This window comes from Squalius cephalus, assembly GCF_949319135.1.
Source record: "Squalius cephalus genome assembly, chromosome: 9".
Taxonomy (NCBI): domain Eukaryota; kingdom Metazoa; phylum Chordata; class Actinopteri; order Cypriniformes; family Leuciscidae; genus Squalius; species Squalius cephalus.
Genome location: NC_137130.1, coordinates 13,199,559 through 13,776,274, shown reverse-complemented (window position 1 = coordinate 13,776,274; position 576,716 = coordinate 13,199,559). Strand labels below are relative to the sequence as shown.

The 576,716-nt window shown below is 37.8% G+C and overlaps 18 protein-coding genes and 1 long non-coding RNA gene across 77 annotated transcripts; 9 read left to right on the top strand and 10 right to left on the bottom strand.

The window, feature by feature from the left end:
- Positions 1 to 9,159: 9,159 nt before the first annotated feature.
- Positions 9,160 to 14,467, bottom strand: casq2 (calsequestrin 2). The gene is made up of 11 exons (XM_079881319.1): positions 13,854 to 14,467; positions 12,798 to 12,882; positions 12,216 to 12,316; positions 12,002 to 12,113; positions 11,492 to 11,565; positions 11,224 to 11,354; positions 11,075 to 11,120; positions 10,303 to 10,357; positions 10,074 to 10,174; positions 9,865 to 9,939; positions 9,160 to 9,710 (listed from the first exon to the last, which is right to left on the bottom strand). The coding sequence occupies exons 1-11, from the start codon at positions 14,088 to 14,090 to the stop codon at positions 9,480 to 9,482; spliced, it is 1,248 nt and encodes a 415-aa protein (XP_079737445.1). The 5' UTR covers positions 14,091 to 14,467; the 3' UTR covers positions 9,160 to 9,479.
- A 13,831-nt stretch (positions 14,468 to 28,298) lies between these two features.
- slc5a3b (solute carrier family 5 member 3b) lies at positions 28,299 to 36,392 on the bottom strand. The gene is made up of 2 exons (XM_079881316.1): positions 36,116 to 36,392; positions 28,299 to 32,983 (listed from the first exon to the last, which is right to left on the bottom strand). Exon 2 carries the CDS (start codon positions 32,701 to 32,703, stop codon positions 30,583 to 30,585), a length of 2,121 nt encoding a protein of 706 aa, XP_079737442.1. The 5' UTR covers positions 32,704 to 32,983; positions 36,116 to 36,392; the 3' UTR covers positions 28,299 to 30,582.
- Positions 36,393 to 37,483: 1,091 nt separating this feature from the next.
- Positions 37,484 to 40,080, top strand: atp5po (ATP synthase peripheral stalk subunit OSCP). Its single transcript, XM_079880532.1, has 7 exons — positions 37,484 to 37,567; positions 38,128 to 38,178; positions 38,587 to 38,697; positions 38,789 to 38,918; positions 39,121 to 39,233; positions 39,435 to 39,521; positions 39,843 to 40,080. Exons 1-7 carry the CDS (start codon positions 37,541 to 37,543, stop codon positions 39,951 to 39,953), a joined length of 630 nt encoding a protein of 209 aa, XP_079736658.1. The 5' UTR covers positions 37,484 to 37,540; the 3' UTR covers positions 39,954 to 40,080.
- Positions 40,081 to 41,983: 1,903 nt separating this feature from the next.
- dop1b (DOP1 leucine zipper like protein B) lies at positions 41,984 to 68,882 on the top strand. Of its 2 annotated transcripts, none has more exons than XM_079880376.1 (39): positions 41,984 to 42,193; positions 46,813 to 46,987; positions 48,668 to 48,849; positions 48,939 to 49,109; positions 49,486 to 49,675; positions 50,433 to 50,531; positions 50,627 to 50,750; positions 51,003 to 51,112; positions 51,201 to 51,312; positions 51,386 to 51,503; positions 52,526 to 52,645; positions 52,730 to 52,838; positions 52,921 to 53,130; positions 53,974 to 54,296; positions 54,841 to 55,244; positions 55,349 to 55,419; positions 57,067 to 57,264; positions 57,778 to 57,930; positions 58,019 to 58,119; positions 58,255 to 58,445; positions 59,332 to 61,000; positions 61,140 to 61,239; positions 61,649 to 61,819; positions 61,933 to 62,058; positions 62,155 to 62,289; positions 62,644 to 62,699; positions 62,945 to 63,049; positions 63,421 to 63,487; positions 63,569 to 63,722; positions 63,842 to 63,924; positions 64,004 to 64,113; positions 64,901 to 65,050; positions 65,224 to 65,285; positions 65,382 to 65,510; positions 65,608 to 65,744; positions 65,848 to 65,903; positions 65,985 to 66,122; positions 67,248 to 67,380; positions 67,500 to 68,882. In XM_079880376.1, exons 2-39 carry the CDS (start codon positions 46,847 to 46,849, stop codon positions 67,743 to 67,745), a joined length of 6,954 nt encoding a protein of 2,317 aa, XP_079736502.1. In that variant the 5' UTR covers positions 41,984 to 42,193; positions 46,813 to 46,846; the 3' UTR covers positions 67,746 to 68,882. The 2 variants fall into 2 exon arrangements, with proteins under 2 accessions (XP_079736502.1, XP_079736503.1); XM_079880377.1 differs by having other exon boundaries at positions 42,118 to 42,193; positions 46,817 to 46,987.
- Positions 68,883 to 97,246: 28,364 nt separating this feature from the next.
- On the top strand, positions 97,247 to 140,839 carry usp9 (ubiquitin specific peptidase 9). Of its 8 annotated transcripts, none has more exons than XM_079881357.1 (48): positions 97,247 to 97,462; positions 104,290 to 104,543; positions 110,113 to 110,258; positions 110,454 to 110,533; positions 110,729 to 110,841; positions 112,152 to 112,370; positions 112,663 to 112,778; positions 112,872 to 113,123; positions 113,209 to 113,347; positions 113,551 to 113,703; positions 114,062 to 114,166; positions 114,353 to 114,559; positions 114,717 to 114,853; positions 115,052 to 115,090; positions 115,717 to 115,850; positions 115,994 to 116,081; positions 116,602 to 116,944; positions 118,015 to 118,110; positions 118,207 to 118,418; positions 118,520 to 118,760; positions 119,237 to 119,386; positions 123,285 to 123,405; positions 123,494 to 123,624; positions 124,618 to 124,896; positions 126,819 to 126,944; positions 127,212 to 127,349; positions 127,446 to 127,612; positions 128,084 to 128,192; positions 128,307 to 128,453; positions 128,545 to 128,691; positions 128,808 to 129,015; positions 129,129 to 129,349; positions 130,094 to 130,284; positions 130,377 to 130,550; positions 130,649 to 130,790; positions 130,882 to 131,085; positions 131,200 to 131,755; positions 132,236 to 132,359; positions 132,480 to 132,705; positions 132,870 to 132,999; positions 133,092 to 133,277; positions 133,679 to 133,899; positions 134,185 to 134,273; positions 134,717 to 134,873; positions 134,970 to 135,182; positions 135,831 to 135,938; positions 137,976 to 138,071; positions 139,217 to 140,839. In XM_079881357.1, exons 2-48 carry the CDS (start codon positions 104,448 to 104,450, stop codon positions 139,349 to 139,351), a joined length of 7,812 nt encoding a protein of 2,603 aa, XP_079737483.1. In that variant the 5' UTR covers positions 97,247 to 97,462; positions 104,290 to 104,447; the 3' UTR covers positions 139,352 to 140,839. The 8 variants fall into 8 exon arrangements, with proteins under 8 accessions (XP_079737483.1, XP_079737482.1, XP_079737485.1 ...); XM_079881356.1 differs by having other exon boundaries at positions 139,214 to 140,839; XM_079881359.1 differs by lacking the exon at positions 115,052 to 115,090.
- A 1,572-nt stretch (positions 140,840 to 142,411) lies between these two features.
- rpl8 (ribosomal protein L8) lies at positions 142,412 to 144,907 on the bottom strand (the record flags this gene model as incomplete). Of its 2 annotated transcripts, XM_079881376.1 has the most annotated exons (6): positions 142,412 to 142,596; positions 142,701 to 142,816; positions 143,423 to 143,641; positions 143,734 to 143,875; positions 143,970 to 144,113; positions 144,782 to 144,907. In XM_079881376.1, the coding sequence occupies 5 exons, from the start codon at positions 144,105 to 144,107 to the stop codon at positions 142,438 to 142,440; spliced, it is 774 nt and encodes a 257-aa protein (XP_079737502.1). In that variant the 3' UTR covers positions 142,412 to 142,437. The 2 variants fall into 2 exon arrangements, with proteins under 2 accessions (XP_079737502.1, XP_079737501.1); XM_079881375.1 differs by lacking the exon at positions 144,782 to 144,907 and having other exon boundaries at positions 143,970 to 144,137.
- Positions 144,908 to 146,645: 1,738 nt separating this feature from the next.
- ddx3xa (DEAD-box helicase 3 X-linked a) lies at positions 146,646 to 165,759 on the top strand (the record flags this gene model as incomplete). 10 transcript variants are annotated; one of them, XM_079881365.1, is made up of 21 exons in its annotated part: positions 146,646 to 147,011; positions 148,730 to 148,781; positions 148,956 to 149,003; positions 151,545 to 151,604; positions 151,967 to 152,059; positions 152,149 to 152,220; positions 155,024 to 155,200; positions 155,659 to 155,794; positions 156,503 to 156,616; positions 156,714 to 156,813; positions 156,917 to 157,052; positions 158,754 to 158,851; positions 158,973 to 159,071; positions 159,167 to 159,327; positions 159,438 to 159,582; positions 159,679 to 159,823; positions 161,902 to 162,083; positions 162,164 to 162,281; positions 162,365 to 162,518; positions 162,602 to 162,726; positions 163,115 to 165,759. In XM_079881365.1, exons 1-21 carry the CDS (start codon positions 146,967 to 146,969, stop codon positions 163,204 to 163,206), a joined length of 2,352 nt encoding a protein of 783 aa, XP_079737491.1. In that variant the 5' UTR covers positions 146,646 to 146,966. The 10 variants fall into 10 exon arrangements, with proteins under 10 accessions (XP_079737491.1, XP_079737494.1, XP_079737493.1 ...); XM_079881368.1 differs by lacking the exons at positions 151,967 to 152,059; positions 152,149 to 152,220 and having other exon boundaries at positions 151,548 to 151,604; XM_079881367.1 differs by lacking the exons at positions 151,967 to 152,059; positions 152,149 to 152,220 and having other exon boundaries at positions 151,548 to 151,604; positions 158,970 to 159,071.
- A 3,184-nt stretch (positions 165,760 to 168,943) lies between these two features.
- nyx (nyctalopin) lies at positions 168,944 to 172,491 on the top strand. The gene is made up of 3 exons (XM_079880804.1): positions 168,944 to 169,155; positions 169,330 to 169,367; positions 170,171 to 172,491. Exons 2-3 carry the CDS (start codon positions 169,346 to 169,348, stop codon positions 171,535 to 171,537), a joined length of 1,389 nt encoding a protein of 462 aa, XP_079736930.1. The 5' UTR covers positions 168,944 to 169,155; positions 169,330 to 169,345; the 3' UTR covers positions 171,538 to 172,491.
- Positions 172,492 to 173,975: 1,484 nt separating this feature from the next.
- caska (calcium/calmodulin-dependent serine protein kinase a) lies at positions 173,976 to 347,347 on the bottom strand. Of its 33 annotated transcripts, none has more exons than XM_079880765.1 (29): positions 347,269 to 347,347; positions 249,574 to 249,686; positions 226,262 to 226,367; positions 222,960 to 223,037; positions 222,663 to 222,735; positions 206,537 to 206,639; positions 205,866 to 206,044; positions 205,506 to 205,628; positions 205,120 to 205,203; positions 204,774 to 204,873; positions 203,218 to 203,235; positions 202,982 to 203,103; positions 200,855 to 200,932; positions 197,393 to 197,440; positions 196,765 to 196,845; positions 192,726 to 192,914; positions 192,323 to 192,401; positions 191,815 to 191,900; positions 190,641 to 190,709; positions 189,858 to 189,926; positions 188,375 to 188,410; positions 187,041 to 187,079; positions 186,377 to 186,573; positions 186,018 to 186,133; positions 177,587 to 177,667; positions 177,416 to 177,496; positions 177,127 to 177,329; positions 176,305 to 176,388; positions 173,976 to 175,331 (listed from the first exon to the last, which is right to left on the bottom strand). In XM_079880765.1, exons 1-29 carry the CDS (start codon positions 347,274 to 347,276, stop codon positions 175,155 to 175,157), a joined length of 2,820 nt encoding a protein of 939 aa, XP_079736891.1. In that variant the 5' UTR covers positions 347,277 to 347,347; the 3' UTR covers positions 173,976 to 175,154. The 33 variants fall into 33 exon arrangements, with proteins under 33 accessions (XP_079736891.1, XP_079736890.1, XP_079736912.1 ...); XM_079880764.1 differs by lacking the exon at positions 347,269 to 347,347 and adding an exon at positions 336,217 to 336,912; XM_079880786.1 differs by lacking the exon at positions 347,269 to 347,347 and adding an exon at positions 336,217 to 336,912 and having other exon boundaries at positions 177,587 to 177,652.
- On the top strand, positions 206,725 to 209,996 carry gpr34b (G protein-coupled receptor 34b). Its single transcript, XM_079880809.1, has one exon. The coding sequence runs from the start codon at positions 207,521 to 207,523 to the stop codon at positions 208,598 to 208,600; it is 1,080 nt and encodes a 359-aa protein (XP_079736935.1). The 5' UTR covers positions 206,725 to 207,520; the 3' UTR covers positions 208,601 to 209,996.
- Positions 212,715 to 216,134, top strand: LOC307164237 (cysteinyl leukotriene receptor 2). Its single transcript, XM_079880808.1, has 2 exons — positions 212,715 to 212,855; positions 213,945 to 216,134. The coding sequence occupies exons 1-2, from the start codon at positions 212,791 to 212,793 to the stop codon at positions 214,969 to 214,971; spliced, it is 1,092 nt and encodes a 363-aa protein (XP_079736934.1). The 5' UTR covers positions 212,715 to 212,790; the 3' UTR covers positions 214,972 to 216,134.
- On the top strand, positions 216,055 to 220,325 carry gpr82 (G protein-coupled receptor 82). The gene is made up of 3 exons (XM_079880807.1): positions 216,055 to 216,134; positions 218,937 to 220,056; positions 220,145 to 220,325. Exons 2-3 carry the CDS (start codon positions 218,971 to 218,973, stop codon positions 220,187 to 220,189), a joined length of 1,131 nt encoding a protein of 376 aa, XP_079736933.1. The 5' UTR covers positions 216,055 to 216,134; positions 218,937 to 218,970; the 3' UTR covers positions 220,190 to 220,325.
- Positions 347,348 to 386,918: 39,571 nt separating the features above from the next.
- mao (monoamine oxidase) lies at positions 386,919 to 424,227 on the bottom strand. The gene is made up of 15 exons (XM_079880803.1): positions 424,130 to 424,227; positions 407,756 to 407,850; positions 406,263 to 406,400; positions 399,964 to 400,068; positions 398,082 to 398,173; positions 397,851 to 397,992; positions 395,998 to 396,147; positions 391,537 to 391,696; positions 390,085 to 390,181; positions 389,923 to 389,976; positions 389,778 to 389,835; positions 389,599 to 389,696; positions 389,397 to 389,508; positions 389,020 to 389,082; positions 386,919 to 388,911 (listed from the first exon to the last, which is right to left on the bottom strand). The coding sequence occupies exons 1-15, from the start codon at positions 424,224 to 424,226 to the stop codon at positions 388,756 to 388,758; spliced, it is 1,617 nt and encodes a 538-aa protein (XP_079736929.1). The 5' UTR covers position 424,227; the 3' UTR covers positions 386,919 to 388,755.
- Positions 424,228 to 433,037: 8,810 nt separating this feature from the next.
- Positions 433,038 to 446,037, bottom strand: ndp (norrin cystine knot growth factor NDP). Its single transcript, XM_079880813.1, has 3 exons — positions 445,890 to 446,037; positions 439,173 to 439,527; positions 433,038 to 434,515 (listed from the first exon to the last, which is right to left on the bottom strand). Exons 2-3 carry the CDS (start codon positions 439,362 to 439,364, stop codon positions 434,291 to 434,293), a joined length of 417 nt encoding a protein of 138 aa, XP_079736939.1. The 5' UTR covers positions 439,365 to 439,527; positions 445,890 to 446,037; the 3' UTR covers positions 433,038 to 434,290.
- A 1,256-nt stretch (positions 446,038 to 447,293) lies between these two features.
- efhc2 (EF-hand domain (C-terminal) containing 2) lies at positions 447,294 to 462,753 on the bottom strand. 2 transcript variants are annotated; one of them, XM_079880802.1, is made up of 16 exons: positions 462,623 to 462,753; positions 462,065 to 462,253; positions 461,825 to 461,975; positions 461,509 to 461,732; positions 461,189 to 461,440; positions 459,776 to 459,883; positions 459,491 to 459,629; positions 458,218 to 458,383; positions 457,243 to 457,385; positions 456,957 to 457,153; positions 456,671 to 456,804; positions 455,888 to 456,082; positions 454,192 to 454,284; positions 454,003 to 454,105; positions 452,163 to 452,309; positions 447,294 to 447,322 (listed from the first exon to the last, which is right to left on the bottom strand). In XM_079880802.1, exons 1-15 carry the CDS (start codon positions 462,662 to 462,664, stop codon positions 452,199 to 452,201), a joined length of 2,247 nt encoding a protein of 748 aa, XP_079736928.1. In that variant the 5' UTR covers positions 462,665 to 462,753; the 3' UTR covers positions 447,294 to 447,322; positions 452,163 to 452,198. The 2 variants fall into 2 exon arrangements, with proteins under 2 accessions (XP_079736928.1, XP_079736927.1); XM_079880801.1 differs by lacking the exon at positions 447,294 to 447,322 and having other exon boundaries at positions 452,116 to 452,309.
- A 518-nt stretch (positions 462,754 to 463,271) lies between these two features.
- On the bottom strand, positions 463,272 to 465,314 carry fundc1 (FUN14 domain containing 1). 2 transcript variants are annotated; one of them, XM_079880810.1, is made up of 5 exons: positions 465,222 to 465,314; positions 464,458 to 464,620; positions 464,275 to 464,350; positions 464,045 to 464,173; positions 463,272 to 463,890 (listed from the first exon to the last, which is right to left on the bottom strand). In XM_079880810.1, exons 1-5 carry the CDS (start codon positions 465,238 to 465,240, stop codon positions 463,813 to 463,815), a joined length of 465 nt encoding a protein of 154 aa, XP_079736936.1. In that variant the 5' UTR covers positions 465,241 to 465,314; the 3' UTR covers positions 463,272 to 463,812. The 2 variants fall into 2 exon arrangements, with proteins under 2 accessions (XP_079736936.1, XP_079736937.1); XM_079880811.1 differs by having other exon boundaries at positions 463,283 to 463,890; positions 464,458 to 464,614; positions 465,222 to 465,311.
- Positions 465,315 to 465,993: 679 nt separating this feature from the next.
- kdm6a (lysine (K)-specific demethylase 6A) lies at positions 465,994 to 521,236 on the top strand. Of its 7 annotated transcripts, none has more exons than XM_079880757.1 (31): positions 465,994 to 466,459; positions 466,597 to 466,660; positions 472,084 to 472,192; positions 472,288 to 472,337; positions 477,894 to 477,952; positions 479,498 to 479,542; positions 487,450 to 487,570; positions 496,665 to 496,719; positions 497,183 to 497,217; positions 498,833 to 498,926; positions 500,497 to 500,623; positions 500,864 to 500,962; positions 501,116 to 501,335; positions 501,627 to 501,761; positions 503,033 to 503,170; positions 503,261 to 503,338; positions 503,449 to 503,553; positions 503,731 to 504,117; positions 504,771 to 505,531; positions 508,374 to 508,503; positions 508,783 to 508,888; positions 510,513 to 510,718; positions 511,212 to 511,273; positions 511,362 to 511,436; positions 512,551 to 512,699; positions 512,821 to 512,935; positions 513,050 to 513,237; positions 514,277 to 514,418; positions 514,544 to 514,670; positions 520,246 to 520,416; positions 520,544 to 521,236. In XM_079880757.1, the coding sequence occupies exons 1-31, from the start codon at positions 466,302 to 466,304 to the stop codon at positions 520,574 to 520,576; spliced, it is 4,344 nt and encodes a 1,447-aa protein (XP_079736883.1). In that variant the 5' UTR covers positions 465,994 to 466,301; the 3' UTR covers positions 520,577 to 521,236. The 7 variants fall into 7 exon arrangements, with proteins under 7 accessions (XP_079736883.1, XP_079736882.1, XP_079736886.1 ...); XM_079880756.1 differs by having other exon boundaries at positions 503,030 to 503,170; XM_079880760.1 differs by lacking the exon at positions 501,627 to 501,761 and having other exon boundaries at positions 503,030 to 503,170.
- Positions 521,237 to 521,495: 259 nt separating this feature from the next.
- On the bottom strand, positions 521,496 to 526,884 carry dipk2b (divergent protein kinase domain 2B). The gene is made up of 5 exons (XM_079880806.1): positions 526,588 to 526,884; positions 525,111 to 525,375; positions 523,932 to 524,105; positions 523,269 to 523,557; positions 521,496 to 522,357 (listed from the first exon to the last, which is right to left on the bottom strand). Exons 1-5 carry the CDS (start codon positions 526,842 to 526,844, stop codon positions 522,011 to 522,013), a joined length of 1,332 nt encoding a protein of 443 aa, XP_079736932.1. The 5' UTR covers positions 526,845 to 526,884; the 3' UTR covers positions 521,496 to 522,010.
- Positions 526,885 to 535,062: 8,178 nt separating this feature from the next.
- Positions 535,063 to 576,022, bottom strand: LOC307164527. Its single transcript, XR_013822297.1, has 4 exons — positions 575,785 to 576,022; positions 570,060 to 570,135; positions 567,913 to 567,974; positions 535,063 to 535,446 (listed from the first exon to the last, which is right to left on the bottom strand). It is a non-coding gene; the product is annotated as an uncharacterized lncRNA (long non-coding RNA).
- Positions 576,023 to 576,716: the final 694 nt, after the last annotated feature.

Sequence of the window (576,716 nt, the reverse complement as noted above, 5' to 3'; positions counted from 1 at the left end):
ATTAAAGAACCAGGAGGGTCTTGAAAAAGAAATTCACGAGTTCACACTTACATACAATTAGAGGGGGTAAAGTTTAATGCATATTTGGCGTGCTGTCCGGGGGGAGGGCTCCGAGCTCGGAGTTCGGTCCGAACCCAGAGTACATACCCCCCCTGAAGACTGCTGAATATATATACACCTCTTATGGTTGATTGCTGAGTGCTCTCCACTCGTGTTAATTATCTGAATGTGCTCCTCTCGAACTTTGTTATTAAAACGTCATTAGGAAAAGGAAATTAAATGATCAAAACCTACACGGACCATATTGCCCAAAGTGCTTCACAATCACTAACTACAAACAATAAAACAACATATCTCATAGACAGACACATAATAGCGATTAAAACCTCTTCATGGATATTCCCAAATAGTATTCAAAAGATGTGATTTTAACATGACTTTAATGATTTGGCAGACTTAACAGAGAGAGGGAGATCATTCCAGAGTTTAGGGCCCACATGAGAGAAACCCATGTCACCCTTACTGGGGTTATAATTATACACCCCTCTGATCTCAGAGGTCTATAGGAGTGAAGACTGACAACAGGGCTAGGTTGTGTAGAGCCTTGAAGACAAGTATGAGAATCGTGTAAATAATTATATACCAGACAGGCATCCATTTCAGTGAAATTAGTAACAGATTCGTGTTTCTTGGCAGACTTAAGCATTCTAGCTGCTGCATTCTGTTTTTTTCTGTAAGCCTGCAAGTGCTCTGGCATAATATTCCATAGTAACGGGAATTACAGTAGTCCGTTCGTGTAAAACCACGGCAGATAAAAATGGTTAAGTCTTGGCTTAATGACATAAACAAATTAAACTGGTTGGTAAAATGTAATTTATTTGACTATCCATTTTTAAATCGATGTTCAAAACAACCAGTTGGAGGCAGTAGGTTCACAGATGGTTTTTTAAACAGGGGTTTCTTACACGTAGAGTTAGAAGTTTTGGTGCAGGGAACGTATACAGTTTTTATCACACAAACAATAGAAGCCACAAGTTGGATGTCCAACATCACCGTCAAAAGGATGTAACTAAGTGTTTGTCTGCAGTATGTTCAATAAAGTAATCAAAGAGTTGAAGTCGACTACAAGACTTGACAGTGCGTAAAGCGTGCGTTGCATATCTAAGCCAATGGCATACCAGTAACAAACTATAACACTGGAAATATTCTTCACAACATTAACATCGTTTAGAAACTTATTTGTTTGATCAAAATTTATATTGACTTAAACTGTTTGATTTAGAGATAACATCAAGTTAATATCAGTGAATAATGAGTCAATATTTGTGTAAGCCTACACACTCTTTATAGGTTATTAGTGTAATGTTTTAAACAGAATCCTTTCGATTTAGATTAAATATGCCACTCTCAGTTAAGCTCACAGACTATATGAAATTATCTGTTAGATTAATTTTCAGGTAGACTATCTGCAGCCCCTAAGCTATCATCAGTTGGAAAAAGGCGCTTCAACCCCTGTGATGTGTGGCAGCAGCAGGGTGAGATCGATCTCGTGAGGATGATCAAGCAGACGCAAAGTGGAATACCATAACATTCTCAAGTTTATTAAGGAAGAAGTGTCATTAATGCACACGATAAAGCACAATCACCCACGATGTCCAGTCCATCCGATCATATTACGCATATTAGTGGTACAGCTGAATGACATATTTCTTTGTAGGCCAAAACGCGGAAGCGAGTTAGCATTTTAGCACTTTCTGTTCAATCACCCCGAAGAGTAGACAATGGTCAAATGCCTGAAATAAGGTCAGTGGTGAACACAAGCTCAAGACACTTTCACGTTTTATTCCACGACATACAACATAAAACATCAACTTTACCCCACTCGTGATTTTTTTAAGCTGTTATGTGAAAAAGGCAGTTGCTAACAAGTGGCTGAATGGGACTACAGAGGCTGTCAAGGAGATTAAAGGTCATCATGCTGAACAGGTAAGCTCAGTCCACTTTTACAGCCTAGTTTTGCTTAAAATTGTGCTCTTATAAACTTAACTCCAACGTTCTGGGAAAGTTTGTTGTCAGTTGTCAGAAGCTTAGTTACGGTGACGTTGAATTTGTGGGACCGTGCACCGTGGTGTAGTTAGTTTATACTGGTGGGCCGAAGAGTATCAGACGGCCCACAGGTTGGTGAAGGTGACGTGATGTCCGGCCCAGGTGGAGTCGACGGTCCAAGGGAGCTCAGCAAGGCCGAATGCCCGATGGTCACTGCTGATGTTGAGGGATGGAGGAGCGCAGGTGTCAGGGTGTGTCAGGGTGACAGGTCGAGGTGGAACGATGCGATCTGAGGCTGGAAGCGGAGCCACGGGATCCCCATGCCCTGGAGGAGGTGGCTCACAGTAGGCCTACGGTGTAACCACGTCACTGAGAGGAGGCAACGGAGGTAAACTGGGACTGATGGGAGACAACTCGAGCAGGGCAGTAGACGTGGCAATACAACTATCCATAGGAACATTCAGAAGATGAGGTGGGAGAGTAAGGCTCGGTTGGACCAGTGACTCCAATACAGAATAATCTTCTAACCAAACCCTCGACTTCCACACATACTCTCTCGGCGATGGATGGGATAGCCAGCTCGCACATCTGGTCAGAAGGGCTCCACTCAGGCTCCGGTGTGATTTCAGGCTCAGTCGCTCCTCCTAGTGCAGGCTCCATCATCACAGCTGAGTCATTCTCTCCATCTGCGGTGGGCACGTGCTGCCTCTCCTCGCAGTCAATGGGTTTCTGGCTGGTTATAGGGTCCACATGTTGTATGGATCGGAGGTAGAGCCTCCGACAAGCAACTTGCTTCAACAAGCAACTGTTCACACCAAGAAGGCTATTGTGACAGAGCTCTCTTTCACCAGCTTGGACAGCACTTGTATGGCAAGCCGTTTTAGCTTAAATTGTACCCAGCGTTACTCGTTGTAATTGCATTTTTACTAGTAAGAATTCAATTAGAGAGCTCTACAATTAAATTCTTACTAGCAATTACAATTAGAGAGCTCTCTAATTCAATTATTACTAGTAAGAATTACAATTACAAAGCTCTCTAATTCAATTCTTACTAGTAACAATTCCAATTAGAGAGCTCTACAAATGAATTTTTACTAGTCATATGTCTCCATTGACTTCCATTCATTTTTAATTACGGAGCTCTACAATTGAATTGTTACTAGTAAGAATGCAATTGCAGAGCTCTTTAATTCAATTACAGAGCTCTGTAATTATATATGTCTTTAATTCGTTTTTTTACTAGTAGAAATTCAATTAGAGATCTCTGTAATTGCATTCTTACTAGTAAGAATTTAATTAGAGAGCTCTCTAATTGTAATTGTTGAAAAGTTAGTAAATACATTGTTAAAATAGTCCAGACAGTGGCTCAACCTTAAGTTTATCAAGCGAATACTTTTTGTGCGCAAAAAAAAACCTAAAATAACGACTAACGACTAACGTGTGGGCCTCTGACGTGAGTTATCATCAACTGAGAAGATGACGTAGATGGGTCTCGATGTAGTGTTTAAAATGGTTCTAAGGGACTGTTTGTTTTTTATTTAAGCGGCTACCGGAGGAGTTTTGAAATCTATAGTCAAAATAGACTTGACCCTCCCTTCGCTAGCAATACATTTTTCTATGACCCTCCAAAATGATTGTGAAAAAGGCATGACCCTCCCCGATAATTTATTGATTACTTCTGTACTGGTTTGCGATTGGCAAAGATGTTCAGATAAATGTTTTTTTACAAGCATGACAAACGACTTAACCTCATCTTACACATCACACTCCACTGTTATGGTGGCCATTTCAGTAGATTTAATCACTAACATTGTTGTGGAAACACAATAAGCATGACAACTAAAATATGGTAGTATCGTGCTACAGCGCACATTCTATCAGCTGCAGTTCTGGCGCCTAGTCCCAATACTGTAAAACTCGGCGTACATTCACATCACATGTTAATGCAGTGTTAGAGTTACACTCACAGGACACTGCACTTATTCGCAATCACAAAAGTTCATTATTTGCTCATGCTTTAAAGCTTTGCTGGGTAAACATTTCATTGGCGTTCTGTTCTGACATGATGCACGCGGACGCACAAACAGCGCCAAACTGGATTTTTGTTGGGTCAGACCCCTCTGCTAGCGATGGGGGGCCGAGACTGAGAAAGCTACATGGAGCTACATGGAAAAATATGCACCAAACAAGCCACTTTGAAATTTTGCTGTTTTCGTGAATACAAAAGTTGGGTGACCCTCCCCCTAGACTAAAAAAAGTTGGATGACCCTCCCCTCAACAAAGAATAAAAAGACATGACCCTCCCCTATTTTCCTCCGGTGGTCCATTCCATAAATACTGAACGGTCTCTAAAGTGTGCATTTCCTGGATGTCCGAATCATGAGAAATCATAGACAGTAAAAGAAATGGACACAGCGACCCCATTGGATTCAACAGAGAAAAGTGAAGTCAATTAGAAGCTCTCACTTCCTGATGGCTGACCGTACTGCGCAGACTCAAACTGAGCTTGACGACGTACATGTGACGTGAGCAACCTGTCTGTCTTCTAGTAGCTGTGCCAAGAGAAATATGAATCATTCCCTTCCGAAACTTGCAGAGACGGAGAGTGTGAGTAGGAGCTGTCCATGAGCTAGGAGCAGGAGCAACTTTTGCTAAGTATTCTGATTAATTATTTTGTCATTTTGCCTCCACGTCCCCCCGATTGCCTGCGAGCTTCTCCTCCTGTCCATACGGTAATTTCTCTACTGTGCGACAGAGAGTTTATGACGCAATCGTTAGCCTATTTTTACAAAAACTGCTTCTATGGGGCCATAACGTAAGATACAAGGTAATGGCCCAGACAGCATGCATAACATTGATTCAATGTTGAGTTTTGATCCAAACCATCATTTTGGTTGACATCAAAATTTCAGTGTTTACAGTGTGTTGGATCAGCATTGAAATTTTGATGAAAGGGAACAGCACACATGGGTGAAGACAGTGACATTGAACTAACAGTGAGTCTTAGTTTACGAGCTCAAGATCTTGCAGGCATGTATCTGTGCAAAACACTACTGGGTGTTTCCCAATCAGTGGGGCGTTTCAGTTCATGATGGGCACTTTCAATGGTGTTACCTCATTTGCTCTAATACACTGGGGGTTTGGTTTAGGGGTGGGCCCTCATGATTTTAACAAGTCTTTTGAAAACACAAGGTGTGTCCTATACGGAAGTCTTGTGTGTTTGACATGCATGAACTCTCTGAGTTTCAAACAATTGTGCATATAATGTATTTCTGTTTTTAGCATGCTTTTTACTTGCATTTTATTTATTGTTACTAAATCTACTAACATACATTCATTTTCAAAGTAAGTAAAGTGTTGAAATAAATTGCACAAATAGCATGGGAACATTGATACAATTTTGAGTTTTGATCCAAACCATAATTTTGGTTGAGATTGACATTTCAGTGTTTAAAGTGTGTTGGATTAGCATTGAAATTGTGATGAAAGCCAACAGCACACATGGGTGGAGACAGTGACATTGAACTAACAGTGATTTGTAGTTGATGAGCACAAGATCATTCAGGCATGTATCTCTGCAGAACACTAGTGGGTGTTTCTCTATCAGTGGAGTGTTTTCAAAACTCAATGGGCATTTTCAACCACTTTACCTGATTTGCTCTAATCCACTGGGGGCCTGGTTTAGGGGTGGGCCTTCATGATTTTAGCAAGTCTGTTGAAAAATGGTTGAAAAACATTTATTGTAGTTTTAAACTGGCCACTGATTGGTAAACGCCCATTTTGGTTTTGTATGCGCACTTCTCAGTAGTCTAATGCTTCCTCATTAGAGAGAAAACATAGATGCATCCTATACAGAAGTCTTGTTTCTTGAAGCACCTGACATACTTGCATGACTTCTCTTGCACAGTTTCAAACAATGGTGCATCTACATTCTTAAAAAATGCACATTGTTTTAGTAAAGTTTATCACGAGTTTCCTGAATAAAGTTCTAACGTCATTTAACACATTTCTTGAAGTGGAGGAGACATGAACATGTGCTTGCATGCAGAGCACATTGCTCCTATAGTAGGAATGAAGGCCGACGAAGATGGACAATTAAAAAAAAAAGAAGCACCCTCCTGATAATGCTGACATTGATTATACACTGAGTTGTTGTCGACAGCATAATCACTTGACCTGGGACTTGATGATATCCTGTGCCTTATCACTGCTTAATCAGGTAATCATTCATATTCCTGAATCTGTATTAAATTTGAGAAATGTAACTGATTTCCATTCAGTTTAGCTTGTTTCCACTGAAAAAACAAAAAAGCCCGAAATGAAAATTCTGTCATCATTTATTCACCCTCAAGTTGTTCCAAACCTGTATGAATTTCTCTCTTCTGCTGCACACAAAAGAAGATAGAGTGAAGAATGTTGGCATCCAGACAGTTGATGGTAGCCATTGACTTCCATGGTATTTATTCTCTATATGGAAATCAATGGCCACCGTCAACTTTCTGGTTACCAACATTCTTTAAAATATCTTCTTTTGTGTTCAACAGAAGAAAGAAACTCATACAGGTTTGGAATAACTTGAGGGTGAGTAAATGATGACAGAATTTTCATTTCGGGCTGAACCATCCCTGTAAAGAAATTTTCATTGAAAAAACCTAAGCTCTTTTATTCTACAAGATAAACTTGTTACTTGAATGCTATGTAGTTTCACAGAAAATGAACTGAGATATAGTTAATGGCTATAGTATAGCTCATAGGTGTTTGTTCCTCTTCATGAAGAGTTTAGCTCCAACACCTGCCTGGAAGTTTTCATTGATCCTAATGACCTTGATTTGCTGCCTCAGGTGTGTTTAATTAGGGCTGGAGATAAAATCAGACACCCCTGCCATAGTACTTTCTTTTACTTTAATCGTAGTTTTTAAAAGTGAATCATATTGTGTTTAGTAGGCCTATATTAACATTCTTGAATGTGGCAACTGAATTGACTTGTTCTTGAATAACATCATGCTTTATTTTTCAGATTTCAGAGAACCCAAAGGAAAAGAGGCAGTAGTCTGATGTAAGACAGATTTTGAAAAACCTGAACTGTTGGACCACTTGTAGTTATGAAATCAGACTTCTGAAGCCAATTTTATTTTTAAAGGTTGAAATGCTTCTGTCCTATTTCTCCCCCTTTCTTTTTTAAAGAATGATCTTTTAATATATTTTTGTCATTGATTGAATAAAATAAATTGACTCAACTGCTGGAAAGGTGTCATTTATATTTTAAAAGTTTTTTGCCAAATTTTTAAATGGTCAGGAATTTGTTGACGCATCATTGAAGTGTAGTTGAAATATTAATGTTGTTTCAACATTAACTTGTACATCAGATGGCAACATTGTTTGACATTCCTTTTCATTTGTATTTTCAGTGTTTCAACCAAATGTATTTAGAATCAACATCACATTGTAACATTGATCAAACCATATTACCAAAGATTATTTTAGTTAATTTCAGTGTTGATTCAACAGCAGTGATGTAGATTCAACATCTTGTAATGTTGATTCAATATTACCAAAGATTATTTTAGTTAATTTCAGTGTTGATTCAACAGCAGTGATGTAGATTCAACATCATAGTGTAACGTTGATTCAACAATATTACCAAAGATTATTTTAGTTAATTTCAGTGTTAATTCAACAGCAGTGATGTAGATTCAACATCTTAGTGTAATGTTGATTCAATATTACCAAAGATTATTTTTGTTAATTTCAGTATTGATTCAGCATCGGTGATGTAGAATCAATCATAGTGTAATGTTGATTCAGTAGCATTACTATTGATTTTTTGTTCAACAGTTTCAACATTAACTGAGGGTGCAAAAGTGATGTTGATAAAATATCACTTTGTAATGTTGAATCAATACTATTACCGTTGATTTTTGGCTGAAATCTCAACATTGCTTTACCGTTAACTGAGGGTGCAAGAGTGATGCAAAAACATCACTTTGTAATGTTGAAGCAATATTAACACCATTGATTTGTGATTGAAATCTGAACATTATTTCAATATTAACCGAGGGTGCAAAAGTGACATTGAAACAACATCATTTTGTAATGTTGAAGCAATATTAACACCATTGATTTGTGATTGAAATCTGAACATTATTTCAATATTAACCGAGGGTGCAAGAGTGATGCTAAAGCAACATCACTTTCTAACGTCATTTCAATGTAATCAGCGTTGACATATCAACACTGACTCAACATTGTTTCAATGGTTACATGCTATCTGGGGGAGCCTTTTATACATTTTCGTGTTTCTTTAGAAATAAATAAAGGACAAATGGAGTCTTTAAATGCCTCAGATGTAAAGTTATTCGCTGTCAAAGTGACGCCAAAATGAATGGGAGTCAATGGAATGCTAACAGCAGGTGGGGGTCTGCTAATAAATGGTGGCGCCCAGGGAAGCTTCAGTTTTTTATGAAACATTGCCCCCCTGGAGAAAACGTATGCCTCATCAATGCAGCAAAATGAATGGCCATCAAATGATCGTGAGCGTCATCTTCTCAGTTCTCGCGCATGCGTCGTGGCGCTCTTGTGAACTCAGTTCAGAGGCCCTCACGAAAGAAAATGAAAAGTTGAATAAAGTCATTATTTTTGTTTGTTTTTTGCGCACAAAAAGTATTCTCTTCACTTGATAAACTTAAGGTTGAGCCACTGTAGTCTTTTAAAAATATCTCAATTTGTGTTCCGAAGATGAACGAAAGTCTTACGGGGTTGGAACAACATGAGGTGAGTAATTACTGACAGAATTTTTGGGTGAACTAACCCTTTAAGTTTCTACAGTATAGAGTGAACAACAGTGTGCGTATACTGTTTATTCTTCATATAAGTGATATAAGTTTAAATCCACCCTATATGTCATCATGTAAGAGCTTATTGAAACCTGAAATTAGAACCAAATTCTTTAACAGGCTCGGTTTACTGGATATTTCTTTCTTTCTTTAACTGTTAATTGATCATTGATAAAGTCACAATCATAATTTAGTACAGAATATATTTTGTAGTAGATTTGTGACAAATCATTTAAATGTGAAAGCCCATAAGGCCTTACATATTTAAATAGGAACACACTTTCCTAACGATTTGTAAAGTTTTATTATTGTGAATGAGTAATTACAGTAGAAAATGTTCAGAAGAGTAAAATAATTCCAGAGGTAAAATTACACTGCAAAATTTCATTTGAATCCCTTTATCAATTTATAGTTTAGAGCTGATTAAAATAAATTATTTTCACCTATAAAATAAGAGACATGTGCACTTGTATCATATCAGTTTAACATTAAGGACACTATGCAATTTATCCACTGATGTACAAAATGTACAGAATGATTTTACTGTAAAAGACAAAATTGTTATCTCAGCAGATTTGTTTGAGGTTCACAGTTTATGAATTATTCATCATCGTCGTCATCATCATCGTCGTCATCATCGCCATTGTCATCATCATTGTCATCGTCATCATCATCATCATCATCATCATCGTCGTCGTCGTCGTCATCCTCCTCATCATCATCATCCTCTGTGTTGACTGTTCCAGAGAGGACATCTTCTATCCAGTTTTCCAGTTCTTCAGGTGACGGCAGCTCATCATCATCAGGTATCTCCAACCATACACTGTCCGCCTGTCATAGAGGCCATGAGTCAATGGACTTACAACAGCAATAAACATTTGTTATAATAATAATAATACATTTATTATTATGTACCATGACAGTGGGACAAATCCAAACATGAGAAAGATGGTCTTCATAATGAACTTTTTAGTATTGCACTTACATCTGTAACATTTACTATGCCAATCTGTGGTCTAAAGAGGTCAACCTTGAAGGTCTTCTCCCAGTACGGAATGAGCTAAGAAAGGAATTATGCATATGAAGAGGGGTTTAAAAAAAAGAAAGCATTTTTCTTTCAGTTTCTGACATCCATTTTACATTACAGTTCTGACTCAATATAGTCATGCATCTATCCAGACTTATTTTAGTCACCAATGGGAAGTTGTCGGGGTCGATCCACACAATACTCAGGTCTGGATTGTGTGTGTTGTCTCTGGCAACCTCCTTCAAAATCTCCAAGAATTCAAAACCATCTAAAAAACAAATTTATGATAAAGTCCTTATCTCATTAATTCCTTTAGTCAATGATGCTTGCCCCAAACAAAAATCATTTGGCTTTATGACTTATGAATTAAGAGAGGTGTCCTGAAACTGCACATACCAGGGTCCTCCTCTTCTGCAAAGGCTACAATGTGAATTCCATTCAAATCATCCTCCTGCATATAAGAGAATTTATTTCAGTGTCATTGCTTTATGATATCTACATGTATTCCTCCACTCCGCATCGGGGTCTGATTACCCTGTCAGGGCATCATTTTTGTGATAAAGCTGACTTTTCACTATCCCACTTATTGCATGACCATTCACTAAATAAATACATATAGGTAACGTGGACATAAAATATTGATTTGAGTTTAAATTATTTTAGAACTGAATATCTTAAAATGTCTGCCAAAAAGGAAAAAAACATTCCATTACAATAAACCAGGCCAACAATATTACAGTAAAATTGAGAGTGAAGTCATCTGGGGTAAAAATAAATAAATTTACAATCGATATCTGAGATGGTGCAAGATGGTATTTGTATGAAAAGAGAGAGAGTGCAAATCCACAGTGTCATATGAGAGAAATGAGACACGGAAAAAAAATTGTTTCAACTTAAAGTAAGTGTTCGTGTTGCCTTAAAATTAAAAGTTTAGTCAACTTGAAATGTGAAGTTGTACTAAGTGACAACTTAGATATTTGAGTTGGCTGAACTAAAATTTTTAAGGAAGCACAAACACTTATTTTTCTAAAAAAAAAAAATTAAAAAAAAGTACTGTGAGTTTTATTGGTTATGTTTAGGTATGGGGTAGGGTTAAGGCATCTAGAATATGGTCATGTAGAATAAGGCATTAATATGTGCAAAGTTTTATTTAAAATATATTGCTCACCCAAGTCTCAAACATGTCCTCTGCCCTGAGCTTTCTTAGAGTTGGTCTGTGGAGGTCAATAAAGGATAGCATCGGTATGTAATATGAGATCGGTATAAAATATCTGTATCCATCCTTCAGAAAATCATTAGATTAGCTTTCCTGATTACCTCCTGTGTTCAGATATGAAGGCCACCAGCTCTTCCTCTGAGTGGGGTTTGTCCGGAATGGTGACTGGTTCCTCCATGAAGGGCTCATAGAAGTCCACCTCATTCATCTTCAGAGTCAGCTCTTTTGCCACCTACAATGCAAAAATAAAAGCAACTCATCTACCATCAATTGTTTTCAGAGAATTACTGCTTCCCCAAAAGAAAAATAATCACACAATGATAAAGATCTTCTGAACATAAACAGAGCATAAAATAACATGATACTCACAGATTTCTCAAAGGTGGCAAAAAATTTGATAAAAGGCTGAAACTGTTCAGCTGCTTCTTGGAAAGCAAGATAATCTGAGGAAACCAGAGAAAAAAGAAAGAGGAAAAATGTGGAGGTGAGGCAATGAGGTGAGATGAGGCGATAATGTATTTATTTGATAAAAGACAACAGGGAATCAAAAACTGTAAATTACCATTTTTATTGTAAGTGGAACCTTTCTTTTTGACAGTGTGAACAGAGTGGTGATTTGAAGTAAATTACCTCTAAATGTCAATAGCTTGAAAAAGTAGAAGCCTACAATGCTCAAGGGAGCTCATAAGGTTTCAATGTGCATTTAAAAAAAATCTGGAATGTACAGACATTGTGTTAACCTTTATTGCATGGTATTAATTCATTGCATAGGTGTGTGTTTGAAACATGCAGAGATCAGATAACTACAGCTGAAGGGTATATTTGTCTCTGAACATTCAGATACCTCCTGCCTCTCATAGTCTGCACATACATACTCACGTTCAGAGTCACGACTCTTGAAGAAGCCAATGAGTTTGATATCTTCTTCCATACGGTCAAAAGCTCGCAACTCCAGAGCATTGTCAATTATCTCAACCGGATCTTCCAACAGCTGAAGCATGAGGGAGAGAAGGGGAGAAAGAGAGTTAAAGCAACATATAAAAGTCTAAAACAAATGAGATGTCTGAATTTATGATAAATACAGATTCTTTACATCCAGAATGAATTCCACAAGAGTGTCTGCAGAGAGCAGTCCATCAAATTCAATCACACGGTCCTCCTTAAAGACATAGACGCTGCCCTCCTCATGCAAACCTTACAGTGAAACACATACTATAGTCACTCATCATGGCAGTGTAAAGTGTAAAGTACATTGTACAGCCTTTATAGCCTACTGTATCATTATCCATTTAAGCAAATCTCCTGCAGGGATTGATGTTGCGTTAAACTATAAACTGTGATATTTAATGAGGATAATGATAATAATAATGTCTGTATCTCAATAAAAGATTTATATGAAACAAGAGAGTGCAAGTTCACAGTGTCATATGGGTCACAGTGATTTTGCCAAGTAAAACATGTTCCTGACTTGGATCAACATAGTTTGTTGGTCCTGGAATCCCTACCCATAACTTATCCCTTAACTCAGAGGGAAATGATAGGTGAATAACTCTGAAGTAGAAGCACCTAACCCTGGTTGTAAGCCGAAACTTGACATAAACAGTAAACCCTCAAATCTAATTGTTGATTGGAATATTGTTTCAGGATCAACAAAGATGTTATTGTTTTGCCTCACCTAGTTTCTTGGCAACCTTAGCATCTTTTTGGGAGTCAACCATTCCAAAGCCAATATTCTTTTCCTCCAAGACTTGAGCAGCTAACTGTGGAAAAACAAATGATTTGTACTATAACAGTATGTTTTTATTTGTCTTATTTATTAGTTCAGACTCCAAGGAAAATCCAAAGTAAAGTATCTATGCTATTCGGTCAAAGTTAGACCGAACAAGAGGTTTTGTAGAGTGCATACAGTTTGCCCTCCAATGTGAAACACAGACTCTCACCCAATATGATAATATGGGGAATAAATACTGGAGGAATTGTTGGAAGGCATGAGTTAAGCAGCTGTTTATACTCAAGCAAGCATTGTAATTTAGAGGATTATATGAACATGCTTCAGATTTTTGTTAAAAAAAACCTTGTGTAATATTGCTGTGAATATCAGAAGTACAAAGAGTATCATGCACTGACATAATAGTCTAGATAGTGAACCTGTGAGCCATACATTTAGAGTAAAGGAGAGCACACTTATGTAATCATTTTAGAAGTGATCTGGTTCCATAAATACCCTGGTGTTCTGCTTTCATTATGATGCAAGTAATTTGAATGGCTGAATTTTAAAAGCCAGTTTCCCAAGCCCACATTCAGAAGGCTATCAGGAGTACTGAAAATAAAGTGCTTGATTAACACGCTGACTAAAGATGTCCACTTTTTTAAATCCAGATAAATACATAAGTGAAAAAAGAGAGCCATGCGAAGATAGACATGTCAATCGGCTGCAGTCTGTGGGCCTCTAAACTGATATTACTACATACAGCATGCAAAACATGTATTTGAATTTATGATGACCACCCATATTCATTTTATACAGAAATAAAAAATACCAGAAACTCCCCCGCAAAAAATGAATAAATATAATGTACTTATTTTTAATGACCACTGCACAGTTGTTGAAAGCCGTACTGTGTCTGTAGTCAATCCCATGTTGCTTTGCTCCAATAAACACTCTCTGATTTCCATTCAGTCTTACATCTACCTTATATCATGCAGTCACACTTGACTTTTCCTCTCTTACCTCTAGCACTAGTTCAGTCATTTGTAACTGTTTCTGCAGCTCTTTTGCAGTTGGCGGAGGAGCGTGGTAGAACAGGCAGAGCATGTCGTATTTCTTCAGGGATTTGCGGTAGTTCTTGTCATCTATGTCCAAGACACGGTCTTTGCCATCATAACGTGGGAATTCGAGGCCTTTCTCAGCACCAGCCAGGGTAGAGACACCCAGAGAGGCAAACAGCAGGATCCAGGTGGTCTGCATGGTCTATAGTGACTAAAACTTTTCCAAAAAAGAAACTATATGGCTCTTCATGCAGCTTCACTAGCTTTCAGAAAGCTTTGGTCTAGAAGTGTGAGAAATATAAGTCAAGAGTTATTAACAGAAATAATAAGAGTGCCAACCGTCCAGGCCTTCTTCCACTGTCCTTTCTGAGGGTCTGTATACCCTTCTTCTGAAAATTCAGCTTTCTTCAGCAAACCCTTGACTCTCTGCCTTCTCTCCTGACCTGAGACAAAGAGTGGCTGATGGATTGTGCTGGTAATAGGATTGGAGAGAGCAGCCAGGATACCTTACATAGCAGTGTTCCTCTAACCCTTTTTTAGGAGACCAGTTGTCTCAGAGCTAAAAATACCACAGCTGGACAGCATAGGGACAAGAGCACTGTGGAAGAGTGATTAGGCCGCAGCTAATGACATTTGATGCTGAGAGAGGGAAAGAGTGGCACGAAGACTTCACTGCAACATAACACAGATGTAAACAAGAGCAAATACACTCTTTTCAGTATGTTCATGTGTGAGAGATGGAAAACAGCTTGCAGTTAGTGACAAAGTCATTGTACATTCGAGTGTACTGTACTGTAATCGGACACTTGTCCACTGTTAAAAAAACGAACAAAAAAACGAACACACGCACACATGCGCACGCGCGTGTGTGAGCTTTTTTTTATTTTTGGTTAGGTATGTCCCTCTACATTTGTGTGCAAGTTAAGCTGACATTGTGTGCTGTTGTGGAGATGTGACAGTGATTTGTGCTGTGAGCTCTAAAAAAAAAACATTTGCACAGGGATAGACGGCCAAAAGTCTTAATTGGAATCAATAATGGAGGCAGGAACCCTGGAGCATACAATCAGTTATTAGAATTATATAAGGCATTATACTAAATATATTTGTCATATTTTTCCCATTACGTTTCAGTTTAATTCTCCATGAATGAATAAATAAATAAAGCAAGGAAGGAAGGAAGGAAGGAACGAACACTGACTTACTAAAAATGCATTAAGTGACAAATTATGTTCACAAGTTTTATGTTCTTTAATCCCCAGTCCTCACACTTGTTACATTTGAATCACATTTTATAACTTGAACTTTTTTAAGTCTGTGTGACTTTAAAAATAATCTGTTGTCATAGAAATGACACCAAATTAGGACCAGCTGTCTCAAAGATTCCTGTCTAATTGCTTTGGACATTCCTAAAAAGTATCTTTCTAATATTAACATAGTCTTAAAACTAGTCTTAAAGCACAACATCAACAGATAAATCTTAAAGGGAGAGTTCATTTTGAAATTAAATTTTGGTATGTTTTAGCTTACCTCAAGGGCATCCAAGATGTAGGTGTCTTTGTTTCCGCAGTAGTATCAATTTTGATATTTTTAGGTCAAACCGTTCTTGTCTGTCAGTCGTATAATGCAGGTCTGTGGTCACTGTCTCAAAGAGCATGCACAGAGAAGTCCAAATTAAACAATTCACCATCGTAAGTACACATTGATGGCCTAAGACACGAAACGAGCGGTTTGTGTGAGAAAACGAACAGTATTTATATCGTTTTTACCTCTTGTACACTTTCCGGCGCTTGCGCAGACTAAGCCAGAACGCGCGCACACGTCACACACCAGGAAGCGTGCGCACCCTCAGATCACTTGGATGTGGTTGTGTAGAGATAAAAACGATATAAATACTGTTCGTTTTCTCACACAAACCGCTCGTTTCGTGTCTTAGGCCATCAATGTGTACTTACGATGGTGAATTGTTTAATTTGGACTTCTCTGTGCATGCTCTTTGAGGTGGTGACCATAGACCTGCATTATATGACTGACAGACAAGAATGGTTTGACCTAAAAATATCAAAATTGAAACTACTGCGGAAACAAAGACACCTACATCTTGGATGCCCTTGAGGTAAGCTAAAACATACCAAAATTTTATTTCAAATTGAACTATCCCTTTAAATCAAACTCAAATTGCTAACATGCTTTACAAATCTCTCACGATAGGAGATGCAACTAATCTCAATCCTCTACTGGAATTTATTTATTTCAGAGCTGTTTTATGTCCATATAGACGGGTCAGGGTTCATTGAAGTATACAGATAACAAAATGCTGGAAGTATGCCTTAGTCTGGGACCAGACCAGTATTCATCTTTGTACTTGTGGTACTCTATGTAATGCTCCCTTCTTTTGGACAATGTGCTTATTAGCATTGACAACAAATCATCACAAACAGTTAGCTGATGATGTTGCAGATATTTCCCTCAGTAAGCTAGCTGTTGGTTTAAGCCATGCTGGAACTGGGTGACATTAAGCTGCTAGTTCTTGAAGAGTTTATTTATGACGCTTGTGAGTGACTCGTGCAGGTTAAGGGAGGCTCAGATTTCGCCAATCAGTCATCACAATGAAGCAGAAAGAAATCACTGGAGAGAGAACTTGGTTGTTCCAGGTTCTCTCTTCAATATTTGTTTCAATTGAAGTTGCTAATTGAAACCATTAGGTGGCATGTGTTTCACATGTTTCATTGAATACAATTGAATTTTCATGAGGTTTGGGGTGAGATGAGAAGGAAAGAAAATCCTTTTAATCAAAATTACACCCCAGGTCTAAATTTTCATGTTTACTACATTCATGAATACTTATTTCCTGTCACACCTGAATGATTACTTTCGATTTATCACACAAGATTTGAAGTCTGTATGATGAAAAATATAGTCACCCAGAAATTGCAGTAGGCCTATAACCTAGTTTTCTCAACAACAACAAAAGAAAACTTCACAAAGAAAACCACAATGTAAACATTTAGCTGGACATTTTAAATGAAACACAGCTTTGGACATAGCATGTGACACTGTAAATGAACCTTGAGTGTTTTCTGTGTTGTTAGCACTGACATTTAAAAATGGTGATTCTAGCACCACTGTAAAAACCCTCTCTCTCTCTCTCTCTCTCTCTCTCTCTCTCTCTCTCTCTCTCTCTCTCTCTCTCTCTCTCTCTCTCTCTCTCTCTCTCTCTCTCTCTCTATATATATATATATATATAGAATAAAGCCTGTTTCTTGCAGATACACACTGCCTTATTTTCTTTCAAAACAAAGATAAGGTATGATGTTGTTCCTTTGAGACTTACTCAAGGACAAGAAAGTATGAGAAATGGAAAGAGAGAAGGGGGGGGTGAAAGGTGATGGAAATGTTTGACTTTCCACTGGCACATAAAATGTTTAAAAATGAAGAATACAAATAAGCATATCGTCACCTTTCTCTCATTTAAAACAGACAACTTTTCAAAACTTTTTCTCTTTGGTTTATTTGATTTACACACAAGGGGTCTGAAGTGAACCAAATAAAGTTGCATAATGCATCATAGTAAGAACACTGAGACGTTAGAAGGTATGGCATGATTAGAATAAAAAAAACATTATAATATGTAACACAATAAAGTGACCTGAGGTTTGTGGAGTGGAGCAAGTGCAGATAATGATATATAAAGTTATTAATCTAACTTCACTTCTATGAATTCAGAGTGTGTTATCAGATATTTTCAGAGTAACAATTATGGGGGGAAAAAAGGTTTCTCTGCAAGATGTAAGCATAGGATTTATATTTTTGAGCTGTCGGGATGGATTTCGCGGGAAATTGCATAGGCTACTCTCTGTCATTTGTCCGTGCGTGCTACGTACATATATTTGTACATAATAAAAGGTGTGGCTATGTGCTGTGGAAGATGTCATAGTAGCTTGAGGTTGAAAGCATTAGTCACAATAAATTAGCAACATTCACCTGGCTCTGATGAATCACGAGCGAAAATAGAAAGTGACAAGTCTAAACAAAAGAGGTGCATAGCCTATGTCATAAGAATTGTTTCTTTCTTTCTGATATCCGTCTTTCTTTCTTTCTTTCTTTCTTTCTTTCTTTCTTTCTTTCTTTCTTTCTTTATTCATTGTGAAGTGGGGGTGGGTGCAGGGCCAGTTCTAGACATTTGGAGGCCCTAGGCAACTGCCTACTCCGCCTATAGGTAGCGCCGGCCCTGGGTACAGTCAATCACCTGTAACCATGGGTCCACCGGTGCGCCTCAAACCATCAGATCCACCCAGAAGAGAACCACAAGTGCACAACTTGCATAATTCCAAACCAATGTTCTTCTGCAAGTAACTCGCAGTTCAATGCTTGCAAATTATGCTTCAGCTGCTAGAGGGCCAATAGTTACGAAGTGTTGTTTAAAAAAATATATTAAAAAAATCAGTATTGTAACAGAAAAGCAGCTTTGAGTTACATTATTCAGTTCCTGAAAGTTAGAATTTGTATGTGTGTTTGCCTGAGAACCTTATAAAATGATGCACTGATATAAATAGAGTTCCTGCTTGTGTTATCTCAGGCATTCTCCTCGGTTTTATACATTCAGTACTGGTCAATTCTGATCAATATTGTCTCACGCACTAAAACGCTCATTTCCAATACTGTCATTTGTACTTTACAATAATTTATTTATAAGCTATGTTGTTATATATATATATATATATATATATATATAGCTTCTTGTTAGATGATAATGCTTTCATTTTTCCGAACTTGGACCCTTTGCAAAGTTTTAATTAAATCTAAAGTGAGTTAGATTTTACTTGGATTTTATTATAAACCGACATAAACTTCTAAGAAGGTTAATGAAAGAAATGAAAAAGTACAAAGACTGCATGTATTTTTCCATGAAGTCTGTCCCCTCTGGCGTCATCATGCCTCACCCAGTTTCTGTCGCTGGGTGTCAAACTCTTTACCCTCCACCCTTCTGACTTTTGCCATTCTACAAAGGTCTTTGTACCAAAAGTTTACATATTAGTGCCTAAATGGTATAAAAACATATTAGGCAATGCTAAACTTAATATTTACTTGCTTAGCTAATTAACTTATAGCTAATATTTGTGTTAATTATATCACGTTTCACTAAGTAATAAAGAGAACCAGTGTAGGTGCATGCAGCTGTATTATTAATTACAATATAAGGAGGACGGATCTTAAAAAGTGTGGCTAATGATTAGAATCAAAAGGGCCATTTAATATGTAACACAATAAAGTGACCTGAGGGGTGTGGGGTAATGTAACGTTCCAAGGTACTGGAGCAGAAAAAACAGGAGCATGAGATGAAGGAGAATTTAAGCAAATAACTCGTCATGGGCTTAACTTCAGCAGCTATGCAGGCAGCAAGATCAAATATAAAAATGTATGATCCATCTTTACTAATCTTGATCAGTAGTTCTGCATCTTGTGCTAAACCAGTTTGGTCCTGACTGAGCATCACTGTGGCTCCTCTGAGGTCTGTTACCACAGGCCTGAACACACTCCTAAAGCCTCTTGATTAACCCAGCATCAATAAATATTTCCCTTTTCCATTCAGATGCCTTTTTGTGGAATGATTTCATTAGTGGAAGAATCTCCTGCACAGCGGAACCACCTAACTGGCCATCTATATAGAATTTTGGGAATGTGTGGCATCCGTGTTTGTTTTGCTGTGGGTTGTGGTGGAGAAGAACAGATTCATCATATGAGATGCTGAACAATGCTGTTTTTCGTGTGTCTCTGCCCTGGGGTGTGATTGCTTGTGACAGGTTTACATTACTACATTACCTAAGCCTTGACAGGGATGTTGTTTTCGAGGAATTCAAATGTTAGGCTATACGATTCAGTTAACTATGTTATACCACCACAAGAATGAAGAATACCTCTCAAGTCAATGTCGAGGTTAATTGTAATTTTTATACATTGCAGAGCAATATATATAAAAAAATTGTTTCTTCAAGAAAACATTTAACAAACACATCATAAAACAGTTACAAACAAAAAATATGACAGTATTTACACAGTGGATATACACAATATACAATATACAACATATGGTATTCATCACCATAACATCATCATAACTGGTTGGGAGAAACACATTATATTACTGTATAATCGCTGTACTAATTCAATTCAATATATGAATGGACAGCCTCTAATCTTCTGTGTTTTAAAAAATGCTTTTTATCACAATACTTTTTAAATAACCTTTAAGTTTTTTAAATATAATTTTGTTTTAATATTTAATATTTTGTTTAAAATAATATTACTTTTTAATTATTAAAAGTTGTGTTTTTAGCCTTTTTTCTTTTAACTAAGTTGCCAAACGTTATAAAAGGTTTAAAGGTGCCTGAGCTTAACACGCAGTAGGAAATGATAACCTTGAGTTTTAAATAAATGAAACGGAATTGTGGATGATACAAATATAAAATGCTTGAAAATGTTCTCAAGTACTGAAAAAAAAGTGAGGCATGTGCCATTATGTAAGAGTCATTTCATAATCAAATTCATGAGTCATTTGCATTTTATGGTGAATCATGCTGCAGTCTAGTGGTTATCTGATTTTTGATTTGCAAATAAAAATAATACCACATTAATATTATGTAGCCCACTTATAAAGTGGCTAAATTGCCTAATAACTAAAATATTTAAAACTCGAAGTTGGAGGTAATTGCAGAATTTTCTTAGATGATTTGTAATAGAACAAAAGACAATGATTTGTAAAAGAACATGTTATGTTAGTTTTTGAATTGCACAGTTACTAACAATCAGCATGTGTTGCACCTTATTTGCATGCAAGGTGCATTCTCATCAACTGGAGTGACGTATTCTGCAATGAGTGTACTTCCCACAGTTATGACCTTTAGTCCTGAATATAATGGTCAAGTGGTCAGTTTAAATGCGCATGCCTAATAGATGTAGAAATAGATTTGTTGTTCTTCACTGTTGCTCTCCGGCTGCAACAATGAACAAAGAGCAGCCCACGGTATTGTTTTGCCAGTACTTTTCCACTGCCAGTAGTAGCAGCACCAACCTCAGGAGGAAATACAGAGCGAGAATAAAGGGCACAGTAACATTAACTAAACAGAGGAGCAAATAAATAGGTGTTTTCACAGAACTGCTCTGTATCTGATGAGATGCTGTTGAGCACTGAATAGGTAAAATAATGCCTATTGAATTGATGCTTTCAGACTTCCCTTTGCATGTTACACTGCCTAGTTCTCCATTTGCTCTCATCAAGCATAAAGTCTCAATAAGTCAGCCATAATACTAAGTTTCTGAGGACTCTTTTTAAAATATTGCTCATTGATAAATAGTAAGTCCAAACCTTAACCTCATCAATGCTGAACTCAAGGTTATCCCTTTGATTAGACATGAATGCTCTCTTACAGGTCAAATGGAAAGCCACAGAATCTACCAAATTATGGCCAAGTATTTTGGACATAGTCAAAACAGAATCTCTCACTCATGGATTCTTGGAACATTGTCCTTGTTTTTTTTTCAGTATAGTGACACACCCTAATAACGGCCTGCAGGGCTTTACCAAACATAGGTGCGAGGTGGAATTTAGGGCAAAACAATTATTCACCTACGCATTTTCAACCTCAAGTCACTCAGTCACCTCCATTCCTAACATAACTCTAAATGGAAAACTACTGTGCAGATACAAACTGTCATGCAGGAGAGAGAGAGAGAGAGAGAGAGAGAGAGAGACAGAGAGAGAGAGAGAGAGAGAGAGAGAGAGAGAGAGAGAGAGAGAGAGAGAGAGAGAGAGAGAGAGAGAGAGAGAGAGAGAGAATGGAAACAAGGACAAGCAAAGATGCAGTGAGTGTTTAAGGGAAAGTGTAGCATTTCTGCGGCACTGCAAAACACTTTATCGTTTACAATGCACTTGTTAATTAAAAGCAATGCCTAATCTAAAATCTTTTATACTCTTTCAAATGCATGTATTACATGCAATTGAAGCAGACTAGTGTCTATATTCAGCAGTTCTGCAAATGTCAAATAGCCTACTGCGTGACTTTACATCTAACGTGTATAAACATTTGTCACAAGCTATGTTTCCAACCAAAGTTGCGAATTTAACTTATGCACAAAACTGGAATATTGCATAAAACATTTGCGAATAAAGCAAACATTTACATCCAATGGGTCAGGGAACAACGAATCAAAACGCCTCTGATTGGACATTGCATTCCTAAACTCAACAGAAACGAGTGTGATTGGTTAATGCTCAACATTGCAAACTATGCATAAGAGAAAATGACTTTAAATATTAGGCGTATCACGAACAAATCTACTGTAAATGTAATTCCACAGTCCTTCATATTTAGGTAACGCTTCATATTACGGGTTGGCTACTTTCTTTGAACCCCAGGTCAGAAGTCCCCCAATTGCATACTCTCTTGAGCAGGTATTTATTTTGAATAAGTAATTATTTCACAAACGCTAAAAAAGTATGTTCTATATGAATGTGTAGTAGGCTATGAATGTAATCTGGATGTGCAATATTTGTATTGTTGTCATTATCATGTTATCTACTAACGCCAGTTGCGTCGCTTCACTGCCACTCACAAATCCTCTCCCGTGGCCTCATGGGATAGTCGTATGCACACTTCAGAATCTCGCTGAAGAAGTAGGTCATCCGGGTACTTTTTTCCTTCTCTTTTATGAGTAGCCTACTGTGATTTACAATATTTACAATACATATTTACATTTGTATACATATTTACAAGTGTGAGAGCCCATAATTACAATGGTGATATGGAACTATTAAATTGGTCAAGTTGTGAAATCAGCAAAGCTGCAGTATATTCACAATGAAATGTTTTAGTTCTACTCTGCAAGCTTTCCATAACAATTAAAATGTTTACATTTTAATGACATTTATTTAGCAACTAAAATAATACTGTATGTAATAATGCAGTAATTTGCACATTTACTGTAAATATCAAAGATAAAAGTAGGCTAAATCATAAGTAGTTTCATTTTGAATTTAAAAAAGTCGTGACATATATGACGTGATTAGCAAAAACACTTTTATTTAAACACACACATAACACTTTACACAAGGTCTTGGGATCCCAGACAAATGAAAGTTTGGTCTGCTCATGCAATCCCAGTGATTCCAGCCTTTGCCACTGACACATTTAATCTAAAAAATATTTAAAAAATGACTTTTACAACAAACCCGTATTATTACATTATTAGACAGTATTAAAAGTGTCTGCTTTGTCTGGTGTACAGGGATAGCTATTTACTGGCACAAGTCATCTTTGGAAAAGAATAGCCAGCTGCATTAATGCACGGGCTTACCTGAATCCCAGGGGCCTCCCAAGTTCAGGGGCCTCCCAAGTTCAGGTTCATGATGAGCTGAAAAGGTCATATTGTTTTGTAACTTGTCAGGTTTTCTGTCAATCACTCTCGCACGTTACATGTCTGCTGATTGAGTGACCCACGTGGTCCCATAAGCCCCGTTCACACAGCCAGCGATTTTGTCGCTGTATGTCGCTGTGAAGTCGCTTGTGGGCGTTGGTAGTGCTGTCGCTCTAATGTTATTGGTAGACTGCTCGTCTGGCCACATCTATACAAAACACCATCACAAGTGATACAACTATATTATTTTAATTTGACTAGGAATTAGGCTCAAAAGAAACAGTATGCTGTTGGGAGAGTGTTTTTATATTACCACACAGCAGTGTTCAGTGGATTAAATCATTTACTAGATTAACGATCGATCAATCTACAAATTAAACTCACTCATACTGTCATAAATTACTAAAACGTCATCCGAATTTGTCAAATAATCAATTTTCTTGCCCCTAATAGTCAACATAATGCAAGAGAAACTGGAAAAAGAACTGCAGCAGTGCTAAACTTGCATCATAAAACTACAACACTCGAACTATAAATGTATGAATTAAACTCACTGAGACTGTCGACAGTTTCTTTTCCATGCATCATTTTATTATATCCATGTCTGTGGTTAGTTAGTCAAATCATGTAAAACAGTGAAATCGCCCTCGAACTCTTCTGTCTTGCCTGCACTGCACTCGAGACGGTGACGGGAGCTGAGCTCCACTGAAAGGCTTCTTTCCTATTGGTTGTCGCTCGCGAAAATCGCTTCTCATTTGCATAAAGTTGAAATTTCTCAACTGTGATGTAGATTACCTAGATATTACACTTTTTTAAAATGAGACTATAAATCGAGGGGATGGGGCCTACAAAACCTCTCAGCCCCGGGGCCTGTTAAGGCGGCTCTGAGAATAGCTATAGACATTATACTGATTATCACATGCATAGTTCATCATGACCTGTTAAGATAATCATTCAAATATATTTAAAGTACATTAACGTTTTCATGCATGCCTGCAAGTTTGGATTTATATGAATTCAAGTCTACCCAGATAGAAGTGCTTCTGCAAACTAGGAAAGTTTACTGCTGCCTTCACCATAGGAGTTTATAATTAATATTATAATGCTACCATACATTTCGGCAAACTTATAAAACAATAATCTTTAAAGAATTCAAGGTAAAATGGAAACATAACAAAAATAGGCTAACAGTTACTTAAAGCTATAGCCCGTTTAGCGTATACGACACCTCTGCCAAATCATTGACTGTAATCATATCAAACATAGCTAACACACGACATGAAATAACACAATATACATATAAACTATTGTGCAGTAATAACAGAATATAAGCTTAAAGGGGGGGTGAAATGCTCATTTTCACTCAATCTCCTGTTAATCTTGAGTACCTTTAGAGTAGTATTGCATCCTTCATATCTCCAAAAAGTCTTTAGTTTTATTATATTTATAAAAGAAAGATAGGCTGTACCGAGTCTTTCCGGAAAAAAACGAGCGTCTGGAGGCGGGCCGTGTGGGCGAAGCCAGAGCCATAGAGAGAATCCGTCGATCTGGGCTTTGTTTATAAAACATCCATCGTCGAAATGCAGGGAACAAACAGTCTACACAACTCGTTTTTGCCCCGGAAAAACAATCTGCATCCACTGTTCCTAACGCTGGGTTCTTTGGGAAGCTGAACATGGTAAGCTTTCCCTCACAACCAAAAAAACACTTTGGAGACACTATGCAGCGCTGCCGATGATTTCCTGTTGAAGCGCCTTGATGTGCGCGGTCTCGCTCTCCTCTGGTCGACGTGTGCGCGGGCGAGCTTTTCCGGGAGAAATGCTCATATAAGGAGTTCCACTCTGGTCTACGTCATTAGATCCACGGTCGAAAAAAAACCAGCCGAAACTTGTACCAACCCGGAAGTATGATTTTCGGCACAGAAATTCTCCGTTATTCGTCCAAAATATTTTTTTAAAACTTTGGCCATGTTAAGCATGAGAATCCATCTCTTTAACACTGTAAACAACTCTGAATACATGAAACACCATTGTACCCCCCCTTTAACTTCATTTAAATGGTGCTTAAACACAAAACAGGAAACTTGTGAATATTCATGTAAGCTCCGCCCAGTGTCACCGAAAATCTGTCCTAAATTGTGTACTCTCTTGAGCAGGTACTTATTTTTAATAAGTAATTATTTCACAACCGCTAAAAAAGTATGTTCTATATGAATGTGTAGTATGAATGTAATCTGGATGTTCAACATTTGCATCTACCAGCGTCAGTTGCGTCGCTTCACTGCCACTCACAAAGCCTCTCCAGTGGCCTCATGGGATAGTAAAGTGTCCATCGTATGCATGCACACTTCAGAATCTCGCTGAAGAAGTAGGTCATCTGGGTACTTTTTTCCTTCTCTTTTATGAGTATTGTGATTTCTGAAATACCTCTTTTGTCACATAGGCCTACTGTTTTTCACCTTACTTAGCCCCCACCCCCACCACCGATAATTTCAGAACAATCGCGCAAAGTCACATGACTTTTTTGATGTGTATTGAGGAATTTATTCAAGTTCAGGGGCCTCCCATGTTCAGATTCATGAGCTGAAAAGGTCATATTGTTTTGTAACTTGTCAGGTTTTCTGTCAATCACACTCGCACGTTACATGTCTGCTGATTGAGTGACCCACGTGGCCCCATAAGCCCCGTTCACACAGCCAGCGATTTTGTCGCTGTATGTCGCTGTGAAGTCGCTTGTGGGCGTTGGTAGTGCTGTCGCTCTAATGTTATTGTAGACTGCTCGTCTGGCCACATCTATACAAAACACCATCACAAGTGATACAACTATATTATTTTAATTTGACTAGGAATTAGGCTCAAAAGAAACAGTATGCTGTTGGGAGAGTGTTTTTATATTACCACACAGCAGTGTTCAGTGGATTAAATCATTTACTAGATTAATGATCGATCAATCTACAAATTAAAATCACTCATACTGTCATAAATTACTAAAACGTCATCCGAATTTGACAAATAATCAATTTTCTTGCCCCTAATAGTCAACATAATGCAAGAGAAACTGGAAAAAGAACTGCAGCAGTGCTAAACTTGCATCATAAAACTACAACACTCGAACTATAAATGTATGAATTAAACTCACTGAGACTGTCGACAGTTTCTTTTCCATGCATAATTTTATTATATCCATGTCTGTGGTTAGGTAGTCAAATCATGTAAAACAGTGAAATCGCCCTCGAACTCTTCTGTCTTGCCTGCACTGCACTCGAGACGGTGACGGGAGCTGAGCTCCACTGAAAGGCTTCTTTCCTATTGGTTGTCGCTCGCGAAAATCGCTTCTCATTTACATAAAGTTGAAATTTCTCAACTGTGATGTAGATTACCTAGATATTACACTTTTTTTAAAATGAGACTCTATAAATCGAGGGGATGGGGCCTACAAAACCTCTCAGCCCCGGGGCCTAACATTAGGTTAAGGCGGCTCTGAGAATAGCTATAGACATTATACTGATTATCACATGCATAGTTCATCATGGCCTGTTAAGATAATCATTCAAATATATTTAAAGTACATTAACGTTTTCATGCATGCCTGCAAATTTGGATTTATATGAATTCAAGTCTACCCAGATTAGAAGTGCTTCTGCAAACTAGGAAAGTTTACTGTTGCCTTCACCACAGGAGTTTATAATTAATATTGTAATGCTACCATACATTTCGGCAAACTTATAAAACAATAAGCTTTAAAGAATTCAAGGTAAAATGGAAACATAATAAAAATAGGCTAACAGTTACTTAAACGCTATAGCTTGTTTAGCGTATCCGACACCTGGCAAATCATTGACTGTAATCATATCAAACATAGCTAACACACGACATGAAATAACACAATATACATATAAACTATTGTGCAGTAATAACAGAATATAAGCTTAACTTCGTTTAAATGGTGCTTAAACACAAAACAGGAAACTTGTGAATATTCATGTAAGCTCCGCCCAGTGTCACCGAAAATCTCAGTCCTAAATTGTGTACTCTCTTGAGCTGGTACTTATTTTTAATAAGTAATTATTTCACAAACGCTAAAAAAGTATGTTCTATGAATGTGTAGTATGAATGTAATCTGGATGTTCAACATTTGCATCTACCAGCGTCAGTTGCGTCGCTTCACTGCCACTCACAAATCCTCTCCCGTGGCCTCATGGGATAGTAAAGTGTCCATCCTATGCACACTTCAGAATCTCGCTGAAGAAGTAGGTCATCCGGGTACTTTTTTCCTTCTCTTTTATGAGTATTGTGATTTCTGAAATACCTCTTTTGTCACATAGGCCTACTGTTTTTCACCTTACTTAGCCCCCCCCACCGATAATTTCAGAACAATCGTGCAACGTCACATGACTTTTTTGATGTGTATTGAGGAATTTATTCAGTAAATGTGTTTCCATCGTAGTTTATGTGCATGGCTTCTTATCGGATAAAAAAAAATATGACTGAATTGAGCGAGTTTATGAATTTATGCTTATGGCGTTTTCATCCAGTGTTTTTTTCATGCGATATGCCAAAATGTGCATAAAAATAGGTGTATGGAAACATATAGCTAGTGTGATGCACCATGTGCATAAGCCTTAAATACCAGAGAATACAAAAGTGCAATGGATGATTCTCATTGCATATGTTTAATGTGAGTATTGTCTTCATATTGTAGATGGATATTTATGCAGAATATTAATTTAAGGATAAACAACAGGACTAAATAACTTTATGCATTATGTTGATGGCAAATTAATGAATGTCATAAAACATAGGATAATCATCTCTACAAGACGTTATGGAGCCACTGATAAACAACTATAAAACTGTAATTTTGAAACGCAGTGCTGTTTGGAATATGAAAGTCAATTGTTTGGAATATGACAGATGAATTAAAGAATAAAAACATGCAAGTAAATGATACAATATATTACAAGATTTAAAGTCAAATAACCAAGCTCACGCAGTTTGTCGTTCTCAAATGAATGATCTTTTTATTCATCCACAACTTTTGATAATAAAAGTAGCAAATGTACAAATCATTTGTGTATGTCTGAATAGATCAGAGATTAAAGCAATAAACTCCATATGCATCTTTTAAGCTTATGAAACGTTTCACAATGAATCGATGAAGCCCGTTTTATGCAACATAAGGAACGTTAAGAGATGTACACACTCTAAACTAAAGCACAAAAGATATATCTGGAATCTATACACCATTCAATACAAATGTAAAACAAGATCCATTAAAATCAAATAAATCACAAAACCCTTTTGTTGTCATAAAAAGCCATGTTAAAAAAGTAACTTAGAGGATGACGTTAAATGAAGTAATAGTCTATTAAAATTCACATTATCAAACACAAACAACATTAAAAAAAAGAAACAAAAGAAGATAGAACCTCATCATCATTTTACTATTAAATATATGGATAAATATTCAAAAGCTTTGGGTGTTGGTTTGAAAATCTGTGGTGTATCCAAAACCAACAATCACTTCCACCCCCCTAAGCAAATATAGTAGTTAGTTGGTATGGTATTGCCAGAGATCATATCAGTTTCGGATCAATAAATTAGGCCTCAGGTAATCACAACAGCTCCCAAATTTTAGTTAATTTGTTACAGCTTAAGCAATAATATAACTATACCGCTTCACTCTGAGATTGAGGTCAACCACAAAATTGACATAGTGATTCAGTTAGTGTAAATGCTATGAACCAGAATAAGATGAACTGATACCTGCAAAGAAATGGTAATCACTTCTGTAAGATTGACAAGGACCTTAAGAGTCCAAAACCAAATCAGTAATTTGGGGAAAAGAAGCATAAAAGAACAAGGTCTCTATTGAACATTCTTTTTATTTATGTACCTCTTTTCCAATACAAAGATAGTAGCTGTATAAAAATGAATTTAAAAATATACATTTTAATTTAAAATTTGTGTATGATAGGGATTTTTGAAGGCCGATAAAAAAGTAGGAGACACAAAATAAATGCACCTCTTCCTAATATCTCTTTTGGCATAACTCCTCTGAATGAAGTCAAAATAATTTTGTTGCACCTTTGGGATAAATTTTCATTAAAATTATGGACTTGAATGTCAAAGTATAAATACAACATTGTGAGCTTGCACTTGGAAAAAAAAAAAAAAAGTTTACAAAATCCCTCACGCCCATTTCATTTTCACTAAGGCCATCCACCAGTTCCCATTTGTCTGAACAAATAGAGCATTCAACAGCAGATCAACAACAAGTAATGCATGTTACTGCAGCCATACTCAAATTCTTCTTCTAGAAGAACAAGATATTATTTTTGCGCAGCAATCAAAATTGGACATCCCAGTCGAAATAACCTGTTTTGGGATATCATAATATCAGATTACAACATAAATGACAGTGTTCTCTGAGTCTTTCCTGTGGTGGTTCTGAGGGTCATTCAGTAACATCCACATAACCAGACTGTGCATTTTATAGCTGATTTGTTTTGGAGCGATAACATCTTGGGAGTCTTTTGCACATTAACTATGTCATATTCCCAAAATGAAGATAAAGCAGGGTTTTTACAAGCTTATGCTCTGCACAAAAGGCATTTTGGTGTTTTTTAAAGTAGCTCTAAATACAAAGAAATTGAAGTACTCAGAAAAATTCACCAAATTACATACAGAGTTACATTTACAATTTACATCAATGGACCTAAATAGTCTTACTTGAATTTGGGAATGTACAGCAAGGTACCAGGTTTAATCAGACGGCACAACACCTTAGTGATATGGCATCTTTTTATGCAAAAGATTTTTAAATAAAATCTTTGAATCTTGTGATAAATTTCCCACTTTTTTTCACTTAAAATGAATAATTTTCACAATTTCAATTTCACATAAAACTTTGGAAATACGATTCCGGTTACACAAGTGACAAAATTAAGGCAAAATTCACCAAGGAGAAAAACAGTAAATCCTACAGTTGCTTAACTTGACCAACCATAAACTATACAAAAGCTACTGTTTCAATAATGCATTTGGTCATCAACACACCACAAGGAAGAGTTTAAATATTTTCAAGGTGTGACACAGCCAAGGAGAAATAATAAATAACTTCTATCAGAATTATTCAAAATGTTTACAGTCCCTAAAAGGAAGTTGTAAAAAAAAAGAAACGACACTGTAAATATTACAGACCCTAAATGGCTTATAAAAAACAAATAGATCATATAAATGTGCTGTCTTTCACACAGGTCTTAAGATAAGATCAGCACATTACAAGGAGAAGTACACAAACATGAAAACACCCAGTGAACAAACCAATACAAGGCCTAAGTTAAGTAACAGCTTGATCTTAGGGGGTTCATAAAGCATTTCACGAAGAGCTCCTTCATCTTCTTCAATGACTTTGGGTTTGACAACAGACATTTTCTCCTTTTGACAAATCCAGTCAAATACTTGAGGGCAGCTCTCTTCATCACGCTTGCCTTCATCCTTCCGTTTCACAAGCTTTGCATGACCATTGCCGTACAGCTCCATTGGCGTGGATGCCTCTGTGCTGGGAGTCTCGGGATCTTGGTCACAAGGCGAGGGCATAAGGAGTTTCATGTCAGCCACATCAAGACATCTCTCCTTCTGGACATCCTCAGGCACATCCTTCTTGAGAACACCATTGCCATTAGTGAGTTTGTACATCTCTTCTCGTTCAGTCACAGGAAGCCGTTTAAGTTCTCTCAAGCCCCAGATTGTGGTACGCTTGATCTTCTCCAATTCAGGCGGTGATGTGCACAGACTGACACCCACAGCCACCAGCCCGGAAATCCAAAACAGCGCGGCAGCAATGTACATGTAGTGGACATCAGTAATGAAAGCTGGACGCTCATCAGGCTGGTCACATCTTGGCTCACGATATACAAAGCCAAGGAGGAGGCGGGTGGTGCCTAGCACAAACCCAGTCATACCGCCCCAAAAAGCACCGGTCTCATTGCAACGTTTCCAGAAGACTCCGAGTAAAAAGAGGGCAGCAATGGGAGGTGTGAGGTATCCTGCAATTTCCTGGATGTACAAGTACATCTGGCCACCTTGCATCTCAATAATGACAGGCACCCAAGCAATGCTGATAGTCACCATGAAGATCACAAACAACCTGCCGACCACCACCAGCTCACGGGAGGATGCACGTAGACGCAGCATTTTATAAATGTCCAATGTGAAGATGGTGCTAGCGCTGTTAAAAATTGAGTCCAGGTCGCTCATGAGGGCAGCGATCATCACTGCCATCATCAACCCTCGGAGACCCACCGGCATCACGTTCATGACCAACCGAGGGTAGGCGATGTTGGAACAGCCAGCTTGACTGCCACAAACAGCCATGCAGTGCTCTGGTCCGATGCACGCCAGCTCATCTGGGAACAATATTCGTGAGATCATTCCTGGAATAACGATGATAAACATGGGAAGGACCTTAAGAATTCCTGCCATAAGTGTGGAGCCTTTAGCATGGACAATATTCTTGGCAGCTAATACTCTCTGGACGATGACTTGATCTGCACACCAGTACCAAATGGATGAGGGTGTCTGACCCAACAGGAATCCCGGCCAAGGGATGTCCTCATCAAGCGGTCCTCGTAGGAGCTTAAGAGAATCTGGCTTGGGATGGATTCGGCAGGAGTTTGTGTACTGGAAGCTGAAGTTGCTGTTAGCCAGGATGGCTGTGACGTTGGGGACTGCTTCCATGTATTTTTCCCGCACCCCTTCCAAACCGCCTACCTTGACCAGACTGATGATGGTAAGGGTCAATGCACCGCCAATCATGAGCACAGCCTGTAGAGTGTCCGTGTAGATCACAGCAACCAGTCCACCAGTCACTGTCAGGAAGGCAGTCATAGTGATAAGCAAGATGATTGACAGGTATAGATTCCAGCCAAGAGACTCCTGAATGAAAAGAGCTCCTGCGTACAAGTCCACTGAGAGTTTAGTAAAGACATACAGCAGAAGTGAGAGGGCAGCAAAGTAAATCTTTAGCCGCTTGCCTCCGTAGCGCTTGGAGAGGTACTCTGGCATGGTGTAAACTCCACAGTGGATGTAAACTGGGATGAACACCCAGCCGAGCAGCTGCAGAAGAAGGAGGGCATTGAACTCCCAGGCGCCCACTGCAAAACCACTTGCTGCTCCAGAACCAGCGAGACCAATGAAATGCTCGCTGCCGATGTTGCTGACAAAGAGTGAGGCACCTATCACCACCCAATTCATATTTCGACCTGCCAGGAAGTAGCCACTGACAGTGCTATGGTTGGACTTCCACATGGCGAGCAGACCAATTACAAGCAAAAGTACAAAATAAAGTGCAACAACTGCAATATCCGCCGCCTCCATCATGGGTCCTGTTTGTATCATGTTTAAGTTACTATCACAGTTCAAAATGCAATTGTCCGAAAAAAAATAGGTCTATTTGAGTAAAGATGCAAGCAAATGCACATAAAATCTCTTATTCATTTGGTTTGCTGTCTTTCTAGAAGGAAACGGAAGCATCCGCCATCTGTCAGATGAATTTCTATTTGGTTTGTGTTTGGTTTAGATTTGATTGGTAATCCAACGGTGCTCTCATGAAGCACAAGAGTTATTTTGGGGAGGATGTCTCTGGCTTCTGGTCTAGAAATGGCAAGAGTTTACATTCCTGCAAGACAGCAAACACAGAAAGAAAGAGAGAGACATGGCATGCATTAGATCAAGTGTGTAGATCATTAATTCATTATTACTATGCACTGATTTTAATTACCACAAAAGGGGAAAATAACATTTGGATAAAGATTTTTTGATAACATTGTTACAGTTGTTATTTTGTTGAACAAATATACATAGACAATATACATACATTTATGCCCAGTTTTACGGACAAGGCATAAGCCTAGTCTCAGACTAAAATTTATGTTTGAACTGTCTTAGTGCCATTGTTTTGCCTCAAGATGCACTAAGGCAGTAATTTTTTTCTAAGGCACGTTTTTAAAAGCTAATTTAAATGTCCTAATTTAACTAAGGCCTACTTTTTGCTCAATCTAAGCCCTATCTGTGAAACCAGGCCATTATTAATTTATCGGTATTGGACAATATTGATATTTAATTGCACATGCTCATTTCACTATTTTTACATTTACAGTAGATTAACTTTGTCTCACTTAATATTTAAAAAAAAACGAATAACACTGTTAAATGCAATCTTCAGTGAATTTCACAATTAATATTTTTCATACAGTACATTATAATGTGGAGTTGCATTTAAAATTATCGCAATCAGATCATAGTGTTTTTCTTATTTATTTAAACAAAATGGTATCAAATTTTGGTATTAGCTAATTTATCAGTTGTCAGCTATAACATGGAAATAATTATCAGCATATCACAGTCAGGATTTTAAAATCAGTGTATCCCTAAAAGAAATTAGTAACAGCAATAAAAAAAAAGGGTGATCAACAATGATAACAAAATTATAAAACAAGCAAACCATCATCATAATTAATGATCTATTTCTCCTTTCAAGCTTCATGAAAACAATTATTTTCCCCAAATTTATTTAGACCTCACTTTCAAAATTTCAACAATTTTTTAGATTGGAATTGTTGCATCTCTGTCTCCCAGTCATCATCGCCCGACTGTACGCAAATGTGCCGCATCACTTCCCAATTCACTTCTCTGCCACCTGAAAACTATACCAGCTTGGACTTCAGGCACTAATTCCTTGTAAACCATAGGGCACATTATTGCATAACACTACACTACACCAGTTGGTTCTAGCAGCCAGCTTAACATCCCATCTAACAGCAAGCTTATGGTCAGACTGCAACAGCTCAGACAACTATCCAAACAGTTTGGTTGTATTAATGTTGAGGTTTAAAGCGGAAATTAGAAAGAAAGATTTAAAAGTAATCAGTGGTAATGCACACTACCTAATGCTTATCCCAATAAGCAAAAAATTAAGGAACGTCAATAAGAGTGACTATTGCCGCCTGTTGGTATTTCAAAGAAATGTGTCCTGCAACTCATTCAGTATGCATGTCACATATCAGAACAATGCAAACACTTACCCATATGCAACCCTTACCAAACAAAATTGCTCTGATTGTTGCCCCTCTCACTAGCGGTCTTCATTTTTCCCAATCTTGGTTAAAGCCACACAATAAAAAAAAAAATTAAATAAAAAAAAAGGCCGCCACTACTCCTTACTTTACTTTTCATAGCCCAGGCTTTTTATAAACCAGGCAAGTTATGCCCTACCCTCTCTAAAATTATCCACATTAAGAAATTATTACAACAGTACCTTTCATCATGGCCTTATCTTTGTACTAAAGCACCACCATGACACCATGACTCTGTCACTGTATGACACGTCGACTTGTGATGATGTATCAGGTTGCAGATGCAAATCAGTGCTATAAATTAAGCGTAACTGACAACATATCACAAATGACAAAATACTGAGTCAATACTGTAAACAGATGCCCTCTGTGCGGGACAGTTAACCTTAATTATTTCATCATTTACTGATCATAATTCCAAAATTCATTTAACTCTCATTCTTAGGTGGAGACAGGTCTGGCGCCAGGACAAACGTTTTCGGGGGGCATTTATATTTCTCAGGGGGGCAAGACACTGAAATGAAATCGTGGGGTCCAGTCCATGTTGGCACAGCCTCAGGTATGCCCCCCCCTCTGCCACCAGGCCTGGGTAGAGCACAAAACAAATGGTAGGCAGAATGACAAGTCTCGGCAATGAAAGTGAATGGTGACCTTGACTGCCAGTCTGTAACATTGTGCCAAACATCTCTTTTGAGTTCCACATCAGATAAAGAGTCTAAACATTTTTTGAATGAGACATCATTTTCATTTTTGGATGAACGATCCCATTAAATCTAACAACAACCAACCGGACTGGGATAATCTCTTTATGGATTCTCTGGTTGGCCAAGAAAAAAAGAAAAGACATGGCATGGAGAGGAGGGGTGCGCAAGGAGGAAAATTTCCACTACTAGACAATTCACCTCACACCACCTTCAGATGTGCTCTAGTAACCAATGGCAACGACTTACTGATAAAGATATATATAAAAAATATATAATAATAATACATGACAGTAAACACAAAAGAGACCTACACCATTTAATCAAGGATGGGTGACTAAATTTTAAAACAAAGACCTACAACTGCTTATTGACATGTCCTGTTTGGAAAAAATTTAGATTTTTCACATTTAAGTGGAAAGACGATGCGTGGAATTTTACGATGTTGCTTCAACACCAACTACAACTCAAACACACTGCGACTCCTGCGAAATTTCTGGAAAGCAGCGTTCGCCGGACTGGACGTAAAACGACACTACGGCAGAACGATATTTTTTATAGTAAACATTTTATAGTAACGTTAAATAAAAACATTTTTTTACTAACCCTCCAAACCTGTATGACGTTCTTCCGAAAAGCCCCAGTCACATTCATTTTCATAGAATCTAAATAATAAAATTGAATGGGGACCGAGCTGTCATGCCTCCTTAACTTACTCAATTTTAAATGAACTATCGCTTTAATTCAAGACTTATGCTGCGTCATATCGTTTGAAAAACAGTACCTTGGAAGATTTTATATTTATCGTGCAGATATTGACTACTAAATGACCGAATTCTTCGAATATGAAGCATTTAACGTTATACGCCGCTACAAATACAGTCACTGTGCAAGACCTATTCTGTTCGGATCATTGATTCAGTTCACTTCTCAATTCCTGTCTAATACAATGGTTTCACTTGAGATACAACTTACCATTTTAGGATAGGCTATAGTCTTGAAATAAAGAATTGATTAGCGCGTGTTCCTGGAATGAACGAACTGCTCCAAGCGAGGTGATCCTCTTCATCAGTGTCTGACAGCTTCAACGCAGAAGGGTGCAGGATATGTTCGCTCGCACAAAAGGGCTTTAAAAGTTCAGTAATGGTAGATTTCAGTCCTTTGGAATGAATTGTGCTGCAAACGCACCTTTTATAAACGTCCATCCACTCCTTTTTCTTCCGCTGTACACACCCTTTCACATTTTGTGTGTATGAGTCGTTAACGTGACGTGGCCAAGGCGGTCACTTGTATATTAAGTCACGCCTACTTTAAATCACAAGAGCTATTGTTTCATGACTTTTCACCTCTTGTAGTCCCTTACCTAATACTGGAAACTGCCAGAAACCCCCCTTCTTTAGCCACGATCAAACAGGGTAAAGGGACTAAACGAGACACAGTCTTTGGAAGGGCTCATTTTAAGCCTCTTGGGTTTTGCAGTCAAAAGAACAATCTGGAAATGCACCATACGATTCCTGAGCAGGGTTTACAATGCTTATTAAGAATGTTCTTTACAAAGTTTTTTTTTTTTTTTTACCTTAGTTTTTTTATTGTATGTTTTCATTTCATCCAACACAGCAATCGATTTTACTCCCTTTTATTAGCTAAAGTAAATTAATTAGCGAATTAGTAGGCTAAATAGAATTCTAGTCTAACAGATCCACATGGTCCCTACCACAGGTGCACCTGAAGTGTCCACCTACAATTTGAAGCTGAATAAAACATAAATAAACACAACTACCCATTGATTATGTTCCATCTTTATCAATATCCTGTGAGGGATCTGGGTAGCCTAATTTAGTGACATGATGTCATGTGCAGCTGATATGCTCATGAGGAGCTGCACCGGCAAATCTTCACACAAAATAAACAGATGAAAAAGTGCAGTGAAATTAAATTGCAAACATAATGTTATGCTATTCGAAATCAGCTGAGATTATGTTGTCATTAATGAACAAGGGCAGTCCAAGCTTTCTTTAATGCCATTAGCCTATATCAGGTTTGGTAAACCTACATTTTTTTATTTTTTTTTATTTTTATTTTTATTGACCACCAAATTAGTAGCCTTTATCTTAGCCTACATTTCAAATAGCTCAAGGCTTTAACTGAATACGTTTTACACATGTTGTAGATTTATATAAGGTAGGCCTATTTTGTCCCAAAGAAAAAAAATAGTTGTATAAATATTTAAAGCTGTTTCCAAAGCGGTTTATTTGTTAACTATCCCGTGATCTTTCCGAGTAATTTTCCACTGATAAGACTAACTACATTTCCCACAATGCATAAGCGCAGCTCTTGCCTTTTTCTTCCCGGACTTGCACGCATGCGCAGTGCTTTTGACCTACACAGTCGCAGGAGAAAATGGCAGCGCTTGGACTGGGGCTGCAGGTATGACATTCTAAAAACCTTGTCAGTTGTATGGAAAACCACGAGCTGTTTGGCTTCGTGTAGTTAAATCTATGTGATCTTTTGAAACTGTAAATATTTGACAGGCTTAAGCCAAGATGATTTGTCTGATAACTGAACGAGGCCTTGACAGGCAGTGTCTAATCCGCAACATGTAACGTTACAGTGATTCAAACCCTGTGCTCTTTTGAGGTCTTAATAATCCGTTATCAAGTTAATAATGTTCATTAGCGTCTCGCATCTTGAGTTGTAATAATTGAATAAATTAATTTAAGAGTTGTGCAAACCAGGACCTGACGAGTTTCTGCTCCTCACATGCTGAAGCATAACGTTACAAAGCTGAAAATGTGACTGGAAATACGTTTTAAAACCTATAACGTTTGAAGTTAAGTTATCATATGATGTAGTTTAGTAGGTTTTGAGACGCAGTAAACGACAATACTGAAATGAAGAGCATATGTTTATAGTTATAACCAGGTCGTGTCATTGAAAGTCTGTTATATTTGTCAAATCTACATGCAAGTTATTCTGTTTCTCTACAGGTGCGTCAGTTCAGCACCTCTGTGATCCGACCAGTAGCAAAACTTATCAAGGTAAAAAAAAGAAAAACTTATTTATTTCATACCAGGGCAAAGGGACAAATACATCATTTTTTCCACACCTATAAAAGTTACCATGGTAATCACAGTTTCACCTAAAATAGCTAAACCATGTATTAGCTATCAGTGTCATAAAATAAAATAAAAGAACTAATATTCTAAAAGTGTCTTACACAGTGTACGTTTTGTGTAGTATTTTTCAGTACTGATATTGGTAGTAATTATGGTGTTTTGGTGAAATAGTGGTGTAGTAATAGTATTACATTTGTTATTTAGCTGTTGATTTAACTCCATGGTTTAATACTAATGCATTTACTGTGTATACCATAATATAGTGCCATAGTAGTTACAGGCTTTTTTTGATAATTTGATAACAATTCTTACTGTTGTGTGTTTCTTCAGCCTCCTATCCAGGTCTATGGGGTCGAGGGACGCTATGCTACTGCCCTGTTCTCTGCTGCCAGCAAGCAGAAGAACCTTGATAAGGTTGAACAGGAACTTGGACGTGTGGCTGTGAGTTTCCCTTTAAATTTCTCTCTTTGTTTCTGCTTGCTTTACACAGTGCTTCAATAAGTTCTGGATTTGTCATTTTCCCTCTTCCTAGAGCCTGATTAAGGATCCTAAGCTGTCAGGTATTGTGATGAACCCCCATATCAAGCGCAGTATCAAACAGAAGACTTTCGTTGATTTCTTGATCAAGGCAAAACTCTCCCCCATCACCATTAACTTCATCAGTGAGTTTTCTGATCAGCCATTTCATTGATTCACTGAAAAGTACTGTTATTGTAATCACATTGTAGAAGTCTGGAAGGGAGTGTCCTATATAGTAAAAAAAAAAAAGACGTGCACATTAAAATTAATATTTGTTTGCATTTATAGAATCGAGAACAAAGTGTATTATATATTGGCATATTTTTCAATTATTTTGATTTACAGATGTCCTGGCAGAAAATGGCCGCTTGACCTTGACCCCTGATGTCATCACAGCCTTTGGCAAAATGATGAGTGCCCACAGAGGAGAGGTCACATGCTCAGTCACCACTGCTCAGGTAAGCCGTGCATAAATGTATGGTTTTTTGCTTGCCTTGTACATATTACTTTTGTTTTATTTTAACCTTAATATTACTTCTAAATTAAAATATTTTGTTTTAAATGTTTTTCTGCTCTGCATAAAAAGTGTGATTTAATTTTGAATAAAATCTTTATTTTAGTGTCTTTATTGTGTGTTTTTATGCTGAATGTCTGAACAGCCTCTGGATGAAGCTAATCTTGCAGATCTGAAGGTGGCACTGAATGGTTTCCTCGCGAAGGGAGAAACTATTAAACTTGAGACCAAGGTAGGAGGGCTTGTTCCAGAGGGTGGGCTTCATTTAATTTTGAACTGCTAAATTTAAAATTAAGATGACTAGGTTTTTAAGGAGGGTATTCGGGTCAGCATAATGTTGTTGTTTTTTGTTCTAAAGTTTAAAAGAAGAGAGTGTGAAACTTTGCCAAACATTGAATGTCTTGTTTTGTCTTGTCATCTGCTCGTATGTTTTTTTCGTCTGCTCATCCTTGTGAAAAAGAACGCGTGCAATAAATTGCTTCTATCAAAGTGATTTCTTATATTTATTATAATACAGAGGTTTAATGTGTGTTTCTCTTCCTCCTTCCCTCAGTCTGATCCCTCTATTCTTGGGGGCATGATCGTGAGCATTGGTGATAAGTATGTGGACATGTCTACCAAGACAAAGATCCAGAAGCTCACCAAGCTGATCAGGGAGACCTAAGTCCTGTGGACTGTCCAGACCTACTCTAATAAGATTCAGGAGTTGAAGAAAGAGTGACCTCTCTGCTATTGTGTAGTTGAATGATCTTGTCCAGTTGTGTTCCAAATAAATATTATGTAACATTTAAGCTGTGTGTGTGTGTTGTTGTTTTTTTTTTTTTTTTTTTTTTTGTTTTTTTTCTTTCTTCCTTCTCCTGAGGGTTTTAGTATGATATTAAATATAAAATTATATTTACAGTGTGTATTTAGTGAAAATGCAACTTGGAATTGCTAATCTTTTAAGAATACTAAGGTATCTAAGGTAAAATACTTTTTGTTGGAAGGTAAAATACTAAAGACTGAGTTTTCCTCAAATAAATGCTGTCTTTGGACATTTTTAATCAGTCCTGTCAAATTTTTTTATCAGTTTACATAAAAATATTTAGCAGTAGAACCATTTTCATTCAGCATATCACAATGATTTCTGAAGGATTGTGACACTACAAATTGGAGTAATTACTTTAATAAAATAAACAAAATGAGATTAATTATTCTGCCTCCGTTAATTATTCTGATCCGTTAAACAGAGCCAGTTAAAACTTGCGCAGTTTCAGCCTGATGTGTACTATGTTTTATAAAGCAGATTTTAAAATGATCATTGGCTTAAAGCCTATTCACTCAGAGAAATTTTAAGCTGGGTTTTCAAATATTTAATTCTTTCACTTATTACAAAGTTTATTGGTGTCTTTTTAAATGGATCTTTATCTAAAATATATCTTGTATCTTTAATATTCACTATTCTTTGAATTGTATGTTCATGATGGTAAAAGTCCTGACTTAAATTGCTTTCACTGTTATACCCAGCATTATCTGATGGTCAAAATGTTGTGTTCATAATAAACATAAGAGGGCACTAGCAACCCACAATTTGTACATTGAATTTTGTCAGTACACAAATGGTACTCATTAAGGGTAAAGATTGTTTTTGTTCTCAATCTCCTTTGTCATGTGCTTCACTACAGCCACACGTGACAGAATACCGTTCCAAACATTTATGAAAACACAAAAAGATATTTTAAAGAATGTTGGCAATCAAAAAGTTGACAGTAGCCATTGAAAAATACTATGAAAGTCAATGGCTCCCATCAACTGTCTGGTTTCCAACATTCTTTAAAATATCTTCTTTTGTGTTTCTCAACAGTCATACAGGTTTGGAACAATGTGAGGGTGAGTAAATGATGACAACATTTTCATTTTTGGGTGAACTATCCCTTTGACTAAATTTTTGTTATTTTATTTAAATCCAGTGGTTTGCACGTCTCATTAACCTGATATAAAATCAATGGAAGTCTATGCAATGTACTAATATAGTGAATAGATAAGACTATAGTTTGTAATGCCACCTTTACTGGGATTATGAGGAACAATGGATGCTGGGATGCTCCAAAAAAAAAAAAAGTAAAAGTAAGTAATAGGGAGTCATATTACACTATGATGATACATTTAACTAAACTATACTGAAAAAAAAAAACAAAAAAAAAACGGGCCTTATAATAGCAGGCTGATTCAAACAAGGTAGGCTACAAGTTACAAAAGGTCATCTACAAAAGGTATCTGTCTGACAGTCTCTCTCTATTCATCCATCCATCCATCCATCCATGTTTTCAGATGATGGTCATTGCTGCTCTACATCTCACATTAAAAGCTATTTATGGTGTAACGATGCCTAGGTAAACTAAGTGCTGTTATCACTGAATGCACTGATGGTCAGCCGCTGTAAAATGTGACAACTTGGTGCGAGAAATGTAAACAGACGACATCCTGGAAGACACTAAAGAATAGGGGTAACGCTGACAAATAAAATAGCTGTCTAAAAATACCGTGTTTTTGAGCAACACTAAAACGGATACCAAGATCAATAATAAATCTAATAACTAATGTGTATTGATATGAACACAAAATAAACCAAGAGTGCAATAAAAGCTTAAAATAATGTATTACAAACACCCCTCTTGTCATCGCCACATGGTCTGTCCCGGTCTGTCCCCCTCCGCCCATCAGGAAGTGTACGCAAATGAACTGTTTGTTTGGTGGAAATCAGCTGAGCGATCCAATTCTAGGTTAGCTGATTGAAGCTTTGAATATTAGTGTACCGTACCTGTCCTCTCTTATGCTCGCTTTTTACTGTTTCCAAACTGTCGATTTATCGTTATTTGGCACGAGACCCTGTGATCTGTCGTCCATCCTGTTTTGCTGCAGTGGGTGAGTCATTCAGTTCTTACAATAGCATGACATGTCTTAATGGATGTAATAAAATATTAATGGGGAGTTTATTGTAAACCATCACTATTAGTACCTCTGTAATCATGACTTCAGTTCAAACAGAAGATAGCTGCCATATGTATAATGCTGGTTGTCCTAACAGTAGGTGAGACAAATATAGTTAAAAAATATTATTTATTTATTTATTCATTCATTCATTCATTTTATTATTTAGTATTTTTATTAAAATGCATTGAACCATCCAGCATAATGGCACGTGTCTCACTATGTAAAATGTGGATTGTGGATGGAAAGTAATTAACGGTCAAACCATGAGGTTATACTCTTTAGGATGAAAATGCACAGAATGGATATGATGTTCTGTGTGCCAGAAAGTCAATGGATGTAACAACAAGGACAGATTTGAGTTACGTAACATGGTCTCTGTTTGTTGTGTTGCTGTGCCTCACTGCTGCTTGAATGAATCTGTTGCTCAAACATTGTGAAAAGGGTATATCAGAGATCCAGCTTCCATAACTGCTGAAATGAAGATCTATGTATTTATCACATACACACATATATCCATTTGCAGTACATTTCTCCGGCACCCAGTGCACTGTTGTCTCTGGTATGCTGCTAAGAGAAGCACTATTAATGGACAGATCAATAGACCAATATTATTATGTGCAACCTTGTAGACTAAATACATGGCCTAGGGAGAGCTGACTTTGTATATGCTTTGTAGAGTGGCTGACAAATCAATCCTTTAGAAAATGGAGATTGTCCACAATATGTGGTGCAGAAATTGCAGTTACGAAAACTTACAGTATAATCTGGAAATGAAAATTATTGATGACATTTACACTACAATTAAAATGTCTGGGGGCAGAATATTTTCTTTATTTATTTTTTATAATTTCCTTTTAAAAGGAAATTAATACTTTTATCCAGCAAGGAGGCATTAAACTGATCAAATTACAATAAAGACATTTATAATGTTACATGAGATTTCTATTTCAAAAATATTGTTCTTTTGAACTTTCTATTAATAACACACTATTTATCAAATAATCCTGAAAAAATATATTATGGTTTCCACAAAAATGTTGAGCAGCACAACTGTTTGCAACATTGACAATAATAAGAAATGATACTTGAGCACCAAATCATATTAGAATGATTTCTGCAGTAATTATTCTCAATATTCAGCTTTGCCATTGCAGGAAAAAATTACATTTTAAAATATATTAAAATAGAAAGCAGTTATGTTAAATTATAATAATATTTTACAATACTACCATTTTACTGTATTTTTGAACCAAACGAATGCAGCCTTGGTCAGCATAAGACACTTCAAAAACATTTTTTAAATTCATACCTACCCCAAACGTTTAAACAGTAGTGTACATGCACAGGTTGGCTATATCCTGATTTTATTTCAGAATTTAGAACCACAACACGTTAACCTGATAGCTGTAAGCCAATGTTTAAGCCAATGTTCCATTTTCTAAAAAATCTTAATAAGATAACTGTCATGTCATATGTTTTAATCAGTTATATGTAAACACCTTATGTACACTATGTCAACAGACCACCCTATAACCACTAAACATTCAAATCTGCTCATTTTCAATCAAAGGTAATAGTTTATCCTAGTTTATTTATCACTAAAATAAACTACTATAAGGATCTCTTTACCTCCATTTTTAAATTATCATGCTCTTGTCTTTTATTCTTTAGGACATTAGTCAGAATTCATTCATTGGGTTCAATGAGTTACTGACTAAAATGGTAATATTGAGCATCTCCAGTATTTACAGGAGAAAACACAGCAAAATGATGTACATTATCTTCATTTACTTATTCAAAATATGCTGATTACATGTATACAGGAATATTCCAATAGTTGCGAAAAATAAACCTCTTCATTTTCAGGCAAGCAGTGTAAAAGATGTAGAAACTAACCACTGTCATCATTTTAAAGGCTTTATGTTGCTTCCTTGGTACTTTTTTTTAATGAGCTGCTGTTGTAATGACTGTAAGCTGCTGATGACATTAAGAACATAAGCTAGGATAATTGTGTGAGTGTTTGTGTTTGCTATGCTGGCTTTATGCCTCCCCCTGCCAGACACTGAATCTATTTAATGTGTGTAGGCTACACTATAATTTTTTTTTTAATTTTTACAGAAAAATGTTAATTGGTTAACTGTAAGTTACCTTAACCACATACGGTGAAAAACTGTAAATGTTAACATCATACTATATGTAATTGTCTTGTATCATACTGTAAAAGTTATGTTTTTTGCCAGAAAAACTTTGAATTACCATATAGGCTAATTTATGGAAAACCAGTAAAAGAATATTCCCAGAATTCCCTGCATTACACATAACACATGATTACATTTTTTATACATAATTTTGTTTCCTCTTATTTTTGTTATCAGTAATGCACATTAGTGTTTTTGTGTTCATTTTTTTGTCGCTTAGTTAATGTTTATAGCATTATATTAGTGTCGTGTGTTACCCTGATGGTTTTTTGTCTTTGTATGACCCTGTGCACAGTCTATGAAAGAGTTTGACCCCTGTGCACCGTCTATGAATGAGTTTGACCATGTTTTATAAACAGGTCACTTACGTTGATCTCTGATTCATAATCGGGCTTTCTATTGTGCCACCTGTATTATTGTGGTGGTATCGGGACATTTTAAGGTAAAAAGGCAGATTTTGGTTGTTAAAGTAAAAGTAGGTATATTACAATTATTTATATCACTTAACTAAATATATAATTATAAGTTGTAAAATATACAGCCATTCTATAAAACTGGCAGCAACAGCATTTTTTTTACCATAAATTTAATATTTTTTACACCGCAGGAATGAAAATTAGTAGCCTACTTAATATTCAGAAACATATCAACTAGTTGGACTGGAGTTATTGTGTATATTTCTGGGTGGTGGTAAAACTAAGAACGGAAAGTTGAACAGGTTGAGTGCTTGGAGTAGTTGTTTAAGTAGACATAGATCATCTGATTAAAGCAAAGAATGCCATAGAAGTGCTGCACAGGGTGTAAAATCTCGGTGCTCTTTGGTTGTTTGGGATAATTAAGCTCTAAGAACATAGGAGCTCCAAGGCACTCGAATTATGTTGAAAAAAGTTAAAACGCCTTTATTTTATTCATGGCTTAAACATTAAAATTGGTGACAAGTACACCCAGGTGTCAGGGGTGTACTTGTCACCAATTTTAATGTTTAAGCCATGAATAAAATAAAGGCTTTTTAACTTTTTTCAACATAATTCGAGTGCCTTGGAGCTCCTATGTTCTTATAGAATAGATCATCTGATTGTTTGGATGGGTTTGTGTTCAACAGGCACGTGTTTTGGGGCTTGCTTCTGTTTCTTAAATCCTCTGTAAATCTCTAGATGCCCATTTGATGCTCATAGCGTCAGATTAAACAGATGTAAGTCTCACTGTGTGTGTGTGTGTGTGTGTGCTTGTGCGTGTTATCAGGGCTTTTATCACTGGAGAGCTAACAGATGTCACCATATCTAAGCAGAGACCAGTATATTCTACTTGTCTGTTTTTTTTTGGTGCGTAGCCTATATATTTGTACTGTCTGTTTATGAGCTGGCCCACACAGAATATACAGACATTTTTGCCTTTTTTGACCATATTTTGTCTGTATGTCAATTGACATAATTGGATATGTTGTTGTTATGAGTTGTTGCTCTGCAATTGATCTGTCCATTTCCACCAGTTTGACCCATTCAGGCCGATTTGCAGGTTTGCGAATATGATTGCATTAACAGTGTAAATAAGCCAATCGTAGTGCTATGGAGGCACTGATTTCTCTCAAGTGACTTTTCGCCTGTATTTTGTTGTTCCCCTCTGCATTCCTGGCAAGTATTAGAACAATGAGCTCAAGGGAGGAAAAAGAGATGCTGTGTCCATCTGTAATCCATTGATGTGTCTGTTGGACACTTGGACGGTATTAAAAGGATTATTTATATGATACTTATTTCATCTGGGTTTATTTAAGTACTGTCACATTTTTTTAATCCTTTTTTTAGGAAACTTTTAAGAAATTGAGTACTGGAAATGAAAATATGTCATTTACACTATCATATAAAAGTTTGGGGTCAGTAAGTTTAAAAAAAGTTTTATTCAACAAGGATGCATTAAACTGAACAAAGGTGACAGTACAGACTTGTACATTGAAAACAAAAAATCTTTTTTCATATAAATACTGTTCTTCCTTTGTTCTTGCTCTTTTTTTCCTTTTTTGTTGAAGGAATGTAAACTCCGATGGCCTGCTACATTATAGGTGGTGGCTGAGGTTGCTTAATCCCAGTCTTTGTGATTATTCTGGTTGATTGTTCATGATTTGAGGTCATTGTATGCAGCAAACAGTTTAATACTTGGGGTTAGAGGTTTGTTCAAATCCCTAACCCTAAGCATGATCTACATGCCTTAACATGCACCTCTATTTACCAGCTATTTGCCTTTTGTACATTTCTCGATAAGAAATCGATTGTCATTAGTAGGATTTCACCTCACTTCATGATGCATTTTCTTTATTTGTGCAATTGTAATGCAGGATTTCTCTGTTTTGTCTCATAGATAGATACTGAGCATGCTGGGACATGACTGAGGCATGATGGATCCTGAGGAAGCCGAGCTTCAGAATGACTACCGTTACCGTAGTTACGGAGCTGTCATTGAGAAGGCGCTGCGGAACTTTGAATCATCTAGTGAATGGGCTGATCTCATCTCCTCACTTGGAAAACTCAACAAGGTACTTAAAGCCTGGAGAAAACAAATCCATACACTTAGAGATTCGGGTTATCATTGGCTTTGAATAACTCTTTAAAACTTATTTTACTGATTTATGTTTTTAAAAGAGAGAATTTTGAAGATATCCTTCTTTCTTTGGCAAATTTGTCTCATCAACTTGCCTAGGTTGACACTAAAACACTGGGGGGAAAAACACCACAGAAACAGTTTTTACATGTTTCAGGGAGATATACTTAATTGTGTCTGCACATTAAATCGGGAGAGAAGTATTTTAAAATAAAAAACCAAAATACACAGTTTGGCACACTTTACCTCCCTCTGCAAGTAGACGATGAAGTTTGCTTGCTTCAGTTTAAGATCGGTTTTTAGTTACAGTTTTTGAGGGAAGTGAGAGACTTCCCTTTATGATCTTCAGTCCTGTTGAATGAAGGCATTGGTTAAAACATTACTGCTTGACCTCAAACATTATGTTCAACGTGCAGCTGATTTGAATAAGCTGAACAGGACTTGTGTACACTGTCCTTAAGATTAGACAAATAGTCTTTGTCTCAACCTTCCTCTGCACTTTTTTAAAAAAACATTTCCATGTTAATGTGCAGATGTAAAAAAACCTGTTGTCTTATTTAAATGTCTTTCTTTCTCTCTATATCACTTTATATGGCATGTGATTTTCTTGTTTGCTCAATGGGACTTTCCGGATATTATGTGAGTTACAAGACAACCTGTGTGAATATAAAAGGATTTCGTGTATTTGTTTCAGATATTTGACATTTAACATGACGCTATTATCTACAATCTCCTTTTTTACACACTTGAAGCATTTTCACTTCGTATAGAGAGTGGCATTTTTGATGGCACGTCTTGTAAAATATGTTTCAAGTGCTGTGCAATAACAAACTAAACCCTCTGTCTCGGTTCCTCCTCTGAGCTATTGTTGATAGTTTGTTTGAAACCTGTTCAGCAAATGTGGTTGCTGAGTGAGATACGTGTTGAAGAGTGGAAAGCTAGTGACTTATAATACAAGTCTCTTGCAATGTGCATAAATACTAGTCATCATTTGTTTTTCTGATATAATCCACCTACAATTAACCTTATATTATTGGGTGGGGGTTGTAATAGTATGTTCATGTGTGTACCATAATCCTTGATGTTTATATATACACTACTGTTCAAAAATGTGGGGCCGGTAAGAAGATTTTTTTAAAAGAAGATAATTAAGATAATTTTGAAAGAAGTATCTCACACTCACCAAGGATGCATTTACTTGATAAAATAAATAAAAACAGTAATATTGTGAAATATTATTAAAATGTTAACTATTACAATAACTATTTATGATTTTCTATTTTAATATTTTAAAATAAAATTTATCCCTGTGATGCAAAGCTGAATTTTCAGCATTGTTACTCCAGTCTTCAGTGTCACATGATCCTTTTAATATGATGATTTGCTGCTCAAGAAACATTTATTATTATTATCAATGTGGTTCTTTATATGTAGACCTCTCTCTCTCTCTCTCTCTCTCTCTCTCTCTCTCTCTCTCTCTCTCTCTCTATATATATATAATATATATACATTTATATAGATACCTATAGAAAATCATTTAAAAACGTTTTACTTTTTTTACATTTTTGTTAAACCGTCCATCCTGCTCTCCTCTCCCGCTCATTGTGTTTCTCAGGCTCTCCAGAGTAATCTGAAGTACTCTCTGTTACCACGGCGGTTGATCATCGGGAAGCGTCTGGCTCAGTGTTTGCATCCTGCTCTGCCCAGTGGCGTCCATCTCAAAGCACTTGAGACCTATGAGGTCATTTTCAAAATCATCGGCACAAAATGGCTAGCAAAGGATCTCTTCATATACAGGTTGGTGTCATTGACAAATACTGAGTGAATCTCACATATAAATGTCCAGGTCATTGATCAAATCACTTGTGCGTGTGTGTACACTTCAGCTCAGGGCTCTTCCCATTGCTGGGTCACGCAGCGATGTCAGTGAAGCCGGTTCTGTTGACGCTGTACGAGCGGTACTTCCTGCCCCTTCAGAAGGCACTGTTACCCAGCCTGCAAGCTTTTATCATGGGCCTGCTGCCTGGACTGGAGGAGGGCGCTGAGGTCTATGACAGGTACAACTTAACACCAATCATCAATAAATGATTCACAAGTTGACACTTCAGAGATGTGACCCTAAACTTTACACAACATACTCACTATGGTACCAGGAACTCCTTTGCCACTCTCACTACAACTGTGCCTCAATTAATACGTAACCAATTTAACCTTAAGTGATATTACCTTGATTATATTGGAGAAAAAGTATGTGTCCTTGTTCATTTAAACATGGGTCTTCCATAGACTTACATTAGACAAGAGCTAAAGCTTATCAGAGAATATGGCCGAATTTTTTCTAGGCCAAAAATCACTTTTGGCCACTACTGTATTTCCTGATAAGGCTTTGATTTCAATGTTACAAAACCCACTTCATCTTTCTTCCTGTCTAAGGACGGATGCGTTGCTTGTGAAGTTGTCGGTGTTGGTGGGTCAGTCTGTGTTTTATGGAGCGCTGTGGGGTTCAGTGCTTATATGTCCTCTGGTACGGCTTCCAGCCTCACTCTTCATCGTCGCACACTTTGACCACTCAGTCACTGCTCGAGAACAGAAGTATATGCTTGGAACAGACCACAGACTAGTGGTAAGTATGTGTTTGGAGATAATTCTATAACATAAAAATAGTATTTTGTACATCTAAACTAAAAATATTATTTGTTTAAAAATACATAGAAAAATTGACCTCTGTCAGGGTAGACAGAGTACACATTAATTTGACATAAATGAAAACAAGACTGTGATGGAAAACGTATAGTCTGTTCAACAGAAAGTTGAAAATTGAAAACGTTGAAAATACATTGTATATTTTAAATTTTTATTTATTCCTGTGATGCAAAGCTATATTTTCAACATCATTACTCCAGTCTTCAATGTCACATGATCTTTCAGAAATCATTCTAATAGGCTGATTTGGTGCTCAAGAAAACATTTATTATTATTATCAATTTTGAAAACCGTTGTGCTGCTTAATTACTTGGGGAAACCATTACACATTTTTTAGGGTTCTTTGATGAATTAGAGTTAAAAAGATCAGCTTTTATTTGAAATAGAAGTGGTAATGTCATTACTGTTACTTTTGATCAATTAAAGCAGCCTTGCTTATTATTTTCTTTAAAAAAAAGTTGACTGACCCCAGACTTTTGAACAGATCTTTTGTAGGGGTTGTGAAAGTTAGACATGACCTAGAACCAGTGTGACATATTGAACAGGCTGTACCTTTGTTCCTCACAGCCAGACATTTGTGTCAAATTACACAGGGTGTCTGTCTACTCTGACTAAGCTCTGTTGTTTTGAAGGAATTGTGTAATTGATATGAACACCTCACCATCTCTCCTCTCCAGGTGAAGGCTGTTTGTCTCGCTTTACAAGACACTAATGTTTTGGTCCAGAGAAACATGCTGGAAATCCTTCTCTACTTCTTCCCCTTCACATCATTCCAGGTTAACCCCTTTTTCTTTCTTCATGTCTTCACTCCCAACTACATTTGACATGTCCCAGACCATGTGTAAGACATTGTTTTTAAAACAATCTATAGGATCCTGAGGAATGTGCCATCCCACTAAATCCAGATGAGATGATCTGTGTGGTGTCTGCTGCATCACTCACCCTGCTCAGGAGAGATATGTCTCTAAATCGACGGCTCTATGCATGGATGCTCGGTACAAAACACAAATTGTCAGACAATTACAGAATAGCACAGAAATACTCCAGTACTGTTTCATAAAATAAATGGCATTTATCTATTAGAGAATAGTAATTTGTATTAAGGAAAGATATTTTGATGGATCTTTTATGGCAATTTGTCCCCTTTTCATTGTATGTAAACTAAAAAAAAAATCTCATGAGAAAAGTGACACGTACAGGTTTGAAACAACATGGTTGAGTATATTTCTAAATGTGTGTATTGTCAGGCTTAGACATCAAAGGAGGAATGGTGGCCGCAGATTCCAGTCGCTTTAACACTGTGGAGGAATACACTGCATTCTACTTCAGTACACACTCCAGAGAATTACTGGTGCAGGTATAGAAGAGAACACACTCACTCAAACTGTTCAAAATTCTGTGCATGCATAGTTAAAATCAACTCATATTTGATATTTTCTTCATAGGCTCTGGTAAATATTCTGAAGCAGAAAGATATAGAGGCCAACCCAGACAATCTAATAGAGTATCTCAGACCGTTTCGCATCATCATTAGCCTGTTGGACAAATCTGAGATAGGTAAGTTGTAAAATGCTTTACTTTGGCCCTATTTGACATTATTACTCATGTCTCTGCAATCTCTCATTTACAGGGCCATTGGTGTTGTCTGATGTGCTGCTGGAGGTGGTCAGAGCTTTTTACAGCTACTGTAAAGTGATGCTGGGAGAGGATAATCTCAACACCAGCCTTAGTGGCAGCCAACTCAACAGGTCAGAGAGAAGAATTCAGTGCTCATATTTTCACAGTGGACAAGTTTTCCTGTAGCTTAGCTGGTAGAGAATTATAACTGCAATACCGACATCATGATTTTGATAACACAAATAATGTCAGGGTCCCGATATAACAGTCAGCAAGGGTTTTTAAGAGTAAAACCTGGTTTTTTTTTTTTAAGGGTTTTTAAGAGGTTTTTAAGAGTAAAACCTGGCTAAATGAGTGAGGGATAACTGTAATGACTGTACATTATCCCACTGATTACATGCATTTTTGCCAAATAAATGGGCATGAAATCGATTTCAGCTTAAATTATTTATGTAAGGGCTGTGAGAAACATAATACTATCACAATATTCAAAACTGGTTGTCAGGCTCAACAGTCGAATATCCAGTATAGAGGTCCATTATGGACATTTTTTGACTGCAGAATTCAGCCATTGACCATTCAGAAGCGAAACCTTTTGATATATTTTAAAATATATATTGTTATATTTCATATTATATTACATTTGAATTCACTATCAGTGGATATACACTACCGTTCAAAAGTTTGGGGTCAGTATTTTTCTTAAGTGAATTCTTGTTGCAAGGATGCATTAAATTGATAAAAAAAAATTTATTTTAGTTTTTTATTTACTATTCATCAAAGAATCACGGTTTCCAAAAAAATAATAATATGCAGTACAACCGTTTTCAACATTGATAGTAATGAGAAATGTTTTTGAGCACCAAATCAGCACATTAGAATGATTTATGAAGGATCATGTGACAGTAAAGGCTGGTGAAAATTCATCTTTGCCATAACAGGAATAAATTACTTATTACTTATTTTAAATTGTAATAATATTTCACAATATTTTTGAAAAATGCAGTCTTGGTGAGCATAAGAGACTTCTTTCGAAAACATTAAAATATCTCACTGACCCCAAACTATTGAATGGTAGAATAAATGTACAAGATGAGTTAATAATACGCAAATGAACGCTGTTTCTAATTGTTGATTATCTATTCGTGTGCAGTAAAATCAAGGAGAATAAAACCGCCTCAGAGATTATAAAGACCGTCAATATGCTTGTGAGTGCCATGAGCAGCAATTATCTCTGGCACTACATGACAAGGCATTTCCAAATCTCTCTCAGGTAAATGCGCACAAACTCATAATAAACTGCATTACGTGAACATAAATAGAATTATGTCAACCTAGTGTTATGGTTGTTTCTCAGCTCACTGAGTGATCCAGATGGGAAGGGTCCATTTAAAGACAGGAGCAGCCCTCCTTCAGTGACTGAACTTTCAACACTCATTATCTTCCTGTTGGATGTTATTCCTTTGGTATGATCTGGTGATTCATCTTTGGACAACTTTTTTCAAACTATTGGTCATTTGGTCTGATTTGGTCTGGCTTTCTTTTTAGGAACTCTATGCAGAGATGCAAACGCAATACCTGCCACAGATGCTAGGCAGCATGCTGCAGTCGCTGCATAGTCACATGACATCCCTCAGCCTACAGGAGCTCACACAGGCAATGAGAGCATGTTTTAAAGTGCTCAGTAAGATCCAGATGCCGGTGGCTTATATGGACATGGAGGCTGAATCGCAGACACAAGATGTGGAGCAAACACAGGTATGATGGGTCAGTTTTACTGTAACTACCATAAAGTCTGGCGTTGGTAAAACATTTTTTAAAATGTTTTTAAAAAAAAGTCTCTTATGCTCACCAAGGCTGCATTTATTACCGTAAAAACAGAAATATTGTGAAATATTATTGCAAATTTAAATAACTGTTTTCTATTTGAATATATTAAAATTTTCAGCATTCATTACTCTAGTCTTCAGTGTCACTGATCCCTCAGAAGTCATTCTAATATGCTGATTTGGTGCTCAAGAAACATTTCTTATTATTAGCAATGTCGAAATTAAAAATGTCGATTTTTTTTTTTTGGGAAACTGTGATAAAAAAAATTCAGGATTCTTTCATTAATAGAAGGTATAAAATAACAGCAATTATTTAACGATGTAAAAGTCTTTATAGTCACTTTTGTTCAGTTTCTTTCTTTCTTTCTTTCTTTCTTTCTTTCTTTCTTTCTTTCTTTCTTTCTTTCTTTCTTTCTTTCTTTCTTTCTTTCTTTCTTTCTTTCTTTCTTTAAAAACCCCAGAAAAAAACAGAAAGATATAGAGATCATTGAGTGGTTATGGCACGAAATTGTGGGAGAATATTATAAAGGAAGAAATATTATATAATATTTCTATAAATAATTACATAAGCAATATGGTCTGAAATCTTACTGACCCCAAACATTTGAGCAGTAGTGTAAATGTTTGGGCCACTGCATTTAGTATATAATGAGAGTTTTAATAATCAAACAAATTAAAACTTATATTCTAATGCCATTCATATTATGGGTTGGAAATGGGTGTGTATTAAACGGGCTCTGTTTTTTTTTTTTTTTTTTTTTACACAATATAGATTGTGATGACTGGCAACAACAAAGTCAAAGAAAGTGACCAGGTGAATAGTAACCATGACAGCAGCACTAGTGAGGCCTGTCTGAATGGACAGGAGACCCAGGAGGCAGAGCCAGGTGAAGCTCCGTACCCTCCTTTGCGCTCTGAAGACAGTGGATTAGGCCTGAGCGCATCTCCATCTGAACAGCACCTTCTACCAGGCTGTAATGTATCAGAAGCTGCTTCTGAGGTGAACTCTGAAGCAGAGGACGTGTGGAAAAGAGGAGGAACTATAGAAAACATGTCCAAATGTGTGCAGGATATACTGGCATCTGTTATCACAAGGTAATTTACAAATTCGGTGCATACTGTGTGTGCCCAATAAGCATATTTTCAGTATGCATGATAGAATACCAAAATTACCTGCTATATTTGACAAAATGTGCATATACAATCAGAACACCTAGCAAGGAAAAATATATTCCAGAATGCAATGCACTTGTCTTGACTTTTCATTTGCTGTGTGAATGCTCCAAAAGCTCCATATCCACTTTAATATGATTAACTTGCTTCCTAATCTAGCTGTCTAATAAACCTGGCTTTGTGTATTACAAATATTGTTGGCTCTTTGACAAAGTGCTTTTGTTACACTCATTTTTAATTAATTACGTGACTACTTCAGGTTTAAAAATCACACTTTTCTCATATAGCTCATGTAACCAGGTATTTCAAGCCCGTGGGAATCTTGGTTGTTCAAAGAAAAGTTCAGTTGTTTTAGCTTATTTTAAATCATTTGAGGTCATCTTGAGGCCCTCTTGGAAGTTTGTTGAATTCGGTCTCTTCTTTCTCTCTCTGTCTCACTCGCACTCACTTCCTGTATCTCTTTCAGGCATTTGTTAGATGTTGTGGATCCAGAGAAGAAGAAGAAACAGGACGAAGCCAATCAGCTAGATCCTAATGCTTCTCCTAGGGGCAGTAAACGGTCTCCATTGAAAAGGAAAGGCAGCCGAGACTTGGGTCTTATTAAAGACAGACTTGCTGAGTTCTTCAACCCCAGTAAACTGAGGATCCATGCCCTTCATGGGTCTTCTAGGGGTGGGGGTAAAGACCACAGACCAGTAGAGTTGGAGTGGATGGGAAGTTTCCAGTCAAAGGGCAAAGGGGAGATATCAGAGTTGAGCCGCCAGGCCTTCACTGTGGTCTGCCAGCTTCTCCTGGAATGCACAACTTTTCCTGTGTATTTTACTGAGGAAGAGAACCAAGACCTTCACACATCTATGTTCAACAAGACAGGTGAATAAAGGAATTGTATTCCAATACTACATTAAACTATGCTGATATAACATGTCACAGCACATGGACGTGTTCTTTTATAAACTGATTGTTTCTCTCCTCAGATATAGATGGAAGCCTTCCTGAGTGGCTGAGGTCCTTGATGACTCTGTGTTGCCTGACAAAAGACTACCAGGTACACAAGGCGGAGATCGAAAGGGATAGTTGACCCAAAAATGAAAATTGTCATCATTTTCTCAACCTCATGTCATTTCAAACCTGTAGGGATTTCTTTCTTCTGTGGAACACAAAAGTATATCTAAAAAATATATATATAGAATGTAATGGACTCGAAAGTTGTTTGGTTCTCAAAGTTCTTCAAAATATCTTCTTTTGTGTTCTGCAGAGCAAAAGAAATGTATACAGGTTTGAATGGATGGAACACATGACATTCTCCCATTCATTATTCATACACAAAGACATTGAGGTTGTAATGTCAGTTAGTTGTTAATGCATGTTCTTTGTATTGTGACGTTGTTGTCTGTTATTTCCACCCTTAATTTCTTTAAACATTTAAATATAAGCTACATGTCCACGCACTCCATCTTCCAATGCTCTGAGAAACAGGTAGCCTGTTTCTCAGAGCATTGAGCCCCAGACTCACACTATTGGTTGAGTCAAAATTTGACCTGTCAAACAAACAGAGCAATGTTTTGATAGCGATGCACTGTTTACAATTTTCACTCTTCAGGGGCCTGTACCATGATGGTAGTTGAACAAACACTGGGTTGCAGGATTAGTTTCGAGTTGACAAAACCAAACCAATCCAACCAGGCTTTGTTGGTACCATGATGCTGATCATCAACTTTCTCTGTCAACTCAGGCTTTGATCCTGAGTTTAGGAGTTTAGGTGTGACATCAGTAGCAAACAGCCAATCACATGCTGAGAAAGAGTGAAACTGCGATTCATTTCTCACGAGAGAAGCAGCGCAATTCACTTATTAAATAAAAGTATTAAAATATTAAGAATTTAAACAAATTTACACAGCAAGAGGAAAATAGCTGTCTATAAAAGAGGACAACTAAAAGAAAAAATCATACTAAATTTCAGATCAGTGCAAGTAAAAGTTGTGAAGTTAGTTTATACAGTTGATAAAGGTATAGAGAGAATTGAACATTTAAGCTCACGTGTAGTTATTTTATAGCTTCATCTATTGATTTTAAAGCGTATTTATATTACCTTTATATATTTATTCATTTAAACTCTGCGTAATAATAATTGATGAACTAAAATTGTACATGTGTGATCTATTAAGGGTATAATAATTACATAAAAAATATCTAAATCATTCAAAATTATTATTCTAAATAAGCATTACTAAAAACCAGACGATTTTGTATTTAAAAATCATTTGCTATGTAGTGACCTTTAATTTGGAGTAGAAACAGATGGAGTGACTTTATCCTTTGCTCACAGCTGATTGGTCTAAGTCCGGTTTGCAACCTCTTACCTGAAACATAACCTGCCCCGGACCAGGTTAGCCGTGGAGCATAAGTTACTATGACGATGAACACTGCTAAAAGCCTAACCACTTTCATAGTGCCTAAAACCCAGGGTTGGGGCAAACTAAACTGAAACATACCTGGCTAGCCACCTAAACCGGCTTCATGGTATAGGCCCCAGGAGAGTCAGCCTACGAATGGCTTATTTAGAGTTGCCTCTGCACAATGAATTAGGATAGGACATTTTAACATGGAAACATTTTTACTACATCTTTAATTGTTGCATTGTGAAAGCTGAATCACTTGATAATAATTTTTTATATTTTTTATCTGTCTTTAGGTGCAACATGTTGCTATCTCCTCTTTGTTGGAGCTAATCAATCACTCTCAGTCTTTAGCCCTCGTCATTAAGGATAAAAACCAGCGTTATAAGAACTCTGATGCTAACCCACTGAGCGGACAGCTGCAAATGGTCACCCTGCCACCCATCTACCCCGCTGTTCTCAAAACTCTGGAGGATTCCACAGACTTTTACCTGGTAAGGCACATTATGATTAACAGGTTGCATTTCTTATAGCTTGTTCTGTCGTCAATGAGAAATGTATAAAATAGAAAAGGGTAATTGTAGAGACATTACAAGGGTCAGGAGATGGACCACTATTTTTATTCTTTTTTATGTATGGAAGTCCTGCAATTCAGTTTAAAGAGCCAATTTCCCTTTTGATTGTTGCATTACCTATTTTTTTTAAATCCTCAATTATAGAAGGTGCATGCATGTTAGATGGACTAGAAAATGTTTGTTTTTTTTTGTATGATTTGAGCCAAAGAAGCAACATTCATGATACCCTAACTTTACTGATTTGAACCGTTATTAAACTTTTCATAACATATTATGAGATTTCAGTCTTTCTCCATTCAAGTAGATAGGAATTGTACTGCCTATTGTCTACATAAAAAATAGCTACCTGTGGGTTCTACCAAGATGGCCGCTGAGTGATCTGACTTCCTTAAAGTGACTTTGGTTATTGTCTTCACTTCAATTCTCTTGTAGCGTGTATCTCAGGTGTTATGGGCTCAGTTAGACACAGAGCGTAGAGAGCATCACGTATCTTGCGTGGAGCTCTTCTATCGGCTTCACTGCTTGGCTCCGTCTGCATCCATCTGCGAGGGAATCATCTGCTTAGGTTTACTCAGTGAGGACAAGGTACTGGGGAAACCTCATTTAATAAATTTTACACATATATAAAGCTGAAACATTTTTTAAATTGTGTGTGTATGTGTGTTCATTTTAGGTTGTGTGTCTGGAGGCGCTTCACAGGTTCTCAGTTTTGTGGCACCTGACACGAGAGATCCAGACAAATCGCAGCACTTCTCTCAACCGCTCCTTTGACAGGTTTATACACCATATTCCTTATGTAATTATTTATAGATTAAAATTATATTATATAATATTTCTTCCTTTATAATATTCTCCCACAATTTCGTGCCATAACCACTCAATGATCTCTATATCTTTCTGTTCTCTCAGGTCTTTGTTTGTGGTTTTAGATAGATTGAACAATCAGGATGGTAGTGTAAGGGCCGCAGCACAGAACTGGTTGGTGCGGGCTCTTTCCCTCAGTGATGTGGTCCGTATCTTGGAGCCAGTGCTACTCTTACTGTTGGACCCGAAAACACAGAGATCACCCATACAAAGCGTCAAACAGAATCTCTCTTTTGGTATGGAATCAAGACGCACAAAAACACACAAACCAGATCAATACACACAGAGGTACCTGAGCTTGAGTTTGGGAGTTAAATTTTCAGGTCTTGCATTGTAGTATAAAAACTGAAATGATACAAAGTTAAGTAATACAATTTCACATCAAATAGTTAGTAATAAAAATTCTACTTAAATTGTGTTGGCAATTATAATACAGAGTAAACTGGATTGTACCTTTAAAATAATCAATATAGTAATTTGCACAAATAGTGTTGAAGACAAATAGCAAGAGTTCCTTCTGGTTATTGATATGTATACTGCCATTCCAAAGTTTGGGGTCAGTAAGATTTTTTTTTAAAGAAATTATTACTTTTACTCAGCAAGGATGCATTATATTGGTTACAAGTGACAATAAAAAAGTGACTCTTTTTTGTAGGACATCCTGGGATTTTTTTATGACCACAGATAGTCATGACCTTACATTTATAATGTAACATTATAATGGTTTACATTTATAATGTTACATTTATAACATTTATAATGTTGCAAAAGATTCATATTTCAAATAAATGCTTTTATTTTGAACTTTCTATTAATCAGAGCATCCTGAATTTTTTTTCCATAAAAATATTAAGCACAACTGTTTTTGAATATTTAAAAGAAATATTTTATGAGCAGCAAATCAGCATATTATAATGATTTCTGAGGGATCATGTGACACTGAAGTAATGGCTGCTGAAAATGGCTACTAAATTACATTTTACACACACACATATATATATATATATATATATAAATATATAAAGTTGTTTGTAATTGAATACAATATTTTAGGGCAATGGAAATTATGAATTTAAGATATATATATTCTTGGTGTCTGATTCTACTGTATATGTGATTTAGGTAATGTAAAGTCACTGAGCTGGAGAGACAAATCCATCACAAAAAGTGCTGAAGACAACATGACGCCTGGTTGCCAAACAGAAGAAAGCTTTGTTAGTCGCATCACCATAGTAGACCGTGAAGCACTGTGGGCGGAGTTGGAACGAGATCCAGATCTAACACCCACAGACTCCCCAAAAATGTCCCGGAGTGAGAGTGAAGAGACTGAGGGAGAGGACGAAGAAGTAGAGGAAGAAGAGGAAAGTGAACACACTGAATCTGCAGACACAAGTGGTGCTCAGAACTCCACCGAAAACTCCACCTCAAGCTCCGCCCCTTACTTACAGCGACATGACGACGGTAGCATAGAGGAGGAGGGTGTGGCCATCGGCCTACAGAGAGTGGATTCAGAACGAACACAGGTTTCAGATTCGCTCTCAAGTGATGAAGACGATGGGCAGTTGGAGGCCATGGCCAAATCCCGGATGCTGAAGCGACAGCGGGAGAAACGTGAGGCGGTGGATTCACTGTTCCGCCATGTTCTACTCTATAAGCAGCAGTACGAGAGCAGGAGAATTCTCTATGCCTTCACTATTTTAGAGACCATCCTCCGGACAAGTGCAGGGCCATTTGTGGAGGCTTTATCCAGTACTTCTCTGGACTGCAGCTCCATTGCCCATCTCAACCTCATCCAGAACCTTCTGCAGAGGCACCGTCAGGCTCAGGATGGTGGCAGCTTCTATGGGCAATTGCAGATCTCAACTCCACCAAGTGGAGCTACTCCTGACCCATCCCAGCCAGCGTCTTCTCCTCTCCATTCACCACCTTCTCCTTCTTCTCCACCAACACTCCTTCTAGAGCTACTCACCTGCCTTTGCATGCGCTATCTCCGCTCTCACTATCCCTCATATGCCAGCGTTCCCAATTGCCAACTCCAGGCCAATCGGGAGGTGCAGGTGAAAAGCGTGGAGGTACTGACTGAGTTGATGATCCAGTTGGTGAGGGTGGCCCAGCAAGCTCAAATTGGAGAGGCAAAGGGAACTGCTAGTCTGGAGGCTGTCCGCAACCTTCTTTGGGGCTACAAGGTGCAGCAGTATGTCCTTCTAACACTTTCCGCCTCCATGTATGTCTGCCAGAGAGCTGATCGGCCCGACCAGCACACGTTGCCTGAAGAAGACCAAGGAGAAGACAGAGGAGAGATCTCAGAAGAGAGCCTGATCAACTTTGGCCGGGATGGGACCTGGGCTGAGCACCCACTCCAGATTGCCCTACTGAAGCTTCTGAAGGTTCTTATTGTATTGGAGCACCACGTGTGTCCACCACACTCCAAGTCACAAGATCACGATCAAAGCCATTCCAACCCACAGCGACGTGCAGAACAACCCTCCTCAGCCTTGGCTCGAGAGTGGCAAACAGCTGTGATGTTTCAGCAGTCCATAAAAGCAGTGCGTTACATTGTCAGTCAGCCTATCACCGCTCAGGGCATGTTTGTGTCGGCAGCAGCCCGAGCTTTGCACCCACAGTATGGCTGCGCCATGCACCCAGACTGGGTGACTCTGCTATGTGAAGTTCTGCCTTATTTAGGACGATCACTGGCCATCATTGTATCACCCATAATTGCCCAGATCTGCAGGAACCTGGATGAACTGGTTAAACAGCACGAGCACGATGGAATCAAGGCTTCACATAAGTAAATAATGTGTGTGGTTGTTTGCGTTTGTGTGAGCATGGGTGCACATAAAGTGTCTGATAAGGTGTCAATGCTTACATGTTGTTGTTTTGTTTCAACCATAGCTTGAATTGGGCTTATATTTTGTGGCTTTCTTTAGTGGTACCTTAAAGAGGGAGAACATAGCGCCTGACTATCCTTTGACACTACTGGAAGGTCTGACCACTATCACACACTACTGTCTTCTAGACCACAAGAAAGTAAGACATACAAGCAGCACCCATTAAAGAAAATAGTGGCAGATCCTGGCATAGGTGACAGACATTTGCCTAGTGAGACAAATCCTCCTATGTAACTCTCATAGCTCTCAAGGTCTGTTCACACTGACTACATTTCTGAATCTAAAGTTGCAAAGTTGCTGTACTGTTGGTTGCTAGTAGGAGTATAGCATTGTGGGTTATTTTGCAAAAACTATTTGCACCATAAAATTCAACCAAATACACCAGTTTTCCTGATATACATCCACATACAGTTGTAGTTACAATCAAGTCTGATTTTGCCATGGACATTAAAAATGTCAGGATCACCACTGAGCATGTAAGAATGCTTCAAACGTGACACTAATGTGACTTGTGTTAATTTAAAAAAAAAAATTTTCTGTACCTGTAGACAGCTGCTGTTTGTGATGTTCCAGACCTACGAAATGCTAGCAATGCCATTCTGGAGGAGTTTCCACACATGATTAGCAGCATGGCCTTACTCTGGGGTGTGGTCAAAGGCTGTGACTCCTCCCGTAGCAGCAGAGCCTCACCCACATCTGTGTACTTTAAAGGCACAAAGGTATATCTCATACTTGAATAAACAAAAATGTTTTATATCATTTTCTTTACTTAAACATCATGCCGTCTTATTGACTGCTTAATGGTGCGTATGTATGTTTTTGTTCTCTGTAGATCTTGAAGCAAAAGGTTCTGGAGTTCTTAATGCCATTGACTCAGCAGTTTGGGGTGCAGGTCATGGCCTCTGTGGCTGCTGTATGGTGTAGCAGGAAGAGCCGGAAAAGACGTTCCAGAAATAAGGTTAACAATAACTATCAGAATGCAAAAATGACATTATGTCATACAATAGACTACTGTAATGATGTTTTTAAATTTTGTTTTTATATTGATGCATAGATTTTACCAGATGCTAGCGATTCTCAAATGACCTTGGTGGACCTTGTGAAGGCACTAAACACACTCCGTCCGGACACCATACTGCAGCTCATCAGAGAGGTGGTGAAGAAACCTCATCAGATCAAAGGAGACCAGGTATTGCACTCACACACACACATTCACTTAGCTATCTAAATGGGGACATTTCATAGACTTTTATTGTTTTTATATACAGGTAGTTATAAATACTATAGCCTAACCTTAAACAAAAACTTTCTCCATTTTTACAAACTTAATTTTGTATCATTTATACAAATAAGGACTTCCCCCAAAGGGAGATTTTTGTCATATTTAGCTCACTTCTAGTTATATATTTATCCCCAAAATATGGTTAAATGGGTACACACACACACACACACACACACACACACACACACACACACACACACAGAGATATTTAACTATCGAATTACATCATGTATTAATGATCAATCTCTTTCTCACGATCAGAAGACTACTTTAGTTGATATTCCAATGCTACAGTTCAGCTACGTCTACATTCAAAGGTAAAAGTTTCCATTGACATCATTCTAGATTTTAATTGTACCTTATCTTATTTCCTATCATATAATGTCTTTTACTGTAAAATGACCATAGTCCATTGAGCTGTTGCAATCCAGTTTAAGCAAATGGCTAAAGATGTTGTTTACTGTACACTGGAAGATTCAGCCTTGACTGTATTGTTCTACAAGGCAGATGTTTTTAGTGGAGTGTAGATGGTAATGTCCTTGGTCTTTTTTTTTTTTTGCAGTCTCACCGCTCAAGCTCTTCAGGAGAACATCAATCCTCTTCTCTGTCTGCTCAGAGAATCTGCCCAGCTTAACCTCGCTCCTCCTGGACACTTCTTGCTCCTCGGGTGAATAAACTAACGTGGTCACTATTACGTTTGCTCATAGAGATTTGAACAAACCCTAACCCTTAATATTAACCTTTGGTGCGCAAATTTAACAGTACGAAACCACCTAGCAACCACGTTGCAACATACTAATAACAAAATCAGAACACCTTAGCAACCACATTACAATGTCCTGGAAACCACAATGTCATGACACCTGCATCGCCTAGTTGTTTAATGCAACATTCATTTTAAAAAAGGCAGTCGCAAAACTCTTAAAGATAAATAAGAGCTCTTGTTAATTACATGAAACAATTATTGTTCTTGTTATATACTATTGGAAGGTAAAGTGTCTTTTGAAAGACTGATATCTGTTTATTTTACTGTTGCAGCATCCTTAATGACTGTGTAAATAGACTTCCCAATATCGACAACAAGAGGGATACTAAAGAACTGCAGGTAGGACAGATACAGCGAGAGATTTTGTTGATATTGTAGAAATGTCAAAATATGTTTACATAGTAATTGTACCCTCAACAGGAAGTGAGCCAGCGCATACTAGAAGCGGTGGGAGCTGTGGCAGGCTCATCTCTTGAGCAGACTAGCTGGCTGAGCCGTAACCTGGAAGTGAAAGCTCAGCCTCAAGTCTGTCCTCAGGGAGATGAAGATGATCATGATGGCAATGAGTTAGAGGGTAAACCTATGCAGAAATTCATATACTTACAGTATAATGCCCATTGCTGTATTGCCAACATATGAAATTAATAATGCCTAGCAGTTTTAAAATGGATTCTTTTCATGTCTTTCTCTCAGAGTGTGCCGGCCAGGGTAGCACTATGGTGTCATCTTCAGTGCCATCTGTATTCAGTGTACAAGCTCTGGTTCTGCTGGCTGAGGTAAGAGACATGCGGTGAAATTGGGTGAAGAAATGCAACAGATTATCAGTGTTCTCATCTGTGCTCATTGTGTTGGTAGGTTCTGGCTCCTCTTTTGGACATGGTCTATCGCAGTGATGAGAAGGAGAAAGCTGTGCCTCTCATTTCCCGTCTTATGTATTATGTTTTTCCCTATCTAAAAAATCACAGGTGAGTATGCCAAAGAAGCACTTCAGTTGAAATTATACAGTAGTTGTTAATACTGCTTAGTATTTTATTCAGAAGCTTTGGTCTATTTATTGTCACATGACATTGGTGTCAGATCATTTTCATTTAAAACTAGGGGTGTGACGAGATCTCGCGATATTAAAACGTGCCAATATTTCTCGTTGATGTGAAAAGCTGTCTTGCGATATCAGCATGACGGAGTTGAGTTTTGTGGCAAAACATTTGACAGTGCTTGCATTATAATGTTCTGTCTTTTACTGCATATGATAATTCATACTCAGAAAGTTGAACTTAAGTGACATTCATCATTACAAGATGATTAATTACAACATTTTTAAATGCAACTGCATTGTTTTGAATTTTGTGAATTTCAGTTTAATAAAAGATTTTTCCAGTCATATATTTTATTATTGAAGAATTATTAAAAATAGTGTTAAAATATCAAATTTCGGTACCTGAGAACGCACTTTTTATGGATATTCATACATCACAGACAGCGACCAAGGCAGCTCTGGCATAATGTCAATAACACTTTTATAAATTACTTAGTTTCTTTAGTCATTGATGTTAACATGCCTAAAGCACAGGAAAAAGGTACCGTTGGGTACCGGCATAGAATTTCAGGTACCGGTATCGGTACCGGTTAAAATGTAAATGGTACCCAACCCTACTCAAGAGCTAAATGTATCATCACACCCCTATTTAAAACTATTACTCACTTTTAATGTTTCCATAGCTGTTTCTCAATTTATATCTCTCTATCTCTCAGTGCCTATAACATGCCTAGTTTCTGTGCGGGTGCTCAGTTGTTGAGCAATCTGAGTGGATATGCCTACACTAAACGAGCGTGGAAGAAAGAGGTGCTGGAACTCTTCATGGAACCAATGTTTTTCACTATGGAGTCCTCGTGTTCCTGCCAGTAAGATGGATACTTAGACAACACTGTAAATTTTATTCTGGTTTAATGTAGTGGTTTTTATCAAGTCATGCACAAAATCAAAATAGTCAAATAGTTTGCGTGGCCTATATACATAGATTGCTGGGCCTACTAGTTTGTTTTTTAAGCCACTAAACTCTCATATTGTGCTTTAGTTGGAGATCCATCGTAGACCATCTTCTGACTCATGAGAAAACAATGTTCAAAGACTTGATGAGTGAGTATATGTACATATTTCTGCTTTAGACAGTCATTTGTTGTATGATCAGTGTGTTGATTTGTATTGTGTGGGTTCATGTTGTACCATATGCAGGCATGCAGAGCAGTTCTTTAAAGCTCTTCAACAGCGCTGAGCAGAAGCCCATGCTACTGAAACGACAGGCTTTTGCTATGTTTAGCGGAGAGAATGACCAGTACCACTTCTATTTGCCTCTCATACAAGGTATCACTGAGTCTGTGTGGAAAACAAATATAGGTTACTTGTAATGTAGCATAGGAACAATTTCAAGCTAACACTTTCTTCATCAAATATATTCTAGAGCGTCTAACAGAGAACCTGCGTGTGGGACAGACTCCATCAGTGTCAGCTCAGATGTTCCTCATGTTCCGTGTTCTCCTGTTGAGGATCTCACCACAACATCTCACCTCTCTCTGGCCAATCATGGTCACTGAGCTGGTAAGAAATATGCCAGTGGACCTCTCTTCACAAATGCTTCATCAGTTGTATTAAATGTTTTTTTAGTTGGGTGCAGTTTGAAAATGTATGTTGAATATTTCAGATACGCATTTTTAACCGCCTTGAGAAGACACTTCTGGATGACAAAGAAGTTTCAAAGTGAGTCTTCCTTTATGACAAATTGCTGTCTGTATATATTTTTCCTTCAATTTTCATGGAAAAAAAATCTTTCTGTTTCAGGAGTAAATTGCGAGGTAGCCATGACAAGAATGGTCTACTATGCTTCCCTCAGGCAGAGCTGGACATGTACCTGTCAGCCTGCAAGTTCCTGGACACCGCTGTGTCCTTCCCTCCAGAGCAGATGCCTCTGTTTCAAATGTGAGACTCATGTGAACTGTGTGTATGCATGTTTACTCCTGCCATACCTGTGATAAATGACGAGAAACAGTTTAATTGAGCATTATTATAGATGTTTTTATGAATTATTATCAAATTTTTGTATACTTAAACTTCTAAAGAACAGAAGTAGTGGTTGGACATTCTCCAATGGTCAAATGACCAAACATAGTTCTATTGAAATTGAATTTAATAAGAAATGTTTCTATATTAGAATGATTTCTGAAGGATCATGTGACACTGAAGACTGAAGTAATGGCTGCTCAAAAATTTAAGCTTTGCAATTACAGGAATAAATTACATTTTAAAATATATAGAAGTAGAAAATGGCTTTTTAACCATGTTTTGTGTTTTTCATGTTTTTGATCAAATAAATGCAACCTTGATTAAACATAAGACACCTCTTTCAAAAACAATAAAGTCTTACCGGTCTTACGGTAGTGTACGTGGGGCTAAAAGGGTTAATTCACCCAAATATTACAAAATTACATTATCATTTATTTGCCCTCAAGTCTTTTAAAGCCGTTGTTCTCCATACAATGAAAATGGGCATGGTATTTACTGCCAACAAAGCCAAGTCAAACAAGTCCAAAAATCACCATAAAGTTGTCCTGATGTGCTATATTTAAATCTTCTTTCAGTAAATATATTATAGACTTGAAATATAGCACTACTTTTATCAATTTTATTCCACTTCTATCCTTTTGTGGAGCTTGGCAATAGAAATGATCACCCATTTTCATAGTATGGAAAATAAAATGGCTCAGACATTCTGCAAAATATTTTTTTTGTGTTCCATGGAAGGAAAAAACAAAATTTCTTAAATATTCATTTTCTTTACGCAACTAACCTCACAAAGACCTTTTATTTAAGGTACAGGCACCTTCTATAAATATAACACGGTGAACTTCTTATTAGGTCTTTTGACCTAAGTGGACTGTCATGGCTGACCTAACATTGGCAGCTGTCAGTAATAGATCATTAGGTTCTGTATTATTTCTAGGTGACCTGTCATGCCTGCCCCAACATAAATGACTTCTGATATGCTCCACACCCTAAAATTGAATGTACATGACCTCTTAATGGCTTGTCAATATGTATTTATAGGTATCGCTGGGCTTTCATTCCTGAAGTAGATGTTGACCGTTATGATGGACCAGGAAACACTCTGCTGGAAGGCGAACAAGAATGTAAACCCCATATTGTTAGGATACTGGATGGAATAAACCGACGCTATGGGGTAAGATTTCCTTACACAAGACATCCTTTAATATATTTGTGACTCAGCACCACCTAACCAGTAAAGATGGTGCTTTTTCAAAAGTAGTCAGTCTTTAAATATTTTGGCTGTGTGTTCAGGAGCTGAATGGAACAGCGGGAGAGTCGAGCACAGATCGATTGGTGTTTCCTTTGCTCACACTGCGTTCCCTCTGCTCCATCGTGGATCTCGTGCCGTTCTTCAGCACCCTCTGCTGCTCTTTTAATGGCTCCTCCACACACCTCCCACATTATGCTGTGGACTACCCACCGCCCAGCAGTGATCAGGTCATGAAACGCCTAGAGAACATCATTGAAGGAGAGTTCCTTGATGGAATGGACAGTTAGATGATAGACCACATTCTCAAATTCTGCATTTGCTTCTGTAATTTATGTAATTGGTTTCTCTTCAAACACAAAAGTGCAGTGAAATTTCATTGTAGCATAACAGTTTACCTTTAAATGCATAAAGGTCCCTGCTAATTTTCTTATGATCTTAATCAATGCACGTTAAGCTGTTGAAGGTCTCTAAAATTGTATGACCATTCTGAGTCGGATACGCTGTGAATGTATATCATCTTTGTATTTTAATTTGGCTTAATGTGGGCTTTCCAAGCATTCTGTTCATTTGAACATTCCATTACTTTTTACTAAATGGGCCAAAATAATGATTATTTGGCCATGTTTCAAGGGCCATAATGATCACAACAAACAGATAATTTATTGTCTGGTCCATGGCATTTTTCAGTTGTGTGTAGGGTTGTCCGTCATTTCTTGACTTGAAATCCCTTTGCAGTATTTTTGCTTCCTGACAAATTACCTTTTTCCCTGTATAGCTTCCATATATCTGTTTAAAATTATTGTCTTTTGTTTATCTACAAGTATCTATTTAAAATTGCTTTCTTTGTCTTATATTCTGCTATATTTCCCCACTTGCTTTAAGTTAAGGATAATATGTATTTATTCTTATGTGGATATTGAATGTCTTCTTTTACTCTGTGTAGAATGAATATTACAACAACGGAATTGTAAAGCACATTTTTATTTCTGTACCCAAGGGAATGTTTTTGATCCATGTTTGTGTTCTCGATCATCTCAAGGACCTCAAGGATGTTTTATGCTGTTGCTTTAATTTTAGAGTGCACCTGATTTGGCAGTTATAGTTCGTCTCTAATGTTACTGCTAGTATACTATCTTGCCCTTTGATTGAAGTGCCTAAAAATAAACGCTCTAATTATGAAACATCTTTGCTTGTTCTGTAGTTGCTATATGCAATTGTACCACAGAAACAGGCAAATGAGAAGCTTATATTTCCCATTAATGGCAGTGTAAAGAGCTATTATTTCAGTGATATCAGAATTTAGTGATTTGTTCTCTTGAATGTAGACTTTTTTGGAGGAAAAATAATGTTAATGCTTAATAAAGTGAATTACTTTATGTGTATGTTCTGCACATCTGAATAAAATGACTCAGAATCACAAAGTTATGTTGCCTGGTGTTTGTGTTTTTATCACTTAGATTAGATTTCTTAGATTTCCTTAAGATGGTTTTATGAATAGTTCCTTTTGTCCTTTACCCTCTGATGGTCTTTGGTAATATTAGACCAAAAAACAAAATGTGGACATGATTCAAAAAGGGGAAATGGTCTTAGAAAATAGTCATACTTTTGATGCACCATACTGCATGAATTACCACCATGAATGGGTATATAAGAAAATACAGAGCAATTTTCTGGGGTACAATCCACAAAAAAAAAACCATCTGCCTATTTGATTAGTCTTTGATAATGTTTAAATACATATACAAATAAAAAAAACCTAATACAACGATAGGGTGAAGATTCTGGATTGGAATCCACTGCTGCTTCAATGTATATGTAATAATGAGTGATTATAATCAAGGTATTAATCAGTATGTTTCCTTCTAAATATCAAACGAGTTGAATGACTTCTCTGGAGATTTTACTTTGTTATAGAAGTTACCAGTGTGATTACTGAAATGTTCTTGTATTATTTAATGTCTGTATTTGATATCTGAATGCAGTAACAGTGCTTGCTTATTTAGCCCGGCTTCCAGAAATGAAATAGGGACTTGTTTTGTGTTTGAGAAAGGTCTTCAACGTGTTAAAACATATAGGGGTCATTGAAGTCAATAGTTTAAGGAACTATTTCTTTGTTAAAGCCTTACTTTCCAGTTAGACTAAAGTGTAGCTCTCCTTGAGAGAAAGAATGCATTATCTTGATGTTTTGAGAGGACTCTCCTGTTTATAGTTAGAGCCTGGCCAAATCCAACCTTGCAAAAGCTGTGTGTCGGTGTGTGTGTTAGTCTTCTTGGTTACAGGTTAAGTAACCACTGGCATTATTGGAGATTGACTGAGTTGTTGTTCTGGACATGCTGACTCCCAGCAACCCAAATCTGCGACCTGGAAGGTCACGACGTGCCTAACTTCAGGGTTTGAGTGTCAGCTGTCTAATCGATGGAGATAAGCTTCCGTCTATCTGTATATGTGTGGAAAATTACTATGTTTATCTATTTCTTAGCCAATCAGAAACTGCAACCTGAAGCAAGGACGTAGCTTAGACTGCTGTGATCTTTGTAAATGTAAGCGGGGCGGCCTACGAACTCCCGTGCGAGTCTTGAAGCTGACTTCTGCTGATGAAACAGCAAACTATCTTCAGTAAAACTTTTCTTCAATTTATTATAATTCTGACTCTGGGTCTTCTTTCAAACATCTGGTCCTTGGGTCCTAAACTGTTACCCCCTAACAAGGGATTATGTCTTGAGTATTTGTTTTATTTTATATATAAATTGTGCACAATTTAGAGGTGAATATTGTCTAGTGGCACAAAACCTCCTCAAAATACAAAATATTAAAGAATAAATTATATTGGACCAAAATATTGTACATTCATTTCATTGACTGCCGTGTGACACAAGTGTGACCCCTTAGTGAGCAATACCAGAGAGTTAATGATGTACTAAAAGAGGGTATATAAATGGGGTACTACATAGAGTGTGTGCTAGCCCATAAAATTAAATTGATTCGACAATAAATGTAATAAATTGACTTAATTTAGCTTTTAGCCTTTTACAGTGTTGCCTTATGACAAAATATTTACCATTTTGTTTCTGTTCTTATTTACATCTTGGTCATGAGTCCATTCCATTTCAAATCATGCTTTTTTTTGGATGTTATAAATGTGGTGTGTATGCCTTATGATATATGCTGTACATACAGTGCTATGCATAAGTTTAGACACCCATGCTAAAGTTGACTAAAAAGAGGAATAAAAAATCATCTTTTGTAAATTGAACTTAATGCCTTAATTAAAAAAATTAGGAAAAATCCAACCTTTAAGGACACCAATTTTCTTTGTGAATGAATAATGTATCGTAAATAAATAAATGTTCTTCCTTAAAATACAGGGTGCATAAGTTTGGACACCCCTATGTTAAATTCCCATAGAGGCAGGCAGATTTTTATTTTTAAAGGCCAGTTACTTTATGGATCCAGGATACTATGCATCCTGATAAAGTTCCCTTGGCCTTTGGAATTAAAATAGCCCCACATCATCACATAGCCTTCACCATACCTAGGGATTGGCATGGAGTACTTTCCATAACATCATCTCTCAATGCAAATCAAACCAGCTATTAGGCTAACTGAAATAAAACCATGCCAATCTCTAGGTATGGTGAAGGCTATGTGATGATGTGAGGCTATTTTAATTCCAGAGGCCAAGGGAACTTTATCACCCCTTTAACATAGGGGTGTCCAAACTTATGCACCCTGTATTTTAAGGAAGAACATTTATTTATTTACGATACATTATTCATTCACAAAGAAAATTGGTGTCCTTAAAGGTTGGATTTTTCCTATTTTTTTTTAATTAAGGCATTAAGTTCAATTTCCAAAAGATGATTTTTTATTCCTCTCTTTAGTCAACTTTAGCATGGGTGTCTAAACTTATGCATAGCACTGTATATCATTAAACATTTTAAAAAGACAGTAAATACATTTATAATGTTATTTAACATTTCTATAAATATTTTCAAATGATTCATTAATTTCTATTTCTCATTTCATATATCTATTTAAATCTTTCTATTTTCTAAAAAACAACAACAACAACAAAAAAAACATAAAAACACTACACATACCACATGTCAGTATGCAGCACAAACATTATCAGCTAATAATAATTATAATAATCAAAAATATTTCTTGAGCAGCAAATCAGCATATTAGAATGACATCTGACCTTGAATCTTGTGACACTGAACACTGGAGTATGGAGCTTTGCCATCACAGGAAAAAATATATTCAAATAGAAAACAGATATTTTTAATTGTAATAATATTACATAATATGACTGCATTTTTGTATCAAATAAATACAGCCTTGGTGAGTAGAAGTCTTCTTTCAAAAAACATTGTTAAAAAATCTTACTGACCCCAAACTTTTGAAAAGTAGTGTATATTATAGATTTTTATTTATATTTTGGTGTATTTGATTATTACTATTATTATTCGTCAATGAATACCATATAACAGATTTGATTTGAATGAACAGTTAGAATATCATTATCATTAGCTTCCCAACTCCCAAGGGTGAGCAAAAAATGTGAATGGAAATTATATTTATGAGTGTTGAACAAACGGTTTTGAAATTTGCCATTGAAACATAGATTATCACAAACTGCAGCCAATCAGCAAACAAGAAGCGTTGGTGAACATATGACATATTAACTGTAGGCTATTAGTGGACTAACCTAACATGAGGGTTTAGGGGGTGATTTCGGATTCAGCCTTTGTCGCGAACGGCTTAACACGTCGCGCCAAAAACACATGCACTCACCTAAAGGATTATTAGGAACATCTGTTCAATTTCTCATTAATGCAATTATCTAATCAACCAATCACATGGCAGTTGCTTCAACGCATTTAGGGGTGTGGTCCTGGTCAAGACAATCTCCTGAACTCCAAACTGAATGTCAGAATGGGAAAGAAAGGTGATTTGAGCAATTTTGAGAGTGGCATGGTTGTTGGTGCCAGACGGGCCGGTCTGAGTATTTCACAATCTGCTCAGTTACTGGGATTTTCACGCACAACCATTTCTAGGGTTTACAAAGAATGGTGTGAAAAGGGGAAAACATCCAGTATGCGGCAGTCCTGTGGGCGAAAATGCCTTGTTGATGCTAGAGGTCAGAGGAGAATGGGCCGACTGATTCAAGCTGATAGAAGAGCAACTTTGACTGAAATAACCACTCGTTACAACCGAGGTATGCAGCAAAGCATTTGTGAAGCCATAACACGCACAACCTTGAGGCGGATGGGCTACAACAGCAGAAGACCCCACCGGGTACCACTCATCTCCACTACAAATAGGAAAAAGAGGCTACAATTTGCACAAGCTCACCAAAATTGGACAGTTGAAGACTGGAAAAATGTTGCCTGGTCTGATGAGTCTCGTTTTCTGTTGAGACATTCAGATGGTAGAGTCAGAATTTGGCGTAAACAGAATGAGAACATGGATCCATCATGCCTTGTTACCACTGTGCAGGCTGGTGGTGGTGGTGTAATGGTGTGGGGGATGTTTTCTTGGCACACTTTAGGCCCCTTAGTGCCAATTGGGCATCGTTTAAATGCCACGGCCTACCTGAGCATTGTTTCTGACCATGTCCATCCCTTTATGACCACCATGTACCCATCCTCTGATGGCTACTTCCAGTAGGATAATGCACCATGTCACAAAGCTTGAATCATTTCAAATTGGTTTCTTGAACATGACAATGAGTTCACTGTACTAAAATGGCCCCCACAGTCACCAGATCTCAACCCAATAGAGCATCTTTGGGATGTGGTGGAACGGGAGCTTCGTGCCCTGGATGTGCATCCCACAAATCTCCATCAACAGCAAGATGCTATCCTATCAATATGGGCCAACATTTCTAAAGAATGCTTTCAGCACCTTGAATCAATGCCACGTAGAATTAAGGCAGTTCTGAAGGCGAAAGGGGGTCAAACACAGTATTAGTATGGTGTTCCTAATAATCCTTTAGGTGAGTGTATGTATGTATATATATATATATATATATATATATATAGCCTATGTTATGTCTGGATTTGAGGTCCCAGGTCCCCATAAAAGTCAAATAACCATTTCTTTTGTAATCTGTTTGATAATGTAGATATTTGAAGACACTTTGAATGTTTTAAATATTTTCAAAGCACACGTAGCCTAGTTTGCTTGATCCAAAAGATGTTTCCCTGCATGATTTGGGCCCAGTTGTTTATTCTGTCAAATCTAAATTTGAAAATCTCATGTGATGTAAAAATAATAATAATAATAATAATAATAATAAATAGCCTAGCTATAATTGTTCTCCCCAAAAGTTTTGCATTCCTCCAAGAAACTTAACATTCATTCTCAAAATGAGAGAGAGAGAATGCAAAGTTTCTTGGGGGAACCAGACATTTGCTAGAGAACGGAAAAACAAACAAATATAGCTGTATATAAGGGATTCAGTTGTTAGAGGCTATATTTTGACTGGTTCATCTCTGATGATTGTGCAAATGTAGTTTATAAACAGTGATTAAAAAACATTTAAAATTAAATATAATATTTTGTTAGATATTGATAACTGTTTGGGGGATTATGTATGGTGCCAAAGTCTCTCTTTTTACTTTCCTGAAAGGCTTAATGTCTAATTCTACTATACTTTTAACAGCTAAAATTATCAAGAGCAAAATAAAAATATAAATGTGTATATAGCCTATTAGGCTACATGATAGAAATGTTGTATTTTTTACCAGTTATAGGCTAAAGCTTTTTATTTGTTTTTTTACATTTTGTTCCTGAAATCCACCCTTCTGCTGAGATCAGGATAATCCTGATTTTTTTTATTTTTTTTTTAGATCAGGTATCCCACTCTTAGCCTAAAACGTTCTGAAAACCAAAAACTAACGATTTAGTCCAGATCAAAGGCAATGTTAGAATTTCTGATCTAATCCAATTTCAGAATCTTTATTTTCTTTTGAACAACCCATTTTCAAGATTTGATCCCAATCCGATAGCCGAAATCCAATCAGATAAATTGTGAACAGCTGAGGCCTGGACTGAGCGCCCATGGTCTAAATCATGATATCACAGCGACATCAAGTGTCCCAATCAAACATTACAATACTATTATTTGTTCCAAAATTTATAGTGGTCTATTCCCAGCCAACAATTATGTTCTTCAGTGTTTTACTAACATTCCCATTAGCTTTAAAACGTTTTTTCTTGGTTTATGTGAACGTCAGAGTAACATTACATTCTACCACATTGAAAATGTTATGAAAACGTTATTTCGGAATGTTTTCTAAATGTTCAAAACGTCCAGTTTTTTAAATGTTTTAAGAACGTTTTTTTCTTGCTTATGCATAAATCCTCCAGACATTCCCCTGGAAACATTGCTTATCTATACTGTTTGCTGCTATTTTGACTTCTTTGAAATGAAATAAGATTAGTCTTTTGAGGTTTGTTTGGTATTTTGTATGCTTCTTTAAGCAATAAAAAAAAAAAAACATTGGGAATTTGTTGGGCTGCTGCCCCGCTTAGTATCATGAATACATGCCTGGCTAATCCATGCGCTAAATTTTAACAGATCCTGCTCAAGTCACTTTGCGACTTAAAATAGTCGTGTTATCTTGTTTAGCTTGTTTGCCTGTGTATTTAAACCTCTGTGCTTCAGTTGTTGGTGGTCGGTCGTTGTAGCTGTTTCATGTTCCTGTCCTGAGTTCCGTTGTTTGCCCTGGATTACCTGTTTGTTTTATTAAAGTCGTGCTTGCATGTGGGGATTCTCTCTCCGCTTCATCCTTGCCTATACGTTACAGGTAGTGATGGTGAAATGAAGCTTTGTGAAGCACTGGGGCTTTCCCCCTCGACTGTATAAAATGGTTCATTACTCGAAGCTTTTCAACATGTTGCACACTAACGCCATCTTGTGGTCAAAAGGTGGAAAAGCTGCCTTTCTGTCCCAGAAGACCGTTTTTTTTTCATTTATCACTTGTGCTCTGTAAACCACAAAGCAATACAATTAATTCTCATAATTCATGTGCTAGTGTTGATGTAGTTCTTATACAATGTATGAACAAACAACTGTATGAATTAATTGATGAAAAAAAATCAAATAAATGGGACTAATTCACTTGTACAGAAACAGTTCTTATGAATCTGCTTTGATCTACAAATGCAGCCTTATTCACATAAACTTTAGCCTCAGTCCTAATCCTACGAGTTCATAGGCAAGGCTCATGTAGGCATATATAATCAAAATAAAAGAACATTATTGTGGAATGGTGAAATGCTTGTGAACTGGGGAGCTGACATTTTATTTTGTGGGTAATTTAATAAAAAAAAATGTATTATTAAGGAACAGGACTTGTTCAACAGTGTGAGGGCTAAGTCTCTTTCTTTTTTTATTTACTACTACCGAACATAGACTGTAAAAAAATCGGGCATGACACTCCAAACCTGCTCAAGGGGTTCGCGCTATTTTTGAATCTGAATACGAAGCAGTCACGTGACTGTGTGTGGAAACGAAACCAGAGACGAAGCTTCGGACGTCACAGATCACGTGGTTATGGCAAAACGAATCAAGCTCCGATACACTGCTTCAGTGTGTGATGTTTTTTTCTTTTTTTTTGATATACCGGTAAGCTTCGAAGCCTCGGTGCCGAACGTCACATCACTAGTTACAGGTGCTCTCAGTACAATCCAGATTAAATCTGTGTCTGATGAACTCATTACAAGGGTAAATATCATTAATACTTTTAAACTGAACCTCTTTTACCTTTGGAAAAAGTGGGAAAGTGAGAAATCTTGTTCTAATTTGACCCACTTTGTCTTTAGGGAAATCAAATACAAGAGGTCTCTTTCTAACTTTATAAGGGAAAGTCACTATATTTACAAATGTTCTTCAACTTTAATCTTACAGCCCTCATCTGTAAAATTTAGACCAGAAGATTAAACTCTTCAATTTTGGAACCACAGGTGAGTAACACAATGCACCTTTAACCAGCTGAACCAAACCACCAGGAACAGCTTTTAACAAAGCCACATAAAATTTCCGAGTACAAATAATATTATATTTTATAATATTACATAACTAAGGAAATTTCCTTCCCCATCCATAATGTGTACAATGGACCAGACACCTTTATCCATCCAGTCCTGTAAGAACACAGACTTCCTATTAATAAGGATGCACTTATTATTCCACAAAGCACAACTATGTGGGGAAAATTGTGTTTGTATATCAGTTTCCAATACAATAATACCTGACTATGAAAGATGACAATTTAGGATACACTTTAGTTTTGATGGCTCAAAGTCACACTTCAAAAGATAATCAATGCCCCCAAAAGAATCAAAGGTTTTTGAAGAAAAACTAGACCAAACAGAATGTTTATTCCTAAGGAAAGGTTGGAGCCACTTCAATTTATAAGTGCCATTCATAACATCAAAATCAGTAATATTCAAACCTCCCTCACTGATTGGCTTCACTACATCTGATTTTCTTATGAAATGGTGTTTGTTTTTCCAAAGAAATTTAAACTGAATTTAATTAATATCCTTTATCCACCTGTCAGAGATGGAATATGCAGGATAAATCACCCTAGAAAGTACTTCGGTTTTCTGTAATAAAATTCTGGCAAAAATGGAAATGTCCCTTTGTAACCACACATTTAACATATTTTGACTTTTTGTTACATTGTCAGCCAAATACATTTTTTCTCTAGTTTTATCGCCTTCAGTAATAACAATACCTAAATATTTTACCTCATTTTTTAATGGAATATTAAACAATTGAGATTCAGCCCTATTATGCACTGCCATCAACTCGCACTTTTTTTTTATTTAATTTCAAACCAGAAGCTTTGGAAAAATGTGACACTAAATTAATGGCAGCTGCTCGGCATCCCTAAGAAACAGAGTATTAGTGTCTGCTAGTTGACTTATTAATAGCTGACTCCCCAAAACATTCAAGGGCTTAATATATTTACTATTTTTCACATAAATTGCCAAAAGTTCAGCTATTAAAATAAACAAATACGGACTTGTCGGATCTCCTTGTCCTTGTACCCGTTGATGTTACAACGCTTAGAATTCACACATGGAAGTGATACTGAACTATTAATATCTTTAAACAACATCTTTATCAATTTAACAAATTTATAACCAAATCCAAAAAACTTCAGTGCATGTTTTTAAAGGATAAAGATTATTGTAGTCAAATAAGAAATTTGATTATTGAGATTAAAGATGACCTTACCTTAACTTCTAATGGGAATAAATGGGAGTGTTTTAAATTCAAAACAAGGGAAGTTTCAAATTCGGGTTGGTAAACAAAAAAACAAAGAACAGAAGCAAATGGAGTTACGTTTAATTCAAGAAATTAATACCTGTTGTAATACACAGGAAATGACTCAAGAAGATGTTGATAAATTACTCTCTCTTCAAGCTAAATGAGATAATTTGTATTTAGGATCGAATGCCTTATAGAAAAAAAAACAAACAAACATCATCCTTAATCAAATGTGCACTCAGATTATCAATAATTATTTTGTCTTTGCCTGACTTTGGGATACAAATGATTTGGTTGGAACGAATGGTTTCATAGTTGGAAGTAAAGAGTTGGATTCAAAACATTCCTTTAAAGCTTTAAACAACAAATCTTTTATATCTTCCCAGACCATCCTGACCAGGAGATTTACCTAAAGGCATTTTTTTTTTTAATAGCAGAATCGATTTCCTCCAATCTCAGGTCTACATCACAGCTTTCTTTAAATTCAATATCAATCTGTGGAATAAAATCTTTTCTAGAAATTCTTGGCCATTTTTGTCAGAATATGAAGAAGAATAAATATGACTATAATATGAGTATACTTCCTCGGATATTAATTTGGGGTCTGTGATTACCTTCTCATTAATAATCAAACTATGTACAGCATTGCTTTTCTGACTCCTCTTTTCTAACTGACAAAAATATGCTGTATTCTTCTCTCCTTCCTCCAATCATTTTGCACGAGACCTTACAAAAGCTCCTTGGGCTTTCATTAAATACAAATTATCTCATTTAGCTTGAAGAGAGAGTAATTTATCAACATCTTCTTGAGTCATTTCCTGTGTATTACAACAGGTATTCATTTCTTGAATTAAACGTAACTTCATTTGCTTCGGTTCTTTGTTTTTTTGTTTACCAACCCGAATTTGAAACTTCCCTTGTTTTGAATTTAAAACACTCCCATTTATTCCCATTAGAAGTTAAGGTAAGGTCATCTTTAATCTCAATAATCAAATTTCTTATTTGACTACAATAATCTTTATCCTTTAAAAATTCCGCATTAAACTTCCAGTAGTCTTTTCTAAAGGTAGCCTATGTTGTATTGTTGGCGTCAAAATTAATGAAATACGGCAATGATCTGTCTGTTATGATGTGGAGGACGCAGTAAGATCCAATTGCAGCTTTATTAGAATAATCAACAGGCAGGGTAAATCAGGGGCAGACAGAACAATGGAGATAATCTCAGAGCAGAAACAGAAAACAGGCAAGGGTCGAGGCAGGCGGCAGGAATCACAGTCCAATGAACAATCCGGGTCAAGACAGGCAGCAGAAGAATCAGAAGTCGGTATAAACAATCCAAGGTCAGTAACAGTTCAGCAAACACAGGGAAAACGCTCAGAAATTGTACGCCAGGGCAATGCAATACTTCGCAGAGAAGTGGAGTGTGGCAGTGGCTTTTATGTGTGTGTGAATGAGGTGCAGGTGTGCGTGTAATCAGTGCAGTGCAGGTGTATGAAATAATCAGTCCAGGAAGATGCAGGATGGGAATTGTAGTCTGTGAGTGAATATGATATTCCAGTGTGGAGTGCCCTCTGGTGGCTCTCAAGGGCACTCTGGCTGGTGACCGTTACATAGCCCCTCCCCAAAGAGCGGCTTCCAGACGCTCAAACTGTCCAGGTGGGAGGTGGCCCGGAGGCGGATCCGGGGGCGGGATGGAGGGCCAGGTCCGTGGAGCAGGCTGTGCAGGCGACCAGGGCGGAGCAGGCGACCAGGGCGGAGCAGGCTGTGCAGGCGACCAGGGCAGAGCAGGCGACCAGGGCGGAGCAGGCTGTGCAGGCGGCCAGGGCGGAGCAGGCTGTGCAGGCGGCCAGGGCGGAGCAGGCTGTGCAGGCGGCCAGGGCGGCGACCATGGCACAGAAACAGACACAGGGACAGGAACAGACACCGGCTCAGGGACAGGAACAGACACCGGCTCAGGGACAGGAACAGACATCGGCTCAGGGACGGCCATCTTGTCCGAAGACACTTGCTCGGCGGAGACCATCTTGTCCTGAGACACTGGCTCGGCGGCGACCATCTTGTCCGAAGACACAGGCGTGGTTTCGGCCATCTTGTCCGAAGACACAGGCGTGGAGTCGGCCATCTTGTCCGAAGACACAGGCGTGGAGTCGGCCATCTTGTCCGAAGACACAGGCGTGGAGTCGGCCATCTTGTCCGAAGACACAGGCGTGGAGTCGGCCATCTTGTCCGAAGACACAGGCGTGGAGTCGGCCATCTTGTCCGAAGACACAGGCGCAGAAAGAGGAAGAGGAACAGATTCAGGCTCAGTATCAGGATCAGATTCAGGCTCAGGAACAGATTCAGTCTCGGCGGGACGAGACTCTTGACGGGCGGACGTGACGTGAAGCTCAGTCTCTGGATCGGCAGAAGTGACGTGAAGCTCAGTCTCTGGATCGGCAGAAGTGACGTGAAGCTCAGTCTCTGGATCGGCAGAAGTGACGTGAAGCTCAGTCTCTGGATCGGCAGAAGTGACGTGAAGCTCAGTCTCTGGATCGGCAGAAGTGACGTGAAGCTCAGTCTCTGGATCGGCTGACGTGACGTGAAGCTCAGTCTCTGGATCAGGATCAGCGCGCTCTGAGCTTGACGGGACCAGCGGCGGCGAGGGCTTTGAGCTGGGTAGAACCAGCGGCGAAGAGGGCTCTGGGCTGGACGGGACCAGCGGCGAAGAGGGCTCTGAGCTGGACGGAACCAGCGGCGAAGAGGGCTCTGAGCTGGACGGAACCAGCGGCGAAGAAGGCTCTATGCTGGGCAGGACCAGCGGCGAAGAGGGCTCTGAGCTGGACGGAACCAGCGATGAAGAGGGCTCTGTGCTGGATGGGACCAGCAGTGAAGGCTCTGTGCTGGACGGGACCAGCGGTGAAGGTTTTGAGCTGGGCAGGACCAGCGGTGAAGGCTTTGTGCTGGGCAGGACCAGCGGTGAACACAGCTCTGGACTGGCGTGAAGTGCAGGCTCGACTGGACTGGCGTGAAGTGCAGGCTCGACTGGACTGGCGTGAAGTGCAGGCTCGACTGGACTGGCGTGAAGTGCAGGCTCGACTGGACTGGCGTGAAGTGCAGGCTCGACTGGACTGGCGTGAAGTGCAGGCTCGACTGGACTGGCGTGAAGTGCAGGCTCGACTGGACTGGCGTGAAGTGCAGGCTCGACTGGACTGGCGTGAAGTGCAGGCTCGACTGGACTGGCGTGAAGTGCAGGCTCGACTGGACTGGCGTGAAGTGCAGGCTCGACTGGACTGGCGTGAAGTGCAGGCTCGACTGGACTGGCGTGAAGTGCAGGCTCGACTGGACTGGCGTGAAGTGCAGGCTCGACTGGACTGGCGTGAAGTGCAGGCTCGACTGGACTGGCGTGAAGTGCAGGCTCGACTGGACTGGCGTGAAGTGCAGGCTCGACTGGACTGGCGTGAAGTGCAGGCTCGACTGGACTGGCGTGAAGTGCAGGCTCGACTGGACTGGCGTGAAGTGCAGGCTCGACTGGACTGGCGTGAAGTGCAGGCTCGACTGGACTGGCGTGAAGTGCAGGCTCGACTGGACTGGCGTGAAGTGCAGGCTCGACTGGACTGGCGTGAAGTGCAGGCTCGACTGGACTGGCGTGAAGTGCAGGCTCGACTGGACTGGCGTGAAGTGCAGGCTCGACTGGACTGGCGTGAAGTGCAGGCTCGACTGGACTGGCGTGAAGTGCAGGCTCGACTGGACTGGCGTGAAGTGCAGGCTCGACTGGACTGGCGTGAAGTGCAGGCTCGACTGGACTGGCGTGAAGTGCAGGCTCGACTGGACTGGCGTGAAGTGCAGGCTCGACTGGACTGGCGTGAAGTGCAGGTTCGACTGGACTGGCGTGAAGTGCAGGCTCGACTGGACTGGCGTGAAGTGCAGGCTCGACTGGACTGGCGTGAAGTGCAGGCTCGACTGGACTGGCGTGAAGTGCAGGCTCGACTGGACTGGCGTGAAGTGCAGGCTCGACTGGACTGGCGTGAAGTGCAGGCTCGACTGGACTGGCGTGAAGTGCAGGCTCGACTGGACTGGCGTGAAGTGCAGGCTCGACTGGACTGGCGTGAAGTGCAGGCTCGACTGGACTGGCGTGAAGTGCAGGCTCGACTGGACTGGCGTGAAGTGCAGGCTCGACTGGACTGGCGTGAAGTGCAGGCTCGACTGGACTGGTGTGAAGTGCAGGCTCGGCAGGAAGATACTCAGGCAGGAAGGTCTCGGTAAAACATGATTTATGCAGGATAGTCTCAGCGGGACGAGACTCCTGCACGATGGCCCTTATGGCAACACGTACTGACCTCAGCGGGGAATCGGCCACACTGGATACCAGTCCTGGACAATAATAGACCGATCCGGTGACTAGCTTGATGGCTGGCGTGACGGGAACGGTCTCTGGAAAATCTGCTGAGAAGTGACGGGGCTCTGGAAGATCTGCTGAGAAGTAACAAGGCTCTGGAAGATCTGCTGAGAAGTGACCAGGCTCTGGAAGATCTGCTGAGAAGTGGCCAGGCTCTGGAAGATCTGCTGAGAAGTGGCCAGGCTCTGGAAGATCTGCTGAGAAGTGGCCAGGCTCTGGAAGATCTGCTGAGAAGTGGCCAGGCTCTGGAAGATCTGCTGAGAAGTGGCCAGGCTCTGGAAGATCTGCTGAGAAGTGGCCAGGCTCTGGAAGATCTGCTGAGAAGTGGCCAGGCTCTGGAAGATCTGCTGAGAAGTGGCCAGGCTCTGGAAGATCTGCTGAGAAGTGACAGGGCTCTGGAAGATCTGCTGAGAAGTGACCAGGCTCTGGAAGATCTGCTGAGAAGTGACAGGGCTCTGGAAGATCTGCTGAGAAGTGACAGGGCTCTGGAAATTCTGCTAAGACGTAACGAGAGTACGGGGAGGTATAGCAGAATTCTGGTTCAACGGATGTGGTAAGTTCATGGGACCCCTCATCCACAGGGCCCGCAGAAAAGGATGATCTGCTTAACCTCAGAGCGAATTCAATATATTGACATAGAGTCCATTGAGGGGTGTTGTCAGGCATTAGATAATTTAACATGTCCTCAAGCCCATATCTGAAACTATCCTTTAAGACTGCCTCGTCCAAGTCTACCCCATGGCAGAGCTCACAAAATTGTTCAACATATTCCTCTATAGATCGGTTACCTTGACTGAGGCGGAAGAGACTGATTAGTGGGTCCATGGTGGGTCTCGGTCTTTTCTCAGCTGCTGGATCTGAAGCGGCGAAGTATTCTGTTATGATGTGGAGGACGCAGTAAGATCCAATTGCAGCTTTATTAGAATAATCAACAGGCAGGGTAAATCAGGGGCAGACAGAACAATGGAGATAATCTCAGAGCAGAAACAGAAAACAGGCAAGGGTCGAGGCAGGCGGCAGGAATCACAGTCCAATGAACAATCCAGGTCAAGACAGGCAGCAGAAGAATCAGAAGTCGGTATAAACAATCCAAGGTCAGTAACAGTTCAGCAAACACAGGGAAAACGCTCAGAAATTGTACACCAGGGCAATGCAATACTTCGCAGAGAAGTGGAGTGTGGCAGTGGCTTTTATGTGTGTGTGAATGAGGTGCAGGTGTGCGTGTAATCAGTGCAGTGCAGGTGTATGAAATAATCAGTCCAGGAAGATGCAGGATGGGAATTGTAGTCTGTGAGTGAATATGATATTCCAGTGTGGAGTGCCCTCTGGTGGCTCTCAAGGGCACTCTGGCTGGTGACCGTTACACTGTCAATGGTGCGGAAGAAATGGAAACGTTAGTGGCAAACTCAGAATGTTAATAGTGAAAAGTACCTTCACAATTAACCACAGCAGCAAGCCAATGACCATGAGCATCAGACTGAAAAGTCACAATCTTCCCAGGGCAATTGTTAAGGCATATGGCGACACCTGCTAATCGATTGGAGCCATGACTAAACAAAATTGTCTCTCCCCGCTGCATCTTCCAAAAAGAAGCCTCTTCATCAGTAGAGTGAGTCTCTTGTAGAAAAACAAAAATGTGACTTCTGCCCCTTGCAAAACAAAAATATACCTTTGCGTTTTACTTTGTCCTTTAGCCCCCTTGCAATTAACGAACAAAAAGATAGACGAGTCAAAAAACAACACATTTCCTATTTTCCAAGACTTCATCATCACATCAGGCAAAAATTTGCTTCCCTTCAATGAAAGCAAAGGGACCACGAAAGTATGTCACTCTCCCTTCAGCTCGCGCTTGTTTAATGCGTGGCCAAAGAACTCCCCTACCCAGCAAACACAGAATGTTGGCACAACGTACCCAAACCCAACCTTCTAACAACATGGCCAAAATGTTGCTATAACTACGTTGTGTGGTGAAGGTTGTTACAGCGTAGTCACATTGTTGACATTGAACCACCGTTCAGGGCCATTGCTTAAGGTTGTGCCCGGGATGTCTGGACAACCACTGGACGTGACATTATGTACTCGTCACTGCCCTGAAAGCGCGAAAATCAGCCTTTTAAATTTCAACCGACCGTTGCGTTGGGCTCATTGTGTGGTCTCATTCTTCATCGAGCAAGGATACGTGAGTATTGCGTTTAGTAAAAAACGTAATTATTCAAACACAACCTACAACTTCCTTGTCTAATGTGACATTTTTACTTTTAAAAGTGTACACTTGCAGGTGTTGATTATAATTCATTTATGGTTAGGCCCATAAATAATATGGATAAACAATATTTAAAATGTATATAATTATCTAACATCTGACAAATTAAAAATTAACCCCAAAACATAACATGCTAAATGGGGGATATCTATATCTAGCATTAAAAAAAAATTGTCAGACCGTCGTCTCACAGTTGCTGTATGTCGCGCAACAGCGTTGCTACAGCCCTGTCGCGTCTTACAATTCTATGTTGTTACAATGTTGCGAGCACATAGACAGCGACGTTGCCATAGCAGAAATGCAACGTGCCACAGACGTTGCCACAATGTAAATGTGTTTGCTGGGTAGCCTCTCTGTCTTCTTTGTTAAAGTCCTCAGCTAAATGAATGCCTGCCTCCTTGCACACTGTTGATCCCTTTGACAGTGTCCAGATTTGGCCTCTGTAGATTCGCTTTGAAAACTGAATGATGATCTGGCGCATGCGATTTCCTTCTCTTCTGCCAATACGATGAACCGTGTCAACTGCCTCTTCCATTTCCCAGGGCACACCAGGAGCAATCTTGGCCAGCAAGGTAATTACCTCCGTCGCGATGTTCTCGTTCTGTTTCTCTGACGAGCCTTTGAGTAAATTCCAACGCCTTTTGTAGCGATCCAACTCTCCTACCCTTGACCTCAGCTCTTTATTTTTTAAGATCAGAAAGTTACAGCTCCAATACTGCTTCCTTCTGCTTGTGAGCTTTCATCTCTTCCTTAACCTCAGAAATGGCGTTACAATTCTCTTCCATTTTTTTGGACAGCTCCTCCAACTTTTTCTCCTGCTTGTTAAATCTTCTGCTGAGGGAGTAAATTGCCTTGAGTATATCCGCATTAGAGATATCTTCCACCTGATCCACACTTTGTTGGGAGTAACATTCTCAGCACCGCATTCCTCCAGGACACGCTTGTTAGTTTCAGCACACACCTCCATCGAATCATCGTAATCATGATCATTTCTGTTACTGATCACGATCTGAGCACGATTCTCGTCAGAGTTTCGTGCACTACTTGTCATCTTTAGATGATGAAAAAAATAAACCTCTATCAAACAGTTTGGGAAAAGTCTAAAAATAAGAAAAAAACTTTGAGACTTTGCTAGTGGTTAAACTATGCTGCTATCTAGTATGCCATCTTGGCCAGAACCCCAAATTCCCCATGTAAATCTGTCGTGAAAAATGGAACTGCAGCGCGCTCTCATACCCCTTTTCCACTAAGGCAGTGCTGGTGCTGGTTCGGAGCCAGAGCCTAGTTTCAAATCAGTTCTTTGTTTTTCGACACCCAAAGCACCAGCTCTGAACCAGGAAAAGTGGTCCTTAAGTAGCACCAAAACATTGCTGGTCTAGAAGTAAGAACCGCTTGCGTCAGGGGCTGGGGGCGGGGTTACCGTGACCAACAAGACGAACAGAAAACGAACAGAAACTTGTGACCGCCATTTTTTAAATAGCAGCTAATCAAGCTAATAGCAGCTCGATTGTAATCTCCGTCTATGCAAGTTACGGCGAGCTGCACGAACGCGTTGGATTCGCCATGTTTGGATGCCGATGTAGGTTCGCAAAGCACGAACATCAATAGTAACGCAACGACCGCCATTGTTGATGGAAGGCTTGTTCGAGATGCATCAGAGCGGCGCAGACCGGGAGTGTTTGGAGAGCATACGACATTTGGATCGCTTTCGCAGTGCTTTGATGTCATGCTCCGATCGGTCTGCGAGAAGTTGAACCATCTCAAACAAGCCTGGTGTGTTTATGTTTGGTGCTGCCGTGCTAGCGTTGCTGGGCAACATGATATGTATACAGTGACGTAAGAAAGGCAAACCGGTTTTTAGAAAGCTCTTCAGTCGAACCAACTCCGAACTGGCAATAGCTCTGGCTCTGAACTAGCACCCGGTTCTTGCTGGTGAAAAAGGGGTTTCATAGAGAGCCATTGGGGCAGATTTCTGGCTGCCTCGCTTTTCACGTGACCATAAACCTCACTTCAGACCAAGAGACGCTATCAGTCCGCTTTAGCTGTGTCTGCAATCTGCATCAGTAACTAGTTGGCATGTTGTTTGTTTTATGTTTGTTCTGAGAATAGATATGACTTTGTTTTCCTCACTGGAATTCCTAACTTTCCAACATTCTAAAACAACATTCGGACACAATAAATACATTAAGGTAATTCTATGATGGCATTCTATGTGTTTGTTGTGTGTACTAAAGTATGTCAATCATCATTAGAGCGCCACCCCCAGGCTGAAAAACGCAAGGACATTAGAATTCTGTCAAAAGTGTGTCTGATGTGATCAGTGATTAGAATATAAAGCTTACAAAATGTTTATCATAAACTAGCACTAAGACCCAGAATCTGCCCTACCTAAATTTATGGCCAGGAGCCCCTACTGGTTTTATGATAACATTATAAAAACATTCAGCAAATAAAATAACATTATGAGGATTATCAGAGAATATTATTCTAAGAACGTTTTCTGTCAACATTACGAGAATGTATAGGCCTATTTTAAAGAACGTTAGTGAAAGTTATGGGAACGTTCTCTGTTAGCTGGGTTGCAGTGCTTCTCACACCTGTCCTGGCTGGGAGGACCCCACCAGTGCTCATTCTGTATGTCTCCCTCATTGAACACACAAATCTTGCAATCTCTACTATTAAGCTAATGAGTTTAGGTGTGTTAGGTGAGGAAGACATCCAAAATGTGCAGTGGTGGGGGGTCCTGATTGAAGAGCACTGGTCTATAGACCTAGGGTAGCACCATATTTAATTTTTGACAGGAATGAAAACGAGGCTGTGAAGGATAGAATTACAGTGTGTTTAATGCATTGAACTGTTAGTGTTGTTGTACCGATTGTTTAGTTAGCTGATGAAACGTCTTTCCGAAAACAACCTTCAGTAGACAAAAACTCCATGAAACAGTTAACTTGTGAGTTGTGAAAATCACATAATCCAGGACATTTATACAGTGCATGTTAATCCAACAGGATAGTATTTGCTTCATAACTGGCAGCCCCTTAATGCGGCCTCCGAAGCACACAAAAGCTGTTCTGATTGCTGGAAATGTCAAGTGCTCTCAACAGTTACTCTGATGGCCCAAACCGGGCAGAGGAGGTATAAGGACTGCTCATCATCGGAAGCATTTTAGGGCATGCTTCGACTTAAGAAGGACCTTGCAGTCGTTTGGCCCAATATCAAGGTAGGATACGCTCACCAAGAGCACCTGCAGTTCACCTACTCGCTTGACTGATGCTAAAGGGCAGTCTTAAGTGAAAGGGGCTACAGCTCTTCTAGCTGTAGCAGCTTGAATGGAGGGCCTCTAAGGGCCCTGAGGATTGTGGACAAGTCCCAGTTCGGAATCGTATGGGGATGAGGTGGATTCAGCGTTCTGCCCCCCTTTAGGAACCTCACTATCAAGTCATTCCTACCCATTGACTGGCGAACTATGGGAGCGTGATGTGCCGTGATAGCCACCACATATACCTTAACCATGGATGGGGTATGCCCCGCTTTCAGCAGCTCTTGTAGGAAGGACAAGATTGACACAATGTCACAAGATAAGGGATCTTAGTTCCAGACTGTGCACTAATCAGAAACGACAGACCACTTAAAGCTGCCGTCTGCAACATTTTTTTAATCATATTCAGTGAAATCGACACTATAATCCGACAGAACAACATAAATAAGATGGTTTTAGAAAAAAACCCGAGGTTCTAACTCCACCTGGAGCGTGTTATTTGTTTTGCAAAAATCCACCGGTCCCGGATCATTGGGTCCAAACAGCTCAATTTTGGCTAAGTCCACTCAATTTTCCAGGGTTGCCGACGGCAGCTTTAAGGGCATAGAGACGCCCAGTAGAAGGCACTCTGGCCTCTGAAACCCTCTGGGGAAGGCACAAAGGCTCCCGTCGAATCACGGATGGTTCTGCCAGAGGGTGGCCACTAGAAGGACCAAGTATCTGTTCTCACTGATTTATCAGATGACCTGAAGGAGCAGAGCTACTGTGGGGAGACATACAGCCATGAGCTGGGCCACTCATGGGCTAGTGCATCTTTCTCCCTTGAGAAGTGAGAGTTCTCTTCTAAGGCAAAGAGGTCAACTTCCACTCACCCAAAGACACTCCAGATCATCTGAACCATCTAGGGGGGAGTGTCCATTCCCCTGGAGTAGTGTTAATTTCGTTAACAAAAATAATGACAAAAAATATTCGTTGACAACCTTTTTTTCTCTGACTAAGACGAGACGATGATGAGGGATTTTTTTTCAGTTCAGAGAGCGGCATTTCAGGAGTAGTTTTGTGGGGGCACCGACACAGCATATTACTGTCACGGTTGGGTGGCTGTAATAAAGTGCACAACAAAGGAGATATTCAAGGAGAATTTTATATAATACTCTACATACCAAACAGGAGAAAATCTAGGAGAATGTACAACCACATAACACATGTGGTAAACACACGTAAACAATGCAGGACCAGATCAGATCTGTACGTCCTACAAATTTGAAGGGACAGTCAATTGATCTGCTGCTTTCAACACAGTCAAGTCCAAATGAGAAGTACAGCCTCACAAATGTGTTTACTGCTCCTCTCCTTATGTTAACTGAGCAAACTTATCCCATTAAGAAGCTTCAGCGATGCTATTACCGCCTCAGAGGAATTCATCTTCCATCCTTGCCGCGATAAGATGCCGCCCCTTCTCCTAATTGGGTCTGACTACCCAAACCTGATCACAGCTAAGGAGCCCATCAGACTAGGACCAGCTGGTGGACAGGCAGCTGTACGTTCACAGCTCGGTTGGGTTCTCCAGGGACCAGATGGACTTCTCCCACATCAGGTACCGTCATCACAATGCTTATTCATTTCCCTTACTCCAGTTCGAGATCCTGTTTACCAACATGTTGAGCAACTATGGCAACTAGACGTCCTCCCATACCGCAGTGAAAAGCTGGTAACACGATCAAAATAGGATCAAGCGGCTGTGAATATGCTGGAGACCAGAACACAACGTGTAGAAGTTAGTGGCATCTGGCGTTACACTACTCCACTCTTTCGTGCACGGGATGGCCCACCTTTGAGAGGAACCAAGGAGTCAGTCTTGTCTCGCCTCAGGAACACTGAGAAGCATCTCAGCAAAGACACAGAGAAAGCTCAGGTGTATGAAGCTGAAATACAGAAACTCGTCGATTCAGGATATGTTGTTAAGGTACCACTAGAGAATCTGCAGCCCAATGAAGAGTCATGGTTCATACCACACCACCTTGTACACCACAATGGCAAAGACCGGCTGGTTTTTAACTCTCCTTCATGCATCTGGCTATCTCCCTTAATCAGCAGCTGCTTCCTGGTCCCAGCCTTGGTTCTCCTTCGGTTTCAGCAGTATCCGGTTGCCATTAGTGGTGATATACACTCCTATCCAAAGACAAACCCTTGCTGAGGTTTATTTGGAGGAACATGCATAGGGAGGATCCGCCTGACGTCTACGAGTGGCAAGTCTTGCCTTTTGGGATGACTTGCAGTCCCTGCTGCGCTACCTTTGCTCTACAGACATATGTTCGCAGCCAGCAGCCTGGAAATGAAGAAATACTGCAGTCTATTGAGCGACGCTTTTATGTAGACAATTGTCTACAAAGTCTTCCTACTGCAATGGAAGCTAAGCAACTGATCAACAAGATGAGACCTCTTCTAGCCTCGGGCTTCAAAATAAGACAGTGGGCTTCTAATGTACCTTCAGTCGTTCAGCATTTACCAACAAAGGCTCGTTCAGAGAGCATTGAACTGTGGTTGCAACAGTATAATTTAGATCCTTTGGAACCAGCTCTGGGTTTGGTGTGGCGCTGTCTAGAGGATCTACTGGGCTACCGGCATTGTGCCATGGTAGAGCACCCTCCAACGATGAGACACATTTACAAGGTCTTGGCATCGCAATATGACCCCCTAGCGTTTATCATTCCCTTTACCACATGGGCCAAGATTCTTGTCCAGAAGCTTTGGGCCAAACCAAGGAATTGGGATGATCCGAACCTTCCCACAGACTTGCTAGAGAAGTGGAAAATATGGGTAGAGGAGTTGCCTGACCTCGGCAAGATCAAGCTTAACAGATGCTACATTTGATGTGGAGACATCAAAATTTAGCTTGCATGTATTTGGTGATGCATCAGAGGTGGCCTATGGATCAGTTGCTTACCTCCTTGTTGAACAGAATGGAGAGATTCATACTTCCTTTGTCATGGGCCGCTCTAGGGTAGCCCCCAAACAACAGCTGTCAATCCCACGTCTCGAACTCTGCGCAGCTCTGACCAGTGCCCAGCTCGCCAATTTCCTCAGCCAGGAACTGACTATCCCCATAGAGGAAGTGATATTATGGACTGACTCTACTACTGTCCTGACTTGGAAACAGTCCGAGTCTTGTAGGTATAAAGCTTTCAATGGGACAAGAGTGGCAGAAATCCAAGAGTTGACAGAGCTTCACTCACGGAGGTATGTGGATTCCCCCAATAATCTGGCGGATGATATTACTAGAGGGAAGACACTTACGGAGCTGGCGAACCCAAGCAGGTGGAGTCAGGGTCCAAAATTCCTTTGTGAACCACCAGATCACTGATCAGTCACACCCTTGATAGAGGCCCAAGATGACATATTAGAGACGAAGAAAGTTGTCTTTTGTGGTCTAGTTGTAAATGATCAAGGTTCTGGCATTCCTGATGCATCCCAGTATACTTCCTGGAAGGACTTGATTGATGCTACTTACCGGTTTCTTCACTGGGCGGCCACCCAAGACCTGAGCATGCAACACCCTGATTACTGGAGTGCGGAAACACTCATATTGAGTCCATGTCAGGAGGAGACCTTCTCAGAGGAACTTCAGGCCTTGAAGGCAGCGAAACCTGTGCCTGCATCCAGCCGTCTGAACACACTTGCACCTGAGTTAGATTGCACACTAGGACTGATCCGTGTGGGAGGAAGACTGCGGAAACTGGATGGCTTTAGTCAAACAGAGATCCACCCAGTGGTTTTACACCCACACCATAAGGTGACTAAACTTCTCATAAAGCACTTTGATGAACGCCTTCTCCACCCAGGACCTGACAGGGTTTTCACTGAACTCCGTCGCCACTGCTGGATCCTGAGAGGCAGACAAGCAGTAAGGCAACATCAGAGAGAGTGTGTGGAGTGCCAAAAGTGGAGAGCCAAGCCAACTGTGCCAATCATGGCTGACTTACCTTTAGCTCGCCTGCGACTGTACCAATCGCCTTTTTTCTCAACTGGAGTTGACTGCTTTATTTCCGAGGAGCTGAGACCGAGCTAAGGGAAGTCAAAGTAATGGAACCTAAACTGCAAGAGTTGTTGGCTAGTCATCAGATCAACTTTAAAATGAATCCTCCCGCCGCACCACACTTCGGAGGCGCATGGGAAAGGGAGATTAGATCAGTAAAGTCTGCCCTGCGTGTAGTTATCGGGAGCCAGTCGGTTCCAGAGGAAGTACTACGTACAGTACTGATTGAAGAAGAGGGCATCCTCAACAGCAAGCCACTGGGATACGTCTCATCCAAAGTTGCAGACATAGACCCGGTTACCCCTAACATGCTGCTTATGGGGCGAGATGCCTCACTTCCCCAGGTGATCTACACTACCGAACCTCTATCCAAGCGCCGCTGGCGACATTCTCAGACCATTGTGGATCACTTGTGGTCATACTACATTCGACATTACCTCCCAAGCCTCTAGACTTGCCAGAAGTGGCAGCAATAAACCCAGGATTTAACTGAGGACATGGTGGTAATGATTATGGATCCGCAGCTTCCCAGAGCTCAATGGCCAATTGGTAGGGTTGTCAAGTTGATTACCAGTGATGATGGACACATTCTGTCAGCTCAAATCAAGGTCAATGACTGCTTATACCTACGACCTGTGGCCAAACTTGTCAGACTTCCAGCACTTCCGGGTGGAGGTGACACCGACTCCAAGGACTAGGGAGTTTATCTTTACACATATTAGCTATGCTAATCTGGGGACAGCTGTTCTAAATGCCCTCTATATAAGAGTGTACAAGAAAGACTTTTATTATGAAACATTTTATTGTTTACGCTGCTGGGTAACGTTAGTTTCCGCTATCCCGCTATTGTGTTTACTTTCACTTTAACCAGCCGTTTGCGCCGCCATTTCCTCAGGTGTTAATGTGCGTGATTGAATGTAAGTTTATTTATTTATACACAGTTATAAGTGTTGTATATTTGTTACATTGTTGTATTCAAATATTCAGCTAGTGCAACCAAACTTTACATTGTGCACAACATCATAATATGAGAGTTATATACAGTGATTCACGTGTATATGGTCGCAGCTGTCAATTCTATGTGATGTTGGTTTATATGTAAATAACGTGTCAGTAGTGAGTTGCTGTTTATGTTTGTGTAACTCAAAGTTATTAGACATACACTGATGTATCTTTTTATTCTATTTATTTCAGAAAGACCACATTCAATACCTTGTACATATAATAGAAAACTCAGTACAGCTGGATGATGCCAATGCGTGTGAACATTCAAATCTATAAAGAGTTTAATAGTTCCCTGTCTCCTGTCACGCTTCTTACCAGAGCCCCGTAGTGGATGAGCATTCACCTACCTATATTTAAACCCTACACTCCTCAACATTAACCATTAACTATTAAGGCTGAATGGGCAGGCGAACTTGTGAACTAATGGTTCTATCATAAAGCATGCATATAACTGTATACAGTACAAAAGACACTATATAAGACAGTAATAATCATACACACAATGTCCTAGAGATATGCATGTACCTTCATAGAAGGTTTTCTATGAATGAATGGGGAAGAGTCCTTTTTATGGGCATTATGTGTGTTTCAATAGGGAAATGGAGTGAGAGTTAACTCGTTCACATTCCTTTCGGTCGTAAATGGCTTTCATGCATGGGTGTTAGTTGCTCTTCGGGGGTTGTCAGAGCATTTTGTTATTCGTAATGAGAGTGAGAGAGTGGCTGTAGCACATTGCGCTTTATGTAAGGCAGACCGCCGCTCTGAGATGGGGGCTGCTCACACTGCATGAGTGAGAGAGTGACTCTCAGAGCGCTTCACGCTCTGTAAATAGCAGGTCTCCACTCTGAAGCAACTGGGACTTCTCTGTGCACTGTACACGACTGACCGCTGCTGAGGCAAGGGGCTGCTTATATCGTGTGAATGAGTGAGTAGTTGGAGCCCCTCTGTGCTCTGTACATGGCTGAACGCTGCTGAGGCAAGGGGCTGCTTATACCGTGTGAATGAGAGTGATTGGAGCTTCTTTGTGCTCTACACGGCTGACTGCTGCTCTGAGGCAGGGGCTACTTGTATCATGCAAATGAGGATCTGTTTTAAACCCCTGTAAACCTCCTCTCCTAAGCAGCACTATCAGCGTCAAGGCTACTTTCCCGCCAACATCAGGTGAAGACTGCGCTATGTAGCTCTCTGTCCAAGTCCTTGTAGGCCCTCGCTGAGAGTAGACGAACTTGTGTAGCACTGCATCTGCATGGGCACAGCCCAGGTAGAGAGGCAGCGATTATTCATACCGAAGGCTAGAATTGGAAGGTTTTGGCTGGGAATTGCGGGAATTGACTAGCACAGGCGCATCACCTAAACTTCCGGGCTCAAGCTGCTGTGGCTTCCGCCTCCGCGGCTTGGCATCAGAGAGGGAGAAGAGGTGAGCGGATAGCTTATCCGTAGCATAATATAAAAAATGTCATACTCCCCAGAACACTGCAGAGGAACAGCAGTACAGGCACTGTCCTCTGAAGAAGTACCTCAACGGCGAACAATAGATGGCTTCTCGAAGACAGCATAACCGAGTGAAGGAGAAAGATCTGAGGCAAGCAATGGTACTCGGCATTGAGCTACATAGCGGTTGGACCCTCCCCTCACTCTAGCGCACGAGAGCCATTGGCTATTGCAGTTGCAATAGCATGATTCAATCAGGCTTCAGCATTTTCAGAGAAAAGGAGTTTCCCCAAAGCCTCAGCTAACCTCGAAAGGGAACTACAGCCTTTTCCATTCATTGCACTACACAAGGACGAACATCAACACTTTGCCCAGCATGGGGTCTTCTCTGCAACGTACAAAAGGCTTTTTTAGTGACCAGTCAATTGTATGCCTGTCACAGATGGATTGTAGGGGTCAAGCGCTATTCAAGCAGAGATTGTACAGCTGAGTGACTCATGTTATTCAGGTGGTCTGTTCATGAAGCATTTCATTCATCCAGGTCATTGTAGTTGGGTAGAATTTAGTTGAAACAACTGCACTTTTTTCTTCTAAAGCAAACAGTTGTTGTAAAAGATGTTTATCAATGCTTTGGTCTACAAAATTGATAATCTGTGTTCGGAATAGCATACTAACATAGTCTACTCTTTCATTTTTACATTATATATACAGCATGTATACAGTAGCCTATAGAATTGTTTGCATACAGTACATGAATGACTTACATGACCTACATTTGTTAAAATGTGCAGTACACAATCACAGCACACTGTACAAAATACTGTATCCCACAATGCAATGCACTTCACTTGACTTAATTTTTGATGAGTGAGCCATAAGCAGCAGCCACTAATTTTAGCGTATATCTTATTTTACTCACTTTATCGGACTGACAGAAATGTTCTCACAAAATTGAAAACAGCACTCCCTGTTTTCACAGAATTGTAAATGCAACGCATATGTTTGTTCATTAACATTTATTCATTTTTAGCATTTAGTCATTTATTTGTAATTAACACTTTAAGTGGGCTATTTAAAAAGCGTGAATTTATATGTTAGATTATGTTTTTAAAACATCCGCGCAGAGTAATATTGTGTGTGCGTCGAAAGAATTTGTCCGCAGCTGCTAAAAAACAAACAAAAAAACAGAGCTATGAGCGCAAGTCCACTGCCAGCGTTGTGTAGCACTAGGCAGTTTTTTGTGTTCATTTCTATTTCCTGTCGCTGTGCAGCCTCTTTTATTGTATATGACACTGTAAACAGCCCAATAACCCTTTTCTTTAAACTAAAGGATTAATTTATGTCCTGTTGACCGGTCTATTGCATTACGAATAAAAGCAGAATCAATAAAGTCAAAAAATGTGATGTGAAGTCCGGTTTGAGTGTGTGCGCTGTTTGAACGAGTGTTCTCACACTGATAGGCTACGCTTGTGTGATTCGCGGAGTTTTGACAAGTTTTATAGTCTTGATATTGTTTCTTATTCAAAAGTAGTGACGACGCCCCCCCCCCCCACCCCACATAAAAAACTCAGCACCCCCAACCTAAAACCTCTTCCCGTGTCTCTGATATAATATACAAAAATATAACGAATAAAGAAGGCGTCACTACTAATTACCATAGTTCATGTTTTTCACAGCCAATAATTCATACTGTAACATTCGTTTATTCGTTGTGTCAAGTTGCAGTTTGTTTGAAATAACAAACCTGTTCACCGGAAGGAAAACTCGAAGTGCTATTAGAACACCCTGTCATAGCTTTTTGGTACATAACGGCTACCGTAGATGAAACACGCATTTGAAAAAGCGAGGCGCTGAAGAGCACTATTTTCTTGAATGCTAAATATCTTTTCACCACTAGATGGGAGAAATTCTTACACAATGTCCCTTTAAAATAAATATATTTTTGGCATGTGTCAAGACAGCCTCAAAATGTTGTGTAATCATGTTGTGTAAACCTCAAAATGTCAAAGTGTAATCATATGTCACACTCATAGGTTTGTTGTTTCTGATGCATTGGCTTTCATGCAGTGCATCACCCAGTCCTAGTCTTTCAAGCATGCAGGAAAACGTCATATGCAACCGCTTTTTCTCCTAGACGATGCTCATGTTGCCTGCTTGGAACACTATTTTCCTTTAGCTAAGAGTGAGTGTGAAAAAAAAGCTAGGCCTATGTGCTTGTGTTGTTGTCCCTAAATCTTTTTTTTTTTTTTTTAAACACAGAAAAAGATGTGTTTTACATAGTTACATTAACAACATTGCCAGAGAAAAACATTATTTTACATTTTATAGATAAATTGCTATTCCATGATGATGTTTCAGTGGGGTTTTTTTTCCTAAAAAGCTGACATTTAAATTCAGCTTTAAATTCATATTATATTATTAATAACCGTACATTATATGTTTATTCCATTTCATTCCAAAATGCAGTTAACAATCTTTAAAATATAGTATCACATTAATGACACCAATTCTTACCAAAATGATACTGTCCAAATTCTTACAGAACAATCTTGAATAGACAATGGTTAAACAAGTTTTTTTTTTAATCTCCAGTTCACAGAATTCAGAAATGTATAATATATAAAATTTTACGCTACGATACGTTGAAATATAAATTATTAAATGATTGAATTGTTTTAATAAATAATTTTAAATGTAATTAGTTATATGAGTTATTTATATGCTTTGTCCAAGATAGGCCTACACCACAAAAGAAAAACTTTTAAAAAGAAAAATTAAGAGTAATCTCAATAACTTTATCACTATACAAACGTTTGAAACATCAACATTTCCTATATAAATGTGTTCAGGTGCATCAAAAAACGAAGTAATTTCGTTACAAGAAGAATGATGTTTGAAGAATGATTTTTAATATCACAAATCTGATGTCAGGAAGGCGAGCTGTCCTCGAAACCACGCATGCCCAGCTGAGTCACACGTCCAGGCAGTTAGTGCACGGATATACTTCTCATTTACTTCCATCCATAGCACGGTGACGGGTCTCTAAGCAGCCTGACACAGGAGAGAGAGAGAGAGAGAGAGAGAGAGAGAGAGCGAGCGAGCGAGCGAGCGAGCGAGCGACTGGAGGCAGTTTAAGGGAGGGGGGCAGCAGCAGCAGTAGTCGATGCTGGTGACGCAGGAAAAACACCCAACAGCAGACAATAAACCAATGGTCTGATCTCAACACAAGCGTGTTATTTATAATCGGGACAGTCAGGCACATGCACGCGGCTGAGTAATTATTAAACAGCACTTAAATGATCCGATCTGGGATCGTATGGAGGAAAGATCCCGTTTGATTCTCGGTAAGTGGGTTTGTGTGTGAAGCTAAAGGAAACTAGCCGCTAATGGCAGATGATTTGCAAGTCAGTGCTCACTTAGCTTAGCGCGAACAGCTCAATGAACGAATTAAATACGTCTGAATATTTGTCAACGCTTATATATTTACAGTCCCCGCGCACTTTAGCAGTTCAGTCGCTTTGAAGATCTATTCGAGCTATATAGCATTTACATTTAACGGCGGCTCTGTTCGAGGAGGTTGATTTGTGGCTAAACAAGTGGTTTTGACGTGGGCAGGTCGGTTGTTTTTGATTCTAGTTGATCCTTTTTAGATTTTTTGCAGGTTATGAAGTATAATATGGGCTTGTTGGATAATTAAAATGGGTGTTTTGATGTTTTAATGGCTTTAAATCCACTGTCACGAGCTGATTGTGTTTTGCTGGAGTCCAGCTGTTAGCCGTTAGCACGTTAGCTTGTTTCTGCTGCTGTATTTACATTCACTTTCGCTCTTACTTTTGAGTTATAAATTAAGATTGTATGTACCAAAACAGTATAATCTAAAGCCTCAGAGCTTTAATAACATTTTATGCATGGCTGGTTACACAGATAACCCTGTTGTAACTCTGATTGTGTTTGGAAGAGGAAACGGGCCTAAACTGCCACAGTTTCAAACTAGGCCCAATACATAATGGCTGTGTCTCGAAACCAAGTGTGCTGCCCACCCAGACAATATATATTTGGTCATCGTAGGCGCGTTTTCAGATTTTAAATTGACCGAGGCTGAAAACCTTGTAATCTCCCTTCCTTGACAGCATTTTGGGCGTCATAGGCTGTCTAGGTAGCAGCTCAATGTGTTTTGTGAAACAGCCAATATCACCTCTTTTATGTATAATTCAGTATTCTGGAATATGGAGAGCTACAATATGTCTCAATATGTCTAATAGCTACAATATTTATATTGACGTTATGGGAAACGCCCATCTTTGTCCATTAGCGACAGTAAGGTTAATTTCCTCCCATTATCTAATCAGGTTAGTCTGTACGTTTTTATTCTGCTTGCCAGTTCTTGGGCATCTGGTGGGTTTATTATGACAAATGTGAATTGTGTGTGTGTTATAATATTAGGGAATTGTTATATCTGTGTAGTGTGATGTCACATTGTTTCAGGGAAATGTTTCTGTATTCATTATGCATACTAGCCTGTCCATAATTACTGCCAAACCAGCAGGTTAGTTTAAAACAATCTTACTCAGTCTGATTCTGTGTGTTATTGACTTCTGATTTGTGGGAAGTTTTTCTCTTGTATTAGGGAATACTTTTCTTTGAAAAGTCAAGTCGAGCTTTGCTGTCATTTTGAAAGACCTTATTGAAGAACTCTTATTTTCCAACATTGGTCAAATGTGTTTATAAATTTTTACACTAACCTTTGTGAATTTCTGTATAGTTTAATTTGATATCCCATCTTTAAGTTAAATGGATATTTAAAATATTTTTAATACTTTTAAAACCAGTAATGCTGTGATGGAGACTTTTTTTATAGAGATTTCTTTTCTTTCTTCTTCTTTTTTTTTTTTTTTTTTACAAAATACTAAGATTGCTCTCATCGATCAAGAGCAAAGACGCAACAGTTTTATTTGATGCATAACTTTACAGAAATCAGTGCCCAAATGCCATGTCAGCATTTCTTTCTCATGTATGACATTTGTGTTGGTTTGGCTTGGTCTTCATTTTTTGTAGCTAACGAAAAGTTTTGCTCATTACAAATCAAACATCCATTGAATCGTTGAGTAGCCTATAGCTGCAGCTATTCCACCATTTGACAATTCGGTGAGTGCAATGAAAAAAGACTGCTGTTTAGGGTTTTATTACATTGCACAGACATGCTTTATTTGAAATATTTGCTAAAATCAAAAATATTCTTTTGAATTCTGTAGCACATCCAAGGTTGTTGTTATTAACTTACCATGACACTTAAAATTTCTTTACAGGGGTCATGAGCTGCATTATTTTATTGGTTTATAATATTTCCTGGGGTGCACTTATAATGTATGGTCAAAAATTAGAATTTTAGAAATTTAGCCCTCGGATTTGAACGCTCTGTTTTAACTGGCTTGTCTGCTGTGAGACTTCAGTGTAAACGCCCACTGCTGTGATTGGCTAACATCTTTGCATTTGTAAATAGCTAAGTATTACACGTGTAATTTTATCAAACTTTTAGAATGTTTTTACTATTCCAATTCTTAAGCCTACTAATTGTGAAAAGTGTTGATTAAAGCATTATATTTAGAACTATAGCATCATATTTAGATATTTAGTTTGTGGCATGAAAGGTTGCAGTGGATGAACATTGTAGCCGATCACAGACATGTTTAGTGCATGAATGCAGCGATCTCATCATTTTAACTCGATTCCTGCACACTAACGAATGCTTTCATCATAACTAGCAGTGCAAACACAATGTAAATGAGATTCGTTGATTCTAACGGTAGTTTAGTCCAGAACACTTGCGCTGTTTAATTGACATTCCCAGCGATTGTAAAGGAAGCGTTTCTAGACATAATTTTAACCCCAGTTTAAATAACAGATTATTTTCACTTTACTAAGAGAAACAATGTGAAGTTGACCGTTTAGTCACTGGTTTGATATACTGACAAAGAACGATTTTGTGACACAAACATCTCACTGTAGGCCTACATGAATCATTACATATCAGAAATCACTGGTCACTGCACTGTTGATTTTGTTTAGACATGTACACAGAATTGATCAGTAACAGCAATAGTGACACAGTAAAAAACTTTTTTACTCGCATAAGTGTGTTGCACCATTCCTGATGGATCCAATATAGAAGGCGCAGCATAGTTTTTTAATTTCAGGCTCTCTGCAAATCCAATGCAGCTACTCTGTTTTTCTACAACCTGGCACTGCACAACATTTTGCACTCTTCAAAGGCATGTTTATTGCTTAGCTGCTCGATCCAGTGTTAGCATCACGTCTCTTATTTACCTACTACTACTACTACTTGTTGTGCTCGAATCAGTAGGCGGAGCTACTGAACTTTAGGATTTTGATGTCACTAACCTGGGAAGAAGCTTGTTGTAGTCCCTTAAAGGGCCCCTATTATGGATTTATGTATGTGAAAATTACCATGTAGTGTGTAACATAGCTCTAAATGAATGAAAACATCCTGCAAAGTTTTAAATCTGAAAGTGCACCGTATATAAAGTTATTGTCTTTCAAAAGTAAGAGTCGACTCTGAGTCAATGAAATGAATCGTTTTTCATACGAGTCATAACCCGTTTCGTTGTGACGTCAAGACGAAACATTACCGTATTGCCCGCCCACTTATTACGCACTTAAAACTTCAACCTCGTGTCGAGAAGACGCTGTGCTCTACAATGTGAAGGTAAAGCCTGTTTTTTTTTTCACTGCCCAAGGACGAGCATGTGAAGAATCGGTGGTTAAAATGAATCTTTACCATGATATCACTGCAGTATAATCCTAAACTTTTGCTGTGTTCCCTTTATTTCACTGACGACTGCTTCTCAAATCTCGGAGTTCAATGCAGGATTTGCAAACCGCTTGCTCTTGAAAGATGGTGATTCAAAATACTTAGTTTTGAGTTTTAGATTGTGTAGGTCTCCTGCTAACTGGCTACCTCACGTTATCTCTGTCTTACTGAAATACTTCTGCTGATCAGTTGTGGGCCACTATTACCTAAAACTCTGTCTATTAATGCAGATTGTCTGTCGTTCGCACTACTTTGAGGAAAGATGGGATGTACCACTGTACGCGGTAGACCAATCACAACAGATTGAGCTGTCTGACCAATCAGAGCAGAGTAGCTCACGGAAAGGAGGGATTTAGAGAGATTGATTCAACTGACGATTCATTTGAGAATCATTGAAAATGTGGTGATGTGCAAATGTAGCCTATATTATGAGTAAATTAAACATTTTTTTTTACCTTTGATGCATGTAAACCTGTTGTAGGAGACTCCAAAACAACATTAGGAAACTTTAAAATAGCATAATAGGGGCACTTTAAATTAGGGCTGCACGATTAATCGCAATTTCCATGTAATCGCACTTAAATCGAGATAGTTATCATGATTTTGAAATTGCAAAGGCTGCGAATGCCTGCGATTATATTTTATGGGCAGCTTGTCATTGACGTACGGCTCTGTAAACGCTGCTCCATCTGAAAGGACTGTGAGTTTTAATCACTTATAACGTGCATTTGAAAAAGGAACGCGCGTCAGACAGCTTTCCAAACATTAGAAGCATTTTATAACCTCTTGTCTAACAAAAGACAACATTTAATAACATGCTTTTACTCCAAACTAACGACAGTTGAGCATCCTTCTGTGAGATGATGTGGCTTCTTACACAGAATAATGTAGTTGTGTGTTTATTGGTCATGTTTAATAAGCATTTCAATCTCCTGTTTATTCAGCTACAATAATAGGGATTTCCTGGAATGATGGGCTATCTACTTCTGTGGCTACTTCATTTGTCATGTCTGCACAAGAGCGCCCTCTGGTGTTCAGATGGAGCAGCATTTACTACAGATCAGCCGTGCTGCACTGACAAGCTGCGCATAAAATAATCACAGCCTTTGCCACATCGCGTGCGATTAATTGTGCAGCCCTACTTTAAATCGATTTCTGTAAAAGAAAATATCTCCCTTTGCATTGAACTTTGAGCGTTGTAACTTTGCAGATGTTTTTTATGCTCAAACAGCAACATTTCACTAACTGAAGTTAAAAAAGTGAAGTTATAATCAAGGACCCCTTTAAACCTTTTAACGGTGTTATATTTTCGATTATACATTATTGTGAAAATCATCCAGTTTGCTAGAAAGGTTGAGAAAGCCTTCAATGTATTTCTGTTATGTTATTTGAGCTGACCTAACTTTAAAATAGACAGGTTTCATATTGAACCAATGTCTTTTTTGTCACTTGCATGTGGTTGTTAGTGAATTTGTTATCTCATCAGTGCTGATGTGTGCTCTGCTGCTGCCTTTTCTTTATTTGGCCTTATACCTGGGCTGTTTCCTAAAAGCATTGTAAGCCTAAGTAGATCGTAGAACCATTGCCACCAATGGTACGATCAACTTGGCTCACGATGCTTTTGAGAAACTCAGCCCAGACCTGTTTTTTATGCTATGATTTCATACACTTTGATCCAGCCATCACGATCAGCTTTGCATTTAACATTGTTTCTCACAAGCAGTTCTGTGCTACCATGTATGTACACTAAATATGAAATGTCAGATATTCATTTTCATGAGCAAACAAATTTGAACTCTTGGAATAAATGTAGGGTTGGGTATCGTTTGAATTTTAACCAGAAAGGGTAAAAAAAACAACAACTCTGATATCATTCACATTTATTTGATATCTTGTTGAATACCACAAACAAAAATCAACAGGCTAAAGAACACTTACACAAGGAACTTTAGCCTAACACCATAGCAAAAACAACTAGCCTAACTAATATAAATTTCAAGCAGCATTAATTACAAGTATATACTCAGTAGTTAAAAAAGAACAAATAAAGAATTAGCAAGTGCACAAATAAATACAACTGAACAAAGATATGATTGAAATAAACAGAATAAGATTTTCAGGTATTCAGGTACAGAAACTGTAATCAAATGTAAAATAACACTGCACTTCACACTGTACATTACAAATATAGTTACAAAAGTTAGTCAAGAACAGCGACTGAATTTTCTCTTTGAGTAACATTATTATATACAGATGGCAGCAGGAATATTAGGCTTCTGCCACTTTAAGAGCTGCATGGATCCAATGTACTATTACACATGTGTTTTATTTGTCAACTATTTACGTTCACTTAAGACATAACCAACTGTGTTTACGAGGATATTTTGACATTTTTGTGTCTATTTGTCCATTTAAAATACACACATTCGTGCAAAAATACACGGAAGAGAACTTGGTTCAGTATCACGCACCATTCAGTATGAGAGGCGGCTTTCTGTGCACACGCTTTGGATGTGTGCGCAGCATAGAAAACAGCGGGCAAGTCTTCTTGCGCTTAAATGGTTTAAAGTCATATTAAAATGCACACAGAGGAATCGATAAGAGAAATAAAAAAATTTCTAACAAGTATCCAATTCCTGACCTCATGTAAAGTATTTTTCATATAGATTTGTAACTATACAATATCTATAAAAATGTGTCTAAACAGGTTGCCATTATAAAGAGCATGGTAAATTTAGTCTAAGCGTTTGCTTGAATAAAAACAAAACAAAAAAAACACCCTGTTTACTTTATTAGTGCACATACCTGGTCTTGTACAAGATATATCTGTTCCAAAGAAAAAAATGTCTTTGTGATTTAGAATCATAATTTAAAAATCTGCTCCTCCTTTTCCCTTTTGGCTTATGTCAAATAGGCCTTACTGTGACGTAATATGAGTAATGTAGACATTGTTATAGTTCTCTCACCTTTGGTCTATCTCCGTTCTGAAATGCAACACCTACTTTTCACAATCCAATTCCTGACAGATAAAATTAAGTCCCTCCCTATTTTTTTCTGGCCACTCAGAAATGTGTCAGAAAAGGAAGTTAATTCACATTGATTTTATCATAAGAGCGCATGAGATCTAAGCCTGGACATAGAATGAAAATGAATACAATCTTAATTTAAAAATAAATTCTTGTTATGCTCAGCTTTAAAATATTGCATGAGCTCTTTGTAAGCACAATGAATTCTGTATCCAGTAATCATGAATTTCAGGCAGGTCATGTGAATTCATTTGTCAAAAGATGTGAGAACTCCTTTTAAAGATTGATTGATGTTAGTGTCTTTATTATTTTTCAGGTTATGCAATGGTCTCTGCAACATATCCAGTCCCCCAGGTGGTGCTTTCACTTTCAGAAGTGTGCCGGTTCTCCATCGCTCCTGAGGAGAAACTGATTTCTTCTGGTGTGCCAGCGACATAAGCAGACAAGATTGCAAAGATCTGCCCCGTGTCGAGTATGACGGCCACGACCCGTGGCTCCCCTGTGGGAGGGAATGACGGTCAGGGCCAGGCTCCGGATGGCCAGTCCCAGCCACCCCTGCCCCAGAACCAGGTCAGTGCTCCATTTGGAATTCCCCCTTTACATTCCGATCGCTGTTGGAACACATCTGCCTTTTGCTGTTACTCAAGTAAAACTGTCACTGAAAATAATTTATATTTCATCGATAAGGTTTGCAGTCCCTGGGTTGTGCTGCGTTACATTCTTCAAACCACATTTGATCCGGTTTGACAGTTGACTTAGTTCCAAAGGGAAAAAAAAAACATTTGCTGACACTCATGGATGCAAATGTGTTTCTGTAATTGTGCTCTGCCCTGAAAGGAACAGATGTCAACAGAGGGAAAAGTTATTAGGTAATGGTAGGACGATCCAAAAAAACCCCCAAAAAACGCCTCTCCTGTATCAGATCACAATGTTTCTTCTTTAATGTATGTGCCTTCTGCATTTAAGAGATAAACATGAGCTTATCTCTGAATTGTTTGTAATAATTGATTAAATTTTTTTTTTTTTACATTTCCAGTATTTAATAAATATTAATCTTGTACACAACTTAGAAAATGCCAAAAATTCTTTGTTTCTAGGAATGTCTGTGATATAACAGTACTTTATTGGGTGGTCACTGGTCAGACTTTTTTGATCACATAGTGTGAACATATTTTCCATGTTTTTCTTTTAGCATTGTTGGTACAATAATCCACAGCGTTCTGCTGCATCATTATTTGAATTACTTAATTGCTCATCAGCCTGTTATTATAATTGATTTTAGGTTTACTTGCCCCTAAATGTCACGGTACAGGATCACAGTTTGCGTATAGTTTTGCATGAATCTCAGGTTGTTCCGTTCTAAGTGTGGGAGTATAGAAAAACCTGTAAAGTTGACTATATTTTATGCAGATAGTCAAAAGTGTTTCTTAGTGAGACCTTAAAAAGATCATTGTTCTCCTAAAAATTGAGATTTTTAATATTCTCTTTTATTTTCATCATCAAATATGGTAAACAGAAACTTAACCTTGCATGCTTGATGCAAGAACAAACTTTTATTGGTTCTTGTACGTCAGCAAGTATGTTTCAGCTTCATTTTACCATATTTGATTTGCTTAATGAATGTGCATTGATCAATGTTTATATGTAAAATTTACAACAAAAGCTTAAATTAAATCTGTTTATCATATGAAGTAGGGGTGGGCAGTATGACCAAAATTCTGTTTCACGGTATGACTAATTTTATTTCACGGTGACGATATATTTCACGATATAGTTATTTATACATGTAGTTAATCTCGAAAAATCGACAAAAAGGGCTTTGTATAATAAATAAACCCAATGCTTTTGAAATGAAAAGTACTTCACTTTGTTTGAATTTTCTTTATCTTTTATTTGGTAAATTATTTCTGTGCTAAATTATTTTTAAATATAGTAAACAAAACACTCTCATCAACTTTTAGATGAACTGCCCCCAACTGATATTAAATACAACTCATAGGTGCAATTCAACTTTAAATAAAGTGTTGCTGAATAATTTTTCAGTCTCATGATAATGTTTTACTTCAATCAGTTTATAATAACTGAATATTTTATATTGAATTATTCTATTCATAATAAATTAGTTACTTCCTTTTAATTTGGTAGGATATTAGTAGATACTAGTTATGTTTAAATGTTTTCCCGGTACATTTTTGCCATGTCTGCTTTTAAAGGGCTTGTTTTGCTCTGTTTGTGATATCTGGCAACCCGTCACCTAAACCTTTAATCAAGAGAGGTTCAGAAGTGTCAAGTTCATAAGTGACTAGGAGAACAGCAGTATGAAAATCGAACAGCAGCTACTGTTAGTGTTGACTAAGATTTGTAAATTATACACATAGACAGTATGACACCTTGTAACTGCGCCATTATTTTACATAGCTCGGTGAACACCGACACACCGCGCTCCCTCAGTGCATGTGCACGCTCGCGTCTTTTGCATCAGTAAAATGCGATCGGTTAATTTGAGTGACAAGTTGTAATCACGCATTGAATCAAAGGAAGATTTTATCAGCTGTTTCAGTGGCCAATTGTTTGGAGTTAGAAATATATAACTCGCGCTGCATATTTAGTAATTTTGCCTCAGATACAGGATTATACATTTGCTCGCGTGTAGTAAATACTACACATTGCTTCGCTCGCGTGTCATACTGAATGCGAGTTCCGTGTTTAAAAAGTAACTATATATAAGAGACAGAAGATGCAGATAACTATACATTAAGGTTATTTCTATTCGTTACGATATTGATATATGAACTGTTGTTGTCAAGTAAGCTTCATGCTTTCTCCTTTGCGATCGTGCACTCCTCTAAACTGCCTACGGGTGCCGCACTGCTCTAGTTGACTGCTGCGCCTTTCCCCCCGAAAATATCACGTTAACAACAACCGTTTAGAAAACGTAATTCCTTTGTGGATCCTCTTGATCTGCTTTCTCCATGTTTCTTTGACAAATCTCTATGTCAGTCTCTCGCATGCTGCATGTGAGTTAACCACGCCCACTTATTTACATGTCGCGGTATACACTGAATGAAAAAATCTGTTACGGTTGACATTTTCTACCGCGGTAACGATATATACCGTCATACCGCCCAGCCCTAATATGAAGTGATTGTCACAGAAGACTTGGATTAAACTGCTCGTTTCATATTAATGTCTATATGAACTTTTTGAAGCTTAAATTTGTTTTGTGTGGACCTTTAATGGATGAAACAAAATTATAAGAGAATGTCTTAATTTAGTTTCAGAATATGGAAAAAATTGGATTTCTTCTGAGATGTATATAGCCTATGTCTTACTGAGCTTTTGGAAGTAAGGGCATCACTGTCTTTATTGTGTTTCCGATTGAATAACGCTTTAACAATGGTTTAATGCATTTGTGGTCAAAATCTGAAACCCCAGCATTATGACCAAAGAAAAGGCGAGAGGCTCCCTTTGATTTTGTTTCAGAGGGCAATTGTTACATTCTCCAGGGATAGACTGCAGCAGTGTTATCTATTACACCTGTGCTCAACGAATGCATGTTAAAAGGGAGGAATCAATGAGGATGAGACGCCTGGCAGAGAAAAGCACACCAGTTGGTTAGAAATGTGTAGTGCCTAGACATGAGAAGCAAACTGGCTATGTAGGTCAGCCAAGCAGAAGGAGCCTTTTCCAGCACACCCCCACATTTCCCAAGTTCCGCAGGCTCCATTCAGCTCTACATGCAGAGCTCCAGCCCACATGCATCCATTGACAAGGCACAGGAAACTGACTTAAAGCTGCATCTTAAAGCTGCTTTATCTTCCTTACGGTCGCTTTCATTCTTTTAATCCCTCACATGGAAACATACTTTATGCTTGCTTATAAGACACCTGAATGATTAAGGTGCAGACCCGGCGCCAGATACAAATTCACAGACGGACATTACATTTTTTCAGGGGGGCACAAATGAGATCAACCTCATTGCATAATAACATTAATCGATTATGATCGATTATGAACATTTATGATACAATGATAATGATCGACAGTGCATAATAATGTACTGACGGTAACAAGGTTGCAATGTTGAGGCTTGCGCAGCCTCTCGAGGAGAAATCGAAACAAATTAATGCAACGCACACAAAGAAACTCAGTTAACATATTGCGGTAAAAATTCAGTTTTTATATTTATAACATATGATACAGTTAATCACTCGACCACGAGTGCTGAATACCATCACGATTGAAAATATGACTGATTTTATATGACCGTTCAATAACAAGTAATTCATATTAAGTCACTTACATTTTAGACTAAATATTGACTCTTTTTGTTCCATTTTAGCTGCGAAAATCAGCTAAACCATTTTGTCTCACCATAACACTCAACCGTGTTTTCATTACTGAATGATTCAGCATTTTGAACGAATCGGTTGAGCCAGAGATTCAATGAGCCATTCAGAACCCATTCATAAACAACTGCCTCATTCTTAATGAATCAGCAGTTTGAATGAATGACTCAATGACTCTCTAAATAAGACCGCTTATCACCTGCTTTCCCGCTCATTATCGACAAACCAATCAAATCTGTTTAAAATTATTCTTTAAAAAATCTGAATAAACACATTTTTATTTTTATTCAGGAGTTATGTATATACAAAACGATAACTTTTGATAACAGTAGCCTATTGATTAAGAAAATTTTTTTGTTCAAACGAGCAGGACGTGGAGTTGGTGAAGGGAGACATGCTCGTCCAGGGTGTGTGCACTAGTGACTCACAGGGCGGGTCAGGCCCCCCAATGCCCGGCCATGGCGCCGGGACGAGTGTGGCTTTCGTTTTTTTACTTTCACTTAAACCACATAAAGTGTTAAAAGGAAATCTTCTAGATTTTTTTAAAATCTCAAAATACCAAAAAATTCAAAGTAAATAATTTTACACTTATGTTTAATTTATTTACCATTTACCATCATTTATTTGCCATGAATAGTCTTTATGCTAACTAGAGCTGCACGATTAATCGTTAAAAGATTGCAATCACAATTAAAAATCCCACACAATCTTATTGCTAAATGACAACGATTCGGATGTCTATTAAACCTTGGACAAAGTCACACCGGAACATTCAAATCTACGTTTGCGCTGTCACTTACTGAGAAAGCAGTTATCATAGCAATAATACAGGTCTTTTCACCCACACATTATCATTATTTCTGGTACAATAAAAGTTTTTAGTTTGATATAAACACTACTATCTATGTTAGCGATCAATCTTTTTTTTTTATGTAACTTGACATTTCAAATACAGATTGTAATATTGTATCCATTGTAACACCATCAGCTTGCAACAAGTGACTTAAATTGGCTTGTTATTGAATCATTCATTCAAGAGATTTATTCAAAAACACTGCTTCATCCAGTAATGAAACAAGGGAAGTCTTTGACTTATACTTCACCTCTAGTAAAGTATGTAAGTTTTAGTCTATTCAGAATCATGAAAAAAAAAAAATGTGATTTTCAATTTAGCTGGAATCATGCAGATCTGATGCTAGACATTCCAAAGTCGAGTTGGTAAAAGTTTTAAAAATGTTTTCTCTTATGCTGCATTTATTTGATCAAAAATACAGTGAAAATTGAAATTTTGTGAAATGTAATAACTTTTCATTTATGGCAAAGCTGATTTTTAGTAAGCATGACTTCAGTCTTCAGTGTCACATGATTCAGAAATCATTCTAATATGCTGATTTGGTGCTCTATAAATGGTTGGTTTACTGTCACTTTTAATCAATTTAATGCATCCTTGCAAGATGAATAAATTAGTATTAATTTAAAATCTTGCTAATCCTAAACTTTTGAACTGAACTGCAGTGTATATTTGGGGCAAAGCCTATAATTTCATTGCATACAATTAATGGTTCAATCAAATCCAGGTTGATAAAACCACCCTACATGGTTATACTGGTAAATGCAAAGCATTACAGAAAACAAGTGTTACGAGCAGCCTCGCACACCAGCCTGTGTGGCAAACTTTGTCACAATGAGGCCACTTAATAGTGCTCTCCAAGTTTGTAGTAATGACCCAGAATGTTATCTTTGTATCCTAGTCGTGCACTTCCTCAACCTCTGAACTGTTTGCATTGCAGACATCCTCTCCCAACTCATCAAACGAGAACTCCCCAGTGAGCCCTCCAGATGAGCAGGGTCAGGGGGACTGTCCCACTCCCCTGGAGGAGGAGGAGCCAGCTTTCCCTCACACTGAACTGGCCAAGCTGGATGACATGATCAACAGGTTTGGGCTCTTATTCTACATTTGGTCAAATTCTGTGTATAATTGAATCAGGAGCACTGGAGATGAACGATAAGGATGTTGATATGAAGTGTATTTATTTAGGCTATTATCCATTGATAGAGAGATTGCACATCTGTGTCTTATCAGTTATGTATTAAGTCGACTAATTATGCTGTTGTTGTTTTTTATGTACAGACCTCGCTGGGTCGTTCCAGTTTTGCCAAAGGGTGAATTAGAAGTTCTTCTTGAAGCTGCTATAGATCTTTGTAAAAAAGGTAATGCTTTATTTTTAGCTCTTGTTTGTCATTTGATATTCTTTCTTTATTCATTAGTTTTTTTGCTACTCAGTAGCAGAAGCTGTATTACCTTTATCTGCATAATCTTAAGCTTTCACTTTTGCTCTCAAAGGAATTATTCAGCCTCATTAAATGTCCGCCTCTGATAGGTTTTTCTTTCATTTCTATCTCCAGGACTTGATGTCAAGTGTGAAGCATGCCAGAGATTTTTCAGAGATGGCTTGACAATATCCTTTACGAAAATACTGACAGATGAGGCTGTTAGTGGATGGAAATTTGAGATCCATGTAAGTCCTGCAACCTGCTTGTTGGTGGCATTTTAATCATGCCTCCCATTTCAGAAACACATTTCGTCTTTTTGTTTCCACATTAAAGGGTTTTACTAACCATTTTGCTGTCAGGTCTGTCCTCTCAAGAATTGATTACTTATTTGGGTGGCTGTGAAGAAACGTAATGTTATTTTGGTTGCCTTCATCTTATTTGGCTGTTTGATTGAAATGCCAAAGCTTTGATCAAAGAGCTCCTTTCAGTAAAACAGAGGCAGTATTAGGACATAGCTCTGAGTCATCGCTCTCGTATAAGGCTTGTTTTCGCTCCTTAAAGGGATAGTTCACTTTGAAATTAAATTTTGGTATGTTTTAGCTTACCTCAAGGGCATCCAAGATGTAGGTGTCTTTTTTTCCGCAGTAGTTTCAATTTTGATATTTTTAGGTCAAACCGTTCTTGTCTGTCAGTCATTTCATGCAGGTCTATGGTCACTGTCTCAAAGAGCATGCACAGAGTCGAAATTAAAACAATTCCCCATCGTAAGTACACATTGATGGCCTAAGACACAAAACGAGCGGTTTGTGTGAGAAAATGAACAGTATTTATATCGTTTTTACCTCTTGTAACACAGCCACGTCCAAGTGATCTGGTGCAGACTGGTGCATAGATATATACACTAGATGTCGCCTTGGCTACGCAGTTCTTAACGAATGCCGTAGCCAAGGTGACATCTAGTGTATATATCTATGCACAAGTCTGCGCACACGTCACACAGCAGGATGCGCGCGCGCCCTCAGATCACTTGGACGTGGCTGTGTTACAAGAGGTAAAAACGATATAAATACTGTTCGTTTTCTCACACAAACCGCTCGTTTCGTGTCTTAGGCCATCAATGTGTACTTACGATGGGGAATTGTTTAATTTAGACGATGGGGAATTGTTTTAATTTGGACTCTGTGCATGCTCTTTGAGACAGTGACCACAGACCTGCATAATATGACTGAGAGACAAGAACGGTTTGACCTAAAAATATCAAAATTGAAACTACTGCGGAAAAAAAGACACCTACATCTTGGATGCCCTTGAGGTAAGCTAAAACATACCAAAATTTAATTTCAAAGTGAACTATCCCTTTAATGGCTGCTCTAGGATCAGCCTCAATGGCACTGCAAATATAGATCATGTTTTTGCATTTAAAGACTTCCCACTCACTGTAAATCAAAGTGCTTCAACTACATTTGCATTTTAGTGTATTTTAAAGCCAGAACATACTCAACACTTCTAGGGGTACGTTTCTGGCCTGACATGTTCTGTCTCATTCTTTCGACAGCGGTGCATCATTAATAACGCCCACCGACTGGTGGAGCTGTGTGTGACCAAGCTATCTCAGGACTGGTTCCCTCTTCTAGAACTCTTGGCAATGGCCACCAACCCCCACTGTAAGTTCCACATCTACAATGGTACCCGGCCCTCTGAGACGGTGCCTGCTGGGGTTCAGCTAGCTGAGGATGAGCTGTTTGCCCGTCCACCTGACCCTCGCTCTCCCAAGGTGAGAGGGTGTTTGTGCCACTGCAGAAATTTAAGATTAATCTTTTGGACCTTTATGAAACCTTCAATTTATGAATTATTGAATTAGTTTTTTGAAATGGTTAAACTTAAAAAGAAATGGAGACTATTCACACAGCACCTAAAAAATACCCTTTTTTTCATCAAATTTTAATTTGATGGACATTTTAAGCATCAGCTACCTGTTTATGAATCTGTCTTTAGCTTTAATTTGAAATGTTTTATCCTGTATTGGTCTATTCAGTGACAACTTCCTGTTTATTTGTTTCCTGCAGGGCTGGTTGGTGGATTTAATAAACAAATTCGGCACCTTAAACGGGTTTCAAATTCTGCATGATCGATTCATGAGCGGCCAAGCTCTGAATGTTCAGATTATTGCTGCACTCATTAAGTAAGAACTATCAAACATATTAGACCAGTTTGCTTGAAAGCTGGATTTTATTTTAGTAAGGTTTGATTAATTTTTTATTTATTTTTTTTTCAGGCCTTTTGGACAGTGCTATGAGTTTCTCACTTTGCACACAGTGAAGAAGTACTTCCTTTCCATCATAGAAATGGTTCCCCAGTTTCTTGAAAACCTCACGGATGAGGAATTGAAAAAGGAAGCAAAGAACGAAGCCAAAAACGATGCTCTGTCTATGATAATCAAATCTTTGAAGAACCTGGCTTCTCGAGTACCAGGACAAGAGGAAACCGTGAAGAATTTAGAGATATTTAGGTTAAAAATGATTCTTAGGTGAGCTGAACATTGGCTTAAACCAGTTTCAGTTTAGTCAGTACGTTAAATGGTTGTTCTTAATCATTAACCTTTTGTGTTACAGGTTATTGCAGATTTCTTCTTTTAATGGCAAAATGAATGCACTAAATGAAGTAAACAAGGTGATTTCAAGTGTTTCCTACTACACGCATCGTCATGGCAATCCTGAAGAAGAGGAATGGCTGACAGCAGAGCGCATGGCAGTAAGTCATGCTGCAGTACTTAACGATTGAACCGGAGAATGTTATGAGCCTTGTCAGGCAAATTATTTGGTCATTATCATTGAATATACTGAGCAAACGAAACTTGTCATTAAGATATATAAAGGTCTTTAAGGCAGTCGAAATACATTTTTGGTTCAAATCTGTATCTTAACGTTAGATGAACATGTATTTATTTCTCGCAGGAATGGATTCAGCAGAACAACATTTTGTCTATTGTGCTGCGAGACAGCCTTCATCAGCCACAGTATGTGGAGAAACTGGAGAAGATCCTTCGATTCGTCATCAAAGAAAAGGCCCTAACGCTTCAGGACCTGGACAACATCTGGGCCGCTCAGGTGAGAGTAAATCTCAAGTTCCTGTGTGATTAATGTATATTTTATGATAAGATGGCATTCTTACATTCTTCTTAAATTTGCTTTTAAATATATAAAAAAATCCCTTTAACTCATTGTTTCCAATAATGCATTAAGTACCTTTAAGAACATTGATGACATCCATACATAGCCATACAATGTCTACAATATTACCAATCAAAACAAAACATTAATCTGTAAATATAATGAAATTATATATTTGTTAACGCGTTACATTTGGCAGTTTTTCTAAAATGTATGCTTTATTAGTAAAGCTTTTTTAGGCAAACTGTCATTCAAAGAGGTTTTGTGATTGTAATAATGGTATTTATATCCTCAGGCTGGGAAACATGAGGCTATTGTCAAGAATGTTCATGATCTCCTTGCAAAGCTGGCGTGGGATTTTTCACCTGAACAGCTGGACCATCTCTTCGACTGCTTCAAGGTTATTTATAATGAACTGGCGATTGCAGTTTTATACATAATTATTTATTTTTTTATTAATGTAGAGACCATACGTTGGTCATACGTAGACTTTTCATTAGGACTCAGCATGTCTATGTGTGCCTTGCTAGCATTCCCACAGATTACAGAATCTCTGTCTTCAAAGGAATAATTTTATGGTTTATAGGAGAGCTGGACTAATGCAAGTAAAAAGCAGAGAGAGAAGTTACTGGAATTGATTCGTCGGCTGGCAGAGGATGACAAGGATGGTGTGATGGCTCACAAAGTGCTCAATCTGCTGTGGAATTTGGCCCATAGTGATGATGTCCCTGTGGATATCATGGACCAGGCCCTTAGTGCTCATATCAAGATTTTGGACTATAGCTGCTCCCAGGTACCATGATCAACCTTGGTTAAATATGGAAAATGTACTTAATTTACTTGTAAATGTATGTAAATGTACTTATTATGTACCAAAACAATATTCAATTTGATATGATGTAAACGGTTGAGAATGTTAAATTAAAAACAGTGCTTTTCATCTGCTGTAGGACAGGGACACACAGAAGATGCAGTGGATAGACAGATTCATAGAAGAATTAAGAACTAATGACAAATGGGTGATTCCTGCACTGAAGCAAATACGGGAGATCTGTAGCCTCTTTGGAGAAGCCCCCCAGAATTTAAGGTAATACAATTGGTCTCAACCAAATTTAACCATCAATAGCATTGATGCTTGTTTTAGTGCAAAAAAATAAGTGGACAAATATATTTTTGGTGTTATTTACTCATATTCAAGGAGTATTTTCATGAAATTCAACCACACATTTTAGGAAGAGCATGTAAATGTAGCAAATGTATCGTACACATCCCTGTTGTTTTTCAGAAAGAAAATACCTATTAACTTACTAAAGAGCTTAGAGGGGTAAGTGGACAGTTAATTTTGGGAAATATTATCATTATTATTATTATTATTATTATTATTATTATAACTAATTTTAAAGCTTAAGTTTGCTTTTGAATTTCAGTAAATGAGTAATTTGCTTGGTGTCTCCTGCACCATCTAATCTAATCACCAATCAGTGTCCATGGACAAGATTCATGTGTATAAAGCTTCTTACAGTAAGAGTGCTGTTGTGGGTTACATTTCATAAACTTACAAATGCATACTCTTGGTATATGGACAAGGTTTGGATCTAGTGCACTCTTCCTTTGGGATGCTTTAAACATGTGAGTCCGTTGGAGAAAAATAAAATTGCAGAGGAAGGCTGAACTCACATTTTCCAATACTTTCCAACACCTTATGCAATGAGTTTTATATGACGACAAATTCTCTTTCTGCCTTTGCTTTGATGTCTCGGGATATTGCTTCTCTTATGTAAATTTAAGCTTTCAATTAGGGACAAGGAAATAGTCTGTTTCTATATACCTAAAAAGCCCATTGTCATACGATTTAGATGAATAAATTGCAATATAATGGACATATTAAAAATAATTAATGTGAAGGAAATTTAATTCAGTTATGTTTAATGCGTTTTTCTTTCTTTACAGTCAAACGCAGCGGAGCCCACATGTCTTCTATCGACATGACTTAATCAACCAACTGCAGCACAACCATGCACTGGTCACTCTTGTAGCAGAGAACCTGTCTGCATACATGGAGAATATGAGGCAGTTCTCGAAAGGTTTGTCAGTCTTGACAATATGTTGTTGGTTTGTTTTGCACATACCTATTCATAATTTATTCATTAAAACATTTGTTTTTGTTCAGGTTTATGCCTACGATGTTAAACATTTGTTGATGCTAACTTTTATATGTTTTATCAAGAGCACACAGACTTTGATCCTCAGACGGTTAGGCCAGGAAGTCGGTATAGTCATGTTCAGGAGGTCCAGGAACGGCTTAATTTCTTGAGGTATTTATACTTTACAAGCAGCCTTTCTATATGCTGTATAGATTGCAGAACCCATATTCTATTCCATCCCTTTCTCTTTTCACATTATTATTGGAATCGGAGCGTTACTCGTTTTCTCATGAACCTGAGTATCACAGTGTCTACTAGAATAAACTGTTTATCACTGTAGCTAGGTAATAAAGGTGCTAGAAATGGAATGTGTTTTTCACTTCACGTTTTTACTTGTTTTTTCATCCCTTTGATTTAATTACCAAAACTAAACGCACACAGAAATGTTCTTTGTGTACTAGGCTATTGTATTATTAAAATCAAATTATTTGTCATAAATGTCAAGATTTTTGTACACCAAGGAACAGACAGTTTCTTGGTGTGCACCTGAGGTCAGGAAAACTGATTTCACACCAATCAAAATTTGTCATCAAATGAATTTGGTCAGCACCACAAGGTCTATTATGAAAACGGACAGTTCTTAGACTCTCTATAGACTCTTAACAAATCACTAAATACCCTCTTCCTTCAGGTTCTTACTCAAAGATGGGCAGCTCTGGCTCTGCGCACCTCAGGCTAAGCAGATCTGGAAGTGCCTGGCAGAGAATGCGGTGTTCTTGTGTGATCGGGAGGCCTGCTTCAAATGGTACTCCAAACTCATGGGGGACGAGCCCGACCTTGACCCCGACATCAACAAGGACTTCTTTGAGAACAATGTGCTGCAGCTCGACCCTTCACTGCTGACAGAGAACGGAATGAAATGCTTTGAACGATTCTTCAAGGCAGTCAACTGCAGGGAGGGCAAACTAGTGGCAAAACGCCGGGCGTACATGATGGATGACTTGGAGCTGATAGGGCTGGATTACCTGTGGAGGGTAAGCTGTTGGATCTTCATGGGTATGTTCAGAGCTGCTTGTTCTGGGATATTACCTGCCTAAAATGTCTTCATCTTTAGTCTCTTGGTTATTTTGGTAATTTTGAAATATGTCACTGTATTGTAAATGGCAAGAAGCAAAGTTGGAAAAAAGCCCTTAAATGAAACATTTGGGTTTGTAAATAGTTATCAGAATTGTATATTTTATTGTAATGTCAACAGGGGAACAATGCTAATTTTGCTAGTATTTTAAAGCTAAATGAAATTTAGCCAAATATTAAGGCCGTTTCTCAATATGCGTTCTTGTCTGTACTTGTGTTCTTGTGGACTTGTGAAACGTCATCAGTTGCTGCCCAAGTACTGTCCCAATACACAAGTTTGCATTTTGGCAAGAACGGTTAAAAATCCCGGAAGTGTTCTTGACACGCCCGTTTTACCGAGGATGCATAGGTTGGTAACTTGTGTGAACTTGACGGCAGAAATATCCCAGCATTTTTTTCGGCATTCGAGGAAAGAGAGGCAGGTCAATAAAGCAAGTCGTTTTTCTACAATTTCGTATGCTATTTCATCACTAAATTTACTTCTGAGAACATTTGATGCGAGAAATCAACTGTGTAGATTTCAAATATTGGCATTTTTACGAAAATTTATGGCGAATCAAAAATGTGCTCAAACGTTTCCGGAAGTGAGAATCTCCATAAGCGTAGCTTTATTGTTATGAATATACATTGCATTGTAGTGTACAGTTGTAGAGTAATACCTTGAGCTGAGGGTAGGCTTGGGCGATAAAGCCCCTGGCTGTTATCGTCAATAATTCTCGTTATGTTTGGGTACTGCAGACGGCGTCTGTGCGGGGGTATTATTGCGCAATACCAGCAAGAACACATCATCTCAAACTGTCAGCAGCGTTCTGTGTGCTTGTCACCTTGTGAGTTCATTCTTCCAAGAACAGCTAGCAAGAGCGTTCTCCCCAAGAACACAAGTCCGTTCTTTGCATTCTTGGTTTTGAGAAACACCCTAAATGTCTGTCTGAGCTCAAACCATCTCTCGTCTTCCTTTTTTTATTGACAGGTTGTGATTCAAGGAAGTGATGATATTGCTAGCAGAGCAATTGACTTGCTTAAAGAGATTTATACAAACCTTGGACCAAAATTACAAGCCAATCAGGTAATAGTTTTTAATGGAGATGCATATCACTTGGTGTAATAAATGTTGCGTTTCTCTTGAGCTTGTTTTTAAAATGTGTCACATGACTGTTTGCAGGTAGAGATCCATGAGGATTTTATTCAGTCTTGTTTTGACCGGCTCAAAGCGTCCTATGACACCCTGTGTGTGCTGGACGGAGATAAAGACAGCATTAACTGTGCCAGACAAGAGGCCATCCGCATGGTGAGAGTACTGACTGTGCTCAGGGAGTATATAACTGAATGTGACAGTGACTACCATGAGGAGAGGACCATCCTGCCCATGTCTAGGTAGACCCATTCAACCCTGTCATAAATTGAGTTTAAATTGTTATTTTTGCTTTGCTGTGATGAACAGATTCTAACAAACTCTTTCAAACTCTTCCTTTAAGGGCTTTCAGAGGAAAGCATATTACACTAGTTGTGCGTTTCCCAAATCAAGGCCGACAGGTCGATGATCTGGATATTTGGTCGCATACCAATGACACAATTGGTTCTGTGCGACGCTGCATTCTGAACCGAATAAAGGCCAACAGCACGCACACCAAGATTGAACTTTTCATCGGGGGAGAGATCATAGACCCAGCAGATGACAGGAAGCTAATTGGGCAGCTAAACCTCAAAGACAAAACTGTAGGCATTTGCTTGGCTGTTTTTCTCAATTTACACTAAGAAATTTCACCCACATAACTGTTGCCTTAAAGGGATAGTTCACCCAAAAATGAAAATTCTGTCATCATTTACTCTCCCTCAAGTTGTTCCAAACCTGTATGATTTCCTTTCTTCTGCTAAACACAAAAGAAGATATTTTAAAGAAGGTTGGTAATTAAACAGCTGCTGGTCCCCATTGACATCCATAGTATTTTTTTTTCCTACTATGGAAGTCAATGGGGTCCATCAGTCATTTGGTTACCGACTTTCTTCAAAATATCTTCTTTTGTGTTCAGCAGAAGAAAGAAAGTCATACAGGTTTGGAACAACTTGAGGGAGAGTAAATGATGACAGAATTTTCATTTTTGGGTGAACTATCCCTTTAAATTTAACAGCATGTGTGAACATGATCTGTTGTTATATTTTACAAGAGTACTTTTTCATTCCCTCTCTTCCAGCTCATTACAGCCAAGCTCACCCAGGTCAGCGCCAATATGCCTTCCAGTCCAGACAGCTCCTCAGACTCCTCCACTGGCTCCCCTGGGAACCATGGAAATCACTACAGTGATGGGCCAAACCCTGAAGTGGAGAGCTGTCTTCCTGGCGTGGTGAGCATCATGCCATTCAGGCACATAATTGAGCCAAATTGTCTATTGTGTTAGGGTAATGTTTACACATTGAAAGGGGAGCGCAGTGACTTAAATTACTAGGTTACTGACATGGTGAAAAATGGAATGCGTTTCCTCCTAACACATTTTATCATCCAAAGTATCAAGCTGTCTTTGACAGTCATAGGTTATGAAAAAAAAGATAGATAGATAGATAGATAGATAGATAGATAGATAGATAGAGACACAAATGCCAGATTCCAAAATTCAGCTCTAAGGTCCATATATATTAGGGGTGGAACGGTACACAGAAGTCACGGTTCGGTTCATACCTCGGTTCAGACATCACGGTTTGGTACGAGTTCGGTACAATGGAGGGAAAAGCAAAACAAAAATGCAGAAGGCTTGTGCATGTCTCAGGCTGTACCACCAAAGGAAAATAAATTACTTAAGCCTTATATTTTTTAAATAAGTTTTATTAATAAAGTAAAGGCATAGAACCAGTTTATTTGTAGTGCACTGACAATATATATATATATATATATATATATATATATATATATATATATATATATATATATTAGGGCTGTCAAACGATTAATCGCATCCAAAATAAAAGTTTGTGTTTACATAATATATGTGTGTGTATGGAATATAATTATTTTCTATATATAAATACACACACATGCATATATATTTAAGAAAAATGTGTTATTTATATATTAAATATTTATATATAATATAATATTAATTATATATAATATAAATATATATACACAGTATATACATGCAAATATTTCTTAAATATATACATGCATGTGTGTGTATTTATATATAGAAAATAATCGCGATTAATCGTTTGACAGCCCATATATATATATATATATATATATCAGGGCTCGAAATTAACTTTTTTACTTGGTAGCACTGGTGCTCCCAACTTCAAAAAGTTAGGAGCACCAGCAAAAATTTAGGAGCACCCACCAAAAATTAAGGAGCACCACAACTACAAATTATATATTAACAGATTTTATTTCATCCTGTGGCCAAGATTTGAAATTTGGTCTTCTGGCTCTATATCATCTCAACCCGATGATATTGGCACATGATTTGTCATTTGACATAAATTTAGTGAAGGCAAGCTCTTCTTTGGCGATGGTGTATGCGGTGTTATATTCATAGACAGTATGGTTATATTTGACGTATCCTGCCGATTAAAAGCCTTAATAATCGAACCTGATGAACCTGATTTGTTTGCCACACACCTGTCCCTGCATTTTTTGCTTGGCACTTGGCACTCTATTGCTATTAATATGCTGTATTAATCTTTGTTAATCTTAGTTAATAAAAATACAGCTGTTCATTGTTCATTAAAGTTACTTCACAGTGCATTAACTATGTTAACAAATAAAATAAAAAATTTCAATAATGTAGGCTATTAGTAGCCCAAATGTTGAAGTTAACAATGGTTAACAAATTAACAAAGTGCAGTTTATTAATAGTAGGCCTACATGTTAACTGTGTTAACTAGAATTTAATAAGTGGAACATTATTGTAAAGTGTTACCGATTTGTTATACACCGATTCAGACGTCTCGTGAGTGTGTTGGACAGATCAGTTGTTTTAACCATTCATTAAAGTGAATCGGTTCAAATGAGTCATTAGTTCGCGAATCGGACGTGTCATTAGTGGACGTGTGGCATACGGCAAGCGTTGTGTGATTATCCCGGTAGTTTATTTTTTAGCACACTCCACGGTAATTTAGGAGAAAAAAAAAAATCTCCGAATGCTCCACGTGAAACTTCGGTCTTCCGCCCTTTTTCTATCGTGTCAAATGATTTTGATTATATGCGCGAGGGAGAGAGAGCAAGACAGCGCTCGTGTTGTTTGAAGACGTGAGAGTGCGCGCGCGCGTCCGGGGCTTTCTCTCATCAAGCGCAGCAGTCACTCACGCACCGATCAAAAGGCTTTGGCGGCCGCCAAAAAAAATCAATGCAGGAAAAACCCCGGGATTGGTTATATAACGTTGGATAGAATGACGGTCCGGCCATCGCGTATCAGCGCACATAAGGTACACACGGTGAAGTAATTTGCAAACGTTTTTTAGAGAAATGAAAACAGGTCGCACCACAACCATTATTTGCACTCGCACAAATGCTCCCAAATATATTTTTAGGTCGCACAGATTAAATTTCAGGAGCATATGCGACCAAAATGGTCGCAATTTCGAGCCTTGATATATATATATATATATATATATATATATATATATATATATATATATATATATATATATATATATATATATATATATATATATATATATATATATATATATATATATATATAGGGCTGTCAATCGATTAAAAATTTGAATCGATTAATTGCATGATTGTCATGAGTTAACTCGTGATTAATCACACTTTTTTTATTTGTTCTAAATGTACCTTAAATTAATACTTTTCAAGTTTGTAATACTCTAATCAACGTGGGCATGGATAAATATGGATGCTTTATGCAAATGTATGTTTATTATTGAAACCATAGTCAACATAGAGCATGAAGAGGAGACATGTTTCAAAGGTCATAGATGTTTTTCAAAGAACTTGTTCATGTCTATTAGACACATGTAGAAAGAACAAAGAAATACCAGGTTCCCATTACTTCTCTTTCTTTGCACTGAGCAATTAACACAAACATGTTTAGATTTTTGCATGACAGGGCAGCTCTTCTGAAAATGCTAAATGTACATTTATTATTTATTATTAGGCTACATTATAGTTTGTCTCTCTCTGTGCCCATTTTGATGAAGCTAAATTCTCAATAAAACTGTTTTCATTGTTATATTTTACTGTTTCTGTTGTCAAACAACGGAATGAATTTGAAATGGTGACTGAAACGCGACCCATTAAGACATAACCAGCTCTCCCTTCCAAGATGTTAATCTGCACAATAATCCTGATAATCGAGCCGTCGTCTGATGAAATCAAATACACATAAGATAAACACAATATCTGTTTTGCGATTTCGGCTATTCTTGCATGTAAAATTAGAGAAGCAACATCATATCTGTGTTTAGCTGAATTAAACTGCTGCTCCTCTCTCCAGCGCGAGACGCAGAGAGAGAGAGAGAGAGAGCGAGAGAGAGAGAGGCGCGCGCACGTGCTGGGAGAGCAGTACCGGCGGTACCGGTAGATTCTCAGAAACTAAATAAGGTTTGGGCGCTTTGTTGAAGGAAAAAAATCGCTAAATGGGTCTGCAATGTCGCTAAGTTGGCAACACTGTGTATCTCCATTTCTCCAACTAGGTTTTGGGCCACGGGTCAAACAGAAAATACGCGCTGCATTAATCGAGCGTTAAAAAAAATAGTGCCGTTAATATGATTTTGCGTTAACGCGTTAACACGCTAACTTTGACAGCCCTAATATATATATATATATATATATATATATATATATATATATATATATATATATAATTTTTTTTTTTTTTTTTTTTGTCTGGATCTGGATAAGCTATATAGATAGATAGCTTCGGACCTTAGAGGCACATATGCCAGAATCCAAAATTCAGCTCAGTTTCTTATTTTTGTGTTTTACTTTTAATGTTTTAAATCTACTTGGCAACTCAGCACCAGTATTGCAGATCCCTTCTCCCCTGGTCATCATTTATTCTATTATGTATTATATTAAAGTGTATATTGTAAAATATAAACACCCATTTGCTATGCCCTTGAGAAAGGCACTTGACAACATTGCTCCAGGTGATTGTCCATGTAATACGTGTATTGGAAGTGTTGCAGAAATGGTATTACATTTATCACTGCCTTTATTACAACTACCTTTAATGTTTTGTGTTGGCCAGTTTTAAGTGTAACCTCTGATTCTTCTTTTCTCAGATAATGTCGCTGCACCTGCGCTACATCTCTTTCCTCTGGCAAGTTGCGGACCTAGGCTGTAATCTCAACATGCCTCTCCTACGGGATGGAGCTCGTGTTCTAATGAAGCTCATGCCTCCAGGTGCTCTATGTGCTTCATTAGATGCCTGTTTGAGATGACTAGCTGTACCAATCTGCTGTCTCTATTCATTACGCTTTCTGCTTTCCAGATAACACCACAGTGGAAAGCCTGCGAGCCATTTGTCTGGATCACGCTAAACTTGGCGAAAACAGCCTTAGCCCCACATTGGACTCTCGTTTCTTTGGGCCGTCACCATCTCAAGTGCTTTACTTGATTGAGGTTTGTTCAATATGACAATAGCTACTTTTCCACCATTGGGCCGAACAGTTCTAAAAACTGCAGGGACCGGTTCCAGATATATTTTCACTTGAGCTTGGTTCGGCAAGGCACGATTACAAACAGTTCTCGGCCCGGAATTCTCCAGTAGAATGTGTGTAGTTATGCTGCCACTCAGGATTGGTCACTTGTCTGTTGCCTGGCTACCTCTGTAGCAGATGAAGCGTGGTATTTTAAACGCAAGTAAATAAAAAAATGAAAAGAAATATCATCCTTTATAATGCAGTTGCTATGTACATGTCATATGTCTGTAGACTGTTGTGTTGCTAAGGCAATGACTGCCACAGTGGAATATGAAACCATATCCATACCGGCTAGGCCAGGTCGGCACGGAATGGAACGGTTAAGCACCGAGAACGGTTTGGCACGATGGTAGAAAAGCGGCTAATATTTTATGAAACTAGCCATGTATAGACACATACCTGGTTATGTGTACCACTCAAAAGCAAGGTTATTTTAATATAATGTATATGCAATTATAGTATTTAATCATATTTTGTATATAATATATTAGTACACTTAATGTGTATAACTGTGTTTGCCTGACATTTTGTTTTATTTGTATTATGTGCATACAACACGCATACGTATGTGTGTGTATGTATGTGTGTGTGTTGTATGCATATAATACAAATAAAACAAAATGTCAGGCAAACACAGTTATACACATTAAGTGTACTAAAAAAGTAACATAAATAATAATACAATTAGTAAAGATTTTTCTCATTCATTTCACTTCATTTTTTTATTTCATTTTTAGTAATTTTAGATGTTTTTTCTGTTACTTGCCAAGGCAAGTAATAATATTTATATTTTATTTTTATTTTAATGAACAATAACAATATTTAATAGTTTTAGTATTAGTTGCAATAACAGCTTTTTTTGTGTGTGTGTGGCATGAGTCTTTGATTTGCACAATGTCTCTGTGTACCTCAGGTGGTGTACGCCTTACTCATGCCTGCCAGTGGGACGTTGGGTGAGGATGCTAGTGACTTCCAGTACAACTTCTTGAAGAGTGGTGGGCTGCCACTTGTTTTGAGCATGCTCACCAGAAATAACTTCCTGCCAAATGCTGACATGGAGACCCGGCGGGGAGCTTATCTCAACGCACTAAAAATAGCCAAACTGCTGCTCACAGCTGTAGGCTTTGGCCATGTGAAGTCTGTGGCGGAGGCCTGCCAGCCTGTGGTGGAAGGGACTATCCCTGTATCTCCTGTAAGTTGCCCTTGCTTGAGCTTTTAACTGTTCCTTTTAAGGAAGTTGTTGCAGAAGTATAAGCACAATACCTTCAGTGACTATTATTTTACAGAAATGAGAACATGTACACATTCAGTTTTTAAAAAAATACTTTATAATTTTGTTTTAATCTTGTAATTTTTTACAAGGAATACAATTAAAAGACATTGCAATATCATATTTGGCCTTAGAAACTGCAGAAAACATGAGAGAGGGAGAGAGTGAACCTGCTGTCACTTTTTACACTTTTGTCCAGTACTGCATCTCATAAAATTGAACTTGGCACAGCCATAGTTTGTAGTTGGGGCTAAGTATGGGGGGGATGGTGTTTTATTGCAAAAACAGAATTCTGTTGCAAACACTGCAAGTAAGTAAATTGTTTCCTACTGAGTGGTGTTGATTCAGTGGATTTTATAGGTTAAGTACTGAGCGTTTCATTTCTGTTTAAGACTAACCTTTCAGCCTCCCTGACATTCATCAATCATATTAGAAACAGTCTGGCTTGGACTATCTATCTCCACAAATGTCAAGGGTGTACAGTGTCCTGTGAGGAAAAGTTTTCCTCACAAGACACTTACATAAGGGATTATTAACCATGAGAAAGAAGAAAGTCTGGAGTGCTTGAATCATTCAATTTTCTCTTTATTTGACTGTTTCTATACATATAATCGAACAATATGTGTGCAACTAATAGAGGTGAAAAATTACCACTGACTCAATGAGACAGTATCACCAATCTTAAATGTGAATCTCAATGTTTCTTTTTATACTAATTCTTTAGTTAAAGTGTTACCCACTTTTTATTGTTTTTTATTCTAGTAGTACATGTAAAAAAAAAACAATGTTTACTCGTTCTCTGGCTTACCTGGACCAAGACATTTAAGTTAATTTGTCAGCAAAAGTTCTCCAGATGTCGTGTTCTGGCAGCTAGGGCTTTCATGAAAACTACAGATTATACTTCCGCATTTTTGTGTCCCCACCCATGGACAGTCGGATTGACAGACGGTTATTAACAGTTATTGTAAGGGTAGGTTTATTACTGAAATGTGTATCTTACAATGTCTACTCTTTAAACAAAATTATGGTAAAAATTTAACACTATGGCAACAGCTTTCTTTCTTGTATGCGACAGCATTTTGCTTCAGGGGGTTGGGCAGAACTGAGAGAGTGACAGTTTCTTTCATTTTACCCTTCTATTTGGCCTAAAACACTGTTTGTGGTCATCCAGTTTGAAATGTTGACCACAAACACAGAGATTTTTCAGATTTCCCGTCGCGGAGTTCTCCATATTTACTATTCTTTTATTTGAAGCCCATTTTGCCAGCCATGAAGGATCCCTTTAAAAATCATGATTTGAGATATTAAGTCCTTGTTTTAGGATGTGGAAATGTCTGATGTTGGGGAGAGTTTGCTGCATGTAAACAGTATTTCACAGATTATAACTTTGCTCGGAGAGGGTTGTTAAACCGTTATATCACTCCAGTCTCATGCTACAACTTAAGCACTTAATGTTGAAGTTTTGTGGTTATACCTCTGAAACAGTATGATGCTGGCATTAGGGTATCTCACTATAAAATACGCATTACAATACATTTCATGTATATACACTACCATTCAACGTTTGTTAAAAAAACAAAAAACATCACAGAACTAATAAAAAAAAAATGTTTTTTAAATAAATTAAAATAGACAAGTTATTTTAAATTATAATAATACTTTACAGTATTTTTTTTTTTTTTTTTACTGTATTTCTGATCAAATAAATGCAGCCTTGGTGAGTAAAGCGATTTATTTAGAATAAAAAAAAAGACAAACTTCCCAAACTTTTGAACAGTATTTATTTTCTGTTTGTTTTCTTTCTGGAATCTGCAGGATAACACTTTTTCTTTAATCATTCATAGATCAACCAGACTACACATGACCAGGCTCTAGTGCTACAGAACGCCCTACAGAATATCCCTAACCCCTCAGCCGAATGCATGCTGCGGAACGTGGCAATCCGCCTCGCCCAGCAGATCTCGGATGAGGTATGTTATAAAACTCCACACAACCTTAGACTGCAGAAACTGGTTTGTTTGCATTCAATTCAAATGAATGTCCTCAACTGTCTTGACAAAAATGTCTGTAATGTATTTTATGATCAAAAGGAAAGCAGATGTACTATTAATGTTGGTTGCATAGTGTTTCGTCAAAACCTCTCCTTTTCTTTGAATGTGACAAAAGATATGTACAAGGGAAATGCCTCATGTTTCAAGCTCAGTTTTCAAAGTTTGTCCTTCTGTTCCTATACCTAGAACTTCTTCCAGGCCTCCAAGTATATCCCAGATATCTGTGTCATTCGAGCAGTTCAGAAGATAGTCTGGGCTTCTGGCTGCGGCTCTGTTCAGCACGTCTTCAGTTCTAATGAGGAGATCAGCAAGATCTATGAGAAGGTTCTAGTTCTTATCTGTATTGAAACACCCCTATGTGTGATTGATTGATAAGAATCAGACTCAATATTTACGCCTGTTATGTGTGATCTCCCGCAGACCAATGCTGGCAATGAGCCGGATGCAGAAGATGAGCAGGTGTGCTGTGAAGCTCTTGAAGTCATGACCCTGTGTTTCGCTCTCATGCCCACTGCACTAGATGCACTTAGCAAAGAAAAGGCCTGGCAGACCTTCATTATAGATCTGCTGCTGCACTGCCAGAGCAAGTGAGTTATCGTAGACATCTTTTAAACTTTCATTGGGTAGTGTGCTTGGGCCATTTCAGTCATGCTGTTCCTTTTGAAATGTATAACTTTTTAAAAAAAATAAAAAAAATATGCTTTTTTTAGTATTTATTTAATTTTATAACATATTATACTAGACTTTCAGAAATGTTTTGAATTGTAAAATCCTTAAATGTTTAATTATTTTTATTATTTAATTTTGTAATTTATTATTAATTAATGCAACCTATTTACATAATGTCAAGAAATTTAACTGAAAATTTAAAATTAACTATGAAACTAAGCTCAGTGAGGAATTCAGAGTATGAACCTGAAATTAAGATTTTGTTTTCTGATTTGGACAATCAGTTGGAAACTGATTTCTGTAATTTTATCAAATATGATGTGTGGTTTAGAGACAAACCAACAATTTCATAAAATTCATAGCTAATACATTCTGATGTTTGCTCCTAGGTCTGTTCGACAAATGTCCCAAGAACAGTTCTTCCTCATGGCGACCCGATGTTGTATGGGCCATAGGCCTCTTCTGTTCTTCATCACCCTTCTCTTCACAGTTTTAGGTGTAAGTGTCTTTCATATTTCTCTGGGACAAAGCTGGAAGATTAAAATGTTTCCTTTTTTTGCTAATTCAGAACATCTCATGATTTATAGTTCTCTGTATCCATTTGTGTTCCAGAGCACTGCAAAAGAGCGGGCAAAGCACGCTGCTGATTACTTCACTCTTCTAAGGCACTTACTCAACTATGCATATAACAGCAACATTAATCTTCCTAATGCAGAAGTTCTCTTAAACAATGAGATTGATTGGTTAAAGCGAATCCGGGTATGTTCATTTACTTAAACTTCTTTTTGGAATTAACACAAAGCAAACTTTAGTGTGTGCAATTTTGAGTATTGTCTCCATTTATTTTTAGGATGAAGTGAAGAGGACTGGGGATCCTGGGGTTGAGGAGACCATTTTGGAAGGTCATATTGGTGTCACAAAAGAGCTATTGGCTTTCCAGACCCCAGAGAAGAAGTTCTACATTGGCTGTGAAAAAGGAGGTGCTAGTCTCATCAAGGTAATCTCCTTGGCCATTTTTAATTGACAAAAAATAAAATAAACAAAATGCCTATTTGTGGCTGCATTGTGTCAAAACTAATTGATTTTCCTTTTCTTTGTACAAACTCTTTATAGGAGTTAATGGATGACTTCCTGTTCCCAGCATCTAATGTGTACCTGCAATACATGAAGAGTGGAGAATTCCCCACTGAACAGGCCATACCTGTGTGTAGCACCCCAGCCACCATCACTGCTGGCTTTGAACTGCTGGTTGCACTTGCCGTTGGATGTGTGCGAAATCTCAAGCAGATTGTGGACACACTAACTGATATGTACTATTTAGGTGTGTGTGCAAATATTAGAAAGAAGTGCAGCAGATTCTGATTCCTAGAAACAGTGCAGTCAACTCCATCATATATGCAGTTATTAACTTGTTTTTTTTTAATGTATCTTCAGGTTGTGAACCACTCACAGAATGGGAATATTTGCCACCAGTTGGCCCACGGCCCACCAAGGGGTTTGTGGGTCTGAAAAATGCAGGTGCGACTTGCTACATGAACTCAGTTATCCAGCAGCTTTACATGATTCCCCCCATCAGGAATGGCATCCTGGCCATCGAAGGCACAGGCAGCGATGTGGATGATGATATGTCTGGAGACGAGAAGCAAGATAATGAGGTACTGCCTAACATGGTTCATTCAGTTCATGAGAATTTTAGCCTTTATGTGAATGCTTCGAACAAACATAGACTCCTATTATGCAAAACAAATATCTCTAGATATGGTCCTAGTATGGTTCAATTAAAAAGCACAGTGCGAATGCGAAGTGTTTAAGGTTCATTTGATTTTCAAATTTTAGAGATTCTATATTTTTGGCCATTACATATTTGAAGTCACTTTCAATGGATAGTGCGAATGCGAGAGTGTGAAAGTGAACTCACTTCACTTTTGGTCCATATAAAGTGTTGAAGATTAAAAAGTGCTTCAGTGTTATTTTAGTATTATTTAGTATTAGATTCATATTGCCTTGGGAACAGCTCAGATGGAGGGGTGTGGCTTCTCATTTCCCACCTTAATTAAGCTCAGGTGTGAGCTTTAATAATCCAGAGAGTGCTTACATCTCTTGCACTTGTTGTTTTAGAAGCATAATTAGTGGACTGCTCTAAGAGAGATTGTGTCTTCAGTTTCTATTGTATGTTCATGTCATTAAAATTACATTGTACTTGTTTAATTGTTGAACTGCCCAGTGATGATGATCATCCTTTCTCAGTACCAAGTGACTGACAAATATAGCCATCTCCAGGGTGTATGCCCTGTTGCCATTCCCTGGAGCTGAGGGCATTTTTACAAAAGATCTCTGTTTTAATCATATCGAAATGGAAGTTACTTCAATTTACTGAAAATCTTGCTTTAATTTTGCAGAGTAATGTGGATCCCCGGGATGAGGTGTTTGGCTATCAGCACCAGTTTGAAGACAAACCTTCTCTTGGTAAGTCAGAGGACAGGAAGGAATACAACATTGGGGTTCTCCGGCAGTTGCAGGTCATTTTTGGACACTTGGCTGCCTCCAGATTGCAATACTACGTGCCTAGGGGTTTCTGGAAGCAGTTTCGGTAAGTTCTCCCTCTGTTTTCGTTTCTTTTAAGACTACAGGACAATATGCAACACTTTAAACTGGTCTCTTCATCTCTTCCTCTCTCTGCAGGTTGTGGGGTGAACCAGTCAATCTGAGGGAACAGCATGATGCTCTGGAGTTTTTCAACTCGCTGGTGGACAGTTTAGACGAGGCTTTGAAAGCACTGGGTCATCCTGCCATGCTGAGCAAAATACTGGGTGGCTCTTTTGCTGACCAGAAAATATGTCAGGGCTGTCCTCACAGGTACATCAGAAATCTAATACTGTGATTTGTTAGGACTTTGTTTTTTCCCTTACTAGATACTTTGTGTCTCATTGAAACACTCCATACTGTCTTTTCAGATATGAATGTGAGGAATCGTTTACGACGTTGAATGTAGATATCAGAAACCATCAAAATCTCCTCGATTCTATGGAGCAGTATGTAAAAGGAGACTTGCTTGAGGGTGCAAATGCCTACCACTGTGAAAAGTGCAACAAGAAGGTGCGTGTTCCATTTTAAATTATCTTTGTCTCTTATTGTTGATTTAAGAGAACGCCATATTAAGCTCAAGGTGGTGATGTCTTTGTGGCAGGTGGACACAGTGAAGCGTTTGCTCATTAAGAAGCTTCCTCCAGTGCTGGCCATCCAGCTGAAACGCTTTGATTATGACTGGGAACGAGAGTGTGCCATTAAGTTCAATGACTACTTTGAGTTCCCACGGGAGTTAGATATGGAGCCCTATACAGTAGCTGGAGTAGCTAAGCTGGAGGGGTCCGATGTGCACCCAGAAAACCAGGTATTACACCAACATGCTCTTTCTTTGGTCTTTAAGATGTGTTTAATTTAAATAAATGTGATTTGGGAATATGTTTTACATAACTGGAGTTTAAGTTGTTCTTTATGGCACCAGGTGATCCAGCAGAATGAGCCGTCAGAGCCGGAACCCCCCTGTAGCTCTCGTTATCGTTTAGTGGGAGTGCTGGTCCACTCAGGCCAGGCTAGTGGAGGTCATTATTACTCCTACATCATTCAGAGGAATGGCAGTGGTGGTGAGGGAGAAAGGAACCGTTGGTACAAGTTTGACGATGGTGATGTCACCGAATGCAAGATGGACGACGACGAGGAGATGAAGAACCAGTGCTTTGGTGGGGAGTACATGGGTGAGGTCTTTGACCACATGATGAAACGCATGTCCTACAGGCGGCAGAAGCGCTGGTGGAACGCCTACATCCTCTTTTATGAGCGAATGGACACATTAGACAAGGACAGTGAGCTGGTTAAATACATCACTGAGCTCACAGTGACCAGCAAACCTCACCAGGTGAAGATGCCCTCTGCTATCGAACGCAGTGTGCGCAAACAGAATGTGCAGTTTATGCACAACCGTATGCAGTACAGCTTGGAGTACTTCCAGTTCATCAGGAAACTGCTGACCTGTAACAGTGTGTACTTGAACTCACCGCCAGGTAAATCCAGCCATCGACCTTGCTTTGTTCTCTTCTGTTGTAGATGGGATTAGGGCTGTCACTTGAGCAATTTAATTATTTCAAAAGAAAAACAAAATCTAATTGACCCCAAACTTTTGAACAATGGTATATGTGCTGGACAAAAGTCCTCTGAAATGCATTAGGGGCCATTCACACAATGCATTTTTGCTTTGAAAAAAACGCAGGACACGGGCAGTGGAATGGGAAAAAACATCTCAAGACGCGTTTTTTATAGAGTCGCTTCAATAAGATGCAAGCGTCTAAGTATAGTTATTACTGTGCAAATGCACTTATACCACCTCTTAGCAACATTAAACTGTCTGTGTAAATACACCCAAATACCACTTTCAGATGCATGTTTGTTCCTCCACTTCTCTGCAGTGTAAATTTGGCATTAGATTCAGTATTTTGCAGAGGTTTTTGTTCTCTTATCCATCAGTGTTTGAATTTGTCTTTTAGGTCAAGACCACCTTTTGCCTGAAGCAGAAGAAATGGCTATGATTAGTATACAGCTTGCTGCTAGATTTCTCTTCAGTACTGGATTCCACACCAAGAAAGTAGTCCGTGGCCCTGCTAGCGATTGGTAAGCGTGTGTGTGTGTGTGTATGTTTGTTTGTGTGTGTGTGTGTGTCAGGCACATATTTGCATGTGTTCTTCAACAGTTACTTGATCCTTGTTTATCAATGTTTTTTTTTTTTTTCAGGTATGATGCTCTTTGCATCTTGCTGCGACATAGTAAGAATGTGCGTTACTGGTTTGCACACAACGTCCTCTTTGCATATCCAAACCGCTTCTCTGAGTACCTGCTTGAGTGCCCCAGTGCAGAGGTTCGAGGGGCTTTTTCCAAACTCATCGTATTCATTGCACATTTCTCATTGCAAGATGGACCCTGCCCTTCACCGATTGCCTCACCTGGACCTTCAAGTCAGGTACGTCTTTTCAGTCTAGTTAGTATTCATTTCAGTCTCTATACAGGCTTTTGTGCATTCATGGAAAATCTAAAAATACCTGTGGATGCCTGACTTTTGCAGCTTGATGTGGCATCTCAGTCCATAGGTTTTTGTACATTACGGTTTTTGTCCTTTTGTCTCAGGGCTGTGATAATTTGAGCCTAAGTGAGCACTTGTTCCGTGCCGTACTTAATCTGCTGAGAAGGGAAGTGTCTGAGCATGGCCGTCATCTGCAGCAGTACTTCAACCTTTTCGTCATGTATGCCAACCTTGGTAAGGAGCAATTGCCAGCCTTAAGGTCTTCATCCATGCAGACTTGCATGCTACAGTGCTGTCCTGTCTCACTCCTCATTTCGTTCACTCAGGCTTGGCAGAGAAGACGCAGCTGTTGAAGCTTGGGGTACCAGCCAACTTCATGCTTGTGGCCCTGGACGAGGGTCCTGGCCCTCCAATTAAGTACCAGTATGCTGAGCTGGGAAAGCTCTATACTGTTGTCTCACAGCTGGTTCGCTGCTGTGATGTGACATCACGTATGCAGTCATCAATCAACGGTAATGAGTTTTATACCCTGCTTCCAAATGTTTGTAATCTGATAACAAAATGGTCTGTAGGCTTTCACATGTAGTTTCGGTCCCCATTGCCCAATGAAGATCCTCATCCTTGCTCAGGACTTCCTGACTGACACAAAGCCATCTCCAGGCATGAGTGCCAGGTTGGCATTGCTTGGAGCTGAGGGCATTTACAGTCAAGCAGATCTGCACCAATATATATTTTTTTTACTGCCATGCCAGTATCAAATACATGGTTTTGCCATTGTTCCATAGTGTTTAGAGTAGTTTGATCTGTTGATACTGATTTAAGTATTTGTATTCGCAAAGAAAGTTTTTCTCCACTTCTGCCCAGACCACCAGCCAGGTTATGAGCTGACATTTCCTAATCTTGACATTTTTAGGTAACCCTCCCCTGCCAAACCCATATGGAGACCCCAACATCACTGCTCCCATCATGCCTCTGCAGCAGCTGGTGGTGGACATTCTGTTTGTGCGCACCAGTTATGTAAAGAAGATTATCGAAGACTGCAGTAACTCAGAGGACACTATCAAACTGCTAAGATTCTGCTGTTGGGAGAACCCTCAGTTTTCTTCCACTGTGCTTAGTGAACTACTGTGGCAGGTGAGTGAGATCAGCAACTTCTGAAAGACAAGCACGGTATAGCTGGTGGTGATTACTTGCGAGTTAGTTAATCAATTTAATATTCATGTTTTGATAAGTATTGAAAGCATGCCTTAGTTATTTTAGCTGTTTTTTTATGGTTTTTCTTCTGTTAGTCATTTGAGTCAAGTAGATTCAAAACGTCTGTTTGGATGATCATTCTGAATTTTTTTATTTTTTTTTTTTTATTTTTTTTTTTAAACCTTTCTGGAGATATTAATTAATGTCAATCTTTTTTTTGCGTAGGTGGCATATTCATACACGTATGAGTTAAGGCCTTACCTGGACTTGCTTCTCCAGATCTTATTTATTGAGGACTCATGGCAGACTCACAGGTCAGTCTGCATTTCTACTGTTATTTCATCTTTAGCAAATTCCTTTTATATAAACCAATGTACAGCAAAAACTGGTTTCCTATGCATTATGAAAAAAGTATGGAATTTTATTTATTTCCAGGTCTAGATGATATAGAAAAATTTGTTTCCAGTATATTGTCCCCTTTCTTTTTTGACAAAATATAAAGTCATACAAGCAGGTTTTTTTTTTTTTTTTTTGTGAGATGGTCAGAATATAACATGCACGTTAACAGTTGGAATTAAAACCATTTATCAGATGTTAAATATGGTCCAAAATATCTACAGAGAATTCAAAAAAAGAAATTTTGAAATGGAAAACGTGTAGGAACTCTTGAACACATCTTTTTTACATCCATGGGTGAATGAAATTCATGATCGCATAATGATGTCTTTCACTGCTCCTTTTCTTTATGGTTTGTTAGGATCCACAATGTGCTGAAGGGAATCCCTGATGACCGTGATGGGCTTTTTGACACCATTCAGCGCTCCAAAAACCACTACCAAAAGAGAGCTTATCAGTGTATCAAATGCATGGTGGCTCTTTTCAGCAACTGCTCAGTGGCCTATCAGATTCTCCAGGTGAGAACAACTGCATAAAAATAAAAGACTGTGCACTTGGATGGGTTTGTTTTATGGTTTTGAATATGCAAAAACTGGTTGTTTTGCCTGTTCCAGAGCAATGGCGATCTAAAGAGGAAGTGGACATGGGCAGTGGAGTGGCTCGGTGATGAGCTGGAACGAAGACCGTACACTGGCAATACCCAGTACACGTATAACAACTGGTCCCCTCCTGTTCAGAGCAATGAGACTTCCAATGGATACTTCCTGGAGCGCTCCCACAGTGCCCGTATGACTTTAGCCAAGGCCTGCGAGTTGTGCCCAGAGGAGGTATGTGTTGGCTCATGCCACCCCTCATTGTCTGAAGAATTAGTGCCAGTATATTTAGTTTAAAAATTGTAATCATGCATGTGTGCTTTGCCTATTAGTCAGACTTTTTAATAATTACTTTTGTTTTAATTTTTGCATGATTGCCTTTTACAGAACCCCTTTCAGTAAATACTTTTTACTGAAAAAAAAACCTTTCAGAAATCAGCACATAAATCACACTATGACTGTATAATGATGGGCTGGCACACATATCAAACATTTTAACTTTTGGAAAATAATTGTGAAAAGGATTTTGAAAAGAGTGCTAATCTAGAAATGTTTTGAGTGCTAAATAGCCATGTTTAACTATAGGTAGGGCTTTGAGTTTTCGACATTTTTATTTCCAGGTTTATTTGTTTGTTTTTCTAATGCAAAGCAATTATAAATGCTGTTGATATTTGCATAAATTTAAGTTTCATTATATTTATGCTTGATTTCATGTCATAGATATTTTTTTAAAGAATTTCTATTAATTTGCGGAACTAAAGCGCTTGCTTAATCAAATCCAGTTTAATGATGAATAGCAAATTACCACAAATGTTAAATGTATACAGCCATATATGCATAATTTGTTTTAAGTGTACAATATTAACTGCCATTTCAAAATAGTGTCACTTAACGAAGCACGAGGTGGTATCTGAAGAGGACGCTGGCCGGAACCCGTCCTCGACACAGCAACTTTTGCCAGGGGAAGTGACAGGCCAACAACAGCACACCGTAAGACTCGTATGGCCCGGCCATAGTCTTTTTGATGTTCACAGGGCGTGATGTAGACAGAACCATCTTCCACCTACCTCAAAAACAACTCTGAATCAACTGTTATTTCGTCCTCATCTCAGTGTGTCCAAACTGTTTCTTTCTACCCAACTACAAGTCTTAATGTGGTATCTAAGTGTTCGAAAACTCTAAGCCTTGGCTATAGTGTACAGATGAGTTGGAGGTAATCTTTGTGTCTGGTGGTGTTTTTCTGTTTTGTTTGAGTCTTCTTTTAATTTCTTTTGGGGATGTGATATCGTTCTGGTAATCTGATCTGAAAACGTTCCGGCACTATTAAGAAGCTTTTGTATGACTGCAAATTTGGTTAGTTTTATATCCAATTCTGATGATTAACTCCCATGGGGGTAGAGCTCTATGTTCAAGAAAAGCTTTTGTCTAATCAATTCATCCATGTGCAAATTCCTGTGTCATCGGAAGCTTCCTTTTAGTTTGGAAAACAATTTCAGTAAAATCGAAGTATAGGAGTGCTTGGTATGTGTTGTCCATTTATGGTGTTCTCTCATCTGTCATTCAATTTAAGTATGTCTTGAGTAGTACAGTGTTCCAAGTTTATTTGCCTTCTAAATCTAAATCTAAATCAGGGATGGGCAACGTCAGTCCTGGAGGGCCACTGTCCTGCAGAGTTTTGCTCCAACCCTGATGAAAACTCACCTGCCTGTAGCTTTCTTGTAACCCTTCAGACATTGATTAGTAGGGCTGGGACGATACACCCATCTCCCGATTCAATACCATCACAATACTTGGGTGCCAATAAGATTTAAAGAATTACGATTCTACAAGTATTGCGATTTGATATTTGCATTTTTTTTTTACCACTAGACCATCGGGAAAAGTTAAATCATACACTTATACAGACTGTACATGATGTATAAGATGAGTCATATTTACAAAAACAAATCATCACATCTTTCTGACTTTTATTTCAGAAGCATCATACAATACTACATTCTCTTGAATAAATGATTCAATAAATACATTTTTTAACAGTAACTTGTCGCCACTTAGTGGCGAAACAATATAATCGATAAATGCCTCATTTTAAGCACCAAGTTTCTATCAAAAGCTATGCTATCGTAGATATATTTGAACTTTAAACTTATCCAAGTACTTCTATGATAATTTTAACAATTGCATCACAGAAATGATGATACTATAAGGTTGAAAAGACTGTTTGTGAAGCTGTTTCATGACAACTCTCTCCAGGTCAGTGGCAGCGCCAACACAGCTTTGAATGTTGCGATATGATTTTGTCAAAAGTTTAATAGACAGACGAATTAAAAGATCGCGTGGGTGTTTGAATCAAGATCATAGTCTTTTAAAGATGAATCGTGCAGCTCTATTGTCTTATCTCTCTCTCAGCATATGAGTAGTGCGAGGGCTTTTCAGTGTTTCAGTCTCACGTCTCTTCCACGCGTCCACTTGGGATATTACGTCACTCAACACTCGTAGATAACGACACATTTCATCCTCTGTTGGAACGAAAGTGGCTAACTTATGTCAACCTCATCTACAACCAAGGACAAGAATAAAGCAATTGAATTTGAAATAATATAGTTTCTGGAATTATTTTTTTAGAATTTAGATTTTAGAATCATAAAAAAAAAAAATTGCAATGGCTAGGTGAATCGATTTTTTTTTTTTTTTTTTTTCCTTTTTTTTTTTTTTTCTCCCAGCCCTATTGATTAGCTGGTTCAGGTATGTTTGATTAGGATTAGAGCTAAACTCACTGCAGGACAGTGGCCCTTCTGGACCAAAGTTGCCCATCCCTGATCTAAATCAAACCTATAAACCCTGGGCCTTCATATTATATTGGCTTTGCATGTTTAACATGTAATGGACTCTCTATAGAGGACTTTATTCACTCACATCCCTGGTTAGTTAGTATTAAAGAAACCAAACCAAAGAATCATTTTGTATTTAATAAAAAAGGCATAATTGAAATCTAGTGCATAATTTCATTTATGATGGTTGTTTTAGGAGCCTGATGAGCAGGAGGCCCTTGAAGAGCAGGACCCTTCTCCCCCAGAGGACACTGCTCTGTACCCTCACTCTCCAGGCACAAAGTTTCAACAGGTACTGAGCTTTAGTCAAACAAATCTCTTACTAGTCATATTTTAAACTGTGTATATGCAATGTATGTGAATTGAAAGGACAATTTCAAAGACTTTAATAAGCTTTCTTCACTGCAAACTTTAGTGTTTTTTTTGTTTTGTTTTTTGATATGCCTAAAAAAGGCACTCAACACCCCTCTTGATTTGAAAGATTGTTTTTAGATTTATCAGATGGCTAAAGATTTTAACTGAAGTCATTTTCATTAAGACTTTTCATTTATTTGATCAAATACAGTACAAATAGTAATTGTGAAATATTATTACAACTTTTTTTTTATTTAACTCTTTCCCCGCCAGCAAGTTACCAGTCAGCACCAGCATTTGATCATTTTCACAAAATTTCATGGCCCTTAGAATATGTTGCTAAATGAATATCTGAACATACAATACATCAAAACAAAGAACAGAACCTCTGCTTTAAAATTTTGTTTTTTCCTATCTTCATGCGTTCATCAACACTTGAATTTGGGTAAGTTTCATTAAAAAGTAACATTTTGAACAAAAAGCTGAGAAAATGTTGGCATTTTTGCAGAAGACTGTCCAGATCAGATTTTGAACAAAAATCAAAACAGAATGATTAGATAGTCTGCCAACATCCCAAAAGCTTGCACAGTCCTATACCTCTTTGTGGGTTTGACATTTAGGCATTTTTAATTTGTTTTTGATCGCGTTAGCTTACATATGCACAAGCAATCACTTCTATCACTTGTTTCTACTTTTTGATTTTGGTTCTGGAGATTCTGTTCTCTTTCAGAAGATGCGTAATAGCACCCCCTTCTGTATAACAGTGGAAACAGATTGCTTAAATTCCGTCAATGGCGGGGAAAATGTATATTTAAATATAATTTATTCCTGTGATGGCAACGCTGAATTTTCAGCAGCATTCCTCCAGTGTCACATGATCCTTAAGAAATCATTCTAATATGCTGTTTTGGTGCTTCTGAAACATTTAATGTTGAAAAAAAGTTCAAAAGAACAGGGTTTATATAAGAAATATTTTGTAAGTGTTAATATACAATGCATTTACAAATCTAAGTAAAACATGAGTATAAATGTGATCTCTGATTGTTATGCACTCATTTGATTGTTCTGGCATCTCTTCAGCAGAATAACCTCCCGCATGCGCAGCCGTACACTGGCCCCGCAGCACAGCACGTCAACAACCCTCAGCGTCCAGGCCCACGAGCACAAGAGAACTGGGAGCCCCCTGAGGAGGTGCCGCCCACCCAGACTAAAGACTAACAATATGTTGTCACACTGTCCTCCATCTGAATTCTCCAGCGAGATACTCGAATCCAGAGCAAGGCCAGGCCCCACCATGCTGCTCCACTCCAGAGCCTGTGTAACCAGAACATTCAGCTTCCCTCAATTTCTAACCCTGGAGTGGAGTCTCTTCACTGTCTGCTCTGCAGTATTAACTGTCAAAAGTGTAACTTGCAGTGGACTGTGCATATTGTTTGTAATAATAAAACGGGCCTGACGCACTTGTCTCATGACAGAGGTGTACATACTATGTTAATGTTTTGACTGTTCAAAAGCAACAGCGTGTGTGATGCTGTTGGGAGACTGCAGATTTATGAAAATGGAAAAACAACACAAAAAAAAAAAAAAAAATGCAAATACAATGGTGAAAGACAAAAAAAAAAAATCCCTGTTTTATCCCATGCTCAGTAGTAAGGTTTGGGCCGTTTGGGTCATTCTGCTTTTGATCATACATTATATTCATGTCAAAGCTTAACCGGCTACGGCACCTCGTGAGCAAGAGTTGGCCATAGTTTGTGAACGATGGGACGGTTGGGTGATGATCTTGACGTTTAGTTGATGTGAATGGGGTGATGATGCAATTTTAATCTGGAAACTCCTATTGCCTTTCTTTCTTTCTTTTTTTTTCTGGTAATAATTCAATAATTTGAAAGCTCCAGCTGACACGCTGTAACATCTTAGCATGGCTTCACATCAAACTAGCATAGCTGAAGGGCAATTCTGTGATTTCTTTTTCCACAGTGATTTGGAAGAGCCCTTTTGTTGGTCCCCTCCTCCATATGCTCTTCTAGATTTGATGTTTTCGAAGCAATGTAAGAAATAAGTGGCTTTACAATTGCACACGTTTCCTCGGATAAATATTTGGCTGTCGCTTTTTTTTTGGGTGGGATAAACACTTAGGTTTTGATGATAGGAATTTTAGAAAGAGAAAATATATGCAACAGTTAATGCCAGGATGCCTGGAACATTAGTGGACAGAACTCGTTTTGCTTATTTGTCTTGAACATTGTGTCAGACAAATGACCTGGCAATTTAGACGATCGCCTAAATTCGTGATCCCTGTTCACATTCGTGTTCTCGAATAGAGGCTCTGTCTGGGGATTCTTCATTTAAGGAGAGTGAACGTAAAAGCAGGGTTGTACCATAAAATAACTGCTGGTTAGTCATGTTGCAACTTCAGTTAGTAAAGTCTCTTGGATTAAAGGAGTAAACATCAGTAGATACTGTATGTATTTAATTGGTAACTTGAATGCTTTTTTTTTTCTTGGATTTTGTTGGAAAAATACCAAATACTCCTGCAAATGAAAATATTCTGCCCATCATATATTTAAATATTTTGCTGTTTTATTTTATAGAATTTATTTTGTTGTATTTCACTAAAAGAAAAATAGAATTTGATTTAAGAGGAACATTTTTGTCCTTGTGTTATTTTTAAAGATTATTGACTGTACAGAGTTCATCGCCCTGTTTTTTGCCGACTTTTGTTTTGGCCATGATGTGACGTTGAATTCTGAAGCCACAGTCACAATGTTGACTTTCACTTTGTGAGGTTTTTGTGCACAGAAATATTAGAAAAAAGCATTGCGCCCTTCAAGAATAAAGAAAAGAAATCGGGAAAGTGTCTCTGTTATTGTCAAGATTCAGACCTGCATGATGTTTTATGTATTTATTGTATTAAATTCACAAATTTGTCACTGTTGAGTACACAGCTCTAAAGCCACAAATTTAAAAATGTGTGTTGGTGAGTCAGGTATTACTTTCTTAAAATGCCTTTATAATTCATAGAATAATTAAGACAACTTAAAGAAGTTCACTTTTAAAATGAAAATTCTGTCATCATTTACTCACCCTCATGTTGTTTCAAACCTGTATGAATTTCTTTCTTCTGCTGAACAGAAAGGAAGATATTTAGAAGATTATCAGTAACCAGACAGTTTTTGAGTCCCAATGACTTCCATAGTAGGAACAAAAATACTATGGAAGTCATTGGGACCCAAAAACTGTCTGGTTACTGATAATCTTCTAAATATCTTCCTTTCTGTTCAGCAGAAGAAAGAAATTCATACAGGTTTGAAACAACATGAGGGTGAGTAAATGATGACAGAATTTTCATTTTAAAAGTGAACTTCTCCTTTAATTCAGTTTGCCTAGAATGAACAGGAATATTTTTTACCAAATTTGTCAATCATATGCAAATAAACATTATTGGTCTTTTAGGTGCAAGGATTTAGCTTAAGATTTAAAAATGGGTTGGACTGCAGTTCCAAACTATCCTCATCTTTGTAAGCTTTTTTTTTTTGTTTATGTTCAGCCTCTGACCAGAAAAGGCACCCAGAACAACTGTTAAAAATGCATTAAACCAACAAATTTTCTTTAAAATGCAACAATTCTGGGAATATTATGGTAAAGGCTGTCATGAAAACTCTCTTAAATCGCACCTCCAATTTTTGGTAGGTTGCTGCCACCAGCCCCTTAACCAGCTTTAATTACCCACAAGGCCAATCTTAATTAAAAAAAGTTATTGTCATTACTTGCTACATGCTCTGTATTGAAGATGCTTAGTTTGTTTTGCACTTGATCTACAGCACCTAGGTGTGCTTTGGTCATTTCCCATGCTCTCATTTAACTTTAGTTTTTTTTAAATATAATTGTTAAAACTAAAATGCTTCTGATTGGAGTATGACAAAATAACTACATAAATATATACACATTTCGCATAGGGAATAAATATTTAAATCTTTTTCAGGTCTGTATACAATTTTAAAATTCCATGACCCTTAAGAAAAAACCCTAGAGCTAATCAAAAAACTACACTTCTCTTAATCTATTGCATTATAACTACACAAGTTGAATAAAACTCAAATGTAGAAGGTCTGCTATTAACCTGTAAAATATCTGAGAACTATAAATTGAGATCTTGCAGGCACCATGTAGCATTCTAACATCTATTATTTTTTACTTGACAACACTAGTCGTGCTTGTGCAGAGATAGTAAGTGATAACTGACAAAGACATCAACAGGAAAATGGAATTTGTTGAGACACATTTTATTATGAAGATACACGTTAGTTCTCTTTGTCCTGGACGGTCTTTGTTCCACGCAGTCTGCCAGTACGACGGGCAGCGATGAGACCGACCTTGCGTCCAGCGGGCGCGTCCCTCCTGATTGTTGAGGGCTTGCCAATATGCTGATGGTTACCACCACCGAAGGGATGCTCAACAGGCTGGAAAAAGAAACGGCATACAGCAGATTTAAAACCAACATAGAGGGAAAAAAAATCAGACTGTGCAATCCATAATCGCAGAAAAATAAATTTAATTTGCTTACGTTCATAGCCACACCACGGACACGAGGCCAGCAGTTCCTCTTGGCCTTGTACTTGTGGTATGCACGTCCTGCCTTCAGGATTGGTTTGTCAATACGACCACCGCCAGCAACAACACCTTTAACATATGACATTAAATGTGTCATATTGAATTCAGTTCACATTGAATTCAGTCTCAAAGTCTATAAAGCCAAAATGAATACATAAAAATCCTTACATGTTTGCTATGAGTAATTTACAAGCATTTTTTTCAGCGCTGTAAAGTACCCCTGAGGCTTAAAGTTAATTTCTCAATATAACAATCACAGTTCTCTGATGTTGGTTAAAGGTCACATAAAATTATGTTTATCTGAATGTCAGTTGTACTTTGATTCTTATTAAAATATTTTTCAAAATTACATTTGTCATTATAAGTATTAGTTCTTCAACTCACAAACCCCAGTTTGGGAAACCCTGTGCTATAGAATATAATATGCTCTTAAATTATAGCTCCCTGGAGTCACAAAACATTTCACTGGTTTGTACATTTAGTTAAAAGATTTTGCAAATGCTTTTATCTTTCGTAAAAGAATTTAAAAAAAATACAAGCCTAAGGATTTTAGAAAATGAAGATCAAACAGAAATCTAAATTAAAACCATACAAAGCAAGGAAAACAATACTACTCCAAAAGATAATCATATCAACCATAACTTTATATTTTCTGAAACCATAACATTTGCTTACCAACAACAGCTCTGTTTGCAGAAGAGATGGCCTTTTTGGATCCAGATGGAAGCTTGACTCTGGATTTCTTGGTCTCGGGATTGTGGGAGATGACTGTAGCGTAGTTTCCGGATGCGCGAGCGAGCTTGCCCCGGTCTCCGGGCTTCTCTTCCAGACAGCAGACAATGGTACCCTCAGGCATGGTGCCAACGGGCAGCACATTGCCAATGTTCAGCTGGGCTATAACAGTTCGAGCACAGAGACTTTGATCAACAGGTGCACATAAGACTGGGATGTTTGCTTGCCTTAATCTCAGTTTAAAGGTTCATTACCTTTCTTGCCACAGTAGATGAACTGCCCCGTGTGGATGCCTTCAGCTGCAATGAACAGCTCGGTCCTCTTCTTGAAGCGGTATGGGTCACGGAAAACCACCTTAGCCAGGGGAGCTCCACGGCCGGGGTCGTGGATAATGTCCTAAAGGAAAAAGCAATTTTTCTTTTTTGCAATTCCCTCTTTAAATGACATGAGTGACCTTTTAACAATTTCAACGTTTAATCCACAATTGTACCTTCACAATCCCCTTGATGTAGCCATGGCGTTCAGCAAAGTCAATATGACGGAGTTTAGCAGCACCTTTTCTGTGCTTGACATGGGCTTTGAAGACGGAGCCCGCACCTTTTCTCTGTCCCCTGATCACACGTCCCATTGTGGCCTGTATAAACAAGCAAATACACATTTAATAAGACATTTCAATGCAATATTTACATTGAGGGTATCATTCTGCATAGCATTTGATTGTCACCATTGCAATGAAACAGATTGGGAATAACATGATTAAAAATAAATGTATATATTCTGCAAATATGCATTGGACAAAATGGATCAATGTTTTTTTGTTTTGCGGTTATATTTGGTTTCATTAATTTAATTTAAAGAACGTTCTCATTCTCAGTGTACCTAATTCGTCCATAACGATCTCCACGTCTATTCTATCCCTCTAACAGTGACAGCCAGCCGCTATAATGAACTCATGTGACTTGCGAGGAGATAACAGTGAACCGTATCCCACACCTACGGTTAAAACAATACTAAATACCTCGTTTAAGCGGTTTAATAAATTAATTAGGATCGTATAACAGGCAAAAACTCCTCCGAGTCGTTTCAGAATTGCCGGTCCTCTAGGCCACAACATGACCAGAGACATCATAAATTCAATGATAAATAACACATTAAATTTCGACATTCTGAGACACAAAAGTGTAAAGATATGTCCTTAACTAATATGTTGACAATATACAGCTTATTGTATACGTGGATGGTGAACTTTAAACGGTGATAACAATCAGATTGAGCAGAGAGACAGAATATTATTTCTCGTACCTAAACTCCGTTGACGGAAAGAGGAAGCAAAAGGGAGTGATGGGGGTTTTCTTCCGGTGAAATGGGGCGAGCGGGAGGGGTCAAGTACCCGGATGTGTGTTCAGTACGCGGTCTGCCCTCCAGAGGCTGGACATGGAAGGAAAGAAAGAAAGAAATCAGAATGAAAACAGTGAGTGATTTACAGCAGTGGCTCTTCTCAACCCTCAACTTGTTGATTTGACCATGGAACCCACATTTTCCCATGGTCATTAGACCGCGACCTGTTTTTTGTTTTTGTTTTTTAGAAATATACACAGACATTTGCTTTTAAAAATCTGCACCGTCCCACTTTATGCACATAAATTGTACGAAAATTACCAATACTGATAAATAAACAGTATAAGGTAGCCGTCCCAAGCTTTTAATACTATGTGAGTACATTTAAAAATACACAAAATAACACAAAGTGAAAATTAAGTGGTAATTTGTTACCATGGTAAATACACAATACTTACATGAACTTGCAAATCCTTTCAAGCTAACAGATGAAGTACAAATTACGTAATTTATTGCCATTTTTTGTTAATTTCATGACTTACTAATTGTCAACGTAACTACGCCATTGCATGCTCGTAATTTATTTTTAATGCATCAAGTGAAGTGATACAGCACGCGCCTCTGCATTTACACGTGCGAAGAGTGTGCTACGAGGTGAGCACAGTATGGTATAATGTCTGACAGGACAAGAGACTTTTTATTTTGTAACAATTTACGAAAATAACGTTCAAATAATGTCACTGACATTACATTATAGCCTGACAACATAAGCAGATACTGAATCAGGTCAACGCGTTTTGCGTCTGACAGAAGAGTCAACAGCTTTCACTCATGTCTTTTAAAGTAAAAGTCCCAACATTAATGTTGTTTCTTTGACTGCACACTACACGGACCACTCAACACGGTCTTGCGAGAAGTTGCGACTCACTTTTGATTTAAACTCTTTTACAGTATCTTACTCTGGCAAAAAAAGCGACGCAGTTGCCTCTAAAATGTTGTGCTTATAGTTTTTATAGGCTTAATACCATAAGGAGGCAGCATCGGATCAATATCTGGCCTATGCTGTTGTATATTTTGTCTTTCATTAATTATGTAGTCTTTTATCTACAGAATTTAATAGATAGCATTTTATGTATCACAGAAGTGGCAGAAGTTGAATCAATAACCATAAAAGGATTGATATATTCTGCATTGGAAAAAAATGGCTAAAATGGTTGTCTATTGTTTAAAACTATGCTATTGTATATTTAGTTAAATCTCGTTTCATTGAACACAGACTCAATTAACTTAATAATTTAAAATAAAGCATTTTATGTATCCTAAATACACACAAATAATGTTCCTCACATCTTTGCATAATTTGAAATATATATATATATATATATATATATATATATATATATATATATATATATATATGTATATATATATATATATATATATATATATATATATATATATATTGCTTGAAATTAACCTGTTCAAGAGATATATTTAGCGTGATCTATATATAGAATGCATTTGAAAAGTAGCAGAAATGAATAATAAATGCATGATGATGAAAAGGTTATAAAACTGGGATATAAAAGTGTCAGCCAGAAGTAGTAGAAAAGCCCATAAAGGATTTATATATTCTGTATATATGAATGAGAATATTAATTATTCATTTACATTTTTATATAGAAGTACAAAGTGAAATATTGTCAAAGCTCGAGCATTAATAAATAATAATACGTTTTTTGTTTTTTCCAACACGGCGTGCCAAGAGACGTCTAACATCTCGCGATATTTCGGCCGCTGTGACGTCTTTCCTGCATTCGCTGATCCAATGGCATTTAGCCTAAAGCCAACAGCCACAGCACACACTGGGCTGCCATCAGCACAGCGGGCAGATTACAGGGTAATCCTGAAAGAAACTTCAAATTGCGTTTTTTTTTTCAATACAAGCCCTTAGGGAGGATAACTTACACGTAAACGTTTCCTTCTTTTTCCCCACGGTGGTCTTGGCACAGAAAGCCCTCGGAGAAGGACAGGACTACAAAAGAACAAGTGACGTCGTTATAAAAGGAGACTTGGCTGAAATCCTTTAGACAACAAAGAAACGGCTTCTCAGAAATAAAGGAGGAATCCTCACTTATTCTCTTTAGTTATGAGTCATGTGGTCGTCGACGGTTCACACGGTCTAGATCAGCAGGTAGGCTATGAATATGTGTTTAAATATGTGTGAGCTTTGTAATCGCTTTGATCGGTTGGCTTTGACAAGCAGGCTATGTCTCAAAACCTAGTGAGCTGCCTTCCTAGACAGCACTCCTAGCATTGCGTTGCCTCAGAAATGCTGTCAAAGAAGGCACCTCAGTGCTAGATGTTGAGACAGTCGCAGTTCCTCGTGTTATAATTGTTTTCTTCAATTAAAGATATAGCTGCTACAGTTTAAGATATGTTTAGACTGAGTCATTTCTCATGTCCACATTTAGAGTTTAAAGTGTTGTTTAAAACACAGCCGACGCCTTTTCCTGTTTATCTGTTTAGTTTAGGTTTCGGCAGCCGGCATACTAGAATCAACATCAGTATTAAACTTTTTTTAAATTGTCATCGTTACAGTTTCTATCAGGTTATGTAAAAGCGTTAAAATAGTTCGTCTTCTTACAAGTAACTTAGTTTTTTGTTAAACTAACTCATGGAGAGGCAAATCTATCGGAAATTTCAGTCTGCGGCCTGTTGTAACGTTACCATGCAACCTTTAAATTGTATACGATCGAATAATTTTTACATGGAACAGGCTGATGATGATTGTGCATGTTTTATCTGTTTATCAATTTCTTTATCTTCCACTATGACCAATTCAAAGAGACTCATTCCTGGTATAATGATCATAGGCTTTAGGCTTGACTAGGGCCGTGACGGCTTGCCAAACATTTGTGGCAGGCGCTTTTGAAATTTGATTAACCAATCTAATCCCAGCGGCTACGTTTGTGGTCGAAAATTAGTTTAAAGTGTCTAAAAGAATTTAGTTGGTTTTCTCTTATTTCAGTGGACCACTATAAATGACCGCGCAGACTGTTTTGATTTCATGTGACATTTTTATATGGCTGATGTAAACAGTCACGTGACCAGGGCCGTTTAAATACGCTTTACCCCTCTGAAAGATGATGTTTGTCAAAGCTCTTAAAGGGATAGTTCACCCAAAAAAGAAAATTGTCATCATTTATTCACCCTCATGTTGTCCCAAACCTGTATGAGTTTCTCTCTTCTGCTGAACACAAAATAAGACATTGTGAAGCATGTTGGCAACCAGACAGTTGATGGACCTCACTGACTTCCATAGTTGGAGAAAAAATACCATATCAGTCAATGGGGTCCATCAACTGTATGTTTACCAACATTCTTCATAATATCATCTTTTGTGTTCATCAGAAGTAAACTCACACAGGTTTGGGACAATATAAGGGTGAGAAAATGATGACAGAATTTTCATTTTTGGGTGAACTAACTATTCCTTTAAAAGTTTCATGTAAAACTTTTATATAATAGACAAAAAAAAAATTGGTACATGTAAATTGTTTTTTTTGTTAAGATTGCTCAGTCTCAATTCATGCACAGTTGCAAGGCATGTCAGTGGTCACAACTGTCATCATTTACTCTACCCAGATGTTATTCTAAACTTATTTGGCTTTCTTGTGGACAAAAAAGGAGATGCTAAGTGGATGTTGTTTTACTTTCATTGCATGGAAAAAAGATGCACTGAAAGTGAAAGGTGATTGAGGCCTAACATGTCCTTTTGTTCCATGGAGGGAAAAAGTCATACAGGTTGTCAACCTAGACAATTCCACGTTCTCTCATTTGAATTGAAACTCTTATGCTCAGTACTGTTTACATGGGTTGACATGGCCCTCTGCTTTTTCTGTCTTTTAGCTTGCTGTCTTAGACTTGAACTCCGCTGATGGACAGGGTGTTGGCACTGGTCGTAAGTGTGTTTTATCCCATTCAGTGCTTTTACAACATTTAGATTGAATGCTTGTGAAAAGCACAAACAGCCTTCTCATAGTTGTTCTCCTCTATTTTTTGTATTTGTACAATTTATTTCCCTAGTGTTCCTGAACTTTCATTGATAAATAAGTGAATGTCTTTTGTCTTTCAGGGCGTTACATTCCTCCTCATTTGAGAAACAAAGACGTATCACAAAATGGTATGTTCTGCTTGTTTACTTTACATACAGTGGGTTGTTTTATTAAATGTTTGCAGATACATGTCTGTTTGGCAAATATTTGTGAGTATAAATTTATAAAGAGGTTTGGCCTTTTGAGTTGCTTTTTATTAATATTTTGTGGGTGCTTTAGTTTTTCTTAAATGTCTGATTCACAACTCCTGTCATGTGAAAATAATTTTTGACAAACAAAAACACTAGAGATGCACCAATTGCAATTTTCTTGGCCGATTCTGATAAAAAAATATTAAAAAGAAATTATAAGTGTGACCTACCAATACCAATTTTTGCAGATTCAGATTTTTTTCAAAGAACTATAATTGACCGCATGTATGAACAAAAATCTACTTTACTTCCATGCAAAATTTTATTTTCATAAAAAAAAAAAGTAAAAAGACAGTAATAGAATAAGAACAAATAAACAAATTTCAATCAACAGCACAGATAAATGCAATAGAATAGAGAGAGTTTTTCAGGTGGGTAAACAGTATATTCAGGTTTGGAATAATTGAGAAATTAAAGTAATCAAGTGTAAAATAACACTGGATAGTCTTCATTGTAAAAATTAAATGCAGATAAATGCTTACAATTAGTTACAAAAGTGATTCAGTCAAGATCAGAGAGTGATTTTTCTTTGTCCTATGTTCAACAAAATGGACCGGCTCGGATTCGGAAAGACGTGAGGCAAACCGGCCGGACCGGTCTGTGCTGATCATGTGGAAAATCAGCCGATTCCGGTCCCTTGCCGGTCGATTGGTGCTTCAGCTGGTTAGTTAGGGATGCTCAGGGGTGCGTTTCCCGAAAGCATCGTTGGCCAACTATGGTCGCAAGTTCATCGCAATGTCCATTGAACTCTATTGGTAACGACGGAACTTGCGACCATAGTTGGCCAACGATGCTTTCGGGAAACGCACCCCAGATCGATCGGCCGCAGTGTTTTCCAACGTCATATGAAAGTTCAACCAATGGAATCTGGATCTCTGGATGGACGATATCAGAGCTCGTCTACGGAGAGCCTGCCCACTCCCTTTTAGTCCTATTGTACTGAATTTTGGTTGTAGTTCCACCAGAGTTCCACTGGGGGCGATCGCCCATGAGTGCAAAATGAATGGGAGTCTATGGGGCTAGACGGCTAAATTTGTCTCATTCACCCGATTGCCGTTGAGTAATCTCAGATTCGACTGTAGGTTTTGCAAGTTCAACATGGGTTATAGGTCGAAAGTTGAATGAACGAGTACTTATGTCCTTTCGATTTCTTACAGGTTGAGTTGTTGTTGCCCATAACACACTAGCATTCTGCTAATGAACTCTGATTACGACCAGAGATACCGCTTGATGGCATCGTGGCATCCGAAGCGGGACCAGAAACAAACAAAACAAAAACTCTTCTAGCACGTGTATTTACCTGTGTCAGCTGTGTTGTCGATGCCTCGAGAGAAAAGAAAGTGCAGAGCGCGAAAGCACCAAAGTGACTGAAGGATTGCCGTAAAGCAGTATCTCTGGTCGTACATGTATATGACGTCATTGACACTTTAAAAGACTTTTTAAAGCAAATAAGTGACTCTAAAAAATCGAACACCCAGCAATGTGTAATTTCTTTGCATCTCCTTTCGAATACAATATTCAAATTACTAGACAAATTAAAAGTGGATTTTGATGGGTATAGCGCCATTGACCTCCATTCATTCTGCACTCTTCCTGTGAGCGCCCTCATATGGAATCAGAGTGGAACTGCAACCATTTCAGAAGCCGGAAGTTTACTGAGAGTGGAACTTCTCTCCTTATTAGACATTCTCTGACGATATGTTGAGACCAATCGTACATTGTTTTACAGCTGGAGCGCACTTGTATCGGATTGATCGCTCAGATCGACAGGTCTTGATTTATCATGCGCCACAGAATAGGAGCACACAGTGTTGGAAGATCATCATTATGTCAAGCATGAATAATAATAAAATAACTCCATAAATTGCATAACTTTTTCTGGTGTTTTCTATGATCAATCTATTTTCTTCAAAATTTGGAAGGTTTTCTATCAAATGAGACCATGTACTTTATGATGCCTTTTTTTTTTTTTTTTTTTTTTGTAGAGTAACTAAAAGTAAGCCATTACTTCAAAATCATGTAAAATCATTAAAAATTCCTTAAGGGTATAAGGGGTTTAAAGTGACAGCCAACAGAGAGCTTACATATTACTTATATAAAGCTTAAATAATCTATATCGGCCAATCATGATGACAAGAATCGGGAGTCGGTATCGGCTGCAAAAATCCTGATCGGAGCATCCCTATTGTTAGTATCACTGTAATATTTTTTGGGACTCTATTCAAAAAGTTTTTTGAGCCTTTCTTTTACATAAATCATTTTAGAGTATAATTTTCTCATTCCAATTGACACGAGCCACTCTCCATTTCATCACTTTAAAGAATGATTTGTAGATCCTCTTATATCTTAAAATCAATGTTTTATAATCGGTTGTTGAGTTTCTTTCTACACTTTGACTTCATTTTTGTTTTTTCACAGCAGGAAATGCTTATTCCTCTGGTAGACAGAGCGGTTATTCAGTGGCACCAGTACAGAGCTGTAAGTCTTGGTCAGGTTCTGCTGAAGGTGCTTTGCTTCCAAGATGCATGAAAAATTAATTTTATGACTTCAGAGCCAGTACTTTGAGGGCAGCCATTTAAAACCAGTTCTCAGAGTGTTGAGTGAACCTCACACTTTTTGAAACTGAAGGAGATGTTTTTGAGTCTGCAAAGCTTTGATCGCTTTGTCTCACTGCTCCCTGTGATTATCCAGCCGCAGCATTTGCTTGCATTCCTCTTTCTTCTGTTCAAATTGACTCTGAACAAATAGGAAAGAGGCTTGTATGCGATAGTGCGCACACACTCCTTTGAATGCTTGTAATTATTTTGGCATCTTCTGACAATGTGAAACTGTTCCTGAAGTTTCTCCCAAACAGTATACTCAGAGTTGGCATCCTGAGGGAAACCAAAGCTACAGGCATAACTATCCAACTGGATGGAATGACTTTAGGACCGGTAACTGTTCAAAACAACCTGATTTGCTCTTGCTTTCCTCCCTTTGTGAAGGAATTGTTGTCTTTTAAGTGCCCTGTGCCTCTGCTTAGGTTCCCAGAGATATCCGTCCCAGGAGCTCTTGTTTTATCTCGCCTACACTAGTGGCTGGCCAGACAGATGTGGTATATTTCTGTGCATGTGACATGTGCATCGTCCCTCTGTTCTGCCCTCTGTGTCATCTGCACTTAACTAGACTCTGAGACTGAAATCTTTTCTCGAGATGTGTTCTGATGCTACATGTCAATAACATGCTTAATCGTGTGGCCATTCTATTTAAATACTAAAGCCCGTTCACACCGCCAGCGACACGCAGAGACAAAGCGACACGATCCCATTCATTTCAATGGTGTGCTGGCGACTTCCGGCGACACGAGCGACAGTGACCATTGGCGACAGAATGTGGGCGCGTCAAGCGACACGAGACGCAACAAAAGTAAAAAAAAAAAAAAGCAACTTTATGCAAATGAGAAGTTTTCGCGAGCGACAACCAATAGGAAAAGACTTTCAGTGGAGCTCACGTCACCGTCTCAAGTGCAGTGCAGGCAAGACAGAAGAGTTCGAGGGCGATTTCACTGTTTTATATGATTTGACTAACTAACCACATACATGGATATAATTAAAAAAATGCAAGAAAAAGAAACTGTCGACAGTCTCAGTGAGTTTAATTCATACATTTATAGTTCGAGTGTTGTAGTTTTATGATGCAAGTTTAGCACTGCTGCAGTTCATTTTACAGTTTCTCTTGCATTATGTTGACTATTAGGGGCAAGAAAATTGATTATTTGTCATTCCAATGACGTTTTTGTAATTTATGACAGTATGAGTGAGTTTAATTTGTTGAATGATCGTTAATCTAGTAAATGATTTAATCCACTGAACACTGCTGTGGTAATATAAAAACACTCTCCCAACAGCATACTGTTACTTTTAATTCTTTTGAGCCTATTTCCTAGTCAAATTAAACTGAAAAGTTGTATATCACTTGTGATGGTATTTTGTATAGATATGGGCAGACGTGCTGAGCGACAGCACTACGAACGGCCACAAGCAATTCGCAGTCAGAGACTAGCGACATACAGCGACAAAGTCGCAGGCGGTGTGAACGGGGCTAAAGTGATGCTAATGTTAACATCTCTTAACTAAACTAAATTTGTTCACTCCAATTAGCTCAAGATCAACTGATATGAGCTTTGACATGTTTCACTGCTGCCACGTCAATTGTTAGGTTTCATACTTGCCAAGAAACACCCTGTTCTATTCTGATTCCCCCCCCCCCCCATTTATATTTATTGCAAGACTATATAGGCAAAAAAAAAAAAATTGCTTAAGGGGTTTGTTTGTTGTTTACTTTGCCTTCTATTGCATTTACTGCCTGACACACAGGCTATTTTTGTTGATTCCTCAGATGTGTGACGTTATTCCTTGGCTTCCTGATTAGCAAGTAGTTCAGCAGTGATTCGGTCTTTGAAAGCTTTGTAAAGTAAATTTTGAATGATGTTTGGTTGTGTAGTATAACCACATCTGAGGCAGTTAGAAGTGCAAATGATTTGTTTTTGGACTGTTTTTGTAGACTGGAGTAACGAAGAGTGTGTATGCATGTGCGCAGTCCTGGCTAATTTCTGTGTGTGTTTCACTTGCAGCCACCGATGGAAATGAGGACGCAGCCAGTGTTCTCAGCTGGGCTGATTGCTGTGGTAAATTAGAGCATTTGACGGTGACATCATGGCTTGGCCTGCTTTTGCCGGTTTCTGGACAGAAAATGGTCACCCATTTATGTGGTGATTCATTCGTATAGACTCTAGTGCTTGTAATATTTTTCTTTTTGTGTTTACAACCTTTTTTGATAAAGTACATTGCATTATAAAAGGTCACATGATGTGTTTTTTAGAGTGTGTGTGTGCTCTTTGTTCCTTAAACTGGATTTTTCTCAGAAAGGAATAGCTGGGTGTGTCACTAGGTTGTCCTAACAGGTTTATTTTTTATTCATATGGTTTTGTAAACACCAGGAGTGCCAGTTCTGCCCAAATATGCATATTGTGCTCTGTGTTCTTGAGCTGCTTTTTTTTTTCTTTTTGAGAAGTGCCATGATCCTGTTTGTCTGGTTCGCTCAACTGACATGAAGTGTTCTATTTGCTGCAGTAAGCGCAAATTGCTTACTGGCTTTTTCACATCTGCCACTCACTCAACCATCACTGAGAACCAGTCTTGGCGTTGAGCTAAGCTATAAATTAGAGCCATTTCCTCAAAATCCTGATGTTCTCTACCAAGCGTGCCGCACAAGTGCTGAAAAGTGAAGCCAAAGCGTCTCGATCGCCCCCCTTTGGCTGGTCCCAGTATAGCTCATAAAGCCCGCCTCCCCATGAAGTCTAATGAACGTGATGGAAACTAAACAATCAAATTACACTTCACATACATTTTTTTTTCAAAGATGTTTTCTGTCATTTTAGGTAGTTTTTATCATGCTGATTTTAGCTTAAGTGTTCGTTTTTAAAACATTTTTTATAAATTTGATCTTAGTTCGTTATTTGATGCTATAAATATGTGAATGTGACGTCATGATTGACAGCTTTAAACGAAGTAGTCACCAAGGCACCAACAGACTTTTTTGGGGATTTTCGGGAGGAGATTGGAGCTTCAACTTTAATTTCACACTGTAAACTTTGTACTAACAGTTTCTGCGGGAGTGAGGGAGGGACCTTGATATTGCGGCTTTACTTCTGGTTCACTACTGCGCAAACTCGAGTCCCGCGATCACTACTGCACAGAAGCAGGTCCCAAATTTGCGCAAGATGTCAGCGCCATATTAGGACTTTGGCGGCTTCACTTTTCACCAATGGATGAGAGTGAAGGGGGGTCGTCCATCTTTTTTTACAGTCTGTTCTCTGTTCTCTACTAAAAAAAGTTCTCTGTCACTTTTTTTGATAGATTCTCCAGGATGGGATGGCGGTCATAGCAATGGTTTCGTCAATGGGTACCATGATGGTCGTATAAATGGTACTGCAAACTTTGCCCGTGGACTTCCTCGCAATGACAGAGGAGGACGTGGTAGCTTCCGTGGAAACAGGAACGGTGGTTCCTTCAACCAGCCAATGCATAATGCAGGTGAGAGTTTTACAAGTCTTATAAATGATAAAAGAGAGATTGAGGGTACGTTTACATGACAACAATGTTTTTAAAACTGAAAAGTTGATTCCTTTTTCATGTACAGATGTCAAAACTATCCCCATTCACATGGATCTGTGAAAATGACTAAAATGCTGTGTTATGCATGCCAGAGTTGATGTCACTTTGTAAAGAAACACTATGTGCCTATAGACTGAGCATGTAATACACACACGCATGAGGCCACCGTTTTCAAAAACTAACGTTTTTGTAGTTCACACTGAGGCGATAAGTGTCGTTTTCAAAAACTTGCACTTTCAAACCAGTTTTCAAAGGTTTGTGTTTTCAGGCCACTAAAACGCTGTTGTCATACAAATTAACGTTTTCTGTTTTAGTTGAAAACCGTGGCCCCTTGCGAGTTGTACACATTTTAATCATCTAACATGATGAAATTGTAGGTTATGGCACTTATGAGAACAAAGATGGAGGGTGGAACGCAGTGGTGAACAGAGATGCCTACACTAGCTTTGGTGGGCGTTCTGACAGAGGAAAGTCTGCGTTCTTCAATGATAGAGGAGCTGGCTCAAGAGGAAGGTGAGTAAAGATGCAGTACTGTAACAAGGTTGTTTTAGATGCCATTCCTGACACGAGTTTCAGTATCTCAGCTAAAACTAATACTAGCCTAACTAATATAAGTAAAAAGTTCTCAAATTCCCAACTGTTGGGATATAAAGACATAATGTTAATGCTTTACTTAAGACATAAAGGACTGCGTTTGAGTATCCTTTCCAAGATGGACATTTTGCCATGTTTTTGTTTGCATTTGAACATTTATGCTCAAAGTGCCAAAAAAGAACTAAATGTAGCTCTGTGCACACGCTTCGGGTGTGGGTGTGCACTGACACCATTTGCTTGACAGCGTGCTAGTGCCAAATTGCACATGCAAATGCTAAACTTTGATGATGGCACAGCACTGCTATGTAACATGAGTGTAACTGCGATAGAGGTGATGATCCAAAATAATCCACCGGTTTATTGTGTGTTTTATCGCCCATCGTTTCTACAAAGGTCACCATAAATTGCTGCACCCATGCTACAGATGTGAATGATGCCTCAAGTTGTGTGGTTTGAGTTATGAGATATGCACTTCTATTAATTGGCTGTTACTTTTTTAAGCAATTGGATGATAAAATAAGCTTTTTAATGCAAAGTGCTCAGAAGAAATCTTGTAATAAATGCACTAAATTTTACATGATTTATGCTGTGCTGCAGTGTTTTTAATTACAAAACAATTCTTGGCAGGTATGAGCGTGGAGGTTTTGGAGGAGGAACTGGAGGGAACAGTCGTTGGGTTGAAGAGTCCAGAGATGAAGAGGACTGGTCAAAGCCAATGCCCCCCAACGATCGTCTGGAAAAGTAAGTGGCCCACTGCTAAGTCTTGTTTCCTGAGAGAGTCCATCTGTCATTGTGATTTAAGCCATTGTTTTCTCTTCTGTCTCCCCTTGAACAACAGTGAGCTGTTCTCTGCGAGCAACACAGGGATTAACTTTGAGAAGTATGATGACATTCCTGTGGAGGCCACTGGATCAAACTCTCCTGGGCACATTGAGAGTGTAAGCCTAAAAATTATAGTGCCTTGTAGAATCAAGTGCCCAACTAAAACAACTAAAACTGGCAGATGATGTGTTTTTAGATCATTTCTGTTTATCTTTTCAGTTCCATGATGTGGACATGGGCGAGATCATAATGGGAAATATTAACTTAAGCCGCTACACACGCCCTACTCCTGTTCAAAAGTATGCAATTCCCATCATCAAGGCCAAGAGGGACCTGATGGCCTGTGCACAAACAGGTGGGTCATTAGACAGTGGGCCACCGTGTCAGTCTGCTGTGGGAAAATAGTTTAAAATTGCATCCCAGTTGAACTGTAACTGCAAACTATATTTGCAATTATGTGATGAAAAAATAAAACTAAGCAAACAGGACATTACTTTTTTATTATTTTTGTTTTGCACCGTTGGGCAATGCAAATAGCTTTAGCTGGACTTGCCAGAAACAGCAAAGACTGCTGATACTGCATTGTGTCATTTACATAATGTAAACATTGACCCATTGTTTAAGTGAACACTTTTCTGGTTGACATGAGTATAATGAGAAATTGTGTGAGCCTAAGTTCATGCCGCTGTATACAGTTGCATTCATGGATTTGTCATTGAACTTTTGAAAAATATTTAATTATTCATTCAGAGTCCAAAAAGTGCCAAATGCAGTTACTCACCACAGCATTAAATATTTGTATTGCTTTGATTTGAGTCACTCATGTCAACTTGCGCATCTTCTAAAACTTTTACCTAACAACATTTACGTTCTAGGATTGGTCCCTTTTACGTGAGGGTTAAGGCAAGCTCAAACTACACGACTTTTGGCTTGATTTTGCCATTGCAGACAGATTTCTAAGGTCTGTGACAACCCCCGGATCGCGGCCAAATCGGTGCTTGTTAAAGGGTTAGTTCACCCAAAAATGAAAATTCTGTCAGTATTTACTTCAGTTTACTCAGGACAGAGACTCACTATTGGCCAGCATCACACATATGACCAGCATCGGCCAATGGTGAGCCTATTTTCTTACGTAGAACCCAGAAGCGCTGCACTGTTTACACTGCGTCAACAGCGTAGGAGAAAGACAAGGAAGGGAAGAGATTGTTGAATAACGTCGTTATTTTTTTTTTTTTTTTTGTGCACAAAAAGTATTCTTGTTGCTTGATAAACTTAGTTGAGCCACTGTAGTCACTTGGACTCTTGTAACGATGTCTTTAGTAACTTTCTGGGCCGGCAGATGAAATTACATAGCAGGCTATGAAGGAGTGAGAAAGCTCTGTTTTCATCAAAAATATCTTCATTTGTGTTACGAAGATGAACGAAAGTCTTACGGGGTTGGAACAACATGAGTGTGAGTAATTACTGACAGAATTTTCATTTTTGGGTGAACTAACCCTTTAAGTATGAGCAGATCAACGACGTGTTCTGAGCCTTTCTCGAGCAGTCACAGACGCTGCAATATTTCAAACCTGTTTGATATTATCGTCACATGATCTTGTAGTGTATGCAATGGTGGAACTAATCCAGCCAATCACAGTGCAGATGGTATAGATGAGAAAATCTCATTATCACTTGCATGAATTTCTCGTGAATACATGTCAGAACTTTTTTTCCCACTGTTTCTTGACCAAATGTCTTGTAGTTTGTGCATCTTGTCAGCATTGTGTTTAGTATGCACGCTGCTATGACAAGACTACGACAGATGACAAGAAACCTTGTGTAGTGTGTGTGAGCACCACAGCAATTCAGGTTGTCTTACAGTTCTGTAGTGTGAGCTTGCCCTTAGATGAGCACTTCCTTTCTGAGCAGGCTGGGCTTGGTCAGAATAAACTGCAGTGTTGACCAGGTTGTGCAAAGTGTGGCTTTAGCTGCCCTGTCAGGATGAAACCACAGTCTGCAGCTGTTTTAAAGTGTGCTTTGTGTGTGTGTGTGCGCGCGTGCTCCTTTCACTCAGGCTCTGGGAAGACTGCAGCCTTTCTGCTTCCTGTTCTTAGTCAGATCTACAGTGATGGACCTGGAGAGGCACTGCAGGCCACCAAAGCCAGTGCCCAGGTTATTATACAGATCCATTTAACATCTCCTTACTGGCCTAAAGTTGTGCAAAGAGTCTTGTGAGGGGAAAGAAGTTCTGCTTCTGTGACTAATACATTTTGATTTGGTCCTCCTTAAGCAGGAGAATGGAAAGTACGTCCGTCGTAAGCAGTTTCCCATCTCTCTAGTCCTGGCTCCAACCAGAGAACTTGCTCTTCAGATTTATGATGAGGCCAGAAAGGTATATCTTGCTGCTAGAGAACCAATTACTGGTTCACAAATGTTGGTTCAATTTAAAGCTTGTCTCTCAACAATTTTTGTTCTCATCTTCTGCAGTTCGCTTACCGCTCCCGAGTGCGTCCGTGTGTAGTATACGGAGGCGCAGATATAGGCCAGCAGATCCGTGATTTGGAAAGAGGCTGTCACCTGCTAGTGGCGACACCTGGTCGTCTGGTAGACATGATGGAGCGAGGCAAGATTGGCATGGACTACTGCAAGTAAGTGTAGCACAGAAAGGATCTAGGCTTATAGTGGAATGATTGTAGGTTGTTTTTAACCTCCAATACATCTTGGTTCTGAAAAATAACTAGATATATGTTTTGTGTAGATATCTGGTGTTGGATGAGGCAGACAGAATGCTCGATATGGGTTTCGAACCCCAGATCAGACGTATCGTGGAGCAGGACACCATGCCTCCAAAAGGTGCTCGTCAGACCATGATGTTCAGTGCCACCTTCCCGAAAGAGATCCAGGTATGCATGCATTTAATTTGACACTTGCCTGCAAGACTCAGTAGGAACCTCGATATTAATAAGGAACTCTTTGTATCTGTACCTTTTTATGTATAGATTCTGGCCCGTGACTTTCTGGAGGAGTACATTTTCCTGGCTGTGGGCCGCGTGGGCTCCACCTCAGAGAACATCACCCAGAAGGTGGTTTGGGTGGAAGAGAATGACAAGCGCTCCTTCCTCCTTGACCTGCTCAATGCCACAGGTGAGTAGGGCTGTGCAAAAATATCGATACAGCTAACTATCGCGATATTTTTTTTTCACGATAGTGTATCGATATTTCAACCTCTAGTATCGATATTTAAAAAAAAAAAATAATAATAATTTTTCATCAAATCCCTCTGTGTGCGTCAAACGACCTCCTCCGCCGCTGTAGTTGTCGCTGACTCACGACAGTTGTCAACTGTCACTCAACTGTCCAGTTGTATGAGGCGCCGGACTGGACAAAAGCGAAGCGAACTGCGCGAGCGAGCAACAGAGCTCGAGAGAGACCGAGTGTATCCGCGCGCGAGAGAAACCGAGTGTGTCTGCGTGCGAGAGAAACCGAGGGTGTCTGCGTGCGAGAGAGACCGAGTCCGAGCATTAGTATTGGACTGGTACATTCATAGTAATATAATTACTATATAAGAGGCATGGAAGTTCGATTAATGGACAACAATAATCAGTGCAAACGTCTTGTTTTGAACTATTGTTTAATAAATATAAATAATTCGAGCACATAAACTTCCATATGGAGGATTAAATAAGATTGAATGTATGTAGTAATAATATATAAATATTATATAAGAGGCATGGACGTTCGATTAATGGACAACAATATAAATAAAAACAACAATTAAATTATTATAAACAATAGTTCAAAACAAGACGTTTGTAGTACTGATTATTGCTGTCCATTAATCGAACTTCCATGCCTCTTATAGTATATAATATTATGTACCAATTAGGCTACTAATGCTGGGGCACACTCGGTCTCTCTCGCGCGCAGACACACTCCGTCTCTCGCGCACTGTCGCTCGCGCACGCAGACACACTCGACACAATGCAAATACCTTTGCGAATAAATTGGAATTTAAGTTTTTGTCTGCTGAGTTATCAATATAATGTGATACACATACCAGAATACCCCAGGTGGTACATAAAAAGTTGTATATTCATCTATTTCTTTCTTTTTTGTTACATTTTTTGATTTAAAAAAAAAAAAATTGCAATATATCGCAATATGTATTGTATTGTATCGTATCGTGATATATCGTATCGTGACCCATGTATCGTGATATGTATCGTATCGTGAGGCCCTTGCCAATACCCAGCCCTACAGGTGAGATGCCTTTCCTTGTTCACGGTTTTACAATGTCATCGGGTCTTTGTTGTAAGAATAACCGACTTGGTCAAGCTCTGTTTGAGAACAGATGGCATATGTTGGTGTACATATTTTATTGTATTGTTGCAGAACATTTTTAGAAATATTACTGTTAGTTGAGTGGAATAGGAGAGTCAGGTAAGAATCCCCCCCCCCCACGTCTCTATTTGAAGTGACTTAAGTGCTGCAGAAGAGATGAAGATTTTCTGTTGTGCTAGTAAACCTTTAGATTCAGTGACTGGCTCTTGGTCAAGCGCCCATGTAGATCCATAGCAACACAGTACTGAGACACCAGTGCTTTTAGATAAGTCTGGTTGGTCATTGTTACCATGCCAACATTATCGAAGCAAGGACTGGAGCCAGAAGGCTTGGTTAGTATGCAATACAATACATACAATACAATGTGTATTTATAAAGCACAATTTAAAAACAACTGAAGTTGACCAGAGTGCTGTACAAAAAAAAACACAAGCTGTAACATCATAAAACAAGTCAAGATATATTAAACGCCAAATAAAATAAATGAGTCTTAAGAGTAGACTTAAAAGTAGATAAAGTTGGGGCATTTCTGATATGAACTGGGAGACTATTCCATAGTTTAGGGCCAATGACAGAAAAGGCACGATCACCTCTATTTTTTTAGTCTTGTCCTGGGAACTTACAATAGTCCTGAATTAGCAGATCTAAGTGACCAGATCTGATAAATCTTAAAGGGAGGGAAAGAAGTCTCACAGCGAGACATTTTTAATGCTCTACAATCTCTTTCTTACGTGCTAATGGGAGTCATGCCAAAACTTGACTACAGTAGAGATACAAACTGGCTGAAATTGCATTGAATTCAGAAAATTAGGGTCACAAACGCACACATACACTACTGCCTTCTGCAGATGCTTTTATTCAAAGCTTTTATTACCCTGCAGGCAAGGATTCTCTCACACTGGTGTTTGTAGAAACTAAGAAGGGTGCAGATGCTCTTGAGGACTTCCTGTACCACGAGGGTTATGCCTGCACCAGTATCCATGGTGATCGCTCTCAGCGTGATCGTGAGGAAGCGCTCCAGCAGTTCCGTTCTGGGCGTTGCCCAATCATGGTTGCCACTGCTGTGAGTAGAGTCTGTGAGTTCACCAGAAGCCTGTGGTTTTCCTTGCGCTTGTTTGAGTGAGTGTATTCTTGTCTTGATAGGTGGCTGCCCGTGGCCTGGACATCTCCAATGTAAAACACGTCATCAATTTTGACTTGCCCAGTGACATTGAGGAATACGTCCACCGCATTGGTCGTACAGGCCGTGTGGGAAACCTTGGTGAGTTTTGCTGTTTATAGAAATAACTTGCATGCATCTTATTTTTGCCAGAACGTCTGTTTGAATTATTGATATATCTTCAGGGCTGGCCACATCATTCTACAATGATAAGAACAGCAACATCACTAAGGATCTGCTGGACATCCTGGTGGAGGCCAAACAGGAGGTGCCTTCCTGGCTTGAGAACCTAGCCTACGAGCACCAGCACAAGAGCACCAACCGCGGACGACCCAAGAGGTACGGAAACATCCAGCCTTCCAAATCTCCCAAATGGATTTGTATATTTTCCAGGCTTATGACATGTTGCTCTTCTTCTCCAGGTTCTCTGGTGGCTTTGGGGCCAGGGATTACCGCCAGATGCCTGGGGGCGGCAACACTTTCGGGAACCGTGGTGCTCGCAACGCTGGTGTCCATGGAGGGAACAGAGGTTTTGGAGGCAATAAGGGTTAGTTTAATTTTTAGTTTAAGCCTAAATTTAATCCTGTTTGTCAAGTCAACACTTAAAGGTTTATTTAGTTAACATTGATTCAAGCATCAGGAATGGCCTAACAATTAAATCTTTTACAACATTTATGAATTTTGTAAACATTATTTACTTCTATATTGATTAAATTATTTTAAAAGTGAATTATTTTGTCACTGTTCATTAACTCGTCTTTGCGTAATACATTAACCTTTTATTATTTATAAATAGATTAAAAATAAACTCTAACAAACTAACAATGGACAGTATTTCTACAGTGTTTATTAATGTAAAGTGTTCATTTTAATGTGGGATATTTGTTATATAATTGAATTATTGAAAGCAGTCCTGAAATCATTGTCTGTTTTAGGTGGCTTTGGGAGCTTCGGCGGTGACAGCTACGGGGGCAACTATGGAAACTATGGTGGAAGCTTTGCCCAGGTGGACTGGTGGGGCAACTAAAAATATGTTTGCCAAACTAGAGCCGAACGGATACCACATGTTATCATAGCCAGACTCTACCCCTTGTGTAGCTTTATGAACTCGGTACATTACACGCTGTGATTCTCTGCCCACATTCTAAAGGGAGTTGATCTGTGGCAAAACCGGTGCAGAATATTAAGGATGCCCACTTGTGTATTTGATCTATTACAGCACCTAGGTTTTTGACTTTTTTTTCTTTCTTTTCTTTTTCTTTATCTTTTCAGAAAAAAAAGAGGATCATTTGTATGTGAATGTACTGTGCCTTTTTGAATATAGACAGGAATTTAGTTTTGTTAATTTCGAGTGAACTTGGCCGAGAGCTTCATTTTTGTTTAGTTTTTTGCTGTAAAGACGTTTGAAAGCTTGTACTTAATCAAACCTTGGCAATTACTGGGATAATGTGACTCGATGAGTCGCTGTTTCCATTTGAACTTCAAATTATCACTGATATCATGAAGCCAATAATACAAGCCACAAAGTTAAGCACCGTTTGCAGACGTTTGAACCGCTCTGTGAAGCGACTGTGTCACAAGGGACAAATCGGTCTGACTTACTTTTGTTTTGCTCACTCTATCCTGGAGAGACGCCTATTTAGGGATATGGTTGTCTTGAAAAGGCCATTCCAGTTGTGATATTCATGACGAAATATTGGAAACACTCAGTGTTTGAAAACTCAAAATGCAGGAACTTCTTAATCCACTTGTTTTAATTGACTTGACAGTGTTATGGCAGCTAGTAAGAACCATATGCTAGCCACTCTAAGTGGGCAGCATTTTTTGTTAAGTACTACTTTTTTTTTCTTTTCTTTTTTTTCTCGAAACATTTTAGAGAAGCAGATGTGATTTTATTGAAAAACTCTAAGGTTTTTTGGTAAAATGTTTCTTTACAAATGTCAGCAAAACAAAAAATGCCTGCCATCCTGAAAGAGAAGTTCAAATGGCTACAAACTGACCACAGAACCAAAGCGGCCGTGCCTTTGGAACATGACCGCTTTGGTCATCTACGCATGCTAGTGTTTTGTTTTTTGGTCAAGGAGAGAAGACTAATGAATTGTTGCAGGCTTTCTTTTAATACAAACGTCCTCTTTTCAAGCTGTGCAGCAGGCATGGCTCCCTTTTTCGTAGGTAGAGGAAGCGTGAGGGTTCATTTTGAGGCATTGACGGATCCTAACCGGGAGTTTGTTTGCGTTGGGCCTGACGCAAGTGCAGATAGGCAGGCCACCATTTTAGCTTGTGTCTGGTCCCACGGTTCTTTGTGGGAACTGGACACCAGGTATGTGAATGCTGTCAGCTCCTGAAATTCATCTGGTTAGTTGTGAACTAAACCACTGGCTGAGGAGCCAGTTAGCAGCTTCTTTTCTTGAAAAGGAAGGAAGCGGTCGAGCGGAGGAGAAAAAGGCATTTATCGCAAGTGCAATAGATATTCTTCTCAAGTGAGTTGTGCCTTGACTTTCTTTTTTTATTTTTTAACTGATGAATTCATCAGATGCACTGACAGTATTGAGAACTTCAAGTTGAATGGTGCTACTTTAGTTAGGTCTAGGCCCGTGTACGTTGTGCCCATCAAGTTTTACAAAGTTCTTTTATTGCACATTTCGAGTTTTATATACGTGTCTTGAGTGCATGTCCTCAAGCTTCCAAATATTGTGTCAGGAGAGTGGAGATACACAGCTTGTTTACAAAAGGGGAAGGGTTCTCACTATTTACCAGGATTTATTTGGGACCAGGGCGATCAGCAGTGGGGAATTTAGCTATTTGCACACAGATTTCTAGATTCTACTTTTGCTGCTAGTTTTGTGTAATTTATTAAGCATTTTTTGAGAAATATTTATTTTTATAAGCCTCAAAGTGATTCTTTGAAAGTTTCAAGAAACTTGACCAAAAGACAATAACTAAACACTGGCACTTGAATGTTGAATGTCACCTGTATGCGTGAAAAATTTCTATATTTCGGGGTAGCGTGAGCTTTTTAATGTTTCAGACATAATGTACTCGGTCAGATTCCACAGCTGTTAAAGGCCTAACGGCAACATGTCGCTATGGAATTACCAATTGGCTTTCAAAATTGGAAACAGTGAAAAAACATGCCAAGGTTTGGAATCAAAAGTCGTAAAAAAAAAAAAAGAAAAAGAAAAAAAAAAGTATCAGTGCGAAAAGTGTCCAGATTCTCCAAATGTGTGCTTTTTTTTCTGTCCAACAGATTGGCATTTGTTCTGTTGAAGTTATGTTTCTGTCAATGTCTGGCACATGGCAACCTTGAACACGTGGTTGATCTCTATTGTATTTACATATATGGTGACTCTGGTATTAGTCCACTCAGGAGAAGCTGCAAGTGTCCACACTAGCAATAAGTCTTAATGTGTATTGGCCCTTCATTCAAATAGGAGGATAGTTCACTCCCTGAGAGGACACCAGAGCTCCTTAGATTTAGTATTTGCTTTGTCGTAGCTTCTAGGCTCTGCACTGCATGAGACGACTCGGCTGTGCGTTTATTGTATGATTTTACCAAAATAAAAGTTTCTGATGCAAATTCCTTACAAATCAAGCATGGTTTCTTAAGTGTTTGATGTAGCAGAAATTGGGTCGAACATTGTTATGGCTGTTCTTATTTTGAACTCATTGGAGTTAGCTCATGCTAGTTTGTTTACAAATAGAAAATTCCTCCTTTACTTAGTGTCCCTTGTCTTATTTCCTCTACTCTCATTGGTTATGCTTATGTGGCTGGTACCTGATGTTTCAAGTGTTGAAGCAATCTGACCCTCGGTCCGAAATGATCAGTTTTTAAGAGGCGGCTCCTTTAAGGATTGTCCGTAAACGGCTGCTGTTATATGATTGGCTGACGTCATTGCACAGGGAACAGTATCAACACCCACTTGCTGTTGCACGCGGGTAAGTGCGATCCATGTCATTACACTGTGCCTCGTTTACAAAAAAAAATGCTCGGAACAAACATGATCCAGGATGCCATTGAAATAAACCATCTACTTGTTTCCTGGGATCCTTCTGAAGTCTGTACAGGGATGACCTGTTTAAAAGGATAGTTCACCCAAAAATTTGAAAAGTGTCATTACTCACCCTTATGTCGTTCCAAACCTGTCAGACTATAAGCCTAAATTAAATCCGTTCATCATATAAAGCGATCATGTCTTTTCAGTGGACTAAACATGTATGCAGCAGGGGAATGTGGGTCCTGATAATGCCAAATGTCTGATTTTACCAGTAAGAAAGGGCCTACATTATTTTAAATGTATGTAGTCAGTGACAGAGTGCAAGCATGATTCTGAGCCTGAAAATACAGCATGATCTTTGACACATGAATATTTTTCTTTTGGTGTCACTATTGCCCTGTGCACTGGGGACCAAGTAAAAACCTATTCAAGTCCACCTCGTAATACCAAATTTAGCATTTTAATCAATGTTAATTATACATTTTAACGGTAATTATTACAAATATTTATAAAATTATAAAAATAAATAATTTGGACATTTTAGAGGACTAATATTACTACACAGTCTTAAAATTACCAGGTCTAAATATATGCATGTTCATGAATTGCCATTGTATAAAACAATGTAAGATTTCTCACAAATTATTACATTTTGCCCCAAAAGGGTAAGTGGTAGTTGTATAGTAGTGCGATGCTTCAGGGAAAATAGCCAGTGTCTCTACTAATGATGTCATAAACTTAGCATTTATGAAATCAAATGTTGTTTCAGTGTTAAATATTCCAAATATTACTCTTGGTGTGTTTATGACTATCTTTATGAAAATGAGAAATATGTAGCACACTGTTATTTGATTTAATTAGTTTGAGCTGTATACATTTCAAATAGATTTTTGTTGTTGTTGTTAAATCATTATTGTATTCACCAGTAATTCAATTTGCTCCTTAACATGGGGTTTCTGAACACTGATATATATACACAGTGGGGAGAACAAGTATTTGATGCACTGCCGATTTTGCAGGTTTTCCCACTTGCAAAGCATGTAGAAGTCTGTAACTTTTATCATAGCTACTCTTCAACTGTGAGTGACGGAATCTAAAACAAAAATCCAGAAAATCACATTGTATGATTTTTAAGCAATTAATTTGCATCTTATTGCATGACATAATTATTTGATACATCAGAAAAGCAGAACTTAATAGTTGGTACAGAAACCTTTGTTTGCAATTACAGAGATCATACGTTTCCTGTAGTTCTTGACCAGGTTTGCACACACTGTAGGAGGGATTTTGGCCCACTCCTCCATACAGACCTTCTCCAGATCCTTCAGGTTTCGGGGATGTCGCTGGGCAATACGGACTTTCAGCTCCCTCCAAAGATTTTCTATTGGGTTCAGGTCTGGAGACTGGCTAGGCCACTCCAGGACCTTGAGATGCTTCTTACGGAGCCACTCCTTAGTTGCCCTGGCTGTGTGTTTCGGGTCGTTGTCGTGCTGGAAGACCCAGCCACGACCCATCTTCAATTCTCTTACTGAGGGAAGGAGGTTGTTGGCCAAGATCTCGCGATACATGGCCCCATCCATCCTCCCCTCAATACGGTGCAGTCATCCTGTCCCCTTTGCGGAAAAGCATCCCAAAGAATGATGTTTCCACCTCCATGCTTCACAGTAGGGATGGTGTTCTTGGGGTTGTACTCATCCTTCTTCTTCCTCCAAACACGGCGAGTGGAGTTCAGACCAAAAAGCTCTATTTTTGTCTCATCAGTCCACATGACCTTCTCCCATTCCTCCTCTGGATCATCCAGATGGTCATTGGCTGTATATATATATATGTGTATATGGATAAAATGTCTGATTTTAAGAAAGGGCCTACATTATTTTAAATGTATAGTCAGTGACAGAGTGCAAGCATGATTCTGAGCCTGAAAATACAGCATGATCTTTGATCTTCTTTACAGTCACTTTTTATCAATTTAACACATCCTTGCTGAATAAAAGTATTGATTTATTTCAAAAAAAGAAAGAAAAAAAAATTACTGACCCCAAATTACTGACCAGTAGTGTATATTGTTGTTACAAAAGATTTCTATTTTTAAAAAAATTTGCTGCTTTTTCTTTTTTTTTCTTTTTTTTCTTTTTATTCATCAAAGTATCCTAAAAAAGTATCACAGGTTAGGAAAAAATATTAAGTGGCAGAACTGTTTCCAACTTTGATAATGAATCATCATATTAGAATGATTTCTAAAGGATCATGTGATAGACTGGAGTAATGATCCTGAAAATTCAGCTTTGCATCACAGAAATAAATGATCATTTAAAGTATAATAAATTGAAAACCAATTATTTTAAATTGTAATAATATATCACAATATTGCTTTTTTTTCTGTATTTTTGATCAAATAAATGCAGGCTTGATGAGCAGAAGAAACTTCTTTCAAAAACATTAAAAATAGTAATGTTTCCAAACTTTTGACCTCTACTATATATATATATATATATTAGTCATACATTGTAATTGTGTGTTATATTACTTCTGTCACTTCACCACACTGTTCCCTAATCTGAAAAGGGCCTCTAATGAAAGGTATTAACATCCAACTCTTGGCAAATGTTTCCTGAAAAGTTTACATTAGTTTGTTAGAGTACCTTACAGCCACTGGTTTATATAAGATTGCAGACTGTAATCTGCATGTACCATTGAGGCCCAGGGTCATTTCTGCTTGCTTTGATTTCAGAGTACTGCTTTAAATGCTTATAATCCTAGGATTTTTCTGCCATTAAGTGATGGCTTTCTAAAAGGGAGTTCTGATGTTAGTGCATGTGTGCACACATACAAACACAAATGCTGAGCGATAGAGCCTTTAATCCATTCATATTTTCACTTGGAGCGAAGCTGTACAGACATGTAGTCATGTCGGGGAAACTTGTGGATGCGCTTTTATCAGCTGTCAGAGCAGAAGAACCTTTACTGAACATGCTTGGCAGGTAGGTAGTTTGGGGCTAATGTTGACATTTTGTAATCATTGAACATTTTGGGACTTTCGATATTACCAAGAGAAGATGGACACATTTTATTTGATACCAAGATGTTTGAAATGTCTTAGTGGAGATATTGAAGTTAATTTGCACATTATTTCATGTTATCTTAAAAATCCACAGCTGAGAGAAACCAGAGATGTGTTCCATCGTTATTGCTGGTAAGTCCCTGATTTCTGCTGTGTTATGTTCCTTGGTGTCATCGGTTTGGTGTATTTCTTCAGCTATTCAGTTCAAGTCTCAATGCTTCTGAGAACATTTATATTAAAGCATTTCCTGAGGTTACAATGCCCTGCTGAAATACAGTATCTCTACTTACATTAATTTAAGGGAACAAACAAGAGCTAGTGTATTTGTGTAATCTCTAATCTGTCCTTTCTTAATCACCATAATTTCAATGTGCAGAGCAGATGCAGGACAGAGGGAGGCCACACATTAAATTATTCTTCCAGTCTCTGATTGTGCTCTCTGTAATCTTCCCATAACTGCTGGGAAAACCAGACTCATTTGCAAAGTGATTGCTTATGCTGCATGACTAGCGTTTTGTTTCGGTATAATTATCATAATAAAGTCCTGGAAGTTCCCTGAAAGTTCATTAAAGCTTTTTTTGTGTCAAGTAAATACCAGCATTTCTATGCAGTTTAGACCATGTAGTTAAAGTACAAACCCGTAGTGTGGTATCAATGTGGCTGTTTATAGTTCAGTGTGATGTAAGTTAAGGGTTCATTCTAAAAATATGAATTAAAATAAAAAAGATTTCAAAAAGCTAAGAAACTCCATATAAAGGCTTCATTCTGTAACCTAACTATTTATTCAATACATTTTTTTTTTGCCATTTCTGTATTTGTTTATATTTATAATTTAGTTTATATATATATATATATATATATATATATATATATATATATATATGTACTGTGGTAAAATGGCACCCTCTAACACATCTCCTTTCCCTTCTCTCCAGTGTATTTCCTCCTCCTCCCCCCTCAGACCCTGTCCCTGTGGGCCTGCACTCGCTCCTGCCCTCCCAGTTGCACGTGTACTCAGGAGAAGAGCTGCAGCGTCCTGTGTGACCACGTCAACATGATGGACCTGCCCAAAGAGTTCCCATGCGAGGCGTCCTCCATCAACCTGGACAAGAACAGCCTAAAGTTTCTGTCCGAGCGAGCCTTTGGCACCCTACCTTCACTTAAGACACTCTCTCTCAACCACAACAACATCTCCTTCATAACACCCGGAGCATTTAAAGGGCTGCCCAACCTGGTGGAGCTCAAGATGGCCCACAACGAGTATATCCGATACCTGCACACCCGCACCTTCACGGCACTCAAACGCTTGGTGCGCTTGGACATTTCCGACTGTAACCTGTTCAACATGCCAGACCGGATCTTCCTGGAGCAAATCGCCCTGAAAGAACTGCTGTGTTTCCAAAACAACTTTCGACGCATCACTGGTGCCATCCGAGGGATGGAAAACCTCACGCATGTTTACTTGGAGCGCAACAAGATCGAAGCGGTGGCCTACAACTCTTTGTTGGGCCTAAGCAACCTCAAGTACCTCAACTTACAGGAGAATCGCATAAACGTGATACATGACGAGGCCTTCAAAGATCTAGTGCGTCTGGAGAACTTCTACCTGAACGATAATCTGTTGGTCGACTTGCCCCAGCAGGCTTTCAAGGGCCTGAGCAAATTGAAAATGTTGAATCTGGGTGGGAACCTGATGACCAACGTCTCCAGAACATGGTTCAGTGACCTGGTGGAGCTGGAGGTGCTGTACCTGGATCGAAACCGCCTGTCCTATATCGAGGATGGCAGCTTTGAGAACCTGACGAGCCTCATCACGCTGCACCTCAACAGCAACAATCTGTCATCTCTGCCCTTCTCCGTCTTCCAGCCCATCTATTTCATCGGCCACCTGTATCTCTTTCGAAACCCCTGGGAGTGTACCTGCGACCTGGAGTGGTTGAAGGAGTGGATGGAGAGCTATAAGTTGGTGAGGGACATCCCATGTGCATCCCCGTCCTCAGTAGCCGGCTTGGACCTGAGCGAAGTTGTCTACGCTCACCTGAACGGCACATGTCTGGACCCTCCAGAGCTCAACCTGACCACATCTCTTCCGGACTACCCTACCATGGAGAACAAGTTTAACAGCCTCATCTCCAAACTGCTACAGCAGGAACTGATGGATGAGATGGTCAACGCCACGGACGGTCTGAGGAACGGCACCCAACAGGACCCCGCCGAGAGTCAGGTTTCTTCCGGACATGGATTGTTCTGTGCTGCTCAGACTGTGTTTTTTCTTGTGTTTCTTTTTCCAAGCCCAGATTGACTGCATTAACGCCGCTTGAGAGTCTGGTGAATACTGAAAGGGACTGAAGCGCATTCAAGAGTGGAAGTACTTTCACAGTAGTTGGATGGGAAATGTTTGAATTTAAGGCTGTGATAAAACGTTTGATCCATCTTGCCATGAGCAGTGCGTTGGAAATGAAATTCTGGCTGATGTAATGGAGTTGGAGATGATCGTCTCTTTAAATGAATGGAAACGGGTCTTGAAAGGAAAGGACTGTTTTAAGCCAATGAGACTGTAAGAGACTTCTTGTCCGTATGAAAGGCTTTCTTAAAGTATAACAGGGCCATTTTGCGAGACCTGCAATTAGTGGCACAAACGTTTTTACTTTATTTTTTATTGGAATTTGATTTAAAATGCATCTTTATAATGCATTTATAGTATGAATACGTTTGTACATGTTCTGTTGCGTAACTTTGAAACATTTGTTGTGTAGGAGATTTATCTGATAAAGCTTCTCACTATCATTTCACCAGATGGCATAACAAACTGTCCTCTTTTGTTTGGTTCATTAAACTGGGTAAGTTTCCAGTTCTGGAAAATGCATTAGTCTTCCTATTCCATAAATCTTAAGTGCACTCTGTAACATAAGCTGCTTCATATTGTGACCAAATGAATTGGCTTTATCATGCCGTTTTACTGTTATGAACATATATTTTCTCTATACAGAGAGCAATGCGCATAGGAGGATGATGGCACGCTCTGAGCCATGAGTTTCTGAGCTATGGATGAGATTTGTATAAGAACCCTTTTAATTTAACTGATTTTTGTTCATTTGTGATTAATACTTTGAATAAACAAAGATCACTGCATAAATAGTCACTAAAATGACTGAAAGTATAATTTTATCTGTTTGTGATGAGACTAGTTGTCCATTTAAATTAGTCTTTTTTTTTTTTTTTTTTCTGCTAAAACTGACCAAATACACAAATTCAAGATTTGGCTCTGGTTTCATATTCCAGTTTTCGATAAGTCTCTCCTCCAGTTCAGTTAAAAATAGTTATCAACATTTGTGTAAGGTTTTGTAAGACAGCTGAAATGAGACGAGCACTCATATCCCTCTCTTTATGGCACATCAGTGCATCATTCAGGGTTCAGCAGGTGAAAAGTATAGCTTTAACATTCATTCATTCATTCATTCATGGGTGTATATTTCATCAGTTGGCATGATTATGGCAGAAACTGATGTGAAGAAACTCCCTCCATGAGGAAAGTAGTTTGTGAGCGAGCAGGAGAAAGTTCATGATATTATACCCCAACCCAGCTGGAGGAAGGTGATGCCAAGCGCCCTTCAGTTGTGCATCCTGGGATTAGAACGTGAATAAATCCTGCTTCTTTATGACAGTTTGTATGTAGGTTGTATTCACCTGTGTGACAGTACCAAAATACACTACCGTTCAAAAGTTTGGAGTCAGTGAGATTTTCTCTTAAAGAAATGAATGCTTTTATTCAGCAAGGATGCATTAAATTGATCAAAAGTGACAGTAACAACATTTGTCACAAAAGATGTTTATTTCAAATAAATGCTGTTCCCACAAAATATTAAGCAGCACAACCATTTTCAACATTGATAATATAAATGATTTCTAAATGATTATGTGATACTGAAGACTGGAGTAATGGCTGCTGAAAATTTAGCTTTGCTATCACAGGAATTAAAGGGATAGTTCACCCAAAAATGAAAATTCAGTCATAATTTACTCATCCTCAAGTTGTTCCAAACCTGTATGAATGTATGATATTTTGAAGAATATGGGTAGCCAGACAGTTGATGGGCACCATTGACTTCCATAGTATTTTTTATTTTTTATATACTATGGAAGTCAATGGTGGCCCACAATGGTTTAGTTACAAACATTCTTCAAAATATCTTCTTTTGTGTTCAGCAGAAGAAAGACATTCATACAGGTTTGGAACAACTTGAGGATGAGTAAATTATGACAGAATTTTCATTTTCAAGTGAACTATCCCTTTAATAAAACTGCATTTTTGATCAAATAAACCAGCCTCTGTGAGCAGAGACTTCTTTGAAAACATAAAAAATCTTAACCCCAAACATTGAAAGGGTAGTGTATATTAAGACTTAAAAATTCATGCCTACACTTTACACATGTAGCAACACACTAGCTCTCGGTTTCAATTAAACAGAAATATGTCAGACATACAGTAACATTGGTCAAGCAAACACACTCTGCGTTGCTCTCGGACTCGGACACATAACTGGGCATTGATCCCGAACTGCAGTCACACAGAGTCAACGGGCAGGGCGTGACCTACCACAGCTGCTGGGAAAAATCCGGAAAAACAAAATGGTACAAGAGGAACAAAAAGTTTCCATTGACCCCGTCTCTGCCAACTCACACAGAGAGGCCGAGCAAAAAGCTGGATGAGACAACAGAGCAGAGGACACAGACGAGATCTTCACCACATTAAAGGAAATATATTTAAAAAACAAAACAAAAAACGCTCATGCCGAAGAGCTGCTCCGTCATCGGCAGAGCCATTTATACAGGGCAGTTTGAGTAAACAGTTTGTCATGTACAGAACCATTCAGATGAACAAACAGCGTCGTCTTTTTGCTTTGCATGGGCGCACCTCTTCCTCAAACAACTGCACAGAATAAAAATGGGATTTCTGAGTCAACATTAATGTTCTCAAACGACACATTTCTGAAATGCCAGAACAGTTTTGTGCACTCATTTTTATCCCGAACCCCTTTTTACAACAAATAAAAATTTTAGACCATTTACAAACACATTTTACTACATGATTGGTAAAAATAAACTTTACAAAGTTGCCAAAATGCAAGGGATGTGCATAGGTCTTTTTTTTTTCCCTCCTCGTCACCAGCTCCACCTGTTTGAATGTGTTCGTCCAGACGAATGGAATGTTTTAGGCCGTGGGTGACGGTCTGAACACAGCTAACACTGACAGCATGGACGCTCGTGAATGTTCACATGCATGAGATCTCATTCAAATCTCTAAAACATTTATGCACGTCTTTAGAGAGACAGTATCCACATGTAGAGGAGGGTGAACTGGGAAAAACAAACCAAAAAAAAAGAAAGAAAAAAAGGCAAAGGTTTGGTTTTAAATGAAAGCTGAATCGGTGGGTTGTGCGCTAAAGCAGCTAGGGTCTGCCGCATGGATAATGTGGGGATTATGTATTAATGGACGGGCTGGACAGATGAAAGCTATGAGGATTCTGCTGTAATAATGTTGCACTTTTTCTCTGGAACTAACAGAGAAATGGGCAGAAAAACTACAAAAATATTCCTTTTAGGAAAATGCATCATGTAAGATACTGTCTCTTTAAATTAAACGTCTACAAAATGTCGCCTCCTAGCTATATAGACATGACACTATTTAGTAATTTATTTTATTGATCTTTTTTCATTAATACAACACTACGTCTAGGTAGTCTGTGAGGGGCCAAGACTAGGCTCACTGCAGGTACACTGATGTTTTTAAACATCAGAGGTGAGCTTTTGTTTGCATCATCGGAAAGTTCTGAAGTTTTTTTCTTTTTCTTGCAGAGATTCACTGCAAAGTGTGAGGTTATGAAGGGCATAAGGTTATAGGTTGATGGGTTTGCTGATTTAGTAGACCCAAGACACTGGAACCCACTGGGCTGTGGTGCAAACCAGGTCTATGGCTTCCTCCAGGAGCCGGATAGTCTCGTCAATCTCATTATTGATGATGGTTTGGTCAAAATAGTGTGCATATGTCTTCTGGAGGATCTCAGACTCCTTCTGCAGCCTCTGTAATGACTCGTCCTGCAGCATGAAAGAAAAAGAGTGAGTAAAAGAGCAGACGAGAGGTTAAAAAAAAAAAGTGCCTTTTGAAAGATCAGTGGAGGACAATGGATGAATTCGGACCATGAGCCCATTTAAGAAAATTTCATTGATGATCCCAAAGGTATTTGCAGGACAGACAATGGGAGAGTTGGGAAGGATTGTACTAGTGTATATACAATACTGTTCAGAAGTTTGGGGTCAGTAATTTATTTGATCAGAATAAAGTAAAAACAGTAATATTGTTAAATATTATTACTATTTAAAATAACTGTTTTGTATTTATAATATCCTGGATAACTGGAAGATGGATGGATGGATGGATGTTTTGTATTTTAATATATTTCAAAATGTAATTTATTCCTGTGATGGTAAAGCTGAATTTTCATTACTCCCGTCTTTAGTGTCAACATGATCCTTCAGAAATTATTCATATATGCTGATTTTGTGCCCATGTAACATTTATTATTATTATTATTAGCAATTTTGTGCTGCTCAATATTTTTGTGGAAACATAATATTTTAAAAAATGTATCCTTGCTGAATAAAACTAGAATTAAAAAAAAACCTTACTGACTCCAAACTTTTGAACAATAGTGCGCAGATCTAAAGCAGAGTACTTAAATGTGGATAAGGATTTTCTTAAAAATTGTCATCTGTCAAATTGACCTTTGTTCTAAAGGTCATGAATAGAGTGGAACTTTTTTGGCTAGAGCTTAGTGATCTAGCTGACTTCCTGTCATACTCACAGGCAGCTTCCTGCACCATCTGGGAAGCTGAGCATGATGTAAGGAAAGGTAGAAGAAATTAAAAAACATGCAAAAAAGTGCATGCAAAACAAAAAAACAGACTAAATAAAGATTTAGCTGAATGAAAGAAGGAAGAGAAGTTAGGTGGAGTTATTCTGCCAGTGAGGGACGCATGCCATGGCATCTGTTTTGGATCCTGATCTCACCTCATTCATGCCAGGAGTGATTGTTGGTGCAGCAATGAAAACCACATAGGGAGCAAATTCAGCTGTCCGTAAAACCTTCAGTGCCTGAGAATAATCAAACACATTACAATATGTACTACAGTTTTATGCTCTAATCATTTGTGTCAATGTATTCCAAATAAGATATTAAACTCATTAAATTAAAGATGAAATCAAACCAGTTAGTTTTCTATTATCACAATATCATAGTTTTACACCGTTTCAATACTTTGGTTTGAGCAGATGTTGTTAGTTTTGCCATGTAACTTTTAACAAAATAATTTAATAAGGAATACTGTTGCAATTGGGAAACAATTCATAAGTGTCTTAATATCCATTTCCATTTGCATTTTGTAAAGTCCCTATAACTAACAACAGACAGTTCTCTAAAGGAAGCGACATCATTTCTGGTATGTAAAAAACAACAAACATTAATTCTATTTGACTTCATAGTTTTATGGTATTAGTTGGTTTGTCTCAACCTAAAACATTCCAGACTGTTTGATAATATTCTGGAAATTACTATGAAAATATCAAAACATCAAATCAATTTTAAAAATGACTCATGTAAGATAAGTCAATTCCTCACAAAGCAATGGCTAACTAATCTTAGGTCTTTATTTATTATAATACAAACTAATATGATGGAAATAGAGTTCAAGTGCTTCAGCTTAACCAGAGCATATTTCCGAAAGTCTTTAAAGCTATTTGATTTAAAGGAGCCGCATCACAGTAATGACGTACAGGGTTAATGTCAGACCATCTTCTGTCATTAATACATGCTGAGGGCAGTGAAATGTTCACCTGTGGCTCTACGTCCAGTATGGCTATGAGTCCCTGCTCATGGATCTTGCGTATCGTCTCCAACCGAGTGCCGTACATTGCATCCTCATGGCTCCCGTACTCCAGGTAATCGTTGTTGGAGATGTCCTGCATCATTTGGTCGTGGGTTACAAAGAAATAATTCTTGCCGTTCTCTTCTTCTTTCTTTGGAGGTCTGGTCGTGTCTTTTGGGGCAGAGATGAGTTTGCGGTTATCAGTTCAACAGTATCGGTGTGCAATCATGTGGACTGAGATTTGGGAAGTTTCTTACGTGGAATGGGGTAAGCAAATCTGTCTGGGTGTTTGGTGATGAGCGTGTTCTTGATGTGTCTTCGGCCAACACCGTGGGCACCTGCCAGTTGAACAAACCACAAACGTAAGAGACAAATACTTCCTACCAACTAACAAAAGTAAGATGTGGAATTAAAGCCTACATACACACCTAGTAAAACTAATGTTTTCCTCTTGAACGCTGGCAACTTCACGACTTCCTCATAAGTGACCAGATCTAGTTGATCAAACACTAAAAACAAACAGAAGACTGTTATTTAATAAGGGCGAAGGATTGATCTTAAATTTCCAAAATTGTATGTCATTGTCATTAGACTCCAACAAACCAGCTGTTCTAAAGTTAAAAAAAACAACAACAAATGTTGAATCTTACATAAGAAAAGGAGGATGTTTTGGGGGGTAATGCTATTGGTGTTTGTTCTCGATGAGGACTCTGCATGTGTTTTGGCAGCTAATGTAATGTTACAGGCCTGATGGGGGATTTGATACTGTGCCTGACTGACATTCAATCTCCACTGCAGCAGATTGGCATCATCAAAAACGAGACTGAGAGAAAACATCCCAGTCACTCGCACTTAGCATTTCTACATATTCAAACATGTCAAACCTGGAGACATTTTACGTGTTCATTTTCCTATATTTCGTACTTTATTTAGATAACCTGTGCAGTCATCTAACGCTCAAAGTTAAAGTTAATCTTTAAAAATGCTAATTTAATAAAAACAGATAAATGCAAATCTCTAAATGAATATCCATTATTCACTGTTGCATTAAAACTTAAACTTAAATTTTAAACTTGATTTTACTTTGTGTTTTCCTTTACATTTACACTGCCGTTCAAAAGTTTGGGGTCAGCAAGGCTAATGTTTTTGAAAGAAGTCTCTTATGCGGTTATACTATTGCATTCATGCAACTTAAACCTTAGAGCATGGCACTAGCAACGGCAAGGTCATGGGTTCGATTCCCAGGGAATGCATGAACTGATGAACCTGAATAAAATGCAAGTGTCTGCCAAATGCATAAATGTAATGTAAACGTATGTTCAGTGTGTAAATGCACCAAGGCTGCATTTATTTGATAAAAAGTACAGTACAACTAATTAAAATAATTGTTTGAATTTATTCCTAATTTATTTATTTACTCAAGTCTTCAGTCACATGACTCTTCATATATTCTAATATGCTGTTTTGGAGTTCAAGAAACATTTCTGATTATCATCAATGTTGAAAACAGTTGTGCTGCCTAATCTTTTAGTGGAAACCAAGGTACATTTTTTTCTGGGATTCTTAGATGTATAGAAAGTTCAAATGACCAGCAAATGAACTTCAGCAGCACTGTGTCTTTACTGAAACTTTCAATCAAATGAATGTGTCCTTGCTGAATAAAAGTATTACTTCTATTAAAAACACCTTACTGACCCCAAACTTCACAATTTTAATATCGGTGCATTCTTATATGCATGTGCAAATGAGATTTATGAGTTACAACAGAGTGAATGATTATCAGCTTGATTTCAGTCATCACACAAAAGCCATGACTTTAGTACAATTGTTGCATGGACTACTTCTATGGTGCTTTTTGGTCACTGTATGCTTGTTGAATGGAAAAAATCTGAGAAACCCCCCCCACTATTTATCTTCTTTTGTGTTCCAAGGTAGAAAAAAAGCCATACAGGTCTGGAACGATATGAGGGAGAGTAAATGATGAGAGAATTGTTTTATTTTTGTGTCAACTATTCAAACATTAACAAAAATGCTACATACACCTGTTAATTCTCACAGTTAGATGCGGTAACGAAAAAAAGAGTAAAAAAGCTGAAGGGCTAGAGCGATGATTCCTCTGAAATATGACTGCACTGAAGGACAAAGTATCATAGCTATTGTGAACTCAGCTATACCACTAAGCCTTTTTTACCAGTGTTATGGTTGCATAATGAGTAAAACTGGCTGCAGTGTGCATGCGGGGGGTGTTGAGGAGAAATCATGCATGTGTGCAGGAGACAGTGAGTTGACTTGGCCGTGGGAAACGTGAGCCATCTGTGTCATTTCCAAGTGAAATGTGATTCCAGCACTCATCTCCCTCTCTGAATAGATGCCTTAAATGATTCATGCTCCTTTTTCACATGACCTTGAGTATACAGCTCTATATGTGTAGGATGCTTAATGGATTTGCACACAGAGAAGCCTCATGTCATGTGGTGGATCAGTGAATATAGATGCACAGGGTTGAGAGAATACAGAATTAACAGGAAACTAAAAACACAACACTGAACAAAACAAAACCACAAATGAGTACCACAAACATTCAAACACACAATTAAAAATATCTTTGTTTTGTTGATTGAGAAAAAATGGAATTTGCTAACGGGCATAGATGGATTCGGGGTTAATGAGATCACCACAGCAAAGGCGTTGAGTGAGAGAGAGACAGAAAGAGAAAGACAGAATTAAGCACAGAGGCTGTATGCCACAGCAACACAGTTACTTACATGCACAGAGGCCATTGGTAGATAGACAGCATGTAAAATGGACAGGGGAGGGGGGTCATTGAGTTATGGCTCAGTTAACATCAGTAAACAAATACAACAACAAGCACGCTTAAAGCTGTAATGTCCGAAGCACAGAGACATGATGACCATCCGTGAGCTCGGGCTGCTCTGGATAGGACGCTTTCAGAGTGTTTGACACATCACGGCTCTGAACAATGAAACATGCCTCTGACATTCACAGCAATGCACTTGCATACCAAGGCTGGAATCTGAAAGCTGCAATTAAAGTGTGGTATTAAGAGGTTTTTGTGATCATCTGGTAAGTATTATAATTCACAGTCACCATATGAGTAACGTTCTATTGCAGTAACGCTATACATCATGACATATATGGACATACAAATATCACATGATCATGCTGTAATGGCTGTTCTTGGATAATCCAGTGAATAAAACAATTATTTTCTATTTTTTTATGAACTCGATAGACACAAACCAACAGATCAGATTATTCATCATAAATTATACTGATAATTACTCAAATATATACAACAATGAGCCAAAACATTATGACAACCTGCCTAACTCGTCATCATGTTCCTCAAACCATTCCTGAACAATGTGTGCAATGTGGCAGGGTGCATTATCCCGCTGAAAGAGGCCACTTTCACCAGGGAACACCATTGTCATGAAGGGGTGTATCTGGTCTGCAACAATGTTTAGGTAGGTGGCACGTGTCCACATAACTGTCTGGACCCAGGGTTTTCCAACAGAACATTTCCCAGAGCATCACACATGCTTGTCGTTTTCCCATAGTGCATCCTTGTGACCTCACTGCCCCAGGCAAACGGCGCACAAATACACGGCCATCCACGTGATGTAAAAGAAAAAGGGACTTGTCGGACCCGGCAACCTTCTTCCACTGCTCCAAGGTCCAGTTCCCACGCTAGCGTGACCTTGTGTACTGTAGGTGCTTTCAATGGTGGACAGGGGTCAACAAAGACAATCTGATTGATCTGTAACTACGCCCCATACACAGCAGAGTGCAATGCACTGTGTGATGTGACATATTCCTCTCATAACCATTATTAAGATTTTGTGGACCTTCTGTTGGCCTGGACCATAGCCTGTGTTGCCCTCGTGCATCGATGTGCATTGGACGCCCAACACCCTGTTGCCGGTTTGTGATTTGTCCCTCCATGGACCACTGTTGGTGCATTCTCACAACTACTGACTGGAAACAAACCACATGCCTTGCTGTTTCAGAGATACTCTGACCCAGTCTCCTTGCCATAACAATTTGGCCCTTGTCAAAGTCGATTCCTGCCCATTTCTCCAGCATTCAACACGTTGATTACGAGAACTGATTGTTTGCTTACCATCTAACCTACCCAGACTTTAATATGTGGCCTTGTTATCAACAATATTCGCTTTACCTGTGACTGGTCATAATGTTTTGGCTCATCAGTGTATACTGTGGTATAAACAGTAAAGCAAAATCTCTACTGGCTGACAGATTTCTACCATTGCTGTGTATCATCACCCTTGCTATATGGTTGCTAAGTGGTTTCTTTAATGTTCAATGCTAGGTGGTTTCTTCAATGTTTCTGTATATACACTAACATTCAAAAGTTTTGGGTCTGTACAATTTTTTTTAATGTTTTTTGAAGATGTCTCTTATGCTCACAAAGGTAGCATTTATTTGATCAAAAAGTAAACAAGTAATATGTTAAAATATTATTATAATTCAAAATAACTATGAATATATATATATATATATATATATAAATATATATATATATATATATATACACACATACATTTGGAAATATTTAATATTTTAAAATTTAATTTATTCTTGTGATTCTTGTGAAAGCTGAATTTTCATCAGTCATTACTCCAGTCTTCAGTGTCACATGATCCTTCAGAAATCATTCCAATATGCTGATTTGGTGCTCTAGAAACATTACTTATTATTATCAATTCTAAAAACTGTTGTGCTATTTAACGTTTTTGCAGAAACCGTGATCCATTTTTTCAGGATTCTATGATAAATAGAAAATTCAAAAGAACAGCATTTATTTGAAATGGAAATCTTTTGTGACCATATAAATGTCTTTGAAAAAAAATAAAAAAATAAAATAAAATCTTTACTGACCCCAAACTTTTGAACACACTTAATAAAAAGTAACAGCAGGTCTCTCTGCATGATGTTTACGTGCCATTCATGTATGTAACATGAAAAACAAGCAGCTTGAACAAACCCATCTTGGGTAAAATACAAACAAATGTAATCAGTAAGTTTTTTTTTTTTTTTTTACCATACAAGGAAAAGTGGATTTAGATCATGTGTGTCAATGCTGAAATAACTAGGATGGAACTTCCTGCACTTGAGATGCACAGATGCACTTCCTGGCTTGTCAATATGTACATGTCTCTAAATAGAGGTCTATTTTCTTTATAAGGCTGTTGCTGCAATGTTGATTTGTTTTTGTCTCGAGTCTCCCAAATATGAAATTCTCCTTGTGAAAGGACAAGTCCTTAACAACTGCTTCCTACTGGAAAATCCCCAACCATATGCTTCCCATTTCCCCTTCCTAACCTGATCTGAACCTGCGCATTAAAGCTTGAAAAGCCCAAAGCACAACTCTAACAAAGCCGCCATAATCAAAACAGTTTTAGACAATTAAACAATCATAGAGGAATTCGTGACAAGACCTGAAAAAAAATCTGTAATACTCCGAAGAGTCCCATTTCCTGCCTCTCTGGCTGAGTGAGCTCAACTCAGACTCACTAAAGTAGGGCACTGGGCTCAGAAGGGATTATGTCTGATCTGCGCTCCCTGCCGTTGCTGGCTGAGGGGTGTGTGCTGAACACAGCGTTTTTGATCACCTAAGTGATTGGGTGCTCAGAGAACATTGTGATTCCAGCAGCCCAGATATGATCAGATCTACCATCAGGCCTCCTAAGACCAGAAACACTTTATGCAAGTATGCAAATGCAGATTCAAATGCTTTGCCATCACATTTCTGACATATTGTTGGCAATTTTGACAACTTTAACCAACTTTCTCAGCATGACTTTATTCAAACAAACCTGGGGGGAAAAAAATCATCGGAAAATACTTCAATAATTTATTTTGGCATTAGAACGGTGACAATCATTAATTTTTTGCACAATTTTTTTTGTGCAAAACTAAGAATTCTGAGCATGCACCACTGTTCAAAAGTTTTTTTAATTTTTTAAATTTTTTACATTTTTGAAAGAAATCTCTAATCAGCAATACTGTGAAATATTACAAAAATAAATAAATAACTGTTTTCTGTATTATACAAATAAAAAAATATATTTTATTCCTGTGGTGACAAAGCAGCCATTATTTTGTCTTCAGCGTCACAAGATTCTTAAGGAATCACTCTAATATGCTGATTTGGTGCTCAAGAAAAATGTTGTATTATCAATGATTAAAACTATTGAGCTTCTTAATATGTTTGTGGAAAACTTAATACATTTTCTCAGGATTCTTTGATAAATAGAAAGTTCAAAAGAACAGAATGTGTAAAAAAAAAAAAAAAAAAATTCTATTATAAATGTTTTACAGTTACTTTTGACTGATTTACTGTGTCCTTGCTGAATAAAAGCATTCATTTCTTTAAACCTTTTGAATGGTAGTGTACTTTCTGTATATATATTTTTTTTCAGAAACACTGCATAATGCAACAATGTGAAATCAATGTTATGTACAGTAGCTACAGGGGGTTGCATTCACATACTTGCGTATAACATGTTTCAGGCTTTCTGATGTTAGGAGTGAAGTCTATGTCTACAGTCTAAACTAACAAATCCACATTTTTAGGAAGCTCACCTTTAAACTATTCTACACCATCAGGGATATCTTGACAAAATGATGGCATCATTTAACATCCTCTGTGTTCAAAGGTGGTAACCTGACCCTATTTTAGCTAGTATTACAGACTGAATTAGGACCTAAATGACTTGCTTATATAAGATGTTAAAAGCAGTGGGGTTCACTGTGCCTCTAACGAGATCATATAATTGCCACCTTTCATAACGACAGGATCATTTTATATAGAGGTTGTAAAATGTGTGCCTAGTTACAGTACATCTGAGAGCAGGTGTTCCACTACATCTGCAGTTTTAGTGGAGGTCTGTGTGTTGGTTTAGACCTGAAGCCATGATGAAGACGTGAACTTCTGCTGACCACATATAGTCATATACGAGTCACACACAGCAAAGACACACTCTCTCTCTTTCTCTCCTCTGGTCCTTTATCAGCAACCATAAACTCTTACGGAAAACATGGGCGTCTCACGGATTGTTTTTTGATAGAATACACGCATAAACACATTTGTTGTATAGTGTACATGCAGGTGTGCTCATCTGCAATAACTAGCTAGGTTTCCACTGTGGCTGGCTTTAATGAGCCCCTTTGGTACTTGAAGCAAAATGAAAGACTCTCTAGAGCACTCTTAAGGGACTGTGTGGTCAGGGACAGCAAGCAGAATCAGACACACAGCTACTTGGCTATGTATTGGCACAAGTCACCCTGCTATTTGTGGAAATGCTGCAGTCAGGACCTCGGGTTATTTGAGCTAGAGAGCACAGGGCCCCGTTACCTGCCCATACCTACCACCAGACACACAGGAACGGACGCTCACTACAGCTTCTGAACTACAGTCTGAATCATTCAATAGAGGCGTTTCTAGCAACAACTGCTGACAACCATCCCATGAGGGTAAAAGTCAGCTTTCGCAGAAAAGCAGGAACTAATATAAACACTAGACTAATTATAGACATTATATGCATTCTTTCTCATGGTGTTCCACCTGGACTGAGTTAGCGATGGACATCAACCACAGTGTTCTATTGTGCTTCTGATCATAAACTGTTTCTGAGCATCTGACAACAGAAAAGATGCGTAAAAAAATTCAATGCAACTACATGATTATGAATTAAGATTATGAATTACCAGGTCAATTAAAACAGGTGCCATATGTGTCTACCATGAGTTAAGGTGTCCTGGTTTTGATATGTTTGTCAGTAAGGGACAATCTAAAAATGTCAGCCCTGTTATGATTTTGTATAGTAAACAACTGATAATTGAAAAGTGGATATTTGTAGAAATAAAAGCATTAAAATTCTCTTTTTAAGAGTGCAATTTTCTTTAAAAAATAAATAAATTGTACTGACCCCAAACTTTAGAATATACTTTTGTATATATACAATATAAAATATTTATTTAATATAAAATTATATATAATATACTGTACATTTAATATAATAAAACATTATTCATTTAGCTTGAGATGGCACAATGGAATTACCATCATAACATTATACTGACATAATGCTCAAAATAAAAATGTACCTACAGTATCAAACTACAGTATAAGAGGCTGCCATTTTATGAAATGACCCAATGGTTGTTTTACACACGTTTCCACAAACATTTGCAAAACAGGCTTTAAAGATAAAATTCTTAAAAATGAAGGTTTATCATTAAACATTAATTGTGTACAGTATATATCCCAGGCAGCTGTCCATGTGACGTCAGACTCCCATGTCTCAACAATGACACCCTATTTCCAAGTAGGAAGCATAACTTTCAAAATACACTTCGTACTCTGCAAACTATTTGTAAACAGTAAACTTACTCATCTTAGAAGCCTATTTGATATTAAGGGCTGTTCACACCACGGACGATAACTATAATGATAATGTTTTAAATATCGAAAATAGGAAAGTCCATGTCACAGCTATACGGATAATGACACAGTGGAACGATATTTGTTGGAATCAGTATCAGAATGATTTTGTCCAGTTGATGAACAACAAAAACATTGACAGTCAATCAGGATTCACTCGACTTGATTGAGCTTTAGGATTTAAAGGTGTTAGACAACATGTTATTATGTACTAGTGTGGAGATCTATATAGTTATAGTTATCATTCTTGGTGTTAACAGGGGCAGATAACTAACTAGATTACTAAAGAGTTACTAGAGTTGATTGACCAGCATCATCTGTTGCCTATATGGAGATAAAAGAAGCAGAAAGCCCAGTGGAAACTGTACCTGCGTTGTGCTTTGCTAGGTATTTGTCTTTGTACTGCTTTTTCTTCTTGCCAAACCAAGTACAGCTCGCCTGCTGCTCTTGCTTGGTTTTCTCCATGGCTATACAAGCCACCCGCCTAGAACAAAACAAACAAAAGAAAAAAACAATTAGACGGACGTGATGAGTGTGCAGCATATCTTTTAGCCTTGATGATAGTGCATCGAGTGCTTTTAAATCATATTGAGAGTGGCTTGCATTGTTCTGAATCTTCATTCCCTCCTCACTCAGCAGAAGCCAATCGTAATCTTCTGACTTCCATCATTCAAATAAAATAAATGATTCAAATGCTCATTCTGCTCTAGGAAAGAACCAAACTTGCCACTCCTGGAGTTCAGGTGAGGGAATCAGTCCCGCCGTGCCATTCTTGGTGTTTTCCAGTTTGCCTTGCCACCAGTTATGGTCATCTTTGTTGATAATCTGGATTATGTCACCCACTCTGAAGCGAATCCCAGCCTCTTTACAGGGGATGAGATCATCCTTCGCCGGGTCATACTCGAACTGTGCCCGTACATAGATCTGAGAAGAGACATGTTCAGCTGAAGTCAGAAAAGCCCTAGAGCGGCACAAGGAAAGGAGACTGACTGATGGAGGAGGTCAGGGTACATATGGCGGTCAAGGTACAACTGGGCATCAGGGTTCAAGTGGAGATCAGGTTTTGGTTGCGATGAGAGGCATGCTTGGCTGAAGCTCTGTATGAGGGCGAGTTATGTTATGGAGCCCTCGCTGGACATTTAGTGCAGTTGGATACCAAAATGCGGTCTGAGAGTAGAGTGGTGTGTGACTCCCGCATTTAAAAAAATGACATTGGATTGACTAAAAGGGGCCTTTAAGTATAAATTGTGCAAAAATTGAGCTTAACATTATATTTTCTAAGAATCACAGTGATGATGTAATTGTTTTTGAGTCCTTGGTACATTTGGACTTAAATGGTTACACAACAGTTTTTCAGAGCAGTGGATTGGGCTCATTCTTTAAAATCTTACCTGGATGGAAAATTTATCCTTGATTGGAGGTCTGGAGATCTAGGGCATGAGAGTATTACAAACATCATGCAATATCATGGCACTGTGGCTGCATTAGTATGGCACTGTGAGCAGGGGTTGGGGAGATGAAGAATGCAGCTACGAAAGCTAACATTCAGAAAAGTTATGGGTCGACATAAAGGAACAAAGCAGGGTGGAGATTTCATTCACATCACTGTGTTATCATCACTTGTAATATAGTGAGTAATTTGAAGTACTCGGTGACGCACTTCAACCAACACAGATGGACTTGTGCTGGCAGATGGCGCCCTCTGCTGATCGCCTATCTTCCTTTCTACTTCTCATCCTATTAGGACACAATTACTCAAGGTAAAAAAAAAAAATTTTTTACTCAAGGTGAAGACTAGAGATAAGGAGAACGAACTGGGATGAGCTCTTTCATCCCTCATCGTCAGCTTTGTTGATTTACAGGGTAATCTAGTTGAGATGTGAAAGGATACACACACCACTCTGTAGCCCAGAGCCAGTAGAAAAGCATAAAACTGCATGGGGTTCGATCAGGACAGACACAACAATTTGAAAAACTTTATTGATTCACTTCTTTAATAAAGTTAAAAGTCCAACAGAGACAGAATGATAGTTGGGCCGGTGTTTTATGGTTTATGTGGAGTTACTCATTAAAAAAAAAAAAAAAGTGAAACATTAGCAAGTTTTATTGTTGACATGCTGTTGACAAAATTGAATTTGTTTATTGTTGACAAAAAGTTGGATAAATTGGGTCTTTTTAAGAAAACTGTTATTTTCATATATTGATCTCTTAGCTGTTACAGTCTTTAGTGTAATCAACTGTCTGTGAGGTTATCCGTCACAACACATGAATAATTCACTTATTTATTTTAAAGAAGAGTACAGATAAAATGCTACTAATTTATTACATTTATTTCAAATCTTAATGGTTGTTTTAGACATTTTCCCAACTGGTGTGTTGCTAACGCATAGAATAACCCATTTGTAAGACTAAAAATTTATGTTAAAATTATAAATTTATTTAAACTTTTTTAGTAGTCACTAAAACAACATAATTAATAAGACCTCTGCATTTGCAATCTTGTTATTGTGTAAATGCAATGCAATAATACTACAACCAGTCTGTCTGCAGAGCAACTCAATTATACAGTGAGATGTAGTGAATGGTGTTAGTGCAAGAACCGATTAAGAAAGTAGGGTGTTAATAGCAGTGAATCACTAACTTCTTGTTCATTCAATCTCAAGCACAAAAGCAAAATGGAAAGTCAATAGAGGAGGCTAAGAAGACTGAGGGATGCTCTATTCACCTGGCGTCCTTTTGGCTGGATGGTTGATGGCAAGTCCTGTAAAGCAAAGCCCAGCAGTGAAAGAGAGACTGACCATTTACAGAGGAAAGGCAGACTTTGACTCATGAAAGACGTTAACAATAAAAAGACAAAACATGACAAAAAATCTGGTTGAGAGGAGACAATGCTAACTCCACAGGGGAGGATGACAAAAGTTTCTTCATTTTGTGTGTATGCGTATGTTAAAAGAGAAGGCGGCTGTTGAAGGTAAATCTTGCAACAGCAACGCACAAGAAAGCAAGGAGCAAGCAAGCAGCTTTAGCACCACACTCCATTCAAGCATGTTCATGAGGTGGAGACTAACTCTCCACTATTAAGAACACCAAGAGGGTCCCACTGGGTCCATATCAGGGATGAGCGATATTAGAAAACTTTTATATCACGTTATTCTTACAAATTCTGAAAAAAAAAGACATTTACTGAATTTATTCAAATATTACTGGTTTTAAGACTTAAAACAATGTCCAAAGTAAAGGAAGGTTTATCACACATTTAACAAATTATTATTACGCTTTTAAAATTTCAATTAAATAATTTCTTAGTTATATATTTATTTATTATTACAGTATGCATTATATATATATATATATATATATATATATATATATTTTTTTTTTAAATACTTATTAGATTTGTATGACTAAATATTGATTCAAAATATTTCTTCTGCTTACAATAATTTTTAGGAATATATCCCAAAGAATACATGACATATAGGAAACCTTTTTCCACTTTCCTAAACTTTATCCAAACTTGATCCATTCTTTTCAATGTCATTACCAGGCCAGCAGTAAAATATAAGAAAATTTCTTTTTTCTATAGATTTATTGTGTCAACGTCTGTATCGCCCACCCCTAGTTCATATACCGGGCTAATGCAGATCTGACTGGATTTTGTTAGAAGTATGCATGCAATAAAAATTGATGCTAGGAATCCTTCGCATGCCTCCATAGAGTTTTGCCTAATCATTGTGCTCACTGTCAGCAATTATAGATCACTCATGGGAATATTTAATTACAAACAACTACAGTAGATCCCACATTCACTGTACATAACACTCCCCTTCAGTGGATGTACAGTGTTTACAGAAACAGTATTAACACTGACAGTCAGAGTGATTTACAGCAGCACAGAGCACACCAATTTGTGAACTGAGATAACGGAATCTAGCAAACTATGTTCAATGGATGTTACTTGCGGTCTTGTTCAGTCGTTGTGTTTGTGTTTATTGAGATTGTCAAAACAATAATTCTAGTGAGACATAAAAACAAACTGGGAAAACAAAAAATACCATAAAACTGGACATTAAACAGATTTAATAACATCTAGAGCAAATTAAGAGGGTATGATTGCAAGAATTGGGTGAAATAATCACAAACAACATTAGGAGATTGTTGGGGGGAGGGAAGGGGAGTCGTTATTTGAGGTTGCCTGGGATCCTTACCAAGATAGAACTGTTAAGGCTGGAATGGCCATTAGCAGGGGACTGTCTGGAGGTGGAGGGGGATTCTTTCTGTAATAAGATATAAAGGTCAGCGAAACAGCAGAGCAAACGGACACTAGGCCAACACTGCGGTAAGAAATTGGGGACATCATGTAAGGGAAACCAAAAGATTTGCTTGAGATGAAAGTTATTAAATGGACATTTTTAAAGCATAGTAATGTTACTGTTGCAAAGGGAAATATGTTGTGAACATCAGGCCATATTGCAGCTTCCCACCAGAGGGGGAGCCAACACAACTTGGTGTAAAACATCTTCCCCAAGAGATTTAAAGTGAAATCTGACCTCTTTAATGCCAACATGTGTTTAGAAATGAGAAATCGTGTGATATGGAAGGGGAGTTTTATGAGAAATAGTTATCTGTATGCAATACGGTACAGATTAACTTTATAAATTGTGAATAATGCTGCAACAATGTCAGACTGTGAAACATTCTCACATTATACATCTAAACTCCTCTCAAAATTGGTAATATGTAAGGGAGGGTTCCGGTATCTTGGTTGTGAAATTGGTGTGCGGTAGTGTCTGAACCGGGCCCTTTGGTCCGGCAGGATGGAGGCTTTTGGGGAGAAAAGCGTTAACACGCAGCCATCAGGCAGGCAGTTAGTCACACAAGAGTCCACGGCAATCAAACCCCACCACACAAGGCCACGACAGCACTGCGGAGAGAGGAGACTGGCAGAGACACAGAGCAGAAGAGAGTGCAAAGGCCACAGAGGCCGTTACCTCACAGGACGACTGCTGTGTGCGGTAGCTGGGCACAATCTTAAAGGTGATGCTGCCTCTCATTTCTCGCTGTCAACAGAGAAACAAAAAGCTAATTATTAAAAAAGGTACATTTTACTGGATTATGTCTGGACAATGGTGGTAAAGTTTAATGCCTGTTTAAGAGACTCAAATGAAAATGTGTCATCTACTCATCTTCATGTTGTTCCAAATCCATATGATTTTCTTACTTCAAAGGAACACAAATAGAAAAAAGTAGACAATACAAACAGTAGCTTTGTGTTAAGCAGCATTCAGATCGACAGGATTCCTAGACTGCTCTCTACTCACTGAGCATGTAATATCTGTTGAAGTTCACCTCACTTGACAAAACATGTTCATTTGGAACACCCTGCGATGTCATCAAACAGACAACGCTTAAGTAACACATTAGAGGAGTTTAAAGTCACCATGAAATCAAAATGTATAATTCTTATTTTTATGGAATATAGCGGTGTTTATTACTATATGTAAATTTATCCATGCACATCATTGTTTTTAAATAACGTGCCCTCTTAATCTTTAATGAAAAAACTAAATGTTTTCCTCAATCAAAAAGCCATTTAACTCATATGAAAGGCTCAAAAGGGAAGAAAAGATGCTCGCAACTTCCGTTTCATGCCGATTTTAAGGTATGATGGCATAAAAAAGAAATAAAAATAAACATAAATAAATATAAATTACCATACATTTGTGTAATAGACGTGACATCCATGTGTATTTAAGTAAATACCTTTATCATTTAACTAATAAATATAATTTTTTTATATTTTATATTTGAAAGTGCTAAACTGAGTGATACATGTCTGTTACAATGTTTAATATGAAAAGGAATGAAATTTGGTTATATTAGAAGTGTATATTATCTTATTTAACCTGTGAAGTCCACTTTGCAGGGCACTTACAGTCAAATGGACCACCTTTAGAAAAAGAACAAAATCTACTCTAAGTCATCAGTGGTTGAGGCCTGGCAGTCTGGACATTTTGCTAGATAACTCCATTTGTGTTCCATGAAAAAAAACCTCATCATAGTTCAAACAACATGAGTGTGAGTAAATGGTAACAATTTAAATGGTTGGGGTAAACTATTCCTTTAAAGAAAACCATAGCTTAAAAAAAGGTTGTTCCCACTCACAAGCATCTTCTGAAGCTGCTCCACCGTTTGATTTGCTACGCTTATGCCGTTGATCTCTCTGATCTCGTCTCCAATGTGTAAAGTTCCTGATTTGTGACAAAGTGAGACATTACACGTGTTAATAAATGGCGGCAGTATTACAGTCTTCATAATTTCATATCTATCTTGACTACTTTCACTTCGTGAGATTGTCCTGCTTGATGATGGCGTGTGTTTGTTTGGCAAGTGGGTAAGGCCTGTACGTCAGTGTTACACTGCTGCCAAGTTCTAAGAGATTGTGCAATCTGCCCTTCATGAGGTAACGGCACACACTCTCAAGCTTGCCATGTAGAAATGTGTATTGAGGGGTCTGTTTTGAAGCAGCATGGGTTGGATATCATTCCTATTAATTTATCAAGTGTTTATGGAAATATAAAAACATTGGAGTGGCTGCAGTGTATGTAGCAGTGTGGGGTGAATTTTTAAAGGCTACCAGGTTTTAAGGGGGGATCTGTTCTGGTGCATGTACCTTGTCTGTGGATCATTCCTCCATGCATTATTCTTGCCACAATGCAATGGTTCAGGTCGTTCATTTTCAACGTGATGCCCTGAAACAGAGCCCACAAACTCATTTGAAGCCACATTGATGAGAATGTCAAACTTTCAGGAAGTGGATATAAACTGTAATGACTGTGAAAACTTAATCAACAACACGATCAGCTCAGGGTGGCAAAATGCGTGCAGAATCTCATAACACAGGATATTTAATGTGCAGAGCTAGCGTTTGCACACTTAGAAAGTGGAGGGATCAAAACCTCTAAAGTTTGAAGAGTAGCTATGATAGCTACTGTAACTATAAGAGAAACTGTTCTCAAGTTCATGCTAGGCATATATGCTAGACATATAAGTTTATACATGTTAGACATTCATACCATTGGTTCGTCGGTGTTCTTCTGGAACTGAACAAGGCGCACCCGTGTGACATTCTCTATGTCCATGTCTCCGTTCGTGCTTTCGGGTGAGTCTCCGTTGAGGTATGGTGATGTAGGTGGTGGAGTGACCCTCAGTGCCTCGTCACTGTACACCTCATGTGCCACAACATCATGTGTCTGAAGTAAGGCCTTGAAAGAAAGTAATAGAGAGAGAGATATGACACACACACAAACAACAAAATCTCATAGACTGGAGGTATATTCAGCGTGAGAGTCACGCAATTGGCACTGTTCTCATGCTCTAACACCACTATTCCATTTTCTCACGCAGTTAAAAAACATCATGGAGCAAAGAGGGCACAGACAATGCACTAAATCACAAAAAGTCTGGGCTGTAAAACTTAAGTTTTATTACGAAATTCAAACAATAAATACCGTTTTGGCGCTTTCAATCTGGCGTGACAGATTGCTGTAGCGATGTACAGATCAAGTGAAGCGGGAGTGCACATGAACCGATCATCTCTTAGGGATACTTTTTACTACTATTTGTTACAGCACAAAATAAGAATAAATGAACATCAGAAGGTATGTTGAAAGAACCAGTACAACTTACTGAAATGTGTCATGTCTTGCCACATAATGTTACATTTACCTCAGAAAAGTCATTCAGTGGCCATAAACTGTACAGTTAGAAAAATGAACTCTAGAGAGGAGCATTTTGCAAAGAAAAACGACTATAATACATATGAATTTTCTTTGCTCTAATACCATTAAAAAAAAGTTAGTATTATAACATTATTATTATAAAAGTATTATTATAAAAACACCTTACATTTGCAATATACAAATCAGTTGTAAATTAAGATTTAATAACAATATCAGCTGAAAGGGTTCTCTGTATAGTTTACAACATTCGACAAAAGTCCCCATTATTGATACAAATATATATATAATATATATATGTTTTGCATAATATTTTTTCAAAACTTCAGCAAAGTTTGTACAATTTATGTTTGTTCAATCAACATATATTAAAATAAATATTTAAAAACTATATACTCTGAAAGCTTTGAAGATGATCCCATAAAAATGTAATATGGCGTTACAGAACACTGTAAATTTATTTTCATGATTTATCACAACTTATCTTTTGTCAAATCAACTTAGATTATTAATGTTGTTTAAATAACATAATATTTTGAGTTTCTATTTATTAAACCAATATCCTTCAATGTATTAACTCAAATTTTTCATTAAAATGAACTTATTTTAAGGTAACCAGGTAACTTACTAAAAAGTTAAACCAACATAATTTTTACAGTGCACAGTAACAATAAATATTTTACTATATGATATGATTAATATAATATTGTTATGATCTTTATGAGGCAAGTTTTGTGCCATCTAGTGGTTTAGAGGAGAATAAAATCAATGTGCCTTTTACAGAGGTGCGCCTTTAGCCCTTTTGTAACCCATGTATATAAAAAATTAATTGATATTGAGTCGTGATTGAAATTGAATCACATGAATCGAATCTCACTCCAAGCTGAGCTCAAAAATTGACAAACCTTCTTAGTAAGGGCTTGCTAGTAAGCAACCAGCTAATAAACACTAACAAGCAGATAGTAATGCACTAAAATCCACTCAGATCACATTAGCAATCACAGAGCAATGTCTTGGTAATCAATCAAGGAGGCGAGTTGTGCAAGCACCACTCATGTTTTCTTGAGAAATTAACACTACTGTTGTTTGGACTCTGAAAGATTTTCTTTCAAAGAAGTCTCTTATTCTCAACCAGGCTGTATTTATTTGATCAAAAAGACAAAACAGTAATCTTTTGAAATATTATTACAATTTAAAATAAAATTTAATATATTCCTGTGATGGCAAAGCTGATTTTTCAGCAGTCATTACTCCAGTCTTCAGTGTCACATGATCCTTCAGAAATCATTCTAATATGCTGATTTGCTGCTCAAAAAACATTTCTACTTATCATTGTTGAAATCAGGTCTGCTGCTTAATATTCTTGTGGAAACCATAATAATAGATTAGATTAGAAAAGAATATATTTTTTGCATCAATGTAAAACACAGTCACATTTGATCAATTTATTGTATTAATTTAGTTAAAAAAAGAGGATCTTACAGACCCTGCACGTTTGAAAAGTAGTGTACAAATCTAGTTGACTATTTATGACTGTTTGCCTTCCTAAAAGTGTGCAGAGCATAACCAAATTAATTAATAATAATAAGCACCACAAACTTTGTCTCTTTTCTTGCCAGCTCATCTGACACTACCATCTTGTGTGGAATTATGAGACTGTGAGAAAAGTATCGAGGGCAAGGTCATGCTGGAATTCTACAGCTAGTACCTGATGGTGCCTCCCTCCTCTCTTGCATTTTATCTCTTTTCTGCCCCCCCGCACACACACACACACACACGCGCACTCTGGATCCTGCTGACGGAGTTGGTGATCACCTAAGTCTTGCTTTTTTCATGCATGAGCTCTTTTTGACTTTTGAAAGCAACCGTTCCCTCTTTATTTCTCTCAGTTCTGTACTAAATCCCCAGTTCAAGTGGAAGTAAAAACATTGTAAAAAGCCCCCAAATAAGTCCCTTGCAGCCTGGATTATGCCAGATTAATTTAATCAATCTCGCTCAGTGTTCCATGACACATCACTTATCTCACACACTTTGAAGAATCAGATTTTCCTACACTTTTTTACTTTTAATCTCACCAACAATTCTCACTCTCACTATCCCCCCCTGATTGAAAGGTAAACCTGTAGAATTACGTGATATTAAAGTTTCAAAAAGGGTCTTTTTGAACTGGGGAGGACGTTTTCACTTCTAAGAGTTAAAACATGTTTTCTATGTAAAAAGCGGAGGAATCTTTAATCAGCGAAACCCTCACAAACATTCGGTTTGAAGGGCAAAGGGCAAACTCTCTGCTTCATCTGTCATGAGGTTGTTTGTCCAGCTGAGAATAATGCTCTGAACACAACTGACGAATATCTCATTGATTATAGAAGATTACAGAAAAGGATTGCAAAGACTGAGATGGTGAAATAAGTCTGCTGACAACATCCTGAATAAACATATTTACCTCATAAAGACTAAGTACAAGTGCTCTAATTAATCTTTCAAAGATATATTGCTGACTGAAATTTAAGTAAACTTGAAGACTCCACTTTTGCTGTTTAACTGTACTTCATGATGTTAGCAGTGCTTTCTAACACTAAGATTATAATAAGGATAGCCTTGAGATCCTTAAAGTCAATATGAAATGACGTTCACAAACCTTTATTACTTTCGTAATGCAACATACACTGCAATTAAAAAGTTTTGGGTCAATAAGATTTGTTTATGCTTTTGAAAGAAGCCTCCTAAGCTTTCTCACAGTAATACTGTGAAATGTTGCAATTTAAATATTTATATTTTTTCTATTTGAATATATTTAAAAATTTTCGTTTATATTTTAAAAATTCCTGTGATGGCAAGGCTGAATTTTCAGCAGTCATTACTCCAGCCTTCAGTGTCACATGATCCTTCAGAAATCAATCTATAATGCTGATTTGGTGATCAAAAAACTCTTAAATATTAACATTGTTGAAAACAGTTGTGCCGCTTAATATTTTTGTGGAAACTGTGCAACATATTTTTTCAGGATTCTTTGATGAATAGAAAGCAAAAAAAAAAAAAACTGCATATATTTATTTACTGTCATTTTTTGTCAATTGAATGTGTCCTTGCTGAATAAAAGTATTAGTTTAGTGTGATAATTACTAAATAGATATGTGGCTATTGGCTACCATTATCCAACAATCCGCACAGCCTAAATGACATCAGGAAGAGGAAGGTTACGTGTTGATTAAATATTACAAAGAATAACATGGACCGATAATTCATTTATAACAAGACCAGAACGTGCATTAAGGAAAGTAAATAGGGTTATACAATTTTGATTTCATATTGAATTTTTGAGGTGTTTCTGTAAAGAGATTATCAAAAGAATTCGAGCTGTGTTGCTGTGACTCACCATGAAATGGGGCTGGGATAGGATCCGTCTCAGTTCTTTAGCGTCTGCATTCTCCGGGTAGCATGAAATCTCCTCCAGTACCTACAGACAGACAGAGTCATCAGGTTTTACCTCAGGCTGTCATCTCCACGCTAAGTATATCTCTTGAGGTGAGTAAAGATGCTATATCTGACATAGGCTTTTTAATCTCGTACACTGCAACACAACTTTGAGCTGGACTGCTGAGACCCCACACACCATATATCAGAACAGACACACACACACAAAAATTTCTGGCATGACCCTTAAACCCCATGTGACCAATAAGCACTGCTGTCTGGACTCATTTGGCCCTTCTATTGGCGGGGTGGGACGGGTCAGGTGGGAAGGGGGTGATTTGGCACAGTACTGCAGATATGTCACAACTCCCCGCTGAATGCTTCTGAGCGCCGGAACCTGAACGTCTTTTGAAACCACACTAATCATCTCTAATGAGCTCTAATCAATGTGTAAACCCATCTGCCAGTCAACATCACTAAATGTAAAGCTCAGACATTTACAAGAATCCGTGTAGCTAGAAATTTCCACATGTTCTACAAAAGTGGTAAAAAGAAGTGGACATAAGATTGGGAAAATGTCTGCAGCTTACATATTCCAGATGTTTCAAAGCCGTGCTCGACCCGTCTTCAGCGGAGGTCTTAGCATGAGAGACACACACAGGAGAGTTTTATAACATTTGATACATATAGTCTGTGTAAGAAGCAGCAGAGTCGAAGGCTGAATTTTGGAGGTAGGCATTTCGCCGTCTCCGCAAGATTCAGTCGCTCAGGAAAACAGTGAGAGGTGAAGGGTTAGTTTCCGCCCCGCTGGCTCTAAGCAATACAAAGAGGATAATCCTTAAGCATTTCACCACTGCCAGTGATCACAAGCAAGAGGCCAAGGAGGGTTATTCGAGAGCACAGCTCTTTAATCACCAGCCAGCCTGAGTTCCTTTTTGATGTGCAATACTAAAGGAAGTAGTTGAGCTTTATAGGTTGTGTGACTTGTGACTGAGAAGAAGGGACTGGTTTTAGACGAGTCAAGACTAAGAGAACCACTGAGGGAGGCCATCAAACTATAGATTAAGACCAGAAGCAACCATCAAGACTGGTTTGAAACTTACTATTTTTATCTTAGAGAATGCAGATGGTTTTAACTATCCAAACTAAGATTACTTTAATCTCATTATGGGAACCTGAAAATGAAAATCTGTTTAACACATCTGTTTGATCAAGCTTATCAGATAGCATCAAGTTAGGATTCGTTGACATATTCAGAAAGCTCCAGTTGACGCAAATAATATATGATAAGACATTATCAGTTTTGGTTCAAGGCACTAACTTCAAGGCAACAGCATTCGCAACCCATTTTACTTCAAGAAAAAATTTAACTGAATGGGGGACTACTCCCCTCCTAAAACAGCAGTTTAAAGTCGAGATGTAATGGAAGCTGCAACAGATCTTTTCTTCTCTATTGTAAAGAACATCTAAATAAATGTGAGCTTGCAGTCGGTTGTGGAGTGGCATGTTTAAGCTAACTAAATGACTGGAGAAGTCATTGAACATTTAGTAAAAAGAAATAAAAAAAATAAGAAAAATGTTCACATATGTACATAGATGAATAATTGACAATAAGATCAATAGGGCTGCCCCCTAATAGTCGACTACACGTTAGTCTTAATTGACCAAATTTGGAAATCCAAATGTTCGCCTTTCATTCATCAACCTCAAATATGGCTTATCATTTGAAACATGTAAGTAGCAGCCTAATGTTAGCCACCTTACATGGCCGCTCGTTCAAATGTTATCCTAGATAAATGTGCGCATATCCAAGTATTCATGCGGAGATCACTTGCATTAACTTAAAATAGACTAATACATCATTTAAAACTGTGTGTACTTGTATTTGTGTGCACTCACAATTACAACAAAACTCGAGCTTTATTAAAATAAAAAGAATAAACAGGATGCACTTTCTGCCATCTCTGTCTCTGTGTACGTCTTTCTGGAGCATGCCACAAAAATGATCCGATACCAATACTCACACAAGCATATATACATGCCTCACAGACATATACTATATGTATATAGCAAGCTTGAAATGGCTACTTTTAAATTAACCAATTCAAATTTAAAAAAAACATTTATTCTCTGACTACGTAATCCGTATGAAACGTCAAATTCATCTTTGTAGCTGACACTGACTCAAAAAACACTAGTTTACCTATAAATTATTCAGTAAGTCTCCTTGCTGTTTTTTTTTTCTGACAAATTCAGAATCATTACTTTTCCTAGTGATAAGCGTGCTAATTTATATTTTAAAGTAATATTTAAGTAATTAATTTAATATCATAAACGTGTGACTAGTCAACTATTCGCTTAAATGAACAACTACTAGTCGACTAGAAAAATCTTTATTCGGGGGCAGCCCTAAAAATCAATAATATGCATTAACCAAATAGATAGAGTGAATTTAGATGAGGATGTAAAAAAATCCATCATCGTTTCCTATTATTCCCATAATATTTATTACATTGAATTAAATTAATTAAAGTGCTACATTTTAGACTGCATTACCTTGACTTTATCTTTCCTGCCCACCTGTCCTCATTAACATCAGCTGTTTATAAGAAATACTATATCAATGTCTTTTATGTCTTTAGAGCCAGCAAGGGATTTTTTTCTTTTGAATGCTCGTAAAGTTACTGGATATTGTGGTTAATGGATAGTTAAACTTCATTTAGTGTGTTAAGAACAAAATAGAACCACTACTTGTGTTAATTGTGAGGATTCTAACAGTTTCTGTGCAAATGAAGAGAGCAAACGCTTCAGCCAACAGTGAGGAAACCACACAGACAGTCACACATCAAACATACAGCCCGATAAGATCACCAAGCTAAATGCATGTTCACTTTCTCAAATTTACTTTCAGGTAAATTGAGAAGCGTCATGTCAGTCTCTGTGATCTCAATGATAATCTTCTGCACTTACATATCAATGGCTATAAAACAGCTGCTTTGTCCAAATCCACAGTCATTATTCTATATATTTTTTCTAGTCTACTCCGTAGGTAAAAGCAAACACACACATTCACTTGTTAATGTGGATTTTTTTGACTGCAGCTGGTTTGAATGCATTCTAATTCACCAGAAAGAAAAGAGTCATGTGTTCACACAAGCAATAGACCACTAAGGATCTGTAAATGTCACATAAATCATACACTGAGATTAAAAATTCTAAGAGGCATTGACTACAAAACAGGCCTCTGGTTGAGGCCTTTTGTTAAACTATATAAAATTACATGAATGCCTGTCACATGGTGCTTTCTAAATAACAGATATGAACAGAGACGGTATAAAATTACTAAAACGGATTTGCTATTTGAAAAGCTAAAATTGTGAGACCATCATCTGTAAAATACATTTTATTTTAACAAAATGTATACGAAGCAAGCCATAATGTTTTTTACAATGTTATCAGCTTTCAGTTATAATATGAAAATTCAGCTCACTTCAAGTGTTACAAATTATTTTTGAAGAAATTCGTAATGAAAAAAGCCACAAAGCAGAAGTGAAAAAACCATGATAGAAATATGCAGTGAGGAAATTCAGTTTCTAGGAAAGCCAAGGTGTGAGGTCATGCAGTGAGCCATTTCTGAATATCCATATGAGCTGTATTAAAATGGAAATATAAACTAGACAGAATAGTTGTTAAAAAAAGGAGGACAAACATACACCAAAATATTCTGATAAACAGAGTATTAAATATTTAAAATGTCATTCTGAATTAACACATTCAAATCATCTAAATATTAATCTAAGTCCTGAGTCACATTAACATACTTTCCTGTCGAAGAAATTGAAAAGAGGCATTAAACTGCATCTTTTCTGAAATGGACAGGTTGTGCATAAAAGTAGAAAAAAAAATTGTCCTGGTAGCCTGGTTTTTGATCGACAAACAAGTCAAAAACTACAATGAAAGTAATTAAACTTGTGCTAGGAACCTCTCTGTACCTCATAATGTTTTATTTGCAACTACAACAGCATCTTTCCGTTACTGTAGTCTGCACTCACCTCTTTGGCTCTCGATACTGCGTCACTTGCAGGATTCCGGATTTGCGGTGAAGACTTGGTGTTTATCTTGTCGTATAGCTGAAAAAGTGAAAATGGACAGAACAATATTCAGAAGATTCCTTGGCTCCTTTTTGAGTAGAGGAAAAACAATAAGAGGTTAACCCTCACAAACAATAACATTTCGCTGACATTGCTGCTTTTGTTAGGGGCCTGCAAGTTGTCATCACAACTAAGCAGCTCTATTGCACGTAACAGGCTACAGTTTTTCAAGCAATATGTTAATAAAAAAGACGAATAATTAAATACTTTTTAAAAATGTATTCCAGTGATGAACAGCTGTAATTGCATTAACAGTTGTTTTCCATGTCTCCAGAGGTCATGCCTACAGGTACATTATTCTGCGCATCTGAGTCAGCTGCAGTATGCTGTGAGTTATTTGCATTTAAATATTTTTGTAAAACACATCTGTTAATATGTGATTCTTCAGTGGCTTAGCCCGAGCGTCAAACCTCGCAGGACAAGCCATTTCACGGCCAGGATCACACCTCTATTACATTTTTGAGTGCACAGGATATCCATTCTTTATCTATATTTCACAATCTCACACATACAGTTTTAGCTGAGTTTAAGGGTAGCATTGAGCAAACGTTGCAAAACCTCCAGCAACAATAAATATGAAAATATCCCAGGTTACTCACCACAGCCAAAGAAAAAACAACCAAAACCGAAGTTAAACTCCAGGCAAAGTTGGTCCTGATAGGATCTTAACCCCTCTGTCCTCTGTTTCAAGAAGGTAGAGTTACACTCAGAGCTTGAATGGAGAGGATGGCAAAGTCTGGAGTAACTATTCTGATACACAGATACTGCTGGAGCCACAACAGTAAAAAAGCACGGAGGTTGACAATAGGTGCTATTGTTTCCCTCCCTATTCAGGGTAGGAGTTGAGTTCTCAATGGGACGACATGCATTCACACCCTCCTGGTGATAATCTTACCCACAGAGCCCTCCTCTCTGCTTTCCTCTGGCCTGTGGCTATGGAGACAGACCCTATCATCCACACTGGGTTGTACCAAGCTGTATGCCTCTCTATAGAGGCCTTGGTATACAGACACACACACACACACACAAATATAGAGACTGGGAAGAGAGTCCACAGCTGCACTTATTCACACACAAAAATGTGTATAATGCCATAATACTAAAAGACACAAGTGCACGTGTGTGTGTGTGTGTGCCGAGGCAATGCAGCGGGTGTGCTTGCAATGAATGAACAAAGAACAATGCATGAACAAAGTCCATTGAGTTCTAAAATAAACAAAAATTCTGAAATTGGTCTACTGACATTTATTGTCTGATCAGCTGTGGTAGCCAGAAAAGAAACTACAAGTTAGTTCTGGTCAATGATTTCAAGTAAATTGATATCTGTGGCATGGATGGCTTTTTGTTTGGGTAGTGGAAGGGTAATGATCAAGATTGTAGGCTGTTAGCAGCCCATTGTGGAAGTCACCAAGAACAAATCCTGAACTACTACTTGTGTGCAATTACCCACAAATCACTCCTCCGGGGTTGTGCCAGCAATGAATATACTGTAAGATGATTTGTTAAATGTCAAGAAACCAAATCCAACCTGTTTACACAGGTTATAGCATAGCCAAACTTACTATGGCTAATAGTTCAAATCAGTTGTGTTAAATGCTACAAGTGAATTTAGGCATCACAACATTACATTATACAGTATGAAAAATGGATAATCATTTTAAGATTCACACTTAACAGTGTTAAAAAATGATTTACTGTGTTCATTGAATTGAACATTAGATGAAGGCAAAGGTAAAATAAATGTTTTAAAAATAATAATCTAGCTAACAATCTAGCACCCTGCGATGCCCAGAAATTGCACAAAGCCAGTTTATCAGACTGGAACTGCAATCTCAGTGAACTCTAGCCATTTTTATGTGCAATATGCATCAGAAGGTCTGTGAATGATCCGAGGCCAAGACTAGGTTGTTGCTGACTCATCAAAAGCAAGAAAGAAAGAAGAAAATCCTAATGTGACATTTACTTTAAAGTTTTAAAATTGTATGGGATGTGTATATGTATATTTGCCTGTATAGTACAGTCTCTTACATCAAGCAATGTGTGGAGGTGATGGTCCTGGAAGACACTGTGTAGAAAGTCCAGGTCTTTCTCACTGCAGTCTGTCAGTGCATGGATCTCCTCCAAACTGTCCAGCACTTGTGACACAGCCCCTTTACATGCACACAAACACAAGCGAGCAAACACCATGACCTTCAGATACAAAGGAAAAGTAACTTGATTTGAAAGAATCAAGACTTCGTAAAGGGACAGACAGTGACACCTACTTTCTGCAGCTAGTAGTCCTGCAGGGTGGCCAGCATAGAAACAAGCAACAAATATTACTTCAACAATACAGAGATGAATTGTCATGTGATTAGAGATAGGATTCACCCACACTCTTAAGTGCGCACATAAAACAATCAGTTTGTGAATAACTACTTACAAATGCACATTCAAATGAAATTCCCAGTATATCTTAGGGGATATGTTCAGAACACAAAATTAAGATATTTTTAATAATATAAGAATAAGAATAAGATCTCTCCATTGACAGCTACGCAACTACCACTTTGACACTTCAAAAAGTTCATAAAGTGATCATAAAACAAATCCAAATGAATTGAGTGGTTTAGTCCAAATTTTCTAAAGAGACAGAATCGCTTTATATGATGAACAGATTGAATTCAAGCTTTTATTCACATATAAACATTGATCAGCGAACATAAACAGAAGCTCAACTGAACCTGCTTTACGCACAAGAATGAACCACATCGGTTCTTGTGGAAGCTCAAATGCGTTGTTTAACACACGAGAATGAACCTCATTGGTTCTCGCACATCAAGCAAACATGCTTGAGCTTCCATTGATCATAACGGATGTGTGTTGATGAATGTTTATATGTGAATAAAAGCCTAAATTCAATCTGTTGAGCGTAGAAACTTATCGTGTCTTCGGAAAATTTGGACTACTCAATTCATGCGGATTAGTTTTACGATCTCTTTATAAACTTTTTGAAGTGTCAAAGTGGTAGTTGCATAGCTGTCTATGTATGGACAGAAATCGCTCAGACTTTATTAAAAATATCTTAATTTGTGTTCTGAATATGAACAAAAGTATTTGATTTGGAATGACATGAGGTTGAGTAATTAATGACAGAATTTTTGGGTGAACTAACCCTTTAAATTCTGTGTTAAGTGAAAAAAGCATGTAACCACAATTGGCACGATAAATAAACAGGAAACACGAATTAGGCTGTGAACCAAATTATTTGTGGTCAGGTCTGTAAGATATTTAAACACTGTTTCTGTGAAAAAAAAAAAAAAAAAATTGAAAGAAAAAAATTTTGAAAATTTGAGTGGTGCTTGCCTATGCAAAACTCACTGGCTTAATGATAGGGTATTGTGGGTGGTTGTTAGGGTGTTGCTAAGCAGTTTCTAGAGCTATTTGTTTAATGGCTCAAGTCAAAAGAGGCCACCCTAAATCTTCATGACATTTTTATCCCTCAACTCCCTCAACGTAACTCTATGAGATTTTTGTATGTATAGGATTCACCTCTTCTCAACCGGCAATGTGATTTGAGGAATATTTCATGCCTGTAGCGGGATAGCTTACTGAGACTTAGAGATTGGTTCAAATCCCTAAATTGTGCGCAATAATGACCATGATGCTTTTCTTAGCAAGTTACCAATAAGCTTAATTTCTTTCTCTCTGTCTGCAGATAACATCAAAGTAACCAAAACACTGTGATAAGAGACTACAAGACCGTTAATTCAGCACAAAAAACATCAGTTCAGGAAGTGAGTGGGAGCTCATGTTGCATCTCTGCTGGTTGCTGTAGTACCTGATGAAGTAGGGTCCTCAGAGAAGTCAGGCAGTTCTTCAGGTGGGTCACCATAGAAAGAGTTGAACTTGTGACTTGAGACTGCGGCGAGCACTGCACCCTGTGAAGCCGTACAGATATTCATTAACTCTGCATATTTGGCAACAACTGAATTTAGCTGACATTCCCATCTAAACATGTATTTCCATCCTTTTTACTTTCACAGTGCAATGCATATAGTACAATGTGGCTGCCCTACTTATTATTTATTTGTGGTCCTTATATTACACTGAAGAACATGCACATGAATCAGGCACAAGAGCAGTTGCTAAAACAATACGCAGACTCTAAAGTGTCAATAACTCACTTTTAGCTTCCTCCTGGCATTGAACTTCCTCAGCTGCTCGACTGTTTCAAGAAGGTGGATTTTGTAGGCATAGCGGTCTCTCTCCTAACAGGAAACACACACACTTCAAATGGTGCTTATTCATCTCATTAAAGAAGGGCAACTTAAGTCCATAAATTATTGCAGAAACATGCAAATCTACATGAACACAAATACAAAAAAACAAAACATATAATAAAGCATATTAAGAAAACAATGCTGAAAAATAATATATAATTAGTGTATATAATGCATACAGTTTGTATGGTTTTAATAGTATTATTAATTTAAAAAAACAATAGCAACAACAACAACAATAATAAAACTCTAAGATCAGTAAGCAGATATTTCTTGAGTTATGTTGATACCTTGAGCCAGGGGTGGTTGAGAGCTTCATATACTGTGATCCTCTCGGCAGGGTCCAGCATCAGCATACGACGCACCAGGTCTTTGGCACTCTCTGAGATGTGGCCCCACTGCCGTGGGTTCATCTGCAAAGCACACGCATACATAAATGGACAAACCCAGTTCCTCTGATACAACTTTTCCACTAATGGACTAAAGTGATTTGTGTGTAAAAAGTAACTGACTTCAGGTTTCTTACCTCATAATCTAAGCCCTTAAACAAATCAGTATATGTTGCCGCTGTAATTAGCCTGACATCAGCCCCTTTTGAAGGCCTTAAAGATATTTCCAGCATGTCTTGACGGACTATGCTATTAAACTACTACCTTGTATTTTCCTTTAATGATTGCTTCAAACAGGCGTTCTTTGGTGCCATAGAAGGGCAGGCAGCCACTCAGCAGGATGAAGAGAATGACACCACAGCCCCAAACATCCACAGGTTTCCCATAGGGTTCTCTTTTCACCACCTCAGGGGCCATGAAGTGCGGAGTGCCCACCCGGCCTGCGGCACAGACAACATGTCACGTGTGAGCATCCATTCAAATACATGCAAAAGAGCTGTCGCTGATACAAGATTTAAACAATCAAGCAGCACAATCATGCATACACTGTCACTCACAAACAGCAGTAGTGACAAAGAGCTCATGGATCAGGATAAAATCATTGCCTGAATGATTCGAAATTTAAGACCCAATGTATGAAGTGACACTGAATAAGAGTTATTATGTCCTAAATGGCTTTGTATGATAAAATAAGGAACTAATATATTAAAATTCTGATGAGTTTCAGTTCTTCAAGCCAATATAATGAAAATAGGAAGTTATTTCTTTGTGTAGTTTGTGCTTCAATTATATGCTTTTACATTTGAATAATGTTGACCAGAAGCTTCTCAATGCATGAGTCACTGACGCTTCTAGTTTGCAGTGCAGGTAGAGTACACAGGAAATGTCCATGTACTGTATGTTACAAGTTTAAACAGGGTTTTTCCAAGTACCTCCAGCCACTAATCCGGACTCTCCCAACTGTATAGCCACACCGAAGCCACCCAGTTTCACTGGAGCAGAGTTCTCCTTCGATGCCAGCAACACACAATGAGGCTGCAGTGAAAAAGAAAGAAAAGACAAAAAAGATAGTTACTCTGTTGTACAAACCACACTGGAATTGGCATTGAAAGTCAAGGGAAGTGAAGACACATTGTGATTAATTAAATATGTAAAGCGATTCTGAGTGATTTCTGAAAACTAAGTTATCAATAAACAGTGAAGAAAGAAAGAAACTGTTTATTTAAACAAAATATTTAACAAAAGTATTGTTTCAATTATAGTTTCAATTGTTTGCTTTTTTTGTGGATTTATTCCATCAATCTACACATAATGATGACTGCCACATGTTAGATGGGTGGGTAATGGAGGGGGTTTGATAAAACACCTATATTTGTAAAATGGAATGTCCGGTTTTGTCAATTTGAATGAAATAAAATGAAAATAAAAAGTATGAATCATAATTTGTATTTTGTATTTTCATCAAATCTCAACAAGTGGAATATCACCCATTAGTAAAACAAAGTAAAAAAATAAGATAATATAATCACAATTAAATATTTTAAATTGATTAAATATCATTTCAACATTGATCAGGAGGCCTAATATATCTGATCTGGAGGTCACGAGAACAGAGGTGGAGTTGAAATGTGGTTTTGAGACAAGCTCTTCCCCCTTTAAAGTGTTAATACTGATTGGTGCACAGCTGTGCTTTGTGGCAAGTTAACCGAGGAAGTTTGCAAATACAGTTCTGAAGAGAGATTAGACAGACTTTCAACATGAAACTCAGCAAGTTTTCTGATGGACAGAATTAACAAGGCAAGTTACTCTCCAATTACCTAGTACACATCAGACATTTAGTTCAATGCAAACTATTATAATTAGTATTATAATGACATCTGTTTATCTTTCTAAGATTTGATTATGTACATGCAAAGATGAGCAACAATCTTCAAAACTTCCCCAAAGCATCACCGACCAGCATGTCAAAAATTCCCCAGCAACACTGCCAGATGGACAACACCAGCTTGCAGGTTCCGCTGGCTATTTTGTACGCACTCTTCTTCCTGTTCGGGTTGGCTGGAAACCTGCTAGCTCTTTGGGTGTTTCTGCGAGTACATCCAAAGAAAAACTCTGTTCGCATTTTTCTCATTAACTTGGCTCTGGCTGACTTACTTCTTGTGATATGCCTGCCTTTCCGAGTGATGTACCATTTCAACCATGACCGGTGGGTGCTGCCGTCATTACTGTGCAGGATAGTGGGTAACATCTTTTACATGAACATGTACATTAGTATAGTCTTACTGGGCTTCATAAGTGTAGACCGTTACTTGAAGTTCCAGAGGGCATCCTGTAGGCAGGTGTTTCTGCAGAGCCGGTGGAGTGTACTTCTCTGCTGTGTCATCTGGATTGTGTCACTTGCTGCAGTTATGCCACTTATTGTCCAGACTCCAGATAATGATGAACCCCAACAGTGCTTCCAATATAAAAAACTGCAAAAATCCAAATGGAAAGCCTATTTGAACTTTGCCGTCGTGGGTATATTTTGGGTGGTCTATGGTGCGTTGGTAATCTCCTATGGAAGGATCGGAATGAAGCTCCTTACAGCCTCCAGAAAGAACCCAGATTTCCCAAACGCAGTCAAGTATAACAAAACAGCATGGAAATCCTTCTTCGTGCTCTTCCTCTTCACAATATGTTTTGTGCCCTACCACTCAGTGAGGATTTTCTATATTATGTCACAGATGGAAACTGGCACATCTTGCGACAGGATAAATGTGTTGGATAAAACCAATGAAGTAGTTCTACTACTATCTGCACTTAATAGCTGTCTGGATCCAGTCATGTACTTTTTGTTGTGTAGTTCTATTCGCAAAATGATGCTGAAAATCATCTGTAATTGCTTCTGTCAGCAAATCACCAGAGGACTGATGAGTTCTAGTGACACTCCTCAAGAACAGCCAAAAATCAATGTAGTTGTGCCTATGACAGATGCCCAGGAGCATGAGGTGCAATGAGAGTTCATTAAACATATGAACCATGTCTAAAGGCACAGCAAAGTTAAAGGTAACAGTTCTATGTTGTGAACAGTGTGAGTTTCCTTAAACACTACTTTTATAAAAAAAAAATAAAAAAATGTATTTTACAAAAAAAGATCAAACAAAAAATAGTTACACTTTACAACAAGGTTCAATACTTTAACATACTTTATTGCATCATGAACTAACAATGAACATTGTTAAAGCATGTATGAAACATTTTAAAGCATATATTAATCTAGGTTAGTTAAATAAATAAATACAATTTTATTACTAAATTGAAAATTATTTTTTAAGTGAACTATTGTTTATTGTTAATTAATTTTTGTTCATTATACATGAATTTATTTTAATTTATGTAGCTTGAAGTGTTACAAATGTATTAGTACTAGGGCTGTCGATTTAACGTGTTAATTGAATTAGATATAAAATAATTAGGCTACGTGAATGAAATGATTAGCGCATTTAACTCACCCGCCCCACCCCAGACCTACGTAGGTCATCTTACATTTCAAACAGTTGATTGGTGACGAACAAAGCAGATCAACAACTCACTATAATATGTAGCCTACAGGAAGTCGTTAGAATGGCCTTAAAATTCAAGATTTCAGGGCAAAAATGCCCCGTGTGAGTTTTTGTCTCATATTTAAATCATATGATAAGCCAATAGGTAACCGTTAAGCAGCATCAATGACGAGAGCAATATCACACAAGTGCTGTTTTTGTCCAGACTAGCACTAGTGCAAATGTGATATTGATTTTATTCAACAGTTCAAAAAAATAAGTTAATATTGTGTGATATTTTAGACACAATATTGTTTGTTTTTGCTCAGTTTTGGCAATGAAAATATAACCTATAAAGCCAGAGCAGAACTGTTGTGCATCTCCGAACAATGTGTTTTGAGCGAATCAATCGGGTGAAGCAGATTCAATAGCCCCTTGATAAAGAAAGCCATTTTACGTCATTCCTGAATGAATCAGCCGTTTAGACGAATTGAATGAATGAATCAATGACACAATGACTTACTTATTTAGACATTTACCACCACCTACTGGCAGTTTTACTTTCTAATTTAGAGTTTCACTTCATGAAAAAAAATATAATTTCATATTTTGGGGACAGTTTGCCCAAAAAAAATTAATTCTGTTTATTTACATTTACCCAATCTTTCATCATTTCAAAACTGTATGATTTTCTTTCTTTTGCGGAACATAAATTAAGATATTCTGAAGAATGTTGGTAATCAAACTGCTTTGGTCTGTAATATATCTTAATACCAATTCAGATGCAGCTTCTGAAAAAATCATGGCCATTTTAGTCTAAAGGTTTATGTGTACTAATTTCTAAGTTGAATCAAATAAAACATATGTTTCTAAAGCTACCTTTTGTAATGTTTATTTGATGCTTTTTCTGATTTAACACAAAAATGACTTCAAATGATCTTTTGGGGGTTATTTCTCAGCCAAATTTGAAATGCAATTAATTAGATTAATTAAACGGCACATCATGTAATTAATTAGATTAAAAAAAAATTATCGCTTGCAGCCCTAATTAGTATAAAAATTATCATTAAGCTAAGATTAATGAATGATGTACAAGCATTATTTATGTAAGGGATAATGTACCCCCCGCTTCGCGTCGGGGTCCTGATCACCCTGTCTGGGTTTATTCTGAGATAACAACCAGCTGGATGTACATTATCCCGCTTATTACACGGCTACTTGCCACATAAGTAAATAATTAGACACAAATTATTGATCTGACTCGAAATATTTTATAAGGTCTTTAAACGCAAAGCTTCCGCGGAGAGAGCAGTTGCAGCGCGGCAAGGTCAAACTAGACGGACAATTAAGGGATACGTTACAGTCATACCACTTATTACACAGCACTTTGCCACATATATAATTATGGGGATAAGAGAAATTGATATAAGATAAAACTGTTTTAAAATTGTACCTGTTTGTTTTATCTTATCCAACAGTGTACAAAACAATAGTCGCAAAATGGCAGCAGCTGCGTTTGTATAAAATTAGAGCGAGTCCACGATACTGGAAGACATAATTAAATAACTGCATAAAATATTGATTTGACTGAATTTTAATATTTTATTAGCTCACCAAACGCAAAATTTCCATGAAGAAATGTTTATCCTAGCAAGTGTATAGCGCTGCTGACTTCCGTAACCCGGATGAGCCTGTGTTATCTGTTTTCAGCGGTTGTTATTGAGGAATAACATACCGCTGGATGGCGCGATTGACCAATCAGAATCAAGTATTCCACACAGCCGTGTAATAATTTTAGTTAATGATATCTAATGCATCAATTAAGGTTTACAAACTGAACCTTATTGTAAAGTGTTAGGTAATATTAATCCATTTAATCCATTATTGTAATTGTTTGCACTGCTTCAATATTAGTATAACAAATAAAATATATAGCATATAATTAAATTATTTAGATTATTTAATTTAATGGTGTTGTGTTATGTTTTATAATTTCAAGGCTTTTAAGATGTGTCTAAGCAGTGGGCTCTAGAATTTTTTTAATGAAGGATCAAAAGGATAAACAATAAAGATGTATTTCTTTTACAGCCATTTTTGATCATATCTATCAGGGGTGCCATTAATTCTGACCACCACTGTATGTATGTGTGTATATATATATATATATATATATATATATATATATATATATATATATATATATATATATATATATATATATAATTAAACTGATACAATGTCATATGCTATATATTAGACCATATCATGAGAAATGCACCAGGGGTTTAACATGCAGAAAGAGTAGCACAGATCTTTGGATGCCCCCTAGTGTTAAAACACTGAGTAAAGCACAATAAGGAAGGGAGGGAAGGACTTCACAAAAAGGTGTCTTATATGTCACTACAAAGGAGTTATGCCCTGTGAACAGAAAAATAATTAAATTCTTGCACAAAAAGATTGATAGTTTGTCACATGGTCTTATTACATTTATTTATTAACCCTAAAACTGGCAATGTGATCTGGGTGTAACATAGTTTTTGTCGTCTTTTTTGGGGCGTAAGAATGATTTTTTCATCAAATCCTTTTATCATTTATCACAGCCTGGTCTGTCTTGAGTATGCTGGTCACATGATTTGTTTAAAAAAAATTGTGATTAATTAGTCAGCCTGACCTAAATCCAACATGGCTGCCAGTGGTGCAGGACATTCAGATTTTGAGATAAGTAAATATATATTAAACTTACTTTTCTTTTGAAAAAATAATACTAACACTGCTAACATTAATTATGAACATTGTCTTAAGGTGCTGATAAAGAAAATTTATAAAAATGTTGTTCATGTTGTTATTTAGCACGTTTTGAAATATATGTTACACCTGAGTCACATTGCCACTTTTGGGTATAAAAAAGGGATTAACTTTGTATTCATTTTTGTAACAATCTTTGTATTCTGAGGTTGTTTTTTTATTTTATTTTTTTACAAATTATAAAATGTACAGGTTAAACTGATACAGCCTGTCTGTCTTGAGTATGCTGGTCACATGGTTTGCTTCAAGTTATCTGTGATCAATTAGTCAGCCTGACCTAAATCCAACATTTTTTACCATTTTACCAAAACATTTTTTTACCATTTTTATGGTAACGCAAGGTCCGATTTCAAAACGGTTTTCACAGGCTGAATCTTGAGTTTTTAAGCTTATATAATATATATAATGATATATAATATGTCAACAGATTTGGTCCTTTTTTTATACCCTAAACAGGCAATGTGATCTGGGAGTCACAACTCATAAAATCCAAAATACATAACGTTTTTCAAAAATTATTTTGGATATGATTTACTTAAGTCCAGATGATATAAAAAATGACATGAAATTATTTGTTGCTTAGCATTTTCTATTCTTGCCTGTTTAAAGGTTAATATTAATTATATGGCTAAAATGATGCTATTATATCACAGATGAATAGGAAAAAAACTTGACTTAAGGTGCAAACTGTGCCACAAATGATCTGCTTCCAGGATGTGGTCAGAAGAGAAGCTAGAGTTCCTATATGTGAAGCACATTAGAAGAGCACACCCACAAACAGCTTACACTTGCACAAGATTCTACGAGTAAAACATTACGAACTTGAGTATCAGACAACGAAATGCGAAGAGATAAGCATCATGTCTGTGCAAAGTGGCATAGCAATCTATCCCTCAGGAGTCAATGATTCAGACAACAATCAAAGGTACTGTACAATACTGATATGCATCATAACTCAATGGAGAGGTTAAAACTCCAGTCTGAACAATAATAATCTATTTTTATTTCTTCAGCGTATGTCTGTTTTGGGTTTGTAGGTTAGTTGGTCAAATTTGAAATGCCTGAATTTTCTTGCATTGATAATGGAGTATCAAGGGGCTTTTAGACCTTTTCTTAGAACTAAGCTTTTTTTTCAATCCTTTTAACCAACTGGCCACAAGATTATTTTAGTGTAAGACTCTAGTATTAGGGAGCCAATGGAAAAACATTTAGGATTTGAAAGCGCATAAGTTAATTGAGTGCATAGTCTCTCACTTTAGTTTTTAACAAATCGCTGCTGGGTTTTGTGATGAAGAGACTATGAATGTATACATGGAAAAATACGTATATATACACTAGACATTCTTAGTTTGTGTGTGAGTGTGTATATATTTATATTTGGTACTATATTATCGGTAACTGATGAAAATAACCGTCATTTTGTCCCTTCCTATCAAATATTGCACTGCAAATATCAATAACAGCTTTAAGTTGTCAGTGGTATAAGTGGGATAATCCACAGCTAGCAGTGCATTCAACGATTTGAATGCACTTTGCATCAGGTGGTTCTTTACTAAAATCATTTAATGCACAGCTAGCCACAGAATATCCCATATACACTCTCAGAAAAAAAGGTACAAAAGTTCTCACTGTGGCGTTACCTTTACAAAAGGTACACTTTTGTACCTAAAGAGTGCATATAAGTCCCTCAAAGGTACATATTGGTACCAAACATGTACATATTGGTACCAAACGTGTACATATTAGTACCTAAATGGTACATATTAGAACCCTTTTGAAGGGTACTGTCCCAGTGACAGCTTTTGTACCTTTTTTTCTGAGAGTGTATATATTTATACTAATGATCAAAAGTTTGGAATCAATATGATTTTTAATGTATATATACACACACACACACACACACAGTCTGACATGTTGAATAAAAGGATAACTGAGCCGAGTTGCTCATTTCCATCCAGAGATAAGAAGCTGTGAGTTCCCCGTTTTCATTTTCTTCCTCTCTTTATTTCTTTAGCACATGCAGGATACATCCTGAAGAAAGCAATGAAACCATCTTGCCTTGGCTCTATCTCTTTTTGGCTGTCCTGGGCCTTCCAACTAATGGAATAGTCTTGGTGGATCTTTGGAGATCAGAGAGGACACCCACTGCCATCTTCACTTTGAATATAATTGTGTCAGACCTGCTGATTTGCTGCAGTTTTTTCTTCAGGATAGCCTACTACAAAGAGAACATCAATTGGCTATCTGGAACTCCAGCCTGCAATGCAGTAGAGCTGATAAATTTTTCTTGCTTCTACATTAACCTCTATTGCAACATGAGCTTCCTTTTGTGGACCAGCATCAATCGCTATGCCACGGTGGTAAAACCAGGCTACACTTTCTTTCGGATCTTTAAACGTACTTGGTCTAGTTGGATCCTCTGCTTTTCTACCTGGTCGGTTATCACCATAGTCGTCGGCACTAGCATGGGACTTAAACTGAGTCTACAAATAAACGGGACCTGCTTTGACCAAGTTGTCAACAGTTACATTCTCTATCGAGATCAATTCAAAACTATCCACTGCGTCGGTGTTTCAGCATTCTTCTTCATTTTGTGCTTGATGTTGGTCAGCTATAGCCTGCTGGTCTTCCATCTGCAGAAGGTGAGGGGAGCTAGATTTGGACCCGGAGGAACTCTAAAGGTTCGCAGAAAGATCCTGGCCTCAGTCATAATGTTTGTCCTATGCTTCCTACCCTACCATGTGCAAAGGATCATCTTATTAACATCAGATAATGAAAACTGTCAGGCAAAGTACAGGATAAAAACAAGCACCATCTTCATTGCAGCTCTTAGCTGTTGTCTGCATCCCATCCTCCAGCTGGTGCTTCGTTTGCGCTGCTGTCGGGCAAATCGCAACACCAGGGTCAAACCCAAACCTGAAGCCTCCAAGAGCATGGACACACCTCAGATATATACTATACATGTGACCGAAAACATTGAAGAACCACAGAAAAATAGAACTGAATTAAGCCATGAACCAAAGAAAAATGAAACTGAATGAAGCCACCAACCAACACAGTTGTGAAGAATTTGGTTTGCAACTTTGTATTTCCTGTTTGACGCATTCGGCAAACTGTGAAACATGCTAACCTCAGGGAGCTGTGTTATGACAACCATTACTAATGGACAGAAGCAAAACTTGCAGCCAATTTACATGGTACAGTGGTACCTCCTCATGCTTTTTTCACAGTATACATACTAAAACAGTCCTTGTTGGCTATGGTGGAGCAACCTTCTTGGTATCAATGGCAACTAAACTATTAATTCAGTAAGGCTGAAATTGTGTTAATATTCTGTGTGTTATAAAGTCAGAACTGCGAGATATAAACACAATTGCGAGAAATAAAGTCCAATTCTGAGGAAAAAAGACTAATATATCTTAAACTTATTAATTTTAACTAACTTATCAGAATTGATATCTTGCAATTCTGACTTTATAACACACAATTGTGACTTTATATCACGTAGTTCTGACTTAATAACTTGCAATTGCGAGATGTCTGAAAAAAGTCAGAATTGTGAGATAAAAAGGCACAATTACCTTTTTAATAGCTTGCATATGCTTTTGTATTTAATAATTTTTAGTACTAAATATTGTAGGCACACAATATACATTTTGCATGGTCAAAATGCATCCATAAAATAAATAAATATAAGTATCAAAGTGATTTTAGCACTTGTTTTGAATAGTTCTTCAACTGCAATGTGTCTAATCAACCCCAAGGGGTCGTGAGGGGACCATTAAAAATCCTTGACAGTTTGGCAGTTTCGGTAGAGCTTCCTCTTAGGCTAAAAATGCTACCACAGCAGCTACAGTATATGACTGTTAAAAACCTACATATCAACTAGAGTTGAGAAAAAGTTCAGATGATACCAAAATGTCTTGTATTCCTGCATGTTATGCAATTCTATAAGAATTGGAGTTTATGAGCTACTTCGTAAAGCAATTATTAAATAACAAAAAAGCACCTTTTATAGACTCAAGCAGAATTTCTACTATCAAAGGCAAGTGTCTCTTTGAGAGGAACCTTGCAAAAGAGAACTGAGTATACATCATTTGTGCTCAGACCTCACTTCCTTTAGACAGTGAGTCTAGGGAGGTGGTCCAAACAAAGCAGTTCACAGACGTCTATTACACACATCAGTGACTGCATATATAGAGGGGTAAGTGTGTTATATTGCTTACAGTATGTATTCTATTCTTACCTGTAAAATGTTTTACTAATTATTTGTATAAATTATTTTTCCCTTAATAATTAAAAATGTTTCATAGCTAATTGACATGAATTATTTGAGCCTCAGTTAGGGCTATATATAAATGCCTCATTCATTCATGGACTAAATTATCATGATACAATTTTTCATATCAGTCGATATCGATAATTAGCGCAATAAATGTCAAATCTTTATTTCTTTCAAGTTTAAAGGCAGATTTTTGCTCCTATGTAAAAGTTGAGGAAACCAGATCGTTAATTTATGTTTTAAACCACCCTTTATTGTCAGAACATGACAAACACTTCACGTTTTTGAATTCTTCAAAATGTTCTAGTCATTTTTCCTTAAAATAAATATCTAAATAGAAAAAAAATATTTCTTAGTGTCTGCATGATCAAACAGGTGATGTTGTTTCAATTAATGAATGTGTTGCCTGACTTTGATGACATGTATCTTCAGCACAATTTGCAGTGCAGGCTGCAATATTAATAATATTTTATCTCTTAGAAATGCACATTTGACAGTATTAGTAGCTTAAGTTAGGATGCAGAAATTTGTTTATTAACAAAAACAGTAACACCTGTAAAAATTGTAACAACCTAATTTTTATATGGGAAAATGTAAATATTCTGACTGAGTTTTATTAAAATGAACCATTGGTCTTCTATAGTAGCATTCATTTAGATCATGATAACCAGTTAAAACCACACATATAGCACATCACTACTATAGTAAAATCTAACTATATGGTTTCTATGGTATTTGTATGAAAAGCAGTAGCCTAAATAAATACATTTATTATAAATGCACGCTATAACAATCACAAAAATACTGTAATTACATTTCATTACGCCTTTAATACATCTACATTAAAAATTTAATATCAATATTAACACATTTCTGCCACAATACCATGGTGCAGTTAGTGTTACTATTGTAAATCCATGGTAAATAATGGTGATTTGATGATTGAAAAGCCTTCTGACTGTATCAGCACAGTTTTATCTGGCTTTAAACTAGTTTAAAGGGGTGATGAACTGAGAAATCAAATTTTCCTTGAGCTTTTGACATATAAGAGATCATCATACTATAATAATATCCTGTAAGTTTCAGAACTGAAAACTACCTTGTTAGTCCAATAAAAGCTTTTATAGACATCAGGCTCAGCAAACGACTCGTTTTTCAAAGTGGGGAACTATGACGTCAAAGAGGATAAAACACCGCCTCCACAAAAGAAGATCAACGCCTACTTCAACACGGCCTGTTTAGCCCCGCCCACCGATTCGCCCAAACATGCTAAATAACATAGGACGACATGATGATTGCTAAACCGGATCGAGCTACTTCCAAGCAATAAACATGCTGTTTACTAAATATTGTGCGTGCCTGTTTGTGGAAGAAGACAGTCTGCATAAGCTTCCTTCGGATTCCAGCATGGTTAAACTTTATTAAATCAGTCAATCACAATTTCTAGACGGATCTGCCAGCAACATGTAAGTAACCATATGTATTTTAATGCCTGATCTGCGATCAGTGATTTCTGATGTGTAATTATTCAAGTTCAGATATCTTTCTCTTAAAATCGTTCAATACTGTTTATGCATCAGTGACTAAACGATCAACTTCACATAATTTCTCGTAGTATTATGAAAATAATCTTTTTTAAACTGTTATTAAATTATATACAGAAAGCGATCAAAGAACGATCCCTTTCCATTCGCCCAAGCTGTCAATCAAACAGCACAGCGCGAGCCGCGAGAGCTTATCTGGACACTTACCAAACTCGTGATGAAATAATGACACTTAGACTACACAACGAAGCTCTTACTGTGTATTCACATCGTGTTTGCATTGTGATTTGGTGTAAGCATTTGTGAGAGTGCAAAAATTGCGTTGCAATGATAAGATCTTTATTCACGCGATCAACAGACTGTCTGTCATCTGCTCAGTCAGTGCTCATCATGCTGCAACCTTTCATGCGATGTAATAGATTTAAATATAATGCTTTAAACGATACTTTTCACGATTTGTTAATCTCGATAGCTGTAATAGTAAAAACGTAGTAAAAGTTTTCGAGAGAGTTCATGTAATACTAGCTATTTCATATGCAAGCATGTCAGCCAATCACAGCAGTGGGCGTTTGCACTGCAGTCTCACAGCAGACACGCCCCTTAAAACGGAGCGTTCAAATCTGAGGCTGAAATCAGGCTTGGAAAAATGGCTTTTATTTATAAATTATGACAATTTTTGATGTAAAAATCATACTAACATTATAAGGGCACCCCAGGCAACATTATAAAATAATAAAACAATCCAGTTCATGACCCCTTTAAATTATCATTTTATTGAGGAAAATTATATTGCAATAATTATCGTTATCATTTTATCACCTAGCCCTAGCCTTAGTTTTACCAAAACTGTAAAGCAAAAGCAATGAGATTTTAATTATAATAACTTAACAGATGAAATATTGAGACAAACATTTAATTTAGTTATTTTTTCCCACACTTTGAGAACCACTGTGTTAGGGTGACAAAAAATGCTGACATATTGTGAAAGTGGTTTATCAGCTTCTGCAATTGGGTAGAATATTTACAGGAATGCAAGTGACATTTAATGATGCTTATATAAATACAGAAGACAGGAAGCACAGGTTTATCATTAGTGTCATCATTTTTACTCACTAGTATAAATAGTTAAACTATTGAATTTTTCGCAGTGATATAACTATTTAATTATTTTCTTCCTCAGCTGTTGGGAATCTCTTTCTTTTTGCGAGAGCTCAATGGCAAACAGTTCACATGCTGAACACAACATTTCTAACCTGTGCCAAACATCCGCTACAAGTGTAGTTCTGCCCATTATCTACACCATCATGTCTCTCACTGGCCTGCCTGGGAATGCTATTTCTCTTTGGGTGTTCATGCACAAGATTGCCATCAAAACGTCCACCCATATCTACCTGATAAATCTAGGGATCTCAAACTTGTTGCTCTGTCTCACCATGCCATTCCAGGCTGCATACTACTCGCTTGGGACCAAATGGGACAAACACAATACTATGTGCCAAATGGCAATAAATGGTCTTACTCCAGTGATCCATATCAACATCTGCATTGGTGTGATGATACTGAGCTGGGTGGCGCTCAGTCGCTTTGCCTCACTAATTCAACATTCGCATGCAGACCGCCCAAGTCGGTGGCTCAAAGTTCTACCCAGAGCCTTCTTTTGTCGAAAACGGCAAGCAAAACTGGCCAATGCACTGTGCCTAATCACCTGGGCTATTGTGGCCATAGCAGTCACATCCTTTGTGGTGCTGTACTCGATCAGGGCTGGAGGCGTGAAGGACGGTGACGGAGGTGAAGTGTGTTACAGTGTAGCGGTGGAGGTTGGAGGGGAAGGATCTCACGTCTTCGCGCTAGTGGCTGTTTCATTGTTCTTCGTCTTCTTCCTGTTGGTCTTAAGCGCATACATGGCAGTGATCAGGCACATCTGGAGGTCCAAGAAAAGCGCGATCATCTCTGACAGGCAGCGAGTCTATGCAAGAGTGTTTCGGAATATCGTTGTCATTAAGGTCGTGCTGGTGGTCTGTCTCCTGCCGTATCACATCTATAAGGCCATCTTCGTTAATATTGTCAATGAGCAGTCTTGGACTACATCACCCACAACAGATGCTTGCCATCCATTGTCCATGTACGTGGAGGTAAAAAGCATCCTCCTCTGTTTAGCGACTATGCGATGTAGCACAGACCCCATCATGTACTTCCTGCTGGACAAGACATTTCGTAACCATGCGCTTAGCCTGATGAGATTAAGCGCTAACGCAAATGACAGTCAGTCATCAAAGTCTAATGGGGGACAGTTGTCTCAGGTAACAACTGGGTGTCTTTAGACATTACTTGAGAGGATACTGTACGCTGACACAAAGGAGTCTCATTGTGAGTGATGTTCCCAAACAGCTGAACGATGTTTGGCCCCACACACCAATAAGAAAGCGAAAGTGAATGGGCATCTCTTCAACTGGATTACTTCCGCATGTCCATTGTTCTTCAGTATTGACCTGAAGCTGTGAAAACTCTTGTATGGAATTACACAGTGCTGAGAAATGCTTTATAACAGAGGATATGTGGGCAGGCACACTGTGTAACCCAATGCAAACAAGTAATATTTCAAGATAAAGTTCCTATAAAATCATTTTGAAAAGCAACTACAAATCAGACAAGAATTCATCTGATGCTTCCGTTCCCACACCACTTTGAATTGCTTGAGTACCTTGTGTAGCTATAAAGAGATAGTTCAGCCTAAAAAAAAAAAAAATGCTGTCATCATTTACTTACCTTAAAGTCATTCTAAACCTGAATGACTTTTTTCCTTCTGTGGTAGACAAAAGAAGATATTTTTTAAAAATGTCTTTTTTTTTGTCCATGTCCTGGTGACATATGCCAAATTTCTCCAATTATTTAGTCTGCTTAAACCCCCCATCCCTTTGTCAAAAACTTGCATTCAGATCTCTCCTCCACTCAATCAACAACCAATGCATTGAACAAAGTCCCCACCCTACTTTTTTTTTTCACTGTTTCACTTATATTTACATCACAACACAGGAGAAAAGATCTGTTGCTACTTCTGTTTCATCACATCTTAAAGAAAGTAAGTCAAACAAGTTTGGAAAGACATCGGGGTGAGTAAATGACAGCAGAATTTTGTTATGAGTGTGTGTGCGTGCACTATCCCTTTAATGTGATTTCTTGCACATTTACAGCATGCCACATTAACTTTTAATGACTGTACTCACATTTCAGGTTGTTTTTCAAACATGTTGTTATAGATCTTGTCCATGCATTGACAACTTTGTTTTTTTATTTGTTACATTACATATACCTACTTTCTTGTTTCCATTTGCATGCTGGTTATTGTGGTAAATGTTATAAGCTTCCCACTAGTTGTGCAAACAGATAATGTGTGCTTGCAAACAGTGCCTTTACATTTTTGCAGCACACTCATATGACTGTCATAGGTAATGATGCATGATGGACTAGGTATCCATTTATATGTCTGATAGAAGCAGCATTAAAAAACATTACTTTATAGACAGTAAATATTAAAGTCTCTCAGGAGCTTCAAAGTCTGCATCATTACTCCTATAAAAGAGCAAGATTATAGTTGCCTATTTTGCTTTTGTGCTGTCAATCTTATCTCAGCAAGATAGCTGGCTCCATTAACCATTTTTCAGAATATAGTCCATCAAATTAAAGGGCAAATCTTAGGCAAACTGTATCTAAAAAATCAGGAAGTTAAAAGGAAACCATTTGCTTGGTGTAGCACCATATCAATGGTACATATGCTAAACATACAGAGCAATTCATAAAGAGCAATGTTAATGTATAATCAAGATTATTAAGAAAACCCCTAAAAACTTTGCAGTGTTCACAAGTCAGCAAATTCTCAGCAGAGACTGGTTTCTTGGCACTATAAACTGCAGTTAAGTTCCTGTCTTATTCCAACTAAGCTGAATGTGACCAAGTGCTTTGCCAAGAATAGAAATATCCTGTTTCCAGATGAGGTGTGAAGATTCTGGCTTCTGTAATGTTACATCATTGTAAAATAAAAAGTAAAAACCAACCAAGGATTTTACGTAAATGATGACACACTGACCTCAGTCATCAAGATCATATCTGTTCTAGTAAGATCTCATTGCCCTGCAGCTAGATATGGTAGGTTTGTATTTCTCTGAGGCATCACATTCTGAAGGTCTGATTTTATCAAATCACATAAAGCCAATACGTATACTATACTCTGTCAACAGTTTATTAAAGTTTGTCTTTGCATTTATTCTTAACACAGTTTAATTAAACCAGTGATTAAGTCTGATCAATACCCGATATTATTATTTATGTTGGAAAACATATTTTGAGCAGTAAAATAAATGTATTTCAGGGTATTTTATTTTCATGTTTAACCTTCTAATGTTATGTCACAATTCTTAGGTTTTAGGTTTCTATATTTAATAGCCTTATACATGTCTGCCAAGTTCAAATATTGAGAATAAAGTTGTTAAAAAACATGCATATTTCTTCAATATCAACCAAATTACTGACTTTTATATCAGCTTTCAGTAACAGAAGCACATCTGAAGCTTTTTTCCTAAAAATCTATGAGCATAGTTGATCTTCATATTTCCATTTAATAGGCTGTGAGTTGTGACTGCACTGCATTTGGATCTTAAGCAACTGATTGTCATCACCCTCTATTAGTTTCACGTTTAATTCCATCCTATTGACAGCTGCAGGCTGCTTATGAGAAAAGAGAACATCCCTTTAGAAGCAGTTTACGGCAATGTGTAATTTTAGGATTTTAAATGGCACATCTTTAAATTCACAGGGGGGAGACTACAAAAGTGTGAAAATCGCAAAGACGTCAGTGTGTAAAAAAGGGGTTTACTAGTAATCTGAAGCACTAAGACACCACTGAGCTTACCTTCACATCTCGGTGAATGATGTTGTTGTCATGGCAATACCGTAACGCCTCTAGGATCTGTCTCATGTAGTGACTAAAGGAATAGAGAAGAGAGTAGGGTGGGAAAGAGAGAAACCCATTTTAATCTGAATGGAAAGAAAGTGGGAACTAGGTTTGAAACTATATGATGGTGAGTAAATAATGATAGAATTTTCTTTTTGTGGGGAACTAGGTTTTTTAACACAGAGATCACAGTCTACAATTTTAAGGCGAGCACAGGAACAGGAAATGGATGAAACTGTCCTTAGAGCTGTTTACCTGGCTACTGCCTCACTGTAAACAAAACCAGCGTCTGCTCTCTTCACAATCTCAAAGCAGAGATCGGCTCCATCCATACTGAAAGACAGAACAAGACAAGAAACTATATATCAGCAATATAAAGTCAAACACTGGCACTATCAGTTCTAAGGTCCATTTATGATTTAACTTTAAAGGAAATAAATACAAATCTTTAAGATACTGGTTGTTACATCCTATGTTATTATTTGTTTGGAGTTGTTTTTTTTTTCTTCCCTTTGTCTCTTTACTTTCACTCTTAGCAGGACGATGCGGCTACCTGATTGGTTCATCCATCTGTCAATCATCGAAATGCTTGGTGATGATACAACGTGGCTTCACCAATGAGGGCGTGCCATGTGCCTATAAAGAGCGCACCTGTGTGGGAAGCGGGAGATGATTTGCACGCTAGAGCACACTTACTTTCACTTGATCGTTTTGTGATGCATGTTTGCCCTGTACCATTTTAGTGTTTTGAGAAACGTGTTCTTTGAGAACTTGGTAATAGAGGCTCATTTGGGCTGTCTTTTCTCTGTGAGTATTTCGCCGTTTTTCTGTTCTGGTTGTTTGACCTGTTATTAAACGGGGAAGAGAAAAGAACAGCTGAGATATCACATGATATACATGTGCTACACTGAGTTATCAATTGTGTATAGAACACTAGTTTAGCGACACGTGCCACTCTTTGTATTTTTCGTTTTTGTTAGCAAGAGTAGTTTATTTAGGGCGTCTTTGAAGCTGAAGATGTTTTGTTTTTGTCTTTGATGAATGTTAATTTAGTCATATACTATACATTGTTTTGTTTATCTAGTAAGATTGGTTTTGGTTTTACTTCCTTCTATGATTTGGCACGGTCTAGTTCTTTTCTCCTTACCTCGTTCTTTTGTGATCCTTTTCTTTGGTTTGTATAAATTGTATGTAAACAATTATTTTGAGGTGTCCTTTTCATCTCGTTTCTCATTGTAATAAATTATCACTTTATTTAAACTAGATTGGTTTGTGTGTGAGATGTTTTCCAGTACACGTTCAGTATTTTAAAGCAACACCAAGGAACTTTTCCTCTGCGGTTGCCTTACAGGTTGGAAGCGGAATTGTTCATTACCGCTGTCGTAAATCATTTAGCCCACCGCAGCCTACCGTCGCACGCACGCTCGATGTTTATCCAGCACTGGCTTTGGAATGAACGATGTCCACAGACAAGGTAGAGTATGATGCATGATTTTATGAAAGTATTGTATTGCGAATACAATGAATGTATTGCGACATCAGAAACGAAGAAAAACAAAATAATGACTATTGTACCGCTTGACGTAAAGCAAGTCAAATTTGTAGTTTTCTTATGTCTCATTAGAACTACAGAAACGCGACCCGATCTGGCAAACTTGCATAGTGAGGTTATAGCAGATAAAGGACAGCAAAGCAGAGGCATAAGTGCCTTTCACTCTGTTACGACTTGAACCACTGAAACGATTTTGGAAACATTTTAAGCTAAAAAATATTCCTTGGTGTTGCTTTAATGTTGCACGCCTTATTCTCTCTAGACTAAAAGGGTTAGTAACACTGGTGAAAAGCCAATTGTGTTTGTGACCCTGCCTACACTGAAATGTCATTTGCCCCTAATCCCACCATAGACTATACATTAAACACGAAGTTTGATTTCAAAAACTTTCGCAACTTTCGGTGTGGGAAGACACATTTATTGCAAAACATGTCTTAAGTGTGATTTTTGCATCTTAACCTCTTAAGTGTCACCGGCCCACCGGTGGGCCCAAAATCATTACATATTTAAAACAGTAATATCCTATAATAAACATAAACTAATCTTGACAAACTATATATCATTTGAAAGCTTACAAACTCTAGTTTTCATATTTGGTGAATGATTTCCAAAATAAATTAGAGAGGAGCTGTAATTTATCAATTTGCAACAAGAATATTTTCATATTTATAAGGCGTGTTCAGACCTTTATTTTGAAATAGCAATGAACATGAAAAATCATGAAAGAATGGATGAAACCTCAGTTTGTTTTCATGCCAAGAGTTCAAAAGATATCATCCATTCAATTATTTTAGAAAAAAATATATTAATATGTTTTTAATAACACATATGGAAATGAAGGCGCCCTTATATGGGCAGTAATGGAGTCTGGTTGTCACCTAGTGAAAATGTTTGGTACTGCGCCCAAACAAAATCTCACTGAAAGCTCATTTTTTGAGATATCAACCTAAAATTTGAAACACAACTTATTCAGATTTTTGGCTTTGATTTTCTAGCAGTTTTAGAGTCGGCCAGGTTTTAAAAATATATATTTTATATAAAATATGAATAATTAAATTTTTTAAATTGTACATTTTCATAAACACAAACTTATATAACTTTTTTTTTGTTTCACTTTCTTAATTTATTTCACTTCAACAAAAATCTGCCAAATGTCTTCTTTAAAACAAGACCAATTTTACGTCTATACTCCAAAGCATTCTTTAATTACAACCATTTAAAGTCGAAATGTGCATTTTCATGTATATTTAAAAAAAGGGGGGTGACACTTAAAGGGTTAAGGCAAAACCCAGAGCGCCATGCTGGTAGTAGGACAAACTGAACTGTAAGAGTCAATTGTGGCCAATTTCAGATATGAACACTTTTCTGATTGAAATATTTTCCCAATGCTTTAACAATGAGACCGTGATGGTGTTGTTTCCAGGGGGCAGCAGAGCTCTGGAAGCTCCTGCTTTTGTGTCGGCTCGGGTCTCTAAGGCCTTTAAAGAAAATCCCTTGAGAGGCAGCTGCGCTTCTCCAGATAAGAACTCACACTTCATGAAAGTTCTTTGAGAAAAGCTTGGCACTTCAGATAAGCATATGAGCATTTAGCATTTGAGGAATTAAAAAGCTCACCCTAGTCCACAAAACTGCTGAGAGAGCAACAGACACAGGCTCCTCTGGACAGAGAACAGGATGTTCATGTCTTGTTTTGAGATGCTTTTTAGAGTTCACTGACCAAACCTCACCGCAATATGCTTCTAGATAACCTTCAAAACACTGCTACTTTCACACACTAATCCAGACGGATGTGTTGGACTCACATGTGTTACAATAAACAAAACAAAAAACGGAACTGCATTTGGATTTCTTGTGTGCATGAGTGTGTTAAGCTTGTCGATGTAATATTTCCCAATGCTATGAATTCAACATTTAACATTTTTTGATTGAATTTGGGGGTTTGTGTGAAAAAATAATTAATGGAATAATAAAACAAGTGCACATTTGCTCAGAATGAAGGACTTACAACTCAAACACCATGTAGAGCATGCCATCAGAGCTGTAGGTCTCCAGAAGCTCCACTATGTGAGGATGTTTCAGCATGTGACAGATGCTCGCTTCCCTCTTCAGATCTACAGGAAGACAAAGAGGCGATATTCAGTTCCAAATCAAGTCATTTTCAGGAAATGTAATTTTGTACAAACCAATCTATTATTTTTAGCAACATTAAAATACACTTTTATCCAAAGGTTTGGTAACTATGCTAAATGTAAGCATAATGAATGACCTTGTTTCCATGTTTATTATCTGTAATATCCCAATTTAATACAAAAAGTCAAGCTCAGCACCATGTTCTGATCTCATCCACATCTTTCACTTATAAAACTAGTATACACAATTAGCAAAAAAATGTGCGAGTGCACAATTAGACATCTGTGGTGAAAGAACTGCATAGTCAACCCCACACACACCGCTGCTTTTTCTCATATGTAATTAAAACTGTTGGCATTCAACAATAACAGCAAAAAGAAAACTGTAAGAACTGTTGTTTTACAAAACACTTGTGCTGTGTGAATCCTTTCAAGCCTGGCTGAGAAAAGCAATGCATGATAAAAGTATTTTGCATGTGTGAACCTTTGCATGGATCTCCCATGCCAAAATAACTTTAAAGGTGCTTTTATACTGTAGTGCTCCTATCTTTGTTCAACAGTTACAGTTCCACTTCTTAATTTCCACTTTCTGGTGCCATTAATGGAACATGCTGTATAGCGTGATTCACATAAACATACATATGTATCATACACTTTGACTAAGGAACTACCATGGATAAAACTTTTCAAAAATCATACAATAGAGGGGTCAATGACACAATGCTCAGTTTTTGTCCAGATCTATTAATGTGTTTAAAAATATAGTGCAATTCATACATACAAGGACTTGAATACATCTCTCCTATGACAAATGTTTTTATTTTCTGTATTCAAATTAATTTAGAAATTTTTAAGTCAAAAATGTTTGGGTGTTACAACTGTTCCGATATCATTAATGGATTAAAAAATAAAAATAAAAATACCATTAAACTTTTTATAATTAAATATTTTTTTTAATTCTTTGTTAAAATGTAATATAAATATAAAATTTTTATATATATATATTTTTTTTAAATAATGTCTGCCATCTCAAAGTAATGCTGTGCAACCAATGCACAGAACTTTATACAGGAAATTACATCATAGAGAGGACCCCTAAAGACATTCATGTCAAGGTTAATAAATCTCTTCAAATATCAGATTGTTTGAACTTTCGATGACAAATCAAGGGTCAGGATGTAAAATGTCACATGGAATATTCTTTACACATTCTCTACACATATTCTTTAATAATAATTTAAAAGCTAAAGCATCAATGTTCTCCGGCTCAACCAACACAACACAAAACTGTAATTTGTTTGATAGAGACAGAGCAGATATAGCACAGGAAATGAGCATCTCAGCTATGGAACGCGTGCTACTGCTAACCACAAAGCCATGAGTCGGAATAACAATATGCATCACAATATGTGCATGAAAGCTCCTCGAATAATCTTTCCTGAATAAATAGAGGAAAGTCCTCCCGCCTTTCCTGATCTGTTTCATCAGCTGTGACCCAGTTGGCAAACTGCAGCCTTCAGGAGTGGGGAAATACCTCTTACTGTATATCATTGCAGATTACAGTGTAGCTACAGTACACAGACCGGAGAACACAACATGGGTCATGAACTTTATGATGTGTGAGGTTGGCGTGTTGCTGGTATGCAAATCTAGACCACTCTCATTATAATCACCCAAGTAACCAAGTAAAAAATGTGTCTTGAGCAGCAAATCAGCATATTAGAATGTTTTCTGAAGGATCATGTGACTGAAGAATGGAGTAATGGCTGCTGAAATTCAGCTTTGCGTTACAGAAATAAATGACATTTTACAATATATTAAAATAGAAAAGAGCTATTTTACATTGTAATAATATTTCACAATATTACTGTTTTGCTGTAATAAATGAGAGACTTCATTAGAAAACATTTAAAAAAATCTTCACATTTTTGAAAGGTACTGTACATGTTTAAATGCAGCTTTAATATCAAAATACTTTTTAAGGCCACAGTTTTCATGTTCGTTATAGTTTGTGAGTGGCTCGTCTCCAGACTGCAGTGTTTATTAAACTAGTGCTGTGGCAGTCCTGTCTTCTGGCATGGCTTCTGGCCTCTTAATGACCACTCCATCACTATGACACCACTTCCACAATAAGCCTCATGTCTGGAGGTGAGAGAGGAAAGATTTACCACTTTTAGGTTCAGCACTTGCGCATTAAAACAAGCATTGTTTGCAAGATGAACATGAAGCGCTGATGTTTAATGTGACATAATATAACATAAGTATGATGGTTGAGTGAACATTAAACTATTGAACATTGACTCTTTTAACTTTTATCTGATTTCAGCATAGATGTACAATAAAGATATTTTCCCATCGTTAAAATCACTATGATACAATCTCTAGTGGCTTCTTATACTACATTCTTATCTTATACAACACTGTCAAAAAAATCATTAATTCAATTGGTTCTAAAGTTTCCATTGTACTGAAGTTATTTTGTGTTTATTCAGTTGCAAATATCTAAATGTCGCAGGTCGTCGTGCAGCACCTCTTCCATCTGCTCCAGCTGTTTGAGAAGCCTGTGTTTCAATGGTGGGGTGCTTATGGAATTATGGGAAAATCTGGGACACTCATGAGGAGTCGATGTGCAGCTTTAATATGATGGAACGGCAATCTGAGGTGCAACTCAATTATTTGAAGAAGGAAAATCTTTCAAATCAGACGGTGAGATTTACTCACGGAGAAGAGGCAGCTTGGTTTGGATGTTTGGCACAACATTTCCACAGTTTACGACACTCTCTACTCTCTATCTCTATTCAGCTTCCTCTAAGGTAGTCTACCCTGGGACATTCCCACGTGTATTGGTGTCTACAAGTGGCCAAATTTCTCAACACACTCGGCGGCACATGCATATGACACTCAGTGACGTACAGAAGATTTTACGGCTTCTCTGGTGAGGGCTAACTGAGATGCAGTACTAAAACATGTTGGCTGAGCTGACAGCAGACGTCCAGCACCTGAACAATCCCTCTCATGACAGATAAACACAAACACACTCAACACTGCTGACCTTCTGCTGTCCCCCTGGACTCAGGCGCGCTTTATCTTGCACTATGCACTGTGTGTGAGAATGTGCGTTTTGAAGTGATGGGAAGTGCAAACCTGCGGTCTAGTGGTTAGAACAAGTGCCTTAACACGTTGAACCGTGGTGCTAATGTGGATGACAAGAATTCAGATCTGGCTTGCAACTTTCTCCTGTTCCCTGTTCTTCTCCTTATAATTTTGACTCCATTCTCTACTACTTAGTATAAATTAGTCGCCAATCAATGTTTTTTTTTTATTTTTTTATACTGAAATCAAGCTGATATATCTTTAAACTAAACAATTTAATCTAAATATGGTATAAAACATACAAAACATTACTGCAATAAAATTAACATTTTATTTAATATGTTCTAAAACCGTTTGAAATAACTGATTTCAAAATAAATCAATTTGGAAATTTTGGGGAAAATATTTATAATTTAGCAAAATCTCCTTGATTCTGTTCTGTAACCCTATTATTAGACTACAGTATTTTTTACACAAATAAAAAAAAAATTGTTAGAAGAAATTAGAAAAACACTAATAAACACTCGGAAGCACTAATAAGCACTTGGAATCTACAATCTATTTTCTAAAATAAAGACCAGGTTATACTTATTATATACAGTACTAAGTGAATGAAATAAATATGAATAAATAAATAATTTTTGGAGCTCAACAGCATCGGTTTCCATTCGTCACTGTCACTGTAAAGAATAGAGCGGCATAAATATTCTGCCTAACACCTCCTTATGGAAAAAAGAAAGTCATACCGGTCTGGAACAAAAGAAGGATGAATAAATGATTACAACATCATCTTTTTGAGTACTCCTTAATTATTAAGCATTACCATTTTTCAGTCATGTTACATGCACAAAGCCACTTGAAGTGGGATGATGCAAAATCATGACACGGTTATGCGGAAATAGCTTCAATGCTTTCTGTGATATCCAGTTAGTGTAAAGTACCACATTTGTGCTAACAACACAATTAAAACATCTGTGGTAAAATAAATGTTTCACCCTCTTTTATTAGGCACAGATCCATTCAAGTCTGTTGCAAAGTATTTTTTAACAGATTGTGTGTCAGAGCTATTCTGGGGGTATTCCTTACACCAGGGAATGATATATTGCACATTAACCGTTTGAATGTTGTGGAGAAATGTGCTTCTCTTTTAACTGCATTAACATTTAATGTCCTCCTGCTGCAATATAGCACATATGAGACACAGAGGCACAGAGGAGAATATGGAAACAATCAGTCACCCTGACGCGGTAAATAAAGAGGACTGAGACGAACGCAAGCAATCGGCCCATTTATAGAGCAAAGAATGGGAAAACAATGAACATATTTCACTCTATGAAGATAAGCAGGCAAATCAACCTGTGCACACAAAATTACATTAGTCTGTGAAACACATATGGTACCTGCTGAAGAATGAGCACCATCACTCACACAGCACCATAACTAAAGGAGTGAAATATTCTCACAATCACTCGGGCAATTTACAACCACAGGAAAGACCTTCAATTCAATGGCAACCATGAAGCCGCTCTATCCTTCTCTCTTGCTCTATAAAGAATGAAATGTATGGCAATCTCTTTGAAAGCAGATGAGAGTTCTGAAGGTTGCAGAGAGTGCAGATATTTTGCCCTGACCTACACCTCAGGATGAGGACTTCCATATAAATTGAAAAGGAAAAAAAAGAGTGACATACTGAGACAAATGTTTAAAGTTCCAGTGCCTTTCACTAATGGCGACTAAAACTTGAGAGATATGTGAAATATGTATGAAATATACAGCTGGCAATACAAAATTAAGCAACTTTACGACTAATGTAATCATTTTAATGTGCTTTCATTTGGTCATTATGTTTAAGACTTGTTAGACTAGTTTTGTGATCTTAACTTGCAAGAATGAGACTGGTAAGAAAGTTTGTTTTATTAAAATTTCAGTAGCAAGATAAGCATTAGAATTAGCTAATTTGATTAATTTCTGTAAATTGATTCAAACCAATGATTCACTGATTAGTTTGGATGATAGCTCATGAATCATTCATTTCTGTCTTTTAGTATGTGGATAAATATTGCTGATTGAATTGATTCAATGAAACAGACAGTTCCCAGAATTGAATCAAAGAGCTTAATGTATTATATTGGTGCCTAATGCCTATATTTGTAAATGAAATATCATATGCAGGCATGCATGTATATATTTCGTCATTGTGAGAGTATCATATACAATTGTAAAGGCTACAAGTCCCAGCATGCTGTCTTCATGCAGCCATAAAAATGACATTAAAAAGCCCTAAGGTGCACAATGCTGCTGAACCTGAAGAATCAAAAGAGGAAAAAAACACAGCAATGATAATTACACCCAATGTGAAGAATGAAATGTCATTGTTTGCTCAGGCTGACATACACCACCCTCCCACTGGTCACTGTAGTTTACTGTTGTAATGACAGAGCTTTCCTTTCTATGAGGACTCGAAGGCCATGTACACACTGCAGCTAAACTCAGATGTCCATTCACCTTTTAGTGCTTAATCCTGTTCTGTACACACACAGTTCAGTCATTTACAGGAGTGACAACAGCATTCTACAGCCAAAAGTTTAGACAAAAATTCTATGCAGTGTGTATGGAACCGAACTGAACAACTTGTTGATGCCGTTTTTTAACGCGCATCAGAGAGGTTTCTCTCTTCTGTATGTGACATCCCAGGGAAAGCGGTAAAAGCCTTGACTCGTTTGTGTTGCCAGATCTTGCTAGAAAACAGCAAACAAGAACAAGCCCACAATAAACTGAAATAACTTCAAATGTATGCTGAAAATAAGACCAAAATATCACACCCCACATTTGCTCACTTTAAAGCTCCATAAACCCGAGTGCTTTATGAGCCAAACTGAAAAACAAGGCAAAAAAATTATGCTTATAAGTGGACATGGCTAATTTATTATAAGCATAAGCAAAACACAATTCCTCCGTCGACTGTGCTTGAAGTTAAAATTGTTGAACATAACGAGCATTTTGTTGCTGTAATATTTCTTTGGTCAGAATAGTGGACACCAAACACACGAGACACCAGAACTTTGCTATGGTTACCACCACGTCAATCATCGTGAGCGATGTCATGTTCCGTAAACACGCATTGGCCAAAGATACTGAATCTTATCAAAGACACTCTCACAGAAACTGTAAATAATCTTAATGAGTTAAACACAACACACAGATGAGCTGATAGCGGTAGAGCCAGCTAGTGTGATGTGAACTACAGGACCACAACTGACATTAAACATAGATTAGACAATATGTATCTTAAATTATATTTTTTATGATATTTGAGAAATATCTAAATTTATATATTTGCCATGTTGAAAGATTCAAACTGCTTAAAGGACAAAGTAAATTGTCAAAGTAAATCAAGTTAAAAATAATCAAGGTACCGTATTTTAAGGTACAGAAACTGTTTTTATCATTTGAGAAATATTTCTAAATTGAGAACATTGTTGTCCAAAGCTGACATGGACATGATTATTCATGCCTTTATTTCTTCTCGTTTAGATTATTGTAATTCTCTTTTTACTTGTTTTAACAAATCTTCTCTGAGTCGTCTCCAAATGGTGCAAAACGCTGCAGCCAGGCTTTTAACAGGAACCAACAGAAGGACATACATTACACTGGTCTTATCCCCACTCCATTGGCTTCAAGTCAAACATAGAATTGATTATAAAATGTTAGTTTTGACTTTTAGAGCACTACATGGACATGCCCCCCAGTATATCACATACCTGTTGACCCCCTACTCCTCCTCCTGCACCCTGTCCTTTCAGGCAGTTCGCCCCAAACTCTGGAACGCCCTGCCCCTGTCGTTGCGTGTGGTCAAATCTGTTGATTCTTTTAAAAAAGCAGCTGAAGACACTTTTATTTAGACAAGTTTCTAGTTGATTGGGTTTTATGTTTTGTTTTTAGCTCTGATAGTTTTATCTGTGTTTTATTGTTCTTTTATTTAAATTGTTGCACTTTGTAAAGCACTTTGTGATTTCAATCTGTGATAATAAAATACATAATAAATGCAATAAACAGAATAATTTACCTATATATATTTTACTCAAATGTTTTAATAAATGAAAAATGACATGCAGAGACTCCAGGGCGCATTTTTCACATTTCGCAAACAAATCGTTGAATCAGAGTTTTGAATTGATTCACTGAATCCGACAGTTTAAACTGATTTACAGAAACAAATCAAGGCTCAAAAAACTAGTCTAATGACAGTCTATGGGGAACTTAATGACCTATTAAAAGCACATTAAAATCATTACAATATTCACAATGTTGCTTCATTTTATCATTTTTTTAATTTATTTTTTATGCCAGCAAAATCATTGCAAATAAACCACTTAGTTTAACTAGCATCACTTCATAACCCTACCCATAAATCTCAATCCTTAATTTACAAGTTGAAAATCCCTTCAAGCATAGGCAACTCATTTGAATGCAAATACCTGGACCAATCAGCATGCAGACACCTCAGGACACATTTTATTTTTCAGGCTACGAACTTTCTGCTTAAACAGGAAGAATCTACTACAGAAATGTGTGTACATGAAAATTGCAATTTGTCCAAAAGTAATAAGCAGTGATTATTTCCAAAAAAAAAAAAGTATAAGCAGTGTATGTCTAGTTTACTTGCTGTTAAGTGCACCAGCTGATCTGATGCCATAAACCTCTCACATTTTTGCAAATCCACTTATGAGTTCTTCCAAAGAAGTGTTCATTGCATTATTCCAGGATGCTTTTTCCTGGGGGACTAATAAAGACTTCTGCAACTTGACTCATAGAAGTTATGTAAAGTCAGCCAATTGGAATGAAACTGCAGCCATGTCATGCAATTTCTTTGTGTGAACAAACCGTAGGAAGTCTGTGAGTGTGCCGACTGAGGCTGAGACTAATTCCAATATAAAAGTTATGCTGGGCCACGAATGAAGCATATGTGGCCTCTCTCCATCACACCAGCGCTGTCACTAACCCGAGTAAACAGTGATCCATCAAACAGAGTATCAGAGAGCCACCTGACGCTGAGTCACTAACTAGCCGATTGACCACCGAAGCATTTATAAAATGACATCCATCCCAGCCCCCCAAAAACCAAAGCACAGGACCCATTCAAAGCTTTAGAATCATTCACCACACTGCTGTCAAATATCTCAAACAAACACTCAAAACAGTTAGTCAAAGACAGGAGAACAGATCAGTGATGGCAAAGGATATAAACAGCTCTAGAGGGAAATGGAGAAAGATGTTAAAGTGATTCTTGTCGATGAAGGCAGAAGTAAAGCCTTTCTGCTTTACAACCGGGCTATTTCTGTGCCCTCTTAAACAGAAGAGGAACATATGTCTGTCTGAAAGAGGAGTCTGAAGGTCCAAATTAATGTCTTTCTGAATAACAGCCTGTTATCAACTGTATGGCAATCATTTGAAGCTTATTTCTAAATTATAGCCTACACACTCAAACCCACACTGTGTGGAGAGCGCTGACACATTTTGACACATACCAACGCATTCAGTCAATGTTTCTTCAACTATAGGAGCATGTTTGGCCCTGTGGACGTTTAGAAGAAAAAAAGCACTTAAAATGCACTTCTCACTGTTCACTGGTTTATTTCTGAAATGTAAATATTTCTGAAATATCATTTCCACCACAGTGTCATTTCCACCATATTTTTGTTATTGTTTAAAGGTCCCGTTCTATGTGATCCCATGTTTCAAACTTTAGTTAGTGTGTAATGTTGTTGTTAGAGTATAAATAATATCTGTAAAATTATAAAGCTCAAAGTTCAATGCCAAGCGAGATATTTTATTTAACAGAAGTTGACTACAAAAAACAGCTGGATTGGACTACACCCCTCTACTTCCTTCTTTAGTGATGTCACTAGAACCGTAACCTCCGCCCACAGGAACACAGGCGTATTGATGGCGAAATGTCAACAGACGTGGTTGATGTTTATCTATAATCGGATACCGCAAAAGTTTAATTCGAAGTTGTTAGTTTGCTCTGTCCATTTCACCACGGACTGTTTTTCTAACCTGGGATAATATCAAGCAGGCTTCTCTCAGCGTTTCATACTGACGAAGGGGACAATTTCAACTATATTCCAGCAAGCGGTAAGTAGTGATTTAATATGGAAGTAGCGATCAACTTCACATCGTTTCTCTTAGTAGGATGAAAATAATCTTACTTAAACTGTGATTAATATACAGAAAGCGATCAAAGAACAATCCCTTTCCAATCGCCCAAACCTGCTGTCGGTGACACAGCGCGAGTTTATCTGGACTCTTGCCAAAACTCGTTATGAAATCAATGACGCTGTTACACTGCACAACGAAGCTCTTACTGTATTTATATGCCTCATGTTTGCATTGGTGAAATCATTAGTGAGAGTGCAGAAACTGCGTTGCAATGATAAGATCTTTCACGCGATCAACAGACTGTCATCTGCTCAATGCTCATAACTGCAACCTTTTATGTGATGGTAATAGATCTAAATACTTAAACTTCTCATGATTCGTTAATCCCGATAGCTGTAATAGTAAAAACGTATAATAGCTGTAATAGTAAAAGTTTTCCAGATAGTTCCACATGTAATGCCAGATATTTCATATGCAAGCATGTCAGCCAATCACAGCAGAGGGTGTTTACACTGAAGTCTCACAGCAGACACGCCCCTTCAAACAGAGTGTTCAAACCAGGGAATGAAATCAGGCTAGGAAATTAAATCAGGCTAGGAAATATGCCTTTTATTTCTAAATTATAACAATTTTTGATCTAAAAAACATACTAACATTATAAGGGCACCCCTGGAAACATTATAAAATAATAAAAATAATCCATGGAATGGGACCTTTAATAGTTTGCAAATATGCATATATATATATACAGCTTGGTTGAAAATGTCACTATTTAAATGCTCTTCACTGTCACTATTGTCTCCTAAGTAAAAAAAGTACACTTACATTTGATGGTATAAATTTGATATAGCCTAATAAAATTGATATAAATTAACACAATATATACTGAAATTGTCTAAATTGGTTATTGCTTCACTATTCATTTAGATTATTAAAGCATTACATGTAATGTAATAATATTTGTGTGATTTTTATATTTTATCTGGATCTGAAATAAAAGGTAAAACAAATTTATTTTTATTTTTAAATGTGCATCTGCTAAAGGTTAGCTTTTTGCTAGGAAAACACATATACAGTAGATGTCTTCAGTGCTAACAGACATATAGTAATGTGACCTACGTACATATAATTATTTTTTTTTGTTTAAAGGTTCAAATCTATAAGTTTTAGTCAAAATCAACCCCTGGGATATATAAGTGACCGTAGATGAAGGAAAAAACCCATACAGAGAGACACAACATTAAGCACTAACAACATCTTACTCACAAGCTCAACCTGTGAACACCAACATGGATTTCACGTCATGTAGAGACAAATCAGAGGCTGTTAACATAGTCACTCTTTTATTTTTAAATAAAGAGAGAGAAAGTTGCAGTCAGCATGTGATTCAAAGGTGCTGATGGTGGACTCACTGAGTTTCACATCCACATGGCTCCCATTGCACACAACACAGCTGCTGACACACATATCCAGCAAACACACACCTCCCATGATCCGCCAATGTTTTGTTTTGTTATTTTTTTGTTATTTTATAAAAACAGCATAAAAATATATAGAATAATATAATGTAGAAATAGTACAGTTTTATTCTATTTGAATCTAGAGAATAAATACTACAAAGGACAATTTGCACTGCTGAGAGGACTATTGTCCATCCCCTGGCCACCCTCCAAGAACTGTATACAGTACATCCAAAGTGAGATAAAGGGCTCAGTAAACCACTCACATCCAAGCCACCTTCTCTTTGAACTTTTGCCGTCTTGCCGGCAATACAGAGCACTAAACGCCAGAAAAGATTCTTCCCACAGACAATCTACCTCCTTAACAGTTCTCCCGACTGTGTAATGATAACTATGTGCAATGCCACTTACATTTATTTAAAAATACCCTTCCTCTTCTCATTCCCTGTTAATGTTATTGTATTTGTATACAGCACTAGCCTGGCAAGCCAGACCTACATCAAGATGTTAGGTCTGGCAACTCACCATTGGCACAGCTCAATCTGAGGGGTGGGATAAACGGCTGTCTTTCAAATTCACTCTGCCCGCAATAGGATATCGCTTCAACCAACCAGAGCGTTTTCCACCAGCGGAGCTAGTTGATAGATTCAACTTTTGTCATATCTGGTCGGCAAAACTACAAACACATCTTCCTTTTTTAAGACTTAAGTGCCATTCTTTGTTCTTTTCTCAAAGAACAGCTTAACTCCAAGTCCTCCAGAGTCGCGGCCAAAGCCGATTCCAAAGACCGCTGTTCGCCAGCAGCAGCCGCCATTCTTTGTTTTCAAGTAGCAGGGAACCGTCGCAACTCTGTCGTCATTATGTTAAGACCGCCCCGCCTACTCTATACACGATGTGATTGGCCTGACTAGAGTTTGGTTTTTCCAGCTCGAACGTCAACGGCAAGTTGCTAGACTACACTGGCTGCAAAATAAATGTTGCTGCCGCTAGGGTGCGTCTAGATTTCTAGGCTAATACAGCACACATTATATTTCATATTTCGTTTATTTATATACACAGTACATATTATCTTATTCACATATCTTTATTTTTTATTTTACTAATCTGTGTACTGTTTGTTGTCTCTGCTTACTGGAAGCTTCTTAAGTCTCTAGGCAATAAATCTCCTTCTGATTCTGATAAAAAGCAGTGGCACAGCTACAACGCTAAAAGACAAGATATTACATTTGAGAAAAGCCATTTACCATCGGTTCTGTTTCGATTTATGACATGAAAGGCACAGGAGGACCTAAAAATCAATACAGCATCTTTTTTTTCATTTAGTAATTATTAAAGAATAAAGAAAATCCATATTTCACAATTCTTTGTTGGGGTGCCAAGCTTCAGAATAATTCCACACATACAGTAAAGAGGGATGTTCAGTTAGAGATGTGTCATGGCTGAGTCAGCTCTGAGTAGACTTATGGGATTTATGGTGAGGACAATTCATGAATAGGTAATAAAAAGACCCTCAGTCCCTATACATGGGGATGGGTGGTCCATTCGTTCTCAAGGCCCTTGGTGAATACATTTCTTATCACATCGAAGAAAAAAAAAAAAGTTAGAAACAAATGTACTGGATAAATCAAAACAGGTTCCAAAATCTTTTGAGGGCTGAATATATAATTATGGGCCAAAGTTTTATACTTTGCTTCAACTCCAAAACTCAACCATGAGCTAAGATGTTTGTATCAGCAAACATCTCTAATTAGTAATTACAACAAAATAAAGTCCTTAGGACAACAAGAAAATGACCAAAATGTACTGTAATAATCTAACATCAATGAGACAGAGGTTAAGATGAGAACATCCAATTAAAAACCAGCAGGGATGTGGGTACATCTGGCCTAATCTTTAAGGCAGTGGTCTAATAATGACAACAAAGGCCAAGAAAGTGTTCCTTCTCTCTCTGTTGTATCCTTCGGCTCTATCTCTCATTCTTTAGAGGCAGGTTGGCTGATTACAACAGGCTTCTGAACAGCCTAATTGTCTTCTAAGTGTTGTAATAATCACAGCGAAAGTGAAGGGGTGTCCACCCCACCGCTGGCATGGGTTACAGATGCATGGCTTTAGCACCCTGTACGACACACACACACATATATATATATATATATATATTAGGGCTGTAAACATAAATGCTTTAACACATGCAATTAGTTCAAAATCCTTAATGCATTAAAATAATTTAAAGCAAATAAATTACTGAATACGTGAAATTGCGTCATTAACGTAATTCAGTAACATCATCACACAGCCAGCTGATCTTAGAAGTCGGGAGTTTATCACACTGGTAACCCTGATAGGTTTCTATCCTGAGTTTTCCGTCGAATGATCCAGTAGGCAAATTCCTTCAAACAAGCAAACCAGGCTGATTACATCAGAGTTGGTATTTTTAGTGAATTATTCATTCCAGTGTGTGCTTCGCTTTAAAACACGAGCTCATTTTCTGTGATTGTTTCTGAAGAGCGCGAAATACAGCCTTTAAAGAATGTCAAAACATCACACTGCTGTAAGGCCAGATTATAAGCAAACTACTTTCTCTGTTGGATAAAGCAAGCCAGATGATCGCTAGTAAAGTTTTGATGGATGTGGATTGCAATCAAGGTAAAGACGATTGCAGTGGCGTACAGGAGTCGTACAGTAAGCATGCGTGATTCCGTTATATTGATGCCCAACTAAATCGTGTATGTGTGCTCTCAATGCACTGATTGCATTTATGCAGAGACACATTTCAGTACATTCACGTTGTTTCCACACACTTTCAGGATGCTTTGATTTGTCATGTGCGTGTTGCTGCGTTTAGTAATTTGACATACTCCATGTGGTCCTGTTCGGTATTGCAACTTCACTTGTCTAAAATGTAAACAATCTCTCTGCTGCTGTTGAACTGAACACATACTATACACTGTGAATTCTGAAAAGTTCCTTTCTGCAATGTTTTTTTTTTCATGGGTCCTTAGGTGTGCACACATTTATGAATTATATGGACACCTTATATCATTTGGTAATTTGGTGTCCTTTTGGAGTCTCCAAGTGTCCTTATTTGAAAAGACACCTAAATTTACCTTGAAATAAGCTTGCAGAAAATACAGTTTTGTGAGAATCACCCTTCAATCTGATGGTTTACCTTGCTGGATATAGCAAATGATGACGAAATGAACGTGTTACAAGATAAATGCTGTATGCTTAATTTCACAATAAGGGTGCGAACCGTGCGATTACTCGCAACTACAACAGTATACTCTGACCTAGAAACTGATGTGACATTAACCAAAAGTAAATGATATGTATTAACTTGAACCATAAAGTACCTTGAGGATGTTTTATTTGCATGTCTGTGTATAGTAAAAATGTCATCTGAAATAAGGCTGTCCCATCAGTGCTCTAGCAAGAACAACCTTTGAAAAGTTGCTAAATGCTTCTGGAGAGAAAGAATAAGCTAGACTTTTTGATATCTCAGGGAGAAGAGGTTGAAACAAAGCACACTGATCTGATCCATAGGGAAAAACAGTTCACCCAGGCTAACAACCTCTGTGTCTACAGCTTTCTGAGCAAATCATTTCATGATTCAGTGACTTTATACAAACGTTGCGAAGGAGCAAACATGAAAAGCAATGGAGGGTCTTTTAAATTATAATTGTGGATTTCCCAGAGGCTGTTCGAAGGCTTTCTTCTCTGTATATTTCCTGAATAGAACCGCTTTGAAAAACATACACAAAACACTCTCTTTTCCAAAAATAGCACTAAATAAATTGGGTAGCTAAACAAAAAGGTAGCAGTAACCTCAAAACAACCTCTTGTTGCAGACGACACTGCTGGAGCTCTGTATTGGGGATGATGATGATAATGGTTACAACATTTAACATTCGGCTGTTTGCGTGTGCAATGGTGAAGACTTTTGGACCTCCCGCAGAGAAGACAATAAAGGAGTCCATCTCTCTGCCTCCTGGAGGCGACATTCCCTTCGATTCTGGACAAATTTCTCGAAGCATTGCAAGACCTTTTTTTCCTAGGATTAATAGAACCCCACTAACTTTCGATTGCAGTCCTCTGGATGACCACACATTTTCAAAGAATTTGCCTGGGGGGAAAAAGCACAAGGTGAATGACAGGGGGTTACAGAACGACCAGAATTCATATAGAGAGAGGAGCTGTGTTGTCTCTCTCACATGTGATGGCTTATCTATGACTCTGAGAGCTGGAGGAAGAAAGACCTTTTTATTCCTGTAGTAGACGGAATAAGAATGAGTGAGTCTAACAGTCCTTGAGCACTTGGCAAAGATGAAAAAACAACATGGTGAGCTTGAGGGATGGATTGTCTTTTTCAAGGAATGAAGAACAAAAATATTTTTTTCCATATATTATATAATCATATATTATATTATTAATATACAGTATATAATTGTGAATACTTTTAATTATAAAATTATAAATATAATAGTATAAATGTATTATAAAACATTATATATGATTTTATAAAATATTTTAATGCAGAAAAAAATCTTTGAAGCCAAGTGAAGAAATATCTGAAGTAACCTTTAGCTATGAGTTTAAGATGAGCAGTCATTTGAAATTACAGACATGTGAACATTTGCACTTATATGAGAATTTAAAGTATGAATTTGAAGTATAAACGTACTGAATGAGACCAAAGTCAGACACATGGTTTCCTTTTTGTGATGACATACGGTGATTCCGTCAAGTAAGACTTTTTCTTGAATCAACATCCTTATATCAACCCATAAAACAATCAGATTTTAAACTTAATTTTGTACAGTAACTCACATCAGCCATAAATATCCACTGTGTATGCAAATTAGGGCTGGGCGATTTGGCCTAAAATCAAAATCTCGATTAATTGAACATTTTAACTCGATTACGATTAATGAACGATTATTTTATTTATTTTTTATTTTTTTGCCCTCATGGTTCACTGACAAGTTTTTTACAGTAAATATGCTCACATATTACAAGTGAGAGATTTTTGAATGAAGGGTGCATTACTTGATTTTAAAATAATTGAAGGAAACACACACTATCTACCATCTATGATTATTTATTGAACATCAATGTTAAACAACTTAAATTAAAGCACACATTGCCTAAAACGAACAGTCACTTTGTTCTTATAAAAAAGTAAAAATAAATAACTTGCACTTTTGGAAACAAAATAAATTACTTTCAATGTTTTTCTTATTAAAAGTAGAAAATAAGCAGTATCTCTTCTAAATAAAACAACTCTTGTATATCCTGTAAATAATATTTTAAACAGTGCATTTCTTGCATATACTGTAAACAAATATTTTAATGTGCAATGTATCAATGTAAACAACAGATTGTTGTAATGAAAATACACTGTTGCATGAGGTAATCTTAGCGATCTTGTTATGTCACTATATGAACATGAATTTACTCTAAGTTCTTACTAAGAAACACGAGCATGTTAACCTTTTCAGGTTTCAGGCAGGACCTGAGGCATGTAACAATGTTTCCGCCCGAACTGAAAACCCGTTCTGATGGGGAGCTAGTAGCTGGTATGCACTTGTTGCTCAGTTGTCTCAGTGATTAAGCTCTCCATGCTCGACATGTCGGCGGAATAACGTAATGTAAGGCAGCGGGGTCACGTGACTCCACACGCGGTAGTGTTTTAAAGGGAAAGTAATCGAAATAATCGACCTTGGAAAATTTGATCGATTATAGGTTCTGAATGTCGATTTCGATTACTTTTCGATTAATCGCCCAGCCCTAATGCAAATAATGTTCAACATAGTCACTCACACACTTGAGCACTGCCTTCATTTAAAATAAACCTTAATCTGTCATTAGGAAACTTAAACCACACTGAATATAACCTTTATGGTTGTTTATGTCCATCAGTAACAGAGAATCTGAGCTAAGTGGCCCTCATGGGCTTTCTTTAGCTTTACGGTAAGTGCTACAATGGTACGTGAAAGCATCCGTACTTCAGAGTATTGATGTCCTAAGTGCAGCTATAACAAAACACTGGATTCAAGCAAATAATAAGAGTGTGCGTTTATAGACCCTAAACACAGAATGGGTTTTATAGAGTTTGGAGAGGATTTGTCACAGATGTCTGGCAGCTGGCACGGTGACCTTAAGGTGCTACAAAAACACAAAATATGGCACAGATGACAGTTCAGTTTGCCCCAGCTTAAGTCTAGACGACACAAAACAATGGGTTTTGAGATGTTCCAACAGCAGTAAAGCGTTTTATACAGATTTATGTATACAGGTGCACAGATACTGAAAATGCTAGTTGCGCTTTTTTCACCACCTGTTAATCATAATACAGTAGATAGGATAGGGGAAAAAAAAACTTTACACAAAGACTTTATTTGTATTTGACCGTAGTCCTTTTTTCCCTGAAGATAGCACATACTGAACCGGACCGAAACCATGAACCTAAAACCGTGAAACAAACCGAACCGTGAGCAATTTGAACCGTTGCACCCCTATTATTTACATAATGTCTACACTTTGTTATAATGAAAGAATTTGCGAGCGTGCAAAACTCAGCAATGGACAAAAACTCTGGCTTTGAGTGGTGAGAGGATTCTAACTTAAACACCTCTGATTGGCCTGCGTTCAAGAAAACAACGCCAGGAAACAATGTCTGTGATTGGCTACATTACTCAAGGCTGCAAAAACAGGTTGTAAATAGAAACCTCTGACACTCTCCTGAGTGCAAACACACATAGGCTCTGGATCCTTTGCCAAGTTAAGTAGGCTACATAATCAAATTAACAAATATTACACCATTTAAAACATTATTAAAAATACATACCGAGTTACTAAAACAATCTTTGTCAAAGAATACAGTTGTTTGTTCACAGTTTGAACGTTCTTGTTTCCGTTTGTTTAATTTCAAGATCTGAGGTGAATTATCCATTGTTGCTTGGCTACAAAGCTGGGAGCACTAAATTATATTCAAAGTCACATTACACGCTTTTAACATTAAATAAAGCACATAAACGGTACTATCATTGCCACACTTTGTGTTTGTTGTTCCAGCCGCGACGTCGCAGAAAAATAGAAACCGTTTCTAAAATAGAATTTTCACGTGTCGCCGTCACGGCTGGTTAGGACAAAAACTCTGATTAACATGGAAAAGATACCTTTATCCAGTGTCGTGGCGTCACGGCGCGTGTAGTTAGGAAACGGTGTAAGCCTTGCCTAGCCTTTCACATGCTCTGTCTAAGACCTTTGTTTATTGTTCTTTCTTATTCTGTTCATTGGTTATTTTATTTATGAATGGATTTTGTTGTTTTCATGAAACTGTTGGCTGACAATAAATCACATTTAACTAATCTTAACTGTCAGATAATTTTTTATCCCATGTATTGTAAAATGATGTAATTTGAGAGGTCCATTCAGTTTTAAAATGTGTGGCCTCGCCATTGCTTCAGTTATATCAAAAGAAGCTTGAGTCCTACATCTTTTTCACTGGCTGAGAGTATTTGTCATGGTGTTAGAGGTGAGGGTGTGTGTGACTACAAATAAACCACAGGGAGGCAAAGTTCATTGAGTTGCTTCTTTCCTGCACTCAGAGAGGAACAGACATTTGAAAGGTAAACAGTGAAAAAAGTCATTTTAATCACTGAGTCTCATGGGTTGTACAGTAGATTCTGAAATACCAGCATGAGTGTGTTCCCTCCCACATAGGAGGAAAGACAGATGGGAGGTGGGCAGAGTGTTTGCCGAGACTGTGAAACTCAGGAGAGATGAGACAGAGGTTTAGCAGTGGACTGAGATAACACAAAGGCCTGGGCAAAGAGTTCTTTCTCACATGCACACATATTTAACATCCTACCCAAAGATGTTCTCCCACTTAAGAGAATTCACGCTGAAACTGTACAGCTATGTTTCCATGCTTACACACATGCTTACGCACTGTGATAGAGGAAGTGCTGTACATTGAATCCATCTGTTTAATTTCCTCTGTAACTCACCCTCATGTTGTTCCAAACCCGTAAGACCTTCGTTCATCTTCGGAACACAAATGAAGATATTATTGATGATATCCGAGAGCTTTTTGACCACCGATAGACTGCAACGTTATAACCACTTTCTAGGCCCAGAAAGGTAGTAAAGACTTCGTTAAAATAGTCCATGTGACTAGCGTGGTTCAACCTTAATGTTATGAAGCAACAAGAATAAATTTTTGTGCAAAAAAACAAAAATAACTTTATTCAACAATTTATTCTCTTCCACGTCAGTCTCTTACGCTGTTCACGTCAGTCTATCGGTAGTCAGAAAGCTCTCGGATTTCATTAAAAATATCTTAATTTGTGTTCCGAAGATGAACGCAGTTCTTACAGGTTTGGAACGACATGAGGGTGAGTAATTAATGACAAAATTTTAATTTTTGGGTGAACTAACCCTTTAAGGGAGACTCGCAGACTCTAATCTCAGTACTGTACAGATGGAGTCTACCGGTCAGTGGTCCTGTTAGCTGACTAAGTTTGGATGGTCCACTAGCTATTTTTCACCATTTTGGTAATCAAGCTTCATTTACATGTCAATCTAGGATAGGGGTGTCAAAATTAATCGTTTCTACGATGCATCGCGATGCAGACGAGGACGATTCGGTTTCGGTTCAGTAATAGACCATAACCGATTATAATGTACTGACGCTTTTCTGACGTCATTTGTTGCGTACGTGCTTTGTCGCGGTAGCATACAATGGCAGAGGGAGGTGAGACGCGAGTGCGAGAAAATAAAAAATGCTCCAACTACTTTAAAGCCGACATCTGGGCACATTTCGGCTTTTATGAACAACCTGGTAAGCACGACCTGCAGAAGACACGCGCTGTGTGCACTCATGTCACGCACAAATAGAATATGCAGGAGGTAATACCACTAACTTGATAAACCACGTTAGCCGTTTTCACCCCGAGCTGTTAACGCCTGGCAGAGTCTGACTGCTTTAGAGTAAGCGGATGAGCTCCAACGTCACCCGAATCCGCAGCCAAAAACAAATCATCCACCCGCCCAATAATTTTCTCTTATTTAAGTATACGCACCCGATGGTCAAATTACAATTATTCTGTGTTACGCGTGATTATAAATGGATGATCGTCACCTTCAACAGCGGATTCGGCGACGGTTGATGCGCGCATCTTTAACGGTAACATACACTGATTAATGAGCGCTGCTTTTAAATGAACATTTCTTTAAAACAATATTTATTTGACAGATTTCCTTTTCTTAATGGCATAAACAAGCTTTACTCCCTTGAAACTTGAACTGGAATGTCACTGTTTCTGTCACTGCGACTTCCCGAACAGGCGAGCACACGCACACACATGCGCGCACACATCACTTTTGAAGTAAAATTTTAAATTGAGGATGCGGTGCATCCCGATGCATCGTGATATCGAATTGAACTGAATCGATGACATGATAATCGTAATCGAACCGAACCGTGAGACCACTGTCGGTTCACACCCCTAATCTAGGATCAGTCTGTGTGACACAAATACATGCCACTAACATTCAAAAAAGAGCTAAGTTTCTTCATTAACTCCTAATCCGAATTACAGGGGATCTAAAACGAAATAGGAAGTAATGGTGATATAACAGATGTGTTATCATTGTTATTTGTGGTAGGACACTTAAAACTGTTGAAGTAGTTACAAGGGGGGAAACAGTGATGTTAGTTTGTTGTTTTGTTACTAGGGCGCAGCCATCTTGAGCTTCGGTTCGTGACGTCACTGGCATGATAGGCTACCTTGACAGCTCCAGCAAAATGGCATATCAAGAGCATGACAGATCGAGAGGGGGGTCTTATTGCATTGCAAAAATTGTGATCTGTCCAACAAGCGAATATAACACCTCCGACGCCATCAAGGACCTAATAACCTGTTTGCAAAATGACTGTGGCAAAAATGTGACCACGGCAGATCACCTTGCTAAATTAATCCGACATCGAGGGTGCTAATCCAATATAAGCAATATCCATCGACGACACCCGCAAGATACTTGTTAGTGGGATTTCAGCCGCTTTCAAACTGCGTATGAGAGACGCGGTGGCGCGCCTTGCCAGTTTAAATTTAACGAGCGCACACGCCTAAACTCAGCACATGCACTAAACTAAATTCTCTTTATCGCCTTATTGCATTTAAAGTGTCAAAAACACAAGGTTCACATAAACAGTTGGTTTTGTCTTAAGTGAATGTAGATTTTAAAGTGACAGCAGTCTATATAAGAATCAATCAGTACATGTTTCATTCATACAGTGAAGAATATGCAGTTTTATTATTTCATTAGATGATTCAATTTCTTACTTACAATGCTGTTTTTAGTGTTAACTTGTAAATCTGTATTACCATACTGTCAAAATCAGTCAGTTCAGTCTGAGTAGCAGTAGAGTAGCCTGACATACATTAGCCTACAGTGCAGTACAGTACAACATTAGTAGCCTACAGTGGTACCATGCCAGTGACGTCATCAAACACGGCTGCGCTCTGATAACAACAAATGTTAATTTCAGTATTGGGAAAAACTTCATATATGTTTTGTTTTTAGTATTATTTTTTAATTAATTTGTTTACAATTTTAATAACCAACATGTTATCGAATTATATTTTGTTTGTTTCAGTTTCCCTTTAAGTCTATTTATGTTTGTGTGGTACTCCTGTCCTTATTTAGACAAGCTTCACATTGCTCCGCTGCCAAAATTACTTTTTTTTCCTGTTTTAATATTATATATATATACACACACACACACACACACACACACACACACACACACACACACAGTACAGGTCAAAAGTTTGGAAACATTACTATTTTGAATGTTTTTGAAAGAAGTTTCTTCTGCTCATCAAGCCTGCATTTATTTGATCAAAAATACAGAAAAAAAATGTAATATTGTGATATATTATTACAATTTAAAATAATTAGTTTTCAATTTATTATACTTTAAATTATCATTAATTTCTGTGATGCAAAGCTGAATTTTCAGGATCATTACTCCAGTCTATCACATGATCCTTTAGAAATCATTCTAATATGATGATTCATTATCAAAGTTGGAAACAGTTGGAATATTTTTTCATAACCTGTGATACTTTTTTAGGATACTTTGATGAATAAAAAGTAAAAAAATTAAATAAAAATAAAAATAAGGCAAGGCAAGGCAAGGCAAGTACACTACTGGTCAGTAATTTGGGGTCAGTAATTATTTTTTATTTTTTTTATTTTTTTAAATAAATCAATACTTTTATTCAGCAAGGATGTGTTAAATTGATAAAAAAAGTGATAGTAAAGAAGATTTATATTATTAGAAAATATTTTTTTATTTTGAATAAATGCAGTTCTTTTTAACCTTTTATTCATCAAATATATTAGGCAGCAGAACTGTTTCCAACACTCATAATAAATCAGAATATCAGAATGATTTCTAAAGGATCATGTGATAGACTGGATGTCACATGTGACACTGAAGATTGGAGTAATGATGCTGAAAATTCAGCTTTGCATCACAGGAATAAATTATTTTTTAAAGTATATTCAAATAGAAAACTATTATTTTAAGTTGTAATAATATTTCACAATATTACTGTTTTTTTCTGTATTTTTGATCAAATAAACACAGCCTTGATAAGCATTAGAGACTTCTTTCAAAAATATAAAAAAAATCGAAATGTTTCCAAACTTTTGAACTGTACTGTATATTATATATATATATATATATATATATATATATATATATATATATATATATCGAAGTAGAATTTCCAGCAGTCATTACTATAGTCTTCAGTGTCTGATTTATTTAACAAAAAATAATAATATATTTTTGCACACACACCTTGAGAAACATCTAGCTAAACCAACATACACAGAGCAAGACTTGGAATACACTAAACCCTACTGTTTCTAGATGCTCCCTAAGGTGTCGTTTAAGATGAAATATGTGATCACACATAGACCATGCTACTGTGCAAAGAGTCAGGTATTCAAGGTTACTGTTTCCCACTGTAATGTACTGTATGATCAGCAGGCCCATCCATTATCTCAGCAAAACATACATGCTGCCCACTCATGGTATACATTACAGCCAAGCAGCACTTCATCTATTTTCACATCAACAAAGCAAAGCTAATTCCACAGTAAATTCTGGACAGCTGTATTAGTTACTGTAACCGCAGATGTTAAGAAGATGAGCTGGTGATCTAGACTGTTTATTTTGCAGGGTTCTGATTAGAGAGTGGCTGATCAAATCAACATAAACACAGACGTTCAGTTTGGTTCATTTCCAGCCATAAGAAAAAGAATTCAATGATTATTCATGAGAAAACACAGATTATGTATTTTGAGCTCCGGAAAGGTCACAGCTGATGAATTCTCCACACAATCATCAGCTAAAGAGGAAAACAGTTGAAGATAACAGAGATGACGTGTCTTACCCTCTGTGCTGAGGCCAGGGCTGGAGGTGAATTTGGCCACATCCACAATCTTCACTGCAAACTGTTGACCCGTCTCCCTGTTGATGCATCTTCTTACCACGCTAAACGGCCCCCTGAAAAGGAAACAAACAGGTAAATTAGAGTCCTGCACATTTTGGTCAATATCAAATCAATATCAAGACAGGATGAGCAATGGTCAAAATAATCCAACAGACCAAAAACAATAATTGGATACTAATACACAAGCCTGAACCTCCAGTGTGAACAGCTTATTTATATTTAGTTGGCCCCAGCATTGCCTTTTTTTCCTCTACTCGCAAAATAATTGAGCTATTGTTGCTGACTTGCTGTTCAGGCCCATAAACCTGTTAAATTTAATCTTTAAATGGTGAGATTACACAGCCATAATACATTCAACAAAAAATATTCACACTGACAGTGATTCACATAAACAAAGTGCCCGGAAGTCATTCGTTTTCAATCAATTTGAGGTGGCATTAATCGTTGACAAGGTAACAAAATTCAACATTATCCAAATAAGCAGAGAACTGCAATGAAGCTGACAGTTACTTCAGCTGATATATGACTCATGTGGAAGCTCTTTTGGAGGAACAATGAGAATTTCAGACACTGTCATTATTGAGCCATACTGTATATGGCTCAATAGCCAAAAGTTCAGCGGCTGAAGTGAGAAGCCTGCCCTCTCTCTAGGAATGGAGAAATGCTCACAGCAGCAATGAGAATGATGGCAACGCTCTGTGTGGGCTGAGTGTTTGAGGAACAGCGGGGAGTATGGGAGCCGGTGAGAGGTTGGCTTTCCGTGAGAAGCTGTGATCAGACTTCCCAAAGCCTTTAACCCTCCTCAGCATGAGCTCAGAGAGTGTTTCTGCAGGCCTGAAGAGAGATGGCAGCAGAGAGATCACTGGAGCAAGTTTTTGCTTCTGTTTGTGTGCAGTGGGTTGATTGGCGATAGGCCTGTTTTCTGTATCTGTGCTACAGGTAAAGATGTACAATCAGTCGTTCAATACTTCAAAATAAATACAGACAGAATGCAATGTGAAGGGGAACCATCTAAATGTACATTGTCCCACTTATATTCCTACTTAACAAATAGGCTAATCCATGTATTGACAAGGAAAACTTATTTAGGTAAATGCTAAATCGTTTATTTCAAAAGAGAGGAACATTTTATTTCTCATTATGAAGCTTTAAAAAACATTAAACAATAAAATAAAATCTGAAAAGCTTTGGTCAACACAGGAATCAATTTATCCAAGTTTAAATCTTTTATTCTTAGGACTTAGCTTCAAGTTTGTTAGATCAGAATCAGATCATCTCTCGTGTAGTAAAAAAATACTAAATTGTTCCTCTACAGTGAGAGAAAATGTGCTGGTGTGATATTTACATAGAATACACTAAGCTCAGCGTGGCCACATTTTCAAACTTGACATTTATTCTCTATATTACTGCCGGAGAGTCGGTAAGAATTTTCACCCTCCTCCTTAGGCACGCGTGGGTTACATTTCATTACAGACGACCCAGTTCACTCTGCCCCACAGATATCCAGGCAGACATAAAAATAGACAGACTTTATGAAATATGTGTTGTCAGAACCTCTCTGTACAGTTCCTAGGTCAGTGCTCTGGAGAGAACACTTTCTGGCTGACTTCTGTCTTCCTGTCATCTGAGTTCTCTGGCTGAACTGTTAACAAACTGCAGGTGCATTGAACGTGTGGAGGACAAAAGTTCAGCATTGCTAGACTGTGGCTGCGTCCAAAAGCTGATAAATGCTGCATTTCAAGGTAGGAAGGCATCAACTCATGTCTGAAGACAATGTTAGCTTAACTTACTGTCTCCTGAGATACCTTTATCTGACCAATTTTTGAAAGCAGCATAGATGTATCCTTAACTGCCTTTGATATCCCACAATCCTGTGCGTTTCATTCCATGACAAAAATAAATATGGCATCTGAAAGTTGCGGTTGATGCTCAGTTTCTGTGAAAGTGTAAATATTTTACCAACGTTTACCGCTTTTGATGTTATTTCTAGCAAGAACTAAGGAAAACAGCTTGTAGGCTATACAATGTCACTTACCGCTACATTTACCTCAAGAAAGCTATTCAATGTCCATAAACTCATTAATTATTAGACAAATAAATTCTATAGAAGAGCATTTTGTTGAAAATGCACTGTATTATTTATTCATTATATTTTTTAATTAACCTGTTAGTTATGTCTTCATTATTTAATGTATGTTTGAATAAATCTGTCATGAAAAGGTATTACAGTTCATTGTTGTTTAAATGTTATATTTCACCAACAAACAATTCTGTTATTAAAAAGTTGACATAAAAACTGCTTTACGTGTAATTTGTACAACTCAGTTTGAGCTATTTGAGTGTAGAATATTAAATAAGTTGTGTGCATCCTGATTTTTTAAGTTTCAGCCCATAATTGTAATTCCGGTGCATGCCTAGAAAATACTATTATATGAATTAAATATTTGCTTAGTTATCACCAAAGCTCTCTTTATTTTTGTTTTGTGAGGTACCTTCGTGTGCAAATGCTGCCTGCGAAGTCATTGCCTGCTAAAGCAGCGAGGCAACAAGTCAGCTGCCAAAGTTTTAGGATGCAGCCTGTGTCTGAAACTAAAGACTGCTGCTTTGCTGCCCAGTCAGTCATTGACTAAATAGAACTTACCAAAGAACTTACAAAGAAATAGTTTCAGACCAACTTCCAAATAACTATGCCCATAACTGATGAACAAACATAAATAAAAAAGCAGTTTTCAGACCAAGCTTTGCTAAAACATATACAGGACTCAGATCTCGCAGTGCTCTCACATTCTCTCATTCATTCACATCTCCCCAATTAAATTTTAAAAAGCACACAAACACACAGGCTGTTGTGGAGTTTTGTCCTATGAGTCATGACTCAAGTAAATTCGTTTTTAAACAGAGCATTTGCTGAGATTTACTAAAGCAATAAGCCACGAGGTTAAATGAACGGAAAAACCATCAGTCTCAAATTTCATTTGAGATTTTGAAATGGACACAATGACTGAGCCGCCAATAAGCCAGGAAAATCAGGGAGCATGGGCAAAAATCAGTGCGTGTTGTATGACCTTTACATGATAAAAGAACATGGTTTTAATGTGTTAACATGACCTTACACATTGTCATATTATTTTAAGAATTGGTTTAAGATGTTTAACGTAAAGAAAATCTCATCTCATGCCCTTACAGCAGTCTGCTGACCTTCAAGACTCTGAAAAAACAAGCAGATGCTTCTTAATAAATAATGCGATCTGCATTTAAAGCAGAAGTCTATTCTGATTCAGCTATAAAATTGCAATGCCGGCAAACTGGAGAAGAATGCAAATTGAAGAGGTGGTTGAGTGCTTATTATTATCACTATATCTTGCTAATATGGGTGCGAGAGGGGCTGTGTTTTCCCCAACACAAACTGCAGGAGCAGATGGCATGAGGCACAAAGCCGCTTACTGGCAGAGAGCCGAGGACCAGCCATGCGTAGCTCAGAGCTGGACTCAGCCAGACTAAACTGCTAGAACTGTGGATGCATGACACTCAGAAGCACCATAACATCTGAATGAGCTTTATCTACTCAATCTGTCATGATCCTCATGTTGTTCTTAGTGTAAATGTTCCCTAGACGTTATGTAAATGACGTTATGCACTGTATATAACACAAACCAGAAATGCAAATACAATTTAGTTGCTCTAAGATGTCTTTTTAAGGTATAAGGAATATGTGCATTTATCTTTACTGTTGGAGTCCAGAAGGAGTTCATTGTAGTAGAGTTTGATGGCAGGCTAAACGGGCTGACTGTACCATTTGCGGAAAAAAAGTCATACTTATTGTGGAACATCTTGCTGTAATATTCTGTAATATAACAACTGAAATTTTTTAAATCAAAATTTTCTTCCCAACAAAGTGCTGAACAATCAGTATTTCAAGGTTCATCAAACTGTTTCAGGAGATTTTTCATCTCGACAGTCATAATAGGTACCTTGTAAAAGTAAGATAAGTCACAATAGTCTCTCTGAAATTGCAGTTTTTCCAAAATAGAATCTAATTTATTTTATTTATTAATTCAAATTAATTATTATATTAAAGCTCCAGTATGCGACTTTGGTATTTGACCACAAGAGGGCGCAGTTTCCAACAATAACAAAGGCGAAGCTTGATGACGCTATGAAGGAGGTGACGATGGGAGATGTCGTTTTTAATGCGTTTTCACCATCTAGCGATATATCTACATGGAATTAATGAATCATGATCACGGATGAGGTAATTTATTCGTTTTTGTATTACCTGTATGTCTGATCGTATTATTTTATGTCATCATAATTAATGAACTGCAAGGAACGTGAAATGTTATGCTATATTATCCCGTTACAACATACAGCTATTTGTCAAATGATTTGTTTTGTTTAATGTTGTGCAGTTTTACGTTTTTATGGTTAATGCTGTGTTGTTTAACGTGTTCAAACCAATATCTAAAAGTAAATTTGAACGAACATTTGCAAGTAATGACTAAATATATTTTTTTAACATCATATCCGATTGTATTTAATTGTACTGCCATAATCTCGGTCACCACACGTGATAAAAAGCCTTACCAAAGTACAAAGAGCAATATAACTTTGTTTATACGTGCTATTATTGACAGTTGCATGTCTTACCTGTCTCAATACACTCGCGAGAGAGTCTCTGTCAAGTCCAAGATTGTCGCGCAGCTCTCTCCATCTCGAAATCGCCTGCCGATATTTATCCGGGTTTTATTCCTCCGTTTGTCACACAGTCCGCGACTCCGCGTGTATCCGAATATGGACGCTTTTGTTTTGTTGGCACTTCAATACTCGCCAAAGAGTTCGTGATCCATAACAGCTAAGTTATAACCATACAGTCTATGGCTATAACGCTATAACCAACACTTCCGCATTTGACCATGCGATATTCCGGTGTGGTGGGTCATATTTTTTATTTTATTCTTTTTTTATTCTTTGTCAGACGTCTTTATTGTTTATTGTGATAAGAAAAAAAACCTCAAAAAAGTTGTTGTAAAAAAAAATAAAAAAAATAAAAAATCCGGTGTGGTGGAATATCCTATCACATGGTCCACACCGGAAAAAGGGATAGAGCGGACATTGCGTCACTGAGGCGCGACATTTCTTTTCCGGGACGGCCAGTTATTTAAAATAGGAATTTCTCTGAAATAAAAAATCTTTGGAGACTTTTGAGATATTGTAAGTACACAACTGGAGGAAATATATCACACTGTGCAAGTTATTTTTGGAAATTTTATTACAAAATTCCTACATATTGGAGCTTTAAGGGTGACTTGCCCGCTTCAGGTTGGTGGAGAGTTCCTGCCTCAAATGGAGGAGTTCAAGTATCTTGGGGTCTTGTTCACGAGTGAGGGAAGGATGGAACGGGAGATTGACAGACGCATCGGTGCAGCTTCTGCAGTAATGCGGTCGATGTACCGGTCTGTCGTGGTGAAGAAGGAGCTGAGCTGCAAGGCGAAGCTCTCGATTTACCGGTCGATCTACGTTCCTACTCTCACCTATGGTCATGAGCTATGGGTCATGACCGAAAGGACAAGATCCCGGATACAGGCGGCCGAAATGAGCTTTCTCCGCAGGGTGGCTGGGCGCTTCCTTAGAGATAGGGTGAGGAGCTCGGTCACTCGGGAGGAGCTCAGAGTAGAGCCGCTGCTCCTCCAGATCGAGAGGAGCCAGCTGAGGTGGCTCGGGCATCTGTTCTGGATGCCTCCTGGACGCCTTCCCGGGGAGGTGTTCCGGGCGTGTCCCACCGGGAGGAGACCCTGGGGAAGACCTAGGACACGCTGGGGGGATTATGTCTCCTGGTTGGCCTGGGAACACCTCGGTATTCCCCCGGAAGAGCTGGAGGAAGTGTCTAGGGAGAGGGAAGTGTGGGCGTCTCTGCTTAGACTGCTGCCCCCACGACCCGGCCCCGGATAAGCGGAAGAAGATGGATGGAAATGAATTATATTTATTTTATATAGAGATTTTAATTATACTAGTAGGAAACTTCACAGAGATATTTAAGATTTATAATAGTTCTTTGCGATTGTTGCTTGTCAGACTATACGAACATGTCACACTGTGGGATCTCAGTTGTCATTAATGTCAGACTGTACGACAGTCAAGACGCCTTAAAAACGGACGCATGCATGAAAACTCATACAGTTTTACATCAATCCAAACATTCGGTTGTTGTCTCATTTCAAACTAATTGCATCATCGCATTCGGCTCTCCAATTGGTTTTTGATTTGATGGTTGACGTAGGAGAAGTTACACTACAGGACTGTGCGTCAAATCTTCTGACACTGCCAGAATTTCGTCGGAGGTAAAGTTAGATCACAACGGTCATTAATCTGCTGTTGGCGAACATTTCAAACTAGTGATCAAAGACTTAGGCCTAGGATCTGAGGAATCTTTTAGGATTCTCAACATTTGTCTCAGATGGCCAAATCGTGGCCAAAATACTACAGTGTGCACCTGGCTTTACTTAAAAACAAATGAAAAAAAACACTAAACTTTCTTTTTTCAGGGGAAAAGAAAAAGAATTAAACAACCAGCACAGAGAGGAACATGTGAGGTGCACTGCTGTGCTGATTTATCATGGCATCCTGAGAGGCGAGCCTTTGCGAACCGAAGCGGTGCAGTAAGTGTGCATCGGCCATTCGCTCCCAGCAGCTGCTAGAGATGACAGGCACAAGCAGTGACATGCTGTAGCACACAGCAGGGATGCCGTGTTTGGTGCCAGAAAGAACCAGGCAGATTAGATAAGGCCAGTGCAGACATGAGAACAGTGGGTACAGGTCACATGCAGGATAAACAAGCCTGAGTAAACCACTTTACAGTAAGTCGAGCAGGTGAATATTTCATTGAAGTGTCTTTCTATGCAAAAGTGCTGAACGCAGGGATCATAAATGATGGACAGAGAAGATGTCCTCTGCAGCAGTGCATGACTGGGGGATATGTGCCGGCAGGCAGAAATATGAGGAAGGAAGGAAATGCAGAGTAAAAAACACAGAGAGAGGTGACACAGGAAGATGAGAGAGAAGAGAAGTAGAGAAAAGGATATAGAGGAAGATGAGAGAATCGGTCAGACACACAGCGGGGAAGAACGCTGGTGTTTGTGACAGCTGGTATCGGTTACAGTGAGCAAGAGATGATGGCGTAGGTGTGGGGTTTCTCCTGCGGAAGATAACTTCTCAGACGGCATGTGTGCGTGGGTACCTGCAGTACACCTGACAGCTCTCGGCTGTATGCTGGTGAAACTTGGCCACACTGCAGTCAGAAAATATCATTTTCTCCTAGAATGGGACGATACAGTTTATATTATATTATATATACGGAGAGAGCTGCTGCAGGAAAAGTGTCCAAAACATGACGTGATTTATATTAAGACCTTCAAACTAACTTATAAGCACACAGTTTAAAGCGGCATGTCCTCTTGTCAGATGCATGTGCTGTTTAATGCATTTGATGCATTTGTTTTCCTCCGTACATAACTTGAGCCTCACGGTTGTATCCTTACTTGTAAATGTTAGAGATTCAAATTCAGAAAGTTTTCATTTCACATAAAGGCTTGTCCTGCCAGTAGGCACATCTCCGTTAGACTTCCCTGAACCAGCGAAGATGGCCGCAAACACGTCAAAGAGACCATAGAATTCTGACTAAAATAAACATTTTGCAAAGTGGAAGTACTTAAAATCTTCCCAGGAAGTAGGAAGAGTGTAATTGAGAAGTTTAATTGAAAGATAGAGCCATAGTTTGTTCAGTAAACCACCGTTTAATAAAAAAATACGATTTTATTTTCTCTCTCTGCCATGAGGGTGAGAAAATGATGACAGAATTTTCATTTTTGGGTGAACTAAACCTATATTAATATGGAAGTATGAAATTATTTTAATAAATGAAATGATACTCTAAATAAGAAACTAAAACTGCCAGTAGGTGGCAGTAAATGTCTAAATGAGTAAGTTATTGATTCATTCATTTGATTTGTTCAAAACGCGGAATGAAGTAAATGGTTCTCTTTATGAATGGGTCATTGAATCCTTGGTTCACCCTATTCAGCCCTATGGGCTCGGAGACACAAAACAGTTCTGCTCTGGCTTTATAGGTAATATCTTCGTCGGCAAACTCGAGCAAATATATTGTGTCTAAAATATCACAAATATTAACTTTTTATTTAACTTTTGTATAAAATCAATATCACATTTGCACTAGTGGTACTCGTGTGATATAAATATGAGACAAAAATACGAGACAAAAACTCATAAAGGGGTATTTTTGCCCTGATATCTTGAATTTTAGGGGCATTCTAACAGCATTCTATATGCTACATCACACAGTGAGTTATTGTTCTGGTTCGTCACTAATCAACTGTTTGAAATTTAAGATGACCTACGAAAGGTCTGGGGCAGGATGGGTGTTTTAAATGCATTGATAATTTTATTTCTCCACCTAAACTAATTCATTAAATTAACATGATAAATCGACAGCCCAAATTATTTAGATAATTTAGAATTTAAATATACATCGGTTTAAATATACATTTAAAAAACATACACATTAAAAGCTAATTAAATACTGACTAACAAAAATCATCATTCTGCATCTGCATCGCTCTGTCACATAAATTACATTTTTAGACTCAAAACGCTGACAAGTTTGCAGCACTGATATTAATTTGACTACAATAATCGTGGAACTACATTATTCAAAATCCACTTGTCCCCCTCAGTTTGAATGTGCATGTTGCTGCTACCTATGTCCCTCCTTGCCACCTCAAATGCATAGGATCAGGATGTCGAGTAGGCTTGGCACGATAGTCGGTGTTACCGGTGTTATACGGTGTTCAGTCATTATGCCAAAATGTCCGTTTTGTCGAGTATCCTCATAAGAGCAAATGATTTAAATAATATCATAAATGAATGTAGAGATTTGTGAGAAAATGGGACGCGTGTTCTATGTTTAATATAAGTGTTTGCCATTGTACTGTTTTGTTGTTGCGTTTTTCATGAATAATAACGAACCCACCATTCAAACACTGTGGTTGAATCAGAAATCGCGCCCTATACCCTCAAATAGGGCGTTATTGTTCTCAACATGATCTCAAGCAGTGAAAAATAGAGGACAGGACACTGACAACGCGCTGAAAGACAGGACCGAGCAGGTAAAATTTAATATGAAACAAAGTCTCAACTTTCAAATTTGGTCAGTCAAACAAAAATAAAATAGGCCTACCGTTTTTTTGGCTCTTTAATGTGTCGTGACAGATTGCCTCAGTTAAAGCTAAGTTCAAATCCACCGAAGTTAATCAATAACTCTTCTGACTGCTTTGTCGCACAAAAATGGTGGAATTTGATTGGTCAGATCGCATGTCAATCAAACTCAATACGAATGATGAATTGACGCAATGTAAAAAAAAAAATTACATCACTCTAACACCCCCCACCCCCACGATGAAACCGGTAATACCGGTGTTGTCACAAGTCGATTAACCGGTGGGAGAATATTATCACCGTCACATCTCTAATGTCAAGAAAGAAGTGTGTTCGTTATACATAAGGCAAAGGGTCTGTGTGTGCACAGGTGTGTGTACATCAATTAGTGCATGTTGTGTCAATATGTGTAACTAAGATCAACGCATAAAGCAGATGGAACAACCTCACTGAAGTAACAGGCAATGTGGCAGGCAAATGAAGAATCTTAGTTAAGGTATTAACCTTAATTAATGTTCGCATTATCCACTCAAAACAAACACCATTAACGCCAAGTCAACTTATCTTGTGTTTCTAAGAGAGAAGTAAATATGGGCACTAGAGTTATTAAAACAAAGGAAGAGTGACAGGAAGAACTAGCATTCAAGAAAAATATGTTTGTCCAAGCATGAGAGTGTAGTCTTGCATAAATTAATTTGAACTGCTAAACAAGATAAAATTGTGGTATTCAGCTGCAGAACTTTAAAAAAGGGCAATGCTTTACAATAAGGTTTAATTTTGTTAGCATTAGTTATATTTTTTACAGCATTTATTAATCCAAGTTCATTTTTAAGTATACTATTCATTATTAATTCATGTTCATTAATATACATTAGCTAATGTTTTCATTGCATTTTTTGCCATTTTGAACTTATACATAATTTGAACTTAAATTAAATACCCGATTCAACAATTATATTAAATCAATAACAAGAACTCATTTCATTTAATCAAATGTGGTTTAGAGTAGAGTATCAAAACCACTCGCACATGGCCTCAAGGAATTGAGGCCATATTCATTAGAAGCGGATATGAAAAGGCTTTGTGATCAACAGTGTCCAATTTCTTGCACTTTGTTTAATAAACTGCACTGTGCTGTACTGCACATAATTAACACGAGAACTCACTCCCGCTCTTTATGGCAGAATTAGCTGCCTGATATTTAACCGTAACTGATAAAAGGGTTGAACGATTGTGTTCACTGACAGGGCAGTGGATATTTCATTAGAGTGAGATGTAAATCTAGATGATTAAGACACTGCCATCGCTCCAACACTTGAGTTTGAACTGCAGTAGACTGTGAAAATCATCTCCAAAATTGCATGCCATCTAGAAGACAAGAAGAAAGGGAAGAAGTGGGGTTTAAATAAAAACCCGCTCAAGTGACTAATTCAAGAAGGAAATGAAACTAAAAGGAAAGGAAATCAGCATCTCAGTGGCTAATTTTATAAAGATTAGAGCCACTATGGAAACCGGATGATCTGCAATAGCTGGATGCAGAGGGTGAAAAGGAGGCCTTTGGAGAGAAGTATACTGCTTCAGCTCTCCACGGGACATTCAGGAAGTCTTGGAGGAGTGCAGCTGCACGAAAGAGCGACCAGTGCTCTGAACTCATCAATCTGTGGATTGCTCTGTGAACAACTGCATTGGACCAGGGTTTTTAAAAGCCAAAGCAGAAATGGGTCTTTATTTAAATAAATAAAACAAATAAAACATTTCTAACAATAAAAATAATAAAAAATAATTAACAAAAATAAATAAATAAAACTAAAATAAACAAATACATTTAAAATAACATTGCTAAGCCAAATTCAACAAAAAGTTATTTACCTTTTTTTTTTTATTCTGATTTGTTATAAAACATTAATTAAAGAATTCATAAGAAAAACTTTAAGCATGGTGTATTTTGGATTTAGATTTTTGGATGGTGTATTTCTTCGCATTGCAATATTCATTTGAAATTCCATCATTTCATGGCAATACGTGATTAGATTTTAAAGTGCACCAAACGATCACAAACAGTCTATTATGTAATCGTAACTGGCCTAGAGGCAACACGGCCTTACAGAAAAGAAAAAGGACAGATAGGCTATTCCAGTACCTTAATACTCCCTTTCAGCTCTAACAAATCAAAATCACAATGTCAGCCTAGATACAAACACCCACACACGTTAGAAAGGACTTTAGAGACATGCCCGCCAGGGCAGGTGAGATATGTGAATCATAAACCCTGCCAGTTTAGCTCAAAAAAAGAAAAAAAAAGGAAAAAAAAGAAGAATCCCCATCTGTCCCAGGAACGTGATTTAAAGAAAGTACCTCCGTGTCCTTACAAAGGGAATTCATCACAAAAAGAGGTCAGTACTGTAAATGTCATGTGTTTTACAGCATGCTCGTCCATGGCCCTGCGAGTGGATATTATAGCCTTCAGCGAAGTGGAGAAACAGGAGGGGTGTGTGAGGGGACATGCTGCAGTATTTCTGCCCCCTGCATCTCTGACAGCACACAACAGTCAATAATCGCATACCACCTGCCAGGAAAAAACACACGCTGGAAAACTGGAGGGGCTGTGGAGACTGTTTTTACTGACTGCTCTATTTGTGGTGCTGGTACAAAGAGCCGGAGACTGAGCAGCTATGTTTCAAATACTAGCGAACTGCCTCGCTGTGTCTATAGACCACTAGCTTCTCAGAAAGTCTCATTAACAAAATGGAACCTAATTAGTGTCCCTCTCGTGCTCGTTCATATAATGGCAGTGAATAGCGACTAGCATCAAGCTTTAAAAAAAAAAAAGACGCAAAAGTATCACAGAATGGTCTGATGCTTCACATGTCGTATATCCCATGTGTTCTGGGGGTATAAAATATGATTCAGTGAAGAAAAAAACAAAGTTAAATGTATTATTTAATGAAAATCCTGACCATGGCCATTTGTCTTCTGTACACGACTATGCGACTCTAATAGCGCCACAGTTGAGTTCACTTCGACTCGCCCAAAAGCAAACAATTTGTGAGAAATCAAGACTAAGAAAAACGTGACATGAAATACTATCCATGTACTTTCTACACTGAGGTGAATATATCAGTTGTGAACTTGTGTTCGTTATAAACAAGAAGTTATCACGTTCACATCTGTCAACTGTCATTCTGACTACCGGAGTTCCGGTCTGGAGATATTCAACTCAGTGAAGAAAGTACGCAGATTCTTTTTTGCGATTACTACAGTATGTTTATTTATTTAGCATTTTTCTTGTCTTGATGTCTCAAAACTTTTGTGCTTTTTCTGAGTCGGAGTGATCTGTGGTGCTAATGGAGTCATTATACGGACGAGTGTGAGTGTAGAGAACTGAAATTTTGCATAAATTTTGATTCACCATTTTAGATTGCCCACAGAGTAAAGAATAGCGCGTCCAGTCAACAGTAGCTAGCATGTGCGGTTTAACTTATTTGGGGGGGGGGGGGGGGCTGTAGGCCTTGTTAGACTAATAAAATGAAAAGTAAAATAAACAAATAACATTAAGTTACTTCTGTTACTAAATAAACCAGTAATTGATGTCATAAAATCATAAGTCTGATTTGCTTTAATGGTTAGAAGCTATAGCCTATTTAGGCTAAAAAAACCTTGTGAATTAAATAATTATATATTTAAAGTTTATTAATTTGTAAAAAAACAAACAAAACAAAAAACGTTCAAACAGATGATCACAATAACTTGAATACAAGGAGCTCTAAAATAACTTTTAGATTTTTTTTTTTTATCAGAGGCTTAAAGGAGAACTCCGGTCAATTTTAACATTGAGCTCATTTTTTGTAAATTTGGAGTGCTGTCAGTACAGAGAACAACGACAAAAATTGGTCTTGCCTACACCGTGTTATCCTCTTTTTAAAATTTGCACCCTGTTGACTTCAATGGGGCAAGTTTTAAACCTGCTTTTAGCCTTTTAACATCCTTGATGTGTCATTACAAGTGCCCAGCCATTGTGAGTGATTCCTTCAGAGTGAACACGGGTGAATCTGACTGCAGTAGATGTGAAAGATATTAATAAAAGTGATGTTAATTCAGCCAGCGCAAATACCTGTATTTTCTTCCTGTTTTCGGTCGAAGTCCACAGTAGTCGATTGTCGAGTTCACGCGCATAGGTTTAGTACCTATGATCACGCGCGTGAACTCCACAATCGACTACTTTAATAATCACTTTTATTAATATCTTTCACATCTACTGCAGTCAGATTCACCCGTGTTCACTCTGAAGGAATGATTGAAACACAAATAATGATTGAAATCTATTATTATCTTATTTATTTTAATAACAATTAAATTTTTACTCTTTGAAAGCCATATCAGGAACATACTTAGGATGACTAAAAAAAAACTGTTTAGCAAGATAGTGTGTAATACAGAATGAGTGTTTCAGGAACACTACTGCCGACAGCAGAAATCTTTAATGCTGGGAATGCACTAAATTCAAATTTGCATTCACACAAAAATTCGAAAAGTGGACAAAAAGTCAGTTCATGTCAGCGGCAGTCAAAAGCCCTGCAGCAGCAGAACAACACAGGAAAGTTCCCTCCCAAGGAAGGAAAAAAATCATCTCAAACGTTACGTGAGGAGAGAACAAACATTTGGGAAATGAAGCCTAAGTGGAATTTATTAGCATATATTCTGCAGAATAAAGCAGCTAATTTCTTCTTCTCCTCCTCTCAGTCTCTTATCGACAGTCTGCTGCGCGCAAGCACTCACAGCACACACACACACAGCTCTACAGGAAAGAGATATCACACGCATCATGGGACAGGCGCTCCATACAAACACGTGCATCAACCCTCTTTTACTGTCATAATTGCATGAAAACAAACAGAAGGATGCATTCAAAAACTGCATCCCTCCAATAGTTGTTATAGTCAAAAGAAGACCACCAACCACAGTTTGAGATAGATTACCTGGCTGGCATGAGATCAAACGTCATTATTTCTTCTCCTTTTGGACAAATGGAATACAGTATGCGCTTACTGAATACGCACCAGTTTTATCCTTGTGTCAGAAAGACATTTTTAAACCATGATTAACTATTCTAGATTAAGGCGTACTTCTGTCTTAATTTAAACCCTGTATGGGAAACCGCCCCTAAAAGTTTTGCCCTCTACAATAAAGCTACAGAGCTTTGATTATAAAACTAAGAATGTAAATATCCTCTTACTAAGACACATTAGGAGATAGAGTGACAACTGATATTTATTTGCATTTTATGGAAGTACTGTAGTCTGCTGTAATGTTATAAAGATTTCATTGATTTACATTACAATCTATCAGAATTTCATTTAATTTAGTCATAAATATCAGCGACTGCACCAAATTGCTTGTTTTTGATCAATTTGGGCCTCTGAATAAAACAGGTGTTTTGCCCTTCTTGAGTGTGAGCTACATATTTTGTTTATGAGCCATAAAAGCCTGATGCACGTACACTAGGGGTGTAACGGTACACAAAAATCACGGTTCGGTACGTACCTCGGTTTTAAAGTCACGGTTCGGTTTATTTTCGGTACAGTAAGGGAAAGAAATGCAAACATTAAACTGCAGGTTGTTTATTACTATAAACTTTTTTTAACAATTTGTTTACACTTTTTTAAACACTTTTTAATAAAATATAATACAATAGATATAACATAAAAAAAGAATAAGAAATAAAATACTGCTGCAAAGTTCTCCACTAAATAAAATACTCTCAGTCTCAAACCAATATCACATAATAAAATATAATGAAAAATATAAATAAATAACTATGATTACAGTGCAGGAACAGAAAATAGCCCTATATTAAAATAATATTAAACAAATATATTAATGTATTATTATTTTTCAATAATCAATCAACATAATAAATTTAAGATTTTTTTTTTTTCCACTTTTTTAATAATTATCAAAATAAAATATAGTCCAAAGCTATAGTACAAAGCTATTATTACCAGAGCATGTGATCAGAGCAGGTCATTTTACCATTGTTGCCAGCATGACTATACCAGCTCAGCAAACAGAAATCTAAGTTACTACTGAGAAATTTCACCTTATTTGAGCGGACTTTGCTTTTCCAGTGCGTGATCGGTACATGATTGGAGTGTTTGGGCCGTTAACGACAGAGCAGAACGCGCAGCGCAAACATGGACTCGAACATTGAGCAGAGAGCGCAGCGGGTCGTCAACACACACACACACACACACACACACACGCGCGCGCGCGCGCCACGGAACGGAGAGTGCGGCGGCGCACACGAAGCGGAAAAGCTTTTTTTCGCCATGCAGTCTATTTCATTGTTACAGTGACGACGGGTAAAACACGGGTAAAACCAGAGAATGTCTAATAGGAAAAAACATTAGAATCAGCTGCAGGGCGGGATTTGCGCTGAACGCGGAGACTTCCGCCACTTAATATGTTCGTGTGGAAACACGAAAATGTACCTATGTTCCGCACACAAAATATTGCATTCAGTCATTCGGTACACACGTGCACCGAACCGAAAGCCCTGTACCGAAACGGTTCGGTACGAATACACGTACCGTTACACCCCTAACGTACACTTTTTTTTAGATCTTTTATTTTGTCTGTTCCAACTGTTCCATTTCAAACAATTATATTTTTCACATATGTCAGGATTTATAGGATTAAAAAGGCAGGAGGATTGTTTATTTTACAAATAAAATAGCTCTTTCCACTTTTTTAATAAAATCAATTAGCTTGCAATTGGTTTTCTCAGATCTTTAAAGTCTTAAATGTTCAGTAGAAAAAATAGTCTGGTTAGTTATAAGAATCTGAGACTAGGGACAGCAGTTATATACTCAGTTAAGCCTGTTTTGGTGCTAGACACATTGACACAAGACACACAAATCCTCTTATTATATCAGAGAGGTCCACTTAACCTCTCGGTTGTACTGATAATATGATGAAGAGCATATTAGGCAGAGAGAGTTCTGTGTGGTGAGGGAAGCATTAGCTGTGTGAGATTGCTTGTGGTCAGTTCAAACATTAAGACCGAAAGAGGAGAACTGATGCAGAGCAGCAGATAATGAAGTGAACATGAAACAACCTCTCTCAACCCTTTTCCATCACTAGGTATGCACACACACACACTATTTTTTTGTATTCAGAAAAGTACTTATTGGTCTCAAAACAATGATCTTGATTTGGGTGACAGAGATAAACAGCATTTGAACATAAATTACACTAAATACATTCAGGGGTTAAACTGTTTTCGAAGCGGTGAACTGTAAAATCTGGTGGTCTTCTTGAGAACAGATTACTAACATCTGGACTATGAAGTCCTGAACTAATATAAACAAGATTAATTTAAAACCAGCTGTGCTAATCTGAATTAGGTTGTCTATAAAACATTAAAATGTATCAAATAAAGATACTGATCAGTTGTATTCAATACTAACAGGAATGATTAAGAGCCAGCAACCTTTGGAGAACATACTATATGATGACCATGATTTCCTGGAGAAAAACCAGAGCTACTCCAGTACTATGTGTATGATCTTCACTGACATAGTCCCAGGAATCAATGTGTCTTCTACAGTAAATCCATGGTAAATGATGGTGATTTGTAGATTTAAAAGCCTAATCGTTCATGGCACAATGTTTCTCGTGTTTGTCAGTGCTGTAGAGAATGTCAGAGCTGTTTCATCTGGCTTTAAACTTGTTTAAATCACCAAGACATTTGTGTTCTTCGCTGAATTTAAGCACTGGACCTCACAGCACTGTTTAGCAGTCGTGCGATCAAGACCGATCAGCAAGTAAACACACCTGGAGCGCAAGGCCGGATTTACCACCGGGCTTATTGGGCCGGTGCCCGGGGGCCTCCAACCTCTAGGGGGCCTCCAAGACCCCACTAACTGTGTGACCTCATCCTTTTTTTCATTAAATTAAAATAAAATTCATTAATGAGTGTGTGTGTGTTTGTGTGTTAACAATAATTTATTTGCACACAAAAAAGTATCATGATCAGATCAGTTTTTTGGCTGTGTCCTGAGGCTTCCTACACTGTAAACTAAACACAGTAACGAACGATGACGTCGATTTTACCATATCAATCCGAACGTGAGTCCAATAATGAAACACTGGAAGAACTAGTTATTCAACCCGAACCTCCATCGCAAGGACGACTTGAGCAGGACGTTTCTCAGTGATACACTACTCAGTTTGAGGTACATTATGAGATGTTGCAACTGTAATTCCTCACCATCAGCATTAACAAGTGCATGTCCATCAACAAACCGATTATTTTACCAAGTATTTTTCTAATTTATTGCGGTGAACACGTGGAAACTGTATCAATTACAGTGCATACATTAGCCAAGCTCTAGCATGAATGACTGATGTAACATAAACGTTGGTAAAACAAATTTTGCTCCATGCTTAATCTTTCCTCAAATTAGTGAGAACGACAGACAATCTGCATTAATAGACACAGTTATAGGTAATAGTAGGGATGCAACGGTACATGGTAAAATCCCGGACCGTTCGGTCAGCCCTGCACGGGACAATCTACCCTCGTGTCCCGCAGGACTTCGGTTTTGCCATTGAGTTCGCGCTGATCCTTTTAGTTTTTGCTTTAGGCGCCGTTCACATATCACGGCTAAAAACGCGTAGAAAACGCTAGGCGCGCCGCGTTCTCCTTTTTCCAAAGCGCTAGGGCGGTTGCGCTCCGGAGGCGTCTGTCGTTGCTAAAGCAAACATCAGCTGCGCTCTGGTTGGTTCTTGTCACGTGACCTACGGTGCGCTTGCGGCATTCTGAAAAGTTGAGAATTTTCTCCACTGCTGGGGACATCGTTAGTGCCAACCGGTCTCGCCTTGCACCAGACAGTGTTGATAGACTCATCTGCACAAGAATCTCTCAATAGTGGATGAGTAAATAACATTGCACTTTGTATCCTGAATGCAGTATTTCTTTATTATATTATTTTGCTCTGCTTTTTTTTATTCAAAGCACAAGCTAATTTATGTTTGTTAAAGGTAACGTAAAAGTGCACTTTTTCTTTCACATTGATCACTTCATATACCAGTTATCAAGGTTTGGAATTGGGATCCACTTGAATATTTTGAAGTGTGTTTGTTTACATTTTGCATTTCATATAAGTGATAGTTGAAGAGGTTGTATTACTTAGTGTTGTTCAGTACAGACTAGAGTGTTAATTTATTCCATACATTGATGTTCTTCCTACTGTGACATTCTGTTTATGCTCTTAAGAAAAATAAAACATATTTTTGGGATGAAATAGCAGTCTCTTTCTGCACAAAACATGTACCGAAACCGAACCGAGACCGTGGCCCAAAAACCGAGGTACGGACCGTACCGTGGGCTATCTGTACCGTTGCACCCCTAGGTAATAGTGGCCCACAAACTGATTAGCATAGGTATTTAAGTAAGACAGTGATAACGTGAGGAGACCTACACAAAATAAAACTCAAAACTAATTATTTTGAACTCCAACTTCCAAGAGCAAGCGGTTTGCAAATCCTGCATTGAACTCCGAGATTTGAGAAGCAGTCGTCAGTAAAATAAAGGGAACACAGCAAAAGTTTAGGATTATACTGCTATGATATCGTGGTAAAGATGAACTTTAATCACTGATTCTTCACATACTCATCCTTGGGCAGTGAAAATAAAACTGGCTTTACCGTCACATTGTAGAGCACAGCGTCTTCTCAACTTGATGCTATCCACAGGGATCAGCTGTAGTGTTTGAAGGGTTTCAAGTTTTCCCTGGTGTCGGCAATATGCTTCGTCTTGACGTCACAACGAAATAGCTTATGACTCGTTTGAAAAACAATTAATTTCATTGACTTTGTTACACACTACATGAAAGTTCATTTTCAAAAATCCATAATAGGGGCACTTTAATTTTCCTTGCTTTTATTTTGTTATTATTTTAATTCCTTACTGTGTAAAGCACTTTTAATTGCCAAAGTGTATGACATGTGCTATATAAATAAAACTGCCTTGCCTAATGTTGCATCACAATAAAAAAAAAAAATTGGATGTAATTGATTGTGACAGTGAATAAAGAATCTGCTGATGTACATGGACTCAAGTCACTTTTTTGGAATTTATTAAATTCAATAGCATTCATGTAAAATATAAATAATAAAATAGTGTAAAATAAATTACTGTTTTATACTGTAAAAATAAGTTGCAGTAAGGGCATAATACTGTAAAATGAAATTGCGTTATGGGCATCTTAGTGTAAAATTAAATTGCAGTGAGGGCATCATACTGTAAAATGAAATTGCAGTAAGGGCATCTTACTGTAAAATTAAATTGCAGTCAAGCAATCATACTGTAAAATTAAATTGCGGTAAGGGCATCATACCGTAAAACACATTTACAGGTAAGCTACTGTAAAGGGGAACTTACAGTAAGTTACTGGCAATAGTGCTGCCAGTAAGTTACTGTAAAAATACGATAAAATGTCTAACAGTGTATTTATAGATCTCCTTTGCTGCCACAGTTAACATTACAAGAAATAGAGTTGGGGAAATTGGTTTTGTTTTAAAGTAAAGAAAAACCCACAACTTCCTTTTACTGTTTCTAAAAATTAAGATGCTGTGTTAGTTTGGGCCACAAGCCTACGAGGGGGGAGGGGGGCCTCTGCTTTCTAAATCCGTGCCTGCTGGAGCGCTGCGCTTATATTGAACATTTATCTAACTTTTGTTAGTATTTTAAAGAGGAAATTAATCGTTATTGTTTTATCGCCCAGCCCTACTAAAAAGTATAAACTATCAATCAGAGGGCAGAAGTCATGTAATAGATTACGCAGAGCAGATTTTTAGCGCAATTTTCCACCGGACAAAATTGCGATTGTTAACTCATGATTTCTGTTCTGTCTGTGCGCGCCAATCTTGCACTTCTATCTACTCCTCAACCAGACCACCTAGAGACTTCGGGTTTTCGGCATTATGTTAACCCCCTGAGGTCGGCTATCGCGCCGGCGCGATAGGCTCGTTTTTTTTCGTATGAGTGCAAAAAAAAAATAAAAAAAAAATATTAATTTTTATCTTATATGCTTGTGTTATACATCAATCGATCCTGTTTAGTGTGTATTTTTTTTGTGTATGCTCATAATAAAAACAAAGTGTTGTGCTTTTCGCCAAATAAAGAAAAATAAACATGATGCGAGTTCTGCCTACTCTCCGTCAGTGAAGTCAATTCTGAAACGCGTCCGAAAATGAACTGTAACTCAGCGAATACTCAGTCAAACAGGCATACAGTCACACAGGCATGAAGCTTGAATTATCTTCTTTCAAATGAAGTAATTTTTATAAAAAACAAATATTCACAGTTTATATAATATGTATGTAAAGAGAGAGATGTCAGTCGTTCTCATCTCAGCTAATTAAGTTTTAATGTGACTCCGCCTATGGAGACCGCGCTATTCAAACGCAAATGTGAGGCGATCCATACAAACCTGTGAAACGCCCACATCCGCTGGATAAGGCCGGTGAAACACTGGATGCGTGGCGTAAGCGTCTCAGCTGCGTGGCGTGTCCGTTTTTATTTCGGCTCCCATCCATGTTAACAGTTTAGAGTTTGCATACTGCCTGTGTGAGACGCGCGTCTCAGGCGCGGCACGAGCCGCGTGGAAAACGCGTGCATTCTAGAAATAGAACCGACGCCTATTTTTCACGCGACACGCAAGCGTCTTGGAAGCGTTTCCATGCAAAATTGAATAGGAAAATCTGTTTATTTGTCATTTTGACACGAATACATATTAATAAATGTCCTTTTGATGTTTAAAAGTGTCTAGGTTTTGACAGAAATGCAAATATAAATGTAATTTTACAAAATATGATCGATTTTCAAATACTGCTGTATTGAATGAACAGCTTTTAGCAAACTCTATTGCTATACTGAGATGAGCAATAGGCTATATACTGTATGTGTTTTGTCAAAAATAAAGTCATCAACTAACTAATGAATCCTTTACTTTGAAATACGTATGATAAAATGTATACTTTAGTTTTGAAAGACGTTGACTAGTTTTGAAAAGATTATAAAGTATGTATGTGCATGCATATATATATGTGTGTGTGTATGAAGAGTTCAGATGCAAAAGCCTCTAAATGCCATCTGAAATTTTCTCCTAGAATGATCATTTTTATGAAGCTTGTATATTTCATTAAGTATGCAGGGACGTAGTCTCACCAGGTGTGAACTACTACATATGCATGATGCTGTTGGAGCGTTTACGCCCCATCCGCATATTGGCTTTCCAAACTAAAAGTGTTTCACAAAACTAAAATCAATGTATCGTTTTTTTGTGGATGATTAGGCAGGATGATTTTCATATCATTTTGAAGAAAAAACACTAGGCGATGAAATCCATTAGTCAAAAGTCTTATTGCCACATATTTAGTATGTGTTTTGTGGCCTTATTTCAGAAACTTTAGTTTTTAGTTTTTTCAATAACCACGCATAAACATTATTCTCTCAAAAATGCAGACATGTACATTCTTGTTGCTCACATATTATGGTAGCCCTGTTTGTGCTAAATAGTGTGTAATTTTTTTTTGCCATTAATATGTTTATAAGCAACTGAAAAAAGCACAAATGTCAGGGCATGTCAGAACATCTCAAGGACCCCAAAAACACCCCAGACCCCAGAGGGTTAAGGAAGGTCTAATCCAGGAAAAAAATCCAGGAAAAGATTTACTATCTCTTAGTGTTGTGATCCCATGACGTGAGAAAATTGCGCTAAAACACTCACTGAGTTTTTATTACTTGTTTAGCAAAGTTTTGATCACGTTGATAATTAAGAGGCCTAAGAAATTTGCATATCAAATATGGTTCAGTAACCTTATTGGGTTAATGTGGTTTCATACAAACACTCTAAAATTTGGCATGGAAGAACAAATCTTGCAGTTTATTCAAATTCTATATGAGAGAGATGTGTCTTCAGGGGCTTTGTCAAGCATCCAAACTGGCTAAGCTATAAGCTCGACACGGAAAGAATTTAATAACCGACAGCCTGATATAAAAATCTAACAATACATTGTTATAACCTTTCAAAGAGATATTTTTTAAAGACATGGATTGAATTTTCTGGAAAAAAGTTCAAATAAAATAAAAGCTGTAAATATTAAAGATTTCTACACAAATCTGTTCTCAACATTTTCCTTGACTCTGAATGATTCCTCCAAGTTAATGTGCCGTTTTCCTTGTCTCTTTGTTTTGCTCTGTTCTGACAATCTCCTTTCATTGGCGGTTTAAGAAAACAATATGTTGGCAGCATCACAGGAAGAGACAATTGTTCAAAGACATGCTCGCCCCCGCTAACACACTGCTGCTCAGATTCAAGCAATAATAAACCGCCAAACCACAGAGGTACAGAGCAATAACCAAACACCTGTTTAGCTCACAGTAGGGGAAAGACCTTCCCTGTCTGACTGTGCAATCTCCAGATGGAGGGATAGACCTAATCTCAGGTCATAAGAAGCTTTGTAAACTAGACAACACTGCCTCAAGACATCCAACACCAAAACCATCTTGGTTTTCAGCAGAAAATCAACAAACTTGTGAGGTTAGCCTTAAGGGGAGCAAAGCAAAACTGATGTGAGATCAGAGTGACGAGTCTCTAAACTGAGAAAGCCGCAGCAGAGGCGGAAGTCATGGTATATGAGCTCCAGAATAGATGTGCATAAAAAAGCCAGGGATGGATGAAGAGTGAGGGAGCAGGAGACAGACAGAGAGCAGGGGACAGCAGACAGATAGGCGGATGGATGCTCCAGGGGTCTGTGGCAGAGCAGACGGCAACCTTAGCTTCCACTCTGCACCTTTCCTCCCAGACAGTGCTAATGATTTCCTGTCAGCGCTGGCCAACACACACAAACACACAGACGACCGCATGAGCTGTAGAAAGCACTTACCACAGCAAATAACCGAAGATGATACATAAGCTAGAATGCTGAGCAATTTCAAACTCTCTGGAAATTACAGAGACAACAAGAAGTGGAAAGGCACTAGAAAAGATGTCCAGTTTGTCATGACCTATCATGGGCATGAATATACATTTTTTTTCTCCTCTTGTTGTACCGCTGCAAACTATACACTGGCAAATTAAGCTAGTTTCTCAATTTTTGGCCACATCTGATTACAATCAGATACAAAGGGTATTTTCCCTGTTGCAAAAGCATTTGATTTAATTGATTTTAATTACTTAATTTATGGTCTGTTCATCACACAAAGATGAAACAAATATATAATACGTAATATAAATAAAAAATATAATATGCACAAACAATTTTAAGGTTGTTTAAAAGTATAATAGTGTGTAAACTACTATAAAAACGTGAGCAATTGTGTGTGATAGTCAGCAAATTGAATGCGGAGGGGAGTTCAGCTTCACTGGAGACGCACGATCGACAAACTTTAAACCCTTCATTTCAAACTATGCTTCAGTTGCCCACTATTCATGTCATTTTCACTGTGCTGTATGTAAAATTAGTGTTTCCTTGTCTTTATTTGAAAAAGTATGATTCCCGTTGTGCACAAACTTACCAGATAAGTGCCCTTTTGGTTGCGGTTTACTTTACGTTTGGTTGCGGTTTTTTAAACAATTCCTTTATTTGTAAAAAATACTGTAATAGAATTAGGCTACATAAGTAGCCATCTAAAGTATAGCCTAAGTCTTTATTTCACAGATTTATTTTAACAAATTATTAAATATTAAGTCAAATAAATATAAATTATAAATATATCTGCTTTATATTGGCCATCGGCCACCCTTCTCTAAAAAAAAACAATCAACACCCTTCTCTAAAAAAAAAACAATCAATATCGGTCGACCACTAGTGATGTTGTCTCTCTCTCTCTCTCTCTCTCTCTCTCTCTCTCTCTCTCTCTCTCTCTCTCTCTCTCTCTCTCTCTCTCTCTCTCTCTCTCTCTCTCTCTCTCTCTCTCTCTCTCTCTCTCTCTCTCTCTCTCTCTCTCTCTCTCTCTCTCTCTCTCTCTCTCTCCCATTTGCCTTTTACTTTCCTCTGTTTGCTGGTCCTCTAGTGGCCAGCTGGTGTCAGCAGCTCTTTATTGAGAGCAGCTGCCACATCAGGTACCTGTGCCAGATGGGCACACCGCCCTGTTGGCCACAGCTGCCACAGCGAATCAGAAAGCACTGCTGGCAGGGCAAATCTTGATGGAGCAGACGTGGAGAGATCTGTTGTCCGTGCGGCTAAGAGCCCTGGGCTGCCCAATGCAATGCCTGCTGTGCCTCTCTCCACAGTGGGCAGAGCACACAAGATCAATGTAGCCTCCAGCTGGCATCAACAACCTCAGTGGCAGGGTGTAGATTAAACACTGACGCCCAACTGGTAAAGAATGGTTCTACAATACAAATCAGTAAAGTGGAGAAAATCAAAGGATTGGGTTAAAAGTAGTGTTGGGCGATATGCTCCATACTCATATCCTCCTATCATCAGCCTGTGAGATCGGCAGTACGCGATATTAACGTGAGTGTGAGTGTGTGTGTGTGTGGGGGGGGGAGTATATATGTGTGTGTATATATATATGGGGAAATAACTACAGGGAAATAATCTGATTTGTTAAAAATCGTTTTCTGTGATTATAAAACAAAGTATATATAAAGGATGTAATAGAACGAGTGAAATTAAAGGAATTTCCTCCATTTGCCCTTTTACAAAAAGGAAGTGTCATGGCAGGCACTGTGGGTGGTAAGCAGTAAGTCTGTCCAGGCCTCCGTGCCAGCTGGGCACAGCGTAACAGAAGTAAAGGGAACAGGAAACAGAAGAAAGAGAGATAAAGAGATAGCCCAGAGCAGCCCAAATCAGAGACAGGTAATCGGTCTCAACCCTTCTCAATGCAATCAGACTCAAACTTTCAATTTTCGCTCTCCAAGCTGCACTCAGCAAGAGAGACAGAGCAGTGGATTAAAAAAGACATCATGACACTGAGAAACAGCCAGAATGCACGCTCACTTCAGTGTTTAAAACAGTCACAAAGCTTGTCAAGAACATTACAGTTCAAAAGAAGAAAAAAACTAATTGCACTAGGGGCTATTTATATATATAAAAAAATAATAAATAAATAAATAAATAAATAAATAAATATAGATATTGTTTTAATAATACACATGAATAAGGGTAACCAAACAGTTGATGGGGCCCCATTGATTTTCATAGTATTTTTTTTTTCCATACTATGTAAGTCAATGGGGCCAATCAACTGTTTGGTTTAATTTTTTGGTTTTCATGATTTTAATTATTGGGTGAACTATCCCTTTAATGCTTAAGCCATTAATCAGGCAAAAGCATGAGAGAACTCCTCAGTCAGCAAGAAGTGGCGATAAACAGATAAAAAACTATTTGTCTGATAGCAGTATTGTTATCATGAATTATTTTGGCCACGATAATCGTGGAGTGAAAATCTGATATCGTGACAGCCCTTTTATGCTGTAAGAAAACAAAATTGTATTATATTGACTTATCAAATTGATTTATTTAAGGCTATTGTTTTTTTCGAATTTACATTTTATGGACAAATTAAGCACATTTAATTAAGCACATTTTTAAAAAAAGTTAATGAAATAAAACTATTTCTACAACATGGTTGTATTTGTTGTAGGCTACTGCATTTAAAAAAGTTCATTGTGTCTTAGTTACTTACATGAAAGAGATCTCAAACCAGCATCTACTAACCTGAAGGCAAAGCCGTTACACTTTACAGCTTCATTATTCTAGCACTATTAGGCTATGTTCAAACTGTCAGTCCAAATCCGAATTTTGTGCATATCCGATTGAAATCCAATCAGATTTAAAGTGAAGAGTGAACGGCAAAAAAAAATAAAAAAAATAAAATTCACATGAAATGCATTACAAATCCATTTCGACCTACATTCATGTGGTTTGAAATCCTATTCAAATTCCATTTCTGGAGATCCGTTTCAGTCTGACCGCTCCGATTGGATTTTGCGTGGTTTATGAGACTTTCACACACCACATAAAACGTAAACGGCAGACATTGTTATAGGAAACATGCTTAATGTTGCAGCAGAAACAAGGTTGTGTTGTTGCAAAGTGCCGGACTGGCAGAAAATGACAATAAAACAGAGACATGTTTTGAAACCGGCGGAGACGACAGCATGGAATAAAGCCACGCATAGCCATCATCTCCCCCAGCCTTTCTGCCGCTGCCTCATAAGACGCAGTAGTCCAGCGTGGCGGCTACACATTGTCATGTTGTGAATAAGACACTGCAAGTATTGCAAACCATCATTGCCATAGAAACCAATGCAGATATTCCGGAAAAAGGAGGAGCAGCATGGGACACACAAATCGGATCTGAACAGTTGCGATACACGGTGTGGACATTTAATACTTTTAGATCAGATTCTAATCGGACACACAAATAATTGGATTTGGACTGACAGTGTGAACCTTAGAGGTCACGTCTGTGTCAGAACCAAAGGCTCAAAGTGCTTATCAGCTCACCAGAGGGCTGACTGGCCACTCATTGACATCTAATCACATTTCAGACTCTCCTGCACTGTAAATGAAGAGTAAATGAGAACTAATAACTGTTAATACTGTGCTGAGGCCACTCCAGTTCATTATTCCTTGTATAATACTTCATCTGTTGTCCAGCTCCACAGCTGTCCCTCCTTTACATGAGAGCATAAGGTCAGGTGAGTTGTGTGTGTCAGTATCGTTGCAGTATAAATGTACAGGAACAGAAGCATAAAAGTACACCCACAAAGAATATAAAAAAATAGCAATGATAAAGAAGTATGTGTCCAAATTTAAAAAATACCATATATGCATGTGAACGTGTGACCTGCATTGCCATGACACAAACAAGCAGTCTGTATTACCCCATAAAGCCTCCACCAAGAAATATTTATGAGGCATGCGACTCCATTTCAAGCATTACCATCCGGCTGCTCATTGCCCTGCTGACACTCTAATCACATTTCCAACCCTCCACCACCTTACCACTCTTCACAGCAAACCTGTTTCCTTTCTTCTTTGGAAGAAGGCCAGAGGAACAGCATTTCATCCTGTGCGGAGGCCTGTGCTTCAAACACGCTCAGTGTGTGTATTTGGCTCTGTTATTGGCGCGAGCGAGAGGTTTGACTCAGCACTTTAACCGCACACACATTCACCATTTTTTTGTTATCCTGTATTAATCTTACAAATCCCCTTACATCTGGCTTCCTGTTATACATTGTGTGTGAGTGAGTGAGTGAGTGAGTGAGTGAGTGAGTGAGTGAGTGAGTGAGTGAGTGAGTGAGTGAGTGAGTGAGTGAGTGCAAAAGTGAACTGTCGAGATGGCTTTTTGGTGCATCATAGGTGTGCTAATGTCCAAAAATGCTGTCTAGCTCAAAACCTCACTAAGTTCTGAAATGCAGCCAACACTCCCTGATCTCCTAGAGAGATAAAATTAGGAAGAAACATATTAAATCAGTGATGCAGTATGTGACGGCTGAGAGAGTCATAATGCCCTCCGGTCATTCTCTACTCCCAGAGGACTTATGCACAAGGTTCCTCAAACTGTATTCAAGATAGACCTAGAATACCACTGGATTTATAACAAGACACTTTCTCTACAATAAATGCATATGTAAAGCAGACATTTCAGCAGCCAGTACTCCATGTCCTTCAGAAATTATTCTAATATGCTGATTTGGTGCAGAGAAACATAAGAAACATATCTTATTATTATCAAAGCTGTGCTGCTTCATAATTTGTTTAAACCTGGATCATTTTTTTCAGATTCTATGTGGAATAGAAAGTTCAAAAGACTTCAATTTAATGCATCCTTGCTGAATAACTGTACTAATTTCTTTCAAAAGAAATGCTAAACCTGACGTTTTAAACTGTTGTTTATGCAAACAACTTGTCAAATATGTCTATTTATTTGGATCAAAAAATTAAAATATTAATGTGTGGAAAGTCTGAAGCATCAAACACTCCTCAGGCAGAGTGAAACGCAAGCAAATGTTTATGCTTGGGTCAGACAAGACATCCCTCTATGAACTTCCCACTGACAGCATTGATCAACTGTGTGTGACCTATTCTATTTAGTTTTGCCCTAACTTTGCCAAGAAAGGTGGCCCAAGGCACTTCAGCCCTGTGCACTAAGAGCTGCCGGCATGCTAATATAGCCTTTGAACATTATGAATTGAAATGGAACAGTAGAAAAAGCCAATTGTGACATGAGGTCTCATAATTCAGATTACTAACAACTATTCAACTGCACTAGTCTGTATCGTAAGGTGGCCCCACTGTGGCGGTTCAGATATATAGAGCTGACAATGATCCCTACTATTACAACCACCACCTGAGTGTCTACAAATTCATTTAAACGCCTGACATTTTTCTCTCCATTCCACTCATAGCCGTTTTAACACATAACAGGCGCTTGTCATGCGGTGGGTAAACGTAGGATTGTTCGGAAAATGCAGAGAGGGAAAAAAAAAAAAAACTGCGATACGAACAGGACTACCCCAGCATTTTCACAATACAGCCAGTGTGATATGCTTCCATCTGCCTAGCAGTGATGTTTTGTATCAGTTTCACTGCTGCACCATGTATGTTAAACGCAACATTAGTCATTTCTCAAGCAGGATTTAGCTTCATTTAAACTAAAGACCACAAGCCCACAGAAGGATGTCAGCTTTAACTTCATGCCAGTATATTGTAGGGGAGGAATCCTGAATCCTAAAAAAAATATCAAAGGGTTTGTGAGTTTGCCTGCTGCTGTGAACAGGAAAGGAAAGTGTCACAATGAATAAAAGATTATTTGGGGATGCATGTATGGAGGACAAGTAACATTTAAAAGAAATGAAAGAATTAGTTTAAATTATTACATTTAGAACAAAAAGGAAAAAAATAACTTTTTATATACAGCAGCAGGTTTATTATATTAAGACCTAATGCACGGATCTAATATAATGTAACATGATATTAGTTTACATGAATACTTGTCAAGAAGTGTATCTGACCATTCAAGCGCAATACGTCACTAAAAAGAACTGAATAGGGGAATTGCATGCTGTCTTTCTGTGCGCGAGCTTCGGGTGTGTGTCAGTCAGCGCGAGTAACGCATTGAGATCTTTATTCGTTGGCTTATTGCGCTTAATAACTCAGTTTAACATCAAGCACGTCCTGCACTTTATTTTCTCATTCATGCATGTTCTTTTTGTGATAACCGAAACATCAGACACAAGTGCTTTGCTTATGAAGGACAAGTGTAACTTTTTTATTAATATAGCCTATAATAAGAGTACTTTATTTACAGTAAAACGGTACATTAATATGTATGATAGGCCTATTTAATTACATTTTTTAAAAATCAATTGTTCTGTTTTTATTCATTGATGCAGAATCATTCACATCAGAATTCCAATCCATCGTAAAAACGATTATACTCCACAGCTCTATTGTTAAGTCTGTCTTGCATCTTTGACTGGCAAGTGGGAGAGGTGTTGGGTCTTAAAACTAAATTAAAGATTAATTGATTGATTGGTTGGTTGCACCCACGAGTGAACTGTCATGGCATTTTTTAACTCTACTGACAAATAAATACATTTAAAAATGTTTTTTAATGCTGTTAAAATGCATTTAAAATTATTTATTAAATTGCTAGTTAATTATTTAATTTAGACATGCATTTTCTGTAAAGCTTTGAAAATATGTGTTGTGAAAAGCACGATACAAATAAATGTGAATTGAAAATTATTTTATCTAACTACATTTTACAACATGAATTAAATAAAAGTTTAAAAAACTTTTTTTTCTATTAACATATCTATTTTATTTGAATTATTAAATTGATAACTTATTCCTTCATTGTCCAAGTGTCACTCCAAGTCCTACATACATGGCTGTGAAAGTCCCAATACAAAAAGTGCAAACAGGTGCAGTTCTAAAGACATCTATAAATTTAAAATCATGAATGCATTCCAAGAGATACATTCAATGCCACAGAGGAACATCCCTGAAGCCCTGTCCTCACAAAAGGCCCCCTAAAACTTTAGACATGGTACATTAGTGTGCCACACAGGGGCTGAGAGAGTTCATGTACACAAATCCTCCATGTGGGTCTCCTGAATTCCAGTCAGCCACTGAGACATGAAAAGCGGGCTGGCACATATTCTATAATTATTCAATTAGGCAAAAAGAATTAATCCCTATGTGTTTGAAACTCACTGTTTTCCAAACGGCTGTCGCAATGCATCGGATCAAGCAGAGCTGGCGGCAGAAGAGCCTTGTTATTTCCTGTGGTTCTGCTCTGTGCATGGCTGGGCATCAATGACCTGAGCAAACAGCGTTAGCATAGCAGAGAATACTGCACTGAGACACGGGAAACATCCCTCCAAGACACACATATTCCACTCCGCTCATTAACTTAACGGTCAACACAAGTGCAGTTTGGCTGCCCTCTAAAAAGCACATGAAAATTAAGGCTTAATAAGGTCTTTGTGTTTTTGCATTGCCAAAGCTTTAATTACGTGTTTCTGCGAAGCAAATAGATTGCAATATCATAATGAATGCAGCAACTTTTTCGAGCAAACAAAAGTCACCACATAATGCAAAGGTGTTGTGGGCAATTGCTAGGGCATTTTCTATGTTGTTGCTAAGGGTGTACTCACACTAGGCGATCTGAACCGTGCCAGAGCACGTTTGACCCCCAAAGTCTGGCTTGTTTGACCAGTGTGATTGCTCCGTGATCAAACCATGCCCTGGCCTGCTTGAAGAGGTGGGCTCGGGCACGGTTCAGTTGGGCACGAGCTCAGTACGCATGTACTGGCAACCATGCCTAGTGTGAATGTGCTCTAAATCTTAATGATATTCAGGTCTCTAGATTCCTGATATAAGATATTTTAAAGAATGTTTTTGTCCATACATTGAAAGTCAAAGGGGTGTAAAATAGCACTGGACCCCACAGAATTGGTTTTGTTTTTTTTTTTGTTTTTTTTTACACAATAAAACATTCTTCTTTTTTTGTGTTCCACCAAAGAAAATGATATTTCTCTATCATTTAAGCAACACACACAGTTGTAAGAGTTGTTTTAATGCGAATATGTAGCGTATTTTATCTTTGTTAGGTAATCATCTGAAATATGAAATCCCCAAGCTTACCCAGTGTAAGCCAGTCTAATTAACTAGAGCAGGGTGAACAGGTCATAGTCTGTTTACAGCACCAGCCCAGAGGCCTGTCTGTGAAAGCTGCCACACACACACACACACACACACACACACACACACACACACGGCTTCTCATTAGAATTACAAACTAATCTCTGCCAGGCGGGTGAGGAGAGCCTTCAGATCAAATGTCAATGAAATATTTAGTTAGCTACATCAATTCACCAAAGGCGGGTTAACAGCTAAGTGAAAATATGCCCAAAAAGTGGTGCATTGCATGAAGTATCGTTTGACATGATAGAGTAAGTTATGAGTTAGAGAAGAAGAGAGAGAAAACAAGCAGAGATGATACATTTTTAATGACCAGACAGTGATTTCATCTGCATTCATGCTGACTCACTGCTAAACCTTAGCATTGGTGCAAACCACCCAATAGCACTAAATTAATAATATTGTTTTATTAGTGTGCTTTGGACACACTGACTCAAAGATAACTCTGTTGGAAGGTGTGCGCGTCTGTTCACATTAAAGAAACAGTTCACCCAAAACTCAAATTCTGTTAATTTACTCACCCTCATGTCGTTACAAACCTGACTTTCATTGTGTGAACAAAAAAACAACACAATTTTCCAAAATATCTTCTTTTGTGCTCCACAGAAGAAAGAAGTGCACTTAACTCTTTCCCCGGCAAACACAGAATTTTCCGTTATTTGTGAGAAAACGCTTTTTCGAGGATTCCGTGTTTTCACTGTTATACGCTAGGGGGCGCTATGACGCATCTTCTGAAAGAGTACTGAATCTCCAGATCAAAACACATGCTAAGAAGAAGCAGAAACAAGCACTCACATGTGTAATCATATGCAAATGTAAAATAACGCAATGACAAATAGAAGGGGTGTAACCCAAATTCCATCCATTGGCTCTTACCAATCATGGCCTCCTAATAATACCCATCCATTGAATTGTCTCTATCACTCTCTCTCCTCTCCACCTATAGCTGGTGTGTGGTGAGCACACCGGGGCCGTTGCACTGTGGCTGCAGTCCGCATTATCCAAAAAAAGCGCTATATAAATGCCTCATTCATTCATAAGGTACAAAAAGTGAGACAACTGCAGGCACCTTTCTTTGTCTCTTTCCACACACATGCATCCAGAGCCCCTCTCTCAGAGAAAGACCTTTAAGGGCTGCTCAAAAAGACGTAACACTCACCAGAAAGACAAAAGGTTATTCCATGCAATGGATGTCAATGGAGGAAATGCTTCAGTACACTGGATAAACCGCTATAGTGCAGAAACAGCTAATGTCTTCATAAACTGACTTCATAAACTAATCTTCAAAATACTTTTGGATAGAGCAGGACGTTACCTCGAAAAGTAGCTTGCTTGTAAGGGAAATCACAAACATTTGTGACACGCAGGGAACACATTTCCATAGTCTTTGCCAAGTGTGACTTGTAATACTCCAAAAGAATTTCAATGACGGCAGAACAATTATCTCACCAGGCTTACAAGGCGCATGTCAATCACTGTAACTGCTGACTGAAACAATTTTTCAAACCTTTTAAGGTTGTTATCTGCTCATTAAGAGACACTCTTATTTAGTTGCAAACAGAGTTGCAAGTATAAATACACACAAATATAGCTTTCAATTCATTAAATGTATTTAGATGATTTAAACCATTTACAGCTGAACTTTGGGGTTTGGGTTCCGTTCCATGTAGATTAATTTACCATTTGCATGTGATCCAGATCCCCCTCATAAGGGCTCCAGACTGCGACCAAATGGTCGCACTTTGCGACCAAAATTTGAGTGTGCGACTGAATTTTAAATCCAGTCGCACATGTGCGACCAGTAAATTTCATCTCGTATATGTGTCATAGTGGGCGACAAACGACGTATATATATAAAAATAATCACATCATTCGGCGTACAAAATTACTTTAGACCCACATATAGTCACTATGTGCTCAGCAGAAAAACAAAAGCAGCTTTAACAGTGAAACTCTCCCGAACTTTTAAGTCTTAATGTCACAATGATTGTGTTGACATTTAAGTAGTTAACAGTTTTTAGTGTTAAATATGTCATGAAAAGCCAGTGCATCACTTTGATGTTTTTGTTGTTTTTTTGTGACTCCTTAGCTCAGCTTGTTGCAGTTCTTGAGACAAGAGTTACACTAAATAAAAAGATCTCTTATGATCATCAAAGTACTTGATTACAATGGCACTTCTACACTGCTAAGCGCTTTAATGGCACAACTCTGATTACAGTGCTGATCCCGCTAACAGAGAAACATTGTTTGTCTAAGTGCTCCTTTACATCTACATTTCTGAGCCAGTGAAGTCACCTTTGTGTCTTATTACAGAGGCAGAAAGACACAGAGGACAAGTGTTGTGCTCTCTCACAAAAAGTATGCATGTCATTCAGCAATAAAACAGCACGTGAAACTAATAAAGGCCAAGGCACAACATGGCAACTGACGTAAGCAGCTTTCATTTCAAATTCTACTTCCGACAATACTATTCAGTACCACTTTATTTTTCTCTCAAAGGCACAATCTAATCTCTAGAAAGACTGTGATGAGCCACAGGGTGAAAAGAGAGAAAGAGAAAGAGAGAGAGAGAGAGAGAGAGAGAGAGAGAGAGAGAGAGAGAGAGAGAGAGAGAGAGAGAGAGAGAGAGAGAGAGAGAGAGAGAGAGAGAGAGAGAGAGAGAGAGAGAGAGAGAGCGAGAGAGAGAGAGAGAGAGAGAGAGAGAGAGAGAGATGTTCTCATGGTCGGGTACAGCATGCTTAACTACATCCTTCTGCAATGCAATGGCTTTAGAGATTTCTTTGAAATCCTGTCCTTTAGATATCGCCCATCTGAGAGGTGATCCCACACGGATCAGTAACAGAGACTAATACACATAATAAACACAACTGAACTGCACAGTCTCTCGCTGAATCTTTCTAATTTGTACAATATTACTGAATATGATCAGGTATTTGCATTTGTTTCAAACTGAGATCAGCAACTCCCATTGAAAATGATTGAGACTGTTTTTTCACAAAAAATCACTCCCAGTGTGAATGCCACCTGAGGCAAAAAGGCTACGTGATGCACAATTACAGCCAAACAAAACATATTTGATGTTCAATACACAGAAGGATGTCGCACCAATGATATTTCACTGTGAGCGGTGTGAATTGGCCTTAAAGGGATAGTTCACTTTGAAATTAAATTTTGGTATGTTTTAGCTTACCTGAAGGGCATCCAAGATGTAGGTGTCTTTTTTTCCGCAGTAATGATCTGAGGGCTCGGCGGGTATAGATATACTAGATGTCGCCTTGGCTACGGTTCCGTTCCAATGAACTGCAGTAGCGAAGGCGACATCTAGTGTATATATCTATACCTGCCCAAGGGCGGGTATAGATATATACACTAGATGTCGCTTGGCTACGGTTTCGTTCCAATGAACTGCAGTAACCAAGGCGACATCTAGTGTATATATCTATACCCGCCAAGCCCTCAGATCATTTGGACGCGGCTGTGTTATAAGAGCTAAAAACTATATAAATACTGTTCGTTTTCTCACACAAACCGCTCGTTTCGTGTCTTAGGCCATCAATGTGTACTTACGATGGGGAATTGTTTAATTTGGACGATGGGGAACTGTTTTATTTTGGACTTTGTGCAAGCTCTTTGAGTCAGTATCCATATACCTGCATGAAATGACTAACAGACAAGAACGGTTTGACCTAAAAATATCAAAATTGAAACTACTGCGGAAAAAAAGACACCTACATCTTGGATGCCCTTCAGGTAAGCTAAAACATACCAAAATTTAATTTCAAAGTGAACTATCCCTTTAAATAAATCAATTTAAGTTGAAGACATAAATTTAAAGATAAATGAAAACTGAAAATATATAAATAAAAGCTAATTCAAAATTAGGGGTGTTGAAATGAATAGTTTCTACGATGCATCGCGATGCGGACATGGACGATTATGCATCGATGCAGTAATAGACCATAATCGATTATTGCGGTTATAGCCTACTGACGTTTCTCTGGCGTCATTCGTCACACAAGCACTTGTCTCACTAGCGTAAAATGGCAGTAACGTGCCATAATATTGCAACGCTTTGTGATGCATTGTGATATCAAATCAAATCATTGACATGATAATTATAATCGAACTGAACCAGTGATGATTCACACCCCTATTCAAAATATTAATAAATACAAAAACTAAAAAAAAAACTAAAATAACACTGTCCTAGAATTATGGAAGTAATATTTACAAAATTAATTTATAATTCAAAACTCAAAGATCTAAACTATACAACCCAAACAACATGGGTCATTAATCAGCATCTTTATAGTGGCCATCTCACCCCTAATATATATTTGTATTATCACCTATAAGACATAAAAAGTCACTGTGACTTGCATACAAGATAGACAGTCTATTATTGATGGTTTTACAAGGGCTTCCTCTTTTTTTCATAATCATATAGTCAGAGAAGAGGAAGCACTTGTAGATTTATGGGATGGTTGTCATGTCTTCAGCCAGGCATGAATAATGCAAGGCTCCATCCTGTGATCCAGATGAAAGGAGAGAGTGTGAGAAAGAGGGAGAAACAAAGATTGAGACATAAAGACTGTGTTTTTAAAGGTGAAGTGTGTAATTTTCTCAATGTTAAAATACTATCACAGTTTATTGTGACTTCCTGAAGAGTGTGAACACTGGCGCTTTTCAACATTGCTCTTTCGTTTGAGCGATCTGACATCAGCTCAATCACGTGACTGAAAAACAGCAGAAAATAAAAATTGAAAAGCATTATTTAAATTTAAAAAAAGGATATCCTTAATCAAGCCTCTTTCTACATTCTCGTGAAGCTTTAATTAAACAGTGATTTTCTGGGATGTAGATGAACATTCCTGCACTTCACTCCTGTTTTATTTTAGAGAAATATTTCATAGTCATGTCTGAATTAGTTCCCATGGAAACCATAAAATGCACCAAGGACAGACGTTCTTACACAAACTCAGAAAACCATAGAGCAGGACATCAGAACTCCACTATGATCCATGCACCTGAACAAACTTAATGAGCATATGTCCTACCTTAGCATTAATTTGACAATAAAATACTTCATGTCTGTAGACAGAAATGGTGAAATATTGTAGACTTTGTATAATATTGTAGATGAGGATAAAGGGATAGTTCACCAAAAAATGAATATTTTCTCATCATTTACTCAACCTCAAGTTGTTCCAAACCTGTACAAATTTTTCTTCTGCTGAGCACAAAATAATATATTTTGAAGAATATGGGTAGCAAAACAGTTGATGCAAATGATTTTTTTCATACTATGGAAGTCAATGGGAAGTCATATCCCTATTCTATAACTTCTATACACAATAGTCCATTGCATTTACATGATGCAGCAAGATACAGCAAAACATCTGCTACGCAAATCTAAAAAAAATCTAAATGCAGCGCCTAGGTCTCCGTCCCCCTCCAAATCCAGGACACCACCTACTTTTTTGCTTCACAGAAGGCTATGCGAATGTTCACGGATGTCCTTCACAGATGTGAGGAGCTTGAAAATCGATTCTGTTCAGTATCGCGATATTTTGCGCACGCAATTATAACGAAACAGTAGCGCAAAGTATTGCAATATTTAATTATAAAATTATCTGTTTTACTTTCGGGTTTTCACCATTGGTTTTCTCTGAGTAATACTTTGCGTATTACATCCACAAGGTGGTGCTTGTTGCGGTGCTCTGTTGTCGTGCATTCAACAGCAAATTCAAATGAAAATGGCTTCACCATCACAACCGGTTGTACACGACGCTCCGTCTTCTTTCAAATCGAAAGTGTGGGCATGTTGACCAATTCCTTTTTCTAAACAAAAATAGGAATATTCCCAAACTTCCCATAATGTTCACAGAATTAAATGTGACATTTGAAGTGAGTTGACCAATCTTATTCTCATTTTTCGTAATGCCCCTTTGAATAATATGGGGGACATGATTCGCAATATATCGCAGAATCGAATTGCAATACTTGCTGTATCGCAATATGTAAAGAATCACAATAATATTTGATCATTTTTGCCAATTCCCACCACCAGTGCATTTCCTGCAAATATGGAAAAATTTGGGATTAAATGGGTTAAGACTGTGGAATTACACAGCCTTAAATATTACTTCAAAAAGAAGTCTTATGCTCTCCTCTCCTCTGTAAAATGCACAGAATATGATACCCTGGGGCCGCTCAGTGGATTTGTGTGACCCTGCAGAAAGAAAGAAATAACACCCATTTGGTCCAACCTAAAGCCCATGGAATGTGACAGAGCCGCTGGCCATTAATTTGCCTGCATGCCTCCTGTGTGCTGACCTTAGGATGGACATCCTGGACTAATAAGATGCTGCTCATTCCTGCAGACTTAATCCCCTCACATTAATTAGTAGGTAAACCATCCAAAAATTAACATTCTGTTATCAGTTCCAAACCAGTATTTTCTTTCTTTATTCTGAAGAATGGACTGTTTTTCAATACAATGAAAATAAGTAGGGTCTAAAACAACATTGGCTCCTATGTGTGATATTTTTCAAAATATATCCTGTTGTGTTCCACATAAGAAATAAAGTCATGCAAATCTGGAACGTCATGAAGGTGAGAAAATGATAACTGAATTTTTATTTGTGGGTGAACTATCCCTTCAAATCACTGATTACTGGCACTGCTGCCTGGGGTTTAAATCTGCATTCAGTGTGGATTGTAGGTGCTTCTTCAGATAAAGACTCTCTATAGCTGTGAAAAAAGCAGCATTATGCATCGGGTGTTATAGCACAGAGCCCGCTGTCAACACAGAGAGGTTTCATCTCAGATGACTCCGTTGCTCCAATCATGTCACAGTGTATCAGAACATTTCTTCAACCTGGAAGAAAGCACAAACCTCCTATTGACAAATTAAGGCCCTGGTATTAACAACCATCTGGGGTGATCTGATCACATTCAGTGCATGGGTCAAAGGAACGATGGGTAGGGCTGGGTATCGAGTTCGATACTTTTGAGGTGCCGACCGAATTGCCTCGATACTATCGAGTACTGAAACACTGCTTGTCGTTCGGTACCAAATATCGATACCTATGGGGTTAATCTCGTCAACGTCATTGACGCATGTGGCATGATTAGCTGTGGCGAGGCATCAAGGAAAAACACTAGTTTACGTGGTTGCCCACAGAGACGTGGCTCACAAGAGAGGCTGTAGTGTGTATGCGTCCCATAGATGTGAAAGATGTGGAAAATATAAATGTGGCTACATTTCACCAGGCTTAATGCCAACAAACCGCGATGCAATATTTGCGACAAGATAATTGCTGCTAAGACCGACAATACGACAAATCTGATGAAGCACTTGACAGTGCACAAAAATAAACTAAAGAGCATAAAGTTGCTCCGTCTTTGACAGCAAGAAGAACTGGAGTGTGTCACAATGAACTGAAACTCAGCATATAGGATACTTGCCTCACAGACATGAAATGAAATGTCTACTTTTAAACAAACCAATTCAAATCGAAAACTAATACTCTCTGATTATGTAAAAATAATTAAAAAATGAAAGGTGCATTTCTCTCTATAGACGCGATCACAAAACTGCAGATGACGATTCAGAGTCGTCAACTTCATCTTTGTAGCCATCGACTCAGAAAACACTAGTTTATTAATAAACAATTAAAATGTCTCCTTGCTATTTTTTCTCGATACATTCATAATCATTAGGCTACTTTTTGCCAGTGCTTTGCGGCAAGTTTTATGTGTGCTGAGCGTGAGGCATATATCCCGCCCCAAATTAGCCTATATTCAATTCAATTCAATTCACATTTTATTTTTATAGCGCTTCACAATACATATCGTTTCAAAGCGTCATTGAAATCATAAGTTTCAATTCGACTCAAAGACTCTTGTCTTGAGTCTGTAAAAAAAGTCAACAAACTGAAAAAATAAAACCAAAGTTTTTTGAGGTAATGTAATCTTGTTAAAACGGATTTCATAAAATTGGTATCGAAAAAAGTATCATTCAGGAACCGGTATCGAAGCCAATGTATTGGTATTGAAAAAAAGTAACGATACCCAGCCCTAACGATGGGACTGTTAATAATTTTTCTAACAAATAGAAAGCCTAATTTACTACTACTTGGGTCAGAGGAGTGACAATGATCCAGAGAGATCTACTACTCTATTCAAGATTATATGGGTGGCATCCTATGACACGCAGCTGTGAATAAACACATAGAAAGTCATGAAACTGATATCAGAGGTCGAGGAGCTCTGCCAGCCATGTGTTGCCTGCCCTCCCAGAGTGGATAATGTGTAAAGGGCCATATGGCAAACTGAAGGCAATTCCCTTAGATAAATAGAAAACACCACACTCAAATCCTCACCTTTGACCTCCACTGCTAGGTGACATGCAAAAAAAACTATTAAGCATGCCAAAGCTCCTCTAACATGTAAACATTAAATAAAATCATATTATTATTATTTTTTTAAATATCTAGAACAAAATAATTCATTTTAAATTGAAATGCACTTATTCTGTACTTAATGTTTATTCTACTGGAATATCTACAAAAAATGTTATATATGTATTTTATATTTATACTTTAACAGTTTAAAGTAGGGGTGTAACAATATATTGTGTCAATATATCGCAATACAAAAATGCAATATGTATCGTGGATGGTGATAATCTGTCTTGTGTATCGTTCAGCCAAAATGAAAATTACTGTGGGAGAAAAAAAAATCTAGTTTACAAAGTTTTAGTGTCAGTAGTATTACTACATTAAACTACTATTTATAATGTTAAATATAATATTGCAATGGGGGAATAATTGTGGGTCCTGACTCCTGATAATGCCAAATGTCTTATGTTACCAGTAAAAAGAGGTCTACATTATTTTAAATAGCCTATATCTAGTCAGCGACAGAGTGCAAGAATATTTATCTAAAATAATTCTGTACTTTCAGCTTCAGAATCATGAATATTTCTATTCTGGTGTCACCATTGTCCTGTGCATTGGGTCACCAACACCAACTCCAAGCCTACTCATTTCCACCCGCAATGTAATACCAAATTTACCATTTTAATTTACACAAACAAACAAACAAAAATAATTGGATTAAAATAATACAATGTCTATGTCTGTTCAGACATGTGCAAATCATTGAAATAGAACAATCACTGAAATAGAACAAGGAGTGACAGGCAGCATGAGCAATGCACAGGCTCCCACAGGGCAAAAACAATAAGTGAGAGATGACATGCCTTCAACTTAGTAACAACAGTGTGTTCCATTTCTGATGCCATAAAACTTTAGAAAACATGAATATGGCCCCAAGCCTACATTTTACTTGAGGTGCATGTCAACAGCTATCTTCAGCAACTAAGAGGCCAAATCATTTTCTGCCAAAGCTGGATTACTGTGCATAAAGAAAACCTTGTGATAAAAGACAAAGCTGTGGGTGAAAACAAATGGCAGAAAATGCAAATCTACAATACTCTCGTACACAGCCCCTTAGATCGGTTGCTTACGGCATGGTGAGGATTGGTTGCTTGTTTTTCCAGCATACATTTCTTCAGCAGCTCCCACAGAATGCAGGCCTCTCTAAGATCAGCATGGAGATTTGCTACAAATGTTTGCCAAATTGCAAATCGATAAAATATTTAACCCTGCCACTGTGACATTAAATGCTCTGCTATTATTAAATGAAAATATTTAAAGGCTCTGCTCTAACTGGCACAAAGCATGCGACAACACAAGAAAATGTTCATATTTTAGCAGTTAGAAGAACAATAAAAAAAACAATAGAACAGCAGAAAACAAAATACTTTTTTTAAGATAAATAAATGAATAAATAATATGAAGAAAATGCCTCGGCTAAAACTGACAGTGTATGCAGCGGCATAAAATTAAAAGAACAATAAAATAGCAAAAAAAAAATTATATATATATATATATATATATATATATATATATATATAAATAAATAAAATAAAACATTAAGTGGTATGACTCAATTTGGCAGGAATGGAAGTTGTTGGATGTAGCTCTGATTCAACATCTACCCCTAAAGTGAGCTTTCAGTGCAAACTGATTCATAACCAGCTGAGCGAGACTGAAGACCACACAGGTGTTACATAGCTGAGAGTAAAGTGTAAAACGTTTAGCTAGTACTTTTCAGAAACGTTGCATAATGTGACATCTTTGGGGCCCTTGCCTATAAAAACACTAGCATTCGTTGTTATGTAACATGGTTGCTAAACAACTGAGAAACATCTTTCATTTTAATTCTTTTCAGACAATTGAATTTGAGGTCCACTGAGATGAATACATAAAGCAGTAGCTCGCTAATGGGATCCGATTAACACAGCGCTGAAGAGCACAACATCTGCCTTGCAGCATATCCCGCTCATTCCCAGTGAGATCGGCAGGTTTGGGGGGGGGGGTGCATGTGTCATTATTGTGGTATCAGCAGGAGAGAGAAACGAGTTTACAGTGTCTCAGGGGAGGGACTCTATGGCTACACTCACACAGCAGCAGAATACAGCTGTTATTCTTGAATAAAAGAGATAAATACAGTTCTGTTCAGACATAAAGAGATCGTTCACCCAAAAATGTAAATTCTGTCATTTACTCACTGTTCCCAACCTGTATGACTAGAATCTTAATTCAAACTGTTTTCTCTTTTGAGTGAACTCTGTAATTTTCAGACCCATTTGAAGGCACTGTGATGTAAAGAACACTAAAAAAGCCCTAACGGCAGTTTAGCCTTAGTTTTGACATAACCGGTCTCCTTTCATCATTACAGCTCTTTTGTTTACAGAGCCATCCCATCCACCAGGTTTCTTGATGTCTTTTAAATGCACAAATGAGCACATTAGACATAAAAGCCACTTGATTATAATGCGAAAAAACCATGCATGTGTGTCATTGCTGTGATTCTAACATGTATGACTCAAAATCACACAGGCATGCCTTTAGCAAACAGGACGGCTGCCAGATTCCCAGGCCTAATTGCTCCATTCTTCTGACATTATAAAGCAGCTGTCTTCTGGCAACACAGCAGTACATGCTAACAACACAACTGAAGGCATTTCCCCCCTCTGGCGCTACACTTGTTATTTCTCTTTGGCCTTTACGAGAGATTTGTACAAAAGGTGAGGAGCGATCATAAACAAAGGCAGGTCTTCTGACACACCAGCTGGAAAAAGCAGGAAAGAAAATATAGCACAAGAACAGTTACTAAACTGCACACAGGGTTTATTGTGGCAATCATAAACAAACCAATTCGAAATCCAACAGTGTTTCTTTTCAAGTGAATAATGAAGGTCTACAATAATGCAATAATGTCAAACAAGCATTAGTCATATTCTGAATACGCAAACACATGCTAACGGGGTAAAACTCCCAAATAGCAATGCAAACACTGCATTTCTCCAAAATACAAAAATTAAATCTTACAAGTGATGGCAGGACAATAAAGATGGCCTGCTGGCCCAAGCCAGTGCAAGGGAGTATCAGGCCAGCACAATTTACACAGAATATTAAAGCACTATCTGAAGTGTGGACATTTTTTCAAAAGACATAAAATGGTTTGTAAAACTTCTACGCAGGAGCATCTGAAAAGAAAACAACCCAGGGCTCTCTTACCTCAAAAAGGGGAGACGGCAGTATTTGGCCTATTACAGTGAATTTTTACAAATACGGTTGTCAATTCCATATTTTGTACTTAAAGGGATAGTTCAGGATTTTAGACATGAATCTCTATAGCTTCCCCATAAGCAGTGTGGTGCATTGACCATGAGTTACCCCCGACAGCGTCCTGTGAGCCGAGCTCCGGTCCAGTTTTGGTCAAGATGAAATTAGTCCGGCAAGTTTGCTGGGGTCACGGCAATAAAGCTTTTTTCTTCTCAAATCAATATGTGTTCAAAAGAGTGATATATTTGCAGCACAAAACCGCTGTCTATGGAGAGGTCAGACCTCGTAATGGCTTGGCACTATTTTCTTCCCCGTCATATCACTGCGCGCTGCCGCTACCTACAGCCAGCTGGGAGCCGCGCACGTGTCACTTTGTTTACAGCTCGTAAAGAGAACGATAACATGTCTGACTACAGCAGCGACGATGACAACATTGACTTCGACACACAGCCAAAAGGATATCTTTACGAACCTGAATACACAGATGACGAGTTACGCCAGATGGAGTTAGAAAGGACAGAAAGAGAGAGGATGGACAGAGAAGTTGAACAAGTTGAAGCTGGAGCTTGTACAAACTGATCGCTCTTGGTGAGTAGCCATGTTAGCTCGTTCGTGTAGCTGTTCTGAGCACGTAAACACTGCTGTAAACACTGCCGAACAACTGAAAAAGTGGTGTGCGCCTGCGCAGCTCGCAGCTGGCTGTAGGTAGCGGCAGCGCGCAGTGATATGACAGGGGAGAAAATAGTGCCAAGCCATTACGAGGTCTGACCTCTCCATAGACAACGTTTTAGTGACGCAAATATATCACTCTTTTGAACACATATTGATTTGAGAAGAAAAAAGCTTTATTGCCGTGACCCCAGCAAACTTGCCGGACTAATTTCATCTTGACCAAAACTGGACCGGAGCTCGGCTCACAGGACGCTGTCGGGGGTAAGCCATGGTCAATGCACCACACTGCTTATGGGGAAGCTATAGAGATTCATGTCTAAAATCCTGAACTATCCCTTTAAAGCAGCACTATGCAGCTTTGCCTGATTTCTTCGCTGTTTTCTCGCTTTTTGCTCGCGGGTTTCTCTATAGAGCTCCCCCTACAGCTTCAGAATAGATATTTGACAACACTGTCGTCAAAACTCGTTGGCGACTCTCCCCCCTCCCATCTTCTCCCGCTGGTCATGTGCATTTGTTTTCAAAGAACCCGGCGAACGCAACGAGCCATGTCCACTGAGGTATGTATGATACACAGAAGGCTAGCATATAAATGTTTAGATAGTATATGTGTGCAGTGCCGTAAAGCAATTCGTTACATCGCGAGACCTGATATCACGCGATACTTCCTGACGCTGAGGCCGGCGGCCCGCTGGCCCAAAGTTGCAAGGGTGGTTTTTCGGCTCGGGGGTTGCGAGAAGACCACCATTCAACCCGAAAACAGTCATATAACCATTCCAATGACTCCGAAGCTGTTCGGTTAAGATAAAAAAGTTACTTAGTTCACCTTTAATTCGTCAGCGTTCATACAGCATTCTGTTTTTACGAGCTGCCGTGGGTGCGAGGTTGCGAGACGTGCAGCTCAAACGCACTCTCTGCAACCGGTACAAAGCATTTAACGCTGTTGTTGGTCATATAGTTAAATGGTTGGTATGGGAAGTGCATGTTTTAACTAGCCAAGTGGCAGGTGTGGCAAACAGTTCATTTTGGACTGCAACCGTGGAAGACTGAAGAAGTGTTTTGATTTGAAGCATTGGGGCACTGGGCTTTGGCTAAGGGGAGTAATTCCAACATAAGCAGAAATAGCACATCAGCAGTGGTTTAAATATTTTTGACAAGAGAGATGACGGCCAACAACAAGCCAAGGAGCTGTATGATCTCAATAGCACAGTGTGCTTGTCTTAGATGAGCATCTCAGGGCCCTTGTGCTCAAGATTACAAAGGTTGAGCTCATTTCCATTCAGATTCAGAGCCAATTCAAGACATGCACAACATTTCAATTCACAATTCAATATAATTTCTTCATTGTTAGTCTGATTTTCCATGCAAATGAATCACTGTCACTAGGTAACAAAAACATACAGGCACATTGGACACTTACTCCTTTTAAAAAACAGAAACCACATAAAACTCTCTAACTCTTTGTAGCACTTTGCATACCGGTGATTATTAACTCCAACTAAGATTGAAAGATTATCAAAAATCTCAAATTGAAAGAATAGGAAAAAACTAATAATTGAGCAAACATTTAATGTATGCCACCAGTGACTGTAGATGAATAAGAAAATTTTAAAAAAGCGCCTGTCTCACACAGCCCCCATTATCAAATCAATTAGTCATTTAGTCACATGATATCCTGTCCTCTGACAGTCAAATTAATAGGAAACTAGTCTGGGTGTAGCCTATGTTAGGTGATCACTGATCAGTAGATATTGGCCTCGAGTCCATAAACCTTTACAAGGGCAAAAGTAGGAGTGAAACGATAAACTCAGTCTTTTTTTACTCCATCAACTTCAACCGGCTATTTCATAGCATTCTCATTTATTTCACTCTACAGGCTTCAGCTAGCAGATGAGTATTTACTCTTTGTAAAAAAAACAAAAAAACAAATGGCTCATTAAACACCGATCATGAATGCATCATGTCTCAACGAGTGAAAAAAATAAGCCCTGTCCCAGGGTAGCTGTGAGACCATTGTGTTTTCAGAAGATGCAATGGTGTCCATAGTTCAATACACCTCTGTGTTTTCTAATATGGCCTAGTATTAATATGTAAGATGCTAAAAAAGCAGCATGACCAAAGACATGTCTTTGACATATATGTACAATCTTGTGCAGTAAAGAAGCCATTTCTCTACTAAAAAATAAATAGGAGGATGCTAGGCAACATACCTTCAGACCTAATAAATGAAAAGCAAAGCACTAAATGCACATTAAAGCATTGTTAATGTGCTATTTAATGAGCTTTGTGATTTACTAGGCCACTTGCACCAAAAAGGGAAAAAAGAAATAACTTATTAGATCAATTTCATTATTACATCTAATGAAGTAGAAAAGCAATCAGACTCAGGTATGCTTGAATGAGCAGTAAATGTACGCGCTTGTCACATCTGTGCCACACATGAACATGTCTGCCTACACCCAAACATCACTACACCACTGCAAGCAGTCAGAGTGGGGGGAAACCACACTAAGCCCATTGGTTCTGCTATCAAGTCAAGCCAGTTACGTAACTCACTTGTGAGTCACAGGCAGAAGATGTGCTGGCCGTAAGGGTTTTCAAGGCTCGAAATTGCGACCATTTTGGTCGCATATGCTCCTGAAATTTAATCTTGTGCGACCTAAAAATATATTTGGGATCATTTGTGCGAGTGCAAATAATGGTTGTGGTGCGACCTGTTTTCATTTCTCTACAAAACGTTCGCAAATTACTGCACAGTGTGTACCTTATGTGCGCTTATACGCGGTGGCCGGACCATCATTCTATCCAACATTACATAACCAATCAAACTTCATCTTTACGTTCTTAACTTTAAAGCAGATTTTAGATTGGTTAATATTAGCTCTCAATCACTCCCACTCCCTTTAACTGCGCTCCGTTGTCACGTGACAGGGAGCTGACTACCGCGTGAAATTTAAAAGGCTGATTTGACATTTACTTGACTGACAGGACAGTTGTTTCGGTGGTTGCCTAGCAACATAAAAAACGCAGCACACTGCTCGTTACGTATGATCGGGAAAAACATGACTGTTTTCGAACATGAAAAACGCGGTTGGTGTGATCGGCTCCTAAGAAAGAAGATGAAACGAACGCTGACAGATTTATTTTGTAAGCCGTCACCTAAAGAGGTGGAACACGCCAATCCTGATGGTGAGGATGTTTTTATTTTTTTTTATTTTTTTATATTAATACATAGCTTATTTAGTATAATATAGCAATATATGATTAATATCATAAATACTTTGCTTGTTTCATTAATGGATGAATCAGCGTTTTTTTGAACGAATCTCTTGAATGAATGATTCAATAACAAATATATTTAAGTCACTTGTCGCCACCTAGTGGTGTAACAATGTAATCGATACAATTGTTATTTGAAGCTCCATGTTACTTTCAAAAGGTGCTTTTCTCTATTTTGATCGCTTCTGTAGACGTCAGTGTTTATATCCAAACTATAATCTTTAATTCTAGTTCCAATTCAAGTTCTTCTGTGATAATTATAATATTTGTAACACAGAAACAGCAATACTGTGTAGTATACTCTCTGGGTCCTTAATTTTTGGTGGGTGCTCCTAAATCTTTGCTGGTGCTCCTAACTTTTTGAAGTTACTGTACTTTATCTGTATATGATTTAGAACGAGCAGAAATCTGTGAGAAATTTAACGACTAGGAGTGTAACAATACATCATTATATCAAGATATCTTTGATGTAAACGATATGATTCGAGATATAGAGTTAGTTTTATCCAAGGCTCAGCATACTGTATTTATAAGGTATAATTCATCCAAAAAAGTAAATTGAATTCTGTCATCATGTTCTCACATCATGTCGTTTCAAACCAAAGCGATTTTTATTCAACTTCCAAACACAAATGAAGAATTTTTTATGAAACCTGAGAGGTTTCGGTCTCTCCATTTAAAGTCCATCCCTCTAAAGCATTAAAGATAAAAAAAAAATGTCAAAGGCATCGTAAAAATAATCATAGATATTACTACTTTAAACTACTATATATATATATATATAATGTTGAATATAATGTATAATAATGAAATGAGGAATATTTGTAGTTCCTGATAATAATAAAATAATAACAATAATAATAATCATAATTTATTAATAATAATAATAATAATAATAAAAACCTTTTTTTTTTTTTTTTTTTCATTAGTTAGTTAGTTAGTTTTATTTAGAGTTTGACAAGACAGGATATTGAAGAACAAAACCCTGAAATGTATCAAACATAACACATACTCAAGACAACCTTGTGTACCTAATTTTTTTTTTAAAAAAGAGGAAAAAAAACTGGTGGAGTAAACCAGATGCACAGAAAACCCTGAAATACATCAGGCTTCATACAATAAAACATGTAAGTTATTTATAAAACAATTTAAGAGCACGTGGAATAAAAGAAAGACTCCTTGAGTAGTTTAGTAAAAGTGCGTATAGTGGCCTCGCCGCACCTCTCACTCAGTGATGGGAGAGTAGAAGTTGTAACACCTATCCAACAGCAACATGATCCGACAGCAACGTATTTATTCAGGCTTAAAATATCGCGATTGAATCGCGAGTTCAGTATCGCAATTTGTATCGAATCGTAACATGAGTGTATCGTTACACCCCTAATAACGACCCAAAGACAAAAGAACTGATAAAAATAAGCAATAGGCGTGTGGGCTGTGCTGTGTCATATGCCATACCTGTGCACAAGGCAACCCACGTTTGAGTCTCGGCTCGAGGTTCAGGCTTATTTGTTCATTAATGAGATGAAGTCGTCAGCGACTAGTCGACATTTAAATCACATAAATGTTGACTTTAAAAAAAGTAATTCAACAACCCCTAGTTAATAATGCTTTCTGTAATCAAGGTTGGTAGGCCTGGGGAGATTCTAAGGAGTCAAGATAAAATCTTCCCAATTAAAAATATGTATGTGAGGAAAGTGTATTATGGGATGTTGAGGAAGACCAATGTGGATGAAGATGGACCGGAAAGTGTACATATATGATAAAAGGGTGTTCTGTTAATTTGCTTATGTAATCAACTTTGAAAGCCTTTGTTCAATGATAAATGAATGATTTTACTAAATAAATACCATTTTCTTTAGAGCTCATTTTTGTAGCTCTCTGAAATATGTTTCGGTTGTAAGACACACAGACTACCCTGGATCGGAATTTCAGACAAATACATTTCATTTGATTTTTACCATCGAGTGGCCTGACTTTTATTTCACTGGTAAATTTCCAACACAAGGTGAGTGGGACTTCCACCGAGACAGATGTTATATTGAGCATTGCGATTTCTTCTATTACTTTCTAAGTTGTCCGTCTCTTCCTCCATGTACTGTTTCTGACCTAACCCAGGCAAGCAGACAACAGAAAACGTGACTTGTAGGGCTAAATAAGAACAGAAGCTTCAGGGCATCGTTAATTAATTAATTATTCATTTGCAAACAACCGTTTTAGGCGCAGTCTGGAGCCCTGGGCCCTTTTCTCCACACTCTTCTCTCTCTTAACCTTTCTAACCTAATTTATGAGAGTGATTTTGTTTTTGCATTCCCGTCTCCGTCAGTCAGCTTTCCTTTCGCTGGCACCTCTTCTGGGGGGGGGGGGGGGGGGGGGCACGCAACAACACCACCATTACAATGGGCGCCACACTGCTCCTTTTGAGAAGGCGATTAAGAGTTTCAAAGAGGGCAGGAACGTGGCTAGAGGAAAAAACGTTTCAGAAATTAAACCTCACAACTCGCTGAATGCATTATTCAGTTATTTTTCTCCCTTGCTCTCTTCTGCTGACAGATATGGATGCCGTAATTGTCATGGATGCTAATGAGAGTGTGCAAGAGGGATGGGGAATCATCAGGAAAGGGAGGGGATGCAGGGGATGCCTAAGGAGAAAGAGATCACATTACATTCATATTACACCACAGTCACTTTGATTTCAAAGAGCCACATGCAATAGCATGTCAGCCAGAGCCTTAAAGGGTTAGTTCACCCAAAAATGAAAATTCTGTCAGTAATTGCTCACCCTCATGTTGTTCCAACCCCGTAAGACTTTCGTTCATCAACACAAATTAAGATATTTTTGATGAAATCTGAGAGCTGGATCACTCCTCCATAGGCTTCTATGGGATTGCTGGCCCAGAAAAGTTAGTAAAGACACCGTTAAAACAGTCCAAGTGACTCCAGTGGCTCAACCTTAAGTTTATCAAGCGACGAGAATACTTTTTGTGCGCAAAAAACAGCAAAAATAACGACTTTTATTCAACTATTCATTTTCATCTGAAAAGAAGCCTATGGAGGAGTGAGCCAGCTCTCAGATTTCATCAAAAATATCTTATTTTGTGTTCCGAAGATGAACGAAAGCCTTACGGGGTTGGAACAACATGAGGGTGAGTAATTACTGACAGAATTTTCATTTTTGGGTGAACTATCCCTTTAAGGTGAGCGTGCAAAGTGGAGACAAGCAGATGACAGTGACTCACATCAAGGCCTGTGTGACATGAAATGTGGCAAATAAATGTAGAGATAAACAACATATTTGCAAAACAAACATGCTGATTGCTTGTGCAGATGTATAATCTGATGAATATACACATCTTCATAAATCTCTTACTGGTAGAGTCAAAATAAACATTTTGAAAATGTACTGTATTTTGCAACATTGTTTATTAAAAAGGGTGTGTTGATATATTTGGCTTAATGTGAGGAATATTCGAGAGTTGTAAAGAACTTATGATAGTACATTTTTCACTGAGGGAATTGTTAGAAGATACTAAAGTTGAGACTGATTTTTCTTCAGTAGAAGGTTTGTATGTTTTAAATCGCTGGTGACTTTCATCAGTGAGGGCCAACTGGTGGGAAAATCTTAATTTTACTTGCATTTGGCACTTGGCATTGGCAAGCAAATAAAAAAGTAAATAAGATGTCAGTGTAAGGTCACACTAAACTCAACAAGCAGGGAGGATGCAGAAGATTTCTAATTCGACAATCATTTCATGTAAATCTTTCAAACTATTGATTTGATCTGTTCATCTGTGCACATAATTTAATATTTCTCACCTAGGGCTGGGCGATAAAACGGTATTGGCATTTATCGACGGTACACCATTGTCGGTAACTATATAAAAAATGTTCGATATAGCACTCGATATTTTCATTAAAATGCACACGCATCGCCCGTAGAGGAGCCGTTCACATATCGCATCTAAAAACTCAAAGTGGTAGTTGCTTAGCTGTCAATGGAGGGACAAAAATCGCTCAGATTTTATTAAATAGATCTTCATTTGTTTTCCGAAGATGAACAAAAGCCTATTGGGTTTGGAATGACATGTGGGTGAGTAATTAATGACCCACCATTTTTGGGTGTACTATCCCTTTTAGCAGCACTTTTAGTTTTTAACATTGATATAAGAAATGTTATTTGGACGTCACATCAGCATATTCAAATGATTTCTGAAGGAACATGTTACACTAAAGACTGGAATAATGGTTGCTGGAAAGTTCAGCTTTGTTGCGCTCCCGTGGTGTCTGCCGATGCTATGCAACCATGAACTGCCCACATCATGTTGACTGAAGGTGCGTTCCATTCGACTGTGCGACCACCACAACGTTGCCCAACATCAAATGGCAAACGTAATGAAAGCGGAACGAAAACTGCGCTACTCATTATTGTGTGCTTCACGCTCAGTTTGGACCAATGTCAGTGCAATGATTTTGATCAAGCGACACTGTTACTACACAGCGCAAAGAGATCCAGTAAAGAAAGCATTTGAATTTGCCACAGAAGTAATAACATCGCTGCGAGATCTAGTGAGAAACATTCAAATTTCTCCGTTATTAACGGATCAAACAGCGCTGACGTGGAAACTAGGAGAAACATTGTGCCATGAATGAAGCTTTAAATCCACAGATCAGCAACATTCACCATGGCTTTAATGTAGTAACACTAACTGTTAACCATGAAAGTTTGGCAGGAATAGTAAAATGCTTTCAAGTTGTCACACATCTTTTTCCCATTTCAAAACTCAAATATTATCATCAATTTAAATGTTATTTTTAATGTGATGACCAAAACATTATTTGTTCATCCTTCAAAGATTACCCCCTTTTATAAAACTAAAAGTTTCAAGATGTAGGAAAACTCATACTTGTATAAAAAAAATAAAATAATAATAATAATAATAATTATTATTATTATTATTATTATTATTATTATTATCCTTTTAATAAATAATAAAAATAAAAACAAGGAAATTTCTCTAGCATTTCTTTCTTTTCGCTGTATCAGAAATTTACCGAACCGTGACACCGCTGTGACGTATCGAACCGAACCGTGAATTATATGAACCGTTACACCCCTACTTATTTCAGATGTTGATCTACCTCAAAGTTTGCCTTGATTGTTCTATGTTTACACTTTTACATTGCACACATTTTGTAACATTTTCAAGAGTTTCTTTAACACTTACTTTCTTAATATAAGTCATGAAGATATTTTTGTTTACATTTTATTTAGTTTTTGACTGCTAAAACTAATAGGCTATAACTTGTTTGCCTTAATAATGTGGATAAATAAATAAAAAACAGTGTTTTTTTCTACTTGTCTTTAAAAAAAAAAGGTTATAAAAAATAACTATCGATACCGAACGATATATGAAACATTATATCATGATAATTTTTTTTGCTATATCGCACAGTCCTATTCTCACCTACATGTTTTAGCAATTAAATACAAGCAAAATTTTCTGCATTCTGAAAGCGGGATCTGTGCAACTAATTACAATTGTGACCCCGTCAAATTAAGACCCCGAAGACCAAAGCAAGAGACAACAACCGTAAACCAAATATGCCAGAAATTATACTGCAAGGTTGAGAGAATTTTTGGCTTAGTGATGGGATACAAAATGAAGTGAGCTAAAATGTTTAACTCATTTTAACATCAAATTAAGCAAATAAATTTGTGTGACTGCTCTGAAGATTTTTAAAAGAATGCTGCTTTTGTCCTGTTTTACTCCATATCTAGCTCATATCCTAGAATGAGAGCACTGAAATTGGCAAGATGTACAGTAACAAACAAACAAACAAACCATCTATGAGATCACAGCACACATGTAATGGTCGCCCACTTTCAGTGAAGTCAAACAACGAGTCATGCCTTATGCCATATGTCTTCATACTGAATCACCCAGGGACAGGACCGGCTTTCTTGACCAGGCTCCCTTTAAGGGAATACTAATAAAATGTTGCCTTTAAGAAACAGAAAAACACAAACAGAAAAGGAAGGTGTTGTTTGGCATGTGTTTGGATTTTCACAGTGAAACGGGAGCGCAAAAAGCACTTAAGGTGCAAAAAAAGATTATTTTCAGTAACACATTGTTAGCTGGGGAGAGAAAGGCTTGAAATCTTCTTAGGGTTTCAACAGCGTCAGGCTGCGAGTGGCTGACCGATTGTGTTTGGGTATAAAAGCATGTAATGTTAGGCAGACTTCAAAGGGAGAAATCCTAGAGTAGACAACGGCTATAAAAGGTAACGTTTTTTTTCTGACATCGAGACAAATGGTGTGAGTGAAAGAAAGGAGCCAGATGAGATAAAGACATGCCAATAACTGAAACAGGAGATATGTACACTACCGTTCAAAACTTGGGCTCAGTGAGGGTGTTTATTTTTTTAAAGAACAAGGATGCATTAAAGGTACTGTGGAGGATTTTCTTTTTTTGCAAAAATTTGCAGCGCATATATATTTATTTAATTGAATCGCAGCCTTTGTGAATTCACAATAGCACTATGCTATAGTATGTTTTTTTTAATGGCACGAAAAGGGTGCGATTAATCACGATTAAAAATGTTAATCTATTGACAGCCCTAGTAATAATATTTCTCAATATTACTGTTCTTAATTTTGATCAAATAAATGCAGGCTTAGAGAGTTTGGAGAGACTTCTGACTTTTGGATGGTAGTGTACACAAAATCCAACTTATTCAGTGACAATGAAAAGATGAGTGTAGGGTTGACAGTTGAATCAGTTCTTATTTAGAACGGTTCCATTTAAAAAAAAAAATACTCCTGTGTGACAGTTCTTTTTAAATAATTGGTCAAAATACACATAAAAAATATGTTTCATCTGAACTGGTCTAGTAGTGACTCCTTGAATTGGTCAAAACAGCTTCTGCAAATGTACTAAAAGAATTAGTCTAGATGGTGAATGGGAAAGGACATGTGGAATGCAGACAATCAATGAAAACTCAATAACCGGCTCTAAATTCTTTAGACAGTCTTCTAGAACAAAGAGCCTCTCATCATTTGAATACCTGCAAAACACTTCCCGAGCCAGACTGGCGTGATACTGTAGGTCAATATGATACAAATCAAAAACATTTGGACAGATTATGTCTTCCTAGCAAGTTGGAAATGCAAAGAATAAAATGTTTTGAGAGAAATTAATTTGGGTGTCATACAAAGAGCCTAGTAGAATCAAGGTTTGAAAGTTTAGTAGCAGAACGTGTTGAGCATGTGAGCTCATGCAGCAGTCTGTGGCCTTTAGCTAGATGGTAGAGCTGCTTGAAAGGTTGACCTTTGTTTCATGAACAGGAACAAGAAGTCGACAGTGAGAAGACTTTGATAAGAGAGTGCATTTGTTCAAAAAGGCTGGGCACGCTGCTTAGCTCATCAACTACTCCTCCTCTCTCTGTTTCTTTGGGAAAGATCTGCAGCGACTCTCTGAGCTCTCTTTGGAAGACTGCTTCTGTATAGAATCCCCTTAAATGCATACTGTAGAAGAGCTTTAGGGATTAGTACAATGGAATTGTGTATAAAGTATGTCGGCACTAAATGCATGCATTCTGTAATAAGAGTGAAAACATTCTAGTAAAACAACTAGAAAATATTGGGCACATTAAAGCACAAGGCACATCATGCCGAGCTCAGACATATCATCCACAGTCAGACCAAACAGATGTTCGGCTATTGGAGATATTATCAGGTGTCTGAATCAGGTTTTCACTAGCCTAACTAATATAAAAGTTCAAACATTATTAGACAAGCAAACAGTCAGTAAAAAAAATTAAAAGGGTACAAGCAATAGCACGAATAAATCCACTAGAACAGATACAAATGAAATAAAACTGCATTCATATTTTTTAGGTAGGTCTAACAATAGTATTTGGTAGTATAATAATCAAATGTAAAATAACACTGCATGGATAGTCTTCACTGAATAAATGAAATACAGATGAATCTTTGTTAAAGCAACAAACATTATTTAGTAAATGGAAGTGAGTCTTTTGTTGATTGATTAACATTAATGACAGAGACAGAAGCGGGTATACTGGACTGCTGTCACTTTAAGACCTAATGCACGGATACAATAATGATGCACATATTTCTTTCTAATGTTTACATTCATTTAAATGGCACCTATATGACCCTTTTCACAAAATGTAAAATAAGTCTCTGATGTCCCCAGAGTATGTATGTGAAGTTTTAGCTCAAAATACCCAACAGATATTTTTTTACAGCATGTTTAAATTGTCATTTTTTGGGGCTCAGAAAATGCGCCGTTTTAGTATGTATCCCTTTAAATGCAAATCAACTGCTGCTGCCGGCCCAAAAGGTGGAGCCTCACGAGCTCACGCTCAGAGCCAGGACAATCTCATCTGATAATATCAAAACAGAAACTTTCATTAGTGGTGTTCATTTTGACTCAGAGTCGGACAATAATGCCCACGGAGCCAGAGAATATATGCTGTATGGAGATTGAACGGGTATAGTTTAGTTTAATTATGAGTATAACTTATTTGTCATCTGCTTTTATCCACTATTAATACAAGCCTGCTGTAGTAGACCTCGTCCGAATGATGACCAAAATATACTGATGAGTTAAATTAAGCATATTGTACATCACACAAAAGATGAAGCGTTAGTTTTACTCCAGAAAATCACTGTAAGAGCTAAATAAACACAGTATAAGATGTGAGCATTAAAGTCTTATCCAAAACTCTCTCTCTCTCCCTTTCATTATCATGGAACATACACAGCGAAGTACACAAAACACTCGTTACAACTAACAGTAAACAAATATATACACACCTTTTCAGTGGGTGCTTAATAAACTGGTACACTGTATAACTGGAAAAATGACTCGATGAGCTGTCATAAAGTGCGCGCTATCACTTTCATTTCTGCCGTGATCAGTAACGTTAGGCCTATCGCTCCGGAGACTGTAAGCTGGATCATGAACAGTTGGTACAGATCCATCCTCGAGTAACAACGAGAGTAAATTAAGACTGCTATGTTCATTTTTACATCCAACAACAAAACACCTCAATCGCTTAGCCTTAGGAGACATTCTTGTCTACAGCTGCTCAAGCGTCGAAACAATGGCGGACTGTATCCAGCTCACTCAGGGCGGGTCTATGCTCAAACTGCAGTGTCCGTCAACAGTCGTGGGAGGGGCCTGTGCAAAGTGACGTCACATTGCCCCGAATCTGAGAACAGCTCGTTCTGAGACAGTGCTTATGGTTTATGGGGGTTATAAAAAAAGCACTGGGTGGATTTTTATTATTATAGGGTGCCCTTGCTTTTACAAGGATACTTAGGACAGATATCTTCACATTATTAAATATTGAATTTAACACAGATGAAAACAAGGTTGTAGGGAATAGATTTACCACATAGACGCACCACATAATGGTCCTAAAACACATCAAAACTTTCAAAACCGTTTTAGTGAGTTTTGTCTATTAAAAGTTTTTTGGAAAAGATATGGAAACATATACTGTAAGATATAGGCTACTGTTATACAACAGTACAATCCACATAACACAATGTATTTATATCCCTCACAGCCTTGTTTTCATTCATATAAAAAAATAATCATGCTGTTTCTCTGCCTGAGATGTACAGCCGCCATTGCACCGCAAAAGGGGCAAGAATGGGTCTCTTGAGCACAAAGCAAAAAAGACGCATACCGAGTGCCAAGAAAATGGCTTTTCACTTATAGACAACCAAACCCTACAACCTAGGCTTACCTAAATGTTAGTACTGCACGCACGCATGTCTTTTAAGGGAATGCAAACCCAGTTTTCTTTTTATTTAGGCTAGGTGTTATGTCACCCCTCTGGGTAATGCACTATTGAGCACAATTAAATACAGGGTTCCACATAATTTCCATGATTTTTCCATAACTTCTCCAGTTGTACTGGAAATTGTGATGATAAAAAAAAAAGATAAAAAAAAAAACACATTTAACAATAGATTACGGGAATTAAAAATTTGTAGGATTTTGTTCATTTCCATGACTTAGTGTGTCTAGGGATGAGACGGGGAGGAAATTTTCCCACCGGTTAATCGACGTGTGACAACACCGATTATACTGGTATCACCAGGGGGAGACGGAGTTCTTCCCTCTTACTATAAAAAATCTAAACGACGGTGTGGGGCGGTGCCGCAGTGGGCAAGTGATGTAGCCGGTGTGCAGCTGTAGCAGGAACACTGGTAACACCGACCATCGCAGCAAGCCTATGTGTGTCCATGACTTTACCGTGACTATAAGAAGGCCAACTCGCACAGTGTGGTGATAGAGATCAAGCATCGTAGGATGAAATGGCTTAGGCATGTCCTTCGGGTGGACCAGAACCGCATCCCAAAAGTAGCTATGAGCTGGAGACCACCTGGGAAAAGGAAGCAAGGAAGGCCAAAGACAACCTAGAGGAGGACTACAGAAGCCAAACTAAAAGCACTACACCTATCATGGGGAGAAGCACAACATGCTGCCAAGGATAAAATAAGATGAAACCAGATGGCCATGGCCTTATGTTCTGTAGGGAACTATGTGGCATAAGCAAGTAAAAAAAACTCAAAGTCTAACACTTGTAATAAGATTCTGAATTTTGTAACTCTTTGAATGTCACATATTTGTCATCTGAATGAAAGACTCAAATATACTGGTGATCTATAATTCTGTATGAAGTGCAAGCTCAGATCCCACATGAATTGGTCAGATAAATCAAACTCTTCAGGGGGTCAATGCAGTCCATTAACAAGTTGCACAGAAGCTGGTGCTGTGTCAATATGGGCTATTGAAGAAGCGCCTTTCCTCTCACGTAAAGGCCATTTTGTTTAGGCACAGACTGGTCCCCTGGCTAATCGGACAAATGCAGCCACACAAAAAAGGAGAAAACAAAGAGCGGGTGAAAATGAGACAAATTAGAATGAGAGAATAAGAGCACGACAAAAGAGGTTCCCGACTACAGCAAGGAGAGAGAATATATCACTGACTGCACTAACAAAAGAACTTTTTCCAAGTCCGAGCTGTCTTTTGCATCCGAGGTCACCCAAGCTGTGCGGAAGGAAGGCCCACTTCCAGCAACCTTTATTAACTTCATAAATAATGAACTCTGTGAGGCCTGAAGAGGAACTCTGTAACTCTGCCCCACAGCAATAAAGCAGCAGGACACTGCTCTCAGATGCCTGTCAGAGAGAAGAGAGTAAAGAAGCAGAGACAAGGTATTCCGGTGTACAGCCACACACGTACATCCCAGCTCACCTCAAACATTAGCCCTGAACCCTTGGATTACTGCTAATACCCAGAAGCAGCACTTCTTTACCTTGCCTTGAGCTGAATAGTGTTAAAGTAAAGGTACAGCATATGAAATTCCATTTTATGTTTTCCCAAATTCTGTTTCATTAAAATTTTTGTATACGAGTGTGTATATGATATGATGATCGTTCAATCAAATAAAATGGTGAAATGCACATGAAGTGACTTTCAGAGCAGCTCTGTGGATGAAGTTCATGTGAAGTGTCTCTCATATAGTGAGATGGACAATGAAAACACTGTATTTGAGTATGTGCAGTAGACAAAACTGGCACTTGTTCACAGAGACAAACAGAACATGCAGACTCCATAATAGATAGACTTTTTGTCCAATATTCACAGATACTGGCGCACAACACAAATTAATTGTACAGTCCTACTTTTGCTGCATTTATCCAAATTTTGTCAAATTATGTGAAATTATTTTATACTGTAAATTACATTATGACTAGATTCCACAATTTCGTCCATATATTCCCCATAGCAGAAATCACCGGGCTCTATAGAATCATCTCGCCATCTAAAGCTGGGGGCTGATGTATATGCCAGCATGCACAGTGGACTAATCCCGCATTATGCATGTTTACACCGATGTAGATCCATGGATTAAGTCCCTGAATGGATAAAGGTCAAGGGTCGCTTGGGTGATCATGGTCATTACGCACGCCGGGACACATAAATGCATTGCTGTGAAAAAAAATTCCTCAAGATCTCTTATTTACAGACTGGGCAAGTCTATAGGGAGTTCTCTGTGTGGCTTTTCTAAAAATGCACTGTGTGCAAACTGTGGCAGTGACTAACAGTTAAGTCACAGAAGTGCAAGTTAAGGCAAGCGTAGATGTGAAAAGTTAAAAATGTAGTCTGGAAAGGCAGGAAGTGGTGCGGTACAGCGCCTTCAGTCCTAGAGAAGTGCAGAGGCAGAGGCTTACTTATTTCTCTTTAATCCCTGGTGGTTGGCTAAAGCTAAGATTAGCCCACATATACAACAGATGGGTCACACCACGGCGAATCAGGACGGTCCCAACCACAACCTCGACTTTTAATGAAACGCTAAGGGACCCCGTGCCCAGTACCCAGCTTCCTGCTACATATTCAAAGAAAACGTTCCTTTGTTATCATGCGTGCAATGCCACACAGTTTGGCACAAAGGTTACGGAAAGGGATACACTTTCAGCTAGAACTCTCAAACAAATCAGAGCAGCAACTGCTTCAGTCAGAGGCTTAAACTGAGGACTGTGGCAGATTAATTTAGGGAGATGAACTTTTATTTTGTTCTTCTGAAGAAACGCATTTGACAGAGACTGCAATCGACTGTGGTGTGGTCTTTACACACTTACTATTCTCATTAATACACCAGGGCTCGACAATAAGGACTGCACGATGGCCCGGTTGACGGAACGGTCACTTGCCGATCGGGCCAGTGCTGCATCTTCACTGAAGTGGATAATTTGCGCCTTTTTAAGCCTTGTTAATTTAAATATTAAGGCGCACATAGACGCGAAAGTACACATGTTTCTGTTTGGTAGGCTACTCGTGCGCTGTGTGATAAGGTTTGTGTGTGCAGCAACACACATCCAAAGCACGCGCTCAGAACTATGCTCACACAGCGCACAAATACGCTTTCACGTCTTCTGAGCTTGCACCGACACACAAAATTGTCAAATTGCCCATCTCTAAAAGCTGAGAAAAATCACATTTTTGTCAAAAGACTAACGTTACATCCAGATGGGATTCAGTAAGTTAGATTGAGTCCATTCAACACCCCTAAAGCTTCACAGTCATGAGTCGTGTGACTCAACCCTCCTGGGTCGACATTTCATTTGGTAAAATTAGGCAGTTTTGATTTATATGCCGTTTAATGTTGATGATCGCATTATTTTTCATATGCATCTTATTTTATGAGCTCGCTCGTTTCTGCTTCTACTTCGCCTGTGTTTTAATCTGGAGATTCTGTACTCGTTCAGGAGATGCGTAATAGCGCCACATACCGTATAACAGTGAACACACGGAAAGCCAGAAAATCTCTTCATTGGCAGGGAAGCGTTTGCTCAAAGACGAGATAACAAAAGACACACACAAAAAAAAAAAGTAAATAAATATCGCCCACTGCTCTTGACTGAATAACTTAAAGGGGTGGTTGATTATGATTTCACTTTTCTAACTTTAGTTAGTGTGTAATATTGCTGTTTGAGCATAAACAACATCTGCAAAGTTACAATGCTCAAAGTTCAAAGCAAAGGGAGATTTTGCTTTTAAAGAAATTGCTTTTTAAGGACTACAACAAACGGCTGGTAGGGACTACACGACATTCCTCCCGGGTTAGTGACATCGCCAACCCTAAAATTTACATAAACCCCGCCCCCGGGAACACAAAGTTTTTGAAATTTTCAGTGCATGTCTGTGTGAGGTAAAATGACACAAGCTCTTGAAGCTTACCCTCAAAAAGTGACAATTTTAACATGCTATATAAAAATATCTGTGGGGTATTTTGAGCTAAAACTTCACATGCACACTCTGGGGACATCAAAGACATACTTTACATCTTGTGAAAAGGACATTATACCACCCCTTTAAATAAGGGTAAATCTATATTTATACCATGACTGTAAAAAAATATGGACAACGCCCCTTCGCTCTCTTCCATTGGTGAGAACTGAAGCTGCCAGTGTCCCGATACGGCGCTGACATCTTGGGACTTGAGTCTGCGCAGTAGCGATCTCGGGACCAGACCTGCGCAGTAGTGAGCAGGAAGTTAAGCCGCGAAATCAACAGCCCGCCCTCACTCTTGCAGAATGCACTCTCCCTGCACTTTTTTTAAGTGGCCTATGTCTGCTCCGTTCCTCCGTTCTGCTCCAATTTTGATGTCTATTGATTGCAGTACGACAAGAGGCTTGTTCAAATAAAGTAAATACAATCTCCTCAGTTCTCCAAAGATCCCGAAAAAAAAGCCTGTTGGTGCTTCAGTGACTACTTCGCTCAGAGAACCTGTCAAGCACAGCTGTCAATCATGACGTTAGACCACTGTTTTTATAGCATCACGTAACTAACTAAAAACAAACTTATTTTAAAAACAGACACTTGAACTTTCATCAGCGTGATAAAAACGACAGCAAATGACAGAAACAAACCACCTTTGGGAAAAAAGATATTTGAAGTGTAATTTAATTGTTTAGTTGGTCTCACGTCCCGTTGAATAACACGTGGAGGCGGGTTTATGACCTATACTAGGACCAGTCACCGGTGGGGGCGATCGAGACGCTTTGGCTTCACTTTTCAGGGCTTGTGCGTCACGCTTGATTTATATTGTGAAGACTATACAGTGATATTTTACATTTGATTACTATTTCTGTAGCCTACCTGAAAATGTAGTTTAGACCTGAAAATAATTTGTATTTTATTACTGACTGTATTAAAAAATATTTACTAGAGATGCACCGATTGATCGGCTGGTGACCGGAATTGGCCGATTTTCACGTGATCGGCCATGACCGGCGACCGGCCGGTCAGTCTGACATATGCCGATTTTATGCCGGTCAAATGCACTCGGGCGCCGCATGATTAACCTTTTGAGCGGTACCGTCTCATATATGGTATTTTTATTTATGTGCTTCTGCCCTGAGTAATGTTACGGTGCCACATTTAGGATGTTCAGTGACGTCGCATAACTGCCAGATTCAAACTGTGCTCTCGCGCGTTGGTTGGCGCTGAGCCAGAGTCGGACGCGTTCAGTGCTGTCATATAATCACAACTAAGCAGTGTTTTCAACCTCATAATGTTTATTTTAGGTTTCAGATATTTAAATACACATAAGCACGAGTAAAACAATACATTTGGAGTTTGTAAAATACACACTGATGTCTGTGGAAGCAGCAATAACAATCTATTCAAATATAATTTGCCGACATGTGTTATTCATATCAGACAAACATAGTGAAAGTAACTTAACTATAAAGTTTACTCTATTCTTCTCAGTTCACCGGCCACTTTCTTGCATTTATTTCGGGAGAAACTGATGAATTCACGTGCTGTAAATCCGACTGACAGGACAACATTGCGGCGCCCATCTCATGTTATAGATCAAGATTATTTATAAAGGTTTTTAAACGACCAAACACACTCACTAACACGTATTTGAGAATCGGAATAACAGATAGGCTGATTGATGACATGGTAAGCAAGTTTGTGAATATTTTGAATAAAAAAGGAAAAGCGGAATAAAAGCGACACATCTGTCATACAGTATTATTGTGGCTGCGGTGTATCGCGTGACGCGTCGCTATGGAAACATTAAAGGGAACATTCGCCTCGAATGAAAAAACTCACTCTGGGGGTGGGGGTGTCAGTTAGAATACGCGTGAAAGGGTTAAAGAAAAGATCGAAAATAAATATTTGTGTGTGCTGTAAAGTGGTTAGAATTTTTTTTTAATCGGAATCGGCTAAAATCGGTATCGGCAGGTCAAACTCAATGAAAAATCGGAAATCGGAATCGGCCTAGAAAATTGTAATCGGTGCATCTCTAATATTTACATTTTAAATGAGTTAGGCTGGTAGTTTTTGGAGTCCTAACCTTATTTATTAAGGTTACATGGATCAAAAACAACTAAAACTATTACTAGGTCTATTTTATTTATAACTTTTTTTGTGGTGGGGCCAGTGAAAATTTTGGCAGGGCAAGTAAAAATTTAAACCACTGTCCAGACCGGGCCAGTAGAAAAAATCCTTAGCATTGAGCCCTGTTTACTGTATATCAATGCATTGTCACGGAGATACAATGAATGGATAAACAGATAATGCACTGCAGAAACACCCATCTAGTCCTGTCTGCCCTCGTACTCATGGTAAAGTAAACACCTGGTAAAGTAAGAACAGCTATTTCTCACAGAAAAAATCATATTCAGAAATGGGTGAGGAGAACGGGGAGTACATGTCCAGGTTTGGAAGGTGAAAGTAAAATATAGCTGGATAATATTCTATTAATGTATGGATTAGGCAGTCAGAAATGGAGGAAAAAATTGAGTAAAAATGTAGGGAACAAAGGAAAAAAGAATTATGTCCGGTCGCATTGTCACAGCAAATCATTGGCAGCATGAATGCCCCTTAGGCAGTATTTTGGTCATTGGGTCACACTGCTCTCTAGATATCAGTATCAGATTAGATTTATCATGCAGAAGCTCATCTCCAGAATTATAGCAAGAATTAAAGATGAGGGGAGGGTAAAAAGCCCAACTGTCGAGGAAAGAATTCAGATTGAGAACTAACTTGCTGTTGGCATGTGGAACTGTACACAAACTCATATGAGCTCAGCTGTCCGCTGGTTACCAACTAGGAATGCACTGAAATTTCAGCCGGCAAAAATTATCGGCCGAAAATGGTATTTTCGTTTTTTTGCCCGAAAGAGAAAACGGCCGAAAATGTGATGCAGTCAGACATGTGGACACTGTGGGAAACCATCAAATCTCAAAAAGAAAAGGAAATCTCTTTACAATGAAAAGGAACCCCTCAACGAAGGCCCAATTACCACTCTGACAAGATTCATAATATAGCCTATTACAACACGCATTAAATTATATTCAACACACATGACACATACTGTACCAACCTAAGTGCTATAAAGGGGAGCTACAGACAGACACAATGAGGTATTTAGCTATGCTAATTACGGCTGCACCGGCACCTCAGTTGGTGACAGGCAGATGTCAGTTACTTTACGTTAGCTGTGTTCACACCACTCTGATGTGCTCTGACAGGTGCCTGACAGCCAATCAGACTGTGCGAAAGCACCGTGACAACATCTGCTTGCAAGCTTGAGGAAAGGTCTCCACAATTTTGGAAATGCCTCCTGCAAATCCTCATCTCTTTTTTACATTCATAATGAACACAAATCAGCACCAGTCTCAGTGAAGATCCAAGAAAATGCCTAAACAAATGGTCTATGAGGAATATTCACATGCATTTTATTATCCCTGACATTAACAGATCAACAAGCAAAACAGACCATTCATTAAAAGAACAGCGCACCGGTTAAAGAAAATTCTATCATTTGATAAACTTGTTGATCAGCATGTAATTCCTATCCTGTCTGCAGTAATCTTTTCTGTGGAATTTTTTTATACAATGAGAGCTGTAAAAAGCCATAAAAGTACTCCATCAGGAGTTTTATTAGACAGCTGTGGTCACACTGGACTGGAAAAGAGGAACATATGTACACTACCATTCAACATTGTGGGGTGGGTAAGATTTAGAAAATGTTTTGAAAGAAGTCTCTAATGACCAATCTAGGCTACATTTATTTGTTCAAACTGTAATAGTTAAATATTGTTACAATTTAAAATGACTGTCCTGCATTTCAGCATTTTAAAATACATTTATTCCTGTGTAGCAAAGCTGAATTTTCAGCATCATTACTCCAGTCTTCAGTGTCACATGATCCTTCAGAAATCATTCTAATATGCTGATCTGGTGCACAAAAAACATTCATTATTATTATACATGTTGAAAACAGATGTACTGCTTAATAATTTTGTGGAGAAAGTGATAATTTTTTACAGAATTTTTTGTTGAATATAAAGTTCAAAAGAACAGCATGAAATAAAAATTAATTTTTGATCAATTTAATGAGTTCCTCAAACTTTTAACAGTAGTGTATGACTGGTCATATACCTGAATCTCCACCGGCCACCCAGAGCATCATATGTAACTCATCTGATCAAAGCATATAGTATTTCACATTGTTTTCAGACAATCCCATTTAGAAGTCAAAGGGGACACACCAAGCTGTGGGTAATAATGCAGCTCGCTCCACAAAGTCAGGTAAGGACGAGAGAGGTTAAATTACCACTGATAAGCAGAACTCACATCATGAATTTCTGGCAAGTGGTGCAACACTGGCATCAGCATAAACACACACATGCAAAGAGCCCAGTGGGAGACAGGGGACGTGTAGCCTGTTGTGTTTAGCAATGCAAATGAAATGGTGAAGAATCTGTAACGTTTGAGTAAACAAAACATCAGTCGTTCAACAGCAGCCCCAGCGTGCCTCAAACGTCCTTCACTATAAACAACCCAAACAGTGCACAAACACTGTTTAACTCTCTGGAAGAACATAGAAGCGTTTGTCTTCATAAATAAACAAGTCAAGGATATATCCTTCAAGTGAAGCAATGAACAGCAGTGAAACGCTACCTGACCCTGGAGTAATGCTCAGCAGTTTAAAACTTGATTGAAGCATCAAACAATGCATTTCAAATATTGATGTTTATATTCTATTGATTTCATATGCTTTTGCTGTAAAAATATTGGAAAACAAAGACATATGGAAACTATAAGGCAAGTAATTCTTGAAGACATGGGTTAAGACTAAGGTTATGCTTGTTTAGGGTTGCAAAGGGGCGGAAAATTTCCAGTAAATTTCCGGAAAGTTTCCGGTAAATTTCCATGGGAAGTTAAGCTGGGGAATTTTGGAAATATTCATTACCACAGCAACCGCTTGCGCATCCACTCTGAAAATAACTGTACACATAAGAGACGGATAGATACATTATTTAAGGTTATTTCTATTTGTTAGAATATTGATATATGAACTTGTTGTCAAGTAAGCCCCGTTGCGAGCATGTGCGTCTCTCTAAACTGTCAGTGTGCTGCACTGCTCTAGTTGACTTCTGCGCCTTCCCCCCCGAAAATATCACGTTAATTTTGAAAACGTAATTCCTTTTGTGGATCCTCTTGGTCATTCTTCATGTTTCTTTGACAAATATCAGTGTCTCATTCAGTGTCTCAGTGTCTCATGGTATACTTCGTTAACATGGTGTCTCATGGTATACTTCATTCAGTGTATTCAGTGTCTCATGGTATACTTCGTTAACCACGCCTACTTATTTACATGTCGCGGTATACACGGAATAAAAAAATCTGTTACGGTTGATTTTTTCTTCCGCGGTAACGATATATACCGTCATACCGCCCAGTCCTACTTATGTGGTAAATAAAGTTATGCTATCTTATTTAGCATCTAACTTATCAGCTTGCTATCACATCTGTATGTGATATTTGCAATTTAAACATTTAATAAATATATTTCCCCATAATATCATCAAAACATACTTCACTTTGTTTAGTCCACAGGCTCAAATGTGTGCCTTCAATAGTCTTGTGCTTTGGGCTTCTGTACATGTGATGGAGGCATGCACAGTGCCAGTAGGTGGTGTGGTCTCAATAGCCATGCAGTAAGCAGTGTGCTATGTGCATGTGATTGAGGAATGGCATGGATATTTAAGTGTATTTGAATGGCATCTGTTTGTTTTAGTCAAGATTATGCTAAAATATACTTTCCTCAACTATATTTAAGTTCCCTATGAAGAGCCAATCTTCAACTTTGAAAATTCCCAGTTTATTCCCATTTATTCCCATAAATTCCTGTTAATTCCCTTAAATTCCCATTAATTCCCATGGAAAGTTTACATCTTTGAAAATTCCCAGAATTTTGCAACCCTATGCTTGTTTGTCCGTTTGCAGAAGACATTTTTAAACACCATATCAATAAATAAAGTAATCAGCTGGAGGAATTGGCCAGGGAAAAGGACGCGTGGGCTGCTTTGCTTTAGACTGCTGCCACAACGACCTGTCCATGGATGAGTGGCGAAAAATTTAATTGGTTGATGAAAAATAATATAATATACTTCGAAACAACTATATAAAATACTTAGCTCAAATATTTAATAGAAAATCTAAAGTTTTACAAGGTGATACCTTTCTAAAAACATCCATGAGATTGATCAATGGCATTTCTGAATAAAACCATTCCCTAGTAAAACAGGACAGTCCAGCAAAATATGCTCAAATAGTTAGTTAAAGTTAAAAGACCAAGAAAAGCAAATCATGTCTTTTTAAAACCAGTGAGGTCTGAATATTCATTCAACATGTAAATCACCAGTTGCTTACGCAGTATTTGTTTACACGTAAATGTTTTCAATATCTACACTACTCAGCAGTTATTATCATTTAACATTTTTAAATAATATAAATAAACACATTAAACAAAAATGTAGAAATGTAGCCATGGCAAAACTAAAATCTAAAATTACTAAATTAACTATTTAGAAATAATAATAATAACAAAAACTTAAAATTACTCAATTGAAAATAAGTCAATTTAAAATATTAATAAAAACTAGAGTCGCACGATTAATCTTTAAAAGATTGTGATCTCAATTTAAACATTCACGTGATCTTATTCCGAAATGACAATGATTTGCCTGTGTGTCTATTAAACCTTTTACAAAATCATACCGGAACATTCAAATCTGTGTTCATGCTATCGCTGACCCAGAGAGAGCAGTCATGTTTATCGTTATTTATTTTTTGTGTGTTAAAAATATTCAAATTATCACAGAAGTACTGAGATAAAAGTTTCTATTTCGAATATAAACACTGATGTCTACGGTAGTGATCTCTTGGCACTTCAAATAATGATTGTATGATTACATTGTTAAGCCACTAAGTGTCAATGAATCATTAATTCAAGAGATTTGTTCAAAAACGCTGATTCTGTAATGAAACAAGTGAAGTATTTGTACGCGAGTCACTGAATCATTCATTCAAACAAAATTTTCTGCATTATTGCTACAGCAAAAAATGCAGCAAAGAAAAATGATTAGCCAAAGATGCAGCACACATTGTGGAACAGTCATCACTCAGCATCTTGTCTGATCTCAGAAGAGGATATTGAGAACTGCTGAGCGGGCCTGTTATCAAGGTGTTAATGTTGTTGAAAGTATTAAATACTGACCCAAGCACATTTCATACTGCCCTCATGCCAAAGCTAGTCTATTAAAATGAAGTTAACCTCATTTTAAATATGCACTATTGCATAATACTGAGCCAAAGCCAAGACAAGTAAGTAATATTGTAATAAAAACGTGCCAGTTCAATACTGTTCTGGGAGTGATTCAAATGAGATTCATCCGATATATACACAACATAAACGTACAATTACAACTTGAATCTATCTACACACAAAAAAACAAAAACAAAAAACCTGTTAACTAAACAATTCACAATATTGTATTACAATTGTTTTCTACTTGTAATTTTATGTATGACTGCTTGAAGCTACATATCTTGCTCTTAACTGTATTTTTGTCTACTTTATCAAGTGTTTTCAATGCCATGACTAGAAAAGATTTTAATAAAAACATACTACTGACAAAAATTTGAGAAATAACACTGCTAAATTATTAGTAACATATAAAAGGAATGTGACTGAGTCAAATAACCTGATGTTTGTCAGTAATGTTGTGCACCACCATTTGACAAGGTATGTTTTGCCTGTATTAGTAAGATAGACAAACAAAACTGTAGTGACATCCACATATAATGGGGCTGGCCAAAAACCACAGCAATTAAAATTACTACTTAAACTTTACACCAAAGTTCACAAGCAAACTTCCTACAAAAAAGTGCCAGTGTTGACATCCCTCAACTTGTTTTTCTGTGACTAGCGAACCCAAAGACAACCCTATGCCTGTTCATCTGCTGGTTAATAAAGCCTGAAGCCACTGACTGCAGGAGATCCATCTCGACTGATATGTCTAAACGCCATGTTTTTCTAGGTCTCAATGAAAGAGAAAAACAGAGCGAGTAAGTGGTTTGGAAATGAGGAGCACACTGGCTCTTCCCTGCTCTCAATCCCATTTGTAAACAGTATGTCTCTCTATCTGCAGAGGGAGAGGAGACTGCAAATATTTGAGAGACATGTAAATACTATAATGCAGACGAGAAAGTCTGTATTCAGTCATGTGGTGCACCGGTAAAAGAAAAATGAGGTGGTGACCTCATCTCCCATCCCTTTCGGAAAAAATGTAATTGAGTCTGCATTTGCATTTCGTCTCTGAGGCCCTATTTACATCAGGTATTAAGAAGCATTTCGTCAATGTGATCACAAGTGGACACGATAGCGCTAAATACAGGTGTAGACAGGGTCTAAAAAGTTTTGAGCTTGTCCACTTTCAACCACTTCCAGAGGTAGTTGAAAACGCTTTCGTGGTGTAGACACTCATGTGGTCGAATGTGTTTGAACAGCCACAAAAGACCTGACTTAATACATAAACATTATGGGAAGCATTTCTAACACGCATTCAAGGCATTTGGCGTGGTCTTGCGGCTATCAGAGCAGAAACGAAAGTTGTTTGTAGTATGTCTCTGTATGTTTGTCCGTCGTCTCTGGTTCCCGTTCATATAAATTGCGCAAGCTTATTTCATCCATTATATCGAAAGATCTGAAAAAGCCCTTGCATTTATCCACACATAAAGCCCTCCACCCAAAAATCTTGGACAAAAATGGTCGAAAGTGGACATAAGAGACAGATTAAAACACCAGGTGTAAACGAGTATGTGTCTCCCTTGTCTACTTGTGATTCTCTCGACCAACACGCATCTTAACACCAGCTGTAAACAGGGCCCAAATGAAATTGATATGGAGATGTTCAGAGTCAGTTTAGCATTCTTCTGCATTTAGTAAGCAATGCTTTGTGGTAAAGTGTGAACAGCTTTTTATTGCACATCTACAAACGACATTCATTGTACTGAGGTTATGGCACTTCCTGCCTCGTTCAGGAATTAAGTCTGACCTTTTACATCCTACACGCTATTGTGTTAAACAGATGGAGGACGGAGGCGTCTCATTACACCCTCTTCTCCATATGGAGACCAGACACAGAGCTAAAGTGCTGTACAATCATAAGCACAGCTTTTGCTTTAAGTTTACATAAAAAGCCTGTAATGGTCAGACTGCACAATTTGGAGAAAAATCTACTGTGATTTAAAATGTAATTTAAAAAAACATGCATGTTATTAAATAATAAGTAGGATTTTATTATATTCTAGATAAATATAAAATATAAATCAGAGCTCGACAATAAGGACTGCCCACTGGTCCTGGGCCAGCGTGAAAGACACTCGGGCCAGTTGACGGAACTTTCACTTGCCTGATCGAGATTTTAATTTTAGATTTTAATTCTAATTCTTAAGAATTACGAGAATTATTGACAATCCTGGTCAGGATTATGTTCCGGCTCCCTGGTTGGATTATCTATGTTTATGTTTTTCTTTAATAAACTTTTGCTGCATTTAGATCCTTGCCTCACCTCATCTTTGCCACCATTGTTACAGAAGCACTTGCCCAATTCTGTCAACTGTCCCGAAACGTAAGTGAAATCTTGCAGCGTGATGTGCTCTGATTATCTGTGTGGATCAATTTACTCTTTCAACCTATATGCTAGAGCGCATCAATGTTTGGGGGGATTTCCTGCTTTATAATCGTGACATCTGCGGGAAATGTGTAAAATTATGCACAATGCCTGCAAATCCCGTGCCGATTTGTTTGTTCACACTAAGTTGGACACTGGCAATAATCCGATTTGAACATTTTCTTTCATTTAGGCTATTTTCAAGTTCCAAGGTGAATTGGGGGGGGGGGGGGGCTCTGGACCTGTCTAGACATGCTGAGCTTCAGATGAGAAACACTTAATTACTATATTCACAAGCCTGCCAGTACTGACTTAAACACAACTCAACTGCGTCCAGATAAGTGTGCATTTGGGTCAAGGCGATAAACCCTGCAGGCTTTGATTGGGTTTAACTCAGCACACTGCCATATTTACTAAAGGTGGTCAAGAAGCCTTAAGGGCCGTTCAGAGTGTATGCATTCATACATTTAATAACAGCAAAATGCAGCACAAGGGAAACAAGCAGATCGAAGGTATCTGCAGGCGTGTTAAACTTTTTGAAAAGTGCAGCACTGAAGGCACAAGACGTATCGCAATGGTCAAAGAAGCCTGTCTAGTGCATGTTCAAACACAAAAACAATTTAAAAAACAGCTTGGGCAGACACAAAAACACATTCTGTGTGAAAAACACACCTGGAGAGTACAACTCAGCAAAAGCCTTCACTTAAAGTCTTAAGGAAAGCTCTTCTTTGCCTCAAGTAATCCTCACCTTTCCCTTCCTAGGATTGGGTAAATGTGATTACAAGTCTATTTTAGACATCCCTGAAAAGATAAATATAGGTTAGAGTTGTCTATTTCTTGAGATGCTCTCTGTTCAAGTCTCTGGCCCTGTTTACACTTGGTATTAAGCATTTTCGTCAATCCGATCTCAAGTGGACGACACTAAATACAGGTGTAAATGGGGTCTAAAATGTTTTGAGCTTGTCCTCTTTCGACCACTTCCAACCACTTCCAGAGGTAGTTGAAAACGCATTCGACTTGATTACTTTCATGGTGTAGACACTCATTCGAACAGCCACAAAATACCATCTTCTCTCCGCCTACTGACATGATGTGTAAACATTACGGGAAGCGCACTAGCCAGACGGGATTTAAACAAAGTTTGGTTTTTAAGACGGAAAATGTACCAAGCACAATGTTCTCTCACCATTCCAGATTTTACACTCATCGCTTTCTGCGTGGTCTTGCTGCTTTCAGAGTGGAAACAAAAGTTGATGCTCTCCTTATTTTTCCCGTCATCTCCTTTCACGTTCATTTGTAAATTGAGTGAGCTTATTTTGACCATTAGATGGAAAGATCTGAAAAAGCCCATACATTTACCCACCCATAGACCCTCCCCTTGAAGAAATCAGGACAGAGGTAGTCAAAACTGGACAAAAGCGATGGATTAAAACACCAGGTGTCTTGGCTACTTGTGATCCGATTGACCAGAACGCATCTAAATACCAGATGTAAACAGGGCCTCTGACAGGAATAATAGAGAGATCTTGATAGTAAGAGCAGTGAAATTTCAAATTTCTTCTGGGAGACAGACTAGGAACTTTGCTCTATACACATGATATTCATTAGCTTGCTTTATAGCAAAAGTCCTTTAGCCTGAGTTGCTCTGACAATGAAGACCTTCTTTCGTTAAGTCACAAAGGAAGTGCTTGTTTTTAGAGCAAAAGAGTGCAAAAGACTAAAAAGGTGTAGAGGAGGATTAAGGCTCCCAGTGAAAGTGATTTAGAGAAAAACTGAAGCACTGACAAAAAAATATCCCAACGCAGAGCACATTGCTCGGGGATAGGAAGTGGCATTGTGTGGGTAATGAGAACAACTGAGCGGTTAGGAATATTTTTGCTGCTGTGAGATGCTGACGGAAGAGTTGGCCAAAAGACTAAACTGTGTACCTTTTGTGTCCATGTCCAGAGAGAGAAGCAACAATAAACAACAAGGTGAAAACCATCAACATGATCGAAAGATGCAATATGGGAACATGTGCAGCAGAGACTGAGATCGACAGTAAAACTATACAATCAAGCAGTCTTGCTCAGACAAACGGAAGATGTGAGGAGAGGAAGAGGAGAAAAATTATAATTTGTGAAAGATGAATGAGAAGAAGAGGGATATAATATAGAGGAATGATAATAGGAAGGTGTTAGCCAAGCGAGAGCATGATTTGTTGGCAGAGGGGAGTGTCGCAGAGCTATTTGTCTCTGAATTTCCTGCATCCAGGCAGATTGCAAGCAGCACTCCATCCGCTCAGTCTAATTATGCACCATGAAAATATGGTTCACAGAAGTAGTGAAAGACTTCACAGCTGAAAAGATTTTACTGTCAGTATGAATTAAAGGAGAACTCCGGTCAATTTTAACATTGAGCTCATTTTTTTGTACATTTGGAGTGCTGTCAATACAGAGAACAACGACAAAAATCGGTGTTGCCTACACCGAGTTATTCTATTTTTAAAATTTGCACCCTGTTGACTTCAATGGGGCAAGTACTAAACCTGCTTTTAGCCTCTTAACATCCTTGATGTGTCATTACAAGTGCACAGAAAATGTGAGTGATTCCTTCTGAGTGAACACGAGTGAGTCTGACTGCAGTAGATGTGAAAGAAATGTATAAAAATGATGTTATTTAAGCCAGCGCAAATACCTTTGTTTACATCCTGTTTTTCGGTTGAAGTCCAAAGTAGTCGATTGCCGAGTTCACGCGCGTGATCATAGGTATTAAACCTATGCGTGTGAACTCTGCAATCGACTACTTTGGACTCTTTGGAATGTTAAAATTGACCGGAGTTCTCCTTTAAGTATTACTGAAGAATGTAAAAAAGTATTACTGCAATAATGTAAAAAGGTTGTAGTAAGAAAAGAAAAAAAATAATTACTGGAGCACCCAAGCAGCCGCCAGCATTTAAGATCCACATTTGTTTCCTCTGCCATTTATTACAAAGGTGCACAAACTACAGATTTTTGTAATCCATTAGTTGGTGGGTTGTCAGAACAATTTGATGATTAAGATGAAGTGCCTTTTATTTCTATAAAGTATTTAGTTATGGATGCAGTTATATTAAAATTCCAGTTGATACGAATAAGCGGCAACAATTATTTTAATGTTATGTTCAATAACAAATAAATAGTCGATTTGAAAATTATATGCTAACTTGTATAATTTTATACAAAGCAGCTGTGCGATTAATCGTATTTCAATTTTGGTTTCCAACGATTATGAAAACAAAAAAAAGCTCAGAATCGATTAGAGAATCGCGATCCATTCAGAAAATCTCAGAATCGATCCAGAATCGTTTTTTCGATTCACGATGCAGATGTATTGTCCCAGCCCTATAAGTGAGTGCCCACTTGTCCGAAGCGAGCACACATCTCAGACAGCCTGTGAATACTAAATTGAGTTCGCTTTCAAGTCTTCTTGCGCTTGAACAGACAAATTCTCACAAGAATAAATCTGTATTAAATAGGCTATTAATACTGATAGACTACAAGACTATCCAGCTTTATTTTATATTTGATTACTTTTTATTCAGTGTCTGTAGTATTTTTGTACATGAATACTAGTGTTAGACCTACCCAAAAACTTCTCTTTATTTAATTTGTATCTTTATTCTATTGTATTTATTTGTGCCACTTTTTTCAATTTAATTCAAAGATTGAAATCAAGCTTTCTTGTGTTGTGAAAACTCTTAATCAACAGAATTACCCCTTTGTAAAAACACAAATACAATGAGTGAGAAAACATTTAGGTGAGATAAATGTAATTTTAAAAAAAATGTCTAAAAAATTTGCTCACTGCTCTTGACTGAATAATTTTAATAAGGATTAATCTTTATTCATTTATAGAGTTAAGATTATATGCAGTGTTATTTTATATTTGATTCCTTTTAAACTAATTTCTGTACCTAAAAACTAGACCTACCTGAAAAGCACCGTTTGTTTTATTTGTATCTTTGCTCTATTAACACTTAAACACCCGATGTACTCGTTAGATCATAAGAAGAATGGCATCTACGCTAATGTTAGTCTTTCTGTTTATTCCGAGGTTTACTGTAATCAGCCGGATCCGGGCCGTATCCAGATCAGATGGTGGACCTGCGCGTAGACACAGCCACAACACATGATGTAATCAGCCGGATCCGGGCCGTATCCAGATCAGATGGTGGACCTGCGCGTAGACACAGCCACAACACATGATGTAATCAGCCGGATCCGGGCCGTATCCAGATCAGATGGTGGACCTGCGCGTAGACACAGCCACAACACATGATGTAATCAGCCGGATCCGGGCCGTATCCAGATCAGATGGTGGACCTGCGCGTAGACACGGCCACAACGCATGATGTAATCAGCCGGATCCGGGCCGTATCCAGATCAGATGGTGGACCTGCGCGTAGACACGGCCACAACGCATGATGTAATCAGCCGGATCCGGGCCGTATCCAGATCAGATGGTGGACCTGCGCGTAGACACGGCCACAACGTATCCCTGAAGTGTCAGCAGAGATTGTGTCAACTAGACTCTCCCCTGTGAAGGCCTCATCAACACAACAGCGATCGGCACTGATCCTCAACAAACTCGTCTCCATACCGCGTGATGACTCCGATCTTCAACCAGATGGAACTGGATAATATTCTGAATGTTCCAATCCAATCTGACTTCTGACCTATAATGCTGCCTGAATCATAATCATACACTGTTCATTCGTTGGCCATTCTGTCACCTGATGGAGTTTTGGTTCCTTGCCACTGTCACCTTTTTCTATATAAATACATGTGACTTGACTATTGTATTTATTTGTGCTATACCTTGTAGTTTGATTAGTGGTTCTTATTTTCTTTATTTTCATTTGACAGTAGTTTTTTTTTCCCTAAACATAGCACATACTGAATTGTACAGAAACCGTGACCCTAAAATGGCGATACAAACCAAACAGCGAGTAATTTGTAACCGTTACACCCCTGACTGCCCCAGTAATGTGATTTTATTGAAGCTAAAAAAAAAACGATCTTCAAAGACAAGAGATCAACTCTGACATCAAGTGTGAAATCTAAATCTTGTGGAAGCTATGGAAACCAACAATATGAAGATTTATACATTAATTACACAACAGTGTGAGGTACAACAGTTCCTACAATGAATGCCTATTCAACAGGAGAATGTATGAAACGTCACAGAAATTAAATCACATAAACCTTCATTCTATATCTGTCAGGGAATAACATGCAATTCATTTTAATCTAGACCACTATACAGCACAGTTATGGTTCAACATTTATAATATTACTGTTTATTTTCCCATAATGCACTGCTCATGTTTGCTTGGGTTAACATCCTGCAAACCAGTCAAAACAACCCAAAAATAACATGATTGTGTAACAAAACTCCCAGAGTGATCAAAGCGGTCAGATGAATGTGCTGACAGAGAGATATACATTTTAAATAGTCATTCAAAAACAAAAAAAGCTTTGGGATTTTTTCTAAATAGCACAACAGTTGTCTCACAGCAGGAGATAAGGGCATTCACGATTACTGTACAAAATTTTACAGAATGTTTTGTAACATTATTTTTACACAAATAATCAAGAGAAAATATGCAAGTAACAAGTATACTAAAATAATCACAGAAAGACAAAATACACATAACTTAATGTCAGTTCAAACGTCCTTTATCTGACTCTCAGAGTTCAGAGCATTCCCAACCGACTGAATATATCATTCAGCTCTTTAACAAACTGAAGTCACATTTTTCATTGTCAGATGGAGCTGTTTATCATCACATGGCATCAGTACTTCACAATTATCATGAAGTCTGAGCAAGCTCTCCTTGAAGATATGACACAGGAGGGGAAAAACTAATTCACTGCAATACAGAACTACAAACTTTAAAGTTGAGTCATCTGTTTGGAAGCAATTTCAGGAATTTCAATCTCCAATATTTGAAATAGTTTTAGGCACCCAATCAAACCAAAGAAACTTGCTGTAAACACAGAACACTGTGCATTAACAGATACAGTGTGGTGGCAAACTGCACAACCTGTTTTGTTTTATGGGGCAAAAAAAGTCATACGAATGTGCATCTTCTGTATCATCTGGTGTTTAACAGCCTATGAAATAACTACGATCAGTTTAAGTGCTAGCAAAGTGTGCTTACACCACGCAAAATTGATAGAGATGGATGGGGCTGGGGTACAGACCAAACGCACATCATGTGATCAAGAAACACTTGGGAGGGGCAGGCATGACAGAAATGGAATATAGTGTAAGAGAAAGGAGACTGTGAGACAAGTGGCCTGAAGGGAGGAAAAGGAGGACAAGAAGAGAGATAAAGGAGAGACAGACACAAGTGCAGATGGGAGAGACAAAAGAGTAATGGGAAATGATGGGATCTCCATATGGGATTGATAGTCACTAACGTACAAAAGACAATGGCAATCTGCGCTTATGCCAGTACCTGAAAGCTTTTATTCAAGCTAGCCTATATGAATGCCATAATTATGAGTAGGCCTAAGCCATAATCTCAAGAATTTGACATGAAAGACGACACATGTAATAATGTTAAAAAAGGGCCTTTATAAAGGTAAATAACGCCCTAGGGTAGGGCTGCACGATTAATCGCAATTTACACGAAATCGCATTTAAACCGATTTGGCTTATTTTTTATGTGCAGCTTGTCACTGATGTACGGTTCTGTAAACGCTGCTCCATTTGAAAAAGCAACACGCGTCAGACAGTTTTCCAAACATGAGAAGCATTTATGAACCTCTTGTCCAACAAAAGACAACATTTAATGACGTGCTTTTTCTCCAAACTCACTTCATAATGACAGCTGAGCATCCTTTTGTGAGATGATGTGGCTTCTTACACAGAAAAAGGCAGTTGTGTGTTTATTGGTCATGTTTAATCAATCACAGCGTTTCAATCTTCTGTTTATTCAGCTACAGCGATGATGCCCATAGGGATTTCCAGGAATGATGCACTTTATTGTACTTCTGCAGCGGGGCATATTTGGCATGTCTGCATGAGAGCGCCCTCTGGTGTTCAGATGAAGCAGCATTTACTGCCGATCAGCCGTGCTGCACTGACAAGCTGCACATAAAATAATCGCAGCCTTTGCCAAACCGTGTGTGATTTCATTGTGATTAATCGTGCAGCCCTACCCTAGGATAAATATGCAAAACTATGCAGATTTAAGTATGTAAAAGCTAATAGAACACTGATGAAAATGTTGCTTTAGAACAATTAATTATTCTTGGAACAGCATCCAGTGGACACTTTTATAAAAAAAAAAGCAAACAACAGTATGGAAAAATAAACTTATGTTCAATAAAACACTAGATTAAAGAATACAAATAATCACAATAAACAATTCTGCCAAGTCTTTACTGTATTTATAATCAAATAAATGCAATCTTGGTTTGAATAAGCTCATTTAAAAAACATTAATATAAATTATACTGACCTGAACTTTTGAACAATAGTATAAATGAGAGTCAATTTCACATTATATTGGTTTAATATTAAACGCTACATTGTGATATTGGTAACTTCCTCTGGCCTGTGGCTGGCCAAAGGGCACATAATTATTGTGCTTTCTCATATCATAATCCACAAAGCAGTTGTAACTGTTATAATATGATTCACGCATACACAGGGCAAAGACCACAGCACTTTCACTTTCCGTATAATGTGTGAACATCAAGTGTTACCCTCTTAAAGAACAGTTCCCATTAAAGATGCCCAGCAGTGACACGTTTCACATTGGTTTGTCATTGTGCGATACCTGATCAAAGCAAGCACCACTTCAGGTCGGGGACTACTGTATGCACTTCGCCTCTGACTCACCGCTGCACTAAAAATAGTGCTGAGTGGTTACCTAGGAAATATAGTTAAATTTAAGCCAGCCGTTTTTGAGCTGCAGACCAAGGCTGCTGTGTATCTTGGCAATGCAGCAGGAAATGACTTCTGTTCAAAAGGCCCACCATGAAAGAGGGAAAGGGAAAAAAGGAAAAGACGTTTATAAAAGCTGAAAATGGTAGTGTCTGCCTCAGCAAAACCAGTGGGTCAGTTTGGCCCACCTGTGGAGAGTCAATAAGGCAAATGTCGTGAGTAGCATCCAAGCTGACTTAAGGGGTGGGATCTATCAGAGAGCAGTTTCAGGGGCAGTAGACACAGCGGTGATTGACAGGGTGAAAGAATGAGCCTAAAACCAAAACAGACCCAGAAAGAGACAGTGGCTTTGTCTTACCAGCTGGAGATTATTACAATCAAAAAAAGGGATGTGAAGGCCAAGTTCACAACACAGATCATAAGGCCAATTCAAACAAAGCAAGAGCAAAAAATAGTAACAATAAAATGTTATGAGCGCAGGCACACAATTACAAGAGATGTATAAATAATTGGTTACTGTGCAAACTATATCTGAAGACATTTTTAACATCAGTTTCTACATGTACATGTTCACGAACAATGCAATTAAGTTAAGAGTTCTGTAAACAGATTATTATAATTCATGTTAATGTGTTTATGCTCATTATTAACCTTAATCGCTGTAAAATATTTTAACTACACTATACTACACACACTATACTTTAATCTAGGGGTGTGCGATGATATGATTTTACATCATGAATGATTAAAATGTCTCCATGATCTGCTCTGAAGAGAGATTGTAGTATATTACTACAGTGCAGTTGCAGTTCTGGCAAGGCGCCCCCATCCCAAAATACTGTACAATGCCACATATATTCACATCACATTTAGCAATGCAGCGGTAGGTTTACACACACGTGACATTGCAGTTCTTCACCATCACTAAAGTTTATCATTTGCATGCGTTCTGCCAGTTAACTTTTTATTACTTTTTATAACTGTTCTGACATAAAGCATAGACCCGAAGAGCATATACACTTACAGCCTATCACACAGCACCTGAGTACTGAACTGAGTTCTCTTTCACATCCGATTGCACTTAAACTGTCAAATACACACAAGGTAGGTGGCCGATAATACCGGTAGACATGATTAACCTTAAGAAATTTGTCAACTGGTAGAGATTTTGGACTATCGTCTCTATCGCAGTTAAGCTCACATGACATTGCTGTGCTGTATTTTTAAGCATTGCGGTTTAAAAACAAGTGAGCTGCGAAATGGTCTGTCATGCCATGCAATATTTGAATCTGCTTATTTTGATTATTGACAATATTCAGCCAATCTGCTAATGTGTTCAAACTGCTAGGCTACAACTTAGGAACTAAGGGCCTGAATTTCAGTTTTGGAAAATGTGTGTGGTGGTGGTGGGGGGGGATTCCCCCCTTAGGTGATTCTTATGGGGGGCATTTTTTAGGCAATTCTTTTTAAAGTTAAATTTATCTGACCTAAATGTTTGCTCACTCACATGTTTACACAACACAAGAAAGCTTGATTTAAATTTTTGAATTAAATAAAAAAAAATAGCACAAATAAATACAATAGAATAAAGATACAAATGAAATAAAGAGAAATCTTTTTAGGTCTAACACTAGTATTCAGGTACAGAAATACTACAGAAACTGAATAAAGTAGCTTAATTAAATGTAAAATAACACTGGATGGTCTTTTAGTTCTGTAAATGAAATACATATGCTATTAATCATGATTCTTTACAATTAAAGATCTTTTGTTGTTTTATCAACATTAATGACAGAGACATATTAGGCTGCTGTCACTTTGAAGAGCTGCACGGATCCACTACGCATGCGTTTTCATTCTCAAGTTACTGTTTGTATTTATTTAACTGTGTTTACGAGGATACTCACCAAGACCAGAATTTTGACATAATTTTGTGTGTTTTTGACTGTTAAAACACCCTAATCCGTGAAAAAGTTGTTACTCGCGAGCTGTTTGTGATGCGGCTTTACTGTGTATGTATGTGCGCAGAGAAAACCATCTCCCAGAGAGCGTGTGAGTACTAAATAGTTTAAAATCGCTAGACTGTTTAAACTGGTAAGACATAAAGACGTGCAAATGATAAACTTTTGTGAGGATGCAACACTGGCCTGATTGTGCAAAGTTAACCGCGAGAATCTAGTATCGCCGCCTGAAGCGCTTGACGCTTGCCTTGTGCAATCCATTTTGAGAGAGAGAGAGAAGACGCAGCACCGCTGAATCACTCACGCTTTCTCACAGAAAGTTTTAAAATGACTAAATTGATTTTATAATTTGTGTGGATTAATTTACTCATACAGCCTACATGCTAAAATGAATAAATGTTTGCTGGAATTTCCCGCATTATAAGTGCGAGACCTCGTAAAATTACGCGCAATACCAGCAATCCGGCGCCGAAATTCGAGCCCTGGGAAATTTTCTAAGAAGAGTTTTCATGCTTTGATCATCCACATAAACCTTCACTGTGACCAGGCTGATGAATGTGTTTTTCACATGGGTCAATGCTGTATTTTGTGAGAATGAGTTAAAGGCAGCACCTGCAGTCTGCAGAAGAGAAGGAAGAGAGAAGACTGTCTGCCTACCTCATGTTCTTAATACCTCACTGGGCAGCATCAGTTGAGCAGAGGAAGTTAAGGAGGGGAAGCACATTGTGTCTCTGCCAATTGCCAAAGCATTACCCTTCACAGGAAGTGAGAAATATTAGCACGTCTGCTGCCCATCTATCAACTCAAAAGGCACTTTTTTTTTTACACAGGGGGCATTTTTAAAGTCCAGGAACAGTGAGAAGGCAATCAAACAGCATCTGCTTCTGGCTTTAATAAGGTAGCAGAGTTAGTGACCTGAAAAGGACTGTCAGTGTCATTTGGCTCTATGCAGCATCTCTTAAACAGAAAAGAGGGCCAGTTGTCTTCTCATTGAGGCAGAGAACATTAAGGCTTAGAACATGACGTTCTAGATAAGGGCTCAACCCTGCTGGTATCAGAACAGTTTGATTTGATTCTTGAATCCCAAAAATCTATCTATGATATACTTAATCAGTCAATGCTGTTTTTAGTTGATGCGTGAACAAACCTGAACATTATTTGTAGCGCCTCACTGCCTGCCATGCAATAAGCTTTGTGCTTTGTTACTTTATATATGTCTCTGTAACAGTTTCAGTTCGTTGATGGAACGAGGAGGCGGGAACCGGCGAAGGTTTCACAACTTTTTTAATAAAATAAATAAACTACATAAATACAAAATGAAAGTAAGTCCCTCACAAACAACTGCTGCCACATATAATAAAACAGAAACAAAACATAAAATCAGGGCCTGGGCTCTCTCGATCTTCACTGTCGTCGCTCCTCCTTTTGTGCTTCCGCTCCTGCGTGAGAGATACGAGGCCGGTGCGTCGCGCAGATGTCTCATCAGTAATAACGCCACCGGCCTCGCGCCGCTCTCTCACGGCCCTCAGCCTCGTCCTGCTCGCCACAGTCTCTTCTTTCCAATTCTGTCAATTTCATTACGAATTTCAAAAACTAAATACCAGAATTTGGGCTTAAAGTGGCATGACAGATCACTGTAGCTGCCTCAGTTCAATTCATTTAATTACATTAATATACATAATTATTCCGAAATTTTCTTTTTCTATTTAGCTGATATACCAAAAGCCAAATTCACGTCCTGTGACCTCCAAAAAAACACCAGCATAAAAAGCCAAACACACAGATGATGGCAGAAAGTGGCAGCCGAGCGCGAGTGATCACATAAATCAATAGAAATAAAATCAAATACATGAAAAAGTGCTGGAAGAAGGAAAATGATGAAATGCAGAGGAAACTCTCTCAGTTCATGTTCAATTTTACACAGGATCCTACTGAAATTAAAGGAAAGTAATATTTGGAGTGACACTGCCTTCAAAATAACAACCTGCTGTCCGCTTCCACCTCGGCACAGATTTCCAAAACTCAACTCATAACAGCACAAAGCGGAGGAAAGTCACAACACTGTCAAACTTAATCACACTCCCCACCTTTTGCTCAAAGCTATATGCTTAAGCAAGCCGATCTTGCTCTCTCATCTGGGTCAGTGTGTCAGTCAGCCTCGAATCAAAGACAGTGACACACACACAACCTCATTACCACCCCCTCATATACACTCATCAAAAAACACTATTGAACAACATAAGCATGCTGTTAATGAACATGTTAACATGTTTTGAGGGGTTAAGGTGAAGTGTAGGGGGTGCTTGCCTTTATTAACAGCATTTTTCTTCTGCAGGTGGGGATAAATGAAGGTCAGTCACTGCTAGTTCATGGTGCTTTCACAACAGGACCCAGAATCAAGGGGGTTTTAAAAGGCTGGAGGAAGGTTTGATTTGTGCACACTGGTAACTAACCTGCAGGAGGCCATGAGTGATCTACGGCTCTCTGTGGACAAAAGAGGGCTGTATGAGCAGGTTTCTGGAGCACAAATATGTTATATTACATTACCTGGGTGTATGAAAACGTTCCCGGTCTCTATAGGTGTTTGGATTTAAGATTTTAAACACTTTTGATTGTGTTTTGCTAGACTGCACTGCCAGGTATAACGGAGCTAAATCTGCTGTGTAGCAAATTGAGGACTGAAACTCTTGTTCGGGCTGCCGGCTGATGGTTTCATGCATCAGCAAAGCTAAATCAGACTGCTAGATCACTCTGGCTGAGACTATAGCATTAGTGCCTAAATAACACAATCACTCTGGACTTAAAGCCCTTGGAAGTAGCATGTATATGACTAATAACAACATAGGAGCTAAATTCAGCCACGATTTCAGCTCCATCATTCACAGTTCAGCCAGAATCCAGCTCTGGGCTTTAGCATACTACTAGTGCCCGTGCCTAATAGTTTGCAAAGCCATCTGCCATGGCTGTGTGAGACTCAAACAATGAATAGCCTAGATTACCATTTTTTTATTCCACAAAACATCTGTGCTGAACATGAGAGTGCAAAAAACAAACATAAATATATCTGTTTTGCTTTTTTCAAATAACACATTATTAATGGCAACTTGGAGGACAGCAGCTTTAAGTGTTTTACAAACAGACCAAGAGGCCAGACACAATGTAACAGTGAAATATGGCACTGCAGGGTGGCTTGGTCAGCTATTCTGACCCTTTGTCCTGTGCTATATTAGCATTCTGTGCCGTTTATAATAACAGACATACACACAGCACACACACCCACATCTCTTATTGAGCTCACAGAACTTGGCCTAGGGAGAGAAGCAGTGTCAGTGGGAGTGTATCTGCTTAATGGACAGCATCCTCTTTCCTCTTTACCTCCAAACACAAGCGTGAGAACTCATGGTGGGCACAGAACAGCGACAAGCCACACAGGCAGAAAAAATGGATTTCCTTGTGTGTGTGTGTAATTCTGAAATAAATTTAATTTGTCTATGATGGAACAAAATAAAGGCCCTGTAAACAAAAAATATTCTAAAATCTATTTTTTTAAAAAGCAAGGGAGAGGTAAATATCTTCCTACACATATGTAATGGAAACAGACCATCAACAGAGCTTCCATCTTTTGCATTGGCTTATTGTGCTTGGCTGAATATTTCTACCCCATTTATATAATGTGCCCCTAAACATAGTTTGTTAGGTAAAAATCCACCACTGCACACATGCTAACTATATGTTGTTTTGTTATTATGAGACAGCTACATGTACCGAACTGCTTCTAATTACAAACTCAGAGCACCAGTCAGAGTGCATGTTGGGAGCTCTAATTACATGGTATTAGAAATTTACAGCCACTATTGTCTTTACATTGAAACTCAGGCAAACACTTGCACAACAGTGACAGCTGGAGAAAAACCTGGTTATATAACATAAAAATATGAGATCTCATAACAGTCAAAACAATAAGTAAATGTTCCATCCAGTACAACTATGTGTCGGGATTTAGGAAGCAAAGAAACACACGAGACAAAGAGTAAATGAACTTCATCAATTACTCATTCACTTCCATTCTCAGATACACAGACTGGTGCAGGTATGATTCAAATTAGTAGGCCAAAATACAGAAACAAGTTAGCATTTAAGCACTTCCAGTTCCATCGTCCCAAAGTCAGTGGGGTTTTTAATGGGTTTTTGGTTAAATAGGTGAAATAAGGTATGTGGTTAACACAAGCTGAAGATACTTTTACGTTGTATTCTACGACATAATACATCAGTATTACCCCACTTGTGATTTTTTAAGCTGTTATATATATCTTGAAAATTTGGTTGCTAACAAGTGGCTGAATGGGACTACAGAGGCTGTTGAGGACATTAAACGTCATCACACTGAACAGGGACACTCAGTCTGCTTTTACAGCCTCGTTAGTGTGCTCTTATAAACTATTCTAACTCAAACTATCTGAGGAAATGTTTTTTTTTTTAGATAAAAACAGTTGTCTGAAGCTTAGTTATGGTGACGTTGAATTCGTGGGACCGTGGTGTAGTTCGTTTATAGCCTACCTTTAGGCTTCAAAATTCATAAAAGTTGTGTTCATCTGTGAAAATGATCTTGATGGGGGAAAAAATGTGCAAGTATCATAAACTTTTGTTGATCACAGAGCTTGTTTTTAGCGATAATCCAAAAGCCAATGGAAAAACCTATAGGGTCAGAACAAGTAGTCAAGTTTCAAAAAAGTAGTCAACAATACAATTCTTCTCATGAACACAACAAACTGCAATCTGAAAATGGTAAGGTAAAATGTGTTTCAGTTTAATATGAAAGGCTCCAAGCCTGCTGATACATGTGAGGGCTGTGCCCTTCATCACTGCAAAAAGTCACCAAACTCGTAATGTGGCTTAACAAAGCATTAAATCAGAAACAACTTTAATCTCTATGGTGTTAGATCGCTATAGCTTTATTCCCAAAAAGGTTCAATTCTTATTACTTCAAGCCTGTCTACAACTGTACTACTCTTGTTATGACTGACATGTAGGCTACTTAAATGTGGTTCAATGAAGTGCCACTAAAAATATTGTTATAAAGATAACTGGTTTTACCGATATTTTTATCAACTTGTCTACCAATAAATTGCACCAAGTAATTGTGACCTTTTTAGATGGTAAAATCTAAATCACAATAATTAGGCTTAATATGTTATATTAAATATATCACATTTTTAATTATAATAATAATAATACTCATAATGAATATTATTTTTGAAGTATAATGATCATTTAGTAATTGTGTCAAATAGAAGGAATAAAAGATTCAGCATAATATTAATCGGAAACAAAAATAAAAGAGCAGTATCGTCCATCTATGCAGGAGAAAATCTCAGGTCATTCAGGGAAACATTCATGTCCATTTTGGGCCTTTATGACCTCATATTGAAATCAAACAACTGAACTAATTATAATAGCCAGAAGCCAAATGACATCGAACACTGACCACTCAATGTAAAAGACATGCAGTGACCATTAACAATGACCAATAACATAACTACAAACTAACATGACTGCAATCACACGCTTAATAATATTTGCTAGATAACACCTAAAACCCAGGTGACACATTGACCTCCCTGACAAAATGAATGAGTTGGGTTTATTTATCATGGTCCCTCACAGAAATCATCACTGTTTGATTATGACAATTAATGGGGCAATGTACAGAGGCTTGTCTTGCGCTCTCGTTGTGAATAGCATCTACCTGCATGAATGCTCAAAGTACAGACTTCTCTCATCTCTCACACACGCCACTCCCATTCCTCTTGCTTCAGACATGCAGTTTTGAAGAGTTACGACTGAATGTAATTGTCATGTGTTCAACAGCAGCACTGCACCACAAGTCTAAAATGCAGTGACATCTATGACACTCGACACTAAATGCAAAAGACGCAGCTCGAGTTACAGATGGACATTTGTGTCATTATCAAAGTAATCAAACCGTGACACTTACTTGCCAATGACCTCGCACAGCTCGTAAACATCTTCAAAGAGCACGTCGTCGTCGGCCATGGTCCAACAAGACCGGGGAATTTACACTCCCCTCCAAAAAATCCGTCCAAACGGTAAATATCAGAGGATTACAGCGTAGACGCTTCAGAGTACCTGGAATGAGCGGCGAAAGGGAATGCTGACAGCCGACGTTATCGCTCTCCAAATTCGGATGAACAAAAAAAATGATTGATTCCTGTTGGATTTGGAGAGAAAAAAATATCCGTTGGTGGTTCGGTTGAAGCGGGCGGGCGGGCGGACAGTAGTGAGCGCTCGGTCCGATTGACTCACTCTGCCCCACCTTCTCCCTCTCTCCCGGCCCCCTTAATCCCGCCACTCGAGGCTGAGGTAATTCAAGCGTTAAAAACAACTCCACAATAATCGCTGTTTAAGTCACAGAACCAAGTGAGTTAAGTCGTCTAAACGCTAAACTAACTAATTCGACTCTGTCGATCCAAAAAAAAGAAGAAGCGCACACTGTTTCTGGGATACAAATGTTGGTTGTTATTAAAGTACGCAGTTCAGCTGATTCTACTCATTCTACCCACGCGCAGGGCTTCTGTGAAACGCGCGAGGCTTTTCCCTTGCTCGCTCACGCTGGCTGCCGTTGCTCTAGTTCCCACTCATAACTCCAGCAGCTCTGCTGCTTCCAGCTTCCAGAAAACCCAAACTCCTCCCACTCAAGGTTATGAAACTGGATTGCCTCACGCCATAATGGCTCCGGCAGGACTTTAGTATTCCGGAATTCCAGCATAACCCAGCACGACGGTTTGAGCCAAAATGACGACCAGGCGTCTCAGAGTTTGTCTGTCAAACTGACAGTTTCATAATATGTTAGTAAGGTGGTGTAAGGCTAGTTAAACAAATTAAGCAGCTTTTGGAAACCTTTTTTTTGTTATTGATTGTAAAGAATTACAACTACAGTCAGGGGGGTACCGTACAATGAGTAAAAAAACAAAAAAAAGACACAAAGAAACAGTGACAAACGTAAAAGTTAAACAAAAATGTGAAAATGTTTACAGATTGAAACACAATTTGCAGCTTTCTTATTTTTCAAACCCAATACAAAGGCTTGTTTCCTCCAAATTTACATTTATGAATACTAAATTTAGTTATAAGATTTGTCATAAAAAAAATAAAAAAATAAAAATAAAAACAACAACTACACATTTTTAAAGCACAGTTGAAAGCTGGGCATGATATGAGCCTTAATAAAGGAACAGAAATCTGACCAAAAACAAACTGAATGAGGACAACTCCAAAATAAACGATCAAATGTTTCATCATGTAGACCACAAAATGTATCAATATCACAATTAAATCTGTTCACAAGATAATAATTGCATGGGTAATATTTATAAATGAGTTTAAGCTAAATTTCTTTGATTTTGTTTGATTAAATATTTATGAGTTTAGCTTCTGGAAACCTCTTATTCACTTACTATGAATGTACATTATGTTAATGTATTAACGAAAATATCTTAGAAGTGGTTTAAAGAGTGAAGACATCTTTATCTCAATTTTCAATTCAAATTCAAAGTACTTTATTGTCCTTACTTTTGTAAGTACAATATTGCCGAAGCATTGATGCACACCATAAAAGCAGTCACAGGGAAAAGAATAATAATAATAATAATAATAATAATAATAATAATAGAATAATAGAAACAAGTATAAACCAATACATAGTATAAACAGTTTACAAAAAATAAAATGCCAAACATTTGCTTGCCTAATTAAAAGGTTGATCATTAGTTTAGTTAACTGTCTGTATTGTGCAAAATATATACTTTATTAACATTTAGATTCAGTATAGTTCTCACCTGCTTCATTGTACCAGCAAGGTCCCAATTAAATGTTTGTACATTTTATGACTGTATAAATCTATCCAATGAGGATGTGATGTGTTTTCAGTAAGAGGTAGGCTAATTGTACGCTAAATTAAGCCTTTTTTGAAAGACTTACTCATTTCAATTAATAGTAACTGAATAATTGAATAATTAAACAATCCTTAATCATTTATTCAATTAAAATATGTAAGGATTATTCAATTCAATCTGATGGAATTTTATCTCCATGAAATATGTAAATCTTATTTTAAAAAATAAATAAAAAAAAAGGCTTAAAAAATTTAGTGTAGAATGTCTAATAATTGGTAAAGCCATGCACATCTTTACCGGTACACAAGCAGCTTCAGCCGTAATTGAAGGATCTAAATTGAAAATCTTATTGCAACCATATAATCCAAATCGAATCTTGTTGGTTTCCTTGTACTTATCTTCCCTTTGGAGTTAAGATAGGCTGCAGTCAGAATACCTTTGTTCTGTCTTTCTTGGATGTTAATTGGACCTGGTTCACTCTTGACCAACTGAGTACTCTTTTCTTTCTTTGTTTATTCTAATGGATTTCTTGTGAAATCTCAATGTTCGCGGTTGCTTTCAACAACAGCTATGTAATATTATTAATCACACTTTTATTCATATTACATGAATTGCACCTATCATTGCATCAGCTGACACCTGATTGCAATAAGTTGATCCTGAATTAAGTACCAGTCTTTAAAGGTGCATGTGTTCACACCATTTTGTTATTACCGTAACGATTCGGAACTATCAAAAGCTTTTACGTGCTTGTTTAGAACTTGTAAGTAAAACATGTAAACTGGCCGTTGTAACACCTGACCACTGCAGATTTTAGATGTGATCGACTTGAAGCGGCGCTGTGCAGACTGATCGGTGTATGACATCACAGTACTGCGAGAGCGATTCGAAAGCATACACCGCTTTATTTACCGCATGGCGTGAGCGCAGCATAACTCAAGACTTTTGCTGTGTTCACGCAATGTCGTTCAAGTGAAATCGGAGAACAAACTGATGTGACGTCATTTCGAACAAAATCAGGCCAAAATTAACTTTGTTTGGAGTTTGTTTTGGGAGTTCGAAACCGCTTGCCAAAGCGAACTTCGAAAAGTTCGCTTCGGATGGTAAACACCTTTGTGCTACCATTGGTCCGTGGTAATAGATGGGTGTGCGTGCTTCTTTCACGTTGAACTCTTTTCTGGTTCAACTTTATTTTCCTCTGTTGACTCCGCAGAGGTCAGACATGACCCGAACATGAACACATTGGAAAGCCGCTTTATAGTAGAAAATGAAGTTGTACTTCTGATGAAATGAGGCAATGACACTGTATTTTCTATATAATTTACACTGTTTTGTGTTTTTTTGTTATTTTTTGCAATACACTGCTAAATATTACCTAAAAAAATCAGGTAACACTTTACAATAAGGTTCATTATGCATTAGTCAATGTATTAACTAACATGAACGAACAATGAGCAATACATTTGTTACAGTATTTATTAATCTTTGTTAATGTTAGTTAATTGAAATATGGCTGTTCATTGTTTGTTCATGTTAGTTTACATTGCATTAACTAATGTTAACAAATTCAGCCTTTGATTTTAATAATGTATTAGTAAATGTTGAAATTAATATGAACTAAGATTAATAAATGCTGTATAAGTGCAGTTCATTATGTTAGGTAGTTAACTAATGAACCTTATTGTAAAGTGTTACCAAAAATCATTTTGGCATAAAGCGTATTTGTAGAAAGTGCCATCCTAAGGAAGCTAACTTAAGATTGCAATGGAGGAACATTCCTCTGAAATGCATTCCTCTGTGTTTTGTCTGCACTTTTTACATTAGTGCCTTTGAATTACTGCATTGATTTCTGTAGCTGATGATTAGTGGGATGCACTTGAGCTAATTGGATTTTGTACATTGAGTCCATTCATTCAGTCTAGAATTCATTCCGTCACTTCTCATTGTAAATTTATAGTCTGAGCCCTTTAAAAAAACTGTTGAATCATAGCCTCATTGATGTGGGCATAAAGGCAGCCGACTCAGCTGCAGTGATTTTCAAGGATGAAACTAATAATTCACACAGATGTACACACACACATCGACCACATGACTGCATATATTTTTCTGTCCACATATACACCCAAGAACCTGAAATGTACCAGGTTTTACACCATCATTGTTTGAGGGTAAATGTCAAATTGCTACTTTTTACTATAGACAATGAGTTTGAAATTATTATACATCAATTTGAAAGGGCTGAAAATGCCACTGATTTTTCAAACAATGTGTTTCAGGCATTATAAGTGAGATGGACAGAGGACATTTGGTATCTTTGGGTGCATCTGATATCCTCTCCTTGACTGATGGCAGCAGGCTGATTGTCAGAGCTCCTGAGTGACTTTGCAGCACAGGGCATGGCAAAATCTGCATTCTAACAGCCGTGTCTTCATTCATTCAGACCTAAGACCTGTCTCCTCTTGTTCTATTTTCAATTTTGTTTTATATGCTTGTGTTTATCTCATAAAGCAAACATATTTTTTTTGTTTTCAAAGGTTAGCTTCAGGACTTAGACGTTAACATTCAGTCCAAAAAAATAAAATAAATTAACATTGGTTCCACATGTTTGAAGTGAGTTTTCCTAACATAAAATTAGCATGTAAACTCAACTCAAATACTCTGTAACTGAATTGAATAAAGCTAAATAGAATTAGACGTGTCAGAGTAACTCAAATGTCTTTCATTTCACTACTGGCTTGGAGTTTGTTATGGGAGTTTGAAACGGCTTGCCAAAGCGAACTTCGAAAAGTTCACGAAAAGTGTGTTACCATGATGTTGTTTAGTATTTGTGTGAATGACACTGTGCACCTTTTATATATTAGTATTTATCTTCCCAGCTTGTGGGATTTTCCTATCAGTTTATCATTTCCTATCATTTACATCATCCTCTTAAGCCTGAAGTCCCATAACTGTCCCGAAATAATTAATTGCCTCTCTGTTCATCTCTTTTTGTCTGTCTGTGTTTCTCTGCCATTTCTATCTGAGAGCTGAACAGATTCAATCTAGACTATTATCACCTGCAACCACAGTCAATGATCAGCAATTTGTGATGAAAGCCACTTTGTGACATGCAAAGATGTCAATACAAAGATTGCCTTTTCACAGCAAGTTAACAATTGTTACTTTGACATGGCAATTGGCAGTGAAAAATTCAAACTCGACTACGAGTCTCTTGTTTTGGCACATTTGAGGCTAATTGTATTGTTGTAATTGGGAACACTGAATTAAATTATCTGTTATTGCATTCAATGGCAAACACAATTCAACAAGTCTCTGCTTCCTGCGGACGTTATCAAAGAACCAAAATCAATGCAGGTAAGCACTTTTCAATGCAACCACCGAATACTTAATTTGAGTTGCTGATGGAGTTATATTTGGCCTATCTGCCTCAGCACTGAGCTGCTTTACTACATCGCTCACAGAGAGTGTTTGCATTGTAGCACTGCCGCATAGAAGGTTAGGTTTTATGTGATAATGGATTAACAAGTTAATAATGTATATATTGTTGATCGTTTTTCTTGTCTTACCTCTTATTCTGTTCAATGTTCCTGACATGTATGGGTGTTTTGCCCGTATTGAACGATCGCGAGATTGATAACGTGACCTTGCATCACGCGCTGCTACGGCGGTGTTTTCAGGAAGTTTTGAATATTTGAGGCGGACTTTTGATTGTTCAGGAGCGTGTCGCTCAAGTGTTAGCGCGAACCCGGGAAAGTGTGTGGACTATTGCGGCCGATCTGTTTGTGGATTATCCGTCTCATTGGGAGAGTCTTCGCTTTGTGGAATACTCACCATTGAGAATTTGACAGACACGGCCTTCCCTCTGGAATCTGCTCTCAGACTTTTAAAACCCCGGTGAGACTGATTCAAACATTATTATGTATACAGTGAATGGGACTAAGAGACATTTTGCACGTTACACACAAGCACACGCACGCGTGTGCACCTACGGACATTGTAAATATGGTGAAATTTTGTAATAGCCTACACTGTTGGGTTTGAATTGAAATTGTGTGATTCTTGTTTCTCCCTCCCTTCAGTTATATGTAATGTTTTGTTTTTTGAACTATTGTTTCCCTAATTTTTGTGTAACCTCAACAGTAGGCTATACTACGCGAGTGTTACAGCATGTTTGAAAAATATATAATCTCTCTCTCTCAAACTTGTGCTTAATCTTGGTAAAAAGTTTTGAATTAGCTTACAAAAAGCTTTCATTTTTGTTCTCATTTTAGTTTAAGTTTTTATAATTTTATGTACTGTCATTTCTTTTTTTATATAATAATAATGATAATATTTCTGTGTAGCTTTTTTCTTTTTTTTTACAGTTTTAGTTTAAATAACTTAAACTTATTTATTTCAGTTAAATGCCAAGGCAACATTTAAGTTTTTCATCTAATATTAAAATTTTATTTTATTTCAGCTTTATTTCAATTACAGAAAATTATCATATAAGTCATTTTAGTTCACAATAACAACACTGGTTATAATGTACTGTAAATATTCATTCCAGTAGTATACGTGTTCATTGGGTAACAAAGGAGTGTTCAGAGGCCTTAAGTTCCTGAATCATCAACAGGGAAAACAGGTCCTCTATCGCCACAGGGAAGACTTACTGACCCTGCGATTGTTCCTCCACCTCCTTAGAGAAATGTCCCACAATGGGATCCTCTGAATTAAGACCTAAACTACTCTGGCATATTTCAACATGTCCAGCCAACCATGGCAACAAAAGTGCTCATGTAGCCAGCAATTCTCATTACCCGAGCACCTCTCCAAACAGGCATGTTTGGCCAGTAGATAGAATTACCACAGCAAAAAAAAAGTGTGTTGGTGTTTATAACTGTACGTGTCTACACATACATAACGCTCAAATTAGTCTCCAGAGTCAGGGATGACCTCTTTTTCTGGTGCTTTGTAGGCTATATCTTATGGCGAGTTGTAAGGCCCTGTTTTATTGTCACAAGGGAGTGTTTCACACTGCGGAGTGCCCTAGGTGTATGTTTTGTATTGCTCTCTACTATCATTCAAGGAGATCATTACGATCTGATTAAACCAGCTCCAGACTCCAAAGACAGGGGATTGTGGGAAAATCAAACCTTCTTAATATGCTCAATTTCAGCTGCCCTGAAGAACACCACTGAGATAGTCAATTTAAAAGACAGGCAGTTGGGTTTTTTCAGACTTGATTTTGATGGACCACTGCACACAGTTGAATGGAGAAAATGGTAAACAAACCCTCAAAACCCATTATGCCCTCTGGCATGTATAATGAAGACATTGCAGCAATTATTAGTAAGCATAGTATTTCTAATTGCATTGAAGATAGCTCACAATCATTTTCTATGTAAATCTTGTAGCCCCATGCCTGATGCGCTCAATAATGTTTCAGCTAAATGAACTTGGGGAGAAACATTGGTGCTCATCATCATTCTAACCGTCTAATGTTAGAAAGCATCAGGGTGTCAATAGGCCTATCTCTGAATGTCTACAATATCAGACCACCTTGAGTTGGATATTGAAAGACTACCACAAAATATTTATGCTGTCCTACCATTGATTCTAGATCAGCAGTGTCTAACTGCGTCTAAAAATGTTTTCAAAGGTGACAACAAAATATAAATTTGTGACAGTAATTAAAAATCTAAGGCAAATTCCATTTTGAAAGTGCACTTTCCCCTACTTGAAATGACCACTATACTGTTTTACATGTGGCTGTTTGGAACAGCCTATACGATGGCTACTGTGTTGGCTACTGTGTCTGTGTGTGGAGTTTGGTAAAAACATTAATTAAATATTAAGGAATATTTCTCAATTTTGTTTAAAAACGTGTCGGCCTATATCAAAATAATATCGTTATTATACAAATATAGTAACTCAGAATGATTCGCAAGGAAGCGACACCCAGAAACACGTGATCATATGTCATAGTACTACCTGCGGGTTAATCATGAAGGATTTAGGTTGCTCACTTTAATTTGGAACAACCTTTTAAACTTAACATAAAAATACGGTTTTGAATTTGCACTTAGTTGGGGAAAATATCTTTTGCCACTGATACCATCTCGCAGTGCGCTGCAGTGCAGCCCGAGCAGCTTGAACTCACTCCGAAAATGAATTATTCAAAGATGTTGAAGTTCACATCTGACTCCCTCACGCAAGTCATTTTTCAGTTGTCCAATTCGAAATAAACATAATTAAAAAAAATTGTCTGGCTGTTTACATGACAGATAACATGTAAATAAAGATTCATATTCACAATAGAGTTCTGTGGCAAATAATAATAATAATAATAGTATTCCAAAGAACATTTATTCAACTACTTTACAAAAAATATTGGCATCACTATAAGTAGCCTAATACAGAAAGATCAGGCCTACCACTGTATTTGGTATTGCCTTTGTATTTTGAGTATGGATGAATAAAGATTGGATACATATGAAAATATGTCTCAACATACAAATATCATCTCATCCTGGGATGTTTTATTGAACAGTAGGCTAGTGGATAGTTCTTACATCAGATTACCCTTCTCTGTGATGCAAAATAGCCTGGCGGCCTGTGACCTAGAGGGATACATTTATTAGACTTGCTGTAATGAGATTATCACCACTTTTGATGCTCCAGGTCTCAGGAGAGGTTGACCTGACATGTACAGTACAATCAGCGCCCTCTTCCTTATGGATTAAACAACATAAACCCCTTGACCATACAAACATTTCACCTGATAAGTTATCGTGAATATTTTGCAGGGATTTAAGGCTATATGCACAATACAGAAATACAAGGAATATGGCTGTTTATGCCAAAAGGCCTGAAAGAGTGGAGATTAGTAATGAATTGAACGCCTCTGTGACTCAGTGGCCCAAAGGTTGATAATAATGGGGTATCATATGTGTGCTGCCCCCATGTGGTTAATGCACAACTACATATCCTACACTTTCATTTCAGTATTCATTCATATTTATTACAAGCATTCAGAAATATATTTTAAGACTTTTTGAAAGCTCTACAAACAAAATACACTTTTATATTTAATTTGTCTTATTAGTATAAGACAAATTACGCCATACAGAGAATGTACAACCAATATGAGATTTTATTAAAGTGCAGACTGTAGGTAGACTGGTCTCAAAAACTAAGTAAGAAAAATGAATATTATATATTTATATTATACCTAGCCAACATAGCATTTTTACAATTTACTGAGAAATAAGCAAGGAATAGAATAATGATCACTTTTTATGTCTATACATCAAAGTGTGATGCATAAACTCACAGAAGAAGCCTCACAGATGGTGCAAACAATTTGGTGTACAAGGCATTAAGAAGATTCTGCACCCCCTTGGCTCCACAAAGCCTACATATACAGAATCACCAGTGTTTAGAAATTAATCTGAGAGGAAAGACTGGTAAATTTACATTTTAAAGCTATTCTGTACTCCACAAATCTGTGTCAGTAGACCGAATCACTCAATAGCGTATGATCATCACATCAATTACCTCTTAAAAATAAAGGTTCCAAAAGTGGATTTAGAAGAATCATTTTGAGTTCTACAAAGAACCTTTAAGTGGACTGTTTTGAGACCTTTTTTCTTAGTGTGAAGAAAAGTTTAATAATCTAAAGAATCTTTTCCACTATAAAGAACATTTTGTGCAATGGAAAGGTTCTGTGGATGTTAGGGGAATGAGAAATCAAATTTTCTCTGATCTTTTGACATGCACTGCAAAAGCATCCTATAAGTCTCAGAACTCAAAACTTCCTTGTTAACCTCAAAAAAGCTTTTATTGAATCCAAGTGCATGAAAACGACTTGTTTTGGCACATTATGATGTAATAGTGCGATTAAAGATGCCTCTGCAGAAGAAGATCAATGCCTATTTCTACATCATCGCATCTTTGGCCCCGCCCACTGGCACGTTAGATGCAGGATCATGCCACTAAAATAACATTACCTTTCAGAGGATTCTAATGCTAGGAAAGTGCTTATTTATTTTCAACTATGTGAATGTCTCAGTAGAGAATTATTTGTGTGTTAAACACTCCCTTTATAATCGCTAGCTGTCAATCACACAGCGCAAGTTTATCAGACTCCCGTTATAATAAATGCTGTTCACATCATGTTTGAACTGTTAGTTATGATGAAAGCATTTGTTAGAGTGCATAAATCGAGTTGCAATGACAAGATCACTATGCACTCAACAGATATGTCTGTCATCGGCTACAATGCTCATTACTGCAACCTTTTTATGCCATGAGAGAAGATCTAAATATAATGCTATAATCAACACTTTTCACGATAAATTAATCTCGACAGCTGAAATGGTATACACTTAATACAAGTTTTCGAGAGAATTCCATGTGTAATACTTATTTAATATGCAAGATATTAGCCAATCACAGCAGTGGGTGTTTACAACGGAGTCTCAACATTACATTGAAGCTGTGAGACTTCAATGTAAACATTCAAATCAGAGGCTAAAATCAGGGTAGAAAATGACATTTTATTTCTAAATTATGACAATTTTGATGTAAAAATCATACTAACATTATAAGTGCCCCTCAGGAAACAATATAAAATGTAAAAAAAAAATGCAGTTCATGACCCAGTTCTTCATAGAACCATATATGTATAGGGAACCCTCATTTTTAAGAGTGTGCAAAGAATGAAATAAAACCAGTACAAAATTCCTGTTTCAGAAGCATGTAGATGCATAACTTTGCAACACTTTGCATAAACAATGAGTCTTCACCTCTATATCAGTTAAATAAATCTAATATAGCCAGTCATTCATTCATGATTTGTCATATTACTATGACAATGATAATGAGTTGTGATTCACAATGAACTGTAGACAATCTCCAATGGAGCAGGTGTTGGGCATGTCTATGTTTGGCCCACAGGTGATAAATCCCTTTGCTAGAACATCTGGAGCATCGCGTAACAGGTCTCATCTGTGTGTAATGCCTCAGTGAAGCTCAAGCTCAAATTAAGCCAACAGAATACCAACAAAAAGAATACATTTGAGGTATTGATTTCCTTTAGTTTTGGCAACAAATTAAAAACAAATTTAAACAGTAACTGAATTTCCACTTACATTAACATTTCATCAGTTAAAAGGCAGAAGTGTCAGAGCCGATAGCTTTGGACAACTCGAGTCCTGGCTGGCGGTCCTGATCCTGTCACACTTTGCTTCTTACTCTCTGTACAGTCCTTTATAAAAGAAGGTAAAAATAACAAAAATAAATTAGTTAAAAACAAACCAAAAATGGCAGAACTGAGATCTGAGAAGAAATCTTTCATGCTGCATCAAGAAAAAGAAATGTAATGCTCTGCATAGTACTGAAAGGTCCACCATGGAGATAAACACTATGAGCATGCAGCAGACATAAGATGATATATGGAACACTCAAAAATAACTCTTAAACTTGATTAAATTATGGACAGTGGTCCCACACAATGGAAACATCATGTCATCTCTACTTAAATATACTATGTAGATGAACTAAATTGAATTGAGTAAACTCAGCTAAACTTACACATCAAGTTATTTGGATGTTTCAATATACTAGCAAGCTTTTGTTAGGCGTAAGCGTCCCAATGATGATACTGGTTATATCCAGTAAACTTCCATAGTAGTTGCTTTTTTGTTAAAGAAAACTTGAATTCTTATTAGCAAGTCCTTAACTAAAGCACACGCTCGACACTTCACCACAATGGTAACTCCCAAAACACCAACAGAACAGAAACTATTTTAAATAGAACAAATAGAATATTAATTAACAAGTCTTTCAATTTGCAATTTTTTTTTTTTTTTTTAATTATTTTTTAATTATTATTTTTTTATTCATCAGCTTAAAAAAGAAAGTTTTTTTTTTAGAGAGATCCCTTAACTTTTATACAGCAATACAAAACATTATTATATGCACATATTACAATATTATGGGAGGGAGAAAGCAGAATTTTGAAATAAATGAGAGCAGATTTACATGTAGGTTTAATGCTTAATAATGTGCTGTAAAGCCTTTAATTGTGTAATGAAAGCATGCCTGTGCAATGCATGAGGCATGGAGATGTGAGAGATGTAGATTTTATCATTGTTTAAAGGGGGTTTTCTGAGCGAGAAGTTTTAAAACCGCTCGGAAACCGACTGTCCCATAATGTGTTTCTGATATTACTGTAGCCTATATGTAATAAAGGGACTGTAGTTCTGTGCTTGTCTTTTTATTGCATCCCAAAGTCTAAAGACCACATAATGTTTTGCATGTGTAATAGATCGAAATGACAGAGCAGCATTCGTGCCAAATTATGGTGGACAGCTGTGAAGAAGCCCATCTGTGTCACAATGGTGCATCGTTAAATCTTATGGTGCAATTACACACCTCATGTCCCCTCACTACTGACATATAAATACTAAAAGTTATTATATATGTGAGAGAAATTAGACAAATACATTTGATTGACAATCTAAAGTTGGAAAATATGAAAGCATCATATGACAATATGCATCATATGTTTGACCTTGTGGAAACAAAAAATTACAAGTGCATTAAACTTTTTTTTGTTACTAAATTAAATAATTTAGTTTGGCAACCACTAATTACACTACTTAAAAATGAAGTTGATAAATAATTAAAAAGATAAAAAAAAAAATAATAATAGTAGAATGATAATTGAAAAATATTGCACAATTAAAATAAGCTACTGTACATGGACAATATATTGGACATTGACCATATTGACAAATGTATAGGTGGATAAATATTGGTCAATAGCACAATTTGATATATACTTATTTAAGACCAACAGAGTAGCATTAGGTCACTTTGTATTTTCTTTATTGAGAGTCCAAACAGCAGGTACATTAGTGACTATAATTTATGACAAACTCCATCCAACACCAGTTTGAACATCATGAAACAGGATCAGGAAAGGAAAGGTTTGAAAAGTAAGTCCTTATTAGTTCCAGATATTAATATTTCTGATCATTAGTATGTTAAAGTTGTGAACAGGTTAACATAAACAAATCTTGTCTATGACATCTTAAAGCTTCATCAGTGTCGTAATTCACTCAGTATATCATCAAAATTCATGGATTGTTCATCTGTGGTTTTTGTTGACAATTTGTTTTAACATTTTCCTTGAGTTTGTGCTGTTGGCAGTGCATGTACGGTATTATCATGCTTATTCCCTCAGAGTCAGAGTCAAAGCTGAAATGCTTATCAAGATAAATTTTTCCAGCCGAACTGTTCTCAGTTCAAATCTCCTGTGGTCGGACTATCACAGCTATTAGAGTTGAGTGTTGAGAATCTGCTATAAAAGACAACTTAAATTGTCTATCACGAAACTGAGGAGTGTTTTCAAAACCTGAAACTTCCTTTTTGAGAGAGGGCTGAAATAGAGATAGGAAATTGAAAGAGAGAGAAAGACAAGAGGGGTATCAATGGATGTCCATTGAACATTTTTTTAAATTAAACATGAGAGAGAACATGAGTGAGCACATTGACAGGCATAAGAAATAATCTCATGGGAAAGCTGGTGATGTTTTAATGAATTCTTCTGGGCATCAGCCCAAGCTGTGTTTTATGTGTTGTGAGTTTAAACAGGGGAAATGTTTTTCTTTTGGACTTACCTGATAGTGAATGCCCTAGAAAGCCTTTTGCATTTCCCAATTAGATTCGGATTACACTCTCAGAAGAAAAGGTACAAAAGCTGTAAATGGGGAGGTATTCTTTCAAAAGTACTTTATTTACCCTTAAAGGGTTAGGGTGCACATTAAAGGCCTACCTTAATAGTCCATAGTTCTTATTAGTACCTTTTGAAAGGGTATGGCCCCAGTGACCGCTTTTGTACTTTTTTTTGAGAGTGTATGATTTGATTAATCTTGATTCATTTAGGCATATTTCAATTAATTTCAATTTTCGTTAACCTATAGGGATTCTCACTGTGCTCAATATCATAAATTGTACAGGGCAGTGTTTCAGAGTGATTCAAACCAGTAACCGTCTTTTTGAACTGTTCATGGAGTCATTCATTAGGGAATCATGATACACTGGTCTTTCTGGATGCTTTTGATTCACTAAAAAGAACCAGCTCATAAGAGTCATTTTTCATGAATGGGGCTATACTGGTCGCACTGATGTTTTTGATTCACTAAAGAACCGGACCGGTTCATAAGAGTAATTTGTTCGTGAATAGGGTCATGCAGGATGTTTTTGACTCACTACAAAAAAAACATTAATTTGTTCATGAAGAGAACCGCGGACAGAGGAACTATTTAACTTGGTGCACTACGAAAATGCTTGCTTTTGCATGCGGCATTGTGGATAGTTATTAACTGTATTAAACTGAAAGCAATCATAACCACAGAAAACCACACTTGTTATATAGGCTACATTTTACAGATATTTTTAATTCTACAGTAATTCATCAACACTCATGATAAGCTTAAAAATATTTGTAAATCTTTGAAGTGACATAAAAAAATCATAATAAAAAAACCTGTTTCATGATGTATTTATCTTGCAGTTTGTTTTGTGAACAGCCTCAGGTACACCATGTAGTGATGCATGATTCAATCGAGGCTCAATTCCCACTGATGCTGCTTATAATAAAACACACGGTCGTTCTCATCGTTAAAGCTTCATTTTCAAGGAGTGCTAATTAACGGAAATTGCCTGTGTCTGCTTGGCAGTGACTACTGTGTACGGTAATGGGGCACTTTGACTGCTTTCTTATTGGGTATTATGTGCTATTAGCATAGATTTGAATATGACAGAGGAGCGTGTGGGGAATTTACTGCAGAGATGGGAAAGCCCAGTTTTGAAGTCTGATTTGGCAGCTTAACAGATTATAATACAATTAAAACATGTGTCAACAGGCCTGATTTGGTCCTTCAAAGAAAGAATTCTCTGTAGTGTTGGATCATGCTCCATTTTCATAATATAATGTGTAGAGAATGTCCTAATATTCAATAGGGTCAAAAAGTCTGAGATTACATTAAAAATAATGGATTCAAACTCTAATTTATACATGGAAATAAACAGAATGTTTAGGTTTTGAAAAATGTAAGACAAATAAAAGCTGGTGAATATGAAATGTTTCATATTCTTCACTATTTTAGGTCATTAATCAAAATAAGCAAATTTGTGATACTGATTATGTGAACTTCTGTGATAATTCTTCACTAATATTGCAAATATTTTTAAAACAAAAAGAGTCGTGTAACAGATGGTGCTGTGGAACAATATCACACAGTATGTCTCAGAGCACCTTACCCCTGAGATCTTATTTTAGTAACAAATCCCCTGTTATAATCAAAAAAGCTGTCTGACTGTCATACTATATATATATATATATATATATATATATATAATATACTGTATATCAGTCATTTTTGTCTTAGGGTGTATTCACACCAGACACAAAATTTGTAAACAAAAACACACGTGTGCTAAATGTCATCCAATTATTGGACAGAAATTTGAACCGTACCAGAGTTCGTTTGGAACCGGACCGAGACCACCTCTTCAGCTGGGTCTCGGTACGGTTGTTTGGTCCGCACCTGAGTGTGATTGCTGTATTCACACCTGCCCAAAAGATCCGCACCAAGGGGGGAAACGAACTTGAGTTCGGTTCAGTTGAACCAAATAAGACAGGTGTGAATTCACCCTTAGGTTTATTTTCACAGACTTGTAGTTTGTTTCTGTTTTCCTTTGTCCTAGTTCCCGCCAGTCTTTAGTTGTCGTAATAACTAATTTGATTTGTCTTTCTGTTCAGCTGTGTTCACCTCATTATCGTTTATATTTTTATTAAATTATTTATTATTAATGACTTTCTGAATCTGATTTTCTTCTTCATCGTGTGTTCTCTGCAATCGTGCCTGACAAATGACCTGACCAACTATGGATTTTGCAGCACAGAGAGTCTGACCAGGGTGTGAGCCAGTGTCAGTGTCCATCGTCGTGGCGAATTCCCGTGGATTTCGAGGGAATGGAAGTGAGCCCCACCCACCATCCCACCACGGAGAGTGAGTACCGGCTGGACATAATGGACAGTTTGTATGAGTGTCGAGATATGAATTCCTTGTGCCCCTTGATCTTGCCAGAATGTGTTTCATCTCCTTCAGTCCTGCTAAGTATAACCCCGCCCAGCCTCCCTCTCCCACCACCTCTCCAGTCTGCTATTCGGAACGCTTTGTGTTTTGTTGGGTTTTCCACTGCTCTCTATTCCCTTCCTCAGTCCTCAGCCAATCCTACCACCCAGTCTTCATCGTCCCCCATCGGTCCCTCAGTGTCACCTCTACCTTCTCTCAGTGGTGTGGTGACACCAAGGACCTTCTGGGAGCCAATTCTTCCTGGGCGTGAGGAGCGCTTGGCTCCGCCTCCAGCTCCAGGAGTCCTCTGTCCCACCTCGACTCATTGTCATGACTCCTACGGCTGTGCTCCTTCCTCCCTCGACTCCAGCGTGGACCATTGGGCATTCGACATCCACCTGGCTCGGACATCGCCTCGCCTTCGCTGCGGACTTGCGGGCCATTTGCTACTCTCCGGCACTCCACCCCTTCAGCTTCGGCCAGCTCCACCCTCCCTCAGACTCCACCTCTGCCCCGGTCACTCCAGCTCAACCTCAGTCCTCTAGATCCCCACTTCCATCTCTGGGGTGTCGTCATTGCGACTCCATTGCGGCCGCCTAGTTCATCTGCGTCCCATCGCTTCCTCGGCTCTACATCTGTACGAGGGGCTCCTCTCGTCATGGCTACCTCTCTGTTGGTCATCCCCAGGATGTCCCCTTCCTCCATCAACTCCGCAATGGGCTATAGTCCTGGTCGTGCTCTGGGTCAACACCATCCGGCCGCTCATACCATCATCTCCTCCTTGGTTGCTGCCTCCATCTACTCCTCCATGGTCTCGTCTGCCTGTTTTTACCACCCCTTCACCATCTCCTCGTCCTCCTCCCAAGCTGCCGCCTCCTCCACACTACGGCTCGAGGTCGCACCTTCCATGAGGAGGCGTAATGTAACAAATATTCAATATGTTTTGTCTTAATTTCATTTTCACTGACATTTAGTTTGTTTCTATTGTCCTTTGTTCTACATTCTACCAGTCTTTAGTTGACATAGTATCTAATTTGATTTGTCATTCTATTAAGCTGTGTTCACCTCATTGTCGTTTGTATTTTAGTTCATGTGTGTTCCCCTGCAGTTTGTCCAGTCTCGTTAATGCTAGAGTTGTGTTTGTTCGCCTGCCTGATCTTTTTCTTCATCGTGCATTCTCTGCAACCGTGCAGAGAATATAGTACATAGGCATATTACATAGGCTATTTCTTAATGTTTTCTTAGCATTTGTGAACTGAATTAATGAGCATGATGTAGAGAGAGACAAACAGAAGACACATCACGCATGCAGTCAAATGTTTGAAAATAATAGCAGAAAAAGCAAATACTTCATACTTCTATACTACAACCTGCATGATGAATCTTGTACATCTTGTTGATTGGCTACATTGCTTAACGGCGCAAAACACAATGTAAATAGAAACACAAATACTGGACCGGTTGAGAAATCTGTTTTGCCAATATTCTATTATTGTAGTTTCAAATGTACTGGGCCTGTCACTATTCTACTTCAGAAGTTCAGCTCTTTGATATATAATTTATTTTGGACTGGTAAAACTTTGAACTTTCCGGTTGCAATTCATTGTTGTGGTTGTTACTTATTCATTTGTCTCTGATTCAGATGCACCAGAATGTACACAACACAACACAACATATACTGTTACACTTCCATACAAGTTGTTAGGAAAACTCTTTGTATGAATTAATCAACACTCTACATGCAGCAGGAAAATCTAAATGTGTGAAGCTGAGCCGAGTCCTCTGAGATCATTTCAGCTCACAGCATTCATTTCACTGTAGGTGTGACAGGAGAGAGTGGTGTATCACCCCAGCAGATTAATTTTTACATAGCTACAGTTAAAGATTGAGAGTACATTTTACTTTACATTACTTGTACAATTTAAAGGGGTCATATAATGTCATTTTTGTACAAGCTAATATGATTCTTTAGGGTCTAAATTAAAAGTTTGTAATATACTTTAATTAAAAATTCTCATTAGTATTGTAAGAAAACACTAATTTTACCTGGTCAAAAACAGCTCTGTTTTCAGCACGCCGTTTCAGTGCATGTGTCTTTAAATGATAATGAGCTTCGCTCACCCCGCCCCTCTGTTCTGTGCGGACAAACAATAACCATAACGCGTTGTTCATTATAAACGTGGGATTATGAATTATATTGAGAACGTCATACATAGAAAACATGCCGTAATGTACCCTGAGTGTAAAAATAGCCGCATTCATCGTGAAGCGTGCAGCAAGCGATTTGCAAAGATTAATATAAAGGTTAATAAAACGTTACACTCACTTCAGTTCTTCTGGAGGTGCAGCAGGAACACGAAAAGTTGGTACGATCCTTTTTTCAGGAGCAGCTTCTTAGTAAAACCAGCTTTATACTGACCCTCGTTTGTAAAGCAGTCTGGTGAAATGATTCGCGCAAACATGAAAGCATTGACGTTGTGGGGAATATTCCCTTCGAAAACAAACTCAGCCACTGCGTCTTCAGCGGTTCGGATTTAGGAACATCAAAATGACTGCTGTGTTCCTTATTACACCCAAGAACACCACAATCGCTTAGACGCCATTCTACTCAGTGCTCCAGCTATCAACACTGAACACGCCGGTCGGCGCGTGCTATGATTGACAGCTCGCTCACGAGGGCGTGAGGGCGGGTCTGTGTTGAAACGCTGCTGTCACTCCACCATTGTGGGAGGGGCGTCGCTTTTGTGACGTCACAAAATCGAACAGCTTGATTCAGGAGAGGGGGAAACATATAAGAAGATTTAAAAAAAAACACTGGATGGATTTTTATCATTTTATGATTTTTGTGTACAGGCACTGCCAATACACATTTCAGTACAATCAACTTGTAAAAGTGCATGTACCATTATATGACCCCTTTAACAAACTTTACATTAATCGTGATTAAAAGCTTTCCTAAAAGCTTTCGAAAAGCCTCTCTAAAATCTGAAAGAGTCATTGACCGATAACACATGGTCTTTCTTTATATCTTTCTGCTTGTTTATAGTGAATATGAGTTATGAAGCACAGCTCACACTTTCAAATAAAGTAGCTTTCGGTTGGTAATCTGCAAATTTGTGCGACCAACTTGAACCATTGCAAAATATTTCGCTCTTATGCAAAATTCCTGATCATGTTGAGTTATATTGAAATGACTGGATTCCTAGTGAAAATAAATTTGTTAATTATGATAATTTAGTGAAGCAATGTCCAGCACACAAACACAACTGGCGCCTCAATTATCAACAATTTTGCGTTTCAGTTATTGATTGTAGTTAAAATGACATCAGACTATATAGCTAGACAGACTGTTTTGTAGGCTACATTGTAAATGGACAATTTTTTTCTTACAGGTAAACTAATAAAATAAATAAAAACTCAAATCCATATTTAAAGTTCACATAATTATTTATTCTGAGAGCACTTGTAGTGGGATAATGTATCAAATCATCTTTCAAATTCAAATCAACAACTGGAAAAGATTGGAAAACAAGTCTGTCTGGTTATTTTTATGGATTACACAGATTTACAGCATAACAAAATGCAAGGTGACAAAAGACCACTTGTATTCTGACTCTCTTTGTCATTTTAACTCCCTGTGAGAACTGCATGGCTGGGTCTTGTAGAACTGATTTTTGATGGATTATGTGGAACGTAAATACAAAATGTCAAGAGCTCTCCATTGTGTTTGTTTGAAGGGACATTTCCAGCGCTAGTCTGGTGATTGTATGCAGAAATGTCAGAGCTCCCCAAGTGGGTTTCACCTTGTCAGTGGCAACAATGGCTTCTGGAATATGGAGACAAGATCAACTCAGAACTGTCGGGCCAATGACGTGGCCTTTGGAACGGCCAGTACAGATATTCATTCCACTCCTCCTGTTCTGTACACAGCATGCGCCACCAATCCCAACCTGTTTTCTTTTCTTAGCCTTTTTTTAAGTGGAAGATGTGGGTAAAAAGACAAAATAATGGAATAATAAAGAAGGCAAGAGGAATAGAAATGGGGAAAAGAGAGGAGAGCAGTTTCCATAGCAACTCCGAGAGCAGTTGAGTAGAAGAACGGTGCTGGCAGTCGGCCAACAGAAAGTTTTAACTCAAATTTAATTGCTGCTCCTGCAGTTCAGCCTAATTTCAAAAAGTCTCAATTAATCACAAATACGATGTTTTGGGAAACTCACAGTTGATGAACAGCTAGGATGAACTGTGTACTCTTTGCTGCTTCACACATACAGGACGGTCAGGACCATAAACATTCCATAATAACTGCATATCATTTAAGCCAAAAGTTGACTAAACCAGTTTAGTGATATGTGTACTTCCTTATTAGTATTCAAAAAGTGAATATATGCTGTATTCATGATACAGTAAATAAATAATTCCAGATGACCCAATGCATCCGCTGAAATTCTGAAAACAATAGACACTTTGCCATCCCATAATGCCAGTGCCACAGGAGCTGAGAAGCTCAGACTACAAAAGTTCATACACAACCTGAAGAACATGCTTCATCGAGGGTTGAGAAATCCGTTTTCGTCAAGTTTAGTACATAATCAAAGTAAGGATGTACGATATATCAGCCACCATATCGGTATAAGCCGATATATGTTCATTTTTAATGTTATCGTTATCGGCCCGAAAAGAAATTTTGGCCGATATATTAAAGCCGATAAATATTGTATTATTTCCTTCAGCTAAGACACTTCAGATGCTCACTGGTCACCATGATAGTTTAGAATTGCTTGAAATATGATTAGAATCACTTCAAATAGGACAATACAGTTAAATGCAACATGTGCAGCACAAGTCTGTCATATAGGCTACATAAAATGATAATGAGAACATTATAATTTTTTGTCTGTGACATGGAGAGACTTCTGTCAGGACCACTACCGTCAAATACGATTGACAATTAGCATACAGTTTGGATTGGCGGTATGGTTCCATTCTGGGCGAGAACTCCCTGCGCATCAATGCAGCCTAGCATGGATAAGAGCAGGGAGAGCAGCAATAACCCCCCTTGGGGTAAACAGAACAGAACCAACATGAAAGTTTGCAAATATATTTAATTATAATTTTAAAGTACAACATATTTCGAGAATTAATTCTGATTCAAGGGGAATCAGAATGCCAAATCCTGACTGGGTGAGAGGAGGAGCTGGGGATGGAGGAGGGTAATTAGCTCCTGAGAAACGCGATAGGTGTTGATAATACTGAAGATCCTTATGTATACAGTGATAGGCGTCAAATTCCTATAGGTGGATGTGGATCAGCTGGGGGTCAGCTGATGCGAGCTTGACTAACGTGACCTGCCAGAACTAACGCTACGCTTGATTTTTGTTTTTGTGATCAGTATCTCAAAAATTATTTCAAATTTTTGATTTAGATTTATCGGCCAAAATATCGGTTATCGGCTTTTAGAGATGCGCGGATGGGCCATTATTTCAGCCCGAATTTAATTAAAATATTATTTTTCGTCACGTCATCCGCCCGATCCGCGGTTTATCCGCGGAGTCCACAGCTGTAACCGCCAACCGCGCATCTCTATCAGTTTTCAAATATAAGGAATTATCGGTTATTGGTATCGGCCAAAAATTTTATATCAATGCATCCCTATCAGAATATACACAGTTTTGGATTGATGGAAAGTGAGTCTTAGATTTAATTTTTAAAGGAGAACTCAGAAACTCTAGCGAACTCTAGTCACTTCTTTGCTGATTTTTCCTTTTGTTGTCGCATGTTTTCCCCACGAGCTCCCCCTACAGCTGTGGGGGGGGCGTATATTTCACAACACGGTCGTAAAAAACTCACTTGCGGCGGCCTCCTCCCCCTCTCTACCGCTGCTCATGTGCGTTTGTTTTGATTGGAGCAAGCCAACTGTATCGTGTGGAGCTATGTCTACCGAGGTGGGTAATCTGGTAATACATCATACATGCGTGTGTGTGTTTATGTCGAATTGCCGTAAAGCAATCCGTGTTTCGCGCTCGTTCTTGTTCTCGTTCTCGCTTCTCACGAGACTTCCAATTTCTATCTTGCCGGGACGGTAGTCCCCAAGTTGCAAGGTTGGTTTTCCGCCTGGGAACGCTGGGGGGAGCGGGGAAAGTCACCAATATCACCAGAACAGGTTGTTTAACCATCCAAATGAATTCTAGACAGTTTTATTAAGTTAAAGTTGCCAAGTTCCCCTTTAATGGAATGTAAATGAACTTTGTTTCATCATGTATTCGCCCTCATTTTTCAAAAGGATTTTTTTGTGTGTGTGCAAAATGCACAAGCTGTTTTTTCCCCAAACAACAAAAGCAGACTTTCAAGCTCCAAAAAGGACACAAAATACCATAAAAGCTGTCCATACAACTTGTGCTTTCTATTCCAAGTACTCTCACCAGTAGAGTGTCACCAGTAAAATACCTCGTCACAGTCAATTGCACCATGAGTTAAGGTAGAGAACTTGAGACTTTGAAAACCAAAAATGACCGTGCTTAGAGCTCTTAATGGTCTACACACAGCAGATCCACACACGCTTTCGCTGCTGACATTTCACACCTGCTGCTACTTTAATCAGTTCTAGCACAATGGCACCTGCAAATACATTATACTTAAACTGCCCATGTAATTATTCTCAACCTCACAGCAAACTGAAGATTGCAAACTGAAGATTGCTGAATTAGACAGCCGTAATTTGTCTTCTTAATTGTAATTTACTGGAGAAGTATTGTGTTATTAGCAAATATAGTGAGGTGAGAAGAATTGTTTTAAGAGAATTTATAGTTCTATTGTTGGTAACCTGAGTAAGATTGATTATCATAAGGCAAATACCATTCTCATGAAGGCAGCTTGTGTTAGAGGGCCTTTTATATCATCTAGAGTGAAACTACACACCAAACTAACAAGAGTAGCCACTGAAACTAACTACACTGAAGCTATTAAATGAATGAATGGTACTAATCTGATGGCTTTTAACTAAATAAAATTTTAAAATAGAATAGATGATTAAAACTAGAGTTGGCGAGGCCCATTTAACTAAATATTTTATTTTAGTTTAAAAAAAATGTATAAACACTTTGTTATACTGGTTGAAACTTTTCACATCATGATAGCAATCAGTAATAGAAGTGGTCGGACCGAATGCAATGATACGATGGCAGGTTGCCTGTCAACATATGTATTTCCATACCTCTGTGCACCCTGCGCACGCAGACATCTGTCACAACAGTTAACAGAATCACGAACAGAATACATAGATGAAAGGCACAGATAATCATAGCAATTCATGTCCTCAGATTTATGCGTTTCTATGTCAGCACTATCAATGCCGAAATAGAACTGCAGCAGTCAGGTGGTACAAGAAAGAGCTCTGTAAGTTGTTTATGTTCATTGTAATGAGGTCATTTAACACTGTCTCGTGACACTTTTCAGACTCTTCTGTGTGGATTCATGTGTTTTCAAAGAGGCGTGGCTTTGGAAAGCGCTCTGAAAGGAGGGTGCTCCTCCTATTGCTAGCCCCTCCGAAACTGCCTACCCTACCTTTAAAAAGACATGTCGCGTAAGAGTCGAAAAAGAAAAACCTAGTGGCCAGGAGCCAGGGTTGATAATAAAAAAAAAATGCTAAATGATTCCATCTGAACCTGTAGCTACTTGAATGACCCTCAAGTTGTAATTTTGTGGACTCAAGTAATAAAAAAACTTAAAGATTAACAACAGTGTGCACATGAAATGTGGACTCTTCTGGGTGAAAAGAAAAACAAACAAACAAAACTAAATTGCTCATCCACTTACAACTATAATCCTCCAATCTCTTACTGCAGAGCAAGAGAACAGTTGGTGCGGCTGCGGAGATTTCCTCTAGTCATTGAGCTGTGACTGAACTCAAGATTCAGAACCCAGCATGAAGACACCAACTGTTCTGGAACTGTGTGAAATGCAGAGCTGTAGTCAACAGTCTTTTGGGTATATTTCATTACATTACAAAACAAAACTCCTCTTTTTGGATTTCATAACAGAGAGGCAACCTTCATCTTAGTGACATAGGCAGAAAGCTAAATTAAGTACTTTTATATTACACATTCTAAAGATTCTTTCTAAAAAGTACATTTTTATTTTACTTATTTATATTCATTTATTAATAATACACAGTATGTTATTTTGAAAGGGGGAAAGAATTAACTTTAAATGCTTAAAGTTCATCATTTCCTAATGATCAATAAATAAATAAATAAAACAAGCTGTTTCAGGGCTCCTCCCTCATCTGTTAGGATCATCTCACAATTTAACCGAATTTTCATTATAAGCCTGCTTTTCTATAGTAAGCTGATGGGCGAGGGAGGAATAGACATGCTAGGCTGTTCATGTGGGAGAAAGATTTAATAAAATTAGCTTTCTGAGTTAATTGTGATATGTTCTGAATCAAAACCTCCATCGAAAGTGAGCAATGATTAGCATTACCCGCTATAGGACAAGTGGGTAAATGTTTGACTCTATAGCAGCGGGTAATGCTAATCATTGCTCACTTCCGATGGAGGTGTTTCCCCCTTTCAAAATAAATGTAAATAACATACTGTGTATTGCTAATAAATAAATATAAATAAGTAAAATAAAAATATACTTTTTAGAAATAGAAAGAATCTTTAGAACGTGTAATATAAAGTACTTAATTTAGCTTTCTGCCTATTTAAATGTCACTCAGGTGAAGGTATAGCCTCTCTGTCATGAAATCCAAAAACAGGAGTTTTGTAATGTTGATATTGTAAATCATTCCCTGGAGTACAATACAGCTGTAATCATGTTCTCTGGCACTCCAGGGAATATTATAGTAATGAAAAAGTTACTCTATTACTATATACTGGGTAATGCAAAGTTATTATTTCTATAACTTGTGCAAACAGACCTACATATATGCATAATGTACAATTAAATTCACTAGAATACAGCAACCTATACACCATGGACTCATAATGATGTTTTTCATTGCAGAATGACATATCTCTTAAATGAATAAATAGGCTACTAAAATAAATGGTTATTGAAACTTTTGATTATAGCCCATTGCTTAATACAATGCATAACATTCCCTTACTTCCTGACAGATGTCATTGAAAAAGGTGTCCTAAGAAATGGAATTTTGGATTAATTGGAAATTGGATTATTTTTCTTGGTTAATAATTGTGGAGATGTCCCTAGTGTAATATAATTTCATGTACATGAAATGTGCATAATGTTTTTCATTGTGGAACTGGAAATGACTTTTTCTTCAACACAGTTGCCTTTAGCTTTTTCTCTTGAATCACGTCATAGGATGTCATAGGACAATTTCAAATGAATGTGAATATAATTTGAAGCTTAAAACCTTATTTATCTGAAGCATTTATCTTAATGCCCTTTTCATTTTGCCTTCTAACCCTATGCTTGCAGTTTAACACAACAAGTTAAACAAGTTTTTGTTATTCATAACACAACAATACATGTCTTTATAAACATTTTATAATATATTATTGTAAAAATACATATAAAATTGTCTCTTCATTTTGAATGGACAGCATTATGTTTAATCGTGTCTGGTAACTTGAAAATGTCTTTTAATATCATTCAATATAGATCCTGTAAAACATTCACATTTACAGTTACAGCAGTAGAACATTTATGTGGCATGGTGAATTTTTTTTAAAATTTAGATTAGTTAATAATATAAACTATAATATAAGCTGAGACTTTATAAGAATCATGTAAACTTTATAGTATTTCTTATAAAGCCTTAGCTTTCATAGCTAACTAACATTACCGATAGCTATAAATAGTCTGACTTTGGTGGCCAACTAGATGCCAACATAACGCAATAACCCAATACAAGCAGAAACAACTGTTCAGTCTTACATGTGAAAGGTAATTGCTGAGACTTGGTTTGCATTGTACGATGGTTTGTAAAACATCAAACTAGTCAGGAATCTTCTTCAGTCCACATATGAGAGTAATGACAAGTTACCCGGTCAAATATGGCGGCGACGTTGACGTACGATCCAGTGGCCAATGAGGCATCCATGTATTTATTACATCAATGGTCATGACATGACATGACTCAAGATTTTGAGTGCTTGTTATGGTTTGCCTTGTGGAACCTGTGGAATTTGTCATGTAACATATGATTAGCAGTTAGCACTTTTTGGTGTGGGCAGTTCTACTAAACACAGCAGAAACCGAAAGCAAGGACTTTATTGCTCATCACGGTCACTGCTGGCAAGGACAAAAACGAATTAAATTAAATGTAAATAGACACATTTCAACAGTAGCCAACTTAAGATTAAAGAAAAGCATGATCTTTTTTGCCTTATTTATCAGAGCAAAAGTACTTGTTTTTAATTTTTATGCTAACCAAATTTGTTAAACCCAGCATGGAGACCACAGCTATTCTGAAGCTATTGCTATTGAGAAGAATGGAAATGCTAATGAGTAGCGTTTCCAGGCATTACAGGCCTCCTTGAACCAGAACCTTACAAATTAATTTAATTGGTCATCATGCTCATTTATTAATATTAAATTGTTTCTTTGGCTTGAATAAAATAACCATAGGACTGCCGCCTCTGCAGTATTTTAATCCCCACTCTGAACAATTTTTTAGACCATCAGGGATATTGAGTGCTCTGCAAATATTACTTCCCACTCTAAAATCCCATGGACTGAGTCAGGCTATTAGACTGTAATATCGTATTGCTCTGACATTGTCAGCATGTTCAGCTGGTGAACTTTGCAGGCACTCTTTTATTCACTCTTGTCTTTGCTGAATTATTTTAATCACTTTATCACCTACAAAGTTCAAGGTGCTCTGTTTACCAAAGGAATGTTTCCATGGAATATTTAACCAAATAGATGCAAATGAACAAAAGTCACAGTTGCTAGAGGTGCTATATTCCATCAGGGCTTGACTTTAACACCTGCCAACCCGCCAAATGTGGGTGGATTTCAGCGGTGGTGTGTAGCACAGTCACTCCTATACTAGCCACTTTGGTGGGTTGAATTGTATATATTTTTCAATTATAGTCTTTTAACAAGGCATCTGAAATAATAAACTAAGTGCAATGCAGACCACTTGCACTGAGCTTCGTGACGCACTTCCGTTTTGAAATCTCACTTATTTCCTGTTATGTTTATTTTCAATGTGGTCATCGAGTTACTAAACACCACCTAAAATGAGTGTCCGCAAGAAGATTAAAAAATGTGAACATTTTTATAGACAGGAGAAGGGATATTATTATTTTTACTGTGTGAGGAATTTTCCAAACTCATCGGAATATGAGGTTTTAAACCAACCCAAGCTAATCTAAAAAAGCTGCGGCTGTTAAACATACGCCATTATTTCACCACAGTGTGTCAGTGCCAAGGGGGCAATCCAGCACCGGAAAGCGTACCTTCCATGGGGGCAGCCATTGGTTAGCAAGCCATCACCTGCTGTTAGCATTCCATTGACTCCCATTCATTTTGGCGTCACTTTGACAGCGAATAACTTTACATCTGAGGCATTTAAAGACTCCATTTATCCATTATTTATTTCTAAAGAAACACGACAATGTATAAAAGGCTCCATTACCTTGTATCTTACGTTGTGGCCCCGTAGAAGCCGTTTTTGTAAAAAGATGCTTACGATTGCGTCATAACCTTTTAAGTCCTATTGTACCGAATTTTGGTTGTAGTTCCACCAGAGTTCCACTGGGGGTGATCGCCCATGAGTGCAAAATGAATGGGAGTCTATGGGGTGCTTGTCTAAATTAGTGACCACAGCGCTGAAGTGTGTGAGAACAGATGAATAACATCAGTAAGAACCACGAACATGTATTTATATGAAATAAATATTTTAATCATTCAGTGTCATTTTTTTATTGACATTTTTTTTATTTTACTATTTACATTTTTATGCCCAAAATGCTTAAATAATATTCAAAGTAGGCTACTTGACTGTCATTCTCCTCTACACTGTGTGCGTTACTGTTTAAGATCGTTACAGGCACCACCCAGCAAACACAGAACGTTGGCACAACATACCCAACCTTCTAACAACGTTTTAACAACATGGCCAAAAGTTTGCTATAACTACGTTGTGTGGTGAAGGTTGTTGACATTGAACCACTGTTGACATTACCATTAAGGTTGTGCCTATAGGGTGTCTGGACAACCACTGGACGACATATGTACTCGTCACTGCCCTGAAGCGCGAAAATCAGCCTTTTAAATTTCAACTGACCGTTGGGCCATCTCATTCTTCATCAAGCAAGGATACGTGAGTATTGCGTTTAATTTACCTCAGCTAAATAAGATACTTAATTATTCAAACATAACCCTACAATTTCCTTGTCTAATGTGACATTTATTTTAACATCTTCTGGTCAGGTATGACACATATTAACTTTATGCCAAAAATATGAAGCCAAAATTACTTTAATGATGAGTAATTGATTTCAGCACTCCTTGAGCGGGCAGTGAAGCGCGTAGCCTACTTTTTGCACATTAATGTTTTTTCCTTTTTTTTAGAGAGAAAAAAAACCTTTGTAGGGTCATTCCACGAAATTGGTGCCTTTTGTGTCCCTGAGAAATAATCAGACGTAGAATTACTATAACAACAAATAAATTTGTGATTTAAAAACATAATAGTACTATGTATTATTTCCTCAATATTACATTAAATTAAAGTCATTTATATATTATTTTAAATAATTAAAATTGCATTTATGCTGATAAGGGTAAGGTTTTTGGCCTGTCCCTCCCTGTGATTGTTCTTTTTCAGCAGGACTTTTAATTTGCAAATTGAAGGCAAAATTATACATAAATCACATTTTCATATTGTTCTAAGTATAGTGTCACTGTTAAGCAATGTTTTGGCATAAATATACATTATTTTAAATAAAATATAAACCATTTTATCGGTGTCCCCTGATTTCATGTCATGCCTGTTACCCTCACCAAAAACCCCTTGCAAAATAATGGTACATTCCTGTGACATCACTTCCAGGAAGTTATATCATCTCTCAATCATTATTCCAACAGTTAAAACACAAGTTTGTTTCTCTCTCTCTTCTATAATACTCTATTTTGATGATTTATTAGGTATAACTGAGGTGGGGACACCATGCAATGTCAAAACTGTTATTGATTTTTAAAGTATAAATTTAAACAATTATTTATTTAACTTAATGTAATCAATATCTACAAGTAATATCCTTTCAAAGTGTACAACATGTGCTTTTGTGGCCTTGCCCTAATAGCTAGCAATTAGCAAATTAGCTTGAATTTGTCAAACCTGTTACTGTCAGGCCTGTTACTTTTGTATAGTAACGGGTATAGTAACAGGTTTTGACATGTGGGGTAACAGGGATGACATAGATTAGGTGTCACCTTAGCCACACTGTTTTTAAAGTTTATCTGTGTAAATTGCAAACATTTTTAAAGGTCATCCTGGGTGTTTTATTGAGCCAATGCCTATATCATTCAGAGTTGGTATTGCTGGTGCATCTGCATCTGGTTACCTTTTTGCCTTTTGGTAAAATGTTGGCTCCTTTTATGTGTTGGTTGTTGTTGTTGTTTGGTTTTAATACTTCCAGTTGGTTTTAACATGTTAATGACCAGGAAAAGATGATTAGTCTCAATAAAACAATTTTTTTCCATAACTCATTGTCAATTCATCCATGTAAGTGCGATTACAAACAATAGCAGTAAGGTGACTGCAGACCCTCGCCCCAATCTTGTAATGTTCAAGAAAGTGAAACCAAATGTTAGCATCTGTTTTCAGATGATCATAGAAAGACCAAGATCTGATTATCTTCCTTGCCTAATAATTTAACCAGATCAGTATATTTTAAGTTCTGTGAGGGGACATACTCACACAGACAAACAGATGGACGCATGGGTCTAATTACTCTAATTACAATACCCTTAAATCTTTATATCTCTTAGAAATGTAATGTGCTTCACTAATACAACTATGTCAAGTAATACAATTTAAAAAGGTAAAACTTTACAAAATTATGTAAACAAATATGTGCAGTGTACGCTGAAGAATGTGTGTCCTGTCATCCCTGTTACTCTGGTCATTCCTGTTACTATGATGTCAATCCTGTTACTGTCATTAATTTCATAAAAAAATATAAAAATTATATTTGAAATGGCCTTCCAAGTTTTTCCATTGTAACCCTATCTATATTGTATTTTTGACAAAGCCCTTCTTTTAATATCTCTCTTGTAAAAATATATATTTTTCTTAATTGACATGTGGTCACCCTCCAAAATTTGTATGTTCTTGGTCATCTGAATGACAAATATAAGATTGAAAAAAAAAATCTAAATTTTTAAACAATTCCAGTGAAAAGAGGGACTAAAATACTGCTCATATATGTGAAAACTATAACATATTTTTAATTAAAACTATAGTATATAGTAACGCATGTGTCTGTAACAGGCATGACAAAAATATCAAAACATGAGGTAGATAAATAGTCATAAAATAAAAAATTACATAGCCTGAGATGGCACAATACGATTTCTTGTTATTTTATGCTGTCTTCATTTAATGGATATTTTAAAAAAATTGTTTAAACTTATTTTATATTTTAATTTTTCAAAGTTGAAAAGGCACTGATTTCGTGGAATGACCCTGTAACTGCTCGCACACCTGTTTATTTCCTTTGATTTGTCGTCTCATTCGTTTCTTTGCTAGATTTTCTCATGCCTGCTCATGCTAGTTAACGTTAATCCACTCCCTTTATAATATGTTTTTTTTTTCTTCTTTTTTTTTCTCACGAATGTGAGACTTTTGTGAGGCAAATGTGAGACTCCCTATCCTCCCTAAATGGGGGATATCTATATCTAGCATAACATTTTTTATTGTCAGATGATATCGTCTCTGTTGCTGAATGTCGCGCAACAACGTTGCTACAGCCCTGTCTCGTTACTGTGCGTTCACACCGCCGCCGACTTGAGCTTCCAAAGCTACCGGAAGTCATTCATTTTCAATGGAAGCTGGCTTCTCTCAGCTGCAAGGAGCGTCAAATTCCTCGGCGTCGCGTTTTGGGCGTTTTGAGCGTTTTGAGCGTCAATCTGAAAGTTGAGAGAAGCTCAACTTTATGGTAATGAGCTATGACGCGGTTCAGCGGCAAGCAGCGGCAAAACGCCAGCAACCAATCGGAATATACGTCCTTCGCGCTGGCTGATTCCGGAGAAACATACGATGTAAACTTTCGTTCCTACCAAAACATTAGTTCCGAGAAAAAATTATTAATTGCAGAGTTTAACCATCATAGAGTGAAAGTGTATCATTTGCATGTGTTTTAAAGTCCTGTCAGCTTGACAGGGCATAACGAGCAGAGAGAGAGAGAGAGCCCCGGCCGCGCGCGCGCATACTCACCCGAGCGCTGTCTTGAATGCAAGACTCTTGCTCTCTCTCTCCCTCGCGCATATTAATCAAAATCAATTGATACGATGGTGTCGAAAAAAAACTCTCCAGTGATGAAATGTTTTCTGTGTTGATAAATCTTGCGCGATATCCTAAATTGCCGAATGCATTGCTTGTTTTTTCTGTTTACATTTCATGGTGTGACACTTCTCTTCTCCCATGATCGAACACAGAATGCTGCTACGTCAGAGCGGCCAAAGCGTCAACAAGCTTCCCCGTACTTTTTGACAAGCGTCTTTGACTGGGCGGCCAGAGCTTCTTTGCAGCTCAAGTCGGCGGCGGTGTGAACGCACAGTTACAATTCTACGAGCGACGTTGCCATAGTAGAAATGCAACGTGCCACAGACGTTGCCTCAACGTAAATGTGTTTGCTGGTACTGCTGTCTGTCACTTTTGAAGTTAAATTGTAAGGATTCAGTGTTATTTTACATTTGATTACTTTATTACATTTCTGTAGCATTAGTAATTTAAGCATTTAGTAAATTTTCTGTTGCATCTGTATCTGAATACTTCTGTTAGACCTGTCCTAAACTTAAAAGCAAATATTATGAGATCTAGGCTAAACATCATTGGTTCAAATGCACGCTTTCGTGTTATTTAAACGATACAAAGAAAATAAATGTCTAAATTAGGTCATTTGAATGATGCTCTCACCTGTCGATCTGGATAGGTCAGGATAGGCAAGTGACAGATGCTTGGCAACGTTTGATGGTTCTCTTTTCTTCTCTGCTTCTCTGACTACTCTCTTTATTAATTAGTTTTGGGCGTGTTGAGTGAGATTCAACTGCTTTATACATTTTGTTCCTCTATGTTGTCACGTTTGCCGGTTTTGCGTCAGTTTGGGTAGCACACTGCCACCTAGCAGTGAACTTCGCATATACCGAAATTAGCAAAATCATTATATCATACCGTTTGAAATAAAATATATGCCGGTATTTTCTCAGTAACAGTTACAGGTAGGCTACACCGCACATCCCTTGTGCAATGTAGTGTTGTCAAAAATATAGATTTTCCAATACATATCGATACTGAAATATCTGAAGTGCTTCCAATTATGTTATGTTTTAAGTGAACGTAAACAGTTGAGAAAGAAAACACGTATAACAGTATGGATCCATGCATCAGGTCTTAAAGTGACAGCAAACTGCTAAATTAGGAGATAATGTTAAAAATTTCTATATGGCAGTTTTCCCCCATGGCATCGATGTCAAAATTGTGGCTACTGGCCAGAGAAAATGCTGAGTGGCTAGTAACTTTGGAAAACCACAAGCCACAGTGGCTGGTGAGCAAAAAAGTTAATGTCAAGCCCTGTATGCCATAGCCACAGTGCTATAGTAGAATAAACACGATAAGGTATGGGAGATCATAGAAAATAAGACAAATTAATTAGCAAATAAATAAGGCAAACCTCAACAGATCACGCCCTGAAAATTGCATTTACATTTATTCAACATTTAAAATTCCTTTAAAAAAAACTTAAATTCTTCAAAAATACTAGTCCACATAGTCATTGTATAATTTCAATTTCAATTTCAATTTCATGTTGCTTTATTGGCATGACAAAAAAAATGCATCTGTGTTGCCAAAGCATAAGAACAAATATAAACAACAACAAGGAGTTAATACATCTGATATAGTACAAGTAAACAGGACAATTATGATGTAGATGCAGATACTAAACACATTCTGTGCATGTCCCTCAAAGGGTACATTGAAACAATAATATATATATATATATATACACACATACACATACACATACATATATATATATATACACAAACATACATACATACATATACACATATATATATATGTACATAAAAAAAGAAGAGAATACAGACAAACAAGATAATAACAAAAAAAAAAAAATATATATATATATAAATATACATATATATAATACATAACTTGTATAAATACCTCTTAAACAATTTTCTATTAATTTAGCCTTGTATTGTGGCAGGAGAAGACATATTTAGCTGCTAGCCATGCTGTGCTTTTATCATCCCCTAATAAAAAAGGAAGCTTTTTGTCCTCAGTGTAGGTAGTGAAGCCTGGTATATGTTTTTCAAATTTTTGGAAATATTTGGTTCTTAAGTCTTCATATTTGGGACATGTACATAGGAAATGTAATTCTGTTTCAATATCCTGGTGGCAGTGTGAACAGACACGTTCCTCTCTTGGTCTCCACACTTTTAAATGTCTACCTCTTTCAATTTCCAGCTCATGGTCACTGACTCTGTATTTTGTTAAAATTCGTATTTCTTTTGGATTTTTTGTTTTGAGATATTCGGCCAATTGGATATCTCTGTTCAGGGACTGATAACAGAGGAGTTTGTGATGTATTTTATTTTCATTTTGCCATTGTTCTGTATACTCGTCTTTTAATTTAGTTTCAAATCTTTTGATTGAAGACTGAGGATTGTGTCTGTGGCGACTCTGATGCTCAGTGTACCTGTCTCTCTCTCTGCCTGTCTGTCCACTACTGACTGTGTTTATCTCCATGTACCTCTGAGCCAGTTGGTCCAGGGGGTGGACGTCTGAACCCCGCTGGTTGCTCAGGAGAGCTTTGTATGCAATGGAATTTTTATCAGCTTGATTTAAATGCTGCCAAAATTTAATTGACCTTTTTTGGATTTTAATTTTCAGAGGGAATATACCGAGTTCTGCTCTGCATGCATTGTTTGGGGTGTTTGGGCGAACTTTTAGAATAATTTTACAGAATTCCAGTTGCAGTTTTTCAGTGGGAGTTTTATCCCAGTTTTTAAATTCTGGATTCGAAATCGGGCCCCAAACTTCGCTTCCGTAAAGCATTATTGGTGTTATCAGAAAATTGTAGATTTTTAGCCAAATTCTTGCGGGGATATTTGTTTTTCCAAATTTGCATTTGATTGCATACAAAGCTCTCCGAGCTTTATTACATAGTGTGTTTATGGCCAGGTTGAAACTCCCTGATGCACTAATTTCAACCCCTAAGTAATTATATGAACTCTTTTGTTCTAGTCTGGTGTTGCCCAGAGTGAAGTTGTAACTCTGTCTATTTCCCAGAGATCTGGCTCTCCTTTGAAATACCATAACACTGGTCTTTTTCAGATTGACTGTCAGTGCCCATTTCTGACAGTACTGCTCTAGGACGGACAGGCCCTGTTGTAAACCTTCTTCTGTTGGGGACAACAGAACCAGATCATCGGCATAGAGCAGGAACTTGATGTTGGTATCATGATATAATTGACACACTAAAAGCACACCTAGAAAAATAGAAACCTGACCCGTTCAAACGGAGAAAGTACATTTTCTTGTGGCAATTTGGCAATGAACATCACTCTGTAATATCAATGAATTGTGCTCTTCTGTTTGTCCTTTGACATAGAAACCCATCAGCAGAAAACCAATTATCCACCCACTGAAATCCTGATGCTAATGACTGAGAAGTAAATGAGACAGTATGACACATAACCCACACTGATTGATGTTGATCATTTTTCTCTGATGATCAGAAGGGTCTCACCTACTGCTAGATCTAATTCAGGCTAAAAACATCTGACTAATGGAGCGGGACGTAATTGCTTCCAAATGAAAAGCACTGCAACAACAGGCCATTCACATTAGAAGTCAAAAGACCTGAAATAGTTTATTAAGACAATGTTTTATGCCTAATGATATGCATATATAAATAGTTACAGTTGCATGTTCTTCCGTTTTGCAGCACTGCTCTTCTCTTTCACTTTCAGTGTTTCGGGCCTCTGCTGTTGTTTGTTGCATGGAGATTGCTATTTTCCTCCTGAGCATTTCTGTTTCTCCAGCTCCCTTTTCACCTTGATTACTTCTGTTTCTCTGTGCATCTGCATCGTTCAGAACAATCCAATCGCCCGGGTAATGTCACGATTTGTTCATTTAGATTCATCTACTCTATTTCAAAAATGTTCTTTTTTTTTTTTCAGGATGCTCGACCCTTCGTGAGCTTTCTCTTTGATGCTGCAGTGAAGCAGTTTCAGTTCATCCTGTGGATATCCCTGGAATGGTTAAACAGAGACTGCAGATCAAACTTCATTTCACTCTCTTTCCTGAGGGCGCACAACACGTTTTAAATGAGATTTGTTCTGTGGAAGCAGTCTGCTTTCTTCTGGGCTTCCCTCAAAGAGATGAAAACAATCCAATGTTCATTTCCGAGAGGAGCTTTTAGCATGAAATTGTCACAGTTGGCAGACAGCAGAGGGCAGAAAGTGACATGGTCTGGGTGCTGTACTCTTTTGCATGAGCCCTGACTGGAACTCGAAACAAATTCTTTCATGACTGATTGAGAAACAAATTACCAGTGTCATGTTTCATGGGAATGGAATGGCATGGCTTAGAAGGCCTATATGATATGATAAAAAATGCAATATCCAAGGTCACCTAGCTTGTTTGCTTTTTGTGTGAATTAAACCACAAACTGTCTAGGGATAAGCGAGCTACTACACACCAAGAAATTTATTTCAGATTGAATGCTGTACTTGCAGACAGTTAGTGGTTTAGTTCACACAAAAAGCAAGCTAGCTAGCTGACCTGTGATTTTGAAGTTGGTATGATAACTTGATGTAGGGCTTCTGTAAGGTGCTGGTAACATTCCTCAGAGTTTTTCTTTCATATTGACATGATAGGATGACAAAGTTGCTGCAGATTTGTCAGCTGCACATCCATGATGCAAATCTCCCATTCCACCACATCCCAAAGTTTCTTTGTTGGATTGAGGGGTGACTGTAGGCCATTTGAGTATAGTGAACTCATTGTCATGTTCAAGAAACCAGTTTGAGATGATTTGAGCTTTGTGACATGCACATTGTCCTGCTGGAAGTAGCCATCAGAAGATGGGTAAACTGTGGTCATAAAGGGATGGACATGGTCAGCAGCAATACTCAGGAAAGCTGTGGTGTTTAAACAATGCTCAGTTGGTACTAAGGGGCCCAAAGTGTGCCAAGAAAATATCTCCCACTCCATTACACCTCCCCAGCAGCCTGACAGCAGGATGGATCCATGCTTTTATGTTGTTTACACCCAATTCTGACCCTACCATCCAAATGTCGCAGCAGAAATCGAGACTCATCAGACCAGGCAACACTTTTCCAATCTCCTATTGTCCAATTTTAGTGAGCCTGTGCTAATTGTAGCCTCAGTTTCCTTTTCTTAGTTGACAGGAGTGACACCCGGTGTGTTCGTCTGCTGCTGTATTTTTTCAAAATACTCAGACCAGCCCGTCTGGCACCAACTAACAACCCATGTTCAAAGTCACGTAAATCACCTTTCTTTCCCATTCTGATGCTCAGTTTGAACTTCAGCAGATTGGCTTGACTATGGGCGCGTCTCAATCAGCTCCGTAGTTCAGTAGGGCACTGTTGACGGAGTTGGACATTTTAAGGCCTGTCTCAATCGCAAATTCCTTCCAGGGCACTGAAATGTTCGCTCCCTAAAAAGTCCCAGAATGCACCGTGAAAACCCGGGAGCATCGATGCGCACTATGTTCCCTTAACAGAAGTTCTGAAGTGCTAAACATAGATCACACAAGCCAAATCACTACACATAATGACACGCGATAGATGTTTTGAAAAAAGAAACCGTTATTTAATAATATTTCAACAACGCTAGACAGGTACTAGGATTCATAGCTAATCTAGCTAGCAAATAATTAATTTACAGTTGAAATGTTGCCGGTATATGTAACAATCAAAGTATTTGTTTATAAAATACCAGTTGTGATGTGGTACAATGAGGATGTTGTCATGTCATCATAAGTGTTCCAATGTGTAGTGATATGTTATTATCGGGTGATTAAGGGCCCTTACCGGTGCCCAAATTCGTATGCACGATGTACTGATTCACAACTTAAGGTGATGATACACAGGGCAACTTTTTGAGCAATATTGCTGGGCAATGTTGGCGTTGTAATAGCAATTTTTTATCTCACTGGGAAAAACAGCATCAACAGGTGTAAGAAACATTCAAGAGGCAAAATTGTAATAAAGAAGGAAAGGCTTTATTCACTGAGGATTCATTACAGAGCCGCAGCCACCCAGCTTGTAAGCAAAAATCCTGAAAACATAATAAAACTGAGACATTTTATACAGGTTTCTAACATCTTGACCACACCTACTTAGGTTTCTGTAACTTTCCAAAAGATACCCCCTATCTTCAACTGGCCTGGACTGGTTTTCTACCCCCCCTGAGCAGCTCACACTGTTCTTTGTCCCTGAGAAGCCAAAAGGCCTTCATTTATGACCTAAATTACCTCCTGCTTCCCCTAAGGGGAGGGCATGGGACCCCTTGTTTATTGTTAAACGACCCCTGTATTCTCCTGGCCGGATCCTTTCTCGTGCCCAGGTGTAAGTTTTATTACTTATTACCCTGTCTTCCTGTCCCTTCTTCAACTGTTAGAAAACCCTCACAGAAGCACATGGTCAGATGCTACTACACATAGTTAAATGAAATCAACAAGTTTAAATGAATAAACACAAGAACAATGAATTTTTCATTAACATCTCCCCCCTGTTTATCATTCTCTGATAACCAACAAAATAATAAAAATTCATTTCTATTTTCTAAAATTAATCAAACCCATTTTACTATTGAATCCCCAAGAATATAATTACTTCAAGTCTTTACATCACAGTCATACCCTTCATATTTGATTTTCGTATACCTGATCACTCTTCTTTAAACTTGTAGGAAAAGAAAGGATTAAAAATGAAATAAGCTTAGGCTGTTTTTGTAAGGATAGGCCCTTAATTTTGTAGCAAGCAAGTAAAGGTTTATATAAGGCCGGGCTAGGTGAACAAGCACTGTTATTGCACCCCCAAAAACTATAGTTCGGACCCTCGGTCACCTCAATATAAACAAGAAATAGTGTAGTTATATTTAGTAGGAAAACAAAGAAAAAGGAAAAAGTAGATACAAAAATATCCCTCAATTCAAACCCTGTCCTTGTATGCCACCTCGTAACACGGATGGCTACTGTTTTTAACCCTCTTTATACATTATCATCGTCCTCAGAAAGAAAGAATTTAGAAAGTAAGAAAATCCGAAAAATGAAAAAAAAAAACACCCCCCAATTTACCACGTTACTGTAGCTCCCGCTACTTCCACCGTCTGCCTAATTTTGTCCATCCTTGGGATAAACTGAACAGACATTCCAGTACTCGTATTCACCCATGGATAACAAAATTGTCAAAATAACACATACAATCATAACTCCTATAGCCTACATTCAGCCCTTTCCATTAATCCACTTTGGTTGTTGAAAATTAACTCTTACTTTTCCATTGCAGACCGACTATCTTTTTTTGTTTATGACCGTACTTCACATCATTGAATAGATTTTATACTTTTCCTGAAAACATTTACACCAATCAAATCATTAGATCTATATCAATACTAAGCCCTAGTTTGATTTAATCAAATAACATCATCAAAATCATCACAAAACAGATTCTTCTGTTGAACTCAAACCCTCAGTTGATCCACATCCTCCTCCAGGCGTGTTGACCATCTCGTTGCCCCATGAACATTCCGTCTTCACCAGGGTGACTCTTTACGAACCGTTGCAATGGGCTTTCCATCGTTGGCAAGGGAGGGTACGTTACTAGCACGTCCTTGACCCCTCACTGTCCTTCGCGTCGGCGCGTGGGGTTGCTGAGGTTGGTTGGTGTAGTCTAAGGTCAGAGGCGTGGACCCAGGTGTCACCCTCTCCAACCATTTTCTGATCATTACAAGATTTTTCCTGATCCCGACCGCACCTCTACTGGAATTAACCATTTCCTGCCTGCTGTCACCTGTGAATGCAGACCCTAGCTATTTTGTTATTGACCGCTTGTCTGGCCGGTCGTCCCTTTTGGTGTGACCTGTTGAATCAACAGCCTGAAACATATTGTCACCAGATAATTTTGCTCACTGAATGGCACTGAAAACCCTGAAAGGAAAAAACACTCAACCCACTTTGCCCATGTCAACAAAACAATATTTATACATTTGGAACAGAATCAGTTCTGTTCGACACAATCCATCCTGACATCCTGCAAAAGGAAAGTTTTAAGTTATGCGCTGCGCAAGGTGTGGCACCTCTCTGCCACAATAATAACCCAGTTTACTGGGCACAGTTTGCCCTGTATCAAAAGTCTAAATCCTCTGTAAAGAAAAACAAACGTCGAGGTTATTGTCAGATAGTAAAGTACACATAGTTTCTTTTGTCTGCTGTGCTGCCGCGTCCTTCGCTGCCGAATCTGCACACTTACAGACAGCAATTTTGTTAAGGAGAAAAATGACTTCTTACAGGGCTTCTACCCAGTTAAACGCAGTGTTCTCCCAACATTTATTGTCCCACCTGTACGATGGCTTTCAGCTAATTTGAACCCCTTGGTATGGTAATTGTTACCATCCCCCTTTTGATGCATGATACACAATGGTGTTTGGGTAAACAAAGTTTTCAACACTAACCCAAATGTTGTCCTTCAGCCAAATTTCCCCCAGACATCTTTCTCTGCCTCTGAAACAAAACATTACGTAAGCCACAATCTCATCTTCTTATCTAATAATTTGAAGGGCACTGGTCCTGAGTCTCACTGCTTTTCAGGCCTGTTATTTGGTCTCTTAAGTCAGTCATCTACAAACATTTTCCAATGTCAAAGTCATCAATTGTTTCTATCAGGTCAGGTCGTCGTGTACAGACTTGGTCAGTATCAGTCAAACAACATTCTCTCTCTGTTCACAATAATCTACAGGGCTTGATGACCAAATTTCTTTCAAATTTGTCATTTGCCTTAACCCATCTGTAATGATAAAACTCATTCCAGAGGTTAATGACACAATATACACACTATGGGGACAGAATAGCTTCCCTAAACCAACACATACCAAACATGAATCAACACTCATAAAACATACAATGCTGTCACCATCCAACACACACACATACCTGACTATGAACCGCTCATATTCTCATATTCATATCTTTGATTTTAACTCTAAGCATAGTTAAATTTTAAATAAGATTTTAAACTTCTCATTTTCCTGTAGCTTTTACCTAATTTTACATGGTCTCTTTACCAGTTTCAAAGCCCGTTTGTTCATTATTCATTTTCTCTTAGAAAAGTCAGCTGGGTTGTTTTGACTCATTATTATTTTGCTTCAACTTGCTTTAGCATGCCGATAACAGAAAGACTGACAGAATACCATCCGTTCCTTCACTCAAGCAGTCTCTCTCACTATAAACAAATAATCTTTTCAACAGCCTCCTAAGACTGTAATTTAGACAAAATCTAATAATAAATTCATTTCAATAACCTTTGACCATTAACCTTTATCCAGACTTTTCTTGAATCTACAAAAGCTGTCTTCACCTTTAGCCACCACCACGTCTAATGACCTTCAGGATTTAAAACTTACAAAACATATCTTACATATCTTAAAGACATATTATTTCAATATCAACTTCTATAATATTTTCCCTTGCCCATAAGGCAACCAACATCATGTTCCTGATAAAAATTAAGTTTTGTTACTGTCTCCACAACAAATAATGACAATCACCTCACGGTCTCAGCTGGCTCTTGAAAGCCCATTCCCATCAGCTCTTTATCTATAATCTTCATCAGGGTGTTGTCCCCTGGCATGGTTGCAAACACTTGTCATAATGAAAAACAAGCCATACAATGAATGCGGTTTCTTGCAAGTGGTATATAGAGGAACTCACATTTGCTGGGTCAGACATGCCGTAACTCCTCACAGCCCATCTGGCCTCTCAATGATCTGCTGATGCTGGTGGCCACTCAGTCAATCAGCGCCACTCTCATACCCAACTCACATAAAACACCGCCATTCTGCAGATACCCAGTGTCGGCGTGACCCTCTGTCTTAGGTTGACCTCTGGCCCTAGAGAATCTTACCCGTCTTTGAGTGATATCACTTCGTGCACACTGGTAACCGCTCTTCCCCATAACAGAATCTTTGACCATTTTCTTCAACATAATCAGTTCTGGAGCTTAGGAAAGGCACATTCAAGAGTCACCAGAGCCATTCGGACTGCCTAATAGTGTTAACACAGGGAGACAGGTTAATAACAACAGTATTTAATCACTTAAATATTTTAAACATCTTCAAATCAGCAAAATCGCAATACTGAGCTTACACTCAGTGAATTTAGTTATCACAACGTCCATTCAGTGTACTGTTACATCTGTGGCCAGAGCCATCGGCCCTGCATGGTGGAGACTAAAATGAGACAAAGTTACTGGTCCTAAACTAGTCAAAAATGTCACTTCTATCGTTTAAGACTTCTTTAAAGTCATTCAGTTTTACTTTTAAAACATTTACAAATTTCCCTTTAAATGTATGAAATCTGAACTGCCTTGTAGCATGATTTCTTTTAACATCCATGTCTATGGTTTTCAACTAAAACAATGTGCCTTGCACAGGCTCAGACAACAGCTTCCAGCTGACATTGAATGAGAGAGACTCTGAGGCATTCAGGACTGGTACACTGCATTTCTCTTCTAAAATCAAACTTTATCTACCATCTTTTAACTTTAGCCCAGCTTAAGGCATCTTTGCCAGAATTTACATGTATTTTCAAACAACCTTATTTTACATTTGTCTTTTTACATTACAAATTTCCTCTCAGATCGTGTCTCTGTCGAACTGGACGTCTCAGCCACAGCACACACCAGATTCCGATAAGCAAACTGTTTCAGCCAATCACAAGCTTATCTTTTGAAAGCAAAACATCAGCTCCTAGTTCTTTCATGGTCAATACTATTCCTCCACGTTCAAAACACTTACAAACTGTTTGTTTAATCAGACACACATTTTACATTTAGCAACTCTTAATCCAGTAATACTGCTTCTGCTTATTTTATCTTAAAGAAAGAATAATAATTATTCTAGTTCTTAATAACGTTTCGCATTTCATCTCAATTTTAGTTGTCAAGTTCTCAATTACTTCAATGTTTTTTTCTAGGAGTTTATCAATCTGCAATTAGGATTCACACTAACTTTGAGGAGGCTAGCACTCTCCGCTTGTGATGCATTTTTTGCATTTATCATTGTAAATAATCGGTCAGATTAGTCTCTCTATATCATCTAAACCCTTTTAAAGTATTCCATTAAAAACACAATCATCCTTTTAGTTAACATTATCTGTAATTTTACATCAATCTGCATTCATCAATTCACTAGCTCTTTCCTTTAAAAGGATTCCCTTAAGACTTAAATCTTTCAACCTTCTTTTAATCTTCAATCTTCTTACGACTTCCATCTATTAACTTTCCTTTAACTTTCTTTTCTCCCTTGCACGTTCTCTTCACTTTTTTTTAGCACTGCATTCACATTCTTAGTTCTTTCTCAGACGAAAACTTTAATATCGCCATTTAAATACTGTTCTACTTTCAAAAACCCACATTAATACACGTCACTTTCACGTTATCACTTTCTTTTCTGAGTGTCCATTTACAATTATGGGCTAAATGGCCCCACTGACCACAATAAAAAAAAACTCTCTTTACCTATAGTTTGATCATTGAGCTTGCAAACAGCTCCAACTTACTGCACACCCTTGACGCAGTGTGTCCCAATCAGGAATGTAAACAGAGCCACTGATAAGCAGTTCTCTGTATTCTTTTACAGTCCACCAGTGTGGATTCAATCACAATAGCCAAATCATAATCTTCATCATTATTATTGGCAGCACATTCATTTTCATAAGTTGCAATGAAAATCACTCAACATATTCTCAGGGGTTTTCACTAAACATTTTCTTTCTAAACTTCACATTTCTTTGAAGTCAAAGCTTCAGGGCACAGCTGCTTACAGCGTTTGCTCTCTTCTGTCCTACTGTTTGTTTCAGGACTCTTCATAAAGTATAAACATTTGTACTATATGCCATCAATTTCATTAAAACTGTGTTGAAACAGTATTCCTCTATCAAATGGTTAGGCTGCAGAATCAACTTAACGTTATCCATATTTTCTCAGTCCCACTTATCTCTGCTGTTCCACAAAAAAACTAAATATCATATTACTCATCTCTCAATCCCTAAATCGCACAGGCAGCCATTATAGCTGCTTGCTCCAACTCTTGTTATGAAAATTCTCTAGACATCACTATTTTACCAGTAAAATAAAATTGTTTCCCATTTTGCTTAATAAAACTTTTGTTCATCCTTATATCATGTTAATCCCTGTTAATCATACTCAATGCCTTATTTTTATCTAAAAACTCACTTTTCATACCATTTTTAACTTCATTTGACTTAACAGGCGTTCATAAATTGTTCCATGAACTTTATCTTCCCCTACATGCTAGTTCCTTCTGCATCTGTTCTCTTTTATCTGCAATCCAACAATTCTCTGTTTATAATTTCCATCAGGAAAAACATTCTATCTTTCCCTATCTTTTTCAGTCATACATTTACCACCATAATTATTTCTCATCTGACAGAAAATTGGTGTATAAAAATTATCTGTTTTACTGTTTGATGATCCCATTTTGGCTGAGTCCCCCCCTCCTGGATTTTACTATTCGACACGTGTCTTAGTGTCTGTCAAACGTCTTCGACAGACCCGATCTTTCCCTTACCCCAAGATCGGTCGGGTGGTTTGTAATTACGTTTCACTCAAAAACTTTCTATAAGCACTTTCCAGCGCTCGATTAATTCTGATTTGACGTGGCTCTTCCGTCCACCTAAATCGATTTGATGTGGCTCTTCCGTCCACCTAAATCGATTAATTCTCGGGTTACTAGCGCTTTTGAGTAAAACTAATTAATCAATAACTGTGATTCCCCTGAATCACCTGTGGGCTTTCCGTCCACCAACGAGCTAAGTGAGGTAGAAACTGATCCGAATTCCTCAGATCAATTCTTTCCCTTACCCCCAAAAAATTGTGATTCCCCTGAATCACCTCTCGCTCGTACCAAAGGCAGACACTCAGCCAGAATAGTTCATGTTCACTCACAATTATCAAATCACACTTAAACTTCAATAAAACAATTTGCCGTGTCTTACCCAGATGCTTTTTCTCTGTTTTTTCCCGCAATCGCCGCGGATTCTTTATGGTCCTGGTGGGAGCTTCCTCCACTGGCCCTGAATGCGGTATTGCTCTCTCTCCCGTAATCTGTTGAGTTTCTATCTCAAACCGTCGAGGTATGAGACGGCCGCCTGTTGCTGCCGAGGTTGTGCACTTTCCCGTCAAATCCGTTCTCAGGGCCAGGAGAAGAAGCGTCCGCACAGGATCCCAAACTTCTGACACCAGCTGTAATAGCAATTTTTTATCTCACTGGGAAAAACAGCATCAACAGGTGTAAGAAACATTCAAGAGGCAAAATTGTAATAAAGAAGGAAAGGCTTTATTCACTGAGGATTCATTACAGAGCCGCAGCCACCCAGCTTGTAAGCAAAAATCCTGAAAACATAATAAAACTGAGACATTTTATACAGGTTTCTAACATCTTGACCACACCTACTTAGGTTTCTGTAACTTTCCAAAAGATACCCCCTATCTTCAACTGGCCTGGACTGGTTTTCTACCCCCCCTGAGCAGCTCACACTGTTCTTTGTCCCTGAGAAGCCAAAAGGCCTTCATTTATGACCTAAATTACCTCCTGCTTCCCCTAAGGGGAGGGCATGGGACCCCTTGTTTATTGTTAAACGACCCCTGTATTCTCCTGGCCGGATCCTTTCTCGTGCCCAGGTGTAAGTTTTATTACTTATTACCCTGTCTTCCTGTCCCTTCTTCAACTGTTAGAAAACCCTCACAGAAGCACATGGTCAGATGCTACTACACATAGTTAAATGAAATCAACAAGTTTAAATGAATAAACACAAGAACAATGAATTTTTCATTAACAGCGTCAATGGGCAACCAGATGAGACACAGGGCCGACAACCGATCTAAATTATCCAGATAGAAATGTATTGCCCATTTTCAATGGGAAAGTGCCCAAGAAACAATCGACCGGCAAGATTGCCTATAGCAACATTGCTCAAAAAGTTGCCCTGTGTATCATCACCTTTAGGGAGCTGATTGAGATGCATGTCTGCATGCCTAAATGCATTAAGTTGCTGCCATGTGATAGATATTTGCGGTAACAAGCTGATATCGGTGTCTTTGCTTTTAATCTGATTGCAATGTGAATGTGATCTCTTATGTCTATGTTGAGTTTTCTAATGGCCTGCTGGTTTGACAAATTCTGGCAACATCTCTATTCATTCAGTTGAACACTCAGAATGGCAGTCCATAAGAATTGAGGATCCCCCCTGCAGCCACTGACCAATATTCAGCTGTCTGCTTCACACTGCGCTTGTGATGAACTCCTCACTGGTGCTGTGTTCACACATCTCTATCTGTCTTGTCTCGTCTAAACTCCCACTCATGGCTCTCATCTGTCTGTGAGCCACTTAAGACTTGCTCAAACATATGTGTAACGGACACACAGTGAATGGCTGCCCCAGTTTTTAATTGTGGGCATGTTCAAATCCAGGAGCTAGCGCTTTTCATTAGTAAATGACCCACTCTTTTAACCTTTATTTATATAGTGCTTTATACAATACAGATTGTTTCTTTTCAGCTGTTGTTCAGCTGAAGTCAGTGTTGATTCAGTTCGGTTGTAAAGTCCATCAATTATTAAATTAGTTCATTTCATCTATAAAGCAGTTCTGCAAAAAACTATGTCATTGTCCAGCTCAGTTCAGCTCTCATACAACAGCGTCAGTTGTTCTGTGGCACTGCTGACCCTTTCTCCAGTGGTTTCGCACAGTGCCTGTGCTCCTGTTTTCTTTATTATAGACCTCACATTCTCATTATGGGCTAAATTATTAGCAGGTCACATTTGAACTCCTTTGTTTGCTTCTTTCATTCAGAATCACTCTGGAGACACCAGATTTGAATAGACTTCATTAGTCCAACAATAATGTGTCTTAAAACATGCTGCAGCATATCTCCAGTGGACTGGACTGTACAGTATTCAACCATAGGGTTCTGTACACCTGATATTTTTCAGTAAACCTGTTTGCATTTATTTATTCCCTACATTTTTAAAGATTAAATAAAATCCAAATATCAGTAAATTTTTAGTCAAAATCTAAATTTTGTGGCTTTTGCTCCATATCTCTCCATCAATAAAACATATATTGACCATCAAATGTCCCTATGCCAAGCTTTGTCATTTACAAAGCCCTAAAAAATACTTTCCTCTTTTCAAGCTTTTGTTACATTTCAGAACAATATTGTTCAAGCACAGATTAGGAAGAAAATGCTACCAAATGAGGATTTAAAGTCTAAAAAAATCCCTCTGAAACTTTTCGGTACACTGTAAAAAAATATTTTTTCTTTTGTCAAATCAACTTAGATAGTTTATGTGGTTCAGATAACATATTTTGAGTTTCTGTTAATTAAAGCAATCTCCTTCATTGTATTAACACATTTCTACTCATCTCAATGAACTTAAAATTTTAGGGCAACTACTTACTTTAAGTTAAACCAACAAGATTTTTTTACATTGTTCAAAGTTGGACTGGATTTATGACATGTTTAATCTTATACTTGAGTGTATAAAAACTGACAGGCTGTGAGATGGAAAAACAGGAAATTAAACTCATTCATTGGGACAGACTGCTGTATTCACATTATAGATGTCTCTTTCATTCTATACTCAATGAAAATAATTCATACACAGATGGTGTCATGTATGTTGCAGGGTATGTATGGATCATTTAGGAGTCATTTAAATGATGGATTGAACCACAGCATTTAGACGTAATATCCTCCATTTATCTCCGCACACAGTTTGATCCAACAGCAGATGGTAAATGTCACAATGTTCAGCACTGGGACAATTAGACAGCACTCTTAAGGCTCTGAATATTCACTTGGCATAAATTAAGAAATAGCCTAACCCACACATGTGTACACACAAACAAACAGAGGATTCATGTTCAAGTGATTCACTTGGGAGATCTTATGCACAGCTCAGGCTTTTGTGGAAGATTATATTATTAGATTATTCACATGGTAATTTGATTAAAATTAAGACTGTTCATTTTTAATCCATCTCATGTCCTGATTGACCAAAGAAATGAAAAGGTGCACCGCTTAAGTGCAACGCTGCTTTGTTCTCAATCTGGGAAACCGCTAGCCTATATTTCTGTAAAATTCTAAACGCCACCTGTCAGAGAGTGAATTTGCATTTTCATTCTTATTGTATTCAGACCAATTATTGTGTTCAGACCAATGAAAAAATTGTACTAAAATTGATTTAATATGTGTTCTAAAAATTTACACAATTTGTGATATATATATATATATAATTTTGTATCAGACGTTTGTATAAGACTTTTATTTTGTTTTCTGTTTTTATATCACAATCCGCCCTAACACATTTTGTTTGCAACAGCCTTCCATAAACGACAGGACAAGACTACTGTAAGGACAACAGAAGAAGACTATACAGTAAGTATGACAGAACTATACGACATAAACAGAGAACATACACATCAACATATATATATAGGCTAATTTATCTGAACAATTAGGCATTGACTGCAGACAAGGACAAATCTATAGTGCAAAGCACAAAGCAGTCGACTCATTTTTGGCACAAATGGAACCTCATACACTAAGATATCAGAGAAACAAACCAGTGCCTTTCATTAATATTTTATGATTAACTCTCAAGAGTCATTCGTATTAGGCCTATTTGTATTAGGCCTCTGAGCAAATTATACAGCACAGCCTCATACCTTAATAAAGTTTAGCATGAACACTAAATTCATATAAGGACCCCTGGTCATCTCTAAATTGTGTCTTCAGGGATATTTTCTTTACTCCTTTTATGTGGGATTTGCTCTCCCTCGTTTGATGGTGTTTGGTGATGCAGCTTTTGTTCTTTTTCTCTTTGGTCTGGAGGAGAGTCTTATCCAATGCTTATCACACAAATTTATTCGTACCCCCCCCCCCCCCCCCCCCCCCTGCATTTCAGCCCATTTTCAGCATATACAACTTCAAAGTATTATTTGGCGATATGATATCCTAGCTTCCCTTATCTCTATACAACACTGATGCTTCTTTTGAACTTTTAGCTGGGATGTTGAGAAACATTGTTGAGAGTGATGACGAGGTGATAACATTTGGCAGATTCTCTGTGTTCTCATAGAGCAAATAGTGTTGGGGTTGCTATTAATTCACCCATTCTTAAAAAAAAAAGTGAATTGGCATTTACCTTGCCGTTGTTTAAAGACAAATAAGACAAAGGACACACGATGGAGATGGCATTGGCGGCGATGGCATTTTTCAGCGTGTGCTCTGAGTTCTTTTTATGAGGAACACTCATAATTGTTTGATTTTCTGAGACATTTTCAACAAAAAATATGAGATCACTGTATGTTTAATGTTTTGAATACTTTGTTCAAACTATGTAGCTTTTATTTTTTGTGCATTTTTAACACCAGTTGATTAGATGATGGATAGACAGACAGACGGTTGGACAATGAAACTGAAACACTGGCCAATATTACAGATCTATAACAGGGTCAGCTCCCTCCTACTTTCACTCACTCCTACGAGTCTACATCCCTACCAGAAGCCTACGATCGGTCAAAGAGCGATGTCTCGTGGTTCCATCACAGAAAGCCACAAAATCACTTTCCAGAACATTCTCATTCACAGTTCCCTGCTGGTGGAACGCTCTCCCCACCCTCATCCGGAACGCAGAATCCCTGACAACATTCAAAAGACAGCTGAAAACCCATCTCTTCCGTGAGCACTTAACCGCATAAAAAAAATAAAAAAAACCTCCCCTTTCCCTTTAAAACCTCACTTATCGGGCTTATGCTACTCTGAAAAATGCCTGAACTTCGTATTTTGAGCACTTCTTGCGTTGTTTTTGCCTCTTCATGATGACTCGCTTAATTTTGTCCTAATTTGTAAGTCGCTTTGGATAAAAGCGTCTGCTAAATGACTAAATGTAAATGTATTGTGTTAGATGTTTCACGCCCCTATATGTACATGGCCTTGTGGGCAATCTTCATTGACTTTACATTCCATCAGTAAGAGGAGAGTGTGAAGGTTGAATTAGCAGAGCAATGGCACAGCTGTACATAAAATATTGCAATCCACACAACATAATGAGAAACATATCAGAGTTCAGAAGAGGACACATTGTTGGTGTGCATCTCACTGACTCATCTGTGACCAGGACAGCAAGTCTTTGCGGTGTATTGAGAGCTATGGTATCCAGGATAATGTCGGCAGGAAATCATGTAGGACGATCCACATCCAATAGCAGTAACTGTCGATGCAAAAGGAAGCTGTCTGAAAGGGATGTCCAGGTACTGAGCCGGATTGTATCCAAAAAACATAAAACCATCGCTGGTGCTGTCTATCAGCATAATAATGCACCAATACACACAGCAAGACTTGTGACAGAATGTTTTGATGAACATGAATGTGAAGTTGAACATCTCCTATGGTCTACACAGTCACCAGATCTAAATGTTTTTGATCCACTTCGGGGTATTTTGGAGGAGCAAGCCAGCATCACATAGTGACCTGGTCACTGTTCTGGAAGAGGAATGGCTCAAAATCCCTCTAGCCACTGTGCAGGACTTGTATCTGTCATTCCCAAGACAAATTGATGCTGTATTGGTTGCAAAAGAAGGCCCTACACCATACTAATAAATTATTGAGGTCTAAAACCAGGTGTTTCAGTTTCATTGTCCAACCCCTGTAGAAATAACTATTATTGTTACATATGTGGTACACGGGCACCCCCTAATGGTTAAACCAAGAACTGAACCTCTTAAAGCTATATTCTATCTATCTAATCTATCTACTGTTTTTTTTTTTTTTTTTTCTGGCATATAATTTCTAAATAATGTTAAAAATATATGTATAAATAAAAAAAATCATAGAAAGAAAAGATCATTGAAAAAAAAAAAAAAAGAAGAACATCTGTATGACAAGTTGTACTTCCATGCAGCCCAAGGAACTTAAATGTGGCTGAGGAAGTCCATGCCCTGCTGCGGATGAAATGAGCTCTCCTCTGCTGGAAGGCCCTCATCTGTTCTCTCCCCTGAAGGAGGACGTCACGCCAGTCAAGAAGCTTGTGACTTTAAAGGGCAGCAACTCAGATGAGAACTCTGTATGTACACAGATAACAGAGGAGCGGCATACTCTGGGACTGGTGGTAAATCACACTTTTATTATCAGCTTATGATTTGTACAAAGAGATCAAATAATGCAATTACAAGACTAGACCATTGGACATTTTAATACGCACACAAAATCAGACATAGGAATCGTAGCTGGGCGGCTATGCAAACCTTGAGCAGACGACAACAGACCGGATAAACAGGGCCATGTTACAGTATGTGGTTTCAGAGAAGCATTAACAACACACACACACAGGGGCACAATTCACTAGCACACCAGGTGGCGGAGTTACAGCAACTACATGTCAGGACTAAAGAATCACCTCTTCGTTACTAAGTTCACAGTTGACCAACTATGGTGTAGGTCATGGATTGTAAGCTTTCTTATCCAACGTTATAATCAACAGGCAGGAGTGGCTTTGCCTCTGATTCTGTCCGTCCTGAATCATCAGCGGCTTCTTCAGGAAGCTGTAGTGAGAGCTTTTGATTGTACAGCATGCTGAAGACTAGAGCAGCACACAGCAAGTTTTTAAATGTCACTTCGAGTTCGATGCAGATTTATCTACCGAAAGATCTTCAGAAATTCTGGTTATGACTGTGTGAAAAGAGCTCGTTTTTAGAAAGCAATGTTCAAGACCGGAGGCACTTGAGAAATGAGGAATACTACATCAGATTAAGGCACCACAAACAACAGTTACAACACATCTTTGGAACAACAAAATTTACGCACTTCAGGTTTACACACATAATACATTTTAGGTTTAAATCTGTCTATGTTTTGGGCTGCATCACCTCCTTTTCAATTAATTGCAGTTTTAGACAATTAAATATTCATTTGCATTTCGTGGTACATTTTATAAAATACATAATATTATAATTGTTCTGGAAACAATATTGCACAGGCTACTGCTATGAAGGTGAGGAAGGGGATGCTTTCCACTTATCACAAAGTTGGTGGATGGAAAAAAAACTCATTAAACCATTTAGATAAACTGGGAAAGTCTTTATATTTGTTTTAAAAAATGAACATTTAATTACATTTTAGCTTTTTTTTTTACTATTAATAATATACTATGGGATTCTTAAACAATGGATGGTTGACAGTAAATGCAAGTAAAAAATAAAACTCATATTTCAAGTATACACTGTTACATCATGTAAAAGTACATTCAAATGCTTTTATATGTTTCAATCAGACAAAATCACACACAGCAGCTTTAAACACTGGGACATCCTTCAAATCAGCTCTCTATGACTGATAAACGCCACTTCATTATACTACCAGACACAAAGCCAGTCCGTACTAATTGTCGTTTGACATTGTCATTAATGGCATGTTGAGAATCAAGAGTAAATTTGACATGAACAGCCTCTGCTTCTCTCATGAATGATATAGTGAATTGTGCTGAAGCTAATACAGCTTCTGTGTTGTGATGTAGAGAAGATATTCTCTGTCACAGGTTACAACAAAATGCATCGCTAAATGCTAATCTTATCTCTGTAATGTCGGAAGGTTAATTAATGAGTTCCTGAGAACAGCACCTGAAATTAGCAGAGGTAATCAATAAGACTGGTGATAAACACACAAAAACTTGCACACACACAATGAATGGTTGTGGATTGTCGCCTAGTTTGTGAACACTTTGACAGGGCAATTCCCACATTAACAATTAGTAACTACTCATTATGCCATAATAATCACTTGGTTAATTTTTAACAATGACTGAGCAATTGTATGTCAAATCTCAACTAAGTAACTCGGCCACATACCCAGGCAGTTGTGGCTGTGATTAGATGACTGAACGCCACAATCAAAAGGCCAGGTCACAGAGAACAGGCTGTAAAAGTGGGAGGGGCTTTAGCTATGTGGGAGGAGCCCCTTCTTGTAGGCGACCACTCCTGCGGCTGTGGCCAGAGCCAGGACGGAGGACACGCCCATAAACGTGAGGAACCCTCCAACGGACGGCAAGTTTCTTTCCCAGAATGTGGTGACAAACGGCCGGGCTGGGACATCCTGAGGAAAGGGTTTAGAGTAGCACTTGTTCAAGATCCCAAAGAGGTTTTTCTTTAAATTTAAGGCATATAGAAAATGTTTCTTAAATTTAAAAAGTGAATTTCATACCAGTGATTCAGGCTCTGACTGCCAGATCTGACTCGCATCGAGTTTTCCCATTGCACACAAAATCTGGAAGAATAAAGCATATAGTATTTGGGGGTTTTCAACAACGTTTACAATTAAGGCATTTAGGTTAGTACAATTTTCGTTGAAAGAATTTAACACATATATTCAGCAAGGTTGTAATAACAATAACATCTAGAACTAATAAAACAAGCCAACACAATATTTATGGATAATAAAGTTTTTTTGATGAATGTGTAGAAAACAGTGTGGGATTCAAACTGAGCATGCTCATGAAAGTCAATAAACTTGAGGATGTTGAAACAGGAAATTTGGGTTGAACAATTTAGATCTCAGTAACTAAATGGCTAGGAACCCACCTCTCTAGTGGCTCTCTCGCCCGCCTGCACGGCCCCCTCCATGTAACCGCTCCACTCTGTGGACGTTTCAGTTCCTGCAAAGTACAGCCTGCCCACAGGCTCCCGCAGGACCCTGAGATGGAGAGAAACATCTTCTCATGTTGATTTAGTCTAGTATAATGCTGAATCAGAGATGCTCCATCTGGAGGTGCGGTACACTAACCTGCCATACTGTGTCATGATACCAGGGGGAAAGTAGGCGGTGTAGCAGCCACCAGAGTATTCCTCCTCACACCAGTTTTTCTCCTCATAGTGCACAGGCTGAGAAAAAAAGACCGCCATGAAAAGTAAGCATCAAAAAATTATGAGACAAAAGGATGATTTCTGCTCATGGAGACTCACATGTAGCGCTTCCTCTGAGCCGAGCACACGAGAATAAATCTCACAGATCCTTCTCTTTCTGAAATGGTTGACAACGTTCTGGTAAGAATAATCGTTTCAGCAAAGTATAGTGACATTGTACTAATATGAAAACAGACATTTCTACCTCTCATCTTTCGTCAGGCCTGCTAGTTTCCTGGATTTTCGTGCCAGGATGAAACTGTAAAAGAGAAAGAACCAGCTTACTGTTCTGTCACCTCAGGCATCTCATTTATTTTGTGAGCAGTTTACGTTCATCCTACAGTAGAAAGCTCATCGCTTTATTTACCCCATTATGGCAGGCACAGACCCATCAGGCTTAGTGTCGTCAAGCGTGAGACCAATCGGCGCTTCCTCCTCCTCGATCACCATGCTGCCACAGTATCCTGAAAAATCAAAACAGCCATGTGTAGCCAGTGTTAATTTAGTATTAGTTATAGTTTGAATTAGCTTTTATTTTTATATTTTCAGTTTTCATTTTAATAATTATGTGCTTTTGTCTTTTAATTTTTCAATGTCTCTTTCCTTTATACTAGGGCTGTGAAAAGATTAATCGCGATTAATCGCATCCAAAATAAAAGTTTGTGTTTACATAATAAATGTGTGTGTACTGTGTATCATTATTTTGTATATATAAATACACACAGTTGCATGTATATATTTAAGAAAAATGTGTTATTTATATATATACAAATATTTATATTTATATATAATATAAATTAAATTTAAATATATACAGTATATACATGCAAATATTTCTTAAATAAATACATGCATGTGTGTGTATTTATATATACAAAATAATGATACACAGTACACACACATTTATTATGTAAACATTATGATTATGATTAATCTTTTCACAGCCCTACTTTATACTTAAAGGAAGTCAACATTTCATCTAAAGTTTTTCATCTAAAATGTATAGATTTTATTTTAGCATTATTTCATATAAAGAAAAAGATTTTTCATAGTTTTAAGTTTTAAAACTGTGTGTAGCCACTTCAGTCCCACTCAGATTGTTTTAAGGGTGTGTTCACACTTGTCAGGTTTGGTTCGTTTAAAACGAACTCTGTTGCGATTGCTCTGTTAGTGCGGTTCATTTGATTAAGTGTGTCTGTCCACTGCCATGCAAACCCTGGTGCGCACCAAACAAGCAAAACAAACCCCCTAAAAAGGCTGGTCTAAATGAACTCTGGAGCGATTCGACAGAAATATAATCACAACACGGACCAAAGACATCTAAACGAACCAAAAACACCATAAAAAGGACAGAATGCTAGAGGACAGAAACCTGCTTTTTTCTCTTCATAGGAGCTACGTTGCCCATTACAGTTCAGTACAGGTGTCAGAAACGCCGTCTTCCTGCAGCAAATCTTCGTTTGTGTACAACGGAGGAATTCCTGCCGCTGTTTTGACTCCTTTACACATTTTAAAAACTCTTCACGATTTCTTAGCTGGTCAAAATACCATCATAGTATTTACACACATACAACGAGCGCATTTAGCCCAGAACACAGCATAGTTTTGGATGTTCGTTAAGTCCATTGCAAAATAAGTTTTTTAATTATCTTTAGGTTTCTTTAAAATGACAGTGTACACTAAGTGAACCAGGATTAAATGTATTATTTTCTGAACCGATGACAATTCTGAATAAATGAATCGAACTACAAGTGTGAACACACCCTTACACTGTTTTTAAGTGATTTCATTGAATGGAAAATAGGCAAGAGGTACAGACCCTTCTGCCTCCAGAAATTCTCTTTGTAGTACACCATGCATTTGATGACTGAGCCCATAGGCACTCTATGAATGAGCTGGTTCCTCAGAGGGGGTAATTCAGGGTTGAAATGGATCTTCAAGTTCAGCCCAGGTGGTATGGCAAGTATGACATATTTGGCCTACAAGAACCGAGAAAGAAATAAAAGCCATAAAAAAAAACATTTTAAGTGATTTCAGATAGTTTTGTGTTAAAAGGACTGTTGAAGTAATAGGTGGCAGGATCAAACCCCATAAATCATCAACAAAGTACTTAAAGTCGGCATGAAATGGAAGTTATGATTGTCTTTTTGTCCCCTATTATAACATATATCCAAGTGAAACAGCTTCTTGAACAAGAAAAAATTTAGGGCGGGACTTGATTTTGTCCATCAGGAATTGATTGGCTTGTTGTGATTGGATGATCTCATGTGAGTGACAGGCTGTCCCGCCCTCATGCCAGTAAACATGTCATCAGAGAAGAGAAGAGACATCATTACAGTATAGAGAGGATGTTATTTTGATTAAAGATTACAAGTGAAATAATAATAATAATAATAAATATAATAATAAATTGTAATATTACACAATATTGCTGATTTTACTGTTTTTGACCAGATAAATGTACACTTGGTGAGCATAAAAGCCTTCTTTTTTTTACATTAAATTAATGGAGCTATTGTTGAATATAGTCGTCCAGGTGTCCCCCCACTGTTCCTCCCCAGAGGGTTTAGCAGCTCTACAGCAGCCTTTAATAAGCTTTCAGCTCAGGAAAGAGGATGTGGCCAGGACAGGGGGATGAAGAGCGGCTTACTGATAACAATCCACCAAGCTTCCACACACAATCCACACACATGGTGATACATACTTCAAAGTGGGACATTTGTCCTTCAAATTAGCCGATTTAGCTAATTTGAGATTTAAGATACTGCCTACTCAGAAGAAATTTTGTATACATGCACAAAATAAGGGGTGACACTACTTATTTGGAATACTGTATACCACAATGCAATGTAATTAAGTTGATCTTCCATTTCCATGTAACGAATTTGATCGGATAGCCTAAGTTAAGACATGTATTTTTTTTTTTTTTTATGTGCTTGTCAATGCTGCATATATTTGATTCAGTAAAAACAGTAATATTGTGAAATTTTATTACAATTTAAATAACTGTTTACTATTTTAATATATTTTAAAGGGATAGTTCACCCAAAAGTTCACTGTCATTAATTACTCACCCTCATATGCTGTTCCAAACCCGTAAGACTTTCGTTCATCTTCGGAAGACAAATGAAGATCTTTTTGATGAAATCTGAGAGATTTCTATCCCTCCATTGACAGCTACGCAACTGACACTTTGACGCTTCAAAAATTCATAAAAAAATCGTAAAACTAATCCATATGAATTGAGCTGTTTAGTCCAAATTTTCTGAAGAGACACGTTTGCTTTATATCATGAACAGATTGAATTTAGGCTTTTATTCACATTGATGCACGAGAACAAAACTCTTGCGGAAGCTCAAATGTGCTACGTAACACACGAGCCTGCACCTCATTGGTTCCTGCAGAAGCTCAAACGTGATGCGTAACACACGAGAATGAACCTTATTGGTTCTCGCACTTCAAGCAAACATGCTTGAGCTTCCGTTTACCACAACTGATGTGTGCGCTGATGAATGTTTATATGTGAATAAAAGCGTAAATTCAATCTATTCATTATATAAAGCAATCGTGTATCTTCAGAAAATTTGGGACTAAACCACTCAATTCATATGGATTAGTTTTACGATCTCTTTATGAACTTTTTAAAGCATCAAAGTTTCAGTTGCGTAGCTGTCAATGGAGGGACAGAAAGCATAGATTTCATCAAAAAATATCTTGATTTGTGTTCCGAAGATGAACAAAAGTATTACGGGTTTGGAACGACATAAGGGCAAGTAATTAAAGGAATAGTTCACCCAAAAATGAAAATTAGCCCATGATTTACTCACCCTGAAGCCATTCTAGGTGTATATCATATGACATTCTTCTTTCAGACGAATACAATCGGGAGTTACAATAAAAAATGTCCTGGCTCTTCCAAGCTTTATAATGCCAGTGAATGGCTGGATGGCTTTGGAAGTCCATCAAAGCATATGTATTCATGATAAAAGTGCTCCACGTGTGCGTCTCAGTGGGTTAATAAAGGCCTACTGAAGTGAAGCGATGCGTTCATGTAAGAAAAATATCCATATTTAAAACTTTATTGACTAAAACTACGCCAAAAGAGTAACACTTGAACTTGACACACAACGTAATGACGGCAATTGACGCCTCTCGCGGTTCAAACTAACAGGGCTGGGCAACAGCATTTGTCATTACGTTGTGTGTCAAGTTCAAGTGTTAAGGGCCGTACACACCGGGACGAATATCGGCGCGCGTTATTCGCCAGCGTTTTTCAACGCGTTTTTTGTGTTCACACCCAAGCGATTTTCGCTGACGATGAGCCGAGTGAACATGCAAATTCATTCCCCGACATTAGATGGCGCTTAATGTAAAACAGAAATACCCCGGTACACAAGGTGCATACCACTCCATAACAGTTCTCTTTTATCAAGATTTTTGTAGTTGCTGTCGCGTTTGTCACGAGACCAGCAGCTCTACAATCATCTTGCCTTGCATCTTCCTCGTCTTATTTCTTCCCGGCAGTGTAGACGCTACTCGGCGTATATCTTCTTCGCCATTACGTATGTGTGCTCGGCAAGACCGTTTTGTGTTTGAGCGCCCCCAAGTTGTGTTTTACTGTAACTTCAGAAGCTCCAGACACGTGAACAAAAGCGCCAATCTCATTGGTCGGATAGTTTTTGACGCGGCGCGTCAAACCAAAAAAACGAACCCGAGGTGTTTTTTAAAAAATGACGCTTTTACGCGTGCCGTTTTTCGCGCCGGTGTGCACACTCACATTGGCGCCCTTTGTTTAGTCACGAGGCGTTAAACGTCTTCTAATATCGCGCGCGAAATTCGTTCCGGTGTGAACAGGCCTTTAAGGGCCCTACACACCGGGACGAATATCGGCGCGCGTTATTCGCCAGCGTTTTTCAACGCATTTTTTGTGTTCACACCCAAGCGATTTTCGCTGACGATGAGCCGAGTGAACATGCAAATTCATTCCCTGACATTAGATGGCGCTTAATGTAAAACAAAAACCACTCCATAGCAGTTCTCTTTTATCAAGATTTTTGTAGTCGCTGTCGCGTTTGTCATATAGTTCTTTATGTTCCGACACCAACGAGACCAGCAGCTCTACAATCATCTTGCCTTGCATCTTCCTCGTCTTATTTCTTCCCGGCAGTGTAGACGCTACTTGGTGTATATCTTCTTCGCCGTTACGTATGTGTGCTCGGCAAGACCGTTTTGTGTTTGAGCGCCCCCAAGTTTACTGTAACTTCAGAAGCTCCAGACACGTGAACAAAAGCGCCAATCTCATTGGTCGGATAGTTTTTGACGCGGCGCGTCAAACCAAAAAAACTAAACCGAGGCGTTTTTTCAAAAAATGACGCTTTTACGAGTGGCGTTTTTCGCGCTGGTGTGCACACTCACATTGGCGCCCTTTGTTTAGTCACAAGGCGTTAAACGTCGGCGAATATCGCGCGCGAAATTCGTCCCGGTGTGAACAGGCCTTTACTCTTTTGGCGTAAAGCAATGCGTACGGCCGTCTGCCGGAAACATTTTTTAATATAACTCCGATTGTATTCGTCTGAAAGAAGAATGTCATATACACCTAGGATGGCTTTGGGTGAGTAAATCATGGGCTAATTTTCATTTTTGGATGAACTATCCCTTTAATGACAGAAATTTCATTTTTGGGTGAACTATACCTTTAAAATGTAATTTATTCCTATGATGGCAAAGCTGAATTTCCAGCATCATGACTCCAGTCTTCAGTGTCACATGATCCTTCAGAAATCATTCAGATTTTTTGCTCAAGAAACATCTTATTTTTATAGATGATGAAAATGTTTGTGCTGCTTAATTTTTTTGTGGAATATTATTGATAATATTGTAACAGTAGAAATGGCTTTATTGATATTTTTGATCAATTTATTGCATCCTTGCTGAATAAAATTATTAAAGACATATAATTAGAGTCAAACTAGTATGTTTCAATGTCACAGAAGGCCCAAGAGATCTGACTACAAATGCAAAAGCATGTTTACTGTCATATATTTATTCAATAGAAATAAATTACTTGTGTGTGTGTGTGTGTGTGTGTGTGTGTGTGTGTGTGTGTGTGTGTTTCCTAGACAACAACTAGACATGTGACATCAACAAAACATGCTACTGTTTGAAAGTTTGCATGATGCATTCTTTCACATAGCTTGTTTTAATTATTAGTAGTCATTATATACTGTGTAGTCTGCAGTAAGCATTATGCTAGTAGTCCATTTCAAATGCACCTTCTCACCTTGTATATCTCCTCATTAACTGTCCTGACCTCCACCAGGTCTCCAGTCTGGTCAATGCTGTAGACAGCACTGCCCAGCTTCACACGGTCACCCAGCTCTCTCGCCATCGCCTCACTGATTTGATTGGCACCTCCGGCAAACTTGCGCTCCTGTCATATGGGGCAGCAGAAAGTAGTTTTCCAGACTTAGCAAAATTAGCATGCATCATACTAAATTGTATGTACACTTTAGTTAGATATTGTAAGTAATGGGTATGATCAGTTTAATAGTCATACATAAAAATGGAATGCAACTCTTTAATCCACCAATAGGTGTCTCTGTGTCTCAGAGATAGAATGATGACAGAGTTGTATAATACTGTCCACCATGCACATACCTTATCAGACACATTCAGAATATAAAACAGATTATAGAACAGGAACAGTCAAATCATTGACAGTTCATTGACAATGCCATCACATAGGAAGTCTTTAATAAGAGAAGTGACAGTTTGTTATCCACTTCAAGAAAACTGTCATTTGGTTTATTTGTGTATCATCAAATGACACATTTGCTAGGAGGCTCCTGCTATATATGACCCAGATACAGTGGCCACTATTTCGGTATATTACATAATCAGTTCTGTGCTAGGAATGAATGGGGACGGCACAAGGTAGTCTTGTATAAACTAAAATCAGCTAAATGAATAAAATTCATAGATCAATAAATTGAATACCTAACCTGTATGAGGCATGTGGCTTGACTGAAAAAATACTGCAAATACTTGCCGCATTATGACAGAAATTAGTTTTTTTAGTCAGTGCTGTTTTACCAGTATTTACACTATTTTTTTGGTAACTGGTTCTTTAATATTGGGTCTACAAACAGACCAATTTTAACAATATGTACATATGTTGCTTAAGAATTAGACAAAGCCCAAAATACAAATGAAAACGATAATAAATCAATTAAATTATAAATATTATAGAATACTACTATTTAAATGATGTATATTTATAAATGATGATATATATATATATATATTTTTTTTTTTATTTTTTTTTTATTTTTTTTTTTATTATTATTATTATTAACCCAATGTACCTATTTCCTCTGTACTCATGTCAGCAAATCATTTCTCTTTCTTCCACAGAAAGTCAGTTTTTTGCCTTCCAACTAGACCTATTTTGAGAGCTGTGGTTGGCTAAATTAGGGGTAAAGACAGAACGGTGGCAGTGACTATTGGACTTGGCAAGAACATTGGATTGAACAGCTACTGCTTGATTTATATCACTATTTCTAACACCTGCTTTCCTGAACTGCCAATATTTCTAAAAGATAGTGTGAGGACGCTAAAGCCCCCATCTCTCACTCGCTTGCCCTGTCTTTCTCCCGCTCTCCCACAGATGATAATTATACTTGTGCAGTGAAAAAGCCAAAGAGATGCACAAAAACATGCTGTGCAAACGTGGATGTCATGGAGTTCATATGTTTACTGTATAATTAACTCTGGTCTTTAACAGATAATTAACCAACCGAGAAAACATAGTTTTCAAACATTACACAACACACTCTAAAAAAATAATGTGCTGGCTCAACAAAAAAAATTAACACAACAGCTTGCATCAATTATTTTGAGTTATGATAACTTTGAGTGAATTTACGTTCAACCAACAAGCTACATTGAGTTTGAGGAACTTAATTTGTAGGATAAACACTTTTTTTTTGATAAAAGGTTTCATTAAAACAATAAATTAGAATTTTTAACTTGCAACCATGCATTTATTTAAGTTGTGCCAACATGTCACCTGAATTACTTTTTAGAGTGAGGCCTACAGCTTTAATGAGCTAAAAATGTTGTTTGAAAACTTACCTGGCCTCCATTGGTGGTAGAGAAGATTCTCATTGTGCCTCCACACTGCTTGACGTACCAAAGGAACCACAGAGCAGACACCTCATGGGGCTCGGAGGTCACGTTCACATTGACAAACAGAGTGGCAAAACGGCGAGCGGCCCTGCAAGCAATAAGTTGGTAAAGGGATATGCCATCAATAGCCAATTTGCAACAACAATAACCTGATATTAATTGGTCCCTTCTCTGTACCTGGTCCAGCAAATTTTGTCAAAGAGTTGCTTCATGGTCATCTTGTCCCACTCTTCGGCATGAGGGGCCCTCCATGGAGCTTCTTTAGGAATCTAAAGTGCACATTTGCTGTCAGGCACTCGGACTATTCATTCAATTGAAATAATTGATTCTGTTTCCATTAAAGGGATAGTTCTCCCAAAAATGAAAATGATCCCATAATTTCCTCATCCTCAAGCCATCCTAGGTGTATATGACTTTCTTCTTTCAACCAAACAAAATCGGAGTTAAATTATAAAATATCCTGGCTCTTCATAGCTTTATAATGGGAGTGAATGGTACCTTAAGATTTTGATGCCCAAAAAGTGCACCCATCCATCATAAAAGTAATCCATACGGCTCCAGGGGATTCATAAAGGCCTTCTGAAGCGAAGCGATGCGTTTTTGTAAGAAAAATATCCATATTTATAACTTTCTAAACTATAATCACTGACCTCCGGTAACGGCCGTACACAAGTCTAGTTCTGGCGGAAGAGTGACCTCTGACCCAACGCATGACGTATTGACGAACGCGGAAGCGCAGAGGATAGAGCAAAACAAAACACCGGTCAGCACCGGTTACTCTCACCTAAGTTTACACTAATCCTACATCATCTGTCATGCGTTGGGTCTCTTCCACCGGAACTCGACCCGTATACGACTCTCACTGGAAGCCAGTGATTAGTTTATAAAGTTATAAATACGGATATTTTTCTTACAAAAGCACATCGCTTCGCTTCAGAAGGCCTTTATTAACCCCCTGGAGCCATATGGATTACTTTTATGATGGATGGATGTACTTTTTTGGGCTTCAAAGTCTAGGGTTCCATTCACTCCCATTAAAAAGCTTGGAAGAACCAGGGTGTTTTTTAATATAACTCTGTGTTTGGCTGATAGAAGAAAGTCATATACACCTAGGATGGCTTGAGGGTGAGTAAATTATGGGATTATTTTCATTTTTGGATGAACTAACCCTTTAACAATACCATTAACGATTGTTCTAGTATTTATATGTAAGAAACAAATGATTAGAAAAAAATGCAGTTCCATTGCTAAATGATGAGATAATTTTAATCAAATATGCATTTAAGACACTTCTTAGGAAAGATAATTTTTTTCATAGCCTGTTTAGAGGAGACAAATCCTTTAACAATATATTAAACAATACAAAACAAAATGTGGTAGCATATATTTTATTCATAATTTATAAAATACTACTGAAAATGCATGTTAAAACATCCTCCTCATTATAAAAAAAGTGTTTTTGTAATCAAGCTCCAAACACAGCTCATTTGGATATTGTGGGATTTATATATGACAACCTCAAGAGCAAGATATCAAGAAATAGTTTTACATCACACACAGTATACATATGCCTGTTCAATTTCTGACTTACTTCACATGCTTGAGTCGGCTGACAACAGGACAAATAGAAGAGTAAAGGAATATTCTCTTTGACACGTCCTGTTTAAACAGCTCATTTGCGTCTCTGTACAAACTTCAGATCCCAGCATTAGGTGCAAGTGGACAGCTTATTTTTTTTAATGCCGCCCTGTAATGCGTCGGATGATTATAATTATGTTTGTTAGGAGCATTTGACTGCAGATTGGTTTGCTTGAAAATTGGACTGCACTAGTGTTTCATTCACTAAAAAGAACCTTACACAGTATATGTGTAAGTACTGACACATTAGAGCCATTCATTCGGGAATCAAACTACACTGGTCGTATTCTGTTCTGTGATGTTGATTCAATAGCGGTGTTGTGGCGCCATTCAATAAGTATCGTTGGTATATGGGAGAACACTTCATCGTTTTTTTTTTGGGAAACAAATGGAGCCGGTTATGAACAAAAATGGCCTTTACCTCCATTCCCATCTTGTCCATTGTCCTCCAGAGATTGTTGTAGTCCATGTAGGCAAGAGGGTTCCACACTGGAGGGAAAGGCCCTTTGAATGGATATGACTTCCCCTGGGAAACAAGAAACAATGTCTATAAAAAACCTATACCCTATCACCAAATAATGAAAATTGTAATTATTATTTTGTCATTGTTGACGTAATGTCTTTATCATAGCCATCATGACCTCATTATCATTAGAAGTGTAACCAGTCTGGAATGGAAAACGGTCTTCGCTGCCTAAAATATACGTAACTGCATCTCGCCTGGCTTGGAATCTAATCAGTTAATGGAGGGCCTCTGTTCACAGCCTTTACAGTTTGCGTTAATACAACCAGAAGATCAGAAACAACTTGACCTTATCAACTCTCAGTACGATTTTATGATTTTCACATAAAATGTGACAATCTTCTTTATTAAGAGCAGGAAAAAGAGATATGCTCATTTAGAGGGTTGGGGTGGAACATACAATAATGAAAAAGTACCCATAAATAACGCTAATACAATAAAAAGGAAATTCATAATCACAGATAATGACAATGTTGGTATTTGGCAAACAGCAGCTATATGACACAGGCTGTTCACACATCTCCCCTGCTTACCACAGTAGTGGAAACGCTTAGTCAGTATGATCATTCTCTGTGGCTGGCCAATAGGGTAACTATATGCAGACATTACTTCATACCTGAATTGCTCTGTTGCTGTGGGGCTCTTAAATGAGCACTGTTGGGCTGATTGATTAATGTTTGACTACACATCAAAGACGAAGCGCTGCGTTTCAATATGTTCTTCAACATAAAGTCACTAATGATGACTAAACCCATAATGAAAATTAAGTCCGTGATAAAGAAGGACCTAGAGTGACAGTCAAAAATGTACTAAAGGTTGCTGCAACATTGGTTTTGTCAGCAGTTTTGACTAGGTTGCCTCATTCAAAGACCTGTCACCTAGAAGGATTCTCACGCACCACTGGGTTTGATGTCCAGCGTTCACTTCCAGGCAATTTGTTGTGTGTCTGAATGATTGTGCATTTTCAGCGCACCGTCACTTAATTGCTAAAACCCTGTCATTTTATTGCTTGCAGAAAACATCTGAGGGGAACCAGAGTGGTTTTTGAGTAGGACTAGAATGCACTTAGTAGGACAGTTAAATGGTTGACCACGCAAACACGTCAGCAAAGAAGGAATGCCATGATCCTATTGTTTTGTATATAAAAGTGATATAGATATAAAGCCACCTTGACAATTTTGTAATCTATAATATCCATGCTTAATTATACATTATCCAAAGCATCTTCCATTGCATTCAGTTTATGCATTCCCTTGGATTCAAAACCCATGACTTTTGAGTTGTTAGCATCATGCTCTGCTGTTTGAGGTACATGAATGATCAAATATATATTTTTTCAATTTAAAATACACTTAAAAATGGGAGCACATGCATGACGCTTCTACAGCAGTGTCAGTTGAACCCATCTATCAATGGTCTATGTGGCCTGAGGCTGGCTTTAAAAAAAAAAAAGCATATGCATAATGCTCTTTTATAATTTATGATCTTTTAACATGACTCAGCCATTTGCATTTCTGAACCACCTAGCACTACAGGAAAATATGTTCAGCTAAATAAGGGACCATGACATTTCCATATGATTTGTGAGGCTGCCAGACCAATACAGGAGATGACACTAGATCGCTCAGCATCCAGCAACAGGTCTGTTCCCATAGCGACGGAATTGAGGTGGAGAGATGGACTGCATCTTTTATGATATCCTTTCAGCCAGAGCAGAACCTAAGCCTCTCTACTATCACTAACCTCATACTGCTCTTTAGCCGCCCACCATGTCAGTCTCGGTTACTAGCAATGAGATATGAGACCACATCCTGTTCCACACAAAATGTATCATCCTCTGAAGTAACATTCTATTTGCCTGTATGTTACAGTACAGACATTTGACAGAAATCTTGTTTTTTTTTCAGAGATAAACAGTTGTTATAAGCAGATGTGCACAATGTTTGGGATTTTTTGCAATTATATTTCGACAGCTTACGGATAAGCTGATAATTATTTTCATTTCATGGCCGATATTAAAATGATATGCTATTTTTTCTAAATTAATTAATTAATTAATTAAAAAACACAAAATCTATCCTTTAAAATGCTACATGAGAATTTAAGCATCACAACATTTTAAGTTCCAAGTAGTTCCCAAATATTAATACACAAGTATATGTGGTTTTATTAGTATTGCTAATGTAAATGCACAGTAATGCAAACACTGTAAATTACACTAGTATTCATTTTTTAACAACACTGCCTTTGCACAACTGTTCAATCATAATCAAATTATTGATATGCTAATGCTGCCTGAAAGTGCAGTTGTATGCGAGTTGCTCACGGACGGAGGCAGAGGAAACTGGGTCTGGCCTTTAGGATTACAGCTATAGAAAAGCTGATTACACGGGCGCCTTGGCTGTACGCTCACTTTAATTATAAAATGTCTGCTCGTTGTAAGGCCCTTATTGGCTAATACAGGCTCAAGGCCAATACGTGATTGCTGAGTAACAGGTGATACTATAAAAGCGGTAGTAAAACTAAATCGTGCAGACGCAAATGTGACTGACTACATGAGGGGCTGATAAAATTACCTTATGAGCCTCTTTCATAATACAGTTCAGCGAAAGCAGAAAGGTTTCTGATAAACATCCTGGATGAACTCAAAAGGTGAATTGCTTCACTGTCATTAAAGTCAACATAGTCAAGATAGTAAGAGATAGTAATTAATGTGTTAGTGACCCGTCACGATTAAGATTCGGTCACATTAGCAAAATTACTGCAGTTTCTGCAAAATTTCGCAGGTAAAAAAGCTCCATTGTCTATTGTCAATAGTGTAGCAATGTATGATCACATCACATGAACAAACAGGAAAACACGTCTCACTGCTTGTTGGAGAAAATGTTAACGGCAGTACGAAATGACAGTGTTATCTATGGGCTTTTAAAGGAATAGTTCACATCAAAATGAAAATTCTGTTACAAACCTGTATGAATTTCTTTCTCCTGCTGAACACAAAAGAAGATATTTTTAAGGATATTGGTAACCAGACAGTTGATGGACCCATTGACTTCCATTGTATTTTTTTTCCTACAATGGAAGTCAATGGGGTCCATCAACTGTCTGGTTACCCATATTCTTCAAAATATCTTCTTTTGTGTTCAGCAGAAGAAAGAAATTCATACACGTTTGAAACAATTTGAGGTTGAGTAAATGATGACAGAATTTTAATTTTGAAGTGAACTATTCCTTTACAGTAATCAGCTAACCTAGCTAGTTCTTTTTATTTGTTGCCGTTTTATTTGATTTAAATATCTAAATGTTAGTGAGAAGAAGATTTTTTTTTATTTATTTTTTTACATATCAATCTATATATGCATTGGACATCGGTTAAGCTCATCTTTGCTCCCTCCTTTGAAAGTATTTTGAGTAAAACGTCTCTATATTTAAAGCACATACAAAAAAAAAACCTGAACCGGTAGCGATATGACAAATTTTACAGAATAAGGAAGTTTGTTGCACATGACTTCTTAATCTGTGGCAAAACTTGCATGAGGAAATTTTTCGCCCAAAAAGCAAAATTCCTGATCTTATGGATTCCTATTAAAATGACTGGATTTTGATTGCAAAAATTCACCAGACAATAGCAAATGTGAATGTAACTTAAGATAGAAAATTGACACTGGTTTACTAATTAGTGACCACCAGCAAAAACCCTCTCTGAGGAGACATTTGCTTTTAGCTCAACAGTAAAGACCTTTGTTTCTCTGTGGGATGAAATGAGAGGGAAACGCCCCTGATCCCAAAGACAGAGCCAGACATCAGGGTGTGAGAAAACGTGAGAGAGAGAAAGAGTGTATCCCCTCAATCCTGATAGCGATTGTCTTTTGATGAGGAGTGCTGCCATGGTAACCCACAGGGATGCTCCGATCAGGAGATAATGGCGTGAGGAGAGAGGGGAAGGCTCCTTCAGTACATGCACTAACACAAACACACACACCATTAATCATTAGGACAGACATGCTCACATTCATTCTATTTAAATCAAAACACGTACAAAAAAGCAGCCTGTAGCAAGACAGACCATAACTATATTGGTTGAAATGTAGCACAGCTCTGAGCCTCTCCTTTATTTTTCAAGTAGTATCATTGTGCCTCTGAGATGCTGATGCATTCTCACAAATGAAGCCTTGAAATCAATCAGATATGTCTACATGTGTTCAAAGTCTCTTTTTAGTGTCTTCTTCTGCTCATTCATTCTGCATTAGTGCCTTGGGTAAATTATTCTGTCAAAAACTGTTAAAGGGTTAGTTCACCCAAAAATGTGTTCCGAAGATGAACAAAAGTCTTACGGGTTTGGAACAACATGAGGGTGAGTATTTTCATTTTTGGGTGAACTCACCCTTTAAGGAACACCTGGCTTGACATTGACAATGATTGCGCTGTCAAACCGCACAAACCAAGGAACATTTTCAATATTTACTCACCCTCATGTTCTTTTGTGGAGCACAAAATGGTGAATTTCTGAAACATACACTACAGTTCAAAAGTTTGGGCTTAGTAATAATAAAAAAAAGAATTATAGAATTATATTTTTATTCAGCAAGGTTGCAGAGTTACAGAACGTACATTTATAATGTTACAAAGAATTTCCATTTTTAAAGTCCAACTGAAATCAAAATTGACCCTATTTACTTTGTTAGCGCATATTACTAGTCTTGTGGTGAACAATTAATCCGTGCAAGTTAATACACAGAAAAAAATTGTTTGCCGTCGTAATCTTTAATCAAAGTCTGAAATGTTACTTCCGGTCTGGAATGGCGTTCCTTCTCTGATGATGTAGGTTTGACGGCTTGGGTTGGGAAACGCTTAACCACTCCCCTCAAACCGCTAGTCTGCTATGAGCGAGAAATGGAGAGGAGGAGCGCTAGAGTAAAACCCTGCCCTCTGTTCAATATTCCGTTTCACTGGGAAATACGTCACAACACTGAAGAAAAGTCGTTTACAACTTCCGGTTCACGCAGACTTTAAAAATGCTGTTGTTTTGTATTATCTGTTAACAAAATAAAACTAGAAAAACTGGATAAGTCTCCACAAAAATATTAAGCAGAATTATTTTCAACATTGACAATAATAACTGTCTATACAATAATAAAGATGAAAACTGATTAGACAGATTAAACACAGATGTTACTATAAAATATAAGAGCAACCAACACATTATGCAAAAGTCATACATTTGTGTCAAAAGAAAGTCATACCAGTTGGAACAACATTTTTCATTTTTGGGGGGAACTATCCCTTTAGTGAGATTCTACTACTTCCACATTCTTGATTTTTAATATTGAGAGGATATAGGATATTGAGATCGAAGAGATGTGATATTACGGTGTTACACAGTTAACTATTCTGCTAAACAAAGTACAGGATTATGGGAAATATGCCAAAGGGCCTTTTCCATGGCAACTGCAATCGGTTTCCATTCTGACATGATCTACAATGAACACTCCAATGAATACTCACCATGACCTTTCCCATTGTGCACACCGCCTTCCTGAGTATGAGTGAGCTTGTCGGTTTTCCAGTCTCTATTTCAAGAAGCTCTATGATTTAGCTCAATAACTTTAAAACCACCTCATGTATCTGTCTTACGAATATATGACCACAGAAAGGAGTAAAGCTCACATGATAAACAGCAGTTCTATGAATCCAGAGATTTATCCTGGTAATAGCAGGGTCAGAGCGGAGAAGGCACTGAATCTACAGCCAAATCTAATAAGGTCATGCAGTGTGCATGTGCTAAGGGCAGTGATGTGTCTACTCAAATTGGATATGGGGCAGGAGGAGGGGAGGCTGGTGTCTTGAGTTCTGCCCTTCTTACCCACTCCAAGCATCTGAAACCATATTACAGACTTCCTTCAGGCTGCGATTAGCATCTCCAGGCTTGAGCACAGCACGCTAATGTGAAGGAGAGGCTCTGTATTCAGCCCTGTTCAGCTGAGCGCACTGGGCCTAGCTCTGACTTCCTGTGCATTAAGACATGAGTGTGCTCAAACAAAAGGCTGTATTATTAGCCGAAGCTTTGCCCTGGAGCTCTGAAGAGAGCTGGATTTTGAGGCAGGGGAAAAATCTTGTTTTGAATTTTGTAGCTGTTTTTCCTTTGATTTGGTAATAAGTCCAAGCTACTAGGTGTGTATGCCTTCACTGAGGTTTACCTTCACATAGTGAATCAGAGACTCCTCCTCGTTGACTTTGTATGTTTTCACCCCGTACTGTTTGGCTATCCTCAGGATGCGGTTTTGAGTGGGCCCAATGTACGCTCCTCCCAGATCCACCCATTTGGTCTCCTTATTCTGAAGGCAAACAAAATTTGTGCAGGATTAACAATGAAATTGTCACTAAAAGCCACAGTGAGAGCAAAGAAAGGAAAAACAAAAAAGGAAGTGGTAGAATATGCACGCAACGACAGCAGATTTCGGTCCACGTGAATGGCAAACATTCCCACTAATTAGTCCCACGACCCAACTTGAAACTTGGTTTAGATTTTTTCGCCATTATGTTGTCAAACTCGCCGTGGTGGCAAGCATCCGACTTGACTCGAAAGACTTCGTAATTGAGTTCATGACTAAAAATTGGGAGAAAAAAATCATCCAGTGGGATGCCAGCCTGTGCAACTTAAGAAAGACTTAACTAAGAGTGTGCAACATTGACTAAATCCTGATATTTTGATAGCAAATTTCGCTGAGTGTGTTTTTGTGCAGGTACCTTGGCTGATTTAGGGATGTCATAGACAGCTGACTTCAGAAACGTTCATTTTCTTCATATTCAGCTCAACGGTTAGTTTGCAGCAGTGACAGAAATGAACATTTATGTTAAGGCGCAATATTTGCCCCCTTACACTCTTAAAAAATTAAGATTCCAAAAGGTTTTTTTTCTCAGCAATGCCATAGAAGAACCATTTCTGGCTCCTAAAAGAACCTTTCATTCAACAGTTCTTAACAGAACCATGTTACTCTCAGTGTAAATTAACATTTGAATAATCTACAGAACCTTATTCCACTATAAAGAACCTTTTGTGGAATGGAAAGGTTCAATGGAAGTTAAAGGTTCTTCATGGAATCATCATTGCCAATAAAGAACCGTTATGTTTAAGAGTGTAGATTGACTTCCTGGGGAATTTTACCTTTATAAGGGCATTTTTCTAACTTTATTTGATGCATGTAACAACTTTATGTAAAATTCTTACATTTAATCATTAAATTTAATTATAACAATAGAGCTATAGCACTATAGGGCTGTTACCAATCAAATGTCACCAGCATCAACTAAACCCATTTTTGCACTGCAGAAATGTCACAGAAGCTGAAGAATCTGAAGTGACATTTAGATGTATTTACAGACTGTTGAATGCAGCTCAAAGGTGGCATAAATGCAATTACAATTACATAAATAACGTTTTAAAAATATACTTTTGAATACTGAAATATGAAGCGATCTAAAAAACCCAATGATTTTTCTAATAGGCAACATCATAGTAAGTGTGTGGAGCGAGTTTTGTTTTGTTTTTCCAAAATAAGTAACATAATGTCTGCACATTGTTTAAACAATAATGACTATAGACTATAGTCTTAACACACATGTAGAAGCAGACCATTTGTGCTGACATGAAGTCATTTTATTTGATTCAGAATTCAGATGAGTATCTTACCTGAACAGTAAAGGTTCTTCCACCAACACGGTCCCTGGCTTCCAGGAGGACAGGATTCAGGCCGCTCTCCACCAACAGCTTGGCAGCACTCAGACCTGTCAATAGGGAGTGTAGAAATGCAGTGTAAGATTTTAGTAGACATATGCACCAATATTTACTATACTTGTCTTTGAGAAAACTTATTTTTTTATAGGGGAGACAACAAGAAATGACGAGGAGAGAAAGGCAAATGAATCAGAACTTGTTTCACCAGCACTTTGGCTAACCGCTAAGCTTCAAAAACTTTAGGAAAACTTTAGAGTACATTTAAGATGCTGGAAGCCTATGGTCTAGTTGAAAATAACTATTTCCAAACTGTTTCTGTCCTCATAATATTAAAGGTCGTTCTATCTTGAAAACATATTTCCTATCTGACTGCATAGCTACCATTTTTACAGGCTTTCTATTGTGTGTGATATTATGAATGGCCTTTTAAAAATAAAATCTACATATTTAAACCTCTTCTATGTGAACAATATTAATAGTTTGTACATCACTTGCCTCAACCTCCAATGGGAAGGCACTAGGGTCTGGCTTGCCTTGTACAATGTAAAATACTTGGCAAATGTGCCAGCCACATGTTAGCTGACATTTTTATATTTTTCTGTGCTGATGTTTGGTAAAATTAGTCAAATGGACTGAGAGTGCTACTGTATATTCATAGCAGTAACTGAAACTATAATCAAATAAGCCAAAGCATTTAATGAACACGCAAGGAGTAGCGGTTGTGTGGAACTTTGTGAATAGTGGGTGTTTCCAAGTCTGTGGAAATCTGCAGGGCTCAACAACAATTTTTTAATGCAGTTCTTGTTTGGCCTGTGGTTATTACTTACTCTGCCAACATTTCCTAGGAATTGCCACAAACGTGATAAAAAATTTAAACGAATTAAATTACAATTAAAAACAGTAATACTGTGAAATATTATTACAATTTAAAAGCAACTGTTTTCTATTTTATTATATTTTGAAATTACCTGAGACATACTTAATCAGTCCAATCTCACAATAACAATGTTTAGTCTATCACAGAAAGCCAAATGTTAAAGTTTCAAGAAATATAAACAAATGTACATGATCAAAAGAAAAAGAAAAAAGTAATTCATAGTGACAACACAGCACTGGGCCTATAGTGCAAATGACATCACCAACTGGACTGAAACTCACTCACAGACTTATTATTGAAGCCTTTGTGTTATGGGTAAATGGGAAAGAAAGAAAAAAATCTTCACAGAATCTAAAGGCTTGTTCACACCAAGAACGATTAAGATAACGATAAAGTTCTACATATCCAGCTAAAGAGCGATAAAAACATTGACAGCCAATCAGAATCCTTCCAACTTTAAAAAGCATGAGCATTTAAAGCGGCAGACGACAAAACTGCAGCATGCATTTAAAATAAACAGAACGATATTGTCCGCTGGTGTGGGCACTAATATAGTTCTCGTTCTTGGTGTGAACAAGCCTAAAGATGTCCCTTGGGGAAAAACATTAGTATAAAACAGTTATATTATCTTTGTATCTTCCCTGTAATCATTGGATTCCTGTTTAAACCCCTGAGGCTGTGTAGTGATTATAGTGTCAGCAATAAACTCACAACTGGAAGCCAGAAGTAAAAACTAGGTTCCCTGCATGGGAAAAAAAAAGCCAAACACAAATTCACATGTTTCCTGTCTCCACACACACACACACACATGCACACACACACACGCACAAACACTTCCTCTCCTTACAGAGGAAGTAAAACTTCTCCCGTGAATTTCTGATGATGTGGTTTTTACCATGTAAGAAACAAAAAAGTAGGACATTTCCAGACTGCACTCAGCTACAATAAAAATAGCTTATGAGTAGTTTGACAAATAAGGTGGACATTATTTTTCCAAATGTATATTGTTAATTTATTAATAATGATAAATATATTTCATTTTTTAAAGGCCTTTTGTCCCTACGACAACTAATATTATACAAGTATAATATTAACATTATATTATCCTGCCAGTTTATATATTGATTCAAGTAGTTTCTGCATTCTAGTCCTCCACCCTTATAATATGAACAAGTAAAATTATTACACAACATTTAGATAAAAGCAGTTTAAAATAGTTTCAAATGGAGTTTAGCACATGGCAATGCCATGTCAAACATTAAAAATAAATCAATTCACAAATAGAAAAATTAACCCATTTTTTTCAATGCTGTGTGCTTATAGCCACAGTGATGTGACAATGCAGAAGAGGACATCTGAGGCAAAAGCATGGCCTTGAAATCTTACATAATACTGCAAACACCCAGACAAACAGTTTACCCAAACACCCAGGACAAACATCTGAAACACTCTCCATGATTTGGCTACTGTGGCCGGCAGTGACCCATATAAACTGCAGAGGCTTACAAAACCTGGCCACAGCTGTGAAGGCTGATATCTGACAGGTTTGAAATGATTGTTTTACTAAATTATATTTTGGTTGAACCTCCAAGGCTTTGTTCACACTACACACAAATGCAATTTGGTTTTCAAATCTGATATTTAGAACTGACTGTCCATTTTACAAGTGATGAAATCTGATCTGTTTGTTCAGACAGCGTAGTCAATATTACGTGTAAACATCGGTTACTGTATGCGTTAGCACAATGTCAAGAGAGTCTCATTCAACAACAGAGTGGATGTCAGTGTGAGAGAAAAGGATGAAAAATAGACATTAAGTCTCAGCTCATGTCATCCCATCCCATATATCATGACATCCCATCATGATGCTGAACTCACAGGGTGAACATTTTACACACTCACTACATAGTCGGATTTACTAAACAGGGCAAATATGCAATGCGGCCGCAATCTATTAAAAATGCAGATGGGAGTGGAAATTTCTGAAGGTGATTTACTGACAATGCACAAATTCAAGTACCAAATCGGATAAGACATGCTTTCATTGGGGGGTAAATAATAATGGAGCAAATACCACTGAACTGATCACCGCAAACCTTAGTAAATTACGTTGCATGATATATTTAAATACTCTGCGCCCATAAATGTAGCCGGCTGAAGGAAAACTCCTACAAATGCATGTGCAATAAGGGTGCAAAACTAACTTTTCATTGCTAATTTCTAACTGTAAATCCTGAATTTTTTAACGCCAAAAGAGGGTTTGTAGATCTGGCCCTATATGACGAAAAGGTGAGCAAAATGATATTCGAATACAGCTCTGGACAATATTACAAACATTGCATGATCTAACATATGTATCCAAAATAAGGGGGGGGGGGGGGGGGGTATGAATTTCCAGCATTCAGACTAAAAGTCTGGTTTGGATCAGGTTTGTAAACATGTTTTTTGCTGCTCAGGCAACTAAAAAAAAAAAAAAACATTGGTAAGTTAAACATAGGTAAGCAAATTTGCTGCCTATCTGAACAAAGCGGAGACACAAAACGACAAATGAGCTCACAGACAGATGCACTGCAGTGAAATCTGATTATTTAACCAGGTGGCATGAGGTGGAGGTATTCAAGTCTCAACCCAAAGAAATGGAGGACGGAATTGTTCCAAGAACCAATTCAATGAAACCTCATATTTCACACGTGTCAGCAGTTACTGGCCTATCTGATGCTATTATATCAAGCACAGTGCAAACAAAGTCATGCATACTCATAAAAACACAGATCTGAAAGTTCTGTGATGTGTATAAAATATTACATGATCCATATGTGGCATTCATTTCTGTTTGTAACTCCTTGGTTGAACTGATCATTTTCTTTTTACATAAATAGCTGTGAGATCTGAGAAAGATCGGTCTCTCACGTTTGAGAACCCTTACAAAAAAGAAGTATACTTCAAGTTAATTTTATGAAGTATACTCAAGTAATGTTCAAGTATATTTTTAAGTATACTTTATGTAGTAAGTATACTAATATCAATGTGTACTTGTAGTAAACTTGTGAATGTACTATTTCAAGACTGCTTGGGACTAAATTGGCCCACTTTTAGTATATAAAAGTATACATGTAAGTGTACCTTAAGTGTAAGAGTAGTAAACTACTTAGTTTACTATTTTAATATAAGTAGTACATTTTTTAGTTTATGAAAGTACACACTGAAGTGTACTCTCAGTAAACTACTAGTTTAGTAGTTTATACTGCAAGTATACTTGTAAGTTTTCTTTAAGTGAACATAACATTATACTTATAGTTTACTATTTATATATTATTTTTGCACTTGCAGTATACTACTATGTTCAAATGTAGATATTATTTTTTATACTTGAAAAATACCTTTAACTGTACTTTAAATTTTAAAAACATTTTATTAGCTTCATGCATCCTTTTTTAATCAAAACTTGATTGTCGGTAAGTTTCATAAAGAAAGGCAACATTTTAAACAAAAAAGTTGAGAAAATCACATTTTTGTCAAAGACTACGCCTTGATCAGATTCAGAACGATGATCAAAACACAGATGGAGTAGATCGCGTCCAACACCCCCAAAGCTTCACAGTCGTTTTATCTGCATGGGTTACGCTTCATTTCATTTGGTAATATTAAGCAGTTTTGATTTACACGCTGTTTAATGTTTGATGATCACGTTATTTTACATTTGAGTGAGCAATCTTCTATCACTTGTTTCAGCTTCTTCTTCTCCTGTGTTTTGATCCGGAGATTCTGCACTAGAAGATGTGTCAAATTCCTATACACTACCAGTGGACTAGCCTACACAAAAATTCAGATACACAGAATTAGAAACATATCTGTTTTATATCAATATTCTAATCAATATTTCAAACAATGTAAGTTTCATAAGACTGTATATGAAAAACTATGTAAAAAAAAGTATATTTAATAGGCTACTCGATCAAAAGAGTTAACACAACTACAAGCCAAGTATACTTTGAATACTTAATTATACTTTTAAGTATATCTCGATCAAAAGATTGAGTACAAGTACAGGCCAAATATACTTGGAGTTTTCTCTCAGTATGAGTCAAGTACACTTTAGTGTAATTTTAAGTATATTTCTGAGAAGTACATAAAGTATATTTTTGAGAAGTATATAAAATGTAGACTGAAAGTATACTTTCTTATTTTTAGTTTAAAAGAAGTATACTAATAAAACACTTGAATAAACTTCTTTTTCGTAAGGGAAGGCTGGCTCACAAGCATATATTTTCTTCTTTCAGAGACATAAAATGGTCAGGAAAAGCTGGAAAAACACTTGAAGTTGGCAGAAACACAATAGTAGCTGTGGTCTTTGTCATTCGAGTGCAGCGCTGAAGGGACCACACTGACTGAACTCTGCCTCTGCCAAGTAAACACACACAAGTGAATACAAAAATGAAGCTTGCGCTTTGCTAAAAACAACATGTTTACAATAAATACTGGAGACATTAACAGTAAAAGCACAGTAAAAATCTCAAAGTGTGTTCAAGCTCAAGAAAGTTTTGCGTTTGACTTTCATTAGTTCACAATAGCCTTTCACACAGCAAATCTGCTAAATATTTGAATGGTTGGTCTGTGCACATGCACATGTGGTTACATGTTTTTAGTCATGTTTTTTTTATCAGTGGGGGCTCACATCTGTGCAAATGCGTCAGTCGTTCAACTGTGTCTCAGAGTTGGACATCCTGCCAGTTTATATATTGATTCAAGTAGTTTCTGCATTCTATTCCTCCACCCTTATTCTTCAAACCCAACTTCCAGCCTTCACTTGATCATGTCTTCTGTTTATTGTTTACACAACTTTAACTAAAAATAGCTTAAATCAAATGCACTGTGCAAACTAACACAACTTAATAGTTTTTCTATAGTCGCCTTTTGGACAAGTATGTTGGAAAAATGACAATTGCCAGATAACTTGAAGGTGAGTAAATGATAGATTTTTTTTTTTGATGAACTACACTTTTAGACTTGAGTATCAAGTTGCAGTTACTCCTTCCAAAACAGAAATATAAGCAAAAAGAACCAATTTTGGTCAAAATACAGTGGAAATACAGACAATTATCTTTGAAAAAAGTCACCAAGCCAAAAAAGCTTAAAATATCATCCCACCAATCACGATACTGCTACTGAAAGACTGCTCTGCGAAATAAGCCAAGGACTAATAGATACCCAAGACTAACTTTGTTGCCAAATGATACAGTGATAATGAATGAGTCTAAAATGTCAAAAATCACATCATTTTTTATTTTTTTTTATTTTAAATATACGAGCAGAACACACTAAACTTGGTTAAGGTATTTATCTGACAAAAAGTTTTGGCAAAAAAGGCAAACTACAGCTTACAGGTTTTATTTTACTACACAGAGAATACTGACTACAACATAACCATATCTTGTTTTTGCATGTGTTCATAATTTCTTTGTATGACAGCCTGTGTGATAGAAATATTTTATGTAATGGGTATTTTCAACATTAAATGTACAGAGAAATGCAGACTAAGGATGCTCAGGCCATAATATACTTAACCAAAAAGTGCTTAACACAGTAGAACTAACAGTCATATGATTAGCTTAGATCATTACAAACCAATCACCGGAACAAATCACAGTGAAGACGACATTTTCACTCAACTGTATGATTTAAATGTACATGCATCTTTCTATTCAGGAGACTCACTTGGTTGTTGTGGCCAAAAGACCACCGTAGAGACATTGATAGTGTTGGAAGACTATAGAGCCGCACTCGGGGTGAGGCTGTAATACTCTGAGTTAGTATTAATGATCCTGTGTCGATCCAGCGTACACCTGAGAAGGATGGTGAGAGTGTATAGATGCTAAAGATCTGTGTGCTCATGTGTGATTGAGGTAGTGATAGTAGCTTCTTGATGGGACACCGTCACCTTACTTCAGGGAAGTATTGTATTGTATTTTAAGTATTCAGGTAATTCAGGGAATCTTCAGGGAAGAGATACTGTAGTTATTATTTTTAACAAATGGAAGCTGTTTAAACTGTCGTGGAAAAAAAATTATGTCTGCACAATTTGGCATGTTTCACTTTGTTATCACAAATAAAACAATTGACTCCAAGACCAACTACACACTATGCTTACAATAACAAAATTTTCATAATATGTAAATAAAGGGTGAAAATGTAAATTTTCCTAGGCCGGACATCACTTTTGGCCATTACCATGACCATTATAAATGGCTCTAAATAAAACTGAACTTTGATGTACATCCTGACTCTAAAAAGATGCATATGTTTAGCACGACTAATTCAGTTTAAATATTAAATGAAGACTTGAGTTCAACTGTAAAGCATGCAACAGAATAACATCCACCACACACTGAAAAAAATGATTCATTGACTTAGTTGAATTTACTAAAAAAAATTATGTTAATTGTATCCACATAATTGATTTTAGCTAAATTTAAACAAATGCATTACGTTGAACTAAGTTCAGCTTAATGCATTTGTTTAAATGTAGCTAAAATAAATTGTGTGGAACCACTTACGATAAAAACATTTAGTAAATTCAATGAATTTACTGAAATCATTGAATTTATTAAAAAAAAATATTGTAAGTGGTTCCACACAATTTATTTTAGCTACATTTAAACAAATGCATTAAGCTGAACTTAGCTCAACGTAATGCATTTGTTTAAATGTAGCTAAAATCAATTATGTGGATACAATTAACAATTTTTTTTAGTAAATTCAACTAGTCAATGAATCATTTTTTTCAGTGCAGAACAGGAGAAAAATTAACCCAGTGGGATTGTCAAACCACTGAGGAAAAGGTCAAACTTTCTTTGAAGAGAAATCTGGGAGATCAAAGAGTAACGCTCTTTCAAGGGTTAGTTCACCCATTAATTCTGTCATTAATTACTCACCCTCATGTCTTTTCCAAACCCTTATGACCTGCATTCATCTTCGGAAAACAAATGAAGATATTTTTGATGAAATCCGAGAGCTTTCTGACCACCCATAGACTGCAACATTATAGACACTTTCTAGGCCCAGAAAGGTAGTAAAGACTTGTTAAAATAGTCCATGTGACTACAGTGGTTCAACCTTAATGTTATGAATATGAAGTGATGAGAAGAACATCAGAGACTGACACAGAAGAGAAGAAATTGTTGAATAAAGTGGCGTTTTTTTTGCGCACAAAAAGTATTCTCGTCGCTTCATAACATTTAGGTTGAACTACTGTAGTCACATGGACTATTTTAACAAGTCTTAACTACCTTTCTAGGCCTTTCTGGACAGAAAGCTCTCGAATTTCATCAGAAATATTTTCATTTGTGTTCCGAAGATGAACGAAGGTCTTACGGGTTTGGAACGACACAAGGGTGAGTAATTAATTAATGACAGAAATTTTCATTTTTGGGTGAACTAACCCTTTCAGCCTCTTGTTTTCTTCTATTCTTGGCATTTCCACCCAATTCATTTGTATTTTCCCATCCATTTCATTTCTTCAACTTAAGATGTTGCATTTAAACAACTATACATTTAAACAACATGTTCTGTGGATCTGGGAAATTTTGAAAGTAATAGCAAGCTCCAGCAGGATAAATATATCTAATATTCTAATAGTGATATTTTACAAGCAGTGCTTAATTTTTGTGCCCTAATAGAGGATCTAGGACCAACTGTGTTGGGTCTAAAAACTTCCTCTGACCTTGTTCAATATTATTAGAGACCTAGCTGATTATGATAAAACAACATATTTAGGATTCACTCCCTTTGCTGGCACCAGTTCAGCGGGCCATTTACTGGGAAGCAAGAGTCTGAGGGTGGATGGGTTGCCATGGCAACAGTACATATAAAGATGCAGTCGCTTGGCAAAGGTAAATCTACACCAATTACCTTCCTGTATTCACTGGGAACAAGAATCTGCTGTGCACTCTAGCTCTAAATGACATGACTTAACAAGGTTAGGGTTTTCAATAAGACAACAAACTAAAGGTTAAGACAGTAAATCAAACGACATATCAGTTTATAGGTCTGATCTGGATCTTTTGCAGCATATAAGTTTGTTCTGTGAGAAGAACAGGTGTTCTCTTCACCTACTGCACAATTATGAGATGCTGCTATTGACCACCAAAACCATCCATACTTAACCAAAATGAGAACTAAAACTAATTTTAAAGGCCAAATGTTCAGATTTTATTTCTTTAAGAAATGTTTTATCGTAAAGTTTAAATCCATATTTAAATCTAGAACTAAATATGTAACTTAAGTGCATTCATGCAGGCAACATTCATGGGCAATGCAAACAATTAATATGAAAATCTGAAATATTCACATTATTTACTGTGCATTTATGTTTGTAAAATCTGGCAAGAGTAATTGCAACACTGTGTCACATTGAGAAAAACAATTAACCTGAAACCGTATAAGCACTTTTTCTCTGCGTTAATATGTCTTTTTCCAAAATAGGCAGGATTAGTTTACAACTCTGTTTGAAAGGTCAGTTCTAGAACTATATTAGATTACAAAACGCCCTCTGTATTAATACCACAATCTAAACCTAATTGCTTTGTTTGCACTCTTACCAACCCTGATTAAACCTGATATTACAGACCAAGAAGAATCAAAGGCTATGTCTGTCAGCTATGGTGGTAATTGCACAATCACATTATCACAACACATTAACACTGACCATGCTGTTAATGGGAGGTGACACAGGCCACCTTTCAGTCTGTGGTTCATCCCTCAAGGAATTTCTCAATTAAAATGGTAATGTCAGCTTTAGCAAGCAGCTCATTCATCAATTATCCCACAAGACAGTAACCAGTACTTTGAAAGAGGTTTGTTGACTTCTTAAAAAAGGTAGGAATGGACCAATATAACAATTCTATCCAATACTGATCAACAGATAAATATGCTCATGTTATACCAATAACAATACATGTTCAATTTCAAAACTGTCAAATTTTGTCTAAATAAATTGCTACAAGTGAATTTAGTAGGGATGCACCAATACGACAATTTTGGCAGATATCGATAACCGATAATTCTTTATATTTGAAAGCCGATAACCAATATATTGGTCGATAAATCTAAATATAATTTTTATTATATTTTTGAAAGCCTGATTACAAAAACAAAAGTCTCAACATTAAAAACCATGCAAGCACACAATTATAATGTTCTCATTATAATTTTATTGTAGCCTATATGACAGACTTGTGCTGCACATGTTGCACTTAACTGTATTTTTGTTTTTTGAAGCGATTCCAATCATATTTCAAGCAATTCAAAACCAACATGGCAAACAGTGCGCATCTGAAGGAACCAATCCATTATTTATCGGCTTTAATACATCGGCCAAATTTTCTCATTGGTCCAATAATGTCAACATTAAAAATAAACATATCGGCCGATACCGATATGGTGGCCGATATATAATGCATACCTAGAATTTAGGCATCCCAACATTATAATGTGTACAGTATGAAAATGATTATAATAATAAAAAAAATTATCATTCTGAGTGTTACAATATGAAGATCCAAAGATGATGAAGAGTCAGACAGGTTCCACATACTAAGAGATTTAATGATAAAATAAACTCAGAATAATCCAGCACGTGTAACAATGTGCTCTGGACACGAACAACAACCGACCAAGAACTGAGGAAACAAAGGAACTTAAGTATACACTGTTAACAAACTCAAATACAAACGGCTGTGATGATTAAATGAATTTCCACGGTAACAAACAAAGTGGCGGGAAACGTGAACAAACAAAGACAACAGGAAATAATGATAAGCAAACTAAAAGTTCATGAGAATGATAATTATTCATTTAGATGATGGCAAAAGTGATCTAAATGTAAAAATAGGGAAAATGAGCATGCATATATATACGTGACATACGTGAGTACAGTTCATGATGTTTCACGTTCTTAGAAGCAATTGCTTTCTCCAATATGCTGCAACATTGACATTTGGATGCACTATTGAAAAAGAAATTAGAGAGATCAGTGAAATGGCATGTTCTCCTGGCAATCCCAAGGACAGTTGTTCGTCTAACAGAGAAACAGAGCGGTATTATCTTAAGTTGCATAACGAAGCCAGTCAAGCTGGAGTCAGGCTCTGCGTGGCTCAGTGGGGGAAAAAACAGGCCAATGACGTTTGTTTACACAAGCTAAGAGGACACAGCAAAAAGGCATCCGAGTATTTCCCTAGCACTCTAAAAGCATTATGCAGACATATTTTTCCAAGTTCATATGTTTGTTTTACCACTATGAAAGTCAATCTAAAAATCAATGTTTGCAATTGTGCTTACATTGATCTTCAGAGATCCATTTATTACTGGAATAAACATTGTTTTCTTTATTTTGAAGGGATGTTGTTGCCTTATTTGCGATAAAGCAACCAGAAGTATTTTATTGTCTATGAGAGCTGGTCATTTCCATGAACACGAGTGACTGCAACCACTGGCAATGTCTGAGGTGACAAAATTGAGAAATGTTTAACTTTATGCAATTGAAGCAGCATAAAGTCAGTTTATTTTACAGCTAATTCTGTGCAAGACCTGGCAGACAAATTCTTTGCACTACCGTAGCAAGTTTTATTTGATCAAAAACACAGTCAAAACTATGATGTTACAAAATGTTATTACAATTTAAAATAATTCATTTCTATTTTAATATATTTTTCAAATGTATTCAGTGTCACATGATCCTTCAGAAATCATTCTAATATGCTGATTTGGTGGTCAAGAAACATTTCTTATATTATCAGTTGAAAACAGTTGTGCTACTTAATACTGTTGCTAAGACTTTGATATAGTTTTCAGGCTTCTTTGATGAATAGAAAGTTAAAAGGAACCGCATTTATTTTAAACAAACCATTTGTAACATTTTAAATGTCTTTGCTGTCAATTGTTTTGATCTATTTAATTAATTTTTGAATGGTAGTGTACTTTGCAAAGCCATCATTAAAAACACACACTTGAATAAAGAAGTACAAAACACACTGCAAAAGTGGTCTATTCTGACACACCACACAACTGGCCTGTGAATCTACATGTTTCCTGTATTTTCTGGCTGACTTCCAAAGTAGGAATGCCGAAGTTCTTTAGTAAGAGCAGGGCACTCACCGGGAAGCGTCAGTGTCAACAGCCTCTGCAATTAGATGTGGAATTCCTGCCTTTCACTTGCTCACCCCATGAGAGCTGCTGCTGAGACCTACTAGAGTTCTGAGCAAAACAACTCCCTAATGCTTTTGTTATTTGAAACACTTCTCAGTATGTTCATTTGTAAAACTGTTTCTGACAGCTATTTGTACATGTAAGCACATAAAGGCGAAGTAATTATGCAAAAATACTTTCTAATTTCTCAGCTTGATATGCACATTTAACTATCAGCAAGTCATCTGCAGGTTGATTTCTCTGAGGAGTAAAACATAGGTGCTATCACAGCATTACTCTGTTTATTTGAACATTTCGTCCATTCCAACACATTCAAACTGGCTCAACCAATGGTTACCAGTTTCTCCATAGCTGTCCAAGCGTGCTATTTGAGTGAAGTAAACAAGTTATTAATAGATAGGCCTATATCTGATCATCCTCAATAACCCAGTCGCTATTTACATATACCGTCTATAAACTCTTGCGTTGTGAAGGTAACAACTGACACATTTGTATTACATTACAAACAGCTCTGTTATCAGCCCCACAGTGGAAAATTAAACCATATCCGTACCGGCTGAGACGGATTGGCCGAGAATGGAATGGTTAAACAATGAGAATGGTTTGGCCAGATGATGGAAAAAAGGCTTTTGTTTTTCTGACCAATGACAGAGAGAGGGAAAAATTAATACAAACACCAAAATGTGAACAAACTTTGCAATGTGACTTGTCCCTCGAAATTTGTGCTGCGGACTTAATGATACTTCAAACTGTGCAACTTGTTGAAGAGAGGTGCGCCATAACTTTTCTAAGCAGCTTGACTTGCGATTTTTATTTTAAAATGGCCGAAAAATCCAATAAACTTACATTGGATTCGGCTTGAGTCTCTCCTTTAGAGACCAAACGAAAGAGACTTGATGATCCACCTATCAACACCCTAGCAACCAGAACACCTTAACAACCAAATGGTAACATCCTAGCAACCACCTAAAACATCCTAGTATCATGACAGCCACTTTTGCACACCCATATTTTAAAAATTGGCAGATGCTTTTATCCAAAACGACTTCAACATTTCATTTAAGTTAGGCCTATACATTTTATCAGTTTATGCATTCCCTGGGAATTGAACCAATGACACTAGCAATGGCGTTACTAGTGCCATGCTTTACTCTTTCAAATACAGGAAATGACACACTCACACTTCACCTTTAAAAAATGAATACGGAATAAATGTAAACTGTATTTACAACAGTGACAATATACTTCAGTTGTTGACATGAAACAATAAAAGTAAAGGTGTCATTTCTATTGTTTAGCTGAAAGATGTCAGTTGTCTCTCCTCTATGTCAAGCACAGCCCCTGTGGCACTTGACAACAGACACAAATATTACACATTAGCCCTCCCATGTTCTAGGATCCTGGGGAGCATAAAAAATGAGTTGTCAGTTTTGTTTACCAGTTCTGCCAAAGTGTTGTCTCCCCAAGCACCTCCAGTAGCTTTGCACATAGTAATTAGATTTACAGGGAGTGCTGGGACGTTATTAAAAGGTCCCTGAAGCAACTCATTTTGAGGTTTGGTTAGAATAGGAAACTCTGATCTCCTTCAAAGGCCAACAGGTGAAAAACATCTGCATATTCAACAACTATAAGATGACAACCAATTTATGAAAGAACATTTTTTGTCTTTCTACTCTTTTCTACTTCAAATAACTGCAATGAAAAAAGTGCAATACTGGACAAATCAGATCATACATATCATAAAACATAACGCATGCCACTGCAGGAATTGCACGGCAACAGAGGTTGAATTGTGTAGCCTCAAACTACTGATGATGTGCAATATCGCACACATGCACGAATGACAAACGTTTTACAGACTCAAACGTGCAGTTTGTTAAGCACTGACTGCTAGAAACTTGGCAGGGAATCAAAGTTCTGTTGCTGATAAAAGGTTTTATAGCAATGAATAGGGTGATACTGGGTCCATAGTGCAACATGTGTGGCCTTGTTACATAATAGTGACTGATTACATTGATTAGTTTTCTTCAAGCAAAGTAGTAGTCTGACTGGCACTCCAATGGCACACCTTTGTTGTTTTTTTACAATCAGTAGACCATCTACTTAATTTTTTATGTAAGAGTGGGTTTGTCCATTTTCAGCTTGAATGAGAGAGGCTTCCAGTTATTTCAACTGTACAGAAACAGTGCGTTATATTGCAAACTGGTATATAAGGTGGTCATGAGTTATTAAACTGTGGGCAACTTTGCAAACAGACACCTTACTATCTTCAGATTTAACAATATAGACTAAAACATTTGACTTGATTCTGTGGTCCACTTGCATATCATAAAAAATAAATTGACGAAACCGCCTGTATGACAAGAAAGAATGTTTCCAGCAGGCTATCACGAGGACATCTTGACCCTGTTTTGCTCGGTTTTGTTTTCAAGAATGTCGTTCTTGCACAAGCAATATTTCATCCAGTGTGCACTCCCTCTGAGCTGGGTTTAAATTGTCAAGTCTAAATATGTATATATATATTATAAAGCATTATTCACTGTGGGAACAAGTCCGTTTACACGACAGGAATGGAATTTCCTGTTAGGTTATAACTGTAAAGACATTATGCTATGCTTTCACACTATACTTTACACATGCTGGGAGGACTGACTAAAAAAAAGATCTTATCACGTAGTATTTTCTAATAAATTCTGCATCCAATCAATCGTAGTGCAATATATTAATAAATCTCTCTACAATCTCAGTGAAATAAACTTGCCAGGGAAGAGTGGGTCAAAACACTGAGATCCCCTCCACTAGGGCCAATGCATATTATTATTTTCACTGGGTTGTGATACCAAAGTGTGAAAGGTTTAGCCTTTTCACTCAGCACTTAACGTCTTATTTAACCCTGAGCACCATAAACATTCTTCAAAGCAATGTTTCACACTTTCAATTTTATAAGGGTTAAAACTACGTTACGTAGCCCTGCACCGCTGCAAGTATGTGCATGTGAGTACTGCAGTGTATGTGGATAGTTGACCTATTTTAAGGAATTTTTTTTTAGAGTCTGTTTGGATTAAAATTTATATTAATATACAAGGGGAAGTGTATAGCCTATTTTAAGTTCACCACATTTTTTTGCATTCTTTATTTAATTTTGAATGGTCTTGCAGTGTGATATTTTTTTTAAAGATTATATATATATATATATATATATATATATATATATATAAATATATACACACACACACACACACACACACAGAGAGAGAGAGAGAGAGAGAGATGCAATGTCATGACAAGACATGTCAACTACTAATCAACAGTGTGAAACAATAACCATGTTCTTAGTTTAATAATTTCAAGTGTAAAAATGCCTCTATTTTGAGAACCTGTTGCATCTAACAAGACTATTATTTCTAAAGTGCTTTTTCAAATAAATACATGGACATGAAATATTGATTTGAGTTGGAATATTCATTTTCAATATTCAATTATTCTCACACATGGAAGAGTGAACAGTTATACAACATCGCTGCAGTGATTGACCAATCAGAATCAAGTATTCCAGAGAGCCATGTAATAAGGATGGGTAGTAGTTGACATCGAAAACAGAGTGTCTAGTGTTATGTAGTTTGCCATAATTCATCTAAAATTACTATAAAAAAAAGTTACATTTGTCTATCTGTATACATGCATTGTGCGCATAATGTTACAAACTAAAGGCAAGGTAAACGTGATTTAAAAGAATATACACTTGCCCATACACACGTGTATATTTGAAACTAAAATCTTGATGTTGAGTATAAAAGAAAAGTTCATTGACACGTTATATAGCAACTACACAGATGCACTGTTGCATGCCACTTAACGGTCTATGCCTCGGGCGTTATGATTATGAAATAATCATGTCACGGAAGTGAAAGAGCAAGCTCAGGTGACATCGGGAACAAATTCACTTTAAGTCTGCAGAACTAAAACCTTCCTTTCGACAAACTAACAGAGTCCTATTTAAAACGTAAATATGCATTATTATTTTTAAACGAAGCGATAATACAGTGTTATAAGGCGTCTAAGCTTCTTAGGGAATGGAATAATCGTTCAGCATGGGTCAGTCGCGCGCCTTATATTACTAAATAACGATGATCATAACTGTGCATTACAGTCATCAGCCTGTAATCTTCATCCATGCAAAGTTTCTTTAAGAGTGCGTTAATTGCAATGAGATTATATGAAGTTTTATGCGCTATTTTGATGAGACTAACCTGAGATGCCTCCGCCAATCACAATCACGTCGTATGTGTTCGCAGTCATGGTGCTGTTCGTCTCTCTGGCGCTCAGAGCAGAAGAGCCGCTCCGCATCTGTGTTCAAAGCGTTCTGAGCCCCGCCCCCGCCTCCCATCATTGGGAATGACAGATTAGAAGAGCACTGGGGAAAATGCACCGAAGCGCCCTTCTACATGCCATGTATGTAATGAATGCGAAGTCACCATGATTTTGCTAATATTTTGTTGATCCTGGAACAACATTCTTGTCCGAAAATTTTGTCCTAACCCTATACCACCCCTAAACCCAATTCTACCCATAACTAATTCCTAAAACTAGAGGTAAATGATAACAACACATGGTGTAGAAGCACCTAACCTAAACTTGACAAACTGTGGACTTGTCCCTTAAATCTGATTGGTTTATTGGAATGTTGTTGCAGGATCAGCAAAGATATTGCTCAAGGAAAATTTGCACTTGGTGAAATCACGTTCAGCTAAGTGCGAACAGGATCACATATTTTGATTTTCATTTTAACAGTACAACATTATTGTGCAAATAAATATTCATGAAATAACACTTGCCAATCCCTGCTGTAAATATATAATATTTGATTCTACAATTGAAAATAAAAGAATGTATGAATGTATTGTAAAAATTAAAAAGATATTTAACACGTGTTGAATTAAAGAATATTATTATTCAAATAATATAAAAGCAATAAGCCCTGTGAATTTAGAACAGTTAAGGGCATTGTTAGACAGGACGTGGAGCGGAGTGCCTAAAACCCCTGTTCTAAATTTACTGTAAACCAAGGAACTGTTCTCATGACCTGTTTTATTTATTTAATTATTAACACAATAGGCTATTATATTTCCTCAAGTATGGAGGATAGTGTAACTCGATGAACATACCATACTTAAAAAATAAAACTTAAAAAAAAAAAATCCCTCAGCACTTCAGAAAATTAAAGGTGAATGATGCAAAATAATGGCAGCAGGGGTCAGTCATACTTCATTACATAAATAGTAATGGCCAGGGGCGGAGCGGGGGGATGGGGGGTCGCGGCGGCTAATTGGGCTTAAGCCCCGAATGTTTTGTCAAAAGCCCCGAATCTTTTAGGTTTTTTAAAATAACTTCAACTTTGTTTCATTTCCTCTCAGTCTTTCTCACTGGAGCGGCATAAAATGAAACAAAAGCTCTATTACCGTTCGTGGTGACGGACGGTAATGCATCGTGCATTATAAATCTTATATAAATAAGATTTATATAAGAATATTTATATAAGGATTTATGTAAGATAATATATAAAGATTTATATAAGAAAAAAATAAGATTTATTTAAGAATATAAATCATCTTCTTCGTCGTTGTCATCAGGGGCTGGCTGGCTGTTGTATGTTTCACCGGCGTCGTAGCGAGCTTACTGGCTAACCGGCTGAAGTTAATATGGACATAACCATACCATAACCCATATAGATTTTTAGGCATTTTATTATCTCAAACAGCCTGAAAAATAGTGCATTTAGCTGACGTAAATGGGAAAAAAATCTCCCCGGGGGAGTATGCCCCTGGACCCCCCTAGGTTTGGGCTAAGCCCCGAATGTTTACATCGTCTGGCTCCGCCCCTGCCCTGGTAATGGCCAGGGAATGAAACAAGTGTGCCACAAAGATCCTGTAAACTCCGCCCGCCCTCACCATGTAATCTGGGACATGAGACAACCTAACAAATACATTTTTGCCAAAGATGATTTCTGTCATTTTAGGTAGTTTTTATCACGCTGATGTAAGTTGAAGTGTTAGTTTTTTTTTTCAATAAGTTTGGTTTTAGTTAGTTATTTGATATTATAAAAACGGGGACGTCATGGTTGATAGCTGAGACGGACAGCTTCTCTGAGCGAAGTCACTGAGGCACCAACCGACTTTTTTGGGACCTTTGGAAGGAGAATGGGGCTTTAACTTTAATTTCCATATTTCCATAACTGTTTATTTTACACCAACATAATGAGTTGTTCTGCAGTAAACTGTACTTACGGTTTCTGTGGAGGTGTGAGCGAGGCCTTGATACCGAGGCTCCACTTCATGCTCACTATTGCGCAGACTCAGGTTCCAAGATGTCAGTGCCATTGGGACATTGGTGGCTTCACTTTTCTACAAAGGAGGAGAGTGAAGGTGCGTCATCCATCTTTTTTTACAGTCTATGGAATGAAATCAAGGCTGTGTGTAGACCATAGATATGCATCTATGGTGTAGACATACATCTCTTCAGTGGATCGCACTGTTATTTAATGTGTTTTTGAATTGTTCTGCTGAAGAAATACTGCAAAGATATCTTTCCAAGAAATTTTAGTAGGCAAAAAACTCCAGACAAAATGAACCGTGGAAAATTATAAATGATCTACGAAGTTTACAGTTTTTTTTTTAATAGCGGATATTGAGACCATTGAAAACACGGTTGCTGTGTCCCAATTCAGAGGGAAGGCCCTGATTGCATCACCGCTGTGTGATGAAGGCTGTCCCAATTCAAAGGCTCCTTCAAATGCAGCCTTTGTTTCCCATGAAATGAAGAATACAACTGATGGATCTTTTGCGGCCTTCACTAGGCCTACTTCAGAATTCATTGCGTGCCAGTGATCACAGGATGAAATTGCAGAATTACAATTTTAAACCCAAGAATTATATAGTTTATACTCATTATATACAGAAATGGATCATGGTGAACATATTTAGACAACTTGTGAACCCTGTTTTGTATTTAGACAGTTTAATATAACTTTCAAAAAAGTCCAGTGAAAACGTTACTGTCACTCATGAGAGTCCTTTGAAGGATGAAGCCTTTATCACACTTCCGGAGCAATAAGGTACGAGATACTGTCCTGTACCGTGACTTATTCACGATACAGCATTAGCCTTGAGTACCTTATTGCTTATAAAATGGTTACCACGCACAATACAAATATTAAAGCCAAAAAATATGTATCAATGCAACTTTCATGAAGTACTAAAAGTAAAATCACTAAAAGCCTCCCTTCCGCTGGAAAAAATAGTCCCTGGCCGTGATCAGCATCAGAAGTTAACTTACTTTATTTCGCCATTAGATGGCGGCAAAGACTGTCTTTATGAGTGAGTCTATTGACAAGACTTTTATATTGGAAGGACTGAAACTTGTCAACACAGAGAAGCAAGACACAAATGACTAGCGTGTCAGGGCACGGGTAAACCATAGACTGTAAAAAAATAGGGGAAAACCCCTTAACTGGTAAAAGGACAAGATATTGCAGCGCCGCCGAGACGACATTCAAACGGATTTTTTTTATAACGAATATAGGACTGACCTGAAGGAAAATGCTACATCTACTGTAAATGCAGGTAACAGTTACACTCGCTTAATCACAATACTCTAAGCTTCAATGAACAATATCAATGAGAATAAATGTTTACTTTGCTAAGTGGTTGGTAGGGGTGTTGTGTATGTGTAGCGTTACATATAATTATGGATGGTGCGTTCAAGTCCTCCTGGGAAGTTCGTATTTACGACGGCAGGAGCGTTCAAGTCACTTTCGTCAAAGTAAAATTAGTCCGAAAACTGAATTGTTGCCTCACTGCCCTATCAGGCATTTTTTTTACAGTCTGTGGGCAATGACCATAACCATAGATAAATACATTTTATTTCCCAACCTGCTGCAGTCCAGTGCTCATCTTCTCATTTCCCCGGTAAGTCCCTCACACTCACACAGCCTCGTTATCATAGCCTACCTGTCATGGCGCTCTGAACAAGGTCTACAAAATACATGATGGAACCGCAGCAACACAGAGTAGTGCACGGTGATGTAATGAGGCCACTTAACCAATCAGAATCAGGGACCGTAACTATCTTATAACTTATAATATAATTTTATATTTGGTAGATAATTAATTGGTAGAGTGGCGTTCCAGAGCTCAAGTGTCTGAAATCGCGGATTCGTACGCCGACGTCGTGTTTGTGGTCAGCCTCTTGTAAACTAAGAGAATGAGTTGACCTGGAATAAGGAGTAGTGGATTTTTGATTTTTTTTTTTTTTTTTTTTTTTGGAAAATCAAGCTTTTAATGTTGTTTATGTATGTGGTGTTAATATGCTTTAAGAAAAAAAAAACATGTGCAGATGCGTAAGTCAGCACCATTGCTGAATATTTTCTCCTTAAAACTGCAGTGAACCAAAGACCATCTCAAAACCGTGGTATGAAACCGCTGGTGTTTCTGACGTCACAATCTACCTTGTAACTGTTCAGGTCAAAGCGTGGTCAATGAGTGGATCTCTAAGCTGGTGTGAGTGAGTAGAGGCGGGGTGGAGGCTAATTTGCATATTCATAGAAACGTGTGAATTTTTTTTCAAGGAAAAAAGTTTAAATGTAATTTTGGTGATCAAAAATGAGTTTAAAGGGATACAATTATTGACTACAGGGGACTTTCATTCAGTGTGGGATCCAGTAAAACCAGTTGCTTTAGTTTTGTTTCCATTGGTGGAGAAGTATGCAAATAAACTGGACATTGTGGACACACAAATTGGAAGTTACTTGACATTAATAAAGTTTTTATAGAACTCTGCGCATCTGCTAAGATTAAAATGGTAATTTAAAGTGTACAAACCAATCTACCTAGCAACTGAGGCAATTTTCACTACAACCGATAACTGAAATGCAGGTGGGCGGTGTGATATGAGAATCATGAAATCAGCTTTGGTCAGTTACCTGGATGAGTGGTCTGATAAGCATGTTCAGTGTAGCATGGACAAGTATTCCAGATCACATTATAATCTCATGGTTTTGAGACACTTTACATGTGTAGGCTACTCACTTTACTTGAGTACTCATTAGGATATTGCAGGCTCCTCCAATAGGTTCAAGAGGATTTTTCAACGTGGAAGTATGCTATTTTCTGTGAATGTGCGAGACTTCCGATTCATTAGTGAGCTGTAAATGGTAAAACTATTTGCACAACAAACCAGTGTGTTTATAATACATTAAAATAATAGGGTAAGAAATAACCCACCAGTTTGCAATATCAAGCAGCATAACCAGATTTTTTTTTTACAGCTAAAAATAACTGGAAGCGGATGACACCGGAAGCCAAAACACATTCAATTTACAAATGGCCGCATACACTCTCATGTGAAAAATAAGGTGGATACAGTGTTGCAAACCTGGGGGACCCCATAGTTGTACAAACTAGTGAATGTACTACACTCTCAGAAAATAAAGTACATAATTGTACCTTTAGGGTACAATGGCTTGTCACTGGGGTTGTACCCTCAAGGGTACAATATTGTTTTTAAAGAACTTTAAAAGCTTTAAAAGAAACGGTACATATATGTACCTTTTAATGCTTTTTGACACTCAAAAAGCTACATATATGTACCTTGAGGTCCAATAAATAAGCCCTATGGGGTACGTTACAGTAGTGTAGATTGTACCTTGGGGAACAGAAATGGACTCCTACTGTACCCCTATTTCTGACAGTGTATGTCTTTCGGAAACTCAAGGATTTCTGAAATACATATAGTCATATACCAAATTTTGTGAGCAGTATCATTTCCATTTCCTTCCAAATGAAAGATGTAGTTCAGGTGTCTTAGCAGAGTAACCACAGGTGTAGTTCATGAATACGATCCACTAAGTTTGCAAGGAAGTGTCCTGTATACTTTTTGTCTTTCAAAACTTACAAATACTTTTTTGTTTGAAAGTGTATTAGCCTACTTGGTTTGTTATTTTGTTTTGTACCCTAATGTTTTTGGGGGTTTTTTGTATTGTTTTGCATGCGCTGTGTCTGAGTTTGCTGCCATCTGGTGGATGTAGTCATTTAGGTCCTGCCTTTAGTCTCACACTTCGGGCTATGAGACATAGAAAACATCTTCTTTGAACCTCACTCACTTCAGGATGAGGATGTCAGGCCTTACATTCTAATGTTCATAATGAGCATCTAATCCAAATCCATTATTGATCTCATTCTCATCTGAGTAATAAGCAAGTTACCAAGACTCAACACAAGCCCATCTCTCTGCACTCCTTAGGGCTGGGGGGAACACTATAGATAAAAGACTAAGATATATTACTGCCCTAAATCCCACTTCTGACAGATCCATATGCCTTTCACTGAAATGTTTGTTAAAAAGTCACTGAGAGTCATGAAAAAGTCATTGGTAGTGCATACAATATTTATGCAATGATATCCAAAATAAGAGTTCAAATAAAATAACATCACTTTAATTTTAATTTAATTATACTTTAATTACAAACTTTAATTATAAAGCACCTTAAAAAACACAGAGTGATTTAAGTAATTAAATAAAACACACTAATAAATACAAAGAAAGAATGAATAAAATAAAACAATAGAAAGAGATACAATAATAGGCTATACATTTATTTTTTTAGTCCTAAAAGCTTGAAGAAAATGTTCATGTTCCCTCTGGAATTCCAATTTCTTTTTTTTTCTTTTTCTTTTTTCTTCTTATTCAAAGCTTAGTGGAGTATGTTTTACAAGAAAATGCTATTTCAGTGTTCTACTTAAATTTTTCACATTCAGTGCGTTGTTTCTGTGTAATTATTTGTTGAATTTACTATCCATCTCTGAGTGAAAATTGTTTCAAAGTACATCCTACACAAACATTTTGGTCAGTTTAATGGGGTTTAAGTGTGGCAGATTTTGATTAGAGCAAAATAAGGTCTGGCAGATTTTGATTACCAGAATGGTTACCATTACCATTACTCAAGCGTACAATTACTCAAGAAATTCTCAAGTTTTATTCTGCAAAATGTATTACTACAAGGTTTTATGTGCTTGATGAATTGGTCAGCCACTGTAGTAATTGTTTAGCAACCTACATTTTAAATAACACAATAATTTGTGTTTTAATTATGAATGTCTAATTTATGTTGTATAATCTTATTTTACTCATAGATTGAAAAGCAATTTTCTGTGTTCCAGGCAACTCATAATTCTGCCACCTCCAATTTGGTAACCTATCCCTTTAAAGGAGAACTCCGGTCAATTTTAACATTGAGCTCATTTTTTTGTACATTTGGAGTGCTGTCAATACAGAGAACAACGACAAAAATCGGTGTTGCCTACACCGAGTTATTCTATTTTTAAAATTTGCACCCTGTTGACTTCAATGGGGCAAGTTTTAAACCTGCTTTTAGCCTCTTAACACCCTTGATGTGTCATTACAAGTGCACAGGTCATGTGAGTGATTCCTTCGGAGTGAACGCGGGTCAATCTGACTGCAGTAGATGTGAAAGATATGAATAAAAATTATGTTTATTCAGCCAGCGCACATACCTGTATTTACATCCTGTTTTCGGTCGAAGTCCATAGTAATCGATTGTCGAGTTCATGATCATTGGTACTAAACCAATGCGCGTGAACTCGACAATCGATTACTATGGACTTTGACCGAAAACAGGATGTAAATACAGGTATGAGCGCTGGCTGAATAAACATTTATTTTTTTTTATTTTTTATTTTTTGTCGTTGTTCTCTTTATTGACAGCACTCCAAATGTACAAAAAAATGACCGGAGTTCTCCTTTAAGACTTGGGATATTTGGACCAATTTTATGGTAGTTTTGTCATTTTTGCACCCTGACACTCATATATGCTTTTATTGTAGAGAAAAGATCTAGATGAACATTCATGAACAAGTATCTTTTTTTTGTGCACCTGGACTAAGGAAACGACTTTAGGTGAGTTTTTATTTTGGTTGAAATATTCCCTTTTAAGGGAATGTGAAAAAGGATAAACAGTCTATGTAAGCCACAAGAGGGCGTAGTTGCTACATTAGTTTATAGTGTGCAACAGAAAAGCAACAGCATAAAGATGTTGATGAAATAATTTGGAATTACTTAAGCATATACCTCCTGATACTCCTAGTCATATAATAGATTAAATTAAAAAAACATTTTGTTGGAGACAAACACTCCAACAACATGTTCAAATACAATACCATGTTTTATTGCTGAATGAGGTTCACATCCTTTTACAACCATTTGATTGATATACAGTTGTTTCTGCTTCTGTTTAAATAATTTTTTGTCTGTTTTTACTGACAACAGATTTTATTGCAAAGTAGCTGTGCAAGCCAGTGAAGTCCAGTGAAGGAGGATCGTTTCAAAGAAGAGTGAGTAGAAAAAAGAAATGGTAGCAAATAACTTTCAATTTCAGTGTTGAAAAATTGCAGCTGATATTGGCTTCAGTCTAATAAAGTTATAGGACAGAATACTACGCTGCCTCACATTGGTATCTTATGAGAGATCAAAAAGATATTGCAGACATGTGGGGATTAAATGATCAGAATAGCGCAATGGTGTTTGTCTTTGTCTTTTATTCATGGCATTTTTGTAACTTGCTCCTTTACAACCTTCTTGGCTGGAATGAACTTACCTTTTTGTGTTTTAGATGGTTAAATGTGTTTTTTCCCCCCACTCAATTGGACACCACACAAGAAGGAAAAGTCACACTCTTGGGCCAAAATTGGGACTGGCTTCAATTAATAGTAATCAGGTGAAATATTTAACCCCGTTCTGTTTGAATCACCTGTCGGTTTTGCTTGAATTATCACTTGTTTTAGAGGGGATAAAGACACGCACGTGTACAACACCTGGAACCTTCTGTTAGAATTAATGGAAGGTCAGAGAACAAGATGATGTGTCATTTTGCTGGGTGCCTCGACTGTGCAGCCGATCGTTTAGGGAGATGTCTTAGGGCAGCCATAAAAATTACAGAGAACTCAACTGACAGCTATTATGTGGACTGTCTGTCATGCTGTCAAATTAGCCATTAAGTTAATTATAGCCCCACTGAAAGTCACATTGTATGGAGGAGCCAAAGTATGTGTAACAAGACAGCTAGCACAAGGCAGCCAGTCAGACTTTAAAAACAAAAGGGCACTGTTTATTAGATTCATGTGCAGAGCCCAAAAAGCTGTCATATTTGTAGTGGAGTACAAACCTGTCCAGCAAGCAAATTGTCATAATTTCCCAGCGGTGCAGTTTCAGCAGTTTATTGAGGGTGAATTTATTTCCACAGATTAGAGAAATTTGAGGAACAATACATTTTCTTTCGTTTTTTTATATATGGCATTTGTCATTTACTGTACAATTCCACAATGCAAACATCATAGTTATTATAACTGTACGTGATTAGCTTGACAACTTGCTGCTATTATGTGTCATGAGCCATTGCGAGACTTTGATGATGAAATAAACATACTTAACACTGACATTTTCCACATACAGTCTGGCATAGTAGATCGCTGTGAACCCCACAGTAAAAACCTGAAGGAGGTTTACAAAGTCTATAATTGGCACTATGATTTGTACAAGAGTATTTTTCATTGTTCAAATATTAAGCCGGTATAATGAAGCAAAGATGTATGCCTGGAACATGTGGGCAATTCCAGAGACCTTAAAGGGATAGTTCACCACAAAATGAACAATCTGTCATCATTTACTAACCCTTTTGTTGTTCCAAACCTGTATTTCTTCTGTCGAACACAAAAGAAGATATCTCAGGTTTTGTTTTGTCTATACAAGTAAATGGGTTTCAGTGTTGTTTTGGACTCCACTGACTTTCATTGAATAAAACAGTTAAAACAATCTTCATTTGTGGTCTGCAGAAGAAATAAAGTCATTCAGGTTTGGAACGACAGGAGTAAATAATGAACTATCCGTTTAAATTCTATCCTAGTTATAAATCAAACTTATATAGTTCACCACTTGCATTGTCTATGCAAACATCCATCCTTCTGTCCTGGTCTGTGTATCAAATCTCTCAGATAGTTTGTAAAACATAGTTCTCCAAAGTGACTCCCCCTCAGCTTCATCAAATTTCCCTCAAGATTTACAATGTTGTTGTCGGCATCCGCTATTCAAAACAATGGAATGCTATAAAAGTAAATTGACTGGCTGAGCGCATGCGCGGGTGCGATGGCCGGGCCGACATCTGGAAATCCGAGTGCATGCGACACTTTACATGTGATTCTTCTTGAAGTCTTGATGGGTTGTTGGCAGTGCTAATGAATCGTAAAATGGTTGCTCTGAATCATCAGCAATAAAGTGTACCTTCAACTTTTCTTTTTTTTTTCTATGTGTTTCAGCCAGAGGGTCTTTCTCCATGACACATTTATTCAGCTGCACTCCTCGCAGCTGCACGCAAGGATGTAACGGTAAGTAGCGGTTATCCGTGTCCCGCCCGAGCATCGCAGACGTACCGCCTTCAGTTTGGAGGTGTGTGGACGGCAGCAGAAACACGTGCTTTTGAAAGGCTGTTTCAGGACAGAGCTGAAAGAGATCAGCGGATCTGAGCGGGACGTGTGGCTGCAGTGACCCTCACATCGAGCCAGGAGAACCATCTGTAGAGCATAAAAGGTTCATTTAGTTCCATGTTTGAGTAAATGGGTGTTACTATCTTTCTCGTCACACATTCATTAAAATTCATGTTCTATCTATCTATCTATCTATCTATAGATAAGTATTGGAAAAAATAAAACAGTATGGGAAAATATTTGTTCTAAGACCATTGCCCCAATTTAGTTTTCTAAAAGATTTTTCTAAAAATAAATGTATCATACAAGAGTGTTTTCATGGCCAAAGTTTAGTAATCGATCGTTTAGTGGTTGTCGAACATGAATGAATGAATTCAAGGCGCACATTTTCATTATGCAAAACTGTTTGTCTTTACCATAAGCGATTCTCTTTGAACCTCACTAAAAGAATGTGTGTGTGTCTGCCACTCAAACCAACAACAGATAAAGGAGAAAATGATCATTTAAATCAGACTGTACTTTACTGTTTGGTGATTGTGCCACATCAAACCACATTTACAGAATTCAATCGATGTGTCAGATGTGAATATATTGAGGTTATAAAGCATTTTAGGTTCTTCTGATCATGTAAGTGCATAAAGAGAAAAAAACTATCTATCTATGTCGATCACTTGTAAAATATTCATATAGGCATATATTGTAACATTTTAGTTGGATGATGCCACACAAAAATGTTTGTACTATAAAAACTTTGTAAAGCCCAATTTTTTTTAAGAAATTATTTTCAGTCTCCATTTCTTTAGTCCCAAATTGGCCTTCCCCCCCAAAACTGGAATGTGTGTAAGATTTTCTGACTAAGTAGTTTTACCAGTGGGCATCCTTCGTTGTCTGCACAAGTATTTGTAGTTATTATAAAGAAAGAGTCCTGTGCCATCCCTAATTTGAACCCTGTGTCAGAACTAAGATAAGTTTCCTGAGAAAGTTTTGAGAAAGTTTGCAGTGTTGAACAAAGAAAGCTTGTGTATTCGCTCACTTTGACCTTGCACCTGCATGGTGATGGGAGCGTGGTTGATCTCTCCCAGACCTGGATGCTCAGGCTACTTGACTCCCCCAAATACCTCAATCTCACAAATTTGCCTCATCTGCTTTGTGAGGATTGTTGTGTGACAGATGAAAGGCTTTGCACTTCGCAGGACCGATTTATGGGGGTCAGTGATCCACCTGGCTACATCGCTGGAGTTCACTGGCTGATAAAGAGAGATTCGCTCATCAAAAAAATATCCCCCTTTGAAAAGCTCTGTCCTACATAAGAGTTCCCTCGTAATTAAAGGTTAATGAGTGATGCTCATCTGCAATGATAGACACAAACGTGACCCAGTTCAATGGTCTACTGATTCGGAATATGAGGTGCTGGCCAGACCACGGGCCGCCACATTCCTGAACACTCCGTAAATGGACTCCTATGTCATGTTGTCTTTCAGCTGCATAGTGTTAGCGGAGTGTCACCCCCATTATAAGGAACACTAGCCTGTCTGAGGCCAAAAAGCACCCGATATGCATCACTCATGGTCCGACATCCATGAATGAAGCGGCATTGACTTGCTGCTTTTAGCTGATGTCATTATTTAATGTCACCTGAAACTGTAGGCATACGGCCATGTTCGTAAAACAATCGGAGGATAGATGTGGGGGATTTCAGAGGGGGGTGCAGTTGGAGGTGTGTGGCCACAGAAGATGAATATCCAAGGAAACATGGCAAGGTGACAAAAGCTGGGCAGCAGATGTAAGCTCTTCTTCCCCTCTATATTTATCTCAGAGTGACTGCGCAGGTGGACCCTATTGTGTAGCACTACTGAAATTTGCATGGAAGCAACAGCCATCCTCATAACTAATGCAATGTGTAATAGGCTTCTTTAAAGGTGACTGAGTTGAGCTTAATCCATTGTGCTGCTTTTAGACAATGGGCCTGTGTACATGCCGAGGTCTGTCAATCAGAAACGAATAAAATATTTCACTGTTGGGTTAGTTGTTTGATACAAAATGGTCTGGCTAGTGGCTATATATACAGTTATTGCTTTTAACCAGTAGAGCTGATTTTCCAATTCACAAGCTCTCAGTTTGATTCAGTTTTGTTTGATTCCGATTCATTTGGGAATATTTCAGTTATAAAATCCGTTTTGCTTGCGTATCAAAGAAATGATCTCCCAGCTGATGCTGTAAATTACACAGGGAAGCTTATAAAACTGTTATAGAGTTATTGATTATAGAGTTCCAAGAGTGCTGAGTCCAACAACACTGAGTTTGTATCACTCTTATTGTCTGTGTTGTCTGGATTTGTTTGGAAATATTAACTTGGTTATTGAACTTGTATAAAAAAAAGCAATATGCTTTTTGATTCACTAAAAAGAACTGGCTCATTTGTGTAATCTTTTCATGAATCTGATTACACTGGTTGCTCTGAATGGTTATGATTCACTAAAAGTGATATTTGTTCATGAATCATAATAGTCTGCACTTAGGTACACTAAGTTTGTTGTATCATTGAAATTCAGACTGCAAACTCACATAAAATATGACCTGCCGGTATGACTGATGGTGGTCCTTCGTGAACGATTCGTTCATTGTGTCTGTCACTGACAAATGAAAAAAAGACTCAGGACTCGGGAGGTTGTTTTTCCCATTATTTAGCCGATCGGAGGTTGGTATGATCGCGTGTTTAGAGAATTTGCCTTTTGAAAATATAACTTTCTATCATCAAATGGACAAAATTACTTGAATAAAGATTAGCTAATTTTGCTGAATAAAAGTCAGAGATAAAGACTGTAAACTGATGAGAAGGAGTACAAGGAGTGCGCCACAGAAAACGGTACAGGCAAAATAAAGGATAGTTTTTGGGATTTTAGGAATCTATATAGAGATTATGATTAATTGGAATATCAGTATTTTATAGCCCTAATTACTTTCTGGAAGCAATCATGTACGCAGAGTCGATTTGAATTACTTTAGAGAGATTCAGCTGCTTTATTTGGATCCTTGAATTAAACTTTACCTAACCACGTTCGTTTTCCATTTTCTACTCACTGCTTTTGGATAATCACACTGTTTGTCTGGAAATTAGAAAATGCAGTTTGTGTAATGCTTGCAGAATGAAGATTTTTAGCTCCAGCACAGGTGGCTGACTAGCTCATCTTCAGTTTATTGGATGTTGAATATTTGTTGACACAGCCCAGCTGGGTTTGTAAGAGCGGGAGCCTGAGAAACTCAATTCACAAAATAACAGATCATGAGAGGCTGTCCTTCTGAGGGGAACAGGTGAATCAGAGCATCTGGAACTCATCCCATTTATTATCGATGGCTTATTTTGAGGGGACGTATCTGAGGCACTCTATTGTTTCGATAAGCAAAAAATGACTCAGGCATAACACTGTGTGGAGCCTTGGAACTGTGCCACCTCCAGACATTTTATGCACCTCATGAGTGCTTATTTCTGGCGAGGCTTTAGGCCGCACAGGCAGGCAGTGTTCCTTGCCAAGGTGTCAAAGTAGTTAAAGGTAGAGGTCATTAGAAAAGCCAGCCATGCTATCTGATTCAATAAATGAAAACAAGGTTTCTTGGGTTCTAATTATGAGGGACATCCCTGGGGTCAGTGTTTAAATGTAAAACCTTCTAAAGCATCAGGAGACTTGATTTGGTTTTAAGCAGCTTGTTAGCAGAAAAGTTGTGGGTGTAGAGAGTGTATTGTCTTACAAGAAGACCTGACCTCCTAGACCATTTTTTTGTAATTCAATAAGCAACAAGGGAGCTAAATTTTTGTGTTCCTTTCACTTGGATGCTAAGTTTTTTCTCCTCCATACTGATATGAGACAAAAAAAACATGTGTAGCAATAATCTGAAATCAAGTCGCATTTAAAAATCAAATATCATTTTGTGCATGCTAGTGTTTCCTACCAGTGTTTTATTATTTATATACTATTATAATATTTGTGAAGATTTTTATTGGCTTTTATTTTTATATTTTCAGTTTTCATTACAATTTTAGGTTACGTTTTATATATTTGGTTTTGAAAAAATATATATTTCTGAATAGCTTTTTTTTGTTTTAGTAATTTTTTAACTTTAGCATAGTTAGTTGCCAACAGTTTTTCATTTTTAAAGTTTTTCTTGGTGTAATTTTTTCATTATATTTACTTAAATTTGTACTTAAATACTTTTTCATTATATTTACTTAATATTTACAGAAAACTTAACTTTAAAACTAAACACAACAACAAACACCTCCTAAGCTGTAACAAATGATTGTTCAGAGGCGTTTCTGAGTTCAATACTGACTCCCTCACTGAATGGTGAATCATTGTTGAATCACTGTTGAAAGGGATAGTTCACCCAAAAATGAAAATTCTGTCATCACTTACTCATCCTCAAGTTGTTCCAAACCTATGAGTTTGATAACTTGATAATTTTCATTTTTGGGTGAACTATCCCTTTAAGTTATTTTTCAGATTCGATGAATGAACTGGCAACTGTTACTGTTTTGTTGTATAAATGAATAATAGTGTTTTACATTTTACAAAAAAAAAAAAAATTACTGGATACAAACTTAGTTAAGCTGAAATTTTGGATCAAACAGAAAACATTATGAATTTTTTTTTTTTTTTTTTTTTTTTTATGGATTTTTAACATATGTTTATGGCACAAATACAATCAGGATCACTAGAGTGACAGCATCACAATTTTGAGTTCTTACCTTTGAATTGCATTTGTAGATAGGATGTGTGATGGTCTCAACAAAATGATGTCTCATACACCTGTCAGGATCATTGTCCCCTAAGTGTCCACTCTCTGCCTTACAGGTGACACCCTGCAGGATAGTCAGCAGAGGACATGTGACCAGAAGAAGTAGAATCCCAGGCTGGCCCATAGCGACTGAGTTCCTCATATTGTCCACAGCTTCCACAGGTAAAACTAAAGAAAGCTGACCGTCTCCTACAGAAGGCAACGAAGAGGTCTCCACTGTGTTTTTGATGCCACATAAGTGAACCGAAACATGTAGTGAGCGTTGTCTCTAAACTCAGCCATCTCCTTGACTGGCGTGGATGTATCTGTGGGTAAAGAAAGGAACCACGGTTAGTCCAGGATGCAAGCTGCAGAAGAAACACCCACCCGAGAGCGCGATTTCAGGTAATGTTTCGCATGTTATGCCCAGTTAGCGGAGCTGTTTAAGTTGTTAGTGGAGGGACTGGGCAGGTGAGGTAAGGTGCAACGTAAGGGAGAGTGGGAGTTTGCCTGCGTGAGAACCCGTCAGTGACAGATGACCCGAGACAGACGTCTGTTGTGCCTCTGCCAGCTGGTTAAGGTGATTGCTGCCATGTCTCCAGCCAGAAATAAGTGGGCTGTGATGTATGAGGAGTTCTGGCAGACCGCTGTACTGTTATTCTAACAATCCCAACACTGAAAAAACATGGTGTTTTTATTACACAGTGAAGAAACCTAATATATTAATAAACAGCCTGGAGCAAATTTCCCCAGAAATGAATTTTTCATAAAAAGAAATAAGTCTCGGTGCAAGTTCTCTCATGACAGTAAAGCAGTTGCCAACTTAGGTACACATATACTTATTTTTTCATGAGCTTAGTGCTTTACAGTCCTCATGACAATGTTTCGTGTGTGGCAGTTAAATTCACTGAGCCAAAAGGTTTGCTGCTAAAAGGTTTGGTGTAATGAGGGAGAAAAAGAGTAGCAGAGCCCTTAGGGTAACCGACTCCACAAACCTGGATCAGACAGAGAGGAAATTATCATTCACTAAAACAATACCTTGCATTATGTCTAAACCTCTTTCAAATTTTATTTCGAAACCCGCAATTGCTCCGAAATCGCAAACACATCAGGCTAATTTAAAACTTTCTCCTTGTGTTTTTCTTACCAGAGCGACTCATTTAACTTTAGCATTCCTCGTGTAAGGATTTTAGGTATCAATTTGCCTGTTTAAATAAATACTCCCTGAAATGTTTAACTGCACCGGAGAGCATGTGTTGCTGGGTTTACACAAGCACACATCACAGTCTGTTCTTAACTCGGATGCTCGTCATTTATTTAATATCGGGCATACCAACCGCCATCTTCATCATCATCATCATGCCCAGGCACGACTGTTGACATTCAGACCTGGTTGAGAGCGTCTGCCGCACTGATCTGCAGTGACTGTAATGGGCCTTAACAATGCAGTGTAGACACTCCAGCTCAAAAGATAACTACAGATCCAATTTAGTTCATAAACAATGAGACGGTGACCTCATGGCGTAACCATCCATGGCAGCTTCATCGGTTGAAGGCTTCTAGTGCTGTAAGGGCAGTTGTGGGTGTATTGCTCCATAGTTTTCAGTGTAAGGTAATGTTGACCACCACAGCGTCCACACCTGCTTCGGCCTGTAGATTTATAAAGCCCAGTGTGTCTACAAACAGCAGAAGGACTTACAATCCCCTCCGAGACAACATCCACCACATCTGTCCACCTCAGTCCAGAAGAATTATTTCCCTCTCTGGCTTCGTATCTCCTTTTTCAATTTGTAAACTGAAATTTTTGAGTTTATAGACTAGGAAAATTAACTTTGACATGCTGGAATCTGACCTCGCAACTATCTGATGCAAGCTGTACTCGAATGTTTCCTTTAATTAGATTTTTTTTTTTCAGAGACAAGAATTTGTTTTGCTCAGCATAGATTTTTTTTTTTTTGGAGGTGTCTAAACTTAAGTGTCTAACCCAAATTGTTTTCCCCTCCACAGTATGGTTCATTGTAAAACTTCTAAAAATGAAAGTCCCTTTCAGGGAAGTCAGTTCACTTAGTGGCCATAATTTGCAATTAACTGTTCCAGGCAGCTATTTCAGGCACGCAAGACCAACCTCTGTTTGCTTAAATGGGGGAATACCAAAATCTAAAAAAAATAACATTTAAAAAACATTTCAATCATCACAAAATTATGTTATGTTTTTTGTTATGCTTAAATTACTTTAAATTGGCATATATTTCAGATTGGTCCAGGTAATGCATGTGCAGTCCTAAGCACGAGTATCAGGACACTGACTGTTTTTATGGCAACCGGAACTGTTGGTGATTGGCTCTTTATTTCGAAGACGGTACTTTTTTTCAACATATCTTCTAGGGCTGGGTAAAAAATATCGATTTCTCGATTTTAATCGATTCTCATGTTTAAGAAACTCTTGGGATTTAAGAATCGATATTGTTTCTTAAAAATGAGAATCGATTAAAATCGAGAAATCGATATTTTAGCTGGAATTTGATTAGTCATCCTGGTTTCAGTTGATGAATGAATGGAACATTGTTGCAGGCATCCCATCCATAGACTGTGATCCCATCCAATAAATCGCGATAATCTTTGTGCTTTGTTGTTATTGACATGAAACAAAGCCTCAGATTTCAAATTACGTCCATTTTCTTATGATTTTCTTACGAAATTCAAAAAATTATACCGTTTTGGCGCTGTGGCGTGAGATCGCTCTGGCGCTGCTCAAGAGAAGCAGCAGCGCGGAGAGCACATGATCTTCTCTTCCGCCTTAATAACACCAGTTACCGCGCGAAATAAACATGAATGAGCATCTGAAAGTGTGTTAAAAGATAGAGTACAACTTATAGAAGTCCGTATCATGTCACATGGAATCGCTCAATCAGTGTTTCAACCGTGGGAAGACGTGAGTAAACAATGTCACGTAACGTCACATTTACCTCAGAAAAAACATATCCAGTGACCATAAACTCGTTAGTCAGCTAGAAAAATTATCTCGGAGCATTTTGTTAAATATGCACCATATTACATATTTAATTTTTTAATGTTCTTCAATATTTAATGCATGTTTGAATAAATCTGGAAAGTTTTTTATGACAGCCACCATTTAAATTTGTATATAATTTCATATAACTTTATTATTATAAAAAATAAATAAAAGTGTATTTTAAGTGTTTGTATACAAATCAGTTAATTTTTACCTTCAATATTATAGTAGGCTAATGAAGCCTAGGCTACCACTGACTACCATAGTTTAAAATAATAGTTAAGAGATTTGTTTTCCTTGAGAAAATTTGCAATGTACCTGATATCCAAAATAATCAATATTGAATCGAATCGTAATCGAAATCGAATCGAATTGCAAGCTTGTGAATCGAAATCGAATCGAATTGTGAAATTTGTGTCAATACCCAGCCCTAATATCTTCCATGCATAAGTAGAGTGAACCATATTGGTATATATACAGCTTTTGCATTCACTCGCCCTCATGTCATTCCAAACTGATATGGTTGTCTTTATTCTGTGGAACACAAAAGAAGATTTTGAAGAATGAAAAAAAAAAAGTGTTTTTGTACAATAAAAGTCAGTGTTGTTTTGAACCCCACTGATCTTCTTTGTTTGGATAAAAACAGTTGAAACCTTCTTCAAAATATCTTCTTTTGAGTTTTACAGAGGAAAGTAATTGGAATGACATGAGGGTGTAAATTATTCTGGGTGAACTATCCCTTAATACTTCCAAGTTGCAAGATGCAAAACAGGGTATTTTTCATTTTCACTAACTGCCAAATATTATCCCACAGGAAGAAAAAAAACAATAAACAAATTTAAGAGGAAGGCAGGAGCCAGGACCGGGTGAGACATGCCATAACCCCATTGCACTGAACTCTCAGACCCAGACTGCTTGCCTAGGGACTGTGTCCTAACCGGGAGTCCCGTCAGCGGCTATAAACGCCACTTAGGGAGCAGACCCCTGGAATGAACTGTCCCTAGGCACGGCACTGGTGGTTGTGGATATAGAGTATGGATCTTTTGATCATTGCTGATCCTCTCAGGCCATGGCAAGGCTAGAGAGGGGCCTCGCCGTCTGCACCATTAGGACTGTGAAATTCCTGACATTCAAAAGCAGCCACAGGTTAGGGGCCGTATGGTAGGAGCTGTTGCACACTATTCAGTGTTGCTTCTCACAGTCTCATAGTTAGTGTTTATTTGATTTAGAGAGTATAAAATGCCATGGGAACACCATGAGCTTTTCATTTCAGGGCATCTTCCATTGGTGGTTGTTCTTTGCAGACACTGAAAGAACTCAGGGGATCATGGGTAGGCTCTTGATATCTCGGTCTCTGTCTCCTGTTCTAACCCTTGCGCTGTTTCTGCTTAAGATAAAGCACAGACTGTCATTTTAAGGGCTTGGATTATGAGGATTGAGACAATTGAATCCACATTATTAGTTATAGCTTCCTCAACATTATTGTGTAGAAACAGGCTTATCTGAAGTTAGAGCTCAATTTTTGAGGTAATCCATGTCAAAGTCATCTAATGCCTTCAAACAAAACTATGCTGAGAAAATAATTGTATCTGAAGAACATTTATTAACGATTAAGCAATAATAAAATTGCTTTTGTACAACAGTTCAATATACAAAATGTTAATATTGAGTATCTTATTTTAGACACAGTATTGGATATTAGTTTGTCTATTTTTGCTCAGTCAACGAAAATAGTTCCTAGTCAACACGGAATTGTGTCTCAGAGCAAGTAGACACATTCCTGACTGAATTAGAAACAAATTTGTTTAAACAAATTGTTTGATTAAGTGATTCACTGACTCATTTGTAAAGTCACTAGCTGGGTCTGAAATATGCTGGGTCCTCAAACTGTCAGAGTAGGTACTACATTTGAATAAGAACTTGCTTTGTGACCGTTAAAAACAAAAGTCAATTCTATACAGTATGAATGAAATCCGAATGTGCTACATCCGCCATGTTGTCTTTTTCATGTGATTTAAACTGTCACTGCCATTCACAATTAGTAAAGTCTGTCAGATGCGAACTTGAGAATCTCGCCGGAAGTAGTAGGTCATCCAGGTACTTTCAGTCGGTACAATAAATGACTCAGTGACTCAAATACAGTTACTTGTTGTCACCACTTGATGTAATGATGTAGAAAGTGTAAAAAGAGTCACTGAAAAATCCCCACCACTTAACTGTTGTATAATTATAATTAAGTATATTTGTTGGTTCTACAAGAAAAATGAGGTAAATCACTTCATGTTCCCTGTGAATCACTCAGATTTCATTCCATAGCTAGAGTACTTTAACAAGGATAATCAAACTTCAGAAGGGTCTGACAGCAGCTGAGTCCACAGTTGTTGAGTGAGGCGTGTGGCCGCCTAGTATTTGCCAATAAGCAGAATTGTCTTCTCAGTCACATTGACATGCCCAAACCCCCTCCTCCGGCGAAGGGGTTACGTCACTGTTTTCTGCTTGTTTAGCACCCTATTGTTTGACCGGCTTTTAATAAACCAAAGGGCAGATTCCTGCAGGGATCACCCCGCAGCCCTCCTCCCATGCCCATCTGCAACACAAGCAGCATGCCAGGGGCACTGCCACTACACGCAGACGCCAGTAACCCGCGTCTCCAGAGCTAAACCCCATGCTTAATATATCCCCTGTGATAAAGATAAGACAAACACAATGGATTTGAACATAGTTTGATGCCAATAGCCGGGGCACCATGTGAGCCATCGCTAAACTAATGTTAGCTTTACATTTGGCTTCTCAGAAAAGCGCCGATCTGATTGGAATGCTAAAAGATGAAAGGGTCTGCGCATAGCAAAGCTGTGGTGGGGTTTCCAGTTAAATTAATTAGAGACCCTGATATGCTGTCCTGTTAACCTTCCCGCTTTAATGTGATGTGCAAATTGACGGCTGTCGTCATCTTCTAAAAATACCTCAGGCTTTAATACTTGATTAAGTCGTCAAATGACTATTACGTATTGATTATGAATGAGCTGCACACATAACACTGGTTGACATTGCCAGCTTTTACATCTAACATCTGGGGGGGAAGTGTGTTCTAGCTCACCTCCTCCTCGAGCTCCATAAACAATCCTCAGAATATCTATGATTTCTCATCTGGTGCGCTCGGCTAACGACCTCTGGCTTTGCTGCTTGTATTGCACAGACAGGGACTGAATTCTCAATATAATGCTGATGACTTACCTTAGCAACCACTCTCCCACAGCACACATTATGTGAGCCTTATCATATTTATCACAGCCGTCTTACTTTGGCTATGAGTCACTCTGAAAAAAATCACTATGTATCTGATCAAATCGAATTAATATGCACCGTCACTCTGAACTCAGGTAAAAACTGGACTCTTGCATTGTGAGGTAGATCGATGACCATATTTTGCTTGTCAATTCTGGCTAACAATGCATTATATTTAAGAATAAGAAATCAAACACACAGACACACACACATACATATATATATAAAATCAATCAATATTTATATAAATATTTATATATAGTATACTTAGTAATATATGCACTGCTGAAACAAGACAAACAGTAAAACACTAATGTACAGCGATAACCTTGCCGCCAGTAAAAAGTAACTCTGATGACCCGGTCACCTTTACAGCGCTGGTGGTCTTACCTTCTGCCTGGTGCTGTTTAACCTGCAATATCCAATCCCAGCTGGCTCCTCTAGGACAGAAATGAAATTTCTTAAACAACAATTGCCTTTAGATCTCTCCCTCTCCCTCTCATCCACTTGCTCTCTCCCCTCTCTCTGTTTCTCTTTTACTCTCTCTCACGCATGCCGATTGTGTGTGAGCTCTGATTCCTTCCCCTCCCTCTCAGCTCCCCTCCCCTCCCCTCCGCTTCGACATTCACACCCCCTCTTTTATTGAAGAATCACATGGAAAAGGGGAAAGGATGGATGATGTACATCTTGGGATGGTTGTCAGATGTGGAACGTGACACAGATGTCGTATATCACCTTAGGGACACACATACTCGCCCCCAGCTGCCACACCAACAAGCAAATGGGGATTCCAGCGAAATCACAGGAATGACCAAAAGTCTGGCCCTCTTTTACGAGGTCCAGGTTATAAAACTGTTAGCGGAGTTAGTTTACTTAAAAACAATTGGTCTTCTGGGTTTCTTGCTGTCTTTCATGAGACTTGGGAGGTGTAACTCAATTCAGCTGGAAGCTATTTTGAAGTATGTATGCAGTTATATGTTGTAGGAAAATGGAAAAGAAAAAAAACCTATTCTCGACCTCGAGAACAGCTACAAAGGGGGATTGACGATTGCTGTGTTAAATTTACATCTTTATACGCTAGCATGAGTCTTGAAATTCGTACAAAATGCGATGAAATGGCATTAAAATGCAAAGCACATAACTGCATTCTTGGAATATAAAATAAAAAACAGATGTGCAATTATGAGTTCCCAATGAATGCATAATTACTATTTCACATCTCTGACATGGAGAGAATCCAGAAAACATTTCTGTTTTTCTCAAAGTTTGTCCTCCTGTGGCCAAAAAATGTCCTTTAAAGATCATGGTGGAGTAGGCAGTTGAAATTAAATTACCGCAAATATTGGCACTAGAGGGAGAAAAAAAAAGAGAGATATGGACTTCATCTGAAAGGGAACTGAGGGTTTGTGGCTTGACATTATCTGATTGTCAGAACTTATCAACTTTATCCAGCAGTTTCCAAGTTTGAGAAAGAAAAAAAACTATTTAAAAATGACTCAGTTTGAAGCTTCTCGTGTACACATAGAAATGAAAAGGGCAAAACAAACTAATTAAAACAGAAAATAATGACTAACATAAAGTTTTACAAAAGAAATGCAGCAGAAAATGTGATTAAATGCATGGCACACACAAACCATCATGCAAAGTTGGAAACCTCTTGAGAAAAAAAGACTGTGCTAAAAACTCAGGAGGTCAAAGGTTGACTCAACATAAATTACCTGCAAGACTTGGTGTGACCTCACAAATGTTCTCACCTTCTATCCGTCGACCCCTTGACATCACCATCATTAACAACCAGCAACTCCTGTTCACACACTGCAAATCTGAATTGAAGTAGATTAGTGCAATGCTAATCCAAAGTGGGCTGATCATGACAACAGGGTTGGGTTACATAGCCACTAGCTGGGTATTTTAGTGAGGCGCACATATGCATAGAGTAAAAATAAATCGTTTCTATGACTGCGAGACAAATGAATACTGGTGCTGACCTGGTATGTCAGCGAGAGTAAAATAGCCTTAGCAGAGATTTCCTCCAAACGCTTCCCATCCTGGAAATGAGCCCTTCTCATGCCTGTCCATCATATTTTTTTTGAATCCAGAAGCATCTGTAGTCTTTCAACACTCAACTATTCTTTCAACTTCCGTTTTGCTATTTGATGTGGCACAAGTATCATATCAAGTGATTTACTGTCTGCATTTGTCCATTCAGTTATGTCCATCTAATACGCTATTATTTGTTTCAGTGTTTTCAAACCTTTTTACAGATGAACTGAAAATTTCTGGAAGGACAAAGGGGGCTGAGTATTGCCGAAAGACATTGTGTTTGCCGCAGAAACTGATTTCATCAAGTACATGTTCCTGGAAAAACATCTTTGTGGATCCTGGAACAACATTCCAATTAACCAATCAGATTTGAGGGACAAGTTTACAGTTTGTGTCAAGTTTAGGCTAACAACAAGGGTTAGGTGCTTCTACATAAGTGTTATTCACCTATCATTTCCCTCTGATTTTATGGATAACTTATGGGTAGGGTTAAGTTTAGGGGTAGGGATATGGTTAGGACTACATTTTTGGACAGGAATGTTGTTCCAGGGTCAACAAAATATGTTGACCCAGGAACGCATCTAACTCGGCAAAATCCAGACATGCGTGTTTGCCAGCCTTGATGTCGTCTTACATGACAGTATTTATCCATGGCTTTCATCCACAGATTCATATCGGTCTCCCCAACTAATGAAATTGGCTTTTATTTTTACCCACAACAGACAGACCGAGGGTTGCAAAGCAGCTTGTCAAGTGAAGAACACAAAGCGAGCCAAAGTTTTCAAGCTCAGGATTTGATCATGAAGTCTCATTTCAAGCTACAAGACAAAAAAGTCTCATAATTTTGGGTGATTTATATTGAAACAATGCATGCTGTCATACCGTCTTCCAGAAATGAGCTCCTCTGGGAATGCTGACCTGGATGAAAATAGTCCATAGTCCTAATTTACAGCCAGTGTAGAAAAACTTGTCTTCCTCTAGATATTTAAAATAATACTTGCCAAAGACAACATTGCAATGATCACTGTACCAGGTCTGGCAGGGACAAACACATACCTACTAAAATAAGTACTTTGCAAAGAAATAATAGGGAAATGCATAAAAAATTCAAGCATGATTAAGATTTCTGTATGAATTAGTCAGGAGAGTGGAGTCCATTATGTCAGTGCAGTAAAAAAAGAGCATCTAAAGGCAAAACAGAGGAGAATGTAACTGTTTCCCTATGTGTACCTGAGGCAGAGACTGGCCTACAAAAAAGAGACTTAATTCTGCCTGTTTACTATCCCTTTGCCAATTCCTGTAGGCACTGTCAAGTCACTGTAGCTGGGAAAAGGACAAGGCAAAATGACCGTCCACTAATTTCCTGAAGCTTTTTTTTTTTATCAAATGAAAACCCTTCTAAAAAATAAGTAGGGCAATCTCATTTAATTGTGTTGTCTTAGGAAGTTGCTGTAAGTCATATGTTCTCTTAGATTAAACAAGTCTTTGAAACAAAAAAATGATAGTAGTTGAGTAGAAAGTTGATATCGTGCGTACATTTCTTTATTAGTAATGTTAAAAAGATTTTATTATGAAATGGCAAGACTGGTACTGTAAGACTACAACAAAATCTGGCAGAATTTTATTTTTGCTGGAAGTATGTGAAAATTTGTTCTTAAAGCTGAAGTGTGTAATTTGTGGATCCCTTACCAAATGCTATATGACTGATATCAGACGGGTTTCTCTAAACACTCCCCCTGTCTGCCATTGGTCAGTTTAACAACTAGCCCCACCCCTAAACCTATGCCATTGGCTGCTGTATTTGGGTGCTCAAACAAAAACAGCAATGTTTTGATGGGACCACAAAGCCACAATGTGTTTTGACACTTTTTGGAGAAACTAGCCTACAAATGGCATGCTTATTGTTGTCTCTTCATATTGATCTCACTCAGATATAAGTATTTTAACAATAGAAAAATCTCTGTAATGATCCATGATTTGGTGGCAGTTTAATGGTTAAATCTTGGTTAAAATCTGTCTCTTCAGTAGTAAGTTATTTTGGAAAAGAAAGTGTTTGCTAACGAATTAATAACAAAAGCAATATGACTGGCTTTTACAATAATACAATAATTAGAATGTTTAGCGGCCACCGATGATAGACCGTTAAAAAATTAATTGGAGATCTTTTGCACCAGAGATTTTATTACGTTTTCCTGTGCAGAAACTTAAGGAGACTCGACTTGAGACTGGATAAACATCAGTTAAACAAGAGCCAGGAAACATTAAAACGGCGAACACACTATTGGTTAAAGCTCTGGAAGGCTGCAAGTATAAACCCTGTAGCGGATGATCTATAAATTCTAACTATGGAGCATGACACTTACCTTAGTTTGCTTTGGGTGAATTGTCCCTCTAAATGTTGCCCTGTACGTTTATTAATAATTTCTATTAACATTGCACATCTAAATAATTTGTAGTCTTATATAGAATGTGCTATGCCACAGAAATGACTTATAAAGTGCGGTCACATTTACCAATGCTCGCAGGCGAAATTCAGTCATTTCCGGAGGAATCCTAGCCTGGTTAAAACTAGACCATTCTCAGTAGTAACTGAGTTATGGTCTGGCAAAGCTTCTTTAATAACTCATTTCCAAAGGGGCGTCACCAACGGACGTCGCTCAAATGCCTCTGGGCGCAATTGGATAGACCTAAAACCAATCAGAGCGATCGTCATCGTGTAAAGCCATATGCTGCGTCCCAATTGGCCTAAGTTACACTACGCCATAAAAGTATGTACTCTTTTTGTGAAGAAAATGTATTTACTTTTGAATGTGTAGCAAAAAAGTAGGCAAGCTTTGGGACATAATACTTCGTCATCTTTATCGGACGGATCTGTCGCGTGCATCCTGTCACGTAAACTGCCCTGTCAATCATCTTGTCACAGTTAAAATCCTCTATTAAATCTAATTTAATTTCCTACCGTTTCGGAGAGAAATGTAGTAGCACGTTCATCTGCCAGTGGGTCTTTCATGGAGACTGTCCTCATGTGTTTGCAATTTGAATATAATAATGCATTTAAAAGTTGGTGCGCTTCACCAACCTCTGGGCGCAATTGGATAGGCTAGACCTAAAACCAATCAGAGCGATCGTCATCGTGTAAAGCCCGCCTCAACGTTTCTGATTGGTGCCGCGATTTCGACGGCATGGAAATGGGCTTGAATGAGCTCTTTGCCAGACTACTTGCAGAGCAAATCTAAATTTGCCGGAAGTTGTCTGGGTTTTCCCAGGCTAGAGGAATCCAGGAGCTCGGGAGTTTCGCGAAAAAGGTCCACACGCAGATTTCATGCATGTTCAAGTTGGTAACCCCAAATCACCACGCTGGCCAACAGAAAGCTGCTTAGTTTGAAAGTGACAATGGACCTTTTTTAACCCGTATTTATTTATTTATTTATTTATTTTTGCCTTGACAAAAACTCTTAATATTGATATTCGGGAAGGAAATTCTGACAGTAATCATCTTATATGTGGAGGCTTTTTTTCATATTATTATTGTTAATACAATAGGCCTATATCCTGCTCAGTGACATAAATGTTTTGATGCTACAGACAGAAATGAATGTATAATTATTTTAGTTGAGTACCTGTATTAAATGAACATGTGCATGCTTAAACATGATCTACATTTATTTAGTAACCAAGACTTTGTTTTGCAGACAATATCTGGCAATTCCTAGTTGTTGCCTGTGACACATGAACATTTACACTAAAAATACAATGTGGTCACATGATTTTTGACTACTTCAGAGTGTGGTTTGAGTGATCAGATCCCAAAACAATTTGAACCCAGTTTTATACCTGTATTTAATGCTGACCACAGAAATGGATGTTAATACCAGATGTAACCGGGGTCATTGTTGCATTCTAGGATGTCAAAGTGTGGCCTCATTGACTGGAGCCAAGCTAAATATGTCCTAGATGCGTCAGCCTTTGTGTTTCAGACAGAAGCCTGCTAACTCATGAGGCTAATATTTTAGTAAGTGTGAAGGCTAGGAATGAAGACTTGATAATACCCGTGTGATGTAATGCACTTCTTCTGTCTTGGCCAGGAACTGAGGCCTTGAACGCAAAAGCTCTGATTACAGACACGCTCAACCTGTCTTTTTATATAAAGCATCAGCATTTATCAATCGCATAATGTGCCAGATCAGAGTGTGAACAGCAAATGCAGGTTATAAAATGTATGGACCTTTTTACCACGGACAAAACCCTTGCTTTACTTTAACTAAATCATGAAAAGGCCTTTGGGAAATATGAATTTGGGTACGGTAACGGGCAGTTGTTTTCTCTCATGGCCATGGCATGTTGTCGTATTATATTGACATCTTTATCCACACAATCACGGCAAATATGAATGTCTGTCTGCCTGTAAATATGGTTTGATTTAGCGGCTCGTATTTTTAACTGCTCCACGCTTGGTCCCAAGCTACTCCCAAACAGCTCTCTCATTTCAGCATGTTTTTGATTTTAAGTCAAATAAAAAAAAAAACACATAAACGGTATTATGACATTCATGCAGCACAACAGAAACAACAATGTGCAACAATGTGAATTTAATCAGAGCAATACACAACGTTTTTTGACTTTTCTCATGTTATCGAGGATCCCATCAGGCCGTTCTTAGCTGTCATTAATGTTCGTGGCGCTGCCAAAGACATCCTCCAGCAAGAGTGAGTAGTTGATGGTTTTAACTGCAGGGTCTGCAGCTTCTCCCCTCCAGTCTGCATCAAACTAAAAACAACAGCAAGACAGGGTTTGAGAAACAGTTCGCAGAGTTTCTTGGAGCACATGTGTTTAGCTGGCACTCTCATTTCATGTCTCTGCAAATTAAGGCGCACTGAGAGATAGATTTATCAGGCCGGATTGACTTTAGCACATGGTAAATGTCTTGTACTTGCTATTTAAAAATGTATGACAAATGCTTAACGACTTTGTGTGCTTCAGTAAATCAGACCAGCAATCGTCTTTTAAAAAAGAATTGCTGCAGATAAGATTTTTATTGCTCAATATGTTAAGATGACCAGATTTCTGAAATGAAAACCGGGAACATTTCTAGTTCAGCAGTCTATATATCATTGAAATATCCCAATGTAATTATCAATGAATTCAAAAAGGGGGACAGTTTTGTGTGTTTTGACCATGGTAAATGTAGTACTGTGATAAACTCTGGTAAATCATACTCTTGACATACAACCATAAATTCGTGTAGTCATCAACACACTTATGAACTGTAATAACTGTTTAAAATAACTCGCAACACCCTCGTTCTTCTCAAATTATTAAACCAAAAATAAGGTAAAACTAAACAGAATGAAACTTACTAAAGTTAAAGTGAAAACTGAAAATATAAAGCTACAGCTAATTAAAATGAATAAAAAACTATAATGGTATATTAATAGTATTAAAATAACACTGGATATCAGTGCATTTGATATGATATATTAAACAAGTATGTGCAATAGGCACTGAAAATCAGGGACATCTGATTATGTCATATGTCATATGTAGTATACATGTTTCTTATGCACAGAAACATGGCTCTATTCACTAGACCAATTAGACAGATCAATCAGTCCTTACAGTTTCAATGTTGCCTTGAAGGCGCATATTCTTATTTTTTCAAGAATGTTCATGAAACATCATTGAACTTACTTAAGCTGGACTGTGACGCTATTTTCTTCTGGAAACAAACTTTTTTGCATTATTTTCCTGTTATCTATGTAAAGCTGCTTTGAAACAGTCTGTATTGTAAAAAGCGCTATATAAATAAATGTGACTTGACTTTTTTCATACTAAGAAGTGTTTGATAAATGCAGGGTAATTCACCATTGTAATTTAGGCTACAGGAAATGTCTGGAGAATGGCAAATTTAACAGCCAATAAACACCATGAAATGAGAAATGAGTGAGCAAAGCAAAAAAAAAAAAAAAAAGCTTGCACAGTCTGTCTTGCTTCTCATGGATTCATCTTCGTTTCGCTATGTATGCTCCTGCAAGCCCTGATTAAATAGAAAAGACAGCAGAGAGAAACTAGAGATGAATCGACTGCTAACTCCCCCTGCTGGTCAGTTAAGACCCTGTAGAACTGGAAGTCTTCTCATTGTGAGTCAGTACGCAGATGGTTCTGCTTAGGCTCCAAGCAGGCATGCTAAATTACTGCGCTGTAATAAAAGCTCCACTTCAGAGTAGTTGTTGAGTGGGTTTTTCCCAAGGCTGATTTACTTGAGATGAGGCTTGGAGGTGCTCAAAGTTTGTGGGGCCCACAAGTTACCAGTTCCTGGACCCTGACACAAACACTCTCATGTGCATGTGCCGGCTTTAGCAAGCTATAAAAAGTATGACGTCTCAAAGTATGTGTTTGGTGACAACAAATGGACTATTTTTCTTGATAGTCATCATTGCATCCAGACCACGTTCAAACTCACCTTCACGGTGACATCTGGAAGCACAGCAGGGGCGGGGTTTTCTCTCCAGTTGATGGCTGATAGGAAGGCGTGATAGTCGATCTTCTCAGACTCGTCTTGAAACCTAGATGAGAGATGCAGGAAATATGGATGCGTTGCGTTGAAATGTTTCATGGATAATAAATGGGAGTTTTGCTCTGTTGACCCTACTTTTCGAGAAGGGCTCGCAGTAGGTCATCAGAGAGGGGCAGTCGAAAGGCTTTACAGATGATCCATGCTTCTTTAGAAGAGAGGTGTCCAGATCTTCAGCACAATTTGTGTGGACAAAAATGAGACAAAAAGATGTCAGCACATTCTTTAATAAATATAACTTAATATATACACTCATGGGTTTGGGGTTAGTAAGATTTTTAATGTTTTTCAAGGTTTGAAGGTTGCATATATTTGATTTGAAAAAATACAGTAATATTGTGACATATTATTTATTGTAATATATTATAAAATGTAATTTATTTATTCCTGTGATGGCAAAGCCGAATTTTCAGCATGATTACTCCAGTCTTCAGCGTCACATGATCCTTCAGAAATTATTCTAATATGCTGATTTGGTGCCTAAGAAACATTTATTTTTATTATCAATTTTGAAAATAGTTGTGCTGCTTAACATTTTTGTGGAAACAGTAATCATTTTTTTTGGATAAATAGAAGATTCAAAGTAACATTTATTTGAAATAAAATTAATAATTTTATAACATTATGAATGTCTTTGCTGTCACTTTTGATCATTTTAAATAAAAGTATTAATTTCTTTAAACCAAAAAAACAACCTAACCCAAACTTTTGAATGGTACGTATTATAAGAGAGTTATATATAATTGATTATAAAATTATACAGTCTTCTTATGGAGTTCATGTCAGACAGCTGCAGACGTTCTAGGTTCAATTATTTTCAGAACATTTTGCACATCTTAAAATAACTAAACTTTACACAGGGTGACATAAACAGGACAAGCACGTTGACCTGCCGGCATTCTTCCTCATCAATTCCCCCTGCCTGCAACATGCCACAGGTCTTCATCTGTTTTCAATGCTTCACTTGAACCGCTGGAACTAATCGCACCCCCTCAATCGAAAGCAGATTGATGGTTATTCTACCTCACCGTGATTGTTAGTGGTCCACATCAGTGCCTGCATGAGAGTGTGTGTCCTTAAAGAAAAGTGGGGAACGGTTTTGTGGTTCTGTATGAATGCATGTTTATGTCAATGTTGATTTCGTATTAAAATGCATCGTAAATAATTAGGATAGACTATTTTGAGGTCATTAATACACTTTCATTCAAATTGTTATGCAGGTAATATGAGTTGTGAATATTTCTAAAGATTTTGTATTTTAAATTTTACAAATATAAAATAGAAGTAGTGGCCTCAGACTTTTAGAAGAAGTATTTGTTTTTGAGTCATATTTAGTCATAGTCACATTTTAATGTTTATCAATGGTATGAGAATAAAGCCTACGAATTGACATATTTATCATATTACTTTGTACCCTTTCCTTAAAAGAAGAACTGAATGCACAAAAAAACCATCCCATTTTGAAACTAAACATATATGCAGAAAAATCTAAATTTAACGCTATCCCAATAATAAATCATAAGAATAAATACTGCATTTTAAAGATTTGTCTCTGACAGCCCTATTTGCACAATTACATTATATATATATATATATATATATATATATATATATATATATATATATATATATATATATATATATATATATATATATATATATATATATTACAATTTAACTTTGTAATATAAAAAACTGAAATTTGAGATTTGAGACTGATTTGAGACTGAAATTGAAAGATGATTACATGGAATAAATCCTGCTAAAACTCTACCTGCCCCGGTCCTCGTGTGTGAAAGCACGGATCATATCTGAGAAGTTGTCAAAGACTTTCTTCTTTAGCTGATCCTGAGCCACGGCAAGCATGAGGCCCACATTCACCTCTGGCTGTTCCTGCACTGAATAATTGCGACCCAGCGTCATGATCTCGTGTTCAGACAACTGAATGTCCATATCTGCCAACAAAGTCCTGTAATGAACACAGTCATGAATTTAAGTTTGAGTGCAATGTTAAACTAAATAGTTTACTAAATAATTCTTTTAAGGCCAATTCACACTGCACCGACAGACGGTGATCAATGGCAACAAACACATTCGTTGAGCTCTGTCGAATCAGTGTTACTGCTGTCAGCGTCTGGTTCCGTTGGTCGGTGCTTGTTTTTGGCAATTGAACACTTTGCATCGTTGTTTGTCGTGCCTTGGAATGAGAATTAATGTAGACCTACTGTCATCTGGTGAAAAGCGGTCGATGCCTGTCAGTGGAGTCTGAATTACCCTTGACTGCTTCTATTTGACAATATGTGTTTCTATAACAAAAGTCATTGCTTCTTATACTGTGTCTTGCAGGGACTATGACCAATAAAAGGTCTCTTCTTTTCCCCCCAATCAGCCATGACTGCGACAGGAAATTTCGCCATTCAGTTCTATTTCTGCAGGTAATCCCACCCACAAAACTCAAAATCAGTGAAATTGGTCCAAAATCTCACTCAGTATAACAGGTTAGAACAGGATGTGTTATGCACCCTTTTTTTTGGTGAATTTTTGGCCGTCTCCTTACCTGAATGACTCATATGGAATGAAGCCAGTGCTGCTTGGGTCACTCATCATGATGAACTGTTTTACTTTCTTCTGCTGTTCCTCACTGATGGATTTTACCTTGCTGATAATGGTGCCAATATTGGCCTTGGGGAACTAAGTAATTGAGAAACATAGTGCTTTCAAATAAAGTTTTTGTGTAGAAACATACATCTTGGCACAGCTTAGCAAAAAGTTGGATGATTTGTTCATTAAACAATGTTAATCAAAATAGGTTGTGGAAAAGAGAAGATTTTTTTGTGTGTTACCTCATCAGCATGTTGCTCCATATAGTTGAATGTAAATTCATCAGCATCCAGCAGCTGGAAAGGCTGATTGTACAAATCCACTCGAGCTCCCACATATAAATCCTGAGCTGTGAAATACTCAGACTTCTCACTTTTAAACAGCTCCTGTCCTGGCTTCTTCACACGACCTCTTTCTAAGAACTTACCCCCAATCACACCTTAAATACAAGAACAATGGATTCAAATTAGTCAGAATCTTTATCATGGTTTTTTTTTTCTGACCTGAATTTAAACAGGACAGCAGTACCTGAGTTTCTCTGAGGAGGTTCAAAGACTGCCATGGTGTCATCACTGAGGTAGATGCATATGATAAAAACGCGTTCCTTGTCGATAGTACTGTCAGTCAACATTTTCCCTACAAATCTCAACACATTGCTCACCAGACCTTGCCTAGAGTTGAGGAAAAAAAGCTAATTTATCATCTGGCAGCAGAATGTTTTTTATTTTACAATACACAGGATGATATCATCAACCCCAACTGAACTGCAATCAATTAAAAAAAAAAACTGTTGTTGAATATTCGCTAGTCATTTAACTTTTTCCATTCCAAAAACCATGTGCATCCAAACTTTACTAGAAAGTCTGAAGATCTGTCCTCTTTCCAACTTGTAATGATTCTTCTTTAAATATTTAGTCAACAGTCCGTCAAAATCAGGATGTGGTTCCTTACTTAAATTCAAGATGTTTCTTTGCTTATTCAGTGTGGGTTAAGTCCTGTCACTTAGCTGCTTTGAGGTTATTACTATCTATAAAAGAATCCTAAATCCTTTATTTTGAACAGCTTTATTTTTCTCTTCAAACTCTACGCCTGCCAATGTATGACAATGTATTGTCCAAAGCAAACTGAGCAAGAGAATAATTTGCAGCATGATACTGGTTCTGGGATTATATTTGGAAGTGAAGCACTGTGAAAACAATGTATAATAATAAACTGTCTTGCAAGAGCTGGTTTTACATCGGAAGTATCATGAGATTGCGTTTGAGCCTCTGATTATTTATGAAGGCACATGTTCGTACACTTCCTAGTGCTGTACTGCAAAGAGCTGCACTTAACTGATGAAGGATGATTTTAGTAGGACAGACAAGGGTCTAAACTCTTCTGTCAAAATGATCAGAAACCAGTAAGGGTCTGAAATGTTGTTTTGATATAATATTAATGGTTTTAAATGGAAGGGAAGAATATACTCTGGACGTCCTAAGGGAGATTAGTGCCGCTGGTTACCTGTCTTTCTCCATAAACTTCTTGAAATCTCTCTGTGGAGGTTTAGACAGCAAACCCTGACAGGAGCAGAGCGAATCTTCCTCAGATCCAAATCCAGTGTAGGGTGGCACCTGTTTGGCTGGTTTAGGAGGGGGCGGGGCCTTGAATGAGACAGGTGTGAAGTCCTCTATAAAGCCACACAGGAAGAAAACATCAAAAACATCTCCCACACACACATTTAAGCAGACATAAGCATGGAACCCCGGAAGTAAGGCCATACAGAGTTGGGTTTACCCATATGAATTCAATTCATCTTAAAACGAACAAGTGCTTCATCAGAGCCTGTGTCAACCTGGCTCCATTAGGCTCATGTGTAACTAATGCTATGATCTCTTCAGTCGGCATAACGCCGCAGCAGACAGATGCATGCGCACCCGTATTGTGTTACTGTTGGCACGGAGCTTGTGTGACTCTCATATCGGAGCTTTTGAAGATAAAGAGGCCGGGCTGGCCATTGCTCATATCTGCTGTCCAAAAACTAAGTCACCTTGAGGTGTCAATCAGTTCTGCTCCTTTAGTCTTCTGCCGTTCAGTGTGTGTTATTCCGACAGTTATTCACAGGGATGAAAGCACACCGGGGAGCACTAGTCTCTCATAGAGACATGGGATTTACGACAGGAAGACTTTGAAAATAACGAACAGCTTGTCAGACCACACAGACGAGATGTGAGCTGAGAATGAGGGGTTGAGGTATTTAAATTTGATTTTTACTTCACTGCAAAAAAAGCAATTGCGCACAAGATGCACATGTTGTAGAGAGTTTGTTTGTAGCAAACAAAATAAATGTGATTTCATCATAGCTTCAGAGTAACAGATGAAACTCAATACTGACACCATGTGGTCATTAATAATGTCCTGAAAGTAGTCCTCCCTCTGAAAATCTCCAAAACTAATAATATTAGCAGCAATTTGTCCATTTGTCCAATGTAGGGTTGTGGGAATGCTAATAATAATAATTATTATTATTACTGCGGCCCTATATATGATAAAAAATAATAATAATTATTAGTTGTTATTATTAAATATTTATAATTTTATACTATAAAAATAATATAATAAATCATAAAAAGACAAATGGCTCCTTTGAATGTAAGGAATTAGATTATTTTCACTGACAAAACTATTACAAATCATGAAATATGATAGATAAATCAATATTAACGCTAAGCCAATATCTCAAAATCTATAAAAGCATAAATACTACTCCGTCCTCTTGAGTCATGATGTAACTCACCAATACCATATTTGGAGCGATAATACTCTTTAGTGAAGTTGTCGCAGTCATATAACAAGACCCTACGACCCCACACGTTAATGACGCCTCCAATGATCAGGTCACAGTCTTTGTATAATTCTTCATCTACTGCTCCAGTCTGTAAATGTCAAGGAGACATTGACATTCTAGTCCATTAAAATTGAAACACTTGGCTATTAAACTAATTAGAAATGGTATTTGTAAAAAACTGTTAATGAATTTCCTGGGGTGTTCACAATGGACTATTTTTTAATCAGTACTTACTTTGAGGCTATCCAAAATGTAGCGTCCTCCTTGTCCAACTGGTCCAAATACATTGAGGACTGTGCGATCTGTTATTTCTCCAGGCTGACGTTTGGGAATAGGAGCATTCTGTTTGGCAGAAGCAAGAGAAAATAACTGCATTTTTTTCATTACTTGAAGGACAAGCGAAATTTGCAAATGGGTTCATTATTTTCTCACAGGGGGATTCCTGCAAACCTTTTCAGATGACATTTAGTGATAGGCAACAGAATGTGTGACAAAACAACATGACAACAGAAAAAAGAAAACAAAAAACCCTGAACAAACCCATCTTTCATAATGAATTTAGACTGAAAAACAAAAGCAGGGAGGAAACTAAAAAGTGCTTTAGGGAAGTTGGATGTTCTTTCAGCCCTGTCAGTCTGGATAAAAGCTTGGCATGGAGGATGGAGAAATTTGTCCAAGCAAAAGAGGAAAGAGGAACTGATAATCACTTAGTCTCGTCTAAAGGTGGAACAAACAGTGAAGACTCATTTTCATTTCATTTCACCCTCATTGACATCACATCTTTAGCACATCTGCTTTAATATTTTTTATCATTTCTATTACATACAAGTTGATTTCTTGTTTTAAGTTTAAACCCATGCTTATACACTACCGTACAAAAGTTTAGGGTCTATAGATAGTTCTTTTAATGTTATTGAAAGAAGTCTCTTTTGCTCACAAAGGCTGAATTGATCAAAAATACAGTAAGAACAGTAATATTGTGAAATGTCATTGTAATTTAAAATAACTGTTTTCTATTTGAATATTTTTTAAATATATAATTGTATAAATGTATAATTGTAATTTATTCCTGTGATGGCAAAGATGGGAATTTTCAGCGGCCATTACTCCAGTCTTCAGTTTCACATGATCCTACAGATATCATTCTAATATACTGCAACATTTCTTATTATTATCAATACTGAATCCAGTTGTGCTGCTTAATATTTTTGTTGAAACTGATAAAAAAATTTCAGGATATGTTCAAGTCGGCATGAAACGATTTCAATCTTTTCTTCCTTATATAATGTATATTTGAATATAAAGGCTTTATCAAACAAGAAAAATTTAGGATTTTGTCCATCGGGAATTAATTGGATGTTTTGCTATTGCTGTGATGCCATGTGAGTGACAGGTTGTCCCGCCCTCATGCCGAAAAATGCATCATCAGAGAATAGATGACGTTGTTGCAAAGTTATTTTGATTAAAAATTACAAGGGCACATTCCTTTTTCACTTTTTTTTATTATTTTTTTTATGATAATAATGTGCAAGGGTAAATTATAATAAATTCTGCAATATTAAAAAAAAACCAAGATGTCCATTTTTTGTCCATCAAGAATTTATTTTATTTTTTTGCTGTACTGTTTTTTTGTTTTTTTTTACTAACCTTGGGAAGCTTGCCCCTGTGCAGAAATTTAGGGACAGCATCTCGACCGGAGTTTGGAGGGACAACTTCGTAAATTTCCATGGTGTCATCTGCCAGGAAATAATGCAAGATCATCTCTCTGGGGTCTCCAAACGTGCTCTCAGTATCATCCCAGTAGCAGAAGAAGCGCAGGACTTTCTGGTCATGTTCCAAAAACTGCTTCAGGGTATCCAATCTTTCATACGGCCGCAGTGGCTTCATGTTCTCCTCCATCTGCAAGGGGGAAAGAAAGATTATAATATTGAGGTATTGATATTGCTGTGTAGACTCATGATGCTTACCTCTTGTCGAAGTGTGGTATAGGGATCTGCTGGTGCAGAAGCAAGGGGGTTTATGCGCACCCCCATTTTCATCAAGAAGTTGCGTGTGAAGGGATCACAGTCTGTAATCATAAAGGTCCTGGAATAGAGCAATATTTCCTGATTGATGTTAAAATGGTGCACATTGTAGAAGCAATCATCTTTAGGAGCTGGGAGAGGAATACGGTGGCGCCGAATGAGGGTTCCTACATGGAACAAGGACAGCTGGATTTAAACAGGATGTTTTTACTGGTTTCTCATTAATCAGGATGCTATATGTTTGATTTTGATAGTTTACCCTGTGGGATCCCACTGTTTTTGAGTTCTGGCTCCACTACTTGTATGGTGTCGTCCTCCAGGTAGAAGTAAATCTTGCACTTTCGTACTCTATATTTTTCTTCCCTACTCAGAGGTACAGTTTCTTGGAAATAAGCATCAAAACACAGGACCTTCAGGTAAGAAAATAGAGAGGGGAAATTAATATACTTTGCACAGCACTAGGTAAAAAGGTAAATTATTCCTTATAATGATGACAAACCTGTTTGTTAAAGGCAACCCATGATGGAGTATCACTGCCTTCTTTCTTTGGAAAAAGTGAATACTTTGGTCTTGTGCTCTGCCCCAAAAGCATTTCTCCTCCTATGCCTGGCTTCTCTGCACCAACCATCATGGCTACTCCATTTGAATAATCAAAATGCTGAGATTTGTGGAATTTATCTCTTCCAAGCTGGAAAATAGTTAATAAAAATAAAATGTACAATCATCTCCTGAAAATCCTGCTTTTCCACACTGTAAAATGTTTTCTACATTTGTTATTTTATGAGGTTTCAATTTTCTTCAGCAGTACTGAATGGTTGAAAAATACATACACACACATACATATATATATATATATATATATATATATATATATATATATATATATATATATATATATATAGTACTATATATATAACGTATACACACACACACGCATTTTAAATGTTTACAAAAATAAACCGCTTTGGGCGCTAACATAGCTAACAATACAGACAGCTTTTATTCACATTCATTTTTTTTCCTCAACGCAGACAAAATATTTTTATAGATACTTAACATTTCTGTTGACTGATTTCCCAGGCAGCATTGGTAACGCCATTATTAATAGCAAGCGATAATGTAATATTTCCTCAGAGCAGGACACCAGACTGCACAACTGGTCGCCAAGGTAATAACTTGTTTGCAAATATTGCTAGGCAACGAACACAGATCACGTGATAATACATTCAAGAAACTGGTTAATCTATTATGCTTTTCGTTTAAAATATATTAATCATACTTCCGGTATCTCAGCAACAAAGGGCAATGTTGAATATAACCGTTTCGATAACGCGAAACATGCAATTAAGTCATCGAATATAGGCCGTCAGAAATTATTAATTAATAAATAAATTACAAATTAATTTGTGCTAATAACATAGTACTTCTCAATCTCTTCAGCCAATCTGTTGTTAACGTTACATACTGTAAAAGACATGATTTATGATCAAATTCTCATAAGTGTAAAAAGTCTGTTGGGTAAAAGACGTTCATGCGTTTGTCTTCTATAAACATATACTGTATATAAAGATACATCAAATTGTTTTTAAAAACCTTCCTCAAGTTTAGAATTGTTTTCTTTGCACCACTGGAGACCAACCAGATGAAGGTAAAAGCAACAGGACAGATGCACTTAAAACTAAAAAACAGATCAAAAAAGAATGAATAGACTGTAAATAACCAGAAAGACTTTAGTTTTATTATTTCCACAAACATGATATTGGTGTGTAAGTATGTATATTAATAAAATAAATCAAATGTAAAACTCTCAAAAAACAATGCATGCTTTTTGACACGTAGATATTAAAGAAATTGTACAACTAACTAAAATAATGTACGGTCAAAAACAAAATACAAACAATTTAGTAAGTTGTACATGTAACAGACTTCATGTTGATGTTTTACTGATTAACAATAAGCTAAATAAAATTAAAAACAACATAATAAAAACCACACCACCAATTTTCTATAAAGTTATTGGCACAAGATACACCTCTCTCACCTTCCGGTTGTTTGGGCTATGTACAGTTAAGAACAACGTTTTAGAGGAATAAGTTCAGAACAACAGTAAAGCAAATGTCCATTGCACTAACTGCTTTTGACAATACATCAAGTCCCAGTGTTGTACCGCTGTGATACTGAAATAAGGGAGAATATTACTGTGCAAAATACTTATATAAGTAGCAATACAGTAGATCCAGGCTTCATTTAGGACGCCAGGCCCAGCAGAAATCCTCCAACAAATCCACCCGAGATAACAATATTCCTCTTCACAAATTCTGTAGACTGCATAGGACAAATATACCATTTACAGAATGTAGGTTATGTAATAAGAACTTGCTGAAGCATTATGTGCATTCGCTAAATAATAATACAAAATGGGTTTTACAATTTTTGTACACATTGGTATATGATGATGAAAGTATGACAGAATACCTACCTCTTCTATAAAGGAATTGAGCTCAGGGGCTGCTTTGTTTGCCTTTTTCTTCAAATGCTTTTTAGCTTTATTGACATCCTTCTCCACTTTCCTCCAGTCAACCTGCACATAGCCACTGTGGTTGGCAATCTGAAATGAGAAAATATATTTCCCCCATAGGAAAGATGACATTGAAGCATAATCCTTCAAATGGCTAGGCTATATGATGCATGCATTTTAATAATCCATACTTGTAACAAAAGAAATCCCCCTCCAACAGCAGTAGCCACAATTTTTCCAACTCTCTGAAAGAGATAACCAGCACACCTAGAGGACAGAGATCTTTGAGTGGATATACTAATAATCAATGCATTTATTCAGTTATTTCATATGTGGAACAACCTAGAATATTGATTTTCTATATTAACACTAACCATCCTGTCACTCCACCCATCATGATCTGTGAAGCCACAGAGTACTTTTCTGCAATGGGCCCTGTGCTGCTCCCAAAAACACGACTCCACCATTGATGCCTCCTGGCATAATCTGTGATGTTAACCACCTCATACAATTCATCTTCACTCTCTGCATCTACATCTGAAAACAACAGTAACTGTCATTATACATGAATATAGTAATTGTATACAGAATCACAAAACATGGATGCAAGTGAAATGCCCCTTCATATAATTCATTTGGATGTTTTGCATTGGTAAGCAATAACTATACAGATTATTCGTGTATTTCTACCCAAAACGAACTGTAGGTCCACAACCTGTTTTACATCCTTTATTCATTTTGATTAACCCCCTTATGATCTGATACAAAAACAAAATAGAAGTTGTGAGAAACAGCACGAACCATTCTTTAAGTATTTTTAACACTGATAAAAGGGTCACCAACCTCACCATCGCAAATATATTGAAATATAAGAGCAAAGGCTCTTTAGAGTTACGTTATATTTTAAATGCATTCACTAACGTGAAATTAGAAAGATACGAATGAAAATGAAACCAGTATGGTTGAATCTCCCACGATTTAGCATCATGATATCTCTGTATAGTCTGCTAACATAATAAGAGAACACCCTGCAATTACATTGGGGACATATCGTTGCACATAATTACCCATATGGTTAAATAAACACGTTGGCAATCAAGACTATTCGTTCAAATGTTTGGTTGGCCAATGTATTTACCTTCACTGCGATCCGCCATTTTATGAGGCTGCGTTCACAATGTTCGCAACCGCTGCAGCTCTACGCAAAATCCTGCGTAATTTACGTGCGATCACTGCCCACAGACCCCTACGATTGCGTGTATGTGCCATTCTAAAATACATAGCAAATTTAATGTGTAATTTTAGAATATACAGTATTTTTTAACTACACTACCAGAGGTCTGATTGCCTGAATCTGGCTTTATTTTATATAATAAGAAACACTCCACTACATCAAACATCAATAATATTTTTTTTTATTATTATATCTTAATCATTTCCACCGTTTTTCTATAAAGTTATTGGATATAGCCTATCTCTCCCTCTTTCTGAATTTTTAAGAAAGAAAGAAAGAATGATAGGATTATACTTTATGGGATATGATAACGTGGTGGCATTTATTATCTGAAACTGGGGCATTACAGAATTAGACATATCACAGAACCGCAAAAAAAAAAAAAAAAAAAATGCAATGAAATACTGTATAACGTATATATTAGCAACGTTCTCCTACATCCTCAAAACCCTGAGTTATCAAACAGACAGATGCTTGAACCAATAATGCATTTTATGATTGTGTTACGTAATCATAATAAATCCAGGTGAGCCAATCGCAGCAGGCGAAGATACGGCGTAAAGTTGAGGGGTTTGTTATTTACCCTCCCCCTTGAAAGTTTATGTGAAAAAAAAAGGATCCCAAGACAAGGCCGATCACGTGGTCCTCGTCGAAAGCAGCGATTGGCCCAAACCACAGAGAAGGCGTTCCGACGGCGGCGGCGTGGGTTCGCTTGAGTGACACAATTATAACAAGTTTGAGCTGGCGACTAGGGGGAAGTTTGAGACATTACTAAATAACAATTTAAACCGTTAAACCTTGCATTGCTCATTCTGCATGCATTTTGGTGTACCTGCTACCTGCGACTCATTTATGTCGAGGACAATGTGAAAAAGGGGGTGTTCAGAGGAAATTATTTTCCGTCTATTCATTTTTGCGTGTAGATCTGCGCAAAAGGGTGCTCGGCTTGCGGTGCGTAAATATTTTCGCTGGAGTTTTTTGTCTATGAAATCGTGCGGAGTGTCGGTGGCCGCTGTAGCTCGCGCTGCTGCTGGTGGTGGTGATGAGGAAAAGAAAATGGCGGCGGGAAAAGCGAGTGAAACCGAGGAGGACTTTCCGAAGCTTACGCCGCAAGAAAGGGAGCGCTTAGCCAGCATAGACAGGTCAGTTAAAGCCCCTTTACCTGCACCGATGACCCTCTGTGCATTTTTATGAGCCTTCCCCGCATGTTAAAGCGGTGCAAATGAATGCGGTGCAGGTAAAGTAACACGGAACCGCCTGTGTTGTCCTCTATTTGCAGCACACTGTTTGGATTTCAGAGGCTTCATGAAGATGGCGCCAGAACGAAGGCCTTGCTGTTAAAGGTACGAGTGTATGACACTGATGGGGCTCTAGACAGATAGACACATAACTCTGCTAATCATATAAGGGAAATTACAATGCAACACCAGTCTGCACAATGTCACCACATTGCACAGAGAGAAAAAAAAAGCATACAATTGATACAGTACACTATATGACACTTAAGGGGGGTATACTTTATTAATCAGCAGCCATAGCTCGACAAACATCTAATTGTACAGAATAATGCTGTGTGTGTGACACTTTTATGATGCTGTAAACAGATAATTATAATGTAACAAGATAAGCTATACACAATATTACACGTTGTACTATGCAGCCACAGAGATATATAAATATAAACCATATTATCGCCCAGCGATATATTTAAAGTTGGATAGTACATCCGCATATATTCAGGATATTCACGGAAAGCAAATCTGCGTGATTGTGTATCGTTGTAAAATTTAAACTTTAATATACCTTAGTTCTTATCTGCTAAATGCGACTAGATGTTAGAATTTTTACCAACATGACTTTATGTAAATCTGCTCTGAAACAATGCGTATTGTATGAAAAGCACTATACAATTAAAATGGACTTGATAGGCTGCTCTGTGCATGTCAGTGATACGGTTCTGTAGTTGTTCCCCTCAGTTAATATTTTGACTGCCTTGAAAGTAATCATGGAGTTATTAAACTGAGTGTTATGTTTGTTTGGGTTTAAACTGCAGTCAGACTTTCTTAATTTTGTGCGTTGTTTTGCTATCTATCACCATCCGAGGAATAGACTGTTCTGTCGAGAAGATTTATTTATGTTTGTCAGTCCATATTGTGTGAAATGATTTCACAGATTTTCGCCTATTATGACCTCGTTGAAGTGTGGTAATGAAGAGTTGAGGGCAATGATGAGGTTGTTTTTATTTATTTGCATCCATTTGAATATCAGTTAAAGTGTGTGTGTGTGAAGAAATTGATTGTCTTAATTATAGAGAATTGTGCCAGAAGGTGCATCTGTCGTTTGAGGATGATAAAACCTCTGAAGTGTGTACGTTTAGCAAGCTGAGCTGGTCATACTCGGTTAGGCCAGAGGTTTGAATTCTTGAACTTATTTGCAGATCTTAGCCCGGTCTGTTGACTATTGTAGTGTTTCGAGAGGAACAGGGAAGGTTAAAACTCTGGTCCCCCACCAGTGTTTCACCCGGCAGTGGCTACATGCTAGCTGGTTAGCATGATGCTAACGAACTATAACTGCATGTGAGGTGAACGCTGGTCTCTTTTCAGTCTTTTCTCAGCAGCCATGCTTTCAGTAAAGCAAGCAAGTTGCTTACGAGCACTTGTATGTTGTTTAACAATGAATTTTGCGGATAATGGAGGTTTTCATTTGGCCAGTTGACTTAGGTTTCTTTGCTAGGTTGCATGACTTTTCCTGCATTTGCATGCAGCATTTGTTGCAGTACGCCAGTGCTGGATAGGGGATATTATGTCTCATGAGCCATTCATTTGTTTTAATGGCTGATGTTTTATGTGGCTGTTGTTACATATGAACAACATATTTGCATTTTTTAAAAATGCATTGTCATTTTGCAGGACCCTTAATGTAAATATGAACTGCAATAAAGTATGAGGTTTAAGTTATAAAGATGAAAAAAGGTGTCTACTTAAAAAAAGATTAATGAAAAAAGTCTCTGCACTTAAAATATTTGTTATTATTTTTTATCCGAAGTATGGATGTAAGCTTATTGACGAAACTGTGCTGTAAGATAATGAGATTAATAGGTTGGATTTATTATTCATAGACATTGATATTTACTGGACACATGAAATGTACAAAAAAATTGCTGATAATGATAAGAGAACCTTAAAGGTTTAGTTCACACACAAAAAAAAATGGTCATCTACTCACCCTAATATTGCTCCAAACCCGTAAGACTTTATTCATCTTTGAAACACAAGTGAAAATATTTTAATGAAATCTGAGCGATGCTTCAAAAAGTTCATATAGAGATTGTAAAACTAATAGGAATTGAGTGGTTTAGTCCACATTTTCTGAAGAGGCTCGATGAAAATGTGGACTAAACCGCATTTATGCACATAAACATTCATCAATATAAATGCACATATAAACATTCATCAATTGTTTTGCAGCAGACCCATTTCTACAATTCCATGTAGACTTATTTTTTCACATCTTCCTTTGTAAATCATCTGGATTTTTCTCAGGAGATGGGCAGGTGGAATGTTTAATTACTATCTCTGCAATAGGCCAGACATTTTGAAGTTCTGGTGGCTCTAAAAAGAATGAGACTATTCATTTAGAAATAAACGTGCACATCTCTGTGTCACCCGGCTCAGCGCTGTTGGTGAGAGCATTGCTTGCTGTCTGTCTGCTTCTGTTCAACTCTTCCCACAAACTAGCCATGTCTGTCAAAACGTGTTGTCCCAGATACAGCTCTCTTCAAATACCACGGTGTAGCGGTTAAATGAACGCTTCTTCCTATTAGTTTCACCAAAACATGTATTAATATTGGCACTAACATTATTGATCAGAATATTCTGAAGTTTTTTTTGGTTCCTGGATGTTGTCTGTCTAAAAAGACTTTATGGTAGCCAATGTTTATTATTTAAATGAACAGAATTCACTCATTGACTGGTCTTTGTAAACAAGCGAACAATCATTTGCTATGTCATAAAGCATAGCACATGTGTGTTTAGCTTGTGTGCGTGTATAGAAATTTCATTATCTCCAGCCTAATTAATGTTCTAGCGATTTAACACGATAGTCCAAAACATATATCCAAGAATACAAACTGAAACCTCCTGAACTGTTTGTGTCTTAGAAAATGACCAGTGTATTTAACCTTTTCTGTGACCTTCAGTTCAGTTCAGTTCAGTTCAACTTGGATGACGTTGTAGGTGTATCAGATTCAGAGCTTTAAAGTATAGCGATGGGGGACAAGCAAACAAGACCACCGGTTGAATATTGTGCGCTGCATTAGTATATTTACAATGATTGCTGCTCCTGTACTTCTATGTTGCTTTGTCTCAAACATTCTACCAAAGCAGTTGAAACAAGTCTTTAACGCTGTACTGGCCTAGTCATTCATGTGCCACTTTTATTTTGGAGTTAAGCTTGTTAGATGAAATGAAGTAAATGTTAAACGTTATAGCATGTAGGTAAATGTCAAAGTTGAACTTTGTAAAGGCACTATGGGGTTGGAATTTTTTTTAAAGAAACTCAAGGCTGTATAATAATATTTAAATTTAAAGGGTTAGTTAACCCAAAAATGAAAATTATGTAATTAATGACTCACCCTCATGTCGTTCCAAGCCCGTAAGACCTCCGTTCATCTTCGGAACACAGTTTAAGGTATTTTAGATTTAGTCCGAGAACTTTCTGTCCCTCCATTGAAAATGTATGTACGGTATACTGTCCATGTCCAGAAAGCTAATAAAGACATCATCAAAGTAGTCCATGTGACATCAGTGGGTTAGTTAGAACTTTTTGAAGCATCGAAAATACATTTTGGTCCAAAAATAACAAAAACTACGACTTTATTCAGCATTGTATTCTCTTCAGGGTCTGTTGTCAATCCGCGTTCACGACTCCGCAGTGACGTAAGACGCTGCTGACGTGTTATCTGGTGCGCCCGAGCTTCGCTTACAGTCTGAGGGAGACGCACGCTGTATTCAAGCTATTCTACATTGTTTGTATTTTGGTATTGCTATATTTTTTCATATATTTTTAATGTCAGCAGCTTCTTACATCAGCAGCGTCACTGCGGAGTCGTGAACGCGGATTGACAACAGACCCTGAAGAGAATACAATGCTGAATAAAGTCGTAGTTTTTGTTATTTTTGGACCAAAATGTATTTTCGATGCTTCAAAAAGTTCTAACTAACCCACTGATGCCACATGGACTACTTTGATGTCTTTATTAGCTTTCTGGACATGGACAGTATACCGTACATACATTTTCAATGGAGGGACAGAAAGCTCTCGGACTAAATCTAAAATACCTTAAACTGTGTTCTGAAGATGAACGGAGGTCTTACGGGCTTGGAACGACATGTCATTAATGACATAATTTCATTTTTGGGTGAACTAACCCTTTAGGTTGGGGTGGGTGATATGGCAAAAATATCATACCACAATTTTTTTCAGACAGGATCACGATCGTTTTACGATACTTTTTCATGTTGGTTTTTTAGTCAAACTAATTTCCCTATTTAAAAAAAATTAGCCTTACAAGGTAGGACAAAGTAAGGGTGGGTGTGGGCGATAGTCAAAATCATATTGTTATTATTATTAATATAATTATTTTATCATTATTATTGAAAATAAGAACAAAGATGCAAATTACAATTCATAGGACAAAAACAAATAAGATACAAATTAAATAAACAGTTCATTAATATTCTCAGCTACAGTGTATTTACTGTAACATTAGCATTCGAGTAAGAAATTGAATAAACAAATGTAAAAATAAAACACAACCCAGACTTAGCTGTGTGAATTAGATATACACTGATTCTTAAAGCTACTGAAGTTATTCAGTCAAGATCATTGAGTGATTTTTCTCTTTGTATTTTGTTTGTAATTAATGATAATGACACCTTAAGACCTGACATGCATCTGAACTGTTTACATTCATTCAAGATATAAATGACTGAAGACAGATCATAGTATCATACTACATAAACAGGCAGATCGTGGAGACATTTTAATCGTTCACGATCTAAAATCATGCACACCGCTAATTTAAGTGTTTTCTTTTTTTAAATGGAAGTTGTTCTTGTGATGGCAGTGCTTAATTTTCAGCATCATTACTCCAGTCTTCAGTGTCACATGATCCTTTGGAAATCTTTCTTTTATGCTGATTTGGTGTTCAGGAAACAATTGTTGAAAACAGTGGAACAGTGTGAAAAAAAAAAAGTGTAGAAACCATGAAAACCTTTGATGTTTTGAACGTTCAAAAGAACAGCATTTATTTGAAATGGAAATCTTTTCTAGCATTATAAATGTATTAAATTTAATGTATCCTTGCTGCTTTCCCTTTTTCCCCAAAAACCCTAACTTTTAAACGGTAGTGTATGGCTGCTGCTGAATTTGGAATCAAGTTAAATAATACAGACATTTGGCTACAGAAAATTTCATAACGTGGGCCGAGATGTATGTTTGGATTGAGCATTAGACTGTTTAAGTGCAACTACCTGTACATTTTTACATGCATTAGAAGTATCAAGAGAATATCTTTTTTTGCATTGTATATCAGCAACGCTGGAGTATCTAATGTTAAATATGACTATGGTAAAGTTGATTGAAAAGTGTATGTAACAGGCCCAATTGGTTTGTCCTTTAAATTGTTACCAAATTCAAGACAAACTGATTGATTATGTTTCCGGGTGGTCATTCTGACTTGTTTTGTTTGCTGTTGACTTCACAGGCTGTTCGCTGCTATGACGTCTACATCTTAAAAGCTGAAGGGAAAGTGGAGCCAGAGGTGTTTTGCCAGTTAGGACACTTCAACCTTTTACTGGAAGATTATTCTAAAGGTGAGTTCTGACTTAAGGAATATTTATTTTATTCATTAAAAAAAAGACAGTCAAAAAAATCAGTCTTAATCTCTTTTGTTTTTAATTTTTTTCAGCATTATCTGCATACCAGAGATACTACAGTTTACAGTCAGACTACTGGAAGGTGAGGGATGCTTTGATTCTCATTGATTACACACTGGCACAGTTTACATTTGCTGTTAAATCCATTCAACAAGTAGACCACACTAAATACAGGTGTAAACAGGGACCAGTGTCTTTTGGAAATTCATTTTGATCCGATCACAACCACTCTCGTATGTGGTCTTGGATGCAGGTGGCAACATTGCATTTGTCTTAATGCATCACGGATAATATCGAACGGTGATGTACTTGCGTAGAGCGTAATCATGTGTCAAACAAGGGTTTTTAACTTAAAGTAAGCTAAGTGATAATGACACGATAAAAAATTAACACGTACTTGCACAAGACTAAGACTATTTTTAGTAGGGCAACTTTCATTTGGATCTCCTGTAATAGATGTTAATTCCAGTAGGGATGTTAACCGATGACCGTTTGACTGATGGTTGACCGTATCAACGTTAACCGATCAAAGTTGTCGGTAGTCGGTTAAAAAAAAAGAAGTGATCTCTAAATTAGGCTATTATAGACAGTGGACTAAACGCTACTACAGTTAGCCATCTCATTCCAAGATCTTTTTGTGTGAAGTGAACAAATCCCTCACACTCAATTTTTCATAACTCACCTGTTTGTACTTATAAGGTGATGATGATCATCATCTTTCTTTATTATTGTTAGCACTACCTCAAACTAAAGCGGCGTCTCTTCGGAGCTGTCATTTTCTTAAATGAGCCGCGGCAATGTTTCAAATGAGCTTCTAACGCTAGACAAACGCCTTTATTTTCAACGCGATCACCTTGTACCCAAACCATTTCGAAACTAAGGAGCCATTTGTCCTCCGATTACATACAAGCTCCTCGGCGCCGCGTTTGCGGGACTCATGTTTCGCGCTGTTGGGGATTTTAAAAAAGTGATGTGAGTGGAAGGGGGGCAGTGTGTGTGTGAGCGGGAGGCAGAGTGGCAGAGAGATGCGACAGAGTTGCGAAATTGCAGGCACGGCTCGAAATGGCTGTTATTTCAAATAGCGTAGCATATTTTAAACTAATCGGTTAACCGGTTTCAACCGGCTAATGAGGCTCGGTGGTCGGTCAAGAAAATTTTTAGTTTTCGCCATCCCTAAATTCCAGGTGTCTGTTATTAGTGAAAGCAACACAGTTTGATGTGTCTGGCTAGGTGTAGCTGTCTGTTAGAAGGTTTTTGAATGTGGAATTAGATCCTGGGTGAGTGTCAGTAATGGCCTCTGACAGTTCTGGGTTTCCGAACACTCTTTTCTCCTTGAGCAATAGTGACGTTCTTGGCTGTGAAATTTCTTTGGCAGTGCAAACTTTCACCGTGATGGAGTGCTTTTGACTTCAGATACGGCTGTCGACTCTAGAAGTGACATCTCTCACATATCAGGCGCTAAGCCTCAGCATACGGCTAATAGAAGCTGATTTCCAGCACAGATGGGCTGAACGTTCTTTTGTGAGTTTCTTACTGTTTGTACTATAAATTAAAAATGTAATTTCATTTATTGGCACTTTATCAGCATTGGCACTATTTAAGTTTGGATGGCTGAATGGAAAATTTAGCCAAGTTTCCATCCACTTTTTGCGCTGTTTTGTTATCGACAAAGTGAATATGCGTTAAAAAAAAGAGTGTGAAATTTGCTGTCTCCAGCCTGTTTAACATCCATATCGCAAATTATATCGTATCTTTCACATTTTTTGTAAAATGCAGAGTGTAATGAGGCAATTGGAATTGGCCAGTTTATTATTTTCATGCCTATTACTAAATCAGGAAATATTAGGAAATCAGAAGATCACTGCAAAGTGGGACTGCATGTAAAAGCCTTTATTTGACGAACCCCATGGGTTTGGACACAGGGCAGCATTTGTCCTGGTGCATATGCCAAATTCTAGGGTCCATAAAAAGGGTTGGCCGTGCAGTGAAATGGTCTGTCATGTCTTTAACATGCAGCCGCGGCTTGATGTGGCGCATATTCATATCATTCAACCAAAAAAGTTATTTGTTCTGGTTTCAGCTTTCAATAGCATCAAATCGATCAAAAACATCATATTGCTGATGATTTTTTTCAGACACATATGCTATTTTTATTTGTGTTGGCCTATATTTAACTTTTTGAAATTATCTATTGTTTAACTGATGCCGTCTTAATAATTCTAAAATTCGTTTAGAGGTTTTTGGATTCAATTCACTTTATTTTCCTAATTTGTTTGATATAAAATTATATTACATATTAATAAATTGTATTTATAAAATTGCTTTAACGTGTCATGTTTGTGATTTTCATTTCTCAAGTAACCAGCTTCAGACCATGAAATCGTGATTTTTATTACATTAATTTGATTTAATCACATACACAAGTAACGTGTATTTTACCTTTCTTTTGTCAGCTTTGGAAACAGCCTTCATTCTTTTGACAGATGCCCGATTTTAATTTGACAATCTGCATAGATTGGCGCTATATTTTACTCATCCATTAGAAACAAAACTTTATTCGGTTTCATATATTTATTGATTTGCACACAAAGAAACAGTGAAAGCACTTGGATAACATTAACAAACATATTTGTATGCTTTTTAAATTTTCTTTTTTCATAAGAAAAAAAAAGAAAAAAAGGGGGAAAGAAAACAAAAACAAAAAGAGTGCATGTTGGAGTTAAGCCTAGTTAGCCTGGAAAAAATGCATAAATGGTTGCCACTTATTGTAAAATTTGGCGAGATAGACCTTTTTTAGAATATCTTATTTTTTCCAGTTTTAGAAAAGACATGACATCAGTCATCCAAAGTGTATTGGACGGGACATTTGTTGCTTTCCAATTAAGAAGGAGATGGCGTCTCACTATCAAGGAAGTGAAAGCCAGGACCTCTAACTGCACTGATGAAAAACGGTGGTATTCTTGAGGAGTACCAAAAATGGCTATGTGCGGAGAAATATCGATGGTCTTGAGGAGCACTTTAGACATGGTGTCAAAAAGAAACAAAACTTTATTATGTATTATTAAATAGTATACATAAAATTATTTTTTATTAACGTGTCATGTTTTTTTAACTTCATTAAGACTATTTAGACTTGATGGTGCAATATTCAGAAACGGGTAAAGTTGAATTATTTTTCTGATTAACTTTTATTAGATTGTAGACTGAAAAGAATGATTGCTGATAGACTTATTATTTTTAAAATGGGTGCAACAACTGCCTATTCAGAATTTATACACCGTAGAAAGAAATAATTATCCTATATAATAGATTAATTTGCCTTTTAACTACAGAGAAACAGTGCTTCAACGGGAGCAACACCACGAATGCGGACGCTGTAGTATAGGCTATTTCTGTCATGTGACACCACATTTGTTTGCGTTAAAGCCCTTTTTTTCGACAGTGTTTCCAAATTAGTTTTTCACGACATTTGAAGTATCGACCTAGAATTTATGCGCTAAAGTTAAATGGAAAAAGATTGTCGACATTTGCAAAAAAGTTATCGATAATTGTCATTTCAATCAGCTATATGAGTAAAAAATGTATGCGCTAAACTTTTTTTTCGCTAAAAAAGCCTTGGGTGGAAACCTAGCTATTGCAGAGCGCAGCTGTGGAAGGTGAAGATTTTGTATCTTCTGCAAAGTTTGTCTCACCCCTCTTCTGTTTAAGAGTCAGAATAACATTTTTGCTTTTAGAGTCAGGGCCGGTTCTAAATTTGTACCTGCGCTGAAGGGGTTAAGGGTGCTGTCTCAGCAGTCAGACAGCTGTGTATGATTTGTGCAGGTGTGGGGAGCAGTCATGTGCAGTACTGTCAGCCTGTCAGAGCGATGCACCATGCGCTCTGCAGTCAGTTCTTCTCTGGCACTCTCTTTCCGCGCTTGTCCTGACTTCACACTGCTGGCTTTTTAGAATGCAACCAAGTAGCGTGTGCTTTAATGCCAGTCGTGACTCGTTAAAACCCCAGGTCATTGTTCCTTTCCTGATTGGATTTCAACAGAGCGGGACTTTAGTTAGTTTTGCATTCATCTAAAATACAAAACCTGGTTTGCACTTAAGTCTTGTCATTTGAAGTTGAGCGCCATCAATTTTGCATGGGGAAAATTTTATGATATCTAACATCAGTAATCAGAACTGAAGCTGCAATAAATGCACGAGAGTGAATCTGGTGGATCAGTTTCAGTCTCTTACTCTTTGTGTCACCTCATAGTGGCTCTGACCGCACTAGGAAATGAGTCAGAGTTGGATTACACAACTTGTAAATTAACTTAAAATTATGAAAGTAAATGTAAATAATAAATTAAATGCGCTTTTCTAACTTCTCTTGTGAAATGCCAGCTCCACCTTTACATTCATTACACATTATTATGCAGTTTATTTAGTATTTTTGTAAAATTTGCTGTAGCTTAAACAGTAGAGCATGGGGTCAGCAACTGGTTGACCCCCAGGGAATTCATGAACTGATAAAACATATACCTTGAATGCAAAGTCACTTTAAAGAAAAGCATCTGTCAAATGTAAACTTTTCTCTTTTACTTTGCTATATCTACCTTGTTTTGTAGTTTTGATCTGGTTAAAGGTCTTACATGTGTAAAAATGTTTTTACATGGATGCTGTGTTATTCTGATTATTAGAAATAATCGCATTATTGGTGTACATGTAAATGTAGTCATTGTCATTCACTGCAATCAGATGAGGGCAAGAAGGCTGGACTTCAATTGTTTGATTGCATACATGATGATTGAACAGCTGTCTGACTCTGAGATGGTGAACGGGAACATGGTTTGTGTAACATTAGCAACACTAGCTGTTTGATAATGTAGTCAAGCTAAAGGCTAATCATATTAATTACCGTTATGTGTCCGACGTTGTACAGAGCAATACATAAAACGCAAAAAACGTAAAAAATATATATCTGAATTAAACCAGTATTTCTACTTGCCATTGTGCAGCATTTACTACAGTAAAGTTGACCAAGTGGATCTCTGAGCTGGTGTGAGACAGTGGAGGCGATCTAATTAGCATATTCATGGGTTCGCATATACTAAATGAAGCAAGGGTGTAGAGTTACATTCAAGCTATTTTAAGGCATGAATACATTTTTTATTTATTTTTTTTCACAGGAAAAACTTTTAAATGTCATTTTGGTGATCAAAGATGACTTTTAAGTGATAAAATGATTTGAATACAGGGGGACTTTAAATTAGTTTTTCGTAAGCTTGCCATCTAGTTTCATCATCTAGTGAAAGTTCATTTGTGGGGAAGACAAGCCGCAGTGGCTTTCAGTTTGAGTCACACTTTGCCTCTGCAAGCGCAGATAACAGGTTAAGACACGATAATGTTTCATTGATCCATATTGTTTTGCACTTTCATTCCATTATGTGAATATAACCTTTTGTGGTTGCGGGAGACGAAGACTTACCTATTTAGTTGAACTCTTGCTCATTAGCCGCAGCCGTTTCTATCCCCTCCTGTGAGGGTACTCATGCTTAAAGTGTCATCCTTTATCAGAAAGTCATCTCACAGATTAATTCAACTATGATGAATTAATGAATAGTTTGTTTTCATGAGTTTCTAACTCTCAGCTCTTTTTTTCCCCCAGAATGCTGCCTTTTTATATGGCCTTGGTTTGGTTTACTTCCATTACAATGCTTTTCAGTGGTAAGTACACAATTACAATGTATTCTGTGATGCATTTGTTTTCTTATGCATTCCATGTGGTTTCTTTTTTCTTTTTTCATCTGTAACAGATTGTTCAGATATCATCCCTGATAGCATTTTTCATGACCTGAAGCGTGATGCTGATGCTTTCTCAGCATACAGACTGATTTCAAAATCTGTATTTTATGCTACCCTTGCTCGTCCTGTTTTTTTTTTTTTTTTTACTTTTAGCCTTTTATCTTTATGTTGTTAAAGACTGCAGAATGTGTGAATTTTTGTTCTGTCGATGAATAACAAGTGTTGTTTTTAAGGCATTATCTCTTCTTTGGTTTGTAGGGTAATTTAAATAAATTGATATGTGATTAAACCACAAAATGTTGCCATTTAAATATATGGTCTCACTCTCCATGCACTTTTTGTGGTTCAAAGTAAAGGGGCTCTCCATTTGTGTGAGTGTGTGTGTGTGTGGGGGGGGGGTTGGTTGGGGTGCTGTTGTTTTGTTTTTTTTGGAGTGGCTTCCAATATGGACATGATCCACAGACTCTCTCTCGGCCATTATGATTATAAGTCAAGCCTACAACATGGTGGTTTGCATTCATAGCTTTGCGTTGGTGTGTCTGTGTTGTTCTGCGAGTGCACAGCCAAAACTCTAGTTGGCGGTGTGGGCTTCAGCAGCAAAGTGCAAGCAGAAGACCACATTTGTTTACTTCTGTGCATACATTGCTGGAGAAGTGGCAACATTGTTGTCAAATAGACAGCTACTTTTGTTGCAACTAAACATTTAGTGTAATTCTTTAAAATTTCTGTTGTTGTTTGATATTGTATATGAATAAACAAAGATATTATGGACTTGATTCATTTATGGTTTATGACCTTCTCTGTCCTCGCTTCTTTCATTTGTAGCTTAAAATTGCAACACTCTTGGCACAAGGTGCTGAAAAACTGCAATGGATACTTAACTAGTATTTTATAACCAAGTCATAAAACAGGCTCAGGATTTTTTTCAAAACATGCAGTATGTATTAGACATGGACAATATCTGTACTTGTTACTATAACATTTGAGATATAGGTATTTTTGGGGTGGTGGGGGATGCAGATTTTCTTGAACGAGTTTAATGCCTGCCTCTGCCTCATGTTTTTTTGTTCCGAGCAGTTGTGTATACTTTACTAGTTTATGCCAGGGTTTTTTTTTTCTTTCAAATATTAAGGATTTATAAGTATATGATTAAACTGTCTTTAGTCTGGTGAGTTTTAGGTTACATTTGAAATCTGCCAAAGACCATTATTGTGTTCAGCTGTGATCTTGTGCCGTCACTCAATGGAGGTCTGGGTCTTAAAAGAAAATGGGAAAAGCATCACATTCCCTCATTCATGAATCAGTCAAGTTTTTTCCCTCCCCAATAGCTTTTTTATGGTCAATTTAATATATATTATTGTACCATCTATGAAATGATATAGGATATTGGTATTGATTTGGCAAATGTATGTACAGATGGTATGTTGTGATATTTACTACTGGAGGTCCCCTCTTTTCTTGTCTTAGGGCAGTGCAGCGCACCCCCTCAGATGCCCATTCTGGACAGAGAAGGTAGGCATACCATGTTGGTTTTGTAAGGGTATGCCTCAGACATGCTCTGTAGAATTGTACAGCTTGCTTCAGCAGCAGGAATTGCATTAACTTGGCATATGTGGAAGTACATTTATGTGTATATTGGATAAAAAAGGAATGTGTTGATAGATGATAGAAATAAAGCATCTGCATCTTTGAAGGTGAAGTATGTATGATTTTTATGTTAATATTAGGGGTGTCAACGTTAACACATTAAAGGTACAACATTTTTTATCAAAATATCCAAAAACCTCTTGCACCGTGTTAGCCTATATATTTATTTCAATTGTGTACTTACATTATCGTAAATGTTTCCAAGAATTTGTAAATTCAGAGAAATTCACAATTTTAAATAAACTTGTCGCCTGTCAATGACGTAATATCCGCGTTATCCCTGGTTTCCGCTTATGCTGCCATAGTAACCATGGCGACAGACGTGGACAACTGCGTTACGTCTAGCGGCACGCTCACGCTGTTGTAGTTTCCTTCAAACATTATGGACCATGGCAAGCAGACTTTGGGATAAAAGTAGAGGATCAATTTCAGCGTGGCGTTTTCGAGATGTCGAGAGCTCCACGGCAAACTTGGACTTGACAGAGACGCCGCTCTTGCATGTACTTTATTAGACCGGTGAGCAAATGTACATAAAACGAATCAGTTATATAGCTCAACATGATGAAATGTTAGAATATGATCAGTATGTCATTCTAATGTTGATCTTGCTTACTGCTAGTCTCATATAGCCAACAAACTAACACATAGAATAACATTATAACTTTCAACACACTCAAGTGCAGTTTAGTATGATAGTGTAGTAGACCAAGTGAAACTGCGCTGCATTACCTCACAAGTTTAATTCGTCAAATAAACTAACCTGTGCGAGTAGTAATTCAGCACTTGCGGGTAGTTATCAATATTACGGTTTTGTAAAAATGAGATGAAAATGTTCAAAAAGAACTAATTCGCACACTGGAAACATTTCAACAAGTTTTATGTTTGGAAATCAACAAACGACAAATAAAATTAGCAGCTCTGCACTTTTTTTTTTTTAAGCATACACATTCAATTATATGACCGTCGTCAATAGCAACGCATTATAACAGCGCACATCTCTTCCATCACCACGGACACGCTCTCTTGTTTCATTAAAATGCTATTACAAATGAGGTTAGTGGATAATTCAGCAGCAAATTTTATTATAGTGGAAGAAGAAAAAAACATTTATTTTGGAACAAATAAAAGGTAAAATGTTCCACATTGCTCTTTGTATTGTTATAAAATACATTGATGAAAAACAAATACATGTATTTACATATATAAAATACCTTTTTCATGAGGCAACAACATTTGATCGATAGGGCAGAACACGAAAGACCATTTAATAATCTTAATCGTTCATTGGGCAAAAGTATTATAGGCCTAATATGAAAGGCTTCATTATAGAGCGCCAGAGCGGCTTATGCACATCCCGTGCGCATAATGATGCGCTTGAAGCAACATGGAGTTTGTGCAGCGCTTTGCATTGAAAAGTAAAAAAAAACAAGGGGAAGAGATATTGATGCTTATCATATCTATGCAACAGTTTATTGAGCCTTTTGACAGTAGTAAATTTCAGTTACTGTGCACGTGAAGAACAATTCATAGTGCTCTCTACTGACAGTGTGATCTAACAGACACCCGCGAGAAAGACTCATGATTTAGAAACAGAAATAAACTCCAGCAAGACACAGTACTTTTATGAAAAACAATAGACCTTTTTCTACAAATAAAGTATAATATTGGGAACATTGATCTTGGAGTGAGTTACTGTCATAACCAAATGCGACCCGCTGTTTAAATGCTGAATGGAGAATGACTGAGGACCTTAACTTTAACGACTTAAATATTCATTTTGTACCTCACATTAAGCTATCAAATGGCTTCAGAAGTCTTGGAATATAGTGCACGAAAACTATATGATGCTTTACAATATTTTTTATATCTTTATTGGGGCTTAACAATAACAGAGAATAGGACGTACAATACCAAGCACTGTAATACCGAGTGACAGGATTTACCGCGAGTTTTCAAAATCGCTATAATCAAATACGGTTTTCGTGATTAATTAAAAATTTTAAACGATAATTCTAACCGTGATGACATTTTATCATGGTTTATCGTGCAACCGGTAATCGTTCCATCCCTAATCCATGAACATTATTAGATCCATCGGCATGACGACAAGTTCCATGATTCCGCTTATCACTGCTTATCGCCTTTGTTATTGTAAGAGGTTAGCGACCACTTGCGGTGAGAAAAATTGCATATTGGAGCTTTAAAGTATGTGATTAATTCAAAATTGCAATTGAAATTGCATCGTTAACTTAATTTACTTCATGCAGTTATCTTAGAAGCCGTTTTTCACACTGAGCATCTACAATGGCTCAAGCACCTGTAACCCTAGTAGGCGGAAATCTCTATTCTAACCCTTTAACCCGATTTTGCTTCTCTGTTTGAGATTTTAAGCCGCTAAACTCCAGGAAAGTCCAATGATCCAATAAGCAAATTCATTCAAACGATCAGTCCAAAACAGAACTAATGTAAAGAAAACTAGGCTGATTGCATCAGAGATGGTAGAGGGAATAGAGACTCGAGTTGCATTTTAGTGAATTATTCATTCCACTGTTTCACTTTTAAAACACAAGCTCTGTGAAATTCTGTGAGTTTGTTTCTGAAGAACGCGAAGAACATTGCACTGTGTGAAATACAGACTGAACTGGCCATCAAAACATCACACCGCTTTAAGGCCAGATGATACGCAAACTACATTTCTCTCTTGGATAAAGCAAACCAGCGTCTCACTAGTAAAGTTTTGATGAATGAGGATTGCAATGAAGGTAAAGACGTTTGCGGTGACGTACAGGGATCGTACAGGAAGCACGTGTGAGTCCGCTATATTGTATATGTGTGCTCTATATGCACTGAGCGCACATCGACACGTTTCAGTACATTCTCATTTCCATATAAGTTTTGGGATTGCACTTTTTAAACTTTCTGGTGCTGTCTTTCCCCATAAAATCCTTTAAAAAAAAAAAAAAAAAGTTATGCCAATCTACAGCATGCCACAAATTCTGTTGGTAGAACGAATCTGGAACATTCCGTTTAGTTGTTTCTTTTGACCCAATGTACCTTTCAAATCCCTGAATCAATTACTCATTTAAGGTCTGAACTGCTTTGTCACATTTTTGTCCTGTAGGTTATATTGTCTGTTACTTAAATCATTAATTTCAGTGTGCAGTGACTGTAGAGCACTTGACCCAGTCACCACTTCTTGCATGCTAGTAGTTGGTGATAAGGTAATCTTCCCCTGCCTTTCGATTCCTGAGCAGGAAACTTAGATGACCTGCTTTACGTTTTCTCTCTCTCCCATTCTTGCTTGCAGTAATTCAGGGGTCTTCAAGTCCAGTAAGGTTGAGAGACGTGAAGTCAGGCAGATATGTCCATACTATAAGAAGATGATCTGTTCTTTGGATTTTGTTTGTTGTTAAAGTATTCTTGTTTGCCTTTCAATTTTCTATTTTTGGTATTTTGGAATGGAGATGATAACTGTGGTTTGATTAGTATGCTGGTTATATGCTGGGTTGGTTGTGGCATGAGTTTTGGACTGCTAAAAACGAAGTCATTCATTTTTGCATCTATTCCTTTTAGCAGATCAGTTATCCTGCATACAAATGCAAATACATTTTTTTATTATTTCTGTGAAACTTTGAATGCACTGAAATTTCTGTGGCCAAAACAGCAATTTTATGTCTTGGGGTCGAAATGGTTATGTAGGATTGAAATTGACCGAAACAGTTACGATTAGTTAACGCCACACAATGTGGATAAACTACAACAGTTAAACGTGTCAGCTGTGTGGACTCCAGGGCTTGGTTGACGACAACGATTCCTCGATTTTAATCGATACTGATATTCTTAAATCTCAAGATCGATCTTTTAGTCTATTCTGTTTTCTGTTGATATGTTAACAACACTTCACTAAACATTTCTAGCGTACATGCAATCCAATAACCGCACCAATTTTTTATTTTTTTTTTTACTTTTAACACCGATTCAACTTTCAAATTCTGAGAGTTCAGTGTCCAGTTTTTATCTGAGTTCAGAGTGACGGTGCATATTAATTCGATTTGATCATATACATAGTGATTTTTTTCAGAGTGACTCATAGCCAAAGTAAGACGGCTGTGATAAATATGATAAGGCTCACATAATGTGTGCTGTGGGAGAGTGGTTGCTAAGGTAAGTCATCAGCATATTGAGAATTCAGTCCCTGTCTGTGCAATACAAGCAGCAAAGCCAGAGGTCGTTAGCCGAGCGCACCAGATGAGAAATCATAGATATTCTGAGGATTGTTTATGGAGCTCGAGGAAGAGGTGAGCTAGAACACACTTCCCCCCCAGATGTTAGATGTAAAAGCTGGCAATGTCAACCACCAGTGTTATGTGTGCAGCTCATTCATAATCAATACGTAATAGTCATTTGACGACTTAAGTATTAAAGCCTGAGGTATTTTTAGAAGATGACGACAGCTGTCAATTTGCACATCACATTAAAGCGGGAAGGTTAACAGGACAGCATATCAGGGTCTCTAATTAATTTAACTGGAAACCCCACCACAGCTTTGCTATGCGCAGACCCTTTCATCTTTTAGCATTCCAATCAGATCGGCGCTTTTCTGAGAAGCCAAATGTAAAGCTAACATTAGTTTAGCGATGGCTCACATGGTGCCCCGGCTATTGGCATCAAACTACGTTCAAATCCATTGTGTTTGTCTTATCTTTATCACAGGGGATATATTAAGCGTGGGGTTTAGCTCTGGAGACGCGGGTTACTGGCGTCTGCGTGTAGTGGCAGTGCCCCTGGCATGTTGCTTGTGTTGCAGATGGGCATGGGAGGAGGGCTGCGGGGTGATCCCTGCAGGAATCTGCCCTTTGGTTCAAATTTACATTTAATCATTTAGCAGACACTTTTATCCAAAGCGACCTACAAATGAGGAGAACAATTCAAACCAACAATAGGGCAACAATATGCAAGTGCTTTGACCAGTCCCAGTTAGTCTAGCACAGTACACATAGCATATATATTTATAGATAAATTCAAAGAGCGTGACAGCATATATGTCCATATCTTGTTAGTTGGCTAAAAAAAATAACTCTAGAAAGCAGCATTTTGCTAAGTATACTTTGCTTTTCATTTCATTTACTTATAGCCCACAATAAAGTAAACAAAATATCAAAGACAAGTGAACAGTCAGTAATAAGAACAGTAGGCATTTATAGGTTGCTTGCTGTCACTTTAAGACCAATATAAAAAGATCAGCGCAATACCACGCAAAGATATATAATGATAATTTTATATATATATATATATATATATATATATATATATATATATATATAGATCAGGGTTCACCAATCTCGGTCCTGGAGGGCCGCTGTCCTGCAGAGTTTAGCTCCAACCCCAATTAAACACACCTGAACCAGCTAATCAAGGTCTCACTAGGCATACTAGAAATTTCAAACAGGTGTGTTGGAGCTGGTTGGAGCTAAACTCTGCAGGGACAGCGGCCCTCCAGGACCGAGATTGGTGAACCCTGATATAGATACACATTCGATTTCTTTCTCAACTGTTTGCATTCATTTAATACATAACCGACTGTGATTACGAGAATACTTGCTGAGACTGGTATTTTAACATGGTTTCGTGTGTGTGTCCGTTCAAGCACAAGGAGACGCAAAAGAAGAATCAATTAGGTGTTTTCATACTCTTTAAAACACGCCTCTCTCTGTGTGCGCGCAGCTGTGCACAGATAACAGCACGTGGGTGCCGAATAGAGTTCTCTATCGCCTCTTCTTGCACTTGAATGGTTCAAAATTGAATGTGTAAATTGGCAAGATGAAACTTGTGCAAATAGTAAGCTTTCACTCTATAATGGTTAAACTTAGCAAGCAATTAATCCGAGAATCACATGCGTGCCGAAGTGTGGGGCTTGGTCCATACGGATCATGAATCCACTGCAATCCGTTGTATACATAATTCTATTATTAAAAAGTTGATATAAAAACTGCCGTATGTTCAATTTTATTTTTTGTTTATTTTTGTATATATTTTTTTAATCTGTTTATTTGAGTGTTGATTAAATTTGATTTCATTAATTGATTAGGCTAACAAATAAACTTTTTTTTTTCTTTCTGAAATTTTAAATTTAAGTGAATTAAACTCTAATATTAATGCAATTATACAAAAATATATAATTTAAAATAAGTATTAAAAAAAATCGTTTTTGGTTTTTGGCCAAGGGCATCCTGAATTTTGTTTCGACCCAGAATTTTCATGTCGGTGCATGACTATGTGAAACAATGAAACTAGTTTTGCTTTTAGTTTATGGCTAGTTCAGTACAAATGCTTAAATATTCAGGTACATACTGAACAAGGAGTCAAGATTTGTGCTGTAATAGCCCTTGTTAAGCCCCTAATATCTTTCCCTATTGAAGGCCAATCACAAATAGCTGGGCATTCTAAAAACAATGTTAAATGTTTTGCAAGCAATTTATGCTATTATTTTAGCAGTGCCTGACTTTTTTAATGGCTTCTTAAATGCATGAAATGGCGATTTAAAATGAATTGCAATTCATGTCATTGCTCAATCACATGGTATTTACAGTTCATGTGATTGTTTCAGTAAAAATTGTCCAAAACGAATTGCCCATATGCAAATATGGCCATTTATAATGGCAGATTTCTGTGGGTTCTTTCCACTGAGCTGAAATTGAATGCTAGCAGAACTTTCTCCAGTACACACACAAAAAAAGCTTTTTTACAGTTTGAAATAACAAACCTATCAGTTTTATATCGATAAACGATGGGCCCAGATTGGCTTGTTTTTAGTATTTCGTTTTATGAAGCCAGACATACTAATTGATCTAATTGACACTTGAATTTCATATTTAGTGATATTTTTGATTGCTTGCCAGATAGTCTCATATAGCTGCAGCTCATGTTCGAGCAATAAAGAGGGAATAAAGAAATGATAAAGCTTTCGTTCTGTCTTGCAGCAGGGCTCTCTCGTACTGCAGTGCTCTGCAGAGAGGAGGGGGGATTGGGGCCATTGAGTTCATTGGGCTGTGGTTCAGTAAAAACACCCTCTGTTTGTCTGAGCAGATACTGTATAAGCAAGCAAAGCCCACTGCTGTGAGCCGACCACGTGCTGCAATATCTGTCAGAGGTGGAGATCATGTGTTATGGTTCACTGTGTGTGTGGCACTCTGGCTATTATAAATTTGAATGTCATACATGCATATATATATTAATTGTAGTGTCTGTTCTGTAACTGATCTAAATGATTTTCATTGCTATAAAAAAAATCTAAACGGTGCCACGGTGGGCAAGTGATGTAATAGGTGTGCGCCTGTGCGGCTGAACGCTGTGTAACATCGATTATCGCAGCAAGCCTATGATATAGTTAAGCAATATCACACAAGCAGCAACTACAATATCACACGAGTGTTGTTTTTGTATCGAATAGCACGAGTGCAAATGGGATATTGGTTTTATACAACAGTTCAATAAATAAGATAATACTGTGATATATTTTACACACAATATTGTCTCTATTATAGAGGGAGATGGGTTACAACAGGGTCAACCATGCGGCGCAAATGTTTCACTAGCCTTTCCATGGCAATGATGCTTCTGCTGCTAGCTTTTCTTTTTAAAGCACATGGACCATTTAATTTAGCTTTTCGCTGCTTTTTATGCATTCATTTCACATTTTAATTCACATTGTATACATGAACAAATTTAAGGACCTTCCTTAAGGTTTCTTTTGTTGTTTTTGTCTTTCGCAGGGCAATAAAGGCATTTCAGGAGGTGCTTTACATTGACCCCAGCTTCTCAAGAGCCAAGGAGATCCATCTACGACTCGGCCTGATGTTTAAAGTCAACACAAACTATGAGTCAAGCCTCAAGGTATGTCTATTAACAGCTCTGTATCCCTCTCTATATTATATTTATGCATTTTGCAGACACTTTTATCCAAAGCAACTTTATTTACATTTTATCAATTACATTCCCTGGGAATCGAACCGTGACCTTGGCGTCTCTAGCACCGTGCTCTACTGTTGGAGCTAAAGCTACAGTCTCTAAATATGTATACATTTTATAATTCTGGCAGAGATGTGATTTTCCGTATTTATACAGATTACAGTTTTCCACCCTGAAAATTATGACCCATGAGAGCTGCGTATTTCAGAGAAAGAGAATCTCTTTTGGTTGGGGGAGGAGTGCAGGTTACTGTACAATGTTTGAAATCGCAAAATGGCCTTAAACAATTACTAAATAAGCTGCAAAATGTTACATTTTCTAATACATTTATTTCATGCATGGATTGCTTCTAACAGCACTGCACTAACTCATGGTGGGATCTAACCATCTGCGGGACACCCTTAGTATGTTAGCCATGGTTCAAAGCATCAAATGAGAGTTGAAACGGTTAATTCACAGTTGCCCGGTAACTTCTTTTTTTTTTTTTATGAAATTTGACAATGCTTGGTGGTGAGAATGTGATACGGCTCAGTGCGCTCATCACATGGCAACTGTTCTAACGTAATTATGTAAATGTCTTGTCTGATGTGCTGCATGTTTCTGAGTACTGTAACAGCAGTGTTTTCAGTTTCGATTCAGAATAAATGCTATTCTGCAAGTGCTGTGTTTGAGTATCTTATCATTTGCATTTGGGAACTCAACATTCATATGAGAATCGTTTATAAATCTGTTGTTGTCAACTTTAAAATTAAATTCAATCATTTTAATGATTCTGAATTTAGAAAAATAAATTAAGATAACCACACTTTTATCGAAAGTAACACACTAAAATTGGACAGAAAATATATTATATATTATATATATCAATGTATTATTCTTTATTCAGTTCTTTGCAACAGAATCAGATTTTATTTTTTGACCAATTATCCAAATAATGATGTCCTACAAAGCTATTATTATCAGAGCATGTGAGCAGAGCGTAGCAGGGAGCGGATCAGTGTGTTAGAAATTTCATGTCTGTGCGTTATTTGAGCGGAGTAGGGCTGCCCTCATCTAAAATAATTTCTAGTTGACTTTTAGTCATTCATTTAAGGGATTAATTGACTAATCGCACATGTATGTTATTTAGCCAAATCATGATAATGAGCCTTTAATTGCCTATACATAGCCTAATCAGCCCTTAAGCGCACACATAAAGCTTGCCACAGCACATCGGCAAAAGTAATGATTATGAATGTGTCGTGAAAAAACAGCATGGATACTGAAGATTTTAATAATTTATTGATAAACCAGTGTTTTCTGTGTTTTCGGCTGCATGAAGTTGGCGATGCTGACTAGTCATCTCCGCAGAATACTGCACACACCTATATACACGTTTCATAGCATAATCTGAGAATATTTGTTTTCCGTTTGAATCGGTTCGTTTAAAAATGCACATTTCAAGCTTTCGATAGATGTATTTCTCATGTCTGTGAGGAAAGTTCACGCTGAGTTTTGTGTATTTTTTGACCCGCTCAAGTTCACGGAGACCGAGACTGCAGAAAGCGCATCCTGATTGTTTTCTTTATTTTACAAAAGCACAATGTTTAGTTATTGTGAGTGCACACAAATAAAATTAGTCAGATTTGAATGATTTATTAGGCTTCTCTTGATGTAAGACCAAAAATGACAGTATTTTTAGTTAAGTGCAAGTGATCGTGCCAGCACCTACATGGCATGCAATAAGCTTGCTAATAGCTTTCACACTCCGCAGAAACACTTGGATATGTGCATAATAACAGCGTACATTTATCTAGGTTAATGTGAGAACGAGAAGCCATGTAAAGTTGCACTTGCATGTTTCAAATGATAAGCCATACTTATGGTCGATGGATGATTGGCAAATGTTTGGATTTCCTGCCCGACATACTGTAATTACCACAAGGACCCGCCGTTAACGATCTGTCCCTCACGGACTGCGTGACTTTGTCATGAGTTTTTTTTTTTATTCGATTAACCGACTAATACAATTTTTGGTCAACTAGGCCTCTTCAAGTCGACTTGACAATTTGTTTACTATTAGGGGGCAGCTCTATCGATGAGCATGAAAAAAGTTTATATATAAAGTTTATACAGGCTTCTAATTAGCTCTTCCAGTCTCTTGGCTTCTACTCTGGTCAGGGATTATAATGCTGCAGGCTGTTTTTGGCAGACTGTAACTGTTTTGTAGGTCACTGAGTCACCAGTGAGTCTTTACCTACGTTATGTGATTTTCTTCAGCTTCACAGTCTAAACTGTAAATACACTGGCATAGTCTTTTTACTTATTTGTGTTTTATTGCTTTTTTTTTGGTTTTGTTTTTGAACAATTTTATTGTTCTTTTATGAATCTCTCTCCTTTTATTGTCACCACCAAGGGCAGGGCAGAGTGCAAAATTTTCTGTCTTTTTTTTCTTCCTTCCTTTCCCTCTCAACATGCTCTTCTAGTGTGTGTGCATGCTGAGTAGCCATCTGGGCTAAAGGGAAGACAACCTCTGTGCAGAGGATTTGATTTTTGAGCTTATTGACTTCCTTTTTTTCAAATATGTTTCCCTTGTTCCCAACCTCTCCTCATCCCACTCCATGGTCTTAAGGACACCAACAAGAACTCTTGAGCCTTCAGTGCTATTAGAAATGGAGAATGCAAGCCATCTGTGATGATTTTTGATATTATTGTGTGCTGACTGATTTGTCAAGTTCATGAGGTTTATGACATTGAATCTTCTATCAGACATAACTGTAAACATTGCGGAAATCGACTGATTGTGGTTTTTACTTGTCAGTCAGACAGTCTCTTCCTGAGAGGTTCTTAGATTGAACTGCAGAGTCTGAAGGTGTGGAATGCAATGCATTGGACATCCTCAACCATCTCTTACTCTTCAGGGTATTGTAAGTAGGGCTGGGCGATATATCGCATGACATTGTTAGGCGCATCTCGTCAGTAAAGCCGGTTCCTTGATTAGTAGTAAATCGCCATCACCTGCTTTCAGATGGAGCGGCATTTACAACAAAGAGCTGTAGTTAACTGACAAGCTGAGCCATATCGCATTAATATCGCGGACGTATCGCCTGTGATAATTAATGCGATATGGCTCAGCTTGTCAGTTAACTACGGATCTTTGTAGTGAATGCCGCTCCATCTGAAAGCAGGTGATGGCGATTTACTACTAATCAAGGAACCGGCTTTACTGACAAGATGCGCCTAACAATGTCATGTGATATATCGCCCAGCCCTAATTGTAAGTCAGAGTAAGTGAGTGAGTGCTAATAAGTCTTCCCTCTGCTCTGGGGAAGGGGTGGCAGGGACTGAATGCTCTCCTGCTCCCTATGTATCCCACTTACGGGAACAAAGCGGCAGCTCTGAGGGCAGGCAGCGGTGCTCTCTTTATGCACCCGTGCGGCCCTGCACTCCTTGAGCATAACTCTCCGGTAAGTGTCTACCATAAGGATTACGCCTGCGTTTTAAAGCATTGTATCTGTAGCGTTATGCGTCATAAATCTTTTGCAAAAACACCATGCTTTTTTTATTGCAGTGTCATCCCTTTTGACATTGCATTGACAGCGATGGACTGATATCATTTATCAGCATTTAAAAGTTTGATCACTGTTCAGGATTGTAGTCAATGTGTGGTCATTTACATTTACATTTATGCATTTGGCTGACGCTTTTATCCAAAGCGACTTCCTTTGCATTTCAAGGTACACATTTACATTCTTATCTGTTCTTGCTTTCCCTGGGAATCGAGCCCATGACCTTGGCTTTGCAAGCGCCAACGCTCTACTGTTTGAGCTATATACATGTGCAGTATATCTGTGTTTTTGTCTGTTGTTTTAGTATTAGCTAATATTAGAAGCAAATGATATTAGGCTTATTATTTATAAAATCTTAACCTTTATGTTGGCCATAACTAAAATTGTTTATCTGCTGTAGCATAAATATGATGATCAGCTCAAATTTCTATACTTGATTATCCCTAGTGTTATTTCATTCTGAACTTATTCAATCATCATGGCTGAAGTTGTCTTACTGCAGCTTCTGCATAATGGAGAGGATCTGTTTAGAAATATTAATGGGGAGAATTCATAACACTAAATGGCTGCTGTAAGAATTTCTGCCTTAAAGTTAAAAGAGCCAGTCATCTTTTTGATGATTTGATAATTCAAGTAGATCAAGTATGCTCACTAACTAACTAGACAACCCTAAAAAGCTATTTAGATTTCAATCTTTCACAATTCCAGTTAATAGGAGCTTTACTTGTATCCTTTTAAAGGGGTTTGGTGGAAAAAATGTGGGGTCTGGAAGATTTTTTTTTTTTGTTGAAAGATGTCCCTTATGCTTACCAATGCTGCATTTATTTGATCAAAAATATAGTAAAAATATTATGTAATAACTTAAAATAACTGTTCATAATTTTTTTTAAATGTAATTTATTTCTGTGATAGCAAAGCTGAAATGAAATTTGCCATCATTACTCCAGTCAGGAATCGTTCTAATATGCTGATTTGGTGCTCAAGAATCATCTTTTGGTATTATCAATGTTAAAATCAGTTGTGTTGCTTAATATTTTTGTGGAAACAGTGATACATTTTTGATGACTATAAAGTTTTGATGGCTATAAAGAACAGCAATAGTCTTTTGTAACATTATCACTCTATTTACGGTCACATTTGATCAATTTCATGCATCCATTGCTAAATTAAGGTATTTTCGTAAAAAAAAAAAAAAAAAATCTTACTAACCTCAGACTTTTTAACACTTGTTTTATTAATTAATTAATTTTATACTGTCTGTTTAGACATAGGCCGCTGCAGCATGGGTTGCTGTTGTTTCACTGTTTCTCGACATTAACTGTGTTAAGATGCTTTGAGTGGCTTTTTATTTATTTTTTAAATAAAGAACTTGTCCATGTTGGTTCCATAGAACTGTTTTAATGCCTGCTGATGTGATGCACTGAACAGTCTGCCTCCTCTTCTGTCTTTTCATCTTGTTTTTTCCTCATTCACTCCTGTCCCTCTGTTCCGATTTCCTGCAGAGAGCGAAAGCTTACGGCAGGAGAGAGCAGCGTGTCATCTCTCAGCTGCTGCCGCTGCTCTCTTGAATAGTAATCAGTATTAGAGAGAGACACACACTGGTAATCCTGCTGCATTATCTACTTGCCAGTCGAGAGCCATAGAGAGAGAGAGAGAGAAAGAGAGAAAGAGAGAGAGAGCAAACGTGTAGGAAGCAGTTGGTCAATGGAGACCAGCTCAGCACAAAGGGCTTGCTATGGTCAGTAATCCATGTTTTTGTTTGCTGGAGGATGTCTGTATGAAGCAGATAGGTGTGTGTTTGTATGATTTCCTTGTTTCGACTGACAGCAGTGATGATTCGTTGGCATGTAAGTCCTAAGATTGTTAAATGCTTTACTTTGAATGGTAATTTGAATGGAAAATTCTCTCTTGGTTGCACCATTTTATTTTTCTATTAATCTAAAATATGAATTTGGTGTCTCTGATTATTGTATGTTAATCTGACTCCAGTGATTGTTTTATGCTGGACAGGCAGGCTGTAAATGTGGAGTGTTGGAAGTCTTAAGTCCTTTTGTAACCTGTCTTTGAGGTCTGTACGCTGGACATGAGATTTAGGACATTGTAATGCATGGCCACTTTCCTCAGTTGTGAATATGCAGGTGGATGGGTTCCTCTGTGCTAGGACAGGTTTCAGTGCTTTATTTAATAAGGAGCAGAGGCTGTGCTTTTGGGCTGGTTTCTTGGTAACCTGAGCAGCTGCTAGTTCTTCATGTCAAAGGGTTCGTGATTAGTGTTGTGATCATGCTGCTCACAGAGGGTTTCTCTATGCCCTGTGCCCATCTTAATATACAGCAGTAGCATCTCTCACTACAAGATCACTTCCTCTTGACCTTGCTGTTTCCTCTCTTGAGTCAGAATAATTTGGTAGCTATGTATGAGTAGACCTATAAAATAATAGCAGTATAATAATGGCAACCATTTCCCCAATTTTCTCATTACCGTAATGCATCATGCGTTTTTCTATTTTCAATAGTACTGTAAAAATATTGTAATATTAAAAATGGCAATAAGCATAAATTAAAAACAGTACAATTATATTATTGTATACATAAAATTATGGTAACGCTTCACAATATGGTCTCATTTGTTAACATTAGTTAATGCATTAACATGAACTAACAATGAGCAATACATTTTTTACAGCATTTGTTAACTTTTAATGTTTGTTTATAAAAAAATTCACAGTGCATTAACTAATGTTAATAGATGCACCTTTTGATCTAAATTTATTAGTAAATGTTAAAATATTTTTTAACTAAAATGATTAAATGCTGTACAAGTATTGTTTGTTGTTAGTTCCCTAAATCCCAGCCTCAGCCCAATCAGAAATACTGGTTCGTTGGCAGAAACCTCTAAACACCACTTCCCTTTGCCAGCAAAAGCCTCAGAGTTCTCAGAACCAATCAGAAGACGCAAAGCAAATCATGATTTTAAAGATTAATAATGGTGTTTATTAGGGCTGGTCCAAATACCATTTTTTGAGCTTTAATGCTTCGGAGAGAGGGGGCTGAACATATTCTTCTCTCTAATAAAGGCAGTATTCTCTATGTGTCTGTCTGTCAGTTTGCATTTTGATTATTTCGAGAACCGTTCATCCAATCGACGGGAGTGCAGTGTTGCATTTGGTGCAATATAGATAGACACGCGACACGTTCAGAATGAATAAACTTTTAATAAACTACAGAACAACGTGAGCGGGAAACGGCGCACCTCACACGGGCAGGGCTTATATGCTCCGAGAACGGACACTGCACTAGTGATATTAAACACATCTTCCCCATGAACAACACAAAGTAAATACACTCACACGTAACACACACACACAGGTCTGTTAACTTAAGCAATACTTTTAATAAGATAGTCTAATATTTTTCTGACTAACAAATTACTGACACAGTAAAGGGTAGATTTAAATAAAGAAAAACGAGATTAATTTAGATTGATAATAACGGCTAAAAAGCTTAATACATTTTGTTTCTATTATTCTATTTTCCACAATGTCAAAGCAACGCAGCTTAACCCAAAATACAAGCTCAGGCATGCACTTCTGTCCATACAGACTCCGCTGTTCTGCGCTCTAGCAATCCAATCCACCTATACCAATCCACCGAACGAATATTTGGATCCAGCCCTAGTGTTTATATGAGCTCGCTTTCAATTGCCTGGCTGAAAGTCTGTTTAAAGAGATTTGTTACTAAAGATGGAGAGGAGTATGATAAAATGGATGAGCCTGTGGTAGTTTCAGTCACTGTCAACAGGAAACATCATCAACCTCATATTTCTGCCCGTTTTAAGGCCAAAGAAAAGCGTTACAGTGGTAATGACATGATTTTGTGAGTAGTATCTAAACACACCAGCGTTTCGTGTGCTGCTGTAACTCTGACAGAAACAGCCATAACCTACATTAGAGAACAGATCTAAAGCTATTTGCAAAAAAAAAAAAGCACACATGAACAAGACAATCAAATTTTTTAAATGCCAATGAATTGACTAGTGGAAAAGTGACATTTTTTAAAAAATAAGGTGTTTCAGTAACTGACTAATAACCTTTTAAAGTGAAATTACTGAATCTAAACATAGGAGCCTGAAAAAAATGCTAATTTAAAAGAAAAATGTTAGATGGACTTAGATTTGTCAGCTGAAGTCTTCACATATATATATATACACATATATATACAAATATATATATATATATATATATTTAATATATTTATTTAAATATTCTTTTAAATAAAATAAATTAGTTCATTTTTAAATGATATTAAATAAATTAAATTAGTTAATTATTAATGCTATTAAAAGTATAAGTTAATAATATATTGAAACCTCAATTAAATGAACATTGCATTAAAAAGATCAAATAAAAAGTTAGTAATAAAATGAAAAACAATGAAGTGCATTACAGGTAACGGGACGTGGCAGGTCTATAGCACTGCGAGACTTAATGCATAGATCTAGGCCTGCGTTTTAATATGGTTGTCAGTCAGAAACCAAGCAAAAAGCACAAGCTCGCTGAATTAGCAATTCCCGTAAAATAAAATAACTGTCTATACTGTACAATTGTTCTTTTATGTCCTGTTTATACTTGGTTGTGAGCATGCAGAACTCACTCACACACAAACTGTGGTGTTTTGAACGTATTCTGACTAAAACTCAAAACGCACGCTCAAACATGTTTGTGATTGGCTACATGATGCTAAAACCGTTAATGCACTTCACAGAGCGCTCGCACAAATACGCCTATTTGCGTGTTCTGGATTGACCCGGTGCTTAGTACTACCAGTACTGAAGAAAGCCTGGTAATAGTAACCGGTTTTGTAAGATTCACCCATAGAATGAATGGAACCTTGGCAGCTGGTGAATACATAGTACTGAGGCAGTTTCTCAATAGTTAAAAAAAAAAAACTGCAGTTATTTAAAACAGCTGGGGTTCATAAGTTTATGGCCAACATTCAAATGTCCAATGATCACTGTCTCACTAGATGTGGAGTCATGGGATAGTTTGATGGATGGAATTGTGATTGTGGTTGTTTTGGGAAAACGGTGATCGATGCTTGCCCTGACTTTCTGTCTCTCCTTCATTATTACATTTTATTATGATGTAGCTGAATTTAGTCAAATCTGTTTTTGATGGCATTATAACAATGGAGGTTTGTGGTGTTATTCCCATACGGCTCTTTCCATACTATCAGAGGTAGAAAACTTATTTTTGGACTCATTGTCTGCAGAAACAGCACTTTCATTGTAGCCAATTTCTTTTTATTCTTTATGGGATGGATTGTTATGTTGGTATTGTTTTTGGATATAAAAAAATCATATGGGCATATCTAACAGTTGGACTTCAGAATGACAATTCAGACTGTAAAAATACCCAATGTCTATAAGTGTTACTAACTATATCCAGTCTAATCAAACTTCACCTTTTCTTGCAGCATTTTCAGCTGGCATTGATTGACTCCACACCCTGCACTTTGTCCAAAGCTGAAAGTAAGTACCATTCTAAGCATGTTCATTTTTAGTAAATTTCTTTTTATTTGCTAATTGCATTGTCACATTATGCATGAGGGATTTTTTTAGCATTAAAGACAGTGTTGTCGCCTTGATAGAGGATTTCAAAGGAAAAAGGTTAGCACGTCTTTGCTGAGTCTTTCCTCAATTAGATTTTTCCTCTCACCATCTCCATTCTGCCTGAGACTCCAGTTGCCAGGGAAACTGCATGACTAAATTGAGCCGTGTGTTGCCTTGCATACGGGCAGTAATGACATGCTTGAAGTGCACAAAGGGCAAGCTAATATTCTTCCTTCCCGGTGTCTGTACACCCATAAGCTTATTAACGCTCAAGCTGAAACAGTGAAGACAAAGAACGCTGGTTTTATTTTTGACCTCATATCAGATTTGGATGCAAAAAAGGATTTCCAGTATTGATCACTTCCTCTTTTTGTCTCCACAGTTCAGTTCCACATCGCTCATGTATATGAAATTCAGGTGAGTGTTCCCCTTTTTGTAATGTTTTATCATAAGTTGCAGTGTTTCACTGATACTCATGTTTGGGGGTATAATGTTCTATATGTCCTGTATGATAAAGACTGCAGCAGTGACTTTGCTCTGACTGAGACCTTGGTTTCTGAAGTAATTTCCCATCCATAGACCTTAGTCAGAGGAGATGCCATATTTAATTTGAAGGAAATTAGGGCAAGGCTTTGAGGGATAGACAGAGGGTTCAGTCTGTGGCATCAAGTATTTAGATGACAACATTTTGAAAGAAAAATCATTACAATTATATTCAAACTTTTTTTTTATTAACAAAAACGGTGTATTGATGTATTCAATTAATCACGATTCTATTTATGATTCCAGATGTTTAAATAATCTTATGTTCTTCAATGCAAACAATATTAAAATAATGTTATTATCCCAGCCCTTATGTAATATATTTTAAGTAATCCACAGCCCCATGGTTGAGAACCACTTAGGCCTATATATTGTAATAATTTAATCCCCAAGGGAATCTTCATGTTTTTAATAAAAACTTGAACTCAACTTTGATAACTCAAAACACCAAATCAGATGTTGCGAGTTGTGTGTTTGTTTCAGAAAACACTACATGACATTACAAACTCACCACAGTCCTGTACTTGCTGTTATCACTTTTTTATGCTAAAATCGGCTTCTCTGATTAGTAAACCTTGTGACTTCTACTTCACTTGGAACTTGGCAATTAAATATGATTTTTAAAACTTCCAGCACCCCACTGTTGTGGTCTATAGGCGTTGTAGATAACTGCTTGTAAAGGAAGCAGGCCATAGAGGTGACAGGACAGTGTTTTAGGACCTGGGGTTTTCTTTTGCTCACAGTTTAGTGCTGCTGCAAACACTCATGATTGATGGATTTGCTTTTAGGGTGCATCCTTGATGGTTTGTGTGTACAGCCAACCAGTCCCCACACTGCCCTCCCATTTTGGCTTCAAATTATTGGTCTCTGTTATGAGTGATAGACTCTTGTCACTCAGTTAGTCCTTTCTATGCAGGATAGTTCTTATCCACCTGGTCTTATATTCAATTTAATCTCTTACTGATTTTAAAACTTTGCTATAAGCAATGACTCCTACACTAACCAGCCAACCAACACCTATGTTTTACAATGGGTTGATTTTATTGTCCACCACACACAGATGAGATTGCTTTCATGTTGTTAGACCCATGTGTGTTTGGAGTCGGGTTGCTCAGGTTGGTCAGCTATGGTGGGCAGCCATCAGCTCCAACAAAGATCTGTGTCAAGGTCGCTAAGAAAAACAAACACTTATTCTGAGAGGGCTTCTCAAGTTACACTGATACAGAGCATGTCTGTGTTTGTCAGACTTGTTAAGTCTAGTCTGGCCTGGATTGACCCTCCCCCTAGTCTGTCTGGGTGTTTCTGTCGTCTCCTGCGTCCCTGTGTCTCTGTGTCTGGCCTGGTCAGTGTCCAGTGTGTTTCATCTCTTCCTGAGACCATACATTTGTGGTCAGTCTGACGAGGCCCTTTGTGTTAGACCAGAGGGGCCATAAAAGCTCTGACCCTTTTTGTCTGCTTAAACATCACTCCTCTCTCTGTTTGTCTGCAGAAGAAATACCGCATCGCAAAGGAAGCTTACGAGAGTCTGTTACAAACAGAGAATCTCCCTGCACAGGTGAAGGCAACTACGCTCCAACAATTAGGTGAGTGTACTTTACATGCTTCCTGCTTTACAGGCTTCCCACAGTAATGGAGTACCTGTGAATATTAGGGAATTTGAGATTAGCATTCCTGGAAAAGTTATGTAAGATAATAAAATATTAAAGTCATGGAAAAGTCATTATTTCTGTCATCAAATATTTTTCTAGTTATGCTCTGCTGTTAAATATTTAATCAACTGGAAATTACTCTAGAGTGCAGTGTTTATAAAATTATTTTAAAAAGTCCCTATTCGGTAATCACAAACTGCTGTTATTTTCATTTGTCAAAATGTGTTTATGTTTGCTGTGATTTTCAGTCTAGTCAAAGAATGAAATCTGCACACTCTCTGCACATATTTTGTATACAAAAGATGTCTTGAAATGGTAAAAACAAGACAGTCTTGTTAGTAATGTTAAACACAATTGGGCAAAAGTGTAAGGAAAAAGTAGTATGTAAGAGGGCAGGGGATGTGTCAAAGTATGTAAATGACTGGCATTTGAATGTTTGGAATTCTGCACAGTTGTTTGTGAAATTCTGCAACCACGATTCTGAAGATGTTTAATGTGGCATATTTTGAAATAATTGTAAAACCGTAGTAAGTATATGTCAGGTTTTTTAATAATCTTTCAGTTTAGATAATTGTATGTATTAATACATTAGTGTTCAGACAATCCACACTAAGGTATTGCATCATGCTGTCTCCCCAAAATATGTTTGTGGCGTTCTCAACAACACCATCCCCAAGTGTACTGTCCAGATTTTCTCAAATACGTCCCAGTTCTCCAGGGCATGCAAATTTGCCAGATGCAAGTGCTAATGTTAAATGCACAAATTGCTTTTGGGATGCTGTTGTGTGGTTAGAAATCTGAGCTTAAGGCCATTCCGTAAACTGGAAACTGGCACCAATGAGCAAAGCGCTCCAGGATCGGACTATCTGTAAGGTGCTTTGGGTAGAAAGCATATATAAGTAATGGAATAATAATTTTAATAATTGGTGCAGTGGCGAGTTGTGAATCCTTAAACACCAGCTCCTTGTCACTCCATGCTGCTTTCTTTTATCTGTACAAAAAGAAAGCAAAAAACAGCTGCCATAAAACCATTGCCACGTTGCCCCTGCAATGGTCTGGTTGCTGTAGTAACGTGTCCCGGGTGCAGGCGCTTGCCACAGGTGTTAAAAGCTCGGCTGGGATCAGTGCCTAGGAGAAGCCAGGCCACATGGGGGAAGTTCTTTGTCTGCACACGGTCTCATTCTCCTTAACAACCTCTGTCTGGGTGGGAATTGAGAGGAGAGGGGCTGTTTGGACAGAGCCATATCTGCTGGGACCTTTTGAAGCTGCTGGTTGTAGTAGAACCCCCCAGCTGCCAATTCCACCAGCTCAACCTCATCTCCCCACCCTACCCTGAATACAACAAGGACAAACCTTTTGCTCCTTTATAAGCGTAACAGCCTCCACAGCCCACACCATGGCTTAGTGTTGAGGAAGAGAGTGTTTGGTTATTGATGGTGTTCCAGTTGTTTTGTTGAGAATGCAGTTTTTGATTTAATTCTCATGTTTCCCATCGCTTCCACAGGCTGGATGCATCACACAGTCGAACAGTTGGGAGATAAAGCCAACAAAAACAGCTATGCTATTCAGTGTCTGCAGAAGTCCCTAGAAGCAGACCCCAGTTCGGGACAGACTTGGTACTTCCTGGGCAGGTAGGCTATTTTTTTTACCTCTTGTAGTAGTGTTATGTCTGATTTAAATTAACACATATCAGTTTTAATGATTTTTGTGTATGTGTGTGTGCATGTATAATTTTATTATATTTTTTATAACAATGCATTAATCTGAATATTAGTTTAGTAAACATTTACAAGTAATTATCTCAAATGTATGCTCTACACCTCATGTGCTTTAAAGTGTCAGGATTTGATTTATTTATGCTTGTAATGCAGGTGCTACTCAAGTATTGGGAAGGTCCAAGATGCCTTCATATCTTACCGACAGTCTATTGATAAGTCTGAGGCCAGTGCAGATACATGGTGCTCAATTGGGTAAGTGCTTAATGAACATTGTTTATTAGGTAAATGCTGCAAAAGCTCATGAGAGAGATATTATCTGTTGCTAATTATCATGTGGCAGCTAGTTAGGAACCGACTGTTTGTTTTCTTCTTCCTCTTTGACCCCTCCTCTCTGCTGTGCTGCAGTGTGTTGTACCAGCAGCAGAACCAGCCGATGGACGCACTGCAGGCATACATCTGTGCAGTGCAGCTGGACCACAGCCATGCGGCCGCCTGGATGGACCTGGGCACGCTGTACGAGTCCTGCAACCAGCCGCAGGATGCCATAAAGTGCTACATCAATGCCACATGCAGCAAGTCCTGCAGTAACATCCCAGCTTTAACCGCTCGCATTAAATGCCTCCAGGTAGAGAGAGTGCTCGCACGTGACATTATCAGGAGAGGAAGTGTACATGTTTCATTTTAATGTGCCTGTCATTGTGTTACTATTTTCTTTTTGGAAACAGATTGTGTACATTGTTCGTTTTTTTTTAAGTTCCTTGTTTGATTTGAATCACGTCCCCGTGTCTGACATACTATACACTGAGAATGAAATGAGTGTCATTTTCATCTGTGATTTGATGCATACCACCATTGCATTGACTCAAGCTTAGCCGAATCCGACATTGAACATGTTTTCTGCGCAATCTTTTTCTAGGCTCAGTTGTGTAATCTTCAGCAAAGTAGTTTACCAAGTAAAAGTAAAATGCTCCCTAGTATTGAGGAGGCGTGGAGCCTACCAATCCCAGCAGAGCTCACCTCCAGACAGGGAGCGCTCAACACAACACAACAGGTGAGAACAGATCAGCTAGACAAGCCAGTAAGAATGGCTTAGACCTATAATGGCTTAGACTTATAAAACTTTTGAAAAAAATGTTGGTAGTGGTAGCTTGGATATTGTGCCGTTTTAAAAGGAATATTTTCGGTTCAGTACAGGTTGAGCTTGATCTCATTTATGGCATTGTTTACCACAGAAAACAATTTCAACTTATTTACTCTACCGTACAAATGTTTGGGATTTGTAAGAATTTTTTTTTTAAGTAATAGGCCTTCTTTCATTCACCAAGGATGCATTGAATTGGTCAAAAGTGACAGTAAAGATGCTTATAGTTTTACAAAAGTTTTATATTTCAGATAAAAATCCCTTTTTAAGCTTTCTATTCATCAAAGAATCATGAAAAAAATATTAAGCAGCACAACCATTTTCAACATTGATAATAATCACGAATGTTTATTGAGCATATTAAAATGATTCCGATCATGTGACTCTGAAGACTGGAGTAATGGATGCTGAAAATTCAGCTTGTCCATTAGTGATAAATTACATTTAATATAATAAAAAGAAAAATAGTTCTTTAAATTGTAACAATATTTGACAATATTACTGTTTTTACATTAAAGAGACAAAAATCGTACTGACCACAAACTTTTGAACGGTAGTGTGTGACTGTACATGTGAGACAGTTGTTGGATCAACAGACACTCATAATGTTTATAATGCCCAATGAGATGTAAAAAATATTTTTTTTCTTAATCTCCACATATGCAGTCATTGAGCTTAACTTGTATTGAACCTGTAACATTCCTTTAATGAAACATCAAAATGTGTGGTACGGCCTGACTTCATGATTAAGTACCACTAAAAGGTCCTTAATTTCCAATCATGCAGAACAATGTTGTTGTTAACATTGATTCTGGAGAATAATCTTAAACTGCTAAGGTTTAAAGTTATTTCCTCTAGTTCATTAGACCATAGCACTCATCAGCACACATCATCCTTTGTTTCAACATATTTGTCACTAATTTTGGGGAACCATTTAAATCTTCTAATTCTTTACATATGTCAAATATTTATCTGATATAATTGAGAGTGAGAAAGATGGCATAAACTTTCTCTTGTCTGCCTTTTTGCTTATTGTCTTAGGGAGTGGTATGACACTGTCTGACAATAATCAATACCAAAGCTTCAGTGGTGCAAAAAAAAAGAAAAAAGATTTGGGTTAATTTAGTGAAATGTTTGTGCAATTGTCCTAGCTGCAATTCTATATCTGTTGCCTTTAGCAGACCACCTGCAAAGCTCATCAGAGCAATGAAGCACAGTCCCAAATCCCAGGCCAGTCTCTTCCTTCTCATATGCTCTCTGACCAGACAGACGACCAGTCCAGCCCGGCCAAAAGGAAGAGGACTGCTAGTCCAGCCAGGGTACTGAGGGATAGACAGTATTTTAGTTTGTTTAATCTATTACAAATTACAGGAAATATTTGATTTACAATTTTCTTGTCTCGCCATCAGAGTTCACCAGATTCCTGGGCAAATGATCCAGGTCATCATCAAGTCCCCAACTGGAGTTTAACCCCACAGAAACTTCAGGTTTGTAGATCCAAATGTTATATCTGTAAACTGCTTAATGTAAATGATTTATGTATTTATTACAACTGGGTCTAAACAAACTTTTATTATTGTGTGGTTTGCTTACACAGCTTCTGGAACAGTTACGGACCAACAGGGCCAATCTGAAGCCAGTGCAGCTGCAAATGTTGGAACAGTTGGAAAAGCAGCTCAGTCTAATGCAACAGAATCAGCAGGTATGGATCATTTATAGTGGCGCAAAGCAGACTGCAAACTTTGAGAAAGGCTAGAGGTAGTGTATGAGTGGTTGTGAAAGTGAAATCATGATTGTGCCCTCTCTAGTCTTCGTTTCTTTACTGAGATTTTAATATTGATAAAGGTGCCTTGCCTAACACTCTTGCTCTCTCCAACAGATGAGGCTAAATGCTATGGGTCAGATACGACCCAATGTGTCCAACGGTCCTGTAGCTGACTCCTCACTGCCTATGAAATCTAATTCCACATCATCTCCTCACCATCCACACATCCCTCTTTGTCGCACACCCTCTGCCCACTTGCGATGCGCTGCTCAGCCAATAGCCAACGGACCTGTCCTTGCAAGCCCCACCCCATGCAGCACGGCGGGAACCCTGGGTAACACAGATGCCGTCTCTGTGGGCAATAATCACCTCCCAGGATTGAGGAGCAACGGAAATGTGCCTTACTTGCGGCAAAACGCACTACCTCATAACTGCACAACCCCCACCAGCAGCAGCATGGATGATGAACCGTGGAAAAGCCAACACATCAACTCCACTCAGGTGAGATTAAATATCCTGGCCGATATGATAATCTTAATTATTTTCTTGTTATGGCCGATATTAAAATTCTATACCGTTTTGTTTAGGAATTCATTCATAATGATGCATTTAAAACTACAATCAACAATTTGAAATGCTACAAGTGAATCTGGTCATCACAAAATTAATGTACACTAAAGATTTTTTTTTAATGGTTTTAGAAATATCATTTATGCTCACCAAGGCTACATTTATTTTATTTACATACATTTGTTTTCTGTTTTAATACATTTTAATATGTAATTTATTCCTGTGATGGCAAAGCTGAATTTTCAGCATCATTACTCAATTCTTCAGTGTCACGATCCTTCAGAAATCATTCTAATATGCTGATTTGGGGCTCAAGAAATTGTTTTTTTTTATTATCAATGTTGTTCTGCTTAATATTTTTACTTAAAGAGTGATCCTTTTTTTCATGATTCTTTGAATAGAAAGTTTTGTGAATTTTTGTGAAGTAATGTAAAAGTTTTAACTTTCACCTGTTTTAGTCGATTTTATGCATCCTTGCATAATAGTAGTAATTTTACTGACCCAAAACTTTTGAACGGTAGTGTATGAAAAGTTGAATAACAAATGCACTCCTTAATCTAGCATTTCCTTATTATTTATCACAGGGGCTTCAGAAAAGTCCAGGTTCATATTCAGCAGGTCCTAACAGTGAGCAGCCTTTCTCTTCTGCTGGGACTTCCCAGCCTACCCCGGCAGCCGGCACTGGCGTTCCAAATCAGGTCGGACGTTCGGCCACAGCCAGCGACACGTTAGCGCAGGAGGCCAGTCACAATCACCTCCCCTCGCCTAGCTCCCCTCACTCTGCTACCTCAGGTGGACAGCAAGGCATGGTGCACACCAAAGAGAGCAAGCCTTCAGGAAACGGGCATTCCGCAGGGACGCCTAACAGCACTGCCACTGCAGAAGGACTGCCTAATCACGTCCATCAGGGCCAGGCAGACGCTGATGGGGCGAAACCCTGCTCACCAGGTGTACTTAGTTCAGACAATCCTCAACTCTCTGCCTTGTTGATTGGAAAAGCCAATGATAGTAATAATAGTAATGGTGGTGGGTTGGCTGCTCCCAGCACAAAGGTAAACAACGTTCACCCAGGGCTTAAGGCGCAGGAAAACTCGGTGGCATCCTCTCCGTGTTCTGCCATGTCCACGGCCACACCCTCACCCAAATCGGCAGACCATCACAGCGCTCAGAACAGTGTTAACAGCCTTAACAGTCCCACACTCAACGGCAAAGGTCTGGAGGACTCTCAGAGCCCCTTGAAGGTGGCATCTCCGCTGGTTTGTAGGAAACCGACGCCTCCCTCGTTCGCCCCGTGGTCCTCTGTATCCATCTACCCCAGCTCCAGTGATGTGCTCAAAGCATGCAGGTAATTGACTCCTTCCTGTATTCAGCTAGTTGTCAGAATTCTAGGTAGATATTGTATTTTTTCACAGAATTTGTGCTACTGCTGTTTTCTTTTTATTGATTTCTTCAGCCACCCCAGCAGGATTACCCTTTTTTTTTTTTCTTGCTTGCTTGCATGCAAATGACACACCCAGACCACATCCACATATCCGTGCAGTGAATGATTGCTTAAACATGATAGACTAGCAAAGAAACATGGATAAATGAGAAGAAGAGCGGGACGTGCTTGAGTTATTGAATGCACAATAAACCGTGAAAGAGAACTGAATTCGGTACTGACAGGCGGCTTTCTGTGGTGCACATCCGAAGCGTGAATTAAGTTCACTTTCTGGCTTATTGCATTGTCTAAATTAAAAGCTAACAGTTGGGCAAAATTATCATTAGCCTATATTGGATCTATGCATAAAGTCTTGAAGTGACTGAGGGCCCCATGTAGACCTTCCTGCTGCTGTCTGTTGTTAATGTTAATCAAACAACAAATGAAATTGAAAACCGTTCACTGCTCTTGACTGAATACCTTGCATAGCTTTATTAAGAATCTGTGTAGCCTATAAGTAATTCATATAGTGTAATTCATTTAGGCTGAATGCAATTCATACTATGGGGGGTTAGAAGGGAGGCCCACTGTCTTTGAATTAAAAAACCCTGGTCTAATATAAATCCATCCTAGTTTAGAGCTGCCGTAAAATGATGGTTTAGGTTGATGACTTATTTTGTATGTATGTATTTTTCTGAATTGTGCTTAAATTGAATTGCCATGGTGTTTAGCTGTTAATTATTTTTGAGGTAGTAGAAATATTGCTTTTTTGAGCTTAAAACTGTGATATTTTGTCATTGTATAAGCTTTGATGGGAGCGTTTATAGGACGTGTTGTGTGGTTGTCTTCAGGATGGTGTGATTGCTTTCAATACATGGCCAGTAAAGTAATTATATACATTACCGTTCAAAAGTTTGGGGTCAGTCAGTTAAAAAAAAACAGTGTACCACAATTTCCACTGAAATGTTGTACACAACGGTTTTCAATATTGCTAATAATATTAAATGTTTCTTGAGAACCAAATCATCATATTAGAATAATTTCTGAAGGATCATTTGACGCTGAAGACTGGAGTAATGATGCTGAAAATGTAGCTTTGCCATCACAGCAATAAATATGTTTTAAAATATATTGAATTGAAAATGGCTATTTTAAATTGTATTCATTCACAGTATTACTTAGTTTTTACTGCATTTTTGCTAAAATAAATGCAGCCTTGGTTATCATAAGAGCCATGAACAATACATTTTTTTAAATCTTTTTTTTTCCCGAATGCCCAAAGTGTTTTTGCTGTCAGTTTAATATATTTAACTCATCTAGAGCCTAGTAATAAGCAAAACTTATAAATTCCAGTTTGCAAAATATTTCTTTTTGTAATGCCTCAGCATGTTAAAGGTCCCGTATTATGCCCCTTTTCACAAGATGTAAAATAAGTCTCTGATGTCCCCAGAGTGTGTATGTGAAGTTTCAGCTTAAAATACCCAACAGATCATTTTTTTACAGCATGTTTAAATTGTCATTTTTTGGGGCACAGAAAAACGGGCTGTTTTAGTGTGTGCCCTTTAAATGCAAATGAGGTGCTGCTGGACGACGCAGGGGGCGGAGCTTCATGAGCTCGTGCTCAGTCTCTCAGGACAATTTCATCTCACTTTTCATAATATCAGAAACTCTCAGTAACTGCGTTCATTTCGAGTCGGACAATAATGCCTACAGAGTCAGAGTGCTGTATAGAGATGAAACGGGTATAGTTTAGTAGTTTAATTACGGTTATTATAACGTATTTGTCATCTGCTTGTAGGCTATGTATCCATTATTTATTAATAGCCTACAAGTCTGCTGTCTGAATGATGATCAAACATATACTGATGAGTTTAATAAAGTTTATTGTACATCACACAAAAGATGAAGCGTCAGTTTTACTTCAGAAAATCACCGTAAGAGCTGAGTAAACAGTAAGTTATAAGAAGTGCGCAAGTAGCCAGTAGAGATGAGGGAGCATTCCTGTGGGCGGAGGTTAGTCAAAAAACGGTTCTAGTGACATCATTAAAGAAGGAAGTAGAGGGATGTAGTCCAAACGAGCCGTTCACTGTAGTCGACTTCTGTTAAATAAAATCTCTCACTTGGCATTGAACTTTGAGCTTTATAATTTTACAGATATTATTTATGCTCTAACAGCAACATTACACACTAACTAAAGTTTGAAACATGGGATCACGAAGAACGGGACCTTTAAAATGAGCTATTCTATCATTAAAAATGACAGCAAAGTGCCACGATCTCAACAACGCAGAGACTTAGCGGCAGAAAATGTCACATTGTCAAACTTGTAAAATTTCACAAGCACCAAGGTTCCTCTTCCAAACAAAACCAGTGTAAATATGCTCCATCCTCACAGCTGTAATTATTTAGAGACATTTTAGTTCCTGAACTTTTAACCCACTGCAGTGTTGTATCAAGTGCGTTTCCTACACTGTTTGTTTTGACTGGAACGGCTGTTGATCTCTAGTGATCTGGTTTGTGGCTCCATCTATGTCTAGAAAGCAGCAACACATGTGCCCTACCCTGTGTCCCTCTCATGTTAACAAGAAGACATCTGAAATGATGCTCTCAACTGCATCATGCACTCTATCAAAATGAGTTCAATAATATGATATACATTTTTATTTTATTATAATTGTAACATTATTATATCAATTATTGTATAATATTATAGTATACAACCATCTGAAAAAGAGCTAATAAATATCTCGTGAAAATTATTTTGCAGAAACCTGGGGAAGAATGGTGTGTCCAATAACAGCATCTTACTGGACAAGTGTCCCCCTCCACGGTTACCACCTCCACCCTTCCCTCCTCTGCCAAAGGACAAGCTCAATCCTCCCACCCCTAGTATTTATGTAAGTAAATGTCATCGACGTCTGACACGGTGCAGCCTGGATTGACCTCCTCAACTCTTTCTAGTATTGCTGCCGGCATGTTATTTACAAGGCAAAGTACATTCCAAAAAAAAAAAAAAAATCCAGTTGCACTGATTGAAAGCACTTTTTTGCCATGGGAAAGATATTTAAGTAAACCTTATTTAACCTAAATTTTTGCTAGCTCTATTACACCCTTTTTTAAATTCAAAGCCGTTATTTTCTACAGTCACCTAAACCTACCTTTTAAAACCTTGGCAGTTGGAGAACAAGAGGGACGCTTTCTTTCCACCGCTACACCAGTTCTGCACAAACGCAGCCAACCCCGTTACAGTGATCCGTGGCCTGGCTGGAGCACTCAAGCTAGGTGAGCTTGTTTCTGAGCGCTTGAGCACATTTGTGTGCTTGCCAAAGCACTTCGTACATGCGTGAGACATGTTTTTTTAAATGTTGGATTTGTTTAAATTTGACTGTTTAAATTTAGTGCTCAGTCATTTGCAAAACTACAACAGTCAGGAGACATTTAACTAGCACTGCTACAGACAGTGAGTTTTGGAACACATTTCAAGATGGCTTGGCTGCAAATGACAACAGCACCATCTGCATGCTGAAAGTGTCATTACATAAAAGCATCCCCACCACAGAAATACTTTATTTTACAGTACGTGCACTTAGGTGTACTTTACAGCGTTCTTGCCTAAGTACTGAGTAATATAAGGGTTAAAGTTAGTTTTATGCATAGGTTCATTGTTACTACCTAGCTATTACACAGCTATTGTAATAACTAATAATAAGTGCATAGTATGCCCATGTGGAACAGGACTGTAAAAAAAAGTGCTACCAAAAAAAAAATACAGTTGCAGGATTCTGCTTAAATGGACTTTTTATGTACCTGCTCTTTAAACCTCATAAATTACATAATGGAATATATCATTTTCGTTTGAGTATAGTCTCTAATGGTCTGCAGAAAGTAGAGGTACGTTAGGGAAAATTTACTACTTTTTCAAATTTGATTCTGACTGACATTGTATGCATTATTGTGCCTGTCAATCTTAGACCTGTTATGTATTATCTCATCATTTGTGGTTGTTTGGAAAATTTGAGCCATTTAGACAAAATTTGCACACTTCTTTAATAGTCATAGTAAAGGGCGAGTGTTGTTTGTCTGTTTTTCCACGTATTGCACAATCTGTGTGTAAGAGTTTGAAATCTAAACATATTCACGTTTGAGTTGTAGAAAAGATATGGCCCCTTTCCCCTATTTTTTATTGTTAATTCTGTTTCTCATTAAATTTAGAAATGCTGCAAAATTCAATGACACATTAGCTGCTTTTCCACCGTCGGGCTGAACGGTTCTAAGAAAGTAATATAAGGAATGGTTACAGTTATATTTCCACTTGAGCTTGGCTCGACAAGGCACGGTTACAAATCATTCTCTGCTCAGTTAGCCATGCTGGTAGAATGTGTGTAGTGACGTCGACACTCAGGATTGGTTAAAGCTACTTGTCTGTTGCCCAGTTCCTCTGTAGCTGGCCAAGATCGCTATTTGAGCGAAGTAAACGCAAGTTGTAATAAATATCTGATCATTTTCCATAACTCAGTCGCTATATACATTCCAAAGAGCTTTGTTATCAGCCCCACTGTGGAAGCAACGAGAATGGTTTGACCCGGTGGTGGAAAAGCGGCTTTTCTCTCTAAAAACATGCCTTTAAATAAATTAAAAGGGGAATCCCCTTTTGGTAATTGAAATGTGGATTATTATAATAATAATAATAATAATAATAATAATTATTATTATTATTATTATTATTATTATTTAATACCTAATTTCTTGTTTAAACTTCATCATTGGGACCTCTCAAAGAGTGCAGTAGACTCACTTGATCATCTCAAAGAGCTTATGATCTGACAGTTTGATGGTCCTGGATATTATTTAATTTATATCCATATTTATTATTTGATGTCTTTCTCTCTGTTTCTCTTCGTGTCAGACCTAGGATTGTTCTCCACCAAGACTCTGGTGGAGGCCAACCCAGAGCACCTGGTGGAGGTGAGGACTCAGTTATCTCAGCCCACTGATGAGAACTGGGACGTGACGGGCAGCAGGAAGATGTGGCGTTGTGAGAGCAGCCGGTCTCACACCACCATTGCCAGATACGCTCAGTACCAGGCCTCTTCTTTCCAGGAATCGTTGCGGGTGAGTTGTCATTCCATCATGAAGAAAAAAACGTGCTGTCTTAGATAAACATGTAGATTAGAGAAATATTTAATTAGTGTCATCAGTTTGATGTGGCTTCAGATATCCTGGTCGTCATGATCATTTGTTCATCACTCTTCTTGAAAATAATGGTCAGAATCTTTCACTCTTGATTGTGCATTTGCTCTGAACTGGGACCAGTATGTCAACAATCTATATTTCCTCTTCATGCCAAGAGTTTGGGTGTGTGTGTGTGTGTATGTTTTTCTGTCACTATCATGCCCTTTGGGAGTTCAATTTCACTTAGATTGTTGACAGAGGTGCATTAGCAGCTTCTGAGGCAGTCCAAATACTTGAAGCGTTTGGTCTCAGCCAGCTGTGTTACGAGATCACAAAAGACATATGTGAGAAATAGTGATAGTGAGAAACAGTTCATGATTGGTGCTTTGGTTTCTAATGGTTCATTTTCACAATTTCTTTTATTATCCAACAGGAGGAAAATGAAAAGAAAGGGCAGAAAGACCACTCAGACACAGAATCTGCTCCATCAGAAAAGTAAGTGCTTGTTTCATTAAAGCCTAAATGTTTTAAACTGTTTTGACAGAACCATAGTCTTTAACTGGATCCTGCATTTGTGTTTCAGTGTGTTGCGGAGAAGAAGAGGTTCCTTTAAGCACATCAAATTTGGGACAAACATTGACTTGTCAGATGAGAAAAAGTAAGTGCTTACTGGTTTTGTTGTTCCTCTGAGCGATTATTTATTTAAGCCCCAACCATCTAACATGATATACAAAGTTACAGACATGCTTGTGTGCATCAAAAGTACCAAACTCATTGTATAGCCACAACTTGTTGAATAAAATTGTATTTGGAGAAACAACATTTGGTTGTAAAATATCCGATTTACTCACTTCTGTAGTTGGGGGTACTCGCATCAGTTGTATGTAGGGCCAGTATGACAGCCTATATACACTGCCATTCAACCAGACAATTTATTTCAGTAATATATATATATATATATATATATATACTTTTTTTTTTTTTTTTTTTTTTGTATTTTAATGTTTAAAATAGCTTTTCTGTATATATTTTTAGCTGTGATTTGCAAAGCTCCATTTTCAACAGACATTCATCACTAAAGTCTACTAAGAAAACTGTTATGTAATCCATAAAATATTAATGTACTAATTTGGTACTTGAGCAAGGTTTCTTCTTATTACTTTTTAAATATGAGGAACTTTTCTTCTTTGGTAGAACATGATTGTGCTGCTTCATGAAGTGTGGAAACGGAGCAGTGCAGTGTCTTTGTTTATGACGTGTTGAGTACACTTGCATTTCTTGAACATTTTGGTATTTGTAATTTATTTGAAATAGAAATAGCAATCATTTTTAACATTATAAATGTCTTTACATTCTTGATAAGTTTAATGCATTCTAGGATAAGTCACCTAGCAGAATCTGAAATCACTATAATCTGGCAATAAAAGCTTAAATCTTTAACGACTAATGGATCTAATGGACAAGCGTTCTTTAAAAACCAGTAAGCTACTTAAGTTCATGAAGTGCAGTGAATTTTACCATGGTGAAAACTTCCTGTAGTGCTTAACAACACTCTTTAACAGTAATAAAATCACTTTAATGCATGCCTCATGTGGTTTAGTGCTTCATGAAAATGCTCTTGAGTTTAGTTGTAGTCTGAAGGAGGATTGTGTGAAAATTAAATGGACCTCTTCAGACCTCTTGCAGCGTTCAGACAGACTCCTAGAGTTGTGATGGAACAGGAAGACATATTAGGTCATTGTATCTGATCTCTGTGCCCTGTGGCCTTGCAGGTGGAAGCTGCAGCTGGCTGAGTTGAGTAAGCTGCCTGCCTTTGCGCGGGTGGTGTCTGCAGGGAATCTGCTCAGTCATGTGGGCCATACCATTCTCGGCATGAACACCGTACAGCTCTATATGAAGGTCCCAGGCTCCAGGACACCGGGTCAGTTTATTGGCACGCAAGCACATGCACATCTTGCTGTGCTTTTACTGAGGCAGCATTCTCAAATACAGACATTGAAAGTGATTAAGTGTAGATGTTAAATGTTTCTTTGCCCATTCAGGTCATCAAGAAAATAACAACTTCTGCTCTGTCAACATTAATATTGGCCCTGGAGATTGTGAATGGTTTGCTGTTCCTGAGCCGTACTGGGGTGTCATGAATGATTTCTGTGAAAAGTGAGCAGTCAAAAACTTTGAATTCCTTGAATCATTATATGCTAAAATGAGTATGTCTCAATATAGTAGACTTGTCTTGCACATGCACTGACTGACATGTTCTTTGTTATGCAGGAATAATATTAATTACCTGATGGGCTCATGGTGGCCAAATCTAGAGGACTTGTATGAGGCCAATGTTCCAGTGTATCGCTTTATCCAGCGACCAGGTGATCTGGTCTGGCTCAATACAGGCTCTGTGCATTGGGTTCAGGCTATTGGCTGGTGCAACAACATTGCCTGGAATGTAGGACCACTCACTGGTAAATTTGCCAAGTTTCTTATCACTGCTGTTGGACCACCAGATCTGTTCTAAAACCTAATGAGCTGCCTAAGAGACACTGCCTACCAATGCCGCTGTCTTGAGACAGCATCCAAACCATTATTCTTTGTCTTAAGTGACTGATTTGGAACACTCTAAGTTGGAAGCAATTTGTGTTAAAAATGTTGTTCATTTTTTTTCACTAAGGTTTCAGCTGTATAAAATAATAATAATAAAATAAATGTTTTCTCCAATACATGTTGGCCACAATTAATGGCACCTTTTTTTCAGTACTTTTTGCAACCTCCTTTTCCCAAGATAACAGCTCTGTGTTTTCTCCTATAATGCCTAATGAGTTTGGAGAACACCTGACAACAGATCAGAGACCATTCCTCCATACAGAATCTCTCCAGATTATTGATTATTATTAATAGTTTGTATTTTATATATTTAGATTTTTATCAGATTTGTGCCTTAGATTGTTGTAAAACAGACTCTTTTTTTTTTTTAGCAATTCTGTTTTGAATAAGAACAAGCATGAATATTGGTTATGAATATTGAATATTTTTAATTAAATATATTTATAGTCAACCTTTCTTTTGTTTTTGTATGCCATCTTATTTTTTTCTTGATATTTTGTATTTTTGGATCAACTTATCTATGAAGGATACATGCAGTGCTGCCCTAAACTTTGGATGAAATAAGGTATCTTACGAGGCAGAATAGTTTTGCTGCCTGCATTTTAGCTTTCAAGTCTGGAGTGTGCCTATAATGCCTTAAATGCTGTCTATTTTCTATTTGATTTAAAAGACCATGAATAAAAACAAAACAAATGCTGTGTTGATAGGCAGCTCACTTGGTTTTAGAACAGACGTGCATATCAATTTTGAAGAAAGTGTTTTCTTTGAAAAAAGTTTTTCAGTCCTAAGTGAAATATATATAACTGATAATTAGGTTATTTTATCTGTAGACCTTAAGCTATAATACAGCTCATCTATTTGTTAACTGACAGAAGGGTCTAATTCTTATTCGTCCTTCAGTGCATCAGTATAAGTCAGCTGTGGAACGCTACGAGTGGAACAAACTCCAGAGTGTCAAATCCATCGTTCCTATGATTCACCTCTCTTGGAACATGGCCAGGAACATCAAAGTGTCAGACCACAAGCTCTTTGAGATGATCAAGTGGGTTTACTGCACCACATTAATGATTGTGGCTCTTTGAGTGGTCACAATGATGCAGTTTATTGTGACTGAAAACACAAGCAGTTTAATGGAAGTGTTAAATATGGTCTGTTCCTCTTCCTTAGGTACTGTTTGTTGAGGACACTAAAGCAGTGTCAGATGCTGAGGGAGGCTCTTATAGCTGCTGGCAAAGAGCTAGTTTGGCATGGAAGGACCAAGGACGAACCTGCTCACTACTGTAGCATCTGTGAGGTGTGTATTCTTCATTAATGTTTTCTAGCACAAAATAAACATGAATGAACATCAAAAGGTATGTTGAAAGATACAGTACAACTTACTGAAATCTGTATCATGTCACGTAATTGCTCAATCAGCGTTTCAACCGCTAAAAAAAAGATGTCAATAAAACAGTATGTAAACAATGCCACGTAATGTTACATTTACCTCAAAAAAGCAATTCAGTGACCATAAACTCTAGAGGACCATTTTGTTAAATATGCACACTATATTGCATATTCATTGTATTTTTACTTAATCTGTTCTCCAATATTTCATGTGTGGATAAATCTGTCTTTATAACATTGGATATTGTTGCACCCATTAGATTAAAAAAGGTCAGAGAGAAAAGTAAACCACCATGGTACAACAATACTATGCGTGTTCTAAAGAGACAAACCCGTAATTTAGAGCGTAAATGGAAACAAACTAATTTAGAGGTCTTTAGAATCGCGTGGAAAGACAGTATGTCACGTTTTAAAAGGCCCTAAAAGCGGCCAGGGCTGAGCACCTCCGCAAACTAATAGAAAATAACCAAAATAATCCAAGGTTTTTATTTAACACCGTGGCTAGACTAACAAATAAACAGACATCACCCGAACAAAATATCCCGTTACAGTTTAGTAGTAATGATTTCATGAACTTCTTCACTGAGAAAATAGAAAACATCAGAACCACAATTGTAAACGTTCAATCTTCAATCGCGCCTTATTCAGCCTCAATTATCACCCCACAAGAACAATTACAGTGCTTTACAACTATAGAACAAAAAGAGTTAAATAAACTTATCATTTCATCTAAAACAACAACATGTTTATTAGATCCTATACCAACTAAACTATTGAAAGAAGTGTTACCTGTAGTGGAAGAGCCTCTCCTCAATATTATTAACTCGTCTTTATCTTTAGGTCATGTTCCAAGAACATTTAAACTGGCAGTTATAAAACCTCTCATTAAGAAATCACAATTAGATCATAATAATCTATCAAATTATAGACCCATTTCAAATCTTCCATTTATGTCTAAAATACTAGAAAAAGTTGTGTCCGCTCAACTGAGCTCTTTCTTGCAAGAAAATGACATCTATGAAAAGTTTCAGTCTGGATTCAGGCCGCACCATAGCACTGAAACTGTGCTTGTTAAAATCACAAATGATTTACTTTTAGCTTCTGACCAAGGCTGTATCTCAATACTAGTTTTACTTGATCTTAGTGCTGCGTTCGATACTATAGATCATACAATACTCTTAGATAGACTACAAAATTATACTGGTGTTCAAGGACAAGCATTAAGCTGGTTCAGATCATACTTATCAGACCGCTACCATTTTGTCTATTTGAATGGAGAAAAATCTATCATAACTTCAGTAAACTATGGAGTGCCGCAGGGATCTGTGTTGGGCCCTCTATTATTCTCAATATATATGATGCCACTTGGAAATATTATAAGGAAACATGGAATTAGTTTCCATTGTTATGCTGATGACACTCAAATCTATTTTTCATCACGGCCGGATGAAAACGCTAAATTATCCAAATTGACAGTGTGTTAAAGATATAAAAGATTGGATGACGCGTATTTTTCTTTTATTAAATCCAGACAAGACAGAGGTAATACTTATCGGTTCAAAAATCCGCCCACAAAACCTCTTACAATACAACTTTAACATCGTAAGATGTCCTGTTACTTTATCCTCTACTAGGGGTGTAACGGTACACAAAAATCACGGTTCGGTACGTACCTCGGTTTTAAAGTCACGGTTCGGTTTATTTTCGGTACAGTAAGGGAAAGAAATGCAAACATTAAACTGCAGGTTGTTTATTACTATAAACTTTTTTTAACAAGTTGTTTACACTTTTTTAAACACTTTTTAATAAAATATAATAAAATAGATATAAAATAAAAAAAGAATAAGAAATAAAATACTGCTGCAAAGTTCTCCACTAAATAAAATACTCTCAGTCTCAAACCAATATCACATAATAAAATATAATGAAAAATATAAATAAATAACTATGATTACAGTGCAGGAACAGAAAATAGCCCTATATTAAAATAATATTAAACAAATATATTAATGTATTATTATTTTTCAATAATCAATCAACAATCAATTTACGATTTTTTTTCCACTTTTTTAATAATTATCAAAATAAAATATAGTCCAAAGCTATAGTACAAAGCTATTATTACCAGAGCATGTGATCAGAGCAGGTCATTTTACCATTGTTGCCAGCATAACTATACCAGCTCAGCAAACAGAAATCTAAGTTACTACTGAGAAATTTCACCTTATTTGAGCGGACTTTGCTTTTCCAGTGCGTGATCGGTACATGATTGGAGTGTTTGGGCCGTTAACGACAGAGCAGAACGCGCAGCGCAAACACGGGCTCGAACATTGAGCAGAGAGCGCAGCGGGCCGACACACACACACACACACACGCGCGCGCGCACGCCACGGAACGGAGAGTGCGGCGGCGCACACGAAGCGGAAAAGCTTTTTTTCGCCCTGCAGTCTATTTCATTGTTACAGTGACGGCGGGTAAAACACGGGTAAAACCAGAGAATGTCTAATAGGAAAAAACATTAGAATCAGCTGCAGGGCGGGATTTGCGCTGAACGCGGAGACTTCCGCCACTTAATATGTTCGTGTGGAAACACGAAAATGTACCTATGTTCCGCACACAAAATATTGCATTCAGTCATTCGGTACACACGTGCACCGAACCGAAAGCCCTGTACCGAAACGGTTCGGTACGAATACACGTACCGTTACACCCCTATCCTCTACAGTAAAAGACCTGGGTGTTATACTCGACTGTAACCTGTCTTTTGAAAATCATATTTCATGTTACAAAAACAGCCTTTTTCCACCTTAGAAACATTGCTAAGCTACGTAATATCCTATCAGTTTCTGATGCAGAAAAGCTGGTTCATGCATTCATGACATCGAGACTAGATTACTGTAATGCTTTATTAGCTGGTTGTCCTGCATCCTCAATAAACAAGCTACTGTTAGTCCAAAATGCAGCCGCTAGAGTTCTTACTAGATCAAGAAAATATGATCATATAACACACCGATTTTATCATCACTGCATTGGTTACCTATAAAGTTCCGTATTATTTACAAGGTATTGCTACTGACTTATAAAGCCCTAAACGGCTTAGCTCCAGTCTATTTAACGGATCTTCTATCACCCTATAATCCATCGCGCTCTTTAAGATCAATAAATTCTAGGCTTTTGGTCATATACCTAAGATATCCAGATCAACCAAAGGAGGGAGATCATTTTCACATTTAGCTCCAAAACTCTGGAATAGCCTTCCTGATACTGTTCGTTGCTCAGACTCGCTTCTCCCAGTTTAAAACTAGATTAAAGACGCATCTTTTCGGCCAGGCATTCATATAATATTTTTAATCTTACAGTTCAAACTACAATCCGGCCTCTAGTTCATAAATGCCAGAGGAGAACTGGCCCCCGACTGAGCCTGGGTTCTCCCAAGGTTTTTTTTTTTTCTCCATTAGGTCACCTGATGGAGTTTTAGGACACCATTAGGTCACTTGGAGTTTTTCGGTTCCTTGCCACTGTTGCCTTTGGCTTGCTCAGTTGTGGATATTTTGGGGATATTTAATTTTATTTTATCAATCAATAAATTCCACTTGAAACAAACCTTGTTGTATTATTTTAATTTAATACTGTGAAGCTGCTTTGATGCAATTTGTATTGTGAAAAGCGCTATACAAATATACTTGACAGCCACCATCTAAAAGTTTGTTTAAAAAAAAAAAAAAAAAAAAACTCATAACATTATTATAAAATTATATATTATAAAAACGTTCTTATGTGTAATTTAAATGCAAGTAGCCTATACATATCAGCTAATTTATCAACCTCTAATATTGATGTACCACCTGGGGTTCCCTGTATAGTTTACAGCATTAGTTGAGAGAGAATTTTTTTCTTAAGGACATTTGCCATGTTAGGCCCCCATTAATCGATATCAAATTGAAACTAAATCGCAAGCTAGTGAATTGAAGTCGAATCGTTAAATCTGTGCCAATGCCCAGCCCTAATGTAAACTTAAGACTGGCCCACACTAAAAGATTTTTAAAACTTTTTCAAATGTTCAAAATGTGAGACCACAGACATGATGATAAAAAAAAAAAAAATCATAGAATTAACAGTTTGGTTCCTATATTGTGTGTGGTGTGCCACGATGTGACCAATACAGCACACCACACCACACACTAATGCTGGGTACACACCAAGAGATAATCGGGCTGTGATTTCCCCCCTTCCGACAATCCTAGCTATGTCCCGATTACCTTGATGGTTCTACAGATTATCTTATCAGATTTTCCCTTGGTGTGAGGTGTGTTAAGAGTGTCCGAACCTGCTCAGAAGAATGTCGGAGCCGCCCAGATCGCGAATCGTAAATATTCAACATCAGAAATCCTGATGTGTGGGGGGAACCCCGAGGACAAACGCGTGCACACTCTGAAGATTATCACGTGAAATGAAACTATATCCAATCAGAAAGCGAAATGATGGAAGACGGAAGGATCAGCTTGTTGATTTGTGGCAACAGCATGAATCTTCTGTGAAAATCATTCCAAACACTATCATCGCAGTTTCTTCCTGCATTTCATCCGCCATGCTTATTCTGAAGTCTCGCGAGATTTTGCGAGATTTCCTGTGTTCACAGTCGAGACTGGTTGAAAATCTGTTCGTGTGTGGTGTGCTGTCTTTGTCACATCATGGCACACCACACACTATAGGAGCAAAACGGTTAAATCTAGGATTTTTTTGTCCTCGTGTTTGTGGTCTATCACATTTTGAAAATCTTATAAGATGTAAAAAATCTTTTGGTGTGTACCCAGCATAACAGATCCCATTCACAAACAACCAGAGTCCTGACTGTAAACACGGAAAATCTCGCAAAATCTCTCGCGGTCGAATGTGACGTTAGAGTAAACAAACATGGAGGACGACGGGAAAGAAGTGATGGCGATAATAGTGTTTGGACTGTTTTTTCCAGATAATTTGCGGGGCGAAAAGAGAAAACGGTTTGGATGAAGTTGTGTTATGCTTCAGTGTTCCATCAGCTCGCTTTCTGATGTGTGTGTGTGTTTGTCCTTGGGGTTCCCCTCCACACAACAGGATTTCTGATTGTAAATATTCAACATGTAGAGATCGGTGCAGCCCTGACGTTCTTAAGAGCAGATTCAGTCACTCTTAACGCACATCACACCACAGGAAAATCTGATAAGATAATCTGTAGAGCCATCAAGATAATCAGGACTTTACCTAGGATTGTCGGAATCGGCCCGATTATCTTGTAAATTTCTATAGGTGATCATTTCATTTCGATCAATCTTTTTCTTGATACTAGACTTTCCTAGTTAAAAACTAGAAATGTTTTTTTTTTTTTTTTAGTTGATTTTAAATCTACTTGTCCATTTTCATTTGATTTGGATCTTTTCTATCCATGCTTGCTTCGTTTCTTTTTTCTTTTTTTTGGTAACTGATCTTTTCCATTGCTTTCCCAGGTGGAGGTCTTTGATATGCTGTTTGTCACCAGTGAGAGCAACTCACGGAAGACGTATGTGGTGCACTGCCAGGGCTGCGCTCGGAGATGCAGCCCTAACCTTGAGAACTTTGTGGTTTTAGAGCAGTACAAAATAGAGGACCTCATGCAAGTGTATGACCAGTTCACATTAGTGAGTCTCAAAACTTCCTGTAGACGAATCTCTGCATGAAGCTTTTATATCAACTTCTATTCGTACGATTAATGGTCCCAGGTAGCAAGCATTGAGCATGGTTAACGTCGTCTTGCTCTCTCCACAGGCCCCACCCCTGCCCTCCTCCTCCTCGTCTTGACGTTAACATTAACGGTTCTTCGGATAACACCCTGGAACGCAACACATCCCTTTCTGATATTCAGGAGACCTGACCCAGTTCCACACCACTGGTTTCTGTAGCAAACCCCACGAGGCTGCTGGTTCTAAGCTGTTTGTCTATGCAACCTTGCCAAGTATGGAGTTTCGGCCCACTGGAGTGAAGTGGGATCGTCTCCATCTTCAGGACTGTTCCAGCTTGTTCAGCACCACTTTTCTTTGAAACACAAACTACAAATAGACTAATTGCTGAGGAAAAATGGTTTTGTGTATATACCACAAATGTCAAAATCACTCAAAACTACTGACTCTTCCTTTTTATTGTTGCTTTAATCCTTTTTTGTTTTGTTCTTCTTTTGTGTTTTTCTGTACTTCATGTATGGGCTGATACATGATTATTTTATTTTTTATTTTATTTCCTCTTAAATACTACCGTAGCTGGTCTTTTTTGTTCAACATTTTCTTTAGGTAACAAAAAAGAAATTTGTAATGTGAATTTTTTTTTTTTTTTTTTTTTTATTATTAAAAATAGTTTTTGCCTCCTTTTTCTTAAGGAAAAAGTTAAGTGGGGGGTGGGGGTGTGTGGATAGCCAAGTCACAAAGAAAAATGGGTTGCACATAGAATAAGGAATAAACTTTAATTTGTGTTTTTTTGTGTTATATTTCTAATCTTGTAAATTTACACTATTTATAAATATTTATTGCTTGAAAATATTTGTTGATGGAATGCTGTTATTTTTTTTCCAGAGTTCCTGCCATTAAATTTTATGGAGTAATGTAATTTTGAACATTTCTCTTTTTACATTTTCTATACATGAATAAAACTGCTTAGCGAGCATTGTACAGAAACATGAAGATTGATATGGTTTATGGGTTACTAATCAGAGTTGTCTTTGTAATTAAAATATTCTCATTTTGTGATGAAATTCCTTGTCTCAGGTGTGAATAATATTTATGCTTTTTTAAATTATATATATATATATTGCATAATATGTCTCAAGGTTTGTCTGCTGGCTATACTTTAAGATAAACATTCTTTATTAGATATATGCTGATAAAGTTACTTAGTGTCATGAAGATACTACCAGGTTCAGACTGTATCTGTGTACTTTACACAGACATACTTAAATAGATACTCCACCCAACAATTAAAATTCTGTCTTCATTTACTCACCCTGATATCATTCAGGTGCAGCTTGCACTTTATTTGTGGCCTCTGAGCAATCGGATCTTTTTTCTTGGATCTACGCACTGCAAGGAGTTTGTTCATTCATCTGATCTGAACTAGTGTTTGGCGCTACATCTTTCCATTCTCTGTGTTACATAGGAAAAAGGAATACAGGCTTGATAACGACATGAGGGTGAGTAAATGACAATTTTCATTTTTTTGGGAGAATTATCCCATAGTAGTTATGGTTTAGAACTTGTCACTATAGAGGCATTCAGGATACCTGTATCCATAAAGAGCGCTGCATGCCCTTAGTGTCTGTAAGATGTCTTTTAAGGTTTGGATGGCAGCGATTATTCTTTGGTCAGACTGAGATTGGTCTGCACAGTTAGCTAGCTCATTCACTGCTGCTCTGGGAAGCTGACCGGACTGCACATCATTAGGAACGAGCAGTTTGTTAAGGACATGTTTGCATAGTAGGGTAAAACTCTGTGTGGCTCGGACGGTCTCACATGGGGGAGGTCTCGCACAAGATCCACTCAGACAGGAGAAGACATCAAGGTGTTCTGGAAGCAAGTCTTCATCAGGAGAATGTCCTGCCAGAAGGAGTGGAAGTATTATTTAATTAGAGGTATATCACAGCACCAGAATTGGTTAAACAAGAATGATTACTGTATATTTAAGCTGCGTTATGAATAAATAAAAAGCTTTTCTTTTTTTTTCTTTTTTTTATCTAGCTTTCACAAAGTGGTTGCTATATAGTCATCCTGGGGTCCACTTAAAATTACATAATTTAAAAGGAAAAGTCTCATGCTCACAAAGTCTGCATTTATTTGATCAAAAATACAATACAGTAATATTGAGAAATATTATTACAACTTAAAATAACTTATTTATAATATATTTTAAAATGTAATTTATTTCAGTGTAGGCAAAGCTGAATTTTCAGCATCATTACTCCAGTCTTCAGTGTCACATGATCCTTCAGAAATCATTCTGTACATCTATGCTGTACTTAAGAAACTTTTCTTATTTTTTATCAGTGTTGAAAACAGTTGAGCTGCTTAATATTTTTGTGGAAACTTTTTTGTTCTTTACTGTTACTTTTCATCAATTTAGTGTGTCTTTGCTTATGAAAGTATCAATTTGTTTTTAAAAAAAATCTTACTGACCCCAAACTTTTGAATGTTAGTGTATACAGTGAACGTTATAAATTGTACTTGAAACCTGGCACAAAAAAAAAGCATTCATATATAAATATAAAGAGCAAATATATAAGTAAATATATAAGTATATATATTGAACCTATCCATACGCACATAATTACAAAACTGTTTGTAGGAATATGTCATTTTTTGTGTTGCCTTACTGGTGGAAAGCTTATTCCAACTGGCAGCTGGTGTATATACACAACTCTTTTCTTCATAAGGTTTCTCTGTGTACATGGTAAAAGGAATATTTTACTGCAGAAAACTAGGTAACCTGTAGCGATTAAGCCCAAACTGACCTTCCTGTAAGTCAATGATCCCTATGGTACTGGCATCCACAATGAAGACCCTGCTATCATCCAAGGTGCCAAACATGTCCTCTGAGACACTGGTGTAGAAGAGGCTGAACTGGAGGCTGTTGGCGCTCAGGCTCTGGGTGATGTGAAGGAGCTGGTAGACGATGTCTGCGCGGCGCTCTAATGGAGAGTTGAACAGGCTCCTGAGGGGTCTGCTCCCTGCCCACGCCATCATCCTTCCACAGGAGCCGTGGTAGCGGAGGAAGGGCCAGCCCTCCGTGCCTGGAAACATCTGTAGGCAGAAAAGGCAAAAGTAGGGCTGAAAACAGGAAGCGAGGGAGCTTGAGTGGGCAATGCCAATGTGTGTTATTTTCATTTTCTTTATATATAGAGGTAGACAGTCCCTCTTCCTGTGTTTGGAAACAACGATATTAAAATGTCTCAGATAATGCCCCTTTCCCTTGAAAAGCTGCTCACTAAATTCTATGAAATAACAGTTTACATTCAGATTTATGCTTTTATCCAAAGTGATTTGCATTACATTTTTAAAGTATATATTTTGTTAAGCTCATGCATTCACTGGGAATCGAACCCATGACCTTGATGTTGCTAGCATGCTAAAAATCATGAGCCATGCTAATCATATTGGCCTACTTATCATCATACCTGCAGTATAAGAGGATGTTGATTCACAGCCAGAGTGTAAAGAAGTCTGAGTTTGTCCTTTTCACTGAAGTGCTTCATCTGGACACTGCCCACATCAGTCACTTCGAAGTAGCGTCGCACAATGCGGTCCAGCAACCTCTGAGATGGACAGCGCAGCATCGGGGTGACCAGACCCTATAGAGAAAGAATTTTGATATATACTGGTTGTTAAAAAGCAAGAAGGCAAGCCCAGCTCAAGTGAGAAAAAGTAACACGAAAGTAACTTAAAAAGTAAAACATTAAAAGTATGTTTTACATCCATGTTTTACAAGTATGTTTTACTAATTAATACAATTAGTTACTTTTTTTGGAAAGTAAAGCAATACTGTAATGCATTACTTTTTAAAAGTAACTTTCCCTAACACTGTTCATAAAGCATTCATCAAGCAAAAGTTTTAGACTAGTGGTTTACACTATCATAGTTTTAAACATTAAAAATTATGACTGGGTCTGGGAGAATTATGAAAATCTGGGTCTGAGACAAGGGTACAACCATAAAATATACACATAAAGGGCACATTTAAATGATAAAAAGTTTTCCAGACAGTTTTAATGTACACCAACAGAATAAAGTTGAAATCTGGAACATAAAAGTGCACTGTAAAAAATAATATAATCAATACGTTGACAACATATGTTTTTACATTGTTATACAAGATTTTAGTTTTTTACAGTGTGCCTGAAGTTGAAGAAACACCCGTAAAACATAGTCTATGTATTTAAAGTTGGTCTAAAGGAAAAAGTGCAGCTTTACCTTCATCCTTCCTCACCAAAGCTTTTCTTTAAGAAATATTGACAATGGAGAAAAAAAATTGCCACCTTATAAGTGCCAAATTTGCAAATCTCCTCCACCCTAAAAATTTATTTTCATGATTTGTTATGACAACATTTTATCTTTTGTCATATCAAATTAGATAATTAATGTGGTTCAGTTAACATAATATTTTGAGTTTCTATTTATAGACCAACCTCCTTTGTTGCATTAACTCAAATTTTTAATTTCAGTGAACTCAAAATGTTAAGCCAACCAGGTAACTTACTTTTTTAAGTTAAACCAACAATATTAAATTCTTCGGACCTTAAATCCTGAGCCAATGCTGACCTCAAATAGACATTAGAATACAGAGACCGAGTGCAGACCTTCACCATGCTGGGAAGCAGTATGTTGGAGCGAACCCAACTTTGGAAGCGTGAAGTGGCCCTGAGGACGGCTTCAATGCTGCAGGATTTCCCTTTGCCGGCTGAGGTGCAAATGCTATTGTCTGATATCTCGTGCAGGTGAGGAGACATCAATTGGGACAGCACCACAGGTCTCCAGCCCGCTGTGCTGTCTGTATAGTTTCCCTCATATGAGCGCACGTCTGCTGAGGCGAGATTAGACTGAGCAGTCAGCCATCTTTCAAACCTGTGGTGAAATAGCAGTGTCCACGTTAGCTTCCTGTTTTTGGTTTCGCTGCTCATGCTGCTCAGATCAATGATAAGAGACTGGAAGCTGCACATTTGCAGACAATTTTGTTGTAGAAAAAGGTACCCTTCTATTTCTGTTTCATTTTCAAAAAGCATTCAATGCCCTTTTTTGTGCCTCAATAGAATAATTTTATATAGCCCACAAGCAGAAATAGTTGATGAAGCATGTTTTCTCTTGATAACTGAGTTTTGTACCTGAATATAGTATATTAGGCCTGTATTAGATCAGCGATGATATGCAACAGTATTAAGTTCAGAACATCTTTACTTCAGTTAAATATCTAGACATTTTTGTATTTTGGACATTTGCATATAGGCGTATAATTTTTTCGGGCAAATGTGTTCACGTAGAGGCTTTCATGGGCCAATGTGAATAAATCTAGATTTAAATTCAAAGAGACCTTTATGCCTGACCATTTTCTTATCCAAACTGAGGCGATGTGAACATTATTGAGCGCTAAACACTCTCATGTAATGTCTGTTTTATTCATACTGGAAGCCAGAGGGCGCCCTCACGCAAAAAGTCCTCAAGTGAGACTCATAGAAGTCAATACACTTATTTCCAGGAAATCCCTTATATGGTCAAAGGTGGAAAAAAAGCAGGACCATTTTGCCTGATGAAATGTGAAGACAATAAACACACGATTGTGACAATATATTGTTTTTCAAGCCAGCTCTAGGTATAACAACAAAGTAAATGAATAATGCAGTTCTAATTGACAGCCTTTATTACAGTATAGAAACTTTTTTTACATTTTTTTTTTTACATTGTATAAAATCCACAATGACTTAATGCACAAGTGTTTGTATTGCATAATCTAATCAATATAGGAAAATATTACAGACTACAAATGAGTGGTTATCGTTCAATGTTCAGCAGTGCATTTGCTTTCTAAGGCAATTAAAAGCAAGAAATAAGAAAAATAAAATAAAACCTGTCTTTTAGACAAAGGTCAGAGAAAAAAGGAGATTACACTTGACACTCCTGTCCTCCTCACTTCTGAAACGATGGCTAAACCCCTGGACATTTGGATACTTTGATCCAAGGATCCTGTAATAATCTATTGCACTATGAATATCTCAAACATTTTTTTTTTTTTTACTTGGCAGAAATTTATTCTTTGCATAAATAGGAAATATCTAAGTTTACCTTATTTCATCCTTGAAAAACTTCTTGCAAATGGATGTTCCAATGCAGGCATTGCATTTATCCAAACCTAGGAGGATCCTTCTGAAGTCATGGGATTTCTCCCGGGATGCTGGTGAGGGATCTGGAGTACCAAGCGCCAGTATGAGGTACAATGTCCAGACCTCTGACCATATCCCCGCCATTACTGTATCATAAATCACCCTAGAATCACAGCACCATAGTGGCAGCCCAGTACAAAACGCCTGCAGCCTTAACATGAGCACACCGACACATTAAACAATAAACTGGCAACTCTTCAGTGTTTACCGTAGTATATCTGTTAAATCCCCTGCACTAAACACCTCACTTAGACAGGAAACACATGGAGAACAAAGATAACCCTTGTCGTCATGGTAATACTTCCTCCTGCATACAGCCTAATTTCAAAGCTGTACATGCAAACCCAGTTACACTCAGAGTTCTTCTGAAATGGTGATTTGAATCCATTTTTTGTATATTATTGATTCCACCTGTTCAACTTGATTAATCCAATTTTACAGATTGCGTATTAAAGTTCATATTGATTTGAGAAAAAAAACCTTATAATAACGTGAAAAATATAACGAGAAATCTTTTACAAATTTTGTTCATATTTAAACACTGAAGCTTAACTGTGTTGTTGGACTATCGTTCAGAATAGTATACTATTATGTTATAGGCTACTTAACCTACTATTTCTGCAGCATGAACACAGTATGACAGACAGTGTTTTTGGACAAAGGAAACGTTTCAGACAAGCTTCCAAGGAACCATAACATCATGTCTAATGATCTAGAACAAATTCAAGGCAAAAAAATATTTAATGTCTACGGTGCTTTTTTTCTCTCAGTAGAAAAGGAATCATAATTTGAGACAAAAAAATGACACTTGAATTCACATCAGTTCATTCATCACATCTTTCAACCATGCACTCCATTAGAACCATTTTAATTATTTCAGTTATTTTATAACATATGAGTGGGATAAAACATGCAATGTGACCAGAGCAAAAGTTTATCTTTGCATAATGTGTTGTGCCTATAGGCTATTAAAAAAAATAGCCCAATTGTTGGTATTGTGCGGTTGCTGTCTATTGCACCTTGCTTTTCTTCAGGGAAACTGTAACACAACCCGGGCAATAGATGTCAGTCGTGAGACTTAAAAGACTGCATTTGAAAGATTATTCCTGTCACATTAGTCACGCGCGTGATTCATAGTGCATGTTAAACATGCTAATGTTTTTACTTGCGCTGATTCACAGCTGTACGGAGAGATTATTTAAGATAAAAGGAAAATATCAATATGTGGGAGTAAATTCTGGAAGTTTTCTTTGGTCTACTCATCCGACCACAGGAAAACATGGTTAAATTATTGAGGGAAGTGGAGTAAATTGAACAGTCTCTTATTCAAGTCTGTGTGTCAACGATGAATCATATTTTGAAAAAACTTTTATAATGGCAGTGATATTGTTTAACATTGCCCCATCGAAATAAATAATGTATTAGACATGGACGTTGTAAAATATCGAGATAAATAGCCTGTAGACTTATTCCTTTTGCATCTTTGGTATTTGGTTCTAATTGTGCGTATATGCTACCGCTACTCAATATCCTATTCATTAGTAATTTAAGTGACGGTCCATTGATTTGCAGTTCATTTAGCTATAGACTCCAGGACCCATTCCCCATGCATCGAATGTTCAAACCCCCTTTCTGTTACCAGAACAACATCATTTACCTCTAGGTTAGAGTGCGTTATTAAGGCATATTTATAAAACTAAGTGAAGAAAGCTCCGAACCTGATTTCAAGTGCAACATTCCAATAAATTAATCAGATTTTACGGACAAGTTTAAAGTTTATGTCAAGTTTAGGCTTACAACCAGGTGCTTCTCAGTCTTATTCATCAATTATTTCCCTCTGATTTTAGGGATAACTTAGCTTAGGGTGCAAAATCCGAAAGTGCTAGTAAAGCAGTGATCTACGCAGCACTGAGAGTGAACGGCTCGTGACTCTATATATAGGGAGCATAAATAGTCCACTGCACATTTGACTCACTGTGTATTAATCATCAGTATTTCAGTCGAGTCCCGGGACGAGCGGAAACGGAGTTTATTGACTAAGTGACTAAACCAGATCTTACTAAATAAAACGGTTGCACTTGCAAGCCTATTACTACATAGCCTATAAAAACATTATTTCCATAAGAAAAATATGCCAATTGTATTGTACATGGGCTAAGCTTAGTAGCCTAGCTATATAATATACGATCGATTCTTAATAGGCCTAATTAGATAGGCTATATATGCAGGCTATATTTGAATCTTAAAGTTATGTGCTGTCAGTCAGACTGCTGTGGCTCTTCCATTGAATGCTTTTGCATAGGATATGATTGCTTTAAGAAATGCTACATTTTGGATAAAATAAAAAACATCAGTGTTTACATCACATTTACATTATTTTGATATATTCCTTTCATGTTATAGTATACTTTCCCTGTGCCACCCAACACAACATTATAGTATAATAATTATTTTGGCCATGTCCACATTAGTTATTTTTAATTAGCCTATTTTTCAGAATTGGTTATGTATTTTTGAAAGTAAAAAATAATTACTGATGCCAATACTATTCTTTTTAGCACCAAAAAATATCAGCGGGAGTAAGCTGATGAAGAGGGTCCGTTCAAAAATGGGTGAGGTCATTAATCGTCCTTGTAAACTAAGTGGTTATGGATATTGGCCCTTTCATTCTTTTGTTTTTGCCCTAAGAAAAACTGGAGGAGCATTGCTGCTTCAATCACTGGCCTTCTAATGGCAAAAAGTGTCTGTCCTTGAGCAATACAGACACAAAGCTTAACTGCATTTATTGTGAGTGGGTGAATGACTGGCATTCTATGTAAAGAACTTTGCTTGAAGAACTTTTATTATGATTTTTCTTATTTATTTCTTAATTTTATTATTTTGTTAGTTCCAGCGGAAAACTTTTCTGAGGACATTTTTGCAACACCACCTACCTCAAAGCCTCGTAAGTAGAATTGTTGTAAATATAAATACATAATGGTTTCAAATTTTCATAGAATATTGATTTAAAGTTGAAACTTGCTTGCATATTATTCAAAGTGTAACCTTGTGTACAGTGTAGTAGTGAAAACAATTATTTATTGAAATCTTTCTTAGGTACTTGGATGACTCCATTGGATGACCCTGAAATGTCTACAGCACCAAGTAGGATATATAATGTAGACCTAACTGTAAATTCAGTTTATTATATGATGCTGTGCTGTATTAAGAGGGCGCAGTTAACTTTGTATGCTGCACTCAGCTGCCTTCTATTCATTTCTCAATTCATCAAATATCAAGTGGAAATTGCATTGACCACTCACCAAAGACTTCTGACTGTGTTTGTTTCTTGCAATAAACTCAAGATTGATCGATTCAATCTGCTGTAATAGAGAGTTTTATAGGATTAGTGATGGAAAACTTGCAGGTCAATGGGCATCAACGTTTAAGGTTGGTAAACACACTGGCATGTGTTGTTCAGGTGTCAAAGTTGTGCAAAATAGAAGGCAGAAACCTCAAAGACAGTGCCAAAAGAATGCTGGACAGGTAAAGCCTACAAAATGTGCAACATTAATCAAACATTGTTGTGTCAATACTGAATAAGTCTTTCATGTGGTCACAACGCAAATCAGAAATTTAAAAAATAATTCCTTTAACGGTCATTTTGAAATTGTTAACCACCTTAATTTGTATTATATTTTTTTGTGTTTTCTAAAATTCCCTCATGTCAAAATTCAATATGAAGGGGGGTGGTCCACTGCAGAAGGAGGCTTTTGAAAACACTGCATTGTTCTCAGTCATTAGTGTGTGTGTGTGTGTGTGTGTGTGTGTGTGTGTGTGTGTGTGTGTGTGTGTGTGTGTGTGTGTGTGTGTGTATATATATATATATATTGCTTTGGAAACTATATAACCACAGCCCAAGAATAGACTAGTCATCAATTAGACAGCTATTGAACGACTATATACATGTAATAGACAACAAAATGCGGCTAAAGGATTCTTTCACTCAAATATAACAGGTTCTCATAAATGACAATCCATCCAAACAAATTGAATATAAAAGTTTTATTTAGAAAAAGAACATTAACAACTTAGACAACTTTCAAAAAGATCCAAACATTAAAATGACCAAATTAAATATTACAAATACAATATAAAGATGATACAAAATATGGAAAACAACAACTTAAGATAATAAAAATATAAAGAATGACCAAATAAAAAGTAAATAAAAAAACTGTTAGTTTATAAAACAACGATTAATTATTGTTAAAGTTGGTCATCATGGCATCTGCCAAATAAGAAAAAAAATTGCACAAGTAAAGCATTGTTGACATAATTTTTAACTAATTACAGTAATTGTGACAAAGTTTGCTCTATTGCTTGGATGCACACTAGAGCTGGGCAATATAGAGTTAAGATACAATATATACAATATAATATATATATATATATATATATATATATATATATATATATATATATATATATATATATATATATATATATATTAGATTTTCACTGACAGCCCAAATTCAGCCTTGTTTTAGCCTAGACGTCTGGGCTGTGTTTTGACGGCTATTAGAAGTCTTTTAGACGCAAAATTGCTTGCTGGGATAGCTTACATTCAGCTACAAACCCATTGTAAACATATAGCCTAGTTCTCGTCAAAAGTCTATAGTCAATTACAGTTGTTAATAGGCTATAGCTAAATGTGGTTGCTTAGAATTATCAGCAGTCAGCACTATCACAAAATGTCAAAGTAGCTACCATAGAATTTATTATTTTATTAGGCTAGCCTATATCAATGGTATGGTTGATGAATAGTGCTACTAATTGTAAATTTCACTGTATTTTAGCATAATAAGCCTCTTTAAAGAATGACCTCCGTGATTTCGGAAATAGACTTGTCCGTTATTATGGACATGAGCACAAAATTCCCCCAAATACCAGTAGCGTTAGTGTTCATGCTGATGATCTTACTCATGTGTGGCATCAGATTATATTTCCGCTATTATGTCAAAGTGCACATAATGTTATCATAAACCAAAACGTATTGTTATGTAAATATTTGCTATTAGGAAACGGATTATTAAATACTTAAACTAAGTTAGCCATTTAGGCTATAGGATAACTTTTGCATGCCTAGAAAAACAATTGAGGTTTGCGCTTATATGATCCGTGTCATTTAAGTGCAAAATAATAAATAGCCTAGGCTAGATATTAATTTCTTGAAGTAGGCTAAATACCAATGCTTGCCATTTTTTTTCTATTTGATTTCAGGCTTTGCTTTTTCTCTGGTCTGCTCGAGACAATCAACACAACGCGGCTTCCGTTAAGCGAAAAACAAAGTTTGAATGGATGTCATTAGTGGTTCAAACTGGATTAAAGGCTGAAATCTGTGAAGGACAACTAAAAGAACAATAAGTAAAAGGTATTTCAATTTAGTAGGCTATTTGCCTTTGAGGCACTAAAATCGGTATTGTGGTTTTTCGACATAAAAACCACGCGATGGCGGTGTTTACAACTCCAACTGAATTTAGACAGCTGTACAAACAAGGAGCAACATGCGAATTGTCTTTGAGATGAAAACTTAGTATTCATCACAATGATATTGCAATTTAATTAGGCTATGTGGAGCAATATTAGAATCATGCACAATGCGTTTTATTAAAATATGTTTTTCATTAAAAGAATAATAAATAAAAATGGTAAAATATAGCTTATAAACTTCATTTATTTAATTGCATTTCTTTTCAACGTGTCATTCCTAATTCATGAGTAAACCGGCAGGAAGTTTTGATGGATGAAAGGTCAGTTTTAACAGGAGGGAACAATTTAAAGCAGCTCACACTTAAAATGTAGCCTAGAAGATGGAGATTAGTTTATGACATCCTCTTGCATTATAGTTTTTTTTTGTTTTGTTTTTTAAGACATTGACTAAATACCTTCGATAGCTCTATGCTTCTTTAGCAATCATATTCAGAGGATAATAAAGGGTTAGTTGTCACACGTTCTATGCACTGAAAGCAAGTCCATTTCTTTATAAACCTTATGTTGAACGTTTCCACTGTTATTGTGCAGAAAAAAAAAAGAAAAAAAAAGATACAGTTAATTTCATTAAACACAAGACGACCTTTTGTGACAACATGGCCCATATCCTACTATCTGGGTTAAGTTGCCTTTAAATGATTATTTTTGTAAGAAATTTGAACAGTAAAGCAAAAATGAAACAGAAATATAATACACAGAAATATCAAACCCTTATTTGCCCAACAAATATTAATGTAATTGATCAATAAAAAGTATAACATTTAAGTTACAACTTTCCCCGGCCTGACATTTAGAAAAACTCTCTTGTTTAAAAAAAATGTTTTACCCAACGGTAAATTATGATGCCATTGTAATTTTAGTTTGAAGGACAGAATTCATAAAAATATTGTAATTTAATAGGGATTTGAACTATTTAATTGATACAAAACCACTAGAGAAAAGAAGTTACTGAGATAACATCCTTGTTGAAAACTAACCTCACAAAGACTGCAGGACAAAATGAATAAGTTTTGCAGTAGCTGCTATGCACAAACACTGCATTGACATTGTCCCGGTCTGAAGCAACTTCAACTCAAATTCATACTTTAAATATATGTTTAGAACAGATAAAAAAAAAACGTTATGTCTGTCTGGGACTCTGGGTTGATGCGTCAGCTGTGAGGAATCACATAGGGTGACAGTTGTAGCCACGAGTTAAATGCTGGGGTTTGTAGGAGGGTTTGGGTTGCGGTACATAGTGAATGAATCAGCATGGCAATGTTGGCACACAGACAGAACACCTTCAGGGTCCCTGTGGGCTCCAGTGTGGTCTCAACCGCTCCTGATCCGGTCCACACGCTCTCGACGGATCTGCCTTCAGTGAGGTAGAGTGAGAGAGCCCATATTTGTCCGCTCTCTTCCTACAACGCTTGGCTCCCTGTATGAGTCATTTCTTTTTCACTCGGTTTAGAATACCCCCTCAGAAGAGTTCAAGGAAAACGAAAGCTTAAAGTTTTACCCTGAGAGAAATGGTTTAGAATTCCTTTTTTGACTTTTAAGCTTTAGTGAGTGGAGTTCAGGTTCTTGTGACTCTGTCTTCTTGTGTCAGTGGAAAACTAAATGTTGTCTCTCTACATCATTTATTTATTAAGTAATCAGTCCGGGTTTGAGGCTTGTAATGACATCATTGGGACAATCCGTCTGTGGCTGATCCCCTACGTCGGCGTCACTCATCTGATGATTGCCGTTGTCTTTTATGGCTGTGCTGTTATGTGTCAACAAAGCAGAGAGGAAAGATCCTGTTTCTAACAAGGGACACCTGCAGAAATGACGTACCGATTGACCAGGGTGTGTGTTTGTCAGGCGTATGGGGACTGTTTGTTTACTCGTGTGACACACGTTTTGTTGGCAAAACTTTCCCTTCTTTGCTTTATATTACAGTTAATTACTCAAATGGCACTTACATGATTCTTCATAGTTCGGGAACCATGCTTGATGCTGTATTTGCAGAAGTGCAACAGGTTTTCCATCAGTCTATGGAATTCCCCTTGCACTGTCTGAATTATAAATTGTGGTATGTTTATTTTATAGATATTTACAATATTATATATAAATACAACATGTTTTAGTAAAATAATTGCAAAAATGTAAATGTAAATGTAGCAATAATTAAATTATAAAAACAATAAAATACAAACTAATAAATTCCTAATAAAAAAATAATATCTGAAGAATATTTTCTACTTTTGGGTCACTAACCTTAGTTTAGGGTCCAATTCTCACTATTAACTAGTTGCTTAGCTTGTATTTTACTAGGTTATTGGCTGTTTATTAGTAGCCTACTTATATTCCTTAATCTCACCCAATACCTAAACTTAACAACTACCTTACTAACTATTAATAAGCAGTAATTATGAGTTAATTGAGGCAAAAGTTAAAAGTTAGTTGATAGTGAGAATTGGACCCTGATCTGAAGTGTGACCAGATTTTTAAATGTTTTTAAACATGCTGTCCAAAGGCAGCATTTATTTGATAAAAAAAAAACACAGTAAAAACAGTTTGAAACTCTAGAAACATTTCTTACTATTATCAATGTTGAATATCTTTGTGGAAAATGTGATACAGCCTTTTTTTAAAGTCTTGCTTTTTTAAAGTAAAAAAAACAAACTGAAAATAGAAATAGAAAATTCTTTACTGTCACTTTTGATCAATTTAATGCATCCTTGCTGAATAAAAGTATTTAAAAACAATCTAACCTCAAACATTTGAACGGTAGTATATATGATGTTTAATATAAGCAGACTTAAATCAAGACCATATATATATCACATGCATTCTGAGTCATTTATTTTGAGCAAGCCTGTGTTTTATTTCCATGTAGGTTTATTCATCTTACGTTTGAGACCAGAGTGGACTCATTGCCTGCTCACTTCTTCCATGTTCCGTCCCTTTAACATTTTAAATGTGGGGAGGGGAGGGAGGGAGGACAGATCAGTTTGTGGAGGAAGCACTGTCATATCCAGGAGGAAGTATGACTCAGCCGTGTTGCATTTTTCAAGGCTGATTCAGCTTTGCCAAGGAAATGGGGTCTTCAAAGTAGTTTGAACGCCAAGAAAGTGACACCGATCCCTTTTGTGGTCACATTGTGCCGGGTGGCGTATAGCAGTCGTGGCAGTGTCAGTCCAGCGACGCTGTTAATGGCTGCTGGGGAACAGAGCTGTCACTTTTGTGGAGTTGAGCATCTGAAAGCCTGCGTTGAGAAGAGAGAAACGGAGAAAAGACGGAGACTATTCACCCTGGTTCCCTGAAAATTCCCCCTATGCCCTCTCTCGCTTTCCTCTTCCTCGTCGGCTCTCGTGTTTCAATGCTTTAGCATTGCATTTAACTCTTCATATACCCCAAAGTCTTGCACTTGAAGCAGAACTATTTTCAACATTGATAATAATATGAAATGTTTCTTGAGCACCAAATCAGAATTGCATTATTTCTGAAGTATCTTGTTACACTGATTAAAATAGAAAAACTTCTTTTAAATTCTAATAATATTTTACAATATTACTGATTTTACAGATTTGATCAAATAACGCAGTCTTGGTGAGCATAAGACACAAAAAATACTAGATATAGTTAATAGGTTTGTCTGTGAAGAAAAGTTATTTTGCATTCAGTAAAAATACAATGCACATAAAATATTAATGGACAGAGTTTACTGCCAGTACTTGATCCCGACTGCACCTGCTACAGGGTGTGCATGTAATTCAGTGTGTTTCATCAGCCTAAACCTTCAATAGATCATTTTAGCAATGGAACGATGTTTCCCTTTGGGATGTGTTTTACTGTACCAAAGCCTGGCATCCATAAATGTGTTAAGAGGGAAGATGTTTTCCCAAGAGATTAACCCTTAGGATATCCCCTGCACTGGAAAAGAGGCTCTCAGCTGATTCACACACAAAAACACGCACACACTTATCCACAAGTATGTGTTGTAACTCCGTAATGCTGGGTAGTCGCTAGGCAACGGTCTTACTTTTAAGCTACTCGAAACAAAAGGACACACTCAAAATCTTGCTGTGTGCCGAGTTGTAGAGGATCTTCAAATAAAGGAGAGTGAGAAGCTCTAAATCACAGATTCATCTTCAGCAGAGCTTTCAGTGGAGCAGCCATTAAATGGGGTAGTTCATCTAAAAAAAAAAGTCAATTCTGTCATCATTTACTACCTTCATGTCGTTCCAAACCTCTATGGCTTCCTTTCTTCAGTGAAACACAAAACAAGATATTAATCATAATGTTCATACTGCAGTTTTCCAAACAGTGAATGTGGAAATCGATTGGTTGTATGGAAAAAGCATTGTGTGAATTATCTACAGGTATCCATAGGTTTGGAACGACACAAGGTTGAGTACATTTTTGTGTAGTTAATTTTTAACGTCATGTGCTTTTTAGCATAATTAGATAAATGAGTGCACCAAAAAGGATATAGATAGCAGATAGTAACTCTATGGTAAAAAAGAATTTCAGAGAGAGAGAGAGAGAAACTTGTAATCCCTGCATGGTGGCCTCCTGTCATGTGGTGTTCATTTCTGTCATGCCTTCTTCCTCTTTTTCATCTATCAATGATGGCTTCTCTCCCCTCCTCCTCATATTGCACAACAGCTTCCTTTCTACAGGGCTCAGGGTATGAATGAAAACCTAACCCGTGTCACATGCCACTGGCTGGGGTCAGATGCTCCCTGACTGCTGAGTTGTGCTGCCTCGCCAGATTTTGTTGTGGACAGCCAGACTACTGTCCTACACTATAGGGCATCAGCAGGGACCGCACCGGGGTCATGTGGTCAGACTCAGCTACAGCAATGAGCAAGAGCACTGCAGAGTTGACAGTTGACGTTACCTTTCATAGTGTCACTTTTAGGCCCTGTTTACAGCTGGCGTTAAGATGCGTTTTGGTCGATCGAATCACAAGTAGACGAGGGAGACATGCCCGTTTACACCTGCTGTTTTAATCCGTCTTTCTTGTCCACTTTCAACCACTTCTGTCCTGATTTTTTCGAGGGGAGGGTCTATGGGCTTGTAAATGTATGTTTTTTTTCCAGATATTTCGATCTAATGGACGAAATAAGCTTGAGCAATATGAACGTGGCCGGAGAAGCCGGAACAGTGTTGCCAGATTGTAAATGTCTTAGTATCGAACCAGAAGCTCAAAATGGGCAATTCTTAGACTATGGGCACTTTCATGTCCTTTGATCATATTTTATAAAAAAACATTTCATTTTGATAGTTAACTTTCATACTTTGATAGTTAACTTTCATAGTTAAATTTACAATGAAAGTACTTTAGGAACTTTTTACCGGAAGTCTACAATGATTTTTTCACCTTTTTAAACATCATTATACATGCAAATATTGCTGTTTAGTGCTTGTCCCACACCCAGACTTCTGACCTTCAATAATGAAAAAGAAGTGTAAAAAAATGATTTATCTATTTTTTTTTTAATATGGCTGAATAAAGTATCAGTAAAAGAATCAAAACATAATTGAGGTATTTAAGGTCAGACAACTATTAATGTGATTTTATATACAAAATATTTGTCCCACAGTATTGCCATCATTTCCACCACAACGCTGTAATGTCCCTTTAAAAAGTTTTTTTGAAAGATTGTTTGGGTAGTTTCTATGGAGATGAACAATGACATCACAGTACATGTCTGACATGGAGGAGATTTTAAATTTCTTCAGCAACTTGGAGAAGAAAACTCAAGGTAAATGTTGCTTAAAATGAAAATATTTTTATTGTATGTCATTTCCAAACATGGCGTAACAATAAATGAGTTTGTAAATAAATTGATTTTTTAACACAAATGGATGTATTTTGCATGCATGCAATGCTAACTACCAATTCATAGCTAATAAGTAATACTAGCTTGGATTTTTTTACAAAATACTGTAGGATTATCATTTCCACCACATTACCATCATTTCCACCACATTACCTTCTTGGGTGGAAATGACAAAGGTGAGGTGGAAATGACAATTTATGCTTACAAGGAGGAATTCATAGATTGAGTGGCTACATATTAATTTTATATATTGAAATGTACAACGCTAATGTATTTATTCAAATATATATTTGTTTAAATGCCTTTTCATCTATTTTTAAGATGCTGCGGAAGTCAACTGGATAAAGGTCTCACTATTTGTGGTTAAAGTTGTTTACAGTAAGACTAACTTTTCATCTGGTTTTGGAACCAAACAGACTAATGACTAATGATTTGTTATGGGTTTCAAATAAATGTTTTCTGTTTTTCTGTCCATTCATTGTCATTTCCACAACACCCAGTCATTTCCACCACCTCATAACTTTTTAAAAAATATGTACAAAATTCTAATCACTCATTAAAACTTTCTGCATAGTTTATGGGATAATGTTCCACTTAATGTAATAACACAAGTAGTTATTTTTCTGAAATGTATCTAACCAATGCAATATTATATTTCATAATTCATATTTCATATTATATTATATGTTGTGGTGGATGTAAGCTTTGTGTTTGGGCCTCATGATAATTAATTTACTTAATCCACAAATCTATGGTAATTGCAATATAGGTATAAATTGGTAAAACTATGTGTGAAAGTGGTCTTACACTGTTAAGAAATTATGTATATCATAATAATTTTAAATAATAATCAAATATTTGCATGTGATGGAAATGACATTTGTTCAGTGCGGATGGGAAAATATGTCAAAAAACACCAATTTGTCTTATAATGTAAGTGCGTTCTCTTATGGATCATTAAACTAGACTAGTTATATTTAACTGTTAGACTGTGACAATTTTGATTTGAACACTTTTTTTTACCTCAAGTTCACAAGGCCAAAAGTGCCCGTAGTTGAAGAACCACCCTATTACACGAGTCAAACGTACACAATACGGCTATTTATTGACCAAGAACTTTTTGACACGACATGAAAATTACTTTGTTAAAATATCGACCTCAGCTTGGAAAAAACTGACCTAAGCGCTGCGGAAGGAACGTTTTTTTTTTAATTATTAGGCTATTATTATTATTATTCATTTTACTTTTTTCTTCTTCTTGCAAAACATACAGAGATGATCACACAATTCTGAAATTATCGTACATTATGGATTTTTCCCCCATTATTGATCGTACAGAGGTCAAAATTATCGTACAAATACGATAATTATCGTAAGTCTGGCAACGCTGAGCCGGAAAAACATACGGAGAGCAGCTTTCATTTCTGCTCTAGCCGCAAGACCACGCAGAACGCTGCGAGTGCCTGTTTGAAATCAGGAATGGTGAGAGAACTTTGTGCTTGGAACGATTTGGTCTTCAATCCAAGCTTGAGTCTCCAGCTGACAAAGTTTAAATCTCGTCTGGCTTGCGCGCTTCCCATATGTTTATGCTTTAAGTCAGTAGACGGAGAGAAGACGGTCTTTTTGTGGATGAATTCGAACTAATTTGACCACATGAGCGTTTACACTACGAAAGCAATCCGGTCGAATGCGTTTTCGACTACCTCTGGAAGTGGTTGAAAGTGGACAAGCTCAAAACGTTTTAGAAATCGTTGTCCACTTGTGATCAGATCGACCAAAATACATCTTAATACCAGGTGTAAACAGGACCTGAGTCTGCTAACTGTGGCACAAAATTTTCTGTCATATTTAGCCTACTCACACTTATATTGTAAGCTTGTTTCCGCCTCAGAATAGCAAAAAAGGTAATTGCGACTTTTTATCTCACAGTTCTGACTTTTTTTCTCGCAATTGGGTTTAAATCTCGCAATTCTGAATTTTTTCTCAGAGTTGCGAGATGTAAAGTCGCAATTGTGAGAAAAAAATGGAATTGTGAGATACAAAGTTTTAAACTCTTTTATTCTGTGGGGGAAACAAGCTTCCATAATATTGTCTACTCTAAGCCAACGTGATGTTATTTTTACTGTATGTACATTCTTAAAAAAAATCTCTTTTTGTGTTCACACACTCAGAAAAAATGTACACTGGGGCCGGTACCCTTTTAAAAGCTACACCTTTGTACCTAAAGAGTGCATATTAGTACCTCAAAGATAGTCTATATATTATAACCTTTTTAAAGGGTACTGATCCCAGTGACTGCTTTTGTACCATTTTTTTCCCCTGAGAGTGCAGAGAGTGCAATATATAAATAAATAAATAAATCAAACTGGGAAACAACATGAGGGAGAGTAAATGAGTACATTTGGTCGCACTGTTCCTTTTAATTGTGATGATCTTTCAACAGTTAAATTTCTCTTACATAGTTGTGTCCTGCTATTCAAGGGTCAAAAGTAACATGATGTCAGAGGCAAGACATCCACAATGACTCTTGTTAAAGTTGACTTTACAATGACAAGATTGTTAGTCATCAAACCTGGTGCCATATTTGTTTTGAATATAATTTATAAATAGAAATAGTTTCTTGCAAATACATTTTCTAAGAAGGATTTTATTTTAGTAAAGATATTGCTTTTTTTTGTAGGGGATCACGTTTTTTCATCTGCTGGGGAAACACTTCAGGTAAATAGGGTAAAAAATTATATGAAATATCTAATAGTACTATAAAAATGAAGTGAGTTAATACTCTTATTGCATTTTTAATATTCTTTTATATTCTTAATATAAAAATTCATACACTAAATGAACACCAAAAATTGCACAAATAAAATAAATCAGAAAGCAAATATAGTATAAGCACATCATTCTGCACTGTGAATTTACTTATTTTATGTGCAAATTTTGTTATTTTTTTATGTTTAAATGACTATTAAATGCAGGCACAAAATTCATATTTAAACTATAGCATTCATGCAAATTATAAAGCATATTCTTTTAATATTTTTTGTAAGCATAAAAACAATCTCAAAGACTGATGGATATGACAACAGTACAACTGTAGGCTTTTTAATCAAATTTTATGCAAAATCAATTGACACACTGTGTGCAGCCTCGGCATAGCAAGGCAGTGATGTCACAGTTCAGAAGTGGAAAGAGACATGAGGACATGCTGCTATATTAAAAGACAATTAACCCTTGACTGTTGACCTCTTCTCAGATGTTTAGCAGCTAGTCCTGTCTAGTACACATATTGACTTTCATCAGCCCTAACCTGCGGGGTCACGGATGACTGATTGCGGAAACATTTGTATTTTTAGTAAACCGTTTAAAAAATGTACATCGGAAAGATGTTTGCAGCCATCATCATGCATGGGCTCCTCTTGGGATGTAGAATGAATGTATGAACATATTGGAGTCAACTATGCCAACTAAGCGGATAAGGATGCTCAGAAGTCTCTGGAGTCCAAATATTTAGTGCATGCAGTGATCATCTCCCTTGGGATTCATGTTTGTCTGTTTAACCTCCCTTTCGTTCAAGCGGCAGGAATGTGCACACCTTGGATCATGACAGAGAGAGAGAGAAAGAAGGAAGGAAAGGAGGGAAAGAGGAAGTCAAGCACATCCGCCACATGCATCTGGGCTTAGGGGATCTTCTTCCTTGGCCGCTGGTCAACATGTGGAAAGGACCAGGATGCTTGTTGATGAGTAATTCTGCAGTTTTGTTCTACTTCTAATTGTATGATTCTGACTTTACAAGTGGGACATATCATTCAACTTTGCATCTAATGTCAATTATAATGCAATAGAGCTAAAGTTAATTAACAATGAACTAAATTTGTTCACATTTCAAGTTAAGTTATAAATTAACATAAATCAATAGTCAATGTATTATGAAAATGATGAATTAACAAGGAACATTAATATATATACACTACTTTTGAAAGTTTGAGGTCAGTAAGAAAATAAAATAAATGAATGCTTTTATTCAGCAAGAATACATTCAATTGATCAAAAGTGACAGTAAAGACATTTCTGAATACATTTATATATTTCTGAAGGATCATATGACGCTGAAGACCGGAGTTATGGCTGCTGAAACTTTTGAGGGTAGGTAGCAGGCATAGATTCATTGGCATAAGGTACTGTAAGTATTACAACAATAATAAAACAATGCATTGACATTTACTTTTTACTTCTGATACTAAAAAAAAGAGTACTTCTGTACTTTTTACTACAACTTTTACTTGTAACGGAGTAATATTTGACCCGTATCTGTACTTTAACTCAAGTAAGGAAGTTGTGTACTTTGTCCATCTCTGAATTTAAGTAGCCTATCAGTTTTATTCCTTATCGTATAAATATAGTTCCCACAACTATCAATGAAACATAATGAATTATCATACTTAAAATAATACCATCAGTGTTTAAGTTCAAAGTTTTATATATCAAGTTCATTCTAACAAAGAAGCAACATTGGAAGCAACAAACAATTTTTTTAATTTTTTTTATCTTATTGTTGAGGTCCACGTCGCGTCAGCACTGGACCCTGAGCTCCTTCATACACTGTGGTCTCATGTATACACTTGACACATTCCCACCCTCCTCCTTCTTCCCTTCCAGTCTGCCATGGTCATGAGACTAGCCCATGTGTGTATTGTACACTGCGTGATAACTAGGAGAAATGTCTAAACCCCTACAGCAGGACAAGACTTGCAGCGTGTTGATGGAGTGTATCATGTTGTTAAAGCTTCACAGGTACTTAGTATTGAGTAATGCAGACAGAATGCATTCCCACCCACACAGGGGGCCGCCAGAGATGCTAAACGGTCACACCAAAGTTAGGCGCAGGTATGAGTCATATCAGGGTTTGGATGTACAGTACGACATCACTCTGTATGGAGATTTGGTACAGGATAGGCAACTTCCGGCTCCCACGAGATTCTTATATCATTCACAGCAAATGATCTGCATTACATGGCACAAATGTGTCGTTAAAGGAAGAGTTCACCCAAAAAAATTCTAATTCTGTCCATTTACTCACGATTTTGTAGTTCCAAACTTGTATTTCCTCTTCTGTTCTAAATGTTCCTGTTCATTTTTGTTGACAGTGCATTAACTAATGTTAACAGATAGAAAGTTTGGTTTTAAAAAATGTTATAGTAAATGTTGAAATTAACATGAACTAAGATTAATAAATGCTGCAGAAGCAAAACCTTATTGCAGAGTGTTACCATATTAATGCTTTTGCAGCTGCGAGTTAGCAATTAACAACGGTATAAATGAACTTTAACCTAGATTAATAAATGCTGAAAAAATGCTCCTTTGAGTCCATGATACTTAATGTACTAACTATTGTTAATAAAATTGAACCTCATTTTCATTACCGATTCAATGTATGCAATGTTTATTATGCAATGTCAAAACTTAAGTGGTGTCTTAAGGGAAATCGTTTGCTTTTGAGCAACAACCTTTGGGAGTATTAACACACTTTTTAATAAAAAGGATTTATTTGCCTATATAATTATTGGCTCATCTTTCAGAGCATTTGGAGAGAGGCAGTTTTCGCACCAAGCGCTCTCCGTCCAGAAATATTCACAGTCGAGACAAGGCCTCGTCTCCATGGCACCCGAGCGAGCAGATGGAATGGAGTCTATGCAGCTGAAGTGAAATGCAGAAACTTTCGTCAGTTTCTAATCTGCCCTTGGCACTGAGGTCCACGTAAGCTGCGCTGATATTAAGAGATTCTCTATGAGTCACTCAGGTATTAAGGGAAAATACAATGCTCCTGCGAGCACTCTTTTAATGCCGGGTTTCATTGTCAAATGCGTTTGCGCGCCAAAGAAAATTTCCACAGTGCCTTTTAATGCCTCGCGCAACGACGCATCCAGGCGCTCAAACTAATAGCCCCATATAAACGACATGCTTCGGATCCCCTGCTTTGCCTTGTGTTTTATATGTAGCGTTTCCATATTGTATTGTATTACAGTCCAGAATTATAATGCACTACAAGGACCGTGGGAGGTTGAGTGAATATCTATAATGCATTTGAATAGATCCACTCTTGTGTGTGGTGTGAAAAGGTCAGGACTGACTGAGATTAATGTCGCTTTATGACCTTTGCAGGTTATCTGGGTATTACACCACATTTGAATCAAATACAGTACGGTGTGTGTGTGTGTGTGTGTGTGTGTGTGTGTGTGGGCCATGACTTCATATCTGATTCACGGCGAGAGAAAGTAAAATGAGAGGCGTTTAGAGTCGGAAAGCCGCATGCTCGTCATGTAGATATCCTGAACGAATGACGCCAGTGCCGTCGCTCAGCCCTCACCCCACACTGCACCCTTCACCTCTGACCCACTAAAGAGAAGCCGGCTAAACTCACAGTCCGAAGCGAGTCGTCGCAATGACCAAATGAATGCGTGGACGCTTCTCTGCGGTTAATCTGCCCCTATCAGTCCAAGCAGTGACCGAAGGGAAGCCCTGACAGAGCATCAATTATCATTCCACACAAGCCCAACCATGGCCCCGGAGGACCCCCGCTGATGTCATCACACAGCTCTAGATATCAAACGAGCGATTTACTTCCATTACACGCTATTCAGAGGTTTACATTACTGGAATACTTTCACCCTGGCCACTTTCCCCTCTAGAAATAACTGCAACGTCAGAGTTTTAGCTCACGAACAGAAGTGTTCTTGTCTGCGAAGAAGAAAGTGGTGCCCGTTTATGATTTGTGATATAATATTTGTTAATTAGCAGATACGAACTTCCTGTAGCGCAACAGGTGTAAGCAATGCCATGGGTTTGAATCAAACAAAAAGATAAAATGTAAACCCTGAATTCGTCTGCCAAATGCATAAATGTAAAGTTAAAAGTGAAGAGCAAAAATAAGCTTTTGTTTAACTGGTTTTATTATTAATAGTCATAATTTGAAACTTCAATTAAAATGTAACTGAGACATTTAAATCGGCGTGAAATGGTTTCGACCCTCGTCTGTGGGGTGTGAATTTGGCGCTTCATGCGGTCACATGATGGCTGTGTCTGTTGGGGTGAGCAGACAGATGGGAAGTGGCTGTTCCTGGAGCAGCTCGAGTGTGTTCTCCTATTCCTGTTGTTTTATTGAAGTGATTCCAGTATCCGCTGGCTAGGCATTGGGCCGCAGTATAGAGCGCATACAGAGGCTCATGACCACCTGCCTCCATATTCCTGTTGTACAAACAGTAGTGCAAGGGGAAATGGCACCATTGGAAACACCTGTGCCTGATTCCATAATGACCCGCTGCAGTAAGACCCCCCTCCACTTTCATTTCTCTCTTCATTCTTCAGTGCTGCCTAAGTCACACTAGGCTTTGAGCATGTGATGTTATACTTGAAATTAGGGCTGTTAAATAAAAAAAAAAACCTCTATAAAATAATAATTAAATGTTTTTGATTAAATGTAAAATAAAATCTTTTTTTTAAATATAGGCTACTATCTACACTACACCCAAAAGAGGCCAGTCTGTGACTTTTAGCTTCTGTATTGGTCAAATAACTTGCAAATGTCAGCTTTCTGACTCACATATGGATGGAAGTGAATGGAGCTGTAAGTTGCTGTGACCTAACCAGGTGCGAAAATGACGTGCGACAGGACATTTTGTTGAATGTGTCATGCTTGGTAGCCTTGTCCACTGTGAAATCTCATTGTGTCCAATATCTCAGTCATTTTGATTCACTATAGTTTACTGTTGAAATTTGTCATTGTGAATATGCTTTTGTGCAATACTTTTTGTACAAAATGTTGCATACTTTTGTATTATAAATTGATTGTGGTATTCCTCAAGTTGCTTTTGATGAAGCATTTCCGTTTAAATGTCATCATAACTACATTAAACTACAAACATCTGACTGGGCAAATTTGCATTCAGTGTAAACAAACAAATTGTTTGTTGCTGAAAACCTGGTGGTTTCAAACACGCAGGGACAACAAAAGGAATTTCAGGAACTTTTTAAATGTGGTTCTTTTTAGAAGCTTTTTAGAACCCAGTCGTTGGCTCATTACAGATATTTTGTTCTATGAAATGGCATTATCATGCAGTGTCATAAACTCACTGGACTCTGTTGCTACTTTTTATATTATGCAGTCATGTGTAAAAGGCTGGCAGCGGGCGTTCGCTGCTGTATGAATGCATTAAGAAAAGACACATAACACAAAGTGAGGACTGTGAGAGATGTGCTATAGCGTTCCTGCAAGGCATTTCTGTCAATATTCCAGTCAGATTGTGTGAAGTCTTAATGAACTGAGTTCTCAGAGGGCTTTTTCATTAGTTCTTCTATGCTACGAATCCCCGAAGACATAATGGTACGAAATATATGAAGATGTCAGAATGTGATTTTATATTGCGTGAATGCTGAATTTTTGTGTGTGTGTGTGTTGTGGGCGGGTGTATTCAGACGCAGATGGGTAATAGTGATAAGAAGCTCTTCTGGGTGTATGGCAGAAATATCTTGGATGCCTTTTTAATCCCTGGTGAAATTTGACAGTCTGTCATTGGATGGAAACTGTGCAGCCCTGTGAATATCAAGCTGAACCCATGGTAAGAATAAACGAGAAATAACTGGACACACATAGTTTGTATAATTTCAGTACTTTTATTTTGTTTTATTCTCATACAGTAGTAGGAATATGTCTTTTTCAAGCATGCATAATGACTAAACGACTCACCTATTCAATTTCTCAGCAGAGCAGAATTTTTCTACTGGCCTGAAACCCAGCAGACAATGTAGCTGTAGATTGTACCACACAGAAATCTACATTGTATGCCAGGTTCATGACAGCACAATAGAATTCATCCTTCGCTTTCCAAATTTGATGCAATTCGGCATGTCTGCGCATTCAACTCTCATTATTTGTCAGCCTTCAGCAACTCAAAAACATTTGCACAAAGACAACCCCTTGTGACAGGCAAATCACAAAGGGAAAGTGACATGTCGCCTTGTCCTTTGTTACCTAATCACTTAAACCGAATCTTCAGCAGTCACACAAGAAACAATGTCTCATGCCTTCCATTCAAAGACGAATGGCTTCTCGAACTTTTAGCTATGCTGTGGGAGTTCACTCACCTTGATCAAATTGTTTTAAAGAAGAAAAAAAATAAATAAAAAAACAAGACCTGGCTGCGCAGAAAAACTGTTATGACATGGGCCCTCTTTAACGTCCATGAAAGAGCGAGTCCTATTCTGACAGGATGAAGCACACATTGTGATAACATACCACACAATCTGAAAGGAATGTGCCAACAGGAAGCAGAAAATGCCATCAGAGACCCAGTAGCCAGATGTAGCTGCTGATTGCAACACAGGATCTACACTGACTACTGAGCACCTCATGAGCACCCTAACAAGCCACTGGCAGCAGTCGTCCACTCGAGCCGTCCTCAGCGCCTGAGGAAGACAGAGAAAGAGAAGCCAATGGTTAGACAACCCCAAATCAAAGTGTCTGCAGCTTCGGAGAATGACAACAGCCCTCCTTTTTGTTCACAGCACATAGACAGGCAGCACTGGGGAGGGGGGAGCAAATCTCCCGATGGCCATTTTTAAGCATAGCCAGGGCCGGATTTATGCATAGGCATGTTTGCACATCCGTTTTTTAAAATTATTATTATTATTTCACTCTAATGGTAAAACAATGTAAGACAATTCATTTCTAAATTAATACAATTTGAAATATCGGGCAGAAACCTTGTATCTTCACATTTAGTTGTTTTTTCATTCTGTCTGTGGGTTTTGCAAATGTTTAACCATTGATACGTATTAAAAAGAGCTTGTGACTAAACCTCGTATCTCCATTGGATCCTCAAACTGTCAGTCAAACCTCATAACTCCACCCGCCTCTATCGTGAATGAAGTGCCGCATGCAGTTTGGACCGTCTCCGCTTGTTTGCAAGGGTAAAAAGAACTGGTTGTTTGAACAAGTACAGCTCTTTAGTCAAGAAACTCTCTCTCCATATAAAGGCTAATGTTTTATGTATTTAAGGAGTGGAGAAGTCTGTTTTTTAGTCTAGCATTTGTTGTCGCGTCATAGTCAATACTGTCTTAAATAGCCTATGTGTAGCCCTTCATCTTTTATAACATGAGATTTTCAACAAATTACAGAAAAACCGAGCGCCCATAGCTACAATAACCTTTAAAACCTGTAAATTGATAAAAACGTAATGCGATGCACTTACTGCCTTAGGTGTGTCCGTTTTAATGGCGGACAAAACATGTACAGTATCGTCCGACATTCACTGGTCAAAAACTCCATTTGAGCTTATATTTGGTGGAATGTTAATAATGACACATGCAACTGTCTGACCATATAAAGACACAATATCAACTTAGACAACACAGTGTTTTAATAATTAAAAAAATACAGTGTTTTTGGCCATGGCTTCGGCACGGCTCATCACCCTATTTTAACTGAACCAGACCTGCATTGATCGTTTTTCTCATAACAAACAGCAACATAAACCTTTGTCAGACCTTTTAATGTGGTTAGATGTTATGAAAATGTAAGCCTGTATTTGCGACTACTCCCTGAATCCACTAAGTGGTTTGGCAAGCATAAGTCCGCCTCAGTCAGAGCACTCAATTCAAGTCTTATTAATTAGAAGTGGATGCTTGTTAGCTGCCCAAGGTGCTCTTTGATTGGGTCGTCATCTAATTAAATCATCCTCATCTAGATAAACTAAAGAGAGTGACTCACATAGTGCTGAATATGTTCTGTTGACAAGGATGCTGAGAGCGTCAGGCAAATTATGTGAGTTTATTGTATTGGTTAACAATAAAGCATTATCTGTTTGACTGACAGGAGCATGCAGAGATTATACTGTATGGCTCTATTTCCACCTTCGTTTAAAGGCTCTAGCTCTGCATACCTGAGACCTTGTGACTATATTGATCAAACATACTTCGACCAGCTGATGGTCACTTGACTCCAATTTTTCTCCATTAGGGAGTTCATTCCTAACCTGAATTCCAATGCTCTGTCCCTGCTTGGTGTCAACGTTTATCCCTCTGTAAGCAGGATGATTAGACCGTGGGACAGTGGCAGCATGAGGTCTGAGAACTACTGACAGTTTTTATCCAACAAGAGACGGTGGATTGACTAATTGTATCTGGTTGATTCCTGAATTGTAAAAGGATGGACATTTGGGGGTAAATCATACAAAATGGAGCCTTATCTGCAAAAAATTACCATGCTAATCCATCAAGTTTCTTGGAGTACCACATAAATAGCAAATTAAATTAATGGTATATGGCTCAAAGAATACCAATAAGAGTGTCCATGGTAAATAAATATTGGTGTAAAAAAGTAATAATTTCCCCCAAAATTTAAATGCATTATTTTTTTTAAATATCGTTTTTTAATTCATAAATATTATCAAGTTTTTTTGGGAGTCACACACCACATGACATTTTAGTTCCTGAAACAACCATAAGAATATCAAAATTAATTTTAATTCAAGAAAGAAAAAGAATGCTTTCAATCGGCAAGGATCCGTTAAATTGATACAGCAAGGATGCATTACATCAAATCGACGGTAAAAAGCATTTTTACAAAAGATTTCTATTTAAATTTCTATTTCTATTATTAATAAATGGTGCATCCTGGAGTATCCTGAAAAAAATGATACAGTTTACACAATAGCACAACTGTTTACAACATTGATAACAATCAATGTTTTTTTGAGCACCAAATCATCATATTATAATGACCTCTGAAGGATCATGTGACACTGAAGGCTGGAGCCATGGCTGCTGATAAATCAAATTACTTTTTAAAATTTCTTAAAAATAGAAATCTTTTTAAGTTATATTTTTGGCCGTTTGCCTTTATTGGATAGGATAGTGTAGAGGAGACAGGAAGTAATGGGAGGAGAAGGGGGAACAAGATCGCAAAATGATCTTGAGCCGGGACTCAAACTCGGCTTGTTAGGGTTAAGTGTCTACTGCGCTATATGTTGGAGCACTGTCCACAAGGCTGTGCTCCGACATTATAGTCTATTTGTGATGCAGCCTTGGTGAGAATAAGAGACTTCTTTTAAAAAATATATTTAAAAAAAATCTTAAAGACCACAAACTTTTGAACAGTAGTGTAGATAGACAAAAAAACTCCATAAAAGTATCAAAGTATGCGAGGATACTATCACTGTACCATGGTACGGCCACAGCACTCTTTTGTAAGTGAGTCTTTATGAAACAGTTAAGGCCATTTAGTGAGCAGTGAACTGTCATGTGAGAGTGGCCTTAATAGAATGGTGCTGGTAGAGAATGGATCTCTGTGTTGTTGTGCCTTGTAAACGTGGGCTTAGTTTATGCTAAGCTAAAGTTATGATTACGCGGCTTAAATGAAAACCTGACAGTCTGCCATTTTGACTGTAAAGTGCTTTGGATTCTAGGGTTTAAAAATTCTGTCAAAACTTGCTGTTTCATTTCCAGAGTGACAGCTGATTTTGACAGCTATATTGTTTCATTCTGTTCCATTTATTTTTTATCCACTGATTGTATTTTTTTGTGGCAGCACCAACAACGGGCTATGAAATTAAATGCACTTTGTAAAGACGTGAATCACAAAAGAAATGCTTTAAGTAAACTAAACAATTCATGTGATGAAGTTACAAATATACATGCATCTACCACCCCATTAAGCCTTCCTAATTTGCTTCGTGCTACAAAAGGGTGGGGGAGCGTGCCGTGAGGCTCTCGAGGGAGGTATGTGCTTCCTGCTGCAACACTATTGTCTGCCCCTAAGGAGAAGCCCCAGCCCGCGACTTCACATGAATGACCTGTAAACATTTGGAGAATTCCGGCACATTCCATTCATAACCTTCCACAGTCACTGCTCAGCCCAAGGGCCTGCTAGTCAGCACATAAGACACGGCTTGTCTTGTAGATACTAAAGTTCTGAGCTAAGGTTCAATTCAAAGTGCTGCGGCAGACATTTCTGCACATTTCAGATGAAATGTGATGGTGTAATAGCTTTGCAGTATGTGGAAGCCCGGTTTTGTCCGTAAAATTTCTATTCTTTTCAAACACTTTGTTTTGACGCTGTTAAAATGTCTTAGACCGAGTTTGTTATTTTAGCACATTTTTTCATTATATATTATGCATCCAAAAGACTGAAAATACTGAATAAATTGGCAAATTTGCTGCAATATTAAATTATATATAAACAATCAGAAATAAGCATGTGCTCACCTAAATTGACATGGAGCATCATGTGATCCGAATAGATTGAGCCCATCTGAATAACCCTGTAAGAAAATGAGAGATTTTTTTTTAAAAATGATTCAACTGATGACCATGATAATCCAAAAGCAGAAACAATAAATTATTAATTATTTAAACACATATAAACATATCTAAAAGGCCACACAAGTCCTCTGATATCAATAAAACTGGATCTTTAGAGGGACCCGAACTAACATAGGCCCCTTACTGAAAGAGTGAGGCCCACTCTACCCCACACCGGGCTTTTCATTGAGCACACAAACGAAAGGCTTCAACATTTTTTTTCCCAGTGGACTAAACTATGAGATGATACCACCTTTGTTTTCATTGTACATAAAATAAAAAAATATGTGAAAGTGTCCCTAAAACCCAGCTGTAGATTGAGCTAAAGACCTCTAAATTATGACTCCTGCTGCGTGGCACCTTATAACAGCAGTTTCCAAGCTTTTGAATTTTTTTGTTAGTGATCAAAGAGAGAAATTCACTGAGCATGACAGGTAAATTCATGATGATTCTTAAAAAGTGAGGGCCTTTAGGTGGCCTTATGAACAGACATCAAAGTTAGGACTCATCAAAGCCTTGAGGGGAACTCCAGAGCGATATTTCAAGAAGAGAGAATGATTTCTCTCTCGGCTCCGTAATGAAAACCGAATCAAATAGCAAATGTGATTTATATAGCAACGCTTTTGATGAAAAATGTTCAGCAACATTAATGATAATGATCAATCATCTCTAATGAAGACGTTCACTGCAGGCAGAGCCCAGATCACAGCAGGCTTTGTGTTTATTGACGCGGATCCAGATACCGGGGCAGGTCCAAAACCAGAACTGATGAGCCTCTACTTGTACTACTCACTATTTACAAGACGTGGGCCAGGGCTGTCTTTTAGGGGGAGGCTGAAGATTGGAGGGGAGGAGAAAGGGAAGAGAGGAAGCTGCCAGCGTAACCTCCCTGAGCTGGGCTATTCCTGGAGCACCAGCAAGTTTCAGTTGATGTGGGTTTCCTCCTGGCTGCCTGGGAGATGACTGGCCTGACCACATCCAGATTTTGAGAGGAGCAGCAGCCGAGCCCCTGACCAGAATGCTGTCAACGTGGTCGGTCACCAAACAGGAACTGAATCATTACCCACAGCAGCCCTGAGCGCAGAAGGAAGGAGGGGAACCCAGGCAAGTGTTCAAGAGGGTGTATGTGTGTGTGTTTCTATTAGTACATGCCAATGTATTTGTAGGAGAGCACAAGCAAATCAATATGTGATGAATGATTCATACCTCATAGAATCACCATTGTTCTGGTCAGACACCACTGAGGACTACTTTGTTGAACTGGAAATTTCCGAGGTACACAGTATCACTTATAAGACTGTCTAGTCTACTAACAGAACTATTTTCAATCCTTGAGCTGATCTGTCTGACAGCCAGCGCTCATGGCTTAAGTCAAAAAATCAATTTTCTACAGAAGGCTCTGGCTGTGTTTTGTCCTCGCCGCCTTTGACCTCCTACCTACATGGGGCAATGCTTCTAAAGAAGTCTGGACTGCTTTCTTTCAAAACCGGCTGTTTGCTATGAACGTGGTCGTATTGAAAACAAGTAGTGAACGGGCCTCGGCTTCATTCAAAACAAAAAAGATATCGCTTTCATGAAGTGGTGGTCTCCTGTCACAGAGAAAGCGGGAGAGTTGGTTTTAAAGTCTAATTCGATTTAGAGTAAGTAGTCGTGGCGTACCAGGTTTGATTAAGGATTGCATCTGGGTAGCCTAGTGTTGATAATCAACCTCGATATGGTTTCGGTGATACGATCGTACGTAGAGTTTGCCCCAGCTCTGTGAAAGGTGTAAGGGAGATTCATTTCATTTCCCCTATGCCCACTTGCCCCCCGCAAAGCTCCCCCCACTTTGGTTAGGTTGATAAAGATTTTTATGGCCCTAACGGAATGTCAGCAAGCCAGGAATCTCACTGAGATTCTAGGAGAGGAGTAGGAATAAAGTGTTAATCCTACATTTATGTATAACCACTTAAGAAGTGTATAAACAAGGATTTGATTTTCCCATATCAAATTTGTGTATCTGCAATGTTATCGTGTGTGTTAATCAAACTTTAAAATGTTTGTAAGATGCATACCGTATGTAACTTTGTGTTTCTATAATCTCCAAATGACGTGTTTCATATCTCTGTAATTCTCTCAACCTAACGGAGTTGAATTTCGATAACCAACTGCAGTAATTTGTATCATTTGACACATTTCATATGTCGTGAGCAAATCTTCTTAATTTCATCTCCTCATGACACATTCAAGTGGGCGTGTCTAAACAGGACAAAGGAAAAATGCCCCGAGATGCTCTAAGATGATTGGTCCACGTACGCAGAGTAGGCGTGAACCCATCTTCTCCATAAGAGACTGACACCGAAGTTTCTCGACGAGCACTTTTTACGAACCCTCATCGTTCAGGGAGAAAAGATCCATGGCTCCCTTTTAGGGAGCGTTCTCCGTTTTGTCATCTTCTTTCTTTTCTTTAAGTCTTTTTCTTTATTTGTTCATCTCGGACTTTTCCTACGTTCAGTGAAATGAACAGCCGGCAACTTCAGCTTTAAAGAGACTTGAACCTCCCACGACCGCGCTCGCCACGAAGAGACGAAAGAGCACACCCTGCTCTAAAGGAAACACACGCACGACTCTGCATTCTTCAGCAACAAAGAGAACCATTTTGCAAGATAAGTTTATTGAACTTTTAATGTAATCTGATTTCTTGTTGTTTCTTGTTGTCTCTCCTGGTCTGTGATTTTGCCTAACTGTGATCTTTCTTTGATTGCACATGTTGCTTGATTGCACTTTCGCTCGCTCATCCTCTCTCCCTCTCTCTCATTCTTTCTCATCTCTCTCATCCTCTGTTAATTCGTGTTCTGTTTGTAATGTTTTTTTCGTTATCTTGTATTGTTTAACCGTATGTACATAGACATATAATCCGTGCATATTGTGTAGTTCGTATATTCTGTAGTTTTGCATTTATTAAAACCCAATATTCCTGATTGATTCTGTATGTCTGCTCGTTACGAAGTCAATGATTTGTTCGATCTTAAGCTACAAAGCTGATTTGTTACTTTTCAGTAACCTAAATTTTATAAGAACCGGAAAGTTGCTTTCATGGCCAGAAAATAGCTTTCTTTGAATTATAAGAAAGAGATAATTTTGTTGAGAAATTGTTAAATTAATCTTACGGCCGTTTTGCTGGACAAACAACCGTTTGATAATTACATTAATTTCAATTACGGGTTATCTCATATAATCGATCTGAAATAAGATTATGGATATGAATGAGGAATTATAATTCGTTGTGATTGATTATTCAGATATAGCCTACAATCGACTTTCAACTTCGATAAATTAATGTAACTGTAATATGCAATATATTAATCATATTCATGATTAATTATTAAAATTCCCTATAGATCATTTGAGCTAATGCTAATGTACTACCCAATGCGTTTACTTTACACCCCTCAAGGAGGGAGGTAAAAATCAGATCACCGCTTTCAACCGACTTTCTACGAATCAACGTGTAATTCCATTAGCCTGACGGATAGATCAGATAAGGGTGCTCGATCTGCCATCAGGAGGGTGAGTGTAATTGGTTCCGACCGGCTTCTAAAACGTCGCTAACCAGCAAGAGACCGGATCAGAAAAAGAGGCTCCATTTCCTTGAAGAGTTCAGGGGAGGTGAGAGGTTTCTGCAATGCTGCCATTGTGCTGGGAGTTCCCCTTTTTGCCAAGACCTGACCGACTCCAGAGCCGGGAAGTCCATTTGCTTTATGGCTTGTAATGTGTGTCCCATTGGATTGAAGCCCTACAGATGGGTCAGGTTTGAAGTGAAAGGCGATCCCATACCACTCTACCATACACACGAAAAGCCGCACGCACTCGCTTTGCTGCCATTCGGAGACCAGCTACTGGAAGCTCTGCACTGGACTCTGGGCTTTTGGTGAGGAGAAGCGAGAGACTATTTCCAGAGGGCTGTATTGATGGGAAAGAGCTGGCACATAACAGAGCCTGTAGTCCCTTTACAAGGCCTTGGCAGAAGCGCAGGCTCGAACGAGAAGGGAGAGAAAGACTGAGAAGAGAATAAAGGAGTCTGGCCCACAGCACACCCACTCACACGCTGGCCTAGAGAGCAAAAGCCTTCTATTCCCCAGCGCGAACAACTCCCAGTGCTGCCCTGGGCTCAGTCCCACTCTCGAAGCACACTGAAGCGTATAGCATTACACCTAAATGAGGGCCGATAAATTCTTCTCCATTAGGGCAACACAACACTCTTAAAATAGCTATAATACTCGCTCTGTTTGAGAGTGCACTAACCCTACTGCTGATATGTGAACCCCGGAGCACAGATCACAGTAAAGAGTTTGGATGCAGGTCTTCCAGGGCACGAAGCTGGGCTGCTCTAGGTTTCTGCTTTCCATGCTGCAAGTGCTCCAGCTTTTCTAGAAGTTCTGTTATTTAAGCCAATCCAGAATAGGATCAAACAGAAAGTTCAATACTGCCAAAACAATGAACGCATCAAGACTTCAATTTTCCAATGCAGCACCAAAAAATGTCCACCAAGTTGTTTCCAAAATAAAAAAAAATAAAAAAACTATTGACACCAAATTGCATCTATTATATTTATATATTATATTTCATATGTATAATATAATATACTGAGAACATCAAAACAGTCTAGTAAATACTGTGGTCCATAAAATGAAAAGTTACATTTCTATAGGTGTCATTTCAAACATTATTTATTAATAACATCTATGTTATGTTATAACGGGTGTATTAATGGGTAATTTATACTGAAAAATGACATTCATTATTAAAATGAATTATGCAACAGGTACATTTTGATACAATTTCTCTTTTAATAAGATTTTAAAGAAACAATGTGGTGGTGCTGCATGGGAAAGTTACATATAACTATATAAAAAGTATACTATATATAAAGAGATAGATAGTATGCTAAGTATAGTTTGCATGTAACTGTGAGCAATCAGCTACCTGCTTTATAATTTACTCTGATTGGACACTGGAAATGCAGAACAAGAAAAAGAGAGAGAGGACACATTGTCATCACCACTGATTCTCATTTTCCATGACGTGTTGCCGCACGTACTACACTCGTCGTTTATTGGAATTCATTGCACTACCTGCACTCTGCCCAGGTGGGGAAACACTGCCCATATATGGGCACAGTTACATTGCATTGGGCGTGTGTGTGTTGTGCCGTTACCTGAGCATGTACGTCACACACACACCTTCTCTCTGTCTGCCTCCCTCTACTGCGTTTCCTTGCAACTTTCATTACATCAGGAGTAGGGAGGCATAGACACAGAGCTGGGAACAAACACAAGTCTCTTACGGGAAATCTGCCTTATGAAGACCAGATTTTGAGCTTGAGACAGAATTGTGCTGTCGTTAAAATAGATAAGCGCAAAAGATGCAGAGTAAGAACGCTTGCATAACCTGACAAAACTGACCCTGTGGCACATTTACGGCAGGTATGTCAAGGTAAAGTTGCGCACAATGACATAAATGTTGCTGATACACACCCATGAATACGAAAGCACTCCACATGGGTGGAACGTGCAATGTAACTGTCTCCCCACACCAGTCACTCCCACCACTCCCTCTACAGGGAGTGTAAGTCTGACAACTCTTCTTCTAAAAAGCCACCTGATGATTCACAACTGCCACTGAAACTAACTGTTTGAAAAAGCATAACCTAGAAATCAGAGCGGCAACATCAAGTGGATTTTAGGCTCGACTTCAGCCTTGATTCCTAAAAAGACAGCATTTGTGTAAAAGGCTGTCATAAACTAACACTTTTATCATCTCATCTAAATACCTTGTGGGCATTGCATTACACTATCATGCGCATTTCAGAGACAACGGAAGCCCTTAATATGATAAACCCGGGTCTTTCACGAGGACCACACTGGTGAATATCACAACAAAATTCCTGCCTCGCAACACTATGAAAATAAAGCTTGAAGGGATAGTTCACACAAAAAGATTCTGTCATTTACATTCCAAACCATATGCATTTCTTTCTACTGGCCTGATATATTTAGAAATATTATTATCTTAAAGGTTGTTTTTAATTATATAAACAAAAAAACATTTTCTTTTGGGTTCTTCAGAAAACAAGAAAGACATACAAGTTTGGAATGACACGAGGGTGAGTAAATGACAGCATAATTGTCATTTTTGGGTGATCTCTTTAAGCCAAACTTCCTTGGGTGGGCATGAGAACTCGCCCGCTGTGAGCTGGACCTGAGGGAGTGGTAGATATTGTATAGTTTTAGAAACACAAAGACACGGAGGATGCGTGAGCACGTTGGTGGGCGTAGGCTCTACCGCCGCACCCTTCTGCAAGCACGGGGGGTCAATGTGTGACCGGCACATTCCTTCGGCTGTATGAGGCGTCAGTACACGCACACACACCCTCTCCACACCCAACGCCCAACATCCTCCGACTTCACTTCCTGTCAGGGCCTCACATGGTGGCAGGTAGCCTTGAGGTCTAATTTTAGGGTATCTATTGTTTGCAGTAGCTTCCGGAAGGCGCCTGTGTATAGTCGGCAATAAAATAATTAGGTTAGTGTGAGATGACGGTTTAAGGGACTTTAACTGCACCTCCTGTGTCTGCAGCACAATAGGGAGACTGGGTGAGAGAGTTAGTATGCTTTGGAGATGCACAGTATAAAATGAAATTCTTCCCAGATCAAATTATTACAGTCTCCTACTTGTAAACTTGTACTGTTGAAAAATTATGTTTGAATAAATTAATATTTTATCATTTACAATAGTATATTGTATTATATAATATATTTTAGAAAATATATAATATAATATACACACTACTGTTCAAAAGTTTGGGGTCAATAAGATTTCTTAAAGTTTTTGAAAGAAGTCTTCTTATTTTATTCTTATTTGATCAAAAATACAGTAAAAAACTCTTTTCTATTTTAATCTATTATATTTTCAGCAGCCATTACGCCAGTTTTCAGTGTCACATGATCCTTTAGAAATCATTCTAATATGCTGATTAGAGCTCAAGAAACATTTCTAAGTATTTTTGTGGAAACCGTGATAATTTGTTTGTTTTCTTTATTATTTGCTGAATAAGAACTGCATTTATTTGAAATGGAAATCTTTTGTAACATTATAAATGTCTTAACTGCCACCTTTGATCAATTTAATGCATCATTGCTGAATAAAAGTATTACTTTATTAAAAATAAATATTACTGACCTCAAACTTTTGAAAGGTAATGTACTTAAATTAATATTTTAAAATAAAAATGTATAATTTTATACATATGTTTTCCAACAATAACAACAAAAAATCTGACTCAAAGTCAGAAGCTCAAACTCAACTTCATTGAAGGTCATTCACGTACAGTAGATCCTGAAGGACAACAGCTGGGCAGAAGGCCGAATCTACTGTGTCTCTATGCGCACATTCTGATTGGCTATTCACTAAGATAAACATATGCAGCCCTGAGCAGTTTTTTTGTTCTATGTACTCACACACAGCCTCACAAATATCACTACAAATATATCTACACACACACACACGAACAAACACTCTGCCTTTATTGCCCAATATTGCAGCAACAGCTGGTCAAGAAGACACAGAAGGTAAATCTAAACACCGGTGATTCCACCCACTAGCTGGCCACTAGTGGGCCGGCCGGCAAACCAGAGAATGTGTCCTCTGATTACCCAAGAGCAGCCGGCCAATCAGAAGTGATACTCACACGCTCCATTCATAAGAAGCAGCATTGTGTAGGGTAGTCTCTATAAATTCTCCATCCTTCTGTGCTCGCTAGACGTAGCCGCAACAGACCGCTCTCTCATTGGTGGAACGTAACAACCGCTCTCCCAGGGGAAACCCCCAAAATATGTTCTCAGCCTCCAAAAGGCACATTGACAATTCTTTCTCAAAAAGGACCTGCATGTTGTATCTGGAGAATATCTTCTAGATTAGCCAAAAACAGCGTTTCAACATTAACATCGGTGATAAAGCTGAGAAGTTTTCCATTTCAACTCGGCAATTTGTTTCAGTTAGGTTAAAAACAACAATTTTCCTCAGTTAAGACCCATCATGTGACACAGATAGAAAATGAAAGCACATGTAATGAATGGCAGTTCAATCCACAAACACACACAAAGTTAACACACACACACACACACACACACACACACACACACACACACACACGCTATACATTCTCAAACACTGTAATTGTAAGAATGCACTGCCTATGTCCCCAATTTCAGCCTATGAATTTCTCTGTCTAGTTATCGCAAACCTGCAAACAATTTCTCCGTTTTAAAGCACACCATATGATATCCATTAGTAGCAAGAGCTCTCTGTCTTTTTTCCCCACTCATTGACTTACTCTGTCTGGGTGAAAAGAGTATTTCCTGATGGCTGCATGTGCGGGGTCCCCGACTTCCCCCTTCGTCCAGCCTCTTCAGGAGAGAGAGAGAGAGAGCTAAAGAGAGAGGAGTGAGAGCTCCTTTAACGTCTCTGAACTGCTGGAAAAGGAAAATAAAACAAATCTCTACTCAGCTCAATATTATCAGTCTTCTCCATATGAGTTCCAGGCTCCAACGCTCTCGGTCTGTCTCTCCCTCCTGCCTCTGTCCCTTTTTTTCTCTCTCTCTCTTTCCACTCGCATTCTTTAGCGACTAATCAGTAACACTCTTAAAGCGATAGAGACAGAGGAAGCGTGCCGTAGACTCTGAAAGTATTTCCCTGTTTCAGCGGAGACTGAATAATATCATTATCACTGTCACTGAATTTAAACTCTCTACCGTCCCCTCCCACTCTCTCTCTATCTGCCCGTCTTTCTCTCCCTCTCCCTCTCCCTCTCCCTCTAAACAGTCAGTCATACACTGGAGACGGACTGCCAGAGTACTTATAGTGTCGGGTCGAGGGGCTGAGCGATTTGCCCACAGCCTATCAGTGTTCAGGGTAGTGTCCTGTTTCAATGCTGCTGTGAATTGAGAGGTTAGAGAGAGGACACCCATTCAGAAAAAAAGAAGGGGGAGAGCGAAAGGGAGGAAGGGAGAGAGAGAAAAGCCGGCAGTCACGGTGAAAAACGCCTAGGCTGTGCCTCGGATCTTTAGGAGCAGGAAACTCCCCTACTTGTGTGACCGAGGAACATTAGTTAGTGTCTTTCAGGGAAGAATTCGCTCCCGTTCTACCAAGCAGTCAAAACACTTTTCTAAACAGGTCCACCATTGTCAAACATGCACATGCCGTTCATGACGACATAAAACAAACCTCATCTCTTGATAGCCTCAATAAACTGATATTAGATAAGTACGAGTCAAATTAAAATCAATACAACTGGATAAATCTGTTGCTCATTTTAGAAGTTAGTAGGGAAACAATTTTATCACTCCAAATAATTTACAAAATAATCTTTTTTTTTACTTAAATAACTTATATCCCAATATTAGGTCCTTGCTTTCAAATTCAAATGTCTCCCTACTAACTTTTTAAGGATAATTCATGGAAATGTGCTAAAAATTAAATGATTGGTGTTTTTGATCCAGTTCCAGCATCTCAGGAGCGCTGCTAAAACTCATCCCGTCTCATCTTCTTCATAAACCCCTGACTCTCCATCTTGGAGAAAGTACCTGAATTCTCATCAGCTCTGGGAAACCCGACACCACAGAGGGACACTCGGCTGTTTAATATTTCAGAGCGTCACCTTTCCCGTGTAATAAAAGACAGACTTAAAAGAGATATGCAGAGGAGTGGAAGAAATGACAAACTCTACCTGCCCATCTCCCTCTCTCCACAGCCATATGGAACTAGGGCACCCCTGAAACTTCTTTTAAAACGGCCATATTTTAGTTGTTAGTCACCGAAACAATAGTGAGTCATCTCCGTGTGCCGTGTACCACGCCGCGTGGAAGCTTGTAGAAAGCTCTGTATTTTACCCCCGCCACCTGAGAAACACAGCACAGCTCTGTCTGTAGAGCCCGCCTCACAATACACAAACAGCGGCCGGTCAGCCAGCACTGCCGCCCCTCCGATGACCCACCGGCTCTTCAACCACCGCTGATTTTACAGGATGCTCAAATGAGGCTCAGTCATGAGAAGCGAAAAGAGAGATTTGAAGTCTCCTATGTGACTCAGACATTTCTTAGTCATGCTATTCATTGAGAAAGATTAAAAGATTGTCACAATATTCTTTATTCTAAAAGTCTGAGAATACAATGGAAATTTGCCATTTAAAATATAATTTAAACCTGGAAATAAACAGCAAGTTTTAGGATTTAGAAAATTGTAAAATAAAGAAAGCAATTTTGTATTTAAAATATAGAGAGCATAATATTATATTAAAAGATTCACCAATTAAACAAGCAAACTTGTGACACAGGTCAGATTGTAATTAATATATACATATACATATATACAATTTTCATAAGCAGTTTCAGACTTTTAACCCCCACTTTATGTTAGATTTAATAAATAGATTGTATGTAAATCTGTGATTTCAGACATTATGTTGGTCACTAAAGTTGTATAAATCATTTGCCTTTAGTCTATGTATCTCCCTCCTATGTTCCCCATCACATTCAGAATGTGTTCAAGCTCCTGCTGTTTCAGTCTGCACAGTGAAATTGAGCTTGACCACAGTACAGACAGCGTGTGTTCCAATAGAAGGGAGGAGGTGACGATGAATCACACATCGTAACGTGTCAACATGCCGCTTTGCTGTTTTTATTTTTTATTTTGAAAACTCACTCTCGTACATTTTGTTGTCAGTGCGTTGAGTGCTTATGACTCAGGAACATTACTGTGTAACCACAGGGCAAGCAGGGGGCGATTGTTGTTGCAACCATGTGCTTCCCAGTCCTTTAATTTGGGAGAGGAAATTGAAAATGGTGTTCCTAATCTTAAATTCCACCTTAGATATTAGATACACCTAACTTTTTTTTTTTTTTTTTGCCTGATTCAACGTCTGCTTAATTGGACAGAATTACATTTTCAAAAATACTTAAATATTGGTATATTCAGTATTTATCATATTTAAACAGATATTAAAAAGTTTGAAGGATAACATTGAACAATTTATTTCTTGAAGTTTAAATTTCAAGCAATAATAATGAATTGATAAAACAATAACTAAATGCTCCTAAACCATAAAATGCTGTAATGTTATTCATAGTTATTTGTTACTACAGTGTAGTTTGAAGCTTCGAAAACCCACTCTCTTTATGATTTATTCTTTTTCTCCATTTCTTTCTGCTATTGTAGAAATGAACCCAAAACACAATGACATGCTAATACTGAATCAAAAATACAAGTAAACAAAGATTAATTTTAAACCAAAGAGCCAACCAATTTTTAAAAAATGAAATAAAAATGATTTTCTAAAAAAAAAATCGAATTAAACAAAAGACACGCACACAAATGTAAAAATAATAATAATAATAATGTTTTGTGAATCACAGTCATTTAGCATTACATACATTTGAGTTAAGGGGCATCTATTTATAAGCACATAATGATGACAACAACGACAGCTCCATACCAGAACACAGAAATAGCTTCACATTGCTGTGGTGTAAAAGGTGTGAGCTATAGCTGCCAACACCACCATAAATGTAAAGATGAAAGACTCGTCCAGCCTGCCAAAACTGCCCTCACTGGAACTTGATAAACTACGACCTGAAGCAAGACAGGGGTCAAGACAGATTTAGAAGGAATGCAAGACCGGCATTATTCATGAGCCCAAAGGCTCACGACCCAATCCATTTTGTAACTAATTGCTCCAAAACAACTCACCATTCCCACTTTAAATTGCATGAAACTAAATCAAACTCAAAGAATCTTTGACAGGCTTGTCTCACTGCAAAGAGAATAAGGTTTTCCTCTTTTTCTATGCACAAATAAGCATTAAGCATCACCTGCAAAACAAGCCGCTCCACCTCAGCAGGTTAAAAGTGACCCATGCTGTAATCAAACTCATCCAGGTTGGTTTGCACAACAGGTACAGCAGCTGCAAACATCAGGTCGCCACATCAATCCTAAGGCGCATGGTGGATCTTATCCATGGTGGTAACAGAGGCAGCAGATATGTGTGTGAATGAGCTGAAATCACATGAGTGTGCTGGGCTCACTTGAGCCACACTGGAATTTGGTTGAGAGACGTCAGGGTGACGTGCTCCCGACTCCAACACCCATCTCCTCGAGCGTAGTTCCGTGGCTTGTGTGCATGCCTGCCGGGTCCTGCCATGCCGGTCTCTGCCAGTCTGGCTCCGGGCACTGGATGGCTATATTAGGTGCCTGCCGGCAGGCAGAAGAATATAGGCACGGACGCAGCTGTGATGTCATTGTCATGCCGCTGAGGTATGACTTCATGCGTCTTATCGGCTGCAGATAGCACTGCATGCTTGTGTTATATTCTGCCACATGCATTCACACGCTCTTCCTCCATCACCAGCATGCAGACGCAGCTTTTAAAAAGGCACAAGACCGTGCACCCAGATACCTTGTAACCATGCCAACCATCTGTTTGACATACTGTAGCTGACAAGACAATGAGGGATTGAGCCGGTGAGTGGAGGCGAATCTGACCCTGATCCAGGAATGTGAAACATTCCTATTGAGGAAACGAACAGTCTATTAATGATTAGCCTTACAACTGCGGTTATAATTGTCTGACACTTTGTGACTGTTGAAGATGCCTCACAGAACAACGGGACCCTTCTACATATTTGGAGGATATCTTAATTTTTCACTTCAGTCTGACTGAGCGGCTAATATGAAACACGATGGTTGAGGAAATCTATCATGTGACTGATTTATTTAAGTATGCGATGGAAGTGCTCGTAAACTTCTGTTCTTGGACTGAATCACGAAACTGGGCTGTCCTGAATGTGATGCGATAAAAAGAGTGTGTACTTCAAAATAATGGCAAGAAATGTTTTTACAAAAACAACATATAACACAAAAAACATACAGTGTAACCAGTGTAGTCTGATTCCTGATCGAATTAGTCTGGTTGCATAAATGCTTAGAATACACTTACAAGTTAGTCATAAAAAAAATTTCTTTGAGAAAGCTCATAACTCTCAGTTTCTTAAAAAGTGTAGATTGGTCTAATTTGAAATTGAACAATAAGACTGATTACCCCTTGGCTAACTGCTATTAGTTCTCAGTGTTAACATGGAGGCTAAGTTTATCTAACCGGCCCTGGTTTAAATCAGTCTGACGTATCGTGCTGAACTGATTCGATCCGAGCGGCTACTGAATCAACATCTGACTCACTTACCTTACTGCAGGTTATCGTTTTTTTTCAGCTTAATTTGTCAAAAGAACAGCATTTATTTCAAAATAGAAATCTTTTGTAAAAATTATAGATTATAAATCAATTTAAAGTGTAATATCTAAAAAAATATCTTCATTTATTGCAAAATCAAAATTATGAAACATTGCTAAGCACTCTTCTACTTGTTACAAGACCAATTTCAATTAATGAACTAAGAAACCTGACCCTAAGGAACAAAAAGGAAACCTTTCCTTTTGTGACCGATAAATCAATCTGCTAATAAGTATGATGTTATGCCTTTCCTGTCCCATTTGCAGGGGTTTGGGTGGATGCTAGGTGGGACACCGTGAGATATGGTAAAAGGAGCCTGACCGGCTCCTTCTCCACCCCTTGGCTGGCCCTTTAAAAGTTGTCAGATGAAAAGCAGCGGAGATTGTTGCTTTCCCTCACTCTCTCTCTCTAGCATTCTTCTGTCCTCGCCCCCTCAACACCCACGTCTTTTCTCTCCTCCTCAACTGCCCACACACTCCCTGCTCACGCTCACACTGACACACGCCCAGGACCCTCGTTCCTCCAGCCTGCCGCCTCTGGTTGTCCCTATAAACTCAGGATGCGGGACCCCCGCCTTGCGCCACAGTGACCCCATCCGCTCTGGTCCAAGCTCCCCCTTGCGTATATCCTGTGAGTGGGCTGGCCTGCCAGTGAGAGAGAGAGTGCGAAAGGAGAGGAGAGCCATCGCTTCCCTTTTCCGCCCCCCTATCCTGAGCCAGCGCTTCAAGCGAACGAGAATGACCAGCGGCGCAGCGGCAGACGCCCTTGTCCTGGAAGTTCCGAACACGTTCTTTTGAAACATTCCATTCCACGCCAAGAAGGGTTTCCTGCTCTCACGCCCAGCCCCCACCCTGCTGTGCTCGGCCTCCCCCGGCCCAGACAAGGGCTCTTTCAGGGCTTCCTGGAGTACCACCTTCAATTATCTCAAGGCCGGAGAGAAAGTGCTGATGTTATACAATGCTGATAAAGTTCACCTCAATGCATTCCTCGCAAAGGCAGAGTGGCGTAATCAAAGGCGGGACTGATTAATCTGGCTCGGGATCGCACTGGACAACGGCAAGGGTGACAGAGAAAACGAAGACTCCAAGAGAGAGAGAGAGAGAGATAAAGAGAATGAGAATTGGGGAAAGAGAACAACCTTGGACTAGAAGATCCAGCAGAACAAGAGAGCCAACAGGAGTGAGTGAGAGACATTTAAGACATTAAAAAAGGCACAAGAGAGAGTGAGTCGGGGCTCTTCTCCAGCTATTTACAGGGCTACGGGTCACCAGAGTTCATTTCCTCCAGAGCACACACGTCTTTATCTGGCTCATCTGCCGACGGAGCTGATAGGAGCCTGGGGGACGCTAGGGGTGTCTACCACAGTCCCAGCCTGTGTCCCTTTGTCTTTAATTTAAGAGGGGCGCACAGTCCACCATCACACATCCCCTGCAGACTTCCTGGTGCTACTGTATTGTCCGCCTTTGCCCTCGCGTGTGATTCAGGGTAAAAACTGCACTTCTCTGATCCACAGCGTATTATGACTGCTGACACACAATGGTTTTTACAATCATCTCACAGAATTTACAGTCTCGAGTTCCAGTTCCAAGGTTTTGGAAGATAGTCTTGACTTATCTGATAAATGATGATTTTATCTTTTGGATCAAAGATTACCATGGATACACAAACCCCAGAGGGCATAATCAAAATTGGAGTTTTTAGGCTTTTATGTCTATGAGCATTAAAGCCATCTATACGCAAGCATATTTTTTTTCTTAACTGTTCACAAAATAAATATTTAGTAGATGAATATGCATATAAAATTCACTGTTTCTCACTTCTCAATAGCAATGGACCAAAATACTGTATTTATTGACTCATCTTGCACTAAGCAGTTTATTCCCAGTCAAATGCTCTATAGAATGAGAAGGTCCCTCCCATTATATATATTTAGAATATACATTATCTACCCTTTCATTTTAGGGTAAAAATTAAAAAAAATAAACAACATATTATTTTTAAGTTGTCAGTGTGTGTGGAAGAAACATTAACACATATAGCCTATGAAAATACCAGATTTCGATTTCTTCAACAACGATGAGTGAAAAAGCTACAAATTTGTGGTTTGGTGTTGATGGAGGGCTACCTAAGCCTTGCTGATGGAGCTGACAAAAAAAAGTTTTGAGTTGTTCTTTAATTGATTATTGTAGTGAGGCTGACGGTGCACACTGTATGAAGGAATAGAGACTTCACAGCCTTGTCAAGGAAACAAAAGTATTCTATCTAAACAGCAACATATAAATAAGGACTAAAAGAGAGTGAATACAATAATCTTTGACATATGACTCACAGCACTGCATCATTCATGTGTAATACTACTCTCTTGAAAGAGCACAAAAAGATACTAGTCACAGGTTGAGTAGAGGGGATGATGTGTCATCGGTTAGATGAAAATAAACAAGTCAATTGATTATTCAGCTGCATATCATTAACATCCACAGCCAGTTTTACAACACATTAGAGGTGAAGGAGAGGTGGAAGACAAAAAAATTTGAGGAGAGGAGAGGAGAGGAGAGGAGAGGAGAGGAGAGGAGAGGAGAGGAGAGGAGAGGAGAGGAGAGGAGAGGAGAGGAGAGGAGTTGCCCTGTGTGGGTCTGAACAAGGATGAGTCACAAGTTTGCTGCCCACTCAAACACCCACACAAACCAGAGAGTGGGTGTAAAAACGCTGGGCTCGGAGCCTACGGGCTTTACACTTAGAGAAAGAAGGAGAGAGATGATCGTTCTGTCTCTCTTTTTCACTTTCTCTGCTCCTCTGCACACATACACCTCTTCTACCCACGAGCTGAGCCCACATCGAGGGAGCATTTTATGATGTCATCTCCTCAGATCTAAAGAACCACGGCACTCAGGAATATGTGTGGGCTATTATCCTCTATACGTTTGTGCCGTGTGCGTGTAAAATACGAAATCTTTTCAGAGGATACACCAGATTTCTTTCAAACTTTTTTCTTTTTGCACAGATCTGAAACAATTGACCACATTTCTTTTCAACGCCACCTCCTGCCGCTCACTCTTCGCACAGACCCTGGATCAAGTCTAGCACCTGCCAATTATCACCTTGCAGACCTAAACTTTCAAAAGCAGCACACCATCAGAGTCTGGCGATTTCAAAAAAATCCACTCACTCGCCCTCAGGAAAGGCACTAAGGAGAAAATGTTGAACCTACCAGAGTAGGATGAGTGTGTGATCCAGTTTTAGCAAGCCCGTCCTGAATCGTCATCTGAGGCCCTACAGAAAAATGAGAAGGAGAAGAAAGTGTGTTATAATAATAATCATTATCTTGATCATGCTAACAATAAAAGTGCACATATCACTTTCAAAACCGTTCCAGCCATCATGGACCAAGATTATGTTGTATAACATGTCCAATTCAAATTAAGCCCTTCAGGACTGTGAAGGAACATTCTGTTGAAACGGACCAGCTAGATGACACTCAAGTGAGACAGATTGCTCATTAGAATATTTCACATTTGCGTGTGGGCGATCACCAACAGCCATTCTTCATCACAACTCGAATAATCTCCAGAGATGAGCGCTTCACTTGCAAAACAATCTCAAATCACATAAACAATCACGTCATTTCTTACTTTTAGTAATTATGCATTTTATAATTATTATAACCCCTGTAACAGTGAACTGTACACTATGGATAAAAGGTTTAAAATACTATTGTGTAATTGAACATGAAAATGTGGCAATTATCCAACCGTTGCTATAAAAGGGAAGCTCTTTTAAGGCACTTTGAGGTACTTAACTGAAATATACTGTGGTATGAATCATTCACATCCTTATCATTATGCCAATTGAGGTACTGGATCCATTAACAGCACTTTTGAGGGCGAAAAGAAAAAAATTCCCTGACATGTCTGACAGCACAAAGAAGACTCTGTTAATGCACTACTTTGTAACTGATCAGACGCACCATTTGCCGAAAACTGAAATTACATTTTGATACAGGTTTACTAAGAAATAATCAAATTTCTCCTGTGCAGCCGTATAGAACTCAACAAATAAGACATTGCAGGTATTGAGGCTTTTAAGTCTAAGCAAAGTAATAGCAAATAAACAAAAAATATATGAACAACAAGACAAGATCAGGTGCAGAAAAATGCTGCCTGACAGCTTATTGTTACCGATAAGCTGCAGCTATATTTTACAATATCAGGAGCAATAAAATGTAGATATGGCCAAGAGGATGGGATTTATTTGACTGCTTTTGCATAAGGTTTCCTCTTATCACCCTATGCACATTAACATCACAGTGTGTCTCGTGTGTGCCCCCTTATGGTAAATATTTGAAACAAAAAAGTACAAATTCACACTAAACAGGTATTTTAAGATTGTTAAATGAATGATTTGTGGGTGCATGACATCCTTTGCTGACACATATTTAAAAGATAGTGGATATACAATCAAATAATTAAGTATTAATTCAATAGTTAAAGATGCAAAAACCATTTTACACTCAGAGCATTAACGGCTCAAAAATGATTTAGTAGTACAATTAGCACCAGTTTAGAACTTGATACTAAATACAACGTTTTTGCTTCCGCCCCTCCAGTTAGGGTGTGCGTAATGGGGGGCGACGAGGGGTGCTGGGGTGAGCGGGTTCCATGTGCATAATATGTCTGTTCAGTCCACTTGCAGGCGTCCGACAACTGCACTTCATCTTCCTAGGCAGTGGTGTTATCCTTGTCATTTGGGGAAAAAAGAGGAAAGGGGAAATGTGTCCCCCCCTTGTTCCCCTCTCTTATTCCCCAACTCAATTCTTTCAGTCCCCCCGGGGCAACAGCATTCCAAAACACACACAAGAATTTCCTTTTCTTCAGTTCACAAACCCTCCCCTTCAACCTCACTTCAAGAAGAGGAAAAAAAATATACATCACCCTCAACCAAATGGCCCTTTCACTAAATAACAAAAATAAAGAAATAAAACGTCTGTGCAACTTATGACAAGTCATTAAACTACTTTTCACAGTCTCTTTTTCTCTATATAAAATGCAATTGTCAGATAGGCTACCACACACACACACACACACACACACAGAGTAGCTACAGCGTGTTCTATGTGTGCCTCGTGCATGGCAGTGCAAGTTGGAGATTTGAATGCAACATGAATGCAGAAGGCAGCAAAAACAAGTATTCTTTTAAATTTAAGTATCACATATGTATCATATTTGTGGCTTTAATGCTATAGTTTGGCCACATGCTACTCGAAAGAAAAATATATTAAGCAAATGCTAAACAATGCATCTGAAGCATACACAATATGCAGCTTATGGCACAATATAATAAAATAGACAGAGGACGCACCTTTTGTTTGACTTCGCTGCATGCTCGCAATCTTCCTCCGCGCTCCATCACCGCTGATAGCGGATATAGTCTGTTTCTCTGTGTCCAGAAAAAAGAAAAGAAAAAGAAAAGAAAGAACGGTATGAAAAACGAGCTCAGCTCGACAAAATGAAAGTACGACTCCGTTGCAAATTCAGAAACACTTCATGTTCATCATCGCATGTTTCATTCATCTGCTTGTCATGTCCTTTTTCCTTGCGCCGGCCGCCTTTTCACGTTGTGCACTAATACCGAATGGCTTGGAAATAACACTGCTACCCCATTGACATGAACGCTGCTGACTTCACCACTAAACAGCATTCAGTTCAGAAATCCCCCTCTGCCGGGGCCGTCCCTTCGCGCGCAGATATAACCGGGATATAACGCATTACATGCAGGCATATGCACACGATTTGAGGAAACTCCTAAGTCAAAAATAGACTTTTGTGCAAAAAGGCGAAAGTTATAAGCTGAGATGACATCATATTTCTGCGTTGAACTTGCATGTTGATCGTTTCTGAGAACAGAAAGGGGTAAAACAGCTGCGTCCTCATATTTGTATGCAGATGATAAAGATTTCAACAGTAAATTCAAAGGGGAATTTGTCAGTAGCCTACATTTTGTTGTTCTTCATGTCGAAAATACTGTGCGTTTAAAAATAAAGCCCGAAGCCACTGGATAAATTTCTAAAATTTCACTACAGAATTTTTTTAAAAACTACAGAACGACGTCTGTGTAATTACAGTGTACGAATTATTCAGTGACTTTCGGGGATTTATAAGGACTTCCTGTGAGTAATTTTTTGCTGTGCAATCTGCTGAGTTCCGTCTCGCGTCTCTCACGCAGTTATGTCAGCTGTCTTAAATTGTCTACTTTTAAAAACAAATATATTTGTGATATATAAATGAATGATATAATAAAAAGTAATTGTTTTTGTCGACGTAACAGACGAGTACCGAGCCAAGTAGAACGCTGTCGATTCTCTAACTCTACTGTTGCTATGGTTACCAGCTCAGGCGAATGCGACTGTTCGCGAGCGTCTATTTAAGTGCACTTTCACGAACTTGTAACCAAACTTTTGTTGATACTGAAATGTTTATGATGAAAATGATGGGATTCCCAACCTTTTTGTCTGGTACCCCATTTATCCCCAGCAGTTCAGCTTCAATGGCAAGGAATCACTGTTTTAAAGAATAATCCAATACACTATTCTGAAGAACCTAAAGTCTAACCTCAGGAGTTTTTTCAGTCTCCAAAGACCATGCAGACAACACAAAAACCACAGTGAAAATGGAATGGATCAATGGATCTTGATATGAAGAAGTTCCTTTTGTGCTGCATTAAATAACCTTTATTTTAAGAGTATAGGAAACATCATATTTATAAGGCTACTGTTCGGAAGTTTTTACGTACTACACTGGCATAAGCTGAGGAATGTTTATCTCAGTAAAATTAATTTAGAGACTTTAATCCAATTGAGGAGGAAGTTAACAAGGGCTTTCAATTGATTGATTCACATTTACTGTAGTCAAAATTAATTTGAAATAAACCTTTCATGCTTTGTAATATAGTCTTACATTTCTGTGGAATCTGAAATTTGTTTATTGGAGATTAATGTCTTTAATTGAGTTAACGCTGAATGGTAGTTTAGAAATCAGTTCCTGATCTGGAGTTTTGTCAAGGAAATTGTGTCATTAATTCAGAATTTGAAATATCCTAAAGGATGCAAGATAATTTAAGACCTAAACAATGGCAATGGAAATGTAAAAAGCCTTCATTACTTTCCTAACACACAATTTCAACTGCAGTGCATGCCAGATGCTGAAATTTGCATGTTGACAAATGAGTAATATGTGCGTTCACTCATTTAAGTAGTTGTTGGTGCATGGGAAACCACTGAGCTTTGTGTACAAGCTGGTTCCCCCTTTGCTTTCCCTCTTTCTCTCTCGGTGCAGAGTTGTTTTTACAGTAGACACCCGGGGTTTCACCAGAGAGTAAGAGCAGGAAAGAAGTACAATGGGAGTTCACCTAACTGACCACATCGTCTCATTCACAACAGACCATGAACTCTCTTCTTCAGCCCTTGTCCCGAATGCAGAAAGGATGCATGGGGGAAATACAACAGCTGTGGGAGGTGCCCAATGATTTACATAAAATTTCCAAAGTGCCAGATTGGCATATATGATGAAATGTCTCGTTTTTTCCATTCTCTTTCACAGCATCTCAGCATCTAAAGCTTTCAAGGGAAGGATGATCAGATGATGAACTTGGGGAAATTTGCAAAATTGATCATCTGACAGGGTTTCAGAAACACATTTCTATGATTGTAAGGATAAATTCTTGTTTATTAGATATCTAAATAGCTAACATGCACACAAAATGAAACTCTGAATGAAGAAAGGTGGAATCAAATACACTAATCCATTTTAGAATTAGATTCAGTAAATAAATCTGTGTTTTGAACTGAGAAGTGTGACAAATTATTATTAGGGAAATGAATATTAATTATTTTACACTGAAAAATTAATCTCATTTCATTTGTAGCTAACGTATATTGTTCTGTTCTAATCAGTGTGAGCACATCTGCACACAGAAAAATATGAAAACATAACCTGCGCAGCATGTCTCTTCAGCCCTGCTCACACACACAGCACAGTATGAGCCTTTACTGGTATGGAAACATTTTAAATATCAGTTTCACAGCTGCTTCAGCCAAATAAGACAAGCGACAGACAAAGAGTGAGAACAAAGCTCTTGATAATTTAGTCGCTGTATACTAACGTTAATTAGTGCACTTTCAAATAATCCAAATCATTTTCAAAATCTATATCTGAAAAAATGGGGTTGAAGAAGGATACTTCTTTTTTTCTAACATGTGAATACAAATAGCCTACACCAGCTAAATAATTACAAATGTATATTTCTTGTTTGTCACAGACAAATTATTGAGAAGCATCTAATCTTTTTCCAATAATAAAAAATGAAATAAACACCATTTTGCCTCAATATTTCTGTAGTGCATTAGCACGATTTGATTCTTCAGTTCTATCAGGATCAATAATGGCTTGGCAACATTTGTGTTTTCATTTCAGGTTTCAGTTGGTTTCAATTTCAGGACAGACCTCTTAAATGACTGAGTGGTTCAAGAAAAGATATACCGCACCCAAGAATGCAAAAATACAGTTGCATGTTTTTAACAAAGTCTTCCATTCCTATGGCACAAAAAAACAAAAATAAAATAAAAAAATTCAAAGAAGCAGAACACCTTTCACGTCAGGAACTTTAAAACCTTTATTTGACCAGTTGACATATATCTATAGCATATTGGGAAAAGCTTTTCTAGTTAATGAGAAGTAAAATTTGGACACAGAATTATGCCAGCTGTAATATTTGGCAGTGAATACACTTGTGGATCAAGTGAAATCCACTGGCAAATACAATTTTCCCCCCACTTGCAGCACAAGATAATGAATAAATGCTATACTATTTATGAATAGCATGTTAAGATATGGGAGAATACAGACTTAAAATCAAAGATGCATTTTAAGAACTAGAAATATTGTCTCTGTGGTTGTGTTTGGCTTAAAATGCAGACAATGGCAACAATACCTGAATGCATTCTTTCAGTCTCATCCTGACAAGTAGCTTCAATCATTTGCGGCTTCAGTCGGCTGTGGCTGGAATTTGTTTAACCATAGTCTAAAGGACATGATGCCTTTGTTTAGTTAGACCAGATATATTGTAATGAATAACCACTCCTGTTATATTCAGTTCATATGTTCAGTTCATATAAACCATTTTGCATGTGATTTCTATATTCTTTGATCTTGGATTCTCATGTACATTTTAAAGTCTATGCAGGATGGATTTCCAATACATGTACATACAATAAAAAGGTAGCATTTCCTTACTAAAAAAAATTCTGGTGAATTAACAAGGACCCCACGTTCCTAAGTGCAATGGCGTCTTAAAGGAATTCAAGTGAACTTTCACCTCTTTCCTCATTCTGTCAACTATAGAATTGATTTCCAATGTAGACAAACATACTCTTTCTGAATGAACGTTTAGGTCCAACAGTCTTCAAAAAGGATATGAAATGTTTAGATATGACAATGTGCACACATGGTTATTATTGTGAACAATTGATACATAGGATCAACTAATTAAATTCTTTAGTTTGACAGTGATGTTGAAATACCTCAGTAAATCAATTCAGAAAGGTTGAATCATTTCAAACCAATCAGCCCTTATCGCTAACTGAATCGATACTAAGTCGGTGTACACGGTTTAAAATAAAGACCAGATTTGGCAATACTTCCATCAGTTTAAAACCTGTCTAAAATGAATCTACTGTGAACAAATAGAATTGTTTTCTTGCGTCTATAATTGATATATTTGTACGTCTTAAGTTTGCTTTTGCGCTGACGTAGCCTGCAGAGATTTTTCTAGTGAACATCTGTAGTGTGCTAGTGAATGAGTGAATGAGTGAATCTGTACTCACTAAGTCTTATATTCCTCTACGCTCGAGTTAAACGTAAAAAGCCGCTCGCAAGCAGCACATCCATAGAAACGTCCCTCTTTGTTTGTCATTTGTAAGGATGGAATGAGACCACCTCTCAGACCACACACCATTTAAATTCATCTGTGCATTAATCAGTGAACTGGAAATGAAAAATATCGCCAACCCCGTGGGGAAACAACAGCAAGACACTTCACGCTCCCAGCAGACAGTGCGATTCTAACAGCACCACAGGTGGGTCTCTTTGTATCCCCACCCGGTTGTGCCCCATTTTGGGAAAGCCCCTCGGCGGCAGGCAGCAACCGTCTCCAGCTGAACCTGAAATACAAGCCCGAGCGCTGGATTTTCCCTCTGCAGTGAGGGGGATTGATTCCCAGGGATCCGTCTGAGCTAAACTCTCTTAAATGTCCCCCTGGCTTTTGTCTTCACGTTTCAGCTGAAATTCACAGCATTCATTGAGCACCGCTTCATAGAGCACAGGAATGCTTGGGGTTTGACAGGCACCTCTGCCTTCTGCAAATGTATGCGCTTGGAGGAATATTTCACATACACACACTTCACTTGTAAACACACGCACTTGGTCACCCACACACATCGAGCTACACCCTCCCACACAAATACCTATATCCAAACACCCACACACACTCATGTGCTCCTCATGTGCACACACACATATCCACCCACACACATGCTCCAACACAATAAGTTTCTCATGATAGCTCTGATCTGGTTTTGTACGGAATGGGATACAACACAAACAAATACGCCAGATAATGGCATTAGCCAAGCTCCTGCTGGCAAGTTTAAGCAGTTTGGGAAGAAGCAGATAGGTGTGCACGATACGTTTATCTCTCTTTAACTGCGGAGAACAAAGAGAAAAGCTGCATTTCTGTCCATTGCATTCCATTCTAGCAGAGACACTCACTCAGCACAGAGAAAACAATTACAGTTCGTCTTTCAACAGCCCAGAGGATCTACTCTCATTGCAGTGCACAGCAAACAGTGAGGCGCTTCTTTTCTATTCATGAGGAGTTGAAATTGACCACATTTTTAGCATGAAAGAGACTGAGCCAAAACTTTACATCATTGTAGAGACTCCTAATACATCTGAAATGTAGATAATGTCGATAAACTCCAAACATTTACTTGAGCGCAAAAAGTTTAAGTTCATCTTCAAAAGAATCTTACCTGCACACATGGCACAGTGTGATTTGTGTCTTCCTTTTTCTTGTCACTCCATTTCCTCCAGTGCTCATGTGCCTGTTACTGACTGCAGTATCCTGTTAAGATCTGCTGTTCTATGTGTGTGCGTGTGTGTGTGTGTGTTTGAGGCTGCAGCTTTTGCCGTTCTCTGCGAGTGTCACTCTGGAAGTGTTGTATCCACAGCCTGCCTTGGGTTTAACTACATAGCATCTCTCCACCCCCATGGCTGCATGGTAAGCGTGTGTGAGAAGGGAAGGTTTCCTGCCTACTCTGTAAGTCGGCCCCCAGCAACCCCCCCCCTCACACACACACACACACACACACACACACACTCACACACTCACATTCACTGCCTACTTTAAAATGCCGTCACCTGACCAGCCTACCACAGTCAGCCCACACATAGTTTAGTTTTTTCCTCTTTTTTTTCCCAGTTTTTTATTTTTTTTTGCATCGGTTTTTCACATCTCAATTATGGTTATGTGAAAAAAACAGTAATGAAAATTACCAAAATAATCAATGAAAAAGCCCAAAACAGTTGGCATACTGTTGCTCTCAGAGTTTATTTTCGCCAACAAGAGGCGTTTCAAGCAAGAAACTCTTCATCGGGCACAATCAGACTGATTACTTTTGTGAAAAACAGTGCACTGACTATTTGTGAGGTTTTTTTTTTTAAAGTGAGAATTCTGTTGCTTAACTTAACATCTTTTCTAAATAAATTTCTATTAATTTATTTCAATTTTCAATTTCTATTAATAATTAATATAAATATAACATTGTTTTTTAACAACACAAATATGTAAAAAAAAATTATGAAAATGTTTTTTAAAAATAAAATAAACATTGTGATACTGTTTTTTAACTTTTGGCTTTTAAAAAAAAAGCAAGCTAGGGCTGGTCTTACCGCCAAATAATCT

Coding starts and splice junctions, on each gene's coding strand:
- casq2 (XM_079881319.1), bottom strand. CDS start 14,090: ATGCAGACCACCTGGATCCTGCTGTTTGCCTCTCTGGGTGTCTCTACC. Junction 10,358..11,074: donor AGGACATGTTTGAGACTTGG/GTGAGCAATATA, acceptor TCTTATATGCAG/GAGGATGATTTGAATGGAAT. Junction 9,940..10,073: donor ACCCCGACAACTTCCCATTG/GTGACTAAAATA, acceptor TTCCTTTCTTAG/CTCATTCCGTACTGGGAGAA.
- slc5a3b (XM_079881316.1), bottom strand. CDS start 32,703: ATGATACAAACAGGACCCATGATGGAGGCGGCGGATATTGCAGTTGTT.
- atp5po (XM_079880532.1), top strand. CDS start 37,541: ATGGCAGCGCTTGGACTGGGGCTGCAG. Junction 37,568..38,127: donor CGCTTGGACTGGGGCTGCAG/GTATGACATTCT, acceptor GTTTCTCTACAG/GTGCGTCAGTTCAGCACCTC. Junction 38,919..39,120: donor CATCACCATTAACTTCATCA/GTGAGTTTTCTG, acceptor TTTGATTTACAG/ATGTCCTGGCAGAAAATGGC.
- dop1b (XM_079880376.1), top strand. CDS start 46,847: ATGATGGATCCTGAGGAAGCCGAGCTTCAGAATGACTACCGTTACCGT. Junction 51,504..52,525: donor AGTGGCAGCCAACTCAACAG/GTCAGAGAGAAG, acceptor ATTCGTGTGCAG/TAAAATCAAGGAGAATAAAA. Junction 55,420..57,066: donor GCCTGACAAAAGACTACCAG/GTACACAAGGCG, acceptor ATCTGTCTTTAG/GTGCAACATGTTGCTATCTC.
- usp9 (XM_079881356.1), top strand. CDS start 104,448: ATGACGGCCACGACCCGTGGCTCCCCTGTGGGAGGGAATGACGGTCAG. Junction 118,111..118,206: donor CAAAATTACAAGCCAATCAG/GTAATAGTTTTT, acceptor GACTGTTTGCAG/GTAGAGATCCATGAGGATTT. Junction 128,454..128,544: donor ATTGGTTAAAGCGAATCCGG/GTATGTTCATTT, acceptor ATTTATTTTTAG/GATGAAGTGAAGAGGACTGG.
- nyx (XM_079880804.1), top strand. CDS start 169,346: ATGTGTTCCATCGTTATTGCTG. Junction 169,368..170,170: donor GTGTTCCATCGTTATTGCTG/GTAAGTCCCTGA, acceptor CCTTCTCTCCAG/TGTATTTCCTCCTCCTCCCC.
- gpr34b (XM_079880809.1), top strand. CDS start 207,521: ATGAGCAACAATCTTCAAAACTTCCCCAAAGCATCACCGACCAGCATG.
- LOC307164237 (XM_079880808.1), top strand. CDS start 212,791: ATGTCTGTGCAAAGTGGCATAGCAATCTATCCCTCAGGAGTCAATGAT. Junction 212,856..213,944: donor GATTCAGACAACAATCAAAG/GTACTGTACAAT, acceptor TTATTTCTTTAG/CACATGCAGGATACATCCTG.
- gpr82 (XM_079880807.1), top strand. CDS start 218,971: ATGGCAAACAGTTCACATGCTGAACACAACATTTCTAACCTGTGCCAA. Junction 220,057..220,144: donor ATGGGGGACAGTTGTCTCAG/GTAACAACTGGG, acceptor GTTCCCAAACAG/CTGAACGATGTTTGGCCCCA.
- caska (XM_079880764.1), bottom strand. CDS start 336,275: ATGGCCGACGACGACGTGCTCTTTGAAGATGTTTACGAGCTGTGCGAG. Junction 205,204..205,505: donor TCAACCACCCCTGGCTCAAG/GTATCAACATAA, acceptor GTTTCCTGTTAG/GAGAGAGACCGCTATGCCTA. Junction 192,402..192,725: donor AGAACACCGACGAACCAATG/GTATGAATGTCT, acceptor GCTCTGTTTCAG/GGCATCACGTTGAAAATGAA.
- mao (XM_079880803.1), bottom strand. CDS start 424,226: ATGCGGAGCGGCTCTTCTGCTCTGAGCGCCAGAGAGACGAACAGCACC. Junction 396,148..397,850: donor CTACCACCAATGGAGGCCAG/GTAAGTTTTCAA, acceptor CCCATATGACAG/GAGCGCAAGTTTGCCGGAGG. Junction 388,912..389,019: donor AGTCAGAGCCTGAATCACTG/GTATGAAATTCA, acceptor CCCTTTCCTCAG/GATGTCCCAGCCCGGCCGTT.
- ndp (XM_079880813.1), bottom strand. CDS start 439,364: ATGAGGAACTCAGTCGCTATGGGCCAGCCTGGGATTCTACTTCTTCTG. Junction 434,516..439,172: donor TCTACAAATGCAATTCAAAG/GTAAGAACTCAA, acceptor TATGCTCTACAG/ATGGTTCTCCTGGCTCGATG.
- efhc2 (XM_079880802.1), bottom strand. CDS start 462,664: ATGGCGTTACCAATGCTGCCTGGGAAATCAGTCAACAGAAAT. Junction 461,976..462,064: donor GGGTTGCCTTTAACAAACAG/GTTTGTCATCAT, acceptor TCTTACCTGAAG/GTCCTGTGTTTTGATGCTTA. Junction 457,154..457,242: donor ACCTCCTCAGAGAAACTCAG/GTACTGCTGTCC, acceptor CTTGTATTTAAG/GTGTGATTGGGGGTAAGTTC.
- fundc1 (XM_079880810.1), bottom strand. Junction 464,174..464,274: donor GGGGATTTCTTTTGTTACAA/GTATGGATTATT, acceptor TTCTCATTTCAG/ATTGCCAACCACAGTGGCTA. Junction 463,891..464,044: donor TCAATTCCTTTATAGAAGAG/GTAGGTATTCTG, acceptor TGTCCTATGCAG/TCTACAGAATTTGTGAAGAG.
- kdm6a (XM_079880756.1), top strand. CDS start 466,302: ATGAAATCGTGCGGAGTGTCGGTGGCCGCTGTAGCTCGCGCTGCTGCT. Junction 466,661..472,083: donor CGAAGGCCTTGCTGTTAAAG/GTACGAGTGTAT, acceptor TTGACTTCACAG/GCTGTTCGCTGCTATGACGT. Junction 497,218..498,832: donor CTCATGTATATGAAATTCAG/GTGAGTGTTCCC, acceptor GTTTGTCTGCAG/AAGAAATACCGCATCGCAAA.
- dipk2b (XM_079880806.1), bottom strand. CDS start 526,844: ATGTTAAGGCTGCAGGCGTTTTGTACTGGGCTGCCACTATGGTGCTGT. Junction 525,376..526,587: donor TTTTTCAAGGATGAAATAAG/GTAAACTTAGAT, acceptor ATTTCACCACAG/GTTTGAAAGATGGCTGACTG. Junction 522,358..523,268: donor GATCATTGACTTACAGGAAG/GTCAGTTTGGGC, acceptor TCCTTCTGGCAG/GACATTCTCCTGATGAAGAC.